The sequence below is a fragment of the Anabrus simplex genome, chromosome 4 (genome assembly GCF_040414725.1).
Source record: "Anabrus simplex isolate iqAnaSimp1 chromosome 4, ASM4041472v1, whole genome shotgun sequence".
In the NCBI taxonomy this organism is placed as follows: Eukaryota; Metazoa; Arthropoda; class Insecta; order Orthoptera; family Tettigoniidae; genus Anabrus; species Anabrus simplex.
In genome coordinates this window covers 367535338-368112053 of record NC_090268.1, presented here as the reverse complement: position 1 = coordinate 368112053, position 576716 = coordinate 367535338, and the positions used below count along the sequence as shown (strand labels likewise).

Genomic DNA, 576716 nt, shown 5'->3' with positions numbered 1-576716 from the left:
TGGTATGGAAACTCGTTCGGCAAGATGACGTTTCAGCATTTCCATCCCAAGTTCATGAACAAAGTCAAATTTCACAATTTTGTTCCCCGAGTAGCACAAGTATAGAATATAGCTATTGACCATAGCTATATTGAACATAGTGTAGAAAAGAATACTGCCATGGGCCATCGCCGGGTTCTTCTGTTAGATGAATAATTTGCACACTTCATGTCAAGTGTATCCACACCAGATTTAGTTGCATTGTAGTAACTGTTGATTTCTTGCATTCCATTTTCATCTTCACATCTGCTGTGATGCATTGATGAAATAAAGATTACAGCTCTATTCTTCTTTGGAACAATAGACAACAGTGTCAAGTCCTTAGTAAATCCATACATAGCAGAATTAACCTTTCTTGAAGGTGATGGCTGGAATTCCGTAGGAATCTCTCTTTTGTTTTTCCTCACAGTTCGCACGTATGATAGTCCCCGATTTTTTATAACGTTTGCCAATTCCACAGATGAAAACCAATTGTCACGTGTTATATTGCGATTGCTTTTCTGCACAACCTTTGTAACTCTCAAGACGGACTGCGTTGGCTTTCCTAATTTACGTTCTTCACCTGTAAGGCCTGTCCCATCAGAATCTTTGCCTGTATAAATATAGGCATTATACAGGTACGAACACTTAGCATCTGTTAAGCACACTACCTTTATTCCATATTTTCCTGGTTTCTTTGGCATGTATACTTTAAATGGACATCTACCCCTGAATGGTATAAGCATCTCGTCGACGCAAACGTTTTCTCCCAGACGAACAACTTTTGGCAGTTGCCCAAAAATTTCTCGAAGAAATTGGAGGTTGGAGCCGCGCAATCTGTCTTCCTCCTGCTTTCTCTGTCTCTAGAGTCGTTGAAATGCAGAGCGAGTAGAAGGATCTTGAACCTCTTCACTGACATTGTACACCGAAAAATTGGACGTCCTGATAGTCCAGTAGAAAACAGAGAGTGCATATTCTTGCGGCCTGACTTGAAAATGGAAGATAATGCCAGTAATCCAAGAAGAGCTTTAATTTCATCAGAATTGGTGTTCCTGTAATTAGAAAGATTTGATGGATTTTGAATTTTTCCCCGTATGTTTGATAGTTTTTGGTTTGTTCATAGAACAATTTCATTAATCATATAATCATCCAAAAGAAGGTTGCAGATATCTGTAGCAGCTGCTTTATTACCCAAGGCTTTAGCAGAGGCAGTAAGACCAGGCAGACCTCGAATAATATTGTGTGCAGGTGTTTTTCTAGATTGAGTTTGCGGCTGGCTGTACCAAACAAATTTATTTTTACCTAGATATACATCATTGGTTGTAGCAGTGTCAGGTGAAGCGGTTGTGGTGGTTATATTTTCATCTTCACGGCTGGCTTCATCAGGGTTCAGCATTTCTTCTTCTAACACCTTGGTGTCTGAATCAGATGTTACACTCTCACCTGTATTGCTGATGATGAAATCTGGATCTTGGTCAGAATCATCAATCTCCGAATCTTCCACCTCATCGTTATCGTCTTCCATCCATTCTCCCAATCTTGCGCGAAAATCAACATCAGTTGGCCTCGTTGCCATTGCAATACGGCGAGAGACATTTTCCGTGTGTGGAATATAATAAGTTCAATTACCTAAGAGAAATCTCCTGCAAATAGAACTTACAGCTATTTTGTATTTGATAAATACTACGTTATACGACATACCTGTCTGTAAGACTGACAAGTTTAGCACGGAACAATGACACACTTGACAAATAACCCCGATAACAATGCACTAAACAGGTTTGAGACAATAAACACGCTGTAGCTTATTAGACGAAAGGTCAAAGAACACATAGAACGAAGGAAAATGTAAAACATTTACCATTGTTGCCAGTATCGTAGAAATAAAATTATCTAGCGGCCTGACAGACCGATCTTTCGGGTTGAGGGTTAAGATCTCCAACCCAGCTGGGAATCGAACCCAGGGCCTTCTGAACCGAAAGTGACTACGCTGTCCAGTCAGCCAAGGAGCCGGACAGTATGGGATTAGCAGTTATGAGGGGTAACAGATCATTATCTTCAACTTAATAATGTGTTTTTATTTAGTACTTAATTATAATATATTGGGAATGGAAATAGCAGAACTGTATCTTAATCCTCAAGGTTGATGAAGAGTAAGAGAGGGATAGTAGGAAGGGCGGGAGGAAGTAGCTGTGGTGGGCATGACCGGAGGTATGTTTCAATGCCAGAAGTTACTTCTGTGATCTATCTGTTAATAATAATAGTAAGGTACCTATTGCACACAATGCGCCTTGTTGCACTATCTCTAATTGCTGACTAAAACTAAAAGTGCCATCTGGCTTGGCACTGAAATTTATTGAGTTTCATCTCTTAAGGCGACTAATAGGGTCCCCGAGGGCTCTCTACTTGGGAGCATGGGTTGGTGGCCATGGGGCCCTGAGCTGGGTCCTGGCATTGCTTCCACTTGTGACAGGCTCTTCACTTTCATCTATCCTATTCGACCTTCCTTGGTCAACTCTTGTTCTTTTCTGATCCCGACGGTATTAGGTATCGAGGCATAGGGAGTCTTTTATTTTCATGGCCTTCTTGGCCCTTGTCTTTCTTTAGCCAATATCTTTGTTTTCCGAAGTGTCGGATCCATCCATATTTTCCCTCAGATTAGCGTTATGTAGTTGTACTTCCTTTTAAAACAATAATCACCACCACCACCACCACCTCCTTTCATTTCTTATCTCTATATATCATCTTTGCTTCAGTGTTAGCCCAGTGAAGCAAGTTCAGACATATCTGTCGCATGCATGCACGCTTTCTTGCACCGTAACTGACGGACATAGGTTGGAGTAAGCCATCCTCTCCTTACTGCTGACAGGGAATTCCCGATTAGTCGACTTTCATTTTTTGAATATACGACAGGTCTTCAAGTCATCTGCCCCACTCTGCAATGGTCTTCAGAGACGTAGGGGTGCCGGAATTGTACCTGTCAGGGTTTAATATTATGTTCCGGTGAAGGCACCGATATAACCCTCTTGCAGTTAAATACTTTTAAATTGCCATTAATAGAGGTATGTTGGACTGATGACCTAGATGTTATGCCCCTTTAAACAACAAGCATCATCATAGAGGTTTATTATTGCGTTAATGAAGAATCTAACAGAAGAAGTCAAAATTCGTCTCTACCACTTCAAAAATAGGCACTAAGTACAGTAGAACCTCGATAATTCGAAATCGGCTAATTCAAAATCCCGCCCAATTCAAAGAAGCTCTCGTTCCTGGAAACATGAGATACGGTTTTGCATGTTATTTAAATTGTTTAATTCGAAACACGGATAGTTTGTAATTCACAGTACAATGTCGGCCCCATCACCGAAATTCAGACTTTTAATTCCAAACTGCCTGTACGTTTTAAAACAATAGTATGTTACAGAGTAATTTAAATTCAAAATTTATCTGCGTCATGATAGAACGCGTCTTCAGGAACATGCAGGGGTAGCTTTCTGCACTTTCACACACTTCGGTGTGTCTGCAGTATGCTTCATAATTGCTAAGTTCGAGTGAAATCGGAATTCTTTTGTATTCAATGTTTTAAGGAACACCGTAATATCACGCAGCAGGCAGTGTGCAGAGAAACAGAAATCCGCGAACACTGGCGATGCCGACACTTGACGAAAAAGCGTGACTGATATAATCAATTCGTAGGCACCGAACAATATTGTCATTACATATGATTTACAAAGTTTATTCCACCTACTCAATATTGTACAATAATTTCAATGTCTATAAATACATTACAATATGTTATCAAGGGACTAGTTTTGATCCTATATGGGTCATCATCAGCCTAACCAAGATACACTTATGGATTTGCCGAAGTCCTAAAACAGAATTACATTGTGGAAATAAAATGTAAAAGAATGAACTGTGTATGTGATGCGATAATGTACATATAAAATGGTGGATTGATGAAATGTTATAGATAAAATAATGTACTGATCATTGACAAATAAAATTTTAGGATTTATGTCAGTTACAATTAAACTGTAAGAATAGTATCACTCAGTTTTTACAATGATGATTAAAATATGCCTTTGTTAGTGAATGCTCTAAAATTGCACTTTAAAAGTGTAATATGCTGGTTGAATGCAAAGTCCAGATGCTTCTACTGAGTTCTAGAATTCCAAGTGCATCTTCAGGTAGAGAGTTGAAAGTTGAACATTGGCGCAGAGGGTGTCTGTCTTGCTTGAGGTCCAATATTTCTGATACAGAAATTAAATGTAGATAAAACCATGCAACATTCTTATAATATTATAGATTCTTGCTGTGGTGTGAGGAAAATTCCCAATCCAAGTTGGAACCAATAGAACCTGATGATGTTGGAATTAATGCGAGATATTTAAAAGGAAGGGAATGGCGAAAAACAAAGAGAAAACAATGAGTACTCACCTGGCGCGCAATGTAAACTATCTGATCGGTAGAGTGCAACTAAGAGAATGAGAATGGCATGGAATAGGAGGGGTGAAAGTTGGTGAAGGGAGGAGCAATCCAGTGGAGCGGGTGACATGCGAATGGAGGGGCGGTGAAATGGGAAGTGGCTTAAGGCGGGGCCGACGGGTAGGGAAATGATGGTGATTGTATCGCCGGAGGATCTTTAATTAACTTAAAGAAAGATTTTTTATCCACTAACTTGTTTTTTTTCTGAAATAGGTAATGAATAAATCAAATAAAATATTAGGCTTTTCCGTTATTTCGTTAAAGTACTGATCCATGTCTAATTCAGTATTCGTGAATTTATGATTGTAATCGACGATATGTTGGCCTATAGCTGAAAATTTATTATATTTCACTGTGTTGATGTGTTCCGAATATCTTATATTAAAACTTCTTCCAGTTTGCCCTACATAAGAAATATTAGTGCAGGAGTTACTCTTGTGTTAACCCGATTTTACAATCAATAGGCTCATTAATTAAATTCTCTTCTATCTTAATGCAACAATATATCTTATGGTATATCGCCTCGATCGCTCGTTTCATCTTCCTTGAGACTCCCAACCTGCCTAATTTTTCTGTCACCATTTTTCACCATGTCAAACGCTTTTTCAAAGTCTACGGCTGCTAGATAACACAGTCTCGTTCCCTACTTAAGTATGTATCTGTTATCTTTTGTATGTTGGGTATTCAGCCCAAAGGCTGGTTTGATCCTCTACAGCTCCACCAACAGCTATCATAAATAGCCTAGGTGTCACTGAAGAGACATACTAGGGAAATGAGGAGCGAGGTAGTTTCCCGTTGCTTTCCTCACTGAGTCAGAAATTGCTATTATATATCAGTCTGCCATGCCCACTGAAATGCGTGCATCAACCAACTCTATGAGCGATATTTACACTATTCATAACAGGGACTGGCTGCATAAGGAACGGTGTTACTAGAATCGCTCATACCTCGGTCACTTTCATATTGTCAAAGCCAAGGATGAGACTGAGACAGGTCAATGAAAGTAACAAATTTATTCTAGCCCATACCGGAAGACATAGTGCACTGTAAACACTACATCCTGCCAGCAAAGGCATGTTATCATCTTAACTGTCATAATGTTATCTATTGTCATCCTTCCTTTTCAAAATCCTTCCTGGAACATTGATATTATTGAATACTCTTCTGCCCAAATTATTAACCTATTTGCCAAAACTCCTGTATAAATCTTACTCAAGGAGTCTAGTAGCGTTATTCCTCGTTAGTTACCTGGCATATTTTTATTCCCTTTCTTTTTGTATATCAGACAAATGATCCCACATTCCCACTCTTTAGGTATTTTACCACTATTGAAGATCTTGTTGAACAGTTTTGTAATTCCTTCTCTCATCTGTCTGCATTTACATATTTCTTTCCAAAAATAACTATTTATACCATTCCTTCCTCCTGCCGATCTATTCTTCAGTTTGCGTAACACATCCTGTACTTCCTCTATGGAGATATCTGCATCAAGTTCATATATACTAACTTCCATATTTTCCAAAGAACACCTTATTCCATCACCCAGCTTCCAGCTGTCCTTGCCTCCTAATAAACCACTGAACTATATCACCCACTGGTCATAATCAATCCAAACTTTCTCGAATCTTTTCCCTCTATTAATTTTGTTTATTCTTTCCCATATTCTCTCCGCTTGATTTAACCTATATTCTTTATTAATTAACTCCATTTGTTCCATCGTCCATAGCTTCCTCCTCTAGGATCTTCTTTTTGTACTCTGTCTGTAATCTATAGAAAGTTTCTCTTTCTTCAATACCTCCGTTTAACTATATTTTTTCAAAGCCTTCATAGCTGAGCACCTTAATACTTCGCATTCCACCGAGCTTGATAGCTGCAGTCGCTTAAGTGCGGCCAGTATCCAGTATTCGGGAGATAGTAGGTTCGAACCCCACTGTCAGCAGCCCTGAAGATGGTTTTCCGTGGTTTTCCATTTTCACACCAGGCAAATGCTGGGCCTGTACCTTAACCAAGGCCACGGATGCTTCCTTCCCATTCCTAGGCCTTTCCAGTCCCATCGTCGCCATAAGACATATCTGTGTCGGTGCAACGTAAAACAAATAGCAAAAAAAAACTTTGCATTCCTTATTGTACCATCCACCCCCACCCCTCTTCCTTCTTTCCGAGCAGCTCTCCTTATAGGATATTCAATTAGGTCTAAGGCTCTATCGATATTATCTTTCAAGGTTATTTCCCATCCACACCTGATTCTCTATCTCATTCTTCGTGATGTTATCTAGTTTTCTTGAATTCTCAGCCCAGTATTATATTTAGGGTAGCTCTTACCCTTCTCTACCACCCTCTTTTTGACCCCCTCCTTTCCTTCACCTCCACTTCTTTCTAACCACACCCCTACAGGCGCATGGTGTGATTGGACCCTATCTTCAATCTCTACCTTTAAGATTTTCCCTAGCACATCACCAAGTCATTCACACTCCCCCTCCTGTGCTGTAATATATGTCAATTTACCTTCTTGATCCCCCTCCCAAAAGCCATTTAGAATATAGAATTTCCCTGTTTCACAAAAATCCAGTAGCCTTCCACCATAGTTGTTTTTTTTTTTTTTTTTTTAATTCTTCTATCTACCCTGAGGTCTGTTTCATCTTATTTACTGAACATTGGGCTTTGTTCCCCTATTCTAGCATTCCAACCACCAAGTAGTAATATTCCATCCTCTTCATACTCTCCCCTTCTATCTCCATCCCTTCATATTTTGACAATTTCTGACGTTCTTTCCTGCCTTTCTCCTCTGTACCCTTGTTTTTCTTGCCCCACAGATCTTTTAGGCTCCTGCTTCTCCCCTTCATCATAGTGCCTTTCCCATACTTCTCATCCCTCGACCCACTTCCTCCTTTATTATACCCAGATCCTCTGGACTCTGCATTAGGTTTTCCTTGGGCATCACACACCACCTCAGCCTCCTGAACCCTTGAGCTAAGCCCCACACTACCTTGCTCCTCTTGATCTGCTGCCTGCCTTCTCTCTTGCCTTGAACCCAGGTCCTCTTCATTCTTGAGCTTCTCTTCCATAACTTCCAGATCTGCTACTGTCCAAAAATGCCTCCACTTCCCGTTGGAAACAAACAGCTGTTGCCCAGTTATATGCGCCTTAAGTCCCTGAGATCTAGCTCTCCCTTGATGTCTCTTTGGTATCTTCCGATTCTCGCTACCTTCTTTCCCCATGTCTCTCTTAACCCAAGTCTTTTTTCCTTGTAGGTTGCTCGAATTTCTTATTATAATATCTGTCATTAGGGTAGATATCAAATGGACTTTTATTGGTCTGTGACCCTTCACTTTACCTCCTCTGACCACATTGTCAGTGTCCACCTCACTAAAATTAATTTTCATTTAATTTTGTATAATGTTCCCAACCTTGTAAATAGTATCTATCTTTGTCTCTGGACCTTCTTCCTGCACCCCATATATGAAAATACATTTCTTCATTCTATCCTTGCTGATAGCTACTGCCTCTCTCTTCAATGTAACCACCTCCTTTTCTAGACTTTTAACTTTCTCTCTTAACACCTGCACCTCCTTCTCGTAACTTCCTATCTTTATCTCAAACTCTACCATCAACTTATTCATCCGATCACTCAGATCCTCTTGACCTTTGCTCACAGTCTCCAACTTCTCAAATATCCTATCAAAAGGGCGTAGCTCCTTAACCAATTCTTTTACCACCTCCCGAATCTTCTCCATGTCTTTCCAATTCATGTTTCCGCCGGTGTTCGGGCCGAGGTTCAATTCCACCCCCACTCACCCCCAACTCCCCACCCCCGCGATCACCAGCAGCACCGCTATCACCGCCACCACCAATAGCACTTCACCAATCTTCCCCTTTTCGTCCTTTCTTGACGTCCGCTTCGTATTTCTCCTCCACCTCCTCAGCCAGCTCCTGATAACCGTCCGGTATTGCTCCACTCCCACCACGAATCTCCGCACTCACCACTCCATACGTCTACTCCTGTCGCTTGCTAAGGCTAGACTCATTTCCCTATTATTCTTACTTTGTTGAAACAAAATTCTATCTAGGCTCCTCCTTGATGGATTCTTAAACGTGCTGATTGGCCAAAGTTCACAGCACTCACTACCTTTACCAGCGCAACTGGCCAGAGCGTAGACGACGATATAGCTTACATAACACAAGTTGTTCTTGCTGCTGCTGAGGAGTCCATTCCATCCTTTTCAGGGACTCCTCACCGAAAACTCGTTCTTTGGTGGAACGAAGAAATTGCAGCAGCTATTAAAGAACGCCTTACTCTGGCCAGCTTGGTAACATTTAAGAAACTCTGCGCTAAGGCGCGAGTTCTTATTCAACAGAGTAAGGAAACTTTGTGGGAGAAATATGTGTCGTCAATGACCTCACATGCACCTCACTAAACTTTGACATATTTCGGGTATACAAGGACCCTCTTTAGTACCAGGAATTTCCAGTAGGCAATATTGTCACAGATTCGCCTTCTGTTGCCAATCATCTAGCCAGTCATTTCGCGGAGGTGTCTGGTTCCGGGAATTACCATCATGATATCTTAGCTCTAAAGCGGGAGGCAGAACGTCATCAACTCAGTTTTGCCACTCAAGCTTCAGAGGACTATAACGTGTCCTTTACGGAGTGGGAACTCTGCAGCGCCTTGGCGCTTCGCAAGGACATGGCTCCCGGATGAGATAATGTCCACAACCAGATGTTGAAACACCTTAGTGAGGATTGTCTTTTATATCTCCGCCGTGTGTTCAACCAAATCTGGGTAGAGGGCAAGTTTCCATCACAGTGGCAAGAGGGCATAGTAATTCCTGTCCTCAAGCCTGACAAAAATCCTAAATATGCAGGAAGTTGTAGACCTATTTGTCTTACAAAATGCTTGTGTAAGCTTTTTGAGCGGGTGATGAATCGCCAACTTGTGTGGTGCCTGGAGAAAAGAGAACTTTTGCCTGAATACCAATGTGCTTTTTGAGCCGCTCGCTCGACCACCGACCACTTGGTACGCCTGGAGAGTTCTATCCAGGACGCTTTTCTCTGAAAACAGCATTTGGTGGCTGTTTTCTTTGACTTGGAAAAGGCCTCTGACACCACTTGGTGATACGGCATCCTTTCAGTCCTGCATCAGTGGAATTTCCGAGGTAACTTGCCAGTATTTTTTGTGAATTTTTTGTCCCTCCACCTATTCCGTGTCCGAGTAGGAAGGGCATATTCGCAATACCACGTTCAGGAAAATGGAGTCGCACAGGGATTGGTTCTTAATGTCACTCTGTTCGCAATTGCCGTAAATGGTATTGTCGCTGCTGCTGATTCAGCAGTAATACCATTGCTATATGTAGACTATTTTGCTCTGCATTATAGCTCACAAAATATGGCCGTCACTGAGTGATAATTAGAGCAAGCAATTAGGAGAGTTGAATAGTAGACCTTAGAACATGGCTTTCGATTTTCAGCTGTAAAAGCCTTTGTTGTACACTTCTGCTGGAGGCGCACTCTTCACTCCCACCCTGAGCCTTATTTAGGGAATGTCACTTTTCCGGTAGTTGATACTTAACATTTTCTTGGGCTCCTTTTCGATAGCAAATTATCGTGGAAGCCACATGCGGCAGTTAAAAGCAAAATGCACTGAGAAACTTTAATATCTTGAAGTTTCTTAGCATCACCACTTCGGGGGTGGGGGGAGCACACACGGTGCTCCTACGATTTTATAGGGCACATATTTTATCAAGGTTAGAACATGGCAGTCCAGCATATGGATCAGCAAGGCAAAGCATCCTAGCCCAACTGAATAGCATTCACTACAGCGGAGTTAGGTTGGCAACGAGAGCTTTTCATGCAAGCCCTAGTGTTAGCCTGCTCGCTGAATCTGAAGCGGCAGAAAATGCTTCTGTCCTATGCTGCAAACTTGCAACAGATGCCACTTTACCCGAGCTGTCCTTGCGTATTCCACAATAGAAACCGTCGGCTGTACGCTGCTTACCCTCGAGAAACGCAGCCAGTTGGTATTCGCTTGGATAGCCGTCACAGATTATTTTATGTACCTTCGGTTCCCTTGTCTTGTTAGCCGATGAAATAGGGTACCTCCTTGGATAGCACAATGACCTGAAATCATTCTAGAATTGCACACCAGTCCGAAGGAAAACGTGGACCCCTTCATTTATCGGAGACACTTGGTATCCGTTGTTGGCCGGTACCCTGATTCGGTCATTGTTTTCACGGATGGTTCGAGGGCAGAAGCGGGAGTGGGCTGTGGGTTTGTTGTTGACAATAACAGGTTTCTTTTTCCTCTACTGAAGATCTGTAGTGTGTACACAGCAGAGCTCTATGCCATCTGTGAAGCTCTGCGGCACACACTGTCCGATGAGTGCCAGCAATTTCTGCTGTGTACGAACTCCTTGAGCTTGCTACAATTTATAAATACATGTTTCCCTCAGCACCCTCTGGTGCAGCGGATCCAGGGCCTGCTGACCGGGTGTTCGGGTGCCGGCACCGGAATTATGTTTATTTGGCTCCCCAGCCACGTGGGTGTAGAGGAAAGCGAGTTAGCTGACAAGGCTGCCAAGGAGGCCGTGTTATCCTGCCATCGTTGCCTTACACGGTTCCTGCCAGTGACATTCGCTCTCAACAGAGACATCTGGTTATGTCCCATTGGAAGATGGAGTGGCAGGCCACCCCTCTCCCAAATAAGCTGAGAGCAATAAAAGGGACTACGAAGGTATGGAAGACTTCGCTTCGGGCTTCTCGGAGAGAAGCATTGGTATTATGCCGTCTTCGGATTGGCCATGACGTGGTAACACACACTCCTACTACTGAAGGGTGAACGCCCCCCGGTGTGTACTTGCGGTGGTCATCTAACCGTGGTACACATCCTTACAATTCACAATTTATTTGCTGAACATAAAAGGCTTCTGCCCAAATACATGTTCCCATTCAAACCAAATAATAAATTGAAATAAAATAAAACTCTAAATCTCTATGTGGGCACTCACATGGGTGGGAGACCGAGCCACATGTAAGTGCCACCCCTATACTATATGGACACTCACATGGACTGAAAACCGTGCCTAATGTGAGCACCACTCTTATAACTCTAAATATCTTAATTTTGTGACCCCTCACACAGGCGGTAACCAATCCACATATGAGGCACCACACCTATAGCTACTGACCGGGCATGCTGTTCCACCCTGGTGAGGAAAAAAAGGAACCACCCTCCCTGGAACAATCATTCGGCCCCCCATGCAGTTACCAGAGTTAGATCCTTACCATTACGTTTGGCGGCAGTTCACACGGTTGCTGGCGCCCAGTTCCCCATGTATCCTGCCTCTCTCTCTCTCTCTCTCTCTCTCTCTCCCCCCTTTCTCAGCCTCTATCTATTAACACTTGTCCACCACACTAGGGATAGGACCGCCCTATCCCTCCCTCTTATGACGTTCCCTCACCCCTCCCCTTCTTACAAACAACACTAAAAAAATGTTTAATAAATACAAAAACAATATAATAAATAAAAAGAAATATATATATACTAAGTCTACCGTGTGGTCACTCGCATGGGCAGAAAAGCCAAGCCTCATGTGAGCGCCATCCCTATAACTAATTTACCATAAACTCCTAGCTTATTAAATGACACCTCAACCCGCAGATGACCAGACCCCATGTGAGGTGCGATCCCTAAAACTACTGCCCGTCTGTGTTCACAGTGCCCATAATAATAATATAATATTTAATAAAGAGAAAATAAACCTGATAGAAATTATAAAAATAATAAAATAATTGCTACAATTACAGTAAATACAAGAAAACTAATGCTAATAAATGAATACCCTACAATCCATTCCTAATTAAATATAATCTAGCCTTTCTCTATCCTTACATTCTACACGCAGCAATTATACCAGGGCGTTGCTGCAAAATCCGCCGACATCACTTTTCAACATCTTCGGCACATGTCCTTGTCTGGTCAGCTTCTGAGTACGCATTTCTTGTCCACTGATGTGCTCACTACTGGCTGAATTCCAGTGCAATGTTCGTCAACAGTTACATAATAACCTGCAGTATCACGATAAATAAGGCCTCCTACTGTTACAAAATCTAGACGGCTTCCTTTTTTCCAAGTCCTCCACACAACTCTAACTTTACATCATTTACTCATCCACTTGTTCATCCTATGTCTCTTCCTCTTTAATCTTTTTCTCACAAGATTTTTTAATCGCACATATGTACCTGTTCAACTCCCCTCCATCTTCCCATTGCCTAATCTAAAGCAAGGCAAAGCAAAGTCACCTCCGTACAGGCCATGAAGGCCCTTGGAGGAGTGGAAGGTAAAGGCTTCCACCATTGTTAACCTCAGCACGTGATGGGGTAGAATGGTTAGTTCTACGCCCGGCTGCCTTTGCCCCCAGGAATTAACCTGGTCTCATTTTTGGTGTAGGCTGAGTGAACATCAGGGCCATTTGGCCTAATAATCCACCTTATAACATTCTGCTCTTACCGAGCTCGATAGCTGCAGTCACTTAAGTGCAGCCAGTATTCGGGAGATAGTAGGTTCGAACCCCACTGTCGGCAGCCCTGAAAATGGTTTTCCGTGGTTTCCCATTTTCACACCAGGCAAATGCTGGGGCTGTACCTTATTAAGGCCACGGCCGCTTCCTTCCCACTCGTAGCCCCTTCCTGTCCCATTGTCGCCATAAGACCTATCTGTGTCGGTGCAACGTGAAGCAGGTAGCAAAAAAAAAATATTCTGCTCTTCCCCTTTTCCTAATAATTCACAATGTTTGGAACTCAATAAACTATTCCTTAACTTACTCATTTCTTTACAATTACCTATTAAGTGAAAATCATCGCTTACTCCCCCACTTAGTACACATACTGTCTTATCTCTACCCTTTAACCAACCCTTATTCTTGTGTAGTCCCATCAACCACCATACCAACCCACCCTTGTTTAACCTATCAACATTTCTAATATTTATCCCAGTTACTTCCACTACTTTATTAAAAACACTAAGGGAACTTCTTAGCCTAATTTCTTCTAATAATTTCTGCCTGTGCATATCTCTAATCCTCGAAAGCATCTTCATCCCTCTGGCTTCTGACTTCGTTCACACCTCCTCCCACATGTACCCCAAGCCTATCTTCTGCAAGTATCCTTTAATTTTTTCTAGCCAGCATCACTCACACATGCTCTTCAGTTGTTGCTTGTACGTGGCCTGCAACACTCTCCCGCCTTCTTCTCTTTTCAATAACATCCAATATTTAACTATTCTTTTCACACACTCAACTTCCGTATCTTCCCCCACACATTAATTCAACCCTGCATTTGCTGTGCACTGAGGGAGCCGCATCACCGACTTACCAGAATTATTAATAATTTGTCTTAATTCCATTCTTTTTTCATCCAACCCCCACACTTCTGCCCCATACATTAGCCTACCGAACACAACCAATCTTAAAACTAACCTCATGGTTTTATAGCTAATACCCGGAAATTTAGCCAACAAGTTTTTGACTGAGGCTAGGGCAGCCATCCCCTTGCTTCTTGCCCTTCTAATTTGATCCTCCCAAGTACCTTTTCTGTTAATAATTACCCCTAAATATTCCAACTTACTTACTTGTTCTAACCTATCTCTCTGCACCATCCAATTCTCATCTTCCTTTGTGTGCCTGGGCAACTAGCACTTTAGATTTGTTCCTGTTAATTTTCAAGGCCCATTTCTTTGCAGAGTCCGACACTGCATTTAAGCTCTTCTGCATCCCACCTGCCAAGATCAATCCTGGTATCTCCAACCCATTAATCAGCGGCACAGCCCAGTTGCCTCCCCCCCCTCCGTGTCCATCCAAATATCGTTAATAAATAAAATAAATAATAACGGCGATAATTTACACCCTTGCTTTAAACCCACCTTAGACTCTATGGGTCTGCTCAACCTGTCGTCTCCCAATTTTACACAGCACCTAACCACTTTATATATCGCCTCCGCCGCTTGTATCATCTTTTCCGAGGCCCCCAACCTACCCAGTTTTTCTAATAGCACCCCTCTATTTACCTTATCAAAAGCCTTTTCAAAGTCAATTGCTGCTACATATACTTTACCTCTTGACAAGCTCATATATTTCTCTAAAACTGTCTTCACTATCATTATATTGTCCACTGTTCTTTTCTTTTTCCTAAATCCCCCTTGGTAATCTGACAATAGTTTGTTTCTTTCAGCCCATTCACTTAACCTGTTTGCTAACACCCCTGTATAAATTTTACTTAAGGAATCTAACAGAGATATACCTCTATAATTATTCATACTGTTTTTGCTACCCTTTTTCTTATACTGTATATTGAACATATAATTCCTGTTTCCCACTCCTTAGGATAATTCCCCTCATCAAAAATCTTATTGAATAATTTTACTATGCCCTCTATTATTGTCCCATTTTTGCTAATTTCTTTCCAGAAGTTATTATTGATATTGCAACCACCCGCCGACCTGCCCCTGGTTCCTCTTATCACACCCAAAGTTTCTTCTCTTGTAATTTCTTTGTCTAGTTCATATATTGCAACTCTTCTATTCTTCCAAATTGCTTCTTTCCCTGTCTTACTCAACCATTCCTCCCCCTTCCCCCCCCCCCCCCCCCCCCGAGTAATTCTAAAAGTAGCTCACCCACTGTACATCCTCAATACTCGTTTTCTCTAGTCTCCTTCCACCCTTATTTATTCTGTTTATCCTTTCCCAAACTTTTTCAGTACTGTTCAACCTACATTCTTTATTTATCGCTTCAGTTTGCTCTTCTATCCATGCCTTTTTTATCTCACAAATTTTCTTTTTGTATTCTTTCCTTAACTTACAGAAAGCTGCTCTTTGTGTGCTCCCACCTTTTTTCCTATACTCTAATGCTCCCAACATCCTCTTTCGCATTCTTTCACACACTCTATTAAACTATTCTTCCCCTCTTTCTTTTTTCTCCTTCTATCTTTTTCAGTCTGAGCTATCCTCTTTATTGGATGTAGCAGCAATTCCAAGGCTTTATCAATATTATTTTCCTCTAACACCCCCTCCCATCCATATTTTAGTAAGTGTAATTCTTCTTTTACTACCATATCCCAATCCCATTCCACCTTTTCTGTCCATTTATACTTAGTATACCCACTCCCTAGTTCATCCTTCATCTTAACTTCTTTCTTTATGTGCTCCCCCCCCCTTTTTTTTAAACAGCACCCAGACTGGGAAATGGTGTGATTCAATCCTGCTATTAGCTTTACGTCTCAGCGACACAGACATGTCTTATGGCGACGATGGGATGGGAATGGCCTAGGAATGGGAAGGAAGCGGCCGTGGCCTTAATTAAGGTACAGCCCCAGCATTTGCCTGGTGTGAAAATGGGAAACCACGGAAAACCATCTTCAGGGCTGCCGACAGTGGGGTTCGAACCCACTATCTCCCGATTACTGGATACTGGCCGCACTTAAGCGACTACAGCTATCGAGCTCGGTGTGATTCAATCCAGTCTCCTACTTCCATCCTTACAATATCCTCTAACACTCCTTCGGAACTTAAAACTATATCAATCACACCACCTCCCTGCTCTGAAACATAGGTCAATTTCACCGTACTCTCACCCTCCTTCCATCCATTCAGAATATATAAATTCCCTGTTGCGCACATCTCTAAGAGCTTCTCCCCATAGCTGTTAATGATTTTATCCTGATTTCTTCTTCTTTTCAACATACACCTCCCTTCTTCCCTATCATATACTGGGCTCTGTTCCCCTATTCTTGCGTTCCAATCTCCAAATAGCAACATTTCATCTTCTTTAGCAAGCTTCTCTCTTATCATACTAATATCCACCAATAGCTCTTCAAAGAGATGCTTATTTGTATATGCGGAACTTCCAGGATGGCGATATACCAAAGCTGGACTTATTTTCTTCATCCTTCCCTCTATCCACCCCATATTAAATCTCGTCCAGATAGCTTCTTGCATGTCTGTCTCGATATCCTCTACTAGTTCACTAATTTCTTCCTTATTAGTACTACCATTCCTCGTGGGGCACAATCCTTATTCCTCTTCTTTCTTCTGTATTTATATGTAACCACAAACCCGTTCCATGAAATCTCTTTCCCTGTTTCCAGCCACGTATCCAAGAGTGCCACATCAAAACTTCCTGCTACTTCCTTAACCTTTTTATTTTCTAATTTGCTTAACCCTTCAATATTCACACATCCTATTTTCCAATATAGTTACAACTTCTCCTCCCTCCCTTCCAAATTTCCTCCCGTAATCTTATTCCTTGTAGCTCTAGCCCCCTCACTCTGTTTCCATTCCTCCTTTTTTTACATTCTTTGCCGTTTCATGCCCTCCGTATCCTCCATCCTCTTACACACTTTACCCCACAAGTCTTTTTGGCTCCTACTTCTTCCTCTGTTCATATCAGCTTTACCTTTCTGTTGATCACTCTTATCACCTCCTTTCTTGTTCTCTAAACCACTGCACTCTGCTCCCACCGGTTCTTGCGGCTCACCCTCGCTCACCCCTTCACTGCTGAGTTCTTATGTATTCACACTGCATTGTCCACTTCCACCTTGGTTGGTCTCCACTCTTTCCTCCACTCCATCCCTAGTTGTTTCTGCCTCCTTCCTTCTTTCTTGCAGGGGCCGATGACCAAAATGTTAGGCCCCTTAAAACAACAAGCATCATCATCATCAACCTTCTTTCTTGTACTGCCATCACTCCCACCTCGGTACTGTCGTGTTCGTCCATATCTTTCAGTTTCGACACCGAGTGCTCTCTAACCCATTTTCTATTCGTCACCACTAGTCTCTGACCTGCTGTCTTGCTTTCCAAAGATGCCTGTTCAAAATCTTCATATTTTCACCACCTTCTTTTCCCATGTCTCTTTTCACCCATACTTTCTTACCCTGTAAATTGTTGCCATTTCTTAACACAATTTCTGCCATTAGGGTAGAGAAAAACCTTACCCTAATTGGTCTTCGTCCTTTAGCCGTGCCCACTCTCTCCACATCGTCTATGTCAGCTTCACTGAAATTTATCTTAATCCTACTCTGTATGACCTCTACCACCTTATAGACTATGTCAGTCTTGCCTTCCTTCTCACCGTCTTCCACCCCATACATAAATATAGCTTTCTTCATTCTCTCCTGACTCTGCCCTTCTGCTTCTTTCTTCATCTTCATCACCTCCTCTTCTAGATGTTTTACATACTGTACCTCTTAATAACTCTCTCGTTGTACGTTCTGTTATTCGGTTCTTCAGTCTTTGCTTCTAACCATTTCTTCATGTTCCCTATCTCCTTTCTCTGCTCTTCCATCACGTCCTTTATTTCTTGCACCTTATCCCATTGGCAATTTTCTTGTATCACTTCCCTCACTAACGCCTTAAGTGCTGCCAAATCTTCAGCGCTCTATTTGCCACTGGTATTGGGACCTGAGTTTAATTTCCCCCCCTCCCAACGGCCAGTAGCACAGCTAACACTGCTGCTACCAGCACCGCTTCACCCATTTTTACCACCTCTTCTCTTATTACCAGTCCATTCTTGAACTCCTTCCACTGCCACCTCCCAATCGCGGCCCGTTACTACTCAGTGCCAACCATGTTCACGGCACGCACTGCACAACGCGACCTCGCTCCTCGCATGGTCAAGCTAGACTGGTACACATCCTTACAGAATGCGTGGACCCGGCCGATCTGCGCCGTAATCTACAACTCCCGAATGCCATTTCCCTCATCCTACGAGATGACGAGCAGTCGCCAGACCTCGTCATCCGTTTTATGTCTATTATCGTCTGTAATAATGTATTTTGTATTAGTGTATTTATTGTTAACTACGCGTATTTCAGTGTGTTATTATAACTTCTAATTTGAATAATATATATATATATATATACGGTATATCTGTACTTCAATGCCTTATTCCGTTGTAATCTATATTTTCTATCATTTTATTAGAAAATAAGGCTTGCGAATGAAATCCACTGTTTATTCTCATAATCATTTTTCATCATCATTTATTTTAAATTCTAGTCAGGGGATATATTTTAAAATTTTAATTATATCGTTTCATTACATCTCGTACCATTAGAGGCCGATGACCTAGCTCTTAGGCCCATTTGAACAACAAACATCATCATAATCGAAACTTACGAGACGTCGTTAATGTCTGCTTTAATAATGACTTGTACCACTGTCATTCTCAAGAGATCAGTTATGTATGAAATATTTCTGGTATTATTTCACGCAGTAGCGACGATAAAGGGGGGCGCTGAGGAATGATTCACCCGCTTGCCGAGCGGAATCGTGAGTCTGACAGTCTCTTTAGTATCTGTTAGTTTCTTAGTGTGTAGTCAAGTACTGAACGAGTTTTAATTGTATTATCACGCCGTACTTATACTTACTGTAATAGTAATACATGTGTAATGTTGCTCCTTCGGTGAAAGTTGTCGTGTATAGTAATGGATCATAATCACAAAAAAAAAAAAAAAAAAAAAAAAAAACCTATTATTACCGCGCTTAAACTGTCATCCTTTACTCCTCTGTCAAAACTCGCTCAGAGGGCATCAAAAACTTACCATTTTGTAGCCTTTTAGTTTTGATGTATGTATCCCCCTCCCCCTTCCGACCGATATATCCCGCGAACTCGGATACTTTTTGTTGTCGGTACATGTTTTGCCCGCCACCCCACCCCTCCACCCACTACTTCTAGTTCCCAATCGCTGCTACTAATTTAACGATTACAGTCGAACTTCGATATCTTCAACCTCCATTACTTGAATTTTCAGTACCTTGAAATAATGTCAATTTCCATGCCATCTGTTCTGTTCTTCGCGTGTATTTATTTCGCTATCACTCGAAATTCGATTACACGGATTTCTCCATTCCTCGAAGCAAAAGTTTTCTCCATAGGAGCTAAAAATATTCGTAACTCGAATTTTGTACATCATTAGATTAGACTAGCTGTGCAGTACAGCATTTTAAGATTTGTGTGTTATTGTTCCTTAACGTACCGTACTGCGGTATATCTTTCAATCGGACTTCGGTATGTTTACATAGCGTCATCTGTCCACCCCCGGTGCGTTGTGTATAGGCAGTTGGAGCTGTATGAGCCCTCTCCTAGATCGTCACTAGACCAGGGGTTAAATGCACTACCTATTCTTCGAATGAAAATGTTTTTACAGCAATAACAACTGTTGTTGAAACCAATGTGGAAGAAAAGAAGCTTGAAGGTGAAAAACGGAAGAAGCCAACGGATTTTTCCCAACTTGTTAACGGAAGTATGTTACAAGTTCCTCTACTGTATGCATTCTGTCTTGAGCGACTTGTTATAATAAGTGTTGTAATTAAAATGGCATAATACTTGAAGTTAGTTTTTACATGGTTAAATATCACTTAGGACATTATTCAATTACATGCAGTCTTCAAAGGCGGGAATTCTCTGTATCTCGAAATTTCGATAACTCGAAATAAAATTTAGCTCCCGCGGTGATTCGAGATGTCGAGGTTAGACTGTATTTCATTCAGTTCACTGCTAATATCCAGTTTTGTCTTATTCGGATTCGTCCCATGGGAACGCGAAAATGTATATAAAGTTGTAGGGGGTTCCGCTGTCTGTAATTTCGTTTGTTTTGCCAATTTTTCTGATATTTATCCGTTGTAGGTCAACTCAAGACCGTTTCGGTGGTTTTTATTTTTCGTGTCTGTTCCACCATCATGACGAAACGACTGGATAGATCTCGATCAAACGTCACATTTAGAGTATACTCCTCTCGGGGAAGGTTTTGATATGCATATGATTTTAAAATATTTGAATATACGGGGGATTTGTAGGAAAACCACGACTGTTTTCCTCCATTTTCTCTTATACTATTGATTCTCTGTAAAATACGTGGACTTTATGTGAAACGTCTCTTAATTATAAACAACTTTTGTAATGTTCATAATTTAGCTTACTCTTCAAATAACTGAGAAAATTACTATTTTCTGCGGGTATCATGCTCTGCATTGAGAGACCGACCATGATCCTACAGGTTACAATGGCAACGTCTCTGACTGCTTGCCAGCAAGGAAATGACGTATTGCCATTTTCGTCATCATTCCTGTAAACTCATGGTTGTTTCTTGGGTAGAAAGCAAGAGAGACGTCAATCGGCCATTCTGCAGAATATTGTTGGAGGTTATAACCGTCCTCGAATAGCTTAAATAATAACACCGTAAAGGCCCGCTCCCACCTAGTGGAATGGAATCAAATCGAACCGAACAGAATTTGTTTTTAACATGTGTTTAAATGGGAGATAGAGCTGGCGATCGCCACGAATCGAATCGAACCGAACGGAACAGGATTCTCTGCCAAGAATATTTTTCGACTAGCGGAGTGGAATCGAACAGAATTATCAAGATTCGTGCAACTTCGTAGACGGTCGGGTCGAGATATTTCGGACGAACATTTGGCGGCAAATGTGTATCACCTTCAGCTGGAAAGTCAGCTGTTTCTTGGATACGGTCGGGAACGTTCTGTTTTGTGTTAGTTAATTTAATTTATTAATACAAGACACGGAAAACTTACCAGTTTAATTCAAAAATATAATTTCCTCTACTACAAGACCCACGAGCATTACTACAACAACGTAAAAATAATGTCTGGGAGGAAATAAGCAAGGCTATGAAAAACCAAACTTACTAGAATATTAAATTTTGTGGTAGGTTACTGTAGTCTATATACAATTTACTTCATAAATTTTGTTGACTTCCTCACAAAATCATGTTACGTTGGAGTCCACATACGGTATATCAGTACGATAATTGACACCACATCTCATATGGGATCTATATTTAAGTGTTTATTATATTTACAGTGAACGATTTCTAAGCCGCATTCCCTAGGTTTCAAACTGTCGTATATGTGTTCCTAACAAATAGTAGGCTACTGTATACTAAATTGCTCTGTTGTAGACAATAACTACACTTCACTGTCTTTGATTAATGTTACAGAGAGTTGGCCGTGCGGTTAGGGTGGCGCAGATATGAGTTTTCATTCGGGAGATAGTGAGTTCGAAAACCACTGTCGGCAGACCTGAAAATAGTTTTCCGTGTTTTCCCCATTTTACACACCAGGCAAATGCTCGTCCCGTACCTTAATTAAGGCCATGGTCCTAGCCCTTTCCTATCCCATCGTCGCCATAAGACCTATCTGTGTCGGTACGACGTCAAGCAGATTGTAAAAAAATAATGGTGAGGCTACCTCGATTAATGATTTCATCCTGCCACAGGACACAATCTGGTATATTATAGTTGTTTTAAAAATGATCACGGAGTCCCATTGCATCTGAGGTAGCATTTCCTCCTGTAAATTTGAACTTTTCTGTTAAATTCTGCTATCTGAAATAGTTATTGAAATTGCAATAAACATTCAAATAAGTTTGAATAGTCTTCTTTCGGCTCTCTTGTTAATTTCATGCACCCAGAAACTTCTCCGATCTCTGCCTCCTCACTCCTATCAGACCGTCCATTGCAAGCCTGAAGATTCCCGTATAATCCCGTTCGATTCTGTTCCGCTAGATGTGAGCGGTCAGTGGAAATTTCGGCTGTTCGTTTCGATTCGATTCCACTAGGTGGGAGCGAGCCTTAAGTCATTTCTTATCTCTTTTCCTAAGATTCCCTGCGCTTAGATGTCTCCGCTGTTACCGCTTTCTTATACCCGTAACTCAAACCATCACAATTTATTGAGGGACATTTGATTTTCCAATACATCTACTTTGTATTTACACATTTGTCCTACCCGGCTGTCCTCAGTTATATTCCTATTTTCTGTTAATTTAAACTTTCGTAACTGTATTACTTTATTCCTTAATTACTCTCTACAGTATGTATGCGAGTGCTAATCTCGAAACCTGGACACACTTTTCTTTAAGGAAAAATTCCAAGCTATACAAATGTATAACTTTTGGCCCCGGAAAGTATCGAAATATGGATGCAGTTTTAATGACGGTGCAGACCTTCGTTTCGGGATAGTTGGTGGTTAAACGGTAAGTCGTATCACAAAACAGAAAACACAATCGCCGTTCTGTTTGGAAAGATCAACAACTTTGGTCCTATTATTTAATGTCGTGTCTCTATTGTTGATACATTAGATAGCGCTACCTCAAATACGACAGCCTCGTATCGGTAGATTTACTGGCACGTAAAAGAACTCCTGCGGGGCTAAATTCCGGCACCTCGGCGTCTCCGAAGACCGTAAAAGTAGTTAGTGGGACGTAAAGTAAATAACATTATTATTATTTATTAGATAGCGCTACATTCTCGATTATAATCAAATCTTCCGAACTAGTGATGGGTAGTCTGAGACGAGGTCTCGAAATTTATCGAGACTAGCGCAGACACTGTTTCTCGCGAGAAATTTCGAGAGCGTTGTCCGCGCATTGTATGACAAGCAGCGTGTCGTAGGCCTACAGGTAGCCTGAGCTTAATGTTGTTTGTGCCGAGTATGCGAATAGTCAACCACGGGCCTTCCCCATGCCGTCAATACGTGTTAAAAAGTGGCTACGGCGTTCATTTGTTTCATTTCTACCGAGGTCCATTTCGACGCAGTGTAACATAATTATAAAAAGTAAACTCGTGTCTTCATCCCGAGGTGGCGCAGCTCTTTTTAGGCACACCCCTATTGGAGGTGAGCTGCATGTACCATTTCAACCACATACCAGCCCTTCTGCCAGTTTCAAATTCCTGGCAGTAACGGGAATCGAACCCGGGCCCCCGAGGACGGCAGCTAATAACACTAACCGTTACGCTACGGGGGCAGACAACATAATTATAAAGGATAAGCATTCTGGCATTGTATGCAGCAGTGAGTACACCAATGAGCAGGCTAAGTACAGAAACGGACGGCTACTGTAGTTACCCGTACCTGGATATTAGAGATGCATTATTCGAACTCGAGACGGGACAAGATGCGCCTTGCTGCATATGCAACCACCATTACGCATGAGTGGAACGTGTAATCTAAAATGCCAGAGTTTCCTCCAGTTCTTTCGACAGGTAGATGTAGATCAGGGCCTCTCAGGTGCATGCAGTGTGCACGGTGCAAAAGACGACTTCGCTTGGTTACCCAGAGTGCAGGCCCCACTCCTCGATTTGGAGCAATAGCGCGGTCTCTCTCGCTTGCTCCCCCTGTCTCCCTCTTCCTCACTTGCTCTGTAGCGCTCCAAATCCGAGCCGAGTAGTCCAGAGACGAAGCGTTGGTCCGAGCCGAGTGGAACCGATGCACTGTGCACAGGAACTCTGCGCCGCTGTTTGCACGCGTGATACTTTGGGCGTTTGAGAGGCCCTGGTGTAAATCGTTATAAGACCCCACATTCAGTATCATATGACCACTGTTTGTTTACCGATATTTTGGTGACGAGGAAATCATTCCTTTATTGAAAGTTCTAGTGGAAGGTATGAATGAAATGTAATCTGAAACTATATATATATAAATTAAACTTTAAACACGCTTGAGTCAAAATATTTGTTATCCTTACACTGAATATTTAAGTGGGGAAAAAATAAAATGTGTATGTTTTGACCACGCCCGCTTCCTGACAGCAGCACTTGAAGAATTTTAAAACTCTAATTGAACAATGACTCTTAATCTCAAGATTACCATCAGAAGATAAAATTATTGTGGTAAGTTCTGCTATGTATCTAGATGCTATGGATAATAAAATCTGATGACCGGGCGAGTTGGCCGTGCGCGTAGAGGCGCGCGGCTGTGAGCTTGCATCCGGGAGATAGTAGGTTCGAATCCTACTATCGGCAGCCCTGAAGATGGTTTTCCGTGGTTTCCCATTTTCACACCAGGCAAATGCTGGGGCTGTACCTTAATTAAGGCCACGGCCGCTTCCTTCCAAATCCTAGGCCTTTCCTATCACATCGTCGCCGTAAGACCTATCCGTGTCGGTGCGACGTAAAGCCCTTAGCAAAAAAAAAAAAATCTGATGACTATTATTCCTCACAGTTAAGAAACGTCAGTTGGACTACTCCATCTCTCCGCAGTTTCATTTCACATTATTTTGGCAAATATCTACGATTAATTATTTTAACAGTATTAACCTATATAACATTCTCCATTCCTCTAGATTACGATAAATCGGCAATCAAATTCAATATCTTTTCCATAGAGGAGTATGCATTTCAATCGCAAAAACTTAGGCCGCTAGCGCCATGTGTCGAGCTATGAAACTGTTTCGATTACAGTGCGTGCACTCGATTGTCAAGGCCAGTAAGGAGCTAGCTGGAGTGACGCAATATGTCGGCCGTGCTAGATGTGACATCTTTCTTGCAGGTCTGTCAGGTCGTTCAGAAACAGATCATCAAATTCACGCGAAGCTATTCAGCAAGGAAGATACTCCAGAAGTACGATATCATTGGTAGTTATTTTTCTTTTTGTTATCATTTAATTTGTTAAGGAGTAATGATGACGTTGTTTTGCCCCCTTTGAAGCACAACCAGCGCCACCATAAACGGACTACTGAGGACCGTACTGACCAAGTCTGCTCGATGGACGCGTTAGGTGAAATATTAATAATTCTCTCCTAAATGCTGACGATACCTTGACGTGATTGTATTGGAAGGCGAGTAGAAGAAGAGTGACCCACGAGTATTTCTAAGTTCTCTCTGATTTTTTTTATACAGTGGCAGACGAGACGGTACCTTGTGAGAGCATACTGAGGTTCTACGTGTTAAAAGTGAAGGTTCTAAATTTCAAATTTAAATATCCATGATGACATTCAAAGAGTTTTAATTGACAAGAGCAAGAATACACGATATTTCAGAGATTAATAAGTTATATTTCCTCCAAATTCAACTGCATAAACAGCGATTAAAAATTGGATAGTGATAGATTTCATGTAGGATAGTAGGCTTGTGAAGTATAGTGGGAATGCAGGGATGAAATGGCTTTATAGAGTAGTAAGATTAGCATGGAGTGTTGGTAAGGTACCTTCAGACTGGACAAAAGCAGTAATTGCTCCTATCTATAGGCAAGGGAACAGGAAGGATTGCAACAACTATCGAGATATATCATTGATTAGTATACCAGGCAAAGTATTCACTGGCATCTTGGAAGGCCGGGTACGATCAGTTATTGAGAGGAAGTTGGATGAAAACCAGTGTCGTTTCAGACCACAGAGCGGCTGTCAGGATCAGATTTTCAGTATACGCCAGGTAATTGAAAAATGCTACGAGAGGAATAGGCAGTTGTGTTTATGTTTCGTAGATCTAGAGATAGCATATGACAGGGTACCGAGGGAAAAGATGTGCGCTATACTGGGGGACTATGGAATTAAAGGTTGATTATTAAAATCAATCAAAGGCATTTATGTTGACAATTGTGCTTCAGTGAGAATTGATGGTAGAATGAGTTCTTGGTTCAGGGTACTTACAGGAGTTAGACAAAGCTGTAATCTTTCACCTTTGCTGTTTGTAGTTTACATGGATCATATGCTGAAAGGTATAAAATGGCAGGGAGGGATTCAGTTAGGTGGAAATGTAGTAAGCAGTTTGGCCTATGCTGACGACTTGGTCTTAATGGCAGACTGTGCCGAAAGCCTGCAGTCTAATATCTTGGAACTTGAAAATAGGTGCAATGAGTATGGTATGAAAATTAGCCTCTCGAAGACTAAATTGATGTCAGTAGGTAAGAAATTCAAGAGAATTGAATGTCAGATTGGTAATACAAAGCTAGAACAGGTCGATAATTTCAAGTATTTAGGTTGTGTGTTCTCCCAGGATGGTAATATAGTGAGTGAGATTGAATCAAGGTGTCGTACAGTTAATGCAGTAAGCTCGCAGTTGCGATCAACGGTATTCTGTAAGAAGGAAGTCAGCTCCCGGGCGAAACTATCTTTGCATCGGTCTGTTTTCAGACCAACTTTGCTTTACGGGAGCGAAAGCTGGGTGGACTCAGGATATCTTATTCATAAGTTAGAAGTAACACATGGAAGTAGCAAGAATGATTGCTGGTACAAACAGGTGGGAACAATGGCAGGAGGGTACTCGGAATGAGGAGATAAAGGCTAATTTAGGAATGAACTCGATGGATGAAGCTGTACGTATAAACCGGCTTCGGTGGTGGGGTCATGTGAGGCGAATGTAGGAGGATAGGTTACCTGGGAGAATAATGGACTCTGTCATTGAGGGTAAGAGAAGCAGAGGTAGACCAAGACGACGATGGTTAGACTCAGTTTCTAACGATTTAAAGATAAGAGGTACAGAACTAAACGAGGCCACAACACTAGTTGCAAATCGATGATTCTGGCGACGTTAGTAAATTGACAGAGGCTTGCAGACTGAACGCTGAAAGGCATAACAGTCTATAATGATGATGTATGTATGTAGGCTTGTGTGATTGTAGACAACTGTCTTACACTCATCTGAAGTGCGACTAAATTATGGAACTGAAACTACTTCACTAACAGAGACGTGCGACCAGAACTTGAAAACTATTTCCGTGAGATTATCATAAGAATCGTAGCAACTAGACATCCTCTTGAAATGAAGGCAGGTCTTCTGGCAATCAAAAGCGATGTTATCTGTGGAGATATACTATAAAATGTGATCACTCTTGGGGCTCAGACTCTAAACATCGTTCTCCGGACTAATGTGGTAACAGATTAATTAGGAAAGGCGAGACTTGGTGACATGTTTCATGGTCGCCGAATAGAATTACAGTAATCCCAACAAATCTTAATTACACTACTGGATAACAGATTAAAGAGAATGTCGAAACTGACTAGTTTCCCTTTTAACCTCTCTTCACGAGAACATTACCAATTTGCTCATAATAATACTTATATGATTATCATCACTATTAATTATTACAATCTAACGTAGTATTAAGCTTTGACATCACATTTCTCCTAATAAATTGATAGTATCCATCTCACAGGCTTACTTATTTGAAACCTGCATGTTCAATGGGCATTATTTTTTGCAATGAACGTTCTCGTCATTTCTATGGCAGGAGTTGTCACCTTTCTCCTTTCTAAAAAAAAGTTATGTAATTTAGGGTAGCGTTCTCTTACTTCCGCATGTCTGTTGTATATGGAGCTTGATTGTTCAGTTTGTGCTCTTTTCTTCACCGCAGTACTCCACTGTCCGTATTTGATTAGGTCGCCAGCTGGAATGAACCACTCCTCAACAACCAAAACTCAAAATTCCGTCTGCTACATTGGAAATTAAACAGGTCTCGTCCAACGTGTTAGGAATAGAGACAGGTCCTGCTTCCTTCACTGTTCTAATCTAGAGCATCGTTCTTCCATTTCCTGCCCACGAATATTTATTCATCGCTTAAGTTCCTAGAGGTTGATGACACGTAACATCCATCAACTGTTGTCATCACCAGGGCTGAAATTTCTCTGTAAATATATATTTATTTTCTCATTAGCTACACATAAAATGTTGCCAATCATATGTTTTGGAATTAGGATATTTTTACATGTTTGAGGAAAACTGGCATGTTTACATAATTTAGCATTATAATTTAAATATGCCATGGTTTCAAAGTTGTCAGAATATCATTTAAAATTTATCTTACCACCATCAGTACTTCAAGGCTGAATTCTGATTTTTCTATGAAATGTGGAAAGCAAGTTTTACTCTATGCACGTTCTTTTCTTTCTTGCTGGCTTTCGTCTGCGCTGTAACAATAGGATGAAACACTTTGTAGGAACTCAACAGTGCAAAACAAAATCCTAAATTATTTGAATTCAGGAAATCTTTTAGGAATGTACGAGTTTTTCGGGGATTTTTCGATGATACAGACCACTATCTGATCTGTAGTGAACTAAGTATCTCTAGGCCTAGGGTAGAGAAAGTGAAATCTGTCTGCAAACGAATAAGGGTAGAAAATCTCCAGGACGAGGAAATTAGACAGAAGTACATGGATATGATTAGTGAGAAGTTTCGAACAGTAGACAGTAAGCAGGTTCAGGATATAGAAAGTGAATGGGTGGCATACAGGGATGCTGTAGTAGAAACAGCAAGGGAATGCCTAGGAACAACTGTGTGTAAATATGGGAAAAGGCAAACATCTTGGTGGAATGATGAAGTGAGAGCAGCCTGTAAACGTAAAAAGAAGTATCAGTAATGGCTCCAAACAAGGGCCGAGGCAGACAGGGATTGGTACGTAGATGAAAGAAACAGAGCGAAACAAATAGTTGATAAATCCAAAAAGAAGTCATGGGAAGATCTTGGTAATAACCTGGAAAGGCTAGGTCAAGCAAAAGAGAAACCTTTCTGGACAGTAATAAAGAATCTTAGGAAGGGAGGGAAAAAAGGAAATGAACAGTGTTTTGAGTAATTCAGGTGAACTCATAATAGATCCCAGGGAATCACTGGAGAGGTGGAGGGAATATCTTGAACATCTTCTCAATGTAAAAGGAAATCATCATGGTGGTGTTGCAAACAGCCAAGCTCATGGGGAGGAGGAAAATGATGTTGGTGAAATAATGCTTGAGGAAGTGGAAAGGATAGTAAATAAACTCCATTGTCATAAGGCAGCAGGAATAGATGAAATTAGACCTGAAATGATGAAGTATAGTGGGAAGGCAGGGATGAAATGGCTTCATAGAGTAGTAAAATTAGCGTGGAGTATTGGTAAGGTACCTTCAGATTGGACAAAAGCAGTAATTGCACCTATCTATAAGCAAGGGAACAGGAAGGATTGCAATAACTATCGAGGTATCTCATTGATTAGTATACCAGGCAAAGTATTCACTGGCATCTTGGAAGGGAGGGTGCGATCAGTCGTTGAGAGGAAGTTGGATGAAAACCAGTGTGGTTTCAGACCACAGAGCGGCTGTCAGGATCAGATTTTCAGTATACGCCAGGTAATTGAAAAATGCTACGAGAGGAATAGGCAGTTGTGTTTATGTTTCGTAGATCTAGAGATAGCATATGACAGGGTACCGAGGGAAAAGATGTGCGCTATACTGGGGGACTATGGAATTAAAGGTAGATTATTAAAATCAATCAAAGGCATTTATGTTGACAATTGGGCTTCAGTGAGAATTGATGGTAGAATGAGTTCTTGGTTCAGGGTACTTACAGGAGTTAGACAAAGCTGTAATCTTTCACCTTTGCTGTTTGTAGTTTACATGGATCATATGCTGAAAGGTATAAAATGGCAGAGAGGGATTCAGTTAGGTGGAAATGTAGTAAGCAGTTTGGCCTATGCTGACGACTTGGTCTTAATGGCAAACTGTGCCGAAAGCCTGCAGTCTAATATCTTGGAACTTGAAAATAGGTGCAATGAGTATGGTATGAAAATTAGCCTCTCAAAGACTAAATTGATGTCAGTAGGTAAGAAATTCAAGAGAATTGAATGTCAGATTGGTAATACAAAGCTAGAACAGGTCGATAATTTCAAGTATTTAGGTTGTGTGTTTTCCCAGGATGGTAATATAATAAGTGAGATTGAATCAAGGTGTAGTAAAGCTAATGCAGTGAGCTCGCAGTTGCGATCAGCAGTATTCTGTAAGAAGGAAGTCAGCTCCCAGACGAAACTATCTTTACATCGGTCTGTTTTCAGACCAACTTTGCTTTACGGGAGCGAAAGCTGGGTGGACTCAGGATATCTTATTCATAAGTTAGAAGTAACAGACATGAAAGTAGCAAGAATGATTGCTGGTACAAACAGGTGGGAACAATGGCAGGAGGGTACTCGGAATGAGGAGATAAAGGCTAATTTAGGAATGAACTCGATGGTTGAAGCTGTACGCATAAACCGGCTTCAGTGGTGGGGTCATGTGAGGCGAATGGAGGAGGATAGGTTACCTAGGAGAATAATGGACTCTGTTATGGAGGGTAAGAGAAGTAGGGGGAGACCAAGACGACGATGGTTAGACTGTTTCTAACGATTTAAAGATAAGAGGTACTATAGAACTAAATGAGGCCACAACACTAGTTGCAAATCGAGGATTGTGGCGACGTTTAGTAAATTCTCAGAGGCTTGCAGACTGAACGCTGAAAGGCATAACAGTCTATAATGATAATGTATGTATGGATGGATGGATGGATGGATGGATGGATGGATGTATGTATGTATGTATGTATGTATGTATGTATGTATGTATGTATGTATGTATGTATGTATGTATGTATGTATGTATGTATGTATGTATGTATGTATGTATGTATTTTAATACCCATTTCAAAAAGATTAAACTCTTGTTCTGTGCCTTCCTTGTTCACGCAATAAATCTTTAACAATTTTTTAAAATAATTATCAACATTTGATTTGATAAAGATTCCTTACGTTATTTTGCACCATTAATATAAACATTTTAGTCTCTACATTTTAATCCATACTTGAACATTTCTAGCACATATCATATGTACAGCCGCCGAAAAAAAAAAGAATTGGCGCGTGGTATTGTGTAAGTTCCTCGCAGGTACACTTTTCTCAGAAACAACTGAACCCATACATAGATTGTTTGTTGTGGGTATACACAGGGTTTATATCTACATGAGAGGTGAATTAGAGTTAGAAAATAATTCAAGTGCGATGAAATATTAAATGTGAGAAATATACAATACCGTGCGCTCATCCTTTTTGAGCGACTGTAGGTACATGTTTGTCCTTTTAATTCCATATAATCCTAGGCCTGGTCGTTCGCTTTCCAACGCACAAGTGTCCAGTTTCGATTAACTCCTTTGCCCAGCGAGGTGCAATGTAACTGATAAGCATTTCTGCGCACCGACCAACCTGATCTATATGCTGTGGTGTTTGTTTCAGTGGTATACGAGCCTCTGAGCCCCGTCATATGATGCGGGCGTCTGCAAGGGCTGTAATTCGAGCAGAGCCAGCCGTTGATAAGGCTGCAGCGTTGCATTACCAGTGTACAATAACATTTATCTCATTCCATATTTCCCTCCTCTTAAAATTGCAATAGCTATTGTGATAGTTTTCTTTTTTTGTCATTTAACTGTGGTAGGAAGCCAACATTATTGTCAAATGGGTAGAAAAATTAGTCCATATTATGTAAGGTGGTTGTTGCCGGGCATGAGCAAGTTTCATATTCCAACAGTGGCTGTAATCATACGGTGACCATACTCGTTTAAGAGTATTATACTTTTTTGGATGACCATATATTCCACGAGTATATCATTCGTTTATCTCACTGTGAGTTCCTTTGATTTAGCGAAAGCAATGAAAATATCCATTTCATGTTAATTTTACCAGCTACAAATTTAGAAAGCGGGAAATTCTTCAGCAATTTAAAAAGTACTGATGTGAGCAAATGAAGTTATATTGTGGTATCGACTTTCAAACAAGTCTGTCTCATCATCATCATCATCATCATCATCATCATCATCATCATCATCCAGTTGTCAATCCGAAAGTTCGTTTGCTGCAAAAGAAGCAAAGGTAGCCATTCTCCATGCAGTTCTGCCTTGAACAAGTCGTTTCGTGCCTTGATACGTCGTACAGCGAACATCGTTTTTAGTTAGTCATCGTGTGGAAAATTATTTTTTAAAATCACCTTGTCGTCGTGCACAACAAGTGGAAATCGAGTATGGGTCAGTGCAAAAGGCTACTAAATTATGACACTTAAAGCCACATAAATGTGACACATACTTTTCTACCAGGTAACCCTGTACGTCGGCGCATATTTTGTGCGTGGAGTGTGGAAAATATATGGAAAGGACAACGAGATTCGCATTTTTTTTTTAATATTTTGCTCGGGTGAGGCCTGGATCCACCTCCATGGTTTTGTTGCACACAAAATAATCGTTACTGGAGTGTTGTTAAAACTGACTTCGTACATGAAGTGCCCCTCCATGACGTAAAAATTGGTGTATGGTGTGGTGAAAGTAGCATAGGATCATTTACTTTAAAAAAAAAAGAAGAAGAATACGGTTGAATCTGTAACGTGAATTTCATACTAACCCCCCTGTTTCAGATAATTAACCGACTAGAAGCGTGATTTTGCGCATAAGTATTTGTTTAAGACAGGGTACTGGCACTGCTCACACTACGAATAATTCCATGAGAGAAATTCAGTGTTTCCAAATAACAGAGTTATTAGTAGAGATTTGTAGCTCCTTCGGTCCCCCAGTTTATCCGCCTACAGTTATTATCTATGGGCTAAATTAAAATAGACCGTATATAAGACGAACCCGCACACGAAACAAGAACTGAAACATAAAATTCGTCAGGAAATTGCCGGGATTCCTCGATGTGAATTACAACAAGTGCTGAATAACCCCCTAACGAGATGCCAAAAAAGTGTGGAGAATAAAGGCTGGCAGTTTCAACACCACCTATCATAATTTAGTAAGTAATGAACTCCTTAAAATTGTTTGTGTTACTGGTGTCTCGTTTACCTTCTCTTTACTGAGTTCGATCCGCACGCGGCAAACGAGCGCGCACCGGAGTTAGCAGATCTAATCACTTTGTACGAAAGTCTACAATCGTAACGAATCTATACTTCTATACTAATCTATATAAATAAAATCATAACGACCGTGTGTCCGTACATTGACTATTTTGGTGAAATTTCCGTACAGTTATCCGTTTCAGGTGTAATAATGGCCATCTGCATATTTTTTTTAGCTTTGGTGTCTGTCTGTCTATAACTTGAAAACTACTGGATATATTTCTACCAAACTTCATATTTAGAATCCACCTGTCCTTGGGTAGGTTTTAAGGCCAATATTGTTTCTAAATCCCTGAACTGACTGGGGTGTTATACGAAAGCGAAACCGTGATTTTGCCCTTCCACAAAATATACATAATCAAACGTAATGGAAATCTACCTGACTTAACGGAAATCAATTTCTGAACGTTTTTTCACATGTGCATCATTTCTATACGAGGATTAATAAGGGAGATATCATTAACGGACCGTTTTTCGGTACAAGTCCCACCGGACTTAACTCAAGAGCTGGTGCGTGTAAAGCGTATTTCTTATAACTTGAAAACTACTGGAGGTATTTCAATCAAACTTCATATTTAACATCTACCTGTCCAAAGGTAAGTTTTAGGTCCATTCCATGTCAAATTCCCGGCATGGACTGGGAGTGTATAGAGAACCGAAACAATGATTTTACTCTCCCACAATATATATAAGACCAGCATGACTGGAAACCGACAAACCATGATGGAAATCCATTTCTAATTTTTTTTTTCTCATGTGCATTTCTTCGATAGAAGGATTAATAAGGGATATATCATTAACGGACGGCTTTTCGGTGCCGGGTTGTGTGGCTCAGACGGTTGAGGCGCTGGCCTTCTGACCCCAACTTGGCAGGTTTGATCCTGACTCATTCTGGTTTATTTGAAAGTGCTCAAATACGTCAGCCTCGTGTCTGTAGATTTACTGGCACGTAAAAGAACTCCCGCGGGACTAAATTCCGGCACCTCGGCGTCTCCAAAAACCGTAAAAGTAGTTAGTACGACGTAAATCAAATTACATTATTATTGGTTTTTCAGTACAAGTACCACCGGCCTTAATCAAAAGCGGGTGCGTGTAATGCGTATTTCTTATAACTTGAAACTACTGGAGATATGTCAACCAAACTTATTATTTAGCATCCACCTATCCAAAGGTAGATTTTTAGGTCCATATCTTTTCAAATTCCCGGAATGGGCTGGGGGATTATAGGAAACCGAAATAGTGATTTTACTCTCCCCCAGTATACACCAAAATACAAACCTGACTGGGAATCGACCGACCTTGATGGAAATCCATTTCTGAAGTCATTTTCTCATGTGCCTTTTTTCGATAGGAGGATTAATAAGGGAGATGTCATCAATGGTCGGTTTTGTCCAGCGGACATAGCCCTAAAGGTGTTGTACGTAGCGCAGATTTTTTATCTATATAGAAAATCGTAACGACCGTGAGTCTGCACATGTACTATTTTGGCGAAATTTTCGTACAGTTATCCGTTTCAAGTGTAATAATGACCATCTGCATACCTGTTAACGTTAGTTTCCAGAAAGACCTCATTTTACGTCCCCCCCCCAACAGGATAGAGGAACAATCTGCCAGACGAGCTAGAAAATTAAAAGTTGACTAAATTATTTGTTTTAGCCTGTAATCGACGAAAAGCTTCCAAGCTCTTCAAATATTTCATTTTTACCTCAGAAAAATATCGGAATGTTGAGGTATTTTTTTATGTCGGTGCAGACCTTCGTTTCGAGGTATTTCGCTACTAAACGGTAAGTCGTATCACGAAACGTATGGCACAATCTCAGTTCAATTTGGAGTGATCTACAATTTTGGTCGTATGACGTTTCGTCGTATCTCTATTCCTTATACGTTAGATTTGTCTCTTTTTCTCGATTATACCTACATTTTGCTTTTTGTACACGTATAATTCATAGTTCGAATCACTCATATGAAATATAGAATCATCTAATGCTGCACGAACATTGGCCCATACAGTATCCGTACGTGAGCCAAATTCTATGTTTGTAGCTGTCATATTACCCGAAAGTAATGCACTGTGAGAAAACCTTACCCAAATTTGACCCTACTATACGTTTGTAACTCAATTTTACCCATAAATAGATGAGACAGGAGAATATATCTTAAGACCAGCCATTTAGACCGCTAAATGAGGCGTCTTATGGTACAATCCGTTTGTCGATATGATGTATCTTTTAGCAGCAGTTAATCTGTAAGTGAAGGTTTGCAATATTGTAAACATGCATATACTTCGTAAGTCGATGTATATACTTTATATTCATTGAAGTCGATTTGTGGCTATGTAGAATTGGTGTGTTGGCCATTATAATTAATATTTTACATCGATAGTGACTCTCAGCAGGAGGGCGTCTGCTATTGTAATCATTACTCTCCACATCGACTAAAGATATACAGATCCAATCATGGGACCTAATAAACGGTTCTTTTCAGAACCTACTCTGACTGTAATATCAGCGAACATCGAAGGCTTGTCATCACCGAAACAACAATTGCTATACGAACTTTGCCAAGAACAGAAATGCGATGTTTTATGCATTCAGGAAACTCATAAAGATAACCATCAGATTCGACCATATATACCAGGTCTGAAGTTAGTTGCAGAAATACCACACCCTAAACATGGTAGCGCCGTTTTTGTCAAACCAGAGATCCAAGTTGAGAGCGTACACTGTACAATCAACCACAACATCGAGATAATCTCCCTAGAACTCAGCAATTGTGTAATCACCTCCGTCTATAAGACTCCTTCAGAAAGATTCTCCTTTGCCCCACCTAAAAATTTCTATTCACAGAAGACGTCTGTGGTAATAGCAGATTTCAGTAGTCACAGCCACGTGTGGGGATACACTCATGAAGATGAAAACGGTGAAGCTGTTCTTTCCTGGGCTGAAAGTAACCACCTCTCTCTCATCCATGACAGCAAACTACCTCCATCCTTCAATTGTGGAAGATGGCAACGAGGATTTAACCCAGACCTCCTTTTCGTAAGTGAGAGTATAGCACAACACTATCAGAAATCTGTGTGCTCACCGATCCCCAAAACACAACATAGACCAATAATGTGTCAGCTACTTCCTGTAATAAGACCTCAAGAAACTCGCTTCAGGCGACGATATAACTTTAGAAAGGCTAATTGGTCTAAGTTTTCCGAAATGCTGGATGAGAACCTTCGGACTATCCTAGCGGTACCTGAAGAATATGAACGTTTTGTTGATGTGAATCTATGCTCTCGGACATGTATCCCAAGAGGCTGTAGGACTAACTATCTCCAAGGGGTAACTGCAGAGACAGCAGTATTACTAGATGAATATCACAAATCATACAACGAAAACCCATTTAGTGAGGAAACCTCCAACGTTGCAACACGTATTCTTTCTTCAATCTCTGAGGCAAAGAGAGACCAATGGGAGAAACTGATGGCAGACTGTGATATGAGTAGGAGCAGCCAAGAGGTTGGAGATTGCTACAGCGCCTAAATAATGACCGTTCTCAAACAAGTACACATGAAAATGTCAAAGCTGATGAAATTGCACACCAGCTCATTGAAAATGGTAAAACTACTAGAACCATCAAGACTAGTAAGAAGACATTTGAGAGAAAACCTGATCAAGAATCCAGCATTCTATATCAACCTTTCACTCAGGCTAAGCTTGATTATGTATTGAGCAAAACCAAGAATGGTAAAGCTGCAGGCCTTGACGACATAAGAGTTGAGCAAATTAAGAACTTTGGTCCAGCCACAAAGCACTGGCTAATCGAGCTGATGAACAACTGCATCCAATCATGCAAGATCTCGAAATTATGGAGGAAAGCCAGGGTTATAGCTATTCGCAAACCAGGTAAGGATTCAAATGATCCAAAGAGTTATCGGCCTATCTCGCTCCTTTGTCATCTGTACAAGATCCTTGAAAGACTCATACTCCATAGGCTAACGGAGAAGTTAGAGGCAATCTTCATACCGCAGCAAGCTGGATTCAGAACTGGGAAGAGCTGTACATCTCAAGTGTTGAAGCTTACGCAGCATGTCGAAGATGGTTTCGAAAGGAAACAGATCACTGGAGCTGTATTTGTCGACCTTACAGCTGCATATGATACCGTCAACCATAGACGACTCCTTATGAAACTATATAATGCAACTAATGACTACCAGCTTACCTGCTTCATTAGGAATCTCCTTGAAAATAGAAGATTTTTTGTTGAATTTCAGGGGAAAAGAAGCAGGTGGAGATCACAGAGGAATGGATTACCTCAGGGAAGTGTACTCTCTCCATCATTGTTCAACATCTACACCAATGACCAGACGCTACCCGAAGGAACACAGAGCTTTATCTATGCAGATGACTGTGCCATTACCACTCAAGACACCTGCTTTGACGCTATTGAGGAGAAATTATCTGCTGTCTACTTACTAAAAGGAGAATCAGCTGAGACCGAACCCCAGTAAAAACCAGACTTGTGCCTTCCACCTCAAAAATAAAATGGCAAACAGAACTCTCAAAATCACTTGGGAAGGAACCACATTAGATCATTGCAGCACACCAAAATATCTTGGAGTTACCCTTGATCGTGCTCTTACCAGAAACATTGCTCGAACACCAAGCAAAAAGTGGCAGCCAGAAACAATATTATAAGGAAGATAATGGGTACTACCTGGGGGGCACATCCCAATACTGTGAGAATCTCTTCCATTGCTCTATGTTACTCTGCAGCGGAATATGCATCCCCAGTATGGTACAAGTCAAGTCATGCCAGGAAGGTAGATGTTGCTCTAAACGATACCTGTCGCATCATTACCGGCTGTCTAAAACCAACTCCGTTGAACAAATTGTATAGTCTTGCTGGTATTGCCCCTCCTGATATCCGTCGAGAGGTTGCAGCAAAAAACGAGAGGAAGAAGGCGGAAACTTCTGAAGCTCACCCTCTGTATGGATACAGGCCAGTTACTTCAAGACTCAAATCAAGGAAAAGTTTCCTCAGAACAACAGAGGCTCTTAATGGGACATCTCAGCAATCCCGAATTGCTGCACTCGCTCCGAAGAATGGTTGACACCAAGTGAAGAATTACCACTTGGTCACATGGAGAAATGGAGTACCTGGAGATCACTGAACAGATTACGGGCAGGCGTGACTAGATGTAAAAGCAACCTGCAGAAATGGGGTTTCAACATCGAGTCATCATTGTGTGAGTGTGGTGCAATCCAGACGACGTCTCATTTGTTGCAGTGTAGTAGGTGCCCTAAAACATGCACAGTACAAGATCTACTTCAGGCAACAGAAAATGCACTGGATGTCGCCAATTTCTGGGCAAAAGTAGTATAGACCTTTGTTTTTTGATAAATGTGACTTTGTATACAATGTATATAATTCATCAAGAGTATATATGTATATGTATTTATAGTATTAATGCTTCTGATACGAATAAAATAAGATAAATCCACATCGACTTTGACTGGCAGTAGGAATGCAATCCTTCTCCAACTTCCTTGTTACTAGCATTAGTAAGGAGGGACTACCATTGTAATTAATATTTCTCTTCTCGATTTGACTTGGCAGAAGTCAAAGGAGCGTGCAATTTTGTTCAAAACTCCCCTAACCGATTGTGTTTGTGAGTAGGCATGTGTGCCCGCCATTATAAACGAATTTATCCATCTAAAATGTGACTGGTATTAGGCATAGTGGCCTTGCTATTATAATGCAAACTCATCAACGCAGTGTGACTGTCATTAAGAAGAGAGGCCTGTCATTATAATGATAACAGCACAACTCAATTTTGACTGGCAGTAGGGAAGGTGCCTGCCATTATAATAAAAACTCCTCAACTTTAATATGTCTGGAAGTAGGAAAGGGGGCCTGCCATTGTAACGAAAACTCCCCAAAATCAATTGTGACCGCGCATTAGTTAATGGGGCCTCCCATTATAATGAAATATTACCTACTTGATTGTGAATGGTAGTAGGTAAGTGAGCCTGCCGTTATCATTATAACTCCGCAACTCGCACTTTACCTTGGAAACAACGTATGCGAACCTCCCCCTGCTGTTTCTGTGTAACGCTAAGAGGCATGCTATTTAAAAAATCGTATTCACTGCATGTACAGTAATTTACTTGATATTCGCATACAATATAGAATATCGTAGCGAAGCACGGATGCATTAGCTAGTAATGTAATAAAAAGAGTGTGAATTTTGTTTGTTTACATCTGGAGGGTAATCTCAGAAACTACTGGACCGATTCTAAAAAGTCTTTCACCGAGCTCGATAGCTGCAGTCGCTTAAGTGCGGCCAGTATCCAGTAATCGGGAGATAGTGGGTTCGAGCCCCACTGTCGGCAGCCCTGAAGATGGTTTTCCGTGGTTTCCCATTTTCATACGAGGCAAATGCCGGGGCTGTACCTTAATTAAGGCCACGGCCGCTTCCTCCCAATTCCTAGGCCTTTCCCATCCCATCGTCGCCGTAATACATATCTGTCGGTGCGACGTAAAGCAAATAGCAATATATATATATATTTCACTAATAGAAAGATACATTATCCTTGAGTGCTATAGGCTATATTTTATTTTCAAAACAATTCGAGGGGGGGGGGTCGACGAGGAGAGATATAAAAATAATAAGCTAATATAGGCGAAATATCGAATTTGACATACAAGTACGAGACAAAGCTCATTTTAAGCCCCTTGAAGCAAAGAACACAGCTTGGTAAGCCCTGGGCCCGACAACCTCGCTTTAAGGCCCTAAAATAATCCGTTACGGAGATATTGGCACCACAGTACCCCTGCTCTAGGAATCGGATAAAGAAATGAATTGCCGTAACCATGGCAACGTCAGCTCCAGGATGTTACACCAGCGAGATTATACGTGTACGTTCGGGCATAGCTGCCAACCAAAATTGGTACACGTAATACCTGAGCATATCTACAGTATAACTCGAAAACTTACGTTACAGACGTGAAGTGGTATTTATAATCTCTTTTAAAAATAAAGAAACATGGATTATTTCGTTTTCGGAAAGAACACTTAGGGAGGGGGTATAAAGGACTGAAAAGTGGGTTGGTATGAATTTTTAAGATGAGCATATCTACAATATATCTCAAAAACTTAACATTTTACAGATGTGATAATTGGTATTTTTTAATATTTTACAAATAAAAATCGGGTATGGTTTGTTTTTGGAAAAAACACTTAACGTGGGAGTAAAGGGGACTGAAAAGGGGGTTGAATGAATTTTATTAGGATACTGATATCTTAAAACTGAAGATGTTACAGACGTAAAAATTGGCATTTTGGAGTCTTCTTTAAAAAGAAAAAATACTTATTCTTTTGTTTTCGGAAAATCCACTTAAGAGGGGATGAAAGGATTGAAACATTAGTTGAATTATTTGTGTGAGGCTACTTATATCTAAAAAAAACTAAAGAAGCTACAGGCGTGAAAATGGGTTTTTGCAATCTCCCTTCAAATAAAAAAGCACGTATTTGGGGGGGGTGGGAGATATCAACTTTGGGGGAGGGCTGAGAAATAGCAGTTGAATTATTTTCATGTGGATACAAATATCTCAAAAACTGAAGATGTTACAGAAGAAATAGTGACTTGCAGGGAATAGCTGGATTTGTAACGGAGTGTTTTACCCTACCAGTACCTTCCGATTCGTGCTGAGGTTATGTGTTATCACGCAGACTACACCGTTCAAATATCAATGTTTAGAGTCAGTAGAGTTTTTGCACGCATGTTCTTTAATGGCTAGAAACCTATTAAATCTTTAGTGCCTGACCGTTTCATTACTAAGGTTACCATCATTGTGTGAAGTGTTGCTATGCCATATTTCAACATTATATGTTAGCATCACCAGGGCTGTCCACTGGGTTAACATAATCATTTCGGATGTACTTTCGCCGAGTGGCTCAGGCGGTTAAGGCGCTGGCCTTCTGACGCGAAGTTGGCAGGTTCGATCCTGGCTTAGTTCGGTGGTATTTGAAGGTGCTCAGATACGTCAGCCTCATGTCGGTAGATTCATTGGCACGTAAAAGAACTCTTGTGGGACTAAATTCCGGCACTTCGGCGTCTCCGTAAACCGTAAAAAAAGTCGTTATTGGGACGTAAAGCCAATAACATTATTTCGGGTGTATTTCCCTTTCATTGGGTGCTGAATATACGAAATGGTCCGCCACTTCAAAACCAACTGGAATCGCGTTTAAAAGCCATTATATCATATGACATGCTTGATCAAATGAGAAATGGTAGAGTTTCTCAATTTTCACAAAGAGTACTGCGCTGCTGTTCTAACGATGCTAAGTTCCAGAACTGGAATGACCTCGCCACAGACAGCGGGGAACATTGGTCTGCTGTTTTCCTACCAGCGCCTTATATTAGGAATGGAATAACTGGAATACTACGATAAAACAGTGTGTCACGTACCAGAAAATGACTGAACCAGAGGAATGACGTGTTGCAAAAGAAAGTTATTTTAAATTCCCAGCTAGTTCCCGCCAATATTCAGGCAGGCTGTTCTATTAGGCACGCAACAGTAATGTCATCTATCGGAGATGAGTGACAGTGGAAGAGACAACGCCATCACCGTCTCAGTCCTATGTGCATTACTGCCTGCCCTATGCTATGCGGTTAACCTGCTGCTCGGCGTGAGTTCTTAGTGTCATAAACCTCCGCTAGAGGATATCTCCGCACCCACATTGTTGTTTTCCACTGCGTTTGCATCGAGCATTTATGTGTGTGTCTCTGTTTCTAAAATGATGAATTGTTGTGTTCCTCTCGGTATATCATAGCAAGAAATCCAAATTCTTCAGGTGTGAGAGGGGATTCCTGAAATCCCCCCCCCCCCCAAGTAAAGAACTTTGGGAAAATTGGCTTAACGCTGTCTAGGCAAGGATCAACTAAGGATAATCAATGGATTCCATCCTATTATTCTGGTGTTTGTAGCTTGAATTTTAGAGATGGAGATAAAAGATAAAACTAAAAGAAAAATACATTGAAGCCAGAGAGCGTGCACAGTTGGTCTCCGAATTATCCCCATTACCTTCAAACCAGAAAAATAACTCCACGAATGACCGACAGCGACAAGATATCTCTTCGGAAGAAATCTATGATGAAACAAGCTCTTCAACCGGATACATCGGATGACGAGTACGAAATTCATGTAAACAACGATGTCTCAATCCAAGTCAATATTCCAACGAGTAAGACTGGCAGCAGTGATCAGAAAATCAGACATTAGAGGCTCCGTTCGAGAATTCTGAGTCTGCTATAACAGCTGATGTGATGACTAACCATAATGAAGTTAAATGACTACAGAGGAAATTCGAAGACAACTCAGAAATTGATCGTCTGAATAAAGCAAAGGAACAGCTAAATACAGTATAATGAAAAAAGACCGTTTATCTTTAAAATCAAATCCATTATTTTCGCAAAACAAAATCCGTGGCGTGGGGAATAGTATCCCAAACGGTTACGAATATGGCTGGACTCCTGGTCTAGTGTCAGCTCCGTCACAAAGTACTGTGGACAGCAGTGGCGTATACTGAGGGCTACCAAGGCTATCGGTGAAGCCCAAACCTCAATTGAGAATGATGGAAGTATAAAGCACATTATAATGTAAGCATCTGGCACATTGATCCATTTTCAAAACTTGAAAGCAGTGGGGAAAAACGTCGCTCGTATTTCTGAGAGCTAAGCATCGGAGACTGATATCGCAGCCCAGACTCTCGTCCCTCTCCCCTCTACTCAACCCATAGCGGCTTGCTGCTGTATATCGGGTTGGAGCGAGGACCGGGGGGGATAGGTGTGCTAGGCTTCGGTCCGTCAGACCGCCACTGCTGTAAACCATGCGTTACTCATCGTATATACTTCCTCATCTCATACTTCTGACTTAATAATATAGATAACAGAGTGCTGGTATTTCACTCCTGTTTCCTTCTACATCCTTGTAGGAAGACACCGCAGGGCTGCTGTTATAGGAGCAATATAGTTTTATTTTTATAAGTACAACTGCTAAAATGAAATGCAATCTTTCAGGTTCTCTTTTGTCAGACACCACCACTAATCTCCCGAGGAAGCTAATAAACCAGTGAACGATGAGTACTTGGACAGAAGAACGAAGGAAGAAGCTCAGCGAGAGGATGAAGAGATTTTGGGAGGAAAAGAACGCCAACACATCAGCTAAGCAAGTTCAACCGTGCTCCTGAGTAGGGCATAACGATGTAATAATAATAATAATAATAATAATAATAATAATAATAATAATAATAATAATAATAATAATTGTGCATGGTATCCGTGTAGGCTTGGTGGTGTCCTAATGAGGATAAGACGTCATAAACACCCAGTCCCCAAGCCAGAGGAATTAACAGTATGAGGAGGTTGATTCTGAAAATTGATCCGGAGCCATCGGACCAAAAGCAAGCATTCTATCCATTTAGCCACAAAGCCGGACTTTAATTTGCTAACCCTTAGGCTCATCAGGGGTTGAGCATTGGGACCAGCAGACGCCAGGGCGGTAGCTTGTGAAGCAGATTTCACAGCACAACAGGCTTATCTGTTGGCTCTTGGCTGCAGCTCAAAATGCTGAAGGCTTGACGTTCACTAAACCAACCATCAAAAACGGGTAACCTAAGTCCAGAGGTAGCTCACGTCTTGATCTCATCATACGCCACTGGTGGACAGGTAGCCTAAATGGAAAATATTGATAGTGTTTGTCGGTATTTCCCAGTTATAGGAGGAAAGACTTAGAGCTGAATGTAAAACTCTCAGACCAACAGAGAAGAGTGTAACAATGATTGCCGATTAAATGGCTAATTAGTAGACCTGGGATTTTAGGCTCTAAAAAAATTAGTTTTAGGCGCCTAAAATAGGCTTTTAAAACAAGTAAATAGGCTTTTAAAAGAGAAAACAGGCACTTAAAATATGTTTTAAAAATGTGTGGATAGGCAGGAAATAGAGTTTAAAATATTACAATATACACTTAAACTGTAACGTGATACTTTTTTACTTTAACAAACGTGGTATCCCTATTCTTAACCGAAATAACTGCAAAATTAAGACATAATAAAAAAGACATTTATCAAAAACAATATCAAAAGTAATGTGACAAAAAAAGTTATGGATTATATGATATACCATTATCAGTACTGATCTAAAACCTTAATACTAAAATCACTGTACACAATTACAGCACTGTAGGCATCAAATAACGGCATAAACGCGAATGGAGTATGTGTTTATTATTTGTGAGGAACATTCCTACTTTCATTCGTAGTTTGCTTTACAGTACATAACAATAATCTTCTCCAAATTTTCCACAGTCAGGCTGTGTCTTTTGTCTGTTAAAATCATTTTGAAAGCAGAAAAAGTGCGCTCCACACTCACAGATGTTAGAGGGGTATTGGAAAATTTATCTACATTTTTCAATTCAATTTCACTTGGTAAGTCTATCTTTTCCCCATCCATTACCTGATGTACCCTTTTCAGCACTGAATAACCTGAGTTCTTCTGCAGTACACTAGACCACTTGTCTCTTATTTTGTCCCCTACCTTGCCCCTAGCACTTTGTATGTTATTCTCAGCTTCCTCAATTACAGAAAATTGCTGTTTGAGACTGTTCCTTTTTCCTCCATTTTTGTAATGGTGACTGGAAGAAATGAAAAATTTGCCTGAATATACGCAATGTCTCTCTGAACACTGGAACAATCATTTAACAGCTCTTTGACAGACGACACACATGCAGAGTTGTCCGTTAAAGGCAAATTGTCTATCACAGTCTTGATTTCCTCAAGACGTTCTGCATAATACAGGGCAGCTTCCATCCAGAACCCCAAGCGGTGATGATTGGCTGTGGTGGAAGGGGAATAGAGGGGAGTTTCTCTCGAAAGATGGCTATTCTTGATGGGGCATGGGCCATGCAAGTAACATGAATTAAAGAAGGATAGAAAGTTTTGAGGAGAGGTGCAGTGGCAATCATGTAGGAAGCAGCATCGGAGACAAGGAGAAGGACTTTAGAATCATCAACACTCCCAGGATACAACAATTGCAACCCCTTGTTGATGAAGTATGCAATGCTTTGACTATTGACTTTCTCAAGCTGTTTAGAGCAAAGAAGGTGAGCGGTAGATGCCTGATTGGGTTCCAGTTTTCCTACTATAAGGTTAGCAATGTACCTGCACACAGAGTCGGTGGTTTCGTCCACACACAACCATATGCAAGACTCCCCAATATCCTCCCTGATTGACAAAATGACCTCATTGTAACAAATATCTAAGTAGTTCTTCTTTAATGTAGATGCTGATGGGATGTGCTGCTTGGTGTATTTCTCTAAAAAATCTCTGAAAACCGGATTATGCACAGCATTCCAGGGGATATTTGCTGCAACTAGGGCTCTACACATATCAGCATAGAAACCATTATGGGTTGTAGGAGATATAGTTTGTGTGAGCAGAGTCTGTCTAATGTTACTTTTCATGGCTGCTTTCGCTTTGTGACTGGCAGTATCTGCATGCTGCTGAAGGTGGCATTTTTTCTCATGTGAAATCTAAAACACAATAAAGTGATGTCAATTAGAGACTAAGATGAGGAATAGAAAAGGTGAGCTATTGAATAAAATTTGTAATTTTGTACTATTTAAATTAAGCGATTATTACTCTAAAGTTAATTAAGAACAAGAACACTACAGTCCCCGAAGGGCCTTGGCTTTCAATAACGGTTGCTGCCCAGCTCATGACCTGCAGATAATGGGTGGAGTGTGGTCAGCACGATACATCCCTCAGCTGTATTGCCTTGCCTCCGTGACCCCTGCCCACTGTAGCTTCTCAATTGTCCTCACGATGCTGGGTCAACACCGTTCCAGACCTCATAGATTTCTAAATTACTGCCGGTACTAGAAATCGAAGCCAGGTCGTCTGGACTAGGTCTCTACAATTAATTAGAGGAGCCAATATCAAAACCTTAGTTTTAGATTAATATGAAATTTACGATATATGCACATACCTGTTTATTGCAGTACTGGCAGAAAATAATCTTGCCATCAAAAGTCATCCCTGGAAATTGTACAAGCCATTGTTGTATAAGTGCACTCTTAGATGATTTTGTTTTAGGCATGATGAACTATATTCACTTAAACAAATGTTCTTTCACTGGAGACTTGACACAGAATGTCCCTTCTTACTACCTGCTCCTTGTTCTTCCTAGATAATCTCCCCCTCACCCCGTCACTCGACACAGTACGTCCTTTACTACCTGCTCGTTGTTCTTCTGAGCTAATCCTCCACCTCCACCCTTCACTCAGCATTCCTTTGGTGACAGTTGTCTGGGAAGAGCACATTTCTGTGAAAAACCCACCTTCTCCTGTTCTGCTCGTTCCAGGATGTCCATTGTGTGATTGTAAAAATTATAGTTGAATTTTATTTTAAATGTAGAAAATAGGCATTTTTAGGCACTAAAATAGTAAAATAGGCTCTAAAGGTCCAAATAGGCATTTTAGGGCACTATAAAACTCTGTTAATGTAAGGTATTTATCATGAAACGTCAACATATTTTTAAAAAATCATGTTATTTCGTAAGGAACGAAGTAGGCATTTGCCTTAAAATCCCAGGTCTACTAATTAGGTACGGCTTCCTAACCAGTGACAAGTTCTTTTGCGTGGTAGGTATGTAGGTGTATGCCGCACAGATATTGGAAGATCTCCTGTTCTCGGGAATGAACTGTTGTGTTTTCTTGTAAACGGACTTTCAGAAACTTCCCTATTCCTGCTGCCTGCTTCCTCGTTAAAGGCTTAGAAGTCTCCGATATATTCCTTTTAGTTCAGAAATGATTAATGCCGTTGCCTGACAATCATAGAACCAATGTTTAAACATTTAGGAGAGGGAAAAGTGAGAACCTGTGTGACTCATCCATGTTATCCTTCTTTTCAGTTTTCGCTATTGCCATTTGATAAATGTGAGGTCCCATTTCCTAGATAGTGAAATGACAGCAATGGCATCATCACCTTCAAATATGTGAATGAAGTTTATTGCCTCCAGGGAGACATCACATCCAAGCCTGTTCGGTATTACGAATAAACAGAGGAATTCGGAAAAGATGAATGTTCTGCTGTGCAAATATTTCCGCAACGGTCACTGCTGCTATTCGCTTCATGAAAGAAAACTATCCCCGTTTATATACACATATTTAGACTTTTCATACGCGGAATAGACAGTGCGCTTCATGGAATGAATGTACAATTTTTTCACATTCCACGACGTCATTGACAGAACTCAGCATATTCGGCAAAACAATCCAGATTGTGTGCATTGCAATTCACCAGCAGATAAAACACCAACAATGGTTGAATGATGATTTCATCGAGTATGTTAAAATAATTGTTGGAATCTAAACGTGAAAAATTGAAGTGTCTGACTAATTAGACGGCAGATGCTGTCACGCTAACTGTGAAATCTATAGTGGAATAGGATTGCGTCATCTGTTACAAAATCGGTTATTTTATTTTCTCACTAGGTGGTTTTCTGGAGACGCAATAGAAGCTCTATTTAGTGCAGTGAGATTGGGTGGTGGACGTAATGACATGGCGAACTCACGCACTGCATTATGTGCTATAAAATGTATCCTGAAATCTGGTTATGAAGAAAGGGTAAGTGAAATATTGATAGAAAATTGTTTGCGTCCACTGCTGATAAATAACACTAAGAAAAGGACTGAAAAGGTACTCCGTTACTCGTGTCGCGAAAATTCTGAAATGTGTGAGTACCATGCAGCAGTAACTGGTAACTGGTAAGATTGTATACATTTTAAGTTTCTACTGTATATCTTAAGCCAAGCTCAAATGTGAAATGTTAGTTTCTGTATGTTCATTACCTTCTCAATTAGTCACATGTTAAGGATTATTTTTCATTTTATACTAGCAGTTTCCCGCTGGCTCCGCCCGCAATGAACAAAGTATGGTGTTTTCATTACTATCCTCACGGATGTATTTGCAAAGTTTCGAGTTAATGAAACACAGCACATGATCTGCTGTGGTAATAGAATGTAATATGTCAACAAAACACTTGAAAATACATCACACAAAGAAATTGAACTAAATGTTCCTTGGAACAACACTACGCGCCAAACTGTTAAAAAGTCCTTCAAAGATCTTCGTCATACAGACAAATGTACTCATACCTTTTCTCAGATTCTACCAATTTAAGTAGTTATTACCGGTACCTCAAAAGAAAGCGCTTGATCCACTGCGTGTTTTTAGACCAATACGAACTGCGTACCACAATTAGAACGAAAGATATGATTGCTTCAATGAGAAAAAATGTTGAAGAAATGAGACGTCAAATTGAATGTGCACTCATGCCGTTACTCCGCTCTATAAATATCGTTTTTATTTGACAACTCAACCCTTTTGTGAATGTGGTTACCGCGACGAAGATGCTAATAATTTCCTTTTCCTTCATAACTTTCCCCATAATCAACCAATTTGAACAGTTAAGAGCTGAAATGAAAGAGCCCGGTCCACTGAGTGTTCTTAGGCTAAAAAGAAGTCCATGCCTCAATTAGAACCAAAGATATGATTGCTTCAAAGAAACAAAAAAATTGAAAAATTCAAATAATTTGAGGAAGGCGAAAGTTAAGTGATTTATAGTACCGTACCTGATGACAAATCTGTGCATGAATACCTTTCAGTTACAAAAAAATGAAGAAAATCGACTGGATAGAATGGCCGGACTGTTTCATAATTTTTTTAATATATAGATTGGTGTTACGGACGAACTCTCATTTAACCATGTGCTCTGGGTGCGGTAAGTGCTGCCATCTGCAATGTCGCTGTAAACGGAATTCTCGCGGCACAGAGCATGCAGTACTTTGTACATAAATATTGAGACGGCGGTGGACAACGCACATCAAAACAATCGATAGTCAATGTACTGTTATTGTTGATCAATACTATGGGCTTTTGATATGCAAGCCTTCACATTTAATCTTATCCTACCTCTGTGATATTAGGGTATCCAATGTAATGTGCCATTTCACCGTTCTATAGTTGCAGTATTAGGAACAAAAATGGCGCTCCAGCCATTAAAGAATTAAAATAAAAGCAATTAGCAGCGGTACGAGCTGAAGAGACAATAAATTCAACCGGCAATCACGAAAAGAACCACTTTTAGAAGGCGGTGCGAAAGAATGACGAGAGCGGATTATTTAAACCGATTATTGAAAAAAGTCTTCCATTAGAACAAATCTCAATCCAGCACTGCATCGAAGAAAGGACGGAGTCGAGTAAAGAAACCAGCTACTTATCGGATTCTTTAATCAATTATTGAAGAATAGATTAAATCTGTGATAACCCGCTTAACATCAGCTGTTGGTTGACACATACGTGAGATTATAGACCAGCTGTTAGGAAACGTCAAGTTGGATCTGTACTACGTCACGGTTGGGCTCGGAACATTGTATTCGCCCGATACTGCACAACGTCAAGAGAGTAGAATTAAACGGAAAATAAAGTGCAATTCTAAAAGCACGTAAAATTCACATCGTTTCGGCGAGCAAGGCAGTTGAAATAAGAGAATATTTAGAGCCGTTATAAGCAAACTAGACGGACCAAATTACATATATACTTTTCGCATTAGCACTACTAAGCAGATTACAGCATGTATAAATCAACTAATGCCTTGTGTTATTCTGTCCTTGACGCAATGAAGACCACTATGATGTTCTAAGAAGCTGAGGCAGAGACTACTCCGGCTATGGTGGCGCTTCACGAGATTGATGACCCAGGAGGGCGGTAATCAGCTGTGAGGACGAGATGGACCCGATTACCTAAGCCGAACCATGGAGCGAGGCCTACCATCCCATGACGATTAACAGCGAGATGGAAGTCAATACCCAATAAGCAAAGTTAAGTCCCCATTTGAGTCGTATCGTAAGTAGAAACCTTTATTCTTTTGGTTAATATATAATGTGCATTATGACATTGTGTGTGCGTATTTAATATACAAGTGTACTTACGAGGAAATAGGTATTCATCTGAAGTTACCGTAAATCCCAGACATAGGTGAAAAATACCAGTGAGTGCCGTTCGTAAGTTTATCAATATGGTATTGGAGAAGTGATTGATATTTTTCTTAATTCGTTGTCAGTGAAGTGTTAGAGTATTAAGAGGAAGCTAATATATACATGCGTGATGGCTTTAACAAAATAACAAGCGTAAAGATCGTATTTAGGGAATGTTTACAATAAATATAGTGGCGCAGTTTAAGGTTACGATGTGCTGTTCTTTGATACTATGACAGTAATGATAATGGTTTTATATGTGTAGGTTATGGCACATATGTTGCGTATTTGATGAAACGAGTGCTTTGATTATGAATGCTACGCGATAATTGAAATGTTAAATGGTGAATGTAATAAGCATATGAGTTGATAGTTTATTATGATGGTGATAGTTATTGTTATTTAGGAAGTTGGTCATAGTATTCTTTGAGAGATGGTAGTATGTGTAGGTTGCACATGCTAGGGTATATGTATTGAAACGTACTGTTTCCGATCGCTATTTTTATTCCCTAATATACATATATAATACAGATTAGGATACGATCTCAATGCCATCAGAATAGAATTAATTGAGTAAGTATGATCATCAGAAGAGCCGAGAGGCCACCTACGTCAATATTTAGGCCTTCACTGACAGATCTACGATTGTTTTCATGTATTCTCATATACGGCAACTTAACTTTTAATTTTATGGGAGCAGTTTAACACATCACTGGTAACTTAGTCTTTCATATGTGGATTTTAGATGAAGATAGAGTCTTCCTATGTGTCAATTTTTCCACCTATGGTATTATTCGTTGGAAGGTTAATTAAATACACTTGGTAATGCTATATTAAGTCATATACGCACTTTAATTGAATTTCAACCATGAATTAAAATAATAATTGAATGATTTAGCCACATGAGCCTTACGATGGAATTAATTTGAGATTACTTACGACTTAAAGTGGACTTAGATTTGCTTATATGGAGGTCAGTTGATATGATATATGAAACATACGAAAATTTGAAATATCAACTAGTGAAAATCCCTAATGGACAGACATTATTTTCTCACACGATTTTCCTACTGTGCGTGGACATTGATGTGAAGTGTTCAGCCGAGTGATATGCATTTCTTTAATTGCATGTGAATTTAGGTTCAGACGATTGAATGTTGGTAATTTTAAGGAGCAATCCAGCTTAATATGGAAAGATTCCAGATCTTAATTAATTAATTAATTGATTGATTAATTATTGGCCATCTTCTTTGCGTTTTCACATTTTCAATTGAAACCCAATTTGAACATTGTATATAGTAGGGAGTATGTCTTGTTTTACTTAAATCATTTGGATGCATCCGATTATTATAATTATGTCGAATAATTTTACCTGATTATATAATTTATTTATTTTTCTTTTCATTTAATTTCCTTGGATACTACTTAATTATGATACAATTCTTCGACAGGCCAGGATTAAGACATAGATGAATGAGGCCTGATTTCATTTCCTTTTTATGTTAGAGGTTTTTCTAAACCTGTTTTCTCCAATGCAATATAATTACGGCACTTAGAGATGCTGATTGCGTAGGAAACCAGCCACTTTGTATAAATATTTTTTCCAAGTTATTCTACCTTTATTTCAACTCATACTTAGACCAATTTATTAATAAAAGCTGAGTAGTGAAAACATTTAAATTCTTTCAATGTCTACTTAGAATAAGTACTAGATATAAGCTTATAATGACTAATTCTGATTGCGATTATGATGATGACATATACGGAATTCTTGACAAGCCATGATAATCTGATTTTTACGATAAAATTCGGTATCATACAAGTACGGTATCCGACTGATAGCGTGTTGAAGACGTTCTTCTACGTAGGTTGGGATTTACCGTAGGCCATCGGTGTACTTTCTCACGCAGAACTCACAACCCAGCAATATTTGGCAGATGGAATTGTTATTAAGAGCTAGTCTGGAACTCGTGTATCCCCACCTGGACGCGGGAGCGGTGCATGTAGTTATTGGCGCCGCAACGTGTTGCAATTCAAGAGAAAGACACCGTGGGAGTAGAGTTGCCAAAAACATGTAATTTTTTGTACCCAATTGTGTGGCAATTTTGAGAAAGATACTGGAATGGTTTCCGAAGGCATGTGATTTTGTCGCATTTCCGTGGAAATTTGAGAGAAAAACACCGTGGGAGAGAGACGTTGGTCATCAGACCATGTGCATTTGATGCTACGTCATATTCATAATGAAGAGAAAGGCATTAAGGTCAAGAAATGGAGTTGTTGAGTCTTGTAGAATTACGCAAACATGTGGCAGTCTGAGAGAAAAAAAAATTACTGAGAGAACCTTGATAAGAAGGGAAGGTATTTTAGGAGTTGATTGACAGAGGATTTTGAACGTATGGACCAGATGATGGAGTGAAAATGGAAGTATCGTGCAAAACTTAGTTATATCTGGTAAAAGAAGTTGTCGTTTGACCAGATAAATTTTTATATTGGGATCGAAGAAAGCACAGGAGGACAATGGAGTGTGAAGTCGAGTAGATGCCCAATAATAATAATAATAATCAGAGATAAGAGAGAAGAGAAGCGGATGGATGAGATAAAGAAAATATCTCAGGACGGCTGGAAATAATTGAATTTCTGTCCAGAAGAAGCTGAGGTAGAATATGAAGACTTTATAATTGTAAATATAGATAGTTGGGAGTGAATTTAAGGAATGATGTTAATATGTTAGTCATAATTTATTATGAAGTAACTTAGATATAGGAAGTAGATGGTAAGAAATTAAGTTATTTGAACCTTTTTAATTATTCATGCCAGAATTAAGGTTTGGAATCTTAATCATTAGGGTAAATGTTTCATATTTCATGGTGTAATTGGGTCAACCTCGTAAGCAAAGCCTAGTCAGAGTAGTTAAGCCTATATTTAAGCATAGTACCAGTACAGTTGAGTGAGTAAGAATAAGAATATTTGAGAATATTGAACTATAGAGAAGTTAGGGCAGAATTAGAGTATTATCAGAAATAATAGAGAATTCGGAAATAATACGTGAAAGTCAAGATGTCAACGTTAAGCGAATTTAGAGCACAATTTGAAGAGTACAAGAAGAAGCAGGAGAAATATTGGAAAGAACAGGAAGAGAAGCAAAAGAAATATTGGAAAGAACAAGAGGAAGAACGACAGGGAATGTTGCAAGCCATAAAACAAATGATGGAAGAAATTAGTAGAAAAAAAGGAAGAACAGGAAGAGAAGGAGAGGAAACAAAAGGAAGAACAGGAAGAAAAGGAGAAGAGGCAAGAAGAGAAACAGAAGCAAATGATGAAGGAAATCATTAGTAAACAGGAAGAGAAACATAAGCAAATGATGGAGGAGATGAAGCAGGAGATGAAGGAGGAGATGAAGAAAGGTCATCAGGAGCAGAAGGAAGAATTGAGCAAATATCAGGAAAAGATGGAAGAGGTAACCAGGGAGCAAGAAGAAAGACACGAAATAATAATGACGGAGATGAAAGAAGAGATCTTGAAAATAGGATCAGATATGGGCAAGATTAAGGACCACATGGAGGAATGGAAAGCAGAAATTAGCGGAAATATGGAAGAGAAAAACCAGAAAATACAAGAAGAAATAAATGACATCAAGAAAGAGATGATAGGGAGCAATAATTATCTACAATCTCTAAAGGAGAATGAAATAAAGAACCTGACAGACAATATGGAGAGATTGCATATAGATTCCCAAGAGAAATGGAAACAATGCGAGGAGAAGATTGGGAAGTTAAGCGACGAAATACAGACAACAAATGCTGATTTGGAAAAGAAATACGAACAAGCTGCAGATCAGATCGGGAATAAAATGACGGAAATAAGAGACGAAATCGAACATAACAAAGAAGAACTAAATCAGAGGATGAGTAAATCTGAGGAAGGACTTCGGCAGATACAAGCTCAAATACGAGAGATCAGAGATGAAGAACAGGGAAGAACCGTTACGATATCCAACGACGAGTGTCGTAAGAACGTGGAATTTCAGATGAATGAGAGAGAAGCTACATCTATACCGGTTACACGTTCGAATCACAGTATTGTGGAAAGGAATACAGAGAATGGAAGCAGTGGGAGTCGCACTATAATAAATGTAATAAAGACATTCGACGATAGGCCTAAACATTTTAATAACACCACGAGTATTTCACCAAAACGTTTTCTTCGAGAAATGGATGACTATTTTAGAGAGCATGGTATCCCAGAGGAGAAAAAACTGAAAGTAGTAGAAAAACACTTGGACGCAAATCCTAGTTTGTGGTTCCAAGCATTCAAATATACTTTTCATGAGTACAGCGATTTTAAAACAGCATTCTTGCAGCGCTTTTGGAATCCAGACGTTCAGCACAACCTATGTTTAGAACTCTATTCCCGTAAATATGCTTCAAATGGTCAAACAGGGTACAGCGATTTCTTTGCCCACCAGTTTTACCGTTTTCAGGACCTGGATTCACCACCCAGCGAACTTGAAGCAATTAAGACCATACAACGTCAATTTCCATTAGACGTTCAACGATTATTAGCTACTGCTAACCCGGTAACCGCAGTACAGATGGAGACAACGCTAAGGCAGATTGACATGACTACGGTACCACATCCTCACAGGATAGTTAGGAACGGTTACGGTGAAGAAACTGTTAACATACTTACGCAAGATGAGACGAGTAGAAATACCCTGGAAGAACGTAGGAACATAAACAGAAAAAGACAATGGGGTAATCCAGAAAACGGAAGAAAGGAGGAAGAAAAATGTCATTGCAGGAGAGGAGCCTATGGTCAAGGGACATATATGGGAAATAGGAGATACAAACCTAATATGCGACTGAGGAACCAGTATCGAGAAGGCAGAGGAAGAAACAATTTCAGAGAGAGACCCCGATACGAAAGAAGGAATGTTAGGGATAGCCAAGAAAAGGAAAGTTACAACCGAAGGTACATTCAGGAACTGAATGAGGCCCGAAATGATAAAATTAAATGGGAAAAGGCTATAAGAGATCAAGACGTAAATACTGACGTGGAAGGAGCCGAGAGTCTTGAACTACAAAGATTTAAAAAACGAAGACAGGAAGAACATGCGCTCAATCCCAACACAAAGGAATTCGAGTGTAGGAGAGAGAGCGAAAGGCCAACTAGCAAAAAAAACGCCGATTTCAGATTAGAAGGCGAAATTGAGAATGTAGAAAACGCAGGAAATTTCAAAATTAACAGTTATTTTATAACGCAAGTAGATTCGTGGGAGATTGATTCTGAAGAATTGGTGAAGGACTTAACAAAGCATCATATGAAGAAAAGATATAATTTACCTATTATAGTAGCAAGAGTAGGAGAACTTAAAGTACATTGCCTCGTGGATTCTGGAGCCAGTATTAGTGTGTTATCCAAAGAGCTTTTCCAAGACATGAATAAAAGAATGAAACTACTAACAATACCAGTGTCAAAAATTAAGATACGGGGTATAGTACCTGACAAGACAGTGGAGTGTAATGTACAAACATATCTGGAGATTAATATAGGAAGCAGAAATTTTGAACACCCATTCGTAGTCATGAACCGAATCAAATATAACATCATACTAGGAATAGATTTTATGACAGTCACAGGAATGACCATTGACATGGAGAAACAAGAGATAAGATTTCCTATTTGCGATGAGAATACTGAAGAAAAACAGGAAAGAATTAAGATCAATGAGGACGTTGGTGTAGTTAATAGTGTGAAAGTCGAGGAAGAAGGAGAGGACCCACACTCAGAAAGGAATCCGAAATTGCAGATAGAAGGGAATGAAATGTCAATGTCATGTGAGAATATACTAGAAAGTATTGAGAAGGTCATGATTACAGTGGAGGAAGAAAATATGCCAAACATCTCAGAGGCAGTTGCAAATGCCAAAATTTCACCTGTTGAAAAATCCAAACTTCACGGAATCTTGCAGGAATATTCAGATCTATTCAGGAACAAGCCAGGACAGATTCCCAATTTTAGGTACAAGTTGTTGGTAAATGATTGGACACCTTTTAAAGGGAAATTATATGGGGTACCGGAGAAATATTTCTCAGAAGTAAAAGAAATTATAAAAGGCATGGAGGATGATGGGATCATCATGAAAACATCCAGTCCATATTTGAACCCGTTAGTAATAGTAGTGAAAAGCAACGGGAAACTGAGAATTTGCCTAGACGCGCGATGTTTAAATACCCGGCTAATTCCTGAATACAATACTGTACCGAAGATTAAGGATATTGTACAAAAATTCCGAGACAGGAGGTATTTTTCGACGATGGACTTCACGTCTTCCTATCATCATATTGTCCTTGAAGAAATGTCTCGACTGCTAACGGGATTCATGTTTGACAGTCAGACTTATGTCTACTGTCGGTTGCCTTTCGGGCTGAAGAACAGTTGTGCCGTTTTGGTGAGAGCCCTGGATAGGAATTTAACTCCAGAGGTGAAGGAATTTCTAACTTGTTATGTAGACGACCTCATTTTGGCAACCAAGACATTCGATGATCATTATGATAAGCTGGAGAAGTTATTTCAGAATCTAAGGACAGCTGGATTCAAAATCAACATAGCCAAGTCCAAGTTTTGTCAGGAAGAAGTATTATTTGTCGGTCACATGATAGATGGCACAGGGGTACGACCAAACCCAGTAAAAATCCAGGCGATATGCGACTTTCCTCGACCAAAACGCATTAAACATGTTCGACAATTCCTCGGAATGGCCCAATTCTTTTCTAACCACTGTAAAGGCTACACTCAAACCGCAGCACCTCTACAGGATCTATTGAAGACAAATAACAGATGGAAGTGGGATGGAAAAGCAGAAAGGGCATTCCAAGAATTGAAAACTTTGCTGACCAGAAGTATAAAGTTAGGCTATCCTAATTACGAAAAGGAATTTATTATTCAGTCAGATGCCTCGAATGTCGGTATAGGCGCGTGTTTTTACCAAGAGGAAGAGGGAACACCTCCTAAAAGAATATATTTAGCCTTCACCAGTCGAAAGTTGAGGAGTCATGAAATTCATTACACTACTACAGAACAAGAGCTACTAGCGATAGTCTATGCTTTACAGCAGTGGAAAAAGACCATCTATGGATATCCGATAACCGTCAGATCGGATCACAAAGCATTGACTTTCGGACTTAAAGCAGCAATGACGAACGAAAGGATAACAAGATGGATGTTGTTCACTCAACAATTCCAGATAAAGATAGAATACTGTAGTGGAAAGGAAAATATCCTAGCCGATCCTCTAAGTCGAAACCCCGTGGACAACATGGAGGAAGTCCATAAAATTGAGCTAGATCCAGAAGATGAGGATATTCTAGAAAAATTACGGAATATTGTACAGTTGCAACGCCAGGATGAGAAGTTGAAGAATATCATAGACAAGCTAGAAAATAGAGATTATGGTTCTGAAGCAAGGTCGAAAATAACAAGAATATACAGCATCGAGCGGGGTATACTCATGGCTAAGACAGGCAAAGATCAAGATAAAGTACGCATCGTATTACCTTCAGTATTATATAGAGAAGTGATCTGGCACGTACATAGAATCACAGGACATGGCGGTATGGAGAAAGTGACTCAAGTCATCCTAGAAAAGTTCACTTGGAAAGGAAATAGAAGGACTATAAGGAATATAGTAAGAACTTGTGATATTTGCCAGAAAGTTAAACAAGGTAATTGTCTAATAAGGCATGAACCAAGGGCCATATTACCACACAAAGCCAGGGAGCTATATGCTATCGATATATTTGGTAAGCTTCCTACGGCTAAAAAAGGAAATAAATTCATCGTGGTAGTTATGGACGTTTTCTCAAAATACGTATCACTTCAACCAATACAGCGTGCTAATTCAAAACAAGTAATACGGCGTCTAGTTAAACACATATTGCCTAACATGGGAAAACCCGAGAGATTGTTGTCCGACAGAGGAACCCAGTTTACATCACTTCAATTTAAAGAGGCTATGGAAGAGATGGGAATTAAACATGTTCTATGTTCAATAAGACATCCAGCATCCAACCTAGTCGAAAGATATATGAAAGAAATAGCTAAATTTTGCCGGATATACTGTTCCAAGCAACATTGGAAGTGGATAGATGTACTTGAGAAAATTGAAGAAAGCATTAATAACACTGTCCACGAATCCAGCGGCCAAATTCCAAAAGTTATTCACTACAATATTAGACCTGAGAGACCATGGGACAAAATAATTCAGCTACCTACCGAACCAAGCTTAGACCAAGATAAGCTGAACCAACTAGTTCGAGAGAGGATGTATAAACAATCCCAGAGGAGACTGAGGAGGATACAACACAAGAAATTCCATCCTGAATTGAAGAAGGGCGACCTAATATTAGTAAAGAAGCCAGCAATCTCGAATGTATCCACTAAAGTATTTGCAAAGTTCGTACATTTATTCGATGGACCATTCGTTATACATCGATCATTTGGGAACAACGCATACGAAGTTCACGACCTGAATGGTAGAAGTAAAGGAATACACAACGCGGCAAATATTAAGTTATACTTCAAGGAACAAAGGGATTAGAGTCTATCAAATATCGCAGTTAAACAAGGAATGAGAACTGGAATGGCCTATGACAAGAACAAACCAATTGATCTGTAAAAACTTACAGTAATGCGCTCAAAATTCTGACTAAGAACAGTGAAAAGTCCCATTATGACATTAGAAATATATGAGATAAATATATAGCAAGCCATATATTTAAATCAACGTGGGAGGAGTAAATGTGCCATTTCACCGTTCTATAGTTGCAGTATTAGGAACAAAAATGGCGCTCCAGCCATTAAAGAATTAAAATAAAAGCAATTAGCAGCGGTACGAGCTGAAGAGACAATAAATTCAACCGGCAATCACGAAAAGAACCACTTTTAGAAGGCGGTGCGAAAGAATGACGAGAGCGGATTATTTAAACCGATTATTGAAAAAAAGTCTTCCATTAGAACAAATCTCAATCCAGCACTGCATCGAAGAAAGGACGGAGTCGAGTAAAGAAACCAGCTACTTATCGGATTCTTTAATCAATTATTGAAGAATAGATTAAATCTGTGATAACCCGCTTAACATCAGCTGTTGGTTGACACATACGTGAGATTATAGACCAGCTGTTAGGAAACGTCAAGTTGGATCTGTACTACGTCACGGTTGGGCTCGGAACATTGTATTCGCCCGATACTGCACAACGTCAAGAGAGTAGAATTAAACGGAAAATAAAGTGCAATTCTAAAAGCACGTAAAATTCACATCGTTTCGGCGAGCAAGGCAGTTGAAATAAGAGAATATTTAGAGCCGTTATAAGCAAACTAGACGGACCAAATTACATATATACTTTTCGCATTAGCACTACTAAGCAGATTACAGCATGTATAAATCAACTAATGCCTTGTGTTATTCTGTCCTTGACGCAATGAAGACCACTATGATGTTCTAAGAAGCTGAGGCAGAGACTACTCCGGCTATGGTGGCGCTTCACGAGATTGATGACCCAGGAGGGCGGTAATCAGCTGTGAGGACGAGATGGACCCGATTACCTAAGCCGAACCATGGAGCGAGGCCTACCATCCCATGACGATTAACAGCGAGATGGAAGTCAATACCCAATAAGCAAAGTTAAGTCCCCATTTGAGTCGTATCGTAAGTAGAAACCTTTATTCTTTTGGTTAATATATAATGTGCATTATGACATTGTGTGTGCGTATTTAATATACAAGTGTACTTACGAGGAAATAGGTATTCATCTGAAGTTACCGTAAATCCCAGACATAGGTGAAAAATACCAGTGAATGCCGTTCGTAAGTTTATCAATATGGTATTGGAGAAGTGATTGATATTTTTCTTAATTCGTTGTCAGTGAAGTGTTAGAGTATTAAGAGGAAGCTAATATATACATGCGTGATGGCTTTAACAAAATAACAAGCGTAAAGATCGTATTTAGGGAATGTTTACAATAAATATAGTGGCGCAGTTTAAGGTTACGATGTGCTGTTCTTTGATACTATGACAGTAATGATAATGGTTTTATATGTGTAGGTTATGGCACATATGTTGCGTATTTGATGAAACGAGTGCTTTGATTATGAATGCTACGCGATAATTGAAGTGTTAAATGGTGAATGTAATAAGCATATGAGTTGATAGTTTATTATGATGGTGATAGTTATTGTTATTTAGGAAGTTGGTCATAGTATTCTTTGAGAGATGGTAGTATGTGTAGGTTGCACATGCTAAGGTATATGTATTGAAACGTACTGTTTCCGATCGCTATTTTTATTCCCTAATATACATATATAATACAGATTAGGATACGATCTCAATGCCATCAGAATAGAATTAATTGAGTAAGTATGATCATCAGAAGAGCCGAGAGGCCACCTACGTCAATATTTAGGCCTTCACTGACAGATCTACGATTGTTTTCATGTATTCTCATATACGGCAACTTAACTTTTAATTTTATGGGAGCAGTTTAACACATCACTGGTAACTTAGTCTTTCATATGTGGATTTTAGATGAAGATAGAGTCTTCCTATGTGTCAATTTTTCCACCTATGGTATTATTCGTTGGAAGGTTAATTAAATACACTTGGTAATGCTATATTAAGTCATATACGCACTTTAATTGAATTTCAACCATGAATTAAAATAATAATTGAATGATTTAGCCACATAAGCCTTACGATGGAATTAATTTGAGATTACTTACGACTTAAAGTGGACTTAGATTTGCTTATATGGAGGTCAATTGATATGATATATGAAACATACGAAAATTTGAAATATCAACTAGTGAAAATCCCTAATGGACAGACATTATTTTCTCACACGATTTTCCTACTGTGCGTGGACATTGATGTGAAGTGTTCAGCCGAGTGATATGCATTTCTTTAATTGCATGTGAATTTAGGTTCAGACGATTGAATGTTGGTAATTTTAAGGAGCAATCCAGCTTAATATGGAAAGATTCCAGATCTTAATTAATTAATTAATTGATTGATTAATTATTGGCCATCTTCTTTGCGTTTTCACATTTTCAATTGAAACCCAATTTGAACATTGTATATAGTAGGGAGTATTTTACAAAAAACAATATGTATATGAGTTTCCACCTTATCAATACAAATTTATTTTACATTAAGCAAGTAAATATAGTCAAGACTAGTTTCGACCCCTAGGGGGTCATCCTCAGTTGACAAGCGTTAAAAATGTATTGTTTACAAAAAGATCACATGTGGTGGTAAAAGCTTAAATTAATTTGAACCGATCATTAATGTTGGTATGTCTGGTACATGATTGACTAGTGTGGATCATCCATGAAGACACATTTTTTTTTGCTACTACCATCCAATTTTTTAGGTTATACAATGTGGAATATGCATGCATTTATGCAACTCAACAGTGGCAAGTTTGACAATGTACATTTAAAGTTGGTTCATAAATACACATTGGCTATTGATTAGGACATTGGTTTGAACACTTTTGACTAGAATATCAATGTAACACCTTACTGGCATATATCTTAGATGCTAAAATCAGTTTGTAAAGCCTGTTACTCTTGATTGAGTCTTAGTATAAAGTTAAAATTTTAAATGAAAACTATTTGCTTAGTATAGGCATTAAATAATGCTGTTAAAATGGACGTAGTGGTAAAAGCTTAAATTGATTGAATCGATCATTAATGTTGGTATGTCTGGTACATGATTGACTAGTGTGCATAATCCATGAAGACACATATTATTTTACATGCTACCATCATCCAATTTTTAGGTTATACAATGTGGAATATACACACATTTGTGCAACTCAATAGTGGCAAGTTTAACAATGTACATTTAAAGTTGGTTCACAAATTACACAAATTGGCTATTGATTAGGGCATTGGTTTGAACACTTTTGACTAGAATATCAATGCAACACCTTACTGGCATATATCTAAGATGCTAAAATCAGTTTGTAAAGCCTATTACTCTTGATTGAGTCTTAGTATAAGGTTAAAATTTTAAATGAAAACTATTTGCTTAGCATAGGCATTAAATAATGCTGTCAAAATGGACATCTAGCTAAAACAGTGGTATATGTATGTCATATATGCCTGGTTAAAAACATATTACATTAATGTTATTGATATGTGGTGCAACATGTACATTGTTTTGGAACAAATGGGGTTGACGAATTTTTCATAACAGTCTTAGATATAGTGTTCTAATAAAATGGGTCCGTAAAAATATTTATATGTACAAAACAGTTAGCATTTTAATAATCCGATGTAGATCGGGTAATGCTAACTGTTTTGTACATATAAATATAAATATTTTTACGGACCCATTTTATTAGAACACTATATCTAAGACTGTTATGAAAAATTCGTCAACCCCATTTGTTCCAAAACAATGTACATGTTGCACCACATATCAATAACATTAATGTAATATGTTTTTAACCAGGCATATATGACATACATATACCACTGTTTTAGCTAGATGTCCATTTTGACAGCATTATTTAATGCCTATGCTAAGCAAATAGTTTTCATTTAAAATTTTAACCTTATACTAAGACTCAATCAAGAGTAACAGGCTTTACAAACTGATTTTAGCATCTTAGATATATGCCAGTAAGGTGTTGCATTGATATTCTAGTCAAAAGTGTTCAAACCAATGCCCTAATCAATAGCCAATTTGTGTAATTTGTGAACCAACTTTAAATGTACATTGTTAAACTTGCCACTATTGAGTTGCACAAATGTGTGTATATTCCACATTGTATAACCTAAAAATTGGATGATGGTAGCATGTAAAATAATATGTGTCTTCATGGATTATGCACACTAGTCAATCATGTACCAGACATACCAACATTAATGATCGGTTCAATCAATTTAAGCTTTTACCACTACGTCCATTTTAACAGCATTATTTAATGCCTATACTAAGCAAATAGTTTTCATTTAAAATTTTAACTTTATACTAAGACTCAATCAAGAGTAACAGGCTTTACAAACTGATTTTAGCATCTAAGATATATGCCAGTAAGGTGTTACATTGATATTCTAGTCAAAAGTGTTCAAACCAATGTCCTAATCAATAGCCAATGTGTAATTTATGAACCAACTTTAAATGTACATTGTCAAACTTGCCACTGTTGAGTTGCATAAATGCATGCATATTCCACATTGTATAACCTAAAAAATTGGATGGTAGTACCACAAAAAAATAATATGTGTCTTCATGGATGATCCACACTAGTCAATCATGTACCAGACATACCAACATTAATGATCGGTTCAAATTAATTTAAGCTTTTACCACCACATGTGATGTTTTTGTAAACAATACATTTTTAACGCTTGTCAACTGAGGATGACTCCCTAGGGGTCGAAACTAGTCTTGACTATATTTACTTGCTGAATGTAAAATAAATTTGTATTGATAAGGTGGAAACTCATATACATATTGTTTTTTGTAAAGTAATATCTATCAATACGGAAATGAAACTTATAAACAACAGTAGTAGGGAGTATGTCTTGTTTTACTTAAATCATTTGGATGCATCCGATTATTATAATTATGTCGAATAATTTTACCTGATTATATAATTTATTTATTTTTCTTTTCGTTTAATTTCCTTGGATACTACTTAATTATGATACAATTCTTCGACAGGCCAGGATTAAGACATAGATGAATGAGGCCTGATTTCATTTCCTTTTTATGTTAGAGGTTTTTCTAAACCTGTTTTCTCCAATGCAATATAATTACGGCGCTTAGAGATGCTGATTGCGTAGGAAACCAGCCACTTTGTATAAATATTTTTTCCAAGTTATTCTACCTTTATTTCAACTCATACTTAGACCAATTTATTAATAAAAGCTGAGTAGTGAAAACATTTAAATTCTTTCAATGTCTACTTAGAATAAGTACTAGATATAAGCTTATAATGACTAATTCTGATTGCGATTATGATGATGACATATACGGAATTCTTGACAAGCCATGATAATCTGATTTTTACGATAAAATTCGGTATCATACAAGTACGGTATCCGACTGATAGCGTGTTGAAGACGTTCTTCTACGTAGGTTGGGATTTACCGTAGGCCATCGGTGTACTTTCTCACGCGGAACTCACAACCCAGCAATATTTGGCAGATGGAATTGTTATTAAGAGCTAGTCTGGAACTCGTGTATCCCCACCTGGACGCGGGAGCGGTGCAGTAAAGGTAGTCCTTCCTCCTCCTTTCACGAAGTTCCTTCACGATATTTTTCTTATTTTGATAGCCTAGTCATATTTACAATTACTTTGCTGGTATGGGCTGATGACCACGCGGTTTTTCACCTTAAGGCAACCACGACAAAAACCAACAACACCACCATAATTAAATAATATATCCAAGTTAGCATACTCGGTGTGGACGTGGACTAAGCAACAAAAGTCTAATTCATGAATATCTCTATTATCATAACCGGTACGGTAAAAGTGTACCGTATATGACATGAAAGATAAGAAATTGTATCACCTATAACTTTTGTTACTTAGTGCTTATCGATAGGACCATTAATAATATAGATATTTGAGAATGAAATTTAGGCCTTCGCCTAAACTACCATATTATCCTGAGTGAATAAAATTATTTATAGCCTAGATTGTAGTGCCTTATTCCGCGACTTTATATACTGATTTTCATAATTATATTCAGGTTTTTTCTCGTGTTGCACATACATACGATACCGTACATAAAGACACGGAGATTACGGGAAATTAAAAATTGCACTTCCTGCTTAATTCGGAAACGACCAATACAGAAATACCATTATTTCTAAAAATTCTGAACAATGTATAGACAAGTTTCTTATTTCGTATATATTGCCCCCTATTTCTCGGACAGGCTCAGCCGGTGAACAAGAGTCCATGAGGTGGACCGTTCGTTAACTGGCGTCGCTTATTTTTAGAGGCAGCTAATGGGACAAGAACTGACGACAATGGAAAAACAAACAATTCTAAAACATAGGCTTGACAATTATTGCTAATAGCACTTTTTCAAACAAAATATTGAACAAATTTTACAAAACTCTTGATGTCGTTTCTCATTTCTTCCACTAAGATTATTTTACAAAATTCTGACATTCAGGTACTTCCACATCGAAGCCTGAATTACACTGAAACATAAATAAAAATAAAAATTAGCCTTCACCTGGCTTGAGGAAAATCAAAATATAGAGGGTGAACCTCGTCTGAAGTTATTCGAACCATAAAATTAACAAAAAATGGCTATCGCTGTAGCACGTTTACAACTCAACAAAAATGGAAATTTCATCCTAATTAAATTTTCTTAATGATAATTAACGTCATGAAAATTCTCACAAATAATATTTACAGTATTTTCTTTATCATCTCGTATTAATATTTGATAAATGTCACTGATATTGTTGAAACAATTTCTGAAAAAACTTGAATAAATCACATTCTTGAAAATATTTTAATTAATGTAATTTCAAATAATTATGGTGATTTAAGACATTACAAGTATTACAACGAACTTAAAGAAGCAAATTTTCCATGGAAAATCATTCAAAATGTGATAACATCACCTTGTACGTACGGGGTTGAAATAGTACGGGCCTATTCATTTTTAGAATCACGACAATGTAGAATTTTACTTAAATATGCTATAAAATTTACTAAACATAATTATTTCCACAATATAAATTAGCACAAACAACGTCGAAATAACCTGAGCCCACTGTGGTGAACACGCGGTAGGTCAAAACCACATTTCAAACATTCACATGAGAAAAATATGTCTAACTAGATCATTCATTCCACATTCACACTTAAGACACACGTACTTTATTTATACTATTTACAGATGAATTCTAGACTTAAATTTTATATCGCGATTTTTATTATTATATCCTATCAATGGAATAGTCAGATGACTTTATCTGGTAAATTATCACGTTTGACAATCTGTGACATGTGATCGAATAATGGCAATCTTTAAAAATAATAGCAGGAGCATTACAACATCGATCAGTAGAAATTCAGCAGTTTTATAATCAGAAGAACTGGTCAACAATCACCACGCACATCAGTAGGGTTAGACATAAATGTCACCGGACACGTGGTCAGTGAGTTCGGATAAATTATTATTATCATCCCTAAATCTCATAAATATCACAACACGTGCTCAAAATTCACAGAACGCATGGTAACCCAAGACACATGCTTTTCAAAAATAATCCACAAATTAATCCCGTAGGATCGCCGTATCCAGGCTCTTTGTTCATTAACAGAGCACACATTAAATATCTCTCAAGAACAGCAAATATTATTTAACACTCATGACCTTTAATCTTTTGTTTAACTCGATCTTGACATTTATTATTATTAGTGCTGATATTTAGTTCTACCATAAATATGAATTCAACTCTGAATTCGATGACACTATCCTGCATAAATCCATAGAAATGCATGAAATGAAATGCACACTGAAATTTATCATATAAGACACAACACAAATTCTATCCCACAAGACTTCATGAATCTAGAATTATTTTAATTAAATTATATTTGATCCGAGAAATCCAATACTTTTAAATATTAAGAGATAATCTCGGAAGACATTCTAGAGCAAACTACACTAATAAAATCCAAATTACATTCACACTCACTGTACCAACACTACCATGACACCAGTAGAGGAAAGTATGAAAATATTGACAAATTGCACTAATCTAATAGAAATATCTACTTCAATGAAGAGATACGTACTATTTCTACATAGATGGACAGTAATAATATCACAAAAATGTACTTAAATTTGCGATGGAACTCGATCTCCTCCTAGGTGGTTGAATCTGCTCACATAATGCAGGTCGTCCGAATCGCTTAGAAAATGCCTATATTTAGCAGGGCATGATGACAGCTAAGTCAGCTTCCCTCGATGAATTATCAGCTCCTCTTGAAGATAGGCGAAGCATCCTGGTGGAGATGACTATCCTGAATTGTAGAGGTCCTCTTCCTTCTTGAGTTTCGATGATGGCTGAAACTAACGCAAACGGTTTTAGAAATTGTTCGAATAGAAACACGTTGGATAAATATTTTGACGAAGACACTGAACTTGAAGCTCTCGAAAATCTGCAGGGATACGGTAATGTAAGAAGAAGGGATTGAGTCATAGTGGCCCCGAGCTTATATGTCCTCAGCTGTGGAGGTCTGGTACTTTCCTAATACATAATTGGTCATCTTGATGTTCTGTAATTGGCTGTAGTCCTTCTAGAAATTACTCGGCTTAGAGCGAGCTTCGACACGCGCAGCTAACGATCGGAAGCAACCTTGAAAATGTCCTCGTTGGTCACGTGGCCAGCATATGGTATCGATCGACATGCTAAAATACTCAATAGTCTGCACTTGCCCAAAACCGGTCAGACCACTTTCTGACTGAATACACAGCTACTCTTGAATAAAATTTAACACTGTACTCCCAATGAAATGAATGTTACTAGCCATTGAAGACACATAATAAAATGCTTATTTTGATCTAAGTTTGAAGGGGGCAATACATACAGTGAATCGCATAATTATTCGGACAGACGTGGATTTATTATATTTTCCTTTGGATTTTGATTTCAATAATAATAAAGCACCGATATAAATTAAGTACAAGTTTCTGTAAGGAATATAAAAACTAAACGTCCATCATTCTTCTAACGAACACTCAATGAAAATATAATAATTAAAAAACAAAACCAAAATTGCACAATATTATTCGGACACTTTCTTTTTTACTTATGATCATATACTGTAGATTCAGTAAGTGACGGGCTTTCCTGTCATTCGAATTACTTCCCTGAGTCGACCTGGCATGCTCGTCACTAATTTCTGGGACATATCTTCTGCCACTCTTCTTGAAGTCGGTTTTTTTTTAGCTGTTCTCTAGATGTGATTGTTGTTTTTCTTATTTCTTTATCAAGTTTGTCCCAAAGATTCTCAATCACATTGACGTTTGGTGATTGAGGGGTAAGCTGAAGCATTTCGGTCAAATAAACAATAACTACATTCTTACATTTCAGGCCATATGCTTTGGGTCGTTATCTTGATATAAAAATATTCACCAATCACCATCTTTTCGGCACTCTTTTTCATATTGTCCCTCAATATTCTAAGGTATTGAAAGTGGATCATTTTACCCTCAGTAAAAAAAAACTATTCACAAACTCCATTCGCCGACATACACCCCCACACAATTACATGTCCACCACCATGCTTCACAGTTGTTTTCAGATTTTTGTCTTGAAGCTGAGTATTTGGACGCTGCCAAACTGTTATCCTCCCATCAGACTGAAATATGTTAAATTTATTCTCATCGGTAAATATAACGTCATTCCACCACTCATTGTCTTCTCAGAGATGCTCTTTCGCAAACGGCATACTCTTTCATCGATTTATTTGATTTATGTATGGCTTGCTTCTTGTAATACGGCCGTGCAAGTTACTTGGGGACTCACCGTATTGTATTGGCATGCAATTTCTTTCCGGTGGCTGTGGCAATCTCAGTAGCGAGTTTTACAACTGCTAACCTGGGTTCATTTTTGTTTTTCTCATGATATAATCCACTTCTCTCACAGAAAAGTTCTTGGACGTCCCATATGCGGTAGATGTTTAATCCCGTCTCCCTCCTGGAATCTTGCGATAATATCAGAGAGTGCACTTTTCTTGATTTGTAACATTTCAGCAATTTTACAACTTTTAACTTTAGCATGGTGAAAAACTACTAGCTGCCGCTGTTCGATTGTACTCGCTCTTCCTCTGCGGCCCATTTTCACTTAATTTTTACACAGCACTCTAACTCACTGAATGTTTACCTTCGCACTGTCCGTGGCTCTTCTACAAACGACCTCTGCACGGCAACTGACTTGTGTCCGAATAATTGTGTTGAAGCACGTTAACTGCGTCCTGAGGTTCAAGGTCACTGGTCCTCTCTCCTGTTTTCTTAAAGTATACATTTCAACGCCGTGTTGAATCTGTCAAACTGGGTTCAATCAGAAACTAGTTTGCGTATACAATATTTTCTCTGAACCCTGGGGCCAATGTGTAGCAAAGGCTATAATTTACGTGTCCGAATAATTATGTGAGTCACTGTATACGGTATATATATAGACAGATGTAGAACTTTACCAGATTTTATCTACAGGCATCTTTCTTTTTCTGCCTATGAGGTTTTCTCCTGGTCCTTATCATCAATCTCCGGTACCATGTAGCCGAACACCAAATCTGCCTAGTTGCATGTTCGATATGGGTACAGGCACGATACTTCCTTAGTATCAAAACTTCCCAACCCTCTTTGCTGTCTCTTTCTATTCTGAGAATTAACAGCATGTCGGAGGCGATGTAGCTTGTGTTGATCGCCACGCAAGGGTGCAGGCTTCGCCACCCCACCCCCCACCCCCGAAGTAAAAATAATTCGGAAGACTCGAGGGGACCGACATAAGTGCCTTGTGCTTAATCCCTCTCCTCGCCAGGTTTACCTAAATCAGGGACAGTTTTTCGTGTACTTATCTGTGCAAGAGGAGCGATTTGTCTATGTACTTTTAAAGTACACATTAAGAGCATTGTCTAGCACTTATCAGTGCTTATATTCATTTTTAGGAACTGCTATAGCCATGAGACCCGCTGATTTATACTACAGGACTGCAGTGGTAAACTGCGTATAGCGAATTAACGCCACGACCGACTCAATGAAACTGGCCCTCTCGGCGCTGATGGTATACCACCATTGGAGCAAATACAACCACAAGGAGACGATTGACATAATGGATATCCTGGCCGCGCTAATGGACCGCCACGGAGGAGGCGACTCGCTACAACTCGTCGAGGATATCCTTATTTGAGCGATTACCATTCCCCCCTACGGATCTGGACAGCATCAGCTTCTACGAGAAGCACCTTTCTCGCATTTTCAGGTTGTCCATCTGCCAGGTGCGAGAGAAACCCCCAGATGACAACGGTGGACAGGAGACAGGGACACAAGCAGGTGGACTCAAACTCGTGCCCCTCGGCAGCCACGGAGGCCACGGACGCGAAGACTGGACTGGATGGCGACGTTCCCGAGCGTCGTAACGGCGCGATTCAGGTCGTCCTGCCCTGCTTTTCCAAATGGAAGCAGACGACCAAGGTCGCAACCCAAGAAAGGACACCACCTGCGCGGAACTCCGAGCAAGAGCCCACCTCACGAGCACAATCCAGGACGACCTCTCGGACCACGGACGGCAGTATGGAGGTGGAGGCGGACGCCCCTGGCGTTCTGAGGCTGCTATTCAGGTCTCAAGACCTGCCAGCACCTTCTTCACAACACCACGCCGGAATGTGCCTTACAAGACAGGGATCGCGCCAGAGCCTTCTGCCGCCAAGGAGAGAAGAAGCAGCCGAAGCTACAGCGAGGCTCCCCGTGCCCTCAAGGTCCCCAGGCCGGGAAGAGGGGCACTTCCACCAGGAGGTAGCCTCACCTCTTGCCAAGAAGAGGCCGTCACCAGGAAGAAAATGCCGTCCGCGTAACAGGAAGAAGAAGAAGAAGATGTCTGTCAACTACGAGAGGGTTTTAAGAAATACAACTCGGCAACCATTCTCTCTTAACACTAATCAAAAGAAAAATTGAAGAGATCCGGTACTTCGGAAAATGAAGAAATCGACAAAAGAAAGAGAAAGGCTACAAATTGCGTGAAAATGAAATATTCCCTATGCCTCGCGAACCTAATACCGTCAGCGTCGGAAAGGAACCAGTGTGAACAAGAGTTGACCAAGGGTGGTCGAATAGAAAAAGAGAAAGTGAGGAACGTGACACAAGTAAGTGGAAACAGTGCCAGACTCAGCCATGAAACCGTAATCGCCAACCCACGCTTCCAGGACGTGAGCACCTGCTCCCCCGTTTAGTCGTCTCTTTCGACATACGGGGTATACCGCGGATGTATTCTACTGCCCTCGCCCATAGGGGCTGCATAGCGATAGGGAAGGACATCCAAATTTGAATCTTTGGCTCCGTCCCGAATGCATTCTGAATGCTTGATCAGTTCCGTGTAAAAACGGGGTGGTAGTGATGAAAAATAATAGATGTATTGATAACAAATCTATATATTTAAAACACTAGGAGGATTTTTGTAACTGCGAGTCTGAGAGAACGACTGAACCGATTGTCATCGTAAAGCATTCTGACAAAAGCTCTTGACCTGTAGATTTGCAGAGTGTCCTTAAAAGTGCAGTATATGTTTAAATTATTAAAGAAAATTCAGCATACTGATTAGCAAATGCGCACGCCAGTTACTGAAGGCTGCCTGAACCATGAGAGCGTTGAGCAAGTGGCACGAATAGGGAAGGTGGAAGGGGATAGGTACGCATGCGCAGTCAGACGTCTTGCTGGTCAGCTGTACTTCGCGGACAGGAAAAGCCGCTGTTTTGCTTTCCAGCAGTTGAACATTGCACGTTACATTCAAAATTTCTCTAAATTTAAATGAGAGTTCAGTGTCTGGATTAAAATTAACTTCCAAAGTACCTGAAGATATTCGACTACCACGGCTCAATATGGGATAAATTCACAATAGCAAATAGTCATTTATTAATGTATGTGTGAATAGTCTTCTAAAACATATCATAGGTAACGACATTCCATTTCTTATGGTGGGAAAATGTTTGTTCTTGGGGGAGATTTCATAAAGGTTTTGCGTGTTTTGCCACATGTTTATCGCCAAACAGTTATCTATCTATATGCTGTACATATATATATATATAGTACTATGGAGTTTGTATCAATATCTCGGGTATTAATCACCCCATGACACTAAGTGGCACGTTATTTTACGAGATCCTGAATACCATTTACGAATATGAAAACAGAATGCCGATATCTTTAATGGTTTAGAAGTTATTTCCGTGTAACATGTTAGGTGAATAACCCTGTATATAAAATAAGAATTTTGTCTTTACATTACTCAGAATTGGAAAAGAATGGTATTTCTGTATCGGTCATGTCCACAGTAACAAGGAAATGCACTTTTTACTTTTCCGTAATGTCTGTCTGTCTGTCTGTCTGTCTGTCTGTCTGTCTGTCTGTCTGTCTGTCTGTCTGTCTGTCTGTCTGTCTGTCTGTCTGTCTGTCTGTCTGTCTGTCTGTCTGTCTGTCTGTCTGTCTGTCTGTCTGTCTGTCTGTCTGTCTGTCTGTCTGTCTGTCTGTCTGTCTGTCTGTATTTAATGCACCGTTTGGTTTATTAATGTTCCCGCGGTGACTTCCTCTATTGCGCCGCGTTGGAGCATTAATTAAATATACACCTGTTTAAACATTGCTCCGGCTACGAAATTCACAACATCGGGTCAAGAATCATACCTAGACTCTGTAGTATATCATTCACAGATAATTTACATGAAAACTGGGATATCATGTATGAACACGAGCAATAACAATTTGGTGCATATTCGTTCCTCAGGGTAAATTACTTTCATTGTATTCCCATATACTCTAGATAAGTCATAGATTCCGTTGAAGAGTAGCTATACGCTCAACCAGTCATTCAGTCTCCATACATTTAGGAAATTGCCTGATCAACGCTTAGTATTCGGCATGAACAAATTCAATTGATCCATATATTATCTTATTACTACGTACTATAAGTTACTTTAGGAATAGAAACGCAATATTAATACTATATCTGGTTTATTAGCATGCTAATATATTATAAAGTGGAATATCAATGCATCTATCGGCAATAAAGAAAAGAAAATCGTACGAAATTACAAAGATCATTCTTAAATTCTTGACTTCTGAGATAAACATAGTTGAAAATCTTTAAATTACCATTATATTTGTTTACATTTACGTTAACCTTCAATAATATATCATATTTTCAGTATTTAAGTTGACTCATGGGGAAAAGTAGGGACCAAAACTTTATTCATCAAGGGGGAGTGGAATATCTTCCTGTTAATACTGTTTGGGATTGTCTTTGGGGCATCATTTTGGTTTTCATCTTTCCTTTCGGTCTATTTGTCTGAATTTATTTGGATACTTGTTTGGATTCTCACTTCTGACTCATCACGTTACGAGATAAGCATTACGTTGTTTAAATCTGGGTTCAAAAACACCAATGCAGTTATTAACATTCCTATCATAGCCAAAATTGAGTAAATTAAAACTGTACACCATCATATGTACATAATAAACCAAATATCCTTACTACAGAGTGCCATAGATATGATAGTAAATCAGTCTAACCTCCGAAAATCGTGCCACGAATTCCTAATCATATGCCAATGTATTTACTTATTCTCAAATATCTCTTCGCTGTGCCAAGATTTTGTCAAAGAAAACCGTTCTTCATATTAGCGTTGACGCGCTGAACTTCAAATATATATATATGCGAGACTCCATTTTATTCTTGTATATTTATATTACGTAACGTATAACAAACAAGTAACCTCTCAATACCTTCAGCTTGAAAGTCACTGCGAAACATATTATGTTTGGCTCAAGTCATACACTCAACTTAACATGGCCTGAATCCTTCACTTGCAGTGCTAATCCTAATATAATTATTATATGTAACACAGGAATCCGCAGTTCAATCAGCTATCCCTTACTCATGTAACGAACAGAAAACATATCTCCTCATTCTAACTATATCTGGCCACATTAATATTCGATTTCCTTTATATATACCTCCATATTTAAAAACATATTCATTTAACTCCATTTAAATAACCTCTGTGTTACGGTAGAAATACTTAATAGCCTGAATATTCTTTCACACACTGCAACTCCGTAATATTTCAACATTTCCTTACAATACAATTATCGTACTGGCCATGACTGCAACTCATATTGACCTCAAATATTAGGTTACGTCTTGTATCTCGCATGCATTTTCTACAACCACAACTGGTTTAACGTTTCACGGTCTGCTCGTATGGATTGGCACTAAACATGCACAAATGCTCAATCTGATCTTGTTTCCATTAACCTAAAATTATCTCATAAGCACCATAGTTATACTGCAGAAATTGGCACATATCATCGGTTAATAATTGGCATTTATACTCTAGTATCTGTTCATTGGCACTAAATCTCTTACTTCTAGCACTCCTGCACACATACGAAATATTTTTCATCAGCTAATTTCAAATTCAATACGATGCAACTCATAATACTTATCTCGTACCGGGATTTTTCTGCTGGATTTCTCCTGGTCTAGGACATCTTGGAACAGGCAGCCCTTGCAGTCCAAAGATTACGTCATCTGCGGCTCCGGCTGGGAATCTTGGCTTGAGTTATTTCATCTTGAGCGATCAATTCCATCTGTTTAAGCTGACTCCATCTTGTCACCAGTTCTCATGAAATGATAAAACAACAAATACATGGTAGAATGCATATTTCACTGGTGAATAGTAGGTTATTCAATACGTATTAATTGTCTTGTGATTCTCGTATTGGTCGTAAATATCTTTCTTAATTTGATAATTTCTTTAACTCGGCCTACTTTTTGTTAATTCTTTAGCCTAAACAGATATTGTTTCCCCCTTGGAAACAATAAATTATGCCTTCCTTAGCATAAATTTGCCGCTATAATATTGATTTCGGCAATGTTCGACTCGGTTGTAGTCTCTTTTTGCTTCTGAATTTGGCTGTTGCAGTAATAAATATTCTCCTTCAAATCTTCGTTTTTCCTGCCGATATTTTGGAGAAAAAGTCTTCAACGATGTCTGTGTATTATTACTTTAATATTTAACGTTGCGCTAATCTTTTTCTTCTCCTTCAGTAGGTTGTGCTGATCCTCTTCAACTCGTAACTTTTCTCAAGGTAGTCAAGAATCGGTTCCATTCAAATTTTTTTATGGTCCATCATTATTTAATCTTGAGACTCTTTTCTTTGCGACCGGTCGATATCGATTTACTATATCTCTACTCTGTGCATTTGCATATTGCCTGAAGCTATTGTACGCCATATTTGTCCACTGTTTCCATGACATTTACGGCCGCTAATGTAACGTAATGGTACATTTCACCTCCAAGTTAACTTTAAATATGCTGGATACAACATATTTAAACTGCACTTCCATATACTTGTATAATGGACCTTTACGTTACAGTATGTAGAGAAAAAAGGTTTAATTGGTAATATACCTGGGTGTAAGATATTGTTTTGTGCAGCATGGCATACGTTCAAAAACACGTTCCCCTAATTTTTTTGAACTGTGTAGCTTAGACTGTAGTTTCTTATTCCCCAACTCCTATGTACCGATTTTCATTAAATTCTGTTAACCCATTTTCTCGTGACTCGGCGTTGATATGGACTTAGCAACAAAAATAATGAGAAAGCGGCTGAAGAGAATTTCATGAAAATCGGTACCTATGTAAAGTCGGGGGATGAGCCACTATAATCTAGGCTATAAATAATTTTATTCACGCTGAGTGAAATGGTAGTTTAGGGGAAAGCCTAAAATGTAATCATCAAATATGTATATTATTAGTGGTCCTATCGATAAATACCACATAACTAAAGTTATATACCGAGCTCGATAGCTGCAGTCGCTTAAGTGCGGCCAGTATCCAGTAATCGGGAGATAGTGGGTTCGAGCGCCCCACTGTCGGCAGCCCTGAAGATGGTTTTCCGTGGTTTCCCGTTTCCACGCCAGGCAAATGCTGGGGTTGTACCTTAATTAAGGCCACGGCCGCTTCCTTCCATTTCCTAGGCCTTTCCTATCTCGTCGTCGCTGTAAGACCTATCTGTGTCGGTGTGACGTAAAGCAAATAACAAAAAAAGAAAACTAAAGTTATATAGAATTAAATTTCCGATCATTTATGTCTTATAAATTTTTACCGTACCGGCTATGATAACACAGATGTTCATGAATTAGTATTTTTGTTGCTAAGTCCATATCAACGCCGAGTCACGAGAAAATGGGTTAACAGAATTTAATGAAAATCGGTATATAGGAGCTGGGGAATAAGAAACTACAGTCTAAGGTACACAGTTCAAAAGAATTAGGGGAACGTGTTTTTGAACGTATGCCATGCTGCACAAAACAATACCTTACACCCAGAGGTATATTACCAATTAAACCTTTATTCTCTACCGTTGAAGTATGCAAAAGAGCATCGATGGATTCGCGTTCATTTTCAGAACACAAACGGAAATGTCCAAATAGGGGCAAAAATAAAATGATAACAGTCCTCCAGGGTGGATTTTTATCACAGTTGGAGAGCTTCAGTATAGTGTATGTCCTCCGCGAGCATTTATCACAGCTTGGCAGTTGCGTGGCATGCTCCGTTATAAATCGACGGAGGTCACGTTGCGGTAACAGGTCCCATTCTTCAATGAGAGCGTGTTCGAGGTCTTGGAGAGTCTGTGGTGGAACAGGACGCCCACGAACACTTCTGTCAAGACTATCCCACACATGCTCGATGGGATTAAGGTCGGGACTCACTGCTGGCTATTCCATCTCTTGAATGTCCGGTTCTCGCAAGACAGCTCAGGTGATGCGTGCTACATGAGCCCTGGCATTGTCGTGTATGAGTACGAATTCAAGGCCAACACCGTATGCAGCAACCAACACATGCTGTAGCAGTATCTGCTCGATGTACCCCGCAGCGGTAAGATTACCACGGACGACGACAAGATCCGTACGGCCATCAATACTGATGCCACCCCACACATCACAGAACCTTGTCCGAATCGGTCGCCTTCCTGGACAACATTTGGCATGTACTGCTCACCACGGCGTCTTCACACACGTTGACGTCCATCATGCTGTGTCAGGGCAAATTAGTTGTGGGGATGGAGCGGTTTGGTTCGGAGCAAGTACTATGACGTCATTACTCGGTTAAACCGAGTACAGAACCGAGTAGAATTTACAACTTTATAACGGTAAATTTGAACTTTATATTGACCTTCTACGCTACAGTTTACGTTTATAAAGACGATTATCAATTATTATCAGTCGCACTATGCTCCGTACTTTCTATTATTGGTTATTTGCACAATTTGTATAATGTAATATAAATTTAAGACATAACATAACAAACAGTGTAATTACAAATCTGTGCTTAATATGAGGCATATCAAGTAGACATAAATAAGGAAATAAACAGACAAATGAATAAATAAATAAAGTAAATATTAATTCATATGGATGAATGTACCGTATTCCATAATGTGATAACTGACGAAACGAAATCTAGTTCTTTGAAATGTGCCTAAGCTCATATAATGTTAAATATTTCATTGTTAAATATGTGGTAAGGAGTTAAATGACAAATCTGTTAAGATAACATCGGTAATGGAAATAAGTAAAGTATACAAATGAACTCGATTCTTCTTCTTGTTGTGACAAGCATTAAAATCTTTTTTTTTTTTTTTTTGCTATTGGCTTTACGTCGCACCGACACAGATAGGTCTTATGGCGACGATGGGATAGGAAAGGGCTAGGACTGGGAAGGAAGCGGCCGTGGCCTTAATTAAGGTACAGCCCCAGCATTTGCCTGGTGTGAAAATGGGAAACCACGGAAAACGATCTTCAGGGCTGCCGACAGTGGGGTTCGAACCACCTATCTCCCGAATACTGGATACTGGCCGCACTTAAGCGACTGCAGCTATCGAGCTCGGTAGCATTAAAATCAAGACACAACACGTTGTACACAGACAGTACGGTAAGTACCGTTAGTGTTCTGTATTGCATGGAACAAGTGTTATATAGGAGGAATTTCTATTCAGTAATATCAGAGTTTCAGCTCGTTTTGCAGAAAGCGACGACCTTGGTCTGAAAGAATTTGTCCAGCACATGAAAACACCTCCCATGCGGGCACAGATGTAGCAGATACGCTAAGGTAAGCAAGAGCAAGTTCACTTATGAGTCAATGAATATTGAATTTTCATGATGTTCAGCAAAAGCTATAGAGAATACGATTTCCGACCATTTATGTTTTATTCAGTTTTACCGTACGTACTATGATAAGACTGGTATTTCTGAGTCGGAAGAAAACTAAATGTGGAGGCCTACAATATCGAAAGCGCACAACATTGATCAACAATAACATTACATTGACCATTGCTTGCTGTGATGTTCTTTGTCTCTTATTCTGCCACTCAATTCCGATAGATGGGATTACTGCTGCATACCGAATATAACAGCCTGATTGAATATCGGCGGGAAATAGCTGGGGAGTTAGAAAACTTTCTTCTTTAGCATGCCATTCTCTGGTTCATTCATTTTCTGATACTGCTGGTACGAAACACACTGGTACATCATAGTATTCCAGCTATTTGATCCGTACTTTGACGCGCTGTTATGAATGAGTAGTGTGCACACTTAAGGCAGAGGCTCACTTAGTACTAGTAGTAGTAGTATCACCTGGTCTAGAATTACAATTTAGGCCTATTCCAAATTATAGCACCACAATTCACCAAATAACTCAAAATTCAACCCTGAAAACAGCCGTTTCTTAAGAAACGCGTCTTCTTCACTTTTATTAAATTCTACATTCATTTTATTCTAAATTAGCAGTGAAAAGGGGGTTTCTCCTCTGACTTGGAGGAAAAATTTGCCTCCAAGTCAGATAGATTTTTCCGCCGCCAGTGTAGTGAATTGAGATTTTCCGACTCATCGGGTACTCCTAGGAAACAGATTCGCAAAAGGGCATAGTTTTTGCCCTGGGACTCTCCACTATTATTCGACACCCCCCCCCCCGCTTCTGCCCACGCCCGCCGAAAAACGGGAAGAGGGTTCACGGATCACGGCTGTCAGCTCTGGAACTTTGTGGACTGTTAGATCGGCGGCGTAGTACTGTTCGTTAAAAGTGAGAAAATGTCTGGTTTCACATTTGGTCGAGTATTTCATATGAAAGCATTGCTTTTAATCGCGCCATTCCTACTGGCGTCATTGTAATGACCTATGTTCATTTCAGTTGGGAAAACTACTAAGACAGTCTTTCTGAGGATGTAAGAAGGCAGGTGGAGAGTGAGTGTCTGCCATTATAATGAAAACTCCCCAACATGACTGTGACTAATGGTAGGCAAGCGGGCCTACCATTACAATGAAAATTCCCTAACCCAGTCTCCGTATGAGAAAAGACGTTTGGTGACTTCCCCGTCGCGTTTCAAGGGTAACGTTAAGAGCTATGCAATTTAATACAATCTTGCTCACAACGGTTACACTACCTAACTTAGAATTATGTATAGAGTGTAGTATTGCGTAGTGAAGTACGGGTACATCAGCTAGTTAATTTATAATAGATTAAATACTCTCCTCTTTGACACCTCTTCAAAACACGCCGCTTACATAAAAATATGTGGGCAAAATCATTAAAAAAATGGAATTCGCTGATTTTTTTTAAAGAAATTAGTAACGGCGACTACCCCTCTGTAGATGGTGACAGATCAAATGTTATTGAACTACCAGCCAGAATTGTAGCACATTATGAGGTCGTGATTGAAATTTAAAGCAAAACGTTCACTTCTGCAAAAGATGTAATAATTTCCATAAGTTGCCATTCTTAATTAATTAATTAATTTGAAATTCATTGGGCTCACACCCGGTAGTTGAAACCCATACACTAGCATCAACAAATTAATACTAAAGATGAAAGCTTGCTACTTCAATTTTCTACATAATTCTTGGATTTCTTGGAATTAATGGTTTGCCTCCACATATTTTTATTCTAAAAATTGGAGCCATACTTTTGCTTCTTAGAAATAGGAACCTTTCCCAACGGCTCCTAAACGGAACCAGATTAGGGCCTAATTTTCGGTATGTACGAAAATTGTTTACATTTGTAAATATTAAATGGAGATAAAGCTAGACATAGAACTCTAATCCCTCGAACTGACTTAACAACGTCGGATAAAACACTTCCATTTTTTCAAGAGGCATCAGTTTCCAATTCGTTTGGTACTTTTTATCACGATCAATAAACCTCAAGGGTCGTGACGGTTTCTGTTTACCTCAGCCAATTTTCAGCCACGGCCAGTTAAATGTTGCAATGTCAAGAAAGTGATATTTTAATGTTGCGATAGTACCAAAAGGTAATTGTACAAGGAATGCACCGAGCAAGTGGCAACAATTGGCAAGCTATCAGCTTGCATTCGGGAGATAGTGGATTCGAACCCCACTGTCGGCAGCCCTGAAGATGGTTTTCCATGGTTTCCTATTTTCACACCAGGCATACCTTAAGACCATGGTCGCTTCCTTCCCACTTATAGACATTTCCTGTCCATCGTCGCCGTAAGACTAACTGTGTAGATGCGACGTGAAGAAAATTGTAAAAAAAAAAAAAAAAAAAAAAAAAAAGTACAAGTGATGTATATAAGGAAATGTTAACCCCATTGATCGTCACGCAGTGACAGGTTACAGCTAGTATATGTCATTTCACTATGATTGTTCAGAGAGAAGGCCGGCCGAACGGTGTAGGGGTAGCATGCCTGCCCCTTGCCCGGAGGCCCCGGGTTCGATTCCCGGCCGGGCCAGGGATTTTTACCAGGATCTGAGAGCTGGTTCGAGGTTCACTCAGCCTACGTGATTGCAATTGAGGAGCCGTATGACGGTGAGATGGCGGCCTCGGTCTGGGGAAAAAATGGTGTACGGCTTTTAGTGCCGGGAGTGTCCGAGGACAAGTTCGGCTCGCCAGGTGCAGGTCTTTCGATTCGACGCCCGTAGGCGATCTGTGCGTCGTGATGAGAATGAAATTATGATGAAGACAACACATACAATCAGCCCCCGTGCCAGCGAAATTAACCAGTGATGGTTAAAATTCCCGACCCTGTCGGGAATCGAACCCGGGACTCCTGTGACCAAATGCCAGCACGCTAACCATGCCATGGAGCTCGGTCTGGGAAGCCAGGAATAATGGCCAAGAGGATTCGTCGTGCTAGCCACACAAAACCTCATAATCTGCAGGCCTTCGCTTGGTAGGCCATGGCTAGAGGCATGATTTTTTCGCATTAATTTTTGAACGATTTCGCGAGAAGGATACTAATTTTCGCGTTATTTCGCGAAATAGACATTGCCGTATCGCTTTAATTTCGCTTTAATAAAATTCTAAAATTAATAATTTTTGCCTTAGTTGGTTGGCTGTGGGAAGGTCTCCAAATCCTAACCAAAAGAGAAAAGAAAAATCTTTATCAGAAAGAGGTCTTAGAAAACCTAGTCTTACTATCACTGATCGTTGATTGCGGAGGTTTAATCGATTGACTGATTGATTGAAGCCATTTCCGGACTGCAGGGTCGTCTATCTTCTCCAGCGGGATGTTGGCTTTCAGTAGCATCGCTGTTGTTTCGTGAATACATTCTATTTTTTCACTATTAGCTTTCTTTTGCATATCTAATGGGAGTTCTATTGTTGCCTGCCGTTTCACTGTTGGAGTGCTAAATTCACGTTCTGACTGTTCCTTATTTTTTAAAACAATGTTTTGAGACAGTATCTCTTTTCTCCCACTCGATACGAACATTACAAAATCTACACATTAATATTGCTTTCCGAAACCTTCACTCGCAAACTGTTTAGCTCTGCTGTGCACCGTAACACTTACTTGTCGAGCGACACATCTTCGCTACTGTCTGTGATAACTTTCTTAATTTTACTTGACCACGAAGCCGATTTACACCAGTCAACTGTGCTGCTTGTAGACGTCATTAGGGATTCCAGGATTGCACAATGCCGTGAGGAGTCAGGCTGGGGTGGGATTACCAGCCACCACAAGAACAACATTTCGTTTGGCAAGAACCCTGGAGCCAACCCCTTTTCTTTGATCCAATGCCTTAAAGAGATTTTCCAGAACATTAATGATAACATATTTCTTTCTTGTTGATGAATCTTTGTTCGCTCTTCCTTTTCTTTTCATACATAATCTTGGAACAAAATGTCAAGTTCGTTATTCACTACAGATTTCGCTGTAATATCGCGCTTATCGCGAAATAATTGAATTTCGCTTTAAAATGGCCTTATCGCTTTAATTCGCTTTAATTCGCTTTAATTCGCGAACATAATATCCATATTTTCTTAACCAGAAACATATAATTCGTAAAGATATCGCAAAATCGCTTCAAAATATTTTTTGTCGCGTTTATCGTTAATGCGAAAAAATCATGCCTCTAGTCATGGCCCTTCGGGGCTGTTGCGCCATGCGGTTTTGACAGAGAAAAACCTGTTTTGCTCTTAATAGCCCTATCGTCTCCTATTGTCACCGGTTCTCTGAGCTGTTTCAAGTCTATTTTCAGTTCAAATCTAATAAAACAGTAACTCTTTGAGACTTGGATCATGTGCTTGTCTTCTTGTGGTGTAAATGAGATATGTAGAGCAACATACTTCCTGAATATTGTGCTATTGCTGTGGATTATTCAGTGGGTGAACAGGGGAAATTAACGGAAGCTTAACCAAAGGAAACGGAAGTAGCCGGAGAAACTTTGATAGCTCTTTTTTATCCGTAGATTTTACTTATGACGAGAGACAATTCCAAAACAGACTGTGAATGAACATTACGATGCGCATGCCGAGCAAAAGATCAGGTCTTAAAAAGGATATGTCAAAACCAGATCTAATACCGCAGTTCCCTGATCTCTCAGACTGACCGCAATGGCATTCCACTTACATGACATTAGAATAAGTAATGAGAGGGTGATATAATGGCTATGGTTTATGCTTGCTGCGCAAGAGCTCGCTTCTATCATAGCGATAAGATTTATGAACCTCAATTCTGTGGCTTAGTAAAGTAAGATAGATTGTAGTGGTGTTGGTTGCGAAGAACTTGCTGAAATGTACGACCAACTTAGTGACGTATTCTACGGCTAAACAGATTTTACTCGGCATGTTCCTAGGGAAATAATTTTGTTATTTCCTATTAATATAGTATACTTAGCGATGCCTGCCTCTCGCCTGGAGGCCTCGGGTTCGATTCCCAGCTGGGTCAGGGATTTTTACCTGGATCGAGATCCACTCAGCCTACGTGATTGCAATTGAGGAGCCGTATGACGGTGAGATGGCGGCCTCGGTCTGGGAAGCCAGGAATAACTGCCAGCCACACGACGTCTCATAATCCGCAGGCCTTCGGGCTGAGCAGCGGTCGCTTGGTAGGCCATGGCCCTTCGGGGCCGTTGCGCCATGCAGGTTTGCTTTCCTGCTCATACAAATCGCAATGAGTTGGCCTACATGTACCACACCATTCATATTCGTTATACTGACTATTCTGTCTTTCTTTTTTCAATTTGCTTTACGTCACACCGACACAGGTAGGTCTTATGGCGACGATGGGATAGGAAAGGCCTAGGAGTAGGAGGGAAGCGGTTGTTGTCTTACTTAAGGTACAGCACTAGCATTTGCCTGGTGTAAAAATGGGAAACCACGGAAAACCATCTTCAGGGCTGCCGACAATGGGGTTCGAACCCACTATCTCCCGAATGCAGACTGATCTTTCAGCGTTCAGTCTGCAGTCCTCTGGGGATTAAATGTGAACACTCAATCTTGTATTTGCATCTAGATTTGGTAGTGGGGTGATTATTATTTTAAGATGAAGAACAAGTGAGCAACTATCCTCTATTAACACGAATTAGAAAAAAATAGAAGAGGACCGATTCTTCGATGTTTGAGGACATCGGCAAAAGAAAGGGCCACGGAGGTCGTGAAAATAAAAGACTAAAAATGTCGGGGTCGGAAGAGAACAAGAGTTGTCCAAGGCAGGGTATGAAAGAGAGGAGTCTGGCATAAAGTAGTGGAAGAAATGCCAGTCTCGGCTAAGTACCCCGTGATCGCCAACCCACACTCTCAAGCTGAGAGTTACCTTTTACGACAGACAGGATGTATTGTGGATGTATTCTTCCACCCCCACTTACATTGGATGCAAATAGCTCTGTAGTTTTGTGTAAAGTTCCACATCTCTCTTTTTTTTTATAATTAAAAAGTGTCTTGCCATCGTAGTCATGTTCTTCCTCTGCTTCTTTGCCCTCCATGTCCGAGTCTTCCTCCGTTAGCTTTACATGGCCCCATCACCAGGTTTTCACGCACAACTGCATCCATCGAATTCGTTCCTAACTTGGCCTTTATCTACGAGTGCCCTCCTCCCATTGTTCCTACATGTTTGTATGCAGTGAGTTTTAACATACAAAAAAAGTGCAAGATGCGTACAGTATATCAGTGGAATGGACCCTGTTACAACATGTGAGCAGAGAAAGACGACAATGGTTAAGCTCTTTCTACTACTGTACTGTATGTTTTGGTGAAACTCTTTCAACCCCTCTGTCGTCATTGAGTATAGCATTAGACCACTAGAAGAGAGTCATTCTCTCACCGTGTCGGTCAACAATAATGTTTCAGGTGACAGTAATCGTCGAACCGATATGCATCAACATTTGCTTCAAAATAGAGGTGGTGGTGATTATTGGTTTAAGTACTATTGGGCAACTATCATCCATTAACGCTAATCAGAGGTGAAAAAGGAAGAGTTCAAAGAATTATGGTAAAAGAAAGGGAAGGGCCATGGCGGCCATGAAAATGAAAGAAACCTAGACTTCGCAACCCTAATACCGTGGGTGTCTGAAGAAAACTACAGTTGACCAAGTGAGGTCGGATAGGAAAGATTAAAATGAGGAGACTGGTACAAGTAAATGGAAACTATGCCAGACTCAGCAAGGCGAATCGTGATCGCCAATCCGCGCTCCCAAGTTGAGAGCCCGTGGGTCCCTCCTTAGTCGCCTTTTACAACAGGCAAGGGATACCGTGGATGTATTATACTAGCCCCACCGACATGGGGGTAGAGAGCTTAGGGGTGAGTGAGTAATGATTTATTGTTTCAAAGGTAAGTACAAAAGAGTAACATTCCCTTCTTAAGAAAGAAGAGAAAAGGGAAGAACCCCCCTTACAACAGGTGCATGTCTCAAAACTCACAAGTATCAAAATTCCCGAATTCCGAGTAGTAGTTTAGTAAGAGTAGGTTTTTTTACCTAGGCCAGTCTCAAAACTCACGAGCCGTGCCAGTTCTTTTTTGAATGGATAATGCCTACCCTATCCACATAACGGCTGTAAATATTTGAAAATATGATCGGAATTGTGCAAAAAAGTCGATTGTTAGCGCCAGCCGGAACTGTGTGCCCTCTTGTAGAGGTGGGCCTGCCGTGTAGCCTCGCACAAAGTACAGCCACTCACAAGAGTATTCGAACGCTAGAGGGATTTATTAATTAAAGAGATTTAATGTTTCAATTGTGATATTATTTATGAAAATTAAAAGGAATACAGTTTGTACATATGAACTTAAATCATTTCTGACCTTTACGTAGGACAATGGTAAGGAATATCACAAAATCATAACAATATAGGCCTAGTGCCACAAACGTTTTCGTATCCATCACAAAAGTATTCGTATGCATCACAAAATTATTCGTACGCAGCGCAAAAGTACGCATACAATACGAATGTGCTCAGCATAGAAAATAGCAGCAGACAGCCAGTTTTCCAGCGGGTAAGTATCGGCTCAGGTGGAAGAGGTGTTACCGGTAGTTTCTCTTTGAACAACTGTATACATGTTGGGGCTTTTAAGAAAACTTTCTTCACTGAAGGAATCACGCTGTTCACGTTACTGAAGTTGCTTCTAATCTCCTCCGCGAGGCGGTGCAGGCCGTGGGCCAAGCACGTAACGTGTAGCATGCTCGGGTGGAAGGACTGTAGAACCTGCCCTGCCTTCAACATTTAGGCAACACTGTTTGTCACTAACAAAAGCAACTTACTATATGCGTAAAGTATCCCTCACTGCGCAGGCTATTGTGCTGTTGTTAGTTTGTTCTATTTCTTTACAAAGAATTAGATGAGGGTTACCTGGTTCATTTTGATCTAGCTCACCTACCACCACATTCACAATGAATCGACCGCAACTGTCAGGTGTTTCATCGACAGAACACCAAATATAGTGATCGCCAGTATCTTCTTTTATTTCGTCTAATGTCCTCTGGTAAACAGGATCCAAATAATAATTCTTCCTTAAAGTAGATTCATTAGGTATACTGCGGCCACTGAAATCTCCCAAGAATGTTTTCATGGTCAGGTTACTTAGCACCAGTGGCGGTGGGCTCTCAGGAGCACAGGAGCACGTGAACACCCAGTTTTGTTACATATTTACGCATTCATTCTTTTCTTTAGACCTGATTTCGACAATCGATCGAAAGCATTCGACAATCGACCTATATCGAAACTCCGTTACACCGACAGTTGTTCGTTTTGACTGACAGTGCAGCGAGCACACTGGATAATGCGCTATTGTGCTGAAGACTATACGCATGCGCAAAGCAGATGACGTCATGGTTTTCTGCACTGATATTCCCATTAGCGAGGAGCACGGTAAGGTACGTGCCTTGTCGTCTAGAGCCACCCTCAACCCAGTGGCAGTATTACAGTTGACCACAAGGGTCCGCCACCTCCCCTATTATGGTTAGCCACAGCCTCCCAGGAGCTACTATTGCATTACATTACCGGCAGATTTCGCTAGTACCCTAATTCTGAATAGGCATTTTGGTGTCTGTTCAGACTTTTCCAGAAAGAGAACTGAATACAATGGCGCATATGTATCCCTGCCTAAATAAGATACAGCTGAAGACTGAACTAGAAGTATTGTATATGAGAAATGGCTTTCAGAAAGATGATGGGGCCATTTCCATGTTGCAGTTTCTGCTTGACAATGAACTAGATAGGGACACATTTCCACAAGTATGCGAATTACTCCGAATTGTTGTCACAACCCCAATTACGACAGCGGAGCCTGAGAGGTGTTTTTCTACTTTGAATACGAATTAAAACGTTTCTGAGGAACACCATGACTGGAGAACGACTGTCAGCGCTGGCTATGCTTGCTATTGAGAAGAGATTTGTCAACAACATCAGTGACTTCAATCGTAAAGTGATTGAGAAATTTGCGCGATTGAAAGACAGAAGGATTGCTTTCCTGTACAAATAATCAGCATTTACGTGAGTTGCTAATCTAAATCCTATCATTTAAATAAGCATGATCTAGTATTGTTGGTTGTACTGCATGCTAAATTGTTTAGAGTAGTGGCTATAATTTGCAAAATGAGAATAATTACCATGTGATACAGTAGAACCCTAACTAACCGAGATAATGTGGAGACTATTGGGGTCAATTCGGAAATAATTATTTTTAAAATATTACCGGTAAATGCGGTACACATTCCTTCTATGCTCCTCGTCATACCCAGGTGAACTTCGTGCTGTTTAAAAACCAGGAATAGTGCTCGCATCCTTCAGTGTTCGCAGTGCAGTAAAGCTATTATGAATTTTACTATTGTTCTACACTAAGACAGCCGGCCCGCGGTGTAGGGGTAATATGCCTGCCTCTTACCCGGAGGCCCCGGGTTCGATTCCCGGCCAGGACAGGGATTTTAACCTGGATCTGAGGGCTGGTTCGAGGTCCACTCAGTCTACGTGATTACAATTGAGGAGCTATCTGACGGTGAGATGGCGGTCAAAAAAGCCAAGAATAACGGCCGAGAGTATTCGTCGTGCTAACCACACGACACCTCGTAATCTGCAGACCACCGGGCTGAGCAGCAGTTGCTTGGTAGGTCATGAGGTTTGGTTTGGTTCTACACTAACACCCAGGTGAAATTCGTGCTGTTTAAAAACCAAGAATAGTGCTCGCATCCTTCAATAATCTCAGTGTAGTAAAGTTATTGTGAATTTTACTTTTGTTCTACACTAACAAATTAGTCTCGTATAAAATTTATCCTCGGTTACAGGGGTTCTACCAAAGTATTTGTGAAGAAGGAACTGTTAGTGAAATGATTTATGTTACTCTTTTGCTGATTTGAGACATGAACAGAAATGTTGTGAACCTCCTAAAAATTTTGTCACGAGCCGCCACTGCTTAGCACGTTTCATGGGATGTTTGAAGACACAAACGTGAAAGTTCAAGTTATCTTCAGGCCTGCCAACTGTGGAAGAAATAAACGTTTGCTTACTGTTGCTGTCGGACTTATTTGGCCTCGCTACGCTAGCCATGTGAGCAGCTGCAGATTTATGCTACTCGAGGTGGAATTTCTGCTCAGATTTAACCTGAAATGAAAAATCCAAATCCTAAGTACTCTTCAGTAAGCGAGCTAGGGTATTGCAATGCAGGTTTTTGGTCAGTTACGGGTAACTTCCTTCTTTGGAGCATGCCTGACAGAAGACTACTCGTCCATCCGTAGTGAAGTGTCCATCATTGTCAATCCATTTTCTCAATAAGAGCGATTTAGGCATTGTTTTGCTATACGACAATTACGGATAGAAAATACTGCAGGCACTATTCACCAGACACTCTGTCGACTGTGTACTACTCTCTGTGGACGACGGTGGAAATAATTTTACAATGCACTTCAATGGGGAAATAACATTCTTTATTTGAAGAAGATAAAACAGCTATTTATGTTATTTTAGGTGTCAACCCCTCATTTAGTTTTTTTAGGTACAATGAAATTCACATATTCTGCTCCAGGAAGTGTGAAACGAATGAATATATAGAAAATTTTGAATTACATAGCGAGGAAAAAATAGGTTAAAACCTAAAAATCCGAGCCCTACTTATCACTCATGACCGTTAATCTTTTGTTTAACCCAGCCTCGAAATGTATTATTAGTGGTGGTGATTTTTAGTTCTACCATAAGTTTGAATTTAACTCTGAATTTGATGACACTATCCTGCATAAATCCACAGCAATGCATGAGATGAAATACCGGTACACAATGAGATTCATCATATAAAATTCTATCCCACAAGACTTCATGAATCTCGATATAGTTTAATTAAATTATGTTTTATCCGAGAGGTCCATTACTTTTAAATATAAGTGTTACGAAGTATTGTGGATGTGCAGAGGTGAAAGAAGGTGCTGGGGTGAACAGGTCTCAAAATACGAAATTAAAGTTAATTTAACAAGATTATATTTTCTTTGCAAAATCAAGAAATAACAAGAGTGGCAGGTACAGAGTAGCAAAGCAACCAAGCAAAAATGTACAATTACAGTGTTACAGGATTTGGGCTCCAAGAGCCAGACACGTAATTCTTGAGCAATGAGCTCAACTTTACTATATACAAGATTCAACAACGGGGCAGAAGACCCCAATCATGCCCTGGAGCTCTTGCTCCCAATTACACAGTAAAGCCTCCTCGAGGCACGCAGAAACAAATTTTAAGAAAGAGCAACCCGCTCTTAAGTTCAAGCCTATCAAAGGCCACACCAAACTCCACTTTCAAGCTGTCCTCCAAGTACATGAAAACAGGGGTAAAAATACCCAATCTACTGAGGCCTATTAAGTAAAGAAACAGGTCAATTACATGGCCTCTAAAAATACCAACTTGAGAGGAGGCGTTCTTGCACTCCTACTACACTTTATTTAAAACCTACTTGGCGCTAGGCCTCTAATGCAAGGGCTAATCCCATACTAAAGAGGTGACTTATAGAAGGAGACAATTTACATTACATTAAGGAAGAAACGGTTGAGAAAATAAGTTCACCTCAACGCAATATGAGTGGGAGCTCGAGAGGGTTAAGCACTCTCTATCCCAATATGTAGTTTAAAAAGATAGAATTGGTACCAAGTGTCTTTACATTTTAGGGAAAGTTACATGGTAAAAAGGCTTCGGACCTGCCCCGAGAGTTAAACTGCTGAGCTAGCAAGAAAAGAAGTTATTAAACGGCCATTACCTGGTGGTTGAACTGCTGCCCGAAGAAAGAGGCGCTTCTCGCCCCCTGCTACGTACTTTACACACTGATAGATGTTACTGAAGTGGCGCGGAGACCCGAAAATCAGCAGTTTATATACCCTCGTGGAAAGTTCGAGGCGTTTCAGGAATGAGAACACCCTCCCACAAGAATTTTATTGGCTAACAACGAAAACCCCTACACTAGATGAAGAAGAAACACATTATTGGTGGAAAATTAATTACAGAAATTCCTTATTGGTCAAATTCAAAACTGGCGGAAAGAAAGGGTTAATATTGCCAACTTAAACAATAACTGAAAGAAATTTAACAAAGAACAAACTTATGAATTCAAATTTTCTCCAAAAAACACAGTTCTTTCACTTCGCACTAGGGTGCATAATTGTAGTCCTTCAGTAGTGCCATCTGGAAGAGAATGTCCACACTTCTTACTACAGGCAAAACAAAAATACATCGAAAACGACCCAGTTCAGAACCTTCAAAATTTACAAGTAGGGACATCTTCTGAGAAACTTGAGAATTAACACAGTAGATAAAGTTGAGACTTCCTCCAGTAGAGGAGTTTCAACTGGCGCAAAGTTTGAATTAGCGGCGTGGAGGTGTACCACCCGGTACAATAAGTTCAAGTATTTCCATGGAAATTAGAGATGACCTCGGAAGACATTCTAGAGGAAACTACATTAATAGAATCCACTCAATGTACCAACACTACAATGACAGCAGAAGAGGAAAGTATGAAAATATTGAAAAATTGCACTAATCTAATAGAAATATCTACTTCAATGAAGAGGTGCGTACTATTTCTACACAGATGAACAGTAATAATATCGCAAAAATGTAGGTACTTAAATTTGCGATGGAACTCGATCTCCCCGTTGGTGGTTGAATCTATTCACATGATGCAGGTCGTCCGGTTCGCTCTCTCCCTCATGTTAGAAGTTGCCTTCATTTAGCAGGGCATGATGAGAGCTAAGTCCATTTCCATCGATGAATTACCAGCTCCTCTTGAAGATAGGCGAAGCATCCTGGTGTAGATGACTATCCTGAATTGTAGAGGTCCTCTTCCTTCTGGAGTTTCGACGATGGCTGAAACTAACACAAACAACGAACACGTTGAATAAATATCTTGACGAAGACACTTGAAGCTCTCGAAATTCTGCAGCGATAAGGAATATGGGATTTATTCATAGTGGTCCCGAGCTTATGTGTCTTCGGCTGTGAGGTGTGACACTTTTCTAACACGTAATTGGCCGTCTTGTTGTTTTGTAATTGGCTGTAGTCCTTCTAGAAACTACTCGGCTTAGAGCGAGTTTCGACACGCGCAGTGTACGGTCGGAAGCAACCTTGACAATTTCTTGTTGCTCACGTGGCTAGCATATGGTATCGATCGACAGGCTAAAATAATCAATAGTCTGCACTTGCCCAAACCCGGTCAGACCACTTTCTGACTGAATACACAGCTACTCTTGAATAAAATTTAACATTGTACTCCCTCATGAAATGAAATAAAATGCTTATTTCGACCCAAATTTGGAGGGGACATTATCTCCATCAGGGTACTCTAGGACCAGAAAGGGATGCAGATGGTCTGAAAGAATGTCCACATAACGTGCACCTATCAGCGTTCCTTGCAGCCGGACAGTGGGGCCTAATTGCGACCATGAGAACGCCACCCAGACCAGAACTGAGCCACCTCCAGGCTGGACACAAACTTGTTGATATGCAGGATCCGTAGCTTCATGGGGCATACGCCACACTCTCACGCGCCCATCAGTTCGATACAACTAGAACCGGGATTCATTGGATCATACCATACGCCGCGACTGTTCTATGGTCCATTGCCGATGTTCGCGGGCTCTGCACGTCATTGAGGTCTGTGTCGAGGTGTCAGCAAAGGAACACGAGTTGATCGTCGGCTGGTGAAGCCTATGCGGTGCAGTGTCCTCCTTACAGTATTGGCAGAAATGGGTTCATGACTCCCAACATTCAAGTGGGCGGTGATCTGTCTCACAGTAGCCCGTTGAGCGCCCTGTATGGTTCTGCGGAGGCGACGTGATGTCCGTTCGTTAAACACCTGTGGTCTTCCCGTGCGGCGGTAACATTCTCTCTGCGATATTGAAGGTCCACCCTCGACACGTGCGGTGTAGCTTACTATTTTGGGTATTTTATCATACATAACCCTGTACGAGGTGTCCCGAGATGTTTCGGGAACTGCACGATTCGATGTATTCCTCCAAACACGGTACTAGTTGACTATCAGCGCGGTCTTCATGATGTTAGGGGTTAATATTGTTGTCGGAGCATGTGGTTGTACAACTTCTTCGTTGTTATTTTTGTAGATGTAAGTAGGTCCCGGGGAAGATAACTCAGTTCACATCTTAGTATAGTGCATGCGACGCATGGTGCTCGATATCATACACTGCAGGTGGATTACTAAGTTCGCCGGGGTTGCACCATTGCTTTAGGAATATTTGTGATGTGGGGTGTTCAGGTGATTGCATCAACTTCAAATTTCGTTTAAGGAAGAGTGCTTTGGATTTTTTATGCACGTCAACAAGAGCGAGTCCTCTTTCAGATTTAGCTAGTAAAAGTGTAGCTCTACTGATCCAGAATATTGCACCCTGCCATATGCACCATCCATTGCTGAAGCTATCCGAATGCCTGGCATTCGTGGCATTTTTTTCTTCGGGGAAGCCCCCGAAGCCCACTCTCCCTCCTCCCCCAGGGGCCGATGACCTTAGGCCCCTTTAAATAACAAGTATAATTATCAGCACCACCTCCCCCCCCCGCGAGGCAATCGACACTAATTTACATTGCCCCCGACATGATATTCATTTCTAAGGAGAAAGACAGCAAGGAGGAGTGCGAAATAATACAAAGGAGTATCTGCCTGTCCCTATCAGACATACTACCAGGCCATAGTCTGTGTTGGGTAGGGGGTGTTGAGGCTTGGTATTAAGGGTCAGGGAATACCACATATGCGGAAAAAGAAAGAGCCTACATGTAAAACCTGAAAAATTTTGATAGCACACGAAAGTATGTGGTTTCTGGATATGGCCAAGTGATTGTGTTAATTGAGAAAAGGCGGGCCTTGCCTGTTGCGGAGCCATGTGCCAATAGCCACTAGGGCCTGCCGCACCGCTGCGCCCCTTTGGGGTCCCTCGTACGCAGTCTCCGATCCCAGAGAATGAGGCCAAGCCCGACAAGGCCAGGGCCTCCTGGATGGGGGTGGGACATGACGCCGGGCCTCCTTCCTGTCTGCCCGCGTCATAGTATGATAAACAGGGCAACTGCGATGCGAGGCCGGGTGGCCCTCCGCGCAGTTGATGCACACCGGCGTCTCCGTAACTACCGCGCAGGCCATGTAGAGGTGATCATCCCCAACGGTTGTACCTCACTAGGAGTCCACACCTCTCCTGACGGTGACACCACCTCAGGCAGTTCAAACATTGCAAAACCTGCCGAGGGGGAATGTTTCGGTCTCACCTGACTTTCGCTACCCGCTGAGGTCCTATACTGATTGGTTCCTTGGTCGACTGCTGTTCTGGGAGCAGTCCTGGGCTGCGGCTCGGCAGCCCTCTCCTGATGGGTTGGCGACGTCGTCGTCTTCTTCCTGGTGCGGGGGTGGCGCCTGCTTCCTGGCTGGGTTTGTCTCTTCTCGGTTGGGGAAGAGACCTTGTTCTGGTGGCCCTCCTCCCGGCCTGGTGATCCTGGGGTAGCGGGTAGCCCCGCTGCAGTGCCGGCTTCTCCCTCCTCCTGGCTGGCGGCTGCGGCGTCTTTCGTTGTCGACACCTGATTGCATTCCCTGTCCTGTGGGGCGCATATCGATGTCTGAAACGTGACAGACTCGCTGGTAGGTCGGGTGTGGGTGACGGCCTCTGTACGCCTCTGTCGTCCTCGACTGCTGTCCTGCCGCCCGCCGTCTGGAGCGCCTCCCTGGATTGCGCCCTGGTAGTCGGGCCTTCCTGGTTGGCCTTCGTCTGCGTCTACCTCGCAGACGTTGACCTCGGGAGGGCGGTCTGCGTCCGCTCGGCCTGGGTTGCGCATTCGCGGCGCCAAGGGCCGGTGTGCTCCAGCTCCGTGGTGGCGTCGCTGATCTCCGGCGTGGATGGGAGGACTAAGTCGGTATCAACCGCCTTTAAATGGATGCGTCGCACCCCTCCCTGTAGTACACGAGGAAAGCCTGGTTTTACGGGGTCGCTCTGTGATCTCCCGGAACTCGAAGTCATCAGGGGGGGTCACACCAGTCCCTGTGGGCGTCCCACTCCGTCTCGTTGTCCGCTGTTGACATGCTGATCCTCCTGAAAAAAATCTCCTGAAAGGCAATATGAGCACTGAGAAGTGCTTCAGCCTATGCTGGTAGTGTACACTGAAAGTACACACTGTAGACAAAGCTTTTTCGGAAATGTACTAACAACTACACGAGCCTGATTAGTACTTGGAAAGTACAGATAGTCTGGCGAGGAGAGTGAGTCAGCGGGAAGCACGTACGTCCTCTCGCTGTGACTGCCAAGCTCGTCCTCCATTCGTGGCTAGGCAAAATGTGGCTTATATACCAGATTTCGTTGAGCGCATATGTGTTTACATACCGTGTTCTGTGCTGCGGGAGGTGTAATTTATATTTAGCTTCTTATACACTCATGTTCATAGAAACCAGAACACCTTGAAAGACTAGAGATATGAAGTTTCTATTCACAGGGCATGTGCATTAGTATGTTCTGAAGAAATGATTAGCATTTGAACCATGTCGGCTCTCAGGTTCAAGGTCCACATCGATATCTCGGCGCACCACCACCGACTGGTAAAATTTGCCTGTGACTCTTGTTGTCGTTATAAACCGAATGTAATGGGTCAGTGTGACTTGAGCAGACATGCAAAATGCCTCGCAGACGTATGCGAGAACCATACCGTCAAATGAGTTTGAAAGAGGTGCATTATTGACATGAGAGAACATGATGCATCCATCCGGGAAATTTTTGATCATGTGAAACAAAGTGTGTCGGCACTGCAACGGATGTGTACAGAATGGTTCACAGAAGGCCGTAGAACACGACGAAATGGGTCTGGTCGCACCACCCAGACCACCCCCTGACAAGATCGACACCTCACCCGAGTGGCATTGCAGGACAGATCTGCGTCCTCCTCGGCTCTGGCGCAACAGTAGAACAGTGCAACAGTGTAACACATCGTACACTATCAGGAGTGACAGTCCGTCGCCGTGTATTACGATCTGGTTTACCGGCGCGTCGTCTACTTCTCCGCCTACCTCTGACTAATCTGCATAAACATGCTAGACTGCAATGGGGTATGGAACGACGTCACTGGGGACAGAAATGGCAGCAGATAATGTTTTCGGACGAATCCAGGTTCTGTTTGTTTGAAAATGATGGCCGCATTTTGATTCGCATTGCAGGGTGAGAGGCATTACATTGAATGCATTCGCACAAGACATACAGCGCCAACTCAAGGCCTTGTGGTGTGAAGTGCTATTTGGTACAACTACAAATCACAGTTGGTGCGTGTCTAGGGCACTGTAACCAGTTTGACTTACGTGAATGACATCCTGAGACCCGTAGCCATACCCTTTCTGCATGATACCCCCCAGATGCCATACTTCAGCAGAACAATGCGCGACCACAAGTTACCCCACGAACACGTGCCTTCATGTTGTCAAAGGATTTCAAACTGTTGCCCTGGCCCGGCCGACACTAGACTTGTCGCCAATCGAAAATGTGTGGGATATGGTGAAACGACGGGTGCGGCGCTGTGATCCAGTGCCAATCATCTAAGATGAACTGTGGAACCAGGTGAATGCAGCATGGATGGCTATACCCCGGGACGCCATTCGCGCCTTATACGCGTCGATGCCATCACGCATGGAACAAGTTGTCAGTGCTCATGGGGGACCCAGTGCCTACTAGGCAACAGGACACATGCTGATCCTTGGTGACTGAAATTCTAATCGTTTCTGCAGAATATACTAATGAACATGAACCTATCCCTATTCTGTCAAGGTGTTCTTTTTTTTATGAACAAGAGTGTAGAACGCCTTTCACTGTTGTGAGAGCGTGGGCCAGTTCTTCTGAATCATCATCTGCACACTATTGAAATATGTCACTCATAATAACTTATAATATGGTGACTACTGTGTGTGAGTCTGTGATATCCGTAGTGGATAATGGTGTAAGAAGCAGTGAAAAATGTGGCTAATGCAGAAAAGTAGTTAAGAATGGGATTCTGTGTCGTAAGTGTGATGAGTGGTACCATTTTCGCTGTGCAAATATTGTAAATAGGACTGATATTGAAGAAAATGTGTTGCTGGGTCCCGAGTGTAAACCAACTGATAGTGAGGCAGAACAACAAGAAAGAGAGACTTACGAAACTATACTTAAGATTTTAGGAGTGCTACAAGACTTATGTGCTCTGAGACTTGAAAATGAAAGCTTAAAGTACAGAATAAAGAAACTCGAAGGTAAAGAAGACACTGGAGAAGAAAGATCGCCGTGGACGGAAGTGACGCGTAGCCATTTTAAGCCTATGTTAAACATATGGGAGAAACGACGTACGACTTAAAACCGGGAAAAAACTCTTTGCAGTGCCAAAATAGATTTCAGTCATTGCAACAAGTCCCAGAAGGAGACACGTCAAGTTTTCCGAATAATTTTAAATCCAGTGGAGGTAACCTACAGAAGAAGAAAACCAACCGAAAGTCAAGATCGCCAAAAATTCATCTCTACGCAGACAGTCAAGGGCGGGGTATGGCAGAAGGCATCAAGGATGAGCTGCAGAATCCAGAAAGTGAGGTTTTAGGACTAGTAAAACCAGGTGCCAAAACTGAAGACGTCCTTTCATGTTGTGACCCTGTGTTAGAGAAGGACAATTATGTGGTAATTGTGAGTGGTACAAATGACATTGCTGCAAATGAAGGTGAGGAACTAATTACGACCCTCAGAGGTAAGATTTCCAAACTACCTGACTCAAAATTAATTGTAGTTAATGTGCCACCAAGGTATGACCTTTTAGAGGACTCGTGTGTGAACAAAGCTGTACATGATGTATTATAAAAATCAAGAGATTATGTAAGGGTTTTAGAAATGTCTATGTAGTAGATACTGGTACTTTAGGTCTTGGCAGGCAGATGTTCACTAGGCATGGGTTCAGTGGCGGCCGGTCAGTACGTGCTACCGGGCTCCAGCACGTAGCTTGGAACTGTAAGGAATATTATTTATGTACAGTACAATTATCCTGGTGCCTTTTCGTTGTTTTGAGTACGATATGAATTTGTGTTTTGTGAAAATCAGGACGAGATTCTGTCGAACACCTAGCGCCGTTCTCCCGGGGAACAAAGCTCGTGCTCATGTGAAGTGAGCCCTTGCCTGTAGCCTGAAGGAAGCAATACGCAGGCGCAGCCAAGCTTGCAACACTCCCCCTAGCCGGTGGAGTATACCATAAACCGGGATCAACTTTCACTGATCCCGTCTATAGTTACTTCCTCTCCCGCAAGGGGGTAGAAGTACTCGATGTCTCCTGCTACCTTGAAGTTGAACGTGGTAAGCGAGTCTGCCACTAGAGAGTAGCATCGTCTGGGGTCGAAAGTAAAGCGTAAGTGGAGGCAATCTCTCTCACACATGCTTATTAAAATATCCATCTTCCTTTTGTGTCAAAAATAAGGAATTCGTAGGTGAGTAAAAGAATCTTTGACTGACCCTAAATGTTATCCCGCATTACAATGTAATTTACTCTGGTGAAATGAAATAGCGTATGGCTTTTAGTGCCGGAAGTATCCGAGGACATGTTCGACTCGCCAGATGCAGGTATTTTGATTTGACTCCCGTACGCGACCTGCGAGTCGTGATGAGGATGAAATGATGATGAAGACAACACATACACCCCGATGATTGTTAAAATTCCAGACCCTGCCGGGAATCGAACCCGGGATCCCTGTGACCAAAGGCCAGCGCGCTAACCATTTAGCCATGGAGCCGGACATTTATTCTGGTAATAGGGGAGGTCTCAATGAATCAGTTGGCAGCTCTTTCAGTTGCTTTGTGCGGTTTTAAATCTCGCGGTTATTGTATTGTCATTGTATTAGTGCTAAAGTTTATACGGAAATTTATCATTATTTATCCACTGCAGTATATCATCATCATCATCATCTGTTTACCCTCCAGGTTCGGTTTTTCCCTCGGACTGAGCGAGGGATCCCACCTCTACTGCCTCAAGGGCAGTGTCCTGGAGCTTCAGACTCTTGGTCGGGGGATACAACTGGGGAGTATGACCAGTACCTCGCCCAGGCTGCCTCACCTGCTATGCTGAACAGGGGCCTTGTGGAGGGAGGGGAAGATTGGAAGGGATAGGCAAGGAAGAGGGAAGGAAGCGGCCGTGGCCTTAAGTTAGGTACCATCCCGGCATTCGCCTGGAGGAGAAGTGGGAAACCACGGAAAACCACTTCCAGGATGGCTGAGGTGGGAATCGAACCCACCTCTACTCGTTCCAGCCCTCGTACCACTTTTCAAATTTCGTGGCAGAGCCGGGAATCGAACCCGGGCCTCCGGGGGTGGCAGCTAATCACGCTATTTGCACTGATGTAAGTTGCGCCATTAGGTTAGTAAAAACAATATTTCTCGAATGAATTATTTATCTCGTAGACAGTTGTCGAAGTATTCATCTGCTTCCAAATTAATGTTGTTTTTGTTTGTTCTGAGTTATAAATTGTGAGAAAAGTTGTATTATTATTATTATTATTATTATTATTATTATTATTATTGTTATTATTAAAAAGTTTGAAGTATGCGTTGTTCATCATGGCAATATGCAGATTTAAAACAGCGTATTTAGCTTGTTTTTTGTAGCACGTAGGACGATTTTTTCACGAGCCGCCACTGCATGGGTTACATCTGCATGGTAATGGAAAAGCAACTCTCTGTAGACAAATTGCTACAATTATCAACAGAGATTTGCAAACTAATCTGCACTTAAGGAAACCCATACCACTAAACTGGCACATACAGGGAAACTTGCCAGAAAACACAGATCCTTAAATGAAGATCTATGTACAGGGATCTGAGTTCCAGGAAAGTTCTCAACTCGTGAGTCAAATATAACACTAGGAAATAGTATGAATATTAATACCAGACAACATATTTCAGTGATCCAACCTATACCAGCAGTCAAGGTTTCAAGAGAGTATTATGTAAATTCAGACCTTATTGTTTTTCATATCAATCTTCAATCCATTAGAAATAAGCTAAGTGAACTTGAAATATTCTTGAATTCATTTCCAGTTGACATTTTATGCATTAATGAATATTGGCTTGTAAAGGATGATGTTGGTTTTTATATTCCAGCGGGATATGAGATAGTTACATATTTCTGTAGAAGGAGGACTTCAAATGGGGGAGTTGCAACATATGGGAAAATAAACACTAATATGAAATACACTGTTTTAGATTTAGAGGAGTAGTGTATAGAAAAGCTATTTGAAGTGGCCGGAGTGATATTTACAAATACTAAATTGATAATTATTTCCCTGTACTGAACACTAGATTCTGATAGTCATGCCTTTCTGAACGTGTGGGATCATTTTGCAGAGTACTTAGCGTGATATCGGAATTACAAAAGCTATTGCATAGGTGATATTAATATTAATATTTTAGTTGAATCATCCATCAAAAAACAATTTTGTTATATTCTCGGTCTCATGATTTTTATCTTGCCAATGATCAACCAACCAAAAAAATTCTTGTTTGGACAACATAATCACTAATGTTCAAAGCAGTGACTTCACATGTGGTGTTACAGAGCATATATTGTCTGATCATAGTGGTCTCTGGCTAAAATTAAAAACTGAATTGGAAAAGCAACATGACAATAGGCAATTTAAACATTTCAGGAGGGTGGGAGAAAATAACACTTTAAAGCTAAGAAATGAATTAATTCACATCAATTTGGAAACATTATACTAAACTCTAATAATGCCTCGGAAGCAACTGAAAATTTTATACAGTTACTAGATTATTGTGTGGAAGAGTGCTGTCCTAGAACTACAAAGGTAATTAACGGATCAGGTACACTCAAAGGGAAGCATAAAGGGAAATGGTACACTCCTCACCTTGCAACTATCAGGAACTTATGATCTATTACAATAAAGCAAAACAAGGAAAACAAACAGATAAAGAAAATTATACCCTCATTAAAAAATCTACCATAAGGAAATTCAACTGGCAAAACAACAAGCTAATGATTACTTTATTAATAACTCTAAAAATAAATGTAAGGCAGCCTGGTCCATAATAAATTATGAAATTGGGTGGGCAAAGAGGGAGAATTCTGTGCCAATAGAACCGAATGTACCTAATGAATACTTTATAAACAGTGTCAAACATACGAATATCAGCAACACCGCAGGGGACAATGAAACTGCATACAACAATCTACTAAAGAATAGTGTAACTTCTGAAAATAACAGACCCTCTTTAAATGGCAAGTTATAAACCCTAAGAGGGTCTGCAAAATAGTCTCAGAACTAAATCCTTCAAACTGTGAAGACTACTATGGCATAAGTAATTTTATTCTATAACAAATTATTGACATAATAATAATTACTTTAACTTGCCTCATGAATTGGTGTCCGGCTCCATGGCTAAATGGTTAGCGTGCTGGACTTTGGTCACAGGGGTCCCGGGTTCGATTCCCGGCAGGATCGGGAATTTTAACCATCATTGGTTAATTTCGCTGGCACGGGGGCTGGGTGTATATGTTGTCTTCATCATCATTTCATCCTCATCATGACACGAAGGTTGCCTACGGGTGTCAGATTAAAAGACCTGCATCTGGCGAGCCGAACATGTCCTTGGACACTCCCGGCACTAAAAGCCATACGCCATTTCATTTCATTAATTGGATACTGGCTGAGGGAACTTTCCCAGACTGTCTAAAAATTACAGTTACAATTCCTGTGTTTAAGAATGGAGATGTTATGGATCCAGGCAGTTATCGACCCATTTCAATTGTTCCAATCATATCTAAGATAATAGAACATTGTACAAAGGAACATCTATCTGTATGTTTAAATGCTGCATAGTTTGGGTTCAGAACAAATAAATCCAACATCAAAGCCTTAGAAGCTGTTGTGACTGAAGTAATTCAAGGCTTTGAGTCTCACCACGTTACAAATGCTACACTGTTAGACCTCAGCAAAGCTTTTAATTCAGTACCGCACTATATAATAATAAGCTTAGCTACTATGGCGTGAAGGATTTGGAGTTATTATTAATTACAGCCTACCTCAATGACGGGTATCAAATTGTACTAGTAGAAAATCAAAGATCTAGGGCTCTCAAAGTGGGTGGTTCAGGGTTCAGTTATAGGAACTTTCCTCTTCCTTGTGTATATAAATGATATTATTAGTAATTTACCCTGTAGGACAGTGCTCTATGCAGATGATATTACTATCATAACAAGCAATAGAGACTTAAAATATGTTTAGGAAAGGATAGAAATGCAACACAAATCATCCTCTTGATTGCAGGCTAATAAACTTATCCTACTTCCATTTAATTAATTCAGGTCAGGGTAATAATGATCAAAATTCTGTCAAATTATTGGGATTGTATCTGGATTGTAAATTAACCTGGAACACGCATACACAAAAGTTATGTACAAAACTGGCTAGAGTATTATTTTTGCTTCGCAGACTCAAAGGATCAGTTAGTAGTAGTCAGATGATGAATGCATACTATGCCTTCTTTCACTCACACTTATCATATGGTATCATGTTATGGGGTAACTCAACAGGGGCTCAAAATGTCTTCAAGTTGCAAGAGAAGGCAATAAGATGTATTAAAGGTAAGACCACAAGGAAGTCATGTAGACCTATGTTCCAAGACCTTGCAATTATGACTCTTCCCTCATTAAACATTTATCATAGTATACTCAATACTAAAGAAAATCTCATCGACCTAACAACTCGCAAAATGTACATTCATATGGCACAAGATATAGGAACGATTTAGATTTACCACATATTAGGCTGAGGAAAACACAAGAAAAAAATAGGTATAATGGCATTAAATTATTCAACAAACTATCTGCCCATGTAAAGGATATGCCCCTATGTAACTTCAAAAGGACCCTTAAAAATTGGTTGACGTCCAATAGCTTCTATTCAGTATCCGAATTTGAAGGAAAAATAACACTATTTCAAGGTGGGTAATAAAGGCCAACCCCATCCTAACACGTTGGTAAATTAGTAATTATTTATCACTCTTTTGGTCGAATACTGTAGTGTTATGATTATTTTAACTCTTGTGTATATAGTTGTATTTATTTTACTGTGCTTAATGAGATACTTGTAATATTTTGTAACTATGCACCTATGACTCTGTCCATTGCAACTGCCAGTTGACTAACGATAATAAAATTCTATTCTATTCTATTCTATTCTATTCTATTCTATTCTATTCTATTCTATTCTATTCTATTCTATTCTATTCTATTCTATTCTTAGTTCATCCATGGCGGGAGATCTCTGTACTCTCTGCGTCTATAACTTATCAGCATGGCCTTGGTCTTCTGAAAGTAAGAACTGCTCTAAAATAGTGGCCGTAATAATAATAATAATAATAATAATAATAATAATAATAATAATAATAATAATAATAATAATAATGGCGTGTGGCCTCCGGAAAGGCCTGATGCAAGTGTTTTCATTTGACACCCGTGGGCGACCTGCGCGTCGCGATGAGGATGAAATGACGATGAAGACGACACATATACTCAGTCCCCGTGTCAGGGGAATTACCCAATTTATTATGGTTAAAATTTCCGACCCTGCCAGGAATAGAACCTGGTACCCCTGTGACCAAAGGCTAATACGCTAACCTTTTAGCCATGGAGACGGAATAATAATAATAATAATAATAATAATAATAATAATAATAATAATAATAATAATAATAATAATAATAATAATAATTGTACCGGGTGGTACACCTCCACGCCGCTAATTTAAATGCGCGCCAGTTAAAACTCCTCTGCTGGAGGAAGTCTGAACTTTATTGACGGTATTAATTTTCTACCTTCTCAGAAGATGTCACTACCTGTAAATTTTGGAGTTTTAGAACTGTGTCACTTTTGATGTGTTTTTGTTTCGCTTGAAGTAAGAAGTGTGAACTTTCTCTTCTAGAGGACACTACTGAAGATCTACAATAGTGCAACCTAGTGCGGAGTCAAAGAACTATTTTTTTGGAGAAAATTTAATTTCAAGAGTTTGTTCTTTGTTAAATTTCTTTCTGTCATTGTTTAAGTTGGCAATATTTACCCCTTTCTTCCCCTTGTTATGAATGTATCCAATCCCGAATTTCTTCTATTAATTTCTGACCAATCTGGTGTATCTTCCCCCAACTTGAATCTGTTGCGGGGTCCTACCCAATAAAGAGTTTGTGGGAGGGTGTTTTCTTTCCCCTAACGCCTAGAACCTTCCGTGAGAGGATATAAACTGCTGATTTTCGGGTCTCCGGGCCACTTCTGTTCCATCTTTCAGTGCGTAAGGTACACAGCAGGGGGCGGGAAGCGCCTCTTTCTTCTCCAGCCGTTCAACACAAGGTAATGGCCAATTAATAACTTCTTTCGTTGCTAGATCAGCAGTTTAACTCTCGGGGCGGGTTCTAGACCTTCCACCATGTAACTTTCCTTTAAAATGTAAAAACTACTGGTATCTATTCTATCTTTCAAACGACATATCGGGATAGAGAGTGCTTAACCCTCTCGAGCTCCCACTCACATCGTCTTGAGGTGAACTTATTTTTCTCAACCAATTCTTCCGTAATGTAATGTAAATTGTTATTAAGTCACCTCTGTAGTATGGGATTAGCCCTTGTATTAATGGCCTGGTGCCAAGTAGGTCTTAAGCAAAGTGTATTAGGAGTGCAAATTCGCCTCCTCTCAAATTGTATTTTAGAGGTCATGTATTAACTTTCTTGTCATTTAACAGACCTCAGTAGGTTGGGTATTTTACCCCTGTGTATATGGCCTTTGAGGACAGCTTAAAGGTGGAGTTCGGAGTGGCCTATGATAGGCTTGTATTTTAAGGGGAAGTTGCCCTTTATTGAAAATTGTGTCTCTGCCTCAAGGAGGCTTTTGGGTGTAATTGGAAGCAAATGTTTCTGGCATGTTTGGGGGTTTTCGGCCCCTTTGTTGTATGGTGTTCATTGTAAGGTTGGGCTCTTTGCTCAAGAATTATGTTTCTGACTTTTGAAGCCCCAAATGGGGTACCTATGTAAATGTATTTTTCAATCGTGTTTCGGCTACTAAGTACCTGTTCTATTTGTTGTTACCTAATTTTGCAAAGAAAATATAACCTTGTTAAATTTTAAAATTAATTTCACTTTAGTAGCTTGAGACCTATTCACCACCCAGCACCTTCTTTCATGCATAACTACCACCAAAACACGGTAACAAGTGGTAGCAGAGCGTGGTTGAATGGGTCTCAATTTAGCCCCTTTTGACGGCTAGACATTGTTTTGATCCGAACTCTAACCATTTTCTCAGCTGCTGGAATTTTTTGACTTTTTCAAAATTGTTCTGTCACCATGCCCGGCCCTCGCGATGTTCTCCATCTTAATTATTTGCGCAAAGAGGAGTTGATCTATGAATTAAATATCAGAAATGTGCAATCTGGAGGCACGGTTGCAGTAGACACTAACAAGCTTAGAGAGTCCCTTGATTTGCCCATTTCCATCCCCAATTTGGGAGAGAAAGAAATTGACGATTCTCTTTCCACGATCACGGAGAATGTTACTGGGCTAGCTTCTGTAGTTAGTTTTTTTGATGAAAATGATCCGTCTCCGAATCAAATTAAGCGTGTGCAAGGCAGGCTATATCATTTTTCGAATAGGGTTAACGATCTGTTGTCTCTAAAACTGAATGACGTTCAGAGGAAGGAAGCTAGTACGCTCCTGGAAAATATTTCCGAATTATCTAGTAAGGTCACTCAATTGTTAACTGGGGAAGTTCCTCCCAAATCTGATCAGCCCACCATAGTGAATGTAGGTAGCGAGGAAGAACCTGCTAAGGGAGAAGTAAATAGGAAAACCATCGCTGCTCAAACTATCTCTGCCCCATTGGACGAGTCTGAACGCCGTGCATCGCTGAGTAACATCCGTTCTGAATTAACTTCTTTGCCATTGAAACCTTTACCTACTATGTCACCCGGGTTTAGTAGCTTGCCTCATCCATTGGCAATGTTGCTCAGAGGTATATCTAAGTTTTCCGTTAATACCACCAGTGACGTAATTTCATTTTTAAGATTTCTAGTGGAATTTCAGGATCATGCCCTTGTTTTTTCTCTTTCTCCATGTCAAATCTTGCAAATTATCTATCCGTATGCTATTGGTATTCTCTCTGACAAAATAGTTAGAGCCATTGCCGAGCAATCATCTATTGAGGATTTCCATGCCCATTTGCTAGCTAACTTCATCCCGGCTAGGGCCAGGTCCTCCCTTATTCAGAAGTATTATTATCGTGTACAGCGCTTGGATGAAAACTTGGCTGATTTCATACAGGACATTAAGTTTTATACTAGGGTGTTTGCCCTTCATTTTCCTGAAGATCAGATTGTACAGGCTATTGTAGAGGGAATTTCACCTCCCTATAGGTCATATTTGTGTTTTGCGGCGTGCCCGCAAACCTTCTCTGAACTTGAAGCATTGGCCGTCTCAGCGGAAGGAGTTAGATACGCCGATTCTTTGCGTGTCGCGAAAGAACCCCCGCCTTCCTTTAGTAACACTCGGCCTCCACCTCGCCGACCAGTCAATCCCCGTAAATGTTATGCTTGCGGGTCGCCTGACCATCTGCGCAACAAGTGTCCGCTGATCAAGTCAAGTGGGACAAGGAATGGAGCCGGGTCATCACAAGGCTGTTTTAAATGTGGGGCTTTCTCACATATTGCCAAGAATTGTCCCAACTCAAATAGCACCCCCTCATGCTCAACTTCTGGTGCAAATTCCACCTATGCCAATAATAAAAAGTGACTAGTGGCTTCGGCTGAGTCGACTAATCCATCTTCCCGAGACTCAGCCCCTAGTAAACAGGTTGTAAATGTAGAGAACGATCAGCCTTCAAATTCATCTTTTGAATGCCCTAAAGAATGTCTTAGGATTGCGGCGGATACCCCCGCACCTGTTCCTTTTCTTAAGATTGAGTTAAATAACGAGCCTATAACAGCTCTCTTAGATTCAGGCAGTGTTTGTTCGATTATTTCGGCTGAATGGTATTCTAAATTGAAATCGGTTTGTAAACTTCCTGACTATGTCTCTTCTCCTGTTCAATACGTTTCGGCTAATTCATCTCCATTAGAAATTCTAGGTTCCTTACTGGTCAAGATTCGTATTTTTAAGTTTACATGGAAAATTAAATTGTTTGTGGCCAAGCAATTGTCTTGCCCCATTATATTGGGAGCTGACTTTATTTCTCACACTGGTCTTGTGCTCGATCTCCAGTCTAGGTCGTGCACATTCAAATTTGCTTCTAGTTGTAAAATACCACTATTAAAGTGTAATTCTGTGTCATGTTCTTCTATTTCGCCTACCCAGGATGAGATGTTGTTAGACCTTAGACATCTACCTGAGGAGCAGGCTGATAGTATTCGCAAACTGTGTCAGTCGTTTCCCGAGGTGTTCTCTGATACTCTTGGTGTTACTGACCTTATTGAATACAAAATTGAGGTCACGGATTCGATTCCTGTCCGTTTTCCACCTTATAGGCTATCTCCACCTAAAATGAAGGCTCTGAAAGAAATTATCGATCAGATGTTGAAGGATGGTATTATTAGGCCCTCTAAGTCGGCGTATTCATCGCCTATTTTCCTAGTCCCGAAACCCCAAGGAGGCTTCAGGCCTGTCATTGATTACAGGGCTCTCAATCGGAAGGTGGTGTTGCAATCTGTGCCCCTTCCTGACCTTCATTCTTGTTTTTCATGGTTTCGTAAGGCCAAGTTCTTCACCATCTTGGACTTAAATCAGGCCTATAATCAAATTCCCCTTGCCGAAGAGTCTAAACACCTTACAGCGTTTGCCACGGACTGGAATTTATATGAATACAACCGCGTGCCTTTCGGGCTCCCTACGGGAGCAGCTGTGCTCACTAGGCTACTAGATAGGGTCTTCTCCGACATCAAATTCGAGTACTTATATCACTATTTAGATGATGTCGTCGTATTTTCAGAGACTTTTGAAGAACATCTAGATCATCTGCGAGAAGTTCTCGATTGCCTTCGTAAGGCTGAGTTAACTGTTAAGTTGTCCAAGGTTGCCTTTGCTAAGCCCTCTATGTCATTCCTAGGGCATATTGTGTCACCCGATGGTGTAGCAGTCGATCATTCTAGAACACAGGCCATCCGTGATTTTAAACCTCCCAAGGACATTAAAGGTATCGCCAGGTTCATTGGTATGGTGAATTTCTTCAGAAAGTTCATTCCTAACTTTACTAATAGAGCGGCGCCCTTAAACCTTCTTCGTAGGAAAGGCATCAAATTCGAGTGGGGACCTTCTCAACAAGCCGCTTTTGAAGATCTGAAATTAGCTCTCTGTAATGCCCCTGTCCTTGCTATGCCTGATTTCTCAAAGAAATTCATCGTCCAAACGGACGCGTCATCGTCAGCTGTAGCTGCAGTCCTTCTTCAAGAGACTGAACTAGGGAGGCGACCCATCGCCTATGCATCTAGGACTCTATCGGCTCAAGAAGCCAAGTATTCCATCTATGAGCTCGAAGGGTTGGCAGTCTTATTTGCCTTAGAAAAGTTCCGTCTCTATCTGGAACATGTCAAATTCGACCTGGAGACAGATAATCAAGCCTTAAGCTGGGTCTTAGGTAGGCCGCGTCGTACTGGTCGTATAGCCCGCTGGGCTATTCGTATTTCCGCCTTCCAGTTTGATGTTAGACATATCAGAGGTACCGAAAATGTTGTTGCTGATGGACTCAGCCGTATGTTTCATAACGACGTCGAGACCCACGAACCGGTCAACAGTTCATCACCTTCCGAGTCCATACTATCTGGTGTTAATGCCATCTTAACAGATGCTCCCATGCTTTTTAGGGATATTGAGAAATACCAACGTGAAGATCCGACGCTGGCTCCGATAATGGAAACCCTTTCTTCTGGGGAACATGCTGTCCCTTATGTTCTGAGGAATGGTGTTCTATGTTGCCCTTCGAGGCATGATAAGTTGATGAAAGTTGTTGTTCCAGCGGTTCTTGTACCTATGATCTTCAAGTATTATCATGAGACCCCATTAGGAGGGCATCTTGGAATCTTTAAAACCCGTGAAAAGATTCGTGAAATGTTCATCTGGAAAGGTATGGACGGCGAAATTCGTGAACTTGTAAAAGCTTGTAAATCTTGTTTGCTCAGTAAACCGACCATGTCCACCAAGGTAGGCCTCTTGTCTTCTCAGCAAGCGTCGCGCCCCATGGAACGCCTGTATATTGATTATGTAGGACCCTTCCCCCAGTCAAAGGGGAATGCCAACAAGTTCATCTTTGTATGCGTAGATGGTTTTACAAGATTTTCGTGGTTATTTCCGACTAAGCTGGCTACCGCTCAGTCTACAATTACTTGCTTAAATTCTATTTTTGCTTCTTTTGGTCCGTGCCAATATATTGTATCTGATAATGCTAAGGCTTTTACATCTAATCTTTTTCGTAAATTCTGTTTTGACTTGTCCATCTCTCATGTAACTACTTCTGCTTATTACCCTCAACCATCCCTGGCTGAACGGGTTAACCGTAATCTCAGGTCCGCACTTATTGCCTATCATCATGAAGATCATTCCAGGTGGGACACGTCCCTGCATTGGATAGCTTTTGCTTTGAATTCGGCGGTTCATGAATCTCACAAGTTTACTCCAGCTTCTTTGATGTTTAAGTTTGTTCCCAACTCGCCGCTCTCTAACCTCTGGTCTCTGAGTGACATTCTGCCCGAGACAATAGATCCGGACAACATTAAAGATCTTTGGAAGAAGGCTAAAGCTAATCTTAAAGTATCTCATGAAAAGGTTAGGGAAAGGTATGATCGTGGACGGAGACCCACCCCTTTAAAGGTAGGTGACCAAGTAATGGTCAAAAATTTTGTTCCCGCGGGCAAGCTTGCCCCCACATTCCATGGGCCATGTGTTATTCTCGATTTCCTCACCCCGGTTACGTTGTTATTAAGCAATCCAGCCACCGAGAGGATATTTAGGGTTCACCTGTCCCAGGTGAAAACGGTGTAATTTCTGTGTTAACTTGCTTCATATTATTTTGAAAGGATATGAAGGTTATATTTTTTTTTGAGTTTCGCTTTTAAGGCATTCTGCCCCTTCTGTAATATTTTGGTTTTAGATGTAAGCCTTTTGTAAAACCTGCCCCGATCCGTTAAACTGCCATCCTGTCCTTGCCACGGCCATTACCACGCTCCCGTCTCCTGCTCCACCTTACACAGTGGCTTAACTTATGCCATGGATATTTGCACGCCGCTGGCCCCTCAACCTCTCCACAAGCCTGTACCCTCAAAGAAGATGATAGTCCAACACAATTCTGCCGCCTAGCTTTAATGTTTCAGTGCCCCCGCAGCCGCGCGGCGTTGTCCCGCGGCTGGGTTCGAGGACGGGCCCCCTCGGCCCCAGCGAGGACGACATGTGCACGGCGAGCCGGAGCTCTCCTCCCGGCCTAGGCTGATGTGCGGCGCACGACCTGCTACTTGCCCGCAGCCTTTATATGTTCACCGCGGGCGCGGCGTGCTTCAACACCTCTGCTCCCCTCATAGTGCGGGCGAGCGGTATCTCAGGGTACTTGAGGGGTCCGAGCGGTTCCCTTTGGACGCAAGCTGCAACGGCCGGTCTGGCCATCCAACTTAGCCTACATCAACTACATGGACAGTCACTATAAGAGATGACTACACTTGGGAATTCAACAACAAATTTGGTGGACATTGCAAAATTTTTCATCACCTTTTAAAAGATTATCTTCAGAAATTCGCCTTCTACAAACATAAATACTTTACGTTACCAATTACAACAAAATTTTGGAACTGAATCAAACCCAATTAAGAAATTTCTCAAATACTTCTGCAATTTATTTTAATATCAACATCAAAACTTGGACCTTATTTTCAAACAAAAGTTTATGTTCTTCTGTGTTACCCCTTGGAGGAACTTTTGGGGGGGGAGGTCTGTACCGGGTGGTACACCTCCACGCCGCTAATTTAAATGCGCGCCAGTTAAAACTCCTCTGCTGGAGGAAGTCTGAACTTTATTGACGGTATTAATTTTCTACCTTCTCAGAAGATGTCACTACCTGTAAATTTTGGAGTTTTAGAACTGTGTCACTTTTGATGTGTTTTTGTTTCGCTTGAAGTAAGAAGTGTGAACTTTCTCTTCTAGAGGACACTACTGAAGATCTACAATAGTGCAACCTAGTGCGGAGTCAAAGAACTATTTTTTTGGAGAAAATTTAATTTCAAGAGTTTGTTCTTTGTTAAATTTCTTTCTGTCATTGTTTAAGTTGGCAATATTTACCCCTTTCTTCCCCTTGTTATGAATGTATCCAATCCCGAATTTCTTCTATTAATTTCTGACCAATCTGGTGTATCTTCCCCCAACTTGAATCTGTTGCGGGGTCCTACCCAATAAAGAGTTTGTGGGAGGGTGTTTTCTTTCCCCTAACGCCTAGAACCTTCCGCGAGAGGATATAAACTGCTGATTTTCGGGTCTCCGGGCCACTTCTGTTCCATCTTTCAGTGCGTAAGGTACACAGCAGGGGGCGGGAAGCGCCTCTTTCTTCTCCAGCCGTTCAACACAAGGTAATGGCCAATTAATAACTTCTTTCGTTGCTAGATCAGCAGTTTAACTCTCGGGGCGGGTTCTAGACCTTCCACCATGTAACTTTCCTTTAAAATGTAAAAACTACTGGTATCTATTCTATCTTTCAAACGACATATCGGGATAGAGAGTGCTTAACCCTCTCGAGCTCCCACTCACATCGTCTTGAGGTGAACTTATTTTTCTCAACCAATTCTTCCGTAATGTAATGTAAATTGTTATTAAGTCACCTCTGTAGTATGGGATTAGCCCTTGTATTAATGGCCTGGTGCCAAGTAGGTCTTAAGCAAAGTGTATTAGGAGTGCAAATTCGCCTCCTCTCAAATTGTATTTTAGAGGTCATGTATTAACTTTCTTGTCATTTAACAGACCTCAGTAGGTTGGGTATTTTACCCCTGTGTATATGGTCTTTGAGGACAGCTTAAAGGTGGAGTTCGGAGTGGCCTATGATAGGCTTGTATTTTAAGGGGAAGTTGCCCTTTATTGAAAATTGTGTCTCTGCCTCAAGGAGGCTTTTGGGTGTAATTGGAAGCAAATGTTTCTGGCATGTTTGGGGGTTTTCGGCCCCTTTGTTGTATGGTGTTCATTGTAAGGTTGGGCTCTTTGCTCAAGAATTATGTTTCTGACTTTTGAAGCCCCAAATGGGGTACCTATGTAAATGTATTTTTCAATCGTGTTTCGGCTACTAAGTACCTGTTCTATTTGTTGTTACCTAATTTTGCAAAGAAAATATAACCTTGTTAAATTTTAAAATTAATTTCACTTTAGTAGCTTGAGACCTATTCACCACCCAGCACCTTCTTTCATGCATAACTACCACCAAAACACGGTAACAATAATCATGATAATAATAATCATAATCATAATAATAATAATAATTAGAGATGGGTCGATACCAGTTTTTACGATACCAATATACATTTTGTGTGGATACTTGACACTCCGACACTTTCATTATTGAGATAAAATAGTAAAATACAAATTCTAACTAATGTATTTGTATTCTATACTATAGGCATTTTTTATGTTAACATTTCATCATCACTATTATTACAAATTAAAGAAAAATATATTGTGGTAAGGTAAGTAGTTCTTGTTAGTAGTTGGTTACGCATCTTAACCACAAACCAAATGTTAAGAAAGTATTCGACTCGATTTAAAGAATGGATGATAAAACACGAACTTAATAGTGTTATAAGTTTTCGTTCAAAAATACAAGCTTTCTCACTCTGCTGGGGTCGAGCCTACTTCTTTTTCTTTTTCTGTCACATATGGGTCCTGCTGAACTTAACACTCTGAGAAAATGCTGTTGCTAGTGGTGAAAATGAAATGACCATTGCTAGTGTTATACATAAATATTCCATGGCTATGTTTTGCAGCTTTGACAACTCTGCAAATTTCTAAATATTTGGCTTTTGGATTTTGCATTTGAATTCCAATAATCATAAACACGTAAAATAGGGTATCAACAGATCTTCTTTCAGTTATGTGGTTATTTATTCTTCAGAAGTGTTAGTTGGCAATGAATTTGTTGCTTCACTTTCTTGCATAATAAGGCCTACAAGCACAACATAACAGGTGATTTTGCTGGCTCCGAAGAATGGATCATCTGGGTTTTTAATTTTATTATACTATTTTTAGCGAGTATTTAAGTGTAACCTATAATTTCGCCAAAGATTTTAATATACAGCAAGTAGGGACACGGGCTCTTATGGAACTAACTCCCGGGAGCTGGCCCAGGGGCTGCTGCGCAAGTTGGTGGCTATACATAAGCTCTTATGGAGAAAGCTGACCCAGGAGAGACTTAGGACTTAATATGACAGCCTAGGGCGATTGCACAAGATGGCGGCTATACACGGGCTCTTATGGAGAAACCTGGCCCAGGGGCTACTGCGCAAGATGGCGGTTATACATAGGGTCTGTGATAGTACATATATCACACCCCCGAATTATATGTAGAAGTTTGAGATATTATTGTCAGTATTCGATTTATTATTATTATTATTATTATTATTATTATTATTATTATTATTATTATTATTATTATTATCAGTATTCCATTTGTATATTTTGCTATTTATATTTATAAGCTGGAAGATATCCACATATGTAGGTATGAGTAATTTGTTTTGTATGAGTGGGAAAACATTGCTTTAATAACTCTGGTAATTTGAATGAGTCATATGGCTACCCCAGTGTCTGTTGTGATGTACTTGTGTCGGGAAATTCATGAGTCATGTATATATCCCAGCCTGATGAGATGAGCTTGTTGTTGTATTAGGAAAGTTTTGGTGATTCATGTAAAACTCCCGAGTGTTTGTTTATCTCTTGGGAGAAAGGAGAAGTTCAGGGCTTGGTCTTGACTAGAGATCACTCATGATTGGCCGGCATGCACCAATCCAGACGTATCATCTGAGAGGAGGGGGATGTTGATGTCTATAAAGGTTGATCATACGGCGGCAACCAGGAACATTGTAAGGGTGATTGTGAGAGTGATGGTAAAGGAACGAGAAGGAACTACTACAACTACAAGCAGGAACACTGTATGAAGGAACTACAACTGACGCACTGTACGGGAAGGAAGTGGTGCTGATACACGGTACTGGAGTGACACGGCTGCAATGGACTGGACTTCAAACGTTCGTGGAGCGTAGTCTTGTTATGTTTGTGGAAAGTGGCTGATTGTGGAGAGTGCTTGCGCATTAAGTATTGTAGCACTTGTGGCGGCCTAGCATTATATGTTGGTGAAAGCTATCTCAGACTTTCCATAAATTTATGTTGAGGATCGACAGACGTGTGTATATATCTTTACAAGTGTTAAAATATGTGAACACAGTAGTACAAGGTACAGTATCTGTGTGATATGATAACTGCCGATTATGAGAATCGGTAAGTCGAATTGATATAGAGACAGTGAAGGGTTTTTATCTTCATACATGTACGTTGTTCATCGGACTATCTACAAATGGTAGCTTAGTTCTCGCTTTCGTTTTCCCACGATTTTCATTATTATTGTTGTTGTTGTAAATATGGAGTCTTCCAGCAATATTTTATGTGTGTATTATATGTATAATGTTGTATGTTGATGAGGTGCTCATGCACAGAATTTGTTAAGAATATAGTTAGCTATTTTAGAATCAGTGTGATTGATGAACCTAGGTGCAGTTCCTACCTACTTAGTCGTTTTCAGGAGGTTAGGTAAGGCCTGCAGCAGATGTACCAGTACGCAGCATTATGTACACGCCCTGGGATATTAAGTCTATCATGCTCTTATCTAAATTCGAGGGATCCATTCTGGTGAACTCTGGCGCCCATACTACGGACATTTCGGTTAATTATGCTTATTAATTTTATTAAGTTTTTGAGTAATTTTATTTATATATTTTTATTCATGATTTTATTATTATTTCTCAGTAGTCATCAAATTGTTACAGGTCTTATGGAGAAAGCTGACCCAGGAGAGACGTAGAACTTACGATGACGGCCTAGGGACGCATTAGTCCCTTTAGCCATTTAGCCCTCGGAGGAGGCGTAGGGCGTGGTGAGGAGGGGGATGAGGAATCCTTTTGCCCCTTTGTTCTTCTGGTAAGACGTAACTACTGGGTTCCATTCCCTATCATGTGTATAGTACGATTTTTTTTTCGGTTCAGCTTTTTGCAATCGTACACTGAGTGAACTTTATCACTTCTAACAGGCCAACGAAGTTAGGTTATAACAACATTCTATGTTTATCTACATCTCATCATTGTGATCATGCTTTCAGCTTTGAGCGACTATCCTTCCTCGAGAGTCCTAGTGCAGATCTCCTCCACGGTTAGTCTCATAAGAGCCTATGTATATTCAAGAGCCCCTGCGCTAGACTGATGTTAGGAAGGGCATCCGGTTATGAGGATGAAACCCCCGCATTAGCCTAATGCGTGAAAAGCCCTAGCACAGCTCTCCCTGAGTTAGACTCATAAGGTTCTGTGTATGTCTATTTACCCATGTGCCCTAGCACAGCTCTCTCCCCGAATTAGCCCTCCTTTTAGTCACCCTTACGACTAGCAGTATACCGTTGATGCAATTCTACCCCTCTACCCCACCTCATAAAATAAGGATCTAAGCGGAGTGACGTCATCATAGCAGCGAGAGCTGTAGTAACGTTACTGCTAACAAGGGGGTGGATCTGATTCCTGCCTGTGGTGCCCCTGCATAGGCACCTCGATTAAAACTCCAGTACTGAACTGAACACCAGCATTCCAGAAGTATCTACCAGTCAATATGACCCAATCGCTATATTCAGAACGGTCTTTACCAAGACCAACACTAACCATTATATCTGTAAATATTAAAGGTGTATCTCCATCTAAAGAAGAAATGTTATATCAGCTTTGTCAAACGTACAAATGTGATATATTACCCCTTCAGGAAACTCACAGGGATGAGGAACTACGGCGACCAAAAATAGCGGGAATGAGACTTATGGCCGAGATTCATCAGACAGTATGGCAGCGCTGTTTTTGCCAAACCAAATTTAAAAATGTTGTGTGTTGCGGCCACCACTGAAAATCCAATCGAGATAATAACTGTGGAACTCAGTAACTGCACCGTTTCGGGTGTCTACAAACCACCGAATGTATAATTCTTCTTCAAAATTCCAGATAACTACCACAAGCAAAAGACAAACTTTGTGGTTGGAGACTTCAACAACCATAATAGTGCATGGGGATGTACAGATGATGATAATAATGGAGAAGCTGTGTTAGGATGGGCTGATGATTTCCAATTACAACATATTCATGACCCCAAACCACTGGCGTAGCCGAGGAGGGGGTCAAGTGGCCCCCCCCCCAAATATTTCCTGAAACTAGAGCGACGATCAGCCGTTGTTTTACGTATAATACGAACAACTTAAAAACTTAGGCCGAAATGTTAAATTAACGTAGCGTCAAAGAATCTACTAGCAATGCTCAATATGTCTAATCATAATTCTCCATTTGTACTGCTTGAATGAAAGGAAAACACTTAGGATTGTGATGCGCGGGGATATTTCCCTGTAGAGGCCTCAGTATTGGGAATGTAAACGCGTGTTGACAAATGTCAAGACATGAGGAAAAGGGAAAAAATGAAATGAAATGAAATGGCGTTTGGCTTTTAGTGCCGAAGGGTCCGAGGGCATGTTCGGCTCGCCAAGTGCAGGTCTTTTGATTTGACTCCCGTAGGCAATTTGCGAGTCGTAATGAGGATGAAATGATGGTGAAGACGTCACATACACCCAGCCCCCGTGCCAGCGAAATTAACCAATTAAGTTTAAAATTTCCGACCCTGCCGGGAATCGAATCCGGGACCCCTGTGGCCAAAGGCCAGCACGCTAACCATTTAGCCATGGAGCAAGACAGGAAAAGTGCAATTACCAAGGGATTTTTTTCTAGGGGCTTACGTCGCACTGACGCAGATAGGTCTTATGGCGACGATGGGATAGGAAAGGCCTAGAAGTTGGAAGGAAGCGGCCGTGGCCTTAATTAAGGTACAGCCCCAGCCTCTTGTGAAAATGGGAAACCACGGAAAACCATTTTCAGGGCTGCCGATAGTGGGATTCGAACCTACTATCTCCCGGATGCAAGCTCACAGCCGCGCGCCTCTACGCGCACGGCCAACTCGCCCGGTGCCCAAGGGATTACTCAGTTGGAGGCCGGAACGTGACCACCGAGATAATTGGGGCCACAGCCAGAAACAGCTGCAAGCTTACAACATAGTGTCAGATTTTGCACATCGGTTCTAGGAAACAACAATATCCTAGGGATCCTCGGGTTGTACCGTGGTTGAGGGATGTGCTGTGTTTAAGTTGCAGCGTTGGGAAGACTGTGTCAGGATTTTGAGCTGCACGTCAGTTTATCATTTTGTGCCAAGTAAGTAAATTTTTTTGAAAATGGCCATTTCGTCACTGAAAAGCCAAAACTATGTACATCCTCGGTAATTTATGAAAAAGTTTTTTTTTAATTCTAACAGTAGCAAGACAATCGCGGATGAGTGCCTAAGTTCGATATGTAGGCCTGTATATTTTGTCAAATGCCCGGAGATTGATTGGAACCTCAAATTGCACCATCAAAAGTGCGGGAAAATATTTTGTAATTGGCGGGCGTGATATCGCAGTTCCAATGGTTCTATCTTCTCATCAGGACGGCCCAGCCTTAAATCGCAGTCGATGCATGAAACATTTTTAAAATGGGAAGTCACGTTGTATTGATATGGATTCTACTTAAAACACTAGATCCCATCCCTTACCTTTCTTTATACTTTTGAGCCATAACCGCGCCATTTATGGTCGTGTATTTTGAGTATCCAACCATTCTTCGGGCTTACCTTGTATCTTAAATGGTGAGTGGATGCAGTGGCACACCCACAAAATAATTTCAGTGGGTGGAGTGTAAGTCGGGGCCAGTAGCGTGGATACAACTTTTCCTTGGAAGGGGTTGTGAAAAGATTTTTTATTTTTTATTTAGAATTTGCTTTACGTCACAACGTAGGTCTTATGGCGACGATGGGAAAGGAAAGGGCTAAGAGTGAGAAGGAAGAGGCCATGGCCTTAATTAAGGTACAGCCCCAGCATTTGCTTGGTGTGAAAATGGGAAACCACGGAAAACCATCTTTAGGGCTGCCGACAGTGGGATTTGAACCCACTATCTCCCGGATGCAAGCACACAGCTGTGCGCCCCAAACAACACGGCCAACTCGCCCGGTGTATATGAAAAAAAGCCGCTCCTACCGAGTGCGGTGACGGATCTTCAGTATATATTGATGGTTTTGATTGTTACCATGTACAATCATAGCTTCACTACTCTTAACATAAACCGGCTGCATTATTGAAACTGTTCGTAAAATTGATTATATCATTCTTCGTTTGTGAGGAAGTAGAATTTTCATTTAAAATGTCTTCTTAAAACAGGAAACACTTTGGCGCTACACTCCATGAAGGTAACTACCTTCCAGGTCGTAGATATTTCCATCACCGGAGACTCAAGGCCAACTCTGCTGCACCCACAAACAAGGTTGTGTCTTCCCCATCCCATGCCTTTCTTAACTCTGTCAGTGCCCAAAATCGAATGTAGGATGCTTTAAGTCAAATTCTAAAATAAGGAGACCTAAAAGTAACCAGCCGGCCCCGCGGTGTAGGGGTAGCGTGCCTGCCTCTTACCGGAGGCCCCGGGTTCAATTCCCGGGCAGGCCAAAGATTTTTACCTGGATCTGAGGGCTGGTTCAAGGTGCACTCAGCCCAAGTGTTTATAATTGAGGAGCTATCTGACGGTGAGATGGCGGCCTCGGTCTAGAAAGCCAAGAATAACGGAGGAGAGGATTCGTCGTGCTGACCACACAACTCGTAATCTGCAGGCCTCCGGGCTGAACAGCGGTCGCTTGGTAGGCGATGTTCCTTCGGGGCTGTTACGCCATAGAGTTTGGTTTGGAAAAGTGAACAGAGAAGGAAGCGACACCCCTGCAAGGCTCTTTAGCTTCGAGCTAATTCTTCTGTCCGGCCTCGTGCATTTCGGACAGTTGGAAAACGTACACCGTAATAAATGCTCCTCATAAAACCTTTGTAAAAATACTAACGGCATCTGTTTATAACAATAATCACAAACGCCTCCTTTTCATGTGGATCAGTTGGTTGAGACGCTGTCCTTCTGTGTCCGAGTTTGCAGGTTCAAATCCCGGCTCGGGTCGGTGGCCCTTAAAACGGTGTTGAAATGGCAACAGCTCCGTGTCGTTGGTTATGGCGCGTTAATAAAAATTATACATACGAATATTAGCGTCACAAAACTGTAACTTTATACTACTATATTCTGTATCACAGGCTTGCGAGGGAAACTGATTAACAATTTGCTTTACGTCGCACCGACACAGATAGGTCTTATGGCGACGGTGGGATAGGAAAGGCCTAGGAGTGGGAAGGAAGCGGCCGTGGCCTTAATTAAGGTACAGCCCCAGCATTTGCTTAGTGTAAAAATGGGAAAACCCGGGGAGCCATTTTCAGGGCTGCCGACAGTGGAGTTCGAATCCACTATTTCCCGTATGCAAGCTCACAGTTGCGCGGCCATATCCGCGAGGGAAACTAATAGGACAAGGTAAGCCCTACCTATATATGATGTGACGTGAAATTTTTCTTTATCAGCTAACAAAATATATGTACCCATACGCTTTACATTATTTATTTATTTATTTATTTATTTATTTATTTATTTATTTATTTATTTATTTATTTATTTATTTATTTATTTATTTATTTATTTATTTATCAGTGCCTTCTGTACAGTGGTGAATTTTGGGCTAGAGGCCCTCTCGTATACTTAACCACATACTAATCAGAATATTAAATAAAATGCTGAGATACTTAAAATAGTTAAAACTACATGAATTAATAGTATTGAAAATAAATATAATTAAAAATAAATTTAAATATATTACTAAGTAAATTAATATTAAGACTAATTAATATTGAAAACTCTTAAAAATGACTAATCCTCAGGCACGCACACATTCATATTGAACCATTAAGTAAGCTGTCCTCAGCAGGTAGTCTCAGCAGGTGAACTTAAAACGTGATTTTTTTAAAAAGCTAGTTTCTCTGACCTGAGCTGGCAGGGATTTCCATAATCTGGCGACAGTTGCTACAAATGATCTATTAACTTTATTTGTGGGGCGCAGCGGAATAGAAAGAATGAATCTGGAGCGTGTTTTTAAGTTGCGAAATTATGATAAAAAGATGAATTTAGAAGAAATATACAGTGACTGGCTTTCAGTTACCATTCTAAACACCATCGTTAAAGTGTGTAGCTGCCGACGTTTATCAGACATCAGCCGTGAGACATACTGATAGTATGGGGTGATATGAGCATCGTACCCGATATTGTAAATAAATCGCAGGCAGGAATTCAGTGCTCGTTGAAGTTTAAGTGTTTCTTCTCTCGTCATGTCAACTAAAACGACGTCACAATAATCAAGAATAGGGAGAATGAGTGTCTGTATGAGTTTGGCCTGTAGCTCAAATGGAAATACATCCCTCTGCCGTTTAAGGGGTGAAGCACTCTAAAAATCTTTTTACGTATTTATTTCGTGTAATCAGACCAATCAACTGTTTCATTCATCATTACGCTGAGATTTTTAACCGTATTACTGTAGGGAATAATGTTACCATCCAGTAGGATAAGCGGGATTGCGACAATGTTTGAGCAGCTCAGTAATTTTTGTGATCCAATTATGTTTGCCTGAGAATTTATGCAGTTTAGTATAAGAGAGTTTCGTTGTGCATATATATTGAGTCGTCGGAGGTCATTGTTAATATCTCGTCTTGCAATGTCGATATATTTGAAGATCGTCAGCATAGAGGTGGTGTGTGTTATTTCCTGTCACAGATGGTATGTCATTGATATAAATACAGAAAATTAGAGTACCTGGAATACTGCCCTGTGGGGCAACACTAACTTTCATTTTCCATTTAGAGGCCTTGTCGTTTACTGTTACACGCTGTTGACGGTTATTCAAGAAAGAACTAAAAACCTTAAGCGCAGCCAGGTCGAAATTTCGTTCTCTATCTTAGTCGGAATTACTATAGTGTCAAAGGCGCCACTGAAGTCAAGAAGGATAAGTATAGTGAGCAGTAGTTTGTCCATAGCGTTTCTAATGTCTTCAGTAACCTTCAAAAGTGCTGTTGCTGTACTGTGACCCTTCTTAAATCCAGATTGCAAAGGGTCCAAAAGAGCATTTTGATTTAGGTATTCCAGAACTTGCTCGCATACTAAACGTTCAAAGGGTTCAGAAAGCGGAGGGAGTATAGACATAGGACGATAGTCAGAGGGTGATTGTGGGTTTAAACTCTTAAGTACCGGTGTAATATTGGCTGTTTTCCAGACAGTAGGGAAATTTCCGTTTAAGTAAACAGTAGTTCAGTATGTGCGTCAGTAGTATAGGCAGGACAGCACCCTTAATGTTATGTATAAAACTAATAGGAATATCATCTACACCTGTAGCCTTTGATTTAATGGAATGCAAAGCCTTTTCTGTGACACTGTGAAATGTGAATGGTGGATTGGCTGGAGGGGAGGGCGGTGAGTCGGTGCAGTTAATTGGGGTAGGTTGAATATTTATTCCACTAAAGTAATCGTTCAGTTCGTCAAGTGGAATGTCAGAAGTCGACTGTCTCTGTTGATGTTTTCCTATTCCCAGAGCTCTAAGTTGGTCCCATGCGCGATTAGAATTTAAATTGTTAGCTACATTCTGGAAATATATACATTTCTTATTTCTGATTATCTGCTTTGTGCGATGTTTTAAGATGCGGTAAGATTCGAAGTCTGTGTAATCTAAGGTTTCCTCTTCTTATTCAGACAACGTACTACACTATCGAAATAACGAGTCATGGTGGGCCATCATTCTCTTGGCTTCAACACCTAGCCATGGACAAGAAGGGCGAGAAACCTGTATTCGACGTGTGTGTGTGTGTGTGTGTGTATGAATGTCTGAGTGTGTGTATTTCTATGCCGCATTATTTGTATGAAATATCACTTCCTTGTTGCTTATCTTTTATCACATGACCATTATTATAATAACATTACCGTATTTATTCTAAACCAGAATATTGTATCTTTACTCACACTCTTTATCCTTGCATTCATTCCACTTGTACTCGGAATATATGAACTGTTGGGATGAAAGAAACAAAGGTAGCCGGGGGTAGAGGGTGGTGGTTTGTCGTCCAAGGACTCCAGACACCCCAGGAATGTTAGCGAATCTACTTTTATTAAGCATTTTATATATAACGTATTGAACCATACAGTTCATGGACGAATAGTATAGATTTTAGTATTAGATATTGGGATTACCTGAGGCCACCAAGGAAGTCATTGTCTTAGAGTTTATTTCATAAAAGATTCCAGAAGGAGCGTTCTCGTGGGAAGAGAGCTAGAGCATCATTATGAAAATTTCCAGGTACTCATTAAAGGGATTTATGGCCCAAGCCAAGCCTCTTAATGGAGATTGGGGACGCTCCCCGGATCGCGGCAAACTAACCTTCGGAGGGAAGAAGGAATTAAATTAATATCTCTGGTTAGGAAAGAGATGCATTGGATCTGATACAAGAATTGCAACCTGCATAATTTATGCTAAATTTTGATATGGAACATGGCTGTAATCATAAATGCATTCGTTAAGAAGGGTACTTGACGTGCTTTGTGCGGGAAAACTTCGAGTCGCGGGCGCGCGTATCCTACACGCGATCAACCTGATCAACCTGATTATAAATGCAGGTCCGCCTGGCACGTCAGCCTCATTCTCTGACCGTAAGGCTGCTTGAACGAAGTCGTCATGCTGCGAGTTGGCACGGAGAACAACGTTTTATCTTCGAGCTGCACATACAACTAGCACTACTGAATCTGGAAGAAAGTAAGTAATTAACCCGCATATTCAGCTGAATTCTTGATATTACCTGTGTTGATCTGTTGTGGTGAGATGAGGTACTGCCTATAATAGACTGATGAACTAGTAGCTTCATATTTCTGTGAGGTCAAGTTGTAACTGACGTAATGCTAGAATAAATGTAGGCTCAGGGTAGTTCTGGTACAACGACATGTTGCCCGAGTGAAAGAATAAAATAACAGTGTTACCAAGTTTGATGAAGAAAACTGTAGTGTACCAGGTTTAGAATTCAGAACAAGACTTGGTCAATGTAACGTGTGAGGCACGATATTAGTGGGAACAGGCATCGAGTCTGGACAGTCTGTAATAAGTAATTTTTTTTTCAGTTACCCCTGCATCAAGCCAGTACGAGCTTCTACATAATCATTGCGAGGAAGCCACAACGGGAGCTGAAGCCGGCACGACGTCGGGAATCGATCCAGGAACGTGGGGCGTACCTAATCAGCGCGACGTCGAAGGGCACATCTTCCAACCATCTAAGGAGCTGTACGAAGGATCCACGCCAGATAGAATGTCTCCAGTCGTCCGCCGGTATCTGCTGCAAGCGTCGCAGTTTGTCATGATGTGGTAAATTCAGTGGTCCACAGGAAGGGCCGCTCCGTCATGTCATCAATCATATAAGGTCAGAGCTTTCCAATTCTGTTTCAAGCATGTCATTTAAATTTAGATAGGAACGGGGGGGCCGTCATCCAACAGGTTAGTTTATGGTAGGAAAATTCTTGGTAATATATAGCTAGGCCTCAAGCTCGAACCCAGTACATTAGTGTAGGTAGTAGGTTGTATATTCCTTGTTGGTGTGATTATATTTCATTTCGGTAGTATTATATTAGTGTACGTGTAATCTTCATGGGTCAGGTCGAACTCCCTTGGTCATGTTAGGTAAGTCTGACGGCAGGCACTGTTTATAGTGTAGTGTTTAGGCATATGTCTCTGCAGACGTAGGTTGTGTATTTGAGATCAGGATTTACCCCATAACTCACCTAGCTTATCCGACAGGGTGGGCATGTCCGTGTGTTTGAGAGATTTGGGCATTATGCATGTAGCTGACTGTATGAATTGATAGGAGAGAGCCCCAGCACAGATTAAGAGTGTATTAGATGCATATGAGGTGCCTTATTATGGCTATGTGATGATAGCTTACTGAATTGTGCCTTTGTATTATTAAGGATGAGCCCATTGGAGGTGGAAATGAGATTTGTAGTATTGCTTGTGGCATTGAGATGAGGGCGTGTAGCCCATGGATATTTAAAAGAGCGCTTTAGCAGCCAGATTATGCGAGATACATTGAGTAGCGATGTTTCCTTGCACTCAGCCTACAAGTCAGTCAGCTGAGCTCATAAATTGTGTGGGTAGCCTCCTGTCTAGTGCACCGCTGGTGAGGGTTGTTGTGTCTGACGTCACAGTCTTGAAACTCGGTTATATTGCTGTCTGCAGCTTGTCGAGTGTGTAGAGGGAAAGGACGACCTTGATGTTTTGACGCAGGGAGAGATTTTAGTTCTGTTTGTTCTGCTTTATTTTAACGCTTGCCCGTTTTATGTTGACCCCTGGACAAGATGGTTGTGTTCCTTTTTAGATTGTTTTGTGTATATGATTATTCAACGCCTTGCTCTTCATTGGATCAGGGATCGAGACCGGGTCAGGGCACTGTACATTATGTGTTTATATTTGTTTGTACCGGGGTTCGATGTTACGAGGCATAGTAAAATTTTATGATGTGGGGATTACTGTTAGATGTGTATTTCAGCAGATATCCATTTTCTCTTTATTTCATTACTTACACAATTGTACCATGCTTGTTACAGCAAAGCTGTTTCCTGAAGGCAGTGAACTGGTAACCATCGGCTCAACATTATCTTTACCCCAGTCACATTTGAAAGCTCTTATATTTGTAAATAGTATTCTTTTTTGTAATAAATCCCTGATTGTAAAACTTTGAATGCAGCGATGTTTTCTGTTAGATATTTTTTTGGTAGGAATTTTCTCTTACCCTGCATCATTTCGAATCCACCTAAGTTATCTTTTATGCCCTCATTTTCTACCCAGATACCCCGATTCATATTCTACTGAGCTGCGGATTGTGGATACGCCTGTAAGGTAAGACATGTGCCGTACATACATCTGTTCTTGGATGTATTGGTAACTATAATGTTCTTGGTTCGAATTCGGCATTTGCCTGACGGGAATCAAAAACATTATAGGGCACAGAATATTAATATTAGCTTCCGGAGTCCGACTCATTGGTTGAATGATCATTGTTGAGGCCTTCGGTTCAGAGTGTCCCGGGTTCGATTCCCAGCCGGGTCGGGGATTTTAATCGCGTCTGATTAATACTTCTGACTCGCGGACGAGTCGTTTGAGCCAACACTTTCCTTTTCTTATTCAGACAACGTACTACACTACCAATTACCAAAGAAACATACAATAGTGATTGCATCCCTCGTATAGGGTTGGGGTCGGGAAGGACATCCGGCCGTAAAACAGGGCCAAATCCACATGTGCGGCACATTTCGCACCCGCGACCCCACAGATGTGGAAAAAGCGGGGGTTGGAAGGCGAAGAAGATGAAGAAGAAGACTACTATTAGCTTCCGGAATCAGCACGAATCTACCACTTTTACTTGGATCCAAGGACATTAATTTCCTTTTAAGGAATTCTACACCACCTAAACTCTGGAAGTTTGGACACCTATCAAAATAAAATTCTGGATGAATGGGCCCCGTGCAAACTGAAATCCTGGCTATGCCAACGTCCCAAATTACCTCCATCCTTCAACAGCAGTAGATGGCGACGAGGCTTCAACCCAAACCTGATATTTGTGAGTGAACACATGGCACAGCAATGTGTGAAATCAATGTGCAATCCCATTCCAAATGCCCAGCATCGGCCCATAATGTGTCAACTTTTCTCAGCATTTCAACCAATAGAGGTTCCGTTTCGAAGAAAATATAATTTCAAAAAAGCAGACCGGCAGGAGTTCAGCTCAACTCTTGATAAAATAATATCGATATCCACCCAACACCAGAGTTTTATGGTCAGTTTGTTGAAGCAGTGAAGGAAGCTTCCCGCGTTTCCTTACCACGGGGATGCAGAGTTAACTATATACAAGGTCTAACTTCAGACACAGGTGCCCAAATGAACACATATATTTCACTGTTTCAGGAGGATCCACTAAGTGAAGACACTATCTCAGCTGGAAGGAAACTGCTTTCCTCAACTGCAGAGGCAAAGAAAGATACTTGGATCAAACTTATGTAGGAAACAGACATGTCAAGGGATAGCCGAAAGGCTTGGAAGTTTCTCAAACGACTTTGCAACGATACAACCAAGGGACTAGTCCATGCAAATGTTACGGCAAACCAAATCGCAAATCAGCGTGTCATCAATGGGGAAACAAATCACCCAATAAGGAAAATGGAACAGAATATCCTAAAAAACGAGGTAATGGAGTCCAATAACGTATCCCGGTCATTTGAAATAACGGAACTACAGAAAGCGATTCAATGTAGCAAAAATGGAAAAGTGGCGGGATTAGATTATATTACAATAGACCAGATAAAACACACAGTTCAACCACACACCTCCTCAACAACTGTTTTACTTACCTAAAAATCCCAAAAATATGGAGAAAATCCAGGGTGATCGCATTTCTAAAAACTGGAAAGGAACCTTCGGACCCCAAAAATTTCAGACCAATTTCCTTACTCTGCCACTGTACAAAATAATGGAAAGAATGCTGCTCAATCGCTTAATGGGAGTAGTAGGCAAAGTCCTTATCCCTCAGCAATGTAGTTTCCACCCAGGAAAGAGTTGAACAGCACAGATTTTACATCTAACCCAGCACATTGAGGACGGGTTTGAAATGAGGAAGATCACTGGTGCGGCTTTTGTGGATCTCTCAGCCGCCTACGATACAGTAAATCACAGGATACTATTACAGAAACTTTATAGAATGGTTACAGACATCAAAGTAACCAAGATGATAGCTACTCTCCTGGAAAATCGTCGCTTTTTTGTTGAATTCCAAGGACGCAGAAGCAGATGGAGAAATCAGAGGAATGGTCTACCTCAAGGCAGTGTACTGGCTCCTATTCTTTTCAACATCTACACTAATGACCAGCCATTACCAGAAAATACTAAAAACTTTATCTATGCCGATGACCTTACACTTGCTACTCAAACTGATACCTTTGATAAAGCAGAGATCTCTTTAACTGCTGCATTAGAAGAACTAGGTACATATTATGAGAAAAACCAACTCAAACCAAATCCAGCTAAGACTCAAATCTGTGCCTTCCATCTGCGGCATGCACACGCCTCTCAGAAACTGAAAGTGCTCTGGAAAGGGAACTTACTGGAACACTGATTTACACCAAAGTACATGGGAGTTATGCTGGATCGCACATTAACATATAAGAAACATTGCCAAAACTTAAAACAAAAGATAGCTGCTAGAAACAACAATCTACGAAAATTATCAGGAACAAGTTGGGAGTACAACCACAAACAATTATTATAACATTAGCTCTAGCTCTATGCTTCTCTGCAGGAGAATATGCCTCCCCGGTTTGGTACCGGTCAGCTCATACGAAGCAGGTCGACGTCGCTTTAAACGAAAGCTGCAGGATCATTACTGGATGTTTAAAACCTACACCCGTTGAGAAGGTCCAACTTTTAGCTGGTATTCCTCCCGGTGAGATTCGTAGGGAGGTAGCAGCTAACAAAGAAAGGCTCCAATCATCTTCTTCAGAAGCACACCCCCTCTATGGATACCACCCAGCCACACAGAGGCTAAAATCTATAAAAAAATTCTCCGTACATCAGTTAACCTTGAGGTGAAAGCAGAGAATGCTAGGGTCAAAATGTGGAAAGAAAGAATCAACCACCTTTCCAACTGGATAGACCCGAAGGAAAGTCTTCCATGTGGACACCAGGAGAAGTGGACAGTATGGAAAGCCCTTAACAGACTCCACACAGAAGTCGGAAGAACAAAAGTAAATTTGCGGAAGTGGGGTTTCTCAAGTGATTCATCACTTTGTGGTTGCGAAGAGCAGCAGACGATTCAGCATCTATGTCAGTGTGTTTTATGTCCTTCAATGTGCACTATGAAGACTTGATTCCAGCCTCCCCCAACGCTATTGACGTCGCCCAATACTGGTCAAGAATTATCTAGCTCTTGAACTGTTGCTTTATCTGTGACAGTATAATAGACCTGTATATTTCTATAGTAGGAATGTAGATATCATGGTTTTTTTTAAATACTGTGATTGTATAAATAGACCTGTATATTTGTATAGTAGGAATGTAGATATCATGTTTTTTAAATATCTGTAAGTAAGGTTGATGCTTCTGATACGAATCAAGAAAGAAAGACTGCTAACAAGCTTTTACCTGTAGACCCAGAGTTCTCTCAAGTCAGGCGTCTTGCATCATAACACATTGTCAGCATTCCTTTACTCCACCAGATCGGAAAATACAGCTTAGCTCACAAAGTCAGATCAGTAATGATTGATTGATCGCATCATGCCTTGACTCAGCTAAAGACATCGAGTTCGCTAACCCAAGCTCTCAAGTCAGGTGTCCCTTTTAGTAGCCTCTATCAACAGTATTCTATGAGATGACGACATCAAATTGTCTCGAGATGTGAGAGGTCGTAGCGCGTGGCTCTATAGGTCATAAGCTACATGGTGTGACCCCCTGAGTTAGCTCTGTTGTTAAGTCTAAACGAATAGAGTATAGCAACCATCTCGCATAGCAGGCCTTGCCTGAGTTCTCGAAAGTCAGACTGATAAAACTAATAGGTCATAAGTTACAAGTTGTGAGCTCCTGAGAGAGCTCTGTTGTTAAGTCTAAACGAATAAGTATATCAGCCATCTTACATAGCAGGTCTTGGGTTAGTTCTCGAAAGTCAGGCTGATAAAACTAATAGGTCGTAAGTTACAAGTTGTAAGCCCCTAAGGTGACCGTCTACTTAAAGTCCATACGAATAGAGTATATCAGCCATCTTGCATGGTAGCCCTTGAATCAGTTCTCGAATGTCATGCTAATAAAACTAATAGGTCATAAGTTACAAGTTGTGAGCTCCTGAGAGAGCTCTGTTGTTAAGTCTAAACGAATAAGTATATCAGCCATCTTACATAGCAGGTCTTGGGTTAGTTCTCGAATGTCATGCTAATAAAACTAATAGGTCGTAAGTTACAAGTTGTAAGCCCCTAAGGTGACCGTCTACTTAAAGTCCATACGAATAGAGTATATCAGCCATCTTGCATGGTAGCCCTTGAATCAGTTCTCGAATGTCATGCTAATAAAACTAATAGGTCGTAAGTTACAAGTTGTAAGCCCCTAAGGTGACCGTCTACTTAAAGTCCATACGAATAGAGTATATCAGCCATCTTGCATGGTAGCCCTTCCTTCAGTTCTCGAATGTCATTCTAATAAAACTAATAGGTCATAAGTTACAAGTTGTGAGCCCCTGAGGCAGCTCCCTAGTTAGGTCTATACGAATAGAGTATAGCAGCCATCTTGCATAGCAGCCCTTGCCTCAGTTCTCGAAAGTCAGGCTGATCAAACTAATAGGTCATAAGTTACAAGTCGTGAGTCACTGAGGCAGCTCCCTAGTTAGGTCTATACGAATAGAGTATAGCAGCCATCTTGCATAGCAGCCCTTGCCTCAGTTCTCGAAAGTCAGGCTGATCAAACTAATAGGTTATAAGTTACAAGTCGTGAGTCACTGAGGCAGCTCTCTAGAGTTCAGTCCATGTGAATACAGTATAGCATCTACCTTGCATGGTAGCCCTTGCCTCAGTTCTCGAAAGTCAGGCTGATCAAACTAATAGGTCATAAGTTACAAGTCGTGAGTCACTGAGGCAGCTCCCTAGTTAGGTCTATACGAATAGAGTATAGCAGCCCTTGCCTCAGTTCTCGAAAGTCAGGCTGATCAAACTAATAGGTCATAAGTTACAAGTTGTGAGCCCTTGAGGTAGCTCTCTAGTTAGGTCTATACGAATAGAGTATAGCAGCTATCTTGCATAGCAGCCCTTGCCTCAGTTCTCGAAAGTTAGGCTTATAAAACTAATAGGTCATAAGTTACAAGTTGTGAGCCCTTGAGGTAGCTCTCTAGTTAGGTCTATACGAATAGAGTATAGCATCTACCTTGCATGGTAGCCCTTGCCTCAGTTCTCGAAAGTTAGGCTGATCAAACTAATAGGTCATAAGTTACAAGTTGTGAGCCCTTGAGGTAGCTCTCTAGTTAAGGGCTATACGAAAAGAGTATAGCAGCTATCTTGCATAGCAGCCCTTGCCTCAGTTCTCGAAAGTTAGGCTGATCAAACTAATAGGTTATAAGTTACAAGTTGTGAGCCCCTGAGGCGACCCTCTATTTAAGGTATATACCAGGGTCGGCCAACCGGCTGGCGTGTGATGTAAGAGAGACCGTGTGACGTCGGAGAGACCATGTGACGTAAGAGCGCAGAAGGTGGGAAGCCGCTGTCGTAGACTGGAGACGAAGAGACAGCCTCGCTTTGTAGTAAACACGTAAATGCCATACATGCTGATGGCTACGGCTTTTGTAGACACTTTTCACAACAAGCCACACAAATCCTTCTTATTTAAAAAATTATCTCTTAATTATCTATCACACTGTAAATCTAATAACTCTAACTGTAGGTCTAGATCAACGTTATCTGCAACACCTGAAAATGGCGTGGTTAAAAGTTGAATGTAAGTATCCAGACATTCCAAATTGTTAAATCTAGGATCAAATTCCGAAAAAAGGTTTTTTTATGATTTTGACATACCTATCAATATCCTCAGCCGTATAGTGTTAGTGGTACAGTACATAAGTATGGACGAACCGGGCACATCACGGTGCGAGAAGCTATCTACGCCTCCGATCTTTTTATCTTTATGGGAAGATCTATATTTATTTGTTGAAAATGATAGGATTGCTACAGCTAAATGTTTACTTTGTAGAAAAGAGCTACAGTATGTAAAAATATATAATTTACAACGCCACTACAGTTTGTATCACGCTGCAGGTTATGATCAGTATCAAGGCGAGGAAAGGGTACGTGTAATTACAGAACTAAAAGGTAAATTAAATAACCATGTCGAGCATTCGACAAGTGAGTCTGAGTCAGCAGTTCGACTGAGTTATAAAATTTCATATTTAATTGCAAAGAAACTTAAAAACAGTTCAGTGGTGGTGAGTTCGTAAAGGAATGTTTAATTCTGGCACGTGAGGAGTTTTATCTAAATATCATTCAAGAGTTCGAAGCTACCAGCTTGTCCGCGCACACAGTGTCGACAAAAATTCAAGACCTATCTGATGATGTCCACCTACAATTATTAGAACTGACAAAAAGCTTCCGGGCATACTCCTTAGCAATTGGTGAGGGCACAGATATTTCTGACATGGCACAGCTAGCCGTTTTCATACGAGGGGCTGACAAAAACTTTACAATTTGGGAGGAAATACTGGATTTAGTGCCTATGAAGAATACCACAAAAGGCATCGACATTTTCAAGTGCACTGTAAGTGTTGTTGAAAATGCTTCTTTGCCATGGAACAAACTAGTTTCAATAGCAACAGATGGTGCACCTTCTATGTTAGGGCACAATTCTGGAGTAGTTGGGCTCATAATATTTAAAAAAAGGTTTCCCCGATTGCATAGGTTTGCAGCGAGAATGTTGAGTATTTTCGGTTCCACATATGCCTGTGAACGAAACTTTTCTATTTTAAATCAACAAAACCAAAACATTGCAGCCAGTTGTCAGATCACGATTTGAAGTGTGCTCTTAAACATAGTGTTTCCTCAAACATGAACTCCAAATATTGCAAAACTAATAAACGAAACAAGACTACAAAACAAGGAAATCCACGAGTGGCAACTGAGTATCGATATCATGAGATAAAACGTATGTTTTGAGTTTACAGATTACTTTCTGTACTATTTTTGTTGTAAAACTGTGCTGTTTGTCACTATTAGCACTATTTTTTACAGTGGGTGATATTGTAAAACACAGCAATCTTGGGTTCAATATCAATTCCGAAGATTCACCGGAAAAAGCTAGTTTAGTTTGTATATGTAGAAATAAAGTAGCTTTATAAATTTTATGTTAATTCATAACAAAGTTACGTTACAATAAACTATGTGGAGAGAAATATGTACTGCACATAACCGCATTGTACTACCTGTAGTACTTGGGCCTCCCCCTAGGAATGACGTTGTGATTCCCCTCGCCCCTCTAGCCTTCACTTCTCAGTTACAGTACTAAGTACCTCGTATCGCTGCCCGAGCAGAGTGTGTGACGTGTTACCTGACATCACACGTACACGCAGTTGGCTGACGAATAGAGTATAGCAACTATATTGCATTGCAGCCCTTGTCTCAGTTCTCGAAAGTGAGGCTGATAAAACTAATAGGTCATAAGTTACAAGTTGTGAGCCCCTGAGGCGACCCTCTAGTTAAGGTCTATACAAATAGAGTACAGCAGCCATCTTGCACGGTAGTCCTTACCTCAGTCCCCGAAAGTTAGGCTGATAAAACTAATAGGTCATAAGTTACAAGTTGTGAGCCCCTGATGCAACCCTCTGGTTAAGGTCTATACGAATAGAGTATAGCAGTCATCTTGCATAGTAGCCCTTACCTCAGTCCCCGAAAGTTGGGCTGCTAAAACTAATAGGTCATAAGTTACAAGTTGTGAGCCCCTGAGGCAGCCCTCTAGTTGAGGTCTATACCAATAGAGCATAGCAGTCATCTTGCATGGTAGCCCTTACCTCAGTTCTCGAATGTCAGGTTGATCAAACTAATAGGTCATAAATTACATGTTGTGAGCCCCTGGGACAGCTCTGTAGAGTTAGGTCTATAAGAACAATGTATCGCTGCTAGCTCCTGCTCCATCTCCTTAAAGTTAACCGATGTAGCACTAGGAAGTTGAACGCGGCCGCCACCTTGCGCAATCGCCCCTAGGCCATCTCCTTAAGTCCTATGTCTCCCCTAAGCCAGCTTTCTCTATAAGAGCGTATGTATAGCCACCATCTTGCGCACTAGCCCCTGGGCCAGCTTTCTCCATAAGAGCTCGTGTATAGCCGCCATCTTGCCCAATCGCCCCTAGGCCGTCATCTTAAGTCCTAAGTCCCTCCTGGATCACCTTTCTCCATAAGGGCCTATGTATAACCTCCATCTTGTGCAGTAGCCCCTGGGCCAGCTTTCTCCATAAGAGTTCGTGTATAGCCGCCATCTTGCGCAATCGCCTAGGCTGTCATCTTAAGTCCTAAGTCTCTCCTGGGTCAGCTTTCTCCATAAGAACCTATGTATAGCCGTCATCTTGCGCAGTAGCCCCTGGGCCCTCCCGGGAGTTAGTCCCATAAGAATTAGAATGGAGTTACAAACTTACCTGCTCAGCTGTAGATTCAAGACCGTCCAGCTGATTAGCAAGTTGCAGCAGTTTGTCTGTAACAGCAGTGCAAACACTTGAACTACGAAAAACTCGTCCTTTTAAGCGAGTGTCCAACAACGTTGCGATGGAACGTATTTCGTTCTCTTCAATGGTTTTGTATCGCATATTAATTGCATCCAGCAATGATTGTCTTACTTTAACAATTCCTGATCCCCTTTGTGATGGCTTCTGACGGTACGACACTGTTCACAATGGAGATTTTCTCGGACACTATCACTGCAGAGGGCGAGTTGTGCTTGATCAAAAATGTTTGATGTATTGAGCAATAAATCAATATGACCCCATTGCGATACTTTAAGATTTACTGGAAGGGTTAAATTGGCAGGTGCGAATACCATGACTCTCTTCTGATCCTGAAGTCGTTTTCGCTTATGAAGGGTAGAATTAAATCGTGTAGTTTTCATATTGTATCAGGCGGTGCTGTGGCAGAGAAAGATGATGTAAATATTTGTGGATTTTGAAGAATGTTTCAAATTTCCTACTAATTGTCTATGTAACGCAATGAGATTATCAGTATTCTTACTGAAAAGGAAACTGACTGAGGGCTATTTAAACTATTGAATTACAAGCAAGGAAGCAACTTTTTGTATTCACGTCAGCATCTTTAGCATGAAACCTGATTTTGTTTGCAGATTGTAAATTACTATTTGTTTACAGAAATTCTATGTTATTCGTTACACTCAGAGCTGGGCGGAATGTGGTTTTTCATAGCCATTCACATTGAAAATAAATAATGCTGCAGATTAGTGCAATATCCATTTCGGACTTATCTGTCTCAAGCTATAATTTGACACGTTTTATTGCCCTGGTACACGACTTTTAAAACATTTGTACTTCAGACATGCTGGCTCTAGAACAGGGTTTTCCAATTTGTAAGGGCTCGAGGGCCATATTGGAAACCTTATTCATGTTCGCGGGCCGCACTTGAATAATAGCTAATTTTCGTAAAATTCTGCATATAGTAGGCTTACAAAAATACCATTATGAAAAATAATATGTATAATTCAATTGAAATAAAGGTTTGATAATTTTAATTAGGTAAAACATTATTTTACAATTGCACAAAAGAGTGAAATTTGGAGCCGGGATGAGTGGCTCACATGGTTGAGGCGCTGGCCTTCTGAAGCCAGTTTGGCAGGTTCTATGTTAGATCATTCCGAAGGTGCTCAAATACGTCAGCCTCGTATCGAGTGATTTACTGGCACATAAAAGAACTCCTGCACGACAAAATTCCGGCACCTCCGCGTCTCTGAAAAACATCAACAGTAGTCAGTGGAACGTAAAAACCAATCATTATTATCTGAAATTCGAATTTTAAATTAAAAAATGAAAATTAATCCATTCAGATCAAGTTAATTTTTAAAAAGAGGAAATAATATTAAAGAATGAACTAGTTCGGACTTGGGTGTGTAACGAATATAAAAATTAATACATTTCTGAACGACCTATAAAATATTCTTTTGTAACTATTCTTCACATTATTTATTAACATGCTCTCGCGGGCCTCATTAAATGGCTTCGCGGGCCACATGCGGCCCGCGGGCCGCCATTTGGAAACCCCTGCTCTAGAACATCTACAGAAATTCGGAGGAAGGTCCCTTTTGTTATAGCCTCATAGGACTTTAAACAATCCCAGTTTCATGCTACACCTGATATTTTGATACTTAAGTTAATACTTATACTCCTTACAGCGACTTCAAAATCTTCTACTTCTGGCAAGTTGACAATATTTTTTAAAATTAGTATTCTATTAATATAGTATCGAAAATGTATAGCTAATCTATAGTAGTATCGTTCGATATCGACACCTCTTAAGTATCGAGTGTATCGTGGTATCGAAAGTATCGATAATAATAATAATAATAATAATAATAATAATAATAATAATAATAATAATAATAATAATAATAGTAAAGTCCGACCCCTTGGCTGAATGGTAAGCGTTTGATATTTGTGTGTGTCCCAACACATTTATTTTCATATACACACAACACACCACACTACCAACCACAACAGCAACACGCAATAATAGGCCTAAATACATTCCCCCAACCAGGGTTGTGTCAGGAAGGATATCCGGTCATTAAACAGGACCAAGTCCTCGTGTGGGACAGAGTTTTCACCCGCGGGAGGAGCAGAATAATAATAATAATAATAATAATAATAATAATAATAATAATAATAATAATAATAATAATAATAATAATAATAATATGGGTTAGAAATCTGAGAGTTCCAATTCAAATTAACGCCTAGCCCTTTCACTAGGGTTCATTTACTTGTTGACATAAACAACATGGTATACTATTGATCTTTCCGTTTTTTTTAACCCACCCACCACGGGTGGTGGTGGTGGTGGTGGTAGTGGTGGTGGTGGTGGTGATTATTGTTTTAATAAGAAGTACACATGGGTAACCATCCTCTATCAACACTAATAAGAGGGGCAAAGTCAAGAATGAAGATATCGGGAAGAGAAAGCGTAGGGCCATGAAAGGCATGAAGATGAAAGACTCCCTAGGTCTAGCCAGCCCTATACCGTCGAGGTCGGGAAAGAACAAGTGTTGCCCAAGCGAGGTTGTATAGGAAAAATGGAGAAGAGCCTGATAGAAGCAAATGAGAGTTAGCCAGGAAACCCATGAACCCCAACCCATGCTCCCAAGTTGAAAACTCCTTGATCCCCTTTTAATCGGCCTGTACGACAGCCAGGGGATACCGTGGATGCATTCTACCACCTCCACCCATTGTGGGGAGACTACGCTCTGGATCGAACCCACAATCTTGAGTACAACAAGGTAATACTTTAATCACTGAGCCATAGCTGCCGACTCTTTCAAATAAACACGACCGACACGAACTCGTGAACATGAACGTGAGAAGTGAATTAACTAGGTAATGTACCGTGAGAATTGGCTATGCGGTACGGGTCGTGTAGCTGTGGTTTCGAAACCCACCGCCGGCAGTCCTCAAAATGGCTAACACATGGGGGGCTATATTTGTATTAACGTCACGGCCACTACCTTTCCACTCTCGCTCGGTCATCGGTCCCCCTGCGTGGCCGAAAACCTACGTGAGTGTGACATTGAACCGCTAGCAGAAGAAACCCTCTCCAACAACTGGCATCGACATCGACGTAATAATTATTATTTTATACATGAACAGTTACACGCACTGTTATTATGAAGGTAGGGGAGCTTGCAGAGTTGTAACTTAAGGTAAACAGACCGCTTTCTTTTCTCTGTCTTTGTTACTAGGACACAATAAAAACAGTGGCGTATACTAAGGGCTACCACGGCTATCAGTGAAGCCCAAATCTCAACTGAGAATGATGGAAGTCTAAAGCACGTTATAATGTAAGCATCTGAAACATTGTTCCATTTACAAAACTTGAAAGCAGTGAGAAAAAACGTCGCACATATTTCCGAGAGCAAGGCTTCGGAGACCGACATTGCAGCCCAGACTCTCGCCCCTCTCCCGTCGACTCGGCATGCGCTTGCGGCTGGATATCGTTAGGAGCGGGGACCGGCGGAGGATAGCTGTGCTTGGCTTCGGTCCGTCAGATCGCCACTGCTATCAACCATGCATCACTCATCGTATATACTTCCTCACCTCATACTTCCGAGTTAATGATATAGATAAGTGAGAGTGGGTATTCCTCACTCCCGTTTAACATCCTTCTAGGAAGAGACTACAGGGCTGCTCTTAGAGAAGCAATATAGTTTTATTTTTATTGGTAGATCTGCTCAAATGAAATGCCATCTTTCAGTTTTAGTGTTTTCCTTTGTTGGTTGGAATCGAACCCGTGATCATGGGTCGGACACCACCACTTATCTCCCGAGTAAGCTAATTAACGAGTGAACGATGGGTTCGACCGCTGCAAAATAATAATAATAATAATAATAATAATAATAATAATAATAATAATAATAATAATAATAATAATAATGGGCATAGAATCTGTACAGGCTTGGTGTTGACCTAATGGGGATAAAATGAATGGCGAAGATGTCATAAACACCCAGTCCCCAACCCAGGGGATTAAAAGTGTAAGAGAGTTGATTCTGGAAACTTAACCGGGACCATCGGGCCAAAGGCAAACGTTCTATCCATTTAGCCACAAAGCCAGACTTTCATCTGCTAAACCTTAGGCTACCATCTCCACTGATCAGGGGTTGAGCATTGGCAGTAGCAGAGGCAGGGGCAGTAGCCTGTCAAGAAGCATTGACAACACAGCAGGCTTCTCCGTAGGCTACTGGCTGAAGCTCAAAACGCTGAAGGCTTGACGTTCATTAAAGCAACCAGCGAAAAGTGGTAACCTAAGTCTTGTGGTAGCCCATGTCTTAATCCCAGCATACGCCACTGAATAAAAAATAACATTCATACCATGACAGCCGTAAAGACAAAATAATGTAACGGTTATCATTTATTTATTTTATAGGAAGCTTTTACAATATTTTTTGGTTCGCAGTCGATCTGCCATTCGATAACACAATGCCATTATGCTGTGTCTTTCATTTCACCCAGTGATACTTGGGTTGCGCGACGTTAAGGCGAATCCCCAGTGGAACAGTTCCTCACCTGTCCCAACTCGCAAGTTGTAATGCCATTTGAGTCATTATTTTTACGTTGTCTTGTTATTAATTGAAGAATGTAACCAGCAAATCAGTATTTTTTTTTCAGGAGAGCCGAAAATTATTTTCGGGGTCGATTTCATAGTATACCGGTTCTCTTCTTGAACCAATTGCATATGCAAGTGTACGCATGAGTTCATCTATTAAGAAACAAGATTTCATTATTATAACTTTGTTCGTTCGTAATCTGTTTACCATCCAGGGTCGGTTTTTCCCTCGGACTCAGCGAGGGATTCCACCTCTACCGCCTCAAGGACAGTGTCCTGGAGCTTCAGACTCTGGGTCGGGGGATACAACTGGGAAGGATGGCCAGTATCTCGCCCAGGCGGCCTCACCTGCTATGCTGAACAGGGGCCTTGTGGGGAGATGGGAAGTTTGGAAGGGATAGGCAAGGAAGAGGGAAGGAAGCGGCCGTGGCCTCAAGTTAGGTACCATCCCAGCATTTTCCTGGAGGAGAAGTGGGGAAACCATGGAAAACCACTTCCAGGATGGCTGAGGAGGGAATCGAACCCCCCTCTACTCAGTTGACCTCCCGAGGCTGAGTGGACCCCGTTACAGCCTTCGTACCACTTATCAAATTTCGTGGCATAGCCGGGAATCGAACCCGGGCCTCTGGGGGTGGCAGCTAATCACACTAACCACTACACCACAGAGGCGGACTGTTATCTTAAGGTTTTAAAAATAATGTATGAATTGGAAGTGACACAGTGGAAAATAATTTGAAAGTAGCCTATGTCTTACCTTTGTACATAACAGAAGAGAAATCATGTACATGCAATTGCAACGCGAATGATAGCAAATAATATAACAATAAAAGGAACAACGTCCGCCTCTGTGTGTAGTGGTTAGTGTGATTAGCTGCCACCCCCAGAGGCCCGGGTTCGATTCTCGGCTCTTGCACGAAATTTGAAAAGTGGTACGAGGGCTGGAACGGGGTCCATTCAGCCTCGGGAGGTCAACTGAGTAGAGGTTGGTTCGATTCCCACCTCTGCCATCCTGGAAGTGGTTTTCCGTGGTTTCCCACTTTTCCTCGAGGCAAATGCCGGGATGGTATCTACCTAACGTAAGGCCACGGACGCTTCCTTCCCTCTTTCTTGCCTATCTCTTCTAATCTTCCCATACCACCGACAAGGCCCCTGTTCAGCATAGCAGGTGAGGCCGCCTGGGTGAGGTACTGGCCCTCCTCCCCATTTGTATCCCCGACCCGAAGTCTCACGCTCCAGGACACTGCCCTTGAGGCGGTAGAGGTGAGATCCCTCGTTGAGTCCGTGGAGAAAACCAACCCTGGAGGGTAAACAGATTAAGAAAGAAAGATGAAAGATCTCTGGTGACAACAAAATTCATTACATCTCCGCCATAAACGCCCAAGAGAGTTTTGGTTTACTCGGTCTGTCATCTAGTGGGCCTAGCGTAGAGTAAAACGGAACGTCGAAATTGACGAGCAGACAGCCAGATGGCGTCGAATTGAAATGTCTGCACACTTTAGCTAAGGCCATACGATTATTATTATTATTATTATTATTATTATTATTATTATTATTATTATTATTATTATTATTATTGTACCGGGCGGTACACCTCCGCTCCGCTAATTCAAACTTTGCGCCAGTTGAAACTCCTCTTCTGGAGGAAGCCTGAACTCTAACAACCATGTTAATTCTAAAGTTTATCAGAAGATGTCGCTATTGTAAATTTTGAAGTTTTCTGAACTGTGTCAGTTTCGATTCATTTTTGTTTTCTCTGTAGCAAGAAGTGTGAACATTCTCTTCTAGATGACACTACTTAAGAACTACAAGGGTGCACCCTAGTGCGAAGTGAAGGAACTTTTTTTTTTTTTTTTTTTTTGAAGAAATTTGCTATTCATAAGTTTGTTCTTTATTAAATTTCTTTCAGCCATTGTTTAAGTTGGCAATGTTAATCTGTTCTTTCCGCCAGTTTTGAAATTGGCCAATCTTAAATTTCTGTAATTAATTTTCCACCAATCCTGGTTTTCTTCTCCAGTTTTGACATGTAATCTTTTGGCCGTCCAATAAAAAGCTTGTGGGCGGGTGTTATCATTCATGAAAGGTCTCGAATGTTCCACCAGGGTATATAAACTGCTGATTTTCGGGTCTCCGGGCCACTTCAGTAACATCTATCATTGTGTAAATTATGTAGCAGGGGGCGGGAAGCGCCTCTTTCTTCGGGCAGCGGTTCATCAATAAGGTAATGGCCTGTTAATAACTTCTTTTCTTGCTAGCTCAGCAGTTTAACTCTCGGGGCAGGTTCGATACTTTTTACCATGTAACTTTCCTCTAAAATGTAAAAGACTCTTGGTATAAATTCTGTCTCTTTAAACTACAAATTGGGATAGAGAGTGCCTAACCCTCTCGAGCTCCCATTCATTTTGTTTTGAGGTGACTACGTTTTCATAACTGTTTCCCTTCTACTCGTAATGTCATAAAGTTTTCTATCGTGTCACCTCCGTAGAATGGGATTAGCCCTTGCATAAGCGGCCTAGGGCCAAATTAGGTTTTAATAAAGTGTAATGGAGTGCAAGTGCGCCTCCACTCAAATTGGTATTTTGGGGCCATGTCATTGTCCGGTTTCTTCACTGAATAGGCCTCAGTAGGTTGGGTATTTTTACCCCTGTGTTATTGTACTTGGAGGACAGCTTTAATGTGGAGTTTGGTGTGGCCTTTGATAGGCTTGAACTTTAAGAGCGGGTTGCTCTTTCTTAAAATTTTGGTTTCTGTGTGCCTCGAGGAGGCTTTACTGAGTAATAGGGAGCAAGTGCTCCGGGGCATGATTGAGGTTTTCTGCCCCTTAGTCAAACCTCGTATCTGGCTAAAGTTGGGCTAATTGCTCAAGAATTGTGTGTCTGGCTCTCGGAGCCCAAATCCTGTAACACTGTAATTGTACATTCTCGATTTGTTGCTAGGCTACTGAGTATCTGTTATATTTGTTATTTCTTGATCTTAAAAAGAAAACATAACCTTGTTAAATTTTAAATTAACTTTAATTTCGTATATTGAGACCTATTCATCCCAGCACCTTCTTTCACCTCTGCTGATTCACCAAACCACGGTAACTATTATTATTATTATTATTATTATTATTATTATTATTATTATTATTATTATTATTATTATTATTATTATTATTATTATTAGCTGGAAATTAAAATATAAGACATAAGATGACACCACAGCATAACGTTGTTGTTTTTTTGTTTATAAGATGCCTTCCATGCGTGTGTTAAAATAAATGTGTTCGTTTATTGAGGAATTGTACCTGTGTTTTATCGTTTCTGAAGTGCATTCCCAGCACTTAACATCCGTTGCTCTGGAGGGAAGTTTCTCGATGTTTCGCAACATGCTGTGTGGAAAACAACGCTCCTTTACAGCTAAGAACCTGGAGATGACTATTGTGATATACTGCAAGGCCAATTGAGGTAAGGTTTCCGAATTCCAATTTCTGTAACCCTAGTGTGGTTAAACCAAATATGATTTCAGTTATACTAATATCAGTTTTTTTAATGTATCCGTTGCGGGTTCACTGAATTCATTCTAGATGGAAAAATATTTCAGTGTAAATTCTGCGAGTACTTTTTACAAACGCAGAATTCCTTTTTTCAATAATGTTAATCTGTTTGAAAGATGAAGTATTTCACTAATATACACTAGTGTCCAAAAGTTAAGCATAATCACTAAACGAGGCCATGCCACGTGATAGGAATGTCAGGCGGATTGCTGAACAAACAGAAGCTGAATCACACACCTTGTCACACAACGTGTCCAGAAAAACAGTGTCAGAAAGTTCTGATAGCTAAGGTAGCTGACAACAGCTTACAAAACTTGGCAATGTCTTCCACTGTTAATAGGGTGTATGGTTACCTAACGGCCCCACATGCTTCGTAGCGACGTGGCATGCTCTCTATCAGATGGTCCAAGAGCTCTTGTGGCAGTCGATCCCATTCCTCCGAAACGACAATGTGAAGGTCTTGGAGGGTCCTTGGTGAAGGCTAACGGGAGGCAATTCGTCTCCCCAATGCATCGCAGGCATGTTCTATATGATTCAGATCCGCCGGCCTCGCTGGCCAGTCCATGCGATGAATGTCTTCCCCAGCCAGAAACTCATCCACCAGAGCAGCGCGGTGCGGTCGGGCATTATCGTCCATTAAGAGGGAGTCTGGACCAACCGCACCTCTAAAGAGTCGAACATGTGGTCTCAGTACCTCATCGCTGTATCTCCAAGCTTTAATAGTGTTCCTCGGACCACCCATGTAGATGTGCAGGTCCGTACGGCCATTCAACATGATGCCGCCCCACACCATGACGCCACGACCACCATACTGGTCCCGCTCCACGATATTCCTGTGGTTGTAGCAGCTACCCGGTTCTCTCCAGATTAATGTGGGACAGGAATCGTTCTGCAAACTAAAGCGGAATTCATTTGTGAAGAGCACATGCCTCCATTCATTCATGGTCCAGTTTCGATGTTGACGGTTCCACAGTAAACGGGCCCGTCTCTGTGCTGGAGTGAGCGGGACGCACACCGCTGGACGTCGGACAAACAGCCCTGTTGTTCTGAGCCTCCGGTACACAGTTTGCCGGGAAACGGCAACCCCTGAGACGGCTGCAAGCTACGCCGACAATTGTCTTGCAGATGCACTTCGATTTCGTCGGGCGGTTAAGGCCTGATATCGGTCCTGCTGTGGGGTGGTTACCCTTGGTCGACCTGGTATCGGCCTACGGCTAACATCTCTTGTGTCTCGAAATCGTCTCCAAAGCCTGGAAATGACACTTTTTGGCACATTCAAAGATACGGCGATTTCGGTCTGTGTGTGGCCTGCTTCCAGGCGGCTGAGTATTCTACCCTGGAAAACGGGGTCCAAATGGCGTCGTTGTGCCATTATGTTGTCACGTTCACCATGAGGCTACACTCCGCACACTATAACAGGGCAAACACGACTGGGGGAATATGGAGCGCAGGAACTGGCTGTGTTTACCTTGCGGTTACGCCGCTAGTCAAAGCAGGAAACACTCCTTTCCTATACAGAGCGAACACGGAAGGTTGGTAGGTGCATATGTCGTGCGAATGGCGGTCTATTGCCTGTTGCCCTGCTTACTCGTAACTTATGCTTAACTTTTGGACACTAGTGTATTTTTGCACTGTAGGTTGCATACCACCAGAATTTTACATTTTTAAAAATTTGCATTCCTTCATTAAACATGTTATTAAAACTAAAATCATAAATGAATTTGGATCGCACTTCTACATCCTTTTTTGCCAGTTTTAGGTCCTTTTTTGGATAATCTTAGGTCTTTTTATAGGTCTTTTTTTAGACAATTTATAGGTTTTCAACTTCCGAGTCCTAGTTAAGTGCTACGGTGCTGGTTTACGGTGTCGAAGGTTGGAATATAAAGGCTTCATCATTGAAGCGATTGCAGACCTTTGAAATGTGGATGTATCGCAGAATGTTCAAGATCCCTTGAGTAGACCATATCTGCAAAGAGGTTCCGTTGTGCCGGAAAATCACAAAAGGCTGGGGAGAAAAACAAACGTATTTCAGCCACATCTTCCGAAATGACAAATACAACTGATCATAGAAGACAAGGGAGAAAGGAAACATGAACGTGGGCGCTGAAAATTATCCTGGACATGGAACCTTCAACAGTAGTTCGGCATCCACGATGCGGCAACTCAAATTAGGAAGAAAAAAAAATCCTCCATAATTGTCGCCAACGTTCGGCGAGGAAAAAGAAGAAGAAGTAAAGATAAAAATGATGTTATTGTTTTTACGTACCACTAACTACTTTTGAGTTTTCGGAGACGCCGAGGTACCGGAATTTTGTCGTATAGGAGTTAATTTACGTGCCAGTAAATCTACCGACACGAGGCATACGTATTCGAGCACCTTCAAATACCACCGGACTGAGGCAGGATTGAACCTGCCAAGTTTGGGGTCAGAAGGCCAGCGCTTCAACCGTCTGAGCCACTTAGCCTGACGGAAGAGGACGAAGAAGTATCTTATTTTAAAGTCAATTTTATGGGCTCTGCGATATTTTGTAGTCGTTTTCATGCATTTACGAGAGTAATCAATATCTGAATATCACCGTAGCTTCGAATAAACGTAAATACTCTAACATCAGAAGTTTTACTGCTGTCTGTGTTGGTGCGACGTAAAGCAGATTGTTGTAATTTATTGTAGAACGTCTGGAAGAAAATCGACGTTTATTCGATTACTAACTTTTTTTTTTTGCTTTACGTCGCACCGACACAGATAGATCTCATGGCGACGATGGGGTAGGAAAGGCCAAGGAATGGGAAGGAAGCGGCCATGGCCTTAATTAAGGTACAGCCCCAGCATTTGTCTGGTGTAAAAATGGGAGATCACGGAAAACCATCCTCAGAGCTGCCGACAGTGGGGATCGAACCCACTATCTCCCGGATTACCAGTATATTATGATCATCTGCTGCAATACGAAATCAAGTAAGTATTGAAATATATACGTCACATATATTATCCTTCATATTATGTTCTCGTCCAGTAACATGGTTGATAAACCAACAGGGAAGTTTTTTCTGTCCAGGTGGTGGTGGTGATTATTGTTTTAAGAGGACGTACAAGTGGACAACCATCGTCTGTTAACACTAATCAGAGGGAAAATGGAAGAAAACCCACACTTCGAAACAAGTTACTGGGAAAAGAAAGGGAAAGGCCGCGAAGGGCATGAAGATGAAACACTCCCTCGGTCTTACTAACCCAACACCGTCGAAGTCGGAAAAGAACAAGAGTTGGCCAAGGGAGGTCGGAAGGAAACATGAAGGCGAGGAGTCCGACACAAGTAGAAGCAATGCCAGACTCCGCTAGGACCCATCGTTGCCAACACGCGCTCCCAAGATGGAAGCGCCTGGGCCCCCCTTAGTCGCCTGTTATGACATGCAGGGGATACCGTGGATGTGTTCTACCACCCCCACCGACAGGGTGTAGAGAGCTTAGAGATGAGTACGTGATGATTTATTGTTTCAAGGGGAAGTACAACAGACTAATTCTTAAGAAATAAGAGAAAAGGGAAGAATGGAGGTACCTGCCAGTCATGACAGGGGAATGTCAGGACGGGCGTGAAGATGTAAGATTCCCCTAGGAAACCTAATATCGTCGTTGTCGGAAGAAAACAAGAGTTGATCAAGAGAGGTAGGAGTCAGAAGACTTGTACAAGTAAGTGGAAACGATGGCAGACTCAGCTAGGTGGCCGATGGTCGTTAACCCTCGCTCAAAAGTTTAGAGCCTGGGGGTTGTAGTTGCTTCTTACGACAGGCAAGGGATACAGTGGATGTATTTCATTTCACATATTTTTTCCACTTAAGGGATTGTATAATGACCTGAAAAGTGGTGGCAAGCAGATCCTCAGTTATTTGACTCGTAAGAAAAATCGCGTACTCGTATCAGTATTAAAAAAGAACCTGTGTAATTATTATTTCAAATGTTTTCATTATTATTAATATTATCTGACTCCTTTGCTGAATAGTCAGAGCTGAGGCCTTCGGTTCAGGCGGTGCAGGGTTCGACTCCCGGCCGGGTCGGGGATTTTAATCGCGTCTGATTAATTCTTCTGGTTCGGGGACTGGAGGTACCTACCAGTTATGACAGGGTAATGTCAGGACGGGCGTGAAGATGTAAGATTCCGTAGGCCTCGGAAACCTAATACCGTCGTTGTCGGAAGAAAACAAGAGTTGACCAAGAGAGGTACGAGTCAGAATACTGGTACAAGTAAGTGTGTTGGTCCCAAAACTCTCCTCTTCATATTTCTACAGCACACCACACAGTACCAACCATCACAGAAACACGCAATAGTGATTACATCCCTCCTCATAGGGTTGGCGTCGGGAAGGGCATCCGGCCGTAAAACAGGTCCAAATACACTTGTGCTACATCGTCCGCACCCACCAGCCCACAGGGGTGGGGAAAATCGGTAGAAGATTATTATTGTTATTATTAGGGCCCGGATTCGAGCATATTTAGCATTTTTTTTTCCTGAATAGTACACATTGAAAGAAGCCTTTCGGTGGTATTTTCATCTCTCTGGGACTAACAGAATTTAAATTTATCGAGCATATAAATGCATAAAACCGCGGTTTTCAGAATACAAGCATATAAATGCATATTCTTGTGGTTTTCGTCTAAATAGTTTCTTTTTCTTCGAATTCCCCCCGAATTCGGGCCCTGACCATCCTTAAGGTTCAAAAACAGAAATAATTATTGAAAAGACTATCTGGTGCGAATAATAGAACCGCAGGTTTTTTTTTTTTTTTACCTTTAGTGGTGTCATTTACACACCCTAATTGGCCTCTGCCGGATTACAGTGCGACTCGTCAGATAAGCAATGGAAGCCCCAAGCATCCTTTCACTTTGAAATGTGAGGTATTTTAGTGATGTGCCTATTTTGGGAACCAATGTTGTTTAGGTGGCTTTTCCCATGAAGTGGTGGAAGATCCGACCCAGTCAAGTCAAGTTTCTGCATTCTACTCTCAGTTCTCAGTTCGTAATCGTATCCGTACGTACCTATCGAGTTCTTGTGATTTCTAAGTACGCGATGCCTAAAGTTATGGAATCTCTGAGTGTTTTACTCCGACGATGTGCAAAGGAAGACCCTGACTCGTTTTCTACTGACGGGAAAATTCTTTTCTGCAAAATGTGCGAAAAAGAGGCAAGTTCTTATTGACATTTTCACATCCACGTTCTTAAATATATTATTATTATTATTATTATTATTATTATTATTATTATTATTATTATTATTTTGCTAGGGGCTTTACGTCGCACCGACACAGATAGGTCTTAGGGCGACGATGGGATAGGATAGGCCTAGGAGTTGGAAAGAAGCGGCCGTGGCCTTAATCAAGGCACAGCCCCAGCATTTGCCTGGTGTGAAAATGGGAAACCACGGAAAACCTTTTTCAGGGCTGCCGACAGTGGGATTCGAACCTACTATCTCCCGGATGCAAGCTCACAGCCGCGCGCCTCTACGAGCACGGCCAACTCGCCCGGTTTAAAGATATTACTGGTCAAACGGTTGAAATTTCAGATTTTACATTTCCGAGACGGAAATTGACGTTTCGATTTGTTGATTTTTCATGGGATCGTTGAGAGGGTGCTCGTATTTCTATTGCAATATTTGAAAATAATTTCATAGTCCACAATGCTTTATTTTTGTTCATTCAATGTATTGTTTTCTCACTTATGCATACCTACCTATTTATTTTCAGATCAAGATTTCGAAGGGTTTTCAATTTTCCCAACATAAAGCCGCAAGTGGGCACTCAGCAAAAGTTGAAGAATTTTAAAATAGGAAATCGAAGAAACAAGCGCTGATACAACCTTTGTTCAATCAGCAACAGCATTCGGACGAGTTCTCTTCCAGAGTTTGTAGGGCGTTTTTAAGCGACAACATACCCCTCTACAAGGTCGAACATGCTGAGATTAGAGCTCTCTTCAAGGACTTTGCAGGAAGAGAGTTGTCTCATGAGTCGACCCTACGTAAAAATTACGTTTCTTCAGAGTATGAAAAGGTATGAATTCATGCACGATTGCCGTATTCCGCATTCTCGTTTAAACAGTTTAGAAGTAATTTTAACATGGATCTGGCTCTGTCGTAATGAAGGTAATCTCTCGATAATACCTTCATTCCACGAAGAATATTCATTCTGGTACTTTCTTCACCAGGTTCTACACGCAATCAGGGACGACATCGGGAGCTACCCAATTGGGTTATCTATCGACGAGACCACAGACAGTTGTGGAAGATACATGGCCAACGTTAATGTTGGAAAACTCAGTCCCAGTGAACCGGGGAAAGGCCACCTAATTCTGTGTAGGGAGCTAGATGTGACAAACCATGGTACCATTGTGCGAACAGTGCAAGCAGCTCTGCGTAAGTATATTTTTGTTAATTTATTTTTCGAGCGTTTTGCCAAAAAAGAATAAGTACAATCTGGCTATAATTTCAATGCATTCTACGTATGCTCAGTGAGGACTCTGATAATTAAATATCTCTTACAGTCGTACGACATGTCAGAATCCCATTAACTGAACGGTTCACCCTTCATTTTGTGCATTCCTGTTTCAGGCTTGCTGTGGCCAACCTTTTCAGATGAGGAGGTAAACAAAGTACTCGCATTGGTGACTGACGCTGCTCCCTACATGATTAAGGGTGGGAAGAGTCTTAAGCTTCTCTACCCGAAGATGTTACATGTTACTTGTCTTGCTCATGCACTGCACAGAGTTGCTGAGGAGCTGTGCGAAAAATCGTCCAGCGTCATTTCCTCAGTGAAGAAAATTTTCGTCAAGGCTCCTTCTCGCGTCCGTGCCTTCAAGACGATGCATCCAGAGCTCCCTTTACCTCCCGAGCCCATATTGACGCGATGGGGAATTTGGATCTTGGCTGCCTTGTATTACGCTGAAAATCATAGGGCAATTGAAGAGGTAAGACTAGTTGAAATGTTTAAAATCTTCTCATTTTCGAGGTTTTCTCTGTCATTCTTTTCATATCGTTTATCTTTACTCCATCATACGGCGCCTAATTTTGTAATTTTCTCAGTTATTCTCCTCGGCTAATGTTTTTCATTTATATTTTTTCCAGGTGATGAATACGTTTGAGGAGGTGGACAGCAAGTACATCGCGAAAGCTAAGGCTGCTTTTAAAATTAAGGTCTTGATGCCATCCTTGACTTTCATAAAAGCCTACATGAGTGTCATTCCTGAGGCCATCCTAAAGTTGGAATCGCGAGGGATGGAGTTGGTTGAAGTGGTCGCTACAATACAAGGAGTCGTCTAAGAAGTCGACTCGTGACCTGGAGAGACTAGGAAAACCGTGAAACAAAAATTGGAGTTCGTGCTAGCTCGAAATCCCAGTTGGAGTGCAGCGTTGGACTTGGAGAGGATGCTGCGTGGCGAGTCTGCACCGTCAGAGGATTTTCCGAACTACTCTGCACAAGAAGCAGCATCATTCAAGTATTTACTTCTCGTGTCAGTTGACGTCGAAAGATCGTTCTCATCATTTAAACTTTTATTGACTGATTTAAGAAAATCATTCAAAACTGAAAACATAGAAAACATTCGTATTGTACAGAGCAATGCAGATCTACTTCATTGACTCGCCTAATTCTGAACATCTTGTAAATGAACTTTTAAACTGCAACTTTTATAAGGAAACTTTTCATATATATACTTGAAACTTGAATGCGAGTATATCGCAGTGTATCATACATACAATTAGAAAATAAAGCTCATATATAAAGATATGTTATTGGTTTCTTCGTTTCACTTTCCTTTCTATAGTTTTAACGGTGTTTTTCGAGCATATTCTGCATATTTAACCGCATATAATGTTTTTTCGAGCATATCTATGGAGCATATAATGAGTTTTTCGAGCATATCTATCGAGCATATAACACATGGTTTTCGAGCACATCGATCCGAGCCCTAGTTATTATTATTGCTAGTAGTCTAGTAGTAGTAGGATGAAAGAAGAAAAATGATTTCCGGTTCAAACAGGTGGGAACAATGGCAGGATGCTAAGTTAAGGATGAACACGATGCCCGCATAAACCGGCTTCGGTGATGTGGCCATTTGAGGCGGAGGATGGAATAATGGACTCGGCCATAGAGTGTACGAGAAGTAGAGGGGGACCAAAGCGACCACCTCGGCGCCAATACTAAACGCAGATCGTCAATGATTGATTGACGATGGTTAAACACAGTTTCTAAGGGTTTAAAGATAAGAGGTATGAAACTAAACACACGCACAAAGCTAGTAACAAATAGAAGATTTTAGGGGTGTATCGTTAATCCACAGTGGCTTGCAGACTGAACGCCGAAAAGCATAACATATTGAAGATGTATTTATTTATTTATTTATTTATTTATTTATTTATTTATTTATTTATTTATTTATTTATTTTACAATTTGCGTAACGTCGCATCGACACAGATAGGTCTTTTTTTTTTGCTAGTTGCTTTACGTCGCACCGACACAGATAGGTCTTATCGCGACGATGGGATAGGAAAGGGCTAGGAGTGGAATGCAAGCGAACATGACCTTAATTATTGTATGGCTCCAGCATTTGCCTGGAGTGAAAATGGGAAACCATGGAAAACTATCTTCAGAGATGCCGACAGTGGTGCTCGAACCCACTATCTCCCGAATGCAAGCTCACGGCTAAGTGACCCACGCGTGGCCACTTGCTGGGCGAAGAAGGTATATTATTATTATTATTATTATTATTATTATTATTATTATTATTATTATTATTATTATTATTATTATTTGTATTCACTCCATTACGAATCAAATGTTGAATACGTACCTCGCGGGTAGGCCTGCACTTTTCTCAGAAGCAATTTAACCTGTGTATATACTGTATTATGTTTGGGTATTATCAGGGTTCGGATGCAAGAAAGGTGAAATAAATTTGATAGTAATTAAAATTAAAAGTGTAATAAAATATGGGTCCGCCTCTGTGTTGTAGTAGTTAGCGTGATTAGCTGCCACCCCCGGAGGCCCGGATTAGATTCACAGCTATGCCACAGAATTTGAAATGTGGTACGAGGGCTGGAATGGGGTCCATTCAGCCTCGGGAGGTCAACTGAGAAGAGGGGGTTCGATTCCCACCTCAGCCATCCTCGAAGTCTCACGCTCTAGGACACTGCCCTTGAGGCGGTAGAGGTGGGCCCTCACTGAGTGCGAAGGGTAAACCAACCCTGGAGGGTAAACGATTTAAGAACAAGAAGATAAAATATGAAATGCAAAGACCATACAATACCATATGATCATTCTCTTTTAATGACTGCACATATTTACGACTTTTTAAAATAAATATTTTTATTTTCGGTTCTTTTTTATATTTTTTGTCATTTTATAAATCATATATTTTAGATCGTAAAAATACAGATGCCGGTCATTAATATTGTATCTATTGCATCGTTGAGGCTGTGGCATTCGTGACGAGCAGAACCTAGTGGTTGTGAATTATGTTTCGTAACTCGTGTATCTACTCTAGTTGTGTACAGTATATGTTATAAATTGTATAATGGGCATGGTAAAGATACTCCAGGGTTTAATATATTATTTCTGCATCATTTCGAGGTGGAAAATATTAGGCAAGAAATTACCAAAAATGCCCGTGACCATGGAACGAGGTACACAACCTCATCCAAAACGAAGAGAGTCTAGTGTCTATTTTCTACGAGAGGCCCTTTTTACGTTACGACTTTTAGACGATACAATGATCAATGAGAGCTACGTTTAGCATATTTACCTTGCCCTTCACGGAAGCCTAACGAACCAATACGGAAGCGTGAGCCTTGGTCTATATTTAATTTGAGTGACCGACCCTTGATGTTCTTTTACTCTCACACCCGCTGTGGCCTCGGACAGTTTCTCTAATTTGTTTCACGAATAGAATTCAACAAACTGTCCTGAGAAGCATGATTGAGTTCGTCATGGAATAATATTTAATTTCTTACTTCGCTTTTTTTTTTTTTTTTTTTTTTTTTTTTTTTTTTTTTTTTTTTTTCGGGGGGGCCCCCGAAGCCCGCTCCCCCCGCGTGACCAACGACTCAATCTACATGGCCTCCGACATGCTATTATTTCTAAGAAGAAGAAAGAGATAGCAGGGGAGAGTGGGAAGTGATACAAGGAGTATCTGCCTGTTTCCATGTCAAACACGCTACCAGGCGATATTGTATTAGGTATATGGTATTGAAGTTTGGTATTGAAGGGTCAGGGAAAAACCACATAGGCAGAAAGAAGAAAGAGCCTACATGTAAAACCTGACATCTTTTGATAGCACATGCAAGGATGTGGGCTGGAAAAAGACCAGAGGTTATGTTAGTTAGGAACAGGTAACATGCACAAAACATAAACCAATTCCTCGCCGTTCCATCGTCTAGGGATCAGTCCGTCTGGGCACTGCTATGACTAGCACGGTCCTTGCCGGCTGCGGAGCCATGCGTCAAGTACCACTAGGGCCTGTCGCACGACTCCACCTCCTTGGGGTACCTCGTACCCAGTCTCCGATCCCGGAGAATGAGGCCAAGCCCGCCGAGGCGGGGGCCTCCTGGAAGGTGGTGGGTCATGGCGCCGGGCCTCCTTCCTCTCTGCCCGCGCCATGGCCCGGTAAACAGGGCAACTGCGATGGGAGGCCGGGTGGCCCCCCGAGCAGTTGGCGCACACCGGCGCGTCTCTAAGTGTTGCGCAGGCCGTGTAGTAGTGATCACCATCACAGCGGTTGCACCTCACCTCGAGCCCACAGCTAACCTGACGGTGGCCCCACCTCAGGCAGCGGAAACACTGCAAGAGCTGCTGAGGGGGACGTTTCACTCTCACCTGACTGCCGCTACCCGCTGAGGTCCTCTCCTGATTGGCTCCTCGGTTGACTGCTGTCCTGGGAGCAGTCCTGGGTTGCGGCTTGGCGGTCCTCTCCTGGTGAGCCAGCGTCGCCTTCTGCTTCCTGGTGCGGCGTCGTCGTCTTCTTCTTCTTCCCGGGGGTTGCTTCTCGGCGGGGGAAGAGGCCGCGTCCTGGTGGCCCTCTTCCCGGCCTGGTGACCCCGGGGTAGTTGGTGGCTCCGCTGCGTCGCCATCTTCTTCTTTCCCCTGGCTGGCGGCGGCGTCGGTCGGTCCCAGGGGTTGCTTCTCGGCTGGGGAAGAGGCCTCGCCCTGGTGGCCCTCCTCCCGGCCTGGTGACCCCGGGGTAACTGCCGGCTCCTCTGCGTCGCCATCTTCTTCTTTCTCCTGGCTGGCGGCGGCGGTGGCGTCGGTCGATGCTAACACTCGACTGCGTTCCCTGTCCTGGGGGGCGCACATCGAGGTCTGCAACTCGACAGACTTGCAGGCAGGCTGGACCTGGGCAGCAGTCTCAGTACGCCAGGGGGCGTCCTTCTCCACCGCTGTGCTGCTCTCCACCAACACGGGCGCGTTCCTGGTTTGCGCCCGGGTAACAGGCCCTTCCTGGTAGGCCTGCGTCTGCGACCACTTCGCCCTGGTTGTCGCCTTGTTGGTCTGCGTGTACTTCGTGGAGTACAGCTTTCCAACTGGAGTCGCGCCGTCGCGGCGCTCGTGAGCGCCGCCGTCGTCCTCGGTCGTTGGCTCCGTCTGCGAGGCTGCCTCATGGTAGCCCGAGACGTCCAGGTGCTCCCTGAGTCCTGGTAGCCGGGCAACCTGGAACTGCTGGGACGCGCGCTCCTCGTAGACCCTGAAGCTGGCTGCGTCGTTAGGGCGAATGATGATCGCCCAGTTAGGAACCATAATGCCGATGATCGGCAGGAGAGGTTCTCCGATGAACTCCGCAGTCGCATTCAGGTTGTCGAAGACGCGCAGCGTCCCCTGGTGTTTGCCATCTCCCAGCCGGTTGAACACCACCAGTCCCGGGCGTTCATAGCTGGGGACATCCGTCGCGTCGAGCGCGTCCAGCAGCTTGTCGACGGCTCCCTCGTAGTTGTAGTCGACCAGTCTCACTGGTGGGGTCGGCTTCTCCATCTTGGTCCTCCTGTAAGATAACCTGAAACAGAAGAAAGAGCGAGCACTGAGAAGTGCTACAGCTCAGACGATGCTCCTTCGAAAATGTACTAATAAGTACAAGTGCCTGGCTGATACTTGAAAAGTACAGAGCGCCTGGCAAGGAGAGAGAGAGCGCAGCGAGAGGCACGTATGTCCTTTCACTACGGCAGTCAGCTCGCTCCCAGTTCTTACTTCGCTTTTAAACGGTCCTATATAGCTACTCTGGACGGGATAGTTCAGCGGCATTGTCACTAGCTTCCTGTGAAACAGCTCTTTCATATTCTACTGTTCCACAAACGAAGTTTTTCGATATGTTTCAGACTCCTCTTTAACTATGAATATATTACAAGATCAAAACCACGTAAAACATTGAGCTTTCTTGCTTATTGTTTCTCGTTGTGTGTGTGTGTGTGTGTGTGTGTGTGTGTGTGAGAGAGAGAGAGAGAGAGAGAGAGAGAGAGGAGTGGGAGTCGGGCTCAACAATAATAATACTAATATTAATCCGCAAGGTAATGCGTCCAAATTCGTGGATGGCCAGGATAGGTTACAACGAAGGGAAAGACTACACCAGGAAAGTGAAAGATTGATTTAAAATGAGAGGAAAAAAAGACTTAAATTTTATGGACACACATTTAGAATGGATGAGAAGAGGCTGACAATGCAGAATTTTAAAACACTTGACAGCAGACCTAAAGTTTCCCACAAATGGTTCAGGGAGGTAAGAAAGGATCTTGGGCAGTCTGGTTTAAATCGGGAAGACATTCTAACCGAACAAAGTATAGATCAGTGATCGATAGCTTAATAACGAATAGAAACTGAATAGCGGATGGACAGAGGAAAGAAGAAAGGCTGCTAGAGAAAGAATTCAAAGATTTTGGGCTACAAAGAAGTCTTTCAGTAATATGTGCCTCTTGTTTAACGTGGTCTCAAATGGTCGTAAACGAAAATAATAATAATAATAATAATAATAATAATAATAATAATAATAATAATAATAATAATAATAATAATAAGCAAGTGGCGGTGCGGTTTGGGTCAAGTAGTTATGCTTGCATTCGGGAGATAGAATACCACTGTCGGCAGCCCTGAAGATTGTCTCCCGTGGTTTCCCATTTTCACACCAGGCAAATGCTGGGGCTGTACCTTAATTAAGGCGACGATCGCTTCCTTCCCAGTCCTAGCCCTCTCCTATTCAATCGTCGCCATAAGACCTATCTGTGTCGGTGCGACGTAAAGCAGATTGTAAATAATAATAATAATAATAATAATAATAATAATAATAATAATAATAATAATAATAATAATAATAATAATAATAATAATAATTGTACCGAGGGACACCTTCTCCAGCCAGTTGAAGTGCGCGCCTGCTATAAGGCCATCTATGTAATCTAACTTGAACTGATGTAGTACTAAATAGTTTGGTTTTCAATTGTTAGATGTCTCCATCTTGTGGGGTAACTACAGTTAATCGATAAAGAAATCTGAATTGTGGAGGTTTTTCAGCCTGGTTCTTTGGACTGTTTTTTAATGTATCAAAATTGTCTACACTTCTGCTTCTTCCTTCTTCAATAGCTATCAACAATCAGAAATATATAAATATTTTCGTTAGCCAATTAAAATTGGGGCTGACTACAGGCATCCAGCCTATCTGTAAAGAGTTCTGGAAACTGCTCCTCGAAATACTATAAAAGTTGGGCCGTATTGTCTTCTTCGCTCCAGTTTAGTGCGTGCACCGTGTTCTTCGGGGGCAGGGGCCGCGGTCGGCTTTCGGAAGGCCCAGCAACTCAAAGTAATGGCAGAGTTTTCTTAACATATGATAGCTCCGGCAGATAGCTTGAGGGGAAGGTTTCAAACCACTTTCATTTTATGTATATTTCTAAACCTGGTGGTTCAAAGGTAGACTTTACGGCCGGTCTGAGGATTCTGTTCTATTCCCTATTGGGAAATATGTAATGTAAGGTATGAGGACTCTGTTCTATTCTCTATGGAGAAATGCATAATGTAAGGGAAGAAAGAGTGATTGCCCCCTGTTGATTCCCATTCAGCGTGGTTATGGGGTGACTAAAGTTTCTAATCATCTAAAATTTTTAACACTCTTTTAGTATTAATGTTTCTCTTTCAGTCACCCCAGCATAGAATAGGCTTAGCCCATGTATCTTTGGACTATAAGCCCAACATTTCTGGAAGGAGTGCAAGTGTTTCGCCTCCTAGCCTTTAGTTCATGGACAATCATGTTCAACCTTTTCTTTTTACATTAAGGCCATTTAGTATGGACACTCATTGCCCCTGTTTATGTTTCGGGGACAGAAAGTGAAGAACTGTTGTGCATAAGATAAGCCCAAAACAGGTCTAACTGTCAATACCTTAGTTGAAGATAACCTTGTACGCTGTAAGAAATTTATGCCTCTGAGAGGCTGGACAGTATTAACTTTGGAGCTCAAACGCCTAGGCTACGTAAGTAAATCATTGTTGTTGGAGCTGACGAGCTCATTATTATATTGTTATTGTTTATTCAGAACTTCTACCTATCACATTTTAAGCTGAAACAAAAATAGGAAAGAAATAAAATTTCGAATTTCGTTGTGTTAAGTTTTACTCTCGCTAATGCCTTGTCCACCCGTTCGCCCCAGCCGCTTCTTACACCTCTGTAACCCACGACATTTCCGTAACAATACTACTACTACCAATAATAATCGTAAGGCCTCAGCTACCGTGTTCATATATTTTAATTTGATGATATTTAGTCTGCCTGTGTGTCAATTTTGAACTTCTATCTTACACTGAATGTGATGTTAATAACGCGGGCCCTCAAAACGGCAACAATACGGCGAGGCATCAACTCCACAAGGTGTTAGAATCGTTCTTGGATCCACGTATCTTGTATTGCTACTCACAAGTGGTCTTGTGTACATGGTGCGGGGCTCAGCTTCGACAGCATCCCATAAATGCTCGAATGGGTTTATATCGGGGGATCTGGAAGGCCAATTCATGATCGTAACTTCACTGCAGTGCTCCTCCAATCACCTGCATGACGTGGCGCATTGTCCTGTTGAAACGTGGCATCTCCATCAGGGTACTCTAGGGCCAGAAAGGGGTGCAGATGGTCTGAAAGAATGTCCACATAGCGTGCACCTGTCAGCGCTCCCCGCAGCCGGACAGTGGGGCCTAATTGCGACCATGAGAACTCCGACCATACCAGAACTGAGTCACCTCCCACCTCGACACAACCTTGTTGACACGCAGGATCCATAGCTTCATGGGCCATACGCCACACCCTCACGCGCCTATCCGCTCGACACCACTAGAACTGGGATTCATCGTATACCACACGCCGCCACTGTTCCATGGACCATTGCCGATGTTCGCGGGCCCATGCACGTCGTTGAGCTCTGTGTCAAGGTGTCAGCAAAGGGACACGAGTTGGTCGTCGGCTGGTGAAGCCTATGCTCTGCAGCTGCCTCCTTACATTCCTGGTAGAAATGGGTTCCTCCTGACCCCCAACATTCAAGTGGGCGGTGATTTGACTTACAGTAGCCCGTCGAGCGCCCAGTATGGTTCTGTGGAGGTGACGTGATGTCCGTTTGTTAAACACCTGTGGTCTTCCCGTGCGGCGGTTTACGCGGGTGGTAACATTCTCTCTGCAATATTGAAGATCCTCCCCTCGACACTGTTGACTTCGGAAACCCAAATTTGCGTGTAATCTCCACAATGCTATGACCCATGTGCCGTGCGCCGATGATCATCCCACGTTCAAAGTCGGTTAACTCGCGACGTGTTACCATCTTCACAACACTGGTGTCTGTGACAGACTGCTCAGCTACGCCGCAGCTAGCCACAATGTTCAGGGATCTTACACGGCACATTTTCTAATGGGGACCCCTTCCCGTGACTTTTGCCCACTCATTGTATAGCCCTGCGCCTTCGCCTGAGAACTGCTGCTCTTTAGCACCCTCATAACGAAGTGAAAGGAATTGTACGCTTTAGAAATTACACTCCCTAGGTGAGTGTCCCATTTTAGATCTCTCCTTACGTGAAATCCCAGGTACTTGCATGAGTCACTCTCTAAAAGAACGTCCGATCCCTTGCCTATGTATCAAGTGCCCACTTACGGCGTATATTTAGATCAGCTTGTAATATCCTATTATTCTTCTGTACATTATACAATCGTCCGCGAACAATCTCCAGTCACTTCGAATTTCGTGCGGCAAATCGTTGATAAACGCCGTAAATAGGAGTGGCCCTATAACGCTACTCTGTACTACTTTCCCCGTTATAGAAACTTCGACGAAGTATTTATATCCCACCTTTACTCTCTGCGTGCAATCTGTTAAAAATTCCCGGACCTACAGGACCACCCTTTTATCAATGTTTTTGGATCATGCGGTACTACATTAAATGCTTTAGCAAAATCAATTACAATACCGGGCAAGTTGGCCGTGTGGATAGAGGCGTGCAAGTATGAGCTTGCATCCGGAAGATTGTGGGTTCGAACATCACTGTCGGTAGCACTGAAGATGGTTTTCCGTGGTTTCCCATTTGCACACAGTGCAAATGCTGGGTCTGTACCTTAATTGAGGTCAAGGCCACTTCCTCCTCACACCTAGCTCTTTCCTATCCCATCATCGCCATAAGACCTATCTGTGTCGGTAAGACGAAAATCAAATTGTAAAAATCTATTACAATAGCATCAACTTTCACACCTTCGTCTAATGTCTCGCTAATATCTTGAAAGAGCGACAACATCTGGCTCTCGCAGGAGAAATCTTTTCTAAAACAATGTTGCCAATCATTAATCCTCGCACTTTTCTCCAATTATTTCCTTAGATATTCTGAAATTAGGTGTTCCATTGCGAAGCATACAATGGACGTAAGGTTAATGGGTCTATAGTTGTCCATTAGCAGTATGTTGCCTCCTTTAAGTCTGGTCTATATGTGCCACGGAGTTTAGTTTTCTTTAAGAAAGATAATGTTACGTGCCGGTCTCGTGGTAGCCCCTTTCGGTACTTCCAGGAAGGGGCTGGTGACTCAGACGACCTGGAATTTCCCAGCCGGCCTGTGGGGTGGGACCGGCCTTTCCGTGTATTGTTCTCGGCGGCCGGCTTACCGGTGAGTTCCTTGGGGATTCAACGGGAATGTTCTGTCCCTAGTGGCATCGCGAAACTGCTGGGCCAAATCACGCGAGCTATAAAAAGGGAGGCCAGCCGCGGACAGTCAGTCAGTCGGAGTGACAGTTGGGCTCCGAGGTGTAGTCAGTGTGACACTCAGTGAGTTGAGGTTCTGTGGTTGGGCTGAAGGCGACAGAGGTTTTGGCTGTCGGTAGTGTCCCACCGAGGCCTGAACCAGGAGCTAGTGTTGTGGTGTCGGAGATACCAGTGAGTGCGTGGAATGGATCGACGGAACGAAAGACTATACTTTGTGTTCGTGTGTTTCTGCGTGAGTCAGGGAGGGAAGCCGCTGTCGCGGGTGTGAAGGTAAATGGACCTGTGTTAATGTTCACTGTTGTGAGTATGTCCCACTGTTGAATCCTGTTGAGCTGTTTGGTTGCTCACTGCATGTGACTATGTGAAGTATAAGTGGAGTCGAACCAACGAAAGTCGTCGTGTGTTGTATAGCCAGTGGCACTGTGTTCAAATACAGTTGTGTACGCACAGTGGGTGTAGGAGGTGACTGGAGTTTGGGAAAGTGAAAGTAAGGATTAGTGCCCCAGGTAAAGGAACGGGATGGACCCTTGCTGCGCCATAAGGTAGAGAGATTTGTAAATAGACTGGTAATTAGTGTTTGTGTTTAAATATGCGTGTGTGCATTTATTAGGTCATCCTGAAATAAATGAGAATAATGAAACAGATGCAGTTTTAATTCGTAAAAATAATAAAAGCTTTTGAAATGTGGTGAGCGAGACGAGGTGAAGGCGAGATGGATAAATGAGATCACAAATGAAGGGATACTTAATTAAGTTGGTGTGAAAACAATTTGAAGGAATTTAACCACAAGACAGATTGATTGGATGCATCTTGAGATACCCAGATCTTGTTCAGTCGGCGTTTGAAGGAAGTATAGGATGTCATTCCCGAACAGTTTTCCCAATTACATTTTTTGCCAATGACAAATTTTCACTCAGTTCATTTTGCCAGTGTCGTTCTTTCCCGGGACACATTGTCCTAATATCAATTAATCCTACAGTATTTCCTTTGCACCATTTGATGTTATGGCCTGCTTCGAATGTCTTTCAGAAGACATACTAGCGGGCATTCGTCAAATAGGAGAATATTTCCAGGAAGCATGCATCTCTGGAAAGCCTAGAAGAAGAAGAGGAAACCGACGTCCTGTACCACCACTGTGGATCTGTTAGGCTACTCTGCAACTCTAAATAATCATCACCGTACAAATAACTGTTCCGAACAGAGCGAGTGGTTGTGCGGTTTGAATCACGTAGTTGTCAGCTTGCATCCGGGTGATAGTGGGTTCGAGGCGTACTGTCGGCAGTTCTGAAGATGGTTTTCCGTGGTTTCCTCCATTTTCACATAAGGAAAATGCTGGGATTGTACCTTAATCAAGGCCTTGGATGCTCTCTTCCTATTCCTACCCCTTTCCTATCATGTCGCCATAAAACCTATCTGTGTTGCGACGTAAAACAAATAGTAAAAAGTTGTATAACATCTCCGAGGGATTTCATTGGGTTTCAAAGCACAGTTGGCAATCATCAACTGTCTCTGTAAACCGCATTGAGATAATTCCCAAAAAAACAAAGTGACACTGAGCCAGCGTTTATGCAGTTATCCCTCGAACAAGTAATAAAAAAGATGCGAATTCAACTACAGAACAAGATAAAAACAATTCTGCTGGAATACAATGCACAGAATGTAAAGAATATAAGATTCATGATTACTGGAGAACGTAAAGGTATGATTTCATGCTGTAAATAATCAGCTCTACTGTAATCATTTCTATGCATAAAAATTGTACATGATAAAAAGTGTAATGATTGAAATGAATAATTGTTATTATTTTTATTAGAGAAATATATTAAGCAAAGCAAAGCAAAGTCATCTCCGTACAGGCCATGAAAGCCCTTGGAGCTGTGGAAGGTAAAGGCTTCCACTTTCCGTAACCTCGGCACTTGATGGGGTAGAGTGGTTAGCTCTACGCCCGGCCGCCTTTGCCCCCAGGAATTAACTTGGTACTCATTTTTGCTGTAGGCTGAGTGAACCTCAGGGCCATATGCATCTCCGGAAGTGGAAATCTCGTTTCTTAAATTTTACGCTTCCTGACGGGTTTCGAACCCACGTCCTTCCGGGGAACCGAGCACGACTTTATCGCCTCGGCCAGGCAGCCCCTACAGTAAAAGGTAGATCGCAGAAAACTATGGCAAATATTCGCTCGAAAATCAGGGAATTGATTATTGGAATTAATTACCTGCAGCTGTTTTAGAGCCTTTTCCCAAAAATGTAAGATGCTTCAAGAAAAAGACACCAGCATTCTGTAAACTGTCTGTAAATTGTGTGTAAATTTCTATATGATGGTGTCATATTTTAATGTAACGCTCAATTCACTGTGAATAGCAGTATTAAGGTATTAAGGCATCTGAATTATTTAAGGTATGTGTGAAAAAATAATGGTGTAAAAAGTTTGAAATACTTAAGGTAAGTGTGAACTTGTGTATGACGGAGTTGTAATGTTAAACTAGTTTTAAGTTTATTTCATTATCATACTACTGTAAGTGAACATTGCCACCGGGATATTTCCCAATTGTGATGTGTCTAATAATAATAATAATAATAATAATAATAATAATAATAATAATAATAAAGGTCCTTGACCTGCCAAGACAACTGCTGCTCAGCGAGATAACCTGCAGATATTACAATGTCAAGCGGTTAGCGTAACGACATCCCCAGCCGTTTTGCTTGGCTTTCGCGACCAGACCTGGTACCTTTCTAATCATATTGCTCCTCAGTTGTCTCAGAATTCTGAGCGAACTCCGTTGCAGACCTCAGTTCAGAATTAATATCCTGGGACTGGCACGAATCGAGCTTTGGACCTTCAGACACGTTGTACCTATATTGCGTGGCTGGTTATATTCTCTTTTTTCTGTATCAATTATTTCCCATGCTCCACTTCCATTCAATGCCATGCTGCAAATAAAATTCTTCAAAACATGTTTCTAATATACATATCTATGTTTGAATTTGAGTAAAGCAATGGCCAACCACCTCATTCCTCATCATGCATTATGTGCTTCATTAAGGCACTGTCATAAGGTTTTGTGGTTTCCCTATGGCCGCATATTTTTGTTGGGCTAGCTGACGTTCCAGCCAGCCCCTGAAATGAAGATTTAACAGGTTTGAATGTTTTCGAACAGGAAGTACAACTGGTCAACCATTCTCTATTAACATTAATCAGAAGAAAATGGAAGGGGTCCGACATGCCGATGGATGCAGGCGTCATCAAAATAAAATTAAAAAACAGGCAATGGCCATGAAGGGCGTGAAAATTTAAGACTGTCTAGACCTCGCAAACCTAATTCCGTCGGGGTCAAAAATATACAGGAACTGACCGAGGGAGGTCCGATAGGAAACATGAAAGCGAGGATACTGGCACAAGCAAGTGGAAGCAATGCCAGACTCAGTTAGGGAAACCGTCGTCAACCAACGCTCCCAAGATGAGACCTCGTTCGCCTCGTTCGACAGGCAATGAATACAGTGGATGCATTCTTCCTCTCCATCCAAAGGGGTTTTCCCCTTTTTCTCTTCAATCAACCCCATTGCAGTATCCACAGTTCAGAGTGAACAAGGCCTCAGCTCAATGAATGAAGCTGTGACTCATTTAAAAAAATGCTCTTTTCAGAGTTAATGGTTATTAATCTCACGGGACCCACACTCCAGCAGTTTCATCCACTACCATATGTGAAGACTTGGTTATCGTCTGGAAGACGTTCAGTAGAAGCGAAAGATGGTATCCGAAACTTTCATCTGTGAATACAGGAGGAAATTACTGAAACGTTAGATGAGTACCGGTAGTTCATATTTCCAAACTAAAGCCCTGACTACCTATGGGAAATTACTCTATGTCTCCCACTAACAGAGAGATTAGTGATGGTGATTATTGTTTTAGCAAGAAACACAACTCGCACTATAATCATAGGAGAAAAAGAAAGAGGTTCATCCCTTCGAAGAATGAAGGTTACGGCAAAAGAAAGGGAAGGTCGTGGTGGTGGTGTTTTTTGTTTTTTGAGAAGTACAACTAGCCAACCATCCTCTCTTAACACAAATCGGAGCAAAAATGGAAGAGAAAGGTAAGGGCCAGGAAGGGTGGAGAAATGGAAGACTCCCTAGGCCTAGCAAACATAATACTATCAGGGTCGAGAGAGAACAAGAATTTATTTATTTATTTATTTATTTATTTATTTATTTATTTATTTATTTATTTATTTATTTATTTATTTATTTATTTATTTATTTATTTATTTATTTATTTATTTATTTATTTATTTATTTATTTATTTATTTATTTATTTATTTATTTATTTATTTATTTATTTATTTGATAATACGAAGGTACACAGGCTAAGCCCAATTACGTTCCTTCATGACATATAGACTTTAAAGTGTAAATACAAATAAATAAATTGACCAATGAAGGCTGGATAGGAGAGAGAAGAGTCTAAAACAACTGTATTTTAACAGCGTTTCACACCCACCACTTTCCTGAGCCACTATATAACTGACACTATAAATATTCAAGTTATTTAGGCTTTCTTTTAAATCGTGAAATTCATTTCGCATTGCCGGACTGAATAGCTCAGACGGTAAAACACTGACTTTCTGAGGACAACTTGGCAGGTTCGATGCTGGCTTAGTTCGCTGCTATTTGAAGGTGGTCGAATACGTCAGCCTCGTGTCGATAGATGTACTGGCATGTTAAAGAACTCCTGCGGGACAAAATTCCGGCACTCTTTCGTCTCCAAAAAACCGTAAAATTAGTTAGTGGGACGTAAAATCAATAACATTATTATTATTATTATTATTATTATTATTATTATTATTATTATTATTATTATTATTATTATTATTATTATTATTATTATTATTATTATTATTATTTCATATTCTTGGTTGGGTATGAACAAATTGCCTTTGTTACCGATCTTAAAGGAAGCTATATAAATCTAACCGGAGAAAGCCATGAATACCACTAAAGTATGGCGACGAGTTCAAGGGATGTTTGTGCATAGGTGTAGCTGTTCAAAATGTTTAGCATAATTCCCAATATTCTAAAAGCTTGAAATGGGGTAGCTTCTATTGTGTAAACTACAGTAAAGGTGAGAAAAGCAACGGGGAAACTACCTCACTCCTTATTTCCCTAGTACGCCTCTTCAGTGACACCTAGGCCATCTATGACAGCTAATGGTGAACCTGTTGAGGATCCAACCAGCCTTCGGGCTGAATACCCAACATACACAGTAAAGGTGTAAAAATAGACATTTTATTAGAAGAGAGTTGGGGGCTACGAGTTTGGAAATTGACCATCACATTTGAGGAGTGCCTGTTCGAGAGGTACCATTTCCACCTTAAGAAAGTCGCGGGAAAAGTGCAAGAAACGTAAACTATAAGGCACGTGGAACATGCTCATGATCGGGTTTTTGCACAACGTTTAAGGAATTACATCTTTCTGGTCTGGATTGTTCATGGAAATCGATAATATTCAACTGCTGTAATGCATGTGGACGAAATAATGATTTATTTTTTAGAAGTGGAAGTAGCACCTCTTGAACAGACACTCCCCATTTATGGCGTCAACCCGCAAGACACCTGAGATAAGAGGTCTGCAGTGCTTATCCGCGCCTTGTGCCTCTTAACAGCGACTCTTGACAGTGTCGTGGACACTAGTGGCGTGCATTGTTCGAACTTGAGACGGGTAACCAAGACGAAGGAACATGTGCCTTGCTGCATATGCAACTGTCATCACGCATAAGTGGAGCGTGTAAGCTAAAATGCCCGAGTGCATTCGTTCGAGAGGGCATGTTCGAAGCGAAGTTTGCCGACTAGCGGGGATGACCTTGCTTGCTTTATTGACGTTGTAAGCAATGTGGTTAATCCAGATATGAGTAAGACCTCGTTTACATAAAGCGAAGGCCGGGAATTCGGAGGTATAAATGGATGATGGAATGGTTGAATTAACCATTAGTTTTAAGCTGAAGTTCACCATCCCACATGAAATGACGGACAGCGTTATGGCTAAAATTCAAAGCAGTGAATATAAACGAATTAAGAGATATGGGCTCAGTTCTGATGTTTGGAAGAAATTCCTGCTTGTGGTCACTGCAGAAAACCAGCAGGCAGGGTATGTTTCCTGTGACTCGTGCAATGCACTGTTAACATATAAATTCGGTACAACTCATTAAAGAAAACACGTTTGCATACTTAATGCTGGCTCTTCTCGCCAAGTATTGCACAGCAATACAAAGCAAACCATAACTATCGCGTATGTTTTCATGTGTCAAAGATTTTCGACCGTTTAACACTGTTTCCGGAGAAGGCTTTAAAGAATTAGGACAAAAACTAACGAATATCGGGCCGGGCTGAGTGGCTCAGACGGTTGAGGCTCTGGCCTTCTGACCCCAACTTGGCAAGTTCGATCCTGGCTCAGTCCGGTGGTATTTGAAGGTGCTCAAATACGTCAGCCTCGTGTCGGTAGATTTACTGGCACGTAAAAGAACTCCCGCGGAACTAAATTCCGGCACTTCGGCGTCTCTGAAAACCAGTGGCGTATGCTGAGTCCAAGCCATGGGCTACCACTAGACTTAGGTTACCCCTTTGCGATGGTTGGTTTAGTGAATGTCAAGCCTTTTGAGCGTTTTGAGCTGCAACAAAGAACATTTGTCGTATGGATAATACAGGATAAACAGGGGCATAATTACCCATACTGCAAGGCCGTAAGAGTAAAAGAGAAAAGGTTACACATAACCGGCCATTAACAAAAGGCAAGGAGGCGAAACTCCAACACTCCTTATAGAAATTACTAAAAACCTAAGAGGGCTTACGGCCCAAAGATACAGAGGTTAATACCATACTACAAGAGAATGACTAAAGAAGGAACCTTTAAAGCCGAGACGAGATTTAAAAAATTTAGAGTTTGAAAACTTTAGTCACCCAGTTGCAAGGTTGAATGAGAGACGGCAGAGGGTCACCATTCTTCTTTCCCTTACATTACATATTTCCCGGTAGGGAATAGAAACAGAGTCCTCAGATTTCGACGAAAATCCTACATTTAAACCACCAGTTTACAAAATTACATTAAAAGAAAACGGCCAAAATCCTCCCCTCAAACTACTCGCAGGCACTATCACATGTTTAGGAAAATTCTGCCATTACCTTGTACCGGTGGATGTTCTTCAAGCAGGCCGCGCCCCTGCCTCCTAGGCCTCCGTCAAGTCACACTCCCAGGCACTGGAGCAATTTAGACAAGGCGGCCCTAAAGTGCCCTGTTTATGTAGTTCCATAAGGGGAAGATTCCCAATTAAATTGAACCACACTTTGCTGATAGGCTAGATTCCTGTACACAACCCCGGCTTTGATTGGCTAGAGAACACATTTACAAGCATCTAATAGTTAGATTACAGTAGAGGAGGAACTAGAAAAGCAATCTTCCGAAAAAGGTTTACTAATAACAAAAATGAAATTTCCTAAGTTCTAGGTTCGTTTGTAGTGCGTGAGAGTGAGCTAGCAAATCGATGTTAGAGTCATCTAACTGTAGAAGACGAAATTCTTTGGTAGTTTACAAGTTTCATTTTCAAGCCCTTTTTGGTGCTTGTATTTCTTTGGCCAATACATCCATTCTAAGCATTGTTGGAACTTTTCATATTTTGCTTAGGATGGTTGCCCAGTTATACTTCCCTTTGAGTCAATAGAAACTTGATAAACTGCATTCCTTCAGACCATTTACAAATGAAACTGACCGATTAAAGGATGATGTGCATGAAATATAGGCATTAGTGTAAGTAACCACCAAACACACACTTTCCACTATTACTACTACAACTAAAATGCTTTCATTCCTCCCAGAAGGGGGAGGCGGGCCTCTTAGACGGTGACGCCATCTCTTAGGCCGGGAGATTTGTGACGGTGAAGGAGATGCTCGGAGAAGGTGAGGGGTTGACGGCCGTGGCCTATACTAGGACCTGTCCCAGCATTCGCCTTAGTGCAGGAGAATGGAAAAACACGGAAAACCACGTTTAGGACAGCCGACGGTTGGGGCCAACCGTGAGGTCCAGCCCTGCCCCGCCTCCCGAATGCAGAGGCGTAGAGACACGGGAGAGCCGTGGCCACCCCTCCTCTGGTCGGTTGGCTGGTCAGAGTGCAGAGCCGTGGCCACTTGAGGACCGAGACCCACTCTGCATCTACCGTCACACTTTCCTTGAAATACAGTATACTGGTGATTCAAATGTTGCACAATGAATGATGGTGGCATTACATAGATAATAGTTTGTATGTAGATACGATAATAAACTTTTGGGCTTTTATTCCCAGAGAACTTTGCTCTGCGTCTTCAAAAGATAATCTCGTTTGTTCACGAGCAAGACTTCTCTAAAAATGAATGAAGGTTTTTAATCACTTGAACTTAGAATGCTTTACCGTTGTCTATAGTAAGTGGTACTCTCGTTCGCCACTAGATGGTTCCCTGTGCGGAGTGTGAACCATTTCGTGATGAGAATACGAATTTGGAAAAAACCGGAAAGAAGTAGTAATAGTGAAAGGACAGGGAAGAGAACTTGCTATATAAATCCTTAATGACTGGCAACCACGTATTTCTTAAGTGACAGAGAGTGTCCCTGTTGAAATACGTATTTCAACAGCTTCCCGTCCTGTAGTGTTTACTGTGGGTTAGAGCTCGAACATCTGGTTGGCGGATGCAGGGTGAGTCTGTGTCCACAAGTGGCCACGGCTGGTCCGTGGTCCGACAGCTCTGCACTCCGACCGGCCAACTGAGCAGAGGAGAGATGGCCACGTCTCTACGCCTCTGAATTCGGGAGACGGAGAGGGGCTGGTCCCCACCTATGGCTGTCTTGAAAGTTGTTTTCCGTAGTTTCCCATTCTCCTGCATTAAGGTGAATGCCGAGATAGTTTCTAGTATAGGCAACGAACGCCTACCCGCTTACTTTCTCCTAGCATCTCCTGATCTACAAGGAAGGAATGAAAACATGTTAGTAGTAGTCGAACATCTTGGAACGCGATATCATGACCCGTTGATAGGGCGTACTCAGCTATTGCTGATTTGTCTGGCTGGTTGCGACGGATATTACGTTGATGTTCCTTGATACGAGTACTAATGGAACCGGAATGTTTGGCTAATGTATAACTTGCCGCAAGTACAGGGAATTTTGTACAACCCCGGGTGTATTTTTATGGCTTATTACTAAGAGTGGTGCAGCCTTTGTAAGGTAGACCACCGAGCTCGATAGCTGCAGTCGCTTAAGTGCGGCCAATATCCAGTAATCGGGAGATAGTGGGTTCGAGCCCCACTGTCGGCAGCCCTGAAGATGGTTTTTCGTGGTTTCCCATTTTCACATCAGGCAAATGCTGGGGCTGTACATTAATTAAGACCACGGCCGCTTCCTTCCCATTCCTATGCCATGTCGGTGCGACGTAAAACAAATAGCAAAAAAAAAAAAAAAAAAAAAGGTAGACTCTTCATCGATGACGGGCACCATGTGTTATAAGTACAATGTATCTTTAACAAAATAAGGAAACAAATCTTGCACGGAGAAACTTTATTTTACTGGCAGATAAAATAATACATGATAGTTCACATTGCTATCAACATACTCACTATCCTTATCCTCTACATCAAGACATCGATGTTGGCAAGACAGAAATCTGCTTCCAGTTTCTGAAGCCATGTCATGACTTTCATCCTCGTGCTGCATCAACGATCCTAAGAGATGGAAATCACTGGAGGCTGGTCGGACGGTCATCGCTCAGCCCAGCTCGACAAGGTTTGCCTTTTTCTATGTGAGATAAAGAGACTAGAGCTGTGTTAGAATGTGTCCTTTCTTGGTTGGGTGGGGGGGGGGGTGCCGTGAGGCTCCGCCCCGCCTCACAGCCCGTGGTGACCTACCTGTTTGGACAAATGACCGACAAGCGAGTACTAACGCAGGAACATAGCCTAGTACAAGAGTACAGAATAACTTGAGGTGCAAAGGCTAGTCTTCTGCCAGCTACTTCCACCCCTCCGTAAAAGAGAAGTTATGAGAAACCTCCCTAAACCCACCAGGCAATCCCATATCTCCTTTCGGCACTGGTTACCCTGTCGCGGTTGTACCAAGACATCCCCGGCGCTAGACCACTGCCGCTCAAGAGCCACTGTCACCCCCGGTCCATGGCAGCCTGCAAGGCTTTCAAGGTAGAAAATGGAGAAGATAATAAAATAAAAAAGAAATTTTGACGCGCGGTCGAGAGAAAACAAATGAATAAAAAGTCTTGCAAACTACCATGCGGATGGCCAGTAATGCGAAAGCTCTTCCCAAAGGAGCTATTTCGCATACCCCCTTCAAATTAGGATATTATTTCAGCAGCTACTTATAACATTAAGGACGGACCGCATAGAGAATGTGGTGCCACACAGCGGTGGTGGTGGTGAATATTGTTTTAAGAGGACGTACAACTGGGCAATCATCATCCGATAACACTAATCGGAGAGGAGAAGAAGTAGAGGGGACAATTAAAAATTGAAGGTATTGGCCAAAGAAAGACAAAGTCCACTATGGGCATGAAAATGAAAGACTCCCTAGGCCTCGTGACCTAATATCGTCGGGGTCTGAAATGAACAAGAGTTGATCAACTGAGGTCGGGTAGGACAGATGAAAGTGAGAAGCCTGGCACAAGCAATGCCAGGGCTCAGCTAAAGACCCCGTGGTCGCCAACCCACGCTCCCAAGTTAAGAGTCCCTGGAGCCCATTTTAGTCGCCTCTTACGACAGGCAGGAGATATCGTGGGTGTTCTTCTACTTTATTAAAGCTCCCACAAACTTTAAGTCTGGTAGAAGAGAAATAACTAACATGGCGAGCATCACATCTGGACTGGCATTCAGCTCTGGTCTTGTTGTTACTGCTGATTGTTTGACTGGAAACTAACGAATAATACAGGGCAAGGTATATTGCGGAAATCATATTAAGGAGGTTGTCAAGAAAGGTTACAGATTTCTCCACATGGTTATGAGAGTATTTAGAGCTTGTGGTAAGGATGTAAGGAGAGGGCATATCAGTGTCTGGCGAGACCCCAACTAAAGTATGGTTCCAGTGCATGGGATCCTCACCAGGACTACCTGATACAAGAACTGGAAATAATTCAAAGGAAAGCAACACGATTTGTTCTGGGTGTTTTCCAACAAAGGTGCAGTGTTACGAAAATATTACAAAGTTTGGGCTATGAAGACTTGGAAGTAAGGAGACGGGATGCTTGACTGTGTGGTATGTTTCGAGCTGTCAGTGGAAAATTCGTGTGGAATGATATAAGTAGAAGAATAAGCTTGAGTGATGTTTTTAAAAGTAGAAAAGAAGTATGAAAATGAAGTTGGAATTCAAGAGGAAATTCGGGCAAATATTCGTTTATAGGAAGAGGAGTTAGGGATTGGAATAATTTACCACGGGAGATGTTCAATAAATTTCCAAATTCTTTGCAATTCTTTAAGAAAAGGCTAGCAAAACAACAAATAGGGAATCTGCCACCTGGACGACTGCCCTAAATTCAGATCAGTGATGATTGATTGATTGATTGATTGATTGATTGATTGTTTGATTGATTGATTGATTGATTGATTGATTGATTGATTGATTGATTGATTGATTGATTGATTGATTGATTGATTGATTGATTGATTGATTGATTGATTGATTGATTGATTGATCAGTGGCGTATGATATCAAGACGTGGGCTACCTCTAGACTTAGGTTACCCGTTTTTGATGGTTGGTTTAGTGAACGTCAAGCCTTCAGCCTTTTGAGCTGCAGCCAAGAGCCAACAGAGAAGCCTGTTGTGCAGTGAAATCTGCTTCACAAGCTACCGCCCTGGCGTCTGCTGGTGCCAATGCTCAACCCCTGATGAGCAGATATGGTAGCCTAAGGGTTAGCAAATTAAAGTCCGGCTTTGTGGCTAAATGAATAGAATGCTTGCTTTTGGTCCGATGGCCCCGGATCAATTTTCAAAATCAACCTCCTCATAATGTTAATACCCCTGGCTTGGAGACTGGGTGTTTATGACGTCTTATCCTCATTAGGACACCACCAAGCCTACACGGATACCATGCACCATTATTATTATTATTATTATTATTATTATTATTATTATTATTATTATTATTATTATTATTATTATTATTATTATTATTATTACATCGTTATGCCCTACTCAGGAGCATGGTTGAACTTGCTTAGCTGATGTGTTGGCGTTCTTTTCCTCCCAAAATCTCTTCATCCTCTCGCTGAGCTTCTTCCTTCGTTCTTCTGTCCAAGTTATAGTAGCTGAATGTTATAGCGGTTGTAACCATCATTCACTGGTTTATTAGCTTCCTCGGGAGATTAGTGGTGGTGTCTGACAAAAGAGAACATGAAAGATTGCATTTCATTTTAGCAGTTGTACTTATAAAAATAAAACTATATTGCTCCTTTGACAGCAGCCCTGCGGTGTCTTCCTACAAGGATGTAGAAGGAAACAGGAGTGAAATACCAGCACTCTGTTATCTATATTATTAAGTCAGAAGTATGAGATGAGGAAGTATATACGATGAGTAACGCATGGTTTACAGCAGTGGCGGTCTGACGGACCGAAGCCTAGCACACCTATCCCCCCCGGTCCTCGCTCGTACCCGATATACAGAAGCAAGCCACTATGGGTGAGTAGAGGGGAGAAGGACGAGAGTCTGGGCTGCGATATCAGTCTCCGATGCTTAGCTCTCAGAAATACGAGCGACGTTTTTCCCCACTGCTTTCAAGTTTTGAAAATGGAACAATGTGCCAGATGCTTACATTATAACGTGCTTTATACTTCCATCATTCTCAATTGAGGTTTGGGCTTCACCGATAGCCTTGGTAGCCCTCAGTATTCGCCACTGTTGAAAACCGTAAAAGTAGTTAGTAGGACATAAAGCAAATAACATTATTATTATTAATTAATATCGGTACGAATTTTGGTAAAAGTAGATATTGCTGATGTGTTACCCCATCCTTCCACCTTTAGTAGAAACGTCGAGGCAAAGGCACATGAAATGCGAAGTGAAGCAATGCATCTGATTACTTCTGCCATGCACGACAAATGATGACTTGGCTACTTTTGATATGTGGACTGACCATATCCATTATCTGACTATGCAGCGTATAGACAGAGAGTGGAAGCTGTTCAGTAATGTGCTTTTTACTACAAAATTTCCAGATACAAAGAAAACAAGTGAAAGTATAATTGAGGAAGTTTACTAGTTAAATATCCCACAGTGTAATTATAAAGACATGCTTTACGTAACGGATCAGGGTTAAAACATAAAGAAAGCTTTTGAAAGTCATAGACGTCTGCCTTGTGCTGTTCACTGCATACTACGTAAATAAAGTAACTTACATGCGCAAGTATTTGATGAAATGAGATTTCTTATCGAAGATGCTCCAGTATGTGCAAACACAATAAACGCCGCAAAGGCTATGGTGAGGTATCTGAACAAAAAAAAAACCGGTCATGCTGCCCAGCTTCAAAAAACGATACAGCAAGAAATAATTATACGATGATACAGTCTGTTTTTAAGCAGTATGATTTTATGCAGGGAACAGCACAAGGCAGTCGTCTATGATTTTGAAGAGCTCTCATTATGTTTGATCAGTAGTATGTTTTTAAGCAGTATGTTGCGAAATCATAAGGCCTTCCATAAGTTAGATGGCTTCAGTTATGAGGTTTCAGAACAGATAGTAGCTTTCCTTAAACCAATCACAAATGACCCGGAACATGAAACAGCACCACCAATTTACTCGATACTCTTGTGGTTCCATAAACTGCGGCAGCACTGCTCAGTTGTTGACTTCTGCAGTTTGTAACTGAAGTAATATGCATATAATCTTTACATTAATATTATGTTGAACCTTGATATTACATCCAGGAAATCCGTAAGATAAGGATCAGAGCTCACAAGCTCTTAAGTAAAATAGAAATGGAAATGGCGTATGGCTTTCAGTGCCGGGAGGTGTCCGAGGACTTCGGCTCGCCAGGTGCAGTTCTTTTGATTTGACTCCCGTAGGTAACCTACGCGTCGTGATGAGGATAAATTGATGATTACACCCAGTCCCCGTGACAGGAGAATTAACCAATTATGGTTAAAATTCCCGACCCTGCCGGGAATCGAACCCGGGACCTCTTGACCAAAGGCAAGCACAATAACCATTTAGCCATGGAGCCGGACAGCTCTTAAGTGAAAACGTACGAGTCTCAACTGTACAAAAAATAGCCACATTACTAGGCCGCCGCTTCGCCACTTGAAAATGTTAGAAGAAGATGACAGAAAGGCGGTAATGGACGAAGTCAGACGCATCTGTGTAACAGATCTGTATATCAGGTTTGTAACATAAGTTGCGTCCGTTTGTGGTGTAGTGATTAGTGTGATTAGATGTCACCCCAGAGGCTAAAAATTTGAAAAGTGGTACGAAGGAGGGAACGGAGTCCACTCAGCCTCGGAAGTTCAACTGAGTAGCGGGGGTTCGATTCACACCTCAGCCATCCTCGAAGTGGTTTTCCGTTGTTTCGCACTTCCCCTCGATGCAAATGCCAGGATGGTACCTAACTTAACGCCACGGGCGTTTCCTTCGTTCTTCCTTGCCTATCTCTTCCAAACTTCTTATCCCCCTCAAGATCCCTGTTCAACAAAGGGTAAACGGATTAGGAAAGAAAATATAATTTGCTATGTGTAGTTAATTAAGTAATTGTATCCCAAAGTCCACCAAACACCTTGTTTAGTTAAAATGAGAAATAAAGTAACTAAACAAGGTGTTTTGTCTCTCTGTAGATCCTTCATGTCTCACTGTGCATGCATCGACCAGTCTACAAGAGCCTCCGAAAAAAAAAAAATTCAGTGAGTGAATAAGCAATGAATGAGCTACTGGTGACGAAGTAGATATGTACTGCAATATGAAAGCTAGTGAAGATGACGACGACCTACTGCGCTGGTGGAAGGAGCATAAAATCAGTCTGGCCACTTTGTCAGTAATTGCTAGACGTACGTTGTGCATTCTAGCAAGCAGCGAAAGAAACTTTAGTAAGGTGGACTACATTTTACGAGTTGAAGGTATAAGCTAGACCCAGACCAAGTCAATGACTTGTTATTAATTCATAATAATCGTAACAATAAATAATTATTTTGCAATTCATTCCAAATTTTGAGCAAATGTGATTTTTTCCATTAATTATGAGGTTTATATTTAACTTTATGTGTTATAATGGCATTAATTTGCACAGTTTATACACAATGTCTTTGGTATGGCTACTAGCGAAATATATGGTTCATGCATTAATGATGTGTATTTAGTTTCCGTATATAATATAGACTTAACTAAAGTTGGCGTCTGACAGATAAGGTTGGAGGGAGGAGCACTGCACGTGCCATTTCACGATGTTGCCACATTTCAGCATTCCTTTCTACATGCTCTTACCCCTCGCTTCCGGCTCACTTGTTCCCTCCTTCATTCTGACCACTGTGATCTGTTGTAGACTACCTGGCCAGGCGGTGTCGTCCCATTTGCGATCACTCTTATACAAACAATCAGGTTCTTATCAGTGACAGTGACAGGTTTGGCAACTCCCAGCAAGACGAGCCTCCCAGAAGTTTTATCTCCATGGCAACCGCAGTCGCCCCACCCTCGTTTCCATGGCAACCACACAGCCACTCCCTTTATCCCGCCTCGGCAGGCAGTAAACGGACCTCCCTCTACGAAATGTCACAAGCCATCTCTTATTATTAGCAGTATAGAGCGGTAAAGCACGCTAGCCAGAAGGAATACACGTAGCAGCACGTGAAATCCATTAACCATTTCTCCCAGTACTGTGTAGAAACATAGTATAAAAATATGAGTTTAATTATTGACAGGTTCGTGCCCAGTCATGAGTCCACCATTGACACCATTGTTTCGAGAGATAAAGGTACACGAGACAAGGAGCAGAGTACGACTAAGCAAGGACGGAGGGAGGCGAGCATTTCTACCTGTGACTCAGATCAACGGGCATGCTCGAACGAACACAGCTCGCCTCGCCTCTGAGAAGCAAATTCGGTCATATCCACACTCGGCAAATATGAACCGAGCAGAGAGCGTGTTTTGTACGACACCAGTGGACATCTTCAGCTCTCAGTTAAACCCTGTTAACAGTGCTTAGGAACAGTCATTCAAAGCAGCTAGAATTGACTTCATCCACCTAGTCTGACCTACTTCGGTCCACTCTTATTTTCTTCCGACCTCGACGGTATTAGGTTTGATAAGACTTCCACGGATTGCTACAGAGGTGAATTACTTCCACGTGATTTCTATTCATAGGATTACATCGTGATAATCAGCAACAGTCAGCCTGACTGTGCTACGTGTACAAATTAGAGAAAATTGCGCAATGATAACGCATAGGAGATATCATCAGCAGTTTTCAACATTGTCGTATATTTTGCCTATATCCTGCAATCTAGTATTTTACATTATACCAATCTCAAAATGATCGTAAGCCCCCATAATTATCGTACAGCTTGACATCCCTGGTTTGAAGTACTGTTTATGCGCAGGGACTACTTGAAGAATTTAATCATAATTATTTGACCGAGATTAAGTCTTGTTACTTTCTCATTAAATTGATATCAGAAAAACCCTCAGTAAGTGACAATGCCATTCGGCTATCACGCACTCGAAATACGTGGTATGAGAATATATACCTGTTCTTAGTGAGGATTATAGATAAGGATGCGCGTGGTTCTTTTCGTTACCCGAAGAATAACATGCGAAACTGACCATGCGTCCTTTATTATGCGGAGTTTAATATGCCTTCTCGGTTACTGCCGTGTTTTAAAATGATTTTTAATTTATAAGGAATGAAACAGGCCGTGAATTTTCATTAAGGGGAATTTTATATGTCCTGACAGGCCACCTATATCTATTGGTCTCATCATCCCTAAGCTAGTGCTTCTTTGTTGACATTTTTCCAGTCACACAGAATGTCCGGTAAAAAGTAGAGCCAGACGAAGGCGCATGGAACTTCCATGAGGAAGAAACGTGACACACTTTGTTTTCATATCATAAAAGGTCAGTTTGGAATATATATCCCGTTGCATTTGTGGTAAAAATGAGAAGCTGCTAACCCTTGTAGTGACCAGCAGTTGCTACGGCACGTGTTCGGCCAAGCATTGGCTCCGCTTGCCTCGTTTATCCGCTCTGCAGCAGAGGAAGCCGACGCGTAACACACACAAACCGCACACTTGTGCTTTTTCAGGACTGTTCACAACACAACACATGTGTAGGTACTGTGCGACGATATTAATTCATTATTTGTTCTCACATCGCACTCGACATGGTTGATTACTCTGAAGCAAGCTACGTAAAGCTGACCGTGAGAACGGCATGAATACCACAAATAGATTCTGGCTGCTTTGAATGACTGTCCCTGAGCTTTGTTAATGGGCTTTGCCAAATAGCGTTTGACTGAGAACTGCAGGTGCCCACAACGCTGTCATCAGTCGCCGCGGGTAAGCATCAGACAACTTACCTCAGATGTTTTAAAAGTTGACACCATACATGATGGGCATTTTCCAAACTCATAGTTCCCCAACCATCTCCTAATAAAAATCCTATGTTTACACCTTTAATGTAGTGTGCACAAAGGAAGCTACCCAAATTTCAAATTTTTGGCATATTGGGAAGTATGCTAAACATTTTGAACAGGTACACATCTTTTGTAAAGAAGGAAGCCACACATTTCAGAATCGACTTAGTTAATGTAACTTGAAATCTTTTCAGTCTGTCGAAAACATTCGTTATAAATAACACATAGAACACTATAGCATACCTGTAACGATGTACACACTATTTTAAAAAAATGACATGTTTCGTTCTACAAGAACATCCTCAGATGCATGCAATGCATTTCCAACCTGATATTGATGAAGAAACAAATAAGCCTTAAATGATTATTATTTTGCAATGGCACCAAGGGAAGGGTAAATGCATTTGATAAGTTTTCTTCTTCTTCTCTTCTACTTCTTAATCTGTTTACTCTCCAGAGTTGGTTTTGCCTCGAATTCAGCGAGGGATCCCACCTCTACCGCCTCAAGGGCAGCGTCCTGGAGCGTGAGACTTTGGGGAAATACAATTGGGGAGGGGGACCATTACCTCGCCCAGGCAGCCTCACCTGCTATGCTGAACAGGGGCCTTGTGGGAAGATCGAAAGGGATAGACAAGAAAGATGCTGTCGTGGCCTTAAGTTAGGTACCATCCGGCTTTTGCCTGGAGGAGAAGTTAGAAACCACGGAAAACCACTTCGAGGATGGCTGAGGTGGGAATCGAACCTCCTCTGCTCAGTTGACCTCCAGAGGCTGAGTGGACCCCGTTCCAGTCCTCGTACTACTTTTCAAATTTCGTGGCAAAGCCGGGAGTCGAATCCGGGCCTCCGGGGTTGGCAGCTAAACATACTAACCACTAAACCACAGAGGTGGACTTAATTAATTGTGACACTCTAAAATAATTTCTAGGAAGACAAGGAGATGGTCGCTTAGAAATGTTTATGTCATGTAAACTCTTACTACCTAAATAACTTCTGGATTAAAAGTGAAAAGAGCAGCATTTCTAAAAGATCTGTCGCTTTGTTTGTTTGAAGAATATATGAAAATGTGGCTGCCTCAAAGAATTCCCAAGGAGCTTCTTAGTCTCATTTCTGTTGTTCTTGGATGTAACGAACCTGAGGCTGGTAATGGAAATGAAGTGGAAAGAGGGAGGTCTGGACGATATCCATTCTGTCCTCAGAACAAAGACAGAAAATGACAAACAATGTGTGTGATATGTTCTCGCGGGCTGCGGGTGGAGCACCGTAATGGAATTTGCAGTGAATGCAAAGAAAACAGGATCTAGATTTTTACAGGACTGAAAGACAGGATGGTGTGCTATTTTGTGCGAATTGTGTAATAACTGGAGCATCAGTGTTCATAAATAAAAGTAAGAGCACGCATTTCAAAGTATGTATTCAATAAATTGTAATATTATTATAAAACGATGGTTGTATATTACTGAAATCCAGTAAACGAATTAATAGTTAGCAAAAGGAAATAATTATTAATGCAGTGCACCGGATCAGAAAGATGAGAAATATCATGAAAATAACATTTACTTCATATGTTTTCTTCATTTATGTTTTTTAATCCGTCGCCTGTGACCTCACAGTTTATGTCCTGAAAGTGTTAAGTGTGGCGCCACGGTTAGTAGTGGACGCGTAAACTCTTTTTATTTTATTTTATTTGCTTTACGTCGCACCGACACAGATAGGTCTTATGGCGACGATGGGACAAGGAAGAGCTAGGAGTAGGAAGGAAGTGGCCGTGGCCTTAATTAAGGTACAGCCCCAGCATTTGCCTTGTGTGAAAATGGGAAACCACGGAAAACCATTTTCAGGGCTGCCGACAGTGGGATTCGAACCTACTATCTCCCGAATACTGGATACTGGCCGCACTTAAGCGACTGCAGCTATCGAGCTCTGTGCGTAAACTCTTGTCGTGTGTATGTGTATATGCATTGTAAGGGCATATGACGATGTTGGTGGTGATTCGTCCATCGGATGGAGACGTTAAGCCTTGAGCAGACCCCTTGGTGGGAGTAGACTATGTGCCAACACCGGGTTTCACCCTCTCCCTACCTCATTACCATAATCACCACCACTCAGCGATACACGCAGGTCGTCCATGGATGTCAACTAGGAAAATCCCTCCGAAAGCCACACGATACAATCAATCAATCAATCAATCAATCAATCAATCAATCAATCAATCAATCAATCAATCAATCAATCAATCAATCAATCAATCAATCAATCAATCAATCAATCAATCAATCAATCAATCAATCAATCAATCAATCAATCAACTGTGCTGAGCGTGGATTTCATTTTACAATGTTTTAAAACCCATATTTTCGACTCGTTCAAGTTTTCAAACTGGCATCCCGATTTATAAGACGTATTTACTTTTTCTTGTAATAAAAACCCTAGCCTAAGGCCGTAGTTATGCCACCACTTTCCACAATATCATAGCGATCAGTAGGTTCGACGCGAGTTGAGAGATTCACAGATAGTCACTCGGTATTGGAGCAGAACAATGAAAGAGACGGCTGACAAATTTTTAAGTGTAGGAGTAAATAGTAAAAATAGAACACGTGACGAAACGAAGCTCTCGTGGTTGACAATGTAGGCCAACCGATGACACTAATGGGTTCACAGACAGGTGGTGAATTGTGTCCTAAAAAATGTGTCAGTCTCACGCCTTAAAGAATGTAGACGGATATGATAAAGGCATAGGACCGAGGAAGTTGGCTACGCGGTACGGGTTGTATAGCTGTAAGTTTTGATTCAACAGATAATGGATTTGAACCTCACTGTCGGCAGCCCAAAAGACGATTAATCATGTTATCCCATTTTCACACTGGGCTGAACTTTAATTAAGGTGGCACTAACTTAAGTTTGTGCCTTTGCTGGCAAGACCGAGTGTTTACATTGCACTTTGTCTTCTGGTATGGCTACAAAAAATGTGTTACTTTCATTCTGTTTCAGACTCATCCTGTCCAGCTCCACGGCATGCTGGCCTTTGATCCAAGTGGCCTTGTGTTCGATTCCAGGCCGGGGCGGGGATTTTAACCTTAATTGGTTAATACATCTGGCTCAAGGGCTGGGTGTTTGTGGTGTCTTCAACATTAGAAATAGGTAGGGCCCAATTCTCTTAGATATGCAGTTCACCTGTACGCCATCTACTCGAAAGAAAGACTTGCACCAGACCACTCCGCAGGCCATAAGCCATCTAGAAATGCCATTTCTTACGCAGACAGTCCTTGTTATGAATGGTGTGAAAATGTCACTAACAGGATCGGTTGGTGCGTGCATTTCAGTGGATTTGGCAGACTGATATATAATAATAACTTCTGGCTCGGTGATGAAAGCACCGGGAAACTAACTCACTCCTCATTTTTCCTAGAATATCTCTTCAGTGACGCCTAGTCCATCTATGACAGTTGATGGCGGAGCTGTTAAGGATAAAACTAGCCTTCGGACTGAATACCCAACATACAACTGAAGTTTCGGTGAAAAATATCACAATTCACTGTCTGGCCCGGACTAACACACTCAATTTTTTACTAATTTAATTTTCTTGGAAACCACTAAAGACTAGCAAGTTGGCGCTGCGGTTATGGGCGCGCAGCTGTGAGCTTGCATTCGAGAGATAGTGCGTTTGAACCCCAATGTCGTCAGCCCTGAAGATGGTTTTCCGTGGTTTCCCATTTTCGCATCAGGCTGTACCTTAATTTAGGCCACGGGCGCTTCCTTCCCACTCCTAGGCCTTTGCTATTCTATCGTCGCCGTAAGACCTATCTGTGTCGGTGCGACGTAAAGCAACTTGTAAAAAACAAAAAACAAAGAAAAACACTAAAGATATCAAAGTAAAATTTTAGAGACCTTTCTCGATGACAATATTTCCCACAATTTATATTTTCATAACAATAAAATGCATTACCTGAAAAACGATTGCACCAGTCATCTTTGAATTATAATTTGTACTGTTCCTACCTGAGAAAAATTATACAAACATTATATCGCTTTTGAAAAAAAAAAGGGTGGGGGGGGGGGACTTCAAACACTAGACCAAGAATGTTTCGTTAGATTGCAATCTGTGTGCTTAATTTGAAAACTCCCATTTTAATAGTTAGGTCATAAAAGTACCTCTGGTTAAAATGTTAAGGCTTAGGAATTCGTTCATGTATAAAGCTGCTAACAGTACTAGATGTCTTCTTTCAGGATTTCAACTACTGCATCTTCTAAACTGAGCTTAATTATCTATGTGTGTAAAATTCCATTACAACTGAATCGGTAGTTCTGATAGTAGCTGGTGGTGATGGTGGTGATTACTGTTTTAAGCGAAATTACAACTAGGTAACTAACTTAACACGAATCAGATGACAAAGTGGAATAGGTCCAATCCTTTGAAGAGTTTAGTTACCGGAGAAAAGAAATGGAAGAGCCACGAAGGATGTGAAAATGAAAGATATCCTAGGCTTTGTAAACCTAATACCTTTGGGGTCGGAAGGGTGGTGGTGGTGGTGGTGATTATTATTATTATTATTATTATTATTATTATTATTATTATTATTATTATTATTATTTTGCTAGTTGCTTTACGTCGCGCCGACACAGATAGGTCTTATGGCGACGATGGGATAGGGAAGGGCTGGGAGTGCGAAGGAAGCGGCCGTGGCCTTAATTAAGGCACAGCCCCAGCATTTGCCTGGTGTGAAAATGGGAAACCACGGAAAATATTTTCAGGGCTGCCGACAGTGGGGTTCGAACCTACTATCTCCCGAATACTGGACACTGGCCGCACTTAAGCGACTGCAGCTATCGAGCTCGGTGATTGTTGTTTTAAGAGGAAATACAACAAGACAACTGTCCTTTATTAACAGTAATCAGAAGGAAAATGGAAGAGGTCCGACACTTCGAAGAATGAAGGTATCAGCAAAAGAAAGAGAAGGATCACGAAGGGCGTGAAAGGAACAACTCCCTAGGCATCGCAAATCTAACACCATCGGTGTCGGAAGAGAACAAAAGTTGACCGAGAGAAGTCAAATAGGAAAAATGAAGGTGAGCAGCTTGATACAAGTAAGTGGAAGCAGTACCAGACTCAACTAGGGAACTGTGGTCACCAACCCACTCTTGTGCTGATTATTGTTGTTCATATGTGCTGGTTCCTTAAAGCATTATATAAAGGATTCTCAAGATATTCGATTTATGGGGAATATTCACTGTTTTAGTAGCTTAAAAGAAAAACTGGTCTTGTAAACCAATATTAAGATATATCTTCCAAAACTCGTACAACTAAGCAACCATCCTCTATTAACACTAATCAGAGGGGTAAAAATGGAAGGCACCCGACACTTCGAAAAATTAAGGTATTGGTCAAAGAAAGGTAAGGGCCACGATGTGCGTGAAAATGAAAGACTCCCTAGGCCTCGACACCGTCGGAGTCGGAAAAGAAAAGAGTTGACCAATGGAGGTCGGATAGGCTAGATTAAATGTGAGGAACCTGGCTGTCGATGCAATGCTAGGATCTAGCTAAGACCCCCGTTCTCTCCAACCCACGCTCCCAGGTTGCCTCTTATGAGTGTTATTATATCGCCCCCGCCCAGAAGGGAGATAAAAGCCTTTGGCTCCCCTTTTAATTGCCTTTTACTACAGGCAGGGAATACTGTGGATATATTCTGCGCCCCTCTCCCGCAAGGGACCAGGGGGGTCGGAGGAGAGCAAGAGTTGACCAAGTGAGGTCAGATAGGTTAGGTGTAGTGAGGCGGCTGGAGCAAGTAAGTGGAAACAATGTCATATCAGATAGAGGCCCCGTGGCCGCCAACCCGTTATCACAAGTGAAGAGTGGTGGTGATTATTGTTTTAAGAGGAAGTACAATCGGGCAACCATTCCCTATTAACATTAACTGGAGGGAAAATAGGAAAGGCCCGTAATTTCGAAGAATAAATGCATCAGCGGGAGAAAGACAAGGGCCATGATGAGTGTGAAGATGAAAGATTCCCTAGGCCTGGAAACCTAGTACCGTCGGGGTCGGAAAAGAACAAGAGTTGACCAAGGTAGCCCACGCAGGAAAGATGAAAGTGAAGAGCCTGCCTCAATTATTAATCCAGGACCCAGATGAGGGCCCCGTGGTCGCCAACCCACGCTGGACGTAGGCCCATTTATTCGAGGTCTGTTATTATTATTATTATTATTATTATTATTATTATTATTATTATTATTATTATTATTATTATTATTATTATTATTATTATTATTATTTCTTGTTGCCATTGATGCTTTCACGGCCCGTACTTATAGACATGGTACTGTATAGGCTTTTGGGCTTATGCCGTGTCAAGAAAATAAGGTGAAATTCTTTACGTTTTGCAAAGAACTGTGCTCTGCGTCCTCAGAAGAAATCTCGACTGTCCACGAGCTATTTCGGACTTTGCGACAAGAGATGCGGACAACTAGTGCAAAGTAGTCGGATGAACGCCGTGCTCGACACATCAATCTGATGGAAACCTACTGGATCAAACAAAATTGAATGAATGCCAGAATGTATTAAATTTACCGTGGCCAATTAATAATAAATAAATAAATAAATAAATAAATAAATAAAATAAATAAATAAATATCGTGTGTCTATTGCTAGCCTGGTGCAGCCTGAAAAGGCCCTTTGACGAAGGTGAGCGGCATCTGTCGTATTATTGTGATAGAACATAGTGTTGTGTGTAATGTATGAGTTTCACGGATATTGGAGACAGCACAAATTCTCAGTCCCCGAGCTAAGGGAAATAATCATTTTTAGATTAAAATATCCGACCCCGTCGGGAATCGAAGCCGGAGCTCTCTGAACCAAAGGCCACTACGCTGACTATTCAAACAAGGAACTGGATAATGCCGGGTAGTGTTTGTGAGTATTGTTTTAATAGGAAGTAAAACTGAGAAACCATCCTCCATTAATTAAGCTTTATTCAAAATTATAAAGCTTAATTGATGGAGGATGGTTTCTCATACTAAACAAAAGGTAAAAGCAAGAGGTCCGACACTTTGAAAAATGAGCGTACCAACAATAGAAGAAAAATGGTAGAGATTTGACTGTTCAAAGGATGAAGGCAGTAAAAATTGAACACTAATTACAAGAGAAAAAGGAAGAGGTCCTGTCCTTCGAAGATTGCAAGAATGGGCAAGAAAAGGCAAGAAAAGGCAAGAGCACGAAGGTACACATGATGGTAATTATTGTTTTAAATGGAAGTACGACTGGGTAACCATCCTCTATTAACACCAATCAGACGGAAAATGGAAAAGGGTTGACACTTCGAAGGATGAAAGTATCCTTGAAAGGAAGGGAAGAGCCACGAAAGGTGTGGTAATAAAATATTTCATAGGCCTCACAAACCTAATACCGTCGAGGTCGGAAAAGAACGAGAGTTGACCAAGGAAAGTTGGCTACGAAAGATAAACGTGAGCAGCCTGATACAAGAATGTGGAAGCAATGCAAGGCTCAGTTAGGGGCCCCGTGGTTGCTAATTCATGCTTCCAAGAGGAAAGCCCCTGGGGTTTCCTTTCAGTCACCTCTTACGATACGCAGAGGATACGGTGGATGTATTCTACAGCCTCCACCCACAGGTGCTTGATTGAGGGAGGTCAGATAGGAGTGATGAAAGTGAGGAGCTTGAAGTTAGTGGAAACTATGTCAGACTCAGACGCTTCCAAGTTGAGACTCTCTAGCCTTAGGGTGTCCATAAGTCCCGATTAATCGGGATTATTTCATTATTGAGCTTTGGGCAACCTGTTCCGACTTTCTTCTAAAATAAATAGAATTTTGACTCGATTTTTGGCGTAACTTTGCAAGTTACACACTTTTCATAAGTGTGACGTTAAATTTTACCTATTATACTTGCATACTGTCGAGATGAAAGATGTTTCTCTATGCTATCGATTTTATATATTAATGATGGCTGTTTTTATGTTGGTTTTATCTGTTTTGTTTATCGATAAAACTACAATATTCGAGGTTTTCCAGAGCTTGAAAAGAATTTGGTCAGGGTTAGCGTGGGTTTAATCAATTTAATGCGTTGTGGCTACTCTGACCACTACTCTTATACTTTCATCTCTTCCACACAATATAAATAACATTTGTTTGAGCGCCAGTTGCTTTTTTAAGAAAAACAACAAAATTCGGTAGAGCATACCTCTTATATCAATTATCTCAAGGCGTGAGGTGATAAACTCACATATTTGGCAATATACAGGGATATGGATCAGGACAATATTAAATTACTGTTGCATTTCCACAATTGAGGATTGTACATGGAACTGGAATCACTTATTATAATTAAAAATAAAACTGAGTTTATGACTAAATTTACGTCACAATGAACAATCATTGACGTCTTTTAATTTAACAAAAGAAATATATCGTGAGATTTGCGGTACTAAATAAAAGGAAAAATTTAATCTAAACAAAAAAGGCTATTGGCATGAACTTGAAGTGAGATGTGATATCGCCGCTGATTACACTCTTCTTCATGTTATGAATGCATAACATGTCTGATGCTTTAATTACCTGTTGTCTGCATACACCGCTGTTGAACTTGAAATTCTTGGGAAAACCTGTGAGCTGAAGTCGGGAGCCGTCTGCTGTTCTGCCGTCTTCTTATATAACAAGTAGTTGGCCTACATACCATGTACGCGTGCAGGGAGCTCCAATGTAATTACGTCCACTCAATATATTATAAGAAATTAGAAAATATTCTTGAAACATCTTGTGAAGTCCATCCTCACAAGAAGATGATGTTTCTTTATCAGCATAGTACCCGTCTCTGCTCGGATACAAGCACCACTTGTAGACTTCCTCGATGATTACCTCTTCAAACACAACTCTTAGCTCTGACCATCACACTAAGGGGGCTGTCACACAGGCTCGATCGAACGACTGCGATCAACCGACTAAGAAAACAAACCTACAGAGGGCAGTGGCACCAGTCACACAGCATCGATCGTCAGCGATCAACTACGAGCGATGAAGATCGACTGGTTTGTGAAAACAAACGTGTCCGTTTTTCAGTCGCAGTCGTTCGATAATGGCGGACGCAACATAGTCATCTGTTGATGAAATCGAAACATTAATTTGCTTGGTGTATGAAAACAAAGTGGTGTATAATCCTAGACTCCCTGGATATAATAATAGGGACGCCGTGAATTTTGTATGGCATTCTATAGCGTCGAGAATTGGGACAAAAACTGGTAAGTAATTATTAGATTTATTACGATTATCTTATGAATAGTGTTATCTTAGATTATTTATTGATAAAATATATTGTACGGAATAGATTGTTAAAAAAGTTACACTACGAGAAGTAGTAATTATCATTCTTGCAACTTAATTGAAGAAATGTTTGGAAAACATAAGCAGTGCTTTCCTAACCTCCATCTCGTACCTACCTAATGAAATGAATACCATTGTTCGCTTTAATGACAAATAAGTGTAGGCCTATGCCATAAGTAGGCCTACTACATGTATATTTCCTTTGTCACAATATTCTGATTCATTGTTTCAGGAAAAAGTTGTGCCAAAACATGGCAAATTCTGAGGGCTGGATATCGAACTTGGAGAGATAACATCCTCCCTCTCCTCCCAGGTTCTGCTGTACAGAAAACATATAATGGGTCTACTTCAATACCCTCAACTTTCTGGAACTCTTCATTGCTGGAAGAAGGTACAATTTTATAATATTTCTTTTTAAAAGTAGGCCTACACTACAGACCAGTGTTTAGTTGTGAAAGAGTGAGGGGAAGATTCAGTCTGTAGGCCATAAGTTCCACCCATCTGTTCATTAATTTATCAGATATAATTGAAAGTAATAGAATATAATCTAACCTAACAATCATCTTACTAAAATAATTATTGAAAGTAACAATTTCTTAAGCAGAAGGCTTGTGTCCAGACTAAAATGTAGCTCCAATTTAGAAGAATTGCATTAATATGTTGTTCATTTTTTTCAGTTCTGTAACAAACATATCTATGGAAGTGGCACCTGGTGTATGAGAGCCTTTTCACCAAGCTGAAATAGAGGAGGAGGAAGCAGAAATAATTTGTGTTGGAGGGGTCTAACTCCTGCAGTTCAGAAATTACTGAAGGGACTTCAACTTCCAGTGCAGTGGCTTCTGCTTCTACAAACAGTTCTGCCAGCAGTTAAAAATAAAAGAAACAGAAATGTGAAAGTGACAGTGATGTGTTAAGTAAATATTTAGAAAAGATACTGAAAAGTGAAAAGAAAATGTAATCAATGTTATTTTTAGTGTCTTAATGATGACAGGGAAAGAATGAGTGTAGTAGGTCAAAGGGTTTTCAAAGTTAAAATTCAGGAACTGTTGTATACAGTGTTAGACCAAGAAAGAATCTAATAAAATTTATGTTCTTGAGAAATGTTCTATTTTTTAAATTAAATCAGTTTATGTTATACTTATCTATCAATATTTATTGGAATCCTCAGTGAGTAACCTTAACTCCAATTTTTATTAATTATTAGCATTATTACAACATCTTAATTTGTATATTTTATGTGGTAGAACATGTATGGTTTACAAGGAAAGGAGTATTTTGAAACACATGTAGTAGGTCCTTTCTGTGTGTATGTATTAAGCAGTTGCACAGCACAGGTGGTCTGAAACCAGACCGGTGTATTGATAGTTCTGTCCAAGAGCTGACTTCCTTCTTACGGTATACTGTTGATCGCAACTGCAAACTCATTGCAGTAGGTTTGTACAGCACAGGTGGTCTGAAACCAGACCAGTGTAAAGACATGAGTAGTTTTGTCCAGGAGCTGACTGCCTTCTTACAGAATACTGTTGATTGCAACTGCAAGCTCGCTGCATTGGGTTTACTGCATCTATATTCAATGTTGCTTACTATACTGCCATCCTGGGAGAATACACATCCTAAATACCTATTTGAAATTATCTACCTGTTCCAGTTTTGTGTTCTCAACCTGACATTCAGTTCTCTTTCAGGTGTCTTCCCTACTGCCATCACATTAGTCTTAAAATGACTAATTTTCATGTCATATTCATTGCATCCTTTTTGAAGCTGCAAGATATTAGATTGCACAGTTTCAACAGACCAAGTCGTTCGCATAGGACAAAATTCTTACTACAGTTATACCTGACAGAATCCCTCCCTGCCACCTTATACCTTTGTAACTTAGGTAGCCTTTATCTCCTCATTCCAAGTACTCTCCTGCCATTGGTACCTGTTTGCACCAGCAATCGCTACTTTTCATGTCTGTTACCATACTTACTGTATAATTTATTAATAACATATAGGCCTACAGAGGGCATCAAGGTAGACTGATTATTTTATTTCTTGTGCTGTAGATCCATATAAACAATGAAAAACAAAGATGAAAAATTCATTTGCAACTATTTTGACAGGTGTTTCTACCAAAGTTTTGTAGATTTTAATCTACAAAATAAAAAACTGTGATATTAAGGGGATATGATGGCAGAACATATTTATAAAAAATATTCATATGACAGTTACATGCTTGTAATAAAAGGTTGAGTAGATTAATTACCCTGTAAGTCAATCCAAGATCCAAGACCCATACACCGTACTATGTCAAACATTAATTTATATAATCAGTATTTACAAACAGTTTTGACAGGCAATGTAAGATATAGCAAAATTAAATCATTTAACACCTGAGCAACAGGCCTAAATAACATTTTGCTGTAGACGGCAATAGTATTTAGTTGTTAGAAAGGCATACTCTTCACTTCTAAAAATAGAAGGCAAGGTGCTTGTTATTAGCACCTATTATTGATTGCAGTGTTTGGTTTTCATTTTTGGTGAAACTGAAGGCAAAGTTTTCATTTTCCTTCAACTGATTCATGGAAAGTATTTCAGGATAGGCTTGGTAGTGTTCATATCAATAAAGAAGTTACATATGAACAATACACAGAAAGGCAAAATCAATATTGAGGTAAGAAAGAGAGTTCTACCAGACCTTTGCGGAAAATGTTGTTACTCTTTACCAAGGAGTTTACCAGTAACTTGGATGGAAGTACAGGATTTATATTAATTGGTTTATTATTGCCAAGTGAGCAATTAGATCAGCTTGCCAGTGAAAAGTTTGGGGAGACAGTACTTTATGCTTAATGATGAGGGTAATAAACAAGACCTTGTGTGTAATTTACATGTAGTTGTGACAACTATCAGTCTATTACACTGCCAACTTACTTATTAGAACAATATTCCAGAAGCTTTTCCTCTAGTTATTAAGCTAGTGTACAGAGCACTAGCCTCACCTGAACTCCTCAAGAAATGTACACATATGTGAATACACAGAACCCTAAAGAGAATTTACTTTGAAAGAGATGTCCATAGACAACCTTTCTTCACAGCCATTTGGTAAAATTAGCTGCTTTTGAAGCTGCTGTAGTCTTCAATGATATAAATTAAGACAGGATTGTCATTCTTGTAAAGTTTGGATATGGACCTGGATTCTTTGCACAAAACACAGTAGGCCTACAGAAATTCAGCAACATGCTTGTCATGAAAGCAATATGATACTATTCTGAACATGGCACAATAACAAAGAAGAGGAGAGGCAACAAGAGATTTGCAGAGGATCATGAGGGAGAGAAACAGGAACTCCATTGCTTTTCTCATTTCACAATATTCAGAGCATATATGCATTTTTATTTCAAAATTATTTACATGATTGTAACAAAACTTGACACACTATTTCTACATTAGGTAATGTAAATTTTGACTGGAAGCATTTCTTGATATGTCTATTATTTTGGTAGGTGGGATCTCACCAAGAGGTATGAAAAAAAAAAATGCTGTTAATCTCCATCTAATCAACACCTCAAAATATCATTTTAAAAGACAGTAATTATGACCCAAGATCCAGCATCATTAAAACAAATAAGCATAAATGGTATTAGTCTTATATTTGAAGTACAATGAGCCACTGTTGTGAGGCTTTTGTTGGAATTTTACCTGTAGGCCTAAATAAATATATTTCCACTGTTGATTGTAGCACCTTCAAATTATGAATTAAAATTGATGTAGGCCCTACATAACAGCTTTCAGTCCTTTTTATCAATACTTTATTAAAATCCTGTAGAATGCAAAGAAATGTACTTGCCGCTAATCTTTTATTTGATATATTTTGCCACGGACATACAGTAGTTGTTTCGGAGATGAACATCACTTCTAACTTTAAACCTAAAAAAATCGTTGTGAATATTGAATTTAACGACAGTATCGGCCTTTCCTCAGAACTTATACTTTTCCTGTAATTTGTTTGCCTGATGTTTATTAGTGACTTCATTTTTTCCTCTAATTCCTTATACCGTAATTATTGATGGGCATTCGGTACTAGTTCCTGAATTTTTCTTCGTCATTCCACAACGAAGGCACACTTTGGTGGAATTCTCCATGGCTCTTTACCTTGTCCACTGCGATCGTCTGGTTCTTTCCTTTCTCCTAATATATTCATAGGTTAGAATCATATTTCCACCCGAATTATCGCTTTCACAACACATTCTTTTTCTCTCGTGAATATGAATACGTCTGTAGCCTGTACGGTACTGGGCGGGTGTATCAGCTGTTTACATGCAGTCGATCCCTCTCGATCGATGAGCAGTGTGACAAGGTAAATGAATTTAGTCGTTAGTACTCGATGCCAGTTGGTCGCTCTTGATCGTTCGATGCCCTGTGTGACAGCGGGCTAAGACCACTTCTTCCATTTGATACATCTGACTGTTACATATGATCTGCACGATATCAACTGCTTATGATACTATGTAGATCTGATGAACTGAGTACTATCAACTGATTGATATCATCTCCTCTCTCACTACCGTTGCCTCGACTTATATCACCTCGCGATGACGACTCATCTCCCCACTCACTGTTCATCCCTTCCACTTCCACATACAGTAGCTGGCGAATACTGACACTTGGTCGCAATCACGTGTCCACGCACTGATGTCATCAGTCATGTGTCGTCTAAGCGTACCCAAGCGGTCCGAGAATGACTATGCCGAATGCGTCACCGGGAAATCTCCTTGCACAGTTAAACATAGCCTCGATTGCGAAATACTATGCCACCTCATCTAGCCAGAGTTACAAGCCACAGCATGACAATATGAAACCAACAAATCTCACTTACTACAATACAGAATAATTACAAACATATTCACTTAACCTATGATGAAATACAATAATATCCGTGATACCTAATTATTACAGTCTAAATGATGAGAAACAGAATATATAAAATCTAATGAATCGGGTTAATAATAATAATAATAATAATAATAATAATAATAATAATAATAATAATAATAATAATAATAATAATAATAATAATAATAATAATAATAAATACTGAATGGAATCTGTAACCCTGTTGTACGGTTACAGAACGCCTCCCTCATGAAATAATCGATTAAATGAATCGATTGATTCATGAAATATCTACACAATCACCTGAAATCGAGTACACCATAGATACATGTATAAAAATGCCCTTTACAAATTTGGTACATAGTATCATCCATCTGGATGTTCGTTGTTACACATATAAAACATTGATCACTTATCATTTTCACTTTGATTATACAGTATTATTTACATACAGATTACATTTCTTTCTCACTTCTGTCGTTTCAAACGTTCATTGAGTGTTCAAAAGTAATTCTCGAAGACATTTCATTATATACACTGTCTCCAAGCACTGGAGTTTATTGCACTGCCATGCTTCACTTAATATCACAACACACGCTAATTTCACTGAAGTCCTGTTCGCAATGCCAGCTTCATAAAACATGGTGAATTAACATAATAATGAAAATTAAACAACAAACTCACATGATATATTTCTTAAGATTTCTTATATTGTATGTTCCTACGATATTTCCTTCCTTGTCTTCTAATGAATAAGCACATTTCCCAATCCGTTTCACTACGGTGAAGTATCCCTGATATAACAAGAAAAACTTAGAAAATTGACCAGCTTCTGCTGATGACGGGAGTGGCACTCTGAGTAAAACCTTGTCACCAAGCTCAAATTCATCCAACATAGTCTTACAAAAATTATCATGCACAATCTTACCGTGTTATCCTTCTTAGGTATAATAACAAGTGGATTTAAATTAAGACTACATGATGGTTCAATTATATTATAATCTAGCATAATGTCAATCTGCTCTTCAACAGCGCTAGCGTATTTTAACGGAATGGGATATTTCGGTCCTACAAAAGTTGAGTTATCAATAACATTAAATTTGTGTTCGTAAAGATGTGTTCTACCAGGCCGATCGCTAAAAACATCACTATGTGATATCAATAATTCACACAATTCGCCCTTCTGACTTTCCGCTAAATTACATTTCTCCACTGTCTCATACAATTCATCTCTAGAATCTCTCTGTATAGACACATGGCAGACATCAATATTTTTCCTCATATTAGGAATTTCACAAGATCCTTCCGTACTAGAACACACTTTATTCGCACTAATTTCTGACAAAACATCATATGGTAAACTGACTTCCCTGCTACTCTTTCCCCAAATAAGATTGACATTACACAGATCAAAATTTAATTTAGCCTTGTGACACGTTAACCAGTCGGTACCTAAAATAACGGCATAAACTAAATTAGGCACAACTAAGCATGGTTGGAAAATACATTCTCCACTTATGCTAATGGGGACAGCTATCTGTTTATTCACTCTTTGAGACTTGTTTCCAACAGCTGTTACGATGAACGTATTCCTCACTGGAATTTCCGCTACCTCATACTTCTCTCTTAAAACTTCCTCATACAGCTTGGAATTTATACATGACTTCTCACTACCAGAGTCCAACAAAATCTTAACTTTTCTGCCCCATATCAGCAGTTCAATCGTCGGGGTAACAGTAACACTACTTAAATTATCCTCATTACATAATATAAGATCACTTAACAAATCTTGCCTTATATCTAAATTTAAATTACACTTATAAAATTTATTGTCTACGATTAAGTCGTCACTTAAAACATTTGAATTATTGCTACTTAGGTCACAATCATGTTCACTTACAACTATAGGCTGGTCGACATTAACATGCTTATCTACCTTATACGTGAACTCACCATTTACGGACTGTCTCAGTGACCTGTTTATACAGTCCGGTGCGCGTTTAAAGTACTTGGTTCGGTTACGACTTGTTGGTTACACACTTCAGTCGGCCTCCCCTGTTGCCTATTTCCTCTAGCGTCATTATTATTATTATTATGGCCTGTATTCTCCCGCCTCCCAGCTTCTGGTTGATTACCATAATCACGCCTCCCAGCCCTGAAATTTTCCGAACTATTCTGATAATTTCTCTCCCTGTGGAAATTATTATTAGGTCTCTCCTGATATTCTCTTCTGTAGTTACGATTATTCATAGGCCTGTCCTGATTATTAGATTGGTTACCCCTTCCTTCTACATTCCTATTTAGTGTCCTACTATTATTCAAGCTACTACCTAAAGCATCAAAACTTTCCAACAAAATCTCCATTTCCTTAATAGTCTCCACTTTTTGCATACAAACAGCTTCTCTTATTCTATCGGGATAGTGCTTAGCCATAAGTCTAACTATATCAGCCTCAGGTCCAATACATTCTAAATTTCTCCACACCAACACATGAGCTAAAAAATATTCAGTCATTCTAACACCCTCGTTAGAATTATACCTGCCAAACATTACTCTCTCTCTCTCTCTCTACTCTGAACACCTTCACTCCAAAATTTAGCCATGAATTTTTCCTTAAATTCAGTTAGACTAGACATCGAGCTTTTATATACTTGAAACCAAGACTTAGTCTCTCCTACGAAAGCATTAGATAAGATCTCCAATACAGTTTCCCAGCTAATAATATTGTCTCTTAATTGAACAGCAAATTTCTTCTCTACTACTCTCATAAATTCCATCGGGTTAAATTCTTTCCCAGAAAACTTAGGTATATCATGATCTCTGGTGATTAAACCATTATTTACAATTATCTCACGTACATTCTTACTATCACGCACTTCTTGCTGGAGTACTCTCTGGCAACTCAGAAATTTTTCTTCCACTGTTTCCTCAGCCCTTTCTTGAATTTTTCTTAATTCCTCTTGCAACTTTTCTTCCGATTCTCTCACCTTCTGTGATAATGATTTTTGTTCACTCTCTAGATCACCTACTTCTCCAAGTTTTCTTTCCACATGTTCTACCCTACTAATACATTTCCTAGTTTCTTGCCCCACTGTATTGGTTATCTTTTCAAACCTTTCTTCTACTAACTCATTGATTTCTCCTTTATTAGACTCGATCTTGGCGCCTAATTCATCAATCTGTTTGATGCATGTCTCACTAATTTGTTCTATTTCCGCATGGAGATTGCTCCGACCCAATTCCATCTCAGCTCTGATATCACTACACTCCTTATTTACTTTACTTTCTAAATTATTAATTTGCTTACTTATTTCTAACACCTTATGATCTATCTTATTACTAACATCATCAATCTTCTTATTAATACTATTTATGGCATTACTCTGAGCTTCAATTTTTTTACTAATAATATTATTCTGAGATTCAATTTTCTCACTCATAATATTATTCTGAAATTCAATTTTCTCACTCATAATATTATTCTGAGATTCAATTTTCTCACTCATAATATTATTCTGAGATTCAATTTTCTCACTAATAACCGTTTCAATTTTCTCACTCATAATATTATTCTGAGATTCAATTTTCTCACTAATAACCGTTTCAATTTTCTCACTCATGGCATTATTCTGCTCAGTCATTTTGGACATCAGCAAATTAAATCAACCCAGGTCAATCACCTCTTTACTTTGATCTTGCGTGACAGCGTTTTCCTCAGTTTCTACTATTTTCTGACTTTCAGCAGGTCCTACCTTAGTCACCAACTTCCTATTTATGTTACCACCTTGGATTTCCTTGGACACAATAACCTCAGCCTCATCACCTGACTGCATATTGCTATCCTTGTCCATCTTCGGCTTCCTACTAATTTTTCGCGATCTCAAAGCTATTTCCCCTTGCAATTCCTCTGACATTACCCCTTAAATGCAAACTTCAACAAAATGACCTTCCTAACATTACTCGGTGAATTTAACATGTGCGTACTCATTAAAAGAACTGATCCATGTATATTGCCATTCAGAAACACTTTTTCTGAACCTTTCGAATCCCACGTTGCTGGCGACACGATGTGGCTACTCTGACCACTACTCTTATACTTTCATCTCTTCCACACAATATAAATAACATTTGTTTGAGCGCCAGTTGCTTTTTTAAGAAAAACAACAAAATTCGGTAGAGCATACCTCTTATATCAATTATCTCAAGGCGTGAGGTGATAAACTCACATATTTGGCAATATACAGGGATATGGATCAGGACAATATTAAATTACTGTTGCATTTCCACAATTGAGGATTGTACATGGAACTGGAATCACTTATTATAATTAAAAATAAAACTGAGTTTATGACTAAATTTACGTCACAATGAACAATCATTGACGTCTTTTAATTTAACAAAAGAAATATATCGTGAGATTTGCGGTACTAAATAAAAGGAAAAATTTAATCTAAACAAAAAAGGCTATTGGCATGAACTTGAAGTGAGATGTGATATCGCCGCTGATTACACTCTTCTTCATGTTATGAATGCATAACATGTCTGATGCTTTAATTACCTGTTGTCTGCATACACCGCTGTTGAACTTGAAATTCTTGGGAAAACCTGTGAGCTGAAGTCGGGAGCCGTCTGCTGTTCTGCCGTCTTCTTATATAACAAGTAGTTGGCCTACATACCATGTACGCGTGCAGGGAGCTCCAATGTAATTACGTCCACTCAATATATTATAAGAAATTAGAAAATATTCTTGAAACATCTTGTGAAGTCCATCCTCACAAGAAGATGATGTTTCTTTATCAGCATAGTACCCGTCTCTGCTCGGATACAAGCACCACTTGTAGACTTCCTCGATGATTACCTCTTCAAACACAACTCTTAGCTCTGACCATCACACTAAGACCACTTCTTCCATTTGATACATCTGACTGTTACATATGATCTGCACGATATCAACTGCTTATGATACTATGTAGATCTGATGAACTGAGTACTATCAACTGATTGATATCATCTCCTCTCTCACTACCGTTGCCTCGACTTATATCACCTCGCGATGACGACTCATCTCCCCACTCACTGTTCATCCCTTCCACTTCCACATACAGTAGCTGGCGAATACTGACACTTGGTCGCAATCACGTGTCCACGCACTGATGTCATCAGTCATGTGTCGTCTAAGCGTACCCAAGCGATCCGAGAATGACTATGCCGAATGCGTCACCGGGAAATCTCCTTGCACAGTTAAACATAGCCTCGATTGCAAAATACTATGCCAGCTCATCTAGCCAGAGTTACAAGCCACAGCATGACAATATGAAACCAACAAATCTCACTTACTACAATACAGAATAATTACAAACATATTCACTTAACCTATGATGAAATACAATAATATCCGTGATACCTAATTATTACAGTCTAAATGATGAGAAACAGAATATATAAAATCTAATGAATCGGGTTAATAATAATAATAATAATAATAATAATAATAATAATAATAATAATAATAATAATAATAATAATAATAATAATAATAATAATAATAAATACTGAATGGAATCTGTAACCCTGTTGTACGGTTACAGCGTGTTGTAAGCCAATGAGGCATTACACGTTTACATAAGAGCTTGAAAAATGTCCTTGTTTTAGAACTACGGCAAATAAATGGAAATGGGTGACAATGTTATGTCTGTCCCTCATGGTGGAAGTGCAGTTTTTAAGAACCAAGTAGTTTCTGATAAACATAAAGAGAATCTTCGATCGGGAGACGCATTTCAAAAAGTGTCTTCCCTTTTTCGTTCCTTCAAACTCCGTGGTGGAAGTGGTTGTGGTTGTGATTATTGTTTTAAGAGAAAGTACAACTGGGTAACCATCCTCTATTAACACTAATCGGAGGGAAAACAGAAAAGGTTCATTACTTCGAAAGATGTCATCGGTAAAAAAAGGAAAGGAAAGGGCCGCGAAGGGCGTGAAAATGAAAGACTCCCTAGGTCTCGGAAATCAAATACCGTTGGGGTCGGGAAAAAGCAAGAGTTGGTTGATCAAGGGAGGTCGGATAGGAAAAATGAATGCGAGGAGCCTCTTACAAATAAGTGTAAAGAATATAAGACTGAGCTACGGGAACAGTGGTCACCAACATTCGCTTCCAAGCTGATGCATCCTACCGCCTCACCCACAGAGGGAGTGGTGGTGGTGATTACACTTTCACGAGGAAGCACAACTGGGCAGTCGCCTTTTCCTAACACTAATCAGAGGGGAGAAAAACCGGAGGAGGTCCGTCACTTCGAAGTCAGTCAATCACTGCTAATGTGCACTTAGGGCAGTCGCCCAGGTGGTAGATTCCCAATCTGTTGTTTTCCTACCTTTTTTCTTAAATGATTTCAAAGAAATTGGAAATTTTTGGAACATCTCCCTTGGTAAGTTATTCCAATCCCTAACTCCCCTTCCTATAAACGAATATTTGCCCCAATTTGTCCCCTTGAATTCCAACTTTATCTTCATATTGTGATCTTTCCTACACCACCAAGTTGAGTCTTGAGAGTCACATTTATGTGATTACCCCAATGAAGATCTTTCCTTATATTAACACCTAGGTATTTACAGTGATCCATATAAGAAAATTTTACCTCATCAACGCAGAAATTAAAACTGAGAGGACGGGACTTTTCCCAGGTTTTTTCCAGTTCTTGAATCAAGTAATCCTGGTGAGGGTCCCATACACTGGAACCATACTCTAGTTGGCGTCTTACTACAGACTTATATACCCTCTCCTTTACATCCTTACTACAACTCCTAAACACCCTCATAACCATGTGCAGAGATCTGTACCATTTACAATCCTATGTATGTGATTACCCCAATGAAGATATTTCCTTGCATTAACACCTAGGTATTTACAGTGATCCCTATAAGAAACTTTCACCTCATCAACGCAGTAATTAAAACTGAGAGGACTGGACTTTTCCTATTTGTGAAACTCACAACTGACATTTAACCCCGTTTATCATCATACCATTGCGTACTGTCCATTTCACAACATTATCGAGGTCAATTTGCAGTTACTCACAATCTTGTAATTTATTTATTACTCTATACAGAATAACATCATCCGCAAAAAGCCTTATCTCTGATTCCACTTCTTTACTCATGTCATTCATATGTAGTCTATAAGAAAACGTAGAGGTCCAACAATACTGCGTTGAGGAATTCCCCTCTTAATTATTACAGGGTCAGATAAAGCTTCGCCTACTCTAATTCTCTGAGATCTATTTTCTAGAAATGTATCCACCCATTCAGTCACTATTTTGTCTAGTCATTTTTGCCATTAGTATCCCATGATCCACCCTATCAAATGCCTTGGACAGGTCAATCGCGAGACAGTCGACTTGACCTCCTGAATCCAAGATATTTGCTACATCTTGCTGGAATCCTACAAGTTTAGCTTCAATGAAATAACCTTCCCTAAACCCGAACTACCTTCTATCGAAACAATGATTAATTTCGCAAACATGTCTAGAATGAAGGTATCGGTAAAAGATAGGGAACGGCCACGAAGGGGGTGAAAATTAGATTCCCTAGGTCTCACAAAGCTAATATCGTCATGGTCAGAAGAGAATAATAATAATTGATCAAGGGAGACTGGACAGAATACATTAAAGTGAGGAGACTTGCACAAGTAAGCTGAAGCAATTCTAGACTTAACTAGGGACCCCGTAGTCATTAACCCACACTCGCAAGTTGAGAGCTCGGGGCCCCCTTTGTCACCTTTATGACAGGTGTGGGATAGCGTGCATGTATTCTACCCCCTCCACCAGCCAGAAATTAATAAAATGGTGGTCAGTTAGAAAATATGAAAGTTAGGAGCCTGGCAAAAGTAAATGGATGTAATGCCGACTCAGCTAGAGGCCTCGTGGTCGCCAACCCACGCTCGTAGATTGAGAGGACTTGAATGATACACCTTTTAGTCATCTCTTACGGGCAGGGGATACCGTGGATTCGTACTACCGTCTCCACCACAGGGGAAGACCTTTTAGACGGTGGTGGTGATTATTGCTTTATAGTCTCCGTGGCTCAGGCGGCAGCGCGCCGGCCTCTCACCGCTGAGTTCCGTGCTTCAAATCCTGGTCAATCCATGTGAGATTTGTGCTGGACAAAAACGGAGGCGGAGCAGTTTTTCCTCCGGGTTTTCCCTGTCATCTTTCATTACAGCAACACTCTCCAATACCATTTCTTTTCACCTGTCAGTCATTAACCATTGCCCCAGAGGAGTGCGACAAGATTCGGCAGCTGGCACAATTCCTATCCTCGCCGCTGGATGGGGGTTTCATTCATTCCATTCCTAACCCGGTCGAATGCCTGGATACAGGCTGTGGATTTTCATTTTCACTGAAGTAGGCTAAAATTAGGCAACCATCCATGTATGTATGTCTAGACTTTAATCCCGTTTCTTGATACGGGGTTGGGGATGAGGCGAAATGAATTAACATGGCATGTTTTACGTTCGGATCCCCCTCCTGGTGCCAAATTCAGTTAAGGAGCTGATGAAAATGAAATGAATGATGGTGAATGAATTTGGGCAAAGAAGTGGAAGGAATCGACTGTGGCCTATTAATAGGAACTAACTCGCCATATGTCTGGACATGAAAATGGGAAATCATAGAAAACCATTCTCTGGACAGCCGACGGTAGGGTTCGAACCCACGCGTCTTCTAAATACAGAGCTAGGCTCCATAGATATAGTTTGTTAACACGCGCTGCTTACAAGGCTGGGCTAGGCAAATATCCCATCTTACCATTAATCAGAAGAGAATAAGAATAAGCGTTGAGCAAGGAAGGTTGAATAGGAGCTAGGTGTCGTTGGCCATTAGTCTACTGTTTTAAAAGCAAGTACAACTTGGCAACCATCCTCTATTAACGTTGTTCAGAAGAGAAAATGGAGAAGGTTCCCTTCGAAGAATGAAGCAATGGTCAAAACGGAAGGGTCACGAATGGCGTGAAAATAAAAGCCTCTCTAGGCCTCGCAAGCCATTAATACCGTCTAGGTCGAGGGAAAACAAGCGTTGACCAAAGGAAGTCGGATAGGAAAATTCTGAGTGAGAAGCCTGCAATTGGAATGACTATTAGGGAAAGAACACTACCTCACGAAAATGGTAATTATTATAATGGCCAGTAACTGCATTCAACTAGACAACCAGGTGGGAAGATCAGATCCCCTAACACAGACGAACGAGGTTCTACGTGATTGAAGATGTAAGAATGTACGCATACGCGGACGACATGGCAATGGTTTCAGCGTTTCAAGATCGCAAGATAGCTACAACAAGCCTGTAACCGCCTAACAGCATGAGCGAGAGCCACATAAACGAGTAGGCTACAAGACCGTTTTAAATAGTCTTCAAGAAGAGAGGACGATCCACACACAGGGATGACATCCTCATCACAACAGAGACTACAATAGGTAAGCTGTATCCCTTATCTGGGAGCCACATTTCACAACACACGGCACAATATTTACCAGGCACATAAAACAAAGAACGGCCGTTATAATCATAGAGAGGGATGACATCAAACAGCTACATAGGCTGATGTTAGACACGGCAAAGATCACACACCGATCGTCACGTATGGGCTACGTGTCATCTGAACTCACCCTACGAAAAGGGATCACTTGAACACAGAAGAGAGTCAACATACCTTAAACAGGCTTTAAGATTATCGAAGTATACAAGCTCCCGTCTCTTGAGTTCACAAAATAACAATTCTGTCTGGAAGAGCTACAGTACATCTACAGCTGCATCCAGAAACTACGGACGCCTTGAAAAACTACAGCCTGTTTCCAGTCATTCGACCGGGTCAGGAATGGAATTACAGTAACTCTGTATGCAGTGTGGCCAACGAGTGCTTCATTCTGATTAATTCCGCCAAGTTTTAGCCAAATGTCCGTCAACTAATTCAAACGTTCCGCACAGGGTAAGATCACTCTTTATGCAAATTCAGCGAAGTACAGGCTACCTATTTTAACCTTAGTACAACCGAAAATATGTTTTTATTAAACATGAAAGATTATCTAGTAGTATTAGTTTCGAAATGTGGGTGAATTTACGAATATCTGAGGTCTGAGTTTTTAAGAAAATTACGCAAGGCTGTTGTGCTTATGGATGCAGAATCAGATCTGGAAAGGGTTTTGAAATGAAATTGGACAATTGCTTGTTTTCAGCTCTGAAAGTAGCACGTTATAAAACGCTTCCCAGCAACGAGTAGAGTTGTCTCATGCATTGTAATGGTAACAAAATGGGTTAGCAATTTTATGGAGGCCAAGGCAGTAATAGTCAGATTTCTCCGTTAATAGGTATTCGCCGTATCAAAAACCTGTACATAACGAAAGTTGTTTAGAATATAATTTCCGATCTTTTATGTTTGCCGGCCCCGTGGTGTAGAGGTAGCGTGCCTGCCTCTCGCCTGGAGGACCCGGGTTCGTTTCCCGGCCAGGTCGGGGATTTTCTCGACCTGACGGCTTGTTCGAGGTCCACTCAACTAGTGTAAAGTGGACAGTTCTAGCGTCACCACCGCCACCGGCCCTCCGCAGAGGCCTCCGCCACCTTCTCCTCCACACGCTCTCGGGAGAGGCCTCCTCCACACTCTGGCTAAGAGCGCGACCCTAACCACACATCCGCCATCTTGGAGGGGCTTAACCTAACTTTTTATGCGTAAGAGAGCTAGCCTAACCTCATGGGAGGGCCTAACCTCAGTATTAAAGCCGGATGCCCTTCCTGACGCCGAAGAGCGCGAATCTAACCTGACATCCGCCATCTTGGAGGGGCTTAACCTAACTTTTATGCATAAGAGAGCTAGCCTAACCTCACGTAAGGGCCTTACCTCAGTTTTACGACCGGATGCCCTTCCTGGCGCTTAAGAGAGTGAGCCTAACCTCTCATCTGCTATCTTGGAGGGGCTTAACCTAACTTTTGACGCAGAAGACAGCAAGCCTAACCTCATGGAAGGCATAACCTCAGTTTTCCGGCCGGATGCCCTTCCCGAGGCCAATTGCACAAGATGGCGGCTATACATGGCTCCTTATGAGACGCCTTAAGGGTGCTTCCGCAAGATGGTGGTCGCAAGATGGCTGCTATACATAGGCTCTTATGAGACTCCCTAGGGATGCTTGCGCAAGATGGCGGTCACAAGATGGCGGTCACAAGATGGCGGCTATACTTGGCTCCTTATGAGACACCTTAAGGGTGCTTGCGCAAGATGGCGGCTGCTCTTATGAGACGGCTTAAGGGTGCTTGCACAAGATGGCTGATGCTCTTATGAGACTCCCGAGGGATGCTTGCGCAAGATGGTGGCTACAAGATGGCGGCTATACATAGCTTCTTATGAGACGGCTTAAGGGTGCTTGCACAAGATGGCTGCTATACATACGCTCTTGTGAGACGCCCTAGGGATGCTTGCGCAAGATGGCAGCTGTAAGATGGCGGCTATACACAGCTCTTTATGGGACGCCTTAAGGGCGCTTGCGCAAGATGGCTGCTATACATAGGCTCTTATGAGATTCCCTAGGGGTGCTTGCGCATGAAGGTAGCCACAAGATAGCGGCTATACATAGGCTCTTATGAGACTCCCTAGGGACGCTTGCGCAAGATGGCGACTATACATAGCTTCTTATAAGATGGCCTAGGGGTGCTTATGGCTGCTGCTCTTACGACATTACCTAGGGACGCTTGCGCAAGATGGCGGCTGCTCTTATGAAGAAAGCTAGCTTAGAGGCTACAGCACAAGATGGCGGCTGCTGTTATGCATGCAATTTGAAATTCCACGTGCTTGCGGTCATCTTAAATCAACAGAGCATCGTGCTGCCATCTTTAGCTACTACCTTTGAAATGTGGTGGCGGAATCAACAGAGCATAGTGCTGCCATCTTTAGCTACTACCTTTGAAATGTGGTTGCGGCAATTTCTACATGCTTTCTTAACAGCGGCCATCTTTAAACAACAAAGGATCGTGCTGCCATTTTTACGACACTAGCTTTGAAATGTGGTGGTGCCAATTTCTACATGCTTTTTTGACAGCCGTCATCTTTAATCATGCTGCTATCTTTAGCTACTACCGTAGGCAGCTGTCATCCACCATCTTGCATCACAAACCTCAGTGCTGACATCTTTAGCTACTACCTTAGAAATGTGGTGGCGGATAATTTGAAAAATTCCACGTACTTTTTTGACAGCAGCCATCTTTAATCAACAGAGCACCGTGCTGCTATCTTTAGCTACTACTTTTGAAATTTTTTTTATAAGCTGCTTGGTAGCGGGCAATTTGAGAAGTTCCGTTAGCTATCATCTTTACACAGTAAAACTTTAGTGCATTCGCGAACCTAACCTCTCACCTACCATATTGAAGGAGACTATCCTTAGTTTACGACAAGATGCCCTTCCCGACGCTAATTGGCACTTAGAGGTTACTACACAAGATGGCGGCTGCTGTTATGACCTTCTTCTCTGATAAGGTACAAGTTTAAACATGCATCGTGAAGGCTAGAGTAAGCACGTGCTGCAGTGATGACGTCATTGTGCATGTTTAGACTTGATCGTTTTCTCAATGAGTAGGTGTAAGGAATGCAATAAGTACAACATTTTGAATGCAATCACTTATTTATTTACAATGTACTACAACAGTGTTCGTTTTGCTGCTGACAAGGTTGGTATGCTTCTTAACAACGTTTTGCGAAGAGGTAGCATTATTCCGAAATGCCTCCTGCAATATGCAAATTAAACAAAACATTTAGAAATATATTATACTAAGTATGTTATGCTTTATAAAGAAGATAATACACTTCTTACCTTGTTGTTATTCCTTTTCTGAATCATCATCATGAGGCACTAGAAAAAGTTCATTTATACACTGTGCACAGTGTTCAATCCTCGGATTTGGTCCATCCCAATCATCATCACCATTTCTCCTCGATGCTTGTAATGACGCTAACAGGTTCTCCATAAAGCTACATCGATTGACATCTTACTGTGTAGAGGAAGGATGTCCCAAAAATCATGTACGTAAGGGGCAGCGTACGTAGATAAAAATCCTGGCGGTAAGTATTGAATAAGATGTTTTGGCATCGAGGTTCTGTGTTCATAGAACATCTTAATAGCCTCACTTACTCGTGTGAGATAAATAAGATGTTGCGTATGAGCATGCAAAAAGCATGCACATTTACAGTTTTGTTCCATAGCCTACGATGTGGAAGCACACACTAATGTTGATGATAAAGAGCTACCCTTATTTATAGTCTGGTAACAATATTCGTCAGCGGATGGTAAGTCACATCACTCATATGAATAATAAGACAATAGGCTGGTGTGTTAGCAGGAATGTTTTCAGATGTTTCAAATTCTAAACGAATATCAACAGGAGATTCTTTTATAGATTCTTCGGGATAAGAGCAGTCTATAACTACAATCGGTGCTTTATTTTTAAATTCCTGAGGTGTAAATAGCGGACGATCTTCTTTCTGATAATACGATGATTGAAATTTACAAAACATGCCATAGAGCATCCCAAATTTTATTTTTCTCAAAGTTAATGTCTATGTTTTCGTAGGGATACGTAATTCCGTTGAGATATAGTCTAACATGTCTTAATTTACAGTGATCAAACAGTGAACTATCTTTTTCGTGATTGTATTTACGATTGGTTTGAAATCCAAAAATAATGTATAAGGGCTTCTCAGTAAAACGTGATGTTTTAACAGCCCAGCTATGCTTGTTTGTTGGTGGTAACACAGGATATTCATGCAGTTCCCAACTTCGAAAACGTATAGGTAATGGTGTATCATTTTCTACAGTCTTGAGCAATCGAGTTTTTCACGATCAGATAAGGTTACATGTGGGATCCTCCACAGTATACGATGAAGTGTAATTTTCGATTCCACTGGTGTTTCTGCTGCTTTAAGAGAATTGTAACCACTTCGATCAAGGATCAGAATAAGTACTTGTTTTGCGTTGATTATAATACGTGTAAAGTCTTCTGTGAAGCCAAAAGTATGTTTCAGTGATAACATATCCGTAAAAGTTCCATCCTCATTAATCATCCAGTTGTTAGTAGCTTTTGGACACCATCCTGCCATCCGCAAAAGATTACTTTCTTTATCACAGAAAGAAAGGTAGAGTTTCATTGCACTTGTAATACCAACATTCTTCGTTCGATCTATTTCAACATTATTTACTTCATATCGCGCTTCAGAAAAGAGAAAAGCTAGAGCATAGTTGTTTAGTTGTGATGTGCTCGGTCCACTTCCATCCTACTTATCTAGTCGTCCTTCAATATAGTGGTAGCTTTCATGTGGTGAGGTGTATACATCTTGCCGATGAATAATAAAATGATTTTCATCATTGTTATTTAATCCAAACGTAAAAGGTTGATAGGAATGAAGCTCACTTCGTACTACACCTTCATGAGTTTCTACTGTATTCGTAATGTCTAGCATTTCCTCCATTCTGTTGTAGTAGCATATAACCTAAATCTTGGAGTATCTGCTTATGGATATTTGTTAACACGATGAGTCTTCGCACACATGTAGTATGTCTTCGGAATGTACACCGCGTTTTATAGATGTTTTTCATACTGGTTTGAGATGAAGTTTGTAAGCTACGTACGCGTGCCGATCTAAATTAATAAGCTGATTATGTTTATTTACAAGCCTAAGAGTAATGTTACTAATGTGTTTTACAGACACAGGATGATAAAGAACTACTGCTGGTTTTTCACGAATAGTATATCCATGTCCCTCTGTAACAATAAAGTCGTGCAGGACGTGTGAAGGTTGTAGATTACTATTCAAGTCTGTAATAATATTACAAGTAATGTTCACATGATAATCATCGAAGAGTGTTATAGGTTGATAAGACTCGTAACGTACGTTCGGTAGGAGCTCCCTTGATGAAAATCCAAGCAATGGTCCAATCGAATCAGGTTGTGATTTGAAGTCAATCTTAAATGAACACATTTATGTGTAATGTTGCTTACAGTGATTGAGAACTTGTAATTACTAAAACTATCTTCTCCAAAATGATGAATAAACGTACTTTCAATATAGTCATGAATATCGTCTACTGAATAGCTCCCTGAGAGTAGCGTTAGCACATACTCATCGTAATAGAACTTGTTTACACCATCACGCACATTATAGATTTTATTGTAGCTTTCAAACGATACTAGTCCAAGACTACGTGCCTGATAGCCAAGTTCGATCGGCGGATTAAAATAGACGGTGGTTTTATGTCCTTTCCACGTACAGCAAACGTTCTTTCACTGTTAGTCATCACGTGTACACTAATGCTCTTTCTCTACTGTCTGGGTTTGATATAAGAACATAAGACATAATCGTCCGCACATGCATGTATTAAAGTTTTGCACACGGTTTTTATTGTAAACAATGTTTGCACTGCTTCCGAGATAACGTATAAGCTCAAAGGGAGGAGGTAAGTCTCCATAGCTATCAAAATACCAAACTTTAGATTTACGTTTTACATAAGCAACGTAATGAGTTCCAGGTCCGCGACTGTTGTACAAGTTAATTACGGCACTTTCACGTTCACGTGGGCGCGCTGGTAGTTGATCGCGCATATACACACCTCGAAAATAACGAATTCCTAGTTGTTTAGCAAACGTAAAAACTCCATCATGCGTCATAGCTCGATGTGGCAGTGCATTCAGTAGACGTTTTTTGGGGAAATGTAGATGCCAAGTCCTTTCTTGTACGGTGCTAGCTTCATGTGTACACCTTTACCTCGTAATGCAATTGCCTCCATTGTTTTGTTATGACGTTCACTCTCTTTCAACTGTTGTTTCGCTTCTTTTCCAGCCTTAACCGTTCTTGCTACAGCACTAGCACCGTCCAGCAATGACCCTAAAGCTGCTAGGCCAGCAAACAGCGCAGGAAGAAATCCTCCTCGTTTTGGTACAGGAATAATTCGTGCACGTTTACTAAACATTGCTCTGCACTTTGGAGAAATTCCTGCTATTGCTGCGCGTAATGCCTTAGTAATAGCTACACGAGGATTGTATTCCCCTCGAATAGCATTTTTTGCAGCCTTTATAACATCTTTCCATCCAACAGTTTTTGCTTTCTTCTTCTTCATGTCGTTTGGATATCGTTATTTCACCATTCAGAGCACGACTTTACTCGTTAAGAGAAAATCATAAACCAACCGTATTATATCAGGTCATCGGGATGCGGGAAAACAAATCTTTTACTTACACTTATTACTTCTTTAAATGGTATACTCTTCGAGAATATTTACGTTTTTGCAATGTTACTCTATCAACCGCTATATAGTACTCTAAAAACTGTAATGCAAGATCTAGTTAAAGATGGAATAAGGTATTTTAAATTTAATTGCATGAGCAAGTACCATCACCAGACGATGTGCTTCCTAATTCTCTTATGACCTTTGACGATGTCGCAACAGAACAGCAAAACGTTATTCGTGCATTCTTTAGTATGGGACGACGTAAATATGTTGATTGCATCTATTTATACCAAACCTATTCTCGTGTGCCTAAGCAGTTGATACACAACAACGCAAATGTTATTGTGCCTTTTCGGCAGGATGAGCGCAACATGCGACATGCACATGACGATCATGTTAAGACTGATATGACATTCAATGACTTTAAACGTATGTGTGCTTCATTGTGGTCATCACACCGTTACAGGTTTTTAGTTATTGATAAAGAAAGTGATGTTCAGCATGGACGATATCGTATGGGTTTCGATCTTTTTATATGCATTAACACAGAATTACAGTAACTACTTGATCAAAAACCATCATCATGTTAACATCTAGCAAGGAGATTACAAAACATATCATCCAAGCTCGAAACAATATTCGACGGAAATTTAAAGAGCTTAAACGTATTCAAGCAGACACGGATTTATTTTGAAAAACACAACTAAGTACACCACTCAAAGAAAAATGTTAATTCTACTTCATTGCCGCAGTCTACTTCAAGTTTTGCTTCTATGCAAACATCATATAATAAAGAGAAGCATGGAGAAGAAGAGAAGCATAAGCAAGAGAAGCAGGATGAGGAAGAGGAGAATCAAGATATAGATCAAGAAGAAGATATACCGGGCGAGTTGGCCGTGCGCGTAGAGGCGCGCGGCTGTGAGCTTGCATCCGGGAGATAGTAGGTTCGAATCCCACTATCGGCAGCCCTGAAGATGGTTTTCCGTGGTTTCCCATTTTCACACCAGGCAAATGCTGGGGCTGTACCTTAATTAAGGCCACGGCCGCTTCCTTCCAACTCCTAGGTCTTTCCTATCCCATCGTCGCCATAAGACCTATCTGTGTCGGCGCGACGTAAAGCCCCTAACAAAAAAAGAAGAAGAAGATAAGGAAGAGGAACTTAACGATACATCAATATCTAAGCGTGTTGAGTTTTTAAGTACAGATGTTATTGCTGAAACACCTACTACATCAACGCAAGATCTACCATCTTTGTCTGAGGTTATGATCACGCCCGAGTATCGTAATCGGTTTAGAACTTTTATTCAAGATACCTATGGATTTCTCTTTGCACCTTATGTAGAAAAACGTTTTACAGGACAAACTGACACTACGTACGGTATTCGCTAGAAGATGACTGTTTCTGGATAGGAAATTCAAATGTTAAGGTTAATAGCAACAAACTTATTGTAAAAGGTGTTACCTATAAACCTACGAAAAGACTCTTAGAACTTCTTTTCTCACGAATACCTGACAAGGATATAATTTTACAAGATGATCTTAAAAAATATAAAGCAATACATTTTGCTACTAACGCAACACGACGTAATTACAAGAGAACAGGAGCAGTAAATGCAAATAAGAGTTACAAGTATCGTGAGTTTATTTCTAAGCTGTTTCCGACTACACGTAGTCTTGGTGTTATCTACAAGCCTTTGTTGCCGTATGTGGACGTAAGATACTGGAATGACCCAAACTTACTCGTTGAACGATTACAAATTTTAAGAGCATCGCAAGATGCTGGTCACACAGGTCACGAATCAGAAATTCTAGAAATAGAAAGAGAATTACGTTATGCCGGTATTATTTTGTAATGGCTCGTCAAGAGAAGATCTCACCTGTAAAGGTAAACATCGCACATGAGTTACATAAACCAGCACGTCGCACCTACTGTCGCAGACGCGTTATTACAAGAGGAAAAGATGATCTCTGGCTAGCAGACTTAGTAGAAATGATTCTATATGCCTCTAGTAATAAGGGGTATAAGTATCTACTTACTGTTATCGATGTGTACTCGAAGTTTACTTTTGCACAACCTGTTCTTTCCAAGACAGCAGCTCAAGTTAAAAAAGCATTTAAACATATTGTTGAAGAATCAAAACGCTGCCCAAGGCTTCTTCAATCTGATCAACGTAAAACGTTTTACAACAAGGATTTTTCTTCTTACCTCAAGTTACATGGCATTCAATACTACGTTCAGCAATCTCAAGGCAAGTGTTGTAGAACTCTTTAATCGTACACTCAAAACAATGATGTGGCGAGAATTTACAGCACAAGGTTCATATCGTTGGATTGATCTGCTACCTAGACTTGTATCTATTTACAACGATACACCTCATCGCACTATCGGAACAAAGCCACGTCTTGTTACAAGGAATACACCTCGCCTAGATGCTACTCAACTTGTAATTAAAACAGCTGATCCACGTCGCTATCGCTTTAAAGAAGGTGATTTTGTTCGCATCAGCAAACACAAGTCTATCTTTGCAAAAGGATACACACCCAACTGGAGCACTGAAATTTTTCAAATCAGAAGTGTTAAGCTTACTAATCCAGTTACGTATTTACTTCGCGATCTCAGAGGACAGCCTATTGAAGGAGGATTCTACATCGAAGAACTGCAGAAAACAAAATATCGTGATCACTATTGAACGTGTTATTCGACGTCGTGGGAATAAACTGTATGTTAAATGGCTTGATTTTAATAACAGCTTTAATTCATGGATTAATAAATAGGATGTACTTTAAATCTTGTGTGTGATTTTTAATCCTCTACCTCTCCTTTCTTCTAAGGTACTAGGACATGCTGTAGGATTAAACAACACCTGTAATATGTTTTCACAATTCATATTTATTTTTTAATATAAATACATTTTTATCCTTTCTTTATTTGACTGTCTTTGTCACTCAGTTTTCCTTTTATTGCACCAACAACAACAAATGCTGCTATCTTCTCAGCAACTAAAGCACTAGGAAATAACACACGCAGCATAACATTTTATCAGCTACCCTTCTCAGTTTAGGATTGTTTTGTTGATATGCTCTTTGCAGGCAGCATCTAACCACGTGCCAGGTAAACGTGTTCTAGGTCCGCAGAGAAGATGATGCTTGAAGGGAAGAAGATCAATCACTTTATTGATGAGCCCATGCACAGCATGCTTCCTCATCTTTCTCCCAGCACGTCTGTTAACCTTTTCCTTGTTTACTCTTTTCGCAGCCATGATAAGCGTTTATAAGCAAAGACAACTCGTTGGTTTTAGGTACGTGATACAGTTTAATCAGTTGACACGTACGACACTGTTTTACAGAAGGTCTTCTACCTAAACTCACATGTTCATGATGTAAACTACACGCTTGAGTCCACACACGAGGCACCTTATCCCAAATCTTCTTTACAGCATTGCCGCTACATTAACCAAAAATGCCTTTGGTAATGCATTTAACTCTTCTTCAGTAAAAGTGTTTAGTCTCTTTTTGCATGCATAAAACTTTACGATTGCCTTTTCAACTGCGTTACACTTAGTATCTGTTACAAATGACATGATGGCTTTACTCTACAAATGTTTCTTTTACACTAACGTTATTTCGACACTACAATTTACATATGTTGTTTACCTCCCGGCATGCACTGCAGCACAACCAATCAAAGAGCACGCACACATGTTGTAAATACTGTTTACTTGTTTCTCTACTATGCTCCTTCGGAAGAGTTTTAAATAATGGACACCCTAATTCATGCATGTCGATAATTTCACACGATGATGGTAGATACACACGCAACCATTCTTTCTTTTCACAACCCTTTTAAAAATACAAGATCTGCCCTTGACAAATGTGCGTTCGTCATTAAAGATAGAAAACGATAAGGTATTACTTTTTCTTCCCACTTCAAACCTAACTTGTTTTCGATCCATTGAGAGTCTGCTTTTTATCTTCATCTGTTTGCAAACAGTAAGGGAAAGGTGGGCTAAATACTAAACTAACAAGTTTTGGTGCCCACAACACATTGCAATCTAACACAACCACCTCTTTAAACACAAATTAATGTTTTCGTCATGTTTGCGCTCTACTCTCTATCACTGTATATCGAAGACTAAACCTTCCAGTCAACGAACAGGTTCAAACATGCACAACTATGATGACGTCATCGCTAAAACACGTGCTCACTCTAGCCTTCGCGATGCATGTTTAAACTTGTTCGATAAAGCCATGCCTTGACAGAGGATGAGGAGGAGGAGGTAGAGGAGGAGGTGGAGGAGGTAGCCGTAACAGCCGCCACTATCTTGTGTAGTAGCCTCTAAGCGCTAATTAGCGTCGGGAAAGGCATGTTGTCGTAAACTAAGGATAGCTCACTTCAAGATAGTAGATGAGAGGTTAGGTTCGCAAATGCACTAAAGTTTTACTGTTTAATGATGATAGCTAACGGAACTTTTCAAATTGCCCGCTACCACGTGCTTAAGGTAGTAAAGATAGCAGCACGGTGCTCTGTTGATTAAAGATGGCCGCTTGTCAGCTGTCAAAAAGCATGTGTGTTTGTTTCGAAACAAGAGCACGTAGAATTTTTCAAATTGCCCTCTACCACATTACAAAGGTAGTAGCTAAATATGGCAGCACGATGCTCTGTTGATTAAAGATGGCTGCTGTCAGCTTGTCAGCTGTCAAAAAGCACGTGGGTTTGTTTCCAAACAAGAGCACGTAGAATTTTTCAAATTGCCCTCTACCACATTTCAAAGGTAGTAGCTAAAGATGGCAGCACGGTGCTCTGTTGATTAAAGATGGCTGCTGTCAAAAAGGCACGTGGAATTTTTTTAAAATTACCGGCAGTGCCGTAAAGAGGGCAGCACTAAGGTTAGCGATGCAAGATGTAGGATGACAGCAGTCCAAAAAGCACGTGGCTTTGTAAAGCGTGTAGAATTTTTCAAATTGCCCGCCACCACGTGCCTATAAGGTTTAGTGCCGTTAAGATGACAGCACTGAGGTTAGCGATGCGTTGTTGTTATTGAGGTTTTGTGCCGTTAAGATGGCAGCACTGAGGTTAGCGATGCAAGATGGTGGATGGCAGCTGTCAAAAAAGATCGTGGCTGTCAAAAAAGCAAGTGGCTTTGTTTACAAATTCAAATCTCGCGCTAAGATACAAATTTTCCGCCCCTGAGGTTTAGTGCCATAAAGATGGCAGCACTGAGGTTTAGCCGCGTCAAGATGCAGCACTGAGGTTAGCGATGCGTTGTTGTTTAAAGATGGCGGATGACAACTGTCAAACAGCACATGGCTCTGTTTACAAATTCAAATCTCGCGCCAAAATTCAAATCTCCCGCCAAAATTCAAATTTCCCGCGGGTGGAGGAGGCCTCTGAGGAAGGCTCGAGGAGGAGGCTCCAGAACTGTCCACTTATACTACTCACTCAGCATACGTGATTAGAATTGAGGAGCTATCTGACGGTGAGATGGCGGCCCCGGTCTCGAAAGCCCAGAATAAGGGCCGAGAGGATGCGTCGCGCTGACCACACGACCCCTCGTAATCTGCAGGCCTTCGGGCTGAGCAGCGGTCGCTGGGCAGGCCAAGGCCCTTTCAAGGGCGTTAAGTGCCCTGGGTTTTGGTTTTTCTTTTTGTTTTGTTTTTTACGTTTCGTGCGATTTTACCATGTAAGGAAAAATAAGAGAGGTTTTCACGATTAAATTATTTTTCACAAATTTCCAAATAACCCCGAAAATATCTGTTTTATCTAAAACCTGTACATAACAAAAGTTACAGGATAGGTCACTCCTGATCATTTACTGTAAATCTCATTCATTTTCTCCGTATGCGATATTATATTCTCGAATTCAAACTTTTATGGCTATACGTCTCTTAAAGGACCTGGTTAGAAGTGCCGCCTAGCATCAAGTTTAGTTTTCCCATACATTATAATGATAATAATAGTCCGACTAGGTATCTGAATGGACAGCATACTGCCATTCGGTTCAGTGTGTCCCGGGTTCGGTTACCGGCCGGGTGGGGTATTTTAATACCTTGAGCTTGGGTACTGCGTGCTTGTGTTTCTCCCAGTACTCTCCTCTTCGTATGACAACATATCACACTACACATCACCGCAGAAACACGCAATAGTGATTACATCCCTCTTTATAGGATTGGCGTCAGGAAGGGTATCCGCCGGTTAAACATGGCTAATTCCACATGAGTGACGTAGTTCACACCCACAGTTGTGGGAAGAGCGGTAGAAAAAGAAGAAAGTAATGATAACAGTAATAACAATGTCATTAGCAAAACCGATAATAGCAAATAGAGTGTTTAAAATACAACGGATATCTGCCAGTTTTAACCGAACTGGGGCACAGAATTAGTCGCACATCACGGGGATCGAACCACGGGTGGTCGGTAATTGAGTCCTGAATACAAGTAGACCTACTCCGGGACTAGGGTAACTGCTTGTTTTCACCGAGAAACAAGTACGGTAGTATTTTCTCAAAATATAGGCATATTGCTTAGTATTACTAACATTGAATTCCTCATTGCGTGGATCAAACCGTAGCCATAATTAAAGGAGCGCTATACACAACAACCCGAGGACCATGGCAGTTGCTTGTTTTCACCACTAAAGAGTAGCAGGTTTTCGTTATTATTTCTATAAGTAATACGAGTAGAATATTACAGTTTTATATTATGTTAACATAATTATGGAGCTAGGTAATACAATTTTGTATACAAATTGGTTAACTAATCATACTATTTTCTATCTTCTGCGTGTGTTAAGATTATATACATACCGATAAGTCATGTATAAAAAGTAAATTTCTATGTATACTTTGATGATTCTGCATTGCATATTCTGAGATATATAAAACCATGTAACCTGGGATATAGTAGCGTTAATTTTTTAAATTTAAATTTAGGCTAACTTCACTGTTATCACATACATTATACAAGACAATGACTATACTATGTTATGCCACATGTATTATAATATAAATGTTATTATAGGCCTAGCTACCAACACAGAACTTCTAACCTCTTCAATAATTGTGACTTGCAGGCCTATACCACGTATAAATCTAAATTTTGAAGTCTTGCGTCAGGTAATCAGACTCTGAATATAACAAATACTGGTAGGTTTTTATACACGCAACATAAGCAAAATAAATAACATTTTAAAACCTTGAACTAGTCTATTCGTAATTGAAACAATAATACACCATTTTCCTTCATCTCTCAGCTGATTGAGTACTTGGCTAAAACATGGCAGCTGGACTGGACTAGGCCACACTGTACATACAAAAGAGTCACTGTAGAACGGAGTGAATGAAGCCCCCAATCTAGCGGCGAGGATAGGAATTGTGCCGGCTGCCGAAACCTGTCGCACTCCTCTGGGGCAATGATTAATGAAGCACAGATGAAAATAAATGATATTGGAGAGCGTTGCTGGAATGAAATATGACATGGAAAACCGGAGTACCCGGAGAAAAACCTGTCCCTCCTCGGCTTTATACTGCACAAATCTCACAGGGAGTGACCGGGATTTGAACCACGGAACCCAGCGGTGAGAGGCCGGCACACTGCCGCCTGAGCCACGGAGGCTTTTACGGACGCTTTGCAGGTAGCAATTCAAGATCTTCGGAGAAAGAAGAAAGAAAAGAAAGAAGTTATGTTATTCCACGTACGTAATGCTGACATCAGTATGGAAACAAGCAGTTTCGGTACACGGTATTCACTTCAGACGCTGCAGTAACAGGAAGGGCCACGACCCAAATGGACGATCTATCTGTAAAAAAAAAAAAAAAAAAAAAAAAAAAAAAGTGATACAATTATCACATCATGATATATGAGAAAAGAGAAGTGTCCCTAACCGAGTTTTGTACCAGAAACTAGTGTAAAATTATTACCGTACCAACTTAATAATTTCTTTCTTTCTTAATCTGCTTACTCTCCAGGGTTGGTTTTTCCCTCGGACTTGCGAGGGATCGTACCTCTACCGCCTCAAGGGCAGTGTACTGGAGCGTGAGACATTGGGTCGGGGGATACAACTGGGGAGAATGACCAGTACCTCGCCCAGGCGGCCTCACCTGCTATGCTGAACAGGGGCCTTGGTGGGAGATGGGAAGATTGGAAAGGATAGGCAAGAAAGAGGGAAGGATGCGGCCATGGCCTTAAGTTAGGTACCATCCCGGCATTTGCCTGGAGGAGAAGTGGGAAACCACGGAAAAGCACTTCCAGAATGGCTGGGGTGGGAATCGAACCCACCTCTACTCAGTTGACCTCCCGAGGCTAAGTGGACCCCGTTCCAGCCCTCGTACCACTTTTCAAATTTCGTGGCAGAGCCGGGAATCGAACCCGGGCCTCCGGGGGTGGCAACTAATCACACTAACCACTACACCACAGAGGCGGACCTTAATAATTTCTACTTAAGGTAATGATAAGTTGAGGTGATGGCGGTGATTATTATTTTAAGAGGAAGTACAACTCTCCCATGTTGAGAACCTCTAGGTCTACCCCTTTTAGTTATCTCACAATGGGTAGGGGATACCGTGGATGTACCGCTGTGCTCCCTTGCTCCATTCCTCTGCGGTTGATGTTGAGGATCGAACAACGGACCCTTAAGTTTTATATTTATCCCTGTGGGTGTGGGTGGTAGAGTACAACCACGCTATCCCTCGCTTAGTTATCTCACAATGGGTAGGGGATACCGTGGATGTACCGCTGTGCTCCCTTGCTCCATTCCTCTGCGGTTGATGCTGAGGATCGAACAACGGACCCTTAAGTTTTATATTTATCCCTGTGGGTGGGGGTGGTAGAGTACATCCACGCTATCCCTCGCTTGTCATAAAATGTTACTAAAAGGGTCAAAACCCAGGGGGGTCTGATCTTGGTCGCATGGATTAGCGACTACAGGACCCCCCTCCCATATAGGGGGTTAGAAGAAGAAGTAGCACTGTCGGTAACTCTAAAGGGGTTTTCAGTGGTTTCCCATTTTCACACCAGGCAAATGCTGCGGCCGTACTTTGATCAAGGCCACGGTCGATTCCTTCCCATTCCTAGCCACTTTCTGTCTCATCGTCGCCCTAAGACCTATTTGCATAGGTGCGATGAAAAAAAAAATAGACATGATACTGAAGCCTTTGTTTAAGAAGCCTTTCTCGTGGACAGTCGAGATTGTTTAAGAAGCCTTTGTTTAAGAAGCCTTTCGCGTGGACAGTCGAGATTTTCTGATGACGCAGAGCACAGTTCTCTGCGAAGAGTAAAGAATTTCACCTTATTTTCTTGACACGGCATACGCCCAAAAGCCTATACAGTACCATGTCTATAAGTACGAGCCGTGAAAGCATCAAGGGCGGGAAAAAAAAAAAAAAAAAGTAGAAACGTGCAACTCGAGGAGTATTGAATAACTAGGGAATGGGGAGTGCTATGAAATGCGATAAAGTGACTGATTTCTTCAAACTAGCAAGCCTAATACCACTGGGGTCGGAAAAGAATAAGAGATCACCAAAGGGGATCTTACGGAACAATTAAAGGGAAGAGAGTGACACAAGGAAGTGAATATGCCACACGCACTGGAAGCCCGATAGTCGCCAGGCATGTCTAGTATAGTTGGGGACAAATCATGACGACCTCGCCTCACACCACTATCTAGCGGCAGCTCGGTGTCTATTAGCGACTTATAGGATTTACTATCTCTGCTGCAGCCGGAGTTGCCAAATCGGATACTGCACTCTACACGAAGACTACAGAGAGTGAGGAAGAAAGTGGTTTGGCAGCCTCTCTAAAACAAAGGATCACTTAGAACTCGTTAACTCAGCAGGGTGCAGGGTGTGATTGACTACTGGCTTCCAGCTCGCTTCTAGGAACTGAGGCCGTCATGTTTTGCCCCCAACTATAAGTTATGAACCAGTAGCGTAGCCAGGATCGGCCTATGAGGGAGTTTTGTAGTTATAAAATGATGGTAAAACACAATGGAGGTGTATGAATGATTTGTCATTATAAGGACACTGATACAAGCGAATTACAGATCTATTGGCTCTACAATTATGTCTCAGAATGTTTATTTAGTTTATTGTCAGTTTCTGTTTATTTTCTTTTTGTACAAATTACATTTGGGGGGGGGGGGTTTCCAACCTTTGCCTACGTTATAATACAAGGCATTGAAATAGAGCCCGTAGGACGCTATTGAAGTGGTCACACTGAAGTTCAATATCGGGCCGCTAGGATCGCTTTCTTGCCCCCTGTCTACCAGGTTCGCGCCTTTAAATAAATAGGCTATGTTTATTAAGTGAGTTGGTCGTGAATGTGGGTATTCTTCTGATGTTAAGCACTCGCAGTTCCAGGTATGATTTATTGCTGAGTTCCTTATTGTCAGTCACGATAATTTAAAGGAGGAATTTCATTTCAGAAGTTTCCGGTGAATGTTCGATCTTCGGAATATTATGTGGATTAAGCATTAGGTATGCATGGGATACGATATCCAGCTGATGAACCTAGGCCTTTGTTCCTAAGTTTTGATCCCTGTCACGTCATACAAATCGTGCGATCCCAACATTTATCACGGGACTTTTTTTTGTAAACAATGCTACCGCGACCGGCGATCATTTGAGAGGCCTTTTCAAATTTCAGAAATCTTTAATTTTATTATGAAGCCGGTAAAGAAACTAACCGGAAAAGTAATTTGTGCGACAAATTTGAAGAAAATGAATGTAGCAAGAGCTAAAATTGTATTTTCCCCTGAAACAATCTCTGGTTTGAAAAGTATGGAGTTGGTTTGTTCCGAGAGCATTAAAGACAGAAACAGTTTAAAATAAACCATTTGTTTTATGGAGCATTAATGAAATGTAGGCCTAATTGTCCGATGCGCATGACGTTTGCAGCACCTCACATGGGACATATTCCAGGAATGAGAACTAATTGGCATTTTTCAGCATTGAATATAACGCCTCAGTTAGTTAATTAATGATTTCCTGTCATATATTAAGAAACTGCAAATTCATCCAGAGAAAGCGGAAAGATTTAAGAGGGAAACGTATCAGGCATTGGTCTTGACTATCCACTCCACTGTGACCTGCGTAAAATAGCTCATAAGTACGGTATACATTTGGATTATGTTTTGCCGAGGAACCTAACAAGCGATTACATCGAGCTCTTCTTCAGCCACCTACGACGCAAAGATGAGGGATAAAGAGAAGACCCACACTGTACGAACCATTTTACTACAATCAAGAGATTCAAAGATGGTTGATAAAGACAGAAGACATGAAAGTCGCGACTATGTGAAAATTCCTCAGCTTCCTGGGCACATAATGTTTATCATTACAAAACCCCTGCAAGGTAAATTACATCAGATCTGTTTGGACAAAACTTTATTGTGAAGTGTTGGTTAGTATATAAATAACATTAATTTGTTTCAGGATGAAGAGCTACAATGCCTGGTATTTTTGTAGGTATGATACCAGGATAATAGTGCGTGTGGCAGAAGAACATAATGTGAAGGCTGTTTAGAACATATCTCTTCTCCAGCTACTCAATGTCCAACATTATGTCATATTCGTTTACAAGATAGAGGAGCCCTCAGATACCCGAAATCATCCTTATTGGAACGTCTGCCGTGCACGGCGTAAGTTGTCACCTCTCCTGAGTAGTACATGGCCCGAAGACAGTTACTAAAAATGTGTACGTTTCTTTCTGAAAGACAGGTTCGTCAGTGAAATTAAGTACAGAGTGTAAAGACGACAAAATACCTCTTTTTCTACTCCGAAAATGAATGAGATCTCTATTAGACAGCATTGCTTCGAGCCACGCAAGCAGAAGAGAGAAAGTTTTGAAACTTGAAAAGAGTCCCTCAATAGGAAAGTTTAAAACCTTTAGTGACCTATCCAAGCCAATGAATAGGCTTCAGCTCTTATTAAGGTTAGGAAAGGGCTAGGTACCGGGCTGAGCGCTGGCCTTCTGAGCCCAGCTAGGCAGGTTCGATTCTGGTTCAGCCCAGTGGTATTTGAAGGTGCTCAAATACGTCAGCCTCGTGACGGTTGATTTACAGGTATTTAAATAAGGTATTTTTAAATACTGACAAACACATTCAGCTCTTTTATTTAGGATATCATTTGCTTATTGACACACACCGCTATGCGAACACAAGAGGGCAAGAACGCGATCCTAGTGGCTGAATGGTGAACTGGGATGCCGCCCGTTTTTATGAGTGCATTTCAAGGCCTTGTATTATAGCGTAGGCAACGGTTCTAACCCCCCGTAAGCCCTCCCCCCCCTGGCTACGTCCCTGTTATGAACCTATAATTTTGCTATTTGCTTTACGTCGTACCGACACAGGCAGCTCTTATTAGGGTTAGGAAAGGGCTAGGTACCGGGCTGAGCGCTGGTCTTCTGAGCCCAGCTAGGCAGGTTCGATCCTGGCTCAGCCCAGTGGTATTTGAAGGTGCTCAAATACGTCAGTCTCGTGACGGTTGATTTACAGGCATGTAAAAGAACTCCTGCGGGACAAAATTCCGGCACATCGGTGTCTCCGAAAACCGTATAGGCTATTTGTAGTTAGTGAGATGTAAAACAAATAACATAGCCTAGAAGCCTACTTATAATAAGAGCTAGGACTAGGAAGGAAGCGGCCATGGTGTTAAATAAGGTACGGCCCCAGCATTTGACTTGTATGAAAACTGAAGTGGTGTTCGAACCCACTATCTTCCGAATGCAATAGAACAGCTACGTGACCCAAACCGCGTAGCTAACTCACTCGTTGGTGGTAGATATTTAACAAGTCAAGAATAATATTGTGAAGTTCGGAAAAAGAAAGTTCAACTTCTTTCCGGATTAGAAAAACGAATTATATAAAAAACCCGTTATTATTTCGAAAGATAAATTACGGGAAAAGTTCTGACCGCTTGAAAAATGAGAAGTGATGGTACCTAATTATTATTGTTTGTAAGGGGAAGTAATATAGGCAACCATTTCTTCAGAACACTTATCAGAGAAAAAAATGGTTGAGTTCTGACCCTTCGGCAAAAGAAAGGGAAGGGCCACGGAGCTCTTGAAAATGAAACACACCATAGGTCTAGCAATCCTAATACCGTCGTTGTTAGAAGAGAACATAATTTGACCGATGGTGGTAGGACAGGAACCTGGCATAAGTTAGTGGAAACAATGCCAGACTCAGTTAGGTATTCCATGGTCACCAAACCACGCTTTCACATTGGAAACTCCTGGGATTCATCCCTTTAATCGTCTAACACGACAGGTAGGAGATTCTGCAGACGTATTTTACTCATCCACAAGGGGAGCGTTGGTGATATTATTTTTAAGGGAAACTATGAAGAGGAAACTTTCCACAACCAATTTTAGTCTTAATAGAAGGATGAAGAGATAGAACCCTTAGAAAAATGAAAGCATCGGAATGAAAGCCCGGCTTCACGGCTAAATAGTTAGCACGTCGGACTTTGATCGAAGGGGTCCCGGTTTCGATTCCCGGTCGGGATGGGTATTTTAACTTTCATTACTTAATCCCTATGGCTTGAGGGCTTGGACCAGATAGCCTGTACGGGGTCAACTTGAAAGACTTGCATCAGGCCTCTCCGGAGGCCACACGCCATTATTATCGGAATGAGAAAGTGAAGAGCTATGAAAGGCGCAAAATAATTCTTAAGCGAAGCCTAGCGAACAGCGAATAATTGTCACGCATGCCGCACAAGGTGTGAAAAACTTAATTAATATCAGGGGCGGAGGAAAACAATAATTAAAGAAGGGGGTTTGGACGCGGAAAATGATGAGAGAAGCCTTGTAGAAATGTGTGGAGGAATGGTAGTAACACTCTTTCGAGGTGAGAAAATCATGGTAATCAGCCGTGCACTTTGGGATTTATGCTTCCTGTATACAGTACCTTACTTCAAATTTGTGACACGAACTGTTGCAGAGTTCACAGTTTAGAGTCATAATGCTTTGCTCAAGGTAATTAACAGCAATCTTACTTTAACTTTTATAAACCAATATTTCACAGAATCCGGCTGTTGGTCGAATGATCATCGTAGTGATTTCGGTTCAGAGGGCTGGGGATTTTAAACGCGTCTGTTTAATTTCTCTAGCTCGGAGGATGGGCATTTGTGTTCCTCTTAATACACATCTCACCGGGTGAGTTGGCCGTGCGGTTAGGGTCGGGTAGCTGTGAGCTTGTATCCGGGAGGTAGTAGGATGGAACCCCACTGTCGACAGCCTTGAAGATGGTATTCCGCGGTTTCCCATTTTTACACCACGCATATGCTGGGGCTGAACCTTAATTAATCCCATTCCTAGGCCTTTCCTATCCTATCGTCACCATAAGACCTATCTGTGTCGGTGCGACGTAAACGCAAATAGTGAAAAAAAAAAAAAAAAAAAAAAAAAAAATGAAAACCTACAGCCTGTTTTCCAGTCATTGACCGGGTCAGGGATGGAATGAATGAGTTAGATATAGGCTATTAGTACGATGGGGTCGCCACTCCCAAAGTGATTTATTAATGACTGATAGATGCTATGAAATGAGAATGGAGAGTGTTGCTGGAATGAAATATGACAGGGAAAACCGGAGTACCCGGAGAAAAACCTGTCTCGCCTCCGCTTTGTCCAGCACAAACCTCACATGGAGTGACCGGGATTTGAACCCCGGTATCCAGCGATGAGAGGCCGACGCGCTGCCGTCTGAGCCACGGAGGCTCAAACGCAAATAGTAAAAAATAAAAATATACATTTTCATTTACATACAGTACTGCTAATCACCATAAAAAATACATAGTAGTGGATACATCCTTCCATATAGGGTTGGCGTTAAGAAAGGCATCCGACCGTAAAACTGGACTAAATCTATACGAAATGACGACCCCGGGATAAGGCCAGAAAAAACGAAAAAGTAAATAATTAGGAGATTTGAACTGTACAGGGACCTGCATTGCGAGGTGATTCATTTTATCATTTAAAGGTGACATTTTAGAACGAGAGGCTGGTATTAGCTGATTTGTTTGCTTTCCGTCTTAATTTATACTTCTCTCCAGACTAATTTCAGGTTCACTGTGAAATGTCATGTTGATGCCTGGAAAGTGTCAATCAATCCTATACAGTTAACATATTTCCAAACTCGAGCGAAAGAAATAATACACCGGAGAGAAGAAATACATCATAATGAAATTGTTATAAATTTATTTTCACTTGAATTCGCTAATTCCATCGAGGTTAAATAACTCCTGTAACATATCACTATCAACATCCAGGACATTTCCCTTTAAACTTGCACGCATGCGCAGAGCTCGCATTTGGCACTTAGAATTTGTGCTCGAGTTTCGTCTTATATTCTCGTTCTTCCGACTTGGAACTCTGCTGTTAGATAGTGCCAGGACCAGTGTTGTTATTGGGCAAAATGAGCGTTGAAATTAGCGAAAATCAACCACCTATGGAACTTGTAAGTATATAATCGAAATCTATTTTTAAAAAAATGATTATGTAGGAGTACAAATTTACTATTGAAGTTATTTATTGATCTCTCTATGTATGATTCCCTGCTCCACTAAGCGAAAATTTTCTAAGTCCCAAAATGGCGTCTAGAGACTAAGTCCCACGTAATGATAATGTACGAGACATACGGCATTTTATCTGTTCGTTTCTTGCTCTCATTATTAGATTTTCATTGAGTGTAGGGCTACAGGATTGTCGAGAAATGTTTGGAAATTGATCTGAAGTTGCCTTTTAATGTGAATTCTGTTCATTTTCAGGAGAAATCCACAAAAGAAAACGCTAACCAGCCTGCAGGTGAGCAAAGTTCAGAGACCTTTCATTTATTCTCTACTGACTGACTAATGATAATTTCAAATTGCTTATATTATTGTTAATATTTCCCCAGTTTATTACTAATATTGAGAGAGCGGAGAGCTAATGTATTTTATCATTAAAAATATGTTGTTATTTTATGGTTATTGTTTGTCACAGATGGACACTTGGTTATGAATGGCATATCTAATGGTTATGAGGAGAAACATATCAAGAAAGAACACAAGTCAGATAGAGATAAAGACAGGCACAAAGAAAAACACAAGCATAAGGACAAAGACAGAGATAGGGAGAGAGACAAAGAGAAGAATAAGGATAAGAGCTCCAGTGGAAAGGTGAGACTAATATCTAAAGTATTTATCTTCTTCTTATATGAGGCCACAGAATTCATTATTTGACGTCCTAAGCTGGGGATAGACTGTGTAATCAGTGATGATTCCTTTGAATTTTGTGATTTTAGGATACTGTGTGAGATATTTTATTTCTTCTTAAGTTATGATGTGCCATGTGGCACTATATTTCACATTCTACAGAAATGGGCTTCGTAGGCTGTCAGTCTAAAAATAATATATTTAACAATTCAACATGGCAGTAGGTGGTCCAGCTATTGGTTAGTACTTCTGTTGTAGACCTCTTACCTGTTCTGTAGTTTGCCTATGGGGCTCGTATAGCAGTTCTTTGTTTCCTATTCCCATTAACAAAAGGGATTAACGAGACACATACCGGTGGCACTTCCATTGACCATTCACATGTGAAAAACGTGGCAAAATGCTAGTGTTCGTAATTTTAGAGAAGAATTAAAACGAGACTATTAATTTCCAAAATACATCTATTTTTCTGGCCGGTCTGGTCAGCTGTGATCAAGACAAGTTTCCTATTGTCTCTGATTGTGTCGGGTCGCAGGGCTATCACATTTGGTAGCAGTATGAAAACCAGGTATAATTTTTCCTTCTGCAGCCCAGAGTTTATAACATTTCAGTACGGAACATCATGAAATTTTTATCTTTAAACATTATAAGGAAGCGAAAATAATGCAAATCTTGGAATTCCTTTTAGAGGAGAGATGTGTTCATTGCGATGTCTAGGAACCCACCATGCCGCCCCCAGAAGTACATTTACTTTCATAACCTAATATGAGAAGCACTCGCCATCGGCCATGGCTAAAGTAACTACTTGCATTCTCACTGGTCAACGTGAGTAGAATGTGACGTCATTGCCATCATTGCTGATAAATACTTTGCGTTACCAACCCCGTCTGAATAAAAGCACGAAGAAAAAGCACCATATAAAGGAAATAATGTGAAATACACAACAGCAGTAATTTAATTTAATACTTACGTTAATCGTCTTGCCAGGTTTTATTCTAACCGTCCGCACGTCAAGACCAAACATGTTTCCACACGAAACTAGAGGCCTAGGGCCGCTTCGCGGCTTCTAACCGTCCAGACCAAGGGTCTTGTCCACGGCAAGAATCCTAACCGTTCAGACCAATCGTGTTTCCTTACGGAACTAGGGGCCTAGGGCGGCTTCTAACCGTCCAGACCAAGGGTTTTGTCCAGATCCTATCCTAACCGTCCGCATGGCAAGAACCAGTCCAGACCAAAGGTCTAACCAATGTATCAATAATCACCACCAGCTATTGAAGTACCGCTCATTAGTTCCTAAGTACAGAGGTTGGCAGCACTGAGCGCCTCTTGACAACATCCTTCCCGAGCGTGTAAACAAACGACAGTCGTTCTGCGCACAGCTGAGTGTAGCGAGTGCTGGGCTGCGGAAGGTAAAATTATAATTGAAAACCATGCGGTTTGAAATCGTCAAGGTGTGTGCGGGATAACCTTGCTTTCTGTCACAGCAAAAGTAGACACCTTGCCACCCAAGGCTTGTAATATTATAGGGAAGTATAAATTAGGTAAATTCCATTCAGGGGAGAGATGTATTCATTGCAGTGTTTAGGAATGCACCATCCTATACCCAGAAGTAAGTTTACCTCTATAACCTAATAAAGATCAGCACCTGTCATTGTTCATTGCTGAAGTAGCTACTTGCATTCCTATTGGCCAGCGTGAAAAGGAATGTGACATTTCCATCAATGATGATATTTAGATTGCATTACCAGTCTCGGCAGAATGAAAACACAAATAAATAAATAGAACAAGTAAAGAAAACCGTGTGGAACACAGAACAGCAAATGTTCGCAGCAGCATGTCAAATGGAATGTACTACACTCGCCCGCGTAGAATGCTCTGCTATCACTGTAGGTAAAATAGAATGTGCTGTTATCGCTGTACAGAATGTAGAGATTTAAACGGTGCTTCGCGGCCCTAACCTGGGGGCTTATGCCCCCTTTACTTAGTCACAGTCCAATGGTTTTGTCACTAACTGGACCTAACCTGTCCAGTCCAATAGTTTTGTCACTAGCCAGACCTAACTAATCCAGACCAGTCGCTTTGTCACTGACCCAAATTTTAAATTAACTCAAGCTTTACACCACTGTGCCGGCCCCATGGTGTAGGGTAGTGTGTCTGCCTCTTACCCGAAGGCTCCGGGTTTGATTCCCGGCCAATTCAGGGATTTTTCCCTGGATCTGAGGGCTGGTTCGAGGTCCACTCAGCCTGCATGATTAGAATTAAGGAGCTATTTGACGGTGAGATAGCGGCCCCGGTCTAGAAAGTCAAGAATAACGGCCGAGAGGATTCGTCGTGCTGACCACACCATACCTCGTAATCTGCAGGTCTTCGGGCTGAACAGCGGTCGCTTGGTAGGCCAAGGCCCTTCAGGGCTGTAATGCCATGGAGTTCGGTTATGTTACACCACTGTTCAACGTAGAATGTGCTGCTATCAGCTTACAGAATGCTAAGAGACCGAAAAGCTGCTTTGTGGCCTTACGCCCCTAAACCCCCTTTGCATGTTCACACTCCAGTGGTTTTATCACTAGCAGAATGCTAAATTAATTCAGCTACAGAATGATTGTAGTTCCTAAGTAAACAGGTCGGCAGCATTGATGACCCCCCCGACCACGTCCTCCGCGAGAAGTAAAGAAAGGACAGTCATGTCATTCCATGCGTAGCTGAATGTAGCAAGTATTGGGTGGCACAGTGTCAACTATTAATTTTGTCTCTAATTTTTGTCACATTTTAGCTGGACTCCTGGGGATGTTCAAAGCTTGTTGGCTGCTTTGCGCCCTAACTTGGGGCCTTTCACAATTCTTTTGTCACTAGATGGTCCTAATAGTGTAGGTCAGTGGTGTTAGCCTAGTTCCTAAGTTGGCAGTCTTGTGCAGTGCACTGTCATGTCCTCCGAAATAAATAGAAAACGGTCATATTGTGGCTAGATGTCTGCCCTTCTTGTGGTGCATGCTGGTATTTATGTTGAATAGCGTATAGCAACATCTTGCTCTGAATAGTTTCTAAGGCTGAGTTGATTTATGAGATGGATGTGGAGAGTGCCACCAGGTGTCCTCAACATGCTAACAATAAATTGGTTGGTAGTTGTCATCTTGGTTTCCTCTTAACACATTGCGGGCGGGAGACGAGTTAACTCTGTCGAACTTCTGAAACTAACTGGCGGTCAAGGTTACTAGAATCTTGGTGTTGAAGCTTTTGTGTTATTCCACGATAGCTTTGCGTTACGTTCTTCTGTTTTATGATTCATTTGCTATGTTTTCCGACCTCATTGTTCAAGGAGCCATGTGGTGGGTAAGATGGCGCTTCCCAGACTGAACACGAGCTTAGATGCAGGCGAGATTTTTAATTAATAATATCCGGATAAGTAACCGGATTGCCCCAGTGATGTTGACGACCACAAGTTCGATGTGAAAGCCATTCTGACAAAAGTGTTTCGGTTGATAATAATGATGTACGCCCTCCAAAACATGATGTAGAGGTGGTCGAGAACGAGGCTGAAAGTGATACTGTGATTGTTAATGGAAGTATATGTCTATTTATTCTGATGAATGGGTAGAAAATAATAGTTCACCGACTTTAAAGGATTTTGCAAGTGATAAATATCATTATTGATCCGTATTGAAGATACTATATGTAGGATGCTAATTAGATTTTTATTTTTATATCAGCCGTTGGCTGTAAATTATCAGTTGTGAAGGATAACAGTGTCAAAATGTTGGGTATGTCCTACAAAGGATGACTTAACATATTAACATGGGGCAGTTTAAGGGAAAGATAAGTGACTTGCACTAATAGGTAAGACGAGAGGGTATTTGACAGTGTCCAGCAGCAGTGGTCCGTATGAAGTATTGAGGTTACACATCAACCAAATTCACCGTTGTTTATAGAGCCATATTCGCGAACCCGGGACTTCGACCAGACAGCTTCCAGTATGACTATCGCCTAATGAACCTCATTTGGCAATTTAAAAAAAACGTTGGAATATTTATCATTAGTCCAGCCCGTGGACCGCTATTCACACAGACGCGTAACGACTGTCGTTTGTTTTCTCGCTCGCGGCCTTCTTGGAAAGGATGTTCTGCAGCAGTACTCAGTGCTGCCAACCTCTCTACTTAGGAACTATGCTTCGAATTGTTCCGCGGTCTTCGCGGACTTAGGCCCGTAGTTTCGTATACGGTTAGGACAGGATCTAGGCAAGACCATTGGTCTGGTTGGTTAGGATTCTTGCCGTGGACAAGACCATTGGTCTGGACGGTTAGGATTCTTGCCGTGGACAAGACCATTGGTCTGTACGGTTAGGATTCTTGCCGTGGACAAAACCATTGGTCTGGGTGGTTAGAAGCCGCGAAGCGGCGTTAGGCCCCTAGTTTCGTATACGGTTAGGATAGGATCGTGGCAAGACCATTGGTCTGGATGGTTAGGATTCTTGCCGTGGATAAGACCATTGGTCTGGCCGGTTAGGATTCTTGCCGTGGACAAAACCATTGGTCTGGGCGGTTAGAAGCCGCGAAGCAGCGTTAGGCCCCTAGTTTCGTATATGGTTAGGATAGGATCTAGGCAAGACCATTGGTCTGGACGGTTAGGATTCTTGCCGTGGACAAGACCATTGGTCTGGACCGTTAGAAGCGGCATTAGGCCCCTCGTTTCGTATACGACTTGCGCTTTTATTGTGCTGCGGTTGGTAATGGATTTTCATCAACATACTTGACGGGAAGGTGATCACGTGCCATTTTACATTGGCCAATAAGAATACAAGTACCTACTTCAGAAATGAACATGGCGTGTAATAATCTTTATTAGGTTATAAAAGTAAATGTGCTTCTTGGGGCGGGATGGTGGGTTCCTGGACAGCGCAAAGAACACATCTCTCCTCTGAGACGCTCTCAAAGTAAGATTTCACTAATTCCACTCAGTTGTAACATTACAAATTACGTCGGTCCACGGGCTGTACTAATGCCGAATATTTTTCCTAGCATTCCAATAATTGTGAACTGAGGTTAAACTACACTGCATATTACTGTGTAGTTGCCTTGTTAATACTGCAATCAACCAACGGCAGAAATATTGTGATGCACATTGGTGCCAGACATTTTGTATCCTTTCTCCCCAAACTGCTCCCTTGTAAATATGTATTATAAGCTTGTAATTTCCCAACAGTTCAATAGAATAACATGAATATTACTGTGTAGTTGCCCTGTTAAACTGTGATGGTCAACCAACGGCACTAATTATTGTTATGAAGATTGGTGCTAGACACTTCGTACCCTTACTCCCCAAACTGCTTCCATGTAAATATATATATAAATTTTATAATTTCCTAAGATTTTCTATTAGAGAAGCGTCAATGATTCTTCGGACCACCACTGCTGGACACTGCTAAAATACCCTGTGGTTTTACGCATTGGTGCCGACTACTGTGTCTATAAATAAGTTAATATAACCCCTTTTAACTCCATGTATTAATGAACATTGTTTTCTCAATGAACACTCTTTCTTAATGAAATTTTAGTAACAGTTACCAACATTTCCTGGCAAAATAAAAAGACTTAATGAACCTCAAAATATTGAGTAGTAGGGCTTACTTTTGTGATGATTTCTTTGAACTTGTTGCCGAGCATACAAAATTGTATCACGAGCAAACTTCTTCATATATCCCCTAAGAACTTGGAAGTGGCCTGGTGTAACGATATGATACGATGATTTTTTGCTTTGTTTATATTGGTGGAACAGGTAAAAAGCTTGTATTGGAAAGACTACTGGTCAACTGATCCCCTCGTTTAAACCACCATATACAGTGAGTAGAAATGGATTTGAGCAGATACCACAGCAGGAAACGTTATTAGGACTCTTGCCAAAGGTCTCCTCTAAATTTCACCGTAATCAATACAAGGTTAATGAAGCTCGACTAATTTGTTTATGTGCATGCGCTATAGCAATACGTTACACAGAAAATGGCTGGGCACAAGGGTTGAACACTGTGATGAGCACCCGGTATTAATTGACCCTCAGTTGTTCTTGTTAATGACTGGTTAGGTTCTGGTTTATTGGAAAGCACTGTAAGTAACAGGGATAAGTTGATAGCTTCTGTTGACCCTTCGTGAGAAATAGGTTAAAGATACAAAATGGCGCAGCTCACACAACGTCACAGTGTATACTAGGCTGCCAGCATAGGAACTTCGGTTTGGCTAGTGACCATACCATTGGGCTGGACTGGTTAGGTCCCTCTGGTGACAAGACCATTGATCTGGATTGGTTAGGTTCAGTTATTACCAAGACCACTCAGCTAGGGGCAAGGGAAGGGAGTCTGAGGAGGGCATAAGCCTCCAGGTTAAGGCCACAGAGCGGCTAATCGCGGCTAACAGGCCTCGGAACAAGGCCAGAGTTCGCTGGCACAGCTATGACGACATACTTACGGGACCTCCTGGGTATCAGGGGTCTCTGGTAGGGAGAAATCAAAGATACGGAAGAACTTTCACTTTTTATTTTCTCTCCCTTCACTTTCTTTCAACCCCCGCCTGTACTTCACCGGTATTCACTGAACCTAATTTGTACATAGTTATTCCACTTACATATTCGCATATTATTCTAAGTTTACTTACCTGTTATAGAGATCGGGACAGCTAGGAAGACATCCGGTGAGGGGAAGTGTGCGAGTGAGAAAGCAGAGCCGTGGGAGCGAGAACGCTGACTTCCCCTTCTCGCTCAGTGTTGTGGCGACATACAGTTGACCCGAAATATTTGTTATAACTGACATGTAACACTCTGCAGATTTTCAATTAGTGGATTCCCTTCCGGCTGTAAATTACAGACATACCTAGCCGAAATGAATGCATTTAGAACTGTTACAGATGACAGATAAGATTGAAGGAGTTAGAACATAATTTAACCTCTTATTACAGTAGCTGTCAAAATCGTTTCCGTGTATCAATTTGCGTAGTCCTTATTTTTAAATTATAATTTGATGTAAAATTAACTTTACGACGCTGTAGATGTACAGTATAGAATATGGTTTGCTATAACACCAGGCTTCATAACTTGAGCCACGTCATGTAAAATAACTCGATGATGATAATAATAATAATAATAATAATAATAATAATAATAATAAGCTACAAGAAAATTGAAACTCTCGGATACTATGCGAAGTAGGAGGATAAATTTTTACGGTCATCTTCTCCTCAGAATGAACTCTATGATTAACCGAACAAATCTTGACTTCTTCCGTAACCCAAAACAAAACCGAACTGATTTAAAGAAACTGAAAAAGACATGGTAGAATTAAAAATTACAGAAAATTCACTATTCGGTCGAACAGCTAAAGTAATAATTAAAGAAAACATAACGTCCCAAAACAAATCTACATTAAAAGCCAAATATATTATCTCGGAAGACGAGAAGAAACCAAGATCAGAAAGAATGAAGAAATACTGGGCACTAAGAAAAGAACAACACACAGAGAAAATTGATTCAACATACCCCAAAGAGGGTGAAACGAAATAATAATAATAATAATAATAATAATAATAATAATAATAATAATAATAATAATAATGTCCGCCTCTGCGGTGTAGTGGTTAGCGTGATTAGCTGCAACGCCCGGAGGCCCGGGTTCGATTTCCGGCTCTGCCACGAACTTTGAAAAGTGATACGAGGGCTGGAATGGGGTCCACTCAGCCTCGGGAGGTCAACTGAGTAGAGGTGGGTTCGATTCCCACCTCAGCCTTCCTGGAAGTGGTTTTCCGTGGTTTCCCACTTCTCCAGGCAAATGCCGGGATGGTACCTAACTTAAAGGCCACTGCTGCTTCCTTCCCTCTTCCTTGTCTATCCCTTCCGATCTTCCCATCTCCCACCAAGGCCCCTGTTTAGCATAGCAGGTGATGTACTGGTCATTCTCCCCAGTTGTATCCCCCAACCCAATGGCTCACGCTCCAGGACACTGTCCTTGAAGCGGTAGAGGTGGGATCCCTCGCTGAGTCCGAGGGAAATCTGACCCTGGAACGTAAGCAGATTAAGAAAAAGGGAAAGTAATAATAATAATTGTTACCGTGTTTTAGCGGTAGTTATGCGTAAAAGAAGGTGCGGGTGTGAATGGGTTTCAAGCTACGAAATTATAGTGCATGTAAAATTAATTTAAAATTTAACAAAGTTATATTTTCTTTTCAAAAACAAAGCAATAACAGACATGGCAGGTACAATGTAGCAAAATAAGGGGAGTTACAATATTTACAAGTTTTGGGCTTCACGCCCTGACTTCAGCGATCAGCTCAGTTTTACCACAAACACAAGTTTTAACGGAGGGGCAGAAAACCCCCTTCATCCCTAGGAGCCCCTGGCTCCGAATTACACAGAAAAGCCTCCACGAGGCATATGACACTCCATTTTCAAAAGAGCGATCCGCTCTCAAAATTTAAGCCTCTCAAAGGCCACACCAAACTCTACCTTCAAGCTGTCCTCTAAGGACGTATTCACAGGGGTAAAATACCCAACCTACTGAGGTCTATTACATGAAAAGAAGGTTGATTACATGACCTCTAAAATAACAATTTGAGAGGAGGCGAACTTGCACTCCTAATACACTTTGTTTTTAAAACCTAATCTGGCTCTGGGCCGCTAACGCAAGGGCTAATCCCATACTACAGAGGTGACTTAGAGAAGAACGCTTTACATTACATAAACGATGAATAGTTTGAGAAAATACTTTCACCTCAAAACAAATGTGAGTGGGAGCTCGAGAGGGTTAGCACTCTCTATCCCAATATGTAGCTTTACAAGAAAAAGATGAAAAGAGTAATTACATTTTAGAAAAAGGTTACATGATGGAAATGCTTCGAACCCGCCGCGAGTGTTAAACTGCCGACCTAGCAAGAAAAGAAGTTATTAATAGGCCATTACCTGGTGTTGAACGGCTGAAGAAGAAAGAGGCGCTTCCCGCCTCCTGCTATGTACTTAATACACTGAAAGATGGAACAGAAGTGGCCCGGAGACCCCAAAATCAGCAGTTTATATCCTCTCGGGAAGATTCTAGGCGTTAGGGGAAAGAAAACACCCTCCCACAAAATTTTTATTGGCTAGGGAAAAGAAACCCCTACATAGAGGAAAAAGAAATTCGGGATTGGCTAGATCCAAACTAAGGGGAAAAAGAGGGGTATACAGCCAACTTAAACAATGACAGAAGGAAATTTAACAAAGAACAAACTCTTGAAATAAAAATTTCTCCAACAAAATAGTTCTTTGACTCCGCACTAGGTCGCACTATTGTTGATCTTCAGTAGTGTCCTCTAGAAGAGAAAGTTCACACTTCTTACTTCAAGCGAAACAAAAACACATCAAAAATGACACAGTTCACAAACTCAGAAATTTCCAGGTAGTGACATCTTCTGAGGAATTAGTAGATTAATAGTGTAGATAAAGTTCGGACTTCCTCCAGAAGAGGAGTTTCAACTGGCGCAACTTTTAAATAAACAGAGTAGAGGTGTACCGCCCGGTACAATAATAATAATAATAATAATAATAATAAGTACTTTTGCTTTAAGGCGAGAAAGCAATGTTAGACTATATGATTGTTTGTCCCTACCTCCTTAATGCCAATATTTTGTTGCTTTCTTGTAAAATAAGAAATGTGACTTAACGATATGACATATATAATTATATACTTGTTCTCAGGTACAGAAACAAAATATAATTCATAAAAGGAAACACCATAAAGGGTCTATATATGCTAAGTAACAACGTATGTATACGAAGATAACTTAAATGGCACTAGAAATAATTAATAAATTAATGACACTATAATTATTCACAAAATGAGCACATTCTTGTTTTATTATGTCCACTACATCTCTTCAATTCCACTCAGTCCTCCGTCATCACTTCTGTCGTCCTCACCGGATGACGTGTCGTCGGCTCCCAGCTGGATCACAAAGGACTCCATAATGTCTTCATAGTGTTTCCCATCCCTTATGTTCCAGTCTTCGGCGGATAATGATGCGAATTTCTTTCTAGTGAGTTTCTCTACGTCGTCAATAGTGAAGGTGACGTTGTGAGAAGCTACCCAGCTCTTCACTTTTGCCCACATTATTTCAATACTGTTTAATTCAGGGTGATATGGGGGCAGTCAAATTACCAAGTGTCCATACTGTTCCATGAGTTCATCTAGGACGTAGGTTTTGTGTGCCGGCTTGTGCAGTTTGATAAGCTCATAAAGCTCGTGTTTGTACATCGTCTCACGGTGTGGAATGTTCCTTTTCACTAGCCAGGAGATCATCGTCACTTTACGTGAGCTGGAGGTTGGAGCACGATCTACTTCCTTGTTGTGATATGACGTGTAGTCAATTACGAGAACACTGCGAGGTGGAAGTTATCTTTCATATCTTTCTTTCTCTTAAAAAAAAAAATCACTATTCATGTCATCGTGGTAGTCGCCACTCTTGCTGCCAGACTTCCAGATTAGCAGACAGTTCTCGATGATTAAAGTATGAAGGCTTTCACGGCCGGTATCAATATAATAAAAATCTTCCGGGCTGTTATGCCGTGGTCCACTCCTCTCGCTTCTCCCAGACGTTTCGACTACCGCAGCAGTAGCAGATTTTTATTATATAGTTCTCGATGAAACCCATTTCACCGCCAGCATGTACAACTATCCTCTGCCCGATACTGGGCATTTTTTAAAAATAAACAAACCTTTTGTAATTTATGTCATGTTTTTCCATTAGGATGCGCTTGTTAGTGTTAGTTTCTTTCTGATGATATCCTAATGATTGAAGAATTCGCTTGACACTAGTATTGGATCCTTTGAACTTTAAGTCTTTACCTAACTTTGCACAAATTTTTGAAACTGTAGGTAAACATTTTTCATCTGAATAAAAATTGCTAAACTATCCATAGGTTTTCCTAATTCTTTAGTTTCGCTCTTAAACCGTACCAAAGAACTTTCTGACACTCGCAACAGCTGCTGCTACTCTTTCCTGCACTTTTTTACAATCTATCACGAACTTCTCTTCCATTGCCTCCCTTTCCATAAAGTCTATAATGTTCAAGATTGCTGCATGAGTCTGACTCTTTAGCACCTTACGATGCAGGCTACTTTTAACGCCTTCCATACTATCACAGACAGGCCTAACGTACACCACCACTAACTACAGTTACTATTCAACGGGAAATTAGAAAGCAGAGCGCGGCAACTGAGTGTAAACTTATGCACTGAACTGTCCTTGTAGCAGGAACTCTGTTAGGAGGGGATGCGCTACGCGAGATAGTGCAAAGTGAGCATGCGCTCCCAGATGTCTTCCTAGCTGACCCGATCTCTACATTCCTGGCGATAGGCCGTCTTGAATCAGCGATCTTCAACTCCGTAGTCCATCAGCTTATCCACTCAGCTAACATGTTACTTGATAATTTCAGGTTTAAACGATGTATGTATAGGTACACTACACATAGTACATTACCAGTAACAGAGGTGGCATCGCAAAGTAATTAATATTTACCCCAAAAGATGACTCTCGTCTCTCTAAACTGTTGCCAACTTAACTTCTAAGAAGAACAAAAATACATCAAACTTAAATCATGAGTTTCATTACCAGCGGTGCTGAATATTGTTTTAAGAGGGAGTACCAAATGATCCTTGGGGAGTACAACTAGACGAAAACAATCCAGTCGTGTGTCCACCTTTTTGATAGTGGTGATTATTGTTTTAAGAGGAAGTATAAGTAGATGAAAACAATCGAGTCATGTGTCCAGCTCTGTGATAGTCGTGATTATTGTTTTAAGAGGAAGTACAACTAGCCAAAACAATTCAAAATCCTGTTTGGTGCTGCATCCATACTGGTAATTATTATTTTAAGAGTGAGTACATCGACGCAAACACAAGAAGTCCATCTTCTGTCCACTCCTGTGCCAACTTATGGTTATTACCCATAAATTGATATCCTGACTCAGTGATTGCAATATACTCGTATGTATAGTGTTGCTTTCCCATTTGTGATGTGATCACCAAATGTGTATGTACTTCCAACAACAGTCACTCAATTAGCACTGCTGTCGCACCTAACTGAACCTAACCTAACCTGTCACTACCAGTGGTTTTCGGTGGATCACAATCTAACCTGTCATAATCAGTGGTTTTTGGTGGATCACAACCTAACCTGTCACTATCAGTGTTTTTCGGTGGATCACAACGTAACCTGTCACTATCAGTGGATCACAAGCTAACCTGTCACTATCAGTGGTTTTCGGTGGATCACCCCCTTCAATTTGCAATGCTCTCGCACCTAACCAGCTTTAATTATTTTAACTGCCAATTTCACCGTGTGCCACGGAAGGTTGAATGTGTTATTTGTATTTGAGAATGTTATTTATGAATCCTAACTCGTACGAATTATGGCTTTTGCATTCGCCTTCATGGACTGTTTCGAACTGACATTGCTGAGTGTCTGCAGTTCGAGCCTACACTGCCAATTTCATCTCGCAACGTGGGTTCGGAGTTCACGTGCAATTTTATGAGGCTGTTTAAGTCCTGACTCACATTTGAACTACACTCACGCCGGTGCCATTCAATGGATGATTGGACGCGGACCCTTTGTGCCAACTCCATCGCGAGCCTACATTTTCGAGTGCGTTTCATGTGTTTTTTGCATTTGTCGAGTCCAGGCTCACGCTTGTGCAATTCTTGTCTCACCCTTTACAGCTCTTTTGATTTGGCGCTTGTTGAATGAGTGATTTCAATCCCTGATTGCCGATTTTCACCTCAACCCAAGTGTTTTATAGTGTTGTGTGCATTTCTGAGAGGATTGTGTTTGTTGAGGTATGACCTATGTTTTGTGCTGCACTCACGGCGGGCAGCATTCGGTGGAGGAATGTCTGAACTAATTTGAATCTCCAGTGCCATTCATCTTGTGCTTCCGCATGGTTTTGTTGCAGTTTATATGTTTATATGTTTTGTTGTTCAGGTGATTATGTTATCTCGTGCTTATCCAAGTTCGACTCACCCTTCAGGACCACTTTGAAACTAACATTGTACTTCGCGTCTTCATGTTCTCTCATTTAATCAAACTAATGTAACACCTTGTAATATAAATGTCTACATGCTAGCCTTTTTCCCACATTTTGGCTGAAGATGACGCCAAACAGCGTCGAAACTAGTTCCAAGTGTAAATATATGTTGTAAATAAACTATAACATTTATTTGTTTTGAAAAGGTGGACCCTTTTAAGTTCCCTATCTTCCTAACCAAACCTGTCGCTACCAGTGGTTTTCGGTGGTTCACAACGTAACCTGTCACTATCAGTGGTTTTCGGTGGGTCACAACCTAACCTGTCACTATCAGTGGTTTTCAGTGAATCACAATTGCTTTCGTAAGGGATGGTAGAGGCGTAACCTAGAGGCTTATGCCCCCAGACCCCCCCTTGCATGTCCCCAGACCAATGGTTTTGCCAGTAGCTGGACCTAACCAAACCATACGAATGCTTTTAGTATTTGCCAGACGTACTCAATACTCGTAAAGTTTTCGCGTCATCAAGTCAGCCTCATCATATCGCACCATTAATATATATTTCACGAACCAAGTGGTCAAGTTGTAACCCAATCTAGTGCCTGTGAATTGTGTTACGCAGTCTCAAACAGCTAAATATACCAGACCGTTAATTCATACATTTAGCGGCCGCTCTACGTCCCTTCAAATTATCCGCCATGTTTGCAAACATCAACTCGCTAAACACGTCATATAGACGCACGAGCAGCAGCTGGGGAGCCCATGCCTGCCCGTGCCCGCGGATCCTGGACTTATACCCAGGCCTCTAGCATCGTCTCAACTCCTGCTAAAATGTGACAAAGGAAAGGTTCAGACACATTCCTTGGCAACTTGAAAGTGCATGGTTTTTCTTATCTTCAATGAAGGTGACAGTCTTGTGGGCACACATGATGCGAGCTCTATCGGGAACAATAGTCAAGTTATCTTCATGACAGTCGACACAAGCTGGCCAATAACAACACAGAAAATGGTCGCAAGTATCACTTATGCACACTGTCAGTTTTTATACTTCTAGCGGCTGCTTGGTGGGTCCCTGGGGTAGAAATATAGTAACCGGTACTCAAGGATTATTACATAAAATGTTACTTTAAATGCTGCTATTGTCACCTTAAAATGATCATGGAAGAGAGATGTGTTCAATACGCTTGCCAGAGACCAACCAGCCCACCCCTAGAAGTAAATTTACTTTTATAATAAAAAATACTGTTTTAGACGCCATACCCCATTGCTTATAATGCTGATTGGTTCACGTATGAAAGAGAATGACGTCATTGACAATTAGGATGAGGCTGAGATTTTGTTACCAACAATTGCAGAAGGAAAAAATTATGAAGCGGCCAGGGAATTTTAAATGGCCGGGGCCCACACTGTCCGCACAACAAGAAACAAGGTAGTTTTGTAGTTGTAAACTATCTTTGCACATCCAGGCCAATCTCTGTCATGAGAACAGTAAGGGGCCACACACCCTTCGAGAGACTCTTTTCTATTGCCGCGGTGCATACTGTCCGCACAGCAAGAAAAAAGGTAGTAAGAAAAGAAAGTATAGCCACATTAAACCAACAACCAGCAGTTGGCAGCATTGTCGTTCCTCTCGGCACTTCCTCTTAGTGCTACTAGTGCGACAGTCAACTTGCATGAGCCACCTAGTGGTGGCTTATGTTACTAAACCTTGAGTACCGGTTACTATAGTTCTTAATTAAATGAAATAAGTTTCATAATGATAGATCCGTATTGAACTGTGATTACAATAGAGTAAATTAATGTATTATTTGGGTCTACCTTTTCAATACAAAATGTGAATAGTTTAAATTACATAAATGATTAGGGACTAGTTTCGACCTAGTAATAGGTCATCGTCAGCCTAAAAGCAAAATTAAAACACAAATAACGAAGAAATTAAACAATGTAAAGACACGTACGGTCTCGTAAAAGTACATACCATGTGAGATATTGTGCAGCACTATGTTAAAAAATAACTCTCTGAAAGAGATTCATAATAAGTCCAGTGCATATTAAAAAGATGTTATAGATAGGAATCCTTGAGTTGCTGGAATGTGCTGGCTCCTTTAAGATACTAGTATCCAATTGAAGAACCACTGAGCCGAAGTCACGTCGTTTATTTTCTATTAAAGACCAGTGCGCCGTATAGCATTAAAAAGTTGATAGGGATGGACATTTTTCAGTTGTTGGTCAAGGAATTCAACATATGCTGGCTTCTTAAATTTGCTGCTGTATATTCGAAAAACAACTGAGATGAAGTTACATTGTTTTTTAAGATATTCATAGACGTAAAAACACATGGATGCTGGAAAGGCTCTTCAGTTTTTTGGAACTTGAAGGAAGGTAATAGTTGCGCGTGGAGGCTTAAGAATCCAGAAATGCGCTACATTATATTGAAAAATAGAGATCCATAAAAAGATCCTGTGCGCCGTATAAAAGTAACAAGTTGTAAAAGTAATACTTAAGTTGTTGGTCATGGAAATCGAAAAAGGTTGGTTTACAAGCGATGCTGCTGTTCATTCAGAGATCAATTGAAATTACAATACCGTAACATTCTCTTCTCAAGATGTTTATAAACTTAAAATAAATGTCGATGCGAAGTAAGATGCTGGAAGAAAGCTCTTCTGTTTCTAGAATCTTGAAGGACGATGAATGTTACGCGAGGAGGCTTAACATAGGATATGTTGAGTTGCTGGATAAGGAGATTAGAATATGCTGGCTCCTTTAAGATACTGGTATCCAATTAAAGAATCCTCCTCGCGTAACATCCATCGTCTTTCAAGATTCTAGAAACAGAAGAGCTTTCTTCCAGCATCTTACTTCGCATCGACATTTAAGTTTATAAACATCTTGAGAAGAGAATGTTACAGTACTGTAATTTCAATTGATCTCTGAATGAACAGCAGCATCGCTTGAAAACCAACCTTTATCGATTTCCATGACCAACAACTTAAGTACTGTATTACTTTTACAACTTGTTACTTTTATACGGCGCACAGGACCTATTTATGGATCTCTATTTTTTAATATAATGTAGCGCATATCTGGATTCTTAAGCCTCCACGCGCAACTATTACCTTCCTTCAAGTTCCAAAAAACTGAAGAGCCTTTCCAGCATCCATGTGTTTTTACGTCTATGAATATCTTAAAAAACGATGTAACTTCATCTCAGTTGTTCTTCGAATATACAGCAGCAAATTTAAGAAGCCAGCATATGTTGAATTCCTTGACCAACAACTGAAAAATTTCCATCCCTATCAACTTTTTAATGCTATACGGCGCAATGGTCTTTAATAGTAAATAAACGACGTGACTTCGGCTCAGTGGTTCTTCAATTGGATACCAGTATCTTAAAGGAGCCAGCACGTTCTAATCTCCTTATCCAGCAACTCAAGAATTCTTTTCTATAACATCTTTTTAGTGCGCACTGGACTTTTTAATGCTATACGGCGCACTGGACTTCATTCATAAATAAACGACGTAACTTCGGCTCAGTGGTTCTTCAATTGGATACCTGCATCTTAAAGGAGCCAGCATATTCCAGCAACTCAAGGATTCCTATCTATAACATCTTTTTAATATGCACTGGACTGTTATGAATCTCTTTCAGAGAGTTATTTTTTAACATAGTGCTGCACAATATCTCACATGGTATGTACTTTTACGAGACCGTACGTGTCTTTACATTGTTTAATTTCTTCGTTATTTGTGTTTTAATTTTGCTTTAGGCTGACGATGACCTATTACTAGGTCGAAACTAGTCCTTAATCATTTATGTAATTTAAACTATTTACATTTTGTATTGAAAACGTGGACCCAAATATTACATTAATTTACTCTATTGTTACTATAGTTCTGCCGGTCCCTGGCAAGCATAAAGGAAGGAACTCTCTTGTATGCTTCTTCAGGTATCGTTTAACATAATTTTTATAAGCGTTTTGTCGCACGTGAAGGGTTGATGGAAGTACCACAGTTACGTTGAAGTTTAGTTAGGTTGCACATGGACTTAATACGTATTACTGTCAGTGATAAAATTGATTCTGAGAAAGTTACGGGCATTAATTGGTTAGAACTGGATTGTGGTTCACCAGAAAGCAGCGAGCGTGAAAAAATGCACGACTCATGATCAACATTGCAAAAATCGATTTACTCTCCGCTGGGTAATATCATCAGAGTGAGAGTCTGTGTGCACACATGCGATAGTGCAGATAATTTGCTTTACAATGTTTAATCTCATTGTCTAGATTTAAATTTTCAATGGTTAATATTGACTGTTCATTTTTCTCAAAAGTCTTCTACGACTTCGTGCTGGATGGTGGGGGCATTTGACTTGTGCCACTTTTTGAGTGATTTTATTGGAAGTTTCTTGCATTACTCTGCATCACCTAAATTTTTCTTTCTTTTTCTGTTATTTTTGACCATTTAATTAATTTTTTCTGAAATTAAGAATGGTTCATGGTGTGGGTTATTGTAGTCACATCGTAGTTTGTGAACCATGGGCAACGGCTGAGTGGCATAGTAAGTAGTCCTGAGAGTTGGGATGCCAGTTGCTATGGAATGGGAGTGGGCATCTCGGACATATTCTGAGTTGCCCTCCTTGTGCTCAGACGGCTAGGACTATTACAATCCACCGGTGGACCCTAACCCGTTGGAGGAGAGATCCTCACTTGGACTATGTGCAAATAGGGTAGCATCCTGCGTCATGAATTTACCAAGCTCAGAACATTTTAAGCAAGCCTTTGACCTATGGGAGTAACGGAGTCCCACTCTCATTTGACAGGCGAGGGACTCTTTGGAAACAACTTGGCAAACAAAATGTAATTCGATGGGGAGCTATCAATATTAATGGAGCTTATGGAAGAAAGAAAGAAAGAATTGGCTGATTCAGCAAAGAGGATGCATCTGGATGTACTAGGAGTAAGTGATATTCGGGTAAAGGGAGATAGCGAGGAAGAGATAGATTATAAAGTGTACTTGATGGGTGTTAAAAAGGGAAGGGTAGAGTATGGGGTAGGACTGTTTATTAGGAATACTATTCCACACAACATTAGGCACGTAAATGAGCGAATGATGTGGGTAGATTTGTCAGTTGGAGGAATTAGGACAAGAATTGTCCCTGTGTATTCACCACGTGAGGGTGCAGATGAGGATGAAGTTCACAAGTTTATGAAGCATTGAGTGACATCGTAGTCAGGGTCAACAGCAAATATAGGATAGTGTTAACGGGCAATTTCAATGCAAGAGTTCGAAATAAAACTAAAGGATACAAAAGGGTGATTGGCAAATATGGAGAAGATGTGGAAGCTAATGGGAATGGTAAGCGTTTGCTGGTCTTCTGTGCTAGTATGGGTTTAGCAGTTATAGATACATTCTTCAAGCATAAGGCTATTCTCCGCTACACCTGAGAGGCTAGGGGTACCAAATCTATAATAGACTCTATCTTAACCAACTTCGAATTCAGGAAGTCTGTTAGGAATGTACGGGTGTTCGGGGATTTTTCAATGATACAGACCACTATCTGATCTGTAGTGAACTAAGTATCTCTGGGCCTAGGGTAGAAAAGTGAAATCTGTCTGCAAACGAATAAGGGTAGAAAATCTCCAGGACGAGGAAATTAGACAGAAGTACATGGATATGATTAGTGAGAAGTTTCGAACAGTAGACATTAAGCAGGTTCAGGATATAGAAAGAGAATGGGTGGCATACAGGGATGCTGTAGTAGAAACAGCAAAGGAATGCCTAGGAACGAAAAAGCGAACATCTTGGTGGAATGATGAAGTGAGAGCAGCTTGTAAACGTAAACAGAAGGCTTGTCAGAAATGGCTCCAAACAAAGGGTGATGCGGACAGAGAATTGTACGTAGATGAAAGAAACAGAGCAAAACAAATAGTTGCTGAATCCGAAAAGAAGCCGTGGGAAGATTTTAGTAATAACCTGGAAAGCAGCAGGGAAACCTTTCTGTACAGTAAAAGAGAATCTAGGAAGGGAGGGAAAAAGGAAATGAACAGTGTTTCAGGTAATTCAGTTGAACTCATAATAGATCCCAGGGAATCACTGGACAGGTGGAGGGAATATTTTGAAAATCTTCTCAATGTAAAAGGAAGTCTTCTTGGTCGTGTTGCGAACAACCAAGCTCGTGGGGAGGAGGAAAATGATGTTGGTGAAATTACGCTTGAGGAAGTGGAAAGGTTGGCAAATAAACTCTATTGTCATAAAGCAGCAGGAATGCATTAAATTAGACCTGAAATGGTGAAGTATAGTGGGAAGGCAGGGATGAAATGGCTTCATAGAGTAGTAAGATTAGCATAGTGTGTTGGTAAGGTACCTTCAGATTGGACAAAACCGGTAATTGCACCTAACTATAAGCAAGGGAACAGGAAGGATTGCAACAACTATCGATGTATCTCATTTATTAGTATACCAGGCGAAGTATTCACTGGCATCTTGGAAGGGAGGGTGTGATCAGTGGTTGAGAGGAAGTTGGATGAAAACCAGTGTAGTTTCAGAACAAAGAGAAGCTGTCAGGATCAGATTTTCAGTATGCGCCAGTTAATTGAAAAATGTTACGAGAGGAATAGACAGTTGTGTTTGTTTTGCAGATCTAGAGAAAGCATATGACAGGGTACCGAAGGAAAAGATGTTTGCCGTTCTGGGGTACTATGGAATTGAGCGTCTAGCCATTATCTAAAGGCTAAGCCTTGTCGCTGCAGCCACATCCCATGGTCTTCAGCTGTCCTTTTCAACGTGACATAGGAAGCAAAACCCAGCTTAGTGATAATGTTCCTAAGGTATGATAGACGTGGTCCTCTCGACTTCTTCCCTAGGACCTTGCCTTCGAAGACATTCTGGAGAAAGGAGTCATGTTGTAGGACGTGTCCAAGAAATTTAGCTTTTCTCTGCACTATTGAATAAATTAAGGTCCGTTTCTCATAATAATTCTTTTGAATTTCTTACCTACTGACATCAATTTAGTTTTTGAGAGGCTAATTTTCATACCATACGCATTGCACTGTGAAGTTCCGAAGTTCCTTTAACCAACAAAGAGAGAAACCATGAACTTGCTTTTATCTGACAACAGGCCTTGATTAATGGCTTCAGTCTCAAAGTTATTAACGGGTTAGTCACTAAACGTAAATGTAAACAAGAAACTAATTAATAAAACAGTTAGAGAAAACAAAAAAGTATGTGAAATTCATCTACAACAATCCTAACATCTACGCAATTACAAATTTATTTAAGAAATACGACATCAAGGTAGCTTTTTCAACAGACAATAATACTAGGCACAGGTTTTTCAACCACAACATAGTTAATAAGAACAAAGAAGAATGTTTCCAAGATTCAGGAATTTATAAGTTGATTTGCAACCAATGCGAGGCCTCGTATCCGGACGGAACTTTGCTATAAGGAATCAAGAACACGTCAATGCAGAAAAATATAGACGGTTTCCCGCAATGGGAGTACACGTTAAAGAGACGGGTCATAAATTTACAGATATCAAACAAGACCTTGTAATTATTAATAGAATAAATAAAAGAAGACTGATGAATAGTTTAGAAAATATTCATATTTTTCTTGATAAGCTAATAAATAAGGACAAGAACCTAAATGAAATGAATGAACAAAGAAATCCCTTATACAAGCATATACTGAGATACACGGACTTATTAGGTAGGAATCAAACACGCCCAGCAAGTGTAACAAGCAGGTACGAGGCCTGTACGTCGCAGCCGGAAGCCGCCTCCTCGCGAGAAACAACAAATGATGACATCTCCTCCCTTCCCCTCTCCCCTCCGAATCACGCTAGCAAACAGACCACATCACATCACTATTACACAAGGTCGAGGACAGCAGAAACAGACCCACACCCGTAATCACGGGGAGTAAAGAAAGTGAATTGGAAGGGGTAAGTTCAAAATTTCTCAATCAATTTCCATTGAAACAATTTCCTTAGACGACACTTCCGCAAGCGATTTTAACTGACGAATTTTTTTCTGCCGTCTACAGATCGTACAACAAGCTATCCAACCTGATGTGCACGTGAATACAATTCTTAATTCAACCAATAGCGAACACACCCTTTCAAATTAAAAAAGGGCAAACAAGAGGATCAACCTTTTTAGTACAGTACAAAGTGACTAAGAAGAAAACTAGAAGTCAAGCAAAGAAGAAGCACATTTCAGTAAAAAAAACATTTCTTAGCGCATAAGATAGTAGTTTTTAATTTATTTTAAATTTAACTTTCTTGTAACAACCGTCCCTCCTTCGCACACTACCCCTCCCCCCACTCCAACCCAAACGTCCTTTATTAACATTAGTTTTAAAGTCAACAAAGTTTTAACTATGTGCTTGCTTTATGCTTTTTATCTAAGCTTTTGTATATGCAGCTGATGATGATCGCAAAGCTATCGAAACATGTCCTGTTATTCTTAATGATATTATAAATTGCCAAAGGCAAAATAAAGAAAGGTATCCATTAGGTGGAAATATCATTTGTCAGACAATACATGATGATGATGTTTCCTTTAGCAACCTTTCAATTGATTAAATGTTAGCCCCTATATAAGTTGTTTTGGTCTCTAATTTCTTTAAAACAATTATTTCCTCAAATACTTCTGCAGTTTAATGAAATTGATGTAGATCAGATCTCTTGTTCTGTAGTTAATGCGTAGTTCTGTTGTTTTTCTTCTCTGAGCGGATCATTGCACCTTAATTTGCACTTTACACGAAATTACACGTTCTCTCTTCTTTCTGTTATATGTTTAATTTGACAAACTGCTATTATTAATATCCTCCTGATCAATATTCCTTTTCTTCTCCAAAGTTTTGTAAGATTATTTTATCCTCTTGGCTCAAGTGCGTCTGAATGCTTGAATTGCCGGTCAGATTCATTCATTTTTTTCTGCTGTTGTCTCGTTTCAATAATCCAGATACCATTTCTTTGTCTTTTACATGGCCACTGTGATTCTATGTATTGTGCTATTATGCCAGTCTGGACTTCTGTGATATTGTATGCTCATTTATTCTGTTTAATGTCGCCGCCGGCAATCGCATTTACTCTTATCTCCTTAGATTTCCACTTTAGTGATAGCGTAATGGTACAATAGTGAGATTGAATCGAGGTGTAGTAAAGCTAATGCTCACAGTTGCGATCAACAGTGTTCTGTAAGAAGGAAGTCAGCTCCCGGACAAAACTATCTTTACATCGGTCTGTTTTCAGACCAACTTTGCTTTACGGGAGCGAAAGCTGGGTGGACTCGGGCTATGTTATTTATATATATATAAATATAAAATTGAATTAAAATGAAAAAAATATTAAAATATTCATGAAATAAAATACTCAATCGTTGGACTATGTACTCACACTTAGTTCTTACCTGATTACTTACACATACAATTGTTGATGGGTGCCAGCTACAAATAGATGTAGTGATAACAGAATGAGAGTCTTGAATATCTCTGGGGTGTGAGGTAATAAGCTTACATAGACAGCATAACATATGGGTTCTGGGAAAAAGAGATTGGCGTTCGGTTTCCCCATTAATATGTGAGGTTATCTGATTGCTGAAATGAAAAAATTTATTTGATTGTAACAAATATATTCTTTAAAAAATTGACTTTAATGAGTGAGATTTATTGCGATAATATCAAAGAAAATATAAAACTCTGACATTGTAACTGAAGGAAACTGCAGGCATTAAATTTTGTAGGCCTTAAATTTGAAATCTTGACAGGACATTTAAAAGTTATACAAGAAATTTATCCCTCACTGTTCATTTGACTGTACCTTGAACACTTTTGAGTGTTATTACGACGTATTCCTTTGAGTTGGTGTCACCTGTAGGTATCTCAAGCCTAATTTGGTGATGTATCATTTTTGTTTCACTGACGAGATATTGCATGGCTTGAAATTAGATTCACACTTGACAATCAACTTTTTAAGTAATTCACTAATAATTGATAGTCTGAATTAACGACGACTCAATATTCGGCTGTCACCGCACTGACATAAAGACTTGACTGAACAGATATACGTAATACACTCCGAACATTTAATCCATATGGGGACTGACGACTAAGTGTCCATGTGACTGCTGCTTCTCCATCTCACTGACTGACCAACTGTGGCCTTAATCTCCATACGACTATCCGTTGACCAAGGCTCCATCCATCTGACCAACTCTCTAAGATTCGACTAGCTTACATAGCCATTAGTTGACACCCACACGTAATCTCTATCGTTAAATGCATACAATGACAGATTGATGACTCGACAGTTACGGTAGCAGTATTGCAACACGTGTTGCAATGTATTAAAAGGTAGTATCACAAATAATATATCCATATCTGATATTAGGCATTAAGTCTCACTCTGCATATTTTTAATGCTAACATACACAGGTATATATACATAATAAATTAAATACCATCAGGCAAGCGATAATTAATTCATACATAGCAAAATCAGATTATAGTATTTAATCAAAAAATAATAATAGTAGTTATAATAATGATAATAATAATAATAATAATAATAATAATAATAATAATAATAATAATAATAATATACAATAATAATATACAATAATAATAATAATACAAATAATAATAATAATATAGTTGAATACTTGTAACGGGATTTGAACCGTTACACGACGTTAAACAAGTAGCAAAATAACTGTTCGTTACTACAAATAGCATGGTCATACCAACGCATACAAGCCTCTCATATTTTCTCTTTTATGGGTGTCAGTCCAAGAACAGCCTGCTCATTGTCGTTCATGATGTGGTCTTGTCTTGTGGGCCCAGCGTCTATCGGAGCATGTGCATTTCCATGACATACAGAGCTTGCTCATGTTCAACAGTGACCGGCCATCATTTGGATCCATAAAGGGCGACTGGGCGCATCAGTCTTGTAGACTTTGGCCTTCAGATGGGTGGTTATTCTGTGGTTGCACATGACTGCGGTGACCTGCTGCCACTTTAGCCAGGCTGCATTGACACGAGCACAGGCATTTGGAAGGGTGGACCAATAAATTAAAATTCTTACGAGTTGAAACCAAGAGTTTGTAAGTCAATATGGAACTGTCATAAAGTTTATTGTTTGTAATACTTTGTTTAGATCCTGGTCACCAATTTGGATGGTTCTGTCTGTCTGCATTCCACACTCATGTACTCGGATTTCCTGATATTTACCCGTTGTCCGTATTTTGCAAGTCTGGCTTCCTATGCTTGCGTTTGTTCCTGAAGATCCCGACGCTCTTCACTAGCCAAGAAAACGTAGTCAGCGTATAGGAGCATCCATGGGTGTGGTGTTTGGATGTCTGCCATCACCGCTGGGCTGAGTGACTCAGACGGTTGAGGTGGCTGGCCTTCTGACCCCAACTTGGCAGGTTCAAATCTAGCTCAGTCTGGTGGTATTTGAAGGTGTTCAAATACGTCAGCCTCATGTCGGTAGATTTACTGGCATGAAAATGAATGCGGGACAAGAGATTCCAGCAGGGCATTGCACTATACTGCTGGTGTTTATACTATGAGCGCTGTGCCCAATGGACACCATGCAGCCTGTGCCTGTCAGGTCGCCTCATGAAGAATTAGGTTGAATGCCTTCTAGATCTAAAAATCTAAGAAGACTGCATGGACTGGCTTCTCCAACTGTCTCTCCATGAACAGCCTGACAGTATGGATAGCATTTGTCGTTCCACTGCCCTTCACAAAGTCACACCGATTAGGCGTGATCTTGATGATGCTGCGGAGGCGGCTATGGAGGATATGCTCGAAGATCTTCATTGTATGACAGAACAGTCAAATTGGTTGATAATTGGAATGTTCTTCGAAGTCACCCTTGCTCTTCCAAATTGGCACTCTAATGCTGGTGGTCCAGGCTTGTGGCACAAGCCCCCTCTAGGGACACCAAGACCTTGACATCGGTCTGGGGGCTTGTGTGCTTGTTGATCCCGAGGGCTGTACCAGCTCAGGCTTTCCCATGCTGGATTGGCCCTGGTGTAGGGCCAGGCTAACAAGGTGTCCCCGGAGTTGCCTGAGAGGTGTCTGTGCTCTTTATTTTGCATAACTATTTCTACCCTTCTATTCTCACCTTCTTAAATTTCATTCCTCTTCCTGTCTAGCCACCCACTCTGCCTTGGGTAGAATAGGTTAGTACGGAGCTTTTATCCTCCCCCAATCACAAGTTTTGGGTCGTGGTGAGTTGTTTTTTTTTTGCTAGGGGCTTTACGTCGCGCCGACACAGATAGGTCTTATGGCGACGACGGGATAGGAAAGACCTAGGAGTTGGAAGGAAGCGACCGTGGCCTTAATTAAGGTACAGCCCCAGCATTTGCCTGGTGTGAAAATGGGAAACCACGGAAAACCATTTTCAGGGCTGCCGATAGTGGTGAGTTGTTGCATGGTTACTGGGAGAGTAGTTCTTAGCAACACCCCTACAGATACTGGGCGCCCTCTGGAGTAAATAGCCTTGCCTTTGGTATGTCAGGGCTCTGCCAGAGGTCGACCTTTTATATCCCGGGTATTCGTGGGACTATGCATTGTTTTTGAGTTTGGTTTTAATTCGTCGAAGGCTGCAGGCCTTAAAACTGCATCTTTAAATTGTAGCGCAAAGAAACATAAATGTTTCAACCGAGCCGATGATTTGTTCATTAGGGAAATGTCTGAGGAAAATTTGCCTCGATTCCTGGTTGCCTCCAGAGTCGATGGACACAGCTTCCTTCCAGAAAATCCGTTTCTAATTAGTAATGCTGTGGAGGATATTGTTGGTGGAGAGGTAGATGAGATGCGGAAGCTGCAAGACGGCTCAGTATTTATCAAGACCACTACGGTTGTACAGAGTAAGAGGTTTCTGGAAGCTACAATGTTCGGACCAGTACCTGTTAAGGTGGAAAAGCAAAAGTCCCTTAACTCCATTAAAGGAGCCATCTTTCACAGGGACTTATTCAAAACCTGTGATGATCTCATCCAAATCCTTGACAGTCAGGGAGTTTCTGACGTCAAGAGGCGTGTCAGAGCGGGTCTTCACGACACAGGTGCTTTCATACTCACCTTTGACAGACAGACACTGCCCGAATGAATTAAAGTTTCAATGTATACGCTGACAGTTTGACCTTATATTCCACCACCTATGCGCTGGTACAACTGCCAACAGTTTGGTAACACATCACCGCGCTACCAAGGCTCAGCAACTTGTAGGGAATATGGAAAAGGGGCACATACCGGTGTAGAATGCACACCACCACCTGTGTGTGTAAAATGCACAGGTAAACATGCCCCTCTTTCCAAGAATTGTCCCATATTCAAGGATGAAAAGAAGATCCAGGAGATTAAGACATTGGATAAACTATCTTATCCAGATGCCCCGAGGAAATTTAAATAAATGGCCCCTCCGGAATTCTCCATCTCCTTTGCTGAGAAAGCAGCAAAAGTACCGATAACACCAAGTTTTGTAGCAACTGCTCTCGAGAAACCATCAACGAGCAGACAGACAGTTCCTCACAGCACCAATAAACAAGAAAAGAAAGAACAAATCTCAACGAAAGCATCGGTAAGCAAGTCATTGCTGCAAATATCTGAAAAGGGCACTTCCCAGGCACCTTCGGCTGGAAAGTCCTCCCCTACAAGTGCGGTGGGGGATGATTCCCCCAAATACGGCTGGAAAACCTTCTTCCAGCCTTCCTACCAAAGCACAGGTCAAGGAGGAGGAGAAAGGGAAGCCGCAGCACTCTCCTAAGAAGTAGGAGAAAAAGTCTTCTCCAACCCCATCAGGGATCACAGCATTCCCGAAGAAGACTGGCAAACCATCTGCCGGTTCTCCTTCAGAGAATAAGGAAACGGCAGGAAAGAACAAATGGCCCTGACTGTCTCTTGTTCGATCCCTTTCTGCGGAACTCAGTTCTCCCAGGAAGAAGGCTCACCGTTCAAAGTCAGAGAGCTCACCCTGTACGGAGGGCTCAGTCTCGAAGTCACCCCCTGCTAAGGACACAATGGAGACTGAAGCCATTATTATTGTAGATGGCGATGATGACAAAATGGACACCGACAAAGACGGTGGAAATTGGCAGGTAGCTGACTGAAAGAAGGGCAAACAACTGACCTAATTTCGTAACTCTACCAATCCACACAATGGCGCTATTGGAACTGCAATAGTTATCACTGTCACGTAGCTGAGTTACGTCAATTGATATCCGTCTATGAGGTCTCCATAGTCTGTCTACAGGAATCTCGTTTGAGACCTATACCAGCCATACCAGCGATTACTGGTACAAGTAAACAAAGAACAAAGATGACCAGAAACCCTAAAAAAATAACCATCAAAATTGTCAGTAAATACTCACCAATTAGTTAGCCGACGGCCCATAACACAGAGAATAGTTGGATCCAAAATTAAGTATAGGCACGGTATGAAATGAAGTTTTGAAAGAAAAACACCACAATTTCTTTCTCTAAACAATTAAAATTTAATTAATAATTCATTTGCAAGAGCTTTACAATTATTTGAAAGAATACCTTACGGTATTAAAACTTTAAAACTTACGGTGCACCGTTTAAGACAAATTAAATTTAAAAGATGGAAATCAATTAAATAAGACTGAATTAAGTCAAAACATTTTCCACTGAGATGAGGGACGCCCTCTAAATTAAAACCTAAAATTAACATTAAAGAATAAAAAATTAATGAGAAAAATTATCTCCTGGCAGAAGCCCCTAAAATAAACAGTTTTTCCAGCACATTAATTTCAAAATATTACAGGATTTCTTGCCCTTTAATTTATTATCGGACTTAATAATGAGAGGCCACGGATTCCCTCGAAGAAACCAAAACTCAAGGGGACTCCATGAAAAGTAAAAGAAAGTGGACCGAGGACTAGTTCAAAACCAAAAGAAACATCAAGGTTAGCTTTAAACAGGTCACCAACACGACCCAAAATTCACCGCGCTTCACTAAAGATACCAGGTACCTCCAAATTTGGGGACAACCCGTGCAAATTAATCATCAAACCCCAAAGATATAGGAGTTAAACACATCAACACAAAACCACGCCCAAATCAACACAATTACATATATCATAAATGCAGAGTGAATGCACTCCAATAAAATAATAAATGAAAGGGAAAGAGCAACAGTTCAAACTTCAAGCCACTGACAAATTATCACATCAATCACTCTTTATTTTTTAAAATTTTTAATAATCAACATCATGCCAACAACTCATCACAATGGGCGACGGTTGCCATAGAAACAACCGTAGCAAAGGCTTTTCAGTCTGTCAAACACATAGCAAATACAATGTAAATTAAAACACTAAAAGCATATCTGTAAAACACACACTAACATACAAAGAATGACATGTTTCGTTCTACAAGAACATCCTCAGATTCTATCAAATCACTTAAAATAAGCTTATATATGTACAGTATTGTTTACGTAGCGTAAACTTGTCAATGATAGAGAGATGAGTGATAACATGAAACAGTAATGACAAAAAATAAATTATATACAATTATAATATAGTGAAAAACTTACGTATTTATCTAGACTGCCGATGTTAAGTCTGTTGTCACCAAACACTATTTCAGGACTGTGGTCATGGAAAGCTTGTGGTGAGCCACGCTGTGCGTGGGGAGGGGAGGGCAGGACAGGGAGTGTATGAACTCAAATGCCAAGAACCTAACTGCAACGCCACATACATAGGTCAAACAAAACGTAATTTCCATACAAGATACAAAGAACACAAAAACGCGATCAGATATAATCGGCATTCAGCCTTCGGGGAGCACATCTACGACTGTTCACACCATTTCACAGACATCAACACTGATCTAAAAATTTTACACTTCGAAAATAAAAGTAAATCTTTGAATATAAAAGAAGCAATAGAAATTTACGTCGCAAAAAATACTAATGCCAATAACCTGAATGAGCATACACATTTAAATAATTCCCCCCTATTCGCTCTACTCACATAATATCTAACAACACCTACTCCTTAATTTGCTTCTATCGTAAATAATAATAATAATAATAATAATACACATTTAAATAATTTCCCCCCTATTTGCTCCACTCGCATAATATCTGACAACACCTACTCCTTAAATTGCTTCTATCGTAAATAATAATAGTAATAATAATAATAATAATAATAATAACGTCCCTTACTTTATTCAAAAAATTTTTAATTTGCATTCATCCATATTACATAAAGGTACATTCGCATGGAAAAGTCAATAACCTCTCTCCCCTCTCCAATGTTGACGGAAGGTGAATTGCTTTTTTCATAATAATAATAATAATAATAATAATAATACCGTTCCGTACTTCATTCACCTATTATAAATAATAAAAATCATAATAATTACATTCATCCATATTACATACAGGTACAATTAACATGAAATAGGTCAATAACATCTCTCCCCCTCCAATGTTGATGGAAAGTTCCACAGCGCTCCAGCAGCTCCGCCCTGCATCTCTCCCCCCCTCTCCACTCTATAGTCTACCCGATTTTATCATCCAATAGGAGAGATCCACATCGATCTACTAGGCCCCTCCCTGTCCTGCCCTCCCCTCCCCACGCACAGCGTGGCTCACCACAAGCTTTCCATGACCACAGTCCTGAAATAGTGTTTGGTGACAACAGACTTAACATCGGCAGTCTAGATAAATACGTAAGTTTTTCACTATATTATAATTGTATATAATTTATTTTTTGTCATTACTGTTTCATGTTATCACTCATCTCTCTATCATTGACAAGTTTACGCTACGTAAACAATACTGTACATATATAAGCTTATTTTAAGTGATTTGATAGAATCTGAGGATGTTCTTGTAGAACGAAACATGTCATTCTTTGTATGTTAGTGTGTGTTTTACAGATATGCTTTTAGTGTTTTAATTTACATTGTATTTGCTATGTGTTTGACAGACTGAAAAGCCTTTGCTACATTTAACTAAGTCAACACTGGAAAACATGGCTTCATTTTTAACAAATTATTCGGCCAGTCAGGCAAATTACGAAGCCAAAAAGCTCAAATCACTTAAAATTAAAATCATGAACATTGACAAGTCAATCACATTTAATAAGAAATGTCTAGAATTAGAGCTCGTTCCTAAGTACATACCCATAAAAGCTAAACCCACAACAACTTCTGCTAAAATATCAACATCTCAATCACAGTTACTATGGATCAGAAACGAAATCAAATTCGCGTACATAAAGAAACAGCAAATCAATAAACAAATTCTACGCATCCATTTAAACCTAAGCAGCTTCTGGCACCGCACACAATGGACATCCTATTCCAACTTTTTACACGATTACATTAAAAAGGAAGCAATCCGGAAACAGAAGGTTATTGACAATAAAATACGTAACCTAATGATTAAACAGAAAAGTCCAGATAACGCTAAGTACAACAAACTCGCGAATTTTCACCCTAGATTAATTAACAGATCAGACACTACCTTTTCAAAGAATGAAATAGATCTGCTAGAGAAAGGTCTCAAATTCAACTGCCAGGAACGTCATAACGAAAACAACATAAAACAGCTCATCACTGACGTAGAAATTGCCTGCGACAAAATACCCTCTCCACAAAGAGAAATAATAAAAAACGTAGCCACCAACGAAGCCCTAAAAATAATCGCACATGAAAATTCCACGAAACAACCGAATTACGCCACTCAATACTCGGCAATGAAAACAGTTAAGAACAAAATTAAAAACGACAACCTTATCATCACGAAAGCGGATAAAGGTAACACAACAGTCATAATGAAGAAAGACGAATACATAGAAAAAACAATAGAATTTATCAACAACAACGGTATTCAAGAATTGCAACGCGACCCTACAAATAAATTTCAAAACCAAATAAAGCAAGCTATCAAGGAAACAGACTTAATTTTCACGAAACAAGAAAAAGAAAGCCTCATAATCAAAAATCCTAAACTCCCCACACTAAGAGCCCTGCCCAAAATACACAAAGAGCTTTGTCCCATTAGACCAATAGTAAATTTTAAAGGTGCGCCAAGTTACAATGTAAGCAAACAACTGAACATCATTCTAAAAGAGAAAATTTCACTTAAAGGAGACAGATCAATTAAAAACAGCCTAGAACTAATTAAAGAATTAAATAAACTTAAAATAACAGAGAGCACACGTATGATATCCTTTGACATCACTAACATGTACACCAACATACCAATAGATGAATCCATTAAAATTATCGAAAACCTTCTTAAGGAAAACACCTCTCTACAAGAAACCAAAGAAATTATTAACCTTCTTAGAACAACACTACACCAAAATTGCTTTGCGTTTAACGACAAAATCTATTGCCAAACAGAAGGGTTAGCCATGGGCTCACCGTTATCAGGTATAATAGCAAACATTTTTCTCAATAACTTCGAAAACATGTTCTTAATGGGCCAGCTTTCAAAAGGAATCTTACATTGGAGCAGATTTGTGGATGACGTCATATGCATATATGATAATGACGTCACTAATGCAGACCAGTTATTAAACACTCTAAATTCTTTACACAAATCCATCAGCTTCACAATGGAACCAGAAAATAACAAGAAAATAAACTATTTGGACATCACAATCAACAGGAATAATGACAACCTATCTTACAAGGTATACAGAAAGCCCACTCAGACGTCACACACTATTGACAACAACTCGAACCACCCATACACACACAAAATAGCAGGACTGAATACAATGATACATAGAGCTATTTCCATACCAATGAGCACAACAGATTTCAATGAAGAAATGCAAATAATTAAACAAATCGCGAAAGAAAACAACCATCCTCCAGGCACAGTGGATAAACTTTTAAATAAACATAAGAAAAGTCGCCGGGATAGCACCACACACGACAAAGAAAACTACGTGGTTCTCAACTATGTTAACAATAACACATACAAAGTAGCTAACATTTTCAAGAAACAAGGTTTAAAAGTAGCTTTTCGAACGAATAACACACTACAGAGACACTTCAGCAGGTGCAACTTAAACAAAAAGGACCCTTTCTCAAAGTCAGGAGTGTATGAACTCAAATGCCAAGAACCTAACTGCAACGCCACATACATAGGTCAAACAAAACGTAATTTCCATACAAGATACAAAGAACACAAAAACGCGATCAGATATAATCGGCATTCAGCCTTCGGGGAGCACATCTACGACTGTTCACACCATTTCACAGACATCAACACTGATCTAAAAATTTTACACTTCGAAAATAAAAGTAAATCTTTGAATATAAAAGAAGCAATAGAAATTTACGTCGCAAAAAATACTAATGCCAATAACCTGAATGAGCATACACATTTAAATAATTCCCCCCTATTCGCTCTACTCACATAATATCTAACAACACCTACTCCTTAATTTGCTTCTATCGTAAATAATAATAATAATAATAATAATACACATTTAAATAATTTCCCCCCTATTTGCTCCACTCGCATAATATCTGACAACACCTACTCCTTAAATTGCTTCTATCGTAAATAATAATAGTAATAATAATAATAATAATAATAATAATAACGTCCCTTACTTTATTCAAAAAATTTTTAATTTGCATTCATCCATATTACATAAAGGTACATTCGCATGGAAAAGTCAATAACCTCTCTCCCCTCTCCAATGTTGACGGAAGGTGAATTGCTTTTTTCATAATAATAATAATAATAATAATAATAATACCGTTCCGTACTTCATTCACCTATTATAAATAATAAAAATCATAATAATTACATTCATCCATATTACATACAGGTACAATTAACATGAAATAGGTCAATAACATCTCTCCCCCTCCAATGTTGATGGAAAGTTCCACAGCGCTCCAGCAGCTCCGCCCTGCATCTCTCCCCCCCTCTCCACTCTATAGTCTACCCGATTTTATCATCCAATAGGAGAGATCCACATCGATCTACTAGGCCCCTCCCTGTCCTGCCCTCCCCTCCCCACGCACAGCGTGGCTCACCACAAGCTTTCCATGACCACAGTCCTGAAATAGTGTTTGGTGACAACAGACTTAACATCGGCAGTCTAGATAAATACGTAAGTTTTTCACTATATTATAATTGTATATAATTTATTTTTTGTCATTACTGTTTCATGTTATCACTCATCTCTCTATCATTGACAAGTTTACGCTACGTAAACAATACTGTACATATATAAGCTTATTTTAAGTGATTTGATAGAATCTGAGGATGTTCTTGTAGAACGAAACATGTCATTCTTTGTATGTTAGTGTGTGTTTTACAGATATGCTTTTAGTGTTTTAATTTACATTGTATTTGCTATGTGTTTGACAGACTGAAAAGCCTTTGCTACATTTAACTAAGTCAACACTGGAAAACATGGCTTCATTTTTAACAAATTATTCGGCCAGTCAGGCAAATTACGAAGCCAAAAAGCTCAAATCACTTAAAATTAAAATCATGAACATTGACAAGTCAATCACATTTAATAAGAAATGTCTAGAATTAGAGCTCGTTCCTAAGTACATACCCATAAAAGCTAAACCCACAACAACTTCTGCTAAAATATCAACATCTCAATCACAGTTACTATGGATCAGAAACGAAATCAAATTCGCGTACATAAAGAAACAGCAAATCAATAAACAAATTCTACGCATCCATTTAAACCTAAGCAACTTCTGGCACCGCACACAATGGACATCCTATTCCAACTTTTTACACGATTACATTAAAAAGGAAGCAATCCGGAAACAGAAGGTTATTGACAATAAAATACGTAACCTAATGATTAAACAGAAAAGTCCAGATAACGCTAAGTACAACAAACTCGCGAATTTTCACCCTAGATTAATTAACAGATCAGACACTACCTTTTCAAAGAATGAAATAGATCTGCTAGAGAAAGGTCTCAAATTCAACTGCCAGGAACGTCATAACGAAAACAACATAAAACAGCTCATCACTGACGTAGAAATTGCCTGCGACAAAATACCCTCTCCACAAAGAGAAATAATAAAAAACGTAGCCACCAACGAAGCCCTAAAAATAATCGCACATGAAAATTCCACGAAACAACCGAATTACGCCACTCAATACTCGGCAATGAAAACAGTTAAGAACAAAATTAAAAACGACAACCTTATCATCACGAAAGCGGATAAAGGTAACACAACAGTCATAATGAAGAAAGACGAATACATAGAAAAAACAATAGAATTTATCAACAACAACGGTATTCAAGAATTGCAACGCGACCCTACAAATAAATTTCAAAACCAAATAAAGCAAGCTATCAAGGAAACAGACTTAATTTTCACGAAACAAGAAAAAGAAAGCCTCATAATCAAAAATCCTAAACTCCCCACACTAAGAGCCCTGCCCAAAATACACAAAGAGCTTTGTCCCATTAGACCAATAGTAAATTTTAAAGGTGCGCCAAGTTACAATGTAAGCAAACAACTGAACATCATTCTAAAAGAGAAAATTTCACTTAAAGGAGACAGATCAATTAAAAACAGCCTAGAACTAATTAAAGAATTAAATAAACTTAAAATAACAGAGAGCACACGTATGATATCCTTTGACATCACTAACATGTACACCAACATACCAATAGATGAATCCATTAAAATTATCGAAAACCTTCTTAAGGAAAACACCTCTCTACAAGAAACCAAAGAAATTATTAACCTTCTTAGAACAACACTACACCAAAATTGCTTTGCATTTAACGACAAAATCTATTGCCAAACAGAAGGGTTAGCCATGGGCTCACCGTTATCAGGTATAATAGCAAACATTTTTCTCAATAACTTCGAAAACATGTTCTTAATGGGCCAGCTTTCAAAAGGAATCTTACATTGGAGCAGATTTGTGGATGACGTCATATGCATATATGATAATGACGTCACTAATGCAGACCAGTTATTAAACACTCTAAATTCTTTACACAAATCCATCAGCTTTACAATGGAACCAGAAAATAACAAGAAAATAAACTATTTGGACATCACAATCAACAGGAATAATGACAACCTATCTTACAAGGTATACAGAAAGCCCACTCAGACGTCACACACTATTGACAACAACTCGAACCACCCATACACACACAAAATAGCAGGACTGAATACAATGATACATAGAGCTATTTCCATACCAATGAGCACAACAGATTTCAATGAAGAAATGCAAATAATTAAACAAATCGCGAAAGAAAACAACCATCCTCCAGGCACAGTGGATAAACTTTTAAATAAACATAAGAAAAGTCGCCGGGATAGCACCACACACGACAAAGAAAACTACGTGGTTCTCAACTATGTTAACAATAACACATACAAAGTAGCTAACATTTTCAAGAAACAAGGTTTAAAAGTAGCTTTTCGAACGAATAACACACTACAGAGACACTTCAGCAGGTGCAACTTAAACAAAAAGGACCCTTTCTCAAAGTCAGGAGTGTATGAACTCAAATGCCAAGAACCTAACTGCAACGCCACATACATAGGTCAAACAAAACGTAATTTCCATACAAGATACAAAGAACACAAAAACGCGATCAGATATAATCGGCATTCAGCCTTCGGGGAGCACATCTACGACTGTTCACACCATTTCACAGACATCAACACTGATCTAAAAATTTTACACTTCGAAAATAAAAGTAAATCTTTGAATATAAAAGAAGCAATAGAAATTTACGTCGCAAAAAATACTAATGCCAATAACCTGAATGAGCATACACATTTAAATAATTCCCCCCTATTCGCTCTACTCACATAATATCTAACAACACCTACTCCTTAATTTGCTTCTATCGTAAATAATAATAATAATAATAATAATACACATTTAAATAATTTCCCCCCTATTTGCTCCACTCGCATAATATCTGACAACACCTACTCCTTAAATTGCTTCTATCGTAAATAATAATAGTAATAATAATAATAATAATAATAATAATAACGTCCCTTACTTTATTCAAAAAATTTTTAATTTGCATTCATCCATATTACATAAAGGTACATTCGCATGGAAAAGTCAATAACCTCTCTCCCCTCTCCAATGTTGACGGAAGGTGAATTGCTTTTTTCATAATAATAATAATAATAATAATAATAATACCGTTCCGTACTTCATTCACCTATTATAAATAATAAAAATCATAATAATTACATTCATCCATATTACATACAGGTACAATTAACATGAAATAGGTCAATAACATCTCTCCCCCTCCAATGTTGATGGAAAGTTCCACAGCGCTCCAGCAGCTCCGCCCTGCATCTCTCCCCCCCTCTCCACTCTATAGTCTACCCGATTTTATCATCCAATAGGAGAGATCCACATCGATCTACTAGGCCCCTCCCTGTCCTGCCCTCCCCTCCCCACGCACAGCGTGGCTCACCACAAGCTTTCCATGACCACAGTCCTGAAATAGTGTTTGGTGACAACAGACTTAACATCGGCAGTCTAGATAAATACGTAAGTTTTTCACTATATTATAATTGTATATAATTTATTTTTTGTCATTACTGTTTCATGTTATCACTCATCTCTCTATCATTGACAAGTTTACGCTACGTAAACAATACTGTACATATATAAGCTTATTTTAAGTGATTTGATAGAATCTGAGGATGTTCTTGTAGAACGAAACATGTCATTCTTTGTATGTTAGTGTGTGTTTTACAGATATGCTTTTAGTGTTTTAATTTACATTGTATTTGCTATGTGTTTGACAGACTGAAAAGCCTTTGCTACATTTAACTAAGTCAACACTGGAAAACATGGCTTCATTTTTAACAAATAGAAACAACCAACAAGAGCAAGAACCATAATTAAAAAAAATATATATATATATTACATAAAGGAGAACTAGAGAATGGAAATTAAAAGAATAAGAAGATTCGAGTTTCCTGAGAAAATCGCGTGGTCTCTATTTTTACAGCAGACGACTACGCGTTAGTAAAATTATGTCATTTCTTATTAACAACATATCTTTTACATGATCCGAAAAATAGTTAAGATTTACAATGAAATTTCTCGCAGAAAAATGCAGAGAGATAAACAAGTTTTGATAGAATTCTTCCTGCGGTACGAAGTTTGAAAAGGTGCAGTCAGTAAGCCGAGTACTTTTCACTTTGCAAAATTTCCAAGTTCATTCGGAAAGAAGATCAGTCAGAATTGTTATTCGTTGGACGGAATAATATCCACAAATTTAATCAAGTTTTGAGGCGAGGCAATCCGGGAACAGGAGAAAAGAACATAAAAATATCTTGAAAAACATAACTTAGTTTTGGTCCTTGCACATAAGCTAACGCATGGCGTAAGCCGGGATCTCATACTCACAGCTTTCCAGATGAATAAAATTAGTACGTAAGTTGCGGACGTCCACTTCCAGAAGAATCATACACAACATTTGAGGGCATAAGCCCCCATACTTTATGCATTACCCAGGCATACTGTGGTTTTTTTTGCTGCAGCAATGAGCCAACGCAAAACACATCCATGATGGACGACAATGAACTGGCCTCACGCCAATAAGCTATGCGAAGCCAAACTTAGCTGGATAGTGAACGAGCTGTGGGAGATAGACTTGCTCTAGAGTTGGTCCAACACTGGATCAGAAAATAACAAGGGTAGGAGCAGAATACATCGTATATGGACGATGGAGTATAACCCCGCGGGCGGAGAAGATGCAATTAAATTTAGCGACATAAGTCGCACAGGAAATAAAATTAAAACAGAGTTGGGATAAAATTCCAAGGTGATACAAATTTCAAATGTGAGTCACCTAGGCCTAAAATGTTTGGGGAGAAAGGCTAAAAACGTGTCCCCATTGGGACAGACCTGGACACGACACAACTATGAGAGGATTCTAAAGAGAGAGTAGCTGTGGATGGCGCAGCTACTGGGGGCGTTTGTACCCTAGTTCGCTCCGACATCTTCAGCGAAATAACCAGTGCTTGGGTACTTGGGACTGTCTTTAATTCAAGAGAGATAGAATTATCGGGAACTGGTCACTATCACAGAGGGCATCGTGTACTTGTCACCGTAGCAGGGGAACTAGCGCACGGCTGCACAAAGTGACATCCAGGTGTGAGAATATGCCATGTGCGCTGCTGAAATGTGCCTGCTGCCCTGTAGTAAGCACGCAGAGATCAAACAAAGTTTCGCTCCATACTCGGATGCAGTTGCAGTTCACACTCCGTTGCCAGTAATGATAACGTTGTGCAATGTGTACATTCCACCTGACTACAATATTGAAATGCGTGCACTACAAGATTTGATTGCTCAGTTACCTCAGACATGAACGCTGTAAATACTTTCGGATTGCATATTAATCCGTATCAGTTTTATTACATTATAACTTTAAATATTTGAATACTGTATATTGTACCTGAGTAATATGAAAAAACTACTACTTTAAAGAATAGGCTAACATTAATTTACAATGAATTAAAAATTGGTTTCTAGCTTCAAGGCAGTCTAAGATTTCTTAGTCACTGTCATCACACATCTCACTATCTGTCGAGTCGTCATTTACACTGATGATGCATGGCTCCATTCATTCGTCCCTTACTATTTCCTTGGCCCAATCGTCTGTTTGAAGATTTTCCGTGCGATTGAAGCACTTCTCCCAATCTGCAGCAGTCACACGGTTGATGGCTTCTGACGTGAGTTTTTCTAGGTCCTTTATTTTGAATGTCTTGGTCATCTCTGCCACTTCTATCTTGACTTGAGCCCAAATCAATTCACATTCACTATCCATTTTAACTGCACTTTCGGTGCGACCTCAACAGCTGCATGACAGGGAATGACTCAAGTAAGGTGGCCTGGAGTGGATGGGCTTCAACTAGACAGCACTGCACGATCAGCATTGCCAATCCGTGCTCGGAGATAAGCGACTCTCGACCATCTGTCGCTTTGCCGTTCCCATATCTGACGACAGCGCAGTTTTCCTCACCCGCCTAATTTGATGGCCGCGACAATAGATGGTTGATCGAATGGTATAAATATCGAGCTGTCAGTCAGTGAAGACAGTTCTAAGTTCGCAGATATTGGTTCTTGGGACTCAGGCAACTGATGGACTGGGAGTGACTGTTGGGCTCCGAGGTGGAGTCTGAGTACTGGACTCAAGTGAGTGAGGCGGTGAATTCAAGTCTGAATATGTTATAGTGCGCACGTCAACGTTGTTGATATCTGTACTTGTCAGAATCGACTTCAGGGTACTCCGCTATTGAGTGTTGTATATAGTGTAATTTACTACTGTATATAATTGTGTGTTGTGCTGTACAGTGTAAATAAAGTAGTTTAGACAAGGAAGTGAACGTGTTCTCGTGTGATATTTATTTACGTAAAATAAAATTGAAACGTAGAACGATAATGACTGTGTTTGTTTACTATATAAATGACGTGTGCGGTAGTCACTACCTCGTAAAATGCAAAAACAGACAAAAAAAAAACAGAATGCAGGAAAGTGTGAAATTCGCTTAAAATTAATACTCATTCGAGTGCTCATTATTATTATTATTATTATTATTATTATTATTATGTGCGTATGGACCCAATGGATCACGCAAAGCTCTAACGATTCTGTTTTCTGAGTTGCCAAACAGCTCTCATCCTTTCTCCGTGGATCCTTTTTCGTTCTTCTGTCCACTTTGCTCCAGTCTTCTTTTTCACTTCGTTCTCTGGTTGCACTTTCCATCCATTAATTTTTTTCCTATAAAGGTTTCTGCCCACGGTGTCATTTGGGTTTATCTGGGCTTTTTCCAGATCCTTCTTCACTTCTAGTACCCATGAAACATTTTTTAGATGTTCTATGTAGGTGAGAATCTTGTGTGTCAGTCTACTTGCCGGCAATCTGTGGACGTGCCCATAGAATTTCAGACGTCTTTTACGGATGTCTGCTGCAATGTTGGAATGCTCTTCTGTCTCTCTGCGTAACCTCAGTCTATATCCATCATCATCATTATTATTATTATTATTATTATTATTATTATTATTATTATTATTATTATTATTATTATTATTATTATTACAATGATTAAATGTGCTGGTGTAGGTAAACCTTGTGTAAATGTGTAATGCATCATGACAACATTCAGGCCGCGCAGTGTTGAGTTTCTAACCTATCTTTCATGCGAGGTGTTCGGAATATTGAGGCACGACTAGTAGCTTGTAATATCACGTGTAATTTTGTGAATACAGAACAAGATTTAAAATAATATGACATCACATTGTAAGATGAAAGTTGTTTGTTGGTTTTGAGTTTTTGAAGTATGATTGTATGTATTCGGTCTTGATCCATCCAATCCCAAGCTGCCATTCATATCGATTTATATAGATTGAGTGCAATATTGAAACCTGGCTGCCAACTGTATTATCTACAATACATTACCACGTGGCAGCCACGCGGTTAAGCTACCTGGCTCGGCGTGTGCGGTATAGTTTTAATGGTTTTCAGTGTAGATGTAATTTTATTTACATCCATGTGTTGGTTAGTATATAGTTCGTCTGTGTACCATACCTCAGTATAGTTCGTGAAAGACAGGTGGCAAGAATGTGACTGCAAAAATTGGCACCGGGGTATCGATCAGCCATAACATCGTTTATATGGCAGTCATTAGCCGCGAATAACTTCTTTTATTCTTAATAATAATGTACCTATTGTTTAGTGTCGGATATTGTTAGGAAGTGATGGTGAATTTGATACTATTTCGAAGCTGTTACAGTTTAGGATCTTCTTGTGTATGTTTTTTCCTTCCACATATTTGTCAACATTAGGTAGGATATTTATAGCACGTTCAGTGACTTTCGAATTTTCAAGCACAATATTTCAAAGGAAATACGTTTGAACCTGAATAATGTGTATAATGATTCCTTGCAGGAATGTAGCAAAACAAGAAGCAATAATTTCGTGTGGCTTTTTTTAGCTGGGTGCTGCCCTTGTAAGTCAGACCCTCCGATGAGGGTGGGCAGCATCTGCCATGCATAGGTAACTGCATGTTATTGTGGTGGAGGATAGTGTCGTGTGGTGTGTGAGTTGCAGGGATGTTGGGGAAAGCACAAACACCCAGCCCCCCAGGCCACTGGAAGTAACCAATTAAGGTTAAAATCCCCGACCTGGCTGGGAATCAAACCCGGGACCCTCTGAACCGAAGCCCAGTACGCTGATCATTCAGCCAACGAGTCGGACAAAACAAGAAGTGAAGAGCACAAAGAAACTCTGCAATATTTCACTGGGTTTCTTTTACTGGCATTTCATATGGTTCATGTGTGTGGGTTACTGTAGTCACGTCCTAGTTCGTGAACCATGGGCAACGGCTGAGTGGCCTAGTAAGTGGTCCTGAGAGTCGGGATACCAGTTGCTATGGAATGGGAGTGGGCATCTCGGACATATTCTGAGGCGTGGCCCTCCTTGTGCTCAGGCGGCTAGGACTATACAATCCACCGGTGGTCCATCACCCGTTAGAGGAGAGATCCTCACTTGGACTATGTGCAGGTAGGGTAGCATCCTGCTTCATGAATTTACCGAGCTCAGAACATTTTAAGCAAGCCTCGGACCTATGGGAGTAACGGAGTCCCACTCCCATTTGACAGGCGAGGGACTCCTTGGAAACATCTTGGCGAACGAAATGGAATTTGATGGGGTGCTATCAATATTAATGGGGCTTATGGAAGAAAGAAAGTAGAACTGGCTGAGTCAGCAAAGAGGATGCATCTGGATGTGCTAGGAGTAAGTGATATTCGGGTAAGGGGAGATAACGAGGAAGAGATAGATTATAAAGTGTACTTGACGGGTGTTAGAAAGGGAAGGGCAGAGTCTGGGGTAGGGCTCTTTATCAGGAATACCATTGCATGCAACATGGTTTCTGTTAGGCACGTAAATGAGCGAATGATGTGGGTAGATCTGTCAGTTGGAGGAATTAGGACTAGAATAGTGTCTGTGTATTCACCATGTGACGGTGCAGATGAGGATGAACTTGACAAGTTTTATGAAGCATTGAGTGACATCGTGGTCAGGGTGAACAGCAAGGATAGAATAGTGCCAATGGGCGATTTCAATGCGAGAGTTGGGAATAGAACTGAAGGATACGAAAGGGTGATTGGTAAATGTGGGGAAGATATGGAAGCTAATGGGAATGGGAAGCGTTTGGTGGACTTCTGTGCTAGTATGGGTTTAGCTGTTACGAATACATTCTTCAAGCATAAGGCTATTCACTGCTACACGTGGGAGGCTAGGGGTACCAGATCCATAATAGACTATATCTTAACAGACTTCGAATTCAGGAAATCTGTTAGGAATGTACGAGTATTCCGGGGATTTTTCGATGACACAGGCCACTATCTGGTCTGTAGTGAACTAAGTATCTCTAGGCCTAGGGTAGAGAAAGTTAAATATGTCTGCAAACGAATAAGGGTAGAAAATCTCCAGCACGAGGAAATTAGAGAGAAAGTACATGGATATGATTAGTGAGAAGTTTCGAACAGTAGACAGTAAGCAGGTTCAGGATATAGAAAGTGAGTGGGTGGCATACAGGGATGCTGTAGTAGAAACAGCACAGCAAGAGAAAAAAGGATGTTATTTGTCAATATAATCTTTTCTTACAGTCCCAATTGACAAAATTTTGACTTCGTGCGATAAAGTTCAAAACAGTTAGGTAAACAGAGAGGCGTATTGCATCTTTCACAACACCATGCGTTTCTTTCGTAGATTGTTTTCCAGTCTCTTTACACACTCTCGTAGGTCTTGCCTTATGTTCTGTTGATGGTATTTTCGTTGGAAAATGGCGAGCTGCGAGACGGTTGATAGAAGATGGTTGCGACAGCAGATCTTTCTGAAATTCCTCTCCTCCTTTCTCTGCAAATGCAGCTGAAAGAGCCTTCATGTAGTCATTCAGATGACAAATCTTATTGTTATCTCTCGATTTCTTGTACAGAATGAAAGAATTAACCACTGCCACGGTGAAGGGACAGAATGAAAGAATTGACCACTGCCATGGTGAAGAGATGAAAAAATACTTTCTTCCACCACTTCAAAGATTTTCTACCAAATGGATAGTAAGCTAGTAGCTGGTCTTTGTGGTCCACAGCAGGTTTCTTTTCATTGTAATCTAAGGCAACGTCTGGCTTCATTTTTTCCGTTGTACCAAATCTAGATTTTACCTTGACTGTCGAGGCCGAAACACTGTGCTGTAGATAACATGTACACATCACATGTATCCCTCCACTTCAAACAAAACAAGTGATCACTTCTACGGAATGAAAATTCTGCTTTCTTCAGTGGGAAATTCATGAGATCTTTTGGAAGCCCCTTCTATTTTTCATTACGGTACCCACCGCAAGGGTTTTTTCCTTCCATAGCTCATAGGCCAGAGCAAAGTGTAGCTTCCACCGAAGTCCCAGTCAACATCCATGGCTGTGACAATATGGAAGTTGCTGGGGTATGGGCAGTGCTGAGTAATGACATTCAGAGCATGACTGTGCATCTGAGTGTTATGAAAAGTGCTGCTCACAGGGTCAGTCGTGCTGCAATAGTACTTTCTGACCCAGTGAGGAAAGCAATGGCAAACTACCTCACTCATATTGCCTAGTACGCCTCATTTTGGTGCTGCCATTGGTTTTTGGGGTTTCCTTATAACCGCATAACCGTTAGGTGTGCTATTTGAGGATCCAACCAGCCTCTGAGCTGATGACCTAACAGACAGACAGACAGACAGCTCATAAAATACGCCAGGCTTGTGTAAAATCTGTCCATATAGATGACATGACTTTGCCCTAATAGATTGCCGCAAAGTTCACGAACCAGTGTTGTGATGGAATTGTCCTCGTTTCCAGCCCTTCCCGAGTACATTTTTATGTTTACTACTTAACTGGATTTGGTGTCAGCAACCATGTAAAATTTGATCCCGTATTTATGCGGTTTGTTTTTCATATACACGCGAAACAAAATTCTGCCTCGAAATGGACACAGGCCTTCATCAATTGTCAAATGACGTTCTGGGTAGAATGAAGTTTGGCATTTTGCAACTAAAATATCGTAAAATGGGCGTATTTTATGCAATGACCAGGCTTATTTCTGGGTATAATTGTGTCATTGTTTACATGCAGCATATTTAGAATTTGAAAGAATCAATCTCTGCTCAGTAACTTCCTAGAGAAAGAGGTTTGAATTACGGGATGATTAATCCAGCAATCACCTAGTTTTGGCAATTTCACAATACATATATTAAGCACTATGCCGAAAAAATAATACAGTTCAAAGAATCTTAGGAAGGGAGGGAAAAAGGAAATGAACAGTGTTTTGAGTAATTCAGGTGAAATAATAGATCCCAGGGAATCACTGGCGAGGTGGAGGGAATATTTTGAACATCTTCTCAATGTAAAAGGAAATCATCATGGTGGTGTTGCAAACAGCCAAGCTCATGGGGAGGAGGAAAATGATGTTGGTGAAATTATGCTTGAGGAAGTGGAAAGGATAGTAAATAAACTCCATTGTCATAAGGCAGCAGGAATAGATGAAATTAGACCTGAAATGGTGAAGTATAGTGGGAAGGCAGGGATGAAATGGCTTCATAGAGTAGTAAAATTAGCGTGGAGTGTTGGTAAGGTACCTTCAGATTGGACAAAAGCAGTAATTGCACCTATCTATAAGCAAGGGAACAGGAAGGATTGCAACAACTATCGAGGTATCTCATTGATTAGTATACCATGCAAAGTATTCACTGGCATCTTGGAAGGGAGGGTGCGATCAGTCGTTGAGAGGAAGTTGGATGAAAACCAGTGTGGTTTCAGACCACAGAGAGGCTGTCAGGATCAGATTTTCAGTATGCGCCAGGTAATTGAAAAATGCTACGAGAGGAATAGGCAGTTGTGTTTATGTTTCGTAGATCTAGAGAAAGCATATGACAGGGTACTGAGGGAAAAGATGTTCGCCATACTGGGGGGACTATGGAATTAAAGGTAGATTATTAAAATCAATCAAAGGCATTTATGTTGACAATTGGGCTTCAGTGAGAATTGATGGTAGAATTAGTTCTTGGTTCAGGGTACTTACAGGAGTTGGACAAGGCTGTAATCTTTCACCTTTGCTGTTCGTAGTTTACATGGATCATCTGCTGAAAGGTATAAAATGGCAGGGAGGGATTCAGTTAGGTGGAAATGTAGTAAGCAGTTTGGCCTATGCTGACGACTTGGTTTTAATGGCAGACTGTGCCGAAAGCCTGCAGTCTAATATCTTGGAACTTGAAAATAGGTGCAATGAGTATGGTATAAAAATTAGCCTCTCGAAGACTAAATTGATGTCATTAGGTGAGAAATTCAACAGAACTGAATGTCAGATTGGTGATACAAAGCTGGAACAGGTCGATAATTTCAAGTATTTAGGTTGTGTGTTCTCCCAGGATGGTAATATAGTAAGTGAGATTGAATCAAGGTGTAGTAAAGCTAATGCAATGAGCTCGCAGTTGCGATCAGCAGTATTCTGTAAGAAGGAAGTCAACTCCCAGTCGAAACTATCTTTACTTCGGTCTGTTTTCAGACCAACATTGCTTTACGGGAGCGAAAGCTGGGTGGACTCAGGATATCTTATTCATAAGTTAGAAGTAACAGACATGAAAGTAGCAAGAATGATTGTTGGTACAAACAGGTGGGAACAATGGCAGGAGGGTATTCGGAATGAGGAGATAAAGGCTAATTTAGGAATGAACTCGATGGATGAAGCTGTACGCATAAACCGGCTCTGGTGGTGGGGTGTTGTGAGGCGAATGGAGGAGGATAGGTTGCCTAGGGGAATAATGGACTCTGTTATGGAGGGTAAGAGAAGTAGAGGGAGACCAAGACGACGATGGTTAGACTCGGTTTCTAACGATTTAAAGATAAGAGGTATAGAACTAAATGTGGCCACAACACTAGTTGCAAATCGAGGATTGTGGAGACGTTTTAGTAAATTCTCAAAGGCTTGCAGACTGAACGTTGAAAGGCATGACAGTCTATAATGATAATGTATGTAAATAATTTCACTGTGGTCCACTTATTTCAGGTAGAACTTGGCTTCAATGTTACAGCTTGCCGCATTTCTGCAATACTCTCAGCAGCATATCTGTTAGTTTCAGTTTTTATAGATTTTATTACGTCTGCACCGAAAACAACAGAAAAGCAATCGAACACAGAACTCTCACTATTTATGTTAGCGTTCACACCACTACATCCTTGAAAATCGGGAAGAGATTGTTTGCTATCTTCTTCCGTCCAGTTGTAAGCAGGTGCAGACTGTTGCCTCAGAGGGTGAAATGGCCTGACGAACTGCTCAGCGAAATCCCAAACCTCATAATCATTGTCTTCATTACTGGAAAAATAACAAGTACCGTATACCAAAATATATCAAAACCATAAGTTGGAATTCAGTTACTAGCTAGCTGATGAACAGAATATATGCCACTGGCGGATTTCTGTTTATATTTTGATATTGTCGTTATAATTGTGTATGTATCTTTACCTGAATAACTGATGGATCCATCATCATCATCATCATCATCATCATCATCACTGTCGTCCAGTTCGGATCTTGAATTACAGTATATTAGGGTTTCTATAGCACTATCGCTAAGCAATTCAACACAACGTGACGCCATTGTAGCAATGAGCGCGAAAGCAAAGCGTGCGGAATACATTCTCTCTACTCTTCAAAACAAGCATTCGTATTCTATCCAGCAAAGATCAGTGCTCCCATTTAGCAGCAGTATGCGGTACTGTAATGTTGTCATTCATGTTTACAGGAAGAGACATGGACGTATTTTCAGCAAGCGATTATTTATTAGTTAAGAAACCAAGCCCGACTGCCGCTCAGGCACCGTATATGGCAGTAAATGACGGAGCTCGAGCGGTGGGCATCATGTTCAATGTGTTAATAATCACAGAACTGTTAGTTCTAATACTGTTAATCATTACTAATTCGATTGTAAACGGGAACTGGTGAATGTTGACTACGAGATCTGTGAATATTAATACATGAAAGTCTTGATAATGAGCATACTCAAGGTGCAAGAATTTGGAACCTAATTATTTCTAATTTACTCATAATTTCATCCCAGTTTTTAACCCATTGCCTTGCAATGAAGGATAATTCCGTCATCCGTCATTGTTCGCGGGTTCCCATAAATGCAATGACGGAAATTTCCGTCCACTCTCTTTATTGCTTTTGTTGAGGTTCCCATGGATTCATATCGATATTTCTTTGCAATCCCAATATGTCTACGAGATGTTGGTAATCGTATTTCAGCTATCTTTGCCCTTCAGCTACGTATTTCGCCGCCGAAGAGTCTAAATACGATCGAGTAAATTGCCGCGTAAAGCTTTAGTGAAGGTAAAGTCAACGTCATGGCCAAGTCAGATGAAGCTCGAATATTACGTTTTTTGGAGGAAAGCGATGTCAGTGACGGTTTTTCCGATGAAAGTGATACTGAATTACCTTCCAGTGACGTTAGCATTAGTAGTTCCGAAGAATTAGATGACATTATTGGAGAAAATGAAGACGGGGGACGCAGGTGAACGTGTGCATAACCTAGAAGACTGGAAGTGGACACAGACAGACAATGTACCAAATAATATGCGGTGTATTGTAGATGGAGAACTGAACTCTGTGGTAGCAAGAATATTAGGCGATAATCCAGGGAAGGCTGAAGTGCTAGGTGAGTTTCTGACTGACGAATTCTGGAAACTTGCAAATAATAAAACTAACGCTAATGCGGCAAAATGTCTTCGCAATATTGAAAGTAACCCGACAAAAAAGAAAACTTATGATGAGGAGAACTGGTTTCCTGTGACAAAGGATGAACTGAAGGCTCATTTTGCGTTATGTATATTGATGTCTCAGACTAAAAAGTCTTCGGTTCAAGAATACTGGACTAAGGAAAGGGTTAGAGAAACGCCAATATTTTCAGAAACCATGTTCCATAGACGTTTCAGTATCATGTCTAGATATTTGCATTTTGCCCCAGATTCTCCAGAAACCCAGTGTGATAAGCTCCAGAAAGTTAGACCTGTTTTGCAGCTACTATTGGACAAGTTTCAGAAGTTGTACGTGCCTGGAAAAAGAATAAGTATTGACGAAAGTTTGATGAAGTTCAGGGGGCGTTTGGCATTCGTTCAATTCAACCCTTCAAAAGGAGCATGTTTCGGTATAAAATTCTATAAAGTCTGCTGCTCTGACACTAGCTATTGCTGGAAGTTTCGTATATATGTTGGTAAAGAACTTCGGCATGTAGATGGGACAGGTGATGCCAGACGACCACTGTGTAGTGAGGCAATTGTTCTTGAATTGTGTGACGAATTGCTAGGATCATGCAGGACTATTTATATGGACAATTGGTATATCTCACCTAGTCTTTTCAGGGAACTGATAATGAAAAATACCAATGCCATTGGAACTGTACGTCCAAACCGGAAATTCATGCCACCCCATTTTACAGCAATGAACCTCAAGAAAGGAGAACTGACTTTTGCCTCAGCAAATGGCATCCTTGCCACAAAATGGGTGGATAAAAAGAATGTACATCTTCTATCAACAGTGCATCAAAGACCAGATTTTGTGGAAACTAAAAACAAAAGGGGCAAACTTGTTCTGAAACCAAATATGGTTGTGGACTACAATTCTGGAATGGGCGGTGTTGATTCACATGACCAACGCCTTGCATCATACCCCCTAATGAGACGATATGCCAAAGGGTATAAGAAAATATACTTCTATGTGCTCGACATGGCAATGCAAAATGCTAGCGTCGTTCATCACATGCTGAATCCTGGAAAAAGGAGGCCCAGCTTTTCCAGTTTCAGGGTTGATGTTGCGGAGCAAATTTTGGAGGGTGTTGTTCTGCCTGATTATCGAACCAGAGGCCGGCCCAGTGCAGGAAGTACACCGGCGAGGTTACAAGGAAAACACTGCGGTCACTTCCCTGTCAAAATAACAGCAACAGCAAGCAAGGCATCTCAATCCAGAAGGTGCAAGGTCTGTTATGACCGCAGAGGAAAAAATCCCAAGGGAAAGAACAGGGGTGAATCCCGTTATGAATGTGATAAGTGTAAGGTGGCACTGCATGTAGAAGAGTGTTTTAAGATCTACCACACTGTGTTAAACTATTGTTAGGATGTGAACTGTGTTTCAGTGTGTTAACTTGCTGTAGCAAAAGTGTTCTCTTTTAAGCTAGATTAAATCGCAATCAGTGTATATTTATTTTCAAGAAAAATTGCAGTTCAATGGGTTAATGTCAGTTTGTATATACACTGACTGACAGTGACAATGCAACACCAAGGAGGAGTGGTTCGAAAGGGATGAAAGTTGGGGAAAAAACAGAGACGGCACGGACGAATAATTGATGTTTATTTCAAACCGATATGCAGTTTACACAATGCGCACGGCATCGACTCAGTAGGATGTAGTACCACCGCGAGCGGCGATGCACGCAGAAACACGTCGAGGTACAGAGTCAATAAGAGTGCGGATGGTGTCCTGAGGGATGGTTCTCCATTCTCTGTCAACCATTTGCCACAGTTGGTCGTCCGTACGAGGCTGGGGCAGAGTTTGCAAACGGCGTCCAATGAGATCCCACACGTGTTCGATTGGTGAGAGATCCGGAGAGTACGCTGGCCACGGAAGCATCTGTACACCTCGTAGAGCCTGTTGGGAGATGCGAGCATTGTGTGGGCGGGCATTATCCTGCTGAAACAGAGCATTGGGCAGCCCCTGAAGGTACGGGAGTGCCACCGGCCGCAGCACATGCTGCACGTAGCAGTGGGCATTTAACGTGCCTTGAATACGCACTAGAGGTGACGTGGAATCATACGCAATAGCGCCCCAAACCATGATGCCGCGTTGTCTAGCGGTAGGGCGCTCCACAGTTACTGCTGGATTTGACCTTTCTCCACGCCGACGCCACACTCGTCTGCGGTGACTATCACTGACAGAACAGAAGCGTGACTCATCGGAGAACACGACGTTCCGCCATTCCCTCATCCAAATCGATCTTGCCCGGCACCATGCCAGGCGTGCACGTCTATGCTGTGGAGTCAATGGTAGTCTTCTGAGCGGACACCGGGAGTGCAGGCCTCCTTCAACCAATCGACGGGAAATTGTTCTGGTCGATATTGGAACAGCCAGGGTGTCTTGCACATGCTGAAGAATGGCGGTTGACGTGGCGTGCGGGGCTGCCACCGCTTGGCGGCGGATGCGCCGATCCTCGCGTGCTGACGTCACTCGGGCTGCGCCTGGACCCCTCGCACGTGCCACATGTCCCTGCGCCAACCATCTTCGCTACAGGCGCTGCACCGTGGACACATCCCTATGGGTATCAGCTGCGATTTGACGAAGCGACCAACCTGCCCTTCTCAGCCCGATCACCATACCCCTCGTAAAGTCGTCTGTCTGCTGGAAATGCCTCCGTTGACGGCGGCCTGGCATTCTTAGCTATACACGTGTCCTGTGGCACACGACAACACGTTCTACAATGACTGTCGGCTGAGACATCACGGTACGAAGTGGGCCATTCGCCAACGCCGTGTCCCATTTATCGTTCGCTACGTGCGCAGCACAGCGGCGCATTTTACATCATGAGCATACCTCAGTGACGTCAGTCTACCCTGCAATTGGCATAAAGTCCTGACCACTCCTTCTTGGTGTTGCATTTGCTCTGTCAGTCAGTGTATATGTTTCATTTGTTTTATGTCAGTTGTGTGCATGTACATTTGTTTAGTTATTAGATATTTTACATTAAGGCTGAAGATGGCCAGCCCCAGCTGAAACTAGTCCCTAGTTAATGTAATTTAGAATATTGCATATTATAGTATTGAAAGGTGGATCATTGTGACATAAATAATTATATTGTGTTTAGTTCCTTCGGCTAAAATACAAATAAATTACCCTCTTTCAAAGAATAGATTTAATGAGCTTGTCTCACTGTGGCCCACCCTCTCCTAAATACTTAGTATGGTATTAAGTTGTCATGAAGTCAAAGAAATATAGGTATTTTCCTTAACGTCGTCCTCATTTGACGGATGAGTCGCCATGAACGACGTTGTGTACCCTTATCCATATGAACGCCGCAGAGAAGTCTGGAATAGAAACAAAGCTTTTGGCATGCACTCTAGTGATTAGGAAATGTATACCATCACCTCTGGTACCCTGCCGAATAACATCTAGAAGGTAAAAAATTTTCTACTACTGGTACTCTGACAAATAACAGCATGGCAGTGTCAAGCGATGACGCTTTAACAACAATGGCTATCAATGAAACTTGTTATTAGGTAACTTCCGTCCAACTCATGTACTTAGTGGTACCAACTTGCTAGATTGGGAAGTCTTTAAAATTCTGTGATAGTTGGATAGGAAGCATGATATATTTGATAAATATATACATAGATTCTTAAAAATATGAAAAGAGAATCAGATGGAGAACTACACACATTTGGTGTTTGCTGATGATTTGGCCATCTGGGGAGAGACCAAGGTAGAGGTACAAACTAGGCTGAATTAATGGGTGGCAAAGTTCAAACAGTATCAGATGAAAGTTAGCATAACAAAAACTGTTGCACTGAAAATGAGTAGGAAAGATACTGGCTGTTGCATAAAGTTTGAATGTGAAAACATTCAGTGTGTGTGTAGGTATTCAAATACCTCAGGAGTATGAATTCCAGCAAGAGTACTGCAGATAAAGAAGTATTAAACAGAGCGGCTAGCATTTCCAACTTCTACAACCTCATAAGACATTTACTTTGGGATAACAAAGTGCCCATGAGAACCAGGATGGCCCTGTATAAGTCATACTTTTTGCCCATTCTCACATACAGTCTAGAAACATATATACTGAAAGAGAGAGAAGTTGGTAAATTGCAAGCAAGTGAAATTAAGTTTCTACGAACTGTTCTTGTTGTTTGAGAAAGTCCCAGATAAGAGGGTTAACTGCCTCTCCAACTTTGACATAGCTAAACTAGAAAACCAGATTACACATAAATGAAAGTTGTAGTGCATGTTTTCAACTGAACTTCTAGATAAATGTGCAAACTGCTGCATAAATACAAACTGCTCTTTTATCTGGCTGTCGTAGTACAGGCCCTTAACGTTTGCAGTAACTACATATTTTTTGAAAAATCATAGTTTATTTACAGGTACTGTTTAATCGATATTGATCATGAGGAATTCAAGAGTAAAAATCTGGAAATAATTTGACAGAATTCTGAAAAAAACATTGGATACTGGATTTGTATGATGCGGTAGGAAGTACTGCAGATTTTAGTGTATCAGACGGATAAATTTAGTAATTATGGAATTAAGTGTACTTTTCTTGTCATTCTTAGAGATTACATGTAGTTTGGATTCATGTCAAATTCAATTTTAGTTCTCTAATGTAACAGTTTACTTGTGTCATTATTCTGATAGTGTTCTTTATCTCATAAAATTATGCTCAGTTCATTTAGCTGCTAATTATCAGTTCCTTTGGCTTTCTGTTTGAGATTGATATAATCATTTTTTATTTTTAGGAAAAAGAAAAGCACAGTAGCAGCAGCAAAGACAAAGATAGAGAAAAGGATAGAGATCGGGACAGAGACAAGGATAGAGAGAGAGATAAAGAGAAAGATAGAGAGAAGAAACATAAAGATGAAAAGAGAGATAAGGATAGAGAACATAAGAGCAGCTCGTCTAGTAAAGACAAAGAACATAAAAGTTCTAGCTCCAGGTAAGTTCTGTTATGTAGTATTATGAATTTGATACCATCAGAAGCTAGTTACTGCCATTTCAATGTTGGTAAGTTATTTAGAAGTAGGAAAAGTATTATGATTTGCTATTTTGATTTCAGCAAAGACAAGGAAAAACATAGCAGTAGTAGCTCCAGTAAGGACAAGGACAAAGACAGACATAGTTCTTCCCACCGAGATAAAGAAAAGGAGAAGGACAAAGAGAAGGATAAGCATAGTTCAAGCAGCAAGGACAAGGACAAGCATCATTCATCATCGAATCGAGAAAAGGATAGGCATAGTTCAAGCCCTGACAAAAAACACAGTGATAAAGACAAACATCGGAGCAAGGATAAGGAGAAAGATAGAGAATCCAAAGATAAAGGTTCGAAAATTTTAGTAATTATGGTATCAAGTATATTTTTCTTGCCATTCTTGGAGTTTGTTAAGAAGGAAGCCATACTTTTCAGTGTCCACTCAGTTAATGTAACTTAAGAGTCTTTTAGTCTGTCAGACCCTAATTATAATGCATATAACACTATAACATACCTGTAAATAACACACTATTAAACAAAGAATGACAAGTTTCGTTCTTGAAAGAACATCATCAGGCTCTTATCAAATCACATTTTTAACCTTTTGATCAGTGAGTTTTGGTGACACTCCCAGGCCACCAGGAGTGAGGTATTTTTTCCTTGAAAATTTTTAATTTTAAGTTTTTTGATTTTAACTTTTCTTCTATTAATAAATTTACATAATTTACACTTAGTTACATAATTAATACCTTCAATTTAATTGAAATCAGTGTCGTAGAAAATATTTTTCTCAAAATAATGAAAGGAATAGTAAAATTGACAAAAATATAATTAGGTCTACTCTCTATATGTGATCAAGTTTGTAACCTTTACAACACATTGATTTGATTTTACAACAATGTCACCTATCAAAATATCTTTAGGATATGGTACTGACCCAGACACTCATTTTTCATCGTGTACAGTGTCCGTATCCTTTCCAGCATAAACAATAAAATTAAGGATAAACCCAGTTTCACAGTCGTGAAGTATATAAATCTTAATAACAAACCTGTGTCGTTTTGATGTTTGTTGTTTCTATTTTTGGCGACCTTTCCAAGAAACTAGGCTCTCATCAATATAGATATTTTGGAAGGGATAGAATACAGATCGGAATTTCTTTCTGAAATAGTTTATTATAGGCCTAATTTTGTGAAGTCTGTCATCTGGGGTTTGTAGATTGTCAGAAAAGGGAAGCGGCCTTAGAGGGAGGAAGAAATTGTCAAGACAGGTCACTTTACCGAACATCGGAGTTTCGAACAATATACACCGACTGACAGAGCAAATGCAACACCAAGAAGGAGTGGTCAGAACTTTATGCCAATTGCAGGGTAGACTGACGTCACTGAGGTATGCTCATGATGTGAAATGCGCCGCTGTGCTGCGCACGTAGCGAACGATAAATGGGACACGGCGTTGGCGAATGGCCCACTTCGTACAGTGATGTCTCAGCCGACAGTCATTGTAGAACGTGTTGTCGTGTGCCACAGGACATGTGTATAGCTAAGAATGCCAGGCCGCCGTCAACGGAGGCATTTCCAGCAGACAGACGACTTTACGAGGGGTATGGTGATCGGGCTGAGAAGGGCAGGTTGGTCGCTTCGTCAAATCGCAGCCGATACCCATAGGGATGTGTCCACGGTGCAGCGCCTGTGGCGAAGATGGTTGGCGCAGGGACATGTGGCACGTGCAAGGGGTCCAGGCGCAGCCCGAGTGACGTCAGCACACGAGGATCGGCGCATCCGCTGCCAAGCGGTGGCAGCCCCGCACGCCACGTCAACCGCCATTCTTCAGCATGTGCAAGACACCCTGGCTGTTCCAATATCGACCAGAACAATTTCCCGTCGATTGGTTGAAGGAGGCCTGCACTCCCGGTGTCCGCTCAGAAGACTACCAGTGACTCCACAGCATAGACGTGCACTCCTGGCATGGTGCCGGGCTAGAGCGATTTGGATGAGGGAATGGCGGAACGTCGTGTTCTCCGATGAGTCACGCTTCTGTTCTGTCAGCGATAGTCACCGCAGACGAGTGTGGTGTCGGCGTGGAGAAAGGTCAAATCCGGGAGTAACTGTGGAGCGCCCTACCGCTAGACAACGCGGCATCATGGTTTGGGGCGCTATTGCGTATGATTCCACGTCACCTCTAGTGCGTATTCAAGGCACGTTAAATGCCCACCGCTACGTGCAGCATGTGCTGCGGCTGGTGGCACTCCCGTACCTTCAGGGGCTGCCCAATGCTCTGTTTCAGCAGGATAATGCCCGCCCACACACTGCTCGCATCTCCCAACAGGCTCTACGAGGTGTACAGATGCTTCCGTGGCCAGCGTACTCTCCGGATCTCTCACCAATCGAACACGTGTGGGATCTCATTGGACGCCGTTTGCAAACTGTGCCCCAGCCTCGTACGGACGACCAACTGTGGCAAATGGTTGACAGAGATTGGAGAACCATCCCTCAGGACACCATCCGCACTCTTATTGACTCTGTACCTCGACGTGTTTCTGCGTGCATCGCCGCTCGCGGTGGTCCTACATCCTACTGAGTCGATGCCGTGCGCATTGTGTAACCTGCATATCGGTTTGAAATAAACATCAATTATTCGTCCGTGCTGTCTCTGTTTTTTTCCCCAACTTTCATCCCTTTCGAACCACTCCTCCTTGGTGTTGCATTGTCACTGTCAGTCAGTGTATTTGTTGACCAATAATTTTTCATTTTTTTCTTCACATGGTCCATCAACAAAACAGTTGCCAGGAAAAGATAGTCTCTACGGTTATGCCTTGCCGCTTATGTAACTTCAGGTTTTCCTTTACGTCCGTATTTTCTGTAATATTACGATCAACAAATTCTTTGAAAATTGACACTTCAAGTCTTGAATTGTTGTCATTATCATTCAAGATTATTGCTAACCCTTGAATTTGATGGATCAAAATGAGCAGAAAGCATAGGAAGAAACCTGCCTACTGAACTGAACTTTCTTCCTTTTGTTTGAACAGCTGACAGCTTAGCCTTCTTTGCGACAGCAGAGCGCTGCACTTAGTCTTCAATTTCCGTGTAGTCGTCTTTCGAGGAATAACCTAATTTCACTCTCATTGGACACAATACAATCACTGTCACTGTCAAATATTAATTTCATCGTCAGACACCTTTGTTAGTCAAAATATTACTTATATCTTCCGGACCAAGCTCGCATCTTCGATTCGATCCCGCCATTACCACGTATTTGTTTACTATCAGGGAGTGTGTGTTTCTACAGAAACCAGAGATGAGGGAAAATAAAAATGTGTGTTGTCTAGGAATAGTCATTCAGTGCACTCACAGTCAACAACAATAGAAAACAGTTCCCGGGTGTTGTAATTTGTAGCACAATTGCGTAAGAAGTTAGGTTATGTAACTAAGAATGCTGCGACAGAACTTCATCACAGAACATAAGGGATGTGATAAAATATGGAATAAAGTTTGCTGAACATGTCAAATATCCTCCAACTTTGTTCTGAAAACCTGCCAGTACGATATCAGGAAACAATTTCAAACATTCAACATGAAGCGTGAATAGACTGTTCAGGCGCAAACTTCGAGAACGTAAATAGATGGCTGTACTCCCATGGGCCACGTGCAACACTGCTGTAAATAGATGGCAGTACTACTCATTGGGTTAAATTTTTTTATGAGAATTGTTAGGTGCACTAGCGTCAGAAAGTTTAGCTCTCCCATGAATTTTCACTTACCATAAAAGATAGGGGCTATTTATTGAAAAACAACATGGAAATATCTATGTTTTTAGAACTAACTAGTTTTATTACACATTTCATTAGATTTTCCTTTACACTGATCATTCACAGGGAGCTAGAAACACAATCACAACATCTTAAGCAATCACACTGCCTGTTGATCAATGTCTTTGCTTTGATTACTGCTTTACAGATGCGTGGCATTCTAACTGTTAATTTTTCAAAAGTCTCGGTGTTTCTACATCCCCAGGTTTCTAACAGACATTGCCACAACCCATCCACACTGCCTGGCGCCTTTTCTTTCACTTTTCTGTCAAGTTCTTCCCACAAAAGTTCAATAGGTGACAGATCGGGTGATTGAGGAGGCCAGACCATTAATTCCAATTTTCCTTGAGCTTGTTTCCTTTCCAGATACTGCTTGCACAAATGAGAGGTGTGTTTAGGATCATTGTCCTGCTGTAGAACAAATCTTTCACCAATCAGCTTCATTCCAGATGGCATGGCATTGCGCGAAAGGATACTGTGATATTGTTTCTTTTCCAGTATTCCCTGTACTTTCACCAAATCACCAACCTGATTATTTCCAAAACATCCCCACACCATCACATTTCCTCTTCCATGCTTCACAGAGGGAATTACGCAGGATTCCATAACCCTTCCACCGGGGCGGTGATGAACATATTAGCGACGATTGGAAAAAAAAATTCAAATTTAGATTCATCCGTCCAAAGCACCCTTTTCCATTATTCAGCGGTCCAGTTACCATGCATTTTGGCCCATTGTAACCTTTTCTGCTTGTGTACAGTTTTCAACAATGGTTTCCGTGCTGCTACGCGACCAAACAATCCTGCCTCAAGCAGACAATTTTTCATTGTTGTCACAGACACAGGTTGTTCTCTTGTTTTATTTATCTCTGAGCAAATATGTAACCACTGTACATCTTCTGTATCGCTTTCTGAGGATTAAAATACAAGTATCTTCAATTTTAGAAGTCTTCCTTGGACGTCCACTGCGTGGTCGATCTCATGACTACCTGTTTCCTCTCTGTGTTTCACTGTTCTGCAAACGCTGCACTCTGAAATGTTCAATTTTTCCGCAAGTTTTCGGTTCGACCACCCAATTTCTTTTTAAGCACAAGCCTTGGCTCTGTTTTCTTGGGTTATATTAGCCTTCTTCCCCTTATTCGATTATTTGATGTGTGTTGCCGTAGTTTTGCCCAGATAACAACTATGTATAAAATAAACAATCTGGTACAGAGATTAACATACAGCTGCTCAGGATAACTTCTGTAGGCTAACTGTCGACTTCGAAGACAGCGAGGAAACAAGAAGGACACGTAATCACGTGAGAGAGGCATGTTTATTACCTGGGAAAGGGCCGGAAATTATCCAGGTAGAAGCAGGCAGTAAGAGCTGGGGACCATAAATCTGTCAACTTCTTTGAAAAGATAAAGTAAAATCTTGCAATATGCACTGATATAGCTTTATGAAAGTGTTGAAAGCATCCATACATAAGTAACAGAACTAAAGTACCACTTATCATCACACAGAAGACAATTTTTTAAGAAAATTATTAATTTTCGTAGGCGAGTCTAAACTTTCTGACGCTAGTGTATGTAGAATCATTTATGTTAACATTCTGTTTATACCCTTTAACTCTGTGGGTGGAAACTTATATATGCTCTACTTTTCTTTCAGGGCGGAAATATATATATGTTCAGTTTTAATTTCATGGTTTTACTAGTTCATAGTCCGCCTCCGTAGCGTAACGGTTAGTGTTATTAGCTGCCGTCCTCGGGGGCCCGGGTTCGATTCCCGGTACTGCCAGAAATTTAAGAATGGCAGGAGGGCTGGTATGTGGTTCAAATGGTACACGCAGCTCACCTCCAATGGGGGTGTGCCTGAAAAGAGCTGCACCACCTTGGGATGAGGACACGAGTTTACTTTACTAGTTCATAGACTACAGAAGCTGTTCCTTCAACTCTACTAAGGGAAATCTCCTCAGTACCTTGAACCGTTTTTTTGTCCCATTAGTAGGAGTTGTATGATACATGTTGTGTGACACAGTTTCTTCGTGCATGTACTTGTTTCGTGTTTTCTGGTAAAATGGCATCACAAAAACGGATTAGTGATACCGATATAGTTTCGGTATTAGATGATACAAAGAAGTGTCAGATTTTAGTTTGTGACTTTGGAGGCGAAAATTCTTTCTCCAGCTCACCTAAGATTAAGAGTCACACAATTGACACTGGCAGTGACAGAGTGGATGGGACATAAGTAATAACAGTCCTGGAACTACGACTAATATTCCCGTTCATAATATTGATCAAGGGTCAATGTTGCTGTCAAACTGTAATAGATGCACACTGTAGAACAGGGCGCGGAAAGTCCCGGATGCCAGTTTACCATGGCGCTTAAAATTCTCTCTCTGGTACCTTGTTCTTCAGGCTGGGTTATCTCTTACTTCGTAATTATATTCCCCGTTTGATGTCTCTGAACTACTGCAAAGCGTATGTAATAATACTGTACACAACCCCCTGACACACTATATGATTTATCAAACTCGGTTTGTTCCGGTTGCTTTTGAAACATGGGGCAAGATTCTGAACTATTTGTATTTTCTGTACAAAGCTATTAATCACAAAATCTGGGCAAAAATGTTATCTCTAGAACGTTGCTCATAATTATTGTAACTACCTATTTTATTTCAAAGTTAAAAACCTGGAGTGTTTTTAGTCTCAAAATTTGAGGATCATAAATATTATTACATATCTGTTGAAAATGTACATTTTATTTATTTAGCATATGGCCCATACAATCAAGTTGAATACAGAAATAAATTATATACATATTTACGTAACAGGAAAACAATGAACAAGAAAAAACTCCTTACAACTGAATGTCAAGATCATTGATTCACTGTCTTGCTTCTGGAGTTGCCATCAGAAAATCCACTTTGTTGCCTGTGTATGCCCGCGTTTCACACTGTCTGACAATATGGTATATGGTTTGTCGTGCAGCTCCGCAGTCACACGCGGGTGTCGGCAACTTGTTCCATTTAAACAACATGTCTCTGCATCTGCCATGGCCTGTTATTATTCTGTTCAGAGCAGTCCATGTTTTACGTGGTAGCTGAAATCCACTTGGAAGTTTGGCATTCGAGAACATACTGTGCAGGTGCATCTCTGTTGCTGCTTCCCACCGTCTTTTCCACTCTTTACGTGGGTTGTAGCCTCTAGCAACCATCCAAGATAAAGAATTTCATTATTTGAAAATAATGTTTCATTTGGCTTATTATATTGCAAAGAAGATTAAGCCTTTTTCAGGCTTCGAAGGCCTGTTTGAGTTGAATACAAAATTGGGAGTTGAAATACAAGGGGAGTATACCAATGAAAAACGATGCAAAGACTTTTATGTCGTACATTTCAAAAGTGTTGCAGGATGAGATAATTTGTGAAATGAAGGTTTCTCAGTATGTCAGTTTAATGCGTAATGGATCCACAGACAAGGCAGTGGCAATGAAGTTCAAGAAACATTTCTTTCACTTGTACCACTTGAAAGTGTTACCGCAAATGGTTATTTAAATGCCATTAACAAAGAACTTGAAAAATGTGGTCTTTCAGAATGGCTGTCATCTAGTTCCAGCAAGTTAATTGGCATTTCTGCTGATGGTGCAGCAAATATGTTTGGCTGTGATAATGGTCTCGTACAGAAAATAAGACAGAATGTGAATCATATCATAGCTGAACATTGTGTAGCACACTGGCCGTGCGGTTAGGGGCGCGCAGCTGTGAGCTTGCATCCATGAGATAGTGGTTTTGAACCCCACTGTCGGCAGCCGTGAAGATGGTATTCTGTGGTTTCCCATTTTCACACCAGGCAATTGCTGGGGTTGTACCTTGCTTAAGACCACGACCTCTTTCTTCCCATTCCCAGGCCTTTCCTATCCCGTCGTCGTCATAAGACTTATCTGTGCTGGTGCGAAGTAAAAGAAGTAGCAAAAAACAGTGTAGCATACAGATTAAACTTAAGTGTTCTAAGTTCTCTCAAGAACAGAAAGTACATTGGCGATCTTGATTCCGTTTCAACAAGATTCTATAAATTTCACCATCCTCCTAAAAGACAGAGCTGAAACAAGTAGCAGAGAAGTCTTCATTGCAGTGTACAAAATTTCAGTACCGTACCACTCTAAGATGGGTCGGTAGCAAAGTTTGCACTGTTTTGGCTCTAGTGAAAGACTGGAAATGTGCTTCAGTGCACCTAGAAAGCTTTGCTGCAGAAAAAGACATTGCTTTTGAGGCAGGGATTTTATTGAAACAGCTTACCAACTTCAATCTTGTGCATATCATCCATTTTCTGTTTGACTACCTGAGCATTCATAAAAACTTCTCTCCCCTGTTTCAAAGGGAGCAAGTTTTCCTGAGCACAGTGGAACGCCATGTGAAAAGTTCAATAAGATTGTTAAAATCATTAAGAACTGTTCTAGGAGATAATTAAGCAAGGTTCATTTCAAGTACATCTTTAAATGGCATATTTCAGGAACTTCTGCCGCATGACCTCAATCCTACTACAAGAGTTTCTGTTGAAACCAAAAAGGACCACCTTATCCATCATGTAGTGAAGTATTTACAAGAGAGGTTTTTAAATAACCTCAATATTTGACACTTGCTTGGCTAACTGGAAGCACTGTAGAAGATTTTAGCATCAGTGAAGTAGCATCTCTAGTTCAACACTTCGAGAAACAAATTTGTCCCTTGGATGATAATGATGAATATAAACAGAATATTGTCAATGAGTGGTATGAATTTTAAGTATTTGGAAAGGGAAAGAAACTTGATCTTCTTGGCTTAGCACTAGCAAACAAAGAAATATCCCCATATTAGGAAAATTACAGTCCATAATTTCTGTCTTTCCAGTGTCAATTGTGTGTTGTGAAAGAGGCTTCAGTGAAATTAACCTAGTGAAAAATAATTTTAGGTCATCATTGAAAGTTGAAAATGTAAATAATAAATTTATGTATAAGAGAAAGAAACTTCTTAATGAGAAAATGTACTTCGCACACCTCTCAGCACCACTGAACTTGCTTCCTCTGGAATGGGATTCTTTCCAGAAACATATCAATGAGAAAATGGAGAACACACTTAAAATGAAACAAGAAACTTTGGATAATAAATTATTTAAGTTGAAAAATTTAGCATCTAATGGAGAAGAAAGAAGGTTAGTTCCTAATCTTACGTTTGATGATAGTGTTTATCCACCTCCAATTAAAAACTTGTCTGAGATAGAATTAAATGAAGAAGAAACCTCTATTTTAAGTCAAGGCCCTAATTTCAGTTGGCCAAGTTCAAACAAAAGTTACGATTTAATCACAACATTAGCAGAAACAGAAACAGCAATACAGAATGTACCTGTAGATTTACAGAATGACTTAAGGTATGAAGCTAAGAAGAAAATTCCTATTTTAGTAAAAGGTTTACTATCACTTCGAGGCACCAACAAGGCAGTTAATAACTTGAAGCAAAAAAATCAAGCTAAATAACTTGATTATCACAAAAGCAGATAAAGGAGGAACAGTTGTAGCCCTAGATAGAAATGTTTATATTGATAAAATAGAAACATTTTTTAATAACAATTCGTTTAGTACAATTGATAAAGACCCGACATCACATATTCAGAGGGATCTTAAAAAACTATGAAAAACCACGTCTTTCTTGTTTAATGAACATGATGTGCAAACATTAATAAATATGAACCCTAGACTCCCGACTGCAAGAGCACTGCCGAAATTACATAAACTTTATTTATTTATTCGTATCAGAAGCATACATTTTACATTGCATAATGGTACTTAATGACATACATATCAAATAGTGTCTGCCCAAAATTTTGCCAAATCACGGGCATTAGGTGTTGCAGCCATCAAGTCCTCTATTGTGCAACTTAAGGACACTTACTACAGTTCATGAAATGGGCTGTGGTTTGGTCTTCACCACATTCGCATTGCCTGGATGTGCCAGGAAAGCCCCACTTTACCATATTGGTTCTTGATCTACCAACCCCAGTGCGAAGCCTGTTCAACGATTTCCACGTAGACCAATGTTCCTCGTGTCCTGGGGGGAGATGTTCAATTGGTAGCATCCAATCAGCAAGTTGAGGATTTCTAGTTCTCCATAATCTCAACCGTGTGGATTGGGCATATTCGTTTAAATCTTCGGTTGTATTCATGAAACTCCTCCTAGACCTCAATCTTCGGTGCGCAGGTTCATATCCATTTAATGGGTGTGCACATGAGGCAAGTGCTTTAGTTCTCTCATTCATGGATGCAACTTCTCTTCTTATATCTGGTGGGGCGATTCCAGCCAAACAGTAGATTCTATCTCGTGGAGTTGGTCTCAAGCAGCCAGTAATGAGTCGACATGTTTCATTTAGAGAAATGTCAACTTGTTTAGCATGACTTGATCTGTACCAAACAGGGCAAGCGTACTCTGCAGCGGAGTAACACAGAGCCAGGGCTGTTGTTCTCAACGTCTTTGGATGTGTACCCCAATTGGTTCCAGACAACTTGCGAAGGATGTTGTTTCTAGCCGACACTTTCTGCTTGATGTTCATGCAGTGTTGTTTGTAGGTGAGAGCACGATCCAATGTTACACCTAGATATTTAGGTGTTGGGCAGTGATCTAGTTGAGTATCTTCCCATACTACCTGCAAGGAGAACCGATTAGACCTATCATAAATTTCAAACATAGCCCCATTTATAAAACCTCTAGATTTATACATAATTTCTTATCAAGGAAATACGTATTTCATTGTAAAACACCTATTAAAAACTCAGTGGATTTTTGCAGTCTAGTTAAAGATTTTAAACTTGGATCATCTCACACGACATGTTCGTTTGACATAACCAACATATATACAAACATTCCAATAGAAGACACTATCAGAATCATTAAGAAGAATTTCATGAAGAACAAATTAGTAAACATACCAGAAATTGAAGATTTTATTAATGTTTTAAAATTCGTGTTAAATCAAAATTATTGTACATTTAATAATAAAATTTACCGACAAAATGGGAGCCCCAGCATCAGGAATATTGGCTAATATATACTTAGACTATTTGGAACACACGGAAATTATTAATCAAATAGAGGGTTTGGATTTTTGGACACGATGTGTGGACGATGTTTACGCTATAATAGATAACAGACTTACCGATAGCAATAAAGTTTTAAATATATTGAACTATTTGGATTCCAATATAAAATTCACTTTAGAAGAGGAAGTAGAGAGATCATTGAATTTTCTGGACATAGTCACAGCGAGAGAAGAAAAAGGATTTTCTTTCAAAATACACAGAAAATATACTTTCACACTGACCACTATCAAGAACAACTCGTTACACCCTGAGGCACAGAAAAGATCAGCAAATTATAGTTACGTTAACAGAGCGTTTAGTATTCCTTTATCCAAATCTGAAAGGAATAAAGAACTGTTGTTTATCCGACAACAAGCCCTCTTGAATGGTTTCACCAATAACATGAGTGATAAAATAATTAATAAATTTTCGGAGAAGCAGCATTCCAAATTAGCAATCAAACCTAGTAAAACCGAAAAATACATCAAGTTCACATATAATAATCCAAACATACACGTAATAACAAATTTATTTAAGAGAAAAAATTTCAAAATTGCATTTTCCACCAATAACAACATGAAACATAGTATTTTCAACCATGATACAATAAATCTCTCGGAAAAAGATAAATTTTTTGATTCAGGAATCTCGATCGTGGTCGTCCACGGCCTCTCCTTCCTTGGATTTGCATTTCCATCACCTTTTTTGGCATTCTTTCGTCGCTCATTCGCTTTATGTGCCCAAACCATCTTAGTCGGCTCTTCTCTATTCTATCATTCATTTTTTCCACTCCAATTTCTTCCCGGATTTTCTCATTCCTTATTTTGTCTCTTCTACTCTTCTGTATCATACTCCTCAAGAATTTCATTTCGGCTGCCTGTATTCGACTCTCATCCTTCTTTGTCATTGTCCAAGTTTCTGCTCCGTAAGTTGTTATGGGTACGTAATACATCTTGTACATAGTATCCTTTGCTTCCATTGGCACATCTTTGTCCCATAACATGTTTCTTACACTATGATAGAAACAACTTCCAGCTTGAATCCTTTTACTAATCTCAGCATCCAGTCGAGCATTCTCCATTAATTCTCCATTGAATACTATTACTACCATTTGTTATTGTTGAAAATGCTAGATGCCAGTATGATAATGATATGAGTATTAGGAAAAAATTCAGGCTTGTAGATTTGTGTGCTAGCTCCTAGATGTAAAACATTTGTCATGCCCTGTGGTAGAATATTTGTTATTTATGCAGAGCATGGGTTAAACTGCTGTGGCAATTTTTTTGACCATTTTTTTCTGCTTTTTGATGAACAAAGACCTTAAATGAAGCCAAAACATCATTGAAAGTAGCTTTTGGCACATATACGTAATGAACTAATGTGTACCGAGTGGAGTAGCCGTGCTACAGCTGTAGAGCCAAGCTCTGCATTCGGGAGACAGGTGAGTTCGATCCCCGCCATCTGCTGTCCTGAGAATGGTTTTCTGTGTTTTGCCATTTTAACTTCTAGGCAAATGCAGGGACAGTTACTGTTCATATGCCACAGCTGTTTCCTTCCACCTACTTACCAAATTTAATTCACCATCATTCATTTTATCTTCATTAGCTCCTCAACTGAGATAAACGTTGGTATGGGCATCCGATTGAACAAATGTGCTATATAAATTCATCTCGCCTCATCCCTGACTTCGTGTCGGGAAATGAGACCAACAGGTAGGCTTTCTGAGGACTAATGTGTACTTAAAGGTAACCATTGTCATATCATATTATGGAGTGTCCCTTGTGTCATTCTTCTAGTCAAAAAATTATGAGACCATATTTTGTCTTCAGACCACTTCAAAGTTGGGTTTCTACTCTTAAACAAGGTATGTGGTTAATTTGGGTGTATTTTTATTACACCACCTTGCACTATTTTGTCTTCAGACCACTTCAAAGTTGGGTTTCCACAGTTACACAAGGTACACCACTTTGCACACTTTGTTGCAGTAGCAAGGAAGAGGAAGAACTACTGGAGCACTTCATTTAGGTAAGTTCAAATTTTCAAGCATATACAGTAAGTGTGGAAACGGAAATTAAAACATGTTTCTACATTGCTAAAAAAAATTTCATCAATTTTAACATGAAAATAAAAAGTGGTTTGACAGTCTTTTAAGAACGAAACATGTCCTTTATATAATAGTGTGATTTTTCTTTACAGGTATGTTATAGTGTTATAGGTATTATGATTATTCGACAGACTGAAGATCTTTACATTCTTAAAGTTTACATCTATTTTGGTTTCATGTCAAATGATTGTGGTATCTCATCATTCGTTTATTTTTAAATTGGAATTTATTCTCATGTTATCCATATTCACTCTAGCTTCTTACATGTACACTCAAGTGCACCCAAATTGGCTGGCAAAAAAGTATTTAATTTTATACAATCTCGAAATGCAAGGATAGTCGTGAACTGTGGATAGCCAGTGACCAAAGAGATGATAACTTGGAATCCTACCACCTGCACAATATGTTCAACGTGTTTCAAACAAGAGGATTTTGAAAGAAACTCATGTTCTGCAATGGCCAATGTTTGTGCGGTTGAATGTACATGTTCAGTATGGTAACTGTTGATAGTTGAAGAGAGGTGAGCATAATTGAATAAATCGAAGGCCAGCTCACACTATACAATACCTGTTAACATGCTCCGCAATTCATCTGCCTTGTCAGTAAATGTATATTAATTTAATAATGCTTGGGCATGTTAATGTTTCATTTATTATTATAATTATTAGCATAATACCCGTGCTTTGCTACGGTTTTAAGTTGAAGGTTCTTTTTGAAAGTTTTAAACTATGGAGATCCTTCTGTCGGATCGTTTGTCAAACGGTATTGGAGAAATGAATATTTGTATTCCCAGATCAAATTATTATTGGTATTAAGGAGCTGCGGCTTTATGACGCAATTGAGGGTGCGTGTTAAGCTGTCAGCTGTTTTCAAATACGTTTTGACGCTCACAGGGTGATGTCACCACTGCATAACATACACTGTAATAATGTAGTTCGAAGCGTGTTTTCTGCGCTGCGTGTGAAATTTTAGGTTTTAGTTTTCAGTACTGGACTGACTGATACGTTGGTACAGATAACTCTCTTGTTCGTTATTTCTAAGCAAATATTTGTGTTTTCCGTTGTTTCTGTCAATGAATATACGTATAACATTTTAATTACTTTCATTTTATTTTTCAGAGCTTACAATTTACTGTTTTGAAGGTGACAATCTCTATTTGGAGTGGTATTTGAACGCTTTAGAACTGAAATATACATATATAAAAACTCTTTATTTAACAGTTAAGACATATAAGCAAACTGTATGTGAAATTTTGGTTTTGTACGTCGAACAAAGGGCCACCACAATGCGAAATTTTTACTTCATATGTCAAATGGTATCGGAGGAATGAATGTTTTTGTTTTTGAAGTTAGTCCACTAGGAGTGTAATGAAACCAAACCACACTCCATGGCGTAACAGCCCTGAAGGTCCATTACCTACAAAGCGACTGCTGCTCTGGGGCCTGTTCCACGAACGAACTTTGCAACTTTTCACTTTGCACTTTTCAGTTCAGATTTTGTTCCACCATCACTTTTCAAGCCTGTTATGTTCCTCCATTGGTACAGAAATGCAAAGTGCAAAGAAATGAAAAGTTTTCATAAATCTTGCAAAGAGACGATTCCCTTTTCATCTGTTAATTAACAAGTATGTACACTAGTTTCTCGGCGTAGAATTTGGTTTAGTTATATAAACACGTTACGACGAGAGCTTTTGTTAGCATCAAGTGAGGACAGTGATGAAGGATTCAATAAGAGAACGTACAAAGGCAGGATTAATTTTCTTTACCTCACTTTGACGGAATTTCGCGAGTGATTTCGTATTACTCCAACACAGGCTGACTATATTCTTGAAATGATCGGTCATTTATTAAACCATGCAACAAAAAAGAAGACAATTCCTTTCTGAAAAAGGACAAATTCTTATATGCTTACATTGGTTAGTAAATGGTGCCCAGCTACAGGGTGTAACAGCAAGGCATGGGACATCAAAATCAATTACTTGCAGAACTGTTACCAAAGCCGTAGATGTTACAGTAAATGTAATATTTCCCTTTCTGAAAAAGAACAAATTCTTATATGCTTACATTGGTTAGTAAATGGTGCCCAGCTGCAGGGTGTAGCAGCAAGGCATGGGACATCAAAATCAATTATTTGCAGAACTGTTACCAAAGCCGTAGATGTTATAGTAAATGTAATATTTCCTAAAAGTACGTTGGCCTAATAATCCACATAATAGCGACAGGATTTCTAATGAAGGGTGAATTTCCTTCTGTATGTGGATATGTTGACGGTACTCTCGGTAATGTCTCATCATTTTAGAGGTTATTTTTAAAGTTGCCAAAAAGGATGTAACATTTCTCCTTGATAATTTCCAGCACAGTCAGATTCTTGTAATAACCTTTCTTTCCCATGACAAAAACTTTAACGGTACCACAATTATACCGTCAAGTTCGCCGCGAAAATAAAGCATTAAAATCATAGAGTATTAGGTCTACCGGTATACAGTTTGCTCATGGAATAAACTCGATCGGATCTCTCATTCGCAAAGACTTTTCACTTTACGGAGAAATTGAAAAGTGCAACCTAGATCATGGTGGAACAGAAAGACTTTGCACTTTAGCACTTTACAAGAATTGAAAAGTGAAAAGTGCAAAGTTTGTTCATGGAACAGGCCCCAGCTCGAAGGCCTGTGGTTTACAAGGTTTCATGTTGTTGGCATGATGAATCCTTTTGGCTTTCTAGACCAGGGCCGCTATCTCACCATTAGATAACTTTTCAGTTGTAATCATGTAGGCTGAGTGGACCACAAACCAAAGATACAGGTAAAAATTCCTGACCTGGCCGGCAATCAAACTTGGGGCTTCCAGGCAAGAGGTAGGCACGCTACTCGTACACCACGGAGCTTGCCGTAGGACTCAAATGGTACTTCAAAATTTTCCTTAGTGACATGTAGGTCATAAAAGAGCTAATATCTTTTGAAATTTCAACCTGGTACGTCAAACTGTTTTAGAAAAATTATTTTTTTTGTTATTAGGTCTAACCCACATTTTTATTCCTTACGAGTGAACATTGGCAAAGGTTAAGTCTCAGATCATACTGAAACTTGGACAACACATTGAGGTACACATAAACAAATGTCAGCATCAATTTTGGGTGTCGACGTTCATTATGACGTTAACTAAAGGGGCCTAAAAGTTGCGACATTTCAAGTTCCGCGCGAACAGGTCTGGCCGATGCTAAACTGGCACACTGCCTTCTCTGTACCACACCTCTGTACCTCCTCCCCTCCCTCTTGGTTCGCCGCCGCACATTCCCCCCGCCCCCCTCGGCATGTGCCCATCTGCTTAGCTATCGAATGGGACCGGTGCTACACTTTGCGTACTCTATCAGCCTTCCTCATAGCTTTCCTTTGTAATTCCCACATTTTGTCACTTTACTTTTCCTGAAGAGTTTATGAAAACGTTTGTGATGATTCCTTAAGCGTAATGCCATTGAGCGTGTCAAAAATTATTTTTCATCTTCAAGCCAATCTCGGAAGTCACGGTGAAGAAGGTCTGCTGATCTTTCAGGAGCTGCAGCTTTATGATGCGATTGAGGGTGAGTGTTAAGCAGTCAACTGTTTTCAAATAGGTTTTGACGCACACGGCGTGATGTCACACTGCGTAACATAGGCTGTAATAAATAAATTGAAGCGTGGTCTTTTGCGCTGCGTGTGAAATTTTAGGTTTTAGTTTTCAGCACTGGATGGTCTGATATGTTGACACTGATAACTCTCTCGTTTGTTTTTTAAAACAAATATTTGTGTTTTCCGTTGTTTCTATCAAAGAATATATATATAACATGTATTTTAATTATATTTATTTTATTTTTCAGAGCTTACAAGTTACTGTCTTGAAGTTGACAGACTCTGTTTGGAGGATGTTAAAAGTTTGACGTACAGGTCTGATCAGTCGGAGGAAAACGAAAAGGATATTGACTATAGTGAGCCAGAATCGGGACAAAGACAAGGTAGTGCCAATTCAATAGACAACGCAGATTTACAGTACAAAACAAGAGCAATCGACTACTGGAGGAGTGGAAAACGGAAAAATCTGAAATTCACAACTGTGCAAAAGAAATTCCGTCGTTTGCATAGTGAGGCCCAGCTGTCCGCCTGGAAAAAAGTAGTGGATCGAGGAGGCTCTCTCCGAGACAAATTTGCTCTTATTGCGATGGATTGCAAAGAAAAATTTGATGCAGAGTACCGTACGTCCATCATCCGTGACATCACAATCAAACAATGGGCAATGCAAAGTGCCCGCTCTAGAGGGATCCATGACTTTAAAGCGTCCTCAGGCTGGTTGTACGACTTCAAAAAGAAATTTGGAATCACATCCCAAAAAATTACTAACGGGACAACAAAAAAACTTCATAGGGAAACTGACTTTATGGCGGAAGCCAAAAGTTTTGTGGAAAACGCAAGAGAGAAAATTCAGTTACATAGCCCATCACATGTTTTTAACAGTGATCAAAGCGGCTTTAATTTGCAAATGTACAACGGTAGAATGTTAGCACCCCGAGGAGAAACGTCGATTAGTACGATGGTCCCATCAGTTCCCTCTACTACGCACAGCTACACGATTATGCCTACTGTGTCAGCAGAAGGTGAGCTACTCTCCCCATTGCTAATAGTTTTAAAGGAAGGAGATGGTGTTTTTGGTTTCCTTGTTAAGAAAAGAATATTTTCACACAAAACTATTAATGTCGTGTGCACGACGTCTAGAAAGATGGGCAAAGCAGAAGTTCAGAGCTGGTATAATGACATCTTGAAACCAAATTTATCCGATGGACAAAACATTTCATTGTTGAATTCTTTCTGTGGCCACAATGGGCTTGTTCATGGCATGGAAGTAGAAGTTATGATAATTTCAGCTGGCGCTACAGCAGTTTGTCAGCCATTTGACGTGTATGGGTTTCGGATTTGGAAAACGTATACAAGATTAATTTATTCTGGGCTGCGATTTATGAATATCGGCATCGTGCTACACCACCGTAACACTATCTTAAAGTTGCAATCGCTGTTATATTTATTTCCAGCTGACATCTCCTAGATTCAAAAATATGTGGAAGTACTTATGATACCGCAGTGGATACCTTGATGAACATCGTGGACCGTTTGAACACCCGGTAGTGTATTCCTTTGACAGTGTTGGCTTGGTATATTCTTTGTGCCCGAATACAGGTTTCGTCAAATGTGCTTGGTGTACAAAGGACTCGTGTGTCAAACACTTCTACGAGGAACACCACTGTTGTAAAGCATACGTCCCGTGATAAAAGTATGGTGCTTGTTAATTGTGTTTTGTTTCAGTTTCCTTCTCATTTTTTAATGTTTCGAACAGACCAAAGATTGTTTTTGTTAACTAATAGTTATTGGCGGGGAGTTTACCTGCTGTAATATATACGTAGTTATTTAATGTGTTGTCTTGAAATTATTTGTTGTACCATTTCGTACAATAGCCATTTTCATTTTTACGTATGTAACTGCCATTGTACCCAGAAGACTAGTGTGATAGTTTAATATTTTACTCGTTGAATACATAGACCTTCGTCAGCAATAACGCAAAAGTACCTGTAAAGTAAGACTACAGGTCTGCCTGTGATTACTGTATATCTACATATATAGATGCACATCTTTTTTTATTTTTCAAGGCTTTTCTTATTACGTCAAAACTTCACTACATTCTTTGTCATCCTTGTGTCAAAGTTGTCTATGCATTAGATTGATTTATATTTGGCAACCATTGCTGCAAATGGAATGTGTTGTGTCTGTCACTCCAAAACATAATAAATTGTACAGTACAAGCACAAATAAAAACATTCTACCTATAATCCTTATACCAGAGTACACAGTACGGAAAATACCTATAGTTTCAAATTCAGAGTTTATAATTATTCTCCGTGATTTTGTTATGACACAATTGATAGCGTATACAAAGTGGGGGTGTGGGGGGACATAAAAAGATCTGGACTTGTAACCAGATTTTGGTATCCCGAGGTACCGAATCTCATTACATTCATTGACACGCAATTTCTTTAAATAAAAATATATTTAACGTAGTTTAAAGGTGGGTGATTTATTTAATGGTGGGTGATTTCATTTAATTAGTCCGGCTCCATGGCTAAATGGTTAGCGTGCTGGCCTTTGGTCACGAGGGTCCCGGGTTCAATTCCTGGCGGGGTCGGGAATTTTAACCATCATTGGTTAATTTCGCTGACATGGGGGCTGGGTGTATGTGTTGTCTTCATCATCATTTCATCCTCATCACGACGCGCAGGTCGCCTACGGGAGTCAAATCAAAAGACCTGCATCTGGCAAGCCGAACATGTCCTCGGACACTCCCGGCACTAAAAGCCATACTCCATTTCATTTCATTTAATTAATTTCATATTTATGTCCACTCTAAAGGACACTACCGACAGCTTTAAGGCGGTTTTAGAAGTAAATAATAATTTAAGCATAGGTCGTATGGGGTACGCCATCCCAAGTTTGACCACGCCGAGGGTGCTTAACTCGGGTTGTACCCACAAATGTGACAACTCATGGGAATTAACAGGAATGAAAGTATAAAATTTGAATAGTTTAGTTTAGTTTATTTATCATCATTATGTGTGAAATGGAACGTTATTTAAAGTATTTCAATAATTATAGTATAAAAAGAAGCAAGGCATAGCGCCGATCCCGTTCAACAGCTAAGCAGACGGACAGGCGCTGGAAGAAGGGAAATGTGCTGTGGCGAACCAGTAGGAGGGGGGAGGGGAGAAGGTGCAGAGGTGTGGCACGAGGCAGGTAGTGTGCTGGCTTAGCATTGGCCAGCAGGTATTCATCGCTGTTCGCGCGTAACTTGAAATGTCACAACTTTTAGGCCCCCTTAGTTAACGCCGTAATGAACGTCGGCACCCAAAATTGATGCCAACATCTTTTTACGCGTACCTCATTTTCCAAGTTTCATCACGATCAGAGACTTGACCATAGCCAGTGTTCCCTCGTTAGTGGTAGAATATTTTAAGGTAATCTCTTATTTAATATCTAAGACAGAAGAGCGATCGTCACATGAAATTTCTATCTCGGATGTCAAACAATTTCGTTGGAATGAACAGTTTGGTTTCTGAGCTAATGCCTGTTTAAACCCCTTAGGGGTGAAATATTTAAAAATGTTTCTTAAGTTATATACCGAAAATTCCTACATATTTCTTTTCCGGATTTAGCAGTGTGCAGATAATAAACTCGTTCCTCATCTCAAATGGTAGAGAGCTCTTCATGCACACCCCCAATGTAGGTGAGCTGCACGTGTCATTTTATCCACATACGAGCCCTCGTGCCATTCTTAAATTTCTGGCATTGCCTGGAATTGAACCCCGGCCTCTGAGGATGGCAGCTAATGGTGCTAACCATTACGCTTTGGAGGCAGACAGTTACACAGTATATTCTTCGCTGTTGATGATGGAGAGATGGCAAGGGTTCTACCATGTCAGAAATGAGAGCATCAAATTGGGCTTGCAAGATCAACGTGGAGAACGTTATGATGACAGTTGATAGGGCTGGCAAATTAACTAAAATAGTCTCTCAGAGAAATGGCAATTGTTTCTTAAATTTTGAACCTTGGAGCAAGAATAACTAACACTAACAATTTAATCGCTGATTTTCTATTGGGTGAGTCACAAAAATGGCAAAATTGAGTTAGGCACGGTTTCATGTACAATACACACCTTTGTGTAATTTGATGTTGTAAGGGCCTGCACTACAACAGCCAGATAAAAAGTTCGGTTTAAATTTATATGGTGGTTTGCACATTTATCTGGAAGTTCGGTTGAAAATGCGCACTACGACTTTCGTGTATGTGCAGTCTGGGAGAATATTCTCGAGGTTAGCTATGCCGAAGTTGTAGAGGCAGTTAACGTTCTTATCTGGGACTTTGCTCCTATCGGGGCGCTATTGTAAGAATCAAGATGGCTACACATCAAGATGAATCTACATCTGCATGATGCTGTACGAAATTAAGTTGTTACAATGTAATCTATGTATATATTTACCAGCTACCACAGAATTCTTAAAGATTTCCCAAGCTAGCAAGTTGTTGCTACTGACTATATGAGTTCCACACAAGCAAGTTAATAGTAAGTTTCATGGGTAGCGGTGGTCGTTAGGGCAACAGCGTTTGCTGCTATGCACTTCTTCGTGGGTTCGAGTCCCAGTAGTCTTAACATTTTTATTTTTTATTTTTACCTTCTAAATGTTAGTCGGTAGGGTACTAGAGGTGATGGTACACATTTCCTATTCATTAGAATGCGTGTCAAAAGCTTGGGTTGCCGGGCTGAGTGGCTCAGAAGGTTAAGGCGCTGGCCTTCTAACCCCAACTTGGCAGGTTCGATCCTGGCTCAGTCCGGTGGTATTTGAAGGTGCTCAAATACGACAGCCCCGTGTTGGTAGATTTACTAGCACGTAAAAGAACTCCTGCGGGACTAAATTCCGGCACCTCGGCGTCTCCGAAGACCTTAAAAAGTAGTTAGTGGGACGTAAAGCAAATAACATTATTATTATTAAAAAGCGTGGGTTCTATTCCAAATTTATCCGCGACTCACGTATGGAGTAAAGATATATGACGTTGTTCATGGCGATTCATCCATCGAATGAGGATGTTACGGAGGTTATATTTCTTGGACTTCATAACAACTTGCTACTAAGTATTTACACTAAACTGAGATAAATGCTTGCCATTTACTATTCTCACATTGTATTGAAAATAAACTAACTACTTATTCAATGAGCAAACAATAAATTGAATTAATAATAAAATTAATGATCCTACGCTTCATCAGTGGCATTAATTATGAATATAAACTTTACTTTCGCCGTAACACACTGAACCGTATCCCCTGTCATAAAAGTGGGCTAGCTACAGCGGAAAGAACGCGTGGAATGGTTCGATGTGTTTGGGAGAAAATAAATCAAGCAATAATATGAATCGTACTGAATTAGTACCTGGACAGGATCTACGGTCATTATTGTAGTGAATAAGAACAAACAAAAAAAAAAGCAAAGATGAATTTATTCAATAAAACATAGATATCATTCATACTAAATGTCACAAATAAAGAAAAATTAAACGAACCGATGACCTCTCTGGGCCAAAGAAAACCTGTGCCGAGACATTATTTGAAAAATACAACAAGTGAATCAAATTTACATAAATCGGGTTATGACCCGAGGAACAAATATTTATGATCACAGGGGAAATGTACGTGGATACGTGTTACATTCGAGTGGTTTGTCGCCGCCGCTAAACTTTCTAATTTCATGTCTAAAGTTCGCAATACTAAAATTGTCCAAGAAAATGCTGTGTTCTCAGAAAATACACTATTAGGCAAATACACATTAACTTGATATAAACACGGTCCGATGCAAATATATTCGGACACTGGGATAAATAAACCTCTTGTTCAAGCCATCCTACTCTCCCTTCCAAAAGAAAAATACAGACTCTAAATATGGCCCGAGCCATATGAGAATGGTTAAGAAACCTTACAACCCAGCTATTAGCTTACGAGCTAAAATAGACGCACATTTAAACAACGTTGGTTAAGCAAAATAAACAATAAAACACTGGTCACAACACCATCAGAAAAACATATGCACACACACACGCACGCACACACACACACACACACGGGAAAAATGGGATATCGATCTGAGTTCAGCTCCGATATGTGGGCGTAGACCAATAGCGCCTGGCCCGGCACAGTACTTCCGACTTGCACCCTCACTGAAAGGAATGCATACAGCTGTGACACACAAACCAAAACACGACGGGCTAGCAAGGGGCTGCAGGTTTCTTAGAATTGTTCTAACAGGCTGGACTCAGTGGACGCTGCCAGCTAAGGCCTTCATTCACTCACGGCTGGCGGATCCCAGCCAGCTTGGCTTGCCTGGCTTAGGTCTCCCTACCCGAGACAGGGATCCCTTCTCACAATAACAAGCTCGGCTCTTAATTAGCCCACATTACCAGCCGGCGAATTCACATATGATAATGCCTCGATCCCAGCAAATACATAGGGCTACTGCCTATCACCTAATATACACATATCTGGCCTCAATAGCCATTTCGAGCTACACGAGCTCTTTACGCAACGTAACATGGGTTCGACCCCCACTTAATTCAACACAGATGGGCGCTCAGGCCTCTTGGCTTCAATCCCTAGGTAAACTCTCCTAGTTTTGTCCCTTCGTTATGCATATATCAGCATCCTCTAGCCTCACAACTTGCGTCACATAAGCCCGACCCGTATAAATTCCAAATCTGCTTTCCCTGCATATCTAAAGATCTTAATTCGCTCGACGGTGTCCACAGCTCTGTCGCACGTCATAAATGGTACCTGAAATGCATGCTACGTGCAGAGATGACAATAAATAAAGGATAAAGAAAAATCCTACTCTAATCCTGATAACATAACCCTCGCTCCCATGCGACATTTAAGGCTTAAGGCCTAAGAATTCTGTGAGGACGCTATCCAATAAATCTCGCATAAAATAAAAAGTACACAGACAGAAACACGTAACCAGAAAATAAAAATCATACAACACTAACTATAACCTAATTCTTCCCGTTAATTCCAACTATCTATATAACACACTCACGTCCCAAGCTAATACATGCTATAGCTTATGAACACATTTACTTTACTGAAGTTAAATCAAGACATACGCCTCACAGGCTGACTTTAAATATGCACAAATATTTACATAGAAATCTAATTTGCCTATAGTATATCTATCTGATAACTACAACATGCTAATAGACATTAGAAAGCTTAGCTTTGACGACAGGAACCAGCAACGGCGGTCACATGACCGCTGGTGTCATTCAGGCCTTAGCCTGACATCTCAGCGATCTCCAGGAATCGAAGCCTCGTCCTCTCGAGTCCAAAGACGGCCATGATTCTCCAGTAGGCTTCGGTATCCTCCAATATAGTTGTTGTAGAAGTCTTCTTCTTCGCAGTTTCTTTATGCAACGAGCACATGGGATCCACCCCTAATGATTAGGTTGCAATTAGGCAACAACCTGTGCAACAGAGTTACAGTTAAATAAATGCACCATTAGATTACGGGAGCCAATCCCGGGCAGTTTCCTGTCCTTCACAACGGCAATATAAAAGACGGTACACACACGACATACGCGTATTCCGCGCCCTCGTCCCGATCACTCGTTGCTAACGTCAACAAAGTACATACGTGAGACGCCTCAAATATAACGAGCACTCACAGTCTGAAATTAGCAACGTATACAGTCATTCACCAGCCCGCACTCTGGCGACTACTCAAATACGAATATATTTAGACATAATTAAAACAAACAGAGCTTCTAACATGGTGCGGCTTCCCCTTTCCAAGTTCCTTTTCAACCACCTTCCTCCGCCCTGCCAAAGAACTTCGCCCCGTAAATACTGGCCTTCCGGTCCCACAACCAAAACAGGTTCAAACCAGGCTCTCGGTTTGAACATAATATACATGAAACAGGCATAATTATACAATGTTATTATTCACAGGCATATGACAATTCAAGTCTCGTTTTCTCATACGAACAGACTGTGGAATATGGCTCCGTGACGGATATCTTCTGACAGATTCCAATGAAATTTTATACCAGGTTGGGTCAAGTTGTCTCCATTTCGCTTGCAGTTTGCCAGCTCCGGAAGATCGGTTATCCCCACTCCAGCACGTGGTTGGTTGACAATGTTAACCAGCGGACAGAATCTCCGCGCCTACACGTCCTACAGTTTCGTTCAGACTCGAAAAATGTCCGTCTATCCATGGCTTGGTACCGACTTCGCTCTAACTAGGCGCAGTATAGCTTCCTAACAGCCATTGTCCTACTACATGCAATAATCAGGTTTTTTAATGAACCCTGTGTGTTACTCATGATAATATGTGGCATATGGCGATATGTTACAACACGTCCTCATAACTAGTACAAGACAAAAAAAGATACATAACCTGAATCTTAACTTTTGTGTCCAGGTTACATTTTCAGTCTTTTTATTTTCTACAACAGTCAATTTTAACACTTCTTTGTATGTGAAGATTTCAGTCCTAATTCTGTTTTTTACCTGAACTTCCACAGTATGGCTTAATAAGAGTCTCTTCGGACGACGTTTTCAACATTGCTTCTTGGTGACTTACGTACTGTAAGGAAATTTGCATATCTTTAGAACAGCAGCGACCAGGACAAAAGACGGATCCTTCAGACAGCTTTTCTATTGCGTCCAGTAAATATCTATTACTCAGAGAACTCAGGTTTTGTTCGAGCCTCCGAAAGGATTCATGGTTTATTAGCCTGGTCCTATCAGCTGCAGAAAGCAGTCTCAATACCAGAGCGTTTCGTCTTCACCAAACCTTACTCCGATGAAGTGCTGATCAATGAAAAGAAGATAAACGGCATGCACAAAGTATTACAGTGCATTTCAGACACCCTTCACACCTTATACAATATAATAGTTTCCTGGAAGACCACAACAATGAGGACATTGAAGGACAATGAATGACACAGAGTATTGTTGGTCCTATTCTTTATGTGAATGTAAACGTTCAAATTTGGATTAGTAAAAGAATTTTAATATCAGATTTCATGGATTTCTAGTGTAGGTAGTAAGTTTATTTTTGTTAAGGGTATAAGTCCGCGATGTCTAAGGGGTTCCTTTTAGGAAAATACAAATGCCTAGACATTCTTTTCATGATCATCAAATGACCTTTACGAAGTACTTGCTCTAGGCAAAGCAAAGTCACAATGATGTTTTTGGGTTTTTATCAAAGTTTTTTTAAAGGACTTATGCCCTTTAGAAAATAACTAATTCAGTTGTGCTATAGAAATCAGGAGGAGGATTGCCATGACCATGAATGTCATGACTCACCCATATCATATTTGGAAGGATCTCTCCATTTCCCTAAATCTTAAAATGAGACTAGTCCAGACTCTTTTCAGTCTACATCTACAGTGCTTAAACCTGGATCCTGCGAGTTGGAGATTTGAGTAAGATCAACTCCTTTGAAGTGTGGTGCTAGAGAATAATGCTTAGCATACCGCGGACAGAATTTCGCTCAGAGTCCATCATGAAGGAGCCGAACATCATCCTAAGGATTGAGAGAATGATAGAGATTGTCTTTCTCTACTCAACTAACAACTTTAAGGTGGTTTAGATCAGCCGAGCAGAAATGCTAATTAACCCTTTATGAATGAGCATATCGGAATATGTAGCACAATTAAACCCGCATCAAGTGCCCCAGGCTCCCAGACACTCCTGGTAAGAAGACCAACCCTTCTAATATACAAGGATTAGCTTACTCTTAGGGTAAACAAAATGTAAAGAGAAAGAAGAGAGGGCAACTGTGTATGAATTCAGATTGAAGGCCAGGATGCAGGCAGTTTATAAAACTACAAACTGATAAAATTGAAGTCAAATGATTGATCTGATATTATTAAGAAAAAAAAAAAAAAACCACTCTCATAAACATTGCTCTCAATGTCAAAAAGTAAATGCCAATTGATCAGCAAATCTTGTTGATAAGACCTCTGGTGCAAAGGAGAGATATACAAGGTTTTCTCTTATAAACTCAGACCATCCAGTGGCAATTTGACTCTCTGAGATTTAAGCAGCTGTACGGGGGGTGCATGCATAGTTCTTGATGTTGTAAGGAGCGTGCACGTGTTCGACCTAGCATCAATAGCCAGTCTGAATCTCAGCTGTTAACATGGTGAGACAGTTGTTATTGCAACACCGTATTTTTGTATGTAAAAGTTATTTTAAGTAAGAGTTGGTTTGACGGGTACACGACGCATTTGTTCAGCAATTTCCTGGTGAAGTGTCACCTTCACAAGCACAGATTTACATAATTTGAAATAAATTTGAAACTACTGGCTCAGTGCTTAATAAAAAACATGCATGCACATGAACAGTTTTGACAGAGGAAATGCTAGATGACACTGGTGTGAATCTTGAATGGGCACCGGATAAATCACAACAAGTAAGGGTTTCGGTTTCTTCTGCACAAGGAGCTACAAAGCTGTTGCACATCAAACCGTACAGGTTTTACACGGGCCAGTTGTTTAAGGGAAGTTAGGACTGAATTTATAAAAATAGTAATTATTAATGAAATTAAATGAAATTTGGCTTGTGGTCTCCTAATGGTGAAATAAGGCTATATACCAACTTTCAGGGAAATAGCAACAGAACTTTCTGAGAAATTAACACTTACAATTTAAAATAAAATAAAAATCGATAAGCATAAAAAATGCTCCAGCTGAACAGTTACTTCAGATATCACATTCAAAACTGGTGTACAGGCACTTCAAGGTATGGAAAGAATTTTAACAGAGAGAAAGTCTGCATATAGTCCACGAATGTGAGAAAAAAATGTGTTTTATGTGTTTATGTTTTTCTCAAATTATGCTAAAAAGTACCCTTTTGAAGGCTACTATCTTTTAAAGTATCAACATTATAAAAAATTCCTTCTGTTAATATCAAGACAATACAGGTGTCAACAACCCATGAAATTCTCATGGAATTTGAAACCAAATTGGTTCAGCTGGAATATTTTAAATACCTGAAAATGTATATATGAACAAAACACATTTTCGTAAGTAAAAGCTAGTGGATGAACCGGACATTTAAATGTCATGCTAGTACTTTAAAAATGGCAGAACCTGAAAAATACCACTGACAAATGATCCGCAGTAGTCCGGCGTACAATAATATGCACAAATTGAAAAATCGATAATTTTTACTTTTTTCACCAAAAACTCAGTCCCAGCCTCCTGTAAAACCTGCTGATTCAGCCACAAGAGTAAGATATTGTGAGTGGTATTTTGGATCGTTGATTATTTGACCCACAGCTTGTGTTCTTTTCGGATGAGGCCTGGTTTCATCTTACTGGTCGTGTGAACGGTCATAACTCTCGCTTTTGGTGTGCAGATAATCCTAATTGTGTTTATGAAGTCCCTCATTATGAAGGATGGCACTTCCAACATCTTTCATAAAGTAAGATTTCATTTAAGATTGTATACACACTTAAAGCAGGGCAGCCGCGCATAACGTAAGTTGGGCTGAGACAGCTGCTGTAGCGCAGAGTACCAACACTATGCACTTGGTCTGGGTTTATAGGAGAGACCCTGTAGATGGGATTACTTGCCTGGCATTGAGACGGATGTTTTTACTGGCTCTGATTAGCTTTGAGAGATTTTAAATTAATAATTCAATTATATTTAATATGTTTGACCGAGCGCATTGGCTGTGCGATTAGGGTTGCGTAGCTGTGAGCTTGCATTCGGGGGAGAGTATGTTTGAATCCCTCCGTCAGTGGCCAGGTGGTTTTCTGAGGTTTTCCATTTTCACACTGGCTGTATCTTAATTAAGGGCGCAGCTGCTTCCTTCCCAAACCTAGCCCTTTCCCATCCTTGCATTGCAGGAAACCTAATGTGTTTGTGCAATGTTAAAATGCTAGAGAGAAAAAAATAAATATGCATGGTAGTTAAATTAGTAAGAGTGGTACGGTACTTGTTAGTATATATTGCTACAAATGATTTTCTTATTTGTATTTAAGTTTTTGTGAAGGTAGGGTTCAAATGTCTTCATTTATAAGTTCATTTATACATAATGGGTTTTTTTTAAAGTTTGTTAAAATGAAGAAGTATACAGTAATAATCTCATTCCTACAAATTTTCCAAAAATTAGAAAAAATTGGCAAATCTCAATTGCCAGTATGCCAATAAATCTAACTGTAGCAGTGTGACCCATCATACTCTGCATGAAGAGATACAATTAATATCACTGAATCATTTATGTACTACTCATTGTATGTATTCCCTTTTTACATAAATTTGTTGCAAATGTCTTTTCAATTTCTTCTTACAGTTAAAAAGCCTGATGAACAAAAGGAGAGAAAAGAAAAGTCTGAGAAAAATGAGATGAAAACAGACACACCAGTGAAGACTGATGAATTTCTTCAGGAAGTTGAGAAAGTGGTAGTAAAAGAGGAGATGTTGACAGAAGTAAAGGAAGAGGTACAAGATGAAATAGGTATAGGAATGACTGACAGCATAAATGACAGTTTAGTAAATGATACTTACGAAAATACTTCTGTTGATATTAGCAGTTCTAGGATCAAGAGTGAAGAGGATACAGAGGATGAGGTCCCTCTGGTAAGAACTGATTTTTTTCTTATATTTTTAAGACTATTTTTGTGTGTAGGCTGTTAGCTTCATTAGCATTACAGTTTTCTCCTGCTGCATGTTCACTCTTTGCTCTCTTTGTACTTAATCTTTATCTGGCTTCACATTCTTTCAACTCCGGAACCTTGTTTACTGGTTTTTCTTTGGACTGAAACGACTTTATAGGGATACAGTACTGTGACATGTATGGTAGAAATGAATAAACAGTAAAACCTCGTTAATTCAAAATCGTTGGGATGCAAAAATCAGACTTCGAATGACGCGATTTCGAATAAACCGTCATCTCATAATTCAGAAATGCTAACCCTTGACATGTCACAAAATATTATAAGACCCGTTAATGTGTGCAATTAACCTTGATTCACAGTTTATACCTTTCAAATGCCATGAAAAAATCTAATTCCAAAATGTATCCAACAGAATGCATTTACAGTATTCAAATAATGCACTTTGATAACTCGCTGGTAAACACAACCGCATGCAACGAAAGAAAAACGTATGATTCAAAGACGAGGAGAAATCTTAGCTGGGTTCCCTGTGCAAATGTTTTATTCATTGGATTGCTGTACTGTATGCATTTTAGATGCCTTGTACTTGCATGGAAAGTACCCAATGCCCTTAAAACATCGTGGCTATCTAACTTTCCTGTGACGAGGGGAGAGAGGAGGTCTCTCACTATCCTTGTATGATATCCCGCCATGGCAATCCTCTCGTAGTTGAGAAATGCCAACCCTTCTGTGTCATAAAGTATTCTAAGACCGATTAATGCATGCAGTCATCTTGATTCACAGTTTTAACCTTTCAAATGCCATTGGAAAAAAACACATTTTCAGAATGTATCCAACAAGGTGCATTTGCATTATTCAGATAATGCCCTTGGATAAATCACTGGCAAACATAACCTCACACAACGAAGGAAAGAAAAAACAAGAAAACACTATTCAAAGAAGAGAACAAATTATGCTGGGTCCCCTGTGCAAGTGCTTTACTCTTTGGATTACTGTACTGTTTACATTTTTAGATGCCTTGTACTTGCACGGAAAGTGCCCGATGCCCTTAATCTATCATGGCTTTTTAAACTTTCCTATGACGAGGGGAGGAAGTCTCTCACTTCTGTCTGCATTGCAACACAGTGCAGTGACCCCACCCTTGTATGGTTTTCCTGCCTGGCACTTCTCTCCTTTAAAACCATAAGTCCAGTTGGGCTCGGCATTAAAAAAAAGCACTGAGCTCGATAGCTGCAGCCGCTTAAGTGCGGCAAGTGTCCAGTAATCGGGAGATAGTGGGTTCGAGCTCCACTGTCGGCAGCCCTGAAGATGGGTTTCCGTGTTTTCCCATTTACACCCCAGGCAAATGCCGGGGCTGTACCTTAATTAAGGCCACGGCCGCTTCCTTCCACTTCCTAGGCCTTTCCTCTCCCATCGTCGCCATAAGACATGTGTCGGTGCAACGTAAAACAAAATAGCAAAAAAAATATAAAAAAAGCAATGCAGTTTCATCGGCATTGACAGTATTGTTCGGTGTGTACGAACTAATTATGAGCCACGCTAAGTGCGGAAAGCTACCTCAGCACGTTCCGGAAGACGCACTCTATCGTGACGCGGTGAAATTTTGATTTTAAATTACTCCGTAAAAGAATTCTTTAAAATGTCAGGGCAGTTTTGAATTAAAAGTCTGAATTTTGGTAATGGGACTAAAATTCTTCTTCGAATTACGAATTATCCGTATTTCGAATTAAACAATTTTAGTAACATGCAAAACCTTACCTCATGTTTCTGGGAACGAGAGCTTCTTCGAATTAGATGGGATTTTGATTTGACCGATTTCGAATTGTCGAGGTTCTACTGTATATATGTGTCCTTTTTAAATAGTGACCTCATACTTGGATTTTATATGAGACTGGGCACATAGTGGCCAGTGTAGGATTCAGTTGAATTTCTGTCTCTTGTTTGTTACTGCATTATGGGAAATCAGATGTTTGAATTTTCATCAAACTTTGTTTTTAAGTTGAGTAAGAGTGATTGGAATCTTGGCTAATTTTGTGATTCATGTTGACACTAGAACTGACGGAATATATCATACACCTAGAACTGCCAATGCGGTCATTTTAATCACTATTGAAATTGATTATATCTTCGTTCTCAGTATGCGTAGTTACTCATATAATTTTGCCTCACCAAGTTTAGTCTTTCCCAAGTCTTCTGGAGTCCACTCTGTGATGTCATCAGTACCTAGTAATGTATAAGCTGGCCCTGGAAGGATTTTATATTGGTTGGCACATCCCCTTGGATACCATGCTTTTAGGGTTACAGTTTCTATGGCTATAATAGAATAATTAAAAACTTGTCAGTACTCAGCACAGGTGAGGCATGATTACAATTTGAATATGGTATAAACCAAGAAATTTCAAAGTTGTTTTGCTGATTGTTAATAATAATTGTTACGGGGATACCCGTGGAGCAGCAAGAGGTTAAAGAAGGTGCCGGGGTGAATGGGTCCAACTCCAATATCAAAATTAATTTAAAACTTAAACTGAAGGTTATATTTTCAGAACTTCAAACTTAACCATTTTTTCATGACAATATTACAGGTACAAGTAGCAATCATTAAACAAGATTGGGAAAATTCCAAGATTCAGAATCTTAATACTTTGGGCCTTAAGCCACCAGTTTTACAATTCCGGAGATACTGGATTCAGTTTACACAAAAGGGAACCATTAAGTCAAGGGCAGAAATCCCCCAAATCAAGAGCACTTGCTCCCAAAATTACAATATCTAGCCTTCCAAAGGCACTCTTTAATCTTACAAAAACTTTGAAAAAGAGCAAACAGGCTCTCAGTATCTTCTAGTGTATTCAAGGCAATATCAGAAAATTACAATCACTCGCACAACTTACAAATTGAAAGATAATGTTATACAGGGGTATCTAGTACCCAACCTACAGGGCCTTGACGAAAAAGATCAGGTTATATAAACGACCCGATCACAAACTAAGTGGAGGCGTACACTGCACTCCCAGATAATGAAACATTAAAACCTATAGGGCTCTCGGCCGATGAAGCAGGGGCTAATCCCAAACTACTTGAGGTGGCACGGATGGAAATAACTTTAATACATTACAGAAACGAAAGGTTGTGAAAACGTAGTCACCTCAAACCAAGATGAAAGGGGAGCTCGAGAGGGTACATCACTCTCTATCCCCAGTTTACAGTTAAAGATTTTATGAAGGTTTTTACATTAGCCGGAAGAAAGTTACATTTTGGAAAAGCTTGTTACAACATTTTAGAAAAGCTTGTTACATCACTAAAGAGTCGGACCTTTCCTTCGGGTTAAACTGCGGAGGTAGCAAGAAAGAAAGAAAGAAAGAAGTTATGTGGCCATTACCTTGTAGATGTTCTGTTGACCGATGAAAGAGGCCTCCCGCTTTGACACACACACTCGGTGAGATGACGATCAATAGGGATGTAGGCAGAGAAAGTTCGCGCCAGATAGCGCTCGTGTACTACTGGGTAAGCGCAAGGCGATTGTCTTATGTTTCTCCTAGTCAGTTGCGAGTAATGTATAGAATGTGACTGAGTTTTCTGAGCTCAAGCCGATTGTATCTTCTCTAATTTTACTCCAAGACTATATTAATTAATTGTATAGGTATATCCCCTAGTATATTACGGACAATTTTCAGCATTTAAGCCTTAAACAGTTGTAATATGAGCTACGGACCAGAAACGCTAAAACTAGTGGGAGGAAGAAAGAATTAGTACAGCGGTAATTAGAAAATTCTAACACGCTTTATTATCCAAATAATGAATAGGAGTCAGCATGCCTTTTCCTAAAGATTACAATTACTTGAGCATTGTACATTGATAAATATATAAATGTACCTGCACAAGACAAATCATAAATAGATATTTAAACACGCACTTGCTCCCCTTGCTTATAAACTTTGGTTCATGTATTTTTGTAAAGGTTGATGGCTTACATGAAACTGCAGATACAGCCTTTGTCCACCACCAAAAGCATGTGAATATTCTTGAGTTTCCCATTGCCGGTTCCTTTGAATATTTTACCATCAGCCATAAGGTGAAGGTCACTATCACAAGTTTGCATCTGATGGATGATTTAGTATTTAGAAAATCGGAAATAGATGGAGCACGTTTCCAACTACAAATCATTTTGTTATGCTGGATACAGAATTTTCAGTGAAAAGTTTGTTTTGTTTATAAAAGGTTAATTTCAATCGGGTGAAATTCTAAAATGCAGTGCTGTGAAATCAGAGTACACAATTAAGACCTATAATGTGAAGCTTATTTTAAGGGTACCTGGTGACATTATAGGAGGGGAATGTGAACGTTTTGCTGGAGCAGGCCCCAAAGCATGTTGTAAGCATATTGCTGCTGTAAGGTACGCATTAGAGCACTTCCCCCAAGACTGGTATTATTCAGTGTTCAGAAACATGCAGCCAAAATTTATAAACTTTTCAGCATCCCCTTACCAAATGGTTAAGGCCAGTTAGCCCTATGAAAGAGGAATACTTGCCTTTGGAACAAGTTTCGCTATTACAATCTCAGTTGCACCAGTTATAACTCTAGTTGAGGGGTATTTCTGTCTAAAAGCAAGGGGGCTGTTTTCAAGAACATTTTCTCTATCAGGCCAAATGTTCAACTCTTTAAATTGGCAGTACATGAACATAATCCAAACATTAAATATTCTCCCAACAGTAGTTTTATGGATTCCGAAGTTAAGGCCTAGTTCTTTGTCAGATTTGTTGGTCCTTAACTTCATAACTGTCAAGAAGAAACACAGTCTGGGTTCAAGAGGGAGTATCTGTAAATTACATCTGTTTTCTCCCAGAACAGCAAACACCAAATTACAATGTTGGACGTCTACAAACCCTGTATAAAGCAATATGGCATCAGGATTACGCATTGTTTGCTCAACAACCAAATTACTTGTAGTATCTTTTGAGTGCTGATGTCTTTGAAAATGGGAGTCAAATGTAAAATTTACTTCTTCGGTTATATTCACGATTTCTTCCCGTACGGTTACTTCAAAGAAGGTGATTTCTGCATATTCCGATATTGTAGGCTTATCGTGGTAATCCGGCAATTTTCTGGTGTATGACCTCTTCCTTGTTTTTGTTGTGTTCGTGGTCCATGGAAAAAGCGATGGAACAGCGCCCGGTTTTAATCTTGCTCTCTCACCTTTAAGTACAAACTCATAAATTCAGTGGTTGTTATCAAAATGCCTAATCAGTTTATAGTTAGAAAATATGAATTATTTGCCTTCGTAAATAGCACCTACCCAACAAAGTTTTTGTGAAGTCACCGGGTTGAAAATAATGGGAACACACTTTAATTTTTAATATTTTCGGTCAGATTCTTCTCACCGAAATTTTTCCTTCTAATAGTATGTAACCATTTCTTCCTCATTTCTTTATTTTGTGGAACCTGGTGAAATGAAAATGGGCTTCCTTGATTTTTTGAAAGAGGAACACTGCAATAGCTCGGCATAGTCACGAAAATAACATTTAAGCAACTTAAATTCGTGGATATTTAGCGGCATGAGAGCACAGGAGACAAATGAAAGGCGCATTGCGCTTACCCAGTACAACAGCAGTGCGCTCTTTCGGTGCTAGTTCTATACATCCGTATTGGCCAAGAAACATGAAAAGCCGCAGTTTATAAACCCTCAGGGAAGGTTCGAGATCATTCAAGACTAAACCAGTCACACCCTCTCAATTTTATTGGTTAAATTGAAAAGAAAACTCAAAAATCGAACAAGAAGCCTTTGGTAGGTGGAAAATAAATTACAGAAATTATTGGTTGGCTAGATTCAAAACTGGCGGAAAGAAAAAGGAAATATTGCTAATCCAAAAATAAATGAACATCATTCAGTTACAAAAACCTAGAAATACAAAACTTCTTTAAATTATAACTTCTTACACCTCGCACCAGGGTGCATGATCGTAGTTTTTAGTAATGTCATCTGTGGAAGAATGTCCAAACTTCTTGATGAATGGCAAACAAAACAAGGATAAATTCACTCAGTTTAGGGAACTGCACAACAACAAAATTACATCATATTTCTGTGGTGACATCTTCTGAGTAAAGTTCTAAGTTGGTGTAGTTTCAGTTTCACTGTTTTACCAATAGAGGAGTTCATTTGGGCGCTGAATTTGAATGCGCGGCTTTGGGGTGTACCTCCCAGTACAATAATAATAAAAATACGTGTCATCCTGAGGTGGTGCAGTTCTTTCAGGCACACTCCCAATGGAGGTAAGCTCTATATACTATTTTAAACACATGCCAATCTTCCAGCCATTATTACGGTATAACCTCAAATTTTGTGCACTGAACCCATGACTTCTAGGCTATAAAAAGCTATGAGTTGTACATGTAAACATTCTACACTGTTCTTTAACAAACTTATGAATGTATTTGAGTTATACTGGCTATTTTCTTTGGAAGGCTGTATTTCTAAATGTAAAAAGTCAATAAATTGTGAACACAACTTTTAGGCCTACATTTAAAGGAAATATAATCAGTTGTAGATACTCATATCACACGATTCATTTCATCTCATTAATTCCTCAAATGAGATCAACGCCAGGAATGGCATATGGGGGTAAAAACTCACTACGAAGATTCGTCCCACTTCATGTTCGAGATGAGTGTATCATATTATCACAATATTGTTACAAAATAACTTGACAGCCAGTCATTTGTCCCTATCAGTTGAGCAGTAGGCCTACCACACACTAAACCCGATCACTGCTTTCATTTTAATTGTCTTGCGCCGCAAACTTCCCTGCTACCGGCTTGTCATCATTCCAAGTGACGTCATCTTCACTGCCATCTTGTGAGCCATTCATTGCAGTTGAGACCGAGAGCATTCGAGGTCCCGTCTGTTTGAACTTTTAAAAAATAATTTTGATCCCGACGATAGAGTTCAAACTGTGTGAAGCTATTCCCAAATGGTTTTTGGAGATGGTCTCTGATATTCCCAGTTGGTGTATGTGTAGCAAAAGCCACTCCTGAATAAAGCCATGTTGTTGGAAGCGTGCCAAACCACCAGCTTATAACTAGCGTATGTTACGAGCTGTATTTCCGAATGTAATACATAGTGAAAGGAAGCATTTTTTTTTTATAACTGCGGCTGTTGAATGCCAGACTCTTATTTTTAAGTATATTTCATGCTTGTACCTAAACATCAGTAAATGAGATACCACATTGTTTAGGTTGGGTATGCTATCGCCCAGGTAGTGCCCTAAGTTCCACAATGGAAAGAATAAAAATAAATAACAGGAAAATTTGCCACATTTATGGATATCTACAGGTGTGGCGGTAATGCGTTCTTTATCATAATGTTTAATTTTGTACGTTTGTCGTCTTCCATTTTTTTTAATTAACGCATACCCTAGTATGTTTTGTTTGGCTTCTTCGAAAATCGTTGGGATATAAAAAATCAATATTATTATTATTTGTTAGGTATGTCGCTGAGTAAAACAATTGTGATTGGGTTGTTTTTATCACGTTTTAAACCTACTTCTCTCCCAAAAACCCTATATTGGCCCGAGTCACGAGATATTAAATGATCACTTTGTTAATGATCTTGCTTGCCTATATTAATAGGCCTAGCAACAATCGTGAATATTTCTTAACCAAAGTAAACTCATTTCCTCATCCAGAGGTGTCGCAGCTCTTTTTTCTTAGACAGGCTGCCAGTTGAACTGAGTTGCATGTACCATTTTTACTGCAAATCAACGTTCCTGTCATTCATAAATCTCTGGCAATACGGTACCAGGAATCACTCAGGCTCCCGAGAACGGCAGCTAATAATGCTAACCATTATGCTGGCGGACATTCTTAACTACAAAACACAAACACATATACATGACTGATACGTGCTAGCAATTGTGTGGGTCAGACAAGCTATTCACCTATTTGTGCGACGTCACCAGAGCTGCGGTAGGCCTACGCTACGGAGGTGGACATTTCTTAACTACGAAACACCGATGTACCACATGACTTAGACACGTGTTCCGTTGTGTGGGTCATACGGGCAAAACTATTCACAAATTTGTGTGATGTCATCAGAGCTGCATAAAGCTTGTACCCGCTTCGAAGCAGAATCGTTGTTCTTCTCTGACGAATTACGTTGGGGGTCCTTGTATGCAAGATTTTTTTTTTTTCAATTTCTTCATTTTGAAAAGCCAAGGGGGGTCTAATACAGAGTAAATATGGTAATTCTCTGGCAGTACCAAGAATCGAATCCGACATTCGAGGACTGCAGTTAATGGAGTATGTTTCGGAGGTGGATATAATAATAATAATAATAATAATAATAATAATAATAATAATATTAATGGTGATGATGATAGCAATAACTTACCTTCAGCCTCAACAATCCGATTTTCAGTATGATCTGAATCGCTGCTTTCCGAATGATCACTGGATTGGCAGTAATCTTCGTCTGCAACTTCTCCTCGTAGGTCCTCTGGACCTCTATATTTGGACCACACTCCACATCAGACATATTTTCTGGAATGTTATGCAATACACCCAGCAACTCGTCATCGGTGAGAGATAGTGGTGTACAAGTCTGTGGTGACCCAGAGGAAACAGTGCTCGTCACAGTTTGTAATATATTCGAGTTCCATTGTTGTATTTTTGAACATTACTGTTGTTGCTAGAGTAATTATGTACAGATGATTTTATCGCAAGAGTTGCAGATACGTGTTATAATACATTTTATTGTGATAATACAGCAATTATTGTAGGTTTACTCGTTACTAATGCCCTATCCATCTAATGAGGAAAAGTCACGGCATCTCATTGTTCTACGATAAAATCTGTAGTAGTCAAAATAGAGTTTGCAAAATGTGTAGCAGTCATTTTGACAGCTCCAGCGGTTTGTGTTAGGGAAGGAGGTTTAAGAGGAAGAGGAAATTCACTGCACACCTGGAACACCCTCCTTACAGTCCAGATTATCACCCTGCAACTACCATTTGTTTGGAGCACTCAGACAAGACCTAGGAGAACAACGGTTCAGTGATGATGCAAGTGTAAAAGAGTTTGTGTGCAACTGGCTGTGCACACGTCCCTCTTATTTCTATCAGGACGGCATCAAAAACTTACCAGTCCGATGGAGAAAATGTGTATCAAAGGCAGGGCGCTATGTAGAAAAGTGATTTCTATATTAGTATCTTTTTATGGTTGATGCAATAAATTTAAAAGAATAATTCCCGTTTATATTTGATCTGCCCTCGTATATAATTTGAACATGTACTGCAACATTTCAAGAAAATCACAATACTAAACTCTGTGTTACTCATCAGCAGAAAGATCTCCATCTCAAAATTGTTAGAAAAATGATTTATTTCAATCCTTTATTTGTCTAAAAACAAGTCATTTATTTGCAAAATACAATGCTGTGGATGTTGCATTTAACTGTATTTCTTGGTAGTTTTCTCTGAGAGTCTGTGAATATGTGTACGGCTGGTTTGCTGATCTTTCTATGTCAGCTTTTGTGGTTTACTTTGAGTGTGTGTTGTACTGCAATTACATGCAGGTCTATGCGCAGTGTTGACTGTTTCATTACGCACAGCACCATTGTACCAGTAACTGGGCATTCTCTGACTTATTTTGTTTGAGGTTGCTTCACTGTAGTATGTAACTAACTATACTGGCTCATGTCATATTCTGCACTTAACAGAAACCTCATTATTGCTTCTGTTTGTCATTTTTAGCAGTTGGGAGAACAATTGTATGGTTGCAGATTTTCTTCTTTGTATCCAATGAACTGCCATTATTGGGTCAATGAGACTGCAGTCGAACACTCAAGAGTGTTGGCTGTTTTATTCCACAGTGCCATTGCTGCACTTCTGATTTTTCTTTATAACAAAATTGACCTTGCTCTACATTTGAAATGCAGTGACGAAAGGACATTTTATTGATACTGGGTATTTTGTGTCCTATATGATCTCAGATTTTTTTAAAAATCCCCCCCCCCCCCCCCAATGGTTCCTTGACTGCATATTCTGCTACCTAGCAAAATCCAATTTTTGATCTATTCATACATTTTTCACTGATGAGCACACAAGTTTTTTCAGTTTTCTTCTTTGAAATGTAAAATGAGTTCTGTCCCTAGAAGAGGACGCCCTTGAAGGCATGTTTTACGAAGTACGGCTGATGTCTGAACTCAAACTAGGCAGCGAGTTAATCATTTCCACAATTGGGAAAGATGACCATTGGCTTGGAACACTTTACAATGAAACTTCCATTCATGGAATTATGCACTGCCAAGCACAACATTTCACTAGTGAAATGAGTGAATGGACATTTTAATTTGTACCGCCACAACAGTTGATTTACCAAAATCTCAAGTAAATGCTGCACAGTAAAATCTCGATGCTTGCATCCGGGAGATAGTAGGTTGGAATCCCACTATCGGCAGCCCTGAAGATGGTTTTCCGTGGTTTCCCATTTTCACACCAGGCAAATGCTGGAGCTGTACCTTACTTAAGGCCATGGCCACTTCCTTTCAACTCCTATACCTTTCCTATCCCATCGTCGCCATAAGACCTATCTGTGTCGGTGCGACGTGAAGCCACTAGCAAAAAATAAAATAAAAATAAAAAATAAAAGAAGATGGGGAAAAGGGACGATGGATGCGGGAAAACGATAAATGTGGGTAACATTAAAAAATAGGGGGAAAGCAAAGGAATAAAATACAGGCACTGTATTTGCACATTTTTTATTATGTAAATATATTATAAAAACAATAATGGCGTGTGGCCTCCGAAGCCAAGTACAGGTCTTTCGAGTTGTCGCGTGAGAGGCGATCTACATGCCTGTGAAAATGCGGCCCTGCTTAAGATGAGTTCTAATGTTTAATTCGGCACATATTGCAACCATGATAAACGCGATGAAAATAAAATATTGTGACTTTCATACCGTTTCATTTCACTTTTCTTTACACATTTCGTAAGAATTGAAAACCCTTCAGTTTAGTTCTCTTATCGCAAATTAAGGATATACATGGATATTACGGCGATAACCTTCCGTAGACCCTTCCATTGTTCTTGTAGACCCTTCGCGAAAAATAGGTTAGATACGCAACATGGCGCGGTTCCCGCAACTCGGCTCAGACGATGTCACAAAGGTTAGAAATTCAACATGGCGCGTCTGACGATGTCACAGCGGCCTATACGAGGCTGCCAACTTAGGAACTAGTTACAAGACTAGGCTTTGAGAAAAGATTATTGCTCTGGCAACAAAGCGGTCAACAGGCCTCTAGCATCCCACACACTTCACAAGGTACGACGCAATTAATCACCATGTGACTAATTAAAATGTATCCGGCGCATGCCGTGACTTTTAAACTGCGTGATTTTTTCATTTTCAATGAATTTGGTAGCCTTAGCCAGCCCATAGCAACACACAAAATGATGGCAAATTTGAGTTTTACAGTGCCTACGTTTTAATTCTAGTAAAAAAAAAACTTCTAGGGGTTGAGTTGAAGCGTTGTTTCCAGGAGCCTCGTTGTGAGGTTGCGCGTGAATAACCTGCGCACAGCACTCCAGCCCACAAAATCCTTGTTCAAGACTGGCAACTTTGAATCGCTTGTACAGTTGCGTAACAGGTTGCCATTATATGCTAAGAGTATTGAGCAGTCTCTCTAAATTCAAAAAACTTTTGTGTATATTTTTCTTACGTACAGTCGATCAATGCAGGAAAATTGTGGCAGAGGACAAATAATTCTTCGACGATCGATGTGTTAAAACAATAGTTTAATGTCAAAAACTTCATTTTTAGTCCGTATTGAATCCAGATTTACATTAAGGAGTGAGGGTAATTGAATAGGTGGAAACAATTACCGTCACTCCTTAATGTAAAACGATAGTTTGATGAACGATAGATGCGGGGAAATCTAACATTGGTTTATATGGAACATTTTTGGGACCGAATAAATTGAACGATGAATACGGGAAAACGGCAGTTCGGGGAACGATGCATCGAGGTTGTACTGTGCTTAAATATATGATGTTACATGATAATGATCATGAACCATATACGACAGTTAAATAGTGGTTTAATAGTGCTATGTCCTTTGCATCCTTCCCTACTGACCATAACCATGTTCCAGGATTAGATCCTTACTAGTTGAAGATACAGGGAGAGATTCATAGTTACCGAGAAATAACATCAACACAATCAATCTCCATATGGAACTCTGTTTGTTTTGTTACCGACCTAAGAACAATAATTAATTTAACTTAAAATTAGGTAGTGATATTTGCCATACATACCATCCCCCACCAAAAGGCACAGCTTTTTCAAAAACAAGGAGATACTTAAAGCATGTGAGGTAATAGGTGACACACTGACAAATATGGATGTTCAGTACAGCTGCTATTACATTTAATACATTGGAGATGCCACTCGTAGAAACTACGGGCGCGCTATTTCATTGCTGCTGACGCAGCTTGGAGAATCTACGGGCACGTTTTCAGTGTTGCTAAAAAATAGTAGCTGCCGTTTCAGCGAGCTGTGACTTCACTAGAATGCAGTTGAATGCTTCTATAGGCATAAAATGTACTAGTTATGAAGATAAGTCAGGAGCTCTTCTTTCAAGGCATTGATAACACAGCCACATTCCTACATAACCTGGGGCTGCATTGTCGTTGACTCTCAGCTGTGAAATGGGTGGGAAAGTACGTACGGTACATGCGGACAGGAAGGGTATGTGTTCGAGAGGCAGACTTGTTTTTGTAACGTACGAAAATTTGGACAACAAATCCATAATGATTGTTCTTATGGAAGACACGAGTTCTGAAAATGAGGATGATGATAACAATTACACACTAAGTAAACATGATGATTTTGGCTCACCAGGCAAGTAAATGTAGATAATGTGGTATTTCAAATTGGCATGAAGTGTAACGTCATTTTATACCGCTTCCTGAAGTGGGTTCTGTAATAATGTTTTATACCGTTTCCTAAGAATGTGGGTGTTTCCTATATATACAGATGACAACCTGCAGCAACTCGATGCAACCCCGTCGTCAAACAACAGTGGGAAAGAAAATTACTGGTTGTAAACAAGGATACCGGTGCCAATTGACCAATTAGATTAGAATCTGTATTAGCATGTTTCAGTAGATTTGTCCACAATATTAGACGTATTTCAAAATATTAACCAAACTGGCACCGATAGCTGCGTCATATTTTTTTCGTTTGTAAAACTTGTTTTCTTCATAAATTTATATTTAAAAAGTGCTGCACTATTATGATAATTAAAACTCATTTTTGTGTAGAAGGTAGTGTGATCTTTCTAATTATTCCAAAAGTTGTTATAATCATTGTCTACCATAGCATTGAAAAAATTTCAGAAACCATTAACAACCCTGCGATTTCTGGAGGGTAGCACATTCCAATATGGCCGTCTCCATTGTGTTAGGATGGTATAGGTAACATACAGCTTCCTGTTTGTCAGAAAATCCAGGAATACAGATACGTTCTTCGATTATTATTAGCTCTTTCTCTCTCAAAAGTGGCTTCCAAGTAGGTAGCTGGGGAGAGGACTTGTTCTCTGTTCTCTACTAACATGACTCGGATGGAATCCAGCTTGCTCAACTGGAATTAGAGCTTCAACTGCTGGCACTGTTCTATTCTGGATCAATCTTTCTAGTAGTTGGTGACAGAGAGCAAGGCTATTGGATGGTAACTTTGATGTAAATTTGGGTCTTTTGCTGGTTTAGAGAGAGCAATGATTTTAGTCTTCTTGCAGATTGTGGGGAAAACTCTCCCGATTCCAATAAAGCTGGGAAACACTGCCAACCATAGTTTTGTATCTGGACTGCAGTTCGTTAACAGTTCAGGGTAAAACACCTAATCCTGCAGTTTTTTTCCATATGTTTGAACCTTGGTTCTTTCAGTTCTTTATTCACAGGCAGGAAGTTTGAAAAGGCAGAACATAGCCACTCTTATTTTTTGAGATGCAGAGTAAGATGTCATTCAGTATCTCGGTACATTACATAAAATTTAAGGTCTTAACAAACTTTTGTTAGCAAAATCATAAAAAAACAAATTTACCTTCAAAATAAAAATATTGTCAGTTGAAAGGATGTGGTGGATGGCAGGTAGTTACTTAAAATTAAAATTGAAATAATTGATAAGGAGATTCCACCTATTCAATACCAAAGAATAAGAAATGTAGTGAATTACATTCTCATTTAATAATAATTAGAAAAGGTACCGGTTTCGACTAGTCCAGGTCATCATCAGCCGATTAAGAAATGGAAAACAATGCATAGGATCAGAAGAAGAGGCAATATGAAAAGGAAATGAATGGGGGTAGACACTGTAAAACTTAGAAGAAGTAAAATACAAGTCATTCAAAAGAAAAAAAACTGCGCAATTCTCTTAGCGGCAGCAAGGCACACGCAGCGCTAGGCAAAGTCCCACAATGATTACGAATAGCGGAGAACTGTTCAAAGCCAGTTATTTAAACACTGTCAGGCATAAAGTCGCATCCGCTATTCGTAATCATTGTGGGACTTTGCCTGCGTGTGCCTTGCTGCCGCTAAGAGAATTGCGCAGTGTTTTTCTTTTGAATGACTTGTATTTTACTTCTTCTAAGTTTTACAGTGTCTACCCCCATTCATTTCCTTTTCATATTGCCTCTTCTACTGATCCTATGCATTGTTTTCCATTTCTTAATCAGCTGATGATGACCTGGACTAGGGTCGAAACTGGTACCATTTCTAATTATTATTAAATGAGAATGTAATTCACTACATTTCTTATTCTTTGGTATTGAATAGGTGGAATCTCCTTATCAATTATTTCAATTTTAATTGTGATATTCTTCAATACGGAAGAATGAAATTTTAAATTTTAAATAGGTAGTTACTTGACAGAGTTTTTGTTGTCTGGTTTACACTTAATATCAAGATTTTTTTTCCACTTTATTTCTCAATTCCTTGTATAGGATCAATCACCTTACAAGCTGACTGGCCTTTGCTTGTACGAAAATGGTCTGGTTTACACTTATCATGCAAATGATTTCCAGTTCATTTCTCAATTCCTTGTGTAGGATCAATTGCCTTACAAGCTGAAAAGCCTGTGCTTGTAAGAAAATGAAAGGCAGCTTAGAGTAAAAAATAGACCTAGGTATATCAAACATAACATCACCAGTATTTCAAGAGGGCACATACATTTATTTTTTAAAAGTTAAAGTTTTGTCAAAGGTAATTTAGTAAACCAATTAAGACAATTTTGCTAATGCTGATGTCCTATTAATAAGAATCTGTGGAAATATCTCAGAGTACTTCCAGTTCATAAAATAATAGAAAATGTCCATATCCCGGAATTACTGTTTTATTAAAATATCAGTATAATGTGAAAATGTGCTCTGTGCCTTCACAATTATTGATCGGAGCTCATCCACATAAAACATTAATAAATGGTGTTCTACTGACCTGTTTAATTGTGATTTCTTTTGAGCTTTTTATGTAGTTTGTTATTATTGTAACCTTGATATCATATATGATTTATCGTAAATATATGTTTGTATTTATGTTATTGCAGCATGGATTTACTGCAGTCAAAGTGAGTATTTCTTACTGACAGCACTGAAAAGTCAGCAGTATTTTCAGTCTAGGAGTGTGAATTTTACGTGTGTTTTATTGCCATTTTTTTTTGCATATTCTTGAAAAAAAAATTGTTATTGAGTAGAGATGTGACTTCTGATAAATTTTTAATCTACTGATGTGTAAACACATCACGGCCACTTCGATAAATTTTCTAGAAATCGCCCAGTTCAGAGGTTGCCAACAGAACAATATCCCAAGTGCAATTGGTTTATTGTACATATTAACAGTTACAGAATATCTTAGTTACCTGCCCTTTGGTTTTATGTGTCCTCATTGGAGCTGGAATATAATTTTGTTCTGCACTGTGTTAGAAAAACTGCTTTAATATTTAATGATTATACTTCAGAATGTACTGTGTTCTGGAAATGTGTACAATTAAATACTCATATCAACTCCTTTTTTGCCTTTTTTTTTCAGTGTAATGAGATTGTTGGGGAAAGTCAATACAGACAAAAAAGACCAACAACGGTCAGATTAATAAATACTGTATCTTGTTGTCATAAGTAAATTTCAGTACTTCGCTAGTATTGGTGGCTCCCTCTGCCTGGATATCATCGTTATATCCAACTACCTTTACATATTGCTGACTAAATACTTCTGCTCTGTAAATCCGCACATATACATTTTCCTTCATTAATGATTCCTAGAATATCATTCCTGGAACCTGTCTCTGTCTCTACTTATACATACCCTTCCATATTTCTCTAATATTCATATGACTGCCAATTAACTAGCCATCTTCTTTGCTATATTTAGTTTCGTGGTAAGTTCCTTCGATTTCTCCTTACTTCCACAATCGTTCCTAACAGTCTTTCTTTCCAATCTGCATCTTATTCTTAATCTATTTATTTCTTTGTTATAATGTAGTGGGTCTTACTATCTTTAACGGGTATGTACAGTACCCGTTTCCACAATTATAACTTTAAACCCATGCCAAGGTTGTTGTTTTCAAGTACAAATTTTCACCAATCTTAATTACTACTTAAAAACTTCCTCATCTCTCTTATCAGTAATATGGCACTGCCTGTTAGTCTTAATTTTACAACCTTCATTTCTGTTGTATTCGTTTTTAACTACAACAATAACTGTTTCATGATCACTTATATTATCTATCACTTCCATTTTTCATCACAGCTCATCTGGTTTTATCAGCAGCATGTGTAGAATATTCTTCCCTCATATAGGTTCTATCACTTACTGATTCAGCCGTCCTTTCCAGATTGGCAAGACCATTTGTTGGTCATGCTTTCTTTCTTTTGCATTACCTTCCCAATTAACATTAGTGAATTGCAATCCCCCGCTACAATCATGGGCCTTTCTGTGTTGTTCCCCACATAGCTGATTATCTTATCAAGTAATTCCAGGTGTGTACACCCCAAAAACATAAAACGCTATGAACTCCTGTGGAATAATCCATAAATAACTTCTTAACCACATTTCAACTCCTATTACAATATCTATCAAATCAAGTCTAGGGGGGGGGGGGGGGGGAATAAGAAAGGAACACACAAAATAGGACAGACACAATGGAAAGTCAGTGTGGTGGGAAGAGGAGCAACAGAAATAGGAGACTATGGCAAACATGGAAAAACAAAAGGACCAGGACAACCTCCGCATCTTCATACGCTGTCATCTTCAAACAAATAGGCTCTCTCCTAATCAATCCCAGTTCATCATCCATCTCTTCTCAGCCCCCCGACAAGCACATTTCTGCTTCCTAGCTTCATCAGGAGGATGGGCATCAACACTCATTGAGGGACCATCGTGACAATATCTGGTAACACTGGAAGTACTGTGGAGCCAAATTAACCCCTTTCCAAATATTTTGCTTTTCTCCTGGCCAAACAGTTACTGATAACCATAATATTTCATGACTTTTCATCAATTTATTGATACAGTATCACTTGTTACAATAATGTAACCACAGTAGATCTTCTGTTGCATTCAGAAATACTGAGGCTCCAATTTGACCTCTGCTATATTTATTTAATTTTGCAGGACTGTTTGGCTTATTTTGAAAATATACAGAGTGGTCGGAATCTTGTGAACTGGCTATACGAGCGTTAGAGGGTAGACCAGCTTGAGAGAACCAATCGAAGAAAAAACTTCGCCAAGTTAACGATTTGAATATGGACCTTCAAGCTGACAGGATCGCGCCATGGGAGGCACGCTACAGTAATACAGGCTGGACCCCACATGTGTTTGTGTTTGATGCTGATTTCTTGGCATGGCTGTCAAGGCGGAATTAAGCTACTTGCAAATTTAACGACACCGACTCGCAAAGCCCATTTGAATTCGCCTAAAAAACATTCAGATTGGCTAACTTCAGCAGCTGGTGAAATGACAACTGCGAGTAAATTGATTTTTTTTTCAAATTGTGTATCAGTATGATAAATCCTCTAACGCCCATGTACCCGGCTCACGTTGTTCTGACCACCTTGTATTATTGCAGTAGAGCATACTGGATTTATTTATTGGTTCATTGTTGTTAATTTAATGTTTAAACATTACACAACAAAGGTAATTATAATACATATTGCTGATTGAAGGAGGAATTTTTGTAATAAAATTGTTGTGTTAAAGTTCAGTCAGTAATTGAGAGTTACTGTCACAATAAAAGTTTCCTCAGGGAGAGGAAGTGTGGAGGAGGTCAGAAACATTCAAGATGTATCAGGTGATGGAAGTTTTTGACAGTGGTGAGGAAAGTGATGAAGATGAAGTTACACTACAGCTATTGATTGAAGAAAGTGATTCAAAAGCTTCGAGTGACAAAGATAAGAAAGATATACATGCCCATTTTCTTCAAGGAGCGTTAAGTGTTAACGCTACTGTAAATAGACTTAATACACAGTACACATTTATCAAAATGACAGTTTTATCAACAATTGTTAATGCTAACAAATTAATACTTGTGTTAAATTAAATAAATTAAATAAATAAATTAACACGGCACCAGCCCTATGTTGAACCTCTTAACAGCCGTTCAAATTTAAAAAGGCAGCATTTAGAAGACATATTTGAAGCCTTACTGTCTACAGACTGAAGAAGGCAAAAGACTATCCATATTAGGAAAGAAAGGACTTCAGAGTTGTCAGAAGGAAGTGTTCTACAAAGACACCTTATTACCAAAGCCATAATGAATGAGCAAGGTACTAAAAAGTTAGTTTCCCACAGATAGAAACCAGTTTCTCCAGTGCAGCAGTGACTTATAGCTCTTAATATTAATATTATGCTTCAGACTCGGTTCATGTAATAGTAGGTGACTATGTTCATGTGTGCAAAGCGAGAGTTTGTAGAATTGTGCAAAGAGTTTTTGCTTCCATACAGCATTGACAAGGCATTACATAGTTCCCCACAGTAAAAGAATACTTGAGACTTGCATCAGTTATCGCATTCTCCCAGCATTTAAGCAGCCCTAGGTTGCACTCATTTAACCATATATCGAATATCACGTGTGATATAGCCGTTCGTCCTTTTATTTTTCAAGCACACTCAGATATTTTCAAATTAAATCTATAACAATGTTAGTCTCATATTCATTATATTAGCGCTTTTGTTGCCTCTTATTGTTCATGTTTACGTCTTTTGCACTCTCTGTTAACCATAACCTATAATAACCTCAAGCAAATGTGCCAAAATTCAATATCAACATACCATTCTGAGCATTAAACAGGAAGAAAACTAAGATCGTGAATTGCTCGAGAGATGGAGAACAGATCGCACAAGTATGGCTAGAACGAGTAGCTTGTCAGCTTGCATTCGGGAGATAGCGGATTTGAACCTTGCTGTCAGCAGCCCTGAAGATGGTTTTCTGTGGTTTTCCATTTTCACACCAGGCAAATGCTGGTGCTGTACGTTAATTAAGGTAGCGGTACTTTCCAACTCAAAATATCGGTAAATACAAGCCTTTGTCAACTAGTTCATTGCTGTTTTCTTGTAGTTCTTGAGACTTCCAGAAGTCTACCAGGAGATCATCAGGTCCTGGGATTTTCAGGTCCTTCATACCACTGATGGAACTGACTTCTGATGAAATGCTTCAGATAGAACCTGCAGTTAGGAGTGCCTTCTGGAATAGGTGGATGTGGGAACTCTGTATTGGAGATCTTTTCAAATTGTTTTTTCCAACGGTTGTGAATTTCCTTCGTGTCCTGCATTTGTTGACCACTTTTTCCTTTTATGTATGTATACTTCTCAATGCCTTGAGTTGACTTTGTTCTAACTTTAGCCACCCGGAAGATGGCTTTCTGTCCTTCCGTTTGGTCTAGCGTCATGTATAGGTTATTATAGTGACTGTGTCTGGCTTCAGCGACAGCTTTCTTGACCTTGTTGGCTAAGACATATCTTTCCCTGTTCTCCGGGGGTCTTTTGTGATACCTTTTTTCTGTTTGCCTTCTTTTCGTGTATCTTTTCCTTGACATGTCCTGTCCATAACCACAGCTACTTACCAGTAAGATGGGAACAATGTTTAGTTGTGCCCGAAAATTTTATGGCATCAGTAGTAAGATTTACGGTGTGTGTTTTACATGTCTTCCTATAGCAAAACAGGGCATTCCAAATACTGGGCAACGTGCTGTTATCAACCGATAGGAAATTCCACTGCATTAGGTCAGTTAAAGAGTCAGCGCAGAAGTGACTAGTGACGCTCTATTCCAGTCCGGTCAAACTTATTTTACGGGTGTTTCAGGTGCGGGACATGCGTTTTCTGCGATCTCAGATTTCTGCCCTTCTCGTGTTGGACAGTTTTCTTGCGGGTATTTCATTATTATGGACTTACATGAATTGTACTTTTATAAGTTCACAGGTCGTATTGCCAGTTCGTAACAGGAATAATGTTTTCCATTGTCGGTACTTCAAGCCCACGTGTCCAACTTAACCTGATCTGCCCTTTTTCAACATTTCAGAAAAAAAGATACCTCACGCTGGAATTTTATGCACAAATTTTGCCCACAGTTTCTAAAACCTTATATGCTGTCTTTTATATTTGGAATAAACATAATTGGAAAAATGTTCTGACATGACCAAAGCAGGAGATTACAATATCGTAACATATCCAACATAGGCCAGAGCAAAGCTATTGGAGAAGAACAAGACCCTTCATGCTGCCTTTATTGACCTGGAACAGGCATTTAACAGAGTCCTGAGGTCCAAACTCTGGAAAGTCCTAAAGGAGTATGGAGTTAGCAAGTCACTTTGCAGTTCAATCATGAGTCTGTATAAGAACTGTCGGAATTACGTGCGGACAGGAAATATGTCAGCAGAGTTCACTACGATACAAGGAGTCTGGCAAGGCTGCAGTCTTGGCTCTCTTCTTTTCATCGTATACTTCGACCAAATTATGAAGCTGTGTCATGAGAGAATCAAGAAATTGACAGTCGGAAATTACCTCATGCGGTCAGTACAATTTTCTGACCTGGCATTTGCTGATGACCTGATTGTTGTTGCCTCCAGTGAACAAAACCTGCAACACATCATCTATGTATGGGTGGAAGAGCTTAAGAAAAAAGGTATGGATGTGAATGTGGATAAGACAAAGACTGTGGTTATCAGCAGGAATGAGGAAAGAGACTGTATCATGGTCGATAGTAAACCATTAGAGCAAGTCACCAAGTTCAAGTATCTTGGCTCAATCATCAGCTCAGACGGGAAAATGGAGGAGGAAATAACAGAAAGAATAGGAACAGCAGGGCGCTTGTTTAATACCATCCAAACAAACTTCCTCAACAAGAAGGAGATCACAAAGGGCACAAAATTAGCCGTTTACAAATCCACCTTTATTCCCACATTGACCTATGGCTGCGAATCCTGGGCGATAACAGAAAGAACCAAGAGCAGAATCCAGGCGGCAGAGATGAGGTACCTCTGGAAAGTAGAGGACAAAACCAGGAGAGTCAGGATCAGGAATACAGCCACCCGGAAAGTATTGAATATGAAGCCACTGGAGAAAACCATCCAAGAATATCAATTGATCAACTGATCAATGCTGATCTGCATTTAGGGCAGTCACCCAGGTGGCAGATTCCCTATCTGTTGCTTTCCTAGCCTTTTCTTAAATGATTTCACAGAAATTGGAAATTTATTGAACATCTCCCTTGGTAAGTTATTCCAATCCCTAACTCCCCTTCCTATAAATGAATATTTGCCCCAGTTGGTCCTCTTGAATTCCAACTTTATCTTCATATTGTGATCTTTCCTACTTTTATAAACGCCATTCAAACTTATTTGTCTACTAATGTCATTCCACGCCATCTCTCCACTGACAACTCGGAACATACCACTTAGTCGAGCAGCTCTTCTTCTTTCTCTCAATTCTTCCCAACCCAAATATTGCAACATTTTTGTAACGCTACTCTTTTGTCGGAAATCACCCAGAACAAATCGAGCTGCTTTTCTTTGGATTTTTTCTAGTTCTTGAATCAGGTAATCCTGGTAAGGGTCCCATACACTGGAACCATACTCTAATTGGGGTCTTACCAGAGACTTATATGCACTCTCCTTTACATCCTTACTACAACCCCTAAACACCCTCATAACCATGTGCAGAGATCTGTACCCTTTATTTACAATCCCATTTATGTGATTACCTCAATGAAGATCTTTCCTTATATTAACACCTAGATACTTACAATGATCCCGAAAAGGAACTTTCACCCCATCAACGCTGTAATTAAAACTGAGAGGACTTTTCCTATTTGTGAAACTCACAACCTGACTTTTAACCCCGTTTATCAACATACCATTGCCTGCTGTCCATCTCACAACATTTTCGAGGTCACGTTGCAGTTGCTCACAATCTTGTAACTTATTTATCACTCTATAGAGAATAACATCATCCGCAAAAAGCCTTACCTCCGATTCCACTCCTTTACTCATATCATTTATATATATATATATAAGAAAACATAAAGGTCCGATAATACTGCCTTGAGGAATTCCCCTCTTAATTATTACAGGGTCAGATAAAGCTTCACCTACTCTAATTCTCTGAGATCTATTTTCTAGAAATATATATAGCAATTGAGAGGGTTTGGCCGTGTCCACCGAATGTCGGCAGACCGCTTGCCAAGGTTAATGAGGGAGGTGAGAGTGGAAGGAAGGAAGGCTCGAGGAAGACCACAGAAGACATGGGAGGAGGGGATTAGAGAAGCACTGCAGGAGAGGGGACTTTCTGTACGAGAGGCCGTTGCCATTACCGGAGATAGGCGTAGATGGAGATCTCTCGTATCCTCGGCACCTCATGGTACAAGAGGACCGGATTAAGTAAAGTAATGTAACATATCCAACATACGAGGACAAAGGGTTAAAGGGGCCTAACATCTAGGTCATTGGCCCCTGATTGTACAAGATGAAATGTAATTTAAAGTTTACCTACTGATTAGGATGAAAATGATTATTATGAATTAAAATACCGTATTTTCTTGCATAATTAACGCCCTTGCATAATTTACGTATCCCAATATTTTTGGGCCCAAAGTGGAGAAAAAGAGTTGTACACGCATTTGACACACCCAGTTCTTCGAACATCCGTCACGCAGCTCTGGATGCATTTCAAATAAATATGCCAATTACTCCTATTGCGAAACCGGGCATTCCAAGTACTGGGCGATATGCTGTTATCAGCCAGTAGGAAATACCACTGCATTAGTTCATTGAGAGAGTCAGCGCAGAAGTGACTAGTGACGCTCTGTTCCAGTCTGGTACAAACATATTTTACGAGTGTTTCGGGTACGGGATATGCGTTTTCTGCGATCTCAGAATTGTTTATTAGTCCACAGAGAGCAAGAATTTGAGTAATACTGAATCACGTAAATTCTTCGCGGTGGTCACTTACGCCGAAACATATGGGCATAGGGCAGCAGGCCGTAAGTATTCAGTTCCTGAATGCAGCGTGTGCTACCGCGGTAACAGAGAACTGCACTTAAAGCAACCAACAAGTCTCGCAGAGCATTTCGTGGACCAAAAAGCAGCAAGTTTCTGAAAGTAGGGGAGGATCTGCTTAAATATATGATTTTGTTACACAATGTTGGATATGCCGTTTCTTATGAAATGCTGTATTTTAAAGGATGAGAAATAGCTGCTGCACATGGAATCAGTGTCTCGATTTGAAGGTTAGCTGAGGCTGGAAGATTGATTTCCTGAAGAGAAACATACTTTCTCTTCGATGAAGAACGACATTACTGGTATACCAAAAAATGCTGAACGATTTCAACCAAAAAGTAATTTATTTTAATCACTTTGTCATTGATAAGCGTAAAGTGAAGGAATATTTGCTCTCCTGGATAGGAACCTCAGGACAGACGCCAATCAGTTTCCATATGCCACAAAGTCGAACAATCGATAAGAAAGGGACATTGAGTGTTATCATACGCACTACCAGAATTGAAATCAATCAAATCAAATCAAAATCTCTTTATTTGCAAATGAGGTGTCTACCTCGGTGGCAAATGGTACACTAAAATGCATTATTGTCAAGCACTAAATATTAATTTAACAAGAGAAGAAAATTTTCCTATAATACAATATTATACAATTTACGCTAACAATTTTTTCTATTAAACACACAGCTCAACCTTAATAAATTTATATTGTTTACAAAATTCTACTTATAATATCTCCTGTACTACTTACAAATATAGTCAACTGATATACAGTATGTGGAATTACTTCAAATGATACTATAAAACTGGTATAAGATTAAACTTTACATTGCAAAATTTTTTTTTTTTTTTTTTTTTTTTACCATTCTGGAACCTAAGTAGCATAACGACCTGCTGCGTCTTAACCAGAGCCCCTTTTGCCACCACTTTTCAGAGTTCCTGAAGGGCCTTCACAGCTACCGTAGCAGTCCCAGGGCCCTCGAAGTCCCCACTGTACTTCACCCCTACAGGCAGTCCCCTACTTAGGCTGTCCAAACTCCTTAGACCAGGGGATGGAATTAATTTATTCAGACACATTTTTTTATTTACAATAACCTGTACTGGTCGAATGCCCTCTAACACTTCATTTATTTTCTCTGTTGCTGTTTATTCTCTTCTTGAATATCTGTACAGATTTTGGAAAAGGATCAAACACTACCCCGGGTAAACTGTTCCATTTTTTTCCTTCCCAATGACTGAAAATTTACCCCAATTGCTTCTGCTAAAATTCCTTGTAATTTTATATTTGTGGTCTGTCCTGCCGATATAATTATTTTCCAACTGAAGCCTCTCACGGATATCTCCCCATGCTTCTTCTCTTGTATAGGCTCTATATAATCCTGTAAGTCTAGTTTTCTCCCTTCTCTTACTTAAAGTTTCCCACCCAAGTTCCTTGTTTTCCAGTGTTGGGTACTTTAAACCCATGGGTCCAACTTACCGGATGTACCCTTTTTCAACATTTCAGAAAAAAAGATATCTCGTGCCAGAATTTTATGCCCAAATGATGATAACCTAAAAAATAAGTTGACTCAATTGTGTGTATTTTTTAAATGTAAATGATTTGTAAGATATGTTTTTAATATCCAAATTCCTTGAATAATTTATGCATCAGAAGTTTTCGCCTGTATTTTCCGTAAAAAAAAGTGCGTTAATTACGCGAGAAAATATGGTAATCAGTGGCTCTAATTTATAATACCTTATTGGTAAAATGATTAATAAACCTGAATTAAAATGTACTAAAATTAAATAAAGCATAATTTTAAAAGTGAGATTATATGCTTATAACGTGTACATATCTAAAAATAAATGAAAAACATAAAACTAGCAGATAAAGACCAATCAAACGATCAAAAACGCGATGTAGATAAAAAAGTGTTCTAAATATAATATTCATTTACAGTAAAAAGTGGATTGAAATAACAACTAGAATAAAATGTTACTGTTAAAAGCAATATCCCTCATTAAATGGGTGACGAGTTCTAGTGACTATTCGTCCTCTCGTAGGATTAGGGATAGGGTGCTTGGTAGTAGTAAACTACGTCACGGATCAGTGAGGTTCCTACACTCCATAAGGATATGTACAATAGTCATGGGAGCACCATAAGTACAACTATTTGTACAAAACTTGCCCTGTTGATAGAAGAGCCAGACACGCATTTGTTATATATTGACATCTGTTGATTTTCTTTGGATTTACCGCATGTAAAGTTTCAGCTCTTTCCCTTGGGGGAGCATGTTAACCTTTAGACGACGCATCCCCAGATGATGGATAGGCGGGCCCAAAGCAATGTGGGCAGGTTCAAACACTCCAGAAAAAGAACCCGTGGATCAACAGGAAGCCCAGTTCTGGGGTGGAGGGGGTTTATATAATGCCTCGACACCCTCTCTCCAGGAGAGGTAGATAGGGAGGGCCAACATTAGGCTGTGGCAACAGGCCGGTCGGTAACTCCCTTGCAACTCGTGGATCCTGTCTACCTCAGTTATACCAAACAATGCTACGGCATCACTTGGAAGCGATGCATGTTGGCCTTGTGTGACTGGTGTAACAAATGGACAAGGGCTACTGTTTCAAGGGTGGAACCAGCTAAAGAAACTAGCCCACAGCACAGAACATTTATGCATCGCTAAGCTGAACAATGGGGCTCTTACTGGACATCACTGTGAACTTGTAGTGATGTTGAAAGAATGGAAAATGGACATCACATGTCTGCCGGAAACACATTAGAAAAGTCAGAAATCTCATGACATCGGAAATGGTTAGAAATTGGTGTTGCCATCATAGTTTGTTACAAGCCTGCGAGATCGAGTTGCCTCAGTTCACAATACTAAAAAGAAAGTGTAGAGGTTCCACCTTTTCAACCCACTGCTATGAAGTTGTACCAATATTAAGTTACAACATGTTAATTTTGGGACCTGGACACATTTAAAGTGTCATCATCAGCCGATAAAGAGAACAGCGCAAAAGGACTAAATCATAAATAATTATAAACACACACAACAAATACAAGACATTATTCACACTCAAAACGGTGTACGTATAAATATCAACACGGTTTATGAAGAAGTAAATTCAGTTGAAGTTCATTTGTAGCGTGACAGTCTTGTATATTCCTGCTCTGCTGTAATCACGTAAAAGGACGTTGAATTGATGGTAAATAATGCGTTAAAAAGCTTGATCCAACATGAAATCGTGAGAGATGACTTGTTAAAAGATTGATCTTGAAAGATGCAGCTTGTGTACAGTTGTTGTAAAGCAAGGTCTTATAGGCATTTGTTTTATTGGCACGTTGAAGAGTGGAAAGCGACATACGTGAAGTCCTAGGATACAGTGTAGGACTCAAGTTCCTCAGTTGGTTGCAGATATATAATGCCTAGAGAAAAGGATATTTAAATAGAAATGAAACAAGGGGTAAGAAATTTAGAACAAGTTAAATTATGAGGCTCACCTTTGTCAGCATGCCGGGATAATTGACATGTGTAGGGGAGGCAAAATGTGAAGCAAATAAGGAAGTAAAGAATAAGTAGAGGTAGGGGAGGGGTAAAGGAGAGTTTGTGAGGCGGGGGGGGGAATTGTCTAAGGTGGATCAGGGGGCTTTTCGGAAGGGGCAAGTAGCGTGAAAAAGTGTTGTGTTAGACGTGAAAGATCGATTGACTACTTGTCACCTTGAGGTTATTCAAAATTGAGATGAAGTCGAAAAGGTTGTTTGGCTTCTCAAAAATATAATTTAGGTTAAGGTTGGGATTGAAAAACTGATCAGGGTGTGTAGAACAGTTTTCAGTGACATTAAGGATAGGGGCTTTGTTTAGCCTCGGTTCAGCACTACTCGGACTATCTTGTATCGATTACAACCAATATGGCGTTCTCTCTACTCCCATGTCTTCTCCGTATATACACCACAATCTGGCTGCGTTGAACTAGAAAACGAATAGTTTTGGCAGAAGCTTCAAGATCATGTCTCGATGTGCTGTCCAGATGAGGTTCCATTTCTCTGTGGTAAAGTTAGGCTCATTCTCCACGAGCAGGTAAAACGCCGCTGTTCGCCCGCTACAAACCCGCTTGCGGAACAGAACTATGGGGTATATGTAGAGCTGTCTACACGGGCGGTTTGCACGCCGCGGGTGGACGCGTCCATGAGCGGGCAGGCGGGTCTAACGCCAGCAGAGGCGTCATTCCCGCTAGCGGTAGAACAGCGAATCATTCTCCACGTGGCGGCAGTGAGCAGTTCACCCGCCTCTGTCGCACGATAGGAATTGCCTGAAGTGTAGTATATTCTTTACTAGCTGATGTACCTGTGCTTCGCTACGGAATTCTACATTGTATACAGAATTCTAGGTTGGGTACTAGTGTACATGTTGTGAGCAAGATTGTATTAAGTTCCATGGCTCCTAACGTTACCCTAGAAATGCGACGGGGATGTCACCGAACGTCTTTTCTAATATGAAGACTGTATTAGGGAATGTTCATTGTAACGGTAGGCCCGCTTGCCTACTGTCAGTCAAAATCAAGTTGGGGAGCATTATAATGGCAGACACTCAATCTCCACCTGCCTTTTTTACATCCTTAGAAAGACTGTATTAGTCATTTTCCCAACTGAAATGAACATAGGTCATTACAATGATGTCAGTAGGAATGACACGATTAAAAGCAATCTTTTGATATGAAATACTCGATCAAATGAAAAACCACGCATTTTCTCACTTTTAATGAACAGTACTACGCTTGCGATCTAACAATCCACATTTTCAGAGCTGGAGTGACCAAGCCGCAGACAATCGTGATCCGTGAACACTCTTTGTCTGTTTTTTCGGGGGGGGGGGGGGGGCAGGGTCGAATAGTGGAGAGTCCCCGGGCAAAAACTACTACTCTGTTTTCTAGCAATACACAATGAATCGGAAAATCTCAATTCACTACACTGGTGGGGGAAGAAACTATCTGACTTGGAGGCAAATTCTTCCTCAAAGCCAGGGGAGAAAGCCCCTCTTTACGGCTAATTTGGAATAAAATGAATATAGATTTAATAAAAGTGAAGCGGAAGAAGCTTTTCTTAAGAAACGGCTCTTTTTAGGGTTGAATTTTGAATTATTTAGTGAATTGTGGTGCTATAATTTGGAGTAGACCTAAATTGTAATTCTAGACCAGGTCATACTACTACTACTACTACTACTACTACTACTACTACTACTACTACTACTACTACTACTACTACTACTACTACTACTACTAACTGAGCCTCTGCCTTAAATGTGCACACTGCTCATTCAAAACAGCGCGTCAATGTGTAACGTACTAGCAGTATCAGGAAATGTATGAACCAGAGGAATGGAATTCAAAAGATGAACGTTTTCTAACTCCCCAGCTATTTCCCGCCAATATTCAGTCAGGCTGTTATACTCTGTACGCAGCAGTAATCCCATATATCGGAGTTAAGCGGCAGCATAAGAGACAAAGAACATCACAACAAACAATGGTCAATATATTTTTATTGTTGATGAATGTTATGCGCTTTCGATATAGTAGGCCTTCACATTTAGTTTTCTTCCGACTCTGAAATACCACTCTTATCATAGTCGGTGTGGTAAAAATGAAATGTCGTATGGCTTTTAGTGCCGGGATATCCCAGGACGGGTTCGGCTCCCCAGATGCAGGTCTTTCTATTTGACGCCCGTAGACGACCTGCGCGTCGTGATGAGGATGAAATGACGATGACAACACATACACCCAGCCCCCGTGCCGTTGGAATTAACCAATTAAGGTTAAAATCCCCGACCCGGCCGGGAAAATGAACCCGGGACCCTCTGAACCGAAGGCCAGTATGTCGATGTGGTGAAACTGAATAAAACATAAAGGTAAGGGTATATTCTGCTCGAAGGCAGGCCCAAACCTCCGCAGAGGTGTGCCTGAGCCGGAGTTTACGTGCGGTGGAGTGGCCAGTTCTTTTTCGCTCCTCCATTCCCTTATCCCCACCAACAGCGTGTGGCAACCCATCCCAAGCTTGACCACGCCTAATGTTGCTTAACTTTGGAGATCTCACGGGATCCGGTGTGGCAACCCATCCCAATCTTGACCACGCCCAATGTTGCTTAACTTCGGAGATCTTACGGGATCCCGTGTTTCAACACGGCTACGATCTTTGGCAATAAAACATAAACGATCGGAAATTGCATTATCTCTAACTTTTTTTATGCAGTACTTTTCGATAGGACGAATAACTTATTGTAGGTATTAAAAAATACATTTTAGGTGCCTTTTCCTAGACTGTAGTTTCTTATTCCCCGACTCTATGTACCGATTTTCATCATATTCTGTTAACCCATTTTCTCCTGGTTTGGCGTTGATATGGACTTACGAACAAAAATATAAATTCATGAATGTCTCTGTTGTCATAGCCGGTACGGTAAACATGTAAGAGACATAAATGATCGGAAATTTAATTCTATATAACTTAATTTATGTAATATTTATTGATAAGACCACTAAAAATATAAATATTTGAGAATTAAATTTCAGGACTTCCCCTAAACTACCACTTCACTCGTTTAGTAATACGCAACTTAATAAGTTCAAAAAGCTCATCGAAAGAAGCAACTGACATTCTATAATATTAGGAAAACATTTCCGGATAGTTCCTGTGTTCGCACAACTTTAAATGAAATTGTCCAGTGGTGAGCCGATTCGATAACGCAGGGTGAGTCCACCAACGTCTTTTCTTACCAGGTTTACTTTTTAATATTGCTATTAACTGTAGTTTAACAGCTCCGACAACACAACCTATTTGTACGACATCCATCATTACAGTATGGCGGGTTTATCGCTGGTGGAGAATGGCTGCGCGTGTCGCCGGCGTTTTTGGCGCTGTTTACAGGCGTTAATTCAACCGCTCGTGTAGAATAGGCAAAAATTTTGAGCGATCAGGCGGGTGAACAGCGGCGTTTTACCTGCTCGTGGAGAGAATCAGCCTAAATGGGCATGTTGGTCCACCAAAGATGGTTACAGTTGTCACGGCGGTAATGGGTACAGCATCCAAAATGATGATGGAATGCTAATTTTAGACTTTGCTGAGGCATATGACCTGATCATTAGCAAAACGTTTTTCAAGAAGTGCATCAATCTAACCTACACCAATGGTGACAATAGCAGCCAAATTGACTTTATCCTTGTCCGGTGCCGTGATCTCCAACTAGTAATAGATGTGAAGGTCATACCATCCGACTGTAGCCCCTCAGCATACACTATTCATTGCAGACTTATGGATCCGTCAACATCGTAGAGGTGGAAGAATGAATGCTCTTGAAGTGGTGGAAACTTCCAAGATTAGAGGTCGCTGGCAGTATCAAAGGGAGACATGATCTTGAAGCTTATTCCAAAACTGTTTGTTTTCTAGTTCAACACAGCCAGATTGTTGTGCATATAAGGAGAAGACATGGGACAAGTAACTAATCTCATTTTGTTCAGTATTGAAGATACAATAAGTAAACACTTTCAAGATTAAAATTATTGTGTCCACCTTTTCAATACAAATATATATTTTTAGTGTTTAAATTCTACATGAATTAAAAAACACCAGTTAGGGACATGTTTCGCCCTAGTTACGGGCATCTTCAGCCTATTTTAATCTTAAGGTCAAGAATTAAAACTATAAACATTGGAACTTATAGTAAACTAACTTAATACTAAATACAATTGTCTTATGCTATTTACATAGTTTACAATATGTACAGTATGTACAATATGTGCATTAAATTTGCCAGAATTTATGAACAATGAATTAACTTATTTTATAATGAGTAGACTTCCAATTGTGGATTGGATTGATCGCAGCGTGAATTGGGGTTTCTCAAATTGTATTGACTAGAATTTATCACTGCGTATGTTGGGGTTTCTTCAACTGTTATGGTCGCCTGAGTCGTAAGAATTTTTACAAAACCGGAATCTTGGTTAAAGTCGTTCATGTTAGGGTTTGAATCAGTTTGAATATTCCTTTAGAAAGAAACGTGGTTATGCTTAAGGTTGAAGTGTGTAAGTTGGAGACATATTGTTGATATCATTCATTGCTTATCGGATTGCTGAATACTTATGAGCCAGCACATGACAGAAACAGGCCATAAATTCACCTCAATAGAAAAGATTTGACGGTCATTAAAAGCCTAGGCAAGGGGAAATTGTTGAACGAAACGGAAAACTTCTACATTTATTTGGATCAAACTTACTACAAAAATAATAATCTTAACGATGTCATCGATAACAAAAATCCGTTATATGAAACAACTCCGAGGTTAATCCAGGCCGTAAATCAGAATCAAGTTCCCAGTTTGTTTAAATCAGAACGCATGCGCTCCAATAGCCACGCCTAATGCTAGGCCCGCCCAACCCAATTCAAGTAACGCCTCTCAAGCAACAATACGGACGCACGATTTGAAACTCACGCCCCCTTCCCCACAACGCTCCACCCCTCCGCTACAGCATCAGTACTACACTAGGAGTAACAAGCTTAGCCGTTCAGACACAACTGGAACAATTGGTCCCAGCTAACGTCGACAAGACAAGTAAGTTCATATGATAAACACTCTCTGCAATTATTACCGTATTGGGTTCCACATTCATCATTAAATTAGTCAAAATATGCTAAAAATTTAAAATCTGCTCCGCTCTTGGAACTTAGTCCTTATTTAAATCTTGAAAAAAAAGAAATGAAATATTTCTTTGTGTCTAAATTTACATTTACTTTGTCACATAGTAAAACACTTTAAAATAGAATAATTTTCAATTCATAAAATAAATAACACCGATTAAGTCACTATATTATTAAATATATGAGGAGCTCTGTATTAGCACTATTATAATTCTGTTTTTTCTGAATTGATATAGATTTGATGCTGTTGTTATGAAACTTAAAAGTCATCTTTGAAATATACACTTACTGTTGTCCTGAATTTTATTGTAATTTTTTTGGAAAATATGATAATTATGGTGCTGTGAAGGATTAGTGACAGTTGCTATGCTTGTTATAAACAAGTCATTTATATTCTTTGAAGATTAAAGTTTCCTTATACAGTGAATATTTTGAAATTATGAAATTTTATACACTTTATAGGTATTTTATCTATACCATGAAAAATTTGGCATATTAACCTTTTTGTTATTGTTCTGTATAACATCCAGAATTAACTTTATGTGGAATACATAACCTCGCCTGGCAAAGAAAAGGACAGTGAAATGGACAAAGATTGGAAGAAGAAAAATACTTTTAAATGTGCTACCTGGAATGTATAAGGTATCCTATACAAGGATGACCAGTATGTTGGACAACATTCTTGCAAGAAAAGACATTTCTTTTAGATGTGCTACCTGGAATGTACAAGGTATCTCACACAAAGATGACCAGCTGGACGACATTCTCGCAAAAAAAAAAGACATTTTAATAGCAGCAATTTTAGAAACAAAAAGAAAGCTTAAGGGATCAAAAGAGACATTAAATTATTTACTGTTTTACAGTGGGGTTGTCAGAGATACTAGAGCAGAGGCGGGTGTACTGCTCATGGTACACAAAAGATTAAGATCAACAATTGATAAATACACTTTTTGGAATGAAAGGATTATCGAATTAAGACTAAAACTATCCAGGGATTATCTTACAGTTATAGGGGTATACACTCCAGTGGAGGGCAATTCAAAAGAAAGTGATGGGTTCTTTAATGATCTGCAAAAGATAGTCATTAAAATTAAAAAACAAGATATGCTACTATTACTGGGAGACTTCAATGCCAGAGTTGGTAACGAGAAAATTCAGAATCACATCGGAATCCATGGAGAAACAACCCATAATAACAATGGAACAAAATTAATAGATTTCACTGTCTTCAATCAGTTAAAGATCATGAACACAATGTTCCCACACAAGGACAGCCACAAGTACACGTGGTCTGCACAAAATCAAAAATCGATTATAGAGTATATAATTTGTAATGGTAAATTGGCAGATTCAGTCTTGGATACAAGAGTCTATCGAGGCCTTGAATTGGAAACTGATCACTATCTATTAGTTGCACCTATTCGTCTGAGGCCTAGATGGTGTAAAAGAAACAAACAACACAAGAAATTAAAACTTCTTACAAGGTTAACCTATTAAGGGACCCCAGTATAAAATGGCTGTACCAGAACAGACTTAATAATCACTAACAGATGACACCAGTTAGTGACAATTTGAAAATTGAGTGGTCTAATTTGTGTTCAATTTTGAAGGCAGCCTGCTTTTGAAAGTTTAGGAGTTGAGGAAAAAATGGCAGAGGAAAAAGGGTTTAAGAATCTGAGATGAAATTGGAAAAGTTATTTCAGATAAAAGAAATGCTTATACATTTTTTTTGTCAACTAGTAAATTAGAAGATAAAATAGAGTATCACCACAAGAGAGCAGTAGTAAAAAGGAAAGTGCGGAAAAGGCACAGAAAGAGTTGGGAAAACTTTGTTTCACACCTGGAGACTGATATAACAAGACCACAACCACAGACCTATCAAATACTCAAACTGAATAATGATGTAAAAGAAGACATACACATTAATGGAATACCTCTAACGGAGTGGCTCATTTATTTTCGGAACCCTTGGGGAGGTTCAAATATTGAGCCATTTCTTCTGCCAACATCTCTTAACAAGTCTTCAGAAACCATTACACTTGATATAGAAGTTGATTCCCGTAGGGAATCTGAAATATTTGTCCCGAATGAGTAAATTTATAATACCAATATAAATGGTCCATTATTGGACATTATACCGTCAGATAGCTCCTCAATTCTAGTCATGTAGGCTGAACGGACCTCGAACCAGCCCTCAGGTCCAGGTAAAAATCCCTGACCTGGCCGGGAATCGAACCCGGGGCCTTCGGGTAAGAGGCAGGCACGCTACCCCTACACCACGGGGCTGGCGTCGACCGAGTCATGGCGGTATAACCGTTACATCAATTATGGAGGAAATGCTGTAATTTCAGCTAGTCCATTAGCTGAGAGGTGGCAGCCCCACCAATGGTCTTACTTCCTTCAGGCTAGCAATCAGTCAGAAGGACATTTGATTGCTTTCAAGTCTTGCAAAAAGAAAAATGCAAGACCGTAACGGGACACATGGCCCAATACTTGGAAGGAAGATGATGATAAGGGCCTGGATATTTAAAAAATGCATATGCGTATATGCAAATGCATATTTTGAACGTCAGTGCATATTTTAAACATTCGTGCATATACAGGTATATTTTTCTTTTATGTGTGATCGATTATTTAAGATTCCTGAATGAAATGAAAAACGTAATGAATTCTATATGTTGTACATCCCTTGGCAACAAAAGAATCCTTCCCATTAGCAAGGAAAAGGTTCAGTGTTGCAGTACAAGCAGATATATGGATAATGATCCATTTCACAATAGCTATTTCCTTCTTTCTGACATTCCTTTTTCCTTACAGTAGCCTACCAAGGTTTGCTTAAACAAGTGCGTTCATCTGTTACCTTGCTCTTCACTGTTGCAGTGTTTTATCAGATTAAACTGTAAAAATACCTAAATGTAACATCTCTAGGTCTTTTTTAATTAAACAGTGGATATCAGGCGATAGTGACTACACAAATGATGGTGATGTAGTATACTGTCAAGTGTGCAACAAGAGTGTAAAATTTGATAAAAAATTTCAAACTGAACACCATTCAAAAACAACTTTACATCTCAGATCAAAAGAGCAGAGTAATAATACGCGACAGCTACTTTTAACCGACGTGAAAACACAGCGTGAAGTAAGTACATTTTCCACTGATATTTGTAAAGCTTTTGTATGAAGAACATTCCACTGTATAAATTGAATAATCCACATTTGTGCCCAATTCTCGAAAAGTACTGTGCTAATCAAAGGATACCAGATTAATCTACCCTTAGGAAGTATTACAACCGGTGACAATAAAGTTTGGTGAATGAAGTCAGAACGGTCGATCCAGCAACACTGAAGACACAACTCTGCACCTGCATAGCAGCAGGTTTTGACCACCTGCTCCCAGCGTTGTTCAGTTGAGCATCGTGTGTGTACCGTGTAAGAACTGTTTGACACAGAGCGTGTTTAGTGCGTTGGTTCTGAACTTCGAACATGAACATGAACGACCAAAATATCAATGTACAGTTTTGTTTTAAGCTTGGCAAGACACCAAAAGAAACGTATGCGATGCTGCAACGCCCCTACAAATATGAGGAATATATGACAAGGGTCATAGGGACGTGCACGTATAAGATAAATTTCAAAAGAGCAAATAATTCTTAAGAAACTGGGAAGAATACTGGAGCCAACCCAAAATGGAAGGAGAGGAAGGGATCGAGGAACTACGAGGCAATTTCAATATCAAAAAGACACCAATATTTACAAAAAGGTAAAATAAAAATATAATTAATTAATAATAATTTACATTACACTAAATTATGAAAAGAAAGAAAAATACTGAAAATAGTGATAAGGTGATAGAAGAAATAAAAAATTCACATTAAATAAATAATCTACATGTAAATAAGGTCAATTCTGAAGTATAAATTCATTACATTCCCGCAAGCTACACTGGTGCATCAGTTTCTTACCTTACACATATTAAAAATGTTTACATGAAATAAAATTTAATAATTAACACCAGAAAAATGGGTTGTATGGCAAATCAAGGAGCCTCAGACAGCACCTAACGGAGGTTAAGTTCCCACAATACCAACGTAAATGAGGACAACCAACACATCACGTTAAAACACAAGGGAACACACATCTCAGCCCAATGTCACCCCACAAGGTCCTCATAATAAGGAGAATAGTCCCATATAAAAAAATAAAAATCGCAGAATCAGTAGAAAGCTAGGGTGATAAATAAGACCCCAAAACAAATTAAAATAGAAAGAGCAAGTTAACTTCACAACACCGAGATCGAAAAACAAAAATGACATGAGAAGAAAAAGAATGCATTGTCATCCACACGGAACATGAACAAGATGCTGTCATCTCGGCCGATACCGACACAATAATCATCAGTTACATAACGGCCAGCACCAGAGATAAGACAACAATTGGAAATGAGAGATAAGACAGACCGCAAACATCTCATGCTAGGGCTGCCCAAAACCCTTGACTTAAACCAGCAGAAATATTGAAATGTTGAAATATAATGTTAATATTACGCGGGATTACACACCACTAATTAAGTAAATATCACCTTAAACACCCACAATAGAAATAAAACAAGGAATAGCAACCCAATCCAAGAAATAAAAACCCATGTAAAAATAAAATTTATAAGGTTGATAATCATTAAAATAATAATAATAATAATAAAAATAATATTTTATTTTATTTTTGAAAACTTAGTGCAGCATAGCATTAGTTCGAAACACGGACAAGAAGGCCGAAAAACACGAAAGGATGCCCGGAAACCAAACAGAGAATCACAACACCAAACACCGGGGCAAACACGAATACCGCAACATCAGCGATACATGCAAAATGTAAAAAAGTAACCGCACTCGCCTCCAGGAAATATCACAGAAAACTTACACATATGCGCAGGTAAACCAAGAATACCAGAGAAAACAAAGTTACACAAAGGCAAAGGCGAAACTTCAAAAGTTACGCAGACAATAATGACCTTCACAGCAACACATGATGTTCACTCGAAACTAGAACGCAAGAACACCAAACTTAGATAAAATTCAAATCATAGTTAAAAACACAACCTATAATATAAATAATACACCCCAAGAACACAACATTAACACAAATAAATTGGAACAGCGTACTTATAAAGAGGTCATATGACTGAGTAACCAACACTAATACTCACTAGAAATTACGTAATAAACTTACGTACTACACCACACAACTATACTAATATGAAAGAAGAATATTAAAAGCAGGTACAATCCCCTGCTGGGGCAGTTATAGGACCTTATCCAATACCTGAAGGTAAAATCAAAGTTTTATGTGCCGGTAAGCACGCCATTATTGAGCAATCAACCTTCCACACTCGTTGAAGTCAAACAGCCAAGAGAGAGACACTCCGATCAAGGCCACAAGGGGCGACACTGTCCATCCACGCAGTTCGCTCTGGTGGGCTCCGTCAAGGCACACCTTGTAATAATGCTCGCACATAGATAGCGCAGGAGTACCTATTGCTATCCACAATACGATTGACCACACCAGATATAACTTGCAGAAACATTACACGCTGTCATGTCCCAATAGTCGTACATCCAAAGAGTAGTATTACCATCCACTAGTCACATAGTGTTGAATTTGAGTTCCAAATAGATAATAATAATAATAATAATAATAATAATAATAATAATCGTATGGCCTCAGCTACCGTTTGCAGACATTTCGATTTGACGCCATCTGGCTGTCTGCTCGTCAATTTCGACGTTCCGGTTTACTCTGTCTGCCATCTAGCGGACCTAGAGTAAACCGGATCTCTCTTGGGCGTCTATGGCTGAGATTTAATTAATTTTGTCGGGTAAATACCAAATGTATCACCAGAGATCTTTTACATGCCGCCATCGTACGACATGGAGTGTCGATTGGACTTTTTTCCGCCCTTCAAAAATCCGACTACCTCTGCCGGGTTTGAACCCGCTATCTTGGGATCCGGAGGCCAACACTCTACCATGGATCCACAGAAGCAGCTTCCAAATAGATAATGGCAATATTATGAATGATGATATCGGCACATTATCAATAAAGCAAGGTCCAACAGTAAAATGCTTAATCCACGAAATGTTATTGCGCGGATAGTTCACAAAAGTTAATAAGTGTCGCGTAGACAGTCGATAGTCCAAGTTTATGGCACAAGTAGCGTATTTAGTTAATAACGCTACAATGCTGGTACGTGTTTATGAAGATCAAGCACTGTCCTTGAAGTGTGTGTACGAGTGGTTCGCCCGTTTTCGAGGGGGCCGGAAAAGTGTTTCTGACAACCCCCGCAGCGGAAGACTGGCGACCGCCGTCAGTGACAAAAACATTGAGAAGGTGAGGACATCAATCACGAATGAACAGTGATTAACTATGCGCATGATAGCGGAGGAATGGCAGATTAACCGTGAATCCATGCGACAAATTGTTGCTCAGAAGTTAGTGAAGAGGAAAACGTGTTCTCTTCTTGTGCCACATCACTTGACTGACGATCAAAAGCGGGCACGTTTAGAGGCTTCGCAGGATTTTGTTGAAACGGCGGATGCAACACCAAATTTCTTGAACTGTATTGTCACTGAGGATGAAACCTGGTGTCTCGGGTACGACCTTGAAATGAAACGGGATCCCCTCTTCGGAAAAAGGCCAGATCCGAAAAGGCATGCATCAAAACAATGCTCATCACCTTTTTTGATAGTCAAGGCATTATCCACAAGGAATTTCTACCTGAGGGTACGACGTGGAATGCTGCACGGTACATTGAAATTTTGACCCGTTTCATGAAACGTCTACGCAGGGTACGACCCCAGTATGCACAACAAGGTTCACGGTCTTTTGTCCATGACAATGCTCGCCCACATGCAGCCAATATTGTCAAACAGTTCATGGCAATAAAAGGGGGGGGGGTGCAACTTGAACCTCCCCCTACTCGCCAGATCTCAATCCTCCAGACTTCTTCCTATTCCCATGACTCAAAATCGCTTTGAAAGGGAAGAGATTTGACGATATTCCTGACATCCAATGAAACGTGACGAGGCTTTTGAACACCATCCCAAAGGAAGCCTTCTTGCAGAGTTTCCAGGACATGTATCGCCGATCTCGGCAGTGCATAGTTATGAGAGGGGACTATTTCGAAGGACAGTAAGGTCACTGTCGTGCATTGTTCATCTATATTGATAGTGCAGGACTATTCACCGAACTTTGTCACAGGTTGTATTTACTTTCACTGCATGCTTCTGTCGTTGATTCAATAATATCTGACTTAGAAGGGAACTGTGTCTGGATATCGGTAGATGAAACAACCGATCCGTGTGGTCGATACATTGCAAACTTCATAGTGGGTAAATTATGTCCGGATGAACCTGGCAAACCTCGTTTACTTTTGTGCAGTGGTAAAAAAAAAAAAAAAAAAGAACAAACTACAATTTGCAAGATTTAACGATTCCTTGCAACTTCTGTGGCCTAGTGATTCGGAGAGTGATTGTTAAAAAGTGCGCCTTTTATTCACAGATGCAGCTTCATATATGTTGAAAGCTGGTCAGTCTCTTCGAGTATTATTTCCAAGTCTCATCCATGTCGCATGTTTGGCCCATGGATAGCATCGTATTGCTGAAGAGATATGTACCCTCTTTTCATCTCTCAACAGTAATTTCAAGTGGAAAAGAACTGTTCCTAAAAGCCCCGGTTCGTGTACAGTTTTACAAAACTCATCTGCGTCAGATTTCTCTCCTGCTGGAACCTATTCTCACAAGATGGGGAACTTGGTTATTCGCAGTATTGTTCTACCAGGAGAACTTTAATCAAGTGAAAGATGTAGTTAAATGTATTGATGATAGTCGTACTGCATGTGTTCGTGAAGCAAAGCACGCATTTGAATCTGAAACTGTATATAAAGATAGCAGTTTCATCCATGTGCATTATTCGTCACTTTCGAAGGCGATTAAGGGCCTAGAAACTCGTGGTGCACCCCTACACGAGGCAGTCTTTACCAGGAGAATGTTCCGAGCAGTCAGTGCCAGTGTACAAGTATTGCTAAGTTACGTCCGTCGATGTAGAACAATCACCTTCAGTGTATAAATTAATTCTGTCTGACAACAGAAAGTAATTGGCCCCTGAAAACATTGAAAAACTCTTGATAACCTACTTCCATGCATCCTTTTGCAAGGAATGAAACATATTGTCAGTTTAACACTGAGTTAAAATTAAATAATATGTTTGATAAGTGTATTTTGTGTTATTTTTAGTGCATATTTTCATGCATATTTTCAACATTTTTAGTGCATGTACGCGTGCATATTTTTGGAGTTTTTAGTGCATATGAATCTGGACCCTAAAGGATGACGATGATGATGAAATTATTTTCTGCTCTCTTCTTGAAATTACTCCTTTCTGCTGTATTTCTCAGACCTTTCACATTCATCGGAAATTTCTCCTCTTAATCCCGTCCGAAGATGCTAGCCATTTTAACCGTCAAATTCTTCTGTTTCAGCTGGTTACCAAATGTATCCACAAATTAAAATAACATTACCAAACAAACATGTCCTTGCTCCTTTGTTTGCTGTGAATGACCTTACGAGGCGAGCTGCTGCTTGTCGGTATGCTGCCGATTACGTAATGACCATACTAGCTATTTTAACTGTCAAATTCTTCAGTTTCAGCTGGTTACCAAATTTATCCACAAATTAAAACAACATTCCACTAGTCTGAATCAAACAAGAGCAAGAACATGTTTGTTTGATTCAGACTAATGAACATGTTATTTTATCTTATTATTAAATTGTACATTTCAACCTATTAGCTTACTTCTGCTGTCCGTTTGTTCCTTTGTACATTGTCTTGAGGTCAAACCTTCACTCTACAGAAGATACGCATAATTTCTTAATGTTATGTTTTTGATATTTTAATGTACCATATTTTGTAAGATTAGATATTGTATATAGAACCTGAACTTACGTTAAAACAATTATAAAATTGGCATGTTTTTCTATCATATATGTAGCCTGAGAGGATGACCTTGAATCAAGCCGAAACTTAAGTCCCTAAATTTGATTGATTTGTGGTAAAAATTACATTGAAGACTTATCACAATGAGTTAATACCACATCTCTGTTACAACCATTGAAGTAAACCTGTTATTCATTGTCAAATTTCATCTTAAAAATATATTCCAGATGGGAAAATATTCATTTAGTTATAGTTTTGGTGTGATAGTGCAAAATTCTATAATATAATTTTCCTTGCAGTCCATGAGAACAGCACATGTTCCAAAGCGTGAAGTTCAAGAGGAATCGGATGAAGATGATGTTCCTTTGAGTGCGAGAAAGAAAGTGAAGAAAGAAGTGCCCGTGAAGAAAAAGAAGCGTAAGGCTGACAGTGATGAAGAGACATTCAAACCAGTGAGTTACTTTTTATTAAAATAACCGTATTTACTCACATATTAGACCCTGTTTTTACTTTATTTTCTATGTCTTCAATAGGTGAGAATATCCCATTTTGTATGGTGAACATACTACTCTTTTTTTTTTTTTTTTTTTTTTTGCTAAGGGCTTTACGTCGCACCGACACAGATAATATACTACTATTAGGCTTACATAATGGCTAATGGTGAATACAGGACTTTTAGTCGTACATACCATATTTATAACAGACTCCACCGCGCTTTATGAAAAAGATTTTCTCACTTAATGGGCATATTTGATTTTCATCAGAAATTTCTTAGTAGGTATTATTTAAAATGTTATATTTGTATGGATTCTTGTATGCAATAAAACTAATAAACAGCGATCAATGGCTGCACACTCAGTTGTGCTGAACACACAATACCATAAACTTTCATGAAGCATAGCAATTATTTCCTTACATATGTGTAAAGGGGATGACAGTGTGTGTTATATTTAGTGTGTGAGAAATTATGGTTATGATGAGAACTGACAGACAGAATAATTGTGTTAAAATTCAAGTTTTTAAACAACAGTGCATGAAAAACTTGAATCGTGACCGATTCATTTTAACGCCCACAAAGAAACCTAGTATTGTTAAAACACCAGTAGTAATCGGTTGTGTCGATAAACATTTCTTTTGCAATGGATGGGAATAGGTCGCAATATTCAACACCAAGCTAGTTGGCCATGTGATTAGGGTCATGCAGCTGTGAGCTTGCATTCAGGAGACGGTGGGTTTGAATTCCAGCTGGCAGCCTTGAAGATGGTTTTCCATGTTTCCCTTTTTCAACCAAATACTGGGGCTGTACCTTATTTAAGGCCACGGCTGCTTCCTTCCCAACCCTAGCCCTTTCACATCCTTGCATTGCTGAAAACCTTCGATGTGTTAGTGCGAAGTTAAACCAGTAGTAGAAAGGAAAAAAATTCAACGAACCCGATTGGTAATGCTTAGTCTTACAAATAATTACTGCTGTACTTCATTTCTAATTTTAAGTTATTGTACACTGTATACCTTCTGTATTTCATACATTAGCTACATAGCTGAAGATCGATATCAATCATAGACTTGTTTGAAGGGAGACCATCAATATATCGTTTGTAGTCTCCACTATAGTCCATCTTCGTAGTAGGAGTCTTTCTGGACGACCGGAGGTGTGGCCTGGCCTCGTGTGCGAGGAACTATGGGAGCGTTCGCGCTGGTGGTGGGGGAAGAACTTGAACCTTTCCTCCAGCTGACACAGTCGAGTTCAGGCAGCGGACGTAGCCCTGGGAACTGACTGAAATAGTGTGGAAAGCTTAGGCGCGATACGTTCCCGGGTCAGGGTGGTCATTATGCAATGGCTCATCGGTGTACATACATCACACTAACTCAAAGGTGTAGGAATTACTTAATATGATAAACTAGTGAAAATAAAATAGTACCGTACATTGTACAAATCGAGTCTTATATTTCGATTGTCTGCCTTAAACCTTGTCAATTAACTACACAGGCCTTTGAGCATAACATTCTAAAATTTCAGTTCTATTCCAGTACGGAAATACTTCGTAACTTTCGTCGTAAATGTTGGTGACGTCAAGAAATCAGAGGGTCATGCCTAAAAGAATTCATATCGGATGATGCTTTCGACACAACGTGAAATAAATCTCAGTGTATAGTAAAAGTGGAGGTCAATATTTTGGCACTCTTTAGCCCTTAATTTATTCTTATACATTCTTATTATACATTCTTACGAATATGAAATCTGTTATATAAAATTGAAAGATTTGAACCATTTGGTAGAAAATCAATTGAACATAAGACAGTAACTTGCAACTGGTAATACTGTGAATAAAGGAAGTTCGTTTGAAACTGTACTGTACTGTATACCAAGGATAGGCGCATCGGTACGCGCTATCAGTTCATCAATCGCCTAACGAATAGGAGGAAGTTGTTTCCACTGACAGCCTGGAGATATAATCTACTTAACGTGATTTCTAGTGAAATACGTATAAAAGAGATTAATTAATGCAAATTTGTCGGGAAAATGCAGAGAAGAAGCATTAGTAGAAATACTTCAGCTACTTTCATAATAACATTAACAATGTCTACATTTCTTGTCCATCAGAAGAAATATAATAATATATAATACTCTTGAATAACCTGCTATTGTTATGACTGAGAGAACAGGTCTCCTACAGCAACAGCAGCAACAAACAACGAAAACAGCAACAAAATGCTCCGGAACAATAGACAATATAAATCTGTCTCATAAAATCAGAGCAAAAATATTATTGGACTTCTTACGTGTTCTATGATCACGTTTGTTTAATATTCGGAGTTCAGGGATCTTATTTACAAATTATTCAGAATAATCTTCACTCTCGTCTGAATCAGTGTCATCTGAAGTTTCACCGAGGTTGATGTCGGACTGGTCTAATTCTAATTCCTTATGCATGGTGTTGTCACGCTCCCAGTATTCCTGCTCAGTGTCTTTTATGTGGTCGCAACATTTTTTCCGTTTGTCTTGCGAATACTGTGCAAGCAATATCCGCAAAGAGCTTCCTTTTTGTCGAGTGTGTCTGCCGTCAAGTCACGAGTGATCTATTTCGTACAGAATAAGCATTTTTATTTATATTGGGAATAGGAGCGCCTCATTTATGAACAGTGAAGGCATTAGAGATGCTATGGCACACATTTTTATGCTAAAAAACTAATTATGCTGTATTACTATTAATTGAGATATGTTCTTTTTTTTTTTTTTTTTTTTTTTTTGCTAGGGGCTTTACGTCGCACCGACACAGATAGGTCTTATGGCGACGATGGGATAGGAAAGGCCTAGGAGTTGGAAGGAAGCGGCCGTGGCCTTAATTAAGGTACAGCCCCAGCATTTGCCTGGTGTGAAAATGGGAAACCACGGAAAACCATCTTCAGGGCTGCCGATAGTGGGATTCGAACCTACTATCTCCCGGATGCAAGCTCACAGCCACGCGCCTCTACGCGCACGGCCAACTCGCCCGGTGAGATATATTCTTATCACGGACCTCTCCTTTGATATCTACCCAAACCGACTCAGTGTGATAGAGATCTGGATATGTTTCATATGTTCACTCATTGTATAAACACTTTCACGTGCCTAGCCTCGCAGTGGTCTCCCAGATTTAGAACAGGACCTAGAAGCCATGCTCGTCACTTCAGTAATTTCAACTTAGCCCGCACGTAACAACACGCGCCGCTTGAGAGACGTTTTCACTTCAGCGCTAGCCTGGCGACTGGACCTGCTGTAGGAGTGGGGGGACGATAGCTCCCACCACTGCATGCGCAACCATTTCTCGCGCAGGACGCTTTCAACCAAAACGGACTATAGTTTGCGGTATCATTAGTCCAGTTTAACCAAGCTCGATAGCTGCAGTCACTTAAGTACGGCCGTTATCCAGTATTCGGGAGATAGTGGGTTCCAACCCTGCTGTTGGCAGCCCTGAAGATGGTTTTGCATGGTTTCCCATTTTTACACCAGGCAAATGCTGGGGCTGTGCCTTAAGACCACGGCCGCTTCCATCCCATTCCTAGGCCTTTCCTGTCCCATCGTCTCCATAAGATCTGTCTGTGTCGGTGCGACGTAACGCAACTTGTAGTAGTAATAATAATTCACAAGAAAAAAGAATTTAGTAGCTGAGTGGACAGCATCAAAAATTTCCAGGAGAAACCACCAAAATGTAGACCCGAATTGGTCATGTCTGAGAAAGAAAGGAATATTAGAAGTGAAAGGATGAAGTAGTTCTGGGAGGAGGAGAAGAAGAAGAGAAAGTCTTAGGTTCAGTACGGTCCATAGGCGGCCAAATTCAGAAACAAGAATAATAATAAGTCCAGTTGTAGATTATTTCACATTCAGGATGGTGCTTGATTAATATGTCTGATTTATTTTTTATAAATTCTTCCCCTTGTAAAAGAGGCTCCCTAGATTTTGGGAAAAAATATTGGACAAGTGCATCTGTTTTTTGCCGACTGAGTGTCGGTACTTTTGCTGCTTCCAGTGCTCTTAGTTAAATAATATCACGAGTTAGGCAAAACTATTATTTCTCAACTTCGTTGTATACTCGAGCACCTCAATATCTCAGGATATTTACCTTTTTATACCACGAGAGAACTGTTCACTTTTATTTGCCGCATTCTGTTTCTCTTTTAGGGGTTGCCAATATCTTATCATGTTAGTGAATGCTGTGGTAAAATTACACTTCTTTTTTTTGGTGGTAAAAAAACTCCATACTTAAAAAAAAGAACAGAAAAATTCACAAAAACACAGGTCACTTCAAAAGGGAGTTATGGCATTGCTGTTGTTGATTCATTACCATTCGAAACATGATTCTTATTGTAGCACTACAAAAGACTGCTTAAAAAGTCGAATCCATGTTCTTCTTTGACAAACATTGGGGGTTCTTACATACAAGCTTAATTTTTTTAAAATTTTCCTTGTCTTGAAAACCCAGGAGGGTCTAATACATGAGGAAATACAGTATATTTTCTTCATTTTCGCCAGTTGCACTATTTTGTGATGTATTAGCTAGCAGATTGTTGAAATTAGTATTACGTGAAGTAATTTTTTATTAGGAAAAGAAGAAGAAAATGAAAACCGAGGCCAAAGTTAAAACTGAAAGCCAACCACCTGAAAGTCCAAGGAAAGGTAAGAAGAAAGAAGAGCAGCAACAAGAGGTCTGGAAGTGGTGAGTATATTGATTTATAAACATTGTCCATGATGGATGTAGTTTGATACTTTATTGGAAATAGATACAGTGAAACTCTGTTAAGAAGTTTTTCAAGGACTGAAAAAAAAAAAAAAAAAAACTTCTTAAGCAGGGAACTTCTTATAAGGAGTAATGCCCAAAAACTTATTCTGTACTTTGAAATACATGTGAAACACACAGCCAACAGATTTCCTTGTTTGTGAACAATACCGAAATAGGCCGATATATAATAGCTGCTAACAGAAAGCCACAATGTAAAAATTCGATTATCATGACAATATTTTTAGAGATAAAGTAAAATAATTGAACATATTGTATTATAAATATATTTTACTTAATTTTACCCCCTGGCAAGATTCTCCCTTCAAAACTAGAGACATATCCGGAGTAAGCTGGTAAAAAGTGTGAATTCATCGAGATTAAAAACGTTGCAAGGTTTGCTTATTTTAGTAGGCAGAACCATTTCCTTCCACGCTTCCCTTTCCTCCGCGCGCGGCACACACACACACACACACACACACACACACACACACACACACACACACACACTCTCTCTCTCTCTCTGCTTCGCCAGAAATTGTTTTGTAAACAATGCCGGCTCGATTTTTAAAGTGGTCGAGCCACCCGTTCGACGCGGTAAAAGGTACCCTTAATTTGCATGCAATTTTTCGGCTTTCTCCTTCACAATAGTCCTACTGAAAGGTATATTTAAAGTTCGCTGCAGTTTAAATCATATTAGCAGAGCTTGTTCTGTTTCATCGTACTTTTCTGATTTAACTTCCTTGCAATTTGCTAAAGAAAAGATCTCTTCTTTCTTCGCTATAATGCCGTTCAAAGTAGACGACGGCTTCCCCAGCTCCTTTGCCAAAGCAACACGGAAAATTGTAGATGACTCCACTTTCCTTATAATCTCCACTTTGTCTTTTATTGTTAGTGCCTTTCGCTTGACCTCTTTCCCCTGAGTTCCGCTCATTTTCACCTAAAACGTTTGTACGTTGATTTTACAAGTACAACTAACTTCGATACTCCTATTCATACTAATTATGACGCTACACTGTGCTTGGCAATCCGTAGCTTAGGCTTACAAGCCGCAAAGACAAGATGTGTACTAGGGCTGGGACAGATACAACGCAGTCGTTTCCGGAACACAACCGTTGTCGAATGAAACCGTTGCGAGAAAATAACAGTTGCAGTTGCACTCCGCTGTTGCATTCTTCGCCAGCATCGAACAAGTGGAAGTGGCGTTTCAAGTTTCACAACCGATACGTACACAAAACTGCCTTCCGCAATCGTTGCATTTCTTGACACTGGGGTTTTCCAGTGTAACTCACAGGTCAGATAGGCCGTTCTGGAGAGCTGCCTTGCTATTGAATGATGCGCCTGACGTCACCGAGAGCCACAGTAGCGTGCTACCTCAAATTCTGTGGCTTGAGTGTTGTAAGGTGCAGTTAGTCGAGTATTTTTAGAGTTAATCTTGTTAGTTATTGTAATTGGTCTCTATTCAGTCATGAAATACAGAGCTACTGGCGAGCTGGCCGTGTGGTTAGGGGTGCGCGGCTGTGAGCTTGCATCCGGGAGATAGTGGGTTCGAACCCCACTGTCGGCAGTCCTGAAAATGGTTTACCGTGGTTTCCCATTTTCACACCAGGCAAATGCTGGGGCTGTACCTTAATTAAGGCCACGGCCACTTCCTTCTCTTCCCACTCCTAGGCCTTTCCTATCCCTTTGTCGCCATAAGACCTATCTGTGTCGGTACGATTGAAAACAAATAGCAACAAACAACAACAAATACAGAACTAGTGGATCTTTAGATGCCGTGACATTCAACATTTAAAACTGATATGAATACATAACATGACTTCAAATCCGACTCGGTAATGACAGCACACTCATAAGGGCGATCGTGATTTCAGAATCAACCTTTTACGAACAACTGAAACATAGGTATTAATCAAGGCTTAATACTGCCCCAGTTTAAAGAAGGAAGAGAACTACGAGCATTATTCCACTTCTAGGATGCAGAAAGTACAATAATTTAAGTTTATGGATTTGTTAATTTTGTTGATATTCAGATATATTTATTTGTAATTTCTATGTTATGTACGGTAGTCGATTTTCAAGCACACGGTAATTTTAAATTCCTCTACCCACATTTCCAGTAGCCTGAATAGGTAACAATGTATAGTAGTAGGTTAGAAGAGTTAAAAACAAGAAAGTTACATTACTACTGTCGACCAAACTATTATGCTCATAAGTTTGGAGGTTGTTTATGACATAACCAGTAAGCTTATAACAATCCAATTACACAATAATTTTCCTCGTTTCATTTTACGTTAGTCACGAATGTTTGGAATTTTAAATTTGTACTTGAATATTTTTTATGGCAAATGGAATGCAAGAAGTGCCCGTTTTTAAACGTGTATCAACAATAAGTCAAGTTTAAGAAATTATTTCCCAAAACACATCATCAGATCAAATCCAAATTTTAACACAATATACAATGTAATGTTTTATACATTATTTATAAGTTTAAGAAATTATGTTCCCAACATAAAAGCTGTTATCAATTTCGTAAGACAACTTTTTTCTCGGCTTAGGGTGGTTGGAAAACTGCATTCTTGGTCGCGTTGTAATCTTTATATATCCAATGGTTATGCTGTACGACTGTGAAATTCGTAAATGAATTCAATTTATTTTATATCAGTTTGTATTTATATTGGATAGAATGATATACATTACTAACTGGCCGGTACAAGTAAAGACGTGAGGCGTTTCCTCACACCCCTCATTTGTTTGGTACAAGTACGTTATTTTGCAACTGTTTTATACAACGGTTGTGTGCGCGCAACGGTTTCGGTGACAACCGTTGTCTGAGCGCAACTGTTTTGCCCAGCACTAACGTGTACTACAGTTTGTTAGAATGTGCTTTCTATCTTCCTCACACCCCCGACACCTGCTTCAAGGATAACGGCAGCAAATGGTAAATCTGGCAACTTATTCTTAGAGATTCTTAGAACCCAGTCCTAAATCGCCCCTGCATTCCTACTGGTTGTCACGGCAATGGACATAGTTTCTGGCTGTTTCGAAAGTACCGCATAGCCAAGCCAATATTGAGTTTATTTTCCTGCTTCAATCCTCTTCATGCTATAGGTAATGAAGAAAAGAAACACAGGTTCGCAGTTGCAGAAATGAGTGCATGGAAAAGTATATGGGGTATTACGTGGAAGTGAAAAAGGCACAGTAGCAACGCTAGCACATCTAAACGTAAACAGTTTATTTCCTCGCTATAATTTTATTTCATGCCTCCTCATCCTTGTGCTATGTTCTAATAATGGTATGTAATAATTACGAGTGACACGATAATACAATCGTTAGCTCGTATAAAGGTAAAATTAAAATTTCAATTGTATGTCAACACGTGGTATAGCAATGCCTCTGTGCCTCCCACGAACACCCAGTTGGCTATCAACATTCGTTCAACTTCATAGACGATCGGGACTTTACGGCCGGCTGTTTGGCAGCATGTGTATCAGCTGGCTGCTGGCAAGTCGGCTGTTTCCTGCATAGAGTTGGGAAGTTTTTTTTTTCCCACCTCACTAATAATGGACACGGAAAATCTTATCAGTTTAGTTCAAAAACGTAATTTCCTCTACGACAAGACCCATAAGTATTATTGCAACAACCTAAGAGAGAATGCCTGGAAGGAAATAAGCAAGGAAATGAAAAATCAAACAGGTTAGAATATTCAATTTTGTGGTAGATTAACAGTAATGTTGTGGACAAATATACTTTACGGTTTTTAATTATTGTTTAGGCCACCTCGATTAACGACTTCACCCTGTCGCGGCCCGCAAATTACTGCATTAAAGTTTTATCAAACCATCCATTGCGTGCTTTATGTTTCCCACGTAGAAACCCGTTCAATTCTATTCTGCTAGATAGAACGGTGGAGTGAAAATTTCGACTGATGGGTTTGATTCGATTCCGCAAGGTGAGAGTGAGCATATAGTGTCCGTGTTGTCATAGCATGACGTCGCATGGCCTTGGCAAGCCCACACAGGTTCCGTGACACCAGAGACACACCGCGCGCGAATGGTCTAACACAGGGTGCAACTTGCGCAGAGACTGGAGGGTTCTAACCATGGTCTGCTTTGAGTGGACGTTTTTTATTTCAAGGGGCTCTAAAATCTGAACTGTTTAACCGGGAAATATATTTATAACAGAACACTTTAAACGGGAAAAATATACATATATCTTAATGCAACTGATCAAGGGACCAAGAATATCACACTTCTTAGGCGGGAAAACTTCTTGTGCGGGAACTTCTTAACCGAGTTTCACTGTATATAATCATTTTTGAATTGTCTTGTTTTTGATTATTAGGGCTTGGATAATTATCGCTTAACCTTTCAGAAATATGTATTTACTTATGTGTTTAAAACGTGGAAAATGTGTGATTTATTTCCAAAATGTGTTCTTGAAAGTGTACTATAATTACCCCCTCCCCCCACCCCCGTTAGTCTGAGTGCTGTTTTCAAATTTTATTCTAAAGAGGTGAAGAAGAGGTCCCTTTAGAACCTTTCACAGCATTGACTTTTATCTTATATTGCTATTAAAGGACCTAAGTATGGCTTGATTGACGTAAAATGTAAAAGTTTTAACCCCGGCATGCTTACACAAACATGCACAATATTATACAAATGCAGGAACACTTTATCCGTGAATAGGCACTACAATTGAATACAGAAAAACCTCATTTATCCAGCCGTCATTGATCCAGATCTTCGGATTAGCCAGATCGGATTTATAGATATTTTATTTATTTAATGGTCACAGTAGATAATGAATTTTAACTCTGGCAACAAGGATGTAACTATGACGAATATTCGCTTTTTAGTTTGATTCATTATACAGGTCCTGCATAGACTGTACAATAAATTATGGTAATACTGTACTGTAAAATGATTTTTGTTGAGTTGAAGAAAGATTTACTAGAGTGTCATAGGGGGGTGACGTGATATGATGGTGGCTACAGCACTGTGATGAAAGAAGAAATTGTGGCGGCATGCACGTCAACAGCAGACGGTGAGAAAGAAGATGACGTGAACAAGGATGGAGGTATCACACCTCAACACATGTATTTATGCTGCGCACCAGCTGGCAAACATCATGACGTACTTGGAACGTCAGCCTGACAGCACTCCAGCTAAACTATTAACAATAAAGCGTTTGCGTGACCTTGCTTCATTCAAATGCCACGCGTGTCTGAAACAGAAGACAGACTACCACTTCTTTGTTAAGACATGATGTGATTAAAATTTTTATATTTTTTGATGCCTTGTAAACAATACTGTGTACATAATTTTGTTACAAAACATAGAGTATTTTTTTTATTATCATAAATTATGTCTGCTTATTTAACCCATATCTGCCCAAATTATTTTTCTGTTAAATATTGCGATATATTTCATAAGTACTGATGTTTGTAACCTAAATGAAAGGCTTATGATGATTTTAGGTTTCATCAACATATTTTCGCAGAGATTTACCGTGTCGACATATGTCGACAGTGAGCATGAACGGGTAGGGTAAGAGACATGCTCAATAAAGGAACTTTACTTCGCATTTTAAGCTTATATGAATGTAATAATTAATCAGTTAGTGAATATTGGACACATAAGTGTTGAATAAGCAGAAAATATTAAAAAAAAACATGATTCAAAACATAAATGAGGAACAGTTTCGTCTCAATTTAGAATGCATACTGTTTCAAAACAAAAGGACAATATTTGTATGTTTATAGTACCGTTACTCGTTATACACACAATACCAAATTTTGAGCAAGTATGATCACTCTGAAAATAGCAAAAAAGGAAAACTACGAGTAGAATTTCAAAACAGTTTAGTCTGCGCTTTGAGGTTACACTCTGCTTCTCTTCATCCAGTCTGGTTTAGCGTGAATGAAATGACTCGAAGCAAAGGACGTGGCGTCCAACGTTACATTTTTGCACTGTTTCCTGGCAGCTTTACCATAGCGAGCGCACCGCACTTGCTTCCCTCTTGTTTCGAGGTAGTGGGAAACCCCATCGGAACGCACTTCCAGCAACACGTGTGAAGATACTTTCGTACTCGGTCTTCATGCGTTAGGACACGTAACGGCACGAGATAGGATATATGTCCTAACGATGTAGCGTGTGAAGCCGAGAAGGTCTAAATTGGGGTCAAACGGCAAAGTTGCCCTGCATTGTCCACGGAGATGTTCAGAAGGAACACAATTAGAGGCCAGTACCATTTCCTGTTTTTGATGCTGATGCGGTAACAAGATGCATTTTGATCCAATTGATCGACGCTCCCCATGTGCGTATTATGCAGAATTATACATGCTGGCTGAATTACTGTTATGTATTTCATTTCAGCATTACCATTGTACCATTTTCACTTATTTTTGTACACACTAGTTCAGCATCAGCCCGGAATTGATTACGAGAGTCTGTAAATATCTCCACAGGACTCATCATCATCATCGCTATCCCCATCACTATGGAAAGCATTTTCAGGTTGTTCTATGTATATATTAGCATCTAGGATGTTTTGCGATTCCTCTGGGATGATTACGATCTGCTCGACGGTCACTCTAAGAAGAATTAATGAAAATTGTATATCAGTACTGAGGCAGTCCCCTTCGCGCCCACTGTCGACATATGTCGACGTGGAAATTTTTTGCTCTGCTAGACAAAAGCAACTATAAATCAGCCATAAAAGAATTCAAAACCTGTTAAAGGCATGTTTCGTTATTACGTTTACCACAACAGTCCGATCTTACTTTCAACTGTAACAATATTATAAGAAAATGTTACTCACCGCGACGGGTCATCCTCTTGAGTGTATACGGAATGATATTTCATACGCAGCCATGATATAAGGCGCGAAAACGAGTGCAGTAGGTATCAAACTATGAACTGTAAGCAATGCACCTCAAAAATATTATTCAGGTTTACCGATATAAGATCGACAATATTCAGATATTAACGTCGACAAATGTCGACAGTGGGCACATATGGGTTAAGGATTTTAGTGTGCATATAATCTGGATTATCTTGATTTTTGATTGTTCACATTGTCCGCCTCCGTAGCGTAACAGTTAGTGTTACTAGCTGCCGTCCTTGGGGGCCCAGGTTCGATTCCCGGTACTGTCAGAAATTTAAGAATGGCAGGAGGGCTGGTATGTGGTTGCAATGGTACATGCAGCTCACCTCCAATTGTGGTGTGCCTGAAAAGAGCTGCACCACTTTGGGATGAGGACACAAGTTTGCATTGTTTGGATTGCCTTTTGTCCCAGTTAGTCTGGATAAACAAGTTTTTACTGTGTTTGGTTTTCATCAACACATTTACATAGAAACAGTACTACAATGGTATTTTCATGTGGAAGGCACACATTTTTTTAACATACGGTATGTATACTAATTATCCCTGCACTCTAATTTCAAAAGAAAATTTTGAAAATGTCCTTTTGTGTAATTATATAGCTTCGTTAAACATTAATTCAGCAGAAGTCCATTATAGCAAGAATTCACATAACGGGAAATAATTTATTTGCTATAGTAGCAGATCGTCATTATGACGTCTGTGATACAGCACAACATTTAATTTTTATTTGTGGCTTTGACAGAGCGTATAAAATAACTGACAAGGGAAATATCAGGTAAGACAGGTCGAAGCCTACCTTGAAATTTTTTTGATACAGTCGTTCTCTCAGAGGACAGTTTGCGGAAAATCAGCCTCCAGTTTTAACTGCAAGTCTCTAAAATCATGTTGACTCTGTCATATGGGATGTGGGGCAAGTACTGTACATGTACATGTTGCTGGAGTGGACAGCCGTGATGGCAGACATACCCAAGGCCAGTGATACGCAGAGCTGCACACGCTCTAAGTCAGCTGTGGGGTGTTCACTGTATCCAGCAATAACGTAACAATTTTGATGGTTGTTTTAAAATCTACTTCAAAATCTACTAAGAAACTCAAACATGCAACTTACTTTTGAAAATGATTTCATCTGCTGGACACTTTGGAATATTTCCTGGATGATTTTGCTGCCTTCGCAGTAACCAGCTCCTTTCTTATCTCCTTCATGCGGAAGAAGAATCGACATTTCAAGTAGTGAAATATGAGTTTTGGTAGCAAACACAGCACATGATCTTCACAGCACCCCAACTGCGATGATTTCACTTTAATAACATCTAATTTATCCAAGCACTGGAAGAAAGTATCACCCCATAAACTATCCATACACAATAGCTTTTCCGCAACAACATTTTCCACTCGCAACAACACATTATAAACACTTTCCGACGCATACTTGAGATATTTGGCGCTTTGCGTTGAGCCATAATCTTTAATTAGTGTTAGGGAATCAGGCATATTATCAGTCGGTTTGCCGAAAAGGAAAGGATGACATAAATCACACTGAATCACTTTTGATATATTCCGCACTATGTATCCGGCTAAATGATACACTAAGTACTCTTTGACCAAGCTCGATAGCTGCAGTCTCTTAAGTGCGGCCAGTATCCAGTATTCGGGAGATAGTAGGTTCGAACCCCACTGTCGGCAGCCCTGAAGATGGTTTTCCATGGTTTCCCATTTTCATACCAGGCAAATGCTGGGGCTGTACCTTAATTAAGGCCACGGCCGCTTCCTTCCCACTCCCAGGCCTTCCTTTGAATGTCATTTTCGATGTTCACAATTTTTTCCCTGATTTCTTCTACAGCTTGTGTCTTCACTGCACGATTTTTACTTTCAATTTCTCTTGCAAGAATACGCATTTGATTAACAAGAGACATCAATGGGGATTCAGCTCTGTACTCACAGTTTCCGCCAAACGATAAGGCAAGTTTAGTCGCTATGTAAATACTATAGACTGCAACTTGTGTAAATGTAGAAAGTCAATAGTGGACGGATGATCATCACAACTTAGTGATCACAGGATACGGAAATGATGTTCTAGGGGATCTTGATTAAATTTTCGTGTCAAAACGTAGCTATAATTGTATTCCCACAAATATTCAGACACTTCTAAGGTACTTTCCACGGTAACTCTTAAAGACTCCAGTGTCCTTTGTGAAACAAATGAATTTTGAGTATCTCTGAGAACATTCTGCCATTTAATTAAAGTTTCATGTGCATGTGATCCTTTATACACTGCTTGAGTGGGAATAGCCGAATTTGATGCGTCAATCAGACAGTTTAAATCGCTTGTGAATATTTCCGTTTGTTTACTGTCTTCTAAACCCTGTGTTTTAATACCCCGATAGAATGCTATACCATTAGCGACTGATATACTGAATAGTTGAAATGCCAGTCTTACATTCACTCGTTGAAACAAATTAGGATCCACGTGGGCAGAGGTCAGTTTGTAAGCTAACTTTCAATCTGGAAAATTCAGGAGATGAGTCACATTCGTAAACTTTCCTGTAGAATGAATAATCAACAATATTGCCATTATAATTAACCTGCCCTTTGTCATGAAAATTATTTCTTACACATTTAAATATATGTGGCGCGTCTGAAAATGCCCATAATTGTCTGTCCGATATGAAACCAATGATTCGGACACCTACTTGCTCTAATTGTATGATGACTTTAATGAGAATGTTTGATTATATTACCAGGGGTGGCGTTCTGGCTAGCATATATTGCTATGGGTTGTATCCAGTTATATAGAAAAGGAACAAACGTAAAACTGGAGCATGATTTGCCAACTGACCCTTCAGTAAATTTCCCTAAATCAGCAAAACCATTCACTTGCAACGATTAAAAGCAAATTTCTTCTCATAACTTTACCTTGTCAAATATCAACATCCCTAAGCATTCATGTTCCTCCTTTCCATTAAAAAAATCTGCTATGGCAGCGGTAGCATGCTCATTTATGCTGTACAAATATTTTAGGCCCTTCACCAAATTTCTCAAGTGGATTCAGAAGGCAAAGACACCAAGTCATCATTTAAACAGTACCGATAATCCTTGGGAGACTTTATTTTTAAAAGAAGTGCATGAAGAAATTCATCACTATATCACATTCCTTTTTTACTTTTCGCTTGACATTTCTTTAACATTGCGTCAGCTATAATTTTCTCTTTTTCGCTAAGAGAACCGAATTGTTTTGACTAAGTGAAATTTCTCCTTGATTTTATATCAGAAATGTCTTTCTCAAGCAAATGTATCTTAGCTTTAGCGACCTGGAGTTGATTCTTCGCTGTAATGAAATTACGTTTTCTGATTCTTCAATCTCCTCTTTAATAGCGCAATTGTTTTCCTAGCATCTGCAATATTAGAGCTATCTTCAAATGCTGAGCATTATGATACAGTAATTTCCTGTCTTTTCTATGGATAGCGTTCTCCCATTTCAGTAAAACACCACACTCTTTAGGGAGCCTAAAGAAATGCCTACCTGAAGACGATCAGTCATATCCAGATCTGCATCCGGGTACAAAACACGAGGGCATGATATGGTAGTTTCCTCCCGCACTGATATACGTTGCCTTATAGCACAATAGCGACAAAGACCGAGGTATATAAAACTTAACACTTCTCACACCACTCAATCGTGAATACACTAATAATGTAAACTATCGAAAATCTGTGACAGCGACAATAATGAGCAATAAAAATTACTACAACTGAAGGCGAATATAACGGGGGCTAATAGCCAAGGGTCTCTATTGACATCACAGTCGCCTGTGCTGCCACTAAGAGGGTGTCCCACCAACCTCTTGAGCTCTCTTACGGGCGAACGGGGATGTCGCACTTCCTCTTTGATACGCTATGGTTATACTTTCCATGTTACACGCATGTAAGTTGTATATTGAATCATAACAGCTAGTATAAAATTTCCTGAATATATATCTCAGAGACATCCAACCACACTTACGGGCGAACACATGCATCTGGAAGACAAAACAAATACTCATTTCCATTCTTGTCAGACTTTCCAAACGTGTTCTTTGAATAAAACATGTTCTTCCTGAAGTTGAGTCCATCAGAATTTCTACATGAACAATATTTTTGTTTAGCTTTACCATAATGAATCTCATCCATTGCACAAACCAGCATCATTATTTAGATTGTTAAGAATATTGCAACTTATCCAACTTTTATGACTAACTTGTGAGGTGGCACATCTAGTTCGGAAATTCAATGGGATAATGTACTACTTCATCAACATAATCATATTCTATGAAATCAGTTCTACAGTAATGTACAAAGGGCACTAGAAAAGTTTTGCAATGTAAGCGAACGCTTTAGACTTTTTCAAAATAATTTCCACTGCACTCAATACACTTCTCCATATGTCGAAACCAGTCACTGAACCAACTCTGCCACTTTTCTTTGGTTACATTTTCATACTCTTGATCCTATGCTGCCAGAAGCTCCTCGTCGGAGGCAAAACGCCGCCCTTTCAACTTCATCCTCACTTCTGGGAAGAGTGCGGAGTGACATGGGGCAAGATCAGGACTGTATGGAGGGTGATCAAGCACAGTCAACCCTGATCTGGCAAGAAAATCCATTGTTACATTAGCATGATGTGCTGGAGCATTGTCTTGATGCAAGAGCCAAGTGTTGAGCCGTGACCTTGGACGGAGCTGCTTGAGAGCCTGGATGACCTGAGGCAGACAAGTCTCACTGTACCACTTCGTAGTAACTGTATTTTGTGTTTCTAGCACAACCCGAGTCAGGATGCCCCGTTTAGTGAAGAATACTGCAATCATCCTTTTCTTCACTGGCCTAGACTTTAACAGGAGTACCCTCTTCTTCATACAGCCACACCTTGTTCTGGGATTTTGTTGGGACATCGTTATAATAAAGCCAAGTTTTGTCACCTGTAACGATGCTATTGACGTTACGCGAAGTCCCATTTTCAAACTGTTTCAACGTTTCTCGGCACCATTTCACTCTTATGTGCCCTATGTTCCTCTGAAAGTGATTGGGGCACCCAAAGGGAACAAACCTTTCTAACATGGAGATGGTCTTGTAGAATTGAATGAATAGCTGATGCAGGGATGTGGAGGGTCTCTTCTACCTGCCGATATGTCAACCGCCTCTCTTGCTGCAACATTTTCCTCACAAATTCAATGTTTTCCTCAGTCACTGAATCAGACGGTCGCCCAGAACGAGGATCGCCTTCAACCCAAAAAATCCCCTCTGCATCTCTTTGTACCAGCGGAAAATTTTTGTCTGATGTGGACAGTCTTTCCCCAGCACAGGAGTCATTTCCTCCAGGCACTGGTCAACAGTTAATCCATGAGCAAAATTGTAGCTGATAATTGCGCGATATTCACCTTTAGCCCACACTGACATCTCAACTTGCTTTCAATCCGACTGCTTGGTAACAACCACGAGCCTACTACGCTGGTGTAGCAGGGGGAGAGGTGATACTCCCACGTGACATGTCCCAGGTGGCGGATAGGGGGGTCCTAACTGGCTTCCTGGCGGACTTGAAGGAAATAAAATACCTCTCGCGGACCAAACACACAACCCCCTGTGGGTGGAGGACGCAGACGAAGAATACACCCATGGTATTCCCTGCCTGTTGTAAGAGGCGACTAAAAGGGCGACCCAGGGATGATCAAATTAGACCCGTGAAACTCCTTGTGATTAGTACCACCACGCGGGGAACACCATGGGTCGCTTTTTCTTGCGTGTTGTACCTCTATGTTAGGTACCAAATAGGTTTGTGATTAGTAGCAAACGAGAGCACGATGGCTTTTACAGTACCTGTAATTAGTAGCATTATGAGTGACACCATGGAATGACTGAACCCATGGTTCTGGCTTGCCTATGATTAGTACCCACTATAGTAGGAACATCACGGGATAGTACGAGTCCCTGTGGTTAGTACACTTAGGTGATGAACACCATAGGTTTGCGTTGCCTGTCAATGGCGCCGTAATGTGCAAAACGCAGTAGGTGTGCAATACATGTGCGAATTTCATTACCTGTGAGTAGTACCACGATGCGTGGAATACTGCGAGTCTATGCTACTCTTGATTAGTACCGCAACATGAAAAATACCATGGTTCTACTTTTCTAAAGATAAGTACCATTGTCGGGGGCCGATGACTTGGATTTTGGACTCTTTTCGAGTACAAGCATCATCAATTCAATATCGTGCTATAGAAGCAGTCCCTTAGCCAGTAATACTATTTTTTTATACCAGCTTCTGTACATGTGAGGCACAATGGGTCGGTTCCACTGATCGTTTTAAATTCATATCCATCCGTCCGTCCGTTTTGAATTGTGGTCAGTGGAGGATTTTGGGTTTTTAATTTGTCATTTCATTTCGTACCATTGGGGGCTGATGACCTCGATGTTAGGCCACTTGAAACAACAAGCATCAAGCTTGGTAACAACTTGTGTGAAGGTCACGCCTTGCTGTCTTCTAGGCTGGTTCTCTTTTCATCCCTCACCATAACAGGGGTGTCCAGCCAACCGTTTTTGCGCATTGCAGAACTTTCCTAGTGCCCTTTGTATAGTTGCACCCCACCTTCCAAAAAAAGAAAATGAGCGCATGGCATTGTATGTTTAATATTTTATTAGACTTAATTTTTAATTATCGAAATATAATTCGTCTCTTGCATAGGTGCAAACCCTGTGGATTCCAGCAACAAATATTTTATATAGGTTCGATATTGTTTCTAAGAAAAGTGTACCTGGTCTCTGCTTAGAGATTAAGGAATACGATCCCGGAAGATATTAAAAAGTCTTACTCGTCTAGGACATTTAAAACAGCCTACCGTAAATTCCTCCAGAGTACATACAGTTGACTCGAATGAATGTAAAAGTGAATGACGTGTGAGTGAAACCAAAAATTACGTACTAGACCTAAGTTCTTAGGCTATCCCATTTACGTTCTTGCTACTCTCATTTAAGGCTATAGACTGTTCGTAGGAGTAGACTACATAGTAACATCGATTTTAGTATACTCAGATTGTAACATACTAATATTCAGTTAATTTATTTTAGTCTTATATTTGAATAAGTTTTCCTTTAAGCTAATTGTAGATATATTCTTTAGGTTATAAGTTGATATTTTTTTGGTATTATCCACTCTATGTATCCTATAATTCTTCATCAGTAGTAACCTTAATTGTATTATTGTAATTCCTTATCTGACTCACATAGCTCAATAACAGTAATTGATTACAATGATATTTTAGATTAATACTGTAAAAATAAAAATAAAAATTGTATGTGCATAAGTGTAAGGCCATGAGCCCTAACTTCGCCACTTAATAAAGACACAAATAAATAAATAAATAAATAAATAAATAAATAAATAAATAATACCTGCTAGGAACTTACAGAATACCATGTGCTCATTCTGTTTTGAGCGGCTGAATGTTATTTTATCACCTTTCAAAATGTTTAGCACCTGTTGTTTAATGACCTTAACTTGTGCTACTTTCTGAAAAAAAATTCTCACTATGTTGTGAAGAAAACTAAACCAAACAAATGTACAATATTTTTTTTTGAAATCTGGTTTTGTAAAATCCCATTACTACCATTTTGGCCTAGTTCACAGTCGTTGAATTGTGGAACCCATTTACTATAGTTGGGATCTTCAGCAGTTTACACTATTTTTAGTTTTGAAATCATTTTGGACCCTGGAGAGAGGGTGTAATAATAACCTCGTGAGGAGGCATGCAAGGTGTTTTAGACCAGGTCACGAATAAATAGTACGTATTATGTAAAAACTATTTTTAATGTTACAGAACTAGTAATTAATTTTGAACCAACTTGTAAATAATGTTCAAAGGTATTTTAACAATACAAAGATTAGATGTTAAAACAATTGATGTTCATTCTGCGTCATCACTAGATCACTTTCCGTACTGCACCGAACACAGGTCACTTCTGCAAATATGTCACTGGCATGCATGGCATGTAGTCCTTTCCTTTCCTTTTCTTTTTTTTTTTTTTTCCTTCCGTGGGCACATCTTCCAGGTCCTTCTAATTCTTGTGGAGCTGCTCTTCTTCAGGGAATCCTAACATTTGGCTAATGTTTCTTTTTAGCATCGTAGAGAGAGTTCGAATAGCTTTGCGTTCTTGCAAATACCTCTCACATAGGTTTGCGCAGTTCTTTCAAATAATTACGCCTTTGAGTTACCTTTCGCGTGCTTGTAAATAATATACAAATTAATTCTAGTAATGTTAAAGATAGTAGAAAACAAAATCATTGGCCAATGGTTGCTTGTGCATGAAACTGAGTAATGCTCTTTATAATGATCAACTACATCAACACCACATTTAGTTGAACTATAGAACGTTGTGACGTATGGCTTAGAAACATCTCCGTATTCTGGGGCGATGTCATCACTGTTGTGCATGCTAGAAATTAGTATCACAACTTAGTTTTTCTTTGGAATATAAGCCACCCTAGTTAGATTTTCTTTGAAGGCTAAGATGGTGGAGTTTACTGGCTTTCCAATAAGTGCAGGAGGAATCTCCTTTTTGTTTTTTCCTCATAGTTCCTGCTAATGTTAGATTAAGATTATGATCATTCAGCTGGGTCTCCACAAGAGGGATGAAAGTATACCAATTACACTGTACAACAATGAAAATGTTCAGCCCGAAAAATAGCCTATTCTTACGTATTTCCACCTGGTGAATTAAAGAATCACCATGAAAAGGACCGATTAGCTCTTGCTTCGGAGATACAGTGACATATACTCTTTTAGGAGTCTAAATTTTCAGTTTCGGAGAAAATTTGTTTTGGAAGTCGGAACCATACAGATAACTGTTATTTCTGCTTGACTCCACCAATTAAGTCACAATTGTCAATGAAAAGAGGAACCATTGAATATCCAAATCTTCGATCTGCTGTTCGACCTATTTCACATTCAGATAGTTCACCAGTTCCTACTCCACCTCAAAATTATGAAATGGAAATAGAAAATGAAGACAGTGTAGAAGTAGAAGAACCCAACAAGCCTTACTCATCCCATGACCCTGATTTTGAGGAAATAGACGATAAACCGCACAGACTGAGTCAAGCAGAATTCAGTGATCTCATTTCAGACCTTCACTTAACACAGGATAAGGCAGAACTTACAGGGTCAAGACTACAGCAATGGAATCTTCTCCAACGTGATGTTGGTCTCACAGTACAGACGTCAGAGGGAACTGCTTCCTTTTCTTCAGAAGAAAACAATTTTGTTTTTTTGTTGCGACGTTAGTGGTTTGATGAAAAGTTTGAATTTGAACAATGAACAACTGAATGTAGGCTATTCCATACCTGCCAACTTTCCTGATTTAGGTTGGAGACTCCCGATTTTCGACAGGTTTTCCCGCCTCCTGATTTTAGCTTATTTTTCGGTGAACTTCAAACATTTGTTTTCAAATCCTGCCATTTCAGCTTTTTTTTCGCCAGTGGCCGCAAGTCCTTTGCTCACTGGCCGCTTTCAAACGAAATATCGGCATTTATTAATGCGAGAAATGTGTGCAAATGTGCAATGTTTATTGAAACCTGTATATCACGATGCATACATAGATTGTCAATCTCTCGTTCTCGCGTGCTATGTTCGTCTTCGTCCCACATCAGTCTAGTCGATTCTAGAGACTAGTCGCTAGATATGGAGTCTTTTTAGTAGTTTAGTGACAGAATTTCAATGATAATGACTAGTGACTTTTCTAGAGATTTTAGGAGCCATTTGGAGACAATTCTGACTAATATTAATTTATCTCAATATAAACAAAATAAGAGTCTGTACATTGCTCAGAATTTATAAAGAATGATATTTCTGTACCAGTTGTGACCAGAAGTGCACGTTTTAATTTTCCGTAATGTCTGTCTATGTATGTACACACATCACGAGAAAACAGTTGAAGATAATTTAATAAAGTCGGGGAATAATTCGCAACAATCTAGGCCATAAATAATTGTATTCACGCTGAGTGAAATGGTAGTTTAGGGGAAGTCCTAAAGTTTAATTCTTAAATATTTGTTGTTATTGGCCCTATCGATAAATTTCCTATCATGTATGTCTTATACATTTTTACCGTACCGGCTATGATAACAGAGATATTACTGAATTTGGATTTTTGTTGCTAAGTCCACATCAGCGCCGAGGTACAAGAAAATGGGTGAACAGGATTTAATGGAAATCACTATGTAAAGCCGGAGAATTAGGAACTACCGTCTTTGCTATAAATAATCTTATTCACGCTGTTCGAAATGGTAGTTTCGGGGAAGGTGCCAAAAATGTAATTTTTAATTACCGTACCGGTACCTATCTTATTGGTCATATCGAAAAGTACTAAGTTACATAACAAAAGTTATATAGAGCACAATTTCTGATTATTTATGTCTTATTCAGTTTTAGCCGGCCCCGTGGTGTAGGGGTAGCTTGCCTGCCTCTTACCCGGAGGCCCTGGGTTTGATTCCCGGCCAGGTCGGGGATTTTTACCTGGACCTGAGGGCTGGTTCGAGGTCCACTCAGCCTACGTGATTAGAATTGAGGAGCTATCTGACGGTGAGATAGCGGCCCCGGTCTAGAAAGCCAAGAATAACGGCCGAGAGAAATCGTCGTACTGACCACACGACACCTCGTAATCTGCAGGCCTTCGGGCTGAGCAGCGGTCGCTTGGTAAGCCAAGGCCCTTCAAGGGCTGTAGTGCCATGGTTTTTGGTTTCATTTGGTTTCATTCAGTTTTACTGTACCAACTGTAATAATATTGGTGATGATGGTGATTAAATTGTGAAGTTGATTATAAGAATGAGGAAAAAAGCCACTAAGGAACGATAGCTTGAATATTAACACGAAGGAGTCATGAAAGAAAGGACTCGCTTTACATTAGATGCTCTAATATCACAGAGTTGTAAGAAAACTAAATGTGAAGGCATGCAATACAGAAAGCTCATAAAATTGATCAACAGTAACATTACATTGAACATTGTTTGTTGTGATGTGCTTTGTGTATGCCATTTATCTCCGATAGATGGGATTAGTGCTGCATATCTAGTATAACAGCCTGCCTGAATACTGGCGGAAAGTAGCTGTGGATCTCTCTCTCTTCTTCAGCATGGCGTTCCTCTAGTTCATAAATTATCTGATACTACTGGCACGTAACACACTGGATCATCATAGTATTCCAGCTGTTCGATCCCTACTCTGAGGCAGTGATTATAATGAGCAGTGTGCACACTTAAATTGAATAACAATGAACCTACTATGCTGGTGTAGCAGGGGGAGAGGTGATACTCTCACGTGGGGGATAGGGGGGTCCTAACCGGCTTGCCGGCGGACTTGAGCGAAATAAAATAGCTCTCGTGGACCAAACGCACATCCCCCTGTAGGTAGGGGATGCAGGCGAAGAATACACACACAGTATCTCCTGGCTGTCGTAAGAGGTGACTAAAAGGGGCAAACAAGGGATGTTCTAATTAAAACCATTAGACTACTTGTAATTAGTACCTCCACGCGGGGAACACCATGGGTTGCTTTTACTTGCGCGTAGTACCCCTATGTTAGGTACACAATAGGTTTGTGATTAGTAGCGACAGTGTGTGAATCAGGGTGAGTTTTGCAGTACCTGTGATTAGTACCACTCTACGACCGACACCATGGGTCAGACTTGCCTAGTATTAGTATACACTATGTGAGGATCACCACGGGATAGTACGAGTCCCTGTGATTAGTATACCTATGTGAGGAACAACATACGTTTGCGTTGCCTGTAAATGGTGCCGCAGTGTGAGAACACCATAGGTTTGTGTTACATGTGCGCATTACATTACCTGTGAGTAGTACCATAATGTGTGGAATACTGCGAGTCTACGTTACTTTTGATTAGTACCTCAACATGACAAATACCATTGTTCTACTTTCCTAGCAATAAGTACCATTATGAGGGGCCGATGACCTGGATTTTGGACCCCTTTCGACTAAAACCATCATCGATTTAGGATTGTGCTTTAGGAGCAGTCCCTTGGTCACTAATACTATTGTTAAACGCTAGTTTCTGGGAATATGGGGCATTGCAGGTCGGATCCATGGATTGTTTTCAATTCATATCGATCCATTCATTCTTCATCATCATGTTTTGAATTCTGGTCAGTGGATAATTTGGGGCTTTTAAATTGTCATTTGTCATTACATTTCGTCTCATTTCATACCATTAGGGGCTGATGACCTCGATGTTAGGCCTCTTTAACAAACAAGCATCATCTTAAATGGAATAATGTCACAGGAGTGTTCGCGACTGTCTGAGGCCTGGTCATTCTAGCTCTGGAACTTCGAACTGTTAGATGGACACCGTAGTACTTTTCTTTAAAAGTGAGAATATGTGCTGTTTTTCATTCTATCCAATATTTCATATGACAGCATTACTTTTAATCGTGACATTCACACTGATGTCATTGTAATGATCTATGTGGACTTCAGTTGGGAATACTATAAGGACAGTCTTTCTGAGAATTCCGTAGCGAAGCACGGGTACAACAGCTAGTTATTTGATACAAATATAATTGCGCTTCGAGTAATCGCGTGGGCTCTTGATGCATTTGATGTTGTTTTTGGAAGGCTTATCAGAGTAAAATTATTTCAAGAATAAAATTTACTGTGTCCACCTATTCAATACAATTATATTCTCCAGTGATTAAATCCTACATAAATTACATATACTAATTAGGTACATGTTGTGCCCTAGTTTTGGGCATCTTCAGCCTAATAAAAATCTTAAGGTCAAGTCCTTAAACCAATTAAACATTACAACTTAAAACTTAATACAATGGTCTTATGCTTAAATTTTTTTTTTTTACAAAAAGTTGTGCTGAGGTGATATTTACATAGATTTAAAATGTGTAGATTACCGTATTTACTCGCGTATTAGACCCCTTTTTTTTCCACTTTTACAGTCAAAAAATGCGAAGGGGGGTCCAATATGCGATAACGTCAAATTTCGTGCAGTGAACACATGACTTCTAGGCTATAAATTGTACACGTAAACATTCTACACTATTCTTTAATAAACTTATGAATGTATTCTGCGTTTTACTGGCTATTTTTGTTCGAAAATTTATAAATTTAAAAAGACAATGGTGAACATGACTTTTAGGCCTACATATATTTTAAATATAATCAATCACTTTTATTTACCGTATTAAGCAATGTTAACACAAAATAATGAAAAAGAACTTAATGGCCAGTCATTTGTCACTGTCAGTTGTATTTGATAGTTCGGGAAACACGCGAGCATCGTCGTACCTACGTTACCAACGCTCAGCTGATGCAATACGACCGCGGCGCACAGCCCGCATAAAATGTAATACTGTACTCCAAAAGATAATTATTCATGAGGTAAAATAAATTCACAAAATATACACTTACTAACAACATCCGGCACTAAAATGAGAATACAAGAATAAAAGAGAGTGAGGAAATAACAAATTACGGTACTTACAGTTAAGGGAGGTTATGGTGTACAAAAGAAACACTCCACTGATCCGAGGACTCAAGTAACTTTCTTGCCACGTGTATTTCCCGGAATAAACGAGACATGATACACACAGAACTAGATACACTAACCAACACACAAATATCAATAAAACTACAGCTACAATAAACTATTAAACGCATAAAAAACTATGTTATTGCACTAATGCTGTGAACTACGCTATCCTAGAGAGATGAAGACTAGAAGTAATACAACAATTTAAAAAACACAAATTACTGATGAAAATGTTCAAGATCGCAAACCGTATCGGTAGGCAAAAAGTCTATTTACAAGCTATAATGTTCAGGTTATAGCAATCATAACCACTGCTTTCATCTGAACCATCGTGTGTGTCGTCATCTTCCCCGCTGCTGGCGTTACCATCCCATGTGACGTCATCTTCACTCCCATCGAGAGCATTTGAGATCCCGGTTTTTTTGAAACTTTTCACAATAGTTTCGTTCTTGATAAGAGCCCACGCAGTGAGAACCCATTCACATATGGTTTCTAGAGATGGTCTCTGTATTCTCCCCAGTTGGTGTGAATTTATGTGTAGCAGAAGCCATCCATTCCGAATAAAGCCTTTTCATGTGACCCTTAAATGGCTTGTTAATGGACACATCTAGAGGCTGGAGTATTGATGTTAGTCCTCCAGGGATGATTGCGAGATCCGTCTAGGGATTTCAGTTCGTCCTTAATGGCATCTAACAAATGACCCCTAAAGCTGTCTAACACAATTAAGGCTTTCTGCTGCAGTAGTGCTCCAGGACGACGACTCCACCCACGGTTTTCAGCCAGTCCTTCGAACCAGGTCTGCTGTCATCCAACCTTTCTCATGTACTCGACATGAATACCGCTCGGAAATTTTCCCTTTGGTAGAGTCTTCCGTTTAAATATTATGTATGGAGGAAGCTTCCTACCATCGGCAGTTACGCAAAGCATGACTGTACATCTCATTTTCTCAGCACCACTTGTATGCATTACGACACTAGAAGCACCTTTTTCATGAATAGTAGTGTTTCGGGGCATGTCGAAATAGATCGGAGTTTGATCTGCGTTGCCAATCTGAGAAAGCAAGTAGTTGTTTAATTTCCTTTGCTGAATGATGTAACGATGAAAAGAGATGACTTTATCCGTATAATCGTGAGGTAGTCTCTGGCAAATAGTTGTTCGTCTTCTCAAACTCAGACCATTTCTCCTCATGAAACGTGTAGCCCAACCCCTGCTGGCTTTGAACTGTTGCCGACTGAGATTCAATGTTCTTGCCACTTCAAGTGCTTTTAAGCTGTATCATATCATGAGTTACAGCAAAACCATCATTTCTCAACTCTGTTATATATTCTAGTACTTTGATATCGATCTCAGGATATTTGCCCGTTTGGTCCCACGAAAAGTTCGCAAACTTTTATTTGCTGCTTCCAGTTTCTCTTTTTGCTTGCGCCAATATCTGATCATGTTTGGTTGCACATTAAATGTCCTGGCCGCTGACTTCACCCCTTGTTTTTTCCGCTAAATTCACAGCGTTTAATTTGAAAGCTGCGGTGAAACTACATTTCTTATGTTTCGTACTATTTACCTCCATGATTTGAAGCAAAACTCACTTAACAACAGGCAACTTAACTAGACACACGCCACTATCAAAAGAAAGTTGTTAATAGTACGTTTCCGCGCCGTTATACCGATACCACTACCTTCGTGATGTAAGCAAGCTGTACTACTGTAGGCGTCCGTGCGTGCTCACTTGTGTCTAGGCAATGACGTGCAGCCATAATCGGCTGTACCCGGACCTGCTCGGGTAATCTCGGCATATAGCCCGTCCCACCAAGCATTTCAGCGCGGTGCAGCCAGCAGCACTCACAATGGCCAGTAGCATGAATACGAATAGCTGTTACTTTTTAGAATTAGGTACCGGTAATCAGTTTAATAGCCACAGAATCTCTTATGATAGTGTAATTCATATATTTCAGTTATTCCTATGTTGGTCTGGTTGTTCTCTAGACATGAGTGAGAGAGTACATTCTATTTCACTTGATAGTTCACCTCGTGGGTCACTTTGGAAATTTGAAAAGCGCTGTTGTTATTAACTTAAATAAGAAATCGAACTCAGGGCCCCGGGAACGGCAGCTAATAGTGCTAAAGCTACGGAAATAGACATCTCTTAACTATAAGACAGACGTATCACACGATTTTGGTGTGAGCTTGAATCAGGCGGGTCGGACGGACGAACCTTGAGCTCTCTCAGTGTAGAAAGCTGCGGTGAGTGGAGAGTTTCACTTCCGCCTCTCTTCTTGCAGGGAGGCCAACCAGCCGGCAATGGAACCAACAGTAACAAAGTTCGTCATATTGACATATATAAGGTTAAGAATTCAAAGCATATTTTCATAAACCACCATTTGCGTTACAAGTACTGATTACGGGACATTTTAAGTCTCAATTAATTCACTGATGGCCGATTGCGAGTCTACGGAGGAATACTCGCCACCGTATTTTCTGACATGTTGGCAATTTTCCAAGACACAGACACACGTACTGTGATAGTCTGTAGTTGGAAAGTCGAGAATAAAAAAGTAGTAGGCCTATTTCTCCGTTTACGCTAATCCACCTACGAACTCGGACAATATTCTGTGATGCTTGTACCGTACTGCTGTAGTGGCTGTCGCAGATAAAGCTGTCAGCTCCGATTGTGCCGATCTGGCAAAAGGCAGCTGAGGGCTCAAGAAAATGTGCGCAAACTTGTACACACATTTGTACGACGTCATCAGAGCTGCAGTACGGCTTGTAGTACCCGCTACGAAGTGGAATCGTTTATTGGTCTCAGCTGAATTTCGTTACGGGGTCTAATATGCGAGATTTATTTTTTTCCATTCTCTTGGTCTCAAAAAGCCGGGGGGTCTAATACATGAGTAAATACGGTAATTAAAACCCAGAATTTGTGACAAGGAAGGAATTAAAATTATCATTCATACAATGACTAGAAATTGTCCAAAGCATAAATTGGAACTTCTCCAACTGTATGGATGAATTATTAGGTTGATAGTTTATACAGATGTGTTCACATTGACTAGAAATTGACCAAAGCGTAAATTGGAGTCTCTCCAACTGTATGGACGAATCATTAGGTTGATAGTTTATACAAATGTGTTCATTCTAAGGTGGTTATGATCACCTACGTCGTAAGTACACAGCTACAAAACCGGAACCGTGGTATAATGTTGATCTTATTGGGCTTGGATATCCCATTAGAAAGAAGTGTGGTTGGATGGTATTATTTTAGAGGTTAAAAACGCGTATGTTGGAACATGTTGTCAATATCATTCATTAGTCAGGTGTTCATCTGATTGAATGTTTCTTGGAATTTTGTGCCATTCTTGTTGGATTAATGTTCCCGTTGGTACATTGTTCTACCCTTAGGAGGATTTATGAGTATTGTCTGTAACTGAATAAGAGAAAAAAGAATGATGAATGTTGAGCCCACATAATAATTGTAAAGATGAAAGTGTAATATCCCATAAATGTGGACGAACTTACCTGTCTAGTCAGATGTTAGCTGGATCCACTTGTTCCGGTTGCGTCTGAACGACTAACCTTGTTACTTCTAGTGAAGTATTGATACAGTAACGGAGGGGTGGAGCGTAGAGGGGAAAGGGGAGCGAGTTTTAACTTGTGCGCCTGTGTTATTGCTAGGGAGGCGTTACTTGAATACAGAACAGATATGAGATTAGTTACTTGTAGGCTTATCAGAGACCGATCATCTCACTCACATACTCCCTGTGAGGCAATAGAGATGTGTAATTTTTAGCCATGTAGCCTTGTATAGCAATAGTCGGGCTTTGAGACAATAAGTGTTATAAATACATCGTAGTACTGTATTGCGCAAGACATTGTAGAATAAGCAGTCTTGACCAATTGTATCTCCTGATTTTTCCTGATTTTCATATCAAAATCTCCTGATTTTTGTTTCTGTAAAGTTGGCAGGTATGCTATTCATAGATACCTCCAAGCTTAGTTTGAAAGCTGTATTACTTCCCAACGGCAACCAGCTTCCACCTATTCCTGTTGGTCATGCAGTTCACATGAAGGAGACTTACGCAAACATGACAACCCTCCTTGGCGCAGTCAAGTACACTGAACACAAGTGGAAAATCTGTGGCGATCTAAAAGTCATAGCTGTATTCTTAGGAATGAAACTGGGGTACACTAAATACTGCTGCTTTTTATGTATGTGAGACAGTAGGGATAGAAATCACATTACATTAAAGCAGACTGGCCTACAAGAGATCTTAACTCGAGTGAGAAAAATGTTGCTGAGTCTCTTGTGGACCCAAAAGATTTTCTTTTTCCATCCCTACGTACAAAGCTCGGTTTGATGAAAATTTTTGTCAAAGGTATGAACGAAGGACAGGCCTTTAAGTACTTAAGAGACCAATTTCCTGCATTAAGTGATGCAAAAGTTAAGGTAATTTTGTTGGGCAACAAATTTTGTCGACTTAGAAAGGATCCTGCGTTTGAATGAGTTCTGGAGGGGAAAGAAAAGGAAGCTTGGGAAGCCTTCAAGGGAGTTATTCATGGATTTTTAGGCAACACAAGGGATCAAAACTACACTCAGTTGGTGACAGTGCTTCTGCAAAAATACCATTAACTGGGATGCAACATGTCTCCTAAAATCCATTTTTTCCACTCCCACCTAGATGTTTTCCCTCCTTGTTGTGGAGCTGTCAGTGATGAACACGGAGAAGGGTTCCATCAGGATATTTCTGTAGTGGAACAAAGATATCAAGGCTGCTGGAATAAAGCAATGCTTGCAGATTACTGCTAGTATTTTTTGTAGGGATGCTCCGGGACTCGCTTATAGAGGCAACCAAAAAGACAGCGATCTCATGAAGCCACGACATGCTTCTCTTCAGACCCAACCACCTGCTAGGTATTCTTCCATCAGTTTACTACTCTTAGAATGTTACTGTAATTTTAAAAGTTTCAAATAGACTTTCAATGTTGTTGGTATATGTAATTAAAATGCATAGTTTCCTTTTGATCCGTTAAAATGAAATACTTCCACATATTGAATATCACTGAAACTAGAGCTAATAAACATTTTTCTTTGTGATATTCATTTTTCTCAACCCTAAATTAGTAAGAATTGACTCGCGAAGTGAAGAAAACATTCAACTTTGTTATTGTTATTTTACAGTGTCATCAGTAGTTATTGACTGCCCTGTACCACTTACGGGTGCTATTCTCTTTACAACTGCAAGTGTTGAAATATCAGCCCTGAAAGGTCCCTCAAATTGCTTTCCTGCGCACAGCTCCATATTAAGCGTGTAAAATATTTTTGTGCATGCCAGAGAATACACTTTGATGCCATATTGTGCCATCTTGTTCTTTATATGTTGCTGAAAGGCACACCATCCTCTAAATGCCCCAAGCATTTCATCTACGGTCCAGTACTCTCTCACAGAGAAGCTAGTTTTGCATTTCTCGACATTTTCGAAAAAGGTCTGGAATGGGGGTGCGCTTGTCTAATAATCTTCGCTGCCTGCGTATTGTGGCATCATGAAATCTTGTGGTTCTTATTAGAAATTTAAATCATTTTAAGTGCATGGTGGTTCTGAAAAACTGACTCCCAAACCAAACAGTTCCTGGTAAATCCATTAACTTCAAATTAGATGCAATGTAGACCTCCGCCAAATGCAGAAGGCCAATAAATACCTCTTGTCTCACTCCTACTTGTGTCTTGGGCATCATTTTGCTTTGAATACCCAGGTCGTACTTTTGCAATACGTTGGTTAGTAAATCTTACAGTGTCATCAAACATATTTCATGCAGGTGTTCTCGTAATTCAATTTCGTGGAGGACAGTGGACAGCCCATGTTGTTATATTGGCTTTTCCAATATACTGAGTTCGTTGGCACTCAACTTGCTCCTCTTCATCAGCAGATTTCTCTGACTGGAACCTTCTTCTTAGTAGCTCGTCTTCCATGTCTTCATCGGATGCAAGTTCATCAATCGCTTCAACAGCAGGTTCATCGATAAACAGTTGGCGCCTAACTGCTCCTGGATTTTCACTTCTCTTGCCATTTCCTTCTCAGCACCTTTTAAAGTCTTGTGATTTTTCATTACCTATTCCTATCCATGATTTGTTTGACTTCAGTATTTACAAAGGCACTATTTTACATGAAAATTGAACAAAAGTGACACATTCTTATTATATTAACTGAAAAAATAAAACACCTCATAAACATGCATACATCATAGGGCGTGCCATGAATTTTAGACCGGACCGTCAAACAATGCACTCAGGCTGAAACTGAGGGGCGTGAGGGGTGAATTGTTTACGCACACTGATAGTGGATGAGTCCAGTGTAAGGTACTGAGGGGGTGGAAGCTAGCACCCTGCTACATTAAGAACTATAAACGTTTATCTCTGAACCTGGTCGAAAAGACCGTGATGCGCCCCCTCCGGGGTTAATCTGTGAATTTCAATATTAATGTAGTGAGTCTGGGAAGATCCAGCCTTTGTTGAGTTGCTCAGGATGTGTATTTTTAAAATCAAATAATGCTGCTAGAACCCTGAAGGCCTTGGCCTACTAAGCGACCACTGATCAACCCGAAGGCGTTATCAAAATTGACATAAAGGCCCCTGAAATTCAGAATGAAATACACATTCAGATGTGACAACTTTCCCAATTTAAGCAGGAGGCTCCTTTTTCTTTCTTTTCTTTTTTTTCTTTCCCACTTTCGTGATCATTGCGACCGATCTCCTGATTTTGAGAGCAGGTTTAGTATTCTTCTGTTGTTCAAAAATCCCATGTCATTCTGTCAGTAACTGGAGAGAAATGGTAATCAGTTGGCATTGGTACTGGGCAGTTGCAGTCTTCTCATGCTCTTAAATGACAGAATCCTTAAGAATATACTTGCCATTTTATCAAGTTTACATAGTAATGCAAACTATGTTTAGTACATTTGACTTATTTCCTTTAATTCCAGGTTGAACATAGGGCCTCGGCGAAATTTCTCCAGCTTGTTCTATCTGCCGCCAATGCTTTCACCACCCTCCATGTCGTGTTAACTCCAACAATCTCCCTGTCTATGGTTCTCTTCCAGGTAATCCTCGGTCTGCCTTTCCTGTGATTACCTTGTGGATTCCAGCTCAATGCCTGCCTTGTGATACTTTCTTGTGGTCTTCTCAGGGTGTGCCCAATCCATCTCCATTTTCTTCTCATTATCTGTTCCTGTATGGGACTTCGACTTGTGGCCTCCCAAAGGTCTTTGTTTGAGATGGTGTTTGGCCATCATATTTTCATAATATACCTCAAATATACCTAAAAGTTTGTAACCTTTTGGTAATGTCTTTGGTCACTTTCCAGGTCTCACTTCCGTACATTAACACAGATTTACCATTCAAGTTGAATATCCTTAGCTTCGTTTTTATACGAATGTGAGGGGAGCTCCATATTGGTCGTAACTGTACAAAAGCTCGTTTGGTTTTATTTATACGACTCACCACATCTCTAAAAGCACCTCCATCCTGGCTTACCATGCTTCTTAAGTAGCATAATACCTCTACCCTTTCTGTATCCATCCCATCTAGTGAAGCTAGAATTGTTACGATGGTTTATGCACATTTCATTAGTCTTTTTGTTATAAATCTTTAAAGCCTACTTCTTTAGCTTCTATTTTTAAGTCATTCAGTTTGATTTCCATGTCCCGAAAACATTCTACAAGAAGACAGAGATCATCCGCATAATCCAGTTCTTCCAAGCAGTTATTAAATCCCCGCTGAATGCCACACTTTTATTTGTTGCCTCTCAGCATACAATCCAGTTAAAGATAAAAGTTTCGTAATGTTACGTATTGAACTGTATCACAATTAAATTTAAACAATAAATAGTGGTTCAACCTATTCAATACAAGGAAAATAAGAAATGTTACATTCTTATTTGATGAAAAGCGGTACCGGTTTCGACCACTATTCTGGGTCATCATCAGCCGATTAAATAAAATACAAAACAATGCATAGGAAAACAATATGTCTTTTGTTAAAAGCAGTTCAAGAATCACTATAGCACTGCAAGATCCTAAAATCCAGAAGAAGTTCTTGAAGAGCAGCATAACATACGTAATGTCCGGCACTGTGCTTCAAAATGTTTATGAGAATTGGTGAGCAATTCAGTGAACAAGCCTGCAGATACTATTAGGCGTGAAGTTATAATACAATTTAATAAATTTGAAGTCCTAAAATTATGTAGAAATCAAAGATAAGTCACTTAAATGAAGTAAGATGCAAGTTCTTGAAGAGCAGGACAGCCTACGTAATGTCTGGCACTGTGCTTCTAAATGCTAATGAAACTCGGTGAATAGTTCTATGATCAAGCCTGCAAATGCTTCTAGGAGTGAAAATATATACTGTAATACAATTTGATATAATTGAAGTATATAATAATGTTTATAGGATCTTGTATGATAGATTATTTAAAGATGCAGAACAGTTGACATAAAAAACAATTTTGAGGAGAAAAATGTTAAAAAGTGCAATTGGAAACAAATGAAATACGCATATGCATAGCGTGTTATTTCTTGAAGATGAGAGTATACAGCTCTCTTTTTTTTTTTTTTTTTTTTTGAGAGGAAAGATGAAAAGAAAGGATAGGATAAGGTAATAAAGGAGGAGGATTAGTAGATAAGAGAAGATTAATAGAACTGGAAGTTAAAAGAAGATAGGAAATGATAGTATAGGATAGGGAAATAAAGGAGGAATAGTTTAGGGCAGGTTAGGTGGATGGGTTATTGGAGGTAGAAAGCGTGGGTAGGAACTGTGTAAGGCATGGAAAATTGTCCTATTCTCTGCAATAGGACAACACTTACAAGACTCTAAACATAATTCAGATGATAGTTGCATCTCTTCAAGCTTCAAGATATTAGATTGTTGGTTTTCAGCACATTCTGGCAATAAGACCTAGCTTTTCCTGTTTGCCTTCCTGCATGCATTTAATGCGTTACTATGAAACAAGGTAGATTATTTTTGTCTAGAGAAGAAATGAAATAAAATGCTTAAGAAAGGAAGAATACCCTAAAACTAATTGAGAGGAAATTATACTGTTTGATCTTGGCTTAGTCCAGTGGTATTTGAAGGTCCTCAATTATGCCATGTGCCCTCAACCTTCATGACGTTGGTGAAGGATGAAATGTAATCATTTCTGCTTGAATTGCAAGCACATAATTTATATTAACTTTTTGAATTTGTGAACATATTTTTTATTTATAGGTGGGAAGAGGAGAAGAAAGATGATGGCACAAAATGGAACTTCTTGGAGCACAAAGGACCTGTGTTCGCACCACCTTATGAAAGGTTACCACCTGATGTCAAATTTTTCTATGATGGTAAGGCAAAATATCATGCAGCATATTCTGTAGATAATAATAATAATAATAATAATAATAATAATAATAATAATAATAATAATAATGTATAAACTTAAATGAGTTTTCAGCAAGAATTAACTTTCATGCTTTTTCTTCTCTAGCCACCCATGCCAGTACATTGCATAAATTGATGCAGGGTAGGATATTTATTGCTCTCACATACAGTTTTGCAGTTTTAGGTATGCGAGTAGTTTTGCTTTAAAGATGGTGCCTTGAGCCATAAGAATATAAAGGTGTAAACATACTATTCTGGAGTATACCTGTGTTAGTAAGAAGATAATTTTCCTATCAAAGATGTGGGTTTTACTTGTCATTTGTGTTCAGTCTGATTCTTTTATTCATACCTGTAGTAGAGATGAGCTCATGATATGATTAGTTTGTCTTTGCTGTTGATGTTCTTAGCTGTTTGTTCGTATGAGTGAGAAATTTTATAGCCTTTGCACAGGTAGTTTTTTTTACCCTGAAATGTTTTAATTTCTGTCAAGCTTAGTGCAGGTCTCAGTTCCCGGCGCTATCTTCCAGACCATAAAGGAACTACAGTAAAACATCATTAAGACGTTTCTACAGGGGCAAGGAAAGAGAAAGAGTTTGGCGAGAACATGCATTATTGGATACACAAATAAAATCTATCCAAGAGGGATACTGACACAAGAAATAAACTTCACAGTTGATCTGTATTGTCAACTTCAACAAGATAGAAGGTCCTAATAATTAACTCCAACTTTACAATACTGTACAATATTATTCCTTTCTATTTTATTTTTTTAAAAAAAAGGGACATGTTTTGTCTCTTCCTTATGACACCTTCAGCCTAAAAATATAATAATAAACACATGATATTCTTGGTAACACTAAAAACAATGACGTACCCTTAAACGGTTTTAAGAGTCAAGATGACTCAGTCTATCATATGTGAACACAGTTAAAAGACCGTTCATGTTGTTAAAATATTGTCATAGGAACAAATTACTAAGTGATGAAAAGTTCCATTGAGTTTTGATACTCAAAATAAAAATTCAGTGTTAAGATCACAGTATTCTAAAAGCAGAAATAAATCTTGAATTAGGTTAATGTCATCTCAAGTTTTATGGAAGCTTGAGTGCGTATGTGTCTGGTTAAACACGGCTTGTTTTCCTAGGTGGAATTTCTCAATATAGTGGTTAGGTTGCTGGACAAATCATGCGGTCCATATATTGGTGGTATGTGAAAAATTTTCCCTTCCCTGTGTGGGACACAGGACCACACATAAGCCGGCTGGACAAGAGAGAAATAGTGGGTTCGAACCCCACTGTCGGCAGCCCCGAAGATGGTTTTCCATGGTTTCCCATTTTCACACCAGGCAAATGCTGGGGCTGTACCTTAATTAAGGTCATGGCTGCTTCCTTCCCACTCCTAGCCTTTTCCACCCCATTGTCACCATAACACCTATCTGTGTCGGTTCAACGTAAAGCAACATGTAAAATGGCTGAAGGACTTAAGTGGAAATCATCTTCATCCCTATGGAAAAGAAAAAGCACAGGGAAAAAAAATGCAAAAAATGTAGGACATTGAGTCTCATTTCACATGCAGCTAAAGTCTTAGTGAGAACGCTCAACAGACAGATATATGGAAATCTGAATAACTTAATAGGTGAAGAACAATTTGGTTTCAGGCAAGGATAGAATCCACTGGGCTGCTGAGAGTAATAGGAGAGAGGTACATAGAGAAAAACAGGAAGTTTTATGCATATTCATTGATCATGAGAAGGCTTTTGACTGTGTCAAATGGGACAAATTGATGGCAATCCTCAAGAAATATGGAGTTGATTGGAGGGATAGAAGTAAGAGTAGGAGATAAGATGAGCGAAGAAATTGAATTAGGAAGAGGTGTAAGACAGGGCCTTTATCACCGATACTGTTCAACATCTATCTCTAGGGAATAATCATTGAAAGTTTTAATAGAAAAGGTGAGTTTGTGTGGGCGTTGGAGCGTAGAGTGTGTAAGATTTGCAGATGATGTAGTTGTGATCGTAGAAAGCGCTCGGAGAGAAGATAAAAATTTTAGAAGAACTCAACACAAAACTACAAGAATATGGAATGAGAATTAATAAGAAGACCAAAAGTATGATAATAATGGAGGAAGAGGTAAAAAATATCGTATTAATATAGGGGGTGAAGAAATAGAGGAAGTCAATTACTCTAGATACCGTATTTACTCATGTATTAGACCTCCTCGTTTATTAGACCACCCGTTTGCATACAAGAACCCCCAATGTAATTCTTCAGAGAGGAACAACGATTCGGCTTTGAAGTGGGTAGAAGTCTTATTGCAGCTCAGATGACATCGCACAAATTCGTGAATAGTTTTGCCTGTACGACCCTCGCAGTGAAAACGCGTTGAAGTCAAGCGGTACATCTGTGTTCGTGGTTAAGAAAGTCTGCCTCTGTAGCGTAGGCCTACTGCAGCTCTGATGACGTTGCACAAATAGGTGAATAGTTTTGTGTCCAATCCGCGCATTGCAAGCATGTATCAGTCGTGCTATGTGTCTGTGTGTTGCAGTTCAGAATGTCTGCCAGCATAATGGTTAGCACAATTATCTCGGGAGTGAGTTTGATTCCCGGTACCGCCAGAGATCTACGAATGGCAGGAAGGTTGATATGCGGAAAAAAATGGTACTTATAACTCCCCTCCACTGGGGGCATGTCTAAAAAGAGCTGCACCACTCGGGATGAGGAAACAAGTTTACTTTAGTTGAGAAATATTCACAGTTGTTGCTATTAATATAGCAGGCGAGATCATTAACTAAGTCGTAGTTTAATATCTCGTAACTCGGGCCAATATAGGTATTTTTTGGAGAGAAGTAAGTTTAAAACGTGATAAAAAATATCCAATCATAACGATTGTTTTACTCGCCAATGTTTCTATCAAATAATTATGATAATACAGTGGAACCCTGATTCTCCGTTTTTGGAGGGACCCCGAAAAAATAACGTACAACACGCGAAAACGGAAAATCCGGGAATGAATGAACCATCAACAATTTGGCTAAACATCACAAAAAAGAAATATGTATATACTTATAATCCTACAAACACCGCTAACCCAAACCAAACTACAGCCCCAGTTGGCCTTCCGCCTACCAAGCGACTGCTGTTCATTCCGAAGGCCTGCAGATTACGGGGTTATGCATGGTCAGTGTGATGAATCCTCTCGGCCGTTATTCCTGGCTCTCTAGACCGGGGTCGCCATCTCGCCATTAAATAACTTCTCAATTAAAGATAATCGTAGAATGAGTAAACCTGGAACCAGCCCTCATATCCAGGTAAAAATGCCTGACCTGGCCGGGAATTGAACCTGGGCCCTCTGGGTGAGAGGCAGGCAAGTTAGACCACGGAGCCGGCTTCAAACATTAATTACCGGTTGGCGACTTAAAAACCTTGAAACTTTAGGTTCAGTTTTACCGGGGAAATTTCATCAGTTTCCTCTGAACACTTCTTTCCGTTCAGCAGCTTTGATCAGCCAAATTCTTCGAAAAATCTAATACCCGTAACGCCAAGCCAAACAGCAATCGACTACAGGTAGTTTTTAATTCTCAAATCTAATAAAATAAAGCACTTTGGATACAAAAGCGCCCAACATGATGGCGAAATCCCTTTTCTTTAAATCTTCCATTGTAATTTGGTCACCGGTATAGGCCTATTGTTCGTAGTCAGTTTATGGAAATTTTGTACCGCGTAAATTAGGCTTACATCAACTTTTAAAGGTTATGTTGAACTCCAGAATATGGTTTCAAATGTAAGTATTGATTCTCATGTTCTCGAATGCATTATATTCAATTCTGCCCGTCACTAATCACAATCAAATTGGAAAGGGAAAAATTCCTTCCAGGTAAGTTGTTGTATGTTGTGTACTTCCTTATAGTGCTTTTTGATTGAGTCTAATGTGGAAACTTTGGAGCTGATTGCTGATCTATCTAGGAAAGGAAGAAAAACTTTCAACAATTCGAACAATGTTATGAAGTTAAACATCTTTTAAAAAATTTTAATTGCATACAGACTTTTTATGTAACAAAGTGAAAGATTTTTGAACAACTATTCTAATGAATAGACATAGTTTTTTAAGTCAATCAACCATGTAATCATCTGTTCTCATACCAGTAACACACTAACCCCACATTGTTTTTAATATCATCTATCTTAATTCGTATTTAGTTTTTAAGTGAATCAATGTACAGTAGAACCTCGATAATTCGAAATCGGTTAATTCAAAATCCCGCCTAATTCGAAGAAGCTCTCGTTCCCGGAAACATGAGATACAGTTTTACATGTTATTTCAATTGTTTAATTCGAAATGCGGATAATTCGTAATTCGAAGTACAATGTTGGCCTCATTACCGAAATTCAGACTTTTAATTCGAAACTGCCTTTACATTTTAAAACAATAGTATGTTACAGAGAAATTCCAACTCGAAATTTTGTCCGCTCCGCGTCATAATAGATTGCGCGTTCCGGAACGTGGAGGTGTAGCTTTCCGCACTTTCACTCACTTCGGTGGGTCTACAGTGCGCTTCGTGATTGTTAAGTTGAATGAAATCGGAATTCTTTTGTATTAAACCTTTTAAGGAACGCCGTAATATCACGCAACAGGCAGTGTGGGGGGAAACAGAATCCGCGAACACTGGCGATGCCGACAGTTGACGAAAAAACGTGGCTCATATAATAAATTCGGAGGCACCGAACAATACTGGCATTGCCAGTGAAACTGCACTGCTTTATTTTAATGCGAGCCCAAACGGTCGTATGGTTTTAAAGGAGAAATTGCCAGCCGCGAAATCGTACAAGTGTGAGGGATGGGGGTCATAGTAGCCTAGTGCGTTGCAATGCACATGGAAACGAGGTACTTTATCCCGACTTCATAGGAAAGTTCGATAAGCCACAATGTTTTAGGAGCGTCAGGCACTTTCCATGCCAGTACAAAGCATCTATAATAAAAATGCAAACAGTACATAAATCCAAAAAATAATGCATAATATATCCTCGTCTTTGAATTGTGCGATTTTTTCTTTCGTTGGGTGAGGTTATGTTTGTCAGTTATTTATCCAAGTGCATTATTTGAACATTCTAAATGCACCTTGTTGGATACATTTCGGAAATAGTTTTTTTCCATGGCATTTGAAAGGTTTAAACTGTGAATCGAGGTGACTGCATGTATTAATGGGTCTTAGAATACTTCGTGACGCGGCAAGTGCTTACATAAGTACGAACGAAGTGCCGGCGGGAAATCGTACAAGGATAGTGTCATAGGAAAGTTCGATTTTAAGGGCATCGGGTACTTTCTGTGTAAATACAAGGCATCTAAAATGCATACAGTATAGTAATCCAATTAATAAAGCACTTGCACATGGGAGCCAGCATAGATTTCTCCTCGTCTTTGAATCGTGCATTTTTTTTCTTTCTTTCGTTGCGTGAGGTTATGTTTACCAGTGAGATATCAGAGTGCATTATTTGAATACTGTAAATGCACCTTCTTGGATACATTTTGGAAATAGTTCTTTTTTTCATGGCATTTGAAAGGTATAAATTGTGAATCAAGGTTAACTGCATGCAGTAACGGGCCTTAGAATATTTTGTAACGCGGCAAGGGTTGGTACTTCTGAATTGCGAATTGGCGGTTAATTCGAAATCACGTAATTCGAAGTCCGATTTTTGAGTCCCAACGACTTCGAATTAACGAGGTTTTACTGTATTTGTAAATCTGTGTGTTTAAAATCTTAACCATTCACCTAAGCCACTATAACAGCTGAGGATGTTCCTAAGTAAGGAACGAAACATGTACTGCTGACATATAAATAAAAAATTTGCCAAAAGGCAAAATAAAGTATCAAAACGGTGGAAGAATCTCAATAGTGTAAAATTTAGTGACTTGCTGTACAAGTCGGTACGAGTGCGAAACAATACAAAGTTTTTGAATGTAATGTGCACAAATGAAACAACTGTGGTTTAAATGACATTTTAACACAAAAACGAGAAATTCTCAGTCTTACATTAGGACCAAAAGAGTAATAGGCAATCCCAAAACCTACCATGGTTTTATGTATGTAAGGTGCAATATCTGTTCTGGTCCCGATAACATACCAGTAATCATATACGAAAATATTAAAATACCGGTACTAAATTTGTGTTACTTAAGAAGGAGCAGTTTTGATTCCTGCCTGAAAACTCTGTGACTATACAGTGCCCCGAGTGAAGTGCCGAAAACCTGTTCATCGATACACTCGAAAAAAGTAATACAATAAACATCTAGCCCTGGACATAATTTAAGACTTTTTTCAAGTACGAACATTTGACGAAAGTCATTCCGTCTTCAAGTAGAGCTGTCAAAATGCACTCTCTCTTCTTCCAAATGTTGTGGACACACTTTGCTTTATGATTTCGAATCTCTAAGAAGTACCACCCAAATGCGATGCTAAGATGGTCCCTTAAGCATGTTCATCGCTGATCGCTTTTCCGGTATAGTACCTACTTCCTCAAATTACCGCAATGATGAGACGTTAACACCAAGTTCCGTAAGTATGCTGTAGTTGTCCTTTCGTAAGATACAGTTTCTTGAAAAAGGCGTGATCGAGGATTTAGCGCTGATGGGACTAAAATTTCTGGACGGTTGATACGGGAAATCGTTTCTTCAAGGAACGGATAATGCAGGATTTTTCTAACGTGATTTAATTAGGATGCTTGCGGGACCACATAATTCGAACGGATAATACGGGAAAACGTAGTTTCCGGGAACTTATAATTGAGGTTCTACTGTATTGATTTTATGTCCCCCCTTACTTTTACGATTTTTAGAGATGCCAAACAAAACATACTAGGGTACGTGTTTTAAAGAAAATGGAGACAACAAACGTACAGAATTAAAAATTATGATTAATAAACACATTACCGCCACACCTGTAGATATCCGTAAATGTGGCAAACTTTCCTGTTATTAATAATATTAATACCGAGCTCGATAGCTGCAGTCGCTTAAGTGCGGCCAGTATCCAGTAATCGGGAGATAGTGGGTTCGAGCCCCACTGTCGGCAGCCCTGAAGATGGTTTTCCGTGGTTTCCCATTTTCACACCAGGCAAATGCCGGGGCTGTACCTTACTTAAGGCCACGGCCGCTTCCTTCCAATTCCTAGGCCTTTCCTATCCCATCGTCGCCGTAAGACATATCTGTGTCGGTGCGACGTAAAGCAAAAAAAAAAAAAAAAAAAAAAATAGTAACTCTCAGGTCACTCTGCTAGGTAGAGCTTTAATTGCTGTCCCTCGATATCTCGCAGAGTGTCACGTATATTCGCTACTGTATTTGGTACTACACATAGACTCCTTCTATACCCGGAGTCAACTCAAGTCCTAAGTGGTCCCTTTGATGTTATATGTGCTATAAATGCTTCTTACATTACCAATCAGGTTCAGGACGAGAACCGAGATTCAGAGGGGGGAAGAGGGGAAGTGTTCACATGTGGAAGGAAATTTTCCTCAGTTCTTCAGTTGATTGCCAGTATAACACATACGAGGCGCTGCTGAGGACTTGAGGTGACACCGACTATAGAGATTTGGTACTATAGATAAACATTATGCTTACCTTACAGGAAGTGCTGGAAGTGGCAGTCTTGTTCTCCTGAACAAATCTTGCTATGCTTCCAACACATTGGAGCTCTGCTGGAGAAATTATTTCCACCTTGCTTTGAATGTTGAGTTTTAGTTCTGCTTTTGTATGGAGATTATTGGTACACTTTGTATGTATATCTACCCCTTAGTCCCAATTCCTGATATAGGGTCGGGTATGAGGTGTGTTTTTAACGGCCAGATTCCCTTCATGACACCAACTTCATTTGAGAAGCTAATGGAAATGAAATGATTAATGGTGAATGAAATTGGGTAAGGAAATGCAAGGAATTTGTGGCCTACGGATAGGAACTGTCCTGGCATTTGCCTTGAAGTGAAAATAGAAATCGCAGGAAACCATTCTCACGACATTCTCACCCACTCATCTCCTAAATGTAGAGCTTGGTTCCATAGCCATAGGTCGCTGACACATGAAGCCGCTCTGCTTGATCTGATAGGTACACTTTACGCAAGTAAATATCAGGGTGTAGTAAGAATGGGGCTTCGAGGAGGCCACAATACTTCCCTTATAAGCTTGTCTTCAAGCACTTTGCTTATTGCAGTTACAGAATTAGCTGTTGTTTGAGGTCTTGCCAAATTTTGCTGAAACCTATCTTGCTCTTCACCATTAGCTCTACAATAAACACATGTTTGTTCAATGTACCACTATGAATTTACGACCTTCATAAAAGATATTGGACCGATAATCCTCCTAGCTCTAATGGCACATAAAACAATCCCATTTTCATCCTAGAGTGCATACTTGCCAACTATCCTGATTTATTTAAACCTAGGAATTTCATATTTGTCCGTATTGAACCGAGAAAAGGATGATAGGAAAACTTAAAATGGTCCACCTTTTCAATACAAAAATGTTATAGTTTATTTATAACATGTATTTGTACTTGGAACTAGTTTCAACGCTGATTTGCGTCATCATCAGCCAAAATGAGGGAATAGGCAAGCATTTAGGCATTTATATTACACAAGGCATTACATTAAATAATACACATCTTACAAGGAGATAAAAACAGGGACAAGTATAGAAACAAATGAATCGTTGAGAAAACAAAAGTTATACATATTAAAAAATAACCTTAACCACACATCTTGCAGTGCGAAAGTGTTCTTCTTGAATGATTCCTGAATATAAAACACACGTGCACACATTTCTGAAGAGCCAGTAGGCAGGACAAAGTAAAGTGAAACCTTAAGAGTTCTCATTTTTCTATGTTTTGACTAACTAATGAAGTCTCCTTTGAGTTCCTGATAAACATACAAAACAGGAAATTCTCCTTCACTCTCAACAATAGCTATAAAGGCCAACGGTAAAATTTCATTTTAAATATTGTGCAGAGACGTGAAAGCATGATTTTGAACATGATATAACTCCTTCATATAACCCAGTTTTTTACACAAGGTGTTATGTTAAATAATACACATCTTACGAGGAGATAAAAACAGGGACGAATGTAGAAACACATGCATCGTTGAGAAAGCAAAGTTATACATATTAAAAATAAGCTTAACCACACAACTTGCAGTGCGAAAGTATTTGCCTTGGATGATTCCTGAATACAAAACGCACGCGCACACACTTCTAAAGAGCCAGCAGGCGGGGGAAAAAAAGGTGAAACCTTAAGAGTTCTTCTGAGAAGAATTCATCATTCTTTCTATGATCTGACTAACTAATGAAGTCTCCCTTGAGTTCCTGATAAACATACACAACAGGAAATTAAACAATACACATCTTACAAGGAGATGAAAACAGGGAAAGTTATACATATTAAAAATAACCTTAACCACACATCTTGTAGTGTGAAAATATTCGTCTTGAATGATTCCTGAATACAAAACACACGCGCACACATTTCTGAAGAGCACGCAGGCAGGAAAAAGTAAAGTGAAACCTTAAGAGTTCTTCTGAGAAGAGTTCATCATTTTTTCTATGTTCCGACTAACTAATGAAGTCTCCCTTGAGTTCCTGATAAACATACACAACAGGAAATTCTCCTTCACTCTCAACAATAGCTGTAAAGACCAGCGGTAAATTTCATTTTAAATATTGTGCAGAGACGTGATAGATATAGATACGTGATACGATATAGATTCGACAAACGTACAGTATTAGATGTACTAACCATGTTTGAAAACGAATTACAGAAATATAATAATCGAGGATCACCCATACCTCCAATAATACAGTTGCTAATTTCGTTAAGATTATTTTTTAATTTTACGCCACATCGACACAGATAGGTCTTATGGCGACGATGGGATAGGAAAGACCAAGGAATGGGAAGAAAGCGGCCGTGGCCTTAATTAAGGTACAGCCCCCACCAGCATTTGCCTGGTGTGAAAATGGGAAACCACAGGAAACCATCTTCAGGGCTGCCGACAGTGGGGTTCGAACCCACTATCTGCCGGATGCAAGCTCACAGCCACGCGTCCCTAACCACACTGACAAATCGCCCGGTCGTTAAGATATTATGCTACAGGTATAATTATTGTTACCGGTACTATAGCGCAAAGTTTTTGCACTTTCTACTCATCGTGTTATCTATTTAGGTTAAGGGATGATCAGCACAGATTAATGCATTCTTATGGTAAATACAATAGTCTTTCACACTTCATGGTTTTCAGGTAACTTCCAAATTGATTCCCCTCATTTACGAGGAGTAAGCCAGCCCCCAGTATGTAGAATAATCAAAAGAATATCGAATATCGATCCTGACTGCCCGAAAGAGACCACAGTTTGTTTCATTCCCAAATGAAGCTGAATGTCGAAATGATGCGCGACGTTTGTATGAAAGATCCCGATTCCCTGGAGTGTTTGGAGCTATTGATTGCACCCATGTACCAATAAGTCCAGGTGGCAACCATGCTGAGGTTTTTCGTGATAGGAAAGGGATTTTTAGTTTCAATTATCAGGGCATAGCCAACCACGAGATAAAGTTTATTGATTTCGTTTTCAGCCATATCTTTCTTCTCTTTCATAGTTCTAGTAACACCTCCCTTTCATAGTTGTTGAAGGCAATTTTTTCTTTCCATCCATCGCCGAGAAATAAAAATTAACTGTATTAACTGGATCTATAACGCAGGAAACAGCTGAATTTCTTCTTCATCTACCTCTTTATTAAGAAAAAACATTGAGTGATGCTACACTGTTCTTCCATTGTTTTCATTGCCAACTTCATATCTAATTCTTCACATCGTAACTTACCAAAGTCTACTTATGCCAGAGTCTACTTTGTAAAAGTTGCGTTTCTGAAACAGACTTCCACGAAACTCACCTAAGCGAACTTACGTAAGTCAAAGTCAAAGTCACGTTCATGAATACGACCCTAAGTCATCTATTACATAGCTCTCAAACCGAGGCCTGTAAGTCATTGCTGATTCCAGCAATTTGGTTTTAACAAGTCCTTCATCACACGTTACGTTTTTTTGGGATGCGTCCTAACTTCATACTGCTGTAAGGATTAGGGCTAACAAATACCACAGGTAGGGGTAAGCAACTGATAGTGTTACGCATTACAAGTGATGATGGTTTTGTGGAGGGTGGTGATCTTGTGTTTGAATCTAAAAAATTGGAGACTATGGTGATCTGTGTTAGTCTAAAATACTGAGACTATCATGATGCAATGACTGGTGACATTTAAATTGTGGTTTCAAAGAATATTACCAAAGTTGATGCACGGTAGTGTTATCATGTTAGACAACACTCCTTCCAACTAAAATAACCAGTAGAACTCAGAATATATTCATAAGTTTGTTAAAGAATAGTATAGAATATTTACACGTACAATTTATAGCTTTTTATAGCCTAGAAGTCATGTTCATTGCGCAAAATTTAAGGTAATCGCATATTGGATTTTATACTGTAAAAAAGGGGGGTCTAATACGCGAGTAAGTATGGTATCTAATTGTATACATTCTCGAAATGTGGGTATATTTTTTGTAAACCATCGATAGCAGGTGGCCGAAGAGATTGGGAATCCTATTTCAAACAAGAGAATTTTGAATTCTGTGATGGCCGATTTTTGTGCGGTGAATGTACCTCGCACAGTGGTGTCCGAAAAACCGAAAATGAGATGTCTTTCTCATGTACACTTTATTGTTATTCACAAATGCTCCTTTTTGTCAGCATTTTACGTAAATAAATCAACTCTTTGAAATTGTCTTCAACTCCGTTACTGTAGAAGATTTCTTTACTTGTCTCTTCCTTATTATAAGTTCATCCTCCTGTTCAGGTGGGTAAACTACCTGTGTTTTCCTCTTGAAGAATTTTTCAACTACGCCAAAATCTCTTGTCACATGGAAGAAATGTATGACCTGGTATAACAAACTTATGTTCAGTTTCAAGCCATCCACAATCAGTCAAATACTGCCATAATCCCATTATTGTGAATTTTTTTTTGACTGACACTAAACTATTCATTTTTAAATACCATCAGCAATCTGAGGCATGGCAAATACACATTCACTTGACTGGAGACCGTACTTCAACGAAATTCCTGAGGTAGTGTATAAGAATTTCTATTACATGTTATAAATCTCATTTTTGGTCCACATTGAAAATTTACGGTTCAAAAACAATAAAGGTGTTTTTTAACCCACCTATTCAATACTTTTATTTTCACTTATAGTGGTTACATAAACAGACTATCAGTTAAATGGGACATTTGAGGGCGAAACATGATGGAAGAGGAGTGGTGGAAGGTGGAGAGGTGCCTTAAATGCTCCAGTCTGGCAGGGGCTGGATAAACCATTATAGCCATTATTAGCTCTCAGACTTTTATTAATAATGCCATGCATTGCTAAGAATGCACTTTTGCATCACTGAAGTTTTGAGCCACTTTCCAGATCCTTTGAAAAGTACATAAAGGTTTTTTTCCTTTGTATAAAGATGTACCCTTTCTTGTAGGCCTTTTTACAGCTGTAGCTCTCAATGAAGCCTTGTATGTATGCATTTTGGTTGTCATAATAAGACCAGAAAAACAGATTGTGAAACGAAGATGTGTGAAAGGAGATCGGAATGGAAAACTTAAATGAGAGAATTGGTAGGAGTACACTATAATGGTTTGGATATGTAAAGAGGATGGAGGAGAAAAGAATACCAAAAAAGATGATGGTGATGTTTAAGGGAAAGAGAATGAGAGGGAGACTAGAACAAGGTGGAGTGATTCAATAAAGAGGAGTGCAAATGAAGAAACCTGGGGAGAAAATGATGGAAGAGGAATGGTGGAATGTGGAGAGGTGCCTTAAATGCCCCTACCAGGCAGAGGCTGGATAAGGTAACTTATGAAGTCACAAACAAACAGTTTCCTCTGTTTCTTGTGACAATGCACAATACACAGTGGATGCAGTTTTGACAGCAATTCCATGTCACTAAGCTTCTTACTTGGAATCACTTTTTCAGAAGCTAAGACATATTCCTTTCCAGTATTGAACAAAATTTCATTCCTTACATTCTTCCACTTGTGAACATACTTTTTTCTTCTTAGATTTAGGCATATGACCTGTTTCACTCTTCTGTCGGCACAAACAATTGGTATATCAGCAATCCTTCAGCAACTGCCAGATAGTGAACAGCTGTTGCAAAGACATGAATACGATTATGTGCTTTGAGTTGGGATGGACCTTTCTTCTGCTCGTGCACAACAATATTGGAATCCCCTAACAAATTAACTACCTCGTACACTCTTGCGAAGCAAGTTATTACTATGAGCTTCTACATACTAACAGACGATGGCCCCAACTTACTAAAACCTTACTAAGCTCCCTTTCTGTCAGCAGTTGGAATGGACGGTTATACCACTGTAACCCTCAGTTTCAGAGCACTACTTACACTTGAGATACAAATCATCTTCTGTAACTTTTGCAGCTAGCTTGAAACTGAGTTTCTGTTGCTGTATCAGTAGTTCCTCTGTAAGGAATACCTTTATATGAACAGAGGATAGGCCAAATTCTGTAGAAATTTTTTGAATAGATGAACTGGATCTGGTATAACATAAATCTTCTGATTTTCGTCACTAGGATACTGGAAATAACTGTTTCACAATGATATCCTGCTGTTATACCTTCACTACTTCAAAATCTGTGATTGGGAGAGCACATTTCTCATTGAGACATCTTTCTTGGGTTTTCTATATAAATGCAATATTTATATTGAACTTGTGTGTTGGAGTGACTGAAAAGCTTTTTAGTTACATTAAACTGAGTCGAGTTGGATAGGATACTCATAAGCATTTGAATTGGATATAACTGCTGTAGTGGGAAATCGTGCTGTACTTGGCCTGGCAAATGTAATAAGAGGGCGTGGCATGAAACAGCTCGTTATCAGAACAACGGAATAACATTTCCATATCAGGATGCAAATGTAATAAATATGTTCAGTTCTTTTTTTTATCTGTTTGTGCTGACATCACAAGAAAACGCATTAACAGAATTTGACATCACTGGAAAAACACGTAACAATTTCTCAAAAATTATTTTCTATAACTATTATTCTAGTTAACTATCTAAACATTTAGGTTTCATGCATTTTTATTGTGAAAATAATGGGGATGCTTCATGATTATTATATTATACATTTCTGAAACTTTCAAATATATCCAGAAATATTAGTTCTATTTACAACATGCATAATAACAACAATGATGGAAAATCTAAAATACAGTCGTTCATGTCCAACACATTTTTACTCCATCACAATGACGGGTCGCCGTCGGCTAGCTCAGATCGTGAGAGCGGTTAGATTGGCCACGGTGTCTTGTCAATTCATTGCTAGAAAACGATGATGTGTGAACAGCCATACCATCCGAAACCATCTCCTCACCATGGGGTACAGGAGCATTCATCCCACGAGGGTACCTCTGTTCAACACCTGTCACAACGCACAAGGACTGGCATGGACAAACAAAGGAACACTGCCGTTGGACGCTCGAAATATGGAAAAAGTCCATCTAGACAGATGAGTCAAGGTACTAGTGGGCACACGTCGATGGCCAGGTATGTGTGCTTCATCAACCACATGAGGCAATGGATCCCTCTTGCCAGCAGGGTACAGTTCAGGCCAGTGGTGGTAGTATCCTCAAATAGGGACTGTTCATGTGGGATGAAATGGGAATGCTGGTACATTCTGACAATGTCCATCACCAGCAAACGTTACAAGAAGATGCTGGCAGATCATATTCATCCCTTCGTTTGCCTCCAGCACCCTGCAGGCGACCTGTACCTACAGCAAGGCAATGCTCCAAGCCCATCGCTTCTGAATTGGAGCTGACTGGTTCAATGAGCACTCCACGGATGGCTCCCCAAGGAATCCTGATCTCAATCCCATTGGGCACATCTGGGATGCTGTCGATAGATGTGCATGACCTGAGCTGTGCTCCGACCAATCTTCGTGGATTATGGGAGATTGTGCAACAATCATAGATCAGCATGGCTCCCATATCACTTCCAGTGTCTTTTGGAGTCATACCTCATCACATTGCCATTGTCATCAAGGCAAAAAATCCGACTCCATGGCTAAATCCCATTATTATTATCAAGGCAAAAGGAGGTGCTACAAACTACTAGTCAGTTATCTCTAATTCAGTTTCTCATGAGTTTAAAGTGGTATTTTAGCAAATACAGTAGAGACAATACGCAACACTTCTGGATTTAGCATTGTTAAAATGGGAGACAAGTCGCAAGTTGCACTCCTAGTGGCTTGACTTGAAAATTTGCACTAATTTCAAATATCAGTGGAGATGTATATACAGAAATGGATAAATAAATTATGTTTAGAAAGTGTTACCAAGTTATTAATTTCGAAGTTGCTAAAGCAATTCTGGATAAATGAATGAAGAATTACTTAACAGGTTATTATTTAAAAACTGAAATTAGACATATAATTAAGATGTGAAATGGGCTGCTGTGAAAGGGATTGATCTTTCATTTATGCATTACTTTTTTAGCTTTAGAATTCCTGCCTGAACGTTCACGGCTAGATTTTTCTTTTTTCTCATTTAAAAGCATTGTATCATCATATTAAAACACTTGTCAACAAAAATATCGGCACATTCCTTACACACATGATTCAATGAATTTACATTTAAGAGCTGGACAATTTTCCTTTTAACTTGAAGCCTACTAAGGGCCAGTTCTACCACCTACTGGTAAAGTAGTGCGTAACTTGCCCTCGTTACAAGTTATAAATCTCATTTTACAACCGTATTGGATTTCAGAATAAGAAATTATTATATTACTAAAAACCACCTTTCCAATATACAGTGTCCTTTATATTTAGGATAAAACCATTTAATTACGAATAGTACATGTTTCGCTCAATCTTAGTGAGCATCATCAGCTATAGATAACATAAACCATGGTGGGTCAGGGCCTTGATCCTGGTATATATAACAAAAGAATGTCTAAGATACATTAATAAAATATGAATTTCAACAATTTAAAAATAATCAATAAGATTATATTATGTCTATTAAAACAAATTGATCATTAAAATTGCTTAAAATGTAAACTGGAATTAATGACTTTAAAATGTTACTATAGTATGTAGTGATTAGATGTTCGTATAATCGTTGACCATTATATCTTCGCTCAATTGTTAAAATTCATATTTTATTAATGTATCTTAGACATTCTTTTGTTATATATACCAGGATCAGGGCCCTGACCCACCATGGTTTATGTTATCTATAGCTGATGATGTTCACTGAGATTGAGCGAAACATGTACTATTCGTAATTAAATGGTTTTATCCTAAATATAAAGGACATTGTGTATTGGAAAGGTGGTTTTTATTAATATAATAATTTCTTAACTTGCCCTCCGCGTAAAAGGATGTTTCCGTTCGACCACTCCCAGGTAGCGCTATTGGCAGCATAAAACGTTGTTACCGGGCGCGTAATTTATCGGCCACTTCGAGGGCCTGATAAGACTTGACCTGCCGGGCAAGTTTTGAGAGCTGAACATTATTAGCTGTAATTCTTGTGACATACAACACAAATTAGCTTAGTATACTGAAAAAAGCATTACACTCTAACAGTGATCGATATTGTATTGCAGGATGTTGAACATTAATGCTTCCTTTGAGTTGCAACGGTCACACCAGCCTCTCGCATCGGTAGCGTAGGGAACACATTTTAAACGTCAAGCTTTCGCAAAGAAACTCGAAAAGGACATAAAATCAAAACCTATTTGGAAATAATTTCAAATGGCATTTAATTTTCTACTTTTTCAGGTTTCAGACACCAGGTATGACTTAGTCCTACGTATCCCACTTATCCATGCTTCCTAATGCGCTCAGTTCATAATACAAGGTTTGCAGGTTTGAGTCTTCATTATGACGAATCTTTTTTATTTTCATTATTAGCGTTGTATTAATCTGTATGTCTCATTACATACGTTCTTTTGTTAATAATATATTTCATTGAAATGTTTAATCACAATATTATGTCTACTAGGAAACTGCTTTATATGTGTGCTAATTATAGGAAGTGATGTTACGATTAATATAGCATATAGGACTGTCGCCCAGGTAGCAGATTCCCTACCAGTTTTTTACATAGTCTTCTTGTAAATGATTTCGAAGAAATTGTAAACTATTCCATACTCGAATTCCTCTTCCTATGATGGATATTTACCCCGGTTAGTTCTTTAACAGCACCTTCCAACTTTATCTTCATAAAGTTAAACATTAGAATGAAATGCATTATCAATAAATGGAAGCATATGGAACTAAATGAGGTCACAGAGCTAGTTGCAAATAGAGCGTCGTGGAGATACTTAATCAATTCATAGAAGCCTGCAGATAGAATGCTCAAAGGCAAGTCCGTAAGGAAAATGTGGGTGTATATACGTAGGCCTATATGGAAGCGCGTGAAAAAGAGTTAAGAACAACGGCAGGGAACGAAAATACATTTTTTAAATGTAAATTAGAAAGACGGTGAAAACCTGCGTACCTTCTATTACGGAGTGAGCGACTTGACCAGTCTACGACGAGAATACTTTCCAAAAACGCTGCCTTACATGACAGGTTATAACTGGCGTAAGAAAATGTAATCCATAACTCGTAAGACTCCCCTTATTAGGCTTTATGATGATAATCAACAGATGCAAGCACAGGAAAATAAGACAATCAAAATGAGCTTCATACATTTGACGATAGATAGCACCACACTCGAAAGCGAGAAATCGCTCAAAATCAGTCTAGCCAACTCCGTATATCGGTGTCTAGCTCTGGGTAGTTACCCAGAGCTTGCGCAGAGGTGGTTGCACGCAAGCTAAAATACCAGCTGATTTACACCCCCAGGTAGTTTACCTCCCGGGCAGCTGCCAGCCACTTTACCAGCAGATGGTAGAACCGGCCCTAACAGAAAGAAAATCTATAAATTTAGCCTCAAAAACATTCAAACTTTCCCTATAAGCAATACTTGCCATAATGCCATTACATTAGGGTAAAGCAAATTTGCATCATCATATTGTTTCAACAAAATATTTACATTTCTAAATCACCCATATTTTCTTCAGTGCTTGACAACGCATAACGGCATTCCAAATGGGGTAACTTGGAACACAAGCCACACTCATGCATATGTATTTTCCTGAATTAAATCAAACCCACAGATCACACCTACAACAACACATTGGTATTGAAGGTTAACTGCTGCACTGTACAATAAAATACGCGTATTATATTTTAAGCCAGTTAAAATATGGGTCGAGCAGGTCAGAAGATTATGAAGTACTGTAAAAATCTCTTTGTCACTGGAAGAATATATAAGCAAACACAATATTACATTTTCTTGTCACGAGGGAAACTGAAGAAAGACTGTGCATTCTTCTCTACTTCATAGTTACTGTAGCCAAACACAGCATATACCTTTCCCCTCATGTTGAGAGGAGATATCAAGGAATGATACACGCTACTATTTAATTGTGTCAACTCACTGAAAACGCATAAATTACACCAAAAACTTCACACACAAATACACGTGTTCTTATGACAGAATCAGTAGCTCTCAGGTCAATCCGCTAAAGAGAGCTCTAATAGCTGTCCCTCGATATCTCGCTGAATGTCACGTATTGTCTCTACTGTATTTGATTTTAGTCTCCCAAAGTTGACATGAATATAAAATAAATCTCAATTTAAAAAATGATAATTGATTGTTGTGCTTTTTTTATGCTACTCAGTAATTAGCCTTAGTTAGCTGAATCGAGTTCCATTGGTGGAAATACTTTTCACCATCAGAATGTTGGCTGGCAGGGTAGGAGAGGTGCTATACAATTTCTAATCTTTAGATTGCATGCCAAAAGCCTAGATTAAATTCCAGACCTCTCCGCAGTGTTCTTATGCTACGGGGGCATATAGCGCTGTTGATGGTGATTCATTCGGCGGATGGAGACACTAAGTCTTGATCAGATACCTTTGTGTTATTTGACAGGAGTAGGTTATGTGCTGACACCAGGTTTCACCTTCTCCCTCCATCATCATCATCATCATCATCCCACATCCAGATGCACAGGTCACCCAAGAATGTCAAATAGAAATACCTGCACCAGGTGAGCTGAATATGTCCTCAGATTCTCCTGGCACTAAAAGCCAGACAGTCAATCAAAGAATATAATGTTTTTTAGTATCATTTTAATAACCGTAAATGTAAGCAATTAACCAGAGATGTTTGAAGAAATTATCATCTCACTCTAATAGTAATATATTAGTTTTTATGAGAAATTTGTGACATTTTATAAAACATAATGACTTTCATCATCAGCATCAGTGACCATTATATGTTGTCTGCATTTATGGACATACTTTCATCACATTGCAGGCTTTTCTGCCTTTCAGCATTTGGTCTGGAGATTGAAGTGCCTGTGTAATACTCTATTCACTGTTAAGTCTGTGATCTCTTCTGGATCTACCTGCAGATTTTAATTGTTAAGAATGATGTTAAAGTCTTTTTTTATACACATGAACATTTGCAATATTCTGTTTTACTTGTAGGTAAAGAGATGAGATTATCTGAAGAAGCTGAGGAAGTTGCAACGTTCTATGCTCGTATGCTGGATCATGACTACACAACCAAAGAAGCATTTAATAAGAATTTTTTTAAAGATTGGCGGAAGATGATGACTAGTGGAGAAAAGGAAACCATAACTGACCTGTCCAAGTGTAACTTCAAGCATATGCATGCTTATTTCGTTCAAAAATCGGAAGAAAGGAAAGCAATGAGTAAGGAAGAGAAGAAGGTAAGTACATTTGGCATATTTCCACTTGGAAATTATGTAACAGCCAGTAAAGTCTAGATCTTCCAATTATTTCTGTGGATAGGATTATACAGGTCTGAGGTTTCATATTTTTAGCTTTTAGGTTCCTTATATTGGAAATTTTGACAAAATCAAATTTTTAACCCCATGTAAAAAAAAAACGGATGCATCTCTAGAGAATAATTTTCTGTTTACATGCAGTGAGGAAAGAGGTGTTTTTGTGATCAGTGTTGAGGTCATAGGTTAATGTAAATGTGGTTTAAAAATAGGATTTTGAACAAATATTTGGTTAATGTTTAGGTACTGTACATGCTCAGCTGCTGTGACAAGGAAAAGAGGAAAGCTTATTGAAGTGCAGTGTATAAGCAAGCTGCGTATTTATGCTGCAAATTAGCTTTTGTTTCAAGTCTAGCTGTTGTAGAACCTGACATATCAAGCGATTGGTACATGTCACCATTCTGAAAACATGGCTGCTGTATGATAGGGAATCGAAGGAAAGCAAATTACAGTCAGCTCTTGATAACTCTGACTAAGTGGCAGGAGATCTGTCAGAGTTATGAAAATTCTGTGTTTACAAAGGGAAATAAGTTGTACCTAAGAAATGAAAAGTAACACCGTATTTAACCTATACAGTAATAATATTACACCGAACTTCAATGAAGCAGGGTTATCAATACATACCAGGTACTGTAAAATGGAAACACAAATAACACAGCTAGGTATACTGGAACTATAAAACTGATACGGTACAGTACTAGCATAGCGAGTAGAAGGAAGAAGTGTGATCACTCCCCTAGTTCATCGGTTCCTCATCGCAGCATCCTAATATTTCGAATTAATAGTGATACTGTGCAAACTGTCCAAACACTCGTAAAATATATCATCCCATAGACTATGTTCACAGGAGAGGTTTTGTTCCACTACACTTTCAACTTGCACGAACACATTATAAACTGCTCTTGAAGGATGGTTGAGGAAAGTGCTGTCAGTGCGGTATTTATTGGTATAGTCCCTAATAAATGTGAGGACTACGGCAAGTATTTCTTTTGTAGGCTTTTCGTGAAGCAGGCTGACACATTTATGACATTTTGTGACCTTGGATACACTTAGCAAGGTGTCAATCACCTTTTGCTTTCTGCTTAATGTTGGCTCACTTGAATAATTTGACTGTGATTTGGAATCTCTTAGTTGTTTTTCTAGCAACAAAATCTTAGCATTAGCTATTTTCAATTTATTACGGATAGCCATTATATTATGTCCCTGACTCTGTAGTTTGTTTCTAAGTGAACTTATTGTCTTTTTAGCTGTGTATGAATCTATTTAATTTCTTTTAGCACTCTCAGAAAAAGCATCGAAATTTAATTCGCGGTGAGGCCTGTGTGAATTGTTTCTTGAATCTTCCTCCGTCTTCGGAAGCTGTTTTTTACGGGGTGATTTTCGTTTGTTTAATTGTTTCGTGACATATTGTGGCAAATTGGGGAATATATGAGGGACAGCGCCAGTTTTCAGTTTCCATCTATCTCTAGGAATTTCTACCTGTTCAGATTTAACAATAAATTTGTCAGAAATGTGAATCGCACACATAACACTTATCAGAAAGCTTTTTGTCCTTTCTGGGAATCGCATTTTCCCATTTTGAAAATTCTGCTTCATTTTTAGGTGGTTTGAAGAAGTGTTTACCTTTTGTAGTTTTGTAGCCAGACTTACATCCTGGAACGAAGCAAGTAGGCATTTTTTCCTCGTCGGTATTTTTGTAAGTTTTATAAACTCAGCACTATATTTACACTAAATAAAAGAATACCATCACCAAATCCCCTCTCTTCACTTTCACTTAACAATAATGTACAACAATTAAGTTTTTGCCTTCACAGAACAACACTACCGAAAATAACCATGTTACAACTACAGATACCAACCCTCAGATAGCAACGGTGTTGCCCCTAGCGAACGATTCATCACAGTCCCTATACTAGCCAACAAGGAACAACTTAAGAGCTCACACTTTCTCTTCTACTCGTTATGGTACTAGCTTTCTGTACTAAGTACATTAATCAGAGTGTGATTCAGTAGGTCTAATATAGATTCATTATGGTGATTGGCGTGCTACCTGCCTGCTTCTTTTGTGAAAAGTTTTATGTTGTTTACAAACAGTTATCTTGCATGCAATCCTCTTAAAGTGTATATAGCATGGCTGCAGTTCGAGGTCCGAAGTTGTCTATAAGATCTATATGTACATTCAGAGTTCAGGACCATTTGACAGTTTCAGCTTAGGCAAGGGTTGTTCTTCATCCATACTTTTGTCCTTAGTGGTAGGAGACAGGAAATCATGAGCGAGCTCTTCTTCTGTCTGGATCTCGTAGCCTGGGTCTTCATATTTTCTATCTAACCAATCATGAATATCTTTAAGAGTGGACCCTGTTTCACTGGCCGCTAACAGCGACTGAAGATGATCAGTGGCCTGACAACCCTCCAAATTATACTCTAAATCTGTTTCTAAAAGAAGATTATTCCAGCAGTTGGCAAGCGTAGAAGTTTGTACTTCATTCAGAGCAAAAGCCCGGTTAAAAATTGTTGATTACTGTATTTACTTGTGTATTAAGACCCCTTTGTGTATTAGACCCCCTCCCCCCTGGCTTTTCGAGACGAAGAAAATGAAAAAAAATAAATCTTGCCTATAAGGCCCCCCAACGTAATTCGTACGAGAACGATGACGGTTCCGCTTCGAAGCGGGTACAAGTCTTATTGCAGCTCTGATGACATCGCACAAATTTGTGAATAGTTTCGTCCGTATGACCTACGCAATGAAAAACGCGTTGAATCCATGCGGTACATCTGTGTTTCGTAGTTAAGAAATGTCCGCCTCTGTAGCGTAGGTCTACTGCAGCTCTAATGACGTTGCACAAATAGATGAATAGGCCTAGCTTCGTGTCCAACCCGCGCATTGCAAGCATGCATCAGTCATGCTATTTTTCTGTGTTTTGTAGTTAATAATGTCCGCCAGCATAATGGTTAGCACAATTTTTTCGGGGGTCTGGCTTCGATTCCCGGTACTGGACTGCCAGAGATTTACGAATGGCAGGAAGGTTGATATGTGGTGAAAGCGGTACATGTAACTCCCCTCCACTGGGGGTGTGTCTAAAAGGAGATGTACCACCTCGGGATGAGGAAACGAGTTTACTTTAGTTGAGAACTATTCGCGGTTGTTGCTATTTATACAGCAGGCGAGATCATTAACAAGTGGTCGTTTAATATCTCGTAACTCAGGCCAATATAGGTATATATTTGGAGAGAAGTAAGTTTAAAACATGATAAAAGCTGTCCAATTAAAACGATTGTTTTACTCGCCAACATACCTAACAAATAATACTAATAATAATTTTATGTCTCCACGTACTTCAAATGATTTTTGGAGACGCCAGACAAAACTTACTATGGTATGCGTTAATAAAAAAGAAGAGGCAACGAACGTACAAAATTAAACATTATGACAATAAAACGCATTACTGCCACACCTGTAGATATCCATAAATGCGGTATATTTTCCTGTTATTTATTTTTATTTTTTCCATCAAACTTTTGGCACTAACAGGGTGATAATATACCTAACCTAAATAATGTGGTCTGTCTTATCTCATGGACAGCTGCTTATGCAAATCCTGATGTGATAAATGTAGAAAACAAGAAATTGATAAGGTGGAACTGTTAAAATAAATTTTTAATTTTACATGTAGTCCTGAAATGGTTTTCTGTGGTTTCCCATTTCTGCACCAGGCAAATGCTAGGGCTGTACCTTAATTAAGGCCACGGTTGCTTCCTTCCCACTCTTAGCCCTTTCCTATCCCACCACCATAAGACCTATGTGTTGGTGTGGTGTGAAGCAAACCGATAAAAAGAAAAAGGAAGAAAAAAGATAAAGATTTCTTAGTCACAACAAGAAAGCCTGTAAAGAAGAAGTTATTGACATCAGACTGTTGTTTGTTGACTGGAAAAGAATAGTTTTCAGTGTTGTAATATTTTTTTTTTCAAGGTTACAGAAAAATAAAAAGATGAGTTGTTGGGTATTAAGGTTGAACACCTTGAACAGGCTCTCAAACAACTCCTCAAATAAATATTTGTTTGTTTATTTCTTCCTTTTTCCTCTGCAAATGGCCTTTGCGACTAAAATCTTTAAGCTTGAGATCGTGCTATACTTACAGACTTCAGAGTATGATGAAACAAAAGGTCAGCATGATCTAGCCCATGTTACAGTTCAAATGTAGTTAACACATTGGAGACCGGCCTGGGAAATTTCCGTTTTTATGTACTAGCTTAGTTTTTCACCTTGTTCCGCTGTTAGCTATAGTTTGAACTATTTGCCATCATGTCATGGAATAGTAGGATCAGTGATATTTGTGCTGAATTTTCTTCCCCCGTTTTTACGCCCCTTGTAACCATTAAAACAATCCATATAAATGGGTGATCTTATGCGTGCGCCTAGAGACCGTTGTTATGATGGGGCCTTGTGAGACGTCAAAAGTATTTCAACATTTATACGCAGATTCATCATCTGATGTGCTGCATGGGTGACAAGCCCTGAGAATTCTCGTAGTTCCTTAACTGACAATAGGTGACGGACTGCGAAAATTCTCGCTTTTATGTACCTCGTATTTCCTTGACCATTGATATAATTGTGGGCAAGATTATGAGTTCCAAATGGTATAGTCGTGGAATATAAAATATCACTATCACTGCATCTTTGTTTCTTGAACAAAATAGTATTGATATGCAGAGCTATTCCCGGGAATTCCGGTGTGGATGTAAACATGGCGCGGTGGATTCAGTTTTTGATGGATACCAATATTTGTGACAAATTATGTGCGGACCGGTTATCATAGGTATCAAGTGACAGTGAATGGGATATTTCTAAGGATTAAAGCTAACACTAAAATGGGGAGTAACCGTAGAGAGAAATACTTGCATACTTGAATACAGTAAGTACGCAAGAGGCACAAATAAAGAATTCCTACTGCACTGTGCTTAGAAAGATTATTAAATGGAACCACAGACGGTACTGCTTTGAAAAGTATCACGCTGTAGAGACTACTAAGCAACCTAGCAAGTACATGTTCCAAGTTTGACATCGATATCTTTAATACTTTGAATCAATTATTTTCACCATGTTGGTTATTCCTGTCCATATTGAGTTATATGCAAATTTCTATAAAATACTTTCCCGCCTTGTCAATATTTTACATATTTTATTATACCTAATTCCCGTACATGTTTCGAGAGCGTTACTCTCTTCCTCAGCGGTGCCAAAACATCAATAATCTTTGGACTTGGTACATTGTAACAGATACACTTATAATCACAACAGTTATATATTCTTTATGTTTCAACCTACTTACTTACTATGTCAATTTATTACAGTAAATAGAAACTTTCAAATCATAAATGGATATCTACTAAATTAGTCAACTATATGCTAAAATTTTAATCTGCTCTGCCCTTTGAACTTACATCCTTATTACATATAGAAAGAACTAAAATGCTGATCAGGAAGCGAGGGAAGACCCTGGGTGAGGTTCAGAGAATGGTGCACGACAGCAGAAACTTTAGTAAATGGCTGAAATGTCCCGACGCCTAACGGCACAAAAGAAGAAAAGAAGAAGTAAAATGTTTCTTTGTGTCTAAGTTTACATTTACTTTGTCATTTAATAAAAACACTTGATATAAATTTGTTTTAAATATAAATAACACCTATTAAGTCAGTCACTATGTTGGAACGTATATATTTCTGCTCTCTTCTTGAAACTTTTTTCTTTTCCTTAAGTCTGCTATATTTCTGAGACCTCTCACTTAATTCGGAAATTCCTGCTCTTAATCATGTCCAACCATGCCAGCCATCTTAACCGTCCAATTCCTTTAAAATAAACCACCAACAAACCAACTTTAGCGACATTTTTGCGAAAAATACGACAACTCAGATGACTGGGGAATTTAGTTTTATTTTACTTCAGTTTCAACTAAATTTTCCACAAATTCAAATGGCATAACACTGGTCTGAACCAAACAATATGTACTCGCTTGCTGTCAATGACCTTACGGGGCGAGCTGCTACTATGCTAGTCTTCAATCTCAAATGGTTACCAAATTTATTCACGAACGAAATATTATTACACTAGTCATGATTTTTATTTGATTCAGACTGGTAGTCCTAAAGTAGAGAGTCTGATTCTGTCCAGCACCTCACATTCGAAAAGTATGTGTTCAGCTGATTCCTCTGCTTCATTGCATTTTCTACATATGTCTCTTATTACTCCAATTCTCTGTAGATGTTTTTTCAGATGGCAGTGTCTCATGCACAGTCCTACTACCCATCGTATATTTTCTCTGCTGAGTTTCAACAGTTCTTTAGTGTGCTTCTTGTTTGGTCCTTTTATCAGTTACTTTGCAAGCCTGCATCCTGGAGTGTTTTTTCAGTTCTCCATTTGTTTCTTTTGAACCCATTTTCCTATGTAGTGTCGGGCTTGTCCATAGGAAATCTCGCATACAGGTTCTGGGCCTACAAAATATGTTTCTGTCCCTTTCCTGGCCAGTTTATCTGCCTTTTCATTTCCTTCTATACCTGCATGCCCTGGTACCCATATTATTTTGACAATGTTGTACCTTGAGAGCTTCAGGAGAAGTGAATGGTAATACCAAACAATTCTGGATATTATCCAGACTGCTTCTAGTCCCTTAATGGCCGCTTGGCTATCCGTAAAAATGAAAATGTTCTTATTCCAATAGTTCATTTTCAGATTTTCTTAAAACATGTTGATAGCTATCACTTCAGCTTGAAAGACTGTAGTGTGTTTGCCCAGGCTCATCCTCTCAAGTCTTCCCCCATTGACCCCTCCTCCTGTGCCATCTACAGTCTTCGAGCCATCAGTCCACCACACTATATCTTCTTTTTCAGTATTCCATTTGTTGATATCCCAGTCTTCTTTTTTTTTTTTTTTATTATCTGAGTCTCAAACGGTTTTTCAAAGTTGTACTTTGGTGTCATATGATCAGAAGGCATGTGTAGAACTTCCTCTACAGTGTCCTATATTTGGGTCTTTGTGCATTCCAGCACTCTGATTTTGCCAATCTGTATGAACTCATTCTAGCCTGTCCTTTTATGAAATTGCATAGTGATGGGAGGTCTAGTCAAGTATTCAAGGCTTCTGTCAGTGTAGTTCTCATAGCCCCAGTTATGGTTATGGCTATGCATGCCATTCTCTGTAGGCTATCCAACCTACTGCTGACTTTTCCTTGACTTACTTTCTGCCACCAGATGATTGCAGCATAGGCCATCAACGGTCTAATGATCATTGTATATATCCACATTACCATTGATGGTCTTAGGCCCCATGTCTTCCCGACGGCTCTTTTACATGCATACAGCAAGTTCTTGGCCTAGGTTATGTTCCTTTCTATATATGGATTCCAGGTTAGATTTTTATCTAACACTACACCTAGGTGCAGTACCTGTTCTTCTATATATATATATATATATATATATATATATATATATATATATATATATATATATATATATATATCTCTCTTGTCCAAATAGCTTCAGTGATGTCTTTCCCTCTAATTTTCTCCTTCTTGTAAAAGGGACCAGAGTTATCTTGTTTGGGCTGACTGATAGTTGTTCTTCCCGACACCAGTTCTCCACAAGGTTAAGTGATCTTTGCATGAGATCCTGGGTAACATGCATCGCCTTACCTCGTACCACAATCACTAGACCATCTGCGTATCCTTGTGCATAAAAACCCTGCTCGTTGAGCATAGCTGTGATTTTGTTCACCACCAAGTTCCACAGCAGAGACGAAAGAACTCCTCCTGAGCACAGCCTCAGGTGGCCCTAACCGTCAGCGTTTCTTCAAACAGGGTTGCTTTTATCTTCCTTCCGTCTAACATGGATTTAAGGGGACACAGAACAAAAAAAACGAAAAAACTTTTTATTTTATTATTTTGAATTTTGTATCTGTGACCATTCCCCTTTCCAATGGTGTATAAATTTTGATAATACTCCTGCTGGAAGTATTTTTAATTAATTATTTTATAATATGATGCACAGGCTTCAGGCTCCCGCATAGCAGGTACCGATAATTTGACATTTAGACTGATGGAAGCAGTATTTTTTATATATATGTCAATCGAGTGGTAGATTTAAGTAGATGAGGGAAATATATTGCTGTGGAATTTCACTCTTGGCAGCATTGTCATGGATTTGGTTGTTGTTCGCTTTGTTTATGGTTGATATGATTACATGACAAGTGTTTCTGTTTACTTTGGTGTTCTTACTGTATTTTGATGATCCAGTATGCCTCATGTTAATACTAGTGTGTTCAAAAAGCGTGTTCATTCGAAGAAGGCCAGAGTTGGAGAGAACTTTGTTGCTGACCGTTTAATAACCAGTGTTCCGTTATATGTCATCAACTGATGACAAGCTCCAGCATGGACTGTGTCCATGGGGAGAAGACAGCTGATGTAAGTTCAACAGAGGAATAGAGACAGGAGAAACTTAGTCATCCTCACAGTCTGCCATATGATATTATGGAGGAAATACAATCTATTTTCAGGGATCTGTCATACATCAACCTTTTGGAAAAATGCTTCCATGGTCGCACACAATATACTAATGAATGTGTAAATAGCATTATATGGAGCCGTTTGCAAAAAGCTGTGTTTGGTGTCAATAAGGATACTTCATTTTGGTGTATATGATGATGTGGCATCATTTAACCATGGAAATAATCACAAAATGTGAAGTGCTGCAAAGACTGGGGCTGGGCATTGGCTCTCATACCCTGACGCCATGCTGTAACTCGACTTGGAAAGACTGACATATGCTGAAATCGCTGCTAAAAACTTGCACCAGAAGGCCAGACAAGTCAGAAGAGCTAGTAAGAGAAGCCTAGAAGATGAAATTGAAGTGGATAAAGATAATCCAAGCTATGGAGCAGGCATGCACTAAAGCTGTGACTTTAAAGTCCATTTCCTGAAAGTAATTGTTTTTTTAATACATGAGGAACATTTTCTCAGGTTGTGTGAGATACAGAGGATTCAAACTTTCAGGGTTACTTTCTAATGTTGTTGTGCACATGCTGAAAGAATTATTATTGTTGTAGGTCAGATATAAAGTATTTTATTATAGTAAAAAGTGGCAAAAAATTGCCAAAATTTGTAACTTCCAAATAATAATTCAAAAATCAGAAAGTATTTCATATTATTCAAAACCAGTTATTTCAGTACCAAGTCAAGATATGTAGGTACATGCTGTGTAATTTTCAAATTGATAGCCGTAATAGGTTTTTAGAAAAATGTACCTTTGTGAAGCATGATTTAACATTGTAAGCATAGGGCGTTCCGTGTCCCCTTAATCCATTTGATGACGGTTTTACTCACCTTGTTCTTTTCCAATGCTTTGGTCATAGAGTCATAGGTTGTACTGCTGAATGCTCCTATATCTAGAAATGCCGCCAGTGCAATTTCTTTATATTCTAGGCTTTCCTCTAGTTTACAAACCAACTGGTGGAGTGCTACTTCAGTGGATCTGCCAGGTCTATATGCGAACTGATGTTCATGTAACATTGAGTTCAGTTGCACTGTTCTTCTGATAAATTTATCCAGAATTTTCTCCATTGCTTTCAGCATGAAGGAGATTAATCATAAAGGTCTGTATGTTTTGGCTTGGGCATAATTTGCCCTTCCAGGCTTAGGTATGAATACTGCTTTAGCTTCAGACCATGGTCTCGGCACGTACCCTAAAGCTAGACTAGCTCTGAAGAGGTCCGTCATGGCATTGACGAGTATCTCCCGTCCTTCCTGTAGGAGTATTGGAAGTATCTCATCTGGCCCTGGAGCCTTTATAGGGTGAAACGTGTCGATTGCCTATTTTACTGTACATGCTTATGTTTTATTATACTGTTGGCACAGTTTGAGTCTGCTCTTTGAGCTTCGGTCTCTGTTCCAACCGTTTCTTGTTCTGTCATCTCCTCAGCCTCAGAAAAGTGACACGCCATTAGCATCTCCAGCGTGTCCTTCCCTGTCTGAGTAAACGACCCATCTGGTTTCTCCAATGTCCCCACCGGATTTATATGGATTGCTTTCAGAACCTTCTGGAGCCTTGCTATTTCAGTGTGTGATTCCACTTTCTCACAGAACAGTCTTCAAGATTTTCTTTTTGCTTTCTGTATCTCTTAGGTTATACTCGGTGAGTTTCCTATGATATACGTCCCACATACCATTTCTAGATGATATTCTGTACAACATCCTAACCTCTTTTTTTATTTTGGCTAGTTTGTTGTTCCACCACCTTACTTTTTTGGCGTTCTTGTTTTCTTTGAGAGGACAGTTGTGGTGGAATGAGTCTATAATGGCCTCTTCTAATAGTTCCACTGCCTCATCCAGTTCTTTCTGTCCTCTCACGTTAGTTGGAATTTTTTGTACAGCCTTCCCTAAAACTGTATCTATCTGCATATATTGCAAATTGGATGTGCTGGTGGTCTGTCAATGATGGTTCCTTCAGCACCTTCCAGTCTTTAATAAAGTTTGCAATATTCGTAGTGCTTAGTGTAATGTCTATTGCCTCCCTACGATTTTTATTTATAAATGTGGCTTGTTTCCTAGGTTTAGTATCCTCAGCTCAGTTCCAATAATAAACTCTAGTAAAGACGCACCTCTTGCATTGCAGTTCATGCTGCCCCATGCCGTGTGGTGTAAATTTGCATCTGCTCCAAGGACTAGGTATTCGCCTTACCTCTTTGCATTGCAAAATAGGTTATCATCTTCTGATGGGGGTAGATTAGTTAAGTCATATGGGAGGTATGCAGAGCCTATAGTTATTTCTCTGGGACCTTCCCAATTTCCAAGTTTTATCTTAATTAAATGAAGTAAGTTTCATAATGATAGATCCGTATTGAACTGTGATTACAATAGAGCAAATTAATGTATTATTTGGGTCCACCTTTTGAAAAGGTGCGGATGGTTCCTGCGGCACCTTCTAGTCTTTAATAAATGCAATATTCGTAGTGCTTTTGAAAAGGTGGACCCAAATAATACATTAATTTGCTCTATTGTAAGTTTTATCTTGGTCACCACTAAGTCTTTTGAACAATGTTCCTGCAACAGAAGGCATTTTAGTTTTCTGCTCCCAAGTAAACTTGTTCTAGGCACATTTGATTTAGTATCGTATATTAGCTTACCTCCAGATTCCGCCAGTCTTGCTAGTCTGCCCTTAGCTACCCATGGTGCTTGTATAAGAGCCACATCGATAGCCTCGGACTTGAACTTCCTGAAGAAATTCGCAGAAGCTGATTTTTTATGTTGTAGGTTGTCCTGTAGAACTTTCAGTACCATCCTTTGTTTTTCCCGTAATTACTTGAAATTTGATCTACCCATGTCCAAGCTTGGCCTTAAGGCCTCTCTTCTCGAGTTCTTCAAAAGCCCTTTCATTAAGATTCAAAACAATTTTCCTTCCTGAGTCATCAGTTGTTGTTGCATTCAGCACTCTCCACTCTTTCATCGAAAGTTTGGTGTCATGCTGATGTATCCTGACAAGCACATCATCGACCTTCATCTTGTCAAATGGAGGAGGAAACTTTGGTGTTGACCTTTGTAGTATTCAGCACCTTCTTAGCTTCTGCCACTTCCAAATTATCCTCTTTCCAAGGGTTGCAATTGGCCACTGTCTGTTTCAGCCAGCTTTTAGTTTCTGGATTTGCACAGATCCGTACCATTGCTTCACTTTCCAGCCTTGGAGACTCGAGGAATCCTGGAAACCATCTGTTCAACTGCTGTTTCATTTGCGCTATCGGAGCAGATGAAAGTTCCTTCGAGTCTTCCTCCTTCAGTATCCTGTCTGGAAAGGTTTTAGGTATTATTGCTACCTTGATTGAAGTTAGTCTTTCCGAAAAGGACATGACTGTCTCCTCTTTCTGTTTCTTGGTGGGCGGTTTTGTAGCCGAACTTGATGGCGTACTATCCCCCGACCTTGGCCTTTTGGGCGTTGTCGGTGGGATAACCCCTCTCCGATCCCTGTTCCTTGGCTTCTTCTCCGTCCAAGTTCCAACCGCTATTTTGGTTTCTTTCCTCGCTCTCTTCCTTTCGTTGTGATATGCACTGTTGCGAGGTGGTCTGTCGATATGTAACGTGTTGATTTTCGATGCAGAAATCTTCAGTTCTGTCTGCGGACATTCCTGGTTTGCTTGTGGTAGCAGTCTGCTCTACTGGAGCTTCTGTTGCCATTTCTTGTTTTGAGTTGGCAATGGCCTGTCCAGTTGGGACTTCTGTTTCCATTTTTTCATCTTGGGCTTGTTCCTGATTCTGCTCTACTGGAGCTTCCATGGCTTCCCTTGATGTTGATGCTTATAAAGAACCAATTTCAAAAAGTTGTACATCATTCCATTATCTGCTGTCCATCTTGCTACATTGTTCAAGTCTCCCTGCAGTTGCTCACAATCCTACAACTCATTTACTACTCTATACAGTATAACATCATCTGCAAAAATCCTTATCTGTGATTTCACATAAGGAAACATAAAGGTCCAATAATACTGGCCTGCGAGGAACCCCCCCTTCCCTCTTAATTATTACAGGATCAGATAACAAATGCTTTAACTACTCTAATTCTCTGAGTTCTATTTTCTAGAAATGTAGCTACCCAATTCAGCCACTCTTTTGTCTTGTCCAACTGCCCTCATTTTTGCCAGTAATCTCCCATGATCTACCCTATCAAAAGCCTTGGATAGGTCAATAGCGATACAGTCCATTTGACCTCCTGGATCTAAAATATCTGCTATATCGTACAGGAATCCTACAAGTTGAGCTTCACTGGAATAACCTTTCCTGAACCTGAACTGCTTTCTATCAAACCAGTTAGCAATCTTGCAAACGTGTCTAATATAATCAGAAAGAATGCTTTCCCAGAGTTTACAAACTACACGTGAATCTGACTGGCCTACAATTTTCCACTTTTATGTATGTCACCCTTTCCCTTGTACACTGGGGTTACTATTGCAACTCCCCATTCATTTGAAATAGCTTCTTCTTGCAAACAGTAATCAAAGAAGTATTTCAGTTTTGGCATTATATCCCAACCCATAGCCTTTAATATATCCCCAGAAATCTTATCAACCCCAGCTGCCTATCTGGCTTTCAACTTCTGTATCTATATAAATGTCTTTATTATCATAGGTAAATTTTAGTATTTTGCCATTATTAGTTGCCTCCTTTATCAGGATATTATCGTTATATCCATCCACCTTTAATATTGCTGACTGGATAGTTCTGCCTTCTTTAAGTCCTCGCATTTACACTCCCCTTGTTCATTAATGATCCCAGAAATGTCCTTCCGGGAACCTGTTTCTGCCTTGAAGTATCTATACATGTCCTTCCATTGCTCCCTAAAATTTATGTGGCTCCCAATTATGTTTGCCATCATGTTATCCTTAGCTAATTTTTTCGTTGAATTCAATTTCCTAGTGAGCTCCTTCAATCTCTCCTTACTCCCGCAACCATTCCTAACTATTTCTTTCTACTCTGCACTTCCTTCATAATCTCTTTTTTCCCTGTTATAAGGGTTCCTTCTCGAGTACTGGGCTGCCTCTTCCACAATCCCATTGTTCTGAAGTTCATCTTCTCCACTGTAGATTCCATTAAGGTCTTTGCTCGTAACCCTGAGCTAGGACCCTTACCAGATGCTACAGACAGGGTCAGTGTGCTCACGGACTCACTTCGGCACGGGAGCCACTGCCTGGGCAGTGCTGCCTCCGAAGCGGGTCTCTACTTGAATATCATGTGGAAACAGCAGAACATAGTTTTACAAAACTCTGGAAATGGTTCACTATTGTGTTAATGTAGATACTGGGCTAATTGGCATTACAATATGTAAAGTGAATGATAGAAATTATTTCTTGCTGACATTTTTTCTTTTTTTCCTTCACAAAGGCTATGTGGCCATCTTGTTAGGGGCCAAGATGTATAACCATCTTTACTTGTTGAATTACAGTTCCCTTGAATGTTGGAGCAGTGCTTTGTTCTATAATCATCTTGACTTTTGTTTGGGACTTTCTCGTCTGTATTTTTCAACCATTCTGCTTGCTTTCAACTTTTATATGTTTGTACCCTTTTCATAAATATGCATGTACTTCATATGCAATTTTTAATTGTGTTTCAGAAAATCAAAGAACAGAATGAAGAAATTGTTAAAGAGTATGGTTTTTGTGTCATTGATGGACACAAAGAAAGAATAGGCAACTTCAAAATAGAACCTCCTGGCTTATTTCGAGGCCGTGGTGAACATCCAAAGATGGGTATGCTCAAACGACGCGTTGTGCCTGAAGATGTAATAATCAATTGCAGTAAAGATTCGGAGATCCCTAAAGCACCTGATGGACGGAAGTGGAAAGAAGTTAGGCATGACAAAACTGTAAGTGGTAAAAAGAATATCGTATTTCATGTAACAGTTTCCAATTTACTTTTTGTTTTTTGGCTCTTTTAAATATAAAATGTGTAACATACAGAACAAACTAGGTAGCCATAATTTTATCTTAATTCTCATAAGTTCACTGGACAGAATCTGCTGGTTATATCATATCTACTTATGTAATTTTCCAGCTCTTTTCAAAAATCTTAATCTCAAGAAAGTGGGGAGGGAAAAAATTTATTTAGATTTATGCTTTCATGGCCCATAATAATAGATGTTTTATTACAAGGACGGTTTAAAAAGTTCTTGGAATCACCGCTAGATGTCAGTGCTAGAGCAACGAGGTTCCCGCGCAATAATCACATGTCCTTTGTGAGTGAACACGTGGCGTGTCAGTGCTCTAGCTGCAGGAGTGTGGTAGTGATGACTCTTTGTTGTTCCCGCGTAGTGATTTGTGACAATGGAAAAAACTGAGATTCGAGGAGTGATTAAATACTTTGTAAAGAAAGGTATGAAAGCAAAGGAAATTCATGCCGACTTTCATAGCACACTGGGGGACTCTGCTCCTTCATTTTCATCTGTTGCCAAGTGGACCAGCGAGTTTAAATTTGGTCGGAAGAGCTTGGATGATGATCCACGTAGTGGACGGCCAAAAAGTGTTATGACCCCAGAATTTATCGCAAAAGTGCATAAAATGGTCATGGAGGATCGTCGGCTGAAAGTGCGGGAGATTGCTGAAGCTGTAGGGATGTCTTCTGAATAGGTATATTATATTTTAACCGAAGAATTGTGTATGAAAAAATTATCCGCAAGATGGGGCCGCGGCTCTTGACATTGGACAATAAACGCACCAGATTGGAAATGTCCAAACAAAGTCTGGCCCGTTTTCATTGCAACCAACAAGATTTTTTGCACCGGTTTGTGACTACAGATGAAACTTGGGTCCACTGCTATACCCCAAAGACAAAACAGCAGTCAAAGCAGTGGAAACATGCTGATTCACCACCACCAAAGAAAGTAAAGGGAGTGCGTTTGGCCGCAATGGTCATGGCCTCAGTTTTCTGGGATGCAAAAGGCATTCTGCTGATAGATTATCTTCCTACTGGCCAAACAATTATGGGGCAATACTAGGCAAACCTCCTAGACCAACTACAGGAAAAGATACGCAAAACAAGGCCTGGTTTGGCAAGGAAAAGGTCATCTTTCATCAGGGCAACGCTCCACCGTACACAAGTGTTATTGGCATGGCAAAACTTCATGAACTGGGGTACGAATTGTTGCCACATCCACTTTATTCACCTGATTTGGCACCATCAGACTTTCATCTCTTCCCCAAGCTGAAAATTGTCCTCGGTGGACGGAGATTTTCTACAAGGGAAGAACTGGCAGCCGAATTGGAGAGGTATTTTGCAGGCCTGGAGGAATCTCATTTTCGAGATGGGATCAAGGCATTGGAACATCGCTGGACCAAATGCATTAGTCTACAGGGAGACTATGTTGAAAAATAAAAGCAGTTCCACCAAGGTAAGATACTTAATTCTAGTACATTCCGAGAACTTTTCAAACCACCTACGTATAGCTTTGGGGCTTTTGCTGTGTCAAGAAAATGAGGTGAAATTTTATCGCAGAGGACTTTGCTCCGCGTCTTCAGAAGAAAATCTTATCTGTTCACAAGGAAGACTTCTTGCGGAATACACTTTTTCGGTATGAACTTTTGACTGTCTACGGCATACAGATGTCCTCCTTCGAAGAAGAAAATTGTTCTTCATAAATCTACACTGCCACCCTCTGCTTGCTTTGAACTCTGAGATTCATATAAAGCTTTTCTTTGTGATTTTCAGCTGCTTTAACAGTATCATTTCGTACAAAATTGAATAGTACAATTTACGAACTTCATCTTATAGATCCGTGTTGATACAGTTAAAATTATGAAACCATGTTAGGTTTATGGTCCACTCAATCAATACACATCACTTTACAAGTGAAAACTATTTATCTATACTAATATTATAAAGAGGAAAAATTTGTATATTTGTTTGTAATGGATAGACTCAAAAACTACTGAACCGATTTTAAAAATTACTTCACTCAGAGAAAGCTACATTGCCAGTGAGTAACATGGGCTGTTATTATTCATGTCAGCGTTTTCCGGGCTTGTAGGCCATGGTCCAGGAGCGAGTGAATGTCCCGACGTTTCACCGAAGACTGCGTTCGGCATTGTCAAGGGTTCCGACTGACTTCGATAGCAGCGAAGCTCTCAGTGGAATGAAGTGCTGTTGTAATTCCACCTACTTATATAGTGCAGGATACGGTACGCTGCTCGCCTATTGGCCGCTATGGTGAGGGGCGGTCGCTGATTGGCTGTTCTTCGGCCAATGGTTGAAGCGTTAAGGAGCCCGATGTACACTGACCTGCCTTGGCGGAGACAGGCAGCCGATCACCCGTTGCTTTCTTCCGGTCTGCCGCAGCTATCGTGTCCTTCAGGGTTGGAGCTTTCAAGACTGGAAACCAGGCTTTGTTTACCCGTTCAGATTCCTCCTTACGGTTGAAGCTGTTGGTATGCTTTAGGATTTCAATGGCTTCCCTCTGTAGCCGGGCGTGATAAGACACAGTAGTTGACAGTACTTCGGTGTTGTACTGTATGTCATGGCCTGCTAGCAGCGAGTGTTCAGCGACTGATGATCTATCTGTCTGTCCCAGCCGGCTATGTCTGTTATGCTCCTTCAGTCGTGTGGCGATGCTGCATTTGGTAGTCCCTATGTATACCTGGCCGCAGCTGCACGGGATCTTGTAGACACCTGCTGTGGAGAGAGGATGGCGCTTGTCTTTGGCAGACCTAAGCAGTTCCTGGATTTTCTTCGTCGGCCTGTATATGGTTTTAACCCCAGGGGTCTCCAGAAGCCTTCCTATTCTGTCAGTTACTTTCTCGATATACGGCAGAAAGGCTCTAGCTGCCGTCCGCTCCTCTTCTTTTTTCTTGGTTGTTGGACGTCTGGGATGGAGTACTCGCTGAATATCTTTAGGGCTGTACCCGTTAGTGAGTAGGGCCCTGTTGAGGTGGCTGATTTCTTCGTTTAAGTGCTGAGGTTGACAAATTCTCTTGGCTCCCGTGCCGAAGTGAGTCCGTGAGCACACTGACCCTGTCTGTAGCATCTGGTAAGGGTCCTAGCTCAGGGTTACGAGCAAAGACCTTAATGGAATCTACAGTGGAGAAGATGGACTTCGGAACAATGGGGATTGTGGAAGAGGCAGCCCAGTACTCTCTTAGCTAAGAGAATTTGTCAACCTCAGCACTTAAACAAAGAAATCAGCCACCTCAACAGGGCCCTACTCACTAACGGGTACAGCCCTAAAGATATTCAGCGAGCACTCCATCCCAGACGTCCAACAACCAAGAAAAAAGAAGAGGAGCGGACGGCAGCTACAGCCTTTCTGCCGTATGTCGAGAAAGTAACTGACAGAATAGGGAGGCTTCTGGAGACCCGTGGGGTTAAAACCATATACAGGCCGACGAAGAAAATCCAGGAACTGCTTAGGTCTGCCAAAGACAAGCGCCATCCTCTCTCCACAGCAGGTGTCTACAAGATCCCGTGCAGCTGCGGCCAGGTATACATAGGGACTACCAAACGCAGCATCGCCACACGACTGAAGGAGCATAACAGACATAGCCGGCTGGGACAGACAGATAGATCATCAGTCGCTGAACACTCGCTGCTAGCAGGCCATGACATACAGTACAACAACACCGAAGTACTGTCAACTACTGTGTCTTATCACGACCGGCTACAGAGGGAAGCCATTGAAATCCTAAAGCATACCAACAGCTTCAACCGTAAGGAGGAATCTGAACGGGTAAACAAAGCCTGGTTTCCAGTCTTGAAAGCTCCAACCCTGAAGGACACGATAGCTGCGGCAGACCGGAAGAAAGCAACGGGTGATCGGCTGCCTGTCTCCGCCAAGGCAGGTCAGTGTACATCGGGCTCCCTAATGCTTCAACCATTGGCCGAAGAACAGCCAATCAGCGACCGCCCCTCACCATAGCGGCCAATAGGCGAGCAGCGTACCGTATCCTGCACTATATAAGTAGGTGGAATTACAACAGCACTTCATTCCACTGAGAGCTTCGCTGCTATCGAAGTCAGTCGGAACCCTTGACAATGCCGAACGCAGTCTTCGGTGAAACGTCGGGACATTCACTCACTCCTGGACCACGGCCTACAAGCCTGGAAAACGCTGACATGAATTGTAACGCCGGCCGTGAAAGCCTCAATTGCAACATGGGCTGTTATTTCCAAAACAATTCCATGTGGGAGCGTGACGGGGGAAGATATAAAAATAATAGGCTGATATAAGCTAAATCGAATTTGTTGAACAAGGACGAGACAAAGCTCATTTTAAGCCCCTTGACGCAAAGAACAAAACTCGGTATGACCTACGGGCCCGAAAACCATGTTTAAAGGCCCTAAAACCAACCGTTATGAACCAAAATTGGTACACACATGATTTACTATTTGGAAAAAATATACTGTTGTGTAAGACACTAATAGGACTCCTTTGGGCGGGGATGGAAAGGGGGTGAAGTATAAAAATTTGTATGTATGTGTTACACTCCTCCTAAACCACTGGAGCTATTTCAACCTAATTGGTACACTTATGACTTAGTATCAGGAGATAAACCGCGTGGAGGTAAGACACCCCTAGCACCCTTACGGGCAGGGGGCAAGGGGGGCGGGGTAATGTATAAAAACAATCTAGAATAGTATCGAATCGATAGTTTTCGTGTCCGACTCGTTGGCTGAACGGTCAGTGTACTGGCCTTCAGTTCAGAGGGTCCCGGGTTCGATTCCCGGCCGGGTCGGGGACTTTAACCTTAATTGGTTAATTCCAATGGCACGGGGGCCGGGTGTATGTGATATCTTCATCGTCATTTTATCCTCATCATGACGCGGAGGTCGCCTACGGGCGTCAAGTAGAAAGACCTGCACCTGGCGAGCCAAACCCGTTCTGGGATATCCATGCACTAAAAGCCATACGACATTTCAATAGTTTTTGTGGTCGCTGAAATTAATGGTGACACTCCAAATTTTTTAAAGTTCATGTTCAGCCCCCTTTTGGGTCAGGGTGGGGGTAGTGAGATAGAAAAATAATTGAAATTATACAGTTTTGGGGTCACTGAGATGAATGGTGACAATCCAGATTTTTAATCTCTGGGGGGGGGGGGGGGGGGGCGAGAGGGGGCCAGTCTCATTGACAGTTAAATCCTGTATATTGTATCTATAGTGCGACGGTTGAATACGTATTGTTATCACTTATTAATTTTTGACAGGATCAAATACTTCCCAATCAATTCGAGCTTCCATAAGGACAAAGTTTTACTCGAAAATAAAATAATAGAAATCTTGAATTCAAACACATCTAAATAATTCTAAAACTACATAATAGATCGTAACATATTAATCTGCAAGTCAAAAAGGAATTCTATAGAAATTCACTTCACACATAACTAACTGGTAATACAAATGTTAAAGATAAACATTCAGAAACTATCCGGGCAATGCCGGGTACTACAGCTAGTTTAATATAAAAACGTATTAATCTATTTTGGGACACGTTTCATCTCTGTTTGAGACTTCTTGAGCCATAAAATCATGTGGTAGATTATAAAAGTCATTGTTCAGAAATTGAAAAAATGGAAGAACCTAATGCCTATTTAAGAATTATTTGAGATATGCTAAAGATATAATATACACATTATTCACACAAATTGTCCTCACTTCTTGAAAAAACTTTTATCTTCAATGTTAAAAATTAGAAATATAACTTGAAATATGACATGCCAGCCATAACGTATTGAATAGGTGGTATTAAAATTACTCCTTGTATAAACTTTGTGATTACATAAAAGCTTACCATCAAATTTGGCGAACTCCCTATAGCTGGTTCACAACTGAGCCTTGTTCTTACTTGCTTCTCGCCACGCTACTGTGCGTGTTATACTTAAGTTTTCTTCCGCCCAGCGGAACTTGACTAGGGGCGGTAGGGTGAGGGGGTGACAGTGCTATTATTGGGGGAAGGGCAAACGGCTGGGTGTATGATTGGAGTGGGAGGGTGGGATGTTTGTTTTAGAGGATGTGACTTCAAATTATTAATTTTTCTTGATGATAAAAGCGTTGGTATCTGTTCATATAACGGATTTTTGTTGTCTTGTAAGTCATTCAATTTTTTGTTTGCGTTAATACTCTGGTCCAAACTTATATGAATGTTTTCGTAATTGCTCATCAGATTCCCTTTGCTCACTTTAAAAAAAATGGTCAAGTCTTTATTTATGTCAGTATATTGGTGACCAGTATCTCCCATATGAACACTCATTGCAGAATACTTCTTCTGTCTGTTGGCATTGACGTGTTCAAAATATCTAGTTGGAAAACTCCTACCTGTTTGTCCCACGTACGTGACAAGCATTGATCGCACTTAAGTTTATAGTTCCCTGAATCTAAGAAATCCTCTTTATTGTAATTTACACTGTTATGGTTATAAAATATATGACATTATTGTTTTTAGTTAAAAATGAGACTTGACAGTCATGTTTCTTAAATCATTTTGTGATTTGAAAAATCCTGGGTTCATAAATGTAAAATTTGCGTGTTTTGAACACTTAAGATTTTCTGGTGTTAATCTTGTATTGTTTTTCTTTTTTACTTTACTTACAATTTTATTAATGGAATCAACACTGAACCCATTCATAATGGCTATCTTCTGTATGTATCGTAATTCTTTTTCTGTATGAGATAAAGGTAAATTGAAACCCTCCTGATTCCCAGGTTGTAAAGAATCATTTTTAATGGTCACCGGAGTAAACATATCGTTTCTGTATACTTTATAAGAGAACTTACTGGGTTCCCTCTTAATGGTCACATCCAAGAAATTCAAAGCATTGTCCTTGTTTTTGAGTGTAAAGAAGAAGTCGTAAACAGAGACAAAACACGTGTCCCAAAATAGTTTAATATGTTTGTATATTAAATAGTTTTTCACTTGTAAAGTGATGTGTATTGATTGGGTGTACCATAAACCTAACATTGTTTCAAAATTGAATAGCCATTGTTCTCAATCGACTAGAGTCTAAATCGGTTTTAGCGACTCCGAAGGCACCCCCCAATTAAAGGTTATTATAGGCGGTAGACACGCAGATCGGTGTGTCTTTTTTTTAAATGTCATATCTCTAGGCTGCTTGCTTGAGTGGTTGTATTTGCAACATGGTAACTTATTTGTGGAGTGAAACTGAGAGGAGATTTTCTTCTAGGGTGCTATTCATACTGTTGTGCAGTCTGGACTAAAACTGTGGACTAAGAGCAGATGAACGTTTTTCTTATTCATAGATGGCTTTTCCCGTTAATCTGAGGATGATCCGGCCTTAGTCCAAACCAACTGTAGTGCTGGTCTAGAGGTAGTTTAACAGAAGACTAACTTCAATAATGTGGTGATCGTCTGTGAAGTTGTGGTTAATTTGCAAAATAAGGGAGATAAGACGTATGAAAAGGTATGCAAAATGACCGATTATCTTCCAGAAGTATGACGATATCCCAAGACACCTGATAGATATGCATCCTAACCTATATGAGCATGCGACCTATAGAGGTCTGCCTGTTTCTATAGAGAACGGAATTCTCATTGGCTTGTGTTATTACGCACGAGGTGAAATCCAAGACAATAACATGGATTTACAGGGAATTAGTCGGCTCACGGTCAACCGAATTATTTACAATGTCTCTATCATCGCTAGACTCTTACCTCAGTACGTAAAGTTTCCTGCTGAAAACGAAAAAAGATTACAGGCAATCAAAAAGTTTCACGACATAAACCTTGTAGACCAACATATCTTGTTCACTTATGCTGATAACATCAAGGAAATTGAGAGATTTGTCAACTTCATCTTCAACTGTAAATTTAATAATAATGTATTTTAGTGTGCCATTTGCTACCGAGGTAGACACCTCATTTGCAAATAAAGAGATTTTGATTTGATATTGGAATGCTTTTTTTATATATCAAAAGAACAGTGGTGGGGCGTTTCTTTAAAACTTTTTAATCTGTTACAAAATATCTGTAGAATTCCTTATGGGGGATTTATTGTGGAAGACGTAATGTTTCTTAAAATAGTTCTGTAAAAATTGAGAGGTTCCATACCTTATATTACAATATTTTAAGTAGGTATTTTATTGCGACGCTACGGCTGAGGAAAAAAGACATAACATGTACCAAATTATGCGTAAATAATTCAAGAATAAATGCATTTTCCCTTTTAAAGTGGGATGTATTGATTAGGCGGACTATTAAACTAAATGTCCTTAATTAAGTTGTGTCAATACCGACCAATTATTTTCTTACTCACATAGATATTGTCCCAGAGTTAGGCATTTGGCTTTATCATCACAACTGACAATAAGATAAGAAAGTTCCCAGTTCAATTTGAATAGACTTTCGGGAGTCTTTGCTTTCTTCGGAAAAGATTGCTCCATTATTATTTAGTTGTCTTACGTTTATATATATGAATGATAAACAAGCCGTCTCTATCAGTGCACACTTCGCTGCTCTGCAGCGCACTGCACCATCTGAGCCAAGTTGAACCGAGCTTAGCCAATTTACCCAGAGACAAAACACTGGTCCGAGCCGAGTCAGACCGATGCACGGTACACAGAACCTCTGCACCTCAGTTTGCACGCATGAGATTTTGGGTGTTTGAGAGGCCCTGGCCTATTAGTTAAAGGTGCATAGAAGTAAACTTATTTAATGAAGATTAAAACTATTCAGATAAAAAGATAACAAATTTCAGAAGGATAGTATTAATTAGATTGTTATGACCCTGCGTAAAGTACCAACTTACCAACAAAATTATATGATTCAGAGACAATGCTATTTTATAATCTTAAATTCTTGTAGCTCCTCTTAGTTCTTGGTCCATTGAATGTCATTTTCATTTTTCATCACTTTGCACCTCACCCCCCCATTCCTGCCCAACACGCTCATTCTTCTAATTATCAGGAATCTATTATTTCATTTACCACTGTCTTGTTGAACCCTTAAACAATGAACATTCTTTTTACTTCTTGCTTCTTCTAATAACCCTTATCCCACTTCTTGCTCCTCCCTGGAGACTCTCAAGATGCACATCACTTCTGGGGTATTCCTCAGCTCTTTGCCTTGTATAATATTATTATTATTATTATTATTATTATTATTATTATTATTTCAGGTTACTTGGCTGGCAAGTTGGACAGAAAATGTGCAGGGACAGGTAAAATACGTCATGCTGAATCCTTCTTCAAAACTTAAGGGAGAAAAGGATTGGCAGAAGTATGAGACTGCTCGTAAATTGGCGAAAACTATTGATAAAATTCGGAATGAATATAGAGAGGACTGGAGGTCCAAGGAGATGCGTATTCGTCAACGAGCTGTTGCCTTATATTTTATTGACAAGGTTTGTGGTCCACTTAATTCATTGATTATCAATAAAGGAATTTCATGTCAGCTTCACTATTTAGTGTGTGATATGATCAATCATTACCTAACAATTTATTTGCAGCTGGCATTGAGAGCTGGTAATGAAAAGGATGAAGATCAGGCTGACACTGTTGGCTGTTGCTCTCTTCGAGTGGAACATATTCAGTTACATGAAGAGAAAGATGGTAAGTACAGAAGAATTGTAATGTGATCAAAGAACACAACTCTGAAAAAATATTTTACTCAGCACTATTGTTACTGAATTAAATGCTGAAGAAATTGGTGAATTGACAAATGAAAATGCATATCTCGGCTTTTTATGCTTAATATTGTTCATACTCGCCTTTTGTACATGTACCGTATTTAACTTGATTAGTGTAGGTTTACAATTCACACTGGATATTCTCCTTGTAATCGAGAGTATACCAGACTGGACCCATTTTCTTATGTCTTACAAGAACAATTAAAAAACTAGAACATGCTGCCATCTGGATAAGATGTTAATAGGTGATGAATTAAAATCATGATCAGGGAGAGTTGTCATTGGTTCTCCTGTGAGAAAATGTGGTGAGGTGAGATAAGGTGAATCAAAGGGATCATAATTTAATCGTATCATAGGGCGTAATTTAAAATGTCTCAATTTGCATTGTGGGAGTGGTTAGCTCCTCAAAGTGATGGTATTTTAAACTCTTCATGGCTGCTTCCCAAATGCCTTCGTATTATGTGCATAAGATTGGATAAAATGATTGTTCAGTCCCATGCTGGCAGTAGCTGTAACTAGTTGCCCCTTTTGATCCTTATCTTGCAAGAAAGTCTTGATTTCTGGAGTGGTTCATACAAACTTTTTACTGTTGCTGTGTATTGTCAGGGCTCTGAGAGAATTGAATCTATGAAGAGCTGCTAGAAAGCTGTACTGAAGAATTATAATACTACGAGGGTAATCCCAAAAATAAGGTCTCCTATATTTTTATAAATACAGAACTCTGTTCGTGTGGCTGTTGGTCACAATATTGTGAAGAGTGTTTCCCACGCTCTTATATACACATGCGCACGCCACGCTGAGGCACTCAGTCTTGGCTTGGCAGCCGTTGAGAATGGAGCTCCCATTGGATGTTACCGCCAAGTGCGAAGTGCACGCAGTTATTCAGTTTTTTAATGCAAAAGGTACTGAAAAACAATGTTAGGTTTTGGTCCACCCAATCAATACACATCACTTTACAAGTGAACTATTTACTTAAAAACATATTAAAAATATTAGGGACATGTTTTGTCTCTATTTGAGACTTCATCAGTCATAAAGTCATGTGGTAGGTTACTAAACTCAAATCAGAAACTGGAAAAAATGGAAGAACCAAATGTATTTTTAAGGACTATTTGGGAAATGCAAAAGATGTGTATATATATATTATTTACAAAAATTGACCTCACTTGCAAAACCTTTTGTCTTCAATGTTAAAAAATTGAAATTGACAAGCCTGCCATAACGTCTCGTATGGAATCGGTGTCCATTGTTGCTGTCCGTATTTGAAACGGAAGTTCCTTTTTAACTATTGAGAAAACATAGAACAAACATACATATATTTAAAGAGGTAGATTAAAACTTCTTGCAAACAGTCTTTCAGCCAAGTTAAATATGAATGACCTTACTTGAAAAAACAAAAACGTAGCAAGCATTGTTGGAATCTGGTAGTTTCAGTGTGTTGACTGGGGAGATTGAAATTCTGGCCTCGGAAACTGATTGGTACTAAATCCTTATCAGAACAATTAAAAGCATTAACTTGTTGAATATTCTTTCAAATTTAGCTAATTTAGTAGAAGAAATCTGAAGCCTTGTGAGGCCGCCTGTCGTATGGCAAAGACCAGCGCTGCATGACCACCATATTCGTGGCTTAAATCATAAGGATAATCGTAAATTGTAATTCGTAAATTGTACTAAAGGTACTGAACCAATTAAAATCCATCGCCGATTGACGGAAGTGTATGGTGATTAAAAGAAATAAGTTTCATAATGATAGATCTGTATTGAACTGTGATTACAATAGAGTAAATTAATATATTATTTTGGGTCCACCTTTTCAATACAAAATGTAAATAGTTTAAATTACATAGGGACTAGTTTCGACCTAGTAATAGGTCATCATCAGCCTGAAGTAAATTAAAGCGTAAATATCGAAGAAAAAATAAACAATGTAAACACAAGTACAGTCTTTTTAAAAGTACATACCATGTGGGATATTGAGCAGCAATATATTAAAAATAATAACTCTTCCAATTGACGAAGCACTGACCGGAAGTTATGTTGTTTATTTATGAATAAAGTTCAGTGCGCCGTATAGCATTAAAAGTCCAGTGTGCACTAAAAGATGTTATAAAGAAGAATTATCAGTTGAATGCTGGCTTTATAACATCTTTTAGTGCACACTGGACTTTTAATGCTATACGGCGCACTGAACTTTATTCATAAATAAACAACATAACTTCCGCTCAGTGCTTCGTCAATTGGAAGAGTTATTATTTTTAATATATTGCTGCTCATTATCCCACATGGAATGTACTTTTAAAAAGACTGTACTTGTGTTTACATTGTTTATTTTTTCTTCGATATTTACGCTTTAATTTACTTCAGGCTGATGATGACCTATTACTAGGTCAAAACTAGTCCCTATGTAATTTAAACTATTTACATTTTGTATTAAAAAGGTGGACCCAAAATAATATATTAATTTACTCTATTGTAGTGTATGGTGAGTCGTGCATGGATGTCAAAAATGTTCGTAAGTGGTGTAGAGAGTTTGCAACTTGTCAGACTGAAATTCACGACAAATAAAGGAGCGGGAAACCGTCAATTTCCTTCGAGACAGTCGTGAAGGTTGAGAAAATCATGCGTGAAGACCAGCGGATCACCCTGGATGATCTCTGCACTTTGGTTCCTGAGGTTTCCCGAAGTGCTGCTCACAGAATTTTAACGGAAAAGTTGAAATACCGGAAGGTGGGTACCACGCATGCTGACTGAAGACCACATGGGGAAACGAGTTTATTCTTCCGGCGCATTTCTTCAACGCTTTGCAGCCGAACAGGACAACTTTTTGGACTTTATTGTCATGGGTGACGAAACCTGGCGTCCCACTTTACAACTGAGACCAAGCAACAATCATGCCAGTGGCGGCATCCCTCTTCACCAAAACCGCGGAAATTCAAGCAAACACAGTCTGCCGGTAAAGTCATGACAACTGTGTTTTGGGATCGAAAAGGGGTATTGTTGGTCGACTTTATGCCTGCTGGGACCACAATTAACGCTGACAGATACTGCGAGATCCTGAAAAAACTCAGGCGGGCAATTCAGAACCGGAGAAGAGGAATGTTGACCAAGGGCGTAAACATTCTCCATGACAACACTCGCCTGCACGTCGCTTGGCAAACCGTTGCTCTGTAACAGTTTCAGTGGAACATCATCACCCACCCACCCTATAGTCGCGACTTGGCGCCCAGAGACTATCACTTGTTCCCTAAGGTGAAAGAACATTTGGCTGGAAAAAGCTATTCAGCACAGACGAGGTGAAAGATGAGGTTCACAACTTCCTGAACAGCATGGCGGCGAGCTGGTATATCATGGGCATGCAAAAACTGTCGCAGTGTCTACAAAAATGCATCGACCGAAATGGTGATAATGTAAAAAAACAGCTAAATATTCCAGCTGTAAAATGATGTAAAGCATTGTAGAAAACAGGTCTATGTATTAAAAAAAAAGAGACCTTATTTCTGGGATTACCTTCATACTCCTAAATTAATTCCCATGGTAAAAAGACAATTATTGCGATATATAATTTTATCCTTGTTTTGCTTAATCTTTTACCAATCTTTACAAGAATGCGTAGTCAACACCTGTTTGAAAAAATGGTCAATTTTGTGAGACTTATTCCCTTGGCAGATTTCCCGTTAGCTATTGATAAGTGGTGGTGTTTGAGTCATGTCCTTAAATTGGTTTGATGCAGCCCACCATGCCACCCTATCCTGTGCTAACCTTTTCTTTTTTACATAACTGCTGCATCCTACATCTGCTGTAATCTGTTTGTCACATTCATACTTTGGTCTACCCGTACCGTTCTTACCCCCTACACTTCCCTCAAAAACTAACCGAACAAGTCTGGATGTCGTAAGATGTGTCTTATCTTTCTGTCTCTTCTCGTCAAATTTAGCCACAATGATTTCTCACCAATTCGATCCAGTATCTTTTCATTCGTGATTCGATTTATCCACTTCACCTTCAGCATTCCTCTGTAAGACCACATTTCAAAAGTTTCTGTTCTCTTTCTTTCTGAGCTAGTTATCATCCATGTTCCATTTCCATACAATAGCTGGCCATACACGGAAAGATTTTTTCGCAGGCCTCGCCTTTGGGGCCAGATCCGACAGACCGCCTACCAGGCGTGACCTTCAGAGAACCGGCCTGCTGCTCGCCATCAATTGTGACACCAAGCCTGTCTTGTTGTGCAACATAATCCGTCAATATTCCAGACCCTCCCGTTAATTGGAATGATCCCTTTGTTCTCGGCAGGCCAAGCCTCATCCGCTGGCCTTTCAAACTAGTTTGAAATCCTTGCCGGCCGTACTTAGAACTGTGCGATGGGCATTGAAGCAAACAGTGTCCAGAGGAAAAAAAAAATGCTGTTGCGGCTGTTGGAATGTGCATTTCGCTATATGTTAAATCATGCAAACAGAAGAATCCATCAAAGTGGATGAAATCATGGATAGGAGAGCGAGACAGCTTTAGTCACATGAGTCTGATACAACACCTGAGAGAAAATGAACCGGACGATTACAAGAATTATTTGCGAATGGACCACAGCGATTATGATATGCTGTTAGGTAAGAATTCACCGGGCGAGTTGGCCGTGCAGTCAGCGGCACGCGACTGTGAGCTTGCATCCGGGATATAGTGGGTTTGAATCCTGCTGTCGGCAGCCCTGAAGGTGGTTTTCCGTTTCCCATTTTCTCACCAGGAAAATGCTGGGGGGAGCTGTACCCTAATTAAGGCCACGGCCGCTTCCTTCCAACTCCTAACCCTACCTATCTGTGTCGGTGCGACGTAAAGCCACTAGCAAAAAATTACTTGTTTTGCGTAGCTATTACTGGAGAACAGTCTAGTTGAAAGCATATTTACTGTGGATATTGTAGCTTCTAAGCTGAAGGAGGAGGAAAGGAGGATACTGAAGAACGATTGATTGAGACGCCTCATGTTTTAATTGTCAGAGACACGGCCGCTCTTTGTACATTTCAATAAATTTTCCCAACAGTGCCTTTGTCCACTCCATGCTCTCCTTACAAGAGGCTTGATCTGTGAGGCGAGGTCTTTCCGTTGAGGCGCTGACCACAGGTCTCGCCTGTAGCAGATAACGCCTCAAACTGATCTTGCTCACTAACGAGCAGTCCTAGCCCGTCGGAACGCGTCACAAAAGGCCTCGTCTGTCACAATTCCTTTCCGTGTATGGCCAGCTAATGCCGTGCTGCAGACAAAGTCTTCAAACACATCTTTCTAATTCCTATATCAGTGTTCGAAGTGAGCAAATTTCTTTTCTTACCCCCTCAGCGTCGCACCCATTTAAAGAGCTTCCTACCTCGCGGCCGAATGAGATTTCAACTATGCGCGACTGAAATACATTGATTCACTTAAAGCGTTACTACAAGTATAATAGTAGCCTGATATTCACGAAATTTGGAATTCCTTATGATAGAACTATGTACATGCAGATAATTACATAATTGTTTGATATTTCCTTAGTAATTTAGTTTCGTGTGATAGAGTTCGAAGCACTCTTCAATACAGAGACCCAGGTCACACTCCTGGCAGCAGTACACAGACGTCTTCTTTTCGTCGTGTTTTGGACACACGATACAATGTATCTGAGGTTTGGATTTCTCACTCTTGGGTGCTGATTTCCTGAAAAAATGTCTTTCCTGCAACGTTGGAAGTGTAATATCTGATGCGCGCCGGCATTGAATATTTCGTTCCTCACCCGAGCGAGCGTATTTTGTAAACAAACCTCCCATCAGCTGAACCCGATAAGATAATGGCTCAGTGTTTGTCCCTGTGACTTGTCTGAATATTATTAGAGAATTTAGGAATCAGAATTTACTGTTGAAAACTTCCCTTTGACCTATATAATTATCCATAGTCTCCCACATGAAATTTCCAAGTACTGGTTCCTCCTCCTCGTCACTCTCATCATTTACCACTGCATCCGCCACAGCCAAATCATGTATTTCATGATCACTGCTGTTAATACTGTCACTGCTACTTCCGACTAAACTTTCATCTGAATTGTACAATATTTCAAGCACGTTACTGTCAGTCAAACCACGGCTGGAGCTAGCCATGGAGCGCGGCGCGTCACATGGGCTGATGACGCTGCAGCGCGACTGAAAGAAGCAGGACGAAACTGAATGAGGGGTATAATATTTATGACAAAACAAACCAATATAAATGGTCCGTTATTGGACATTATAAATTTTCCAGCTAGCTCATTCTTGGTTGCCAGCGTTTCGCCCTCATGTGCTAGGGTGGGCTCATCAGTTGGTACCTAGCACACTTACCAATACGCTGGCTAGTGCATACCGTGGAGGCCACTGCGTAGGCTAATTGGAGCCACCGGCAGTGCCAATGCACTAAGAGACTTTGTCTCATCACTAAAAATTGATGCCTGCTTGGCCATCAGATGATATAGATGTTGATTCCCATAGGGAATCTGAAATATTTGTCCTGAATGAGCAAATTTATAATACCAATATAAATGGTCCGTTATTGGACATTATAAATTTTCCAGCTAGCTCATTCTTGGTTGCCAGCGTTTCGCCCTCATGTGCTAGGGTGGGCTCATCAGTTGGTACCTAGCACACTTACCAATACGCTGGCTAGTGCATACCGTGGAGGCCACTGCGTAGGCTAATTGGAGCCACCGGCAGTGCCAATGCACTAAGAGACTTTGTCTCATCACTAAAAATTGATGCCTGCTTGGCCATCAGATGATATAGATGTTGATTCCCATAGGGAATCTGAAATATTTGTCCTGAATGAGCAAATTTATAATGCCAATATAAATGGTCCGTTATTGGACATTATAAATTTTCCAGCTAGCTCATTCTTGGTTGCCAGCGTTTCGCCATCATGTGCTAGGGTGGGCTCATCAGTTGGTACCTAGCACACTTACCAATACGCTGGCTAGTGCATACCGTGGAGGCCACTGCGTAGGCTAATTGGAGCCACCGGCAGTGCCAATGCACTAAGAGACTTTGTCTCATCACTAAAAATTGATGCCTGCTTGGCCATCAGATGATATAGATGTTGATTCCCATAGGGAATCTGAAATATTTGTCCTGAATGAGCAAATTTATAATACCAATATAAATGGTCCGTTATTGGACATTATAAATTTTCCAGCTAGCTCATTCTTGGTATTATAAATTTGCTCATTCAGGACAAATATTTCAGATTCCCTATGGGAATCAACATCTATATCATCTGATGGCCAAGCAGGCATCAATTTTTAGTGATGAGACAAAGTCTCTTAGTGCATTGGCACTGCCGGTGGCTCCAATTAGCCTACGCAGTGGCCTCCACGGTATGCACTAGCCAGCGTATTGGTAAGTGTGCTAGGTACCAACTGATGAGCCCACCCTAGCACATGAGGGCGAAACGCTGGCAACCAAGAATGAGCTAGCTGGAAAATTTATAATGTCCAATAACGGACCATTTATATTGGTATTATAAATTTGCTCATTCAGGACAAATATTTCAGATTCCCTATGGGAATCAACATCTATATCATCTGATGGCCAAGCAGGCATCAATTTTTAGTGATGAGACAAAGTCTCTTAGTGCATTGGCACTGCCGGTGGCTCCAATTAGCCTACACAGTGGCCTCCACGGTATGCACTAGCCAGCGTATTGGTAAGTGTGCTAGGTACCAACTGATGAGCCCACCCTAGCACATGAGGGCGAAACGCTGGCAACCAAGAATGAGCTAGCTGGAAAATTTATAATGTCCAATAACGGACCATTTATATTGGTATTATAAATTTGCTCATTCAGGACAAATATTTCAGATTCCCTATGGGAATCAACATCTATATCATCTGATGGCCAAGCAGGCATCAATTTTTAGTGATGAGACAAAGTCTCTTAGTGCATTGGCACTGCCGGTGGCTCCAATTAGCCTACGCAGTGGCCTCCACGGTATGCACTAGCCAGCGTATTGGTAAGTGTGCTAGGTACCAACTGATGAGCCCACCCTAGCACATGAGGGCGAAACGCTGGCAACCAAGAATGAGCTAGCTGGAAAATTTATAATGTCCAATAACGGACCATTTATATTGGTATTATAAATTTGCTCATTCAGGACAAATATTTCAGATTCCCTATGGGAATCAACATCTATATCAAAACAAACCAACTCGATACATATTTCAGATAAAAAGGTCGAGGCATCGTCTTTCAAACGAGATATTTACCGTGAACAACTGGTTCTCGTATCGTATGACAGAAAGCATGCCAACACAGAGTGCTCGTGGAGAGTTACGAAAATATTACGAGCCGAGAAATAAAGACAAATGTAATACATAAACCACACTCTCAATGTAAAAATAGAGCAAAGGACATCACGCGAAAAGACAAACTTTGAAGCAAACAGACTTTTTAAAAAAGCAGAGATTAGTGCTCAGACTTACTTGATAAATACTTACCCTTGCAAAAACAAATACGTTTTAACGATTTTCAATTCTTATTTACAACACTGATAAACTCGAAAATATCTTCTTGGAAACAAAACAATTTGCATATTCATAACTCCAAAACTCTTCGCACTATAGCCGTAAATGCGAAACCATATATGGGTCTATACCACGTATAGAGGTCGGCACTGACGGGTTTACAAAGACCTTCCAGCTTTTGCTAGCCTGCATTTTATGTCCTCCTTACTTCTGCCATCGTTAGTTATTTTACTACCCAAGTAACAATATTCATCATCTTCCTTCAAGACTTCATTACCTAATCTAATATTGCCTGCATTGCCTGACTTTGTATGACTACTCTTATAAGCTATAAATTCAATTTTTGTTCCGTATTGAAGTGCAATTATAAGAATAAATTGATAATTGAATGTCCACTTTTTCAATACAATATACCAAGTAAACGATATTACATAAGTCTTGGGACTAGTTTCAGCCACTTAGTGGCCATCATCAGCCAAATAAAAATTAAACAGATTATGTGATAGCTAAAACATATGTATAACACACAAAGACAATGTTGCAGGAATAATTATAACATTGAACTACATATAATAACAGAATTTATGGTTATGATCTTCTTGTCCTGATGTGATGTCTTAAAGTTCACCAAGACTTATGTAATGTCATTTACTTGATATATTGTATTGAAAAGTGGATGCTCTTGTCAATTTATTCTTACATTGACTGCACTCCGTTATTTTTGTTTTGGACTTCTTGATTTTCATCTTGTATTCCTTCCGTATGCTGTTTACAACAATTGATGATTAATCACAAACAGTATGCAATTACTCTTTGCAGCTTTTGAAGCTTTAACATATCTGCCAACTTTCCCAATTTAGGCGGGAGACTCCCGATTTTCGACAGTTTTTCCGGTCTTCCGATTTTTCTGTTATTTCTCCAGATTTTAGCTTATTTCTTTGGTGAAATTCAAACATTTGATTTCAAATCCCACCATTTCAGCTTTGGATTACATAAAATCAGCTTCATGGTCCGTATCGCACTTAAACAGATTTACAACTAAGTATTTTTATTTTCCACCTTGTCTATACACTAAATTGCTTAACCCATAAGCACCCACCCGCCCTTTGCTCTGACATCGCTAGGAATCCGCCAACTTTTTAGTATGCAATCTGGGTGTTGCAAGCTTTTGGTTAAAACAGTATAGTGGGTGATCGACTGCGTGTATTATCACGGGACCTGTTTTATATTATTGAGAAATTCCACACTATTGCTCATGACACAGAAAACAGAGCAATACAGAAATATAACACACACAAAAATCCGTTCGGAATCTTAAATTTTTCATTAACTTGTCTCACCTCGGAAGTTCTTTAGTGTGTTTTATGACCTTGATTATATGATACGAGCCTAACATTTGCCTGATTTTGAAATAAGGAAATAATGGGAAACAAATCACGAGTAAGCGAATGATGCGATTCGAATCTATATCCCAAATAGGAACTTACAGTCATATGTCTCACTCGGTGTATTATTATTATTATTATTATTATTATTATTATTATTATTATTATTATTATTATTATTATTATTAAGATTCAGTATCATTGGTAAAGTGTTCACATCCAGGTACCAAGATCGTAGGTTCAAATCCGGCAGTCGCAATCGGACCTTGAGGGGCGGGAAAAAGTTCATTCGGCATTCCATGTCGTACGATATTACTATGTGAAAGATCTCTGGTGATATATATTTTTTCATTCATGTACAGGATCACTAATAACTTCTTTCTCACTAACACTGCTGAATTCAGAGCCTGAAACATCAAATATGATTTGAATCTCGCTATTACTAAGCATTTCCTTCTCAGCCATCTTGTCAACAGCAGAATACCGATTTCTCGATCGATATTTTAATCAATTCTCTTTGCCAAAGAAGCATACCAGAGCACTCTGGTGACACTTTGAGACACCAAGAACAGATTTCAGTTAGAATTGTTTCCGTAAAAAGCCAGCAGATGTCACAAATGTCTCCAATATGCGACCTTGCATCCCGGCGTACCAGTCGTCTTGTGGAGTCCTGGCCCAGCCGCTCGAGCGCCTACCAGTCCGCTTATGGGTGCATAGGGGTTAAGGCAACTTATTGGTTAAAAGTGGTACATGTTTCATATATTGTCATTAGTTCTATGTTTCATCTAAACAGTGTTATGTTGTTGAAGATGTTGATAATATATGAAACCTGTACCACTTTTAACCAATAAGTTGCCTTAAGCAATTTTAGTGTATCGACAAGTTGGAAAATAAAAAATACTTAGTTGTCAATTTCAGCTTTGTACGCTAGTGGCCGGAAGTCCTTCGCTCATTGGCCGCTTTCAAATGAATTATCGACATTTATTAATACGAGAAATGCACGCGAATGTGCGCTGTTTATTGATGCCTGTATATCACGACGTGTATATCGAATGTTAATCTCTCGTTCTTGCGTGCTATGTTTGTGTTTGTTCACGTCAGTCTATTGCAAGTGATAAATATTATGGTTCTGTATTGAAGATGCTATACTTGTAGGATGCTAACTAATTTATATTTAACCACTTATTCAACACATTAAATTTTTTATACAATTAGGAATTGATCGTTGTTGCCTTATGAATGTGAGACATGTTTTGCCCTTCATACAAGCTATCATCAGTCACTGTACCTCCTCAAGGTTAAATCAGGCACCTGATTTAAAATTAAAGTATAATTACTAAGATCTAATATTAACCTTTCTTACAATAGGAGCAGTCTAAAAAGAATATATTCAGTGTTAATGTGTTAACATCATCAGCCGCTGGCTGTTGATTGTTAGTTGTGATAAAGGTACATATAGTGCTTGGTAGCAGTGGTCTGATTTGAAAATCTAAATACTGTATTACATTATTTGGAATCTTAGGAAAATATTTCAGTAATTTCAGAGAATGTTAAATGAGACATTCAGAAGTAAAGTCGTAAAAATTGGAACAAATTATATGCAGTGCTTAGTAGCAGTGGTCTGGTTTGAAAATTTAAATATTACATTGTTTATTTATTTATTTTATTTTCATGCCTTCATTTGTGGCGAAGTTAAGGCTCATAGCCCTCTCTTACACTTAACAACATATTATCTATAATAAACTTCATAAAACAGAATGTAAAAGAAATATATTCCAGCAATTCGAGAGAATGGCCCATATTCAGAAGTAGTCGTAATAATTGGAAAAAGTATCTGGCTGAAGTCTTAGGTTCGAGAATTTTGGCTTGCAATAAGCATAAAACTTGGAGTGTCTTAAATTGTTTTGCAAGCTTAAAGTAGGCTCAGTTGAAAAGAAAAGTCTAAACACTTTTGGTGCATTGTGAATGACAAACAATAACAGCTGTTAGTTGTTGATTGAGAATGGTTGATTTAGACCTTGTTCAGAGGTAATGTTGTAAAACTAAAATAGAAATACAGGTTGAAAATCTTTGGCTTGTGAAGTTAGCTTCGTAAAAGTAAATGATGATTTAACATCTGGCGTGGTCCATAGTGATGGGATCAAATGTGAGGTAGGTTAAAAACTTGGTGGGAGTATCTTGGCTCAAAATAAGTCTTCATTAATCTTATCAGTGAAGTTGTAAGTAGACCAGCATGATGGTGTTGGTGTGTGCTGGAATGTTGATCAGAGGAGACTCTAATTTGTGGTGGATGGTGTGGATGCCAAACGTGTGTAGATAGTCTTTCTGACAACACTCAACACGAATAAGTAACATCTCAGCGGCCTAAGGGACTATGTACACACACTCGGCATCCACACCATCCACTACAAATTACTGTAGAGTCCCGTCTGATCAACATTCCAGCACGCACCAATCAAATGCATGGATGACCACCACCCTATTCAAAGACCAGTTCTTTCATCATTTTGTGCCACAAGTCAAAGAAAGCTTCAAAACCCTGGTCTACCAGAAGACAGCAAAGCCATCCTTCTTTTGGACAACTGTAAAGCACATCCACCAGTAGCTGAGTTAGTTTCTGGAAATATATTTGCTACACTTCTGATGCCTAATGTTACGTCACTGATTCAGACAATGGATCAAGGGATAATCCAGAACTTTAAATGTTTTTATAGGAGTTCTTTCGTTCGCAGCCTGTTAAACGCTGAGTGTGATGTGACTGAATTTTTTTTTAAAAATTCAATGTACAAGATGTCTATGTTGTCGCACTGTCGTGGGCTCAAGTAAAAAAAATGTTACTTTACAACGGTGCTGGGGAAAACTTTGCCGAACTGCAGATCCTACATTTGATTTAACACCACAGACTGTTGAGGAGGAACAACATCCCGAATCAGTGTCTGAAGTTTTGGATGTTGTAAGAAGTGTAACCAACAACAATCCTTTGGATAATGTATCTGAAGAGGAACTCGCGGAGTGGATTCCAACGGATAACATTGAACCTACCAAGCTGGAGCTAACCGATAAGGCCATTATCCAAAGTGTATTAACCCCTCAACCGATACACAATCTTGAAGAGAGTGACTCAGATGAGGAAACCGAAGAAAAGGAGAGAATCAGCTGGGCAGAAGCTGCAGAGTCCCTAAATATATTCATCTTTTTTGCTGAGTGTAATGCTAATTATAATGCCACTGATCTTATTGATTTACATATCATCAGAAATAACTTTTATGCCAAGTGACAACGATCTCGAAAACAAAAGGATATTCAAGATTTTTTTAAGTCGCACTAAAATATAGTACAGTACATGTATGCAAACTGAACGTGTTGAATGAAAATTTGGTGCTGGCCTAATTTTGAGCTAAAGTTATTAAACTAACGATTCTGCTGATCAACATTTTACTGCAAAATGCCATGTTACAGCTGTTTTCGCTGTATAACCTATATTGTAGTAAGTCCAATAGTCCGGCATTTTTGGTAATCCAGCATTGGGCCGGTCCCGAACGTGCCGGACTATCGGACTTCTACTGTAACACCTTTTGGTATCACTTTCGTTGCTACTATTGTCATAATTTGTTTCACGTTATTCCACATTCGTTCACAAACTTCATCATTTGTTTCATCAATATCTTCTGTAGGATCTTCTCCCAGAATATCAAATCTGTTTGCAATTTCCACATTATACTTTAATCTTTCATCCTATTGCTTCAGTTTCTTACTGTCAACTTTGCATCTTACCTCTGTCTGTGACTTACAAGAGGTTTTCAATTTAATTTTAACAGAAGCAATTATCATATTGTTATCAGATCCTATCTCAGCTCCTCTGTAACATGGCATTATCATTGCTTTCATTATGCAGACTTTCTCTTCCTAGTGTTGGCACAAAAATTACTTCCTTACCAACTTCTGCATTGAAATCACCCAAAATCATTTTGACATCATGTTTGGGTAATTTATTCCACAGTTCTAACAAATCCTCATAAAAGGAGTCTTTAACATGTTCATCCTTGTTGTTTGTGGGGGCATGGCAGTTCACCAGTGATATGTTAAATCATTTAAAATGTGCCCTCAAATAGCACAGTCTTTCATTCACATGTTCGAAGGATAACACTGACGATACTAGTGAATTTTGGACACAAAGTGCAGTACCAAATTTGTGCGGTCCAGTGCGTGTATACTTCTCCATGTCCTGTGGACCATTACCTAATAATCTAGTCTCTTCAATTGCAGCAATTCCCACTCTGTACTTCTCCAGCTGTTGACTGAGGATTTTGAAGAATCCAGGTTTATACAGGGTTCTTACATTCCAAGTTCCTATTCGTAAAACAGATTTCCATGACAGGGTCGTCATATTTTGATATCCATTCTTATTCATCCAAGGCAAATGTGAGATACTAGTAACAACCCCCTTTTAAAAATATTATTATTATACGCAATAGAGTCGTTAACCCTATGTGCAACCCCCAGACTTGAGGGCCAGAGACTTTTCTGTTAGGGTTGCTTTATTAATTGTTTCCTTTTAACACATTTCTGGACACCAGGACTGTAAGATTCATAATTAGAAATAGAAAATAAAACTCAAACAACCACTAAGAGCCTGATTTCATGCTAGAATGTAAGAAGACTAAATCAGTTGGCAATTCAAAAAATTTGAAACGTCACTCTTCAACTGACATGAGTCGTAAAGCGAGGTTCAGCTTCGGCCAAACTAGAGGTCATTGGCAGATGTTCTACAGATACTATCATTTTCAGCTCTGCAGCAAATATACAGTATACCAGTAAATTATTCAGGAACCAAGTAGAATCTCCAACCCATCCTTGATAACAATGTAGAAAAATCTGCTTCAGAATCTGAAGACGAGGCCAAACTGTATGATTCCATTAGAGATTGCAGGAAAATATTGTGGAATTGAACTCAAGTAGTTGGAAACTCTGAGTGCAATTTTATTTTAATATATTTTTGGCTTAATGTATTTTATAAATGGCTTGACCAGTAACAACTCTCGAAACTTTACGCCATGCCACATTTTAAATTTCCTGAATAACCGGGCGAGTTGGCTGTGTGGTTAGGGCTGCACTGCTGTGAGCTTGCATCTGGAAGATATCAGGTTTGAACCCCCCTGTCGGTAGCCCTGACGATGGTTTTCCGTGGTTTCTCATTTTCACATCAGGCAAATGCTAGGGCTTTACCTTAATTAAGGCCACGGCCACGTCCTTTCCACTCCTAGGCCTTTCCTACCCCATCGTCGCCATAAGACCTAACTTTGTCGGCGCGACGTTAAGCCAATTGAAAAAAATCCTCAAATGATTTCCTTATTTAAATTATGATGTACATAAGACATGTTAGTACTTACCCTAAGATCTCCTCCTCTGTGTAGTCATTTAGATTTGTTACTAGCTTTTCCGATTTCAAATACATGTGGGCTTTCATTTTTTTTAATTTTGACATTCATACATTCAAATGTTAATATTTTTGTAAAATTGTTATACTTTCAGGTAAAGAAAATGTTGTGGTGTTTGATTTCCTCGGCAAGGATTCGATTCGATACTATAATGAAGTATCTGTGGAGAAAAGAGTTTTTAAGAATCTTCAACTCTTCATGCAAAATAAAGCTACAGGAGATGATCTTTTTGATCGCCTGAATGTAAGAATCCTTTTAATAAGTTTTGTTTATAATTAATTGCTCTTGGATGTCTTTTTCAGTATGAATTCTTAGGTGTCTCTGTAGTTGATTCTCAGATAATAGTTTTTAATACTGATCTAACCTGTCTTGTGCGGTTTTAGACCATCTGCTTTAGTTCGAATAACAGTATCGTAGCTTTAGAGTTTGTAGCTTAGCATATGAAGACATATTATGTAAGGATTTTGATGATGATGATGATGATGATGATGATGATGATGATGATGATGAAAAATATGACTTTAGCTACTGAGCTGTGGACCTTCTGATGCAATATCATTAGATTGTCTAGGTATGGTTTTGGAATCATCAATATTAATTGTAGCCTCCCCTATGTAATAGAGCACCTTTTCTCAATCTATGGTGTGCAGGCCACCTGTGGTCCATGAAGATGAGGCACGTGGTCCACAGATAGAAATAAAAATATCAGAAAATTAATTAAAAATAAACGGGTAAAAATTGTTCTCATAAAATGTATACTGTAAACTGGATATCCCAGTATACTGATTTCTTATATTTTCGAATAATAATGGTAGAGGTAATATTTGCAAGTAGATGCTGTCTGAGGTAAAGGAAGTGGAGAGGCAGACAAGAGAAGAATGGAAGAAAGGAGCAGTCATTGAATGTTAAGGCCAAGTGCTTCCCTAGATTTGAGACTTGAGCACCAGTGATGTCCAACTTTGGAATCTCTAAGGGTGGGATGGTGAGAATTTGGGGATAAATCACACCCCTGGAAGAAGACTGCCACAAGTCAAAAACACTCATTTCTCAGGAGAAGCTCTCAAAGGTTTGATCAGTGGGAAAAATATTAAATAATATTTTAGGATAATGATGATATTTGTATACGATGGTCCTCTGACATTCAACATTACAATGGGTCAATGCGTTATGAACATATTATAATAGAAGTTCATTAATTTTAAGTCATACATGGAAAATTCGACTTACAGTAGTTTTTATTAAGTGGCAGTGACAATGCTTACGGCCCAAGTGTTCATCAATAATTTCACTGAATTAGTATTTTAATGAACTTTTCCGGAGCTCTATACCGTATTCTTGCACACAGAATAATGATTACTGAATTAGTCACTGCTGAAATGCTAATATTACTTTAATAACATTAATTCTACTTAGTTTATTTGAAAATAAAGAACCGACTAATAGATGTAGGAGGCCTTTCAATAAAGATACCGTTGAATTATTTTCCCTTGGCAAAGTCCCAGTTTACTAGGATCAGCACTTTAAAGCTGCGTATACACTTGAGCATTCGCCCCAAATGAGCATGCGTTGCCGATGCGGGAGTGCACAAGCAAGACCCGCATGGCAATCTGTTGAGCAAGTTTCCACTGTGTTCGGACCTCGTGCGGACCGAGAACACAGCTGCAAAAACAAAGAAACGCTGCAGTACTTACCCGATCCAGTCATGTTGCTTCTTTTCATTCTTGCCTTTTCCCTCCAGTAGGAACCCTTGAGGCTTTGAATTTTCTTGCGGCACTCATCTTTTGGAAATTGCATGAGGGAAGCAATTTCACTCCAAGTATCGTCCTTTTTTAAGGTATTGTAATAGATCTCGTCCTTGGGGTTCCACAGAACGGGATACTTCTGGTAGTACCCCAGGAGGATAAGAGAATTATACTGGGACAATTCCATTTCAATGTCCGCCTCCATGGCTAAATGGTTAGCGTGCTGTTCTTTGGTCACAGGGGTCCCGGGTTCGATTCACGGCAGGGTCGGGAATTTTAACCATAATTGGTTAATTCCGCTGGCACGGGGGCTGGGTGTATGTGCCGTCTTAATCATAATTTCGTCTTCATCACGACGTGCAGGTCGCCTACAGATGTCAACTCAAAAGACCGGCGAGCCGAACTTGTCCTCGGACACTCCCAGCACTAAAAACCATAAGCCATTTCATTTCATTTTTCTATTTCAACTTAAAATTATCTTTCACATTCTTCCTTCACTTCACTGCACGAGCGAGATCGCATATGCATAGCGGAAGCAGTAGGCTCATACTGTTCGGGCTACCCCACTCATCATCAGCCGTCCACACTGAACACGAACAGAGCACGTGCTCACTTTGAGGTACCGACAACATTCGGATCGGGCTGAGGCATGCGGATCCATTCAGTTCGCCCTGTACTCATCTGAGCAAAACTGGACAAACGCATGCTCATTCGGGGCGAATGCTCAAGTGTATATGCGGCTTTATATAGATCTGGCCCAGTTTTATAGCTGGATGCCCTTCCTGAAACTAACCTTATGTGGATTCACTATTGTGCATTCCGTTTCTGTGATGATTGATAGTGTCGTGTATTGTATGTATTAGGACGTTCACAAACCCTTAATTCCATAAATACAGTTAAATGGTTAAAATTATCAGACAGGTCAGGGTTCGAACCTGGGGTCCTCTGAACCGAAGACCAATATACTGACCATTCAGAAAAGCAGCTGGACAATAAAGAAACCTTTGAATATTGAATATATTATTATAAGAGATAGTTATGACAAAAAAAGCCTACGCTACCATGACGAGTTCTTATGTTCCTACCTGCTGTGCATGGATAAAGGGAATTGATCCTTAGTGGTAAGTAACAAAATGAAAACATTGTTTTAGGCATTAAGACAATATACGTACATTGTTGTTATTACATCATAAAACTAACCTATGTTATACAGAATAACGCTCAGTTCATTATTGACATCAGGGCTGTAAAGAAAAAATGATGGTTCATTTTCATCTATGTAATAAATTTTACATTAAGGAAGTTAACATAGTAAGGAAGTAACAGCATTATTACATAAATACCAACATTGTTTTGTATTGAATAGGTGGAACCTCTAAAAACTTTATAAGTATTTGTGATCTCGGTTCAATACAGATAAAATAAAAGGTGAAATTTCTTATGCTAAATTATTACATTCATTTAAAAAATGCAATAGACCATAACATTGACAATTATTATAACATAAAATGTATAAATGTGCCATACATTACTTTGTATTGAAGTAGTAGTACATCCAGCAAAACACTTAGCACTTTCTTCAAACTGGAAAGTAATAATACTGAATGATACACAAGGAAACGTCACAGCACCGTACATAAGCAAAATGTATAGAGATTTACAGGAACCTTATTCTTCAGGTTTGACCGATGCTTAATACAGTAAAACGTAGTTCATTCGAAGTCATTCGGATGAAAAAATCTGACTTCGAATGACGTGATTTCAAATTAACCGCCAACTTGTAATTGTGTAATTCAGAAATGCCAACCCTTGCCGCGTCAAAAATATTCTAAGACCCGTACTGCTTGCAATTAACCCTGATTCACAATTTAAACCTTTCAAATGCCATGAAAAAAAAAAAAAAAAGAAACAGATTTCTAAAATATAAAATATATCCAGCAAGGTGCATTTACACTATTCAGAATCACAATACAGTATTCGCTTGCATAACTCACTTACAAACATAACCTCGCGCAACGAAAGGAGGGGGGGTGGCAGGGAAGCAAGATTCAAAGACTAGGAGAAATCTATGCTGGCTCCCATGTGCAGGTCCTTTATTCATTGTATTACTGAATTGAATGCATTTTAGATGTCCTATACTTCCACGGAAAGTGCCCCATGCCCTTAAAACATGGTGTATCGAACTTTCGTATGATGAGGGGAGAAAGTCTCTCTTCTGTTTGCATTAGAACACAGTACAGTCACTGTATTCTTGTACGATTTTCTGCCATGGTACTTCTCCTGTAATTCAGAAATGCAAACCCTTGCCATGTCACAAAGTATTCTAAGACGCATTACTGCATGCAGTCACCTTGATTCACAGTTTAAACCTTTCGAATGCCTTGGAAAAAACTATACTCTTAATGTATCCAGCAAGGTGCATTTGTTATTCAAATAATGCACTTGAATAAATCACTGGCAAACATAACCTCACGCATCGAAAGAAAAAAATGCACGATTCAAAGATGAGGACAAATTATACTGGCTCCCTTGTTCAAATGCTTCTTTTTTTTTTTTTTTTTTGGCTAGTGGCTTTACATTGCACTGACACAGATAGGTCTTTGGGCGACGATGATATAGGAAAGGTCTAGGAGTTGGAAGGAAGGTACATTTGCCTGGTGTGAAAATGGAAAACCGCGGAAAACCATTTTCAGGGCTGCCGACAGTGGGTTTTGAACCCACTATCTCCCGGATGCAAGTACACAGCCGCGTGCCCCTGACCACATGGCCAACTCACCCGGTGCTTTATTTTTTGGATTACTGTACTGAATGCATTTTAGATCTCCTGTACTTGCACGGAAAATGCCCGATGACCTTAAAACATTGTGGTCTATTGAACTTCCGTATGGCGAAGAGAAGTAATCTCTCGCTTCTGAGTGTATTGCAACACAGTACAATGACCCCCCTTGTATGATTTCCGGTAAGTCCGTTTGGGCCCGGCATTAAAAAAATAATGCAGTTTCATTGGCATTGACAATATTGTTCGGTACGTACGAATTGATTACCGTATATGAGCCACATTTTTTTGCCAGTTGTCAGCATTGCCAGTGTTCGTGGATTCTGCTTCTGCGCACAGTGCCTGTTACATGATATTGTGGCGTTCCTTAAAACGCTGAGCTGAATACAGAAGAATTTTGATTTTACTCGAACTTAGCAAATATGAAGCACACTGTAGGCACACCGAAGTGAGTGAAAGTGTTGAAAGCTACCCCAGCACTCTCTGGAGGACGTGTTCTATCATGACGCAGATTAATTTTGAATTTAAATTACTCTGAAAAAACTACACAGTTTAAAAAATTAGGTGAACATGTTTTTGAACGTATGCCATGCTCCACAAAACAATACCTCACACCCAGGTATATTACCAACTAAACCTTTATTCTTTACCATTGAAGTATACAAAAGAACATCAATGGATTTGCGTTCCTGTTTAGAACACGAATGGAATTGTCCAAATAGGGGCGAAAACAAAGTGATAAGTCCTCCATGGTGGATTTTTATCACAGTTGGAGAGCTTTAGTATGGTGTGTGTCCTCCACGAGCATTTATCACAGCTTGGCACCTACATGGCATGCTCCGTATAAGTCGACGGAGGTCACATTGTGGTGTCAGGTCCCATTCTTCAGTGACAGCCTGTTCGAGGTCTTGGAGCGTCTGTGGTGGAACAGGACGCCCACAAACACTTCTGTCAAGCCTATCCCGCACATGCTTAATGGGATTAAGGTCGGGACTCACTGCTGGCCATTCCATATGTTGAATGTCCAGTTCTCGCTAGACAGCTCGGGTGATGCGCGCTACATGAGCCGTGGCATTGTCGTGCATGAGTACAAATTCAGGACCAAAACTGTATGCAGCAACCAACACATGCTGTAGCAGTATCTGCTCGATGTACCCTGCAGCGGTAAGATTACCATGGACAACGACAAGATCCATATGGACATCAATACTGATGCCACCCCACATCATCACAGAACCTTATCCAAATCGGTCACCTTCCTGGTCAACATTTGGCATGTACTGCTCGCCACAGCGTCTCCATACGCTGTGTTGGGAAATCTGGACGGGTCTGTGAACAACACAGGTCTCCATTGGCGAAGTTTCCAGTTGACGTGGGTATGGGCAAACAGGAGGCAAGCTGCGAGATGTTGCTGCGTTAAATGGGGCGCTCAAAGAGGACGTCTGGGTTGTAAGGACACTTCCCTTAAGCTGTTCCTGACTGTCTGGTCAGACACCGTGACTCCAGTGACCCTTCTGACGTCTTGTTGCAGTTCTGGCAGTTGCTGAATGACGCTGCAATGCACAGATGGTCAGAAATCTGTCACCCTGTGGGGTTGTCATGCGTCTACGACCTTGTCCAGCCCTTCTTGTTGAACTGGCCTGTCTCATTGTAGCGATTCCACAAGCGTTGAATAACTGACGAAGAGATATTGAGATCCACAGCAACACAATAAAAAGTCCATCGTTCCTGGATCAAAGTAACTTGTGACTTGAACCTCATTAAGATGTCTCATGCGATGCGCTGGTTGACATACAACGTGCTCAGATGACCGCAGTAGTCTGTGTACCTCACGACGACACGCGGGCGCACCGCTATTCACTTTGTTTTGAGGGGTCACCTGACATTTTAATGCATGGCCACGCCTACAGATAGAGTATAACTTCGGTTTGACATATCCTGAGTAGCTAAGGTCTCAAGGTATGTTTTACGACCATTAAACCCCACTTACCAAATTAACGTTCTCATACCGGACGTTACAAAACATGTTCCCGTAATTTTTTTGAACTGTGTACATACCTGCCAACTTTCCCGATTTAGGCAGGAGACTCCCGATTTTCGACAGTTTTCCCGCCTCCCGATTGTTCTATTATTTCTCCCGATTTTAGCTTATTTATTTGGTGAACTTCAAACATTTGTTTTCAGATCCCGCCATTTCAGCTTTTTATCACCAGTGGCCAGAAGTCTGTCGGTAATTGGCCGCTTCCAAACGAAACATCGATATTTATTAATGCGAGAAATGTGCGATGTTTATTGAAACCTGTATATCGCGACGTATACCGATTGTCAGTCTCTCGTTCTCGCGTGCTATGTTCGTGTTCATTCACTGTTCACATCAGTCTAGTTGATTCTAGAGATTAGTCACTAGATATGGAGTCTTTTTTAGTAATTTAGTGACAGAATTTCAATGATAACGACTAGTGACTTTTCTAGATATTTTAGGAGCTATTTGGAGACAATTCTGACTACTATTAACTTATCTCAATATAAATAAAATAAGAGTTTTGTCTGTACATTGCTCAGAATTTTTTAAAAATTATATTTCTGACCAGTCGTGGCCACAGTTACAAGAGGAAATGCACGTTTTAATTTTCCGTAATTTCCGTCTGTATGTATGTACGCTCATCACGAGAAAACGGCTGAAGAGAAGTTAATGAAAATCGTAATATAATGTCGGGGAATACATCGCTACAATCTAGGCCATAAATAATTTTGTTGAGGTTGAATGAAATGGTAATTTTGGGAAAAGCTTAAAATTTAATTCTCAAATATTTGTTATTATTGGCTCTATCGATAAATACTACATAACTAATGTTATATATTATTAAATTTCCTATCATTTATGTCGTATACATTGTTACCATACCTGCTATGATAACAGATATTCATGAATTTTGATTTTTGTTGTAAATGCATATCAACCCCCAACCACGAGAAAATGGGTGAACAGAATTTAATGAAAGTCGGTATGTGAAGTCGGGGAATAAGGAACTACAGTCTATGCTGCACATAATTTTATTCACCTTGTTCGAAATGGTAGTTTAGGGGAAGGTGCCAAAAATTTCATTTTTAATTATCTGTCTTATCGGTCATATCAAAAAGTAATACATAACACAAGTTATAGATAATATAATTTTCGATTATTTATGCCTTATTCAGTTTTACCGTACCGATTATAATAATATTGGTGGTGATGGTGATTAAATTATTATACGAATGAGAAAAAAGTCATGAAGGAACGTCGCTTGAATAATAACACAAGAGGGAGCCGTAAAAGAAAGGATGACTCACTTTACATTAGATGCTCTTAATATCACAAAGTCGGAAGAAAACTAAATGTGAAGGCCTGCAATATAGAAAGCTCATAAAATTGATCAATAACATTACATTGACCGTTGTTTGTTGTGATGTCCTTTGTGTATTCTGCTGCCATTTATCTCCGATAGATGGGACTACTGCTGCATATCGAGTATAACAACCTGCCTGAATATTTGCGAGAAGTAGCTGGGAAGTTAAATCTCTCTCTTCTTTACCATGCCATTCTTCTGGTTCATAAATTTTCTGATACTACTGGCACGTAACCAGTGAATCATCATAGTATTCCAAATATTTGATTCCTACAGTGAAGCAGTGATTGGAATGAGCAGTGTGCACAGAATAATTACACAGGAGCGTTCGGGGTTGTCTGCGGCCTGGTCATTCTAGCTCTGGAACTTTGAACTGTTAGATCAACACCGTAGTACTTATTATTAATAATCTTGACCATGATGGTCGGAATTGGATCCGTATTGACTTAGTAACAGTAAATATGTTGGAAGATAGTCCGCCTAGTCAATACTATTCATTTATTTACCTTTCACCTTAACATCTAGTACATGTTTCGAGAATATAATGCATTCTCTTCCTCAGCTAGTAGATTAAAATTCATTATACAATAAGACCTGACTAAAATACGGGGGCCCCCATTAAAATTCAAAACAATGAGTATGACAATGTGACTATCCAAAATTTTTAAATGTCACATTGTCATACTCATTGTTTTGAATTTTAATGGGGGCCCCCGTATTTTAGTCAGGTCTTATTGTATAATGAATTTTAATCTACTAGCTGAGGAAGAGAATGCATTATATTCTCGAAACATGTACTAGATGTTAAGGTGAAAGGTAAATAAATGAATAGTATTGACTAGGCGGACTATCTTCCAACATATTTACCGTAGTACTTTTCGTTAGAAGTGAGAAAATGTGCTGTTTTTCATTTTATTGAATATTTCATATGAAGCATTGCTTTTAATTGCGACATTTGTACTGACTTCATTGTAATGACCTATGTTGACTTCAGTTCGGCAAATTATGACAGTCTTTTTGAGAATTCCATAGCGAAGCGCAGGTACGTCAGCTAGTTATTTTATACAAATAGCATTGCTCTTCGCATAATCATGCGGGCCCTTGATGCAATATATTAATGTATGCATTTGCGAACTAGTGGCATCTAAGTGCATGAATAATTCATACGTGCGGGGCATGAGTTCGTGCTATTTTCGGTAGGCTTATCAGAGATCGATCATCTCACTCACATTCTTGCTGTGAGGGAATAGAGATTTGTATTTTTAGCCTTGTGGCCTCGTATAGCATCAGTCGGGCTTTGAGACAATAAGTGTTATAAATATCTCATAGTACTATGTTGCACAAGACCTGTAGAATAAGCAGTTTTGACCAATTATATTCCCTGATTTCTCCTGATTTTCATATCAAAATCTCCTGATTTTTGGTTTCGTAAAGTTGGCAGGTATGTGTGTATTTTTTAAATATGTAAAGGCAGTTTTGAATTAAAAGTCTGAATTTCGGTAATGGGACCGACATTGTTCTTCGAATGACGAATTATCCGTATTTCGAATTAAACAATTTAAAGAATATGCAAAACCGTACCTCGTGTTTCCGGGAACGAGAGCTGCTTTGAATTTGGTGGGATTTTGAATTAACAGATTTTGAATTATCGAGGTTCTACTGCTTTAGGCATCTCTTGTTAAAATACTGCTGGTGCACAGATGAAATGAGATTGACATTGCATAAAGATACCAAGTCTGTCTTCTTGGCTTCAGATGATGCTTGTTGTTTTAAGGGGCCTAACATCGAAGGTCATCGGCCCTCTTGGCTTCAGATATTCCAAGGGGTTTGCTATAAGTCTTCTTCATTTAAAGTTAAAAACTTCATAATTGTTCTGTATTGAACTGAGAATCACAATACTAAAAAGAAAGTATAGAGGTTCCACCTTTTCAATACACTAAGTTTTACCAATATTAAGTTACAACATGTTAACTTTGGGACCGGTTTTGACACATTTGAAGTGTCATCATCAGCCTATTAAGAGAACAAGGCAAAAGGACTAACCCTTACCCCTCGAATTAAAGTTCTCTGTGTTGCCTCTACTACTCGTATTTTAAATATACATTTTTATCTTATATGACCTGTATTAATCTTTCACGATTTTGGAGATAACACTTGCTTTTAAATGATGTAGTAGACTATACACGTTTACAGCAAGCTATACTGGAGCAAATAAAAGCAATATGTGGATTTCAAGACGGATTATTTTGCATTTTTTATTATTATTATTACCGTTATTGCATACCGATTGGTTTCGTTAATAATTGAGTGTACAAATTATCGCTAAAAAAGCAATTGAAAAACTCTATTCAGTCTCTGTTTTCATACCTTGCGGTAGTTTGTGGGTTAAAACCACTGTAAACAACAATTTCTTGAAATCTGAATCTGTTGATTTATAATTGTGTCAGCTGTCAGCATCAGGTACATGTTGGGTTACGGTACACAAATCGACCATCGTCAGTTCACTTTTAGGCGTCGTGAAATGCTATTAGTAATATTCGTGAGGAGCAGAGGTGCGAAAATACTGTGGTTTTGTGTGTTGCCTGATATATACAACATATATATGACTAGAAGAGCACATGGAGACCATGTTTGTTTACTATCGCTCGAGCTTTCATGTGCGTGAGTGGACAACTGACGGCTACAGTGCCATCTAAATAATAGATTTTTGACTGACTGTCGAATAATATCTGGATTCTACAAAGTTCCACGCGGAACCAAAAGATGGCAGAACAGTATATCATCGTGTATTTTGTCGGCTAAGAGACGGCAGATGAGCGGTGGGCGATAAAATGCCATGTCGGGTTTCCCCCGACATGCTACCAGAACGGGAATATCGTAATGTCGGGTCTCACCCGACAGACGAGTGGTAAAGGCTAAATCATAAACAATTATAAACACACAAAACATATATAAGACGATATTCACAGTCAAAAAGTGTACATAGAGATATCAACACTGCATGAAACCCCCTACAGGTGGGGAAGGCACATGTAGAATACACCCGCAGTATCCACTGCATGTTGTAAGAGGCGACTAAAAGGGGCGACCTACTGTCGGATTTTTTATTATGGACACTCGAGTTTAGGCTTTAATTACACACGAACCAATAGACCTATTGCAATGCGAGTTATACCAATATTTTCCTTGTTTAATTCTACATTAGCATATATAAGAGACATTGTTTTCGACGTTTATTAAATATTTTTTATTTGTGGTTGTAATAAATGAGGCGGTCCGTTCCAAAACTCGTCATCCATTTTTTTAAAAAAATGAGTTAGAGGTAGCATTGTCTTCTTGGTGATGTTTGTGATAGTTCTAACACAAAATTAAGCACCAAAACTCGCCTTTTCCCATAGAAATCTGTCACCAAACATAGGCTATTGTTCCATAACTCGCCTTATCCACGGCGCTTGTCGTTCCAAAACTCGCCATATACAATCAACCAATAGGAATGGATAATTTCAGCACGTGACTCACGCTATAATATACCCGCGTTTTATGCCAGTCTTTCCACTCTTTGAGTTGTTCTTGAACTGTGTTAGTCTTTCATGCAGTTTTGTGCTGTGAATAGTATGTATTAAGATGACCGAAAATATTGCTCTTTTTGCGGAAGGTATATAAAACTTGCTAATACAGAACAGTTTCACATTCAGTTCTGCCAAAAGACATTCTTGAATGTAATGCATGTCAGCAAAGATCGGGTTCAGAGGATTGCCAGAAATCACTTCACGACAGGGAAACTTCCAACAGAAAGGAGGGGTGGAGCTAGGATCAAACCAGAGTACACTGAAAAGAGGCACTCCCTGAAATGCTTCATTGAAAGTGTGCAGTGTTGTGAAAGTCACTATTGCCGCGGAAAGTCACCGGTCAGACAGTATCTACCCGGAAATTTAAGCATCGCTAAGCTTTACAAAATGTATAACAAGAAATCACCTGAAGAAGTGAGGGTGAAGCGGTGGTTCTTCCGTGAAATTTTTACGCGTTGCTACAATTTAGGATTCGGAACACCAGTTACTGACGCTTGCTCAAAGTGCACAGAGCTCAAGGAGAAAATTAAACTTGAAAGTTCGAACGTATCACTGAAGAATGATTTAATCTTGGAACTTAGAGTACACAAACAAAAAGCTCCAAGAAGAAAGGGACAGCATGGCAATATTTTTATTTGACTGCCAAGAGAATCTTGTGAATCCAAAAGTTCCAGATCATATTGCCTATTACAGTCGCCAATTGTACACCTATAATTTTACCATTGTGAGGGGTACCTCACATGCCAAGTTGACAAAGGAGAATGTTTTTACATACATATGGATGGATCATGAATTGAACAAGGGGTCTAATGAAACGTCATCTGCAGTTTACCATCGATTATCACAAACTGATTTGTCAAACTTCACTACTGTACGAATTCGTGCGGATGGCTGCGGAGGACAGAACCGCAAATCTACAATGATTGCAATGTGCACATATTTCTTGACACACACAGCTCCGCCTAATATAGAAAGTGTTGAATTGGTCTTTCCTATGACAGGCCACTCATTTCTGCCCTCTGACAGGGTATTTGCTCAAGTCGAGAGAGAGAGATACGGAAATGCCCTATAATCTGTAATCCAGCAGAATATGAAGACATCTTTAGCAAACATGCTGAAGTCTTCAAGTTTGGCAGAGACTGCTCGGTGAACAATTGGAAAATGGTTTCTGAAAATATGATGAAAATGCCTGCATCTTGGCAATTTGAATTTTCTTCAGTGAAACGATTTGTTATTAGCAAAGACTCACTGGGAAATGTCACCCTTATGGGGAGAACCTCATTAAAACTCAGACATCGGTTTAGGAAAATCCGTAATGAAAAAGGGAAAACGCCTGCGAGATATGCTAATGCCACCTGAATTATTGCCAAGAGTAAACTTGAATCCCACCAAAGTAAAGGACGTAAAAAGTTCGCTTGAATAGCATTTTGGAATGGATTGGGATAGGAATGAGTTGCTTTCTTTTTATAAGAATCTGTTCACCTCAATTTCTGGAGACGAAAACAATCTTGTTGAAGAAACAGAAGTTCTTTGTGATGGATCTCAAGAGGAGGGAACATATTTGAAAGTTTGATTAACAACAAAGTGATGTTTTATTGTTCAAGTTACTTCTATTGTGAGTGCAGTGTAGCCTATAAAGGAAGAATTCTCTCCAAATACTATGGATAGGATGCAAATATGATAAATCACACTGCTGTGTTTAATTTATTTGTGAATATGATTTTACTGATAGCAAAAAGGTGCATGAGTGTACTGGCGAGTTTTATTACAACATTATATTCTCAATACTTTCATTTTTCTTGTTTAAAAATAAGTTGTGTGAGGTAATATATTTTGAACTTTTTTGGGTGCTCCAAAACTCGTCTTATCCAAAATACAAATGTAATTTATGGACGTTCTATTAATTATATTTATAATTCTTCAGTAAGACGACCCTATGACATTGCACTTGAACGCGTCGTAATACATTTAAACAAGTGAGACTTATATTACAAAAATTACAGGTTTTTAGCTTTTCCTGAAAAATCACTTATGATGGAACGGACTGCCTCAAATATTACCCGGGTTTTTGGCTTCTTCTCTATGAAGCGCTCACTTAGGAATATTTACAAGGAAAACTACTTGTCTCATGGTAATGAAATTTTTATATGTTATAACCACATGTATTTGTAGTGTAATACTGAAGTTACAATTTTTTTTTTCAACCACCTCGAAAAAAGTTCTTATCATGTTTCTAAAGCAACTCATTTTCAGCCCAGCATAAACATACAGCAGCAAACTTGGGCTTGTTTTGAAGCACTCAGTCATGGTTATCAGAAACTACAACAACTGTAACCGTACAGTGTAGTACCGAATTTATGAAGAGTAATATTGAGAGGAGGTTTTGTGTACGCCGGACCGTGTGATTAGCAGCAGGCCGGGTGGTGATATCGGGCGCAATGTTGCCGCGTTCAGTAGTAATCACGCATGCAACGAACACAGTACACTCGCTCTGGGCAGTTGTGAAACGGAATGCCTGTGACCTTGGTTTGACTTCGACCAGATGTACAGCTTGTTTGGTTACCAGTGGCCCATTGACAGCTTAATCCACTCGAGCTCATTTGGGCTTACGTACAAGGGAAAATAGTAAAAACAAATATGGCTAACACATTAGAAAATGGTAGAGGTATGGAAGCAATTAATGCTTTATATCGAGAAGCCTTACGTACTGTCACCCCTGAACTCTGGAAATAGTGCATTAAACACGCTAAGAAAATTGAAGACTACTACTGGGAAAAAGATTGACTCTGAAAATATCCCTTATTTCGAGCCAGTCATAATCAACATGAATGACAGCAGCGCCGATTCATCGGAACACAGTGATTTTACGGACGAAGAAAATTGATAGAATTAAATATTGTAAATATATGTAAATGATAATGTAAATAACTCTTGTAAAAATTGTACAGTGTGATATTTCTAAATTAGGTAGTCAACCATTTTTAAACCTGCCATTGAAGGTTCAAAGCCCTTTTGAGAAAAAAGGTGATGGGAAGTGGAATTTATAAGAGAAAATAAAAGTAAAGGTTGAAAGTAAACAAAAAGCCGTGTTCGTTGCGCGCGTGATTACTACTGAATGCGGCAACACTGTGCCCGATACCACCCGGCCTGCTGTTAATCGCGCGGTCCGGCGTACACAAAACCTCCCTTCAATATTACTCTTCATAAATTCGGTACCACACTGTACAGTTACAGTTGTTGTAGTTTCTGATAACCATGACTGAGTGCTTCAAAACAAGCCCAAGTTTGCTGCTGTACATTTATCCTGAGCTGAGAAAGAGTTGCTTTAAAAAAATGTTAAGAACTTTTTTCGGGGTGGTTGAAAAAAATTGTAACTTGAGTATTACACTACAAGTACATGTGGTTATAACATATAATCATTTCATTACCATCAGACAAGTAGTTTTCCTTGTATATATTACTAAGTGAGCGTTTCCTAGAGAAGAAGCCAAAAACCCGGGCAATATTTATTATAACCACAAATAAAAAGTATTTCATGAACGCCGAAAACAATGTGTCTTATATATGCTAATGTAGAATTAAACAAGGTAAATATTGGTATAACTCGCATTGCAATAGGCCTATTGGTTCGTTTGTAATTAAAGCCTAAAATCGAGTGTCTATAATAAAAAATCCGACAGTAGTCGCGGGCATGGATTGCGGTTTGATATCCTGTTAGATGTTTTGCTGCTTTTGCCTTTACTAACCCTGCTATATATTGTATAATCAATCTGCTAAAGAAATATGACATCAAAATAGTGTATAAAACTCGAAACACGAATCGTAATATATTTTTTAACTCCAATACCATAAATTCAGTACACAATAAATTTTCAAATTCCGAAATTTATAGACTCAAATACGCCCAATGTACCTTTACGTACATAGGACAAACCGCACGCAGTTTCAAAACTAGATATTTGGAACATTACAATGCTTCAAAACAGAAAATGTTCCGCTATGAGCAATCATGAAGGATACCAGCCATAACTTGACTACAATTGAACAAATTATAAAGCACGTCAACAAGAGTAAACTGATGACCGAGTTTGAAAACTCTTACATTTTTCTAGACCAGCATTATAAAATTAATAGTAATCTAAACGATGTTCTTGACACAAATAGCCCATTAATTGAACAAATCCCTAAAATACTCACGGCCTTTAATATAAATACAAATAATTTCATGAAAATATTTAATTATAAACATGTCGGCGATTTCCCTGACGCAGTAGTAGCCACTCCCAAGTCACCGATTCACGCCACATCCCCTCCGCCTACTCCTAATGTCCTCAATGCTCTGTCTACCTCCCCTTGCCTGACTCATTCTCAGACTTCACAGACACACCCCTACAATACACGTAGCAGCAGAATAACAACTGCCAGATCGTCTCAAACAACCAATAAGGCTAGTCACATCTCTGTCAACACTAGGGGTAAGCGTGTTAAACTTCCACTCATTAATAGAATGTTCTCTATGTTTCAAAACTTACATTTTATTTTCTTACACATTTCAGTTTTCAACACGCGCCACATTGCGAATTCTCCCACATATAAGGGTTTATTGATCACCCTGTTTTTTGAACCTACGCTAGACAGCTCACGACTACAATCTGTTACAAAGATTATTCTAATAGGAGACGCAACACTCCTCTACTGATGCTTCAAGCGCCTTAACACGCAACCACTTGGAGTTAACAACTCTACTGTAATTCTACGTACCTGATTCTCCATCAACAACATTCGAAGATTTCTTTTTTGATATTTTAATTAATCCACGCTTCATTTATATCAAATAATTTGTACAATCAAAATGTATGTCAGATCATTATGACTATGTCTCATTCTACAAATAACCAACATGTACTTTTTTAGACAAACACTAGTATTCATTCCATGTACATATAATACTATGACAAGTTCATTATTGAATTTTAGTTACATTTAAGCATCACTTTCTCCACAGACTAGATTTTTATAACTGTTTTATCTTGTATTAAAGCATGTATTATACTTTAATGGGGAACCCAGTTCAGGGCCCTGACTTAGCTTTAGATTAAGTATGGCTGAAGATGCTTACAAAGCCTAAGCAAAACATGTCCAACATATATGTAATATTTGTATCTTAAACTTAAACATCGTAAAGTATTGGAATGGTGTTTTTTTAATAAATTTGTTTGAAATTTTTACATTGATATCATGTATCGGACCTCCTTTGGATGGGAGGGGCTGAATACATTCACAGGTAATCCCTGCCTGTCGTAGAAAAATCGACTAAAAGGGTCCTATGGCCATAGTCCCCTCTTTATTTTTTTATTGTTTTTTGAGGGTTAGTTGTAGACCAAGCAAATTTTTTGATGTGTGTGCTGCTCAGACTTTTACTTGTGCAATTATGCTCGAAAGCCCGCATTTGTGACCACCCAGAGATTGGGAGATGGGAGCATCATGTACCCTTACAATAGTATCAGTCTGACAACAGAGGTCCCCGCACAGCCGAATGCCAGAAGGACATATTCTTATTTTTTCTCTATATTTAGTGCTCTGTACGTGCTATGGGGTACATGCTATTGCAGCTGACTGGAGGAAGGGAGTCCTAGTGCTCATTGCCTCAGTCATCCCGTATTAGGCATCGTCCAACATCGGACCATGGGCAGTACTGGCTAAGACCAGGTGGGTATTGCCTTGGCTGCTTGGTTCGGCTACAGAGACCCCTGATTGGAGTGGGTGGCATGAGGATGATTTTGGGCATGGCATTGAAACCACTTCCGCCTGCCTCCTCGGGTAGTTCGCTATCTAAGTCTTTAACATTTGATTCCCTAAGGGGGCAACCCCCTTGAGAACAAGAGCAGCGTATTAGTCTGGGTTCTAGCTTCCCCAGGTTCCTGATTGCTACCAGAACGTATGGTGGTTTGCTTCTGAAGACGAGCACTGCGCTCCAAGCAGATTGGTTACTTAAGTGCGACCACTTTGGCGAAATCCCCGTCAAATTGGAAAAGCACAAAACCTTGAATCTGGTTTGTGAAGTTCTTCTTCATGGGGCCTCATAATATTAGTTCCTAATTAGCGTCGACCTCTGAGATCTTTTGCTACCATGTTTTTCCTTCATTCCCACCTATATATACCTGCTCCCTTCACAAAGCTGCAGGTTGTTCTTATTGGGTCTTGTATATTTTCTCTCTCTTCACCTGGTAGTCCTAAAGTGGAGAGACGAGTCTGATTCTACCTAGCGCCTCACATTCGAAAAGTATGTGTTCAGCTGATTCCTCTGCTTCATTGAATTTCCTACATATATTGTCTCTTATTACTCCAATTCTATGTACACTAGAACCTCGATTATCCGTTCCCGGAAACTACGTTTTCCCGGAATATGCGTTCAAATTACGTGGTCCTGCAAGCATCGTAATCAAATCACGTTGTAAAAATCTCGCATTATCCGTTCCTCGAAGAAACGATTTCCCAGATCAACCATCCAGAAATTCCAGTCCCATCAACGCTAAATCCTCCATCAATCGTTTCTTAATAAACTGTATCTCACGAAAGGACGGCTATGGCATACGCGTGGATCTTGGCATTAACGCCCCGTCATTGCGATAATTGGAGTAAGTACCGTACCGGTACTGAAAAAGCGATCAGCGGCAAACTTGCATAAGGAACCATCTTAGCATCGCATTCGGGTGGTATTGTTTAGAGAATCTCGGAAAATCATAAAGCAGAGAGTGGCCACAAAAATTGTAAGGAGACACGGCGCATTTCGACAGCTCTGCTTGAAGACGGAACGAGTTTCGTCAAATGTTCGCACTTATAAAACGTCCACATTATGTCCAGGTTAGATGTTTTTATGTTTACATTTTTTCGATTGTACTGCCGAACAAGTTTTCGGCACTTTCCTCAGGGCACTGTAGAGTAACTGGGCTTTCAGGCAGGAATCCAAACTGCTCCTTCTTAACACAAATTTAGTACCGTATTTTATTATTATCGTACAGGATTATGTTAGCGAGACCATAACAGACGTTGCACCTTACATTAAAAAAGAAAGCCACGGGAGGTCTTCGGATTGCCTATTACTGTTTAGGTCCTAATGTAAGACTGGGAATTTTACGTTTTCGTGTTAAAATACCAAAAACCGCAGTCATTTTATTTGCGCACAGTACATTTAAATGGTTTATATCATTCCCAACTCGCACTGACATGTGCAGCGAGCGCCCTTTCCAGATGACCTCAAGGTCATGAATAACCGTAATGTCTGAAGTTTTGATGATACTTCTTTTATTTTTCCAATTTGATTGGATTAGTGACGGGCAGAATTGAATCAAATACAGTAGAGACAATACGCGACACCTACGGATTTAGCCTTGTTAAAATGGGAAACAATTCGACGGTGGCGCTCCTAGTGACTTGACCTGAAAAGTCGCGCTAAATTCAAATATCAATGGAAATGCATATACGAAAATGAATAAATAAATTACGTCTAGAATGAAAGTATTATTGAGATATTAACTTAGAAGTTGCTAAAGCAATTCTGGATAAACTAATAAAGAATTGTTTAAAAAGGTTATTATTTAAAGACTGAAATTAGACACATAAACAAGATGTGAAATGGGTTGATCTTTCATTTCTGCTGCGCTATACAATAAAATATGCGTATTATATTTTAAGCCAGATAAAATATGGGTCGAGCAGGTCAGAAGATTATGAAGTACAATGAAAAAAATCTTTGTCACTGGAAGAATATATATGCAAACACAATATTACTCACATTTTCTTGTCATGAGGGTAGCGAAAGAAAGACTGCGCATTCTTCTCTACTTCATAGTTACTGCAGCCAACACAGCACAACCTTTCCCCTCATGTTGAGAGGAGATATCAAGGAATGACACACGCTACTATTTAATTAAGTCAACTCGCTGAAAACGCATAAAGAACACCTAAAACTTCGCACACAAATAGATATGCTCTTATGACAGAATCAGTAGTTCTCAGGTCTACCCACTAGACAGAGCTTTAATAGCTGTCCCTCGATATCTCGCTGAGTGTCGCGTATTGTCTCTATTGTATTTGATTGAATATAATGCATTCGAGAACTTTTAAGAATCAATACCAGTACTTGCATTCGAAACCATGTTTTGGAATTCAACATAACCTTTAAAAGTCGATGTAGGCCTAATGTACACGGCGGCTGTACAGGTACAAGATTTCCAGAAACTGCCTACGAACTGTATACCGGAGACCAAATTACAATTCAAGATTAAGAAAAGAAGGGATTCCGCCATCATGTTGGGCGCTTTTGTATCTAATGTGCTTTATTTTCTTAGATGAGAGAATTAAAAACTACTTGCGGTCGATTGTCGTTTGGCTTGGCGTTATTCGATTTTTTGAAGAGTTTGGCTAATCAAAGTTGCTGAACTGAAAGAAGTTTTGACGGGAAACTGACGAAGATTTCCCTGTAAAATTGGATATAAATTATCGAGATTTTGAACTCAAGTACCGATAATTAATGCGGTTTCGCAATCTAACATGCCTGCCTCTTATCCAGGGGGCCCGGGTTCGATTCCGACCAGTTTTGCCTGGATATCTGATTCCAGGTCCACTCAGCCTATGTGATTACCTTTAATTGAGGATCTATCTAATGGTGAGACGGCGACCCGATCTAGAGAGTCAGGAATATCGGCTGAGAGGATTCGTCACACTGACCATGCGTCACCTCGTAATCTGCAGGCCTTCGGGCTGAGCAGCGGTCGCTTGGCAGTTAAAGTCCCATTGGGGCTATAGTTTGGTTTGGTTTAGGAGATTTGTAAGATTATAATTATACATATTTCATTTTTGTGGTGTTTAGCCAAATTGTTGTTGGTTTTCATTCATTCCCGGATTTTCAGTTTTCCCGTGTTGTACGGTTTCTCCCCCCCCCCCCCATGGTCTCTCGCAAAACGGAGAATCGAGGTTCCACTGTAGATGTTTTTTCAGATAGCAGTGTCCTGTCATCAATCCTACTACCCATCTATATTTCCTCTGCTGAGTTTCAACAGTTCTTTAGTATGCTTCTTATTTGGTCCTTTTATCAGTTCCTTTGCAAGCCTGCATCCTGGAGTATTTTTTCCAGTTCTCCATTTGTTACTTTTGAACCCATTTCCCTATGTAGTGTCGGGCTTGTCCATAGGAAATCCCGCATACAGATTCTGGGTCTACAGAATATGTTTCTGCCCCTTTCCTGGCCAGTGTATCTGCCTTTTCATTTCCTTCTATAGCTGCATGCCCTGGTACCCATATTATTTTGACAGTGTTGTACTTTGAGAGCTTCAGGAGAAGTGAATGGTAACACCAGACAATTCTTGCAGGAGAAGTGAATGGTAACACCAGACAATTCTTGATATTATCCGGACTGCTTTTAGTGCCTTATTGGCCGCTTGGCTGTGTGTAAAAATGAAAATGTTCTTATTCCTATAGTTCATTTTTAGATTTTCTTCAAGATATGTTGTGATAGCTATCACTTCAGTTTGAAAGACTGTAGTGTGTTCGCCCAGGCTCATCTGGATTGATCTCTCAGGTCTTCCCCCGTTGATCCCTCCTCCTTTGCCATCCACAGTCTTTGAGCCATCAATCCACCACACTATATCTTCTTTTTCAGTATTCCATTTGTTGATATCCCAGTCTTCTTTTTTTATTATCTGGGTCTCACACAGTTTTTCAAAGTTGTACTTCGGTATCATATGATCAGAAGGCATGTGTAGAACTTCCTCTATTATTACTATGTTAATTTTACAGTGTCCTAGATTGGGTCTGTATGTATTGCAGCACTCTGATTGTGCCAATCTATATGAAGTCATTCTAGCCTGTCCTTTTATGAAATTGCATAGTGATGGGAGGTCTAGTAAAGTATTCAAGAGAACTCCTGCGGGACTAAATCCGGCACCTCGACGTCTCCGAAAACCGTAAAAGAGTAGTTAGTGCGACGTATAAGTTCCGATTAAAGTAATTATCTCTATTCCACGTTTCATTGTAAGTGTTAAAATATTCTTCGATTTGCTACACGATACCTCTCAGGGGTAACTAATGTTCATCAATAAGTATATTTTTTTACATGAGATCGACTGGGAACCCGCATATCTTTTCATATAATTTACCAACAATTCCATCCTTCCTTAAATATCAATAAAAATCATCATCCAAACTCATTCAATTAAAAATATATTAAGTTATTTTGCTTGATTTTAATATAATATAATATAATAATATTTTAATATAATATAATAATATAATTTTAATATAATTTTTAATTTATAAATTGACCTTTTTTCATGAATTATTTAGAAAAGAGAATATTCATTAGGACATATTCTCTATGGAATATTGTACAAGTGTTTCCTTGACGACTGCTTTCAATTGTAGAAATAATTTATATATTTTCTCTTGCGATTTTTGTTTGTTTTAATGTTGTCAATCTTATGTTAATTTTAAGGACACTTCCTCCAAAGCATTACTTTGTCAATTTATGTATTTTTCATCTAAACAGTGTTATGTGGCTGAAGATGTTGATAATATATGAAACATGTACCCCCTTTTAACCATTAAATTGCCTTAGGCAATCATTGTATCGATTAGGTGGAAAATAAATAAATATTAGTTATGAATTTAGTTATTCATGTCGAGGCCGTTGATTGCATGTGATAAAAACATATTCGACATCATCATTAGTATCACAATTCAGTTTTTCAAGAACTTCTCTTGTATCTAAATTATAGTTTTAAACAGGTTATTCTACCAAAATTCAATGTCAATTTTCAGTTTTAAGCTTTGTAATGGTACTCTAGTTAACTTCTAGCCTTTCGTAAATATGTTTTGAGTTGGCGATATCTTATTTTCTTTAGGTAACTCGCGTCAACTTTCAGTTTGAGCTTCGGTCTCCGATAATTTATTTTTTTCTTCTCTTCTCTTTAAGTTTTCCTCCTCTTTAGCCTTGATATTAAGTTGGAGATTGGCGTAATATCTTTATGATATTACTTGATGTACTAATTATTCTTCAATTCTTGCTCTGTAGAAACTTCCTCCTTCTTTACGTGATGAATTTTGCGTGAATAGTTTTGTTTCGATGCGCAACGTAATGGTGATTGTTCACTTATTCCTTTTAACAATTTAAGACATTCTGCATTTTTTTATCACGGCCGCATGGATTCTATAGGTCTGAATGTCTTACTTCCTGACCATGACTTATTTGATTCATTAAATTAGTATTCTTTTCGAGACATTCACGGCTTCTTTGATTCTATCTGTCTGAACTTTTATTATAAAGTAATCATGGCCTATTTAACTCTATATGTCCGTACTTTCTTCAGATTTTTGCTCTACTATATAATCTTTGTCATTTTATTACGGTGCATGACAAATATTGATGTTGTAATACCTCGTTTTTCATATGATCAGGGCAATGAAATGATACAATATATATTGTCTAAATAGCTTCAGTGATCTCTTTCCCTCTTATTTTCTCCTTCTTGTGAAAGGGACCAGAGTTATCTTGTTCGGGTTGACTGATAATTGTTAAGTGATCTTTGCATGAGGTCCTGGATAACACACATCACCTTACTTCGTACCACAATCAATAGGTCATCTGCGTATCCTTGTGTATAAAAGCCCTGTTCATTGAGCATAGCTACGATTTTGTTCACCACCAAGTTCCACAGCAGAGACGAAAGAACTCCTCCCTGAGCACAGCCTCAGGTGGCCCTAACCGTCAGTGTTTCTTCAAACAAGATTGCTTTTCATCTTCCTTCCATATAACATGGATTTAATCCATTTGACGACGGTTTTACTCACCTTGCTCTTTTCCAATGCTTTGATCGTAGAGTCGTAGGTTGTATTGCTGAATACTCCTTCTGTATCTAGAAATGCCGCCAGTGCAATTTCTTTATATTCTAGGTTTTCCTCTAGTTTACAAACCAACTGGTGAAGTGCTACTGCAGTGGATCTGCCAGGTCTATATGCAAACTGATTTTCATGTAACGTTGAGTTCAGTTGCACCGTTCTTTTGATAAATTTATCCAGAATTTTCTCCATTGCTTTCAGCACGAAGGAGGTTAAACATAAAGGTCTGTATGTTTTGGCTTGGGCATAATTTGCCCTTCCAGGCTTAGGTATGAATACTGCTTTAGCTTCAGACCATGGTCTCGGCACGTACCCTAAAGCTAGACTAGCTCTGAAGAGGTCCGTCATGGCATTGACGAGTATCTCCCATCCTTCCTGTAGGAGTATCCGAAGTATCTCGTCTGGCCCCGGTCCTTTTATAGGGTGAAACGTGTCGACTGCCTATTTTACTGTACATGCTTATGTTTTATTATACTGTTGGCACAGTTCCAGTCTGCTCTTCGAGCTCCAGTCTCTGTTCCAACCGTTGCTTCTTTTGTCATCTCCTCAGCCTCAGGAAAGTGACACGCCATTAATATCTCCAGCATGTTCCCGCCTGAGTAAATGACCCATCTGGTTTTTGCAGGGTCCCAATTTGATTTATATGGGTTACATGGGTTGCTTTCAGAATCTTCTGGAGACTTGCTATTTCAGTGTGTGATTCCACTTTCTCACAGAACAGTCTTCCAAGATTTTCTTTTTAGTTGGGTTTGGTGTGGAACGTCTTGAAGCATTTCTCAACGCAGAGACCCGCTTCACAGTCTGGACGCTGAAACGCTGTCTCTCTCTGAATTTTCTGTTTGTAGCACACAACATAATCGGATAAATTTTGAAAAATTTGGAGGGTCCCTGATGTATCAAGTGCCTCGTTGTTGAATTGCATAAAATTACTAATTGATTCAGGTACATCCATAGAAATAACTGACCAAAAAATTGGCATAGACAGAATAGAGCTTTTAGAAAAATAGCTCCATAGCATAGGCTTTTGTATTATAGCCATTAGCATATACAGAGCAATCACAGCGTATATCTCGTCCTTTGTGACTGGATTCTAATCCCGCATTCTGGAATGAAGTGGTAATAAGCTCCTACATCGGATTCTTTGCTCGGTATGTACATTTGTTTCACATTCTGTTAGTTCGACTAACTCATCCGTAAAGAACGTCTCAAAAACCGTCACACCATCACATTCCCCAACTGCTTCATTCTGAGGTCCTGGGTTCCCTATAAACTGTTCTATTTGACCCTTGTAATTGGACATGTTTTCCCACCAAAATGTATTAGCCGTGGCATGCAGATTGCCATTTTGCGCACTATCAATTGTACCCGATTCCAACCGAGGACTTTGTGTAGAGCGATGTCAACCTCATCACTCAAATTACCATCTGAATCTAACAATCTTTCGTCAGAACCACTTAACTGTTCTAAAACATCCTCTATTTCCAAGCTCAATAACCCGCACTTGTTTCACATGTAGTGTTTTATATTAATGCTGTTGAACTCAAAATTGTCTGAAGTGAAGAAAGTACATCAATTTTGTCGTGTTTTACAGCATTTCGGTGCATTAGGTTCCTGCGTATTTTGGCGTACGGAGGTTTTACTGATAGCTCATTTGGAAAGTTCTCAGATATGATTGTGTATTCTGGAGGATTGTGCACGTGTTTGAAGCTCATCAAATTTATGCAAGCCATTTTATAAGTAAGACAGATGCAATAAAGTTTCGAAGGACCTTTACAGCAGCAATTTCCTTTCATTTAAAACCAACTAGCTGATGTACCCGTGCTTCACTACGGAATTCTACATTTTATACAGAATTCTATGTTAGGTAGTGTACATGTTGTTTGTATTAAATTGCATACCTCTTAACTTTACCCGAGAAATGCAACAGGGAAGTCACAATACGTCTTTTCTCACATGAAGACTGGATTAGAGAATTTTTGTTGTAATGGTAGGCCCGCTTGCCTTACAATCACTCACAATCAGGTTGGGGAGTTTTCACTCACTCTCCACCTGCCTTTTTACATCCTCAGAAAGAGTGGTTTTCTGAACTGAAATTAACACAGGTCATTTTTAAAAAATAAGTAGAAATGGCATGATTAAAAGCAATGCTTTCATATGAAATACTCGATCCAATGAAAACTCACACATTTCCTCACTTTTAACGAACAGTACTATGCTCAACAAATTAATCTAAAAAGCCACCTAATCGATACTTTATTTATTTTGCCTTTGGCAAACTTAAAAATACATTAACACACACAGTACATGTTTCGACCACTTAGTGGTCATCTTCAGCTGTATATAAAAAAAAAAAAAAAAAAAAAAAAAAAAAAAAAAAAAAAAAATCTTAGATGATAACATTTAAAAGCAAGCACATTGAATCTTAAAACTATATCCCATGGGAATCCAAAAACTATTGTACTAAATGCTTTAAATGAAATGGAAGATTGCGGGGGGGGGGGGTAAGGAGACTTATGTGAATGATACTTAAATTACAGTATCGTTTACAATTGTGTTTTAAAAAAAGAAACTTAAATGATGAAAAACATTTAAAATATTTAAAAGCGTCTATGGTTAAATTCTTTTTGATAACATTAGGTGGCGTGAATAAAAAGTTCGTGTTTGTAATAATCTTCAGGCATTTGTGAGAAAAATAATAACTCTATCAAAATGTGATAAAAGAAATTCCGAAGAGCAATTCTCGGAAGTTAAACAGTCGACACGGCCTTTTAACTACAAGAATATCACTCAAGGAAGTTATTAAATATAAACAATAAATACATGAAGACTGGTGCATATGACATAAACTTTCATTCAAGCACAAGTGTTTTTGAATAAGTGCCTTACCATAGACACTTCAGAATATTTTAAAGTATGTTTATTAAAAACAAAGTGTTTAACATCACCACAGACGCGAATTTTGATTGAGTTATTATTTTTCTCACAAATGCCTGAAGATTATTACAAACACAAACTTTTTATTCACGCCACCTAATGTTATCAAAAAGAATTTTACCATAGACGCTTTTAAATATTTTAAATATGTTTTTCATCATTTAAGTTTTTTTTTTTAAAACACAATTGTAAATGATACTGTAATTTAAGTATCATTCACATAAGTCTCCTTACCCCCCCCCCCCCCCCATCTTCCATTTCATTTAAAGCATTTAGTACAATAGTTTTTGGATTCCCATGGGATATAGTTTTAAGATTCAATGTGCTTGCTTTTAAATGTTATCATCTAAGATTATTATTTTTTTTTAAATATATATATACAGCTGAAGATGACCACTAAGCGGTCGAAACATGTACTGTGTTTGTTAATGTATTTTTAAGTTTGCCAAAGGCAAAAGAAATAAAGTATCGATTAGGTGGCTTTTTAGATTAATTTGTTGATTATACTCATCGATACGGCCATGAAGTGGACAGTTTGCAGTACCATGCTGCCGATTTAACAGTCCAAAGTTCCAGAGCTGGAATGACCAGGCCTCAGACATCTGTGAACAGTCTTCGTCCTTTTCCCGCGGGTGGGAAGGTCGAATAATGGAGAGTCCCTGGGGAAAAAATTTACCCTTTTACTAATCTGTTTCCCTAGGAGTACCCGATGAGTCGGAAAATCTCAATTCACTACATTGGTGGCAAATTTTTCCTCCAAGTCAGAGGAGAAACCCCCTCTTCATTGCTAATTTGGAATAAAATGAATGTAGAATTTAATAAAAGTGAAGAGGAAGAAGCTTTTCCTAAGAAACAGCTCTTTTCAGAGCTGAATTTTGAGTTATTTAGTAAATTGTGGTGCTGTGATTTGGAATAGGCCTAAATTGTAATTGTAGACCATGTCATACTATTACTAAGTGAGCCTCTGCCTTAACCCATGAACGCCTAGCGTTGCATATGTGCAACGGCGTGCCGGTGCTCTTTTCTTTCAATGTATGAAGTTGTTTTCCAGTATAAGAATTAAAATTGTGCGCGTATTCGGTAAAGGGAAGTGTTGTGCTTTGTTACAAGTCCGTTAATCAATAGTCACCGCTTGATTGTTGATGAGGTGTATGTTTGAAGTTCGTCTTGTGTTCCAGCTATCATAATGGCATACCGTGAGAGGTAAGATACACCATATTTTTATGATTTAGAAGTAATTAACCTATTTTAGGAAATCCAGGAAGTAAATTCATCAGAGTTTGAATGTAGCACGATTCCTTTTACAATTAATAACTCGTGGGCGTACAAGTCCGTTAATCAATAGTCACCGCTTGATTGTTGATGAGGTGTATGTTTGAAGTTCGTCTTGTGTTCCAGCTATCATAATGGCATAATGAGGTAAGATACACCATATTTTTATGATTTAGAAGTAATTAACCTATTTTAGGAAATCCAGGAAGTAAATTCATCAGAGTTTGAATGTAGCATGATTCCTTTTACAATTAATAACTCGTGGGTGAGCGAGATCCACATATTCCCAGCGTTGCATATTCGCAACGCTAGGTGGATCTGTTGTCAAATCACTTCCTTATGTACCAATTTGGTATTGAAGGGTTTGTTATTGATGTAATTACCCTTCGTTGCTGAGCATGCAATTCAAACTCATATACCAGTTTTGTGATGCATATTATTAGGCTATTATTATTATTATTATTATTATTATTATTATTATTATTATTATTATAAGTGGTGGTAGGAAATTTTATCTCGTATATATAGGAGGAAATCATAGTTGAATAGCGCCATTCAATTCATATTTATTTCAGGGGCTTAACATTAGCAGAAATTCTCGAGGAGGTAGAGAAGCGAGATGAAGGGGTAGATACTATTTATATAGAACCTCCAGAGCCTACAGCCCTTTCCGATGAAGACTCTGCAGAGAGGACGAGGGAAGGTTTATTGACAACCTGAGTCATAGGCAGCTTGCTGCGGAGCTAAGGTTGTTCTTTCCAACCAAGAAAGACTGGAGGAAGATTACAATGATAGTGTGATACTGTCCCGCCTAATGATAGCATTGCTTCTGTAGCTGCTCATTGTGTTTCTAATTGAAATCCGTTCATACCTCAAGTTACACGAAAATGGACTGTAAGAGACTTTTCACCACCCTCCAGTATCTTTCCTTATAGTGACTTTGAGAAGTATAGTGACTTTTCCCCTGTTGAACTATTCAGATTGTTCTTTGTTGATGATTTATTTGATTGCATACTGCAGGAAATACGAAATTATGCGTTATTCATGAACTGTTCAGATCCACTCGTAACCAAGAATGAACTGCAGTGCTTTTTCGGAATACTCATAATGTCAGGTTATAATCTGCTACCTGGTGTGAGATATTACTGGGATTCGTGCGGTGATCTGAAAAATATTTATATAACTAATTCAGTGAAGCGGAACAGGTTTATGCAGATAATGATATTTTTGCATTTTGCCGATAACAGTGACCTTGACCCAAATGACAAGTTGTGGAAGTTGAGACCTTTTATCAAGAAAATAAAAGAAAACTTTATGAAGCACTTCATTCCCACCCGACAAATAAATTTTGACGAATCTATGATAGCATATTATGGAAGACACTCATATAAACAGTTCATAAGAGGCAAGCCTATCAGGTTCGGCTACAAAGCATGGTGCCTAAATACACAGGGAGGATACCTAATCAATTTTGATATATATCAATGTAAAGGTCCAGGGTATCATGGTAATATTAGTAAACACATTGGAAAATCAGCATCTGAGATGATTCACTTGATAAATGAATTTCCCGACAATATCAAGGGGCTACGTTTTGATTTCTACTTTGACAACTTGTTTACGAGCATGAACTTGCTTTCGTATCTAAAGTCATGTGGGTACACAGGCACTGGAACTGTAAGAGATAAGAATCCTAAAATTCCTACAAAGGAAATAAAAGGGAAAATTAGAGGCACATACGATTACAAAGTAAGCAATGATGACTTGATAATTGCTCGCTGGCACGACAACAATGCTGTAACTGTCGCTTTTACAGTTCACCCTGTCTTCCCACTAGATCTGGTCAAGAGGTTTTCCAAGGCAGATAAGAAAGTCATCATGGTAGAACGCCCTGCACTATTTGGAATTTATAATACATTTATGGGAGGAACAGATCTCATGGACGAGAACGTCAACAGATTCCGCATGGCGATTAGGAGCAAAAAATGGTGGTGGGCAATTTTTTCCTGGATTTTAGACTTCAGCCTGTAAAATGCTTGGTACCTCAGCAACATGTCACGGCCTAAAATGACGCAGCTCCAGTTCAAGCGGGAAGTGGCACAATACTACGTCGGATCCTACGGCACGGAGCCCAGGTAGCGGGGTGCGCAGCGCTCTCGCGCGGGGGGGGGGAAGGTCGCGTACATGAAGTTGTATGGTACAACGGGCGAGACTTACCTTGTGATGTATGTCCCAGACAATAAAAGAAGAAGGTGTGCATATGAGAAACGCTTTAGCATAGTCCGTACAGTGTGTGTACAGTGTGACATTGGGCTCTGCATAAGTTGCTTCATTCCGTTCCACACAAAGGGACATAACAGATCACTGAATCTTCAGAGAAACCCACAGCAAATGATCACACCAGTAAACTGAAGAACTCTGAATATCCTGTCAGTTTTCAATATAATTTTCTAATAAATATTTTTTTTATTACTCTGTGTGTGTGTGTGTGTGTGTGTGTGTGTGTGTGTGTGTGTGTGTGTGTGTGCGTGCGTGCGTGCGTGTGTGTGTGTGTGTGTGTGTGTAATAGGTACTGTAAATAATGTCTTATTGTATATAAACTATTTTATTTTGTCTCTTAGTAAATCAACTCAGCAATAACTTATATATTCTTCTCCATGCTCATTGTCCTCTTATTTTCATTATTTTCCTGAAGAAGACGTGTTGGTACCTTGCAGACTACTACTTAAGCGCCTAGCATTGCAAATAAATAACACCCTATATTTCCAAAACTAAACATGTTTGCTTCAAAATAATGGATCTTCCTTGAATAATATCCTACCCTAAGAATGTTTATTAAGAAAAATTGAACATTTCAAAAAATAAAAATTTGGGCATTCAAGGAATAATTGTGCACACTGCTCATTCAAAACAGCGCGACAGGGTAGGGATCGAATAGCTGTAATACTATGATGAACCAGTGTGTTACGTACCAGCAGTATCGGAAAATGTATGAACCAGAGGAATGGCATGCTAAAGAAAGTTTTCTAACTCCCCAGCCATTTCCCGCCAATATTCAGTCAAGCTGTTATACTCGGTAAGCAGCAGTAATCCCATATATCGGAGTTGAATGGCAGCATAAGAGACAAAGAACATCACAACAAATAATGGTCAATGAAATGTTATTGTTAATCAATGTTATTCGCTTTCGATATTGTAGGCCTTCACATTTAGTTTTCTTCTGACTTTGAAATACCACTCTTTATAGTCGGTATGGTAAAACTGAATGAAACATAAAATGATCGGAAATTGTATTCTCTATAACTTTTGTTTGGTAGTACTTTTCGATCAGACTAATAACATAGGTATTTAAAAATTAAATTTTAGGCGCCTCCCCTAAACTAAAATTTCATCTCAAGTGAATAAAAACTTTTATAGCTTAGACTGTAGTTTCTTATTCCCCGACACTCTGCATATTGATTTTCATCAAATTCTGTTTACCCATTTTCTCGTGACTCGGCGTTGATATGGACTTAGCAACAAAAATACAAATTCATGATTATCTGTGTTATCATAGCCGATGCGTAAAAATGTATAAGGGCCTGTACTACGACTCAGATAAACAGCCAGATACGTAGGCTGCAATTTTGCAAACTAGAAGTTAAATATTTTCTTGCGTACTACCAACGGATTTTAACTACGGTATTGTAATGCGGAAGATGTAGTAACATTTTTATTGGGTTGGTAATAAGTTTACTGAAAATATAGTGAAATTTAGCGCGATGGTATACGTGTTCCATGGTGTTTTCGTTTGTTTAGCACTATTCCTTTTGAAATTGTATTACTAGAATCCAATATCAGACTCTTATAAAGCTATAATGTGGAAGTCCAGGTCAAAAACAGAATTAGGATAGAAATATACACATACGAAGAAATGTTAAAATAAATTAACTGTGTAATGAAACTGAAACTGTTATAGAAAATAAAAAGACTGAAAATGTAACCTGGACACAAAAGTTAAGATTCAGGTTATGTATCTTTTTTGTCTAGTACTATTTACGAGGTTGCGTGTTACGACGAAATTAAAGTTTATATTCGTAATTAATGCCACTGATGCAGTGTGGGATCATTAATTTTATTATTAATTCAAAAATTGTTTGCTGATTGAATAAGTAGTTAGTTTCTTTCCTTTCAATACAACCTGAGAATAGTAACTGGCAAGCATTTATCTCACTTTAGCGTAAATACTTTTGTATCAAGTTGTTATGAAGTAAAAGAAATATAACCTCCTTAACATCCTCATTTGACGGACGAATCGCCATCAACTACGTCGTATACCTTTACTCCATGTGTGCGTCGCGGATTGATTTGGAATAGAACCCACGCTTTTGACACGCATTTTAATGATTAGGAAATGTGTACTATCACCTCTAGTACCCTACCGACTACCATTTGCAATGTAAAAAAATGTTAGACTATTGGGACTCGAACCCACGAAAAACTGCTTATCAGCAAACTTTGCTGCCCTAACGACCACGACTAGCCATGAAGCTTACGGTTGCCTGCTTGTGTACTAGTGATATTCTCAGTAGCAACAACTTGCTAGCTTGGGAAATCTTTAAGAATTCTGTGATAGCTGGATAGGAAGCATGACATACTTTATAAATATATACATAAATTACGTTGTAACAACTTAATTTTGCACAGCATCATGCAGATGTAGATTCATCTTGATGAGTAGCCATCTTGATTCTTTACAGTAGCGTCCCCGATAGGAGCTAAGTCCCAGATAAGAGCGTTAACAGCCTCTCCAACTGCGGCATAGCTATATTCGAGAATATTTTCCCAGATTGCACATAAACGAAAGTCGTAGTACGCGGTTTCAACCGAACTTCCAGATAAATGTCCAAACTGCCAAATAAATTTATACCGCACTTTTATCTGGCTGTCGTAGTACAGGCCCTAAGACATAAATGATCGGAAGTTTAATTCTACAGAACTTTAAGTATGTAGTATTTATCGATAGGACCTCTGATAGTATAAATATTTGAGAATTAAATTTTAGTCCTTCCCCTAAATTACCATTTCACTCAGCGTGAATAAAATGTTTTATAGCCTAGATTGTAGAGGATCATTCCCCGACTTTACACACCGATTTTTATTAAATTGTCTTCAGCCGTTTTCTCGTGATGCGTGTACATACAGACAGACAGAAATTACGGAAAAGTAAAAAGTGCATTTCCTTGTTACTGTGGACATGACCGATACAGAAATACCAATCTTTTCAAATTCTGAGCAATGTACAGACACAACTCTTATTTTATATATATAGATTTCAAAACAGTGGCACGCAACAGGCGGCTCTCAGTAACAGATGTTCAATTTCAATGCACGCAACATTGTGAAATGCAAAAAGTTGAACCAGTGCAGCACCATTGAGGTTAAGCAGCAGAGTAACAAAGAGTAACATCAGATTTGTGGAATCATTCACGGATAGTTCATTCTTGTTCGTGACGAAAATCAGACTGTTGAGGTCACCATGTTCAGCAGAGTGCAGCATATCATTTATTTGGCAATCAACGCAAGTACAATTTGAGGTTACATACATACAATGAATAAAAGACCAGATTTCAAAGTTGACATCGCAATGCTGAATGCATGAGTCTCTGTGAATCTCGACATTTGTACATATACGATGAACGTTCCTCAGATACAAAAATGTTTGGAAAACCCTGCTATAGAGTATATCATCATCCGCAAATAGCCTCATCTTTGATTCCATTTCTGATCAGTAATAATAGTAAGAAAATAATGAAAGTCCAATTATCTTCCCAACTTCATAAATGTAAATTGCTGTCCTTTGTCATATAACCTCAAATCAGTAACAAGATTCCTTTGAATTTATACAAATCCTTATTGCAATCCTTTCCAATTCACTCAGTTCTTTACTTGTATCATTTGTAGATGTACGGTAAGAAAAATTATGTGGTCCTACAAACATTCTAAGTGAATCATGTTTTAAAGATCCTGCAATATCCATTCCTTGAAGAAACTATTTCCTGCATCAATCATCCAGAAATTTCAGTCTCATCAATGCCAAATCCTCAATGAAATGTTTTTGTGATGGGCAGAATCTACTATAATGCATTTGAGAACTGTTGAAAATTGATACTTGCGCTCTTAATCATATTATCAAGTACAGCAAACATAATCTTTGAGTCAAGTAGGCTGAATGTTAATTTATGCAGTCCAAGACTAAAATATTTGACTACATGTACTGGTGATCAAGTAAGAAGAATGAAAGGGTGGCAATGCCATGCCTGTAGATCTTTGCATTGCCGTCCCCTCATTGTGGTGACTGGAGCAGAGATCTGTAACCTTTCTTAACAACCTCTTTAATATGATTACCCCAATGTAGATCATTCCTATGTTAACACCTAGGTACTTACAGTGTTCCTCATGAAATACTATCACACCATCAACACAGTAAATAAAACTGACGAGACTTTACCTCTTGGTGAAACGTACAACTTTACTTTTCATCTCATTTATCATCATACCATTGTCCGCTGTCCATCTCGCAACATTGTTTAGGTCCCACTGCAGTCGCTCACAATCCTGCAATTCATTTACTACTCTATACAGTATAACATCATCCATACATATCCTCATCTGTGATTACAGTTCTTTACTCATATCTAGATATATATAACATGTCCTGACTGACTGGCTGACTCACTCACTCACTGATCGCTGAGCCAAAACTACTAGACATAAAGGCATGAAATTATGGGGATAAATTTATATTGGAGTATAGGTGTTCACTAAGGGAGTTTTTTGATATTCCATCGCTAATGGAGTGAAAAGGGGAATTAATTTTAAAAATGAGTATATCCATATCTCAAAAGCAGAAGAGTTCAAAGACTTGAAAATTGGTATTCGGTATCTCCTTTAAAAATAAACATGTTTTCTTTTCTTTTTGAAAAATCCACTTAAAGCGAAAAGAAGTGAAAAGGGGGGGAATTTTTAAAATGAGTATATCTCATAAACTTAACATATTACAGACATAAAAATTGGTATTTGGAATCTCTTTTAAAAATAAAGGAACACATATATATATATATTTCAGAAAATCCACATAAGGGGGTTAAAAGAAGTGCAAAATGAGTAATCTCAAAAACTTAACATGTTACAGAAATAAAAGCTGGTATTTGGAATCTCCTTTAAAAATAAACATGTATTTTTTAGTTTTTGGAAAATTCACATAAAGGTAGGGGGTGAAAATGGCAGAAAATAGGGTTGAATCCTTTAATTGGGATACTTATACATCTAAAACTGAATACGTTACAGACGTGAAAATTGGTATTTGGAATCTCCTTTAAAAATAAAGAAACCTGTCTTTTTAGTTTTTGGAAAGTCCACTTAAAGGGGGGGGGGGGTGTTGGGGGTGGAAAGCGAGTTCAAATTATGAGATCCATACGAGCGAAGCCACAGGTAACAGCTAGCCAAGAGAAATTTCATGGTCCCGTGAACATAGTAATTTAATCTTTTAAAAATCCTGCATTATCTGTTGCTCAAGGAAACACTTTCCCACATAAAATCGTCCAGAAATGTCGGTCCCATCAACACTAAATCCTCAATCATGTTCATAATGTGCAGAATCGAATATAATGCATTTGAGAACTGTTTAAAATCGATACTTGCTCTCAAAACCATATTCTCGAGTACAACATAAATAACTTTTTAAAGTCAGGTAGGCCTAATTTATGTGGTACAAGACAGGAGGACTTTCTACCTGCACTGGTTTTCAAATAACAAGAACAAAAGGGCGGAAACGTCATGCCCGTGGATCTTTGCGTTAGCGTCCCCTCATTGTAGTAATTAGAGCTACTACCGGAAAAGCAATCAGTGGTGAACTTGCTTATACAATCGTCCTTGCATCGCATTTGCCTGATATTGTTTGGGAAAATCATGGAAGTCATAAAGCAGAGTGACTGCAACAGTTGGAAGGCGACAGAGCCCATTCTGGCAGCTCTACTTGAGTACAGAACAAGTTTTGTCAAATGTTCATGCTTTTGTCCAGAGTTAGATGTTTATTTTTGACAGACTTCTTACAATTGTCACCAAGTAAGATTTGGCACTACTCTCACGGCACTAGTTACTGGGCCTAACATTTAAAAAGTTTCTATTAATTTCTACTTGTAGCTTACTGGCTTGTGCAGTGTGTGTCTCAATGCACTTCGCAGCTGAGCTCAAAGTCATGAAGAAACCAACATCTCTGGAATTTTGATGATTATCCTTTGAATTAATTTTGTGGCCTATGTGATTAGTGATGGGCAGAATTGAATATAGTGTATTTGAGAATTTTTGAGAGTGGATACTTGCATTCTAAACCATATTTTCGAGTAAAACATAAGCTTTAACTTCTTGGAGGCTCAATGATAATGAGCAAGACTTACTGTACAAAAACTTACCAGTGACCAAATAACAAGGAGTGATCTAAAAAATAAAGGGGGTTTTGGCCTACTTTGGATTGCCGGAAACAACTGGTTTACTGGTTCGTCTTTTCTTCTCCTCCCAGAATGTTTTCATCCCTGACTGTTTTATTTAGTTAAAGTGGAACCTCGATTCTCCGTTTTTCGGGGGACCATGAAAATAAAACGTACAACACGGGACAAGGGAAAATACGGGAATGAATGAAAATGGCTGAACATCACAAAAATGAAACACGAATAATGTTACAAAAACTCCTAAACCAAACCAAACTACAGCCCCAATGGGTCTGCCTGCCAAGCGACTGCTGCTCAGCCCGAAGGCCAGCAGATTACGAGGTGACGCATGGTCCGTGTGACTAATCCCCTCGGCCAGTATTCCCGGCTTTCTAAATCGGGTTCGCCATTTGACCATTAGATAGCTCCTCAATTAAAAGTAATCACGTAGACCGAGTGGACCTGGAACCAGCCCTTATATCCAGGTAAAATTGCCTGACCTGGTCGGAATCAAACCCGGGCCCTCTGGATGATAGGCAGACATGTTAGACCGCGAAAACGCATTCATTACCGGTACGCGAGTTCAAAATCTCGATAGGTACCTCGTATTCAATTTTACAGGAGAATGTTTGTCAGTTTCCCGTGAAAACTTCTTTCAGTTGCGTAATTTTGATTAGCCAAACTCTTCGAAAAATCTAATAAGGCCAAGCCAAACGACAGTCGACCACAAGTAGTTTTTAATTTTCTCATCTAATAAAATAAAGTACATTAGATACAAAAGCGCCCAACATGATGGTGAAATCCCTTCTTTTCTTAAACTTTCGTTGTAATTTGGTCTCCAGTATACTGTTTGTAGTCAGTTTCTGGAAATCTTATACCATATAAATTAGGCCTACGTCGACTTTTAAAGGTTATGTTGAACTCAAAAACATGGTTTTGAATGTAAGTATCGATTCTCAAAATTCTCGAATGCATCATATTCAATTCTCTCCGTCACTAATCCAATCAAATTGGAAAGAGAAAAAAGGAATGTCATCAAAACTTCAGAAATTACGGTTATTCGTGACCATCAGGTCATCTGGAAAGCGTGCTCGCTGCTCATGTCATTTAGAGTTGGAAATGATACAACCCATCTAAATGTAACATGCGCAAATAAAACTACTGCGGTTTTTGGCATTACATTAGGCTTACATTAGGACCAGAACTTCTTCTTCTTCATGTGCCATGTCCTCGCAGAACGTTGGCGATCAGTAGCATGATCTGTTGTTTGTTCATAGCTGTTCTGAACAGAGTAAGCTTTGTCACCCCAAACCACTGGCTCAAGTTGCCGAGCCATGATGTCCTACTTCTCCCCGGACCACGTTTTCCATTAATTTTCCCTTGGAGTATTACTTGCAGAAGGTGGTATTTAGAGTTCCGCATCATATGACCAAAGTATTCTAGTTTCCTTCTCTTGATGGTAGTGAGAATTTCTGGTTCTTTGTTCATACGGTGCAAAACGTCTATATTGGTCATTTTAGCTGTCCAAGGTATCTTAAGCATCCTTCGGTACGTCCACATTTCAAATGCTTGCAATCTCTTGCACATGGTCTCAGTTAGTGTCCATGCCTCAACGCCGTACAACAGAATGCTGAAAACGTAGCACCGGAGTAGTCGTGTCCGTAGTGAAATGGAAAGGTCACGGCTTGTCAAAAGTTTCCTAAGTCTCTGAAAAGAAGTTCTGGCCTGCTCAATTCTGCATCGGATCTCGTGAGTAAGGTCCCAGTCATCATTGATGTGACATCCCAGGTATTTAAATGTTGCCACTCTCGCGATCTGTTCCTTCGCTGTTGTGAGATTACCTCGAATGCCATCTTCATTCCTACTTATAACCATCAGAACAGTAATAGGCAATCCCAAAACCTCCCATGGCTTTCTTTTTTAATGTAAGGTGCAACATCTGTTCTGGTCTCGATAATATGATCGTGTACGATAATATTAAAATACTATTTTGTGTTAAGAGGGAGCATTTTCGATTCCTGCCTGAAAGCCCAATTACTCTACAGTGCCCTGAAGAGAGTGCCGAAAACCTGTTCGGCAGTACGATCGAAACAAAATTAAAAATATAAACATCTAACCCTAGATATAATTCGAACATTTTATAAGTGCGAACATTTGACGAAACTCATTCCGTCTTAAAGCAGAGCTGTCAAAATGCACCGTGTCTCCTTACAATTTGTTGTGGCCATTCTCTGCTTTATGATTTCCGAGATTTCCTAAAGGATACCACCTGAATGCGATGCTAAGATGGTCCTTTATGCAAGTTCACCGCCGATCGCTTTTCCAGTACAGTACTTGCTCTAATTATAGCGATGACGGGGCGTTAACGCCAAGGTCCAAAGCATGCATAGCTGTCCTTTCGTGAGGTACAGTTTATTAAAAAACGATATATTGAGGATTTAGCATTGATGGGACTGAAATTTCTGACAGTTGATCCGGGAAATCGTTTCTTCGACGAATGGATAATACAGGATTTTTACGTGATTTAATTACGATGATCGCGGGACCACGTAATTTGAACACAGTTTCCGGGAACGGATGATCGAGGTTCCACTGTAGATTAAAGAATTAAAAGACTACTTGACATTGATCGGTTGTTGCTTGGCTTGGCATATTTTTAGTAGCATATTTTCTGACTAACTTGGCTGATCAAAGTTACTGAGCTGAGAAATGTTCCTATGGGAAAATTTCCACATTAAAACTGAATTTAAATTATCAAGATTTTTAACTTGTGTAATTTACAACAAATATGTAGGTGGATGGTCAGCCTAGTCAATACTAAATATTAATTATTTATATTTATTTATATCTATTTACATAAGTCTAGTACATGTTTCGGGAATCTATATACATTCCCTTCATCAGCTAGTCAAATTAAAATTAAAATTTCTGTACACACAAATACCTAATAAAAAGGGGGCCCCATTAAGAAATCCAAAACTATTGCCTGTACAATTTGACATAGTTTTGGATTTCTTAATGCCCCCCCCCCCTTTTTTTATCAGGTCTTTTTGTGTACAGGAATTTTAATTTTAATTTGACTAGCTGATGAAGGGAATATATATAGATTCCTGAAACATGTACTAGACTTACGTAAATAAATATAAATAATTAATATTTAGTATTGACTAGGCGGACCATCCACCTACATATTTGTTGTGATCAAGTCAATACGGATCAAATACCGGCCACTATGGTCAAGATTATTAATTGTGTAATTTATGCAAAACTTTTTGTAAGATTATAATAACAGTATCCAGGTAATATTGCACTATTGTGGTGTTTATCCAATTTTCTATGGGATTAATTCATTCCCAGATTTTCCGTTTTCCTGTTTCGTACGCTTTTTTCCGTGGTCATCTGAAAAGGGTGAACCAAGGTTCCACTGTATTGATTGGTGCTGGACTTCATCAGAAAATAGTCAATAGTTCCACCCAAAAATGCAGCTGAAGGACAAGTAGCTCTTCAAAACACCCAATTAGGCGATGAAATTTTAGAGAATAAACAAGGATCAAAACTGCTTGCATGGAAATTATCAATTGACAATTATCAAATCAGATGTGAAATTCGGGAAACGAGGGAATTCCAGAAATTCAGTTTTACTTAGCCAAAGAAATAATATGTGAAAGACAGTTCACGGACACAGTTTCAAGAGATGAAACAGGCAGATTCATCATAAGGCTGCCTATGAAGCCGGATGTCATCCTCGGAGAATTAAGAATCGTTAGTCAGATGATTAACCCTTTCAGACCCCATGTCCATTGCAATGGACATAACATATTTTCACTTATAACAAAAATGAAAAGGCTTCCGCAGTTTTTTAGACTATTTTTCCATATCAGTTGACGTGTATACTCAATACACATTCAGTGCTGCAGTCAGTGTTAACAGCTGGAGTTTAAAGTGGAAATTAAAACCAAATAATGTTTATTGTCTATAAAAAAGAAGTCAAGCAGTCAGCAAGAACTCAAGGCTGCTTACACAGATTTCATTGATCAATATAAAAAACTAGGGCATATGAGCTTGATTGAAACAAACCAAAATCAAGAAGTGGCGAATTCATACTTCATACCCATCAAACAGCAGTATGTCCCGACAGGGATGCCACTGAAATTAGAGTGGTGTTTGATGCCTTAGTGAAGATACCGCTTGGGACATAATTGAATGACAAGCTCATGACGATGTAATTTGCAGTGAGGTTTTTTCACATCGTACTTAGCTTTCACAGCTGTAAGTGCATCAAAACATCAGATGTGGAAAAGATGTTTCGGCATATCCTCGTCCAACCTGAAGATCGGGCAATATTGCCATGAGTAAATGAATTGACTACTCTTCATGAAAGCAAATTTCTGGCAGCAGCAAGGGCTATTCGTGATGAATTTTATATGGGTGATTGCTTAGGTGGAGGAGGGACCCTAGAAGACATCCAGCTACGTCAGCAAATACAAGATATCTCAAGAGTGGTGGAATGCATCTGAGAAAATGGAGCTCTTACAGTAAACAGATCGCAGGATTTGGAGAACAAAAGCAACAAAGGGACTTCCTGGTTTTTGAAGAAGCTAGTAAGACTCTTGGGCTTCTTTGGGATTCGGCACAAGATTGCCTTCAATTTCGAGTTGAGCTGGCAACTACAGTTCATGAATCTCATATTCATAAGGTTACGTATTGACAATGTTTAATACATAAAATTTCCTTAAAAAGGGAGAAATTAAATAAAAAGCATCCAGCTTAGTCAACACAATTCAATATATTAAGGAGATTATGATTTTTAAAGTTTGGTACATGTTTCGGCTGAATGGCTGAATATTTATTCTTATCAGTTGTAATTATTTTAATAATTAATTCAACCTTTCTTTTTCAGACTACCGTTCTAAATAAGCATTTAAATGAATTGATGGAAGGATTGACTGCCAAAGTATTCCGAACGTACAATGCATCCATCACCTTACAAGAGCAGCTGAAGGCACTCACTGATCCCGAGTACAGTGTAGCTGAAAAGGTAAAATTAACTGTTTAATTATTTTTGTTAGAAGGAATATTGTGGAGGATTTTACTTCTTGTTCTTTTTGATATTTTGTGAGGAATTTGTTCATATACTAATGCCTTCTTATTTTTATGGTATAGATGAAGAGAGAAGAGGGGCAACCGTTTAATTACATTTCTTCCATAAAATGTTTAAAATTGTTATGATACCTCACTCCCTTGGACTTCTAAAATGAGGCAGATTTCTTTTTCACTTTCCAAAATCGATCTTAAAAAAGAGTGAAGTCAGGTTTGGTACTTTTATTGTATGTTAATTTCTGTCTACTTACACCTTTAACTAATATTGTAAAAAAAAGAAACTAAACAAGAGTAAAAAATGCAGAGTCCCAGAACTTTAACTTGGTTATATCTAAGGAAGCAGATAGCTGTTAATGTTAGAGATACCATGCTCCCAAAAAAATGGTGAAGGTAAGGTCATTCCAGAGATATTTCCCTGATTGATTTGTGGAAATATCAGTGTCATGAATACCATGACTGAGTACCTTAAGGCTGCTAAAGGCTTCAACATGGAAGTCATAAACCATCTAAAAAACTGAAGTGTAGCAACATAAAGTACAAAGAAGTACTGATGCTCTAGAATAATACTAAGAAATCAAGAGTGGCCACGTATTTGGTGTTCATGACTTGTCAAAGTAGCAGTTATCCTATTAAAGAAAAGAAAGACTCTGTACATTTCTGTGCAGAATATTAACAGATCTCACTGTATGGGGATTGTGAACTCAGAACTGCATCATAGTGAAGTTTAACAGCTATGGGAAGGGAAAGGGAGTCTTCTATATCGAACACAGGCTGGTGGGTAGTGATTCAACTATTAGGGTAGATTGATTGTTAAGAGGAGTTTGATATTCATTAGGCCTCAGTAAATAGGTTGAGTGTTATAAATGCTGCCAACCCCACAGTCTAAAGGTAGCGAAGCAAACCTACCTCTTATCTGGAGGTTCTGGTGTAGATTCTTGGCCAGGTTAGGAAATTTTTACATCAATGTAATGGCTTGTTCAAGGTCTACTCCACCTGTATGAGTGCATTTGAGAAGAGATAATGGCCCTGGTCTAGCAAGCTAAGAATAATGGCTGAGAAAATTCATAGTGTTGGCCTTGTGTCAGTTCATTAATCTGCTGGCCTTCAGGCTGAGCAGCAGTTGGGTTGGCCATGACCCATCTGGGATGTAGCGCCATGGGGTTAGTTTGATTAATAATTTTGGAAAGAACCACAGAAAACGTAATAGACACTCAAGAATCTTTAAGAACGATATTATGGAATATTGAAGGATTAAATAATGTTCTTAGTTTAGTGCCAGAGAATTTGTTCCGACCTTATGACGCAGTAATATTAACCGAAACTTTCCTCAAAACAGAATGGAGTTATGATGGATTTTACTGTATACATCTCTTTGCAACTAAAGGTTTACGTGGAAGACCAAAAGGTGGTATCACGGTGCTCTTAAAAACAAGACTATCCCCATTCACCGTCATACTAAAATATGATACTACCCTAGTAGTAAGAACGAAGCTCTGTGTAATAATAGCGATCTACTTTCAACCAGACTATAAAGAAAACTATATTATTGACGATCTGTCTGTAGCTCTCAATGCAGTATCCCACAAAGAAATAATAATACTAGCAGGGGATCTAAATTGCAGGATTGATATAAAACAGGACAAGTCAAAGACCGTAGTAAACTATCTGGAAAGGGAAGGCCTAAACCTTATAAATAAGAAAGACTCTCCAACATATACTGTATATGTGTAAACGGCTGCAGCACAATCGACTTAGTGTTCAGCAATAGTCAATCATCGCAACAAAAAGTACTAACAAACGTCGTAGCAAGGAAACACTTACCTGTGGACACCACCACAAACCTTCAATGCACGCCAATAACCAAAAATGGAAGAGGAAATATACTTAAAGGAAGAAAATTGGACCTAGACATATTAAAGGACACAGATACCGGAGATATTATAAGAGAAATACGAATGCAATCATACGCAACATCCATCAAAATATGAAGGCGAAGCCATGGTTCAATCACATCTGCTACAAAGCGAGATAAGTTGCACTAGAGGCACTCAGAAGAGCAAGAAATTCACCAACAGACACATCCCTTAGACAATATAATGAAGCTAGGAAGACAAAGACATCATAAGGGAAGCGAAAGAAATCTTCCAGGCAAAAGAAGAGGGAAGAATGATAGAAGAGGCAGAACAACTATGGTACAAGATAGGATCACCAAGACAACCACATTTCCCAAGAGACATCCCGCTGGAAACGTGGGAGCGGCATTTTAAGTGTCCTACAAGCATACGAAACGCGACCCGATCTGAGGGAGGAAGATTACTCGAAAATTAGCTATGAACCTTTCACTGTGGAAGAGGTAGAACGAGCGATAAATACGGCGAAAAACAAAAAGGCATGTGGACCGGATGGAATATATTATGAAAATCTCAAATGTATCGCAACTAACCTAATTGGAGAACTGCCACTCTTAAAGTACTATACAAAGGAAAGGGAGACACGGAAGATCCAAATTCATATCGTGGCATAGCCCTAGAATGTACAGCTTTGAAAATACTAACTAGCCTACTAACAGACCGTTTATACACCCTAGTAGAGGGAGCAATACCAGAAGAACAGTTTGGATTCACAAAGGGAAAGTCAACCTTACAGGCAATACAATGTCTATTAGAAGATATAAAAGACGCATTAAGAATCCCTAAAGGAAAGTTACATGCTGTCTTCGTAGACTACAAGAAGGCTTTTGATTTATTAAGCAGGACTATGATTATTGAGAAACTAGAAGCAATTACTGGTAAAAACCACATCACAAAAATTTTGAGGAATATTCTGAACAATAACATGATACAGATAGATGACTATGTGGACGTGTCAGACCCACTAGAGCAGAAGATTGGCGTATTACAAGGAGATCCAATCAGCCCCTTGCTCTTCAATATTGTGACTGCGGACATTTCCAGGATCATTGCTTCAGGAAATGTGAAAATATATGCGTACGCAGACGACATGGTACTGGTGTCTTGAGAAATAAAAAACCTTCAAGAAGCATTCAATAAACTTACATCATGGGCTACACACAATGGATTGCAACTAAATGAGAAGAAAATGGTGACAATGACTTTAAGGAAAGGTGGCAAGCCAGCAGCCAGTGATATAATATACTACAGACGAGAACCACTAACAGTTGTATCACAGTTTAAGTATCTTGGATTAACAGTACAGACAAACGGAAACACGTTCAGCTACCACATCAAGGAAAAAGTGGCAATTGCCATATCTGCCATGAACAGCATCCAGAATATACAGAAAATTTCATTGGAAATTGCGTTGAAAGTGTTTAAGCGAAAGATCTCACCGATATTAACCTATGGCCTGACACTAATTTGGGAACAACTGCAAAAGAAAGACATCAAAGAAACTGAAAAGGTAAAAGCTAGATTTCTGAAAAAAGCCTTGGGAGTCCGTAAGTTTACCCCATCACGCTTGGTCTACCTGCTTGCCAGAGAACCCTTTTATATTGAAGATCTAAGGCTTGAATTAGCATTGCCCACATCAGGAGCATACCAGAGCCTATTAAAGGAACTTCAGGACAAAAGGGAAGATATATGGCTAGATTTCTTCTCCACAGACACGATGATCAACAGGGAATGGATAACGGCTAACTATGAACTGAGGCACACCATGACTCGCTTTGCGGTCTATGGTTTCCACTACAAAATCTGCAAGAGGGATACCTACCATTACCCCAGTGAACTGTGCTAGTGTAAACTCTGTGGCGATCCATGTGATGTATACCATGTGACAAAATGCAAAAACAGACAAATCTCGCTGACAAAATTCTGTAATAGTTAAGTGCTATATAAACTATAGAACTATACATTGACCACTATGGCTATAACTGTATTATAATATGGCCATTGGCTGCATTTTTTATTATTATTATTATTATTTTGGTAGTACTCGAAGGTAAAGAGAGAATGCACTAAGTACCCCATAACAACAGTGGAGCGACTGAGTAAAGTCAGGGAAATGCTCTGTTGTTGACAGTGTGGGCAACTCGTATCTCACATCATCGTAATCATCCCTGTGTCCAACATCTATTGTTCTTCCTTAACTGTGTTGCAATCCAGATTTTTTTCTAATTATACTATTTCAGATAGCTTTCAACCACCATAGCATAGGTCTTCCTCTTCCATCCTTTTAGCATATCCAAACCATTTAAGTACACTGCTGTTTGTAGAAAGTGAAACACTCAGAAGCAATGGTCTGAAACACGCCAAAATCAGAGGACGTGTAAAACAGTGGAACCACAATAAGTGATTTAAAATGCAGAGAGATGGCGTGCACGTAGGCCCAGTGGTGGCCTTCTGTGTGTGATCGGCCAGGGCAGTGTTACGCAATGCTCGGTCAGTGCGGAGCCGTCATACGAAGTGGAAACGTGTATCTAAGTGCCAATATGCCTCGCCGACATCACAGGAGGGAATATCAGCATGCGAGTGCGTTCAAACGGAACAGAATGATAGGGCTCCGGGAGATGGGTCTGTCGTTCCGTGACATTGCGGCTCGTACAGGGTACGCTGCTTCAACAGTGAGGCATATGTGGAATCAGTGGAGAGAAGAGAGCCGTACACAGCGCCGAGAGGGTACTGGACGACACAGTGTGACCACAACGCGAGATGACCGCCATCTTGTCCGCTTGGCCGTAACAGACAGAACAGCTTCGTCCACGGTGTTGGCTCGGCGTTGGAGCGCTGCAACGGGTGTGGGGATGTCTGGATCGACGGTTCGACGCCGTGTTCTGAGGGCTGCACTGGTGGCACGCATGCCACTGCTCAAGATTCCATTGACCAGCAACCACCAACGCCGTAGACTGCAATGGGGACGTGAACACCGACACAGATTGCTGAGTGGCAAAACATAGTGTTTTTGGACGAGTCCCGCTTCAACTTGTCCTACAGAGATGGCCGCATGCGCGTTAGACACCGCTGTGGTGAACGCCATCGGGCAGACTCTATTGTTGAGCGAGATAGCGGACAAATGCCAAGTGTGATGGTTTGGGGCGCAATTGCCTATAACATGCGATCTCGCATCCTGCATCTTGAGGGCAATCTGAACAGCTACCACTACATCAGGGAGGTTTCACAGCCCGAGGCACTGCCCCTCTTGCAGGCCGTTCCAGACGCCATATTCCAGCAGGACAATGTCCGGCCGCATGTGGCGAGGAATGTGCAAGCCTTCTTCGAAGATCGACGGATACCACTACTTCCCTGGCCTGCCCATTCGCTGGATATGTCACCCATTGAACATGTCTGGGATATGGCCGGTCTGCAACTTGTTCGTTCAGGTCCTCCTGCAGCCACTGTTGATGATTTATGGACGCGCCTGCAAACCGCGTGGCAGAGTATTCTCCAGCAGCATATTTAGGCGCTCTTTGATTCCATGCCATGACGTTTGCGGCGCTACGCCATACTGAATTTCCACGGTCACCGTGCATGTACAGTTCTGTAATTGTAATCATTTGTGTCTTGCCATGTCCTTAATATGTGGAATAAATTGCATTGTGATCATAGCTCTCGGTCTTGGTGTTTCACTTTCTACAAACAGCAGTGTATATCCCTCTCCATTCTGTCATAAAGCTTTTCCACTCCAATTTCCTTCCTGATGTTCTCATTTCTTGCTCTGTCTTTTCCTGTCTTTCCTATCATACTTAAAAATTCCATTTCACTGGCCTGGATTTTATTCTGCTATATTTTTTCATTGTCCAGGTTTCTGCTGCATATGTCAGTATTTGGCAGCATTACATCTTACACTTCATATTGCTTTTCTTGCAATTATCCTTCTACCTTTCTTCTCATTATCTTTTCTGGTACCCTTTCAGATATATTTTCTACAAGAGATAAAAGTGTGTTTCCTCAATAATCATCACATATCTTCTTATCCCCCTTATTAAATACAGCCAAAACTAGTTAGGACGTTTTTGTGGGGACCGAAAAAATTGTCATAAAGAGTGAATGTGCTAAAGAAATGAAAAACAATTACAATTGCAAAGTTAGGTTTAAAGGTAAAAATAATTATGGTGAAAACGAAGAAACAAGTGTTTTGTTTACAATTTACAATTAAACTATGCACGTTGCTTACAATTATGTTTAAAGTTATCCTAGGAATGTCCAACATCTGGATGATTTGCACGCGTTTCTTGTGTAGATTAGCATCCGCTTTCTCAATAAACTTTAATTTTTCACCATTTGTAAACTGTCTAGCATTCTTCTTCTCCATAACTGAATGTCCTGTAGGGCAAACCATTATGCTTAAGTACAGTAGGCCTAGTTTACATACGTTGTTACACAATTCACTTACGAATATAAAGTTAAGCACCAACACGTCAGCTGTATACGTACGTACCAAGTCTATTGTTGATCTATTCGGTCTAAAGCCATATTGTTCTTCCTGTAACTGTGTTTCTATTATATCCCTCAGTCTTTTGTCAGTTATAGTCACCTAATATATGATACAGTAATACAGTGAAACCTCGTTTGTGCGTTCCTCATTAACACGTTTTTCCCCTTAGCTTGTTGTAAATTTGAAGTTCCGATACTCATCGTATTAAATCTATATATAAATACCGCACTTAACTACATCACGAATTCGCTATTACCGCGTGGTCCGATCACATTTTTCTAGCCCTGAAAGAAATGTGATTTCCAACTCTGGTAAGAGCAGTCGCCACAATTGCGTCATTACGGAAAAGGGCCTTGAATTCCTGAACTTCACAGGATAAGTTACATATATGGGGAGTAAGCCATTAGCCTCAGGAATATTCAATTTTGCTTGCCGGTTATCAGCGAGATTGCCGAATAACACAGTGAACCTATTTGCACTTGTATATTGCATTCCATTCAGAAGTTAGATACTGTATTTATTTTGTGTTGAGTGGTACAGTGTAGTGTAGTGAATATTTGTCACGTGATATGGTAGTCTATATCTGGATTAGGAACATAAAAGTGTGAAATTGACTAGCGTGGTGTATATTTGTCTTGTGATAGTCTAGTTTTGTATACGAAAAGAGTCATAAAATTCTTTACTAATGAAGACAAAATTAAAAACTGTCAGAAAGTGGACTGGCATCCACATCTTAAAGCGTGCAGAGGTCGCGAATGTTGAACTCGCACCTTTGAGTTTCAACTTGGTCACTCAAGTTGATCAGAATACATTCAGAATGGCAGCCGAAGTCATTCCTCCTGGTCACACGTGGTCGAGTGTAACCTCCAATTCATTGTGTGGCCAGAAAATAATGCTTATTAATCCACTGCTCTGAAATAAAAGGCTTCTACTAACATTTGTTTTAGAAAAAGTGTGATCTGCAATAATACTTTGCACATGTTTTCATATTTGTTGGGTAACTGTTCAAATTCATCATTATTATTATTATTATTATTATTATTATTATTATTTATTCAGTTCCAGCATCGATTTCTCTATTAATTATCTATTTATTTATCGCTCAGTCCATTTCATTTAATCTATTATGTGCCGTATGTATGTGTGTGTTAGAATTAAGGAAGTTTGTATGCGGCGTGATTTGCTGCTACGTAAGTGTGAACGTAAGTTTGAGGAGTTGGACTAAGTGGTGAAATACAACTACATTTAGTGTAGAGTCATACTACAGGTTATCCATATGTCACTGCGTTCATTTTGAAGCACTAAGTGCTCTTGGAAGTCTTACCGTAAGGAGCAGTTCATATGATCTTACCCTGCACACGATCATTGACACACAAGGTTGGCTTGAATGAGGTCACAGTCTGATTTACCCATGCCTTAGGGGTGAGCCATGTGACAATGAGAGATGATAAAACAGCTTACATCCCATAGTGAGTGTTCAGATGGATGGAGCGTCTACACTAGTTAGACGTATTAGATGATTGGGGTGTGTTCCATATATGTTCAGTCGAATCGACTTGTGTCGTTTCTGTGGGAGGTGAAAGTACAGTCTTTGATATGGAGACTAACAATATTGTGGGCAACGTTTGAAACTGATTGAGCAGTGTGCTTGAATATATAGATCATGCTAATGAGAGATTTTTTGTTGGTGAAGGTGAGTCCCCAATAAGAGGATAGTTCAGCAAAACAGGTCTGAGATAACTATAACTGATGCCGGTTCAAGAAACACGTCACAACAACATTTAAAGTGTCAAGTGTAGTGTGAACCAATGAGGGATAAATTTCCGGTAGGAAGATTTCAAGTGTACTTTAAATTTAATGCATAGAGCTTGCATTCCATTTTAATTTCTGAGTTTTATATTGCAATTTCAGTATCGCAGCAAATGCCGCGATTTCCCGCTCAAACTTTAAGAATATATTTGTTTAGTACCAAGTGCAGTTAATTGTTTTATTTCATGGTGAATCACAATGAGCAAGAATATAATACATAGCGTGGCTATCACTCTGCCATCTTTGAAGAAAGTTGAACTGGCGACCACCATGTCTTAAATGTACCTCATTAAGCAGAGCGTTGTGTAAGCAAGTGCGGAACAGAGCGAGAATATGAGACATTGTCACACATATCTTATTCATAAGGTATAAGAGAGATTATTTGAGTTGATGATGAAAATGTCGGATGTAAAGCGCAACTATTTGACGCATATAAGTTTTCCTTAAGCCAGGTTCCCTACAGAATCGCAATGTACTGAAACTTAAAATAGAATGAACAAAATCCATAACAATTTGTTTTTCCTTCAAGCGATATATTGTTGTAAAATGACTAAATCAATTATTGTTTTATCACAAAGATATGGAGATATCCACAAATCTCCAATTTATCAATTTGCAGAAGAGTGTAAGCCTACAGTACAAAATTACGGATTAGGATGCGTATCTAAACAGCCAAGAAAATAATTAAAACACACTTTAGTGAGTTATCATCCATTCCAGAGGCAACCTTTCTACATAACATTTTTATAACATAAATTGGAAATAAAGTTTACAGTAAGCAAATTGAACTTTATATTGATCTATTAGTAGTCACATTTCCCATTTCAAAACAGCTCTGCCAATCACATGAACCGATAAGTAGTTTCTAGCTTTGATGTATTGTCCCATAAAAAGTAATTTTGTGTGCCCTGCCATATGATTACTCCTTTCAGTTGTTGCGTAATAACTCTGTAGTGCAGACTAATTTAAAATGCTGCAAAGAGAAGTTTTGTCATGCTGGTGTAATGGGTTTCCTTACTGAACTCTGTAGCAGTAAAGAAATTATTGTTGCTGTAAAACAACTGCCCTGTAACTGACCAGAGAACTTCAGTCTGTAATTTTTAACGTAATGTTTATGTTACGTCTTTGCGACAGTAACGTTTTTCTAAATACCTTTTCAGCCATGTAACAATTTCTTAACATCATGAGCTGGATAAAGAGACTGTATTTTATATCTTTCTAGACAATAAGTTCTTTTTTCTCTTTGGAGTGCTGAGCAAATATAACTTTCAGACAGTCGTGGCTTTTAATTTTCTTTCCCACCTCATGTATGACATTTCCTGCTATGTACTCAACAACATTTACAGAGTATTTGGTGAATGACTCATAATTTGTAGCACAGCAATCATGATGCGTAAAGGTGCTGTCATCAGAAGGAACCGTAACACATACACATAAGAGAAGAATCACTTGTGTTGATGGGTCAATCTGTCGCAGTAATCCCTTCCTGTATGCTCATCTGAATTGCTCTGCATTGGAATTATTTCTTTTTCCTCCCTATTATGTATGGATGAGAAGAGCAATTCTAAATTGTTGGTTATGCCTTCGGTATCTAAAGTCTTGTAAATTAACCAGACACCCTACCCCGTAGAGGAATGGGGCAAGGGTGAACTTGACACACTTGCAAGATTACTCAGACAGTTCTTGTCGTTACCTGGTACATTTATATCATGTCAGCTGTAGTGTTGCTTGCCTCCACCTGGAGCGTTAATCGAGCTGCTATAGCCACAGCCGCTTCCTTTCCACTCCCAGGCCTTTCCTATTCCATCATCGCCGTAAGACCTATCTGTGTTAGTGCGATGTAAAGCAAAATTGTAAAAAGATTTTTTTTTAATAACTCATTTTTACATTCTGATCTTGAAATAATACCAATGCCACATATTCATATATTTGGAGCACTGGCAAGACATCTTTTCACATCACCATACCAACGTACAGTTTGTGATTAAATTTGGTTTTGAGATTGAGATGTTGGTTTTTATATCTCATTTGACCATGTATCATTTCTTCTTCATCATTGGAAGTTGATAGGACAGTGGCAGCTTTCCTGTCTATCCATTTTAGTGCCATCAACTTGTGTGAATACACTACCATTACCTTCCCCTTCCCCATTTTCCCAGACTTGAACTCTCATGGCATATTTTTTCTAATGACATGCACTGTTCCTACTGCATTGGTTTTCTGGAAAGACAAATTCAGAAATAAGGAGGATGAGGTATACCAATTATCAACATAAATTGTGTACCTCTTCTCAAGATGCAGTTTCATGAATTCTTTGACCATAGCCTCACTTTATAACATCCCAGTCACTTCTGCTTGGGCTGGCCTTTTCTTTGTATTAATAGAAAATCCCAGCAATTATTTGGTCTGTCTTGCAAGTGTTATATATTTTTATTTCAAATCAGGTCTTTTTTTGATGCAGCATAATCTTCCCCTAAATTTTACTAGACTTTCGTCTACTGCCATATCCTGGTCTAGAATAGTAAACTTCTCTGAAGTTTTGTTTCAAATGGTTTACAACTGGTGCAGTTTTTCTGAGTTTCTCATATTCTATGTCTGCAGGGGATGAATCTAGAGGGAGGTTGCTGCTTGTGATGGGATTTATACCAGAATTTCCAGTAAAACCTTATTTGGATAGTTTATCACCTGTTTTTCTCTGTTCCCAGCTTTCTTCCGTTACCTTCTTTATCTTTTTGGAGGCAGGCTGGGCTTTATCATTGTCACATTCAAACTTGCTCTCACTCTAACCTGAACTTTTTGTAACGTGACTATCACTTTTACTGCTAGTAAATAAAATTACCGGTATATAATTTTCTGAAACCATATCGCTGCCTGATTCACTCTGGCTATACTGTAAATATACGTTTGATTTCATTCCTTTTAACACTATGCGCCCGCCGGTAGTAATATTACTACCATGCGGCGTGTGCCTGAGTGCCGCTGTTAGTAATACTACTACCATGATCTTTGAAATTCATCCACTCAAAAGCTATTCACGTTATCGAATTAGTTTTTGCTTTGACGTGTTGTCGATTTCCTTTACTATCGTTAGGTGGTGTTGTCGATCAATAATGATTGGTGGTGCAACTTAGGGACGATGTTTCGTAGCCACGTGCGCTCAGTTAGATCTTACGTAATTGCTGACATACGTACTCCTCGCGCGCTCCGGTTAGGTAAGCTCAAATTTATGTGCGTGTGTTCTAATGATAGATTATATGACTTCACAGATTTAGAATGAAAGTGTAGTGAGGTGACAGTCTGAAATCATCTCTCAAGTAGTTGATTTATACTGTATAATTATGACCATCTGTGGGACTGTCAGACTAAAGCAGCTGGCACCGTGATACCAAATCGGAAAGGAATGCCAAAATTAGAGTTTGCGAAAAAACTGAAAAAGGGTGAAAAATGTCATTACAGAAAGGACACCTTCTAGCAATAAAGTGGCGAGATGTTTGTGACGTTTATATGGTGAGCACTGCACATGATGACATGATTGAAGTACCTGCAGCAAGAGGGAGCCACGAGAAATCCAAACCGTCAGCAGTAGTAGACTATAACAAATTCAATATTGGTGTTGATAAGTCCGACCAATTGTTGGCATATTATGCATTCACAAGGAAATCGATCAAGTGGTGGAAAAAATTATTCTTCCATCTGTTTGATCTTGCCATAGTGAATGCCTATATACTGTACCGTAAGGCTTCTTCACAAAAACTTCCCCTTTCGAAATTTTGTGAACATTTAGCAGATGATTTGGTGAGTAGTGTTGGGGCCAAAATTACTGAAGAATCACGAGCATCAACTGCGGAAGGCTAGTAGGTAGAGATCATTTTCCAGACAGAATACCTGCAGTAGGCGCGATGAAGGAAGGTCACGCGCAGCGTACGTGCAAAGTTTGCTACAAGTCCAAACATAACACCGGTCATGCTGTGAAGAAAATGACAACCATATATTGTCGTAAATGTGACGTAGGTCTTTGCATAGGAGAATGTCTTGGGTGTTACCATACCAAAGCTAAGTATTGGGAATAACAATGTGTAATTCTGTTATTCCGTGACTAAAAACTATCGAACTTTTTCAAGTGAATTAGAAATTCAAGTGCGTGAACAAGGATATCATAATGGACCAATATTGTAGCCTAAGTTTCTTTCCAATGCTGAAGGTAAGCATTTTTTATTTGATTTCTTGGGGTAGCCCACTCTTTGTACAATACGTATATAAATTTGTTATTTTATAATGCGAAAACTGATAGAACTGTGATTTTTTTTTTCTCTGAGAGTCTAAAATACGCCGGCACAGGATAGGGACACCATCTTGAAACGTCCGGGCTCATAGTGTTAATTAAACGTTTACTACGGCTGGCCATTTCTGCTGACTACCTAACGGTGAATCACCCTCCTTTGAGAATGAACTAATTCCTGCTACATGTTCAATTCAACTCAGAGAGAGAGAAGTTCCTCAGCTTTTAAACGGAATACTGTATATGATTCCACCTATGAACAGAAGGCTTGTACTAGTTGTGGAAAGCTGCCATGCAGTAGGCTGCCTGACCTGCTGGGCGTCGTATGTATGATTGGTCACTGCTGCACTTGCAACCACCTGACAGGTGGCTATGTACACCAGTTACTTTACAAATCTGACTGTAAAATAACCATACTCTTGAGTACATGTGTGGAAGTATGGGTGACTTTCACTATTTGAGTTGTTCTACCACTGTAAATATTTCTTCCCCAGCTTAGATACATTTCATGTGTTAGTCTTAATTAAGTAGCTGCTACAAACATTTTCTATGTTCAGATCCTGGCTTACAACCGTGCAAACCGTGCTGTAGCCATCCTATGTAACCATCAGCGAGCTGTCCCTAAAACTCATGCAAAGTCCATGGAGAATCTCAAAAACAAGATTGAAACCAAGAGAGAACAGGTGGAGGAAGCTGAAAGGCAATACAAACAAGCAAAGAAGGATCATAAAAACCATGGTACAGCGAAGAATAAAATGTAAGTAGTAATTATTATTATTATTATTATTATTATTATGTAAAAATTACAGTACTCCTTTACACGTCTGCTTTTCCAATTGTTTAATTGTACTGAGTGTAGGTTACACATGGTTAATTGGGTTACCTGATTTTCTGATATTTAGATAATTTCTAGCTTAATTTCCTACTTCCCACAGACAAATATTTCCTGAGTTTGTAACCGTACGTATGTAAGATCTCCGAATTTTTAGGTTAGGAAATTTTCGTATATAGTTTGTAATGTTAAAATCATGTAATTTTGTTTATTGAGAATGTAAAAACGTAATATATTAAGAAGAATGTGTAGTTAGGGAATACTGCATATGTGTATCATTATATTTTTTATAAATTTCCGTTTGGGTAAGAGTCTGTAAATATGGCCTAGTTGTAGGATTGTGCAACTGAGAAAACAGCGACTATATCGGGAAGGATGGTTGAAGTCAGTTAAATGTGTTGCAACTAAGTGGCTTGGAAACACGGGGTACGGCAGGTTGTATAGGCTGAAGAATTGGAGTGGATCAATGTGGATGTACGTGAGTGGACGTTCAATGTCACATCAGACGCACGATAGCCAATACGAGGGCTTTGTTTTTAAGCGAGGTTGGGTTGACTGAGTGATGCGTCAAGAAGTGCGCGTGAGAGCGTTGCTACCTATAAACTTTCCAGGACGCTATAAGCACGTGCAGCAAACCTATATAAGCAGGTACGCGTGTGCGGCAAGTGATTCTAATGCTGTTTCTGATTGTGTTTCTGTCTCTGATTCTGTGTGTTTCTCACTTGGACCGGCGCGCGGGAGCTACTTTGCGCATAGTCCTAGGCAATGTTGTATTGTTCTTCGAGTATCGTTTTCGGAGTGAGCACGCTAGATGTCGCTGATGCTAACGAGTATCTGGTGGCTGTTAGGTCAAAGACGCTACTTAAGTGTTTATTTGTAACTCCAACTCTGTATAATAGTTGGACTACAATTCTTCTACGAGATTATGTACAGTGGATGTGGTGATGCGTACAGAATCGAGATTCGGTAGTGGAGGTGTGTTTGAGCACAGAGCTGATTCTTGGTCGAGGAAATCGTCGGCCGAGTATCTACTTTCAGTTGCAGAAACCTGAGGCGTTACACCAACCTGTGCGGCACTCGAGAAGAACTCAAGACGTCGATGAAGTGTGTAAATAAGGTTAGGGATGCTCTTCGTAAAGAAGGTTGCATCCGTACGTAGAGAAAGTCGTCGTACTTTTCTCTACCAGAATACGATTTTTGTTCTATAACAGTAGTGAGTATAGTGCGACTCTTACCTGGAGGTATGTTAAGAAATGTATATATAGTATCAATAATTTTATTGATGGTTTGTAGTGTGTACATTTGCCTTTGTAAACGACAAACGAGTAGGTCTCATGAAGTAATGATTAATGTTGGTCGTAGTTGTTTGTACGTTGCCTTTGTGGACGGCAATCAGGAGGGGGTCTCTTTAAGTGATGATTATTGTGGTATTTATTATATTTTTGTTTATTATTTTGGGAGTAAAGTTCTGGTATCAAACTTGCAGTAAATCTTTTTATCAGTGGAGTGAGGATGAACCTGGCATGCTACCTACATCTAATTTCAGGAGTAAACAGGTAAGGTTATAAAGTAAGTCTGGAGCTTCGTCAGCCTGATGACCATCGCCTTGGGAGAGGGAGTTACTCATTGCTCTATATAGTTATATATTCCTGTAATTGTTTTACAGGTGGCACCCATTTTTTGGTATTTATACTTATTTCACTCCGTTCATTAATTATGTATATTTTTTATTATTTTTTAAATGTTACAAGTTTTCCCCTTTTATGATGACAAACTTCATGAAAATTAACGTTCAATAGTTTTAATTTTGCCTATGCCATATTTTCTTGCAGCTGCACAATTATTCTACATTTCTGAGTGTTTAATAACAATTAACTTAAAATTGTCATCATAATACGGTATCGACTAGAACCCATTGAAAATTTGCCGGCAACACCTTTTCCACGAATCTTTATGACTATCCATCACGAAAATGTTCCTGCTGTCTATCAAACTTAATTTTACTAAGAGTCAGGTACATTAGACGCGTTATAACTCCGCCACTGAGTAGCCGAGGCCTTTCTAAGAATTCGAAGGCTCGCATGTTTTGATGCCATTCTGCAGATTTGAGAAATGTTTTTGTAGAGGCTAGTAGAATGTGATTCTCTCCTCACTATTTCCCCAGATCCATTGACGTTACACACAGGCACCGTACAACCGGCTGTCACGGCTAGCGATGTATAATAAAGAGGCGGTCGTTTATTGTTAGCGAATTTTGTGTGTGCATGCGCGTGCGGGGGTGAAAAGAAGTGGCGTGGTTGCCACGGTAGTTGCCAGTGGTATTCATTCCTGTTAGGCCGCAAATGGAAGACAACCCTCGATTTTTTTGCACGAGATTCTGAGGGGAAAAACATCGTCTTGGATTTGGAGAAATATAGTATCATTCCAGAGTTTCCTTCTTCAAATGGCGTCACCTAACCTAACCGTATATGAGTCGTGAAAACATATTTGAAACTCATGTACAGCCGATTTATCCTCGCTAAAAATTTGCATGTGAATAGTCTTTCCAAAATTTAGCTAGACGCGAGAAAATATGAACTATCCTCTGAAATCAGTGATGTAGGCCTACTCTGCCATATCTGAAGGTATCACATTTTTAATTAATTTCAGTACATAACATTAAAATTAAGAGATCGTTTACTTCAGCCGTTATTTTTAATGAGTGTCGGGACATTATTTACGCATTTATTACGAAAACTTATCCTCTTTCATTTCGAATTTTCTTTAGAGAACAGCAGTTGTTGGGTACCGTATTACTAATCTACTCCAACATCGCCTTCGAATGTCGACGAGAGAGCTTGCAAATGCACAAATGAGAAAACTATACCGTACCAAAGATGATCGATCACATTTTGTGGCAAACGTTTCAGTTTCCTTATTCAAACAGCGTCACCTATCCTAACTTAACCGTACTATACATATGATGAAAACATACTTAAGCGCCAGTAGAGAAATGATAACTTTTCGCTATAAATTTACATGATAATACTTTCCATAATTTAACCAGATGCGAGAAAATATAAACTAACCTCTGAAATCAATTACGCACTCTGCCATATCTCGAGGTGTATCCCATTTTTACTTGATTGCAGTATTTATCATTAAAATTAAGCGATCGTTTAGCCTGCCTTCATTTTTAATGAGTTTAGAACTGTTATCGGACACGTTATTTACGCACGTATTACGAAAATATGTTCTCTTTCAATTCGAATTTTCTTTACAGAACAGCAGTCGATGGGTATTACTAATCGACTCCAACATCGCCTTCGAATGTTGAGGAGAAAACTCGCTATTGGACATAGCGAAGATAATAGATTGCATGAAACATAATCAATTGCAAGCAACATAATCGCGCGGGGGGGGGGAGGGGCATAAATATCGATAACAAAAAAATCTTGCGCGCTTAATCGCTCGTAATAACGGATGCGTCAATGATAGGGCTCTCGCTGTAACCGAAGGATAATACACAGTTTAATATAGGAATTTTGAAGGGACAGAAAAAAGTTGTCGGTATAACGGGATTCTCATTATATGCTGTACTCGCTATATCGGACTTCTACTGTACTTTGAAGGCAACTAAAGGTTAGCAGAGACCTTAGTTTACATCCAAAAATGAGACTTTTGAGATGTTACGTCTTCTCCATCTTGTTCTATGGAGTTTAGACCTGTACCTTAAAGAAAAGAGAAATGGACAGATTAGAGGCATTGGAGTGACGGACGTATAGAAGGATACTGCGGTTGAGTTGGAAGGATAAGGTCACAAACGACGAGGTAATGAGGCAAATGGGAAAGAGAAAGGAAATATTAAATACTGTCGATCAGAAAGGTCCAGTATCTCTGTCATGTGATGAGAGGAGAGAAATATCATCTATTACAACGGGTCATTCAAAGGAAGATATAAGGCAAAAGAAGACCAGGAAGAAGGCACATTTCTTGGATTGATAATCTGACAACTTGTTTCAACTGTTCCGCTGTTGAGCTGTTTCGTGCTGCATCATCTAAAGCAAGAATTTGTATGATGGTAGCCGACATAAGAGGAGATGGTGCCAGCCTTCTGACCCCAACTCTGCAGGTTCAATCCTGGATCAGTCCGGTTGTATTTGAGCACCTTCAAATACGTCAGCCTCATGTCGGTAGATTTACAGGCATTTTTATAAGCTATAAATTCCATTTTTGTTCCGTATTGAAGTGCAGTTATAAGAAATAAATTGACAAGAGGGTCCACCTTTTCAATAAAATACAGTAGAAGTCCGCTATAGCAAGTACGTGATTTAACGAGAACCTCGTTATGACGTCAGCAGTTTCTGTCCTTTCGAAATTCCTATATTAAACTCTGTATTATCCTTTGGTTACAGCGAGAGCCCTATCACTGGCACATCCGTTATTATGAGCGATTTTTTCCATTACTGATATATATATTATGCTGACGAAGGGAGTTCAGGCTCCCGAAATATGTATGTATAAATGATTCAGATATTAATAATATATTGACAGGGCGGACTAAACAATCACCCGTTGTACATTATTATTACTCCCAAAAACCCGCTTGTGACCCCGCAGGAAGCCTGCGGGTCGGAGCGCCATGTACCCGCGCAGTAGTATCCGCCTGACAACACAGGTCCCAGCACAGCCGAATCCCCAGACATATTATTAATTGTTTTTGTTTTTCGTTTTCTCTATATTTATTATTTCTGTACTAGGCATTGTCCAACATTGAACCCCGGGCAATACCTGCTACAGAGGCCCCTGATCGGGGTGAGTGGCATTCGGGGGGGATGATTTCGGGCATGGCTTGTAAACGTCTTCAGCCTGCCCAAGGTGGTCCCCCACCAAAGTCTGTAACTTTGGATTCCTTGAGGGATTTGATGCAAGTGTAAGGCTCCTTCCACAATATACGGTTTCGACCATACGGAAAAAAAAAACCTACGGCTCTTTGCCATGGAGATGTTGCTTTCACACCGGAACTTTTTTTTGCCGTGTGAAGCTCAGTGCATGTCTTGATGCTAGTCATAGGAGAGAGTCATTTTGATAATAGGATGATTTCTTAATATTATTATTTTTTGGCTAAAAATGAAATTGTGAAATTTTATCATAAGAATATTTTTGTGAACCTGTATATGTAATAATATTGTATAACTGAAAATACACTTACCAAACACATTTTTCTTTGTCTTCAATTACATCAAAATCTGGTTTCAATTCTAAGTAAACTTCACACCAGGTATATCTTTTCGCATTCCGATCCACTTGGTGGAGGAAATATTACATTTTTATTCCATTTTAGCTGGCTGAAACTAGGAATTTTTTTTATTTTTTATTTGTACAAGCCCTGTTGTCTTATCAGCTAATACTTCCTTATATTTTCTTTAAATATCAACAAAATTATTAGTGGAAATACGCAAAAACGTCCTGGCTAACCGATATGTATAGCGCCACAGCAAGTAGTGGAGACTTTCCATGTGCTGTGAGGATGGTTAGCAGGGGTATACAGTAGAACCTCGATAATTCGAAATCGGTTAATTCAAAATCCCGCGTAATTCGAAGAAGCTCTCGTTCCCGGAAACATGAGATAAAGTTTTGCATGTTATTTAAATCGTTTAATTCGAAATATGGATAATTTGAAGTACAATGTCGGCCCCAGTACCGAAATTCAGACTTTTAATTCGAAACTGCATTTACATTTTAAAACAATAGTATGCTACAGAGTAATTTCAACTCGAAATTTGTCCGCTCCGCGTCATAATAGAACGCGCGTTCCGGACCGTGGAGAGGTAGCTTTCCGCACTTACACTCACTTCGGTGGGTCTACAGAGCGCTTCATGATTGTTAAGTTGAATGAAATTGGAATTATTTTGTATTCAACCTTTTAAGGAACGCCGTAATATCACGCAACAGGCAGTGTGCGGGAAAACAGAATCCGCGAACATTGGTGATGCCGACAGTTGACGAAAAAACGTGGCTCATATAATAAATTCGTAGGCACCGAACAATATTGTCATTGCCAGTGAAACGGCACTGCTTTATTTTAATTTGGGCCCAAATGGTCTTATGGTTTTAAAGGATAAAGTGCCAGCTAGGGAATCATATGAGGACCGGGCGAGTTGGCCGTGCGCGTAGAGGCGCGCGGCTGTGAGCTTGCATCCGGGAGATAGTAGGTTCGAATCCCACTATCGGCAGCCCTGAAGATGGTTTTCCGTGGTTTCCCATTTTCACACCAGGCAAATGCTGGGGCTGTACCTTAATTAAGGCCACGGCCGCTTCCTTCCAACTCCTAGGCCTTTCCTATCCCATCGTCGCCATAAGACCTAACTGTGTCGGTGCGACGTAAAAGCCCCTAGCAAAAAAAAAAAAAAAAAAAATCATATGAGGGTGGGAGATGGGGGTCATAGTAGTGCGTTGCAATGCACACGGAAGCGAGAAACTTTATCCCCTCGTCATAGGAAAGTCCGATAAGCCACAAGGGGTCGATCACTTTCCATGCCAGTACAAAGCATCTAAAAATGCAAACAGTACAGAAATCCAAAAAATAATGCATTTGCACTGGGGAACCAGCATAATTTATCGTCTTTGAATTGTGTGTGATTTTTTTTTCTTTCGTTGCGTGAGGTTATGTTTATCAGTGATCTATCCAAGTGCATTATTTGAACATTGTAAATGCACCTTGTTGGATACATTTCGGAATGTCTTTTCCATGGCATTTGAAAGGTTTAAACTGTGAATCGAGGTGATTGCCTGTATTAATGGGTCTTATAATGCTTTGTGACGCGGCAAGTGTTTACATTTCTGCAGTACGAGAGAAGTGCTATGGCGGGAAATTGTACAAGGATTGAGTCATAGGAAAGTTCGATTTTAAGGGCATCGGGTACTTTCTGTGTAAATACAAGGCATCTAAAATGCATACAGTATAGTAATCCAATTAATAAAGCACTTGCACATGGGAGCCAGCATAGATTTCTCCTCGTCTTTGAATCGTGCTTTTTTTTCTTTCTTTTGTTGCGTGAGGTTATGTTTGCCAGTGAGATATCAGAGTGCATTATTTGAATACTGTAAATGCACATTCTTGGATACATTTTGGAAATAGTTTTTTTTTTTTTCATGACATTTGAAAGGTATAACTGTGAATCAAGGTTAACTACATGCAGAAACGGGCCTTAGAATATTTTGTAACGCAGCTAGGGTTGGTACTTCTCAATTGAGAATTGGCGGTTAATTCGAAATCACGTAATTCAAAGTCCGATTTTTTAGTCCCAATGGCTTTGAATTAACGAGGTTTTACTGTATATATATTTTTTTTTTTTACAATATATTTTATGTTGCACCGACACAGAGAGGTCTATTGGCGACGATGGGATAGGATAAGCCTGGGAATGGGAAGGAAGCGACCTTGGCATCAGCATTTGCCTGGTGTGGAAATGGGAAACCGCGGAAAACCATCTTCAGGGCTGCCAACAGTGCGGTTCGAACCCACTATCTCGCGGACGCAAGCTCACAGTTGGGCGCCTCTAACCGCACGGCCAACTCGCCCGGTGTTTCTTTTTTTGTGTTCTAAGCTCATAGAGACTGAGGTATGATTCACCCGCCTGCCGCGGCATTTGTCAGTCTTGCAGTCTCTTTCGTGTATTCGTTTCTTAGTATGTAGTGAAATACTAAAGGATTTTTAATTGTGTTATCACACAGTACTGGTATTTATTTTTAGTACATGTGTAAAATTGCTCCTTTGATGAAAGTTTTATGGTATAGTAGGCCTATTGAATCAAAATCTAAAATAAGAATAAACTATTATTAACACACATAAGTTGGTAGTCTGTCAACCTTTACCTCTCTGACGAACTTACCACTTTGTAGCCATTTTAAAAGTTTAGATGTATATACATCGCCGCCGCCGCTATATCTCACAAACCCGGGTACGTTTCGTTGTTTGTACATGTTTGCCTGTCCCCCACCCCCGTTCTAATTCCCAATCGCCGCTACTGTATAAATGTTTGAAGTTTTGTCCCACAGCACAGGTCTGGCTTGGACCAGAGTAATCAGAATTTCAGAATCCACGCCAGCCATTTCACAAAACCAACCATAAATCCTACAAAGCAATGCGATGAACATTTTAACAACATAATAAAAAAATAAAACACTAGGATACTAATACGTGTAACTTGTGTCTAGATACCCTCGAGTTATCTCCTCTACAGCTGCTCGAGAGCTGCCGTACAATCAGAAAACTGTACAGTGTGAAAGCACGCATTTAGCTGTGTGCGCCACTGAGTTAACGGCAGTCGTCCATTCCAGTTGCAAGACACGGCAGCTACACGGCACTGCGACGACACGGTTGCCGTGCCGTGTAATGTGAAAGGTGTAATGCTCTTCTTCAAGCCACTAAAGGAATGTGTCCGTACGGTCGAAACCGTGTAGTGTGAGAGGAGCCTAATGGAATCGTATAACTTGGAAACAATTCTCTAACCCATGGGTAAAAATTGGAAATATCTGAGATAATTATTATTATTATTATTATTAATGGCCCGATGACCTTCGATGTTAGGCCCCTTAAAACAACAAGCATCATCATCATTATTATTATTATTATTATTATTATTATTATTACTTGTGAGGTGTGGCTATGAAGTCGTTTATATCTGTTAGTATTATTATTACCGGGCGAGTTGGCCGTGCGCGTAGAGGCGCGCGGCTGTGAGCTTGCATCCGGGAGATAGTAGGTTCGAATCCCACTATCGGCAGCCCTGAAGATGGTGTTCCGTGGTTTCCCATTTTCACACCAGGCAAATGCTGGGGCTGTACCTTAATTAAGGCCACGGCCGCTTCCTTCCAACTCCTAGGCCTTTCCTATCCCATCGTCGCCATAAGACCTATCTGTGTCGGTGCGACGTAAAGCCCCTAGCAAAAAAAAAAAAAAAAAAGTATTATTATTTATGTAGTTATGTCTGTATTTTATTTGGTATAAATAGTGGTCTTATTAGTTGTGTGTTATTTGTGAGGTTATGTCATGAAACATCTTCTGTATGTGTATTAATACGAGTTTATTTCATGTAAGAACATCTAATTAATAGTATATAATTTATTATTACCTTTATATATGATGTATAAATCCACTGCAGTGTTGTGCAACACACGATGATAGTCCAGAACTAGAGAGTTACAGAAAATTCCATTCATTGTAAATATTATTGGACACACTCTTCTTCGTAACAGTGTTTTGTTCAAGAGCATAGTAGCAAGTGTTCAAGATGGCAGTTTATTAAGTGTGTGTAGAATATGTATATATAATTTGGAAATAAAATAGTTTACACAATTGACAGCATTACGTGTGTGCATCTTTGTGGTAACTACAGGTCCAACCCCCTGAGAACAAGTTCAGTGTGAAGGAATGGTATTCATCTTCCCTAGGTTTCTGGTTGCTACTAGAGCTGATGGGAGTGACTTCAAGCTGGTAAAGTCTATTTTGTTTAGTAGGCACATAGAAGGTGTCTACGGCGAACTGGAAGATCTGAAAGAAAGAAAGAAAGAAAGAAAGAAAGAAAGAAAAAAAATGCCCAACGGTAGTTTGTTGCTAAATACGCGCACTGCCTTGCAAACTGATCAGTTGCCCAAGTGCGACCACTTTGCTGATATTTCCGTCGTAAGTGGAGGAGCACAACACCTTGTATCTGGTTCGTGGCGCTATATTCCACCGCGATCTCATCTTGAACACTGACGATGAGTTGATGGAAGACATGAAGCACCACGGCATGACACACGTCCGGTGCATTACACGCAAAGTTAACGGCGATGATGTTGCCAGGGGTGCGTTCATTGTCTCCTTCAAATTGTCAGTGTTACTAGAAAAAGTAAAGGTAAACCAACCTATTGCTGTGATGCGAGGCCGTACATCCGTCTCCCTTGCGCTGCTATCAATGCCAGAGGTTCGGGCATATGATATCTCGTTGCTCTGTATGTGGTACATGTGGCAGAGGAGCTCATGGTGCGGAAGAGTGTACAAATCCTTACAGGTGCACTAACTGCCCTGGTCTTCATTCACCCGGAGATCAGAACTGTCTTGTATATCTTGGTGAGAAGAAGATCCAGGAAATCAAGACCCTGGATGGTTTTTCCTACCAGGAAGTGCGCCATAAGTTCAGTTCTATGAATACACCCGCCAAGACACTGGACTACACAAAGATAGCACAGAGTCTTCTAGGTTCGTTTCTTACATCTTCCAAATCTGTTGCGATCACTGCACCCAAGGTGGCTGTTGCTCCTGCAAGCAAAGCCAACAAGTCTGTGCCAGCTGAGTCTCCCCCCCAACAAGAGGTTGGCAAAAGTCGTGCCCATGTCGGTGGAGGCGGCATCGTTGACCAGGGCTGGGAAAACATCTTCCAGCCGGTCGAAACAAGAAAAGAAGGCAGAGAAGCAGGGCGCCCTTACCAGGCGCTCCCACACTTCTCATGCAAAGGGGTAATGCCCTCCACCTGGAGGGTATGAATCAGCACCAGCAGGTACGCCTGCTCTTAAACCTGCGCGCTCCCCTCGTAGGATGAAACCCTGCCCCCAAAATAAGTCGAAGATCTGGGCGTCGGTCCCCTCATGCGTTGATGATGGGATGGATGTCAAGCTTTCATCTGCATCTACAAATATTGATGTTAGTGCTTAGGTTTAAAGTATCGCCTAACACTCATTCTCTCCCAGTCCACACTATGTCACTGTTATAGTGGAATTGTAACGGTTATGATAGGCACCTCCTGAACTGCGCCAGCTAATTAGTGAGTATTCGACGAGTATAGTCTGTATTTGGGGAAACTAATCTCAGACCAGGTCGTCATACAGTCTTGAAAAACTTCAGACTATATTCGAGAGTACGACATTATGGTCATCGGTCTTCCAGTGGCATTGGCATTCTTGTCCGTTCTGATACTTATAGTGAAGGGATTCCACTAAACCCCGCTGGATGCTGTAGCAGTTTTCGTTTCGCTGCCTGTCATAGCAACAGTATGTAATGTTTATTTTCCACTAGGCCAGCCTCTTAAATATAAATTATGTCACTGGTCTTATAGATCAGCTTCCACCTCCATTCCTCCTATTGGGCGATTTAACGCCCATCACCCTATATGGGGCTCTGAAACGCCTTGCCCCACGGGAAGGGAGTTGGAAACATTAGTAAGGGAGCTGGATTTATGTATTTGAATACCGGTAAACCAACTCATTTCACTGTAAGTTACGGCACATACTCTCACATAGATGTCAGTCTATGCAGCCAAACGCTGGTTCCCCTGTTTCGGTGGAATGCACACTATGATCTCTGTGACAGTGACCATTTTCCCATTGTTCTTACTTGGTTGAAACAGAAATCCTTTGAGGCTTCTCCTCAATAGATTCTTAAACATACTGATTGGCCAAAGTTCACATCACTAGCTGTCTTTAACGACTTGACCAGACAGAGCGATTACCATGAACAGTATTGTCGCTGCTGCTAGTTCAGCAGTAATACCGTTGCTATATGTGGATGATTTTGCTCTGCATTATAGCTCACACAATATGTCAGTGGCTGAGCGACAATTACAGCAAGCAAATACACCAAGAATTCACACTTTTTTTACTTTTGGGTGACAAATGAAAGGGTTCAGTGGTAAATAATCTTTATTAGAAGATGGAAAATAAATATGGCTTCATAAATTTGTATAGAACATTAATATTACTTTACTGACGTAAGTACAAATCAGTTTTTTGTTGATACTGAAAATTTTTGTAAATGGTGCATTCGCCCTTCTGGCGTTGATGGGGTAAAATTTCCTTATGGGGATCACTGTAAGTACCTAGGTGTTAATATAAGGAAAGATCTTCCTTGGGGTAATCACAGAAATGGGATTGTAAATAAAGGGTAGAGATCTCTGCACATGGTTATGAGGTTTTTTAGGGGTTGTAGTGAGGATGTAAAAGAGAGGGCATACAAGTCTCTGGTAAGACCCCAAATAGAGTATGGTTCCAGTGTATGGGTCCCTCATCAGAATTACTCGATTCTAGAATGGGAAAAAATCCAAAGAAAGGAAATACGATTTGTTGTGGGTGATTTCCGACAAAAGAGTAGCGTTACAAAAATGTTGCAAGGTTTGGGCTGGGAAGACTCGGGAGAAAGAAGACAAGCTGCTTGACGAAATGGTATGTGACTTTATATAATAACAGTAAGTTATTTTATTATTTTATCCACCTAATCAATACATTAGACTTAAACAATTAGAATTTTGTCCTTGTTAAAATATTCGTTGACATGTTATTTAAAGATATGGTACATGTTTCACTTAGTTTGCAGGCATCATCAGCCATGACTTGACCTTTGAATAAAATCAGGCACCTGATTTACTTTAACATTAGCTCATAAGTCAGACTATACTAAAAGCAATCTTAAAAAGTCCTGAATAAAAATTAATATGTGGTAAAACTATTGAATTGATAGTTTTACGAGGCTTGCAACTATGAGTCAAGTGAATAATACAACAGTTGATTATAAACTTGTGATTAAAAGAAATTGATACATAATAATATTTGACTAGCAAGTACTTGATAACAAAAAAACATTCTGAATTATCAAATCAAATGTCGCCGTGTTAAAACATGGTGATAAGCATTTATGATTTAAAATGCCATTAAATGATAGTCTTATAACTGATAAATAATCAGTTGTATGTATAAGCTAAATGTCATTAGCATATGGTGTAATATTTTCACTTTATTGATGGTGTAAAACTGGTAACTCTTACTTGATATTCAAATTTGATTTGGACTCCTTTGGACCATCTCATTTCATATGATACATTGGCGTTACCACGAATTGCAAGTTTGTTGACACACTGGTCGAAAGGGGCGATGCTAAAGTTTTGTGTAGATAAGCATATTGATTGTTGATTTTAAGGTGAAGTCTCTTGGCTTTCAGCGAGCCAGCAGCCCTTAGACCACGTCACAAGTCACCATATTTTTAAATAACATGTCAACGAATATTTTAACAAGGACAAAATCCTAATTGTTTGTGTTTAATGTATTGATTAGGTAGATAAAATAATAAAATAACTTATTGTATAAAGTCAAATATTATCAATACAGATCCAGAATGATTTATATCACATGAAATTGTATGTTCCGAGCTGTCATTGGAGCGATGGCATGGAATGACATTAGTAGACGAATAACTTTGAATGGTGTCTTTAAAAGTAGAAAAGTAGGAAAGATAAAGTTGGAATTCAAGAGGACAAATTGGGGCAAATATTTGTGTATAAGAAGGGGAGTTAGGGATTTGAATAATTTACCAAGGGAGTTGTTCAATAATTTTTCCAGTTTCTTCTAAATCATTCAAGAAAAGGCTAGGAAAACAACAGCTAGTGAATCTGCCATGTGGGCGACTCCCCTAAATGTGGATCAGTAGTGATTGATTGATTGATTGATTGATTTATTGATTGATTGATTGATTGATTGATTGATTGTGATATGTGCAAGAAACAGTGTGATAGGTACAAAGAGTAGACCCCCAAAATTTTGCTCAGAATTGTATCTTCTGTACATCGTGTGCAGTTCTTATTTTTTATTATTATTATCTGCCCATTGGCTGCTGCTATCTATAATTAAATAGGTAAATCATTGATATGGGTTCAATAATTTTGTAAATCATTAATTTCGGGGGACTTTTCAGAAGCATGATATTGACTTATATTTCCAAATTTTGTATAGTTTGTTAATAAAAAATTCCAGATCACCTGTAATGTGTAGTTTTATATAAAGAACTCACTTTCACTCGTTGGGGGCTCCGCCCCCAAACCCCCAATGGTCATTTTGAAAACGGCTGTGACGAACCAGTATGTCATGACGAAAAGGGGTTTACGCCACCATATGGCCCTTATTTTCGCGAACATATTTGCTCATATAATATTTTCTCGTACAGTATATTGACTTTTTATTGCAAAGATAGATGTAAACGTTTCGAGCTTGTGAAAATTGCGGCCTAACGGTACGTCGTGTCGAGATGGGGATTGGGCCATCGGATGACGACACTTTTAGTCGCCCACATTTTTTGTCTTAAGGCATTTTGTCATATCTCGCCTATTTATACCATAGAAGGAAATGAATGTTTCGATCAATGTAAAAGTTCGTCCGCTTTTCACAGTTTTAAATATTATTTTCCGAACTTAGCAGACAGCTACGGAACTTGGCACTCGTATCGAGGATGAAACAACCTACAATGTTAGATATTTTAATAGCTATGTGACTGCGGAATTTCACGTTTATAGCTCATCTGGTAGGGTCTAACACACCCGAAATTTGAGTACGACATTTTGTGGGGGGGATTAAATATGAAAAATTTGACCGATTTAGAATTTTTCCTTGGGTTACAGCCTAATAGCTATCAGTCTGCCGAATTTCTAATTCCTAGCTCGTCTGGAAGGGTCTAAAGCTAATTTTTAGTCAGTTATTTTGATTCGGTGGGGGGGGGGGGCTAAATATACAAAATTTGAACTTTTTGGACTATTTCCTTGGATTACAGCCTGATAGCTATCAGATTGCCAAACTTGTTCCTAGCTCATCAGGAAGGGTCTAACCCGAAATTTGAGTTCGATATTTTGATTGGGTGGGGGCGGATAAAAAGAGTTTGAACTTTTGTGAATTTTTCTATGGGTTGCAGCCTAATTGCAATCAGATAGCCGAATTTCAAGTTCCTATCTGGAAGGATCTAACCCGAAGTTTGAGTTCGAGATGTTCATTCGGGAGGGGGCTAAATATGAAATACTTGAACATTTTGGAATTTTTCTTTGGGTTACAACCTAATAACTATCAGATTGACGAATTTCAAGTTCCTAGCTGATCTGGAAGTGGGTGAACATTGTCAGTGAGTGAGTGAGTCAGTTAGACTTCTGGCTTTATACAGTAGGGATAAGATAGAGCCTGGCTATGTGGACGCTAAATAGTGCAGACTTTCATTTGGAAATTTATTGCGGCCAAACTGTTCGTCGTATCGAAGTACGGATTACGCCATCAGACGTCCCTTTTAGTTGCCCACATTACTGTCTCCGGCATTTACTCTTATCTCGCCTATTTATACCATGCAAGGAGGTGAACGTTTCGATCCATATCAAATTTCGTCCGTTGAAAAATAATTTTGCCAACTTAGCAGACAGCTGCAGTCTTAAACGTTTGCCAGGCAGGTCGATGATGAAACGACCTACAATTTTTTTTTTTGAGGTTTTGCTGCATCTCCATGGGATTCACCATAAATTGCTTAGGAAATATAAATTAGGCTGAAATTTGATTAGTGTTTCCAAATAGTCTTTCTGTTTTCCTATAAGTTCAAGGCAGCTAGAATAATGAAAGTCGGTTCTACACATGCCCAGTGATCGTGCCAAGGAGCATGTTGAATTTCGTGCATCTATCTGTCTTATGAGAGTGTGAATCAGTAAAATTTATGGACATTTAACGAAATTTTCCAAAACCGGGAAAATGAAAATCTGAGGTAGAAGGGTTCGAGATATGCCAGAAAGTCGTACGAGCAAAGTTGTAGATCTCTTAAATTTAGGACACGAAAGTGTAGTCCGTTCATTGATAGCAATTACCCCTCAGCAAATAGCTCAAAACGAAAGTCTGCACCATAATTAAATTTGGCTTAATATTTCAAAAATTTTTAATGGGTAAAATATTAAATATTTGAACGTTTTTCAATGTCTACGTCAGTTACAGGATAGAAGGTAGATCTTTGCTAAATTTTAATATTGTAGGGGCACTGCATCATGGCGTCCGCCATTTTGTTTGGGGGAGGGGCAAAAATTAAAAATTTGAATTTTCTGGAATTTTTCCGTGGGTTACAGGCTAATAGCCATCACATTGCCGAATTTCAAGTTCCTAGCCCATCTGGAAGGGCCTAACCCGAAATTTGATTCCGATATTTTGATTCGGTGCGGGGGGGGGGGGGGGCAAAATATTAAAATTTTAAATTTTTTGGAATTCTTCCTTGCGTTACAGCCTAATAGCTATCAGATTGCCGAATTTCAAGTTCCTAGCCCATCTGGAAGTGTCAAACCCGAAATTTGCTTCCGATATTTTGATTCGGGGGGGTGGGGGCTAAATCTAAAAAAATTGTTTTTGGAATTTCTCCTTGGGTTTCACCCTAATAGCTATCAGATTGCTGAATTTTGATTGGACAGGGGGGGAGGGTGTAAATATGAAAAATTTGAACCTTTGGAATTTTTCCTGGGGTTGCAGCCTAATAGCTATTAGACTGCTGAATTTCAAGTTCCTAGCTCACCTGGAAGTGGGCAAACATTAATGTCAGTCAGTCAGCCTTGTGGCTTTATATATAAGAAGACTATCTGGTGTATGACACTCCTGAAGTGTATTGGAATAAATGATGTGGATGTTGCATAATATTCTGTCAGGACTGGGGATTGAAGTTAGCTGTTGTACCAAATTAGAAAATTTATAACAGCTCTCTGAAGGATCTGAGTTTCAATATTTTGTAATGTAATAAGAATCGTTCTCTTCAAGTATCTGACAAGTTCGGCAAGGTAAATTTACTGGTGTGCTATTTAATCATTTTTCCTCTATTTGTATAAACAGTGACCTAAATTAAGAAGAGAATGCTATTGTTTACATAGTTCATTTAAAAAGCATTGACCGGGCGAGTTGGCCTTGCGGTTACATGCGCGCGGCTGTGAGCTCGTATCCGGGAGATAGTGAGTTTGAATCTCACTGTCGGCAGCCCTGAAGATGGTTTTCCGTGGTTTCCCGTTTTCACACCAGGCAAATGCTGGGGCTGTACCTTAAAGGCCACGGCTGCTTCCCTCCAACTCCTAGGCCTTTCATATTCCTTCGTCGCCATAAGACTTATCTTTGTCAGTGCGACGTAAAGTCACTAGCAAAAAAAAAAGGTATTGAAGTTAAAGAAGTCATTTAAGAAAAGACTATGTAAACAACTGATAGGGAATCTGCCACCTGGGCAACAGCCCCAAATGCAGATCAGTGGTGATTGATTGATTGATTAAGCAGGAGTATGGTCCTCCTTCAATCTTATGTCATGAATATTATACTTTTTAATTGCTACTCTTACCTGAAATATGAGGATACACAGTTTGTTGTGCATATGTTAAGACACATTGCTTTGTAAAGAGGAGAACAATGTTGGCTTATCATGGTTTTGATCTGTTTTAGTGACATGGACAAGCGGAAAAAGGCTTTAGATCGTCTTAGAGAGCAATTGGCCAAGTTAGAAGTGCAAGCCACAGACAAAGAGGAAAACAAGGAAATTGCCCTTGGAACATCTAAGCTCAACTATCTTGACCCTAGAATCTCCGTTGCTTGGTAAGTTTGAATAGTGATAATTGCCATATCTCTTTGCTTGTTTGATTGAAGAGAATATGCAGATTTCTTAATTTTCAATTTTCTGTAGGTGAATGTTGCAGTTACAGAGAATAATTTCTGAGATGTTATCGTTCTGCGATGCAATTTTATCTGAAGTAAATAAATATCACACGAGAACACATTCACTTCCTTGTATAAATTACTTTATTTACACTGTACGTCACAACACACAACTATACACTGTAGGAACTGACACTATACAGGCTGTTAGGGGTATACGTGCAGATATTTAGCTAGTCGGTAAAGAAAAATACATTTCAGAACATATGCTATGTACTTTTTGTCTTGTCCTATTGGTTTCCCCATAAATGAGCCGAATATTTCAGGGCCTAATTTGTTTTGAACGGCCGTAGTAGGAAACACCACTTATGTAATACTGTCCTCGAGAGTAGAGTACGGTAGCAAAGTACAGAGGTTGTTGAACCTGTTTGTTATCGAAGGCCAACGCATATTGCTGTGCCTCCCCCCTAGCTGCTGGGCAAGTAGGGGTGGTTGAAACACATGCCAGACCACTTCCTGTACCCGAAAGCCGGTCTAGGGTACTCTGTGAGAAGTACAGGTACACGTTATCCTTACCTATGTATCCACTGATTGTTTTGGATTCATAGTCATTTTGTCATCATCATTCGTTTTAGATTTTAGTTAGTGGATACATTTTGAAGTTTCAATTGTTGTTTCATTTCGTTGCACCTCGTGCCATTAGGGATCGCTAGTCCATGATGCCGCCCGCCCACTCTCCTGCCTCGATGGAATGCACACAATGGTACTAATCATAGGCAACGCCCAAACCAATGGTGTTTCTCACATAAAGATTGTAATCGCAAGTAACGTCGAACCATGGTGTTCCTCGCTTAATGGTACTAATCACAAGTAATCTCATGGTTCCAGTTCACCTCTTGGTCACCTCTTTTACTCGCCTCTTATGACAGACAGGAAATACCGTGGATGTATTCTTTGTCTACATCCCCCATCCACAGGGGGTATTGGTAGATTTACTGGCACATAAAAGAACTCTAGCGGAAGAAAATTCCAGCATCTCAGTATCTCCGAAAACCGTAAAAGTAGTTAGTGGGTTGAAAAGCAAATAATATTAGTATTAAAAGTGCCGCAGGGTATTTGTAATAGAAGGATTATTATTGGTCAGGAAGTGCCGATAGGTAAAATGATGACTAACTGACCCGTGTAATTAGAGCTACCGCAATAATAATGGTAATATTATAATAATAATCCCGGGCGAGTTGGCCGTTCGGTTAGGGGCACGCGCCTGTGAGCTTGCATCTGGGAGATAGTAGGTTCGAATCCCACTGTCGGCAGCCCTGAAGATTGTTTTCCGTGGTTTCCCATTTTCACACTAGGAAAATGCCAGGGCTGTACCTTAAGGCCACGGCTGCTTCCTTCCACTTCCTAGGCCTTTCCTATCCCATCGTCGCCATAAGACATATCTGTGTCAGTGCGACGTAAAACAAATAGCAATAATAATAATAATAATAATAATGGTTCTTACGTTCCACTAACTACGTCTTACGGTTTTTGGAGACGCCGAGGTGCCGGAATTTAGTCCCACTAGAGTTATTTTACGTACCAGTAAATCTACCAAAACGAGGTTGACGTATTTGAGCACCTTCAAATACCACCGGACTGAGCCATGACCAAACCTCCCAAGTTGGGTTCAGAAGGCCAGCACTTTACTCCGCGCGGCACCAATCATCTTGCCGGGCTGAGTGGCTCAGATGGTTGAGGCACTGGCCTTCCGACCCCATCTTGGCAGATTCGATCTTAGCTCAGTCCGGCAGAATTTGAAGCTGCTCAAATACGTCCGCGTTGTGTAAGTAGATTTACTGGCACATGAAGAACTCCTGCGGTACTAAATTCCGGCAACACGGCGTCTCCGTACACCGTGAAAAGTAGTTAGTGGGACGTAAAGCCAATAACATTATTATTATCATCATCTTACTTGCATGGTTCATAGGGGTACGTTACCTGGAGTTCCTCATAGGTACGTTACTAGAGCTTTCAGATGACGCGCCGTTTCGACTACGCAGAAACATGTGGTTTTTACACGATGGTGCACCACCTGATATAAGCCGCTTACTGCGTGATCATTTGGATCAGACATTTGGCCAATGGTGAATAGGACGACGTGCACCCATCAACTGGCCCGTCAGATCTCCAGACCTTAATCCAATTGATATTTATGTCTGGGGAGAGACAAAAACAAAGTATATCAAACTAAAGTACCGACTTCAGATGACCTCTGAGAACGTATGTTTTAAGCAGCAGAGGATATTCGGAGCAACCCTGGTATCTTGGCTCGAATGCGTGAGAAGTGCTTTAGTTGCTTTACATCGCAGCGACACAGGCAGGTCTTACGGCGACAAAGGCTCAGGAAAAGAATGGGAAGGAAGTGGCCGTGACCTTAATTAAGGTTTAGCCCCAGCGATGCCTGGTGTGAAGTTGGGAAACCACAGATAACCATCTTCAGTGCTGCCGACATTGTGGTTCTAACCCCGTATCTCCCAGATGCGAGCTCACAGATGTGCACTCCTAACCGCATGGACAACTCACCTGGTACGAAGTGAAGCCTTCATAGAAGCGCAGGGTGGTCACTTGAACAATTGCTACGGGTTTCACTTTGGTATGTCAGATGTTACACTATTTCTGCAGCGTATTGAGTTGGGAGTTCAGTTCTCAATCGATGTAGTATTTTAGTCTTGATAGTTCGATATACTCATAAATCCGAGCAGAAAAATTGAAGTACCGATAACAAAAATTATAAATTGAGAGTTTCAGTGCGCGATTGCCTTGTACATTGCGAAAGCTGAACACAACACACCGAAGACATGCTTGTTAAAACGCTAGATATTGACCTTGAACCTTGTTCGGCAGTTCCTCATTCCTACACTGCAAGTGGTTTGTGTGTGTGTCTGTTGATGTGCATGTTTGATGTTTATACACAAAACCTGTTTGTCACACCTCGTGCTAACCACAATACAAAGATACAGCTGACTCTTTGCCAATTTTATGAAGAGAAATGGACTTATTTATTTATTCCCTTCAGCAATTTCTTCAGTAGGAGTACATGTTTTGTTTTTATACAAACATACTCAGGTACAAGTGTCCTTGTTTAGGTGAAAACAATAAAAATGCACTAAAACATAGCTTTCCTAAAATTGTCTAAAAACATGCATAAAAACTTAAAAACTATTGGTTATTAATGAGTTAAAGAGGCGTGGAAGGGGGTTGGTTGTGGGAGAATTAATCGTGTTTGTATCTACTGACTTCAAATGCTTTTTTTAAAAATAAAAACTGTGACAGTTGTCACATTGTTCATCAAAAAGTTCTTTGTAAAAACTTACGTTCCATAATTACTTCAGATCAAAGCGTTATGTGTATTTTCTTGCTACACTATGTTGTTGACAATCTCTTGAATAAATCCTTAAAATGATTGGTGGTGTTTCTTTATGTGACATAAAATTAAATTTTTAATTCTGTTGAAAAGGGACATCCAAAGGTTGAATGATTATTGTAAAGTTGAATTTGCTTACTTTTGTTTTCCAGGTGCAAGAAGTTTGATGTTCCAATTGAAAGAATCTACAACAAGACTCAGCGAGAGAAATTTCGTTGGGCCATTGATATGGCTGGCCCTGAATACATATTTTAACGATTGTCTAGTTAGTGAAGTGGCCTACAGAAAATGACTTCAGAAGGGCATCACATATTTGGAATCACATCGGCCACGAGATACCTAGAAGTGTAAATATTCATGCAAGTGGAGTGTATATATAATTTAGATTTTATTGATTTCATAGGAAAATATTTATGGCAGTTTTTTCTGCCACATTTTATCCTTGAAATCCTTTAGTAGGATTTTACAGAGTTGGTGTCGATATATAATTATAATTGAATGTAGCTTCTAAAGCTAGTGTATACTGTATCTATCAGAATATAAGATTGAAAATCTGTAGGTGTATAAATGTGGGAAAGAAGAAGAACAAAAACAAATCAAGATACCAAGTTAGAATTTGTCAGACATCCAGCTGTAAACTGTTACTTTGATATGTGATTTGTGGAGTTGTCTGATAACCTCCATAGCATATTCATACTAGGAGAGCTCAACACATCTTGCCTGTACAGTTGTGAATATGGTTTGGATAGCTCTCTAATGTTCTAGCTGTTTGATGCAAATATAAACTGCAGCAGGCAGTCAGCATTTGTATCTTAAAAGAAAATATGTTGCAGTCCTGCTGGATGCCAACTTGTTATTCTCATTTGTTTTTACCTCCCTTTTTTCACATTTATGATGATCTGAATTTTGATCATGGCAGCGATTGAAGGACTGTTTTCCAAAGTGAATTACACCCAAGAAGTACAAATTTTCTGGAAATATTTATCTTTTATTTACTGTGGCATTAAGATACAGTTTAGATTTATACAGTACCATCTGAATCCAAATTTTGATATTGTATTGACGTACATAGCAAGTAGGAATATGTGTTAGGGTGTAAGTTATTATCTCATGAAACCATCATAATCCAGCTTGCATTCCCTGAGCTTAAGAGAATTTGTTATTGTGGCATCATCACTTAAATATCATCCAGCTTCTCTGTATTATTCTGCCATTCTGAATGCACATGTTTCCATATTTGCATGTATGTATTAGTCTTTGTTTTAATATCTTCATTAAATGTTGTTCTTTTATTGGCTAATTGAGTAATGGCTGCAGAAATTGATTACACAAAAGCACATTCGCTTTTTAAGTGGTCATGTACCATGAAAAAGCCATTCTTTTAGTTGTGTGGAATTAACTCCCTTTGAAAATGTGAACAGTAAGGAATTTAGCCACATTGGAAATAAATACAGCCTGATTTGTTCTTCCAACAAAGATACTAGTTTGTAAATATTTTGTGACTTGGTAACATAGTGCTTTAGAATGCATCTGTAGATTCAGGTTGATGTTTAAGGAAAGATGGGAGTAAGTCACTATGGAAAAAGCTCTTCATATTATGAGCAGAACAGTATTTAAATTCATTTACAAATATATATATATATTTTTAGTTAATGTGTACAACTGAATGAAATACATTGAAAGATGTTACAGATGATTATTATTAGAATATTTGACAGTGAAGTTCATATTTAATTTGCATAACGTTTTACCCCTTTTAATAATGGAAAGACTTTTTTAGTTATTGTATGTATATATTAGAACTGTGAGCTGAGGGGGTATATGCTTTATGTTGAACTCGTGTGTCCGTGATGGTCTAATGTTGGAGTATGGCGTGTTGTGCAACTCATGGATTGTAATTTTAATTGGATTTGTGATGTTATTCTATAAGTGATGAATGAGTGGCAGTGGTTGTGTGCAATTTTTCAATTCATCTGTGACTGGTATTGTGAAAAAAATCCATCACATGGTACTTGAAGTTCAATATTAAATCTTTATTCTCAGCACGGGTTAGAGTAAATAAGGCACCAAGCATTCCTTGCTGAACAAGATCTGTTGCAAAATGTTTATATATCTGACTTTGTGATGGACAGTGTTTGTTACTGCTACTAAAAGCTATTGGAAGACGAAGGACTGTGCTGGGATAGAAGTTTGGATTCTTCCTGAACTTCTTTTGAATTCCCACAGTGCTTTAAAACTTACAAAACCCTTTGGTATTTGTAATATTCTTCGCCAAAAATGTTCTGTATAATACAGGAATAAACTTAATTTGAATTTGTTGAATTTGTTCCTTGCATGCTGTAAGCCAGTACTTACCACTATCTTACAAAGGAATTATTTCATTTTCTGGTAAGATGATCCATTCCTTTGATTTTTTCTTTTCCCCTTCCAAAAATTAACTGGTATATTTAGTAACTGCTAAAAAGATGGACCTTAATGCACAACATTCATGGCTCAAATTAATGAACTGTGGATATTTAAGGAGGTTGGATGTTCGTAATACTTCACAAACCAAAAAAAAAAAGAAAATTGTAAGGACATCGTTTTATTTGGTTTCCATTTAACTCATATTTAAAGATCCTTGTGTCTTGATCCCTCTGGTGAGTTGAATGTGGTATGTTAGTAACAAAAAAAAACAAAAAAAAAATCACGAATAGTCAGTGGAACTAGATATTCTATGCTTGGTTTTCTATATTGTCAAAATCCTATTGGACAAATGTTGTATTGAACTTAAATGTTCTAGTTAAACTGTTTAATTTAATCTGCCATATTGACAGTGTAAAATCTTTTTTGTGAATGCATTAAATAAACCTCTATTTTTACACTTATAAAACATGTAAGAAAATTGTGGGAAAATTAAATAGGATTATATTTATTGTATCTGTATCAAGAGTGCATTTTCATTCCTTTTGTCTGTAATAAACGAAGAAACAACTATATATATTTAGGAAAATAAATTAGTCGTTTTTGTGCCAGCCGGTCGAAGTGAACGGATCCATGTATTTGGTTAGCCTATTTTGTTGCACTGTGTTTATAAAACTCGTCAGTACATGAATTTCATTTTTCATGAACAACGTAAAATTCAACACTACCCAGGTCTTGATATTAATAGATTTTGTATTGATTACAAAAACCACAGCAGTTTTGGCTCTGTAGACTTACATATAACCGCTGCCAATGTCACCGTCAATTACAAGACTATTTTTTTAAGCAGGGCTGTTTTATTATTTATTATTTACATATTTTACGCCCACATTGGAGCACTGAAATCAATACATTTGAGTTAATTTCTTCTTCTTCTTCTCCCAGAACTTTTTCATCCTCTCCGACCTGGAAGCCCTTTGTGTGTCCGATATAGTATATTGTTTCCGTTCAACTGCTTTTAGTTTGAGACTTATGTTTTTGTTCTTCAAAATCCTCTTCTCTTTTCTGTCTTTGATTTGTTTTACAATAAAATAAAAAACTTTTGAATATCTTTGGGCAATTCATGTTTCATCTGATTCTACAGATATTCAGCTACGTTTTCCACATAGTCTCCACATTTTGATCAAATATTTATCATGTCATGAGAAGTGTATGTAAACCCTCATCATAGATGTTTGCTGCCTATTATGAGATCCAGGTCTGAACTGTCGTTTTCATTTTTTCGTTGGTGTGGAAATACTTGCTGACAAGGAATCTTTTCACATGAAGGAAAAGACAGTAGTCCAATAGGCACAAGGTCAGGGCTATTGGGGGCGGGGGGCAAAAAGCCTTCAAGCAAACAATTCGATGTGAACTTGTGTTTGAGTTGCACAGTGAGATCTTGCGTTCTCATGAAGCAGTAACACTCCCACAGACAGAAGGCTATGGTGCTCATTCTGGAATGCGTTGCGAAGTTTTATCAAGGTGGCTCAATATACAGCTGCATTGATTGTTGTCCCTGGTGGTATGAAATACACTAGCATATTAGCATACCTGCCTACTATTACTGTTTGTCTGTAAAATTTACAGAAAGACCGTGTTTTACGGATGAACAAGAATATTTTACGATTTTACGTACTAAGATCTTTTTAAAATTTGCGTCAATACAAGCTTCCTCAAACATGCTGTGTGACCAGCGAGTATTCGATACATTTCTCTGATTTATATTCATCTGATCCTTATAGTGTTCGACTGGGAGTACGAGAAGCATCCTATATCCCAGTCGATCAATATCAATTTGTTTGTGTTGAAAGAAACTGACTCTTGGATAACCGTTTGCTTGTTCTCTGCAGTGATTCGTTCAATAATAACCTTTACTGTCCTGTATGAAAAATAGGTCGTTTGTTCTTCACCACGAATTGCAAAGCATAGGTCATGTAGTTACGAAAAACATGTGAATTATGTTCGTCGCTTGATTTGCTTCATATTTATTGCTACATATTGCAAAGCTGAAATTATGTAGTTGTGGAGTAACGTGAATAGGGTTTGTTGCTTATTTAGTCTTATGATGGTTGTTTATCAGTAATCATGAGTAAATCTGTGGGAAAAAAAATTACCATCAGGTGTTTAGGGAAACCCATTCTTTGAGTTCCCATGTATGCTGAAATCGAGAAAAGGTGACAAATTTGCCTTTTGTACTGTCTGCTCTTGTGATATTAACATAGCACATGGTGGCAAAAACGACCTGACTGATATACTATCTACCATTTTTGGATCGGTCTAAACTAGCGCGGAACTGCTAGGAGCTGAATCTGGGCCGTTTAGACTAATGAACACAGTGTAAAAGGCATATCCCCTAAACAGAGAGACAATAACGAGGAGCAGAGGTCAATTTAAATGAATTAAGTTTATTAACATAAAAGCAAGGGAAACGGTCTGAAGATTAGCATAAAAACAGATTAAGGGGGATACAGAGGAGTCAAATACTGACATACATAATGCGTAACGATACTTCAACTCCAGTAAAAATCAATTGACTTTTCACTTTGTTTTCTTCGTATTTGGTACAAAGTATTTCTTTCTTAAATGGGGACCATTTACTATCTCGAGGTGAAAGTAATAGGTTTCACACAATAAAATCCAACAGCTCCCTTGATATTGTGAAGCTTTTTAAAATATGGCCTCCGACAATCCCCATAGAGATTGCATCCCCATAAATCAAAGATGCCAGATGGCAGAAAAGTAAACAAATATGGAATACAAGAGGGTAAGAAAGTAGTTGCCATAGTTAACAGAAACAAATGAACACGAGTCAGAAAGCAAGTAAAAATGAGAGCAAAATCCCAAAATAAAGATATTAATCAGCTGAGGAAGCCGGAAACAATAGCAAGATAAAATAAGAATAATGACAAAAAACAAATGGAAGACACTGAAAAGTAACCACTCCACACCCACACACTTGCAGAGACGAAACATGTGAAGCAGAGGGTATAAAAATATAATAGCAAAACAAGTCAGTCAACGCCTCATGAGCTTGACCTGAGTGCACAGATCAAAAACCTGGGTTGCTGCAAAGAGGCCTAGCCCACCCAGTCAAAACACACAGCGTAAATAACTTGCACGCTGCATAACACGTATTCATATTGCCCATCTAAGTGAATATGAATCGCACGGTATCAGCGTTAAACCACAAAGCAGAACATAAGCTTGAGCCAAAATGTTGCAGATACAAAGAATTAAAAGGTCTCTAATCAAGACAAGCAAACTCATCACACACATACAAAATAATTGGATTGGTGCCACCTTTCGCTCTATTGCAGGAATTACACATAAGCAGACATGAAAAGAAAGGAAGGACAGTGAAATAAGTCTGCAACAAAATTATAAAGAATAATACATTAAGCAAAGTATCTGTCAGTAAACAAACTAGTATAAGTATAGCAAGCCAAGGAAGAATAAGTAGGATAAATACCTCAAAACTGAAATAGTCATATTCATGACTCTAAAGATAGAGAACCATTTAAAATAACGTTTAAATCTTTTATAGTACCATTTGTACCAGACGAAAGCCATTTCTCAGGATGTCTCCATCTTTTCTCCAAACTTATCATTGCCAGATGACCAGAGATAACTCGAATCAAAGGTAAGTTAGAACGAAATGCTTTGGCAATTCTCTGTTACATGAGGTGCCATCTGTCTAATTGGGACTAACTACATGACAAGCCTGGTATAGAGAATACTAAACAGCCATAACAGACTGACCTATAATATCATAAAGAATGTGATATCTGTAAAATACAAAGGCAAGATATGGAGGTAATGAGGTACGGCACATCATTCCCACCACCCCTTGGAAAATCAGTCCTTTCCTTGGTGATCAAGCAAACGGGACTCATTCATTTTATATAAGGGTCAATACCTACAGCTAAATGCACGCTCTCATCTATAACTAAACTTACAATAAATGAATGATAATCTGGACATTCAGGAAAAGTATTTATATGCATATGATTACACAAATATACACACTCGTCTCGAAGTAATATGCTGGTATAAGCATGTGTTCACTAAGGCCTACATAATACCTCAAAGCATAGTGATATCTCTGGGCAACTATACTATTATAGTCCTTTAAAATCACGAAAACTTGAGTGTGTCGAATTCGGCCTTAACACATTGCACACTGGGTGCCCTTCACCCCATTCACAGCCCTGTTCCTGGCCACTTTCTAACTACCTCCAAGCTGGAGTGCATGCATTCAAATAAACTTTCAGAACTTCAGTATCTTTTGAAGGACTACTGTGTTTTTTTTTTTTCTGGTGGCCTTTCTGAATAGTTGTTGAAATGCAAGTATTTGTAGAAATCTATTTCGGCTCATAGTTTTCGGAAATATGGGATTTTCTATTAGGGTTTCGGTTGGCCAGTAATTTTTCAGCACCTGCCCTATCAATATACACGAAGCAATATTTTTTTTTTTTAATTTCCCTGCTAGTGAAGTTAGTCCACTTTAGTGTTTTAGGTGATCAGTTATGAGAATGTGAATTCTGCTCATAGTATAAGTTCGTTTGCTCAGCTACATACTGAAAAACTTTCCCGCAGTCCAACGTTTATAACATTATAGGGAAGTGAAAATAATGTAAATCTTACTTGGAATTCCTTTTAGAGGAGAGATGTGGTCATTGCCATGTCTAGGAACCCACCAGCCCGCCCCGAGAAGTATATTTACTTTTATAACCTAATAAAGAGCAGTAGCCGCCATCGTCCACGGCTCAAGTAGTTTCTTGCATTCTCATTGGTCATGGTGAACGGAATGTGACGTCATTGCCATCAATGCTGATAAATACATTGCGTTACCAACCCCGGCTGAATAAAAGCACAAAAAAAACATGTAAAATTACAATGCGGCTTTAACCGTCCGGACCAATGGTCTTGTCCAGGTCTTATCCTAACCGTCCGCACGGCAAGAACGAGTCCAGACCAATCGTGTTTCCACATGAAACTAGAGGCGTAGGGCCGCTTCGCGGCTTCTTACCGTCCAGACTAATGGTCTTGTCCACGGCAAAAATCCTAACCGTCCAGAACAATCGTCTTGTCCACGGCAAGAATCCTAACCGTCCAGACCAATCGTGTTTCCACATTAAACTAGGGGCCTAAGGCCGCTTCCCGGCTTCTAACCGTCCAGACCAATGGTCTTGTCCACGGCAAGAATCCTAACCGTCCAGACCAATCGTGTTTTCACATGAAACTAGGGGCCTAAGGCCGCTTCGCGGCTTCTAACCGTCCAGACCAATGGTCTTGTCCACGGCAAGAATCCTAACAGTCCAGACTAATCGTCTTGGCACCAGCTATCGCAGCACCTCACTCATTAGTCCCTCCGTACAGAGGTTGGCAGCTCTGAGCATAGCTTCGCAACATCCTTCCCGAGAAGGCCGTGAGCGTGTAAACAAACGACAGTCGTTCCGCGCGCAGCTGAATGTAGTGAGTGCTGGGCTGCGAGAAGTAAAGCATTAATAAGATAAGGCTATATCCTCGTCATCACTTGAAACATTTTCGTTAGAAGATATTTTGTCATCGAACTCTAAATATTCAGCATCACTTGGGTATTCTGAGCATGTATCAGCACCTAATTCGCGAATAATTCCATGCTTGTCTAAACACGTGCGATCCCTGGGCGCTGCCATCTTGCATGGCTCTTCGAACTTTGTAAACATGTCAGGAAATGCAAAGAAAATCTATGATATGGAGATTAATCGAAAAGAAATGCGACTATCGATTGTGTAGAACCATACATAACAGAGTTCTAACACCCTTGACCTCCAAATAGTTCCGGTATATCTAAAAAGATAGCACTAAACTTCAGTCTGCTGCTAACACGAGATAACTAAGGACCGGTCCGCATTGTGTTAATCCGATTCTCTTTTTCCTTCTTCCATTTTTATTTTATTTTGTCAATTTGGAATTAGACTTAGGTAACGTCCCTTTTGTAATAACGTTTCTTTGAAGGAAAGGGGAAGGGTTTCCACACTTGAAACAAAAGGTCTGAGCATATTGTTCTCTTACTACAGGCTTATTCTAATTTCATTCAATAGAATCAAAATGGTATCATAGTTCAGGAAATATAGACTAATTAAACATTACAGGTTCCTTGAATGGCACAGTTTCAACAAGGACACTTGGGCCTTGGACAAAACATGGGTGGCGACGTTTTCTAGTTTGTTGTTACAGGCCTTAGAAATTCAACGATCTTCTTAGGTTCAGACCACTTCTGGCATAGCTTTACGCTGACGTGGTTCGTAGCAGAACTAACGGAAAATCTCTTGATTAGGACCAGATCTCCAACTCGGAAAGGAACAGGTTTTCTTCCCTTGTTGTATCTTAGACCAACATTGTCTCTGGCATTAATCAGGTGTTTGGAAGATATTTTCCATTTCAATGCGAGCGGATCGTTGAGGATTCTCCCCAAGAACAGTTCAGCAGGAGTAAATCGACTGGACTCATCGATGGCTGTGTTGTAGCCTAGACTAAAGAAAGACAGATAGTAATCCCAACGGGATGGATTATTATGGTGAAAGGCAGACAAACATATTTTAAGGTTACGATAAAATCTCTCTACGAGATATGATTGGGGCGGAGATGGATGTGTTTATTCCCCCAGGAGAAACACGTTTTGGAAATCAGTACATGTAAAAACAGTAGTAGTCTGATATTGAAGTCTTGGGAGGGCCAATGATGTTGAACACATGTTTTGTTGACATATTTAAAGTGACATTGGAATTAAACTTACAAACGGGAAACAACCAAATGAACTAGGAGAAACCGTCAGTGACAGAAAATATACCGATGTTCCCATTTTGGGATTTTGTTAACGGCCCGAAAAAGTTAATGAACAATTTCTTGCCAGTGAAAGCTCACTTGATCATTTTGAACAGGTTTACATTTTTGACAATCCTCACAAGTCTTAATATATTCGAAAACGTCCTCCTTTAAATTTGGCCAGTAATAGATCCTAGCGATTTTCTGGAAGGTTTTAAGTTGCCCAAAATGAGCACCCAAATGAGAATCATGATGATAATTTAAAACCATAGATTTTAAGGCATGGGTAACGAATATCTTTGAAATTTTGTTTCGGGGACTCATGACAACAGACCTTCCTTCATCTTGAAAGATTTCCAATCCTGCCCTTTCTCAGAGATTCTATCCATTATACGAACACATCATCCTTCTTTTGAAATTCAGCCAGATCTGTAAAGCTAAAGGGGTAATTTTGAAGAATACAGACAGGAAGGTGAGCATCGGGACTACATCCGACATCACAATCAGATGTTTCTACGCCTTCAAATATACGTGATAAACAATCTGCAACAATATTGTCCTTGCCTCTCAAATGTACCCCAGTGAACTTATAAGACGATAAGCGAAGAATCCAACGAATCGTCCTTCCTAGTTTTTTTTATATTAGCGCTCATCCAGGATAGCGCTTGGTTATCCGTGTGAACCCAAAAATGACTTTCTAGGTACGAGTGGAACATTTCAACGCCTAGGACGACAGCTAAGCATTTCTTTTCGTATGTAGAAAACCTGACTTCAGAGTCATGCATCCTCGTACTAAAGTACGCAATAGGGGCCAAACTGTTATCCTCTAACCTCTGATTTAGCACGGCAGACTGCAGTGTCACTGGGATCACATTAAAGAACAAAGTCACCGTTAAAATCAGGACTGTGCAACACGGGAGCTTGACAAAGAGCATCTTTAAGTTTACAAAAGGCTTGTTCTTCAGATCACCCCTACAGAAATGAGTGCTTTTCCTCTTTAACAGGTTAAACGGAGCCAAAATATTGGAAATATTGAGGGTGAATCTGCTACAGAATCCCACCATGGCAAGAAACCTGCAGACACCTCGGAGATTTTTAAGCCTGGGAAACTCGCAAATACTTTTTACCCTCTCAGGATTTACAGAGATGCCAGAGCTGGAGACAATGCGCCCCAAGAACTTGATCTGCCTAGAATACAAGGATACTTTCTCAGGGTTGACAGTGAACCCAAGTTTCTTCAGTCCAGTGAGGAACTCACGAAGATGAGTGACGTGTTCCTCAAATGCATTAGAAAAATTGCAACGTTGTCCGAATAAGCAGAGAGACAGGAAAACTTTAGATCTCCAAAGACCGAATCGCGTATGTGGCTCAGCGCTTGACAAGCTACAGAAATGCCCATGGGTACTTTGTTAAACTGATACAAGCCGAAAGGAGTCGCAAAGGCTGTAAATTCACGGCAACTAGGATTAAGAGGAATCTGAAAATATGCCGAATTGAAGTCAAAAACAGTAGAATTGGGCTTTTCCAAAGGACAGTAAAGTGGACTCTATAGTGAGAAGAGGAAAACTATCGAACACAACATGGCGATTCGATGATCTATAATCTATCACAAGACGAGTTTGGTCGTCTTTCTTGGGGATTAAGAAAGCGGGGTTGCTGAAAGGACTTTGAGGGACTTATAACACCGTTTTCTAACAATTCATTGATACATTTCCTCATGGCAGCGAGTTTGGGAGGGGAATGTCTGACTGGCATTCGGTCTTTTATTTCGATGCAATAAGCGAACTCATTACCGGTACCACACCCTAGTTTTGCAGTAAACACATCAGGAAATTCTCCAAGAAGATTGGTCAGTACGAGGGCTTGGTTTTCAGGAGGATCAGATCAATCGATAAGGGAATTACAGTTTGATAGAACGCATAAAGATTTATTTCCGGAAGGATTTCAAAAGGGAACATTTCATTGGACTTGAAACGAGAGGCAAAGGATCGACTAATAAAATCGATAGATAACTCGGCTAGCATGAAATCAGAACCTAGAATGAAAAGAACAGTCAAATCTGGGACAGCATTGAAATTCCAGCCCCAGGAGAAATGAATTTTCATTTGAATTCTGACACACTTTATAGGATATATGCTATTACCATCAGCAGACTTGTAAGTTTCGGAGCAATCACAATCTCAAAGGTACTTTAAGATCATTCCATCTACAAAAGACTGATTTACAAAGGTCCTAGAAGATCCAGTGTCTAGTAGGGCGTATACCGAGTGTGAACCAAAAAGAACTTTGGCCCAGGGTGAGGTTGAAGGAAGTCCACAAATTCTACGATTTGAACAGTTTTTTTTGCACCAACGGGGGGCCATTGTGTTGATGCGAAGTCACTTTCTCTGATGTGCGTTGTACCGCGAACAGATGCTGCGTACACATCAGTCGAGCCGCATCGACTGCATTTTACAGGGGAGTTAAGAGTTACAATGTCTAAAAACATGTCCATCCTTCCCACAGTTCCAACTCTTGACCGAATTCGCCACCTTACGACGAGATACATTCTGACTCAGAAGGGCGTTAGCAGTATGATTTGAGGAACGAGGTGATTCAAAGCGATCAACAGTCTTATCAATATATTACACACGGGCAGGCGACCTAATGAAGAAGGCATATTTCGACACGGTACAGCATCAAATTATTAAACATATTAATTTAAAACACCACCTAATCGATTTAAATTAATTTGTTTAATAATTAGTTGATTGCATTCATCGATACGGTCATGAAGTGGACAGCTTGCAATATTGTACAGCAAGCGATGTCAGGAAATGAGCAATCAGCAGGAGAAGGAGGTTGGTATAGATTGTTCAGCTGAAGTATTGACTCGAATTCACGACCAAGACTGATTATGTCGTCTATGCAATTTACCTCAGGCCTCTTTACGAACAACTTGTACCGAAGGCCTAAATTATGATAGAAGGTGTCAAAGATTTCCGCTTCGTGGACGCTAACATCAAGGCGATTGAATAAGGTTAGAATACCAGTAGCGTATTCGTCAGCCCGCCTGGTGGCCATGATCGTTAAGGCGCTGAAGTCTAAAACGGTCTAACACCGAGGTTAGCCGGTTCGAGTCCCGTTGGTCGAAAAATTTTTACCATCAGAATGTTGTCCGGCAGGGTAGGGGAGGTGGTGGTATACAATTTCTAATCACTAGATTACGTGCCAAAAGCCTGGATTAAATTCCAAACCTCTCCGCAGTGCTCATATGGAGTGAGGGCATATGACGCTTTTGATGGTGATTCGTCCGTCGGATGGGGACGTTAAGCCTTGAGCAGACCCCTTGGTGCTATTCGATAGGATTAGGCTATGTGCCGGCACCGGGTTTCACCCTCTCCCTACTATCATATATCACGTCATTCATTTCATCTCTCATTAACTCCTCTGATGAGGTTGACGTCAGGAAGGGCATCCGGTCATAAAAAACCGCCACGACAAATTCATCTCACCTCATACCCGACCCCGTAGGGAAACGGGACAAGGGTTGGACAAAACCAGTAGCGTATTCGTCGATAGGTTCTTCCTGACCTTGCTTTCTTCTAAGTTCTTCTTCTTTTAAGGATGAAGTCCGTATAAGATAGGCCAATCCTAACCTTAAGCTCTTTTGCGAAATCAGCCCAGCATCGAATTTTGTGTCTGTACAACCAAAACCATTTACTGGCACAACCTTCTAGCATACCAGGAATGACGGGAACAAATAGATCAAGGGAGGTACATGCCGCTATGTTCTCGACCTTTTCCAAGAACTCTACGACTGAGAATTCTCCAGAGAATTATAAGTTCCATTTACGAACTATGTCCAAGGCAGGACCGAAATGGAATGACCTACTTGCAACAGAATGGGAAATCTGGTCTACAACATTCATATTTGTATCTGGAATAAGTTCATTGCCACAATTGTTAACCTTGACATCAGCATCGCTGCGATTATCACAGGATTGAGGGGAAGCACAGTCATTTGACATATCATTATTCTTACATGGTTCAACACTGGGAGGACTATTGGGTATCGTTTCAGTTTCATTCTCCATAGTTCACTGATAAAGTGAGTGGGTCAATACGAAGGGAATATTGCAAAACAATAATAGGAACCAAAATAATAGCACGAAGGTTACGTGCAGGACTTTACAGAAAAACTATGTTGGTTTAAAGTACACGAATCACAGACAATGAAGTGCAAACACTACGGTAGGGAAATATGGGATTTGAACGAATTCAGCTCTGCTTCGCCGAAATCAAACTTTCAATGAAACATTTCGACCAAACCACACTCTGCACACCATTTATACTACCTATCTTTTTTGGATCGGTCGAAACTGGCTAAGAACCGCCAGGAGCTAAATCCTGGCCTGTAAGACTAATGAACACAGTTTAAAAGGCATGTCCCAAAAGCAGAGAGACAGTAATGAGGAGCAGAGGTCAATTTAAATGAATTAAGTTTGGTTATATAAAAGCAAGGGGAGCGGTCTGAAGATGAATATAAAAACAAATTAATGGAGGTACAGAGGAGTCAAATACTGATGTACATAATGTGTAACGATACTCCAACCACAGTAAAAATCAATTGACTTATCGCTTTGTTTTCTTTGTATCTGGTCCAAAGTATTTCTTTCTTAAAAGGGGACCATTTACTATCTCGAGGTGAAAGTAACAGCCTTCACACAAAATCAACAGCTCCCCAGATAACGTCAAGGTTGTTTAAAATATGGCTTCCGACAATCCACATAGAGATTACATCCCCATAAATCAAAGATGCCAGTGGATTAAGACTGGCAGAAAAGTAAACAAAACATGGAAAACAAGAGGGTAAGAAAGTAATTGCCATAGTTACAGAAACAAATAAACACGAGTCAGAAAGCAAGTAAAAATGAGAGCAAAATCTTGACATAAACATATTAATCGGCTGAGGAAGCCAGAAACAATAGAGAGGTGAAGTAAGAATAATGACAAAAAACAAATGGAAGACACTGAAAAGTAACAGATCCGATAACCACTCCACACCAACACATTCTCTGAGGCGAAACATGTGAAGCAGAGGGTATAAAAATATAATAGCAAGACACGTTACAACAAAAATCGTAACAGCATGACATGATTCAGTCAACGGCTCATGAGCTTGACCTGGGTGCACAGATCAAAAATCTGGGTTGCCGCAAAGAGGCCTAGCACACCCAGTCAAAGCACATAACGTAAATAACTTGCACGCAGCATAACACGTATTCATGTCGCATATCTAAGCGAACATGAATCGTACGGTATCGGCGTTAAACCACAAAGCAAAACATGAACTTTAGCCAAAATGTTGGAGATACAGAGATTTAAAAGGTCTCTAACCAAAACGATAAGCAAACTCATCACACACACAAAATAATGGGATTGGTGCCACCTTTCGCTCTATTGCAGGAACAAGTACACATAAGCAGACATGAAAAGAAAGAAAGGACAGTGAAATACGTCTGCAATAAAATTATAAGGATTAATACATTAAACAAGGCATCTCTCAATAAACAAACTAGTATAAGTACGGCAAGCCAAGAAAGGATAAGCAGGATAAATACCTCAAAATTAAAATAGTCATATTCACGACTAAAGGTAGAGAGCCATTTAAAATAGCCTAGCGGTTAAGTCTTTTATAGTACCATTTGTACGAGACAAAAACCATCTCGCAGGACGTCTCCATCTTTTCCCCAAACTTATTATTGTCAGACGACCAGAGATAACTCGAATCAAAAGTAAGCTAGAAAGAAATGCTTTGGCAATTCTCTGTTACATGAGGTACCATCTGTCTAATCGGAACTAACTACACGTCAAGTCTGGCATAGAGAATACTAAGCAGCCATAACAGACTGACATATAATATCGTAAAGAATGTGTATCTGTAAAATACAAAAGCAAGATATGGAGGTAATGAGGTACGGCACACTGATCATGTAAAGTGTGTTAAACATCTTGGTAATTTGAATTTCAAGGAAGAATAACAGAAAATAAACAGGTTTTTTGCCAGGGCTGGAGATAATATTTGCAATGTAATAAAGGCCGAGTGTAGTGGAATACAACATTCCAGTGAGTGCAGCTGATCATGCAGAAGCTTTGTTCATAAAGATGTTTCCTGCGTCAGGAATCGCAAAAAGGTTGTGGGTCGCACAAAAACAATGTGTGTCCTAAACAAAATAGCGCGTACTGCAACACAGGACATTGTTTTTTTACAGAATACTCAATTTTCTTTGTCAACATATGGAAGCAATGATACCAATTCCAAGTTGTATCTCATAGTGGTTACTTTATTTTATTCTGCTCGAGAAAGTATTATAAGTACTGTTTTATTGGTACCAGTATTGGAAGGGAATTCGACAGGGCGCAACATAGGAAAGCTGCTATTGTCGCAGTTAGAATTAAATCAAGTGCCAATTAAGAACTGTCTGGCATTCTGTTCTGACAATGGTACTGTTATGATTGGACAGAAAAGCGGAGTTCTAGCAATTTTGAAAGAAGATAATCAGGATTTTTTTGGTATTGGTTTCAGCTGCCATCTAATTAACTTAGCTGCTGAAAAAAGTGCTGCAGCTTTACCAGTTAGAATTGATTCTTGTTGATATTTTCTATTACATGGAGAAGAATGCCAAAAGAAATGAATGACTTCAGCAATTTCAAATTATGCAAGGAAAAGAAACAAAGAAGTTGTTGAAGCACGTGTGCTGCACAACATGGTTATCCCTAGCCAGGTATTTAGACAGATTATTAGATCAGTGGGATCCACTCTGCTCCAAACATTTCTGCCATTTTATCTTTGTTGGTACTGTTCCCAACGGACACAATAGATCTGATCTGTTGAGTTTGTGATCCTTCCTCCTCCTCATTTTCTGCCTAAAGGATGGCATGTTCTTCCAAATGTGACTCACGTGTTCTCAGAAACGTGAACCCCACTACATATTCTGAAAAAAAGCTGTTTTATGTTCCTGTCCTCTGACCTAAACAAGACGTTTTGTACTTTATTACATGTCACTATCCATCATTTGATAAGATCGGTACAGTCCTTCAGAGTGCTTCACCACATATCTATGTACTGTTTGAATTAATGATGGATCTATTGAAACAGATGCTCATGAAGTTTGTCAAACCAAGTGTAGTTAAACGGTCTGCATTGCGTGACGTCCAGTATCACCCAATCCAGAATCAGAAGGATGATGAGGAATTGGTAAATGGCGTTCAGACCTCAAACTTGGTATTAAGGCTCTACAAGATGATGACAAATCTCTGTTTTTCTCGTCAGTCAGAAACTATTTCTGTGCAGCCTGTGACTACATGGTTAATGAATTCCGTTTTGAGAACGATGTACTAAATCATACACTGATTGCTAAACTTGATGCCATTGAAGAAGCACAATTTTCTTCTGTTAATTTCTTTTTGGAGAAGTTTCCTGTTATTTTGTGTAAAAGAGAAAATGAAACAAGAGATGTTACTGTGAATGAACTCTAAAGCCAGTTTGTGGCTCTTTAGATAGACAGCTTATAATGTTGTAAGTTAAATTTTAATTTCGTGTGGCTATTTCTAGCCGAGTGCAACCCTTGTAAGGCAGATCCTCCGATGAGGGTAGGCGGCATCTGCCATGTGTAGGTAACTGCGTGTTATTGTGGTGGAGGGTAGTGTTATGCGTGGTGTGTGAGTTGCAGGGATGTTGGGGACAGCACAAACACCCAGTCCCCGAGCCATTGAAATTAACCAAGGAAAGTGAAAATCCCCGACCCGGCCGGGAATCGAGCTTGGGATCGTCTGAACCGAAGGCCAGTACGCTGACCATTCAGCCAACGATTAGGACATTGTTGTAAATAACCAAGCTACAAATTATTCAAAATGGGCACAGTTGTTGAATATCTGCGGGGCTGATGGACATTATAAAATAAAATGACAGGATCTCTAGATTCATACTGTCTCTTTTTACCATATCACATAATAATGCAGAGCGTGAATGAATGTTTAGCTCGATTAAGAACAGGACACAGTTCAGGTCATTGATGTCCAATGGAACTCTGGAAGCCATTTCCATTTTGAAGACCAGACGTTCTGAAGCATGCTTTGCAAACACATATTCTATTGTCTTTCTGAAGAAAGCAAAGGAAGCTACAACTTTAGCTATTAAAGCAAAATGAAGATGTCCGTGTGATGGTGTAAGTAACTTGTGTACATATAATTATATGCAGCAACATTCTCATTGCCTAAGTAGATTTCATTGATGCATTTTAAAGATATTTGTGTTAGTTTAACTGGGGTAAAATACTTTGTCCCCTATAATGTCATCGGTTGCATGTAGTGTTTTATATTAAAATCAAATCAAATCAAAATCTCTTTATTTGCAAATGAGGTGTCTACCTCGGTGGCAAATGGTACACTAAAATACATTATTGTCAAGCACTAAATATTAAATTATCAAGAGAAGAAAATTTTTCCTATAATACAATATTATACAATTTACGCTAACAATGTTTTCTATTAAACACACAGCTCATCCTTAATAAATTTATATTGTTTACAAAATTCTACTTATAATATCTTACAAACATAGTCAACTCATATACAGTACGGTATGTGAAATTACTTCTAATAATACTATACAACTGGTATAAGATTAAAATTAACATTGAATTTATTTACATATTTATATTTTACCCATTTTGGAACCTAAGTAGCATAACGACCTGCTGCGTCTTAACCAGAGCCCCTTTTGCCACCACTTTTCAGAGTTCCTGAAGGGTCTTCACAGCTACCGTAGCGGTCCCAGGGCCCTCGAAGTCCCCACTGTACTTCACCCCTACAGGCAGTCCCCTACTTGGGCTGTCCAAACTCCTTAGACCAGGGGATGGAATTAATTTAATCACACACATTTATTATTTACAATATCCTGCACTGGTCGAATGCCCTCTAACATTTAATTTATTATCTCTGTTGTTGTTTATTCTCTTCTTGAATATCTGTACAGATTTTGGAAAAGGGTCAAACACTACCTCTTGAATATCTGTACAGATTTTGGAAAAGGGTCAAACACTACCTCTGGTAAACTGTTCCACTCCTTCACGCCCTTCCCAATGAAAGAAAATTTACCCCAATTGCTTCTGCTAAAATTCCTTCTAATTTTGTACTTGTGGTCAGTTCTACCAATATAATTATTTTCCAACCGAAGCCTCTCAGGGATATCTCCCCATGCTTCTTCTCCTGTATAGGCTCTATATAATCCTATAAGTCTAGTTTTCTCCCTTCTCTTACTTAAAGTTTCCCACCCAAGTTCCTTTAACATATCTGATACACTACTCTTTCTCCTGAAATCCCCTGTTACAAACCTTGCTGCTTTCCTCTGCACACCATCTAGTTCTTTTATTAGGTATTCTAGGTGAGGATCCCAAACACTGTTTGCATATTCCAATAATGGACGAACCATACTTAGGTAACTTTTCTCTTTTAATTCTTTGTTACATCCTTTAAGTAGCCTCATTATGACATGTAACGATCTGTATGCTTTCCCAACAATGTCATCAACATGACCCTTCCAGTGCAAATTACTTTCAAATCTTACGCCTAAGTATTTGCACTTGCCATCTTTTGGGATAACTACCTCATCCAAAGTATATTCAAATTCAGTTTTAAAGCTCCTGTTTGTAAAAGTTGTAACAGTTGATTTGCCTCCATTAATCTTCATATTATTTTCTTCAACCCATTCTTGGATACTGTCAAGGTCCCTTTGTAATTCTGAACAATCCTCAATGTTATTTATTTCCCTATAAGCAATTATGTCATCTGCATACAATCTTATTTTCGATGTTATATTGTTCCCTAAATCATTTGCGTATATTAAGAAAAGTAACGGACCGATTATACTACCCTGTGCAATTCCCTTCCAAACTTTCTCTTCCTGTGATATATTATTTCCTACTTTGACTTTCTGAACCCTTGAATTTAGAAATGTTCTTATCCAACGTATAACCCTTACGTCCAATCCTATTCCCTCCAATTTCTTTAATAATATTCCATGTTCCACTCTATCAAATGCTTTGGAAAGATCTATGGCTATGCAATCTAACTGGCCTCCTGAATCTAACTGATCTGATATGTCCTGCTGAAACCCCACCAGTTGTGCCTCGCAAGAAAATTTCTTTCTAAATCCATACTGGCTCCTCATGAACCAATTTTTATCATCACATATCCCTCTGATGTACTTTGCTATTAAACTCTCCAGTATTTTACAAACTATACTGGTCAGGCTGATTGGTCTGTAGTTCTCTGGTTTCCTTTTATCACCCTTTCCTTTATAAATTGGTATTATTATAGATTCCTTCCATTCCTTTGGTATCACACTATTATTTATGACATAGTCAAAGAGAAATTTTAAATAAGGCACTATATACCACCCCATTGTCTTTAATACCTCCCCAGTAATTTGATCACTTCCTGCTGCTTTTCCTTGCTGAAGCAGTTGGATTTCTCTGAAAATATCTTCATTTGTGAATGAGAAGCTTCTTGTTTCCCTCTGTGTCTCTCCCTTTCTATTTTCTGTTACGGTTTCCAAGTCCTGACAAGCTTCTACTGAATCTCGGAATTCCCTACTAAAGAGGTTTGCTTTCTCAGTATCTGTTAAATAGTGTTCACCCCCTTCTCCCACCATTGTAGGAATTTGGATTCCTTTTCCTTTTTGATTCCTAATATATGAATACAGCTTTTTCCATTTCCCTTTGTGGTCATTACCCTCTTGAAGAATGCCATTCATATAATTCTCTTTTGCTACCTGTTTCACTCTATTCAGTTCCCTCATTAGCTGTTTCCTAGTTTCTCTATTCTCCCTACCTTCTTTGATTTTCCTGTTTACTATTCTACATTTTCTTTTTAATTTTCTTATTTCCCTTGTGTAATAAACAGGGTCTGAGGTCATTTTACCCTTCTTAACAGGTACAAATCTCTTCTCTCCTTCCCAAATGATTCCTTTAAATTTAGCCCAAAGTGTATCCACATTATTCCCTTCACTTATCCAACAACTGAATTTTGATTTAAGGTAAGTCCCAAATTCATCAACTTTAGTTTTTCTGTATAATTTCTTGTCTTTTGTGACCCTCTTATTAAGCATTTTTGGTACGAGTCCTACATCCATTATTACAGCCTTATGGTCACCTATTCCTTCAACTACCTCTGTTTTATCAACAATTTCCCATGGTTTAACCAAGAATACATCTAGCAAGTTATTGAGACGAGTTGATTCTTGTACTACTTGTGTAAATCCTCCCTCCCAAATTAACTTATTTCCCAGTTTCTGTTCATGGGCTTCACTTGCAGCTCCATTCCATTCAACTTCTGGCAAGTTTAGATCTCCCCCAATTATTACCATATCATTATTGTTTTTATGAGTATAATCTATTATTTTCTCAAATATTTCCATGTCTCTTTCCTCTCTTCCAGGCCTATATGTTCCTATAATTCCCACCTCCTTCATATTATCACAAGCTAATTTTATCCCTAATATTTCATCCCTTTCATCAGTAAACCATTCATGCGAACAATAAGTTCCCTTCACCAGAATAAATACCCCTCCTCCCTTTTTATCTCCTCGGTCTCTACGATAGACTGTATACCCTTCTGGAAATACTTCTGTATTACCCACCCCTTCTCTCAACCACGATTCCACTCCTATCACCACATCCGTCTCATAAGATTCTATCAATGTACCGAATTTTAATTGTTTATTTACTACACTCTGACAGTTTACCAAGAGCAATCTCAGACCTCCTTCCTCCCTAAAACTTGACTGTTGCAATTGGGTAACGTTTGACTCATGAGTTGAGAACTTCCCTGGAACCCAGATCCTTGTACATAGATATTAATGCTGTTGAACTCGTAGTTATCTGACGTGAAGAAATTACATGAATTTCGTCGTGTGTTACTGCATTTTGGTGCGTTGGATTCCAACGTATGTTGATATAGGGGGATTTTACTGATTTATTTATTTATCGTATGATGAATCTATGTACACACATGTATATAGTTCAGGGTAAATGTGCGTAGTCACAAGTCCGTACAATACCATAACTCTTTTTTTTGCTATGGGCTTTACGTCGCACCGACACAGATAGGTCTTATGGCGACGATGGGATAGGAAAGGCCTAGGAGTTGGAAGGAAGCGGCCGTGGCCTTAATTAAGGTACAGCCCCAGCATTTGCCTGGTGTGAAAATGGGAAACCACCGAAAACCATTTTCAGGGCTGCCGATAGTGGGATTCGAACCTACTATCTCCCGGATGCAAGCTCACAGCCGCGCGCCTCTACTATAACTCTAGGTCTAGCATTTTGACCCAATCAACTGCTTCATCCGATGTGCGGTGAATGTCCATTAGCGTTCCTTTGAAAGCTCCAATTGGGTAGTCAGCAACAATGTGGTGGATTGACTGAGAAGAGGCACCACAATCACAATCTGCAGACCTAGTCCAACCCCATTTGCACAACAGATAACCATACCTGCCTTGTCCAGTTCATTTCACTGATAGGTCGTTTGGAAAGTTGGCAGATATACACTAGCAGGACACTACGTCTGTAGTGAACAAAGGGATCTTACAAGTTGAGAAACTCTACTTGAATTTCACTTTCATCGGAGGATGTGGGTCAACACTCTCATTTAATGCTGCTTGGATTCAGTGGTCACGTGGGACATCCATGTCTCATCTCCTGTGATGCTCCAATAATGCATCATCTTCCACATGGTTTCTAAGTCAAAAATGTTAAAGTATTGGCACATCTCTTCATTTTATGTTCCTTGACCAGCATTTTCAGAACCCACTGATTGCACAACTTACTTTAAGCCAACTTATTTGAGATAGTTTTGTCGAGAACTTTCCCTGAAATGTGTGGAAATTGAAATATCAGAGAGGGTATTGTGAACAGTCTGTTTGCACAATATTGGCACTGTTTGGAGACAGCCAACCAGAGTGTAGATTGTCAAACATTCTCTTAACCTTCCTTAAGTGACCTTACTTACGGAGTTTTCCATCTTTCATACCATTGGAGCTGTACACTTGACAGATATGGCAATGAATCTCTACCGGTGGCACATTTCTTAGGCTGCTCAATCATCTCAACCTTTTCAATTACCTCTGGGCCATGCTTTTTAAAGGAAGAAGGACTTTTACAGCTAAATTTGTACTGATACTGTTACTGGAAAAGTTGGCTTAAAATACATACACTCAAGAATGATTTGCACACATGAAATTTACTCTAGTAACACCTTAGAAACATACTTGAAACACATCGCAATACAAAGTCCAACACGACATTCACCACACATGCATCTTTATTCTTTCAATTTAATTTTCCTTGTGGTAGTTTGACTGTATACCACACACACACATGGGCTGTATTTTTCTTCTTAGATGAAGGTGAAACCGTAATGGGATAATGTTTCGATGTAAGATGCAGTGGCCTGTCAGTGGAAGTTGATGGCCTTCCCCATTTGGCTCTGAATTAGGTTGGTGGAATTTTTCGAGGATGTAGTAGAATGACTGCCAGATAAAAATCTGTTAATGGTATTTTTTTTTCCAGTTTTTAATATGTATAAAAATGAGCATTGTGCAGTACCAAGTCCAGTAGGTGAAATGCAAATTCTTTATTTGTTACCATTCAAGTTAAGTCTGCTAGGCTTCATGCCAGTTTTATCAACAGGCTCCATATATTTATTGTAATCCTGGGTACTGTGCCATTTCACTGTGTACAAAGGTTTATCCGGAGCAAAAATGGCGGCTATGTCGTACGAACGCCAGACATAGAACGTCAACGTGTGCCTGGATGATAAGAGAATGATACTCCCGTCAGGTAAAAGAAGGGAAGAAATTACAGAAGGCGGTGAGAAAGGATGACGTCGATATATTGTTAAAATATGCTTATTGAAAAAAAATCGTTGAGGAATATACAGGACTTTTGGAGGAAACTGATTGAGAAGAATAAAATAGATAAGAGTCGGAGAAATAATAACAAACATCTTCACAAGCAATAGAAGTCATCGGCGGGATAGAGTTTGTAACATTTCTTAATATAAAGCTACACAATTTAATTGGCACAGTACCGTAGTACTACGTCACGGGAGACCAGCAAGAACTTGTATACAACGAAAGGAATTTAATATTAAGAAGTCGCGGAAGAATAATCATTGTTGCGCAAGAAATAGAAAGAATTATATTACGGTTTAATTGAAGCTTTAACAGACGTAGAGAAAGATTTTAAAATATCATAAGCTACATAAGAAGCAATAATCAGACTAATAAGTAGCTCATAGTAGGCTTTCTCCCAGCAGATGATGAAATTGACCATGTTGATCTGTTTTTCCATGTTCACCACGCAAGAAACCGGCTAAGTCATGTGCTAGACGTACAGAGGCAGAGGCTGCCTAGGTGAAGGTATCACAATCGACAAGTCCAGCCAAGACCGACTACAATATATCAGACCGTAATATCAAAACCAAGATGGTGGACATCGTGGGCGCAGTAGCTGCCGTCTGATGAATGTTAGGGTAGCACGCAATAACTTCATTTCGACGATAAACCAACTCAGGATTTTCGAAGATGTCGGAATTTAGTGCCGCAGGAGTTGTTTTACCTGCCAGTAAATTTCCTGACACGAGGCTGACGTATTTGAGCACCTTCAAATACTACCGGACTGAGCCGGGATCAAACCCGCCAACTTGGGGTCAGAAGTCCAGAGCTTCAACCGTCTGAGCCACTCAGCCCGGCGTGACATTAAATTACTTGTGTTGATACCACTGAAAGAGCTACACTATCTGGTTCAATCCGCCAGAAATTACGAAAAGTTCACGTACATATTTTGCAAACGGTGGTAATTTAACATGATAAATGTAACATCATAGGGAAAATCACTGCTACACCTCTGAAAACGCTTCGCGAACAACTACTCATCACATGTAATCAACTAGAATCACACATATTCTGCTAGACTAGATGGACAGCCCCACAGCAAAAGAGAACAACAAGCTGATTATTTCGAAATGTCACTTAGTCAAATAACGTTTTCTCTTAGGTTACACTTTGCTGGATAGATGGAAATACATTATAAAACTTTTATAATGATATTTATAACATCATTTTGAATGTTTAAAAATAATTTAAGGTGCGAAATTCCTCAATTTATTCACTCTCATAAGAACTACATGAAACATAGCGTGTTGCCTTAGTTTCGAAGTGGTGGACAATTTCTAATGTTAGCACTGGATGGAAATGAAGTACACCCGAAATGATTATGCCAGCCCAATGAACAGACACGGTGATGTTTAGCCTTCTTTACTGGAAACTCTTAAATCATATGTTTACATATGATATAGTAGCACTTCCAACCATGATGGAAAACTTTGCAATGAAGCGTGCAGACACTAGAGATATAATAGGATTTTCCCCATTTAAGAACATGAGTAAAACAACTCTATTGACTCTAAACAATGATGTCTTTAACACACATTGACGAGCTTCAATTTGGTGTAGACTGCTTGATAACAGATATCCATAGCATGAATCGGAAGGTATTGGTACAATAAAACCCCTGAGTTACAAACGAAGCTAATCCCTGCAAGTCCCCCCTGTGGGTGGGGGTGGTAGAATAACACCCACGGTGTCCCCTGTCTGTCATAAGAGGCGACTAAAAGGGGTCCCAGGGGCTCTGAACTTTGAAGCGTGGGTTAGCGACCACGGGGCCCTCAGCTGAGTCCTGGCATTGCTTCCACTTACTTGTGCCAGGCTCCTCACTTTCATCTATCCTATCCGACCTCCCTTGGTCAACACTTGTTCTTTTCAGACCCCGACGGTATTACGTATGGAGGCCTAGGGAGTCTTTCATTTTCATGCCCTTCGTGGCCCTTGTCTTTCTTCGGCCGATACCTTCATTTTTCGAAGTGTCGGACGCCTTCCATTCTTTCTCTCTGATTAATGTTGTATAGAGGATGGTTGCCTAGTTGTACTTCCTCTTAAAACAATAATCACCACCACAATCATCCCTGCAAGTCACTATTTCTTCTGTGTAACAGTGTACAGATGGCTCCATCTGTCACACTATAAGTTTTGTTATTCACCAAGATCTAGCCAAATGTTCCCACAGGTAAGCACAGATTCTTTCAAAATACAATTGTATCTAAATCACACGACACTTTGAGGCGCATAGACGCTGAAGAAACATCACCATCAATTATCATCTATCGAAATTAATTTTTTCGAGGAATACGAATAGGTCCACCATTTAGAATTAGAAAAAGTAGTCTTCCCTATCTCAGACTTACTCTCAGATGACATATGCACACTACTGTTTTGTAGAAATATTCACGATGTATGTTCCTAATTCACTCCTCTCTTAATTTAAATCCGGTTCTCAACACGATCAAAACAAACGTATTCTCACATCACTGCGTATAATTACAGATTCTAGTGACCACTGACCCATATAAATACACTCACACACTTATATTCTACATAGAAACTAATACTTGTCGTCAACTTATATGAAATTACTCCGACTGAATGAGAAAACAAAAACGAATAGGCTCACCATTATCGGTTGAAAAGAGATCTTCCCTAACCACAAATTTTGGTTACACACATAGCCTACGATAGTTTGGTCTTTGACTTCAAAATTTTCCCGGTGAATATTCCTTATCCATTTCTCCTGTAGAGATCTATCTTCAGGGAATTTAAAAGCTTCAGCAACGGTATCTACAACCACGAACGCAGCAGGAACGACCCATTTTTGTTATGTTACAGCACGGCAATCATAAACATTATTATACATTAAAATCACCATCATATAAACTTCTAACAAAACACCATACTAATAAACCATTATAGATTACTATTTTACCAAACATATACTTTATACTTCAATAACTCGATCAATATAACACTCTTTAGCAGAATGTAAACACAGATATGAACCAACCACATGTCTCAAACGCTCGCCCACGAAGTCGCCATTTTCCTCCCAATCGATAGTAACATTAAGGTCTGATATATTGTAGTCGGTCTTGGTCCAGCCCATGAGAGTCGAAGACCAAACCAAACGTTCCCGACAGGCTAATGTGATGCCGTGAACCCGGAGACCACATGTCCTAATCAATTGGACATGTGACAGCAGCAACGAGAGCGGGAGGAAAAGATAAGTCTCGACATTATTCTAGTAAGTAGTTTAGATATTTGTTATTTGGAGAGTGCCATTTATATTTGCATTCTTTACTCGAAAGTGCTATTTTTAAGTGTCTTATAAGAGTGATGTTACGTGAATGGTTATCTGAATTCACAGTATCAGAGGTTAGTAGGTAATCTTCTAACATACAAGGCAAATCCATTCGTATAGGAAGTGATTATCCAGTGATAACTTATTTTCTTTTTGCGTTCTTAATGTTGCCCTTGATGAAGGAAATGAGGTTAGTTCATGTAAATGCGATATTAAGCCATATTGTGTTTGACATTAGGTCTATGATAATGCACGTATAATCAAGCTGAGGTAAGATATAATCATGGAAAGGAGGTTATAACATCATTGCAAGACATAACGAGATAATTTATGGAATTCGAAGAAAGTTTGAGAATAAAATAGGATATTTGATGGATGAATAACGGCGAGGATGTAATGTGCGTCAAGTTAAGGTGAACTGTGATGTTGTTACAGTATCAAGATGAGATATGAGGCGCGTTATATGAAATAACTGAATTGTATAGCAAGAATAGTAATATGGTAGGAGTAATGATGATGATGATGATGATTATTATTATTATTATTATTATTACATCGCAAATGAAGACAGAGGCAGTTTCTACAAATGAAATGAGGTCAATTGATAAATAATAATATAATTGGTTCTCAAACATATGTTAATCTTTCGGGAAGCTTTATACAATGTCAATTACAATCCAAATATCGTAACTAACTTAGCAACTATTTATATGATCATCGAAAATGATTCCAAACATAGATGATATTAGGAATGCAACTTATGTCTGTAGAATTTCCTAACCATAGATACTTTTACGCTGGTAAACTAAGCTCAGAAGTTTATTTGCTTACATGATATGATATCACTGGTGACATTCATAATTAACGGTTGATGATAACAGTTAGAGTCTTCTCACGTACCCGATTGCCTAGTATTTAATTGAATTAGTTTAGATGCTTGTTAGATGTGAGTGACAGCTTGAATATTAGGACACATAACCTCTGTTATATATATATTTTTTTCTCTTTTGAAATGAGTATTTCTTTAACGAGCAACTTAATTAATAATTATAATAATATTTTGATTATTTGTGTTAAATAGAAGATTGAAGATTTTCCTCAATGCCTACGAGATACTGTATCGAAAACTCAGGAAAGTTAGACAGGTGAAATGCTTGGGACACTTGTAAAGAATGTTTACCCTGATAATTGATATCCCTGATAACCGAATGTGATAATTACTAGCAAAATGAGTTTGCCATACCGTGAGTTAAGTTGGGAAATGATTAATTAAATCGAGTGAAAGTTTGTAGGAACAGATTATGTAATATTGGAAGAATGTTGTAAACGTGATCCTAATTTTTTTAAATGTAAATATCTTGCGTCAGACTTTTTCAAACTACTCCCAATCAAAGATGTAATGTTTGATTTTCATTTCTTGTTAATTACTTGGAGGCCTTCAAAATTAAAAGACTTTGAAAGCATTTGACGGGATGCGACATTGACGACTTATTGTACATTTCTTTAATGGTATTTTAACGCACTTAAAGTTCTTTTTCTAGATTTCATTCATTTTTAATATGTGGTATTGTTTAAAACTGCCATTTTTTTCAGTGACTTACTAGATTATGGACTTAGTTTGTAAGTAAACATAGGTTAAGAATTGTGCTACTTTATATGGATACGAACCGATATCGCGATTTGGAGACGTCCGTTTGCGTAGGTTTGTTCATCCGATGGTCTACCACGACGGTGTTTTCTCTAGTTTCGGAACTCATAGCCCAGAATTCTTTTTGTTATAATTTTGGAAATTGACATTGTCTCCAAGCTAGCCTGGATCTCAAGCGACCCTACCTGGACGCGGGATGGCGAATGAGAAATTGGCGCCCAGCGTGGTTGCAGAGAAGAGAAAGACACCGCGGCACCTAAAGTAAATGTTCGGCGCGTAAGAAATTGGCCTAACAGTGAGGTAAGAAAGAGAGAAAGACGCCGTGTGACCCAGAAATGAGTGTTGGGAGCAATAAGAATTTTGGCCCGATATTGCGGCAAAGGAAGGAAACGTCCAATATGATTGCTACAAAAAACGCGCCAGAGGACTTGAAAAATCCAGTGCAAAGGGAAGGATAAGTGGATGCCTGACAACGGTAGGAGAAGAGACAAGAGAACAGAGTTAAGAAAGAGAGAGACGAGAATTAACAAGCAACAAACAGAGCAAGATGTTATTTTTTTTTAAGGTAGCATTTTAGAAATGTAGGTTGGATATTAGTCTAAGATTCGATATTGATTATGAGAAGTCATGGTATTCATAGTTTCTTTTAATAAAATATTTAAAACAATGTTAAATGTGAGATTGGGAGGTAGGTAAAGTTAGAATCACGTTTCTTGAGTCAAACATTCCTGAGTTTACGAACAAAATGGGACAAGGTCGTTCGTGAAACCTAGTCTAGGTAGCTAAGCCGGCTTCCAGAAAACATACGTATATTTACAAAGTATAGTTATAAGAATATTGTAGAGTAAGCTATTGCACATAGAGCAATTTTACAAAAATTAAATTACTGATAGGCCCATAGAGAATATTTTAAAAAATCTCAACATGACGACATTGAACCACATGAAAACTCAATTTGAAGAATACCAGAGAGGACAAGAAGAAAAGTGGACAAGAACGGAAGAAGCGATAAAGAGTAACAGGGAAGAGATGCAAAAGACGAGGGAAGAGCAAGGAGGTTTATTTGAGAGGCTGAAAGATGATGGAAGAAATGAATAGAAAGCGAGATGAGAAACAACAGGAGATGATGGAAGAGTTCAGAAAGCGTGATGAAGAAGCAAGAAAGGAAAGGCAAGAAGAGATGAGGAAACAGGAAGAGGAGCAGAAGGAACCGATAGAAGAAATTAACAGGAAGCATGAAGAGATGAAGAGGGGTCAACGAGAACAGAGAGAAGAAATATAATAAGAGGCATGAAGAGATTGGAAAAATAGGATCCGAAGTGGTCGAAATCAAGAGCGACATGGACGAAAGAAAGAAGAAATGAGTGGGATAATGGAGAAGAGAAAGAAAGAGATTCAGGAAGAAGTAAATAAGATCAGAGGAGAGTTGTCAGAGAGTAGGAACAACCTCCAGCATTTGAAAGGACGAAATAAAAACGTTAACCGAGAGCATGGAAAGGTTAAATGTAGATTCACAAGAAAAATGGAAACAATGTGAAGAGAAGATAGATAAGGTAAATGATGGAATTCAGATGGTGAATAGAGATATAGAAGTAAAGTTCATAGTAGCTAAGGATCAAATCAGTGACAAGCTAAGCATAATTGAGGAAGAGATAAAGCGAAATAAAGAAGAGGCTAGCGAGAGAATGGCTAAAACAGAGGAAGGGATCCAGCAGATTCAAAAACAAACGCAAGAAATCCGTGAGGAAACTCAGGCGACAAAAACAGCAATGTCGTGCTGCAGTGAGAGACAGAAAGCAATAGAGGTGCAAATTAATGACAGAGAAGTTACGCCTACGGTGATAACACATTTTAACCATACTAATGGGGAGATAAACATAGAAAATGGTAATAATGGGAGTCCTTCTGTCATTAATATCATTAAAACGTACGATGGCAGGCCGAAATACTTTAATGATACAGCCAGCATCTCACCCAAACGATTCCTCAGGGAGATGGAGGATTACTTCAAAGACAACATTCCCGAAGAGAAAAAGCTAAAGGTCATAGAAAGGCATCTGGACTCGAATCCAAGTCTATGGTTCCAGGCATTTAAGTACACATTCCATGAATACAGTGATTTTAAAACAGCTTTCTTACGAAGATTCTGGAACTCAGAGGTGCAACAAAACCTCAGGTTAGAGCTCTATTCAAGGAAGTATGCATCAACTGGACAAACCAGATACAGCGACTATTTTGCATACCAGTTTCATCGCTTCCAGGATCTCGATTCACCACCCAGTGAGTTAGAGGCCATCAAAACCATACAGAGACAGTTCCCACCAGAAGTCCAAAAATTGCTAGCTGCTGCAAATGTAGAGGCTGCAGTGAAGATGGAGGACACTCTTAGGCAGATAGATATGACTACTGTGCCGCACACCAGTAGGATAATTAGAAACGTGAATGGTGAGGAAACTAACAATATGGTAATTCAAGAAGACGTAGGCGCAGACATGTCTGACGAACAAAGGAAAACAAATAGGAAAAGAGAATGGAATAGTCGAGAGGAGAGAAGGAAAGAAGAAGAAAGATGTAATTGTGGGAGGAATTCCTATAGTCGTGAAGGATATACAGGAAATAGAAAATATAGACCATACACGCAATATAGGAACCAGTTAAGGGAAGGAAGAGGAAGGTATAATGTTGGAAGAAGAATGGAATATGGAAGAAGGAATAGTCGAGACAATCAAGATAGAGAATGTTATAATCGGAGATACATCCAAGAATTAAAAGAAGCCGGAAATGGTAAAGATAAGTGGGAGGGAGCGATCCGAGATAAAGACGTCAATGGAGATGTAGAAAGGGCTGAAAGTCTCGAGCTTCAGATGTACAAACGTAGGAAACAAGAAGAGCAAAGACTCGACACAAATGCTAAGTATTTTGAATGCAGAATGGAAGAAGATAGGATTATGAGCAAAAAACCGCCAATTTCCGCATAGATGGGGAGATAGAAAATGTCGAAGACGCAAGGGACAACAAAATTCCAAGTTATCTAATTCCACAAATTGATTCGTGGGAGATAGACTCAGAGGAATTAATAAAAGATGTATCAGTGGTGTATCCCAGGAAGAATAAATATAACTTACCCGTTATAGTAGCAAGGGTCGGTAATAGGAGGGTACACTGTCTCCAATCAATCAATACTGATCTGCATTTAGGGCAGTCGCCCAAGTGGCAGATTTCCTATCTGTTGCTTTCCTAGCCTTTTCCGAAATGATTTCAAAGAAATTGGAAATTTATTGAACATCTCCCTTGGTAAGTTATTCCAATCCCTAACTCCCCTTCCTATAAATGAATATTTGCCCCAGTTTGTCCTCTTGATTTCCGACTTTATCTTCATATCGTGATCTTTCCTACTTTTATAAACGCCATTCAAACCTATTCGTCTACTAATGTCATTCCACGCCATCTCTCCGCTGACAGCTCGGAACATACCACTTAGTCGAGCAGCTCTTCTTCTTTCTCTCAATTCTTCCCAACCCAAACACTGCAACATTTTTGTAACGCTACTCTTTTGTCGAAAATCACCCAGAACAAACCGAGCTGCTTTTCTTTGGATTTTTTCCAGTTCTTGAATCAGGTAATCCTGGTGAGGGTCCCATACACTGGAACCATACTCTAGTTGGGGTCTTACCAGAGACTTATATGCACTCTCCTTTACATCCTTACTGCAACCCCTAAACACCCTCATAACCATGCGTAGAGATCGGTACCCTTTATTTACAATCCCATTTATGTGATTACCCCAGTGAAGATCTTTCCTTATATTAACACCTAGATACTTACAATGATCCCCAAAAGGAACTTTCACCCCATCAACGCAGTAATTAAAACTGAGAGGACTTTTCCTATTTGTAAAACTCACAACCTGACTTTTAACTCCGTTTATCAACATACCATTGCCTGCTGTCCATCTCACAACATTATCGAGGTCATGTTGCAGTTGCTCAGAATCTTGTAAATAATTATTACTCTATACAGAATAACATCATCCGCAAAAAGCCTTACCTCCGATTCCACTCCTTTACTCATATCATTTATATATATAAGAAAACATAAAGGTCCGATAATACTGCCTTGAGGAATTCCCCTCTTAATTATTAAAGGGTCAGATAAAGCTTCACCTACTCTAATTCCCTGAGATCTATTTTCTAGAAATATAGCAACCCATTCAGTCACTCTTTTGTCTAGTCCAATTGCACTCATTTTGGCCAGTAGTCTCCCATGATCCACCCTATCAAATGCTTTAGACAAGTCAATCGCGATACAGTCCATTTGACCTACAGAATCCATGATATCTGCTATATCTTGCTGGAATCCTACAAGTTGAGCTTCAGTGGAATAACCTTTCCTAAAACCGAACTGCCTTCTATCGAACCTAGTTATTAATTTCGCAAACATGTCTAATATAATCAGAAAGAATGCCTTCCCACAGCTTACATACAATGCATGTCAAACTTACTGGCCTGTAATTTTCAGCTTTATGTCTATCGCCCTTTCCTTTATACACAGGGGCTACTATAGCAACTCTCCATTCATCTGGTACAGCTCTTCCGACCAAACAGTAATCAAATAAGTACCTGAGATACGGTACTACATCCCAACCCATTGTCTTTAGTATATCCCCAGAAATCTTATCAATTCCAGCCGCTTTTCTAGTTTTCAACTTTTGTATCTTATTGTAAATGTCATTGTTATCATATGTAAATTTTAATACTTCATTGGCCTTAGTCTCCTCCTCTATCTTAACATTTTCCTTGTAACCAACAATCCTTACATACTGCTGACTGAATACTTCTGCCTTTTGAAGATCCTCACATACACACTCCCCTTGTTCATTAATTATTCCTGGAAATGTCCTTTTTGGAACCTGTTTCTGCCTTAAAATACCTATACATACCCTTCCATTTTTCACTAAAATTTGTATGACTGCCAATTATGCTTGCCATCATGTTATCCTTAGCTGCCTTCTTTGCTAGATTCAATTTTCTAGTAAGTTCCTTCAATTTCTCCTTACTTCCACAGCCATTTCTAACTCTATTTCTTTCCAGTCTGCACCTCCTTCTTAGTCTCTTTATTTCTCTATTATAATAAGGTGGGTCTTTACCATTCCTTACCACCCTTAAAGGTACAAACCTGTTTTCGCATTCCTCAACAATTTCTTTAAACCCATCCCAGAGTCTGTTTACATTTTTATTTACCGTTTTCCACCGATCATAGATTCAGGTGCCAGTATTAGTGTAATATCAAAGGAGCTTTTCCAAGAGATAGATGAGAAGGAGAGATTGTTGACGATACCTGTATCAAAGGTTAAAATACATGGAATAATACCGGATAAAACGGTTGTACCATTACGTTACATTAGCGGCCGTTAATGTAATGAATACAGTGGACAAAGATGGCGGACAATGACTTCAGGTGATCTAATAAATCGATATCGCCCGGCCGCAAGGGAAAAGAATTTCAAGAGTTAAATAATGACGGACAAAAAAAATTGAAAGAGAACGATTCTTGACTACTTTGTGACTGATGAAAGATACAAGTTTAAGGGAAGCTGCACGGCTTATAATAAGATTATTAAAGGATCAACTCAACGTCACATACGGAAATATTAATATATTAACGGAATAGAAGACTCTATCTGCAAGAATACAATACGGAAAAGGAGTATATTTGAAAGAAATATTCGTCACTGTGAGATCTGAAGTCAGAATCGGGGAAAGAAAGCTTCAGCTGAATTACACGTTGCCGAAAGTAGTACCATAACGGCAAAATTTATTGTTTCCAGGAGGGAGGCAATAGCTGTTTAAGCAAAAGAAAGAACAAGGAATAGGCCAAATTAGAGAACATTATAAATTTAAAGAAATGAATATTTTCGTCTAACACGAGTTTCCAACAACAAGTATTGGGAATTGAATTGCCTATTTTTTTTTCACCAGCATACTATGTACTCTACCATGTATCTGTTCTTTTATGTTTGCATGATGACTGGTGACATGGACTCAGCTTAAACAGAGGAAATGTTTTGCTCAAGACTGATTAGCTCAAGCCAAGACCCAAGATGAAGCCGCAAATGACGTAGTCTTCGGATCGCAGCGATTGCCTGTTCCATGATGCCGTAGTCCAGCTGAGAGCCAGCAGAAATCCAGTTACGAGATAAGTATTACGAGTTGCATCGTAATGAATTTCAAATCAATTAATGAAAAATATTTATAGGTGTACAGGAGTGCTAGATATAAGAGATCAAGTGCCGATGAGAAGATATATGAATACAAATGCGATTTATTAGCCGATGAAAAGTGCTATTTTGTGCTATATAACTGCAATGCTAATGTGATAATGTTAAGGTTATTGGTAACTAGATCTGACTGAGTATTTATGCATGTTTTGTGCCAATTAATACGTATAGACCGTGAAGCGTTTAACCAGTTGTGGATGTATAAATATAAGCGAGATATAAGACGTAACCTAGAAATTCAGGTCAATATGTATACCAACCATGGCCAGTATGATAATAATATGGTAAAGAAGTGTTTGATATTACGAAGTAGCAGTGTATAAAGAATAGTCAGGTTATTGAATACTGCGTCCGTAACACAGGGGTTATTTTAGTGGAATTGAGTGATGATATATTTTAAATATGAAGGAATATAGATATATACAGAGGAAATGAAATGTTAATGTGGCATGTTATAAGTAGAATGAGGAGATATGTTTCGGTTCGTTGTTAAAGAATGGGATAGATAATTAGAGTGCGGATTCCTGTGTTACATATTATATTTAGATTTTGGTTAGCACTGCAAGTAATGAATATAGGCCATGTTGAGTTGAATGCATGTTTCGATCCATGCTGTTTTTGTTTCGTTGTAACTTTCGGAAGAGGATATGGTGAGGTTACGTGTTTGTTACGTATTACGATATATATATCTTTAGGAGTATAATGAAATCTCGCACATTTACGTATTTGAAGGTCAGCATGTTAGCGCTTACACGAAGTATGGTTTGCTTTATCGAAACTATGGCACAGCGAAGAAATATTTGGGAGTATGTAAATATTTTAGCACATGACTTGCACTGTATGGCACGATTTTCGCAGATTAGAATGACGTACCGTCAAATCTATGGCACTCCGTACTAGATTTATTTGGTTTATGTTGTACAGATGGTGATGTACTGAATTAATCTATTCATTTGGGTTATGATAGGAATTTTTGGTAACTGTATGGGTGTTTTGAACCCATAATTAAAAATGCTAATGCTTATCTCGTAACGTGGAAAGTCACAAACAAGAAGCCAAACGTATATATTTAAATTGTTGGTCAAATAGACCGAAAACCAAAATAAAACTTAACTTATGCCACAAAGAAAATTCCAAACAACATTAAATGAAAGATATTCCACTCCTCCTTGATTTAATAAAGTTCTGATCCCTATTTGTCCCCTCATACGAATTTAATCATGGAAGATATGGTATAATTTGGTTATTATCAATTATGTAAACAAATGTATTGAAGATTTGAACGTTTTTTCAAATATGTTTATTCCGGAATCCAAGCACTTTGAGGATGATACTCAAAATATTACGATTTTCCTTTCCTTATTGCCAATGAATATATATGATTCATTGTAATTATACATTAGCATGCTAATAAATTGTATATAGATTTGATTTTGCATTTATAATCCTTAAGTAGGTAGTAGTAGGATAGCATATGGAATTATTGAGCTAGCTTACGCTTAATATTAGGTGAGGATCTGATAACTTCTTTTAATATAAGGATATATTATAAATATTTCAACGGATGGCGACTCTTCAACGGAATCCGCGATTTAATTAATGCATATAGGAACAACGAAGCGAGTTTCACCCTGAGAAATGATTATATGCCATATGTTAGAACTTATGCTCGTAAATACAATTCCAGTTTGGAATCTTTGTGTGACTTGCGACCCGATACTTAGAATTAAGAGGCCGGAGTAATATTTACCTATGTGAATGCACAGGTAATACTTCAAGAACGTAAGACAGATATGCTGGTAAAGGTCGCAACTCAAAAGTATGGCACATATAAAATTGGTCGCCCAACGTGGCGCGACAACATAAGATAGTCGGGAAAGGTTACACTGATCATATGGTATACGGTGGAATGCAAAATTCAAACATATTTGGAGATCAGTATCGGGAAGATGAATTTCGAACATACGTTCATCGTTATGAATAAAATTAAGTATAACATTATATTGGGGATAGATTTTATGATGGTGACAGGTATGGCAATCGACATGGTAAAGCAAGAAGTAAGATTCCCTATATCTGGTGAAGTTGCAGGCCATATCCAAGAAAGGATCAAAATTAATGAAAATATCTATATAGCTTATGACATGGAAGTAAAAGAGGAAGAAGTAGATGCTCGAATGGGAGAAAATTATGAACGTGAGATGGGAGAAAAGATGAGTATGATACAAGAAAGAGTACTGAATAGTATCGAGAAGGTTATGGTTATTGAAGAAGAAAATTAGGTACCGAATATAGAAGAGGCTGTTGCCAATGCTAAAATATTGCCAGCGGAAAAGTCAAGATTAAATGAGATTTTGCAGAAATATTCTGAAGTATTAATCAAGAAACCCACAGTTTCCAATGTATCGGCGAAAATATTTTCTAAATTTCTGCATTTACTCGATGGACTATTCGTAATAAGTAAATCGTTCAACAATAAAGCATATGAAGTCAAAGACATGGATGGTACATACAAAGGTATTCACAATTCCACCAACATGAAGATTTATTTTAAGGAAAAGTGAAGACGAGAGAGTAAACAACATTTCCAAGCAGGCAAAAAAGATATAATAGTATCTTACATACGAACTGAGTGTAACAAGATTACGAAAAAAAATGACAGATCCATTGAAATGGAAGAAAAATGACTCAAAATGTAGCAGAGGACAGTGAAAAGTCATTCTAATATAAATATGTGTAAATATATCAGAGCAATATATTTAAAATAACGCAGGAGGGGTAATGTGCCATTTCACTGTGTACAAAGGTTTATCCTGAGCAAAAATGGCGGCCATGTAGTACGAACGCCAGACATAGAACGTCAACGTGTGCCTGAATGATAAGAGAATGATACTCCCGTCAGGTAAAAGAAGGGAAGAAATTACAGAAGGCGGTGAGAAAAGATGACGTCGATATATTGTTAAAATATGCTTATTAAAAATAATTCTTTGAGGAATACACAGGACTTTTGAAGGGAACTGATTGAGAAGAGTAAAATAGATAAGAGTCGGAGAAGTAATAACAAACATCTTCACAAGCAATAGAAGTCATCGGCGGGATAGAGTTTGTAACATTTCTTAATATAAAGATACACAATTTAATTGGCAGAGTACCGTAGTACTACGTCGCGGGAGACCAGCAAGAACTTGTATACAACGAAAGGAATTCAATATTAAGAAGTCGCAGAAGAATAATCATTGTTGCGCAAGAAATAGGAAGAATTATATTACGGTTTAATTGAAGCTTTAACAAACGTAGAGAAAGATTTTAAAATATCATAAGCTACATAAGAAGCAATAATCAGACTAATAAATAGCTCATAGTAGGCTTTCTTCCAGCAGATGATGATCTTGACCATGTTGATCTGTTTTTCCATGTTCACCACGCAAGAAACCGGCTACGTCATGTGCTAGACGTACAGAGGCAGAGTCTGCCTAGGTGAAGGTATCACGATCGACAAGTCCAGCCCATGAGAGTCGGAGATGAGCGAAGACCATCCCAAACGTTCCCGACAGGCTAATGTGATGCCGTGAACCCGGAGACCACATGTCCTAATCAATTGGACATGTGACAGCAGCAACGAGAGCGGGAGGAAAAGATAAGTCTCGACATTATTCTAGTAAGTAGTTTAGATATTTGTTATTTGGAGAGTGCCATTTATATTTGCATTCTTTACTCGAAAGTGCTATTTTTAAGTGTCTTATAAGAGCGATGTTACGTGAATGGTTATCTGAATTCACAGTATCAGAGGTTAGTAGGTAATCTTCTAACATACAAGGCAAATCCATTCGTATAGGAAGTGATTATCCAGTGATAACTTATTTTCTTTTTGCGTTCTTAATGTTGCCCTTGGTGAAGGAAATGAGGTTAGTTCATGTAAATGCGATATTAAGCCATATTGTGTTTGACATTAGGTCTATGATAATGCACGTATAATCAAGCTGAGGTAAGATATGTTCATGGAAAGGAGGTTATAACATCGTTGCAAGACATAACGAGATAATTTATGGAATTCGAAGAAAGTTTGAGAATAAAATAGGATATTTGATGGATGAATAACGGCGAGGATGTAATGTGTGTCAAGTTAAGGTGAACTGTGATGTTGTTACAGTATCAAGATGAGACATGAGGCGCGTTATATGAAATAAATGAATTGTATAGGAAGAATAGTAATATGGTAGGAGTAATGATGATAATGATGATGATGATGATTATTATTACATCGCAAATGAAGACAGAGACAGTTTCTACAAATGAAATGAGGTCAGTTGATAAATAATAATATAACTGGTTCTCAAACATATGTTAATCTTTCGGGAAGCTTTATGCAATGTCAATTACAATCCAAATATCGTAACTAACTTAGCAACTACTTATATGATCATCGAAAAGATTCCACACATAGATGATATTAGGAATGCAACTACTACCAAACTACTACCAATCAAAGATGTAATGTTTGATTTTCCTTTCTTGTTAATTACTTGGAGGCCTCCAAATTTAAAAGACTTTGAAAGCGTTTGATGGGATGCGACATTGGCGATTTATTGTACATTTCTTTAATGGTATTTCAACGCACTTAAAGTTCTTTTTCAAGATTTCATTCATTTTTTAATAAATGGTATTGTTTAAAACTGCTAATTTTTTCAATGACTTACTAGATTATGGACTTTGTTCGTAAGTAAACATAGGTTAAGGATTGTGCTACTTTATTTGTATACGAACCGATTTCGCGATTTGGGGACGTCCGTTTGCGTAGGTTTGTTCATCCGATTGTTTACCACGACGGTGTTTTTCCTAGTTTCGGAACTCATAGCCCAGAATTCTTTTTGTTATAATTTTGGAAATTGACATTGTCTCCAAACTAGCCTGGATCTCACGCGACCCTACCTGAACGCGGGACGGCGCAGTACATGTGGGCTTTTTAACCAGTTTCTTATGTATCTAATCGATCCAGGTTTATGTCCGTGATGTGCTGTCATCGTGCATCATAGTCTGTATTTTCACCTTGCATTTGAGAGCCATTGTGTTATTAGTATGGTGTGATTCTTCAGATTTTCTCCAAACCTAGACATTTCTTCTATTTTGTTGTATAGTACCAGAATGCTTCTGTAGAAGGTCAACAAAGTCGGGCTTGTGGACCAGTCAACAAACAATGAATGAACTTTTTTCTCAGGTAAGGCTGCGGTAGAGTTGTAACCACATTACCTTACGTACCTAAATTGAAAGTGTCGTCAATATTGGTGCCTCTGCTAGTGTAAACAATGAAGTCCAAAATAAAGTCTGTTTCAACATCACAAAGCACGAACAACGTTATTCTTAATCAATGACATTTAACAGGGATTTATTGTTTGAATCCTAATTGACCTTCAAGGGTTGCCAGGCATTTCTTTGAAAATCCTTATGTCACGATCAATTAAAGGCTCACCTTGTATTATTTTTCAGTCATTTTCAGGAGCAAGAGAAGAAAAGTGAAGCATCCTGAGAAGATTTACATAGCTATTTCTTGGTATAGTTCGTGGAAAAATTGTAGTTTGAGGAAGACCCTTTATAGACCAATATTCCTAGTATATAGAAAGCTTTTTTAGTGATGGGCAACGCTCTCTCTCGACGACTGACGTCGCAGATCTCGAGAGTCTCGCGAGAATCTCGAGACTGATTCTCCTGTGCTGTAATCTGTGTGACATCCCAGTAACTACGAGTGTAAACTTCTACTGCATGTTCAACTATGAACCCTTTAATACCGTTAACGAATGTGAAAACAGAATGTCGATATCTTAAACTGCTCACGATGTATTTGAGGTAGACATTTTAGCTGAATAACCCTGTATAATTTGTGAATAACAGTAGATAGTATATACACCTACCTGGATACCAGAGGCGTGCATTTGAAGCGGAACAAGATGGGCTTTGCTGCATATGCAACCTCTATAACACATGAGTGGAACGTGTAATCTAAACTGCCCGAGTTTGCTCCAATTCTTTCGACAGGGTTGGTGGGCAAACGCTCTTGAGGCTGATCCTCCTGGGCTGCGAGCTGTGCAATGTTTCAGTAACTACGAGCGTAAGCTTGATAGTATATCATCAGCAGTTATATGGAAATGTGTGCGCCGGTAAATTTTGTCAAAAGTCTAGGAACTATGATGAGCCCCTTTATGTTATTAACGAAAATGAAAACAGAATATCAGTATCTTAAACACTTCACTACTTATTTGAGGTGGGCATCTTAACTGAATAACCCTGTGTAATTTGTGAATAACTGTAGATATGATGTACACCTACCTGGATACTAGAGAGGTGCATTATTTGAACTTGAAATGGGGCAGGATGTGCTTTGCTGCATATGCAACCTCCATAACACATGAGTGGAACGTGTTATCTAAAATGACCGAGTTTGCTCCAATTCTTTCGACGGGTGATGGGCAATGCTCTCAAGACCAGTTCTCCTGTGCTGTGAGCTGTGCGATGTCCCAGTAACAACAAGCGTAAGCTTGATACTATACCATTAACAGTTCTCATATGGAAACGTGTATGCCGATAAATTTTGTCAAAAGCCTAGGAAAGTAGTGCATGTTGAACTATGAGCCCCTTAATACCATTAACGAAAGTGAAAACAGAATGTCAGTATCATAAACAGTTCACGAGTTATTTCAGGTGGACATCTTAGCTGAATAACTCTTATAATTTGTTAATAACAGTAGATAGGATATACACCTACCTGGATACCTCGCAATTGTTGTTGACAGAGTAACTTCTTGTGATGCATACCGGGCTGGAGGTGTTCTGTGACGATTCACCTTCATTGATATTATGTGTTTTGAAGTGCCGGATCATCCCAGAAGTATTTCTGCCGACGTATTTCCTTCTTTTGAACGAACGAACAACAGAGTGGGCTGTGCTATATGGCATCTCTCCAAAATAACCGACATCCATGGCTTACATTGCGTTTCGAACGTCGCATTAAAGTTGTCACGTACAATTAGACACAATTACACATTGCACCATCATATACCGAAGTACATAATTATGAGACGAATACTTTACAACGTTGTAAGGAATTGTTTCCTTCATCACCAACATATCGGCAAACACAAGCAATAATAATAATAATAATAATAATAATAATAATAATAATAATAATAATAATAATAATAATAATAATAATAATAATAATAATAATAATAATAATAATAATAATAATAATAATAATAATAATAATAATAATAATTGGTGCCGCTTCCGTACCCGGTGTGCAGACTTAGGGATGGTAAAAATCATATAAGAATGATGTGCAACGATAACTTAAGTAGCAGAAAGGATAGGTCCTTCCTTCATGCTTGCCATAAATCCACAATCCCGCCCCAAAAAGTATTTTTATATAGAAGAATTAAAACTGAGACTGAGACTGTGTAAATGAGATGATAGCGGCCATGTGCTGTGTTCCTATTGATCGGCTAATGTTCACAAAGTGTTCCTACTCGCCGGACAAGCTTTCTAATGTCTCCGACAGTGCTCCCATAGTTTGCAAGTACAGTACAGGGCTGCCATATTCGCTAAAAGTAAGAGAACAATTAATTCCTAACTCGCTGTAACCTTTGCAAATCCAGGCCAAGCTCTGTCATGAGAACAGTGGCCGCCTTCGGGGACCACACTCCCTTCGAGAGGCTCTTTACTATGGCCGGGGCGCATACTGCCCGCACGACAAGAAAAAAAATAATTTAGCAGCTCTAACCTATCTTTGCAAATCCAGGCCAAGCTCCGGTCTTGTCACTAAGAATGCGTAAGTTGGCAAGCCTCCCGAGTGTTACGTGACGTCGCCCGTGTCACGCCATGTTGGATGTCTAACCCCACTTTCTCACACCGGGTACGGAAGCTTTACCTAATAATTTCGTGTTGCTATTTCTAGCCGGGTGCAGCCCTTGTAAGGCAGACCCTCCGATGAGTGTGGCGGCATCTGCCATGTTTAGGTAACTGCGTGTTATGGTGGTGTAGGATAGTGTAATGTGTGTTGTGTGAGTTGCAGGGATGTTGGGGACAGCACAAACACCCAGCCCCCAAGCCATTGGAATTAACCAATGAAGGCTAAAATCCCCGACCCGGCCGGGAATCGAACCCGGAACCCTCTGAACCGAAGGCCAGTACGTTGGCCATTCAGCCAACGAGTCGGAAAATACAAGCAATGGTCATGTGGTATTGAATGTGGGGTCTGATAACGATGTACACCTACCTGTCAAAAGAATTGGAGCAAACTCGGGCATTTTAGATTACACGTTTCACTCACGTGTAATGGTGGTTGCGTATGCAGTAAGGCACATCTTCCTCCGTCTCAAGTTCAAATGATGCACGCCTCTAGTATCCAAGTAGGTGTAGCTACAGTAGCCGTCAGTTTCTTTACATAGCCTACACATTCATGTACTTACCGCTGCATACAATGCCAGAATGCATATCCTTTACAATTATGTTATGCTGCGTTAAAATAGACCTCGGTAGAAATAAAAGAAATAAACGCCCTAGTCGTTTGTTGACACGATTTTACGGAGTGGAAAAGTCCCGTGGTTGGCTTTTCGCATACTCTTGACAAACAGCATTCAGCTCCGTCTACCTGTAAGCCTATGGCATGCTGCTCGTCACACAATGTGGAGACAATGCTCTCGAGATATCTCGAAATTTCTCGCGAGAAATAGTGCCTGCGCTAGTCTCGTGAAATCTGGAGACCTCGTCTCAGACTGCTCATCAGTAGCTTTTTTACCCTCCACCATCATCGTTAGTGCAAAAGAACACATACATTTCTATGGTTTGATCTCCCCATGACTAGCCTTAATTTAGAGGAAAGGAGGAGTTTTTCAATCACCTGTTTGTAGTAATTGATGGTTACTTCAACTGTAACTTGGACTATTGAGTGAATTAGTAAGCACATGTAAAAGTCAATCTCTGGTGAAAAGACTTATGTCAGTGACTCTGGAACTGGTGTCATCACAATTGTGAACAGTTAAAAAAACATACCTGAAATCCAAGAAAATGGATGTGTTTGCTTAATAATATGTAATATCATTATCCTTTTCTCAGATTCACCAGTTACACTTTGACATTTTCTTGCAGTTCAATATCACCCACCATATATTCTCCACCTTCATCTGCAAAAACATTCCTGTTCAGAACACTGTTTTTGAGGAAACTTCACACACAAAATAGAATGGTATATCTGCAAAACCGAATCTCTTTGAATATTCCTGTAGAAATTTCAAAGCATTATTCTTTATCCCATAGATATAGGATTTTGGAAAGTAGGCTGTGCATCGCGTTCAGGAACTCGTATACTCATATTTGGTTGTGAATGGGTTATTGAGTTCCATTGCACACTTTGGAGCAACGACATGTGCCAACGTTGCAATAAGAACATGTTTGTGTATAAAGGATGCTGGGAGTCAGTGCGCATACGTGCAAGAACGGACATGCAGGGTTTTAAAAGATGTGAACGACTACAATCCGTAATTTAAAAATAGCCTTGGTAGCTCCGGTCACTTGAATACCAATCGTGAGCTTACACCTCTTCATCCTTTCCATTATTACTGTAATCATAATCTTTAATGCATTCTCTTCCAGTCTAGTTAATCGTGTATTTGGGTATCTATTTCCTCTATATCCTTTTTTAAAAGAGTTTTTACAAGACTACTGCTTAGATTTGATACAATTGTTTTTCTTATGCCATCCTTTCTCCCTCATTAAAGGACCTGTAGAAAATGTACTATTTTGATCTCTACCTCCGATATTGTAAAATAATATGTTGAAGCCGAAACAGGATTGGCAGTGGTGCTCACCTAGAGTACTAATGAAAAGTTACCAAACATTGTCTCTCTTATGTCGGTGCAGTCAGCGAGAGGTCTCTGAATCTGATCTCCTTGATGACTTTTGTAGGTATGTGCAAAGTCATTTAAATTATAGTAATAATTAAACAGTATGTTGTGAATATCCTAATGCTAACTTTCAAAACCCATTCAGAATTCCAATCAAAATTGTCATATCAGACATTTCATTTGAGAGAAATTCTACTTTTGTACTGGTTTTGTATGATTATATTGCAGTATTAACCCTTGCTGAGCAGATATAGTTTCTGCTCGTGAGTGGAATAAATTTTTGTAAAAGTCATTTGTTATATTAATATTCATGAATATCCTAATACTAATTAACCATGAATAGGTCATTTTTGTGTATTTCTAGTAGAAATATTTTCAGGAAACTATTTACTTTTGCAAATCATGATATTTTACTGTCCTCTGGAATATATAAACAGCCCATAAAATACCACTCAATTGTTTCCTTATACTAGTAAATACAACCTGCCATTTTTTATTATTTAAAAAATGTTGTTTCTTCACTGTAATTAATTGCCTTTAATGTTATAATTTGAAATACATTTATTTGTTAATGTATTCAGATATGTGAAAGCAGTATCTGATACGTAAAAGCTGTATCAATCTACTTTCCGACTGCAAGTGTTTTCAAGTATGCACCTTTACACAGATACAGTAGAAGTCCTAAGAAATGCCTCTTCAGGAATGTGAGAAGTTTTATTAGTCTATTCTGCTTCAGTTCAGTAATGCTCAGTGTTGTGATAAGCCCCCTTTCTGGATCGGCAGTAGTGTCAGCATCCAGATCCCAAGATTACTGGTTGAAATCTGGCAGAGGAGAAAAGGACCATTGGCACTCTATTTCATACAATGTTGGCATGTAAATGATCTCTGGTGATACATTTTGTGGTACTATATGAAATTAATTAACAGTTTGAGTATTGATCTGAATGATTCTTGTTACTGCTATGATCTGATAAAACTGACTTAATTACCGGCGCCAAACCGTTCAGAGACTACAACCCTTCAAAGAAATAGTTGGATATTTATGTTATATTAGTCTAGCTAACTTGCATGCTTACGAATAGTGTGGCCCCCATGTGGAGTTGTTGCACTATTATAAAAAGTGCTTAACATTTTATGCAAAGCACAATTTTTGCAATATTTTCAGCCCTGACCAATAATGAACAAGTTCCATTCGCACACATAAAACAAGGAGCTTCTTTATTCCTTTTTTCATTGTGTCTACCCTCCTCATCATCATTAATTCCTTCCAGCAAGCCGAGTAAGATGATTAAGAACAATGTGTCTGCATTTATTATGGTCCTGGTCTGCTTCTTTCCTTTCTAGGGCATCCCATGTTTCTCCTCTCTTCTCTAGGTCTTCTCTTATCTGATCTAACCAAATTCTGTCCTTCCTTGTTTTCTGTACAGCTGGTCTAAGGAACTTCGTTTCAACACCTTGCAGTTGACTTACTTCTCTTTTACGTATGACGCAACTCTCCAGATTGTATGTCATGATCGGCAGGAGATAAGTTTTAAACAGGGTCTGTTTAGCCCTCTGAGGAGTTCCTTTATCCCATACTATGTTTCATACTTGATGTAAGAAGTTGGATTCTTTTTGCACCCTGTTCAATACTTCGTTCTTGACACTTCCATCATTTGATATCGTACTCCCCAGATATTTAAAGGTATTCACACATTCAATTTTCTCTCCCTCGAGAGTGAGGTTACAAGGTGTATTTGTCCTGTTAACTTTCATTACCACTGTTTTGCTTTTGCTCACAGTTAACTTATATTCTTTAAACTTCGTGTTCCAAAGATCCAGTCTCCTCTGAACATCTCGCTCAGTTTCTCCCCAAATGGCAACACCATCAGCTAAAACAAATGCATTAAGATCTTCCTTATCTATTTCTTTGAGTTCCTTTATAATATTATCCATGAGCGAGATGAAGAGCAATAGGGAAAGAGAACTTCCTTGTTGGACACCTCTTCTTGTTTTAAACCAGTGAGATCTTCCATCTCCTACCTGCACACTACTTTCACAACCATCATACAACATCTGAACTTTTTAATTAGTGCTTTTGGAATGTTATGTTTTTCTAAACATTCCCATATTTTCCCTCTCTCCACTCTGCCATATGCTTTTTTCAAATCCAAAAACACTGTTATCAAGTCCTCCCCCTTTTCTCAAAATGTTTCGTTTAGCTGCCTGAGTGAAAAAATAGGTCTGTGGTTCCTCTATTTCTTCTGAATCCATATTTTTCCTATTCAAATTGAACTTCCATTATTGTTAGAAACGATTAATATTAAAAACCTCTATGGGGAGGATATTTTTCGATCAATGTCTACATTTAGTAGATTACGGCGCAAGAAGGTGTGTCTAATTTCCTCTCTCACTTTTCTCCTAAGATGCCGGGACCACGATATACTACCAAATTTTGTTATGTTTAAGCATACCTTCAGAACACCAAAAGCTTTTGCGAATCTATCGTCGTACAAGCAAGGCGTTATTGATAGAGAGGATACAGCAGACTCGAAAGGAGTTGGATTTAATCTCGAGGGAGTTGTTTCAGCTGCATCTACGCCTCTCAAACTTCGTAAATGAGGAATTATGGAAGGTCTTTGATCGTATTACTGCAGTGCAAGCCAACAGCATACTAGATCAGGTAAGGTGCAGGCATATTTGAATGAAACCCAACAGGCATTTCTCGCCAAAGTTCTCAACGTTGCTGTAGTGCCTATCAGAATTCCAATTGAGGAACTTATTACATGTATAGAATCGTCGGTACATAACCTCACACCTGAAGAGGCAGAGGAAGTTAGACAAGAATGTTCCAGAGTTCTCAAGACCGCTACTCCATCTAAGTCCAACTTAAAACAAAGCGAAATCCAGGCGCAAAAAGATCTAAGGGACAATTCTGATATAATCGTTCTCCCCGCTGACTAGGGTAACGCGACAGTGGTGATGGATAAGGATGATTATGACAACAAGATCTTGTCTTTGTTAGCTGATCCTATATACAGGATTAACAATCGTGATCCCACAACTCGCTACTCAAATTCGACCCTGAAATTGGTCAAGCAATCTTCTATTACAGAAGATACAGAGAAGAGTCTCCTTCCAGGTGATGCTATTCCTCCGAGACTGTATGGGCTTCCCAAAATACATAAGAAAGGTGTTCCTCTTATGCCTATTGTTAGTACGATTGGTTCCCCGACATATGCCCTTTCTAAATATTTAGGTAGTCTACTTCAACCACACCTGGATAACACCCCTTTCTATATTAAGGATTCCACATATTTCATTGAGAAGTTAAAAATTATATCACTTCAGCCAGGCGATATCTTGGTGAGTCTCGACGTGGTGTCTCTGTTTAAGAAAGTACCTATTGATGGTGTTATGTCTCTCATTAATGATATTTTCACTGAAGAGATCGCAAGGCTTTTCTACATTGCATGACCTCCTCCTACTTTCTATGGAATGGGAAATATTATGAACAGACAGATGGTGTGGCCATGGGAAGTCTTCTCTCTCCTGTTGTGGCTAATTTCTTCATGGGAAACTTCGAAGAGAAAGCTTTGTCGTCGGCACCTTGCAAACCGAAGATCTGGTGGCGATATGTGGATGACGTTCGTCGTATGGACGGAAGGTGAAGTCAATCTTGGCCACTTTCTGGATCACGTTAATCGCCAGCACCCTTCCATTTGTTTCACCATGGGAATGGAATCTGACAGCAAAATACCGTTTTCAGACGTTCTCGTCACCAATAAAGAGGATGGATCCTTAGGATACAGCGTTTATCGTAAGCCTACACGCACCAATAGATATCTCCACGCAGATTCTCACCATCACCCTGCTCAGAAACATGGTATCCTGACAACTCTGACTACCAGGGCCAGGAGGATTTGTGAAGTGTCAGCTCTACAAGAGGAAATTAACACCTTGAGAACCACCTTTGAGAGCAACGGTTACAGCAGAGCTTTGATCTCAACGGTTCTGAAACCGACACAATCGGACGTCTGTTAAGGAAAAAGATGTAAAAGGAACTGCTTACCTACCTTACATACATAACACGACGGATCGTATTGCTAAAATCTTACGTAGGTACCATGTACGAATTGTTTTTGGAACATCAATTAAGATTAGGCAACTCCTGCGACCAACTAAGGATAGTTTGCCTAAATTGCAACAACCTGGTATCTACAGAGTTCCCTGTAATTGTGCCAAGGTTTATATTGGGCAGACTTCGAGAACGGTATGTACTCGCATCAAAGAACATACCAGATGTATCAGACTCAACCACCTGATAAATCAGTTGTTGCTGATCATGCCTTAACACCTGGTCATGATGTCTTGTTCCAAGAAGTGGATGTTCTTGCCCTATAAAGCAATATCGCCCAAGAATTATCAGAGAGGCGGTTGAAATACGTAAACACCCAGATAATTTCAACCGCGATACAGGCTACAACCTCAGTGAATCATGGCTACCTATTATCAAAACCATTAGAGAGTAATGCTTTACTGTTGCCATTCGTTGTCTCTAGCTGGGGCTAAAATGGCGTCCCGTTTACATCTTAGGGCACCATTTCAAGTTCCTTGTTGCTTTCTCCTAGCAACCTGTTATGCGTCGTTTCATTTCGCTGTTGTCTCCTGATGAAGAAAGGCAAGGTTCCTTTCGAAACGCGTTGAGTGTGTTTTATAATTAATTATACGGCATAAGCCCAAAAATATATCTCATGAATGATCTTCCATTATTTATCTCTTCTCCATTATCCTAAGACATTCGGACAAAATGGTGACGCCTCTCTAATTGGTGCACTTCATTCTACTTCCTTGTTTAAACAATGGTATTATAATTCTTTTCTTCCAATCATCTAGCAACTTGTTTTCTTTCCATATAACAGGTGGTGGTGGTGATTATTGTTTTAAGAGGAAGTACAACTAGGCAACCATCCTCTATATAACACTAATTAGAGGGAAAACGGAAGGGGTCCGAGACTTCAAAAAATGAAGATATCGGCCAAAGGAAGACAAGGGCCATGAAGGGCGCGAAAATGAAAGACTCCGTAGCCCTCGCAAACCTAAAAGCGTCGGGGTCGGAAAAGAACAAGAGTTGACCAAGAGAGGTCGGATAGGATAGATGAAAGTGGGGAGTCTGGCACAAGTAAGTGGAAGCAATGCCAGGACTCAGCTGAGGGCCCTGTGGTCGCCAACCCACGCTCCAAAGTTAGACCCCCTGAGGCCCCTTTTAGTCGCCTCTTACGACAGGCAGGGGATACCGTGGGTGTTATTCTACCGCCCCCACCCACGGGGGATTCCATATAACACCCAGTGTTTGATGAAGCCACTGTATGCCAGAGATTCCTACTCCCATAACCATGTCTGCTGTTAGTTAATCTGCTCCCGCTGACTTTCCACTTTTCATTTTCTTCAGGGCATTTTCTGTCTCTTTCCAAGTAATTGGAGGTTGTTCCTTCTGTAATTCATTAATGACTTTGGTAACTTTCTTGATCACACTTCCCATTCAGTAATTTTTCAACATAATTCTTCTCTGATTCCTACCAATGTCTCTGATAATGATCCCGTTCTCTGTTTCAATAGCTTTAATTTCTTCCCTATTTGATGTTTTACTTTTCATTAACCCATATAACATTTTCTTATTTCCTTTACTATCTTCCTCAATTTTTTGTGTGAACAGTTCCCAGCTCTTCTCCTTTTCTTCTTTCATTACTATTTTCACCTGGAGTTTCTTATTCCTATTCCAGTCATGTTTTCATCATCCTTTGGTACAATTTCCTGAGCCTGATTATGTTTCTCAACATCTTTCTTTTTTCTTTGCCATATTTCTTTCTTCACTTGTATGCTTTACTCTGTCTGCTTAATCTGCTTAATTGGTAGGATAATAGAAATTCCTGAACATTACAGTGTGTTTCCTACACCATTAAATCAGTAACTTCTTCACTAATAAGCAAATTAATAAATACCTTATGGTGAAGCCTCTGCTGCATTCTTAGGCCCAGGATTGAGAGTTTCAGCTCTTGTGAAAGGAATATCAGCCTGACTGGAAAAGTAACGCCCCCCAGTTATCAATTACACTTCTGTAATCTGTGTCTTGCTTTGGAAAAACCGAATCACTTTCCTTGCTTTCAGAATCATCACTTTGCGTGTTATATTTTACTATCTATACTCTGCTCCAAGTCACTACAGTTAAAATCATCACCCATTGTATTATTTAAAAAAATGATGCAGTTCTCCTTCACTAATAGATCGCCCGCCTCCGTAGCGTAACGCTTAGCACGATTAGCTGCCGTCCTCGGAGGTACTGCCAGAAATTTAAGAATGTCATGAGGTGTGTGGTTCAAATGGTACATCCAGCTCACCTCCATTGGGGGTATGCCTGAAAAGAACTGCACCGCCTCGGGAAGAGGACACGACTTAGTCAGGCTCCATGTCTAAATGGTTAGCGTGCTGGCCTTTAGTAACAGGGGTACCGGGTTCGATTCCTGGCAGGGTTTGGAATTTTAACCATAAGTGGTTAATTCCCTTGGCACGGGGACTTGTGTATATGCCGTCTTCATCATCATTCTTGATCAGGCAGTTTATATGTGGTTCGTGCAAAGGTGAACTGATATCAGGTCTGCTGCTATGCAAAAAGCCATTAAGAACTTTGAGTAGGTCTTCAAATTTCAACGCCGGTACTGGCTGGTTAAAAAAATTCATATAACTACATGATATGGGAATTACTGATTGAGGGAAAATCCTTGTCTAGTGATCATATAGCTGCAAGTAAAATGAACAAAATATGCTCGACATTGTGGAAAAGAAAGGATATTTAAGAGATGATGTTTATAATGCAGATGGGACATGATTGAATTGGGAATCAGTACCGCAAAAATAGCCTGCTATATGATTTACAGTTAGTAAAGAAAAAATGACGGTCATGGTTTCTGCCAATGCTAGTGGGAAACATAGGTTACCATTGCTGATGATAGGAAAATCCACGACGTCTCGACGCGTCAAGAATGTTGCTTGCATTCCTGCTGTGTACACATGGCAAAAGAATACATGGATGAATTCACAGCATTTGTGTGAATTATGTGCAGAATATTTCTTACCCAAGTACTCTGAACGGCAAGGTAAAAGGGGTAAAATCCTCCTCCTCGACAATGCACCGTGCCGTCCGTCAGTTGAAGTCCTGAACGCTATTAACACTGACTTTAAGATTACGTATTTCCACCAAACGTATCTGCCTGTATTCAACAAGTGGTCCAAGGCTCGTTGAACTACTGAAGATATTGTATCAGAAACAAGTCCTCCACCGTTTACTACTCACAGACAACAGCCAGGAGTGCGTTACTGCTGTTAGCTCAATCTTAAAGACTTCTGCTATATGTTAGAAGAATCACAGGAACTTATGAACGATAACAATCTCAAAATAGCTCGTAAAAATCTGTGGCCATTAATAGAACATACAAAAAATGACACCAAAGAGCAGCAAGTTAATGAATTTACAGGATTGTTTCAATCAATGTCTGAATTTGAAGAGTGCAATGAACTAGATGAAAATCAGTGGCTGGAAAGAGATGCAGATCCTGGTTTTCAACTTTTTAAATGAGACTAAATCATATAATGTGCTCAGGGAACGACCGATGCCTCGGAAAATGAAACAGATGGAGATGTTTCCAACAAATCAAAACTTTCAACGGTTATCCAATATGTATCATCATCTGGAGTTATTTAGGAGAGATTCCTGGACTTAACATGTGAGCCTGCGATCCGTTTTAACTTCTCATGTTGTCTCTACAAATAAAGATTTGAATTGTGTAGAGAAAGTCGTGGGTAAGGCTGTTGGGGCTGCACTGTTTCCTGGAATGTTGGGCGGATAACAAGCATTAGTAAGACTGTCTTTTTCGAATGCTCTGTTTTTCACTGTCTAGCTCATAGACCTAACACAATCAGTTAAGAACATAAAGGAATGCAAGGTATTTTTCAGTACCTACCCTTTTCTTATTCCAATAAAATAACCCAATTACTTGATGATATTTCAGGCCACCACTTCACTCACCGGCGGCAGCTCCAACTCGTTGAAATTACAATGAAATATGGATAAGTGTAAGAAAATGTGACGACGAGAATTTCCTTAACGTTTTCTCTTCAGGTCTAGATAATAAAGCTTGTTGGGATAATGACTCCATTGCTGCAGCCAGAGTATTTATTGACTTCTAGAGGACTTTGCAAAGTGCTTCCTAATAGCATTTTCTAATATATTTGATCTGACGAAGAGTCTTTTTAAGACATTCCAAGTTAAAGAGATGAATATTGAAGACTGTTCTAAAGATGTGAGGGAAACTTGTAAACTGTTGTGCGATATGAAAGGTGGGCCACCGCAGCAGGCTTAGAAACGCAGAGCGGTTACTCTTGATCAGATCAAGAACTTCATTTTCGGAGACTGCATGACGATTTTCTTGATTATAAATGGATGCAAATAAATATTCGGTTTGAAAACAAGAGTTCAGTGAAGTTTATAGAACTTTAAAATTCCTCGAAGTCCCCGCAGTAAGATCAGGCGCTTTAACCGCTATAGGAAAAATTTGCGGGGGAATTTCCGACACTGCTTCTCTTCGAAGTGACTTTAATGATTAGAACACAAATAGTATCCGGAAAATTTTAAATTACGTATCATCAACTGGGAGCCTCCGTGACTCAGACGGCAGCGTACCGGTTTCTCACCGCTGGGTTCCGTGGTTCAAATCCCGGTCAGTCCATGTGAGATTTGTGCTGGACAAAGCGGGGGTGGGAGAGTTTTTTATCCGGGTACTCCAGCTTTCCCTGTCATATTTCATTCCAGCAACACACTCCAATATCATTTCATCTGTCATTCATTAATCATTGCCCCAGAGGAGTGCTTCGGCAGCAGGCACAATTCCTATCCTCTCCGCTAGATGGGGCTTCGTTCATTCCATTTCTGATCTGGTCGAATGACTGGAAACAGGCTGTGGATTTTCATCATCAACTGGACTCCAAGAAGTTCGCCGGAAGTATATAAATTACGGTATCTTATTCTCGTAATCCCAGTAACGATCGCTGGCGTCGTTTTCCACTCTGAAACAGTAAACTGTGCAGTAAACTGAAACTGTGCACGAAATTCTGTGAGTGAAATCCGTTTTTTTCTGATTTTATAGTTATCTCCATTGAGAAAATATGTTAAAGGCCATGAATATAAAGTCACACTTTATCGTGCCGTCATTGAAGAATACGTGAAAAAGTAGCGGTAGCGGGATTTCACGTACTAGTAATTAAAACTGATTATAATATATATTATAATAATTTTCTCATTCTTTAGCGTTTGTTCCCCATGGCGGAAGTGTCTACTGAGTGGATTCGTTGTCTCCATTTAGTTCGGTCTTGGGCCATGTCTGGATGGAGATTTACATACAGCCTTCAGGTCGTTGTGCACTCTATCGGCCCATCGCTGCCTTGGTCGACCCTTGAGCCTCTTTCCAGCAACTATCACGGTATATGCTGACTTTGCCAATGTATTGTCCTGTGCATGCAACACATACACAAACCATCACAGGCGGTTTTCCTGCATTTTCTTCTGGATCGGTGCAATGCCAAACCTTTTGCCAATAACATCGCTTGGAATGCGATCCAGTCTAATGATGCCAGCTGTCCACCTAAGCATCGTCACCATGACTCTTGGTCGGCGTTCGACCTCCTTTGTAGATGGCCAACATTCTGTGTCGCAGGAAGCGACAGGACGGATAACAGTCCGTCCGAAAGATTTTAGACATACTGTATATATATTTACAAGTTGCTTTACGTCGCACCGGCACCAGGTAAGCCTTATGGTGACGGGATCTTAGATTTCATATGGTCCTTCATCCGACGGTCGCAGGTGATGCCTGTTGTCATTGGCCACTTCAGCCAGGTTGCTTGTATCCTTATGTTGACCACGTCAATACGTCGGCGATTGTCAGGTTATGGAGCCGAGATACTTAAATTCCTCGTGGAAGATCTTTACCGGCAATGTGGATGATTCCAATTTCTCTAGCACCTAATGTCCTGTCTTCATCTTTTTGTTGAGACGCAGGCCGTATGCGCTTGTTGGTTGTTCCACTCTTCTGTTTGACGCTGTAGACCAAGCTTATTCTCCGCAACCAACATTGCATCATGGGGATAGAGAACTTATGCACAGTAGTGGCGATTGGGAATCAAAAGTGCGGAGAAAAAGTATACAGACAACAAACAGCACCCATGTTTGTGGGATATAGAAGGGGACTTATATACACCAAAACTAAAATAAAAGCTACAAACTGGTAAGTTTTTAATGCTGTCTCAGCGAATTTCGACAGAGAGGTAAAGATTGACATTTTACCAAAATGAGTGCGGTAATAATGGTTTTTTGAGATTTTGATTCAGTAGGTACTGTACAATAAAACAATCACCAAAGGAACAATATCTCTCATTTATTACAATTAAAAAGGAATACGGCGTGATTATGCAATTAAAATCATTTAGTATTTGACTACACACTAAAAAGCTAACAGACACTAAAGAGACTGCCAGACTGACGAATGCGCGCGGCAAGCGGGTGAATCATTCCTCAGTGTCCATGACCTTAGAAAAAATATACCCCTGCTACCCTTCCTCACAGCACAGACAAAGCCTCCTCTACTTGCTACGACGCTATACAAATCGGTTAGTGGGGACAAACGACATTTTGTGCGTATTTTCACTACCAATTTTGTTAATGATTAAAGAAGATAAAGGAAAGAATTACCTTATAAGACAACAGGGGTAAGGTTATGACGTCACAATGACGTCTTAACCTAACCTGCAAACACGGACGCTCACCTCTCCTCCCTCCATGGGGGCTACCTCCCAGACCCCTACCATAAATAGGGGAAGAGTGAGTGAGAGATTTCTCTCTCTCTCTCTCTCTCTCTCTCTCTCTCTCTCTATCTATCTATCTATCTATCTCTCAGAGGACCGCACCCTGGTCCTCGATCAAAAATTTTGCCGGCTTCTTAGCCAGGCATGGCCGTCTTCCCTCGCGGGAAGACTGGAAGCTCGATTTTTTTCGGGGCCCACGAAGGGCGCTCCCCCCGCGTGGCAATCAGCTCAATCTACATTGCTTCCGACATGTTATTATTTTCTAAGAAGAAGGGAAGATAGGGAAGTGATACAAGTAGTATATGCCTGTTTCCATGTCAAACATGCTACGGTACTAAGTCCAGAGTTTGTGTTGGGTATTTTGTGTTGAAGGGTGGTATTGAGGGTCAAGGAAAAGCCACATAGGCAGAAAGAGAAATAGCCTGCATGTAAAACCTGACATCTTTTGATAGCACATGCAAGGATGTGGGCTAGAAGACTCCAGAGGTTGTGTTAGTTAGGAATATGTGCCATGCAATCATAACCATCCTTGCTATTGCCAATTATTGTGGGGACCAGTCCTTCTTGTCACTGCCGGGTGCGGTTCGGGTCCACTAGCATCTGGGCTTTTGGCCACAGGTTTGTCCCATTGTCCAGCCATCGGCGGTTCCTGGTTTCAAGTCTTCGTTTGGAGAAGGGGATTGAGAGCCAAGCCTTACGTTGTGTAAGGGGCTATCTGCCTCCGCCTGGCGATGTCCTCGTGCGGTGTTGCTGGAGCACACTTGTCACTGCAGATCTGGAACTATGCTAAGTTTATTACATACAATATATTTACATACGTATAGACGTCCGTTTGAGTGCTGGCTTGCTTGCCTGTTCTCGCGTCCAGGATACTACCTAAGTACAGAATAAAAATAACGCTGAATAACCATCTAAATGAGAACTGCTGTCTTCGTTATAGGGCGCCAGCTGCTTTCCCGCTCCCATGTCTCTGTCGGGGGCAGAGGTGGATTGATTCGTCCTTGGCCTTCTGGCTGTATTTCCATCGTCGTCTTGTGTTGTGTTTCTTATCAAGCTTTCCTCGCCTGGGTCCCTCGGAATGAACACAGCTGTAATCGTAGGAACATATTTACATAAATACAAGGTGTCTGTATTATAGTGTGTGCTTATGTAATGAATATGTGTCAGCTTAGGGAGGGGGCCCGCTATCGGCCTCCCGCCTCCTAACCCGATGACTGAACAGAATGTGTTTCGGTGGGGGTACTTGGTGTAAAGATCAACGTCATAGCGTCCTATCCCATTTACTAGTGGGTTGATCTTGTTACCCCATGACTTCTTGTATATTCGGAGTGTTTGTTTACGAATATGTTGTCTGATCGTGGGAGCGTTCGCTATTTTGTAGAGATGTCGTAATGGTGTGTCTCGGTAGTTTAGCCGCTGCTCGAATGCATTTTTGTATGTTTTCCAGCTTATCTAGGTTCGTAATCGCTGCGAACCTCCACGTAGGGGCTGCATATATGATTATTGACCTAATTAAGGCCTTATACATGTTTACAGCTACCTGTGTATCTATACTGAACTTTTTATTCAGTATTGGATACAGCTGGATGAGTCTTATGTGTACTTTTCTCTGGATGGCTTTAATGTGATATAGCATGGTAAGCTTTCTATCTAGGACTACTCCCAGGTATTTGCCTTTGTCATGCCATGCTATATCTGGATTAAACAGCTTTAGTGGTTTAATATCGGCTGGCCTGTGTGTGCGTCTGTTCTTTCTTGTGAATAGCACAGCTTGGCATGTCTACATTGACCTTGATGTGCCATTTCGTTAGTCAGGGCTCGAGAGTTCGTAGCGATACCTGTAACCTCTTCCGAGTGCACGCTAGCTGTGGGTGTTGAACTGTGATAGCAGTGTCGTCAGCGTAGAGGTGTGTGGTAGTAAGTTCCGCTGTTGGCATGTCATTTGTATATAGAACGAAGAGGATTGGGCCAATAAGGGAACCTTGGGGTACGCCCGCTCTAATCCTTCGCGTGCTTGACAGCGTGTTGTGTGCGTCAACTTCGAACTCTCGGCCCTCCAGATAAGATTTTATCAGTCTTATATAGCCTGGGTGGAATTCGAGGTCTATTAGTTTTACTCCTAGGCCTCCGTGTCAGACTTTGTCGATTGCTTTCTGGATATCAAGGAAAACCGAACCAGTGTCCCTTCGTTATTGAAGCCGATGGTGGCTTGTTCTACGAATCGCGTGAGTAGTTGTGGAGCAGAGTGCCCGTTCCTGAAGCTAAATTGCTCGTTGCGAATTATTCAATTTTCCTTGATATGCCCTATTAACCTTTTCAGTAGTATTTTTTACTTTATACTTTACTGAGGGCGTCCAGAAGGCTGGTGGGTCTGTTATTGTTTGGGTCTGACTTGTCTTTGCCTGGTTTCCCAAATACGAGTATCTTAGCCCTCTTCAATTGTTCAGGGTAGTACTGGAGCCTGAACATTGCATAGTAGATGCTGGGGAGTACGGTAAGCGCTTAGTGAGTTTCTTAAATATAATATTTTGGATCTCGTCCGGGCCAGGCGCCTTCTTGGGGTTGAGATGGTCCATTATCCACTTGATTTCGTGTATATTGGTGCTCTTAACCTCCAGCTTAGGTGCATTTTCAAGGAATTCTGCTACCTTAGCCTCATTTTGTCTGGTGAAGGCGGGTCAGATGGTATTTTGTTTGGGGTAAATGCCGCCTAAAGCGAGTCCGCTATGACTTCCGCTTTGTCACGGTTCTCGTATACCGGGCCGCTGGGTCCCTTAATGTTAGGGATGATATGTGGCTCTCGTGTCTTGCTAACTTCCACACAGGAATGGTATTTGTGTCGAATAGACGCAGTTTATTGTTCCATTCGCGTGACCTGCATTATTGTAGTTGTGTTTGTATTTCTATGTTGAGTTCGTTTTTCATTTCACGATCGTGGTTTCGATGGTGTCGTGCCCAGTTACGTCTTTGGCTGTTGCGCTTACGTATTAAGTCATTTATGTGGCCTAGAATTTCGAAAAGAGGGTCCTCTTTGTTTTTGTGTTCCGCTATGCTAGCTGTAGCGACTGTCTAAATCGCTTCTACTAGGGACTTGACTGATTCGGCTATTCGGGCTGGGCTTTCTAATAGCATGCCCTATTTTCCCTGTAGAAGTGTATCTAGTTTGTGTTCGAATTTACCCCACTTGGCGTCCTTGTAGTTAAGCCTTCGCTTTGGGTTGTGTTCGTATTCCTCGGGTTTATCCTTCAGTGTAAATAACACAGGCTGGTGCCTCGAAACTAACTCGTTTATTGAGGTGATAGTATGTCTCTGAGGAATGTGTTGCAATAAGGCTATGTCGAGAATGTTGGATACCTGTCCGGTGGTGCTAGGAACGTGGGTTCGTCTGGGATTGTTACCATGTATTCCTGGGATATCATATGGTTACACGGTGCTGTAACTTCAGCATTGGGCTTCAGGCACCACCAGGTATCATGTTTCGAGTTAAAGTCTGCTGCGAGTATTGTGTTTCTGTTCAGCCCGAATACTGTTTCGATATCTTGCGTGTTTAAGCTTCTCGGTCTGGCGTATGCTGCGACGACATTAATTAGTGTCCCTCACACCGGCATGATAATTCCACGTGCTTCGAGCTCTATGAGTACTTATAAGTCTAGTTCCATACGTTACTGTAAATATCTTTTCTTACCACGACTGCCACGCCTCCGACGTGGTTTGCTTTGTCACGTCTGTGTACTTTGTAGCCTCTCATATTGAATTTCGAACCCGGTGGGAGAAAGGTTTCTGTTATGAGTGCTACATGTATCGAGATCGTAGCAAGGAAGGCTTCGAGTTCGGTTTTATGTGTTTTACTGCCCTGGCAATTCCATATAAGTACCCGAAACCCCTGCGTGTTATTATTATTATTATTATTATTATTATTATTATTATTATTATTATTATTATTATTATTATTATTATTATTATTATTATTATTATTATTATTACCGTGGTTCGGTGGATCAGCAGAGGTGAAAGAAGGTGCCGGGGTAAATGGGTCTAACTACTTGTTAAGGAAGAATTTAAACTGAAATACAAGGTTATATTTTCGAAAAGCAACAAGTTAACAAATTCTCACTTAGTGAGATATCAATTACATAGCAAATTAAAAACAAGACTTTAGAAAAATCCAAGACTTCAAATCCTTACACTTGGGCTACCAGCCCTTAGTTTTACAATCTTTGAGCTTCCAGATCAAACTTTACAGAGGAGCATAAATTTACAAAAGGGCAGAAATCCCCTAATACCTGGAGCACTTGCTCCCTCATTTACAATATGAAGCCTCCTAGAGGCACTTTTACAATACTTGAAAAGAGCCGACATGCTCTCAGCTTTTCCAGCCTAGTCAAGGCAACACCAAAAATGTCTTATTCTTTCTGGCCTTCCATGGCCCAGCTTGCAAATTGAAACAGGGGTATCTCGTACCCAACCTACAGAGCCTTCGAGTAAAAGAAACAACCGTTAAATAAATGGTCCAAACAAAAAGGAAGGAGGCGGATACTTGCACCTCTCTATGTAGCTTCCTAAAACCAAACGGGCACAAGGCCGATGAAACAGGGGCTATTCTCAAACTATGGAGGTGACCCGTATAAGAAAGAAATTTTAGAACATTAAGGAAGAGAAGAAAATCAGTTACCAAATCGTAGTCACCTCAAACCAAAATGTAGGGGAGCTCGAGAGGGTAAATCACTCTCTATCCCCGAATGACAGTTACAGATTTAATTAAGTTTTTACATAAGCCGGCAGAAAATTACATGTTTAGAAAGATAGGTTACATACTAATGGTTTCGGACCTTTCCCGCGGGTTAAACTGCTGAGCTAGCAAGAAATAAAGATGTTAAATGGCCATTACCTTGCTGAAGACCTGCTGCCTGATGAAAGAGGTGCCTCCCGCCTCCTGCTTCACATCCACGCACTTAGATAGACGTTGATCAAATGGCCAAGAGACGTGAAAATCCGCAGTTTATAAACCCTCGGGGAAAGTTTGAGACCTTTCATGAATAAACAAGCCACACCCTCTCACTTTTATTGGCAGATGAAAAGTTACACACAAAACCGATGAAGAAACTGTGATAGGCTGAAAATTAATTACAGAAATTAGGGATTGGCTGAATTCAAAACTGTCGGAAAGAAAAGGTCAATATTGCCAACCCAGAATGAATGAACATAATTTAGTAAAGGGCAAACTTATGAATACAAAATTTCTTCAAAAAAGTTCCTTAACTTCGCACCAGGGTGCATGATCATAGGTTTTTAGCAGAGACATCTATGAGAGAATGTCCACACTTCTTGAAGAACGGAAAAAAAGCACGTTGAAATTCACACAGTATTGGCAACTTTATAATCACAAAATTAAGGTAGTGACATCTTCTGAGCAAAAGATTAAGGAGGTTTAGTTTTAAGTTCAGTGTTTCTCCTGTAGAGGAGGTTTTCGGGGCGCAAGGTTTAAAACTACGGCGTAGGGGTGTACCGCCCGGTACAGACCTCCCCCCCCAATGTCCTTCCAAGGGGAGACGCAGAAGAATTTTGAAAACAGTATTATTTAAATTTGAACATTTTTTTTTAAGTAGTTCGGAAGCAACTAGTTGAACTTCAGCATTAGAGAGCCTTTGTTGCTGTATACTTTGAAATACATGCTGCTAATTTTGACGGCAAGACCTGCCGCCGCTGCCGACATCCAGTTTGAGGTGTACCGGACCCCTCAAGTACCCTCAGATACACCCCTCCCGCTACTATGAGAGGGGTAGTCGTGATGAAGGACGCCGCAGATCCAAAATATATGTACAGTCCCCAGATGAGTTGGCGGTTGGTGCTCCGCACTTCAGCCTTTGCCGGGCGATGGACTCCGGCTCGCCGTACACAGGAAGACCTCACGGGAGTGGAGTGCGCCCGTACCCCACCTCGGTTCCGGTACGGCGACGAAAGGCTGCAGGGCACTGAAACAGTAAGATCTCGGCGACAGAGATATTGTTGGTGACTTGTGATTTTAGGGTACGTTCTTTGTTGGTGAGGCTGAGGGGTCAGCGGCGTGGAGGAAGGCAATTAGCCACTAGTGTGGATTAGCAGGAGATGGGGGCTTGGTAATGACCACTAAGGAATTGACAGCAGGATAACCAGAG

At 39.8% G+C, this 576716-nt stretch overlaps 1 protein-coding gene and 1 long non-coding RNA gene across 2 annotated transcripts; both read left to right on the top strand.

The window, feature by feature from the left end:
- The first annotated feature begins 184510 nt into the window (after positions 1-184510).
- LOC137500585 (uncharacterized) lies at positions 184511-185977 on the top strand. Its single transcript, XR_011018105.1, has 3 exons — positions 184511-184801; positions 185116-185274; positions 185561-185977. It is a non-coding gene; the product is annotated as an uncharacterized lncRNA (long non-coding RNA).
- A 35357-nt stretch (positions 185978-221334) lies between these two features.
- Top1 (topoisomerase 1) lies at positions 221335-517872 on the top strand. Its single transcript, XM_067145807.2, has 18 exons — positions 221335-221452; positions 221763-221799; positions 221977-222152; positions 274817-275013; positions 275134-275396; positions 303969-304255; positions 345771-345923; positions 350554-350666; positions 380440-380555; positions 400236-400480; positions 414696-414947; positions 424195-424419; positions 424525-424627; positions 440123-440271; positions 480971-481108; positions 494209-494408; positions 511689-511838; positions 515457-517872. The coding sequence occupies exons 1-18, from the start codon at positions 221411-221413 to the stop codon at positions 515557-515559; spliced, it is 2949 nt and encodes a 982-aa protein (XP_067001908.1). The 5' UTR covers positions 221335-221410; the 3' UTR covers positions 515560-517872.
- The last annotated feature ends 58844 nt before the right edge of the window (positions 517873-576716 follow it).

Bases quoted from the DNA above. Each gene is read 5' to 3' on its own strand.
- Top1 (XM_067145807.2), top strand. From the start codon at position 221,411: ATGAGCGTTGAAATTAGCGAAAATCAACCACCTATGGAACTT. The intron at 440,272-480,970 runs GTAAGAATCCTT...TTTCTTTTTCAG, and splicing joins ATCTTTTTGATCGCCTGAAT to ACTACCGTTCTAAATAAGCA. The intron at 481,109-494,208 runs GTAAAATTAACT...TTCTATGTTCAG, and splicing joins AGTACAGTGTAGCTGAAAAG to ATCCTGGCTTACAACCGTGC.